General features: G+C 40.2%; 18 protein-coding genes across 28 annotated transcripts in view; 7 read left to right on the forward strand and 11 right to left on the reverse strand.

The window, feature by feature from the left end:
* The window catches only part of alpk3b (alpha-kinase 3b), a 12,354-nt gene extending 6,342 nt beyond the window's left edge, over nucleotides 1-6,012 (forward strand). Inside the window, exons 6-14 of the mRNA XM_083919880.1 lie at nucleotides 1-1,792; nucleotides 2,587-2,734; nucleotides 3,023-3,150; nucleotides 3,237-3,272; nucleotides 3,360-3,634; nucleotides 3,832-3,920; nucleotides 4,041-4,258; nucleotides 4,766-4,814; nucleotides 4,930-6,012. Coding sequence (XP_083776006.1) covers nucleotides 1-1,792; nucleotides 2,587-2,734; nucleotides 3,023-3,150; nucleotides 3,237-3,272; nucleotides 3,360-3,634; nucleotides 3,832-3,920; nucleotides 4,041-4,258; nucleotides 4,766-4,814; nucleotides 4,930-5,245 — 3,051 coding nt within the window. The 3' untranslated portion in view covers nucleotides 5,246-6,012. The remainder of the gene's footprint in view (nucleotides 1,793-2,586; nucleotides 2,735-3,022; nucleotides 3,151-3,236; nucleotides 3,273-3,359; nucleotides 3,635-3,831; nucleotides 3,921-4,040; nucleotides 4,259-4,765; nucleotides 4,815-4,929) is intronic.
* An 8,022-nt stretch (nucleotides 6,013-14,034) lies between these two features.
* On the forward strand, nucleotides 14,035-21,790 carry sec11a (SEC11 homolog A, signal peptidase complex subunit). Its single transcript, XM_083915851.1, has 6 exons — nucleotides 14,035-14,200; nucleotides 14,650-14,759; nucleotides 17,676-17,825; nucleotides 18,090-18,209; nucleotides 21,214-21,271; nucleotides 21,365-21,790. The coding sequence occupies exons 1-6, from the start codon at nucleotides 14,150-14,152 to the stop codon at nucleotides 21,413-21,415; spliced, it is 540 nt and encodes a 179-aa protein (XP_083771977.1). The 5' UTR covers nucleotides 14,035-14,149; the 3' UTR covers nucleotides 21,416-21,790.
* A 2,032-nt stretch (nucleotides 21,791-23,822) lies between these two features.
* Nucleotides 23,823-24,576, forward strand: nmbb (neuromedin Bb; the record flags this gene model as incomplete). Its single annotated transcript, XM_083915991.1, has 3 exons — nucleotides 23,823-23,988; nucleotides 24,175-24,362; nucleotides 24,472-24,576. The coding sequence occupies 3 exons, from the start codon at nucleotides 23,823-23,825 to the stop codon at nucleotides 24,523-24,525; spliced, it is 408 nt and encodes a 135-aa protein (XP_083772117.1). The 3' UTR covers nucleotides 24,526-24,576.
* A 5,839-nt stretch (nucleotides 24,577-30,415) lies between these two features.
* LOC310961372 (tetraspanin-3-like) lies at nucleotides 30,416-35,224 on the forward strand. The gene is made up of 7 exons (XM_083933405.1): nucleotides 30,416-30,488; nucleotides 31,956-32,147; nucleotides 32,361-32,435; nucleotides 32,836-32,937; nucleotides 33,116-33,268; nucleotides 33,449-33,532; nucleotides 34,386-35,224. The coding sequence occupies exons 1-7, from the start codon at nucleotides 30,426-30,428 to the stop codon at nucleotides 34,476-34,478; spliced, it is 762 nt and encodes a 253-aa protein (XP_083789531.1). The 5' UTR covers nucleotides 30,416-30,425; the 3' UTR covers nucleotides 34,479-35,224.
* A 1,109-nt stretch (nucleotides 35,225-36,333) lies between these two features.
* Nucleotides 36,334-44,518, reverse strand: LOC310962075 (proline-serine-threonine phosphatase-interacting protein 1-like; the record flags this gene model as incomplete). The annotated part of the gene is made up of 15 exons (XM_083934427.1): nucleotides 36,334-37,775; nucleotides 37,973-38,088; nucleotides 38,617-38,705; nucleotides 39,005-39,101; nucleotides 39,256-39,352; nucleotides 39,613-39,711; nucleotides 40,191-40,270; nucleotides 40,379-40,424; nucleotides 41,429-41,521; nucleotides 41,688-41,750; nucleotides 42,149-42,255; nucleotides 42,363-42,397; nucleotides 43,062-43,136; nucleotides 43,745-43,845; nucleotides 44,486-44,518. 15 exons carry the CDS (start codon nucleotides 44,516-44,518, stop codon nucleotides 37,644-37,646), a joined length of 1,263 nt encoding a protein of 420 aa, XP_083790553.1. The 3' UTR covers nucleotides 36,334-37,643.
* Nucleotides 44,519-147,698: 103,180 nt separating this feature from the next.
* Nucleotides 147,699-152,017, reverse strand: LOC310945308 (insulin gene enhancer protein ISL-3; the record flags this gene model as incomplete). Of its 3 annotated transcripts, none has more annotated exons than XM_083911364.1 (6): nucleotides 147,699-147,815; nucleotides 148,298-148,465; nucleotides 149,156-149,439; nucleotides 150,735-150,997; nucleotides 151,353-151,542; nucleotides 151,960-152,017. In XM_083911364.1, the coding sequence occupies 6 exons, from the start codon at nucleotides 152,015-152,017 to the stop codon at nucleotides 147,699-147,701; spliced, it is 1,080 nt and encodes a 359-aa protein (XP_083767490.1). The 3 variants fall into 3 exon arrangements, with proteins under 3 accessions (XP_083767490.1, XP_083767489.1, XP_083767488.1); XM_083911363.1 differs by having other exon boundaries at nucleotides 149,156-149,442; XM_083911362.1 differs by having other exon boundaries at nucleotides 149,144-149,442.
* Nucleotides 152,018-166,597: 14,580 nt separating this feature from the next.
* LOC310951590 (transmembrane protein 266-like) lies at nucleotides 166,598-201,863 on the reverse strand (the record flags this gene model as incomplete). The annotated part of the gene is made up of 10 exons (XM_083919892.1): nucleotides 166,598-167,238; nucleotides 167,597-167,659; nucleotides 170,816-171,011; nucleotides 172,960-173,075; nucleotides 177,030-177,168; nucleotides 177,340-177,396; nucleotides 178,951-179,024; nucleotides 180,858-181,012; nucleotides 199,852-200,043; nucleotides 201,859-201,863. The coding sequence occupies 10 exons, from the start codon at nucleotides 201,861-201,863 to the stop codon at nucleotides 166,598-166,600; spliced, it is 1,638 nt and encodes a 545-aa protein (XP_083776018.1).
* A 14,335-nt stretch (nucleotides 201,864-216,198) lies between these two features.
* On the reverse strand, nucleotides 216,199-224,349 carry fbxo22 (F-box protein 22). Its single transcript, XM_083911350.1, has 7 exons — nucleotides 224,179-224,349; nucleotides 223,779-223,911; nucleotides 222,880-222,967; nucleotides 221,282-221,380; nucleotides 218,859-219,011; nucleotides 218,596-218,761; nucleotides 216,199-218,042 (listed from the first exon to the last, which is right to left on the reverse strand). Exons 1-7 carry the CDS (start codon nucleotides 224,307-224,309, stop codon nucleotides 217,649-217,651), a joined length of 1,164 nt encoding a protein of 387 aa, XP_083767476.1. The 5' UTR covers nucleotides 224,310-224,349; the 3' UTR covers nucleotides 216,199-217,648.
* Nucleotides 224,350-226,921: 2,572 nt separating this feature from the next.
* Nucleotides 226,922-235,949, reverse strand: LOC310945331 (tropomyosin alpha-1 chain; the record flags this gene model as incomplete). Of its 4 annotated transcripts, XM_083911390.1 has the most annotated exons (10): nucleotides 228,323-228,650; nucleotides 229,017-229,095; nucleotides 229,893-229,962; nucleotides 230,157-230,219; nucleotides 230,328-230,403; nucleotides 230,713-230,783; nucleotides 231,254-231,371; nucleotides 232,260-232,393; nucleotides 235,089-235,214; nucleotides 235,700-235,949. In XM_083911390.1, the coding sequence occupies 10 exons, from the start codon at nucleotides 235,811-235,813 to the stop codon at nucleotides 228,647-228,649; spliced, it is 855 nt and encodes a 284-aa protein (XP_083767516.1). In that variant the 3' UTR covers nucleotides 228,323-228,646. The 4 variants fall into 4 exon arrangements, with proteins under 4 accessions (XP_083767519.1, XP_083767517.1, XP_083767516.1 ...); XM_083911391.1 differs by lacking the exons at nucleotides 228,323-228,650; nucleotides 229,017-229,095 and adding an exon at nucleotides 226,923-227,165; XM_083911392.1 differs by lacking the exons at nucleotides 235,089-235,214; nucleotides 235,700-235,949 and adding an exon at nucleotides 233,129-233,260.
* A 6,736-nt stretch (nucleotides 235,950-242,685) lies between these two features.
* Nucleotides 242,686-340,450, reverse strand: LOC310945286 (talin-2). 2 transcript variants are annotated; one of them, XM_083911330.1, is made up of 58 exons: nucleotides 340,360-340,450; nucleotides 313,512-313,559; nucleotides 294,208-294,379; nucleotides 293,235-293,332; nucleotides 291,984-292,113; nucleotides 291,465-291,617; nucleotides 289,725-289,867; nucleotides 289,463-289,590; nucleotides 289,096-289,159; nucleotides 288,900-289,004; nucleotides 285,703-285,858; nucleotides 284,733-284,834; nucleotides 284,161-284,237; nucleotides 280,285-280,465; nucleotides 279,889-280,002; nucleotides 277,931-278,039; nucleotides 277,159-277,367; nucleotides 276,029-276,127; nucleotides 275,073-275,240; nucleotides 274,066-274,200; nucleotides 273,547-273,706; nucleotides 271,275-271,441; nucleotides 270,198-270,326; nucleotides 269,219-269,332; nucleotides 268,866-268,979; nucleotides 267,684-267,818; nucleotides 267,192-267,320; nucleotides 266,899-267,001; nucleotides 265,543-265,751; nucleotides 264,609-264,728; nucleotides 263,303-263,500; nucleotides 262,983-263,122; nucleotides 262,691-262,784; nucleotides 262,419-262,508; nucleotides 262,202-262,324; nucleotides 261,939-262,082; nucleotides 260,954-261,115; nucleotides 260,681-260,821; nucleotides 260,344-260,525; nucleotides 258,991-259,123; nucleotides 258,453-258,554; nucleotides 257,915-258,085; nucleotides 257,630-257,776; nucleotides 255,989-256,090; nucleotides 255,433-255,552; nucleotides 255,027-255,173; nucleotides 253,684-253,850; nucleotides 252,622-252,805; nucleotides 252,315-252,440; nucleotides 251,086-251,202; nucleotides 250,677-250,862; nucleotides 250,083-250,190; nucleotides 249,319-249,424; nucleotides 248,556-248,680; nucleotides 246,605-246,793; nucleotides 246,332-246,514; nucleotides 246,090-246,215; nucleotides 242,686-245,335 (listed from the first exon to the last, which is right to left on the reverse strand). In XM_083911330.1, the coding sequence occupies exons 3-58, from the start codon at nucleotides 294,341-294,343 to the stop codon at nucleotides 245,207-245,209; spliced, it is 7,629 nt and encodes a 2,542-aa protein (XP_083767456.1). In that variant the 5' UTR covers nucleotides 294,344-294,379; nucleotides 313,512-313,559; nucleotides 340,360-340,450; the 3' UTR covers nucleotides 242,686-245,206. The 2 variants fall into 2 exon arrangements, with proteins under 2 accessions (XP_083767456.1, XP_083767457.1); XM_083911331.1 differs by lacking the exons at nucleotides 242,686-245,335; nucleotides 246,090-246,215; nucleotides 246,332-246,514; ... (4 more) ...; nucleotides 250,677-250,862; nucleotides 251,086-251,202 and adding an exon at nucleotides 251,676-251,774.
* A 3,132-nt stretch (nucleotides 340,451-343,582) lies between these two features.
* Nucleotides 343,583-345,742, reverse strand: ddx28 (DEAD (Asp-Glu-Ala-Asp) box polypeptide 28). Its single transcript, XM_083916504.1, has one exon. It carries the CDS (start codon nucleotides 345,595-345,597, stop codon nucleotides 343,897-343,899), a length of 1,701 nt encoding a protein of 566 aa, XP_083772630.1. The 5' UTR covers nucleotides 345,598-345,742; the 3' UTR covers nucleotides 343,583-343,896.
* Nucleotides 345,743-351,256: 5,514 nt separating this feature from the next.
* nfatc3a (nuclear factor of activated T cells 3a) lies at nucleotides 351,257-413,805 on the forward strand. Of its 2 annotated transcripts, none has more exons than XM_083913410.1 (10): nucleotides 351,257-351,730; nucleotides 369,552-370,731; nucleotides 375,832-375,994; nucleotides 390,013-390,212; nucleotides 390,749-390,921; nucleotides 391,280-391,420; nucleotides 395,187-395,242; nucleotides 395,409-395,535; nucleotides 397,528-398,622; nucleotides 410,433-413,805. In XM_083913410.1, the coding sequence occupies exons 1-10, from the start codon at nucleotides 351,640-351,642 to the stop codon at nucleotides 410,507-410,509; spliced, it is 3,303 nt and encodes a 1,100-aa protein (XP_083769536.1). In that variant the 5' UTR covers nucleotides 351,257-351,639; the 3' UTR covers nucleotides 410,510-413,805. The 2 variants fall into 2 exon arrangements, with proteins under 2 accessions (XP_083769536.1, XP_083769537.1); XM_083913411.1 differs by lacking the exon at nucleotides 351,257-351,730 and adding an exon at nucleotides 358,605-358,730.
* Nucleotides 413,806-415,415: 1,610 nt separating this feature from the next.
* esrp2 (epithelial splicing regulatory protein 2) lies at nucleotides 415,416-434,343 on the reverse strand. Its single transcript, XM_083912521.1, has 16 exons — nucleotides 434,022-434,343; nucleotides 433,428-433,556; nucleotides 427,282-427,395; nucleotides 426,789-426,903; nucleotides 426,431-426,526; nucleotides 425,203-425,257; nucleotides 424,608-424,718; nucleotides 423,923-424,055; nucleotides 423,694-423,736; nucleotides 421,124-421,425; nucleotides 420,040-420,273; nucleotides 419,614-419,812; nucleotides 418,336-418,540; nucleotides 417,947-418,145; nucleotides 416,831-416,931; nucleotides 415,416-415,555 (listed from the first exon to the last, which is right to left on the reverse strand). Exons 1-15 carry the CDS (start codon nucleotides 434,151-434,153, stop codon nucleotides 416,845-416,847), a joined length of 2,154 nt encoding a protein of 717 aa, XP_083768647.1. The 5' UTR covers nucleotides 434,154-434,343; the 3' UTR covers nucleotides 415,416-415,555; nucleotides 416,831-416,844.
* Nucleotides 434,344-438,278: 3,935 nt separating this feature from the next.
* Nucleotides 438,279-439,708, reverse strand: LOC310946227 (leukotriene B4 receptor 1; the record flags this gene model as incomplete). Its single annotated transcript, XM_083912639.1, has 1 exon — nucleotides 438,279-439,708. The coding sequence occupies one exon, from the start codon at nucleotides 439,706-439,708 to the stop codon at nucleotides 438,623-438,625; it is 1,086 nt and encodes a 361-aa protein (XP_083768765.1). The 3' UTR covers nucleotides 438,279-438,622.
* A 2,867-nt stretch (nucleotides 439,709-442,575) lies between these two features.
* On the reverse strand, nucleotides 442,576-443,601 carry LOC310951598 (leukotriene B4 receptor 1-like; the record flags this gene model as incomplete). The annotated part of the gene is made up of 1 exon (XM_083919904.1): nucleotides 442,576-443,601. The coding sequence occupies one exon, from the start codon at nucleotides 443,599-443,601 to the stop codon at nucleotides 442,576-442,578; it is 1,026 nt and encodes a 341-aa protein (XP_083776030.1).
* A 2,304-nt stretch (nucleotides 443,602-445,905) lies between these two features.
* On the forward strand, nucleotides 445,906-455,529 carry LOC310945838 (E3 ubiquitin-protein ligase AMFR-like). The gene is made up of 14 exons (XM_083912067.1): nucleotides 445,906-446,061; nucleotides 446,812-447,113; nucleotides 447,210-447,302; nucleotides 447,435-447,599; nucleotides 449,461-449,613; nucleotides 450,138-450,178; nucleotides 450,764-450,896; nucleotides 451,006-451,139; nucleotides 451,252-451,362; nucleotides 451,712-451,908; nucleotides 452,007-452,110; nucleotides 452,672-452,806; nucleotides 452,946-453,136; nucleotides 453,546-455,529. The coding sequence occupies exons 2-14, from the start codon at nucleotides 446,865-446,867 to the stop codon at nucleotides 453,700-453,702; spliced, it is 1,863 nt and encodes a 620-aa protein (XP_083768193.1). The 5' UTR covers nucleotides 445,906-446,061; nucleotides 446,812-446,864; the 3' UTR covers nucleotides 453,703-455,529.
* Nucleotides 455,530-456,379: 850 nt separating this feature from the next.
* On the forward strand, nucleotides 456,380-460,147 carry gnpnat1 (glucosamine-phosphate N-acetyltransferase 1). 3 transcript variants are annotated; one of them, XM_083935022.1, is made up of 6 exons: nucleotides 456,380-456,496; nucleotides 457,397-457,563; nucleotides 457,744-457,806; nucleotides 458,108-458,235; nucleotides 458,498-458,559; nucleotides 458,726-460,147. In XM_083935022.1, the coding sequence occupies exons 2-6, from the start codon at nucleotides 457,410-457,412 to the stop codon at nucleotides 458,871-458,873; spliced, it is 555 nt and encodes a 184-aa protein (XP_083791148.1). In that variant the 5' UTR covers nucleotides 456,380-456,496; nucleotides 457,397-457,409; the 3' UTR covers nucleotides 458,874-460,147. The 3 variants fall into 3 exon arrangements, with proteins under 3 accessions (XP_083791148.1, XP_083791149.1, XP_083791150.1); XM_083935023.1 differs by having other exon boundaries at nucleotides 456,381-456,496; nucleotides 457,400-457,563; XM_083935024.1 differs by lacking the exon at nucleotides 456,380-456,496 and having other exon boundaries at nucleotides 457,376-457,563.
* Nucleotides 460,148-460,705: 558 nt separating this feature from the next.
* On the reverse strand, nucleotides 460,706-468,295 carry styx (serine/threonine/tyrosine interacting protein). Of its 2 annotated transcripts, XM_083913013.1 has the most exons (11): nucleotides 468,114-468,295; nucleotides 467,705-467,737; nucleotides 465,563-465,616; nucleotides 465,360-465,457; nucleotides 465,204-465,264; nucleotides 465,058-465,094; nucleotides 464,927-464,966; nucleotides 464,669-464,719; nucleotides 464,252-464,324; nucleotides 463,672-463,762; nucleotides 460,706-461,243 (listed from the first exon to the last, which is right to left on the reverse strand). In XM_083913013.1, exons 1-11 carry the CDS (start codon nucleotides 468,171-468,173, stop codon nucleotides 461,170-461,172), a joined length of 672 nt encoding a protein of 223 aa, XP_083769139.1. In that variant the 5' UTR covers nucleotides 468,174-468,295; the 3' UTR covers nucleotides 460,706-461,169. The 2 variants fall into 2 exon arrangements, with proteins under 2 accessions (XP_083769139.1, XP_083769140.1); XM_083913014.1 differs by lacking the exon at nucleotides 467,705-467,737.
* Between the last annotated feature and the right edge of the window lie 26,705 nt (nucleotides 468,296-495,000).

Raw genomic sequence — 495,000 nt, forward strand, 5'->3', positions numbered from 1 at the left:
TCACCCCTCGAAAGCCCCGGTGGTGGTGAAAACTCTACAAGGTGTAATGTTTCCAGCACCCAGCAGAGCCAAGTTGATACAGCTATAAAATCCTGTGAAGGAACAGAAATACAAGTCGATGAGAAGGTAGAGACTGACAAGGTAGGGAAGTTATTAGTGCAGTCTGACAACGTGGTTCCAAAAGAGAAGATAGTTGAGATGGAAACGGAAAGTCCGGCTCTGTATATGATTGAGCACACTGAAAAAACCAAAGGTGCAGCAGATAAAGACACGGATGTCATCATTGTGGATGTTTCGAATAAAGAAGCTGAGAAGAAGGAGCATGTGGTAAAAATGACAGAGGATAATAGATCAGCATTACAGAATCTGAAGTCATCTACGTTTGAGCCTGCTATCCCACTGCTAACAAAAACTCCAGAAAACATAAGAAAATCTGATCTACAGATTAAAGACCTCCAGGAAATCCCAAAACCTGTAACAAAAGTCATATCTGTAGCTGAAATGTTGAGATCACAAATAAGGTCTCTTGACTCCACACTAGCAAATTGCGTGACCACCATACCAGTCCACGCTGGCTTTATACAAGGTCAAACTACAACTGTGACAGAAACGTGTGGGGAGTTAAAAGAGGATGAAAGCAAACCGGAAGTGAAGAAGCCAATGGCTGACATGAAAACTAAAAAAATCGAGGATACTCCTCCCAGAAACATAAAGGAAACCCTCATGGAGGTTTATCATCTACTAAATAAAACTGATCAAGAACAAATTCAGTCTCAAGATGTAACTTCACCGCCTGTTCAGGTTTTACAAAAACCTCTTGTGATCCCACCAATCTCTGTCATAGGCACTGGCACCACTAGAGAGACTGCAGGTCTTCATGGCAGTGACAAAGAAAATACTGAAGGTGTCATGGACATTGTCCAGGAAACTGGAGCATCAACTCTGGTTCCTCCTCCGACTTCTAAGGGCAAACTAACCAAAGGACTTTCATCCGGAATTGTGAGTCCAGAACCTGGTACTCCACTTGCAGTGACAGCTATAATGGCCAGCAGTCAAGAGTCGAATGGGCCTATTACAGTTTTGGAGCATGCCAAAGATAAACCTGTTCAAAGCAAAGAGATGTTAACCCCAGAAATTAAACTCAACAGCAAAACCGAAAGGGGGATTACTGAAATGAATTTGACAACGCTACATCAAAACGCAATAGAAGAACGCGACACAACAAACTGTTCTTTGCAGAGTGTAAAAGAGTTTCCTGATAAAATTGTGCTTATAACAGATACACAAGAGAAAAATCTTCACATTATTCAACAGGATAGCTCTATGGGTGAGGAATTTCCAAGGACTGACTACTTAGGCAATCAAACTCCTGAGGCCAGTCCATTGTTAAAGAAAAGAGAATGTGTTTCTCCCATTCCTTCTGCTACTCCACAAGAGCTGGCGTCTGGGGCCAGACGCAAAATACTAGCACCCAAAGCCAAACCTGAGGAGACCACAGAGACCACACCGCCAGTTGATAACCAAACTCACAAAAAGGAAGTTACTACAGAGAGTAACAAACTTTCTGCAAATCCGGCGACCCTCTCTACGTCTCCCAGCCTGTCACGACGGTCACCTCTACTTCAGCCCCCTGGTGAGCAAACGCCTCCAGCAGAAAGGCGTTCTCCGCTCCTAAGCAGGAAGAAGACAGCCTCTGAGACTCAAGCACCAAGTCAATCGCCCACTGAGGAGATCCACACCCCAAAAACTGAGGGGAAACCTGCAGAACAAAACAAGCTGGATCCATTTAAAGGTAAAATAGTGTTAGTTGTAATAGTGTTTTTAAATGTTGCTTGAAGACTCACAGTTTTCATAGAAATTCTACTGGAAACTGTTACTGTGTCGCATGTGAGCATGTGAACCTTTTTTTCTACTTTGGTCGTAGTAGTATCAACTAAAGAACCCACTGCGGCGCCAAATTGGGATGTAAAGTGGGGGGGACTGGCCCCTTCCCTAGTCCCCCTCTTCCACCGCTCTTGCTCAAACCACACGCATCTTTGAACTCGGCCTTCATTTTAAGACCAACTAGACACTTTCATGACTGTGTCTTGCAAGGTTGTGATGCTATTGCGGTGACTATTTCTGGCCGCCGACAGAAATATTACCAAGCAAAATACTAGTGGGTAGTACCCACTACAGTAGGTGTCTCCAGGATTTCTCAACATTTTGGCATGATCACACACACACACACACACACACACACACACACACACACACACACACACACACACACACACACACACACACACACACACACACACACACACACACACACACAGAGACTCACAAAAAGAAATCTTTACAGGTCTAGCTGTCACAGCAGGTAACTGGTGGGTTAGTTAGTTAGTGTATGTGTATATTTTATTTATTATTTAAAGGGCTTATGGCACCATATTATGTATTTGCTATATATATATATACATACAGCAAAGGAACTTATGTAGAGTATACTGTATATATCACTTAAAGTATCAGGCTGCTCGACAGTTGGAACAGGAAAGTGTACATCTTCACCATGATGTCTGTGTTGGTTCTCTTTTCCTCCAGCTCCCCAAGTTATCCGTAAGATCAGGGGGGAAACCTTTGCAGATGCCTCAGGCCACCTGAAACTGTGGTGCCAGTTCTTTAACGTTCTTAGTGACTCTACAGTGAAATGGTACAAAAATGAAGAGAGGATCGCTCAGATTAAAAGAAAGTAAGTTTCCAGAGTGACTCTTAAGTAAATCTGCAGTTTCGCAAGATATTGGATAGACTTTTAGAAATGTATAACTTCCCATAAATGATTGCTGTTTTTTTTAATGGTCTTAGCAAGAAAAGGAGCTTTCAAATGACTCCATGTGACATAATAGTGATTACGTATAATAATATGTTTTACTCGTATTCCTGCGAGGCTTGAATTAACACTTGTTTTTGATTGACACACATACACGTGGCGCACACACACAGTTGTTGTAGCATTCTGGGTTCTTTGTTTGTTTCTCAGTGCAGGGGATGAAACTCAGGTCAACCTTGCCATTGTTCAGGCATCATGCAAAGACTCTGGTGTTTACGGATGCACGATCACAAATGAATATGGGACCGACTCAACAGACTGTCTTCTAAGTGCAGATAGTATGTATTCTTTTCCCTTACATTTGGCATTAACTTTACCGGGCCTCAACACGTCTAATTCTGTATTCTCTGTCACTGTGTTGCAGTCTTGGCTGGGATGTCCCTACGGGAGGACCTTGGTGGTAAGATGAGATTTGACATGTTTAGCTCATGTTTTTTCCAGTGTCAAAGCCCAAATGCTTTTCTGACTTATGTTCTTCTTCATGCAGTTGGAGAAGAAATCGAAATGACACCCATGATATTCACCAAGGGTGTGGCTGATTCTGGCATCTTGGGTAATAAATTCTTTGGCCGTATAGTGATGCAGGAATCTCATATTGGTGAAGGCTGTTCTCATAAAGTCTGGAGGGCAAAAGTCATATATGGCCTGGAGCCCGTGTTCGAGTCTGGAAACACGTGTATTATTAAAGTGCGCAACCCCATCGCCTATGGAGGCAAAGCAGAAAGCTGCCTTATTGACAGGAACCTGGACATCGTCAAGCAGGTATGTAAGAAAGGGCTAAATGATTTATTATCATTTATTTGTGTCTTCTTAAAGATCAAATCAAGTGAATACATGTGGTGTCATTCTTGCCACCCACGTAGGATTACTGAGACAGTAATCAAATGAGGATTAAATAAATATAACTGATGTAGATTGAGTTTTTCTTTACTGGCTTTTCTCCAATGTTCTGCATACAGGAGTGTAAAATCCAGAACTTGGCTCGTGAATACTGCAAAATCTTCTCCACAGAAACGAGAGGGATTGAAAATTTTGGCCCCTCTCTTGAGTGAGTACGATCAGTTAACTCCTCCTCAAATGTTAACATCCTCTTGAGTATTATTTACAGTACACAGACCATTAAGCCTTACTTAAAGTCCATCACATCATGTCATTCTTTGTCACACAGGGTGCTTCCAGTCTACATGATGTACCGACCAGCAAACACTGTCCCTTATGCCACCGTGGAGGCTGATCTGCCTGGAGTTTTTCAGAAATACTCTGTCCTGGATGATACAGGCAGAATAGACATGAGGTCTGGCTCTGAGGTGGAGCAGAAGTGCTGTGCCCTGCAGCACTGGATCTTTCAGTGGACCAATGGCAATCTGCTACTTACTCGACTAGAAGGTAGGCCGACACTTAAATTCAACAGGGCAAAGTGAAATTAAAGCTTTCCCCAAATTTATGGCTGAAATATTTAAGATGATGATATTTTGGAACAATGCTGTGAAAGCCAGGCTATCTTCATTAAGTGAGATTTTGAGCACAGAAAAATACATTTTGCGAGTGAATACAGGTTTATTTAGACAGACAGTATGAGAAAAAGATTGTGTTTTTGAACATTAAAGAATGTGAACATGTTCTAGTAGAAACCCAAAACACAAGTATGAACCTGAAAATTAACATAATATGTGTCCTTTAAACAGCTTCAGGTCCAGTATACGTGATATGTTATGCAGCATTATACTTACAATAAGATGAGAACTCCACTTATATATATTTTTTTAAATTCCACCTCTTATATTTTCACTGCTGGAGTAAATGTGGTGACAATTCTCATTGCATGTCTGTTGAATCTGAATATGTTACCTGAACAACAGAAAAATAAAGTAATTGCATGCTGTTGTTTTGCAGGTGTTGACACCAAGATCACCAATGTTGGGATTTCAATCAAATCGACGGGGTTAGTGTATTTGTGTTGTTTTTGTAAATGATTCTGTGAAAACCTAATTTTGCAGGTAATTTGCATTCATAATGATCACGACTGTGGCATTTGGTTCTGTTGTGTGTTGCTGCAGGCATCAAGGTCTGTCTGTAGAAGGGAATCCAAAAGTTTTTGAGCAGTTTGTCTCCCAGCACCAGTGTAACTACTTCTGTGGTCTGCTCAGCCTGAGGTCACTAAAGGTCATGGACTCTTTATTGACGCCGACAAAGCCCAAGGGCTCCAGGAGCCCTTTACTTCAACGCAAACTGGCCACTGGCTCCTCCAGCCCTCAGACTGGCCGGAAAGCTGCCGGCAGCCCCAGACTGCCCAGGAAGACCGAACAAGAGGGCAGACAGACCCCCACTAAACAAAAAGCTGCTGATGCTCCCAGAGCTGTTAAAATGGAATAACTACCACTCATTGGGTCATGAAAGATCACATATTATCCCAATGGAACAGTATTGTAGTCCATGATTAAGTCGTAAACCAGAAATGGTTTACTGTTGCGTATGTATCAGCAAAACAGCCCAAGAGAAACTGGAAGAAAGAAGGTAGGCTGAAAACACCTCAGTTTTCAGGAGAGGTATAAAACCCCTTAGAGATCAGAAAGAGATTCATACTTAATGATGACGTATCTATTTAACTTTAACAGCCACCATTCCTTGCCGTTATTGCTTATTGTGGATTGATGCCCTCACGTTTTGTGGTGTTTATCTAATGTATCCTACAGCACATTTAACCTATCTTATTGTTGTAGCAACTAGTAGCTTTCCTGAGTTTGTATTCTGTCAATTCATGTACCATTATAGGTCACAGATTATGAATCCCAATCTCAGGTCAGTGCATTTGTATTAAATGAATGTGCAAGATAAAATAAATTTGAACTGAAGTGCTATTATATGTAGTCTAAAAGCACAGGCATATCTTTTGTAGTCGACCTTGTGAGAATGTAGGACAGTCATTATGTCAATTGAAGTAAAATCATAACAGATACACAGTACAGCGCATTTTTAAGGCTGGGGGAGCAAAGTTTTTCAGGAATGTCTCAAGCCAAATGTAGCTTCACAGGACACTGTTGTACAGTGTCAAATGGTGCTTTGCTTTTATATTGTAACCTGTCATGTTTACTTTGCACTGCATTTTAAGATACTGCACCTTTGAAGGCAACTGGCTGTAAAATAAAATAAATGATTACGCTTTGTACGTTTGGAGACACCGTGAAAGTGCGTGACATGTGCTTTTGACATTTTAAGTGTCATTCTTGATAAAAATGTCTATCTGACATCAGAAGTCACTCAGTATGATGTACCAAGAAAGATAAGTAACCCAGAGTTATCTCAGTGACTTCTATTGTCGGAGAGAACTCATTTCTCTCATCATACCAACATGCTATGTTATTTATAGCATTTCTATGAAAAGGATTGCCATATTTGGGCTTATTCCTTTGGACAACTTTAGTAAACCAACACTTTATCAATATTTTCTTCCAGCTATATTTTTATATTTATATGTCAAGCTGAAAGTAATATTCCTTAATATCATTTAGGACTAGCTGAAAATTACAGGCCTTGTTGACAAGAAAAAAGCAATGCACTCATGTCAAAGGTGATCAGTAAAGATTGAAACAAGACTAAGGGCGCACTCACACTTGGCCCGGTTGATCCGTGCCGTGTTTGAGCAAAACTGTCCCCACTCCCCCCTCCCCTGCTTCAAAAGATCCGGGCCAAGGCATGATACCGTGCCAAAGTCCACCTCTCTCAATATTGAAGCTAAGTGTTTAAGCATTCTAACATTTGCTAATCAGCACTTGATAAAAAGTATAGCTAGCTGAGTGGAATGTTTTTAGTTATGCAGGTATTTGGTATTGGACCCAGTCTGGTCTGATTGGACAAAGTATTGGACAGATTTAAATTGCACCTAATGATGCCACTAGGTTAGAAAACATTAGGGGATCACCAAAGTTATAACGATTCATCCTCAGGAGAACACAAATGTGTGTACAATCCATCCAATACTTCTTGAGATATTTCACTAAAATCCACAATATAAGCCTTGTGGTGGTGCTACAGTTACAGTCAGGGTCTCGCCAAAGTCAGGAGGCGTCACTCTCTTGGAAAATGAATGTCTGAACAAAATGTGATGCCAATCCATTTTATAGTTGTTCCGATATTTGAGTTTGGACCAAAGTGGTGGACCACCAGGTTTTCATATGACTTGGAATCAGGACGACATAAATACATTTCATAATAAAGACACACTCTTGTGAATATCTGACAAGACATTGTGGCTAGTGTAAAAAAAAAAGAAGCCATTGCATGCTTAACAGCACCACTAAATCAGATTCTTCCAGTCAGAGAATGAGGTGTTGCTCGCAACCAGTGTGTGTTTACGGAGTGAAAGGCTAACTTCATCATGATAATCATTTGTGATTCCCAGTCATTAGTGAGTCATCGTTTATGTAAGCAGTGGCCTCACGCACAAGTGTGAGCAGTGCTAAATGTATGCTTAATAAAAATGTTCACAGTGTAATTTCTGATGTTGGCCAGTAGTATGAGAGGGTCAGATGCTGCCAACAGAAGGAACACATGATAGACTTTAGTGTGAGATGTAGTTTTATAGTGCATATTTCTTACACGCTACTACATTGTTATAATACACATAAAGTATACATTAAAAGGACTGTCAATAGTAGGTACTCTTTTCATTAAGGTTTTGGTCTTATAGCTTCCCTTTAAGTGCACCTTTTAAAGTGAACTAAAAGCACCAGTGAAAAATACTGATTACCTTATAGCCTGTAAGCTTACATTGACAATTTGTAACAGAATGCATGCACAATAGGCCTGTGGATGATATTCACTTGAAAATCAGGTCGTAACACCTGCAACACGAAAGGACCATCAGGAATTATAGATAATAGAATCCACAGACTTTCCGATGCATTTAACATTAAGGACAAAGGAAACAATCTTCTGTAACAATGAGAACAAACCTTTATTTAAATGTAAGTAGAACAAAACTGCGTGACATCTGGCCCACGGGCCTCATTAATTCATTGATTTCCCATCACATGTCCACATGGTGCTGAACATGCACTCCCTGCACGACTCTATTCAGAAGACATGGGTATAGTTTATGTTTGGACCAGCCACACAGGAGATATCATATATATGAACAGACTGGATTTAGTAACTGAGATGTGAAAACAACATGGAGAAGATTGGACCTATCGTGAAATAAGACACTCCTGCCACCTACTGTTAGTTCAACGCACCATTTATGAAAAGAAGACAACTTTCAAGTTATGTCTGTTTATCGTGGAAAGTGATTAAATATATTTATCTCTGTCTATGTCATATCTGTCAATAGTAAATACTAATGCTTTTACAGTTGTTTGTGCTACATTGGTTCCATGAGCCATATATTTAGTCACTGATAAGCAGTTTTAAAAAGTGTGGGGGTATAGTCGTTTTATTTTTTTTCTCCAAAAAGTATCACAAAATTTGCACAAAAGTAAAACCATGCTATTCTCATTTTCAGGTTCATATTTTTATTTTCTACTGGAACATGTTAACATTCTTAATGTCAAAAAAACCCCATTATTTTTCTCGTAGAGTCTGTCTGAATAGGTATTCACCCTCAGTGTGAAACAGTTTAAGTGCCTGTCTCTTTAAGCCCCCGGAAAAAGTCTAATTTAATCATATACGTAAAGGGTTACAATCACTGAGTGGCAGAAATATTTAAAATCATTATTATTTTGGAAATTAACACAAATCATCTCATACCTCACCATTTTCACTTTGTACAATTAGATCTCTCCACACTGTCATTATCTTTGTCTATTAGAAAAATCACATTTTTCTGAGGGGAATAATGTCAGACAATGAGACATACCTTAATCTGAATCAGTTTCCTGCAAGATGTTAGAGGAAAAAATTATGCTTTGGCACACCCCTTCCTGCTGTACTGAGTAGCTATAAGGAGCACCAGTTCGCTCACAGTAATCTCAAAATTAACACCCATGATAAGACGCAGCAAATGAGACAATTTTTTATCCCCAACTGTAGAAAATTTGTGTGTATATTTAGGCCTAAGTAGTTTCGTTCAGTCATATCATTTAATAGGGCATGATGTTGAATTAATGTGAAGACTTCACAGTCAGAGTTCGGGTCTTTAGCACATTAAACACATTTGCAGCATTCAGTCTCCCATTTGGATCATTGTGTGGCAACATGTAAAAACATGCTGCACACAGCGATTTCATTTTTATTGTTTCGATGGATTTTATAGAATAATATCTTTACACTCAGAAAGACGTGTACAACACCAGAGGCTCAAGGAGGAAGCAAAAATCAGTAAGATCTCATTAAATCAAATTTAAAATATAGGGAAAAAAAGATACAGAGACAAGTGTGGCATCTAAGAACCACTCTCTCACAAGGCTGCCTGTGTTTCTGACCTCCCATTGTTGTGCCTGACTGACCTCAATTACCATGGGAAGGCCACGATACTTGTGACCATTTAGGCAGATTATATTGAAATGATCACACGTCCCTAAATGCCACAGACTAGCTGGCATTTGAATAAAGTTTTATCTCCAGTCCGCCAAAAGTCCCAGACTGCCACTGGCCTCGGTGCCATCGCTAAGTTGACTGTCAGTGCTGAGTTAATCTACCATATCACAGCGAGCTATTGCTGACTACGAAATAATGACATTCTGATGCATATCTCATGTTATTTCCTCTCATGGGGGAACATAAAGGCTAAATCTGAATAAAATCAGTGTTGTCTAAATGCTGTATATGCATGGATTTGCACATTGAATTGAATTGTCTTTATTGTCATTGTACCAGTACAATGAAATGTACAGTACAACCCCTTAAAGTGCAGAAATAATTTAACATTAAAAGCATAAAAAAGAATATAATAGACCTTTAAAAGACATGATGTAGCTGTCCAATAGGGCTGAGAAATCTTTCTTTCAAATACTGCAGAGGAAGAGGAGGTGTGAATTCTAAATAAACCTGTAATATTAATATGCTAATAAATCTGCTCAATTATTTTTTGGATAAAGCTCACCACAGCCACATCATGTAACACCTTGATGTCAAGAGGTATCTGTAATATCTACAACAAAATACCTGGGCGATCGCCTGGTATCAATCTAGACTTAGTGAGGGTATTCATGTTCATGGCAATGTGGACAGCCTCTAAACAGATTTAATGGTTTTCAATTATGGTCAGTGCTGGATATAGTTGAACACACACATACACACACACACACAAACACACAAACACACACACGTGCACACACACGCACACGCACACGCACACGCACACACACACACACACACACACACACACACACACACACACACACACACACACACACACACACACACACACACACACACACACACACACAAACACACACACACACACACATATTCAAATCATTAGGAGACCAGTAATAGACCTCACAACTACGGCCCTTCTATGCTCATGGTTGTAGTAAAACCACAAGCATGTTCTGTATGAAGCATGGCAATTGTATCGCCAAGACATTAACAGTTCCAAACAATCTGATGGCGTAAAGCCATCAAACTAACTGTGGAATTCAGTTCTGCATATTACTAAAGCCTGTGTGTGTGTGTGTGTGTGTGTGTGTGTGTGTGTGTGTGTGTGTGTGTGTGTGTGTGTGTGTGTGTGTGTGTGTGTGTGTGTGTGTGTGTGTGTGTGTATGTGTGTGTATGTGTGTGAGTGTGTGTGTGTGTTTATATAGACAGCACTAAATTTTGTTTTTGCACCAAGCTCCAAAACACCTAAATAAAGTTTTCACATTGAAAAAATACGCTGACTATGGTTGACTATGAAGAAATTCAACAAAACATGCATTTTTTCACTTAATGTTAAAATATGGCGTGTAAATATAAAACTATGGCCAGGCGTTTCTTTGTCTATGTAGGCTTTAGAGAGTAGGACAGATTATACAAGAAAGAAAAAGTTGAATCAAAAGTGTAGTTTTACGTTTAAAAAATTGCCTAAGAGATGCATAGACATTAATGAATAACTGAACTCTGCAGTGTGTGCGAACTTGACAGCTGTCGGGGTTCCATAAGTGCACTTGGATATCCAGGCAGCACAGATGGCACAGAAGACAGTTTTCATATACAATGTGATGTATGTGTTACTTTTGTTACAATTATTATAAGATACATTTTTCAAAACACCATATTAGTACGACAGGTTCTGTCATTATTGACTTACCTGTGTGTGAGACACACAGTCAACACAGTCTCAGAACATGTTGTGACATTAAATTGACTTGACTTTTAAACACTGTTGAAAAAAAAAACAATTAAGTATGGGTCATATAAATGCCAACATAAAACCTTGTTTTTTAATGATGGTCAAACAATACATACATGTTACTAATAATCCCTACAGACTGAGTCAACAAACAGAAATGGTTGGTGGGTTTCAGGTGTATGGTCACTAATGATGTTAGGCCTATCACTTACTCAGTCAAACGCACTTCCTCCAGGAAATTAGATGTGGTCTATGATAAAAGAAAGCCGTTAATAATTAGTGGTGGGGAAAGCTTCTCACCTGTTCCTTTCTGAGAGATATATTATTACAATTTTGACAGTCCAGTTGTGGGTTATTAAGGTTGTGGTGGAAAGTAAACTCACCTACATTCACTTAATACACTGTTTTATTTGCAGAACAGAATTAACCCACCTTTAAAAGCGACTATTAATATGTCATAAATTATTCATTCACAGTGATTGTTTTATTGGTAGTTGTTTGGTTTATGATACCCACTGAGCCATCATAATGCTATCACTGACTGTAATCCTTACTTCATTTGACTCACAACGAGAAAGAAAGGCTTCTCTATTTGTACCATGAATGTTTTAACCAAAGCCTTTTTAAAAGCAGCACACAATATTTTATCAATGGCTATGCGTGATCTGAGAGGGGACGTTACAGTGCAATCATTGACATAATCATGAACATTCGGTATTAACCATGCACTCCTACTAATGGCGGAAGAAGTATTCAGATCATTTAAAAATACCCTTAATGTGAAAAGTAAGTAAAAGTCCTGCAATCAAAACGCTACTTGAGTAAAAGTATGCAAGTATCAGCAGAATAAATTTAAAGTATCAAAAGTAAAAGTGCTCTTTCTCATTAAAATGCTCACTGTCAGTGTTTTACTATTATATATGATGTTCCTGGATTATCAGGATCAGAAATACTTTAATAATCCCAGGGGGAACGTATTTAAATGTATTATTACTGCTGCATTAATATCTTTGTTGAATTTTACTGCTGTACGTTTAAGGTTGTGCTCATTTTAACTCATATGCTGTTTGGTATATAATCTACAGCAATGCATCATATCTAATAAGATCATCGTATGTTTGTAGCATCACTTCACGTTTTCACGGTGTCAGAAAAACCACCCTGTTTTCAGATTTGTGACGATATGTTCCAGCTGATCCAAGATAGTTTTTAAAATAGATGATTTTTTTCAACACATTAAGGAATATAGGGTTTTGACTGGGCAGGGAAATTACAAAAACTTATGTTCTAAAGTAACTAAAGCTTTCAGACAAATGAAGTGGAGTAAAAGGTACAACATTTGTCTCTGAGTTGGAGCGAAGTACAAGTAAAAAGTTGCAAAAAGTGGAATTACTCAAGTAGGCCCACCTCAAATGTATACTTAAGTCCAGTACTTGAGTAGACTAAATGTAATTCCACCGCGGCTTACTGGAATATGGTCTGGCAATGCGAGACAGGCCTACTTCAGATCTGATAGCCTACATTTCTATATGCAATCACCCTAGACTGATCACTACCCTTTTAAATGTCCATATGTTATTGATCCATACTGTTTACCTGTCATTTAGCCGGCAAGGCAAGTTTAGCACCTTTCAACAACAAGGTCAGGTCAAGGCCTTACATGAAACATCAAAAGCATTGTAAAGAAACACAAATACATTACATTTATATTTAATAAATACACAAAACAAAAACAAGCAGATAAAATAATTAAAAAATAAAATAAATTAAAACCAAGAATATCAAAGGGAAAGAAGTTAAAGTGCAGTAAAAGAATTTATTTTTTGTTTGTTTTCATTTTGCCTATATAGGCTATTGTTTCTATTTTTGCGCCTTATTAGTGTTGTTATTATTATTAAAATGTTATATTTGCACTCTTCCCACTTTGTATTGCAACTGCTACACAACTATTTCCCTCTTCTCATATTTATAAATCCACGGAGAGATAGCCTATTACCTTCTCTATGAAATTAAAGGTTGAATATGGAGGATGAGCAGAACACCGCCATCTAGTGTCTCAAGATTGTAGTCGCAACAACAAAACTTAATTCCACGACTCAGGTTGCCATGTTTGTCACACCTGGCCCAGTAGCCTACAGAAGACCGGAGTCTGTTTGAACTCATCCTCTTCGGCAAATCACACCATAAAAACAAGTATTGCAGAGGACTTTGACTGACAGTAACTTTTAGCCGTTAAAGCTAAGTAAACATGAAAGTTAGCTTATCGATCAAGGAGAAACGTAGCCATTTCGGTGTGTATTTTAATGCAGCTGAATTCCTTTATCTCAGTGCATCGAGTGAATGTTTGGCCTATATTGACTCTTTTTTTTGCCCTTCTCCGGTCACTCAGCTGGGAGAAATAAGCAGCTGCAGACTTGGTAAACTCCATTTCACCCAGTGCGAGCCAACAGTAGCTGCACCAAACAACAGACAACCCTGGCAACCTCCAATGCCGGCTACAATGTAAACAGAACGTGACAGAAAGTCATTGTCAAACCCGTAAAGAAAAATGTTTGAATTTTAATTCAGACTCAATATACATTTGAATGGAAACGCAATAATTCTGTAACCCTCAAAACGCCCCATCTGTGTATTTTTTTTTTTTTTTTTAATATAGTTTAAAAAGAAGACTCTACATATTCAACCTTCAAAATCCTATTTTATATTTTAATGTAACACCGCCTCGTGGCTGCCATTAAACTACGTTAAAAACATTACTGAACAAACACAGAGCCAGCGACACATTTCATTTCAGTGTTGCAGTTTTGAACCCTCTTCTGCTTTCTCTCGTATCATGAACTGACACCTCAACACAGCGCCCACGTGTGGGCGGGACTTCCGGTTGCGCGCACCCGGAAGATTCGGATGCAAGTTTGAGTGCTCGAGCCGTGCATCCATATGCTCGTGAATTAAAAACGTTTTAATGTGATTTAGGTGGTTTTTTTTTCTACCCAGTGGTATTCGCAACAATGTTATCTTTAGACTTTCTCGACGATGTTCGTCGCATGAATAAGCGGCAGGTATGTACCGGAACTCTGACGTTACCGTCGCCTCTTTGTATGGTGAGACCTCTGAGCTAACCACAACTAGCCGTCCACCGCTTTTCAACGCTCAAACCTCTGTGGCACTTGTTAGCAACATAGAAAGTGAACTGTTTTATGCACACGTGTCTCTCATAATGTGTCCCTTTGTATGCTATCATAAAAATACATGTGGTATACTTGTATTAACCAAAATCCTGACTTCAGTGGAGTTAGCCATTTTCCTCATTTTACCACACTATTGTCATGGCACCGTTAGCTCAAGACTCACCAGTGTATCACCACTGACGTGAACGTTATCCCAAACATATGTTGGAAGAGTTAAGTACTTATTTGATCTTGGGTTAGTTTATAACTAAAATATTGTTTATATATTCTGAGGTGTTGTTATTTTAAATGGTATTTTAACTCATTTTTTTTGTTTGCAGCTGTATTACCAGGTGCTGAACTTTGGTATGATTGTTTCCTCTGCGCTGATGATCTGGAAGGGACTGATGGTTGTCACTGGCAGCGAGAGTCCAATTGTTGTTGTTCTCAGGTAAATTGGTCGCATGTGTTGGGATATAGATCTGTCTGTCTGTTCTTCCCTAACTCGGCCTTTCTATCCTCTGCTGATGAGGCAAGGCGAGTGTATTTGTATGGCAACTTTCAATTCAATTTTATTTATAGTGCCAAATCATAACAAAAGATATCCCAGGACACTTTACAAACTAGGTAAACAACAAGATAGTTCAAAACACATTGGAAAGAAACGCATATAAACAGACATTTAGATATAAAATTACATTCAGATAAAAATAATTACAAAAATACAAGCAAGCAAATACAATCTTTTTTTAAAGTAAAACCTAGGTGCTTTAAAATCTTTGAAAATGCTTGAATTTTATGTTATGTTGTGTTTTCAAGGTTTGAAAAGAGCTTGAATTCTGGAAAAATGCTTGAAGTTGTATCTGCATTTCTTTCACAACAAATAGCTATAGAGTAGAAATAAAATCAGAGCCTGAAATGAAAACGTGAAATAATGATTTTAGTATGTATACGTAGAACTATATTATTTTTCCCCAGCTGTAAGATGCTGGAAAAGCTTGAAAATTGACCTTGAAAGTGCTTGAAAAGGGCTTGAATTTTACCTTTGGAAAGGTGTACGAACACTGACGAATAACATCAAAATAGAAGTTACAGTGTAGTATAAGCAGTTAATAAATAGTTTTGTTTACTGAAAGGCAGCGGAAAACAGGGAGTTTGTTCCAGATATGTGGAGCATAAAAACTAAACGCTGCCCCTCCATGTTGGGTTTTAACTCTGGGGACACAGAGCACACCTGTCCCAGACGAGCTGGATAGTTCATGGCAAAGCAGAAGATCAGAATTAGTGTTGTGAGAATTTATCTAACTTTTCCCTGAGTTGTAACGAAGAAAACTTCCCAAGATGGTGGGTTCTGCATAGAAATAAACATAACATGGCATTATGTCCACAAAGTAATTAACAAGTAAGTCATCCAAAGAGCTGGGTTATTTATAATAGGCAAGCCACATTCATACCGCAACAGTATGTGATTTTGTTGTTTTGAAGGCTTCACGTTATTATTGAGAGACACTTAAGTCGCACTCACATTGTTCTTCCGTACCGTGCCCCAGGATGTTTCACGGCTAAAGTCTAGTGCAACCGTATCTTGCCGTCCACTGCCCGTTTGGGAGAGGTGGGCTTTTGTAAAGCACGTTTGCACATGTACGAGCACGAACATGAGCGTGCGCATGTCTACAAGCACGAGGCCTACGGCTGTTCTGACGTCATCTTATGTGGGCCTGTTCGGATATAGAAAAAAAGAAGGATGGACCATGCGCGGACATTTAAATCAGTGGCGGCGAAAGGTTCACGTTGGTGTGATGAGGAGGTGGAGTGTTTACTGCAGATTTGGTCAGATGAAAATATATAAAAAAAACAGTCGACAAGACGCACAAAAACTCTTAGGTCTATCGAAAGATTTGTAAACAAAGCGACGCATCGCGATGATGTCAATCAATGCATGTGACGTGTTACGGCGTGATGACGTATAGGCAGCAGGAAGCATTCGCGCGAGGCCCAGGCAGTGTGAGTACAAACGGGCCTGGCCCGAGGGGGGCAAAGGAAGGGGGCACGGAGCATGGTACGGATGGACAGTGTTGAGGGTTTCACTTTATACTTCTATAGCATCTCTGTCTATGTACTGCACATTTGTGATTTTAAGCAGTCATGGGGCTTGCATCTCCCACACGCTGAATTAAAGTTGCAAAAATCTTGTTGGCTTTCTTTTTAAAAAATAGCTGCAAAGATTAATGGATTAGTTCTCGCCTATTAAATAAATCTCAAGCTATTTTGATGGGCTGTTAACCAGTTTGAGTTTTATATTTTAAGGGAAAAAGTCCAAATTTCTTAGTCCACTATGGCAGTAAACTGAATATCTTTGAGTAGTGGGGGAAAAAATGAGGACATCATCTAATGCTTTGGGAAACTTTCACCAACATTTTCACTGTTTTCTGACATTTTACATGAAAAGTAAATCGCTTAATCAAGAAAGTAATTGTCTGATTAAGCGTAATTGTAAGTTGAAGCCCTATTGAAATATCACCGTTTGTTGAGTTCCTGTTTTATGTATTTTAGTCCATACGCTTTGAGCAAACTTTTACAGAGAACACCACGATAGCCACCTTATAAACTTAAAATCCATTTAATTCAAACCTTTGACAGAAATTATATTCGATAAAAGTTGACAGGAGTACCGCAAAAGAAAGCGTTCTCATGCTTACACCACAGCTCAGCCATCAATGTTTACATCTCGCACGAGCCTCTCGTCCCTGAGTACCTTTCCTTTTGCATCGTGATACGGTTGGCAGGTGTAGTTTGGTAGAAAAAAACAGTTTCATTATATTTGAGAGAAGATAGACATCTCTTTGGCCGATATCCCCAACACTGGGTAACTAACACTAAAAAAAATCTAGATTGATAAAAAACACTGAAGGTAAGAAGAAAATAAATGTATTTTAGATTTTGGGATGTACTGATCCTTTAAAGTAAGTCAAGCAATACTATCCCCAGTTGAACCACTGATAAGTAACGATGTCCATGACTGTCCTGATGCAGTTGTTTTTTGTTTTTTTGTTCTAAACCGAGTCGTATAATGCAGTTATATTGAAAGTCATTGTTAAGACCTCATTGTGGCTTTGCAAACATTACAATTTGCTTTTGAGCTTGGTTTGTTTCTTGTTCTCCAATTCAAAAAAAATGCCACAATGTAAACATTTTGTTATTTTTCAACGCTTAAAAGACATAACTCACACAAGTTGTGGATAATGTCTGTTCAAACAAAATTTGACATCTGTGTGGCATATTAGTAATTGATATTGGAAATGCTCTACTTAAATCATCTATATGTTACTAACTTGTTTTGAAAATGTGTATCTACCGTTCATTTCAGTGGGAGTATGGAGCCAGCTTTCCACAGAGGTGACCTACTGTTCCTGACCAACCGAGTAGAGGATCCCATCAGAGTCGGAGAGATTGTTGTCTTCAGGATAGAAGGCAGAGAGATCCCAATAGTACACAGAGTACTAAAAATCCATGAAAAGTATGCATGCACATTTTATTAGTCCTGCTGTCCATGATTATGTTGTGCTTTCAGTATCGCTGAGTCCCATGCCTGTGTATCAAAGCTGAGAAAACCATTCATAGTATTGGACTGTATTGAAAAGCTGTTTGAAAATGCTCAGCGAGGCCTCTGTGACATTTCACACTCATCATGCATCCTCACCCAGACACAATCGTATTGAAAAAGAAGACTTGGTGTACGTTGTGGTCAAAAATCACACCAAAACTTTTTTTTTTTCCACAGGGACAATGGAGACATTAAGTTCTTGACCAAAGGGGACAACAATGCAGTGGATGACAGAGGACTCTACAAGCAGGGCCAACATTGGCTGGAGAAAAAGGATGTGGTGGGACGAGCAAGGGGGTCAGTACATTGTTTCCAATCCAAAAAAATATAGATGACTCAATAACAAAACATATATTCCGACTCAAAACTGCAGGAGAATTGCAACCAATGAAAAGTCTAGCAGAGGATATGTAATAAATATAATAATTTTTAATGGTAACATAAAACGTAATGTCTTGCCAAAGCTTTTCTTTAGGGGTCAGACTAAAAAAAATACCACACCTGTACGATCTAATGGAATCGAGTGTGATAGGCATGTACTGTATGTCTGTGGTTGGTGAAGAAGGTCATATGCAAATACAGCAATTTCACATCTTTGCTGGGATTAGGGTTTTTCTATTTTCTTTGCCCGTTAATTTATATTGAACAAGGAGGACTTAGGCAATTCATTCTCTTGATCAGTACTTGTCCAGTTGTATGAGAGGGTTAGTGTTGTCGACTATCGAATAGAGATGTCAGGATACCAAAAATCAGTGCCAATACCAGTGAAATGCCAATTCAATACCACAGTAAACAATTAAAAGAAGGATTTTCTTAGATCCCATTTACTTAAACATGAACTTCTGTAGTAGCAAATTTGCAAAAAATAAAATGCCATTTGGATAACAGACATACAGAATATAACAGAATTAAGATTCATACACAGAGAATACATCCACACACACACACACACACACACACACACACCTAATTACTAACACTAGATGCAGTCATTTTAACAGACATGGTGGTGGCAGGTAGTTAATGTTAAAACATTAACATAAAAATGTTTGCAAAAGTATTTAGTTGATGAGACCGACTGAACTGTAAAAAGGCATGCCAACTGATTAGCCGAGGCTGCGTTACTACGAGGTACAGGCTAACGTTAAACCTACAGTGCTTATGCTCCATAACATAAGGCATTATTGTAACAGATGTAATGTGAATTTCAGTTTGACAGATAAAATAAGAAAACATTAACTCGTTAAAACTTTGGATGTTGTTCATATATATATATATATGAATTAAAACTCACCATGAATTAGCAGCTGTACTGTAGCTGTCCTTGTGAATGTTTCCTTGTTTAGTTTTTCATGAAATAAACACATTTATTTCCTATACTTCTTCGCAATAAAAGACCCCCCCGTTGGTTTGTTATTCAAATGCTTTTTTTGTGAAGCGACAAAATCAGGAAATTGGGCTTCATCTGCAGTCACTAAACATGACGGTAAAACTAAAGCAGCTGGTGAGCTGAACACAGAGACTTTTAAAAGTAGATTTCTTTCTGCTTTCCTGCACAAATCACAGCAGGTTAACATCCTTGTTTATATGTTTATTAAATACAACTGAAATTCTGAACATATTACACACAAACACCGTCAATCGTGAAAGAGAAAAGCCTGAAGTAGGAAATTGCTCTTTCGCGGGTCATCTCACATTTCTGTAATAATGATTTATGTGAGAAAAGAGTAACTACTGAAATTCACACACAACACAACGTTGACAAAAATGATTTTTCCTTTAAATATGTAGGTTATCTATCAACTGAACGGAAATGACGTATGTGGTGATTTACATACAGAGCGGGGAAGCGGAATCAGATTACAAGTGGTCACTGAAGATGCATGTGGAGAGAGTGTGAATGAATCTCCAAACAGTGTGCTGAAACAATGCGTCAGCTCTCGCTATGCTGCACATAGATTTATTTTAAACGGGCTGTTCTAAAACTGTTGTGTTGGCCGATCTGTTGTAACGAAAATGTGGTTCAAGACAGTTCATGAATGTAGAGGGAGGTTCGATTTTACTTTCAGAAGTTAATATGCAACAGGGATTAACCGTTCCTGCTTCAGCTTCCAGACCGTGGACAAGAGGCACAGGAGACTGCCTCCAGGGCCGAAGTTGACTTACCCCCCCTTCACTTTACCCAGCAGTTGGAAAGCAAGACAATCTTTAGAAGCTGCAGCATTTATTCAGAGACAAACTGAAACCTTAGACCGCACTTGCTACCCTTGAGCTACACTCTGAGCTGTTCCTTAAATGACCTATGCTACTCTTGTAACATCATGTTTCCACATTTTTATGTGAATTATCTAATTGGGAAGGACATATGGAAGTGACAACTCCAGCAAAACTTTCCCCAAAGCTGTCAACCACTGCTGCACCTGTAGGAAGGAATCTTCAATAAACCAAGACTCTCTGACATCATCTTGCTTCAGTAGAAGAACATATTCCTTCTCATATGAGCTGAAACAGAAGAACCTGCCCAACAGCATTAGCATCTAGACGGCCAAGCTCTTGTATTTCCATGTGTTCGTCCTGACATTGGACCCTGTGTTTGGGTAGACACTTTATTTACCTAGCGGATGGAAACACACCTGATTTACTTTCTATTTGTTGCCACATTTGTAACACCGGCTTTAAATGCACTTGATTGTGGAATTCAACGATTAAGGAAAATGATCGGTGTGCAACCACTTTTAGCTTGCCATTATATTACAGGAAAGCGCTGTCAGCTGTAAGTTTAAAAAAGTGTAACCACACTGTGACTTGATCAAGCTGCAGGGGTGATGTAGTCTAGCTGTGTGTGTGTGTGTGTGTGTCGGAGCTGAGCCGTGCTTTTTGTCAAACACAAAGAGGACAGGGAAGCTTGCTCTTCTGCGCTCCCAAAATGTAGCACCAAACTATTTAACATCAGTCAGTATTCAGTTGTACTAATATAATTCCATCAGAACAGTTACAAGTATCCAACCCTATGAATTTTGTCAAATCAGTTAATTGCTATCAAGTGTCTTCTGATTATTGAAGTTATTTTGACATGTTCTGCCTTTAATTTCTAGCAGGGATTTCTTATTTGACTGCTTAGGCCCCATTTTTTTCTCCTGTCTGTCTGATTTACATCTCTTTATGCAAAAGTCCTGACTGGTTTTATTTCAATGACTTAAGTTGTAGACCTTATGTGAACATGTTACATGTTATAAGTCACAAACTGACATATTATGCATCGGTGAAATGTGTTGATCGTAAGTGTTTTCATTTTCTCCAGGTTTGTGCCATACATTGGAATCGTCACCATTCTCATGAATGATTACCCCAAGTTTAAGGTAAGTTGGTCAACCCCGTCGCACCAGTCCCAGTTAAAACACGCTCAGCATGACCATCTAATGTGTTAAATATCTCATGTTTTCGTTCTGCAGTACGCTGTTCTCTTCATGCTGGGTCTCTTTGTGTTGGTCCATCGGGAGTGAAATACCCAAACGTCAGGACTCAAGATGGATGAACTATGTCCAGGAAACCACCTCAGTCATGCCTTTCAAAACAGAATTAAGTTAGATTTTGTCAAACCCAAACTGGCTTTTTTGTACCATTTGTTTGAACATTTTGTAGAAATGTGGATAGGGTGTTTACATTTGAAAAATCTAAGCTTTAAAAATATTTTTGTGAGGGAGCTAGGCTAGATTTAGATTGAAAGCAATCTTTATTTGTAATTCTCTGAATGTGAAACAGCATTCATCAAGATAAATTAAGACTTGTTTCTTTTCTGTTGAATCATTGTCTCTGAAAAAGATGTGTGAAGTATTTTATGACAACTGAATATGAATGACATTAAATATGAAATCTGGTTACCATCCACTATGGATTATTTTAACTCTGTCTCATTTTCTTTTGGCCCCTGCGCTACGTTAACAGCCGAATCAGAAAACATCTACCCTGTGGCGGCGGTATTAAAACCATTCTTCCTGGGTGATCGAGCAATAGCTATCTGGAAATGTCAAAGACATGTCACAAGTGGACCATTTATTGTGCCTACGTCTGTTTTTATTGGCATACACAGATTAATTCACATAAGAGTAGATGTATTCTGTCCAGTATTTGTTTTAGGGAGTAATCAGCAATATATCTTCTAGAAATCTTTTTGAAAGAAGCAGTAAAAATAGTTTCTATTCCAATATAACTTTGAACAATGATTTATTGATTTTGTAAAAAAAAAAGATAAAAGGCTTTGCAGAGCTGTCCTGACATAATTTGTTACTCGCACATTGTCTTGTAAATGAAATGTTGCAACGGCTTGTTCAATAACTTTCTTTATTAAAGGTCACTTGACTGGGATACACACACTGCCTCTCTTTAAGGGGGTGGAGCTTTTCATTAGTGTAAACATGCCTTCAGTGTTAACCTTGTTGCTGTTCTTAATGTTTCTACAAGGTGAGCTCTCTTGAAGTGTACTTGCAATGAATGGGAACATTGGGGTACTTGAACTGAAATTGCATTTGGCTGCCGTCTTCAGACCTTAATGAAGGTGCAGCTTTTTCATCACTGCTATGTTCAGGTCACAGAAAAACATGCTTCCGACACCAGAAATCAAACATGAATTAGGAAATTAAACTGAGTTGTTGCAGTTTTTTTTTTTTTTTAAAAACAACCTTGTATTGTTCTGTTTTTGGTACGGTGTCAGTTGGTGAGCATGAGCTTCTACACTGTCAACTTTCCATTTTGGTGTGGCCCTGAGTGGACAAATTCACACTTAGTAACCATAAATTAATAGTGCCCCTTGGTCTATGATTCAGTTGTTTTAAGCCTGAGACGTAAATGCCCATTACATCTTTTCAAGAAAATGAGTGTTACATAAAACCATGGCTGTTCCAGTTCATCTAACCCCTGGAACTCGTGAGAATGCCGTGATGGTCATACAGTCTTCTAATTAGACTGACATTCAGCTATGCAGAATGTCTGAAATCACAAGTATGTGTGTGTGAATGCCAAAGGTTATGGGAAGAGCAAGATGCAAACTAGCCCTTCCACTAAACTTGCAACTTTAGCACCCTGAAGTGACAAAGTCTGTCTTGTCAGCTCCAAATTAGCAGTGAGAAGCAGCAGGTTCTCCTGTCCTCAGAGGACTGATGGTGATCACAGCAGCATGCTGCAACTGGCCAAATGTCATGTTGCTCATTGTTCAGGGTCCAGGCCTGGCCCTGAGAGCTGGAGGGGGTTTGATGGACCTGGGGAGGAAATTACTATGTGTTATAGTGTAAAAGGAAGGATCAGCTGTCACCTCTCCTATTTTGTGGATCTGGCTACACGATTTCCACCAACAGTGCACAACCTCCAATAAATGTAGGTGTATAAGCTTTTATTAATGGTTGAAATACACTGCATGTTGTGACATACAGCATATTTGATTTGGTTTAATATGAATTAGGTTGCATTTATGTGTGGAGAATTTAAAGAAATAAAAAGGTACTTTCGTTTGTGCAGCCATCCTCATCCACAGAAGCGTCTGAAAATCATTCCAACCGTTAACAGAAAAGTAAAAACAAATCAAACCTTAATTAATCAATCACATTAATCACTAAACATACTGCGTCTCTTATAACCGAGTGGCTGAGAAGACATTCACATCATGCCCTGTGTTAAAGATGAATCGTGTGGTGCGTAAAATACGCACAGCCGGAGGGGCAGTCCAACGAAACCTTGACAATGAATCTGCTGAGTTCAGTTTGATTTATGCAGCTGGCTGATTCAAAAGTACACGCAACAAAACAGAGCCCACCCCGAAAAAGGATAGCCTATAAAAGCAGGATGCGTCTGAGCAACCCACGACCAGGAGACACTTGGGAAATTTGCGCCCCGGAGGACAGTTCACCACTCCACAAGATGAGAGGGTTTACGCTGAATAATTTCTGCCAGTGTGGCTTACTTGCTTGTCTTGTTTTCTTTTCTTTCATGTCTTTTACCGCCGCGGTCAGTTTCGACCTGACTGAGCTTAGGAATAAAGTTGCAAAAATTAAAGTGAATCCAAGAGGCAATCTTTGGGCTACAGGTAAGAAGAAGAATGTCTAATCTAACAGATACAGACCGTTGTTCATGTTTGGCATCGGATGGAATCGCTTTAATCAAGTGTAATATATTTTCCACACGCGAAATGTATGTTTTACATGTTCATGTGTTGTGTTTCTAACGATATTGATTTGTCAATCATCTATATGATGTGTCTTTGATTTGACAGGACATTTCATGGGCAAGAAGAGCGTGATGGATCCCCCCCTGCTGCCTTCGGCTGAGGGGCAGGGCGTTGATGCGCTGAAAGTCAACCTGTCCGCGGAGCAGAGCGCTCTCGTGGAGCTTTTCCAAGAGTTCCTACGGGTGGCGTTGCAAGCGCAGGTGGAAACACAAGAGAGCCGCTCAAAAAATGTGGTGAGCACCATTAATATCCAAACGTGTTTTTATTTATTTATTTATTTTTGTGCGCAAAAGTGACTGAAATTCTGTGATTTAATGAAATGTTATGGCCTCTCTGTTTCAGGAGGCGGACATGTTGATGAAGATTTTAGAAAGCTACATCCAAAGCAGAAAGTGATACAGAGGATGTCTGGCACGCATGAACACGGCTCCGGGTTTATCTGGCCTCATGGGCTCAAATAAACACATTAGACACAGTGTACAGTCATGATTGTAATTTACTGTAACTGTCATACTGATCATTTGCAATAGGCCTGCACTTCAAGTTTTTTCTTTCAATTTATTTTGCTGATGATATATCACACTGTCTTGTCATTTGAAGTTATTTATATTAAATAAAATAATTATTTGCAATGCTGTGACTTTGATCTGCTGCGGATCAATAATGACATATTAATGGATCACGTTTTTGACTCCCTGAAGTCAGCACACAGAATTACTTCATTGCTACACCACTGGGATTCTTCTATTAGTTTATGAACTATCCATGCACGACAATGGAGAATATAGAAAAGATGTCAATGTCTATATTCTTTAGTAAGAAAAGTATGACTCATTGATCATTAGAGGACCTGGCACTCAAGGGTCTAAAATGCACAGAGAACAATTTCTGTAACTTATATGTTGGTATTGGCCTTTTGACAACTTTACCATAGAGTTTGTCCGCTTCTGTTTTCCTCTGATGCTTACCTGTGACCTTCACAACCCTTCGTTATAGCCCCACTAACAACTGATTGTTCAGCATGAGTACGATTTTCCCCCCCCACTTTTGTGCTAAAGGCATTTCCAAAATAACCCTTATATAAATACTGATGTAGGCAGCTTATATAAATCACACTCTCTAGTTTCCTGAATATTTCAACATGAAATCAATAATATCTTTTGTACTTTTTCTGTCCTTTGCATAAAGGGGAGATCTGTTCTCTCGATCAATACTGGTGAGGTGAGGTGGCCCATTCTTGCCTTGGGCTAATCCATTGTAGATAACATGCTATTTCAATATCTCTCCCACAATGCCTTGTGGTGCTGCTTTACGTCAGTAAAGTGAGGAATATGCTCTGTATTCAAAGTAGTGAGTGGTGGGAGGAAACCTAGACTTAATCTATTATTCAAATGAGAGAGATGAGAGTTGTGTAGTCTAGATTTCTGGTTAACTCCACTCCTGTTTATTAGGTCCACGTAAAAAGTAATGCAGTCTGATACAACCGTCCTGCAATAAGTGTTACATTCATGAAGGTTCAAATTTGGAAACTGTTGCGTTATGGTCAGTTTGGAGGCTGCAGCTGTGCTGCTGTTGAGTTGTGTTATACCAAGAATAATTTCACATAAGAATTGTTCATTCTTGTTCTCCATAAAAACACATTTCAGGCTACTGTTATTTTGCCAAACAACAGCACTGAAGTTCTGCGACAGGTGCAGAACATTGTACACAAGTGGGTTAATAGACTAGAAAATTGGCTACAATTTTGATAAAGAAAAGCATTCATTCTCGCATTCAAAGCTTTAAGGGGCAGTGAGGAACTCAAAAAAGATATTCTTGAGTGTTCCTTTGGGTTAAAGTGCAAACAGTTCCTCGGTCTTTGCAGTGAAAAAACGCTTAAGATCTAATATTCAGAACATCTTGTCAAATTATGAGTCAGTCATAGTTTATAACATTTACTGATAACATACACACAATATGTGCCAGCCCGTATTGGAATACTGAGAATTTCATCTTTGAATGCCAATATTGTATATTTTATTAATTAACTGGAAATGTCAGGCAACTGCGTATTAATCTGGTGCACAGTGCAGTTAATGTGTGATACAATAATGATTAATTTGTGTGTGTGTGTGTGTGTGTGTGTGTGTGTGTGTGTGTGTGTGTGTGTGTGTGTGTGTGTGTGTGTGTGTGTGTGTGTGTGTGTGTGTGTGTGTGTGTGTGTGTATGTGTGTGTGTGTGTGTGTGTGTGTGTGTGTGTGTGTGTGTGCGGTGTGTGAATGAGAATTGCTGTGCTCTCACGACTTCAAATTGCAGATCCAAACATGTTGCAGAGTGTTATCTATAGAAAAAGGTGATGTCTCCACACAATTTGAGTGTGTCATTTTGACGTGTCCACACTCCTCGGGGAATGCGAGATTCAATTTAGCATCTCTGTGCTCTCTGTTTACTTTGAATTTGCTCCATTGCTCAGATAAATGCTTCCTTCTTTCATACACTCGGATTTACCCAGTAATCCCCCTTTCTGTCGATCGACACAAATGAACAGCTACGCGTCTCTAAATTCACAGGGGAGTTGATGCTTGCCAAAGATAAAAGACCATTTTGAATTTGAATTCCAGGAAAAATTAAATGCTATTCCTGTACAGATATGTTTTTATTTATTTAATTATTTTTTCATTTTGTTGGTTGGGAGTGACTCATAATGTATTCCCTATAAATAGATCTGTATCAATTAAAAAGGGAAAATGCTAGTTTAATGTTTGAGGCAACTATGGTGTCGATTGTACCAAATTTCACATCAGTTTTCTTTCAATTTGCCATGGTCACCCAAGAGGACACTAAACACTATGCTGTAATGTGATTTAAAATAAAAATTGGGCTTAAAGACTCAAGAAAATACTTCTGGAAAATAAGGGCGGCTGTTAGAGAATTCCATTTAGCATACCAACACAACAGAAGACACTTAATACTAGGCTATATTCAGCATGGGGATTCAGTTACATCAAATGAAACCAATTCGCAGCCAACACAGCTTCCATAAATAGGATAAATAAATACTGATATTTTCATTTTCTTACAGCAGAGAGACAAAATATTGTCCATCTGGCATTTTTTTAGTAGCTGCATTGTCGTCCAATCATGGCCTGCAATCCTAAACTGCTGCCATGTGACAGTTTTAGGGATCAGTAATTTGCATGTGTTTTGAAAAAGAAAAAGAAAAAAAACAACAACATGACTTACAGTGACGTGTTTCTTGGACAGTTTTGTCTTTCACTAATCAAAGCTTTGCACGTTAATGTGTTTCGTGTGTCCTGTGAGGGTATTTAATTGGAACTGTTTGACAAATCAAATAGGGAAATCCTGTCTAAGCAATGCAATTTTCATTTGTGCAGTAATTCTTTATGATCATTTATCATTTATGTCACTGGAAATTTTAAATCACTTGTATGTAAATAAATATCATGTTTTCATATTGCATGTAAAAGTGAAGCGACATGTGTAGCCCTTTTGTTCTTTGGGTAAGTGAAGCCTCACTATAAACTTAAGTATTACCATCATACAGTGGCATGAACAGTTGTATGTTCGGTGTATGGTTCAAATTGATGTACACGGTGTCACTGACATAGTCAAGGTAATGAAAGAATATGAGCCAAAGTCATACATGTATATGCATTTGGAACTTTTAATATCTATTTTTGTCTCCCTTCATATCTGCTTGTTTCTTTGTTTGATATTGTGCTGTTAGCTGTTACTTAGACTTAGACTGAGACTAGAGTCTAATGACTCAATATATATCCAACAGGAAAACATGATGCATAATTCACACTGCAGATGTATGTTGTGTCAACAACAGTAGCCTTGGCTTCTACTTGAATTTGTAAGTGCTCAGTTTGAACACCAAAAGCTGACAGTGACAAACGTTGCAAGCTCTAACTCAATAAAAGCAAGGCTTTAGGCACCACTACAAGTTGTTATTGATTGAGTGCCCCAAAGGTAGTAATTGAGTAATCTATCTTGCCCTCATAGGGGATACACAGGTCTAAGATTAAGGAAAGATATCAGTCAGTGGGCATATCACACGTGTTACATTCATTGATTTTTGCCATTGAAATGTGTGGGTGCAGTTTATTATGATTTAATTTAGACCTGATACTGAACATCTGAAAAATATATGTAGTCCATATAAGGATTATCATATGGTTAAAGTCTTTTATTTAGTTTTTTAACAACTGCTTACACTTACACAGCTTCCTCTCACAAGTTTTATACCAGTGTAAAACAATAGCAATGCTACACTGCCACCCTCTGGCAGAAAAACCCATGGTCATGGACACTCATACTGTGTTTGGTTATTTTCTGGTAGTTTGCTTCTGTTTGTATATGTTCTACTTTAATTTTACTCTTGATGTGGTAAAAGAAAAGAAGATAAGGGGCATGCCCTCAAGGATTCCTCAAGATTGAATATAGATTAGATATGATTAAGAAAGCAGCATCAACTGCCTTGATCAAATAATATTTTTTTCCAAAAAACACTCTGCTGCCAGACTTGGACAGGTGACACTGAATGATGGTGACTTAACTGGATGTAGTTAAGCACAGTTCTCTTCATTGCTTTCGATCAGTAACAGTATTCTTCTTCTCATATAACATGTTGAATCCCACGAAATTAAATCATAATTTAAGTTAAATAATGTCCCCCTGGGATTATTAAAATATTTCTGATTTTGATTCTGAAATGTAAAACTAAACTCTAGATTCAAGAGATATTACAGGTATTTGCACAGGTACAGGACAATACACATCTGATTTTATTTGTGTGTATTTCTGAATCAAGTGTTGTAAACAAAAGGGCTGTGATACTGTAAATATAAAACCTTTTTTTTAATTAATTATTCTGCACAATAAAAAAACAAAAACAAAGGCAACATAAGTAAAAAAAAAAAAAAAAAAAAGAAACAAATTGTGCTAATGAGATTAAGAAAGCCCTTAGGGGCTTGTTAAAGAAATCTCACATCAAGTGTCATTAAATGCAAGAAATTAAATGAAAAGTCACTAATCCACAAATGTATACACGCAATAAAAGAGCAAGCAAAGTGGCATCATTGAATATACATACATGTATACGCAAATAATATACAGATACAGTATGCAGGAGCCATATTCAGTCCTTAAGGTTCCCACTGCCTGGTTAGTCAGACAGGTCCTGAGCCTGTATTTAAAGTTCTTCAGAGAAGTGGACTCATCTGCATTTTCAACAAAGATTTTCCATATCTAAATATGTACACAATATTCAAGTTTCAAGATTCAAGATTCAAGAAGCTTTATTTATCCCGAGGGAAATTATTTTGCAACAGTTTCAATACAAAGGTGGGAAAGGATCAGAGTAACAATAAGCATAAACATAAATCAAATCAAAACAAAGCTAACATCAGATAAATCAGGCAATGAACCAAGTGTGACAGAGTGCAACAGACATCGTGGTTAAGCGTAGGTATATACAATATACAACAATACGCACTGTGCAGTTTAGCAGCAGATTGAAATGAAATAAGTACAAACTAGATAAGTGAGAAGGAGCGATAAGTTATAAGTGTTAAAAATGTTAAAAATGTCGCAGCATTTCCTACAGAACTAAGTGACAGTATGGCACAGTGGAGTGTAGCAGCATTTCGTACAGAAGTAAGTTACAGTAAACCCCAGTGAAATGTAGCAGCATGTCCTAAAGCACAGTAAGTGTATCAGCAGATAGTTACAGTACCATTAATAAATAAATAAAGTGATGTAGTGGTGATATAAAGAGACAGTGTAGTATAGCATAACATATATGCCTTAACTACACACTGTGGTAAGCCTATATAAATATTAATATACACACTGAATTCTGATACATACATGAACATACATGAACATAAGGCGTCATAATACATTTTTTTGTACAGGATACTTTTATGATGGCTGTCACTGTAATGAAGCGTGCAGCGAGTTGCAGTGATTCACTGTTAGTTAACAAAGACACATACATCAAACACGTTTCAGACAAATGAATAATGACTACACAAGATGCACATAGAATGAGGATTGTTGCAATGTTCATCCTCCATCAGAGGTTGTTTTGAATGGTGATGTCATCTGAGCACGTGATCTTCAGTCCCCCCCCCCCCCCCCCTTTAAGGCGATTTCATTGGTCGAGCCCAGAAGACTCTGCACAGTGGGGCAGGATTTACGAAGCCATTTTATTATTATTACAGCGAAGGAGCAGGTGCATCAATCTCTATTTTTTATAGTTACATTTTCATTTCAGAGCTCAAGTTACCATGGGGCAGTGTGGAATTACGTCATCCAAAACCGTCTTGGTTTTTCTCAATCTCATATTTTGGGTAAGAAAACGATGAATGTCTAAACAGTGTGCAGCAGCAGCATCCCAGTGAGGCCAGGGATGGAGAGCTTTAGCGGGCTAGCGAACTGCGCCAGAGATGCTCCGCGGGCTGCAGTTTGGCTCCAGGCGAGCTGCTTTTTGAGCCAGGACACCCACAGACACAGTGTCACTTTAGCGTCCACTGTGAGGGACACTCATTACAGAAACACTAAGGCGACGGTATCAGGCGAAAGTGTGTCTTTAGCTTCCGCCCACAAGTTGTAGGTATGACGTTATGCAGCAGCGGCAGGTCCTGTAGCGGCTGCAGAGCTTCTGCAGTGCTCTCTGAGCTACTGTGAATTGACGGAGGGGAATTCAAACAGGCCTATGAGTAAATACATATTGAAAGGTTTAAGGGAAAACAGAGCTATTTACAAATGTTAAATAATAATCTGTTGTGTTGCCCACTTCACATTGCACCACTTTCTCACATTTGTTGCATCTGCTATTCTTCAATGTACAGTATGAAAGTTTGCATATTTTATATATTTAACAACATTTATTATCATATTAAAAATTCTTCTTCAATGTACAGTATGAAAGTATGGACATTTTATATATTTTTTTAAAACATTTATTATTATATTAAAAATTCTTCCCCAATGTACAGTATGAAAGTATGCATATTTTATATATTTAAAAACATGTAATATTATATAAAAAATTATTCCTCAATATACAGTATGAAAGTATGCATATTTTATATATTTAAAAACATTTATTATCATATTAAAAATTCTTCCTCAATGTACAGTATGAAAGTATGGACATTTTATATATTTAAAAACATTTATGATCATATTAAAAATTCTTCCTCAATGTACAGTATGAAAGTATGCATATTTTATATATTTAAAAACATTTATTATCATATTAAAATTTCTTCTTCAATGTACAGTATGAAAGTATGGACATTTTATATATTTAAAAACATTTATTATTATATTACAAATTCTTAAAAAGTACAACAACTTTAGCAAACATGCTCAGCTGCTTTGTGTTACATTTAGAAACAATAAGAGATAGAGAAATAGTTATTTTAAAATATTATTTTATGGGCTCAGGTGCGGTCTGAACAGATGGGTTTTTAATCTGTGACAGAAGATTTGTAGAGTCCTGGTGTCAGTTGGGAGACAGGACAAACTCCCCCCTCGTAAGTGTATAGTTAGTATAGTTTGACCATGTCCTGGATGTAGGATGAGTCATTCACAGCATAAAAGGAAAGTACCTGAAATCAGATTAGAGCAGCCAACACTAAACTAAACTATCCTGGACTGAATTGCTGTACTGCATACACAAACCTGTCTTAACATATAGAAAAAAGAAAATGCATTATAAGACATAGTTGAAGGTTTGAATGTAAGTGTCATGTGAGACCCACAGAAGAAAACATTTCCCTGTCTCTCTGACCCCTGTTTGCTTTTTCCAGGCTGCAGCTGGAATTTTATGCTACATCGGAGCCTATGTGTTCATCACATATGACGACTACGACCACTTCTTTGAAGATGTGTACACTTTGATTCCTGCTATCATAATAATAGCTGTCGGGACTCTTCTGTTCATCATTGGCCTGATTGGCTGCTGTGCAACTATACGTGAAAGCTCCTGTGGTCTGGCGACTGTGAGTGCGGACTACTTTAACTTGTACCCTTAAAATCAACTGATTGTAGAGGAAAAACACACATGCATCATTTCCGTTACATCCATATAGGGAGCACAAGGAAGACACAAAACAACACATTTAGAAGAAAAAAATGTATTTAATGTCAGTGAAAGCAATGTCAAGTAATCGTTTCTTTTCAACGTTTGAACAATGTCTTTGTTGTTATTTCAGTTTGCTGCCATCCTACTGCTGGTGTTTGTAACAGAGTGTGTGGTGGTGGTGCTCGGCTACATATACAGGGCAAAGGTAAACACCGTCTCATTAGACTACATAAGTATCTCACAAGTAAAGTGAAACGAAAGTTGGTCTAAGTTTGCAGCATTTAGTCAGAAGTTCTTAAATCACAAATTTGGAACTACTTATGTGATATTGTGTCTTGTGTGTCTGTCTGCTTTTACAGATTATCTTCAGCAGGAAGATGGATATAGTTCATAGCATGTAGAGTTGACATTTAAAAAAAACATTTATTTGCTAGGATGAATTAATGTTGATTTGTTTAGCTGCTGTCACGTATTGCAAGTCCTGTTACCTAAGGGCCTTCATTGTAGATGAGTTTTATAATAATATGAAAAACTGTCCCTCAGAGATCTCGTGACAATTGTCGTCACTAAGCAGGGACAGTAACAGCTGCTATCCTTTTTTTCAGGTTGAAGATGAGGTGAATCACTCCATCCAGAAGGTTTACAACAAATACAACGGCACCAACACTGATGCTCCTAGCCGTGCTATTGACTATGTGCAGAGGCAGGTGAGAAGAAAGCTCTGTTGTTTTTCTTTTGACAGCTAAAATGAAAACGTGAACAGCCATTTCCATACCTTTTCATGTGCAAATTGTTATAATGTATGTATATTTCAGATCTTGAAACAAAATTCTTACTGTATTCTTAACTCCAGGCTATTTTTTCTTCTTCTTTATTTTCTGGTAGCTTCACTGCTGTGGCATTCACAACTACTCTGACTGGAGGAACACACGCTGGTTTAAAGAATCTAAGAACAACAGCGTCCCAGTCAGCTGCTGTCAACCCAGCATCAGCAACTGTACTGGCACTCTCACTCGACCAGCAGATCTCTACCAAGAGGTACACATAAAATGCTCAAGTGCAGGGCTTTACTGTAACCAGAAGTTATGGATGAAAGTGTTTTTTTCCCCCTTTGGCTCAAAAAGATGTAAAACAGTTGCCTGGCATTATTGCCTGTACATTTGTTTTGTGAGAAAATGCCTGGGAAACTCTTTTAATGTCATTCATTTTCTGTCACAGGGTTGTGAAGCTCTTGTTGTGAAGAAGTTGAAGGAGATCATGATGTATGTCATATGGGCGGCACTCACTTTTGCATCTATACAGGTGAGTCTGTGTCTATTGAATTCCATGTTGTATGGTGATAAAGTAACGTGCACTATGTGTCGGAGACAAAATTCCCTGCGGGAACAGCATTTATCTTATCTCATCTTAAGGAGGACAAGAGTCACCTGAAATCAGCAGGGAAAATAAAACATTTGAACCTTTAGTGGAGTCAATCAGTGCACAGGGCTAGACAGGTTTTGAACAAATCCCTAGCTTATACAAATACTGACATTGTTATAGCAAGTAAGAAGTTTAAATAATAAGTGTATGTTATGTGTAGAAACCTGTCCAGCTGTCTGCCCGCTGGTGTCACTCAAATTGATTCTTTTGTAATGGAAAAAACTGTGATTCGGATCAGAAATCAAGGATTGTATCTTGCAGGGGAAAAGTGAGAGTAATCCTAAATCTAAGAAAGGACTGCAGTCTGCAGGAGTAGTTCACACAAACAGATGCCTCACTGCAAAAAACAAACAAACAAACATCTAATCCCATAACTGTATTTAATAAAAGTCAAAATCATGTTTATAGGGAGCAAAAATAATGCAGCAATCATCAATCATCGTCTGAACTAATTTTGTTGAAGGTTTCTTACTGTGTTTAAAAGCTGGTTACTGCTGACCAGGAAATCCCCCTCACCAGTTAAAGACAGCATGACCAATCACTTAATATAACACTGAGCATACTCCTAATAACACAGCATGCATCTGGTATGTGTAAAAAGAGGATGCCTTTTGGTTAAACATTATTCGCTCACACCGCATGATTTCCCCATAGTAAAAGAAACAAATCCATAAGATCAGAATGCTCAGAATGATCAGCTGATGTGATTTCTTCCCTTGCTGTGTTCCTGCAGATGCTGGGCATGCTGTGCGCCTGTTTGGTGCTGTGCAGGAGGAGTCATGACCCAGCGTACGAGCTGCTGGTCACAACCAACAGCTATGCATGAGGGACACCATCAACTACCAAAGCACTTAGTAAATCAAAAGGAGCGTCACCGGACAGGTCCACAGTAGATTTCAGCTGTAGTTATATAAACTCAAGCACACCTTGCACAATTCATGATAAAGTAGCGAACACTGACAATGCGGTTTGGATTGGTGGGGGCTTCAAGGGGAAACCAGTTATTTATTTACATGCTTTGTACTTTACTTTTGCTTTAAATGGTCTTTTTTTCTCTTTACAAATAGTGAAATATTTACAAAAGCCAAAGTTGTATATGGCTGTTATTATTGATGTTGATGCAGATTTCTTTTTTCTTTTAGTTGTGGCTTGATAAAATTTGGGCTCATCCCTAGTGAGGGTGTTGAGAAGTTATTTGGAGCATATAATTGTACACAGCGTGGGAGTGTTGTATGGAATGTATTTCCTTGTGTGCTAGTTTGCACCACGGCTGGAACTCTGGAGATATTTCATGTTTGTAAAATGGAAAATCTATGCTAAAAAGAACGTGTACTATTCTTAAGAACTTTGTTTACCCAGACTTTGTGAAAATGGAAAAACGTTTTACCACAGACATAACAGAGTTTGGTTTTTATGTCAGTTAAATTTCGGTTTTGTAGAGCAGTTCTGCATTTTGTCTCTCAAAGCCATGTTTGGTAGAAAGAGTTCTCCATATTCACAAATAATCAGGTTGTGAATAATGTACATTATGTCTCCGAATCAGGCTTCAATAATGAGGCAATGCCAATATATACAATGTGAATGAACCTTTTAGTCTCCAGTGCGATTAGTAGGAAATAACAGTGTTATCTGAAGACCTGTGTATGTGTTTACTCAGTTTGTGACAGTCAGATAATTCCTTGTGTAGTTTATTAGTTATAAACCTACTATAAAGAATTACGACACCTTCTTTTATACAGTTTTTGTGAACTTGTGCATTGTTTTAATATTTTTGAGCTGTTAAGTTTTCTCTTCGATATTTAGCTAGTGCCACAGAAAACAACATGATGAACAAAGTTGTGTACAGACAGGAAGACAGGCAGGAGACAAATAAACTCATACATTTCAACTTGACTTTGTAATTGCTTTTTCATCCACAATCTGTTGCAAGTTAAACTATATGCACAATGATTTGATCATTCATCAGTCACATGAAAAATATAAATATGTTTAAACAGAAACGCAATCATTTGACGTTAAAATAGTTTCCTCAGTTTTACAAACTCCATGTGTGCAATTTTACTGTCTACACAGCAGTCACATTAAATTCACACTGTAATAGGCGTAAAGCATAGTAACCCTCTATCTGCCCCAGCTTAAACAAAAAAATATTGAAGACGTGCCACATATAGAAACCATGAGACTAGGTGTAAAGCCCTGCTGGCAGCAGGAGAAAGTGTGGTTTTAGTGGTACTGTAATTTAGAAATTCTGGATAGAAGAATACCCTAAAACACCAGCTGCTGGTAGGTATTAGTGATATATATACAATTGAAAGTTAGTGGCTGTGTAGAATAGTTTTTTTTAATTGTAAATGTATTACTATTTGTATTTTTTTATTTATTTATTTTTATTTTTTAATAGCTTTTAAAATGCAAAATGCGTCCTCGTGGTACAGAATGTCTGTTATCCAGCTGCGATTTGATGTGTCGTCATTGGCTTGTGGTTAGCAGAAGTGATTTAAAGAAGTTAGGAGGCTAACTGCTCACCGTGAACGACGTGTAATACTTTTTACAGCACATATTAAATAGCAAATTAGCATTTTCACAAAGAACTTGAGATTAAACACCTCGGTGGACACCAGCCGCAGGATTTTGTTGTAAACCAAAGCGATTTGGTTTTACCGAGAGGTTCTGAAGGTGGAAACGGCTAAAGTGAACTGCTAGCTTGTCAGAGAAGAGCATTTGCCTCCCGTGTTTCTTCGGAGGGGATGCCGCCTGGTCAAGAACAGGTTTTCAAGATGTCAAGCATCTTTCTGAGAGGATTACCAAACATGAAAGCAGAAAGAGCTAATTAACCAAAATGTACAGGTAAACTGAATTCAGGAGAACACCTGTGTGTCCACTCAGACTATCACCTGTGTATAGATGTGTGGGAAATGTCAAATAGCACTTTATGTCAAATTGTGTCACTTTCAGGTTTGTCTATCCAAAGTAGGCTAACGTTATTTTTTTTTCCACCTAAAAACACCACTGCATGCACTTGACTTAGCTTCTTTTAATCCCGATTTCTCACATGGTGCTGAAGTCACCCAATAGTCCAAAACAGATTAATTTCCCTCTAAGTTGGAGTAGCATTATTTTATCATTTATCTCTTTGTCTGGGGTCTGATGATTACAGCTCTAGTTGAAAAACAAACAAAAAAAGAAACGTAGCAATGATGTGCTTGCACTAGCACAATAGTTGTTCTATTAGCAATTACAACTTGTTTTAATTCACCTTAATCACAGAACTGTATGATATAAGGAAAATATCTAATTGTGTTTTGTAATGTGATTATATTAAAAGGAGTATGGTGTGGTTTTTGCGAGGATGTGCACCAAACAAAGATTTTTTTTCTCTATCTCTGCAGCAGCACAAATTTATTCAGAATGGTATTTTGAGACATAATTTGACTTTAACAAATATTGCGCCCTCCTGTGATTTGGATACACTAGTCCAATTTGGTGATTTCGATAAAATTGTGATTAATTGTGCAGCCCTAGTTAATAATGTGACAAAAAAGGTCCATTCAAATTTTCCAATACCAGATGGTTTATCATTCTTCAGTTGCATGGGACTGTACTGTACTGTACAGTATAAGGAATATCCCAGTTGTACAGTACATGAGGTAGCAGGGTTACAATATAATATATTATTATGACCGATTGATACCTATTATAAAATATAACCCAGGGGGGTCTGGGGCTTTTCATCTTTTTAGTATATCGCTCAAATAACCTAGAAGAATACAAGTCTGGACATCAGCTGGAGCCAAACACTCATAGCACACCTTGTGTGTGTGTGTGTGTGTGTGTGTGTGTGTGTGTGTGTGTGTGTGTGTGTGTGTGTGTGTGTGTGTGTGTGTGTGTGTGTGTGTGTGTGTGTGTGTGTGTGTGTGTGTGTGTGTTTGGAGGAAGTGGCAAATGTCCATGTTCATGTGTCTATCCAAGTTTGACACACAAACATTTGTGTTCAGATTTTGCCCAGATAGTTTCCTGGCACCAGTCCAGGTAGCCCGTTCCTCTCCACTACCCACCAGCCATCTTCTCCTCGTTCCAACACTCGGACCGTGTCCCCTCTACTGACAGACAATTCATCCTCTTCCTGACCAATAAATAAAACCAAAAAAAGATGAACACGTGTTAGTGAAAAATAGGTGACACGAACAAGCCTTTATCACAGAATCTCTTAGCCACATTATCTTGTTAACATACTGTACGATCAGAGTAATGGCGCTATGTCCAGCTACGTCTTAGTAGGTGATTGTAAATAATACTAAATAATGTGTTCATATTAATCACCTGTGCAGCGTATTCATAAAGTACAAGGTAGCTGTCTTCATCAGCTGTAACTGTGGCCAGTGATGCCGCACGCTGGAGGCCTGGTAGGGGCGCGTATCCATCATCTGAAATCTCAGCTGAAGTGAGCCAGAGTGAGAGCAGGCGATTGCAAATGCAAAATGTTAACTTCTTTGAGAAATAACTTTGTGTACAGTACCATGCATTCATATTTAGTTCAATTAAAATGTGTTGTTTCTTCATTTACATATTGATTGATGTTACAAAACGTAGAGGCTATGTTGTTTTGCAAGCATATACAATAGGTTGAATGCTACCAAGGATTGAAAAATGTTTCACCATCATTTTGTGTACTTTCTTTAGTTTCTTTAGTTCATATATATAACAGATTTACAGTATATAGTCTATATGAATTGTATAAAAAGGATTCACTATTGCATTGTGATTTTTTTAAAACACATCTAGACTTTCTTTTTAAATTTTATTGTGGTTGTTAAAATATCAACTTTGACATAATGAAAGCACAATTATGTCAATCCATGTTCCCATAGTTAAAGATCCACTACAGGAGCAGAAATAGGCTGAAATGTTTATTCTCTCCACAGTATTATGGCAAGAGAGATCTAACTAGGGAGTGCAATACTTACCTTCACCAAAAGGTGTCAGTGCTGATTGTGAGCTTTGAAGACTGTTGACACTGATGTTCAGAGGACTTGTGAGAAGAGCATCAGAGCACCTGAGTGATGCAGGTCAGGGAACATAGTTAGAATATAAATGTAACATGTTGTGATCAGACGGACAAATAGGTCTAGATAACAGCTGCATGTGATTCGTTCACATTGGTTGAAATATCAGTGTTTTGTATTGTTGAAAATGGACAAAGGAACTGAAGAAAGATGAACCAGGAGGAGAGAGCCTTCTCTTACTGCCACGGCAACCAACAGTTTTCATGCATTATGCTCTTAACCCTGGCAGGTTGTACAGTGATAATGCTGTTTCCTCATGACTCCTCTTCCACTGTGGATTATGTCAGACCTCATCATCATGTCCTCTCCTCCTCCTGTGAAGTGAGCTTGGCCATTGCAGTCCCCAGACTTCTCTGTCTGGTAGTAGTTCTCAAAAAATATGGGCTCTGTGCGAGGAAAAAGGAAGCTGCTTATTTGACAAGCAAGACTTTTTGCCAGTTTCTACTGAAAGAGAAAGGTTAAAAGTAATAATGTAACCTTTTCTCACTTCTCTCCCCAAGTATCCCCTGAAGAGGAAGGGACAATCTAAATGTTTCTTACCCGGAGGCCTCGATCCTGTTCTCTTCATCTCTATGAAACAGTTGTTGTCTGTGGTGACGTCACACTGTTCCAGTAGCTTCCGCACCTCCTCGTTAAACTGATTTAAAACAAGAGGCAGGTGTGTTTGCTCTTGCTTTCAAGAAAGAGACTACAGACAAGTTACATGCTAAGGTCATGGTGAGCGTGCTAACATGCTCACCATGACAAACATAACATGCTGACACTTAACAGGTATAGTGTTTAAAATGTTCACCATCTTGGACCCCATCTAAGAGCCATGTCAGTACATTGTTAAGCAGAGGGTTATTTTGGGTTTGTATCCATTTAAAACAATTGAAACAAAGAAAGTGAGCTCACCTCATCATCTTTGACACACTGCATCGAGAAATGATTGCAGTGGTCCCAGATAGCACACCTGAGCATGCTGATGCGGTCTCCCTCCAGCTGCTGGAACACCTGAGAAACACGTACACACCCCTGATTTCTACTGTATCTTAGATCTCTCTTGTATCTCTTGATTATTACTAGCTTTGACAGCAACGATGGTATTGTTTTCACCATGGGAGTCTGTCTGTGTGCATGTGCGTGATGCCAGATGCAGTCATGAAACCTTACAGGTGTAGTTGACATGAAAAAAAATGGGTCTGATCCTAGCACAAGCACCAGAAATAGGGGATACGTGTGTGGTGTTGCAGCTGGTGTGATCCAAGATGGTCTCTATATTTCTTTCTCTTTGTTTCCCTCACCTTATATCTTGTTATGCTGTCTATGCTGTCATCTGAATGAATTTGGTGTGGTTGACTTGTAAAAATAATGTTCTTAAAAATGCTTATAACAGAACTGGACTTGCATGGTGGTCTGCTCTGTGTGGTTAGAAGCCCTTATTCTTGGTTATGGCGATAGTATGTTATTGTGTATGTGATAGTCCACAGTACCTCACAGGTGCTTTTGTGTGTTTCCTCCCAGTCCTGGCGAACACTTTCTAGCTGAACAATGTTGGTAAAGTAAAGCTTCTCTGTGAGAGATTAGAGTGTCATTACAAATGGTTAGAAATGTCAAAAATACAAATGTATACAGGTTAAAAATAGAAATTATAGAAATGACACAGGATTCTGAATCAGACCTGCTTCATTGGCTGCCTGTCTGCAATGCTTGGCCCTGTGACGTACCTGTGAAACATTTATTACACAGGAAGCAACACGCATTACCATTGTGAAAGGCTCTCATCACAAATTGGAGAGGCGTCATTATCATAACAGCATGAGGCCAAAACGTGTTTCAATGTAGGGTCATTAAGGAATTTGTTTAAATTGAAATTCTAGCGTAAAATCATCCCACAGTCTTTTTCGGCAAATACACGCATCAAATAAGCCATCCAGACAATTTTTTTCGTGTAACAACTATTAGCGCGGAATATCCTGGAAACACTGATTAGCCCGGAGTAGCACAGTGAATGCATTAAAACAGCTTTTTTAACCACTAATACTGCTCATGACAACACCAAACCTCTGCAGTGGCATGATAAGAGACACAATAACCGAAGAATCAGTGGGCTCCTTCCTTCTGAATTGCATTTGGTAATTGACTTGAAAGGACTTTACTATGAGAGGAGCTGCTACCGGGGCAAGTTGGTAAGTCTTTGAAATCACTCTTTTGATAAACTTCGGGTTAACTAACTACGTTGTTGGTGCGATTAAGGTGTAAAAACTCTTGTCATGCTACTGCGGAGGTTTGTTGCTATCATGTTCTATCATCAGTATTAGTGGTTAAAAAAGCTGTTTTAATGTGTTCACCGTGCTGCCACGAGCTAATCAGTGTTAGCCGCATTGGGCTGTTAGTGACTGTAAGCAGCTCTCCAGGATATCTCCGTTAATAGTTGTTCCATGAAAAAAATTGTCTCGATGGCTTATTTGATGAGTGAATTTGCTGAAAAAGACCCTGGGATGACTTTACGCTGGAATTTCACTTTAAGATTTAATGTACACGTCACAGTAGCACATGGACATACTTCAGTTCCTTTCATGATGATGCATAACTGCATCCCTGTGCACAACTGCAGAGAGGTCCCACCTCCCAATGTTAACCTGCCATTAACTAGAAAATTTCAGTTTGAGCTGAAAAAACTGATCTGACATTGCTTGCATTAGTGAGGTAGATCAATTAGTTTTGGCACCTTTTCTGAGTTTTTGGATGTAACATTTGTCTTCTCAGCTCCCTGCTCTGCCTCGTCCGCCTCCCTGCATCTCATCTCGTAGGTCTTTCTGGACTGTGAGCGACAGAAACCACAAACCACTTAAGTTCCCTAAGAACAGGAACATCTGTGTAATGTTTGCTGTTTATGCCAGTGATGCAGTATAGTTTCAGTTTCTTCACAATGGTAATTAGGCGTAATGCACGCATTGAAATGATATCAGCTGTGGCTGTTTTCCTACCTCCATGGTCCTCTTGTACAAGGACACCTTTTTCTTCTGAACCTTCTCCATGATGCTTTGAAACTATAAGGGGAGAGGGTCAAATGAAAAAGATTTCAAGCTTGCCTGTAATGTTTTTTTCCTGCTATACTTTGATCCTGTTGATACCCACAGTTCCCAACATGCTGTAGGAACTTAAAACAAGAAGAACCAGACTTTTCTAACAACTGGAATGTTTGTTATCATTGAAGGAACTTTAGTGGTCCGTACATCACACAAGCTTTGTAAATGCTTATTACCTGCAAAGGGAATACAATGACCATAAGATTATGTACAATCTGCAAACAGGTAAAGAAGAATAATTTCTAGTATATGTCTGAAGCAAGTGTAAGCCAAACTTCACTTTGTGTTCATCAGTGCAATGAAACATTTATATCTGTGTACATTAAGTCAGTTGTTAAGCAACAGAAATTGCCCAGTACCTTCTTCCTCTGCTCTTTCTGTCGTTCTCTGAATGTCTCAATCTTTTTCACCTCCTCTTTCAATATATCAGACAGTTGGATGTGAAAGTTACCGATGTTCTCGATTTCTGCAGCCCAAAACAGCAAAATGAATCAATGCCTAACAAATAACGACAATGGCATCAGTGTTTACTGTAGTACTCTGGTTGGATTTGTCCATGACTGGGTGACTTACGTGTTTTTAATAGTTCGAAGGATGCTCTTAAAGTGCTGGAGAGAAAACAACGCACATGGTCAGAGACAATGCATCTTTGTTTTTGTTATAATCTCGCACAAGGATCTAAAATAGCCTTTGAGTTTGATTGTCCCAAATGTTGTTGTTTTTTTATGGTGCAGCCATTTATTTCCAGTCAGCTATGTAGCAGGCAACTGACATGATAGAGAATAGGAACCTGACAACTTATGACCTACTGTTGCTGCAGTAGGTGTCTCACACACACACGCACACACACACACACACACACACACACACACACACACACACACACACACACACACACACACACACACACACACACACACACACACACACACACACACACACACACACACACACACACACTCACTCCTCACTTTCTGTCTTAGACATAGACATGTGTTTCCTCTAAAAAGAAGCGACGACTCATAGACGCCTGACTGATGTTATATATAAAACATCAGTCAGGATTCTGATAATAATGTTGTACGGTCAGTTTCAAACTGTATTCAAAGCCTTACATTGTCCTTCAACAAAATAAATAAGTGACAGTTTTCCAATATGTCATGCTTATATACCGAGTGTACAGTATGTTTGTACAGTACAGAATATTAACCTCATAGCCATCACACTCTGAATGCCAGTCCATGTATTCTGAATGCCAGTCCATGTATTAACCTGATCTCTGTTTGTCCTCCGGCCTTGCGAGCAATAGTCACCAGTTCCTTCCCGTACTTCTCCTCTGCTAGTGCCCTGTGCAGTATGAACAGACAGATGCATCACACTGCAGCCCAGAACTCAACTGTTATGTTACCAACAAAAGGAGCACATCACGCATCACCGTATTTTGTCCTGATGGGCATATACAGTCATTTGCACCTTATATCCCTTTACCACTGAGGCTTTGGAGCCAGAACATCATTATCTAACATTAAGAACTCATTATAGTTGTGTGTTTAATATTATTACAGATTAATCAGATATAGTAATAGCAGCAAAAAATATATCTTTGTTTGTTGTTGACTTCATTGACGATGGCTTATCTTCTGTTGGATTTGGTTACATCTTGAGGTTTTCCTTATATAAATCATCTACTATTATCATTTAATATATTTAGTGTTAGTGGTGGTGCTTAATATTGTGTGTGTTGTCATTCTTCTCCTCAATTCTTTGCTGAGTCATCAATGATAACATCGTTTGGTCATTCTGTGGTGACCTGGCCATTGCTTGGAAAATGTTATATTTACTTTTCAATTCGTATTCAGCTCATGGCGCCATGGTGGTAATTGCAGAACTATCACAGAAATTAGGAACTTTCCAAATCCCAGAGTGTTCTTTCAGCTAAAACAGCCAGACACTACCTCATTTTGAAAAGCTCTTCCACATCTTTGCACATATGCCTTCCGTCTCGCAGCCTTTGGATCACAGCGTCATACCCGGCATGGCAAGTGAAATCAGACCCCTGTATTGAGAAGACATACAGGAAAGAGTTCAGAGGAATACTGCAAAGAACAGCATTGCTCAACAGCCGTTGCAACATGTCCTTGGGTCAATCCTGGACTAACTATGTGGTAGAAAATGCAGAACTAGCACTTAGTAGATATAAGTCTGTGGCATGGCAACATACTCAGTACTTCATCAAACTGCTATTTATGAGTCGATCGAATTGATTGGAAATTGTTAGACCAATTGCACTAACTTAGCGAAGACTTGTAGCACAGGATAGAGACCATTTGAGGGATTCATGAGCTGTACTACTCACCAGTCTTGGTTGCGTATTAAAACATTGCTAGAACTTAAGAACACAGACATTTCTTTTTTATTATGTCAAATTTTACCTCTACACTAGGCAAATTTGGGTCTGCAGGTCACTGGTACAAGTTAAAATATAGTCCATATTTATCTCTGTCACAGGCCATGATGATCCAAGAGTTGTGTTGTTTTGCATGTACTTTTGATTATCTGCATAATGAATCAATTAAGGTGCATTCGTGAATTCCACATGATAACTTATTGTCTGATTGTGAAGATACCACTCATCTTTTAAATGTTTGACAAGGAAAGCTTCAGCAAAGTCTTAGAGCACAAAAAAATGGACTTACCCAGAAAGCATCTTTAAACATCAAAGGTGCCATCCCAGTTGTTACGTCCTTGAACAGAACACAGTTGCTTTCCCCAGTGTTTACTTCTTTTGCAGGACTTCTTTTTTTAAGTTAAACGCTCGCCAACAATTTAAATAAAGTTGCTGAAGCTCGTGGGCTGCTTGGCAAAGGAAACTGTGTTTAAAACTGCGAGTGGCCTGAATGTTGAAGTCATTTTGAAAGAGGAAGAGCTTTTGTCCCATGATGTCACTGACCACAGTCAGTTCAGCCCACCATCTCTTTCACTATCATTTGGTTGTTCACATTGAATGTCTAGCTTCAAGGATGTTCAAGGGTTTGTCAAACTGTCTGTGTCTGCTTGGATAATGAATGTGTGTTTGATATTTCTGTTAGCTGCAGGTAAACCTAGTATTTGTGGTTTGGTCATTTACAGTGACACACACAGTCAAATGGTAGTTTCAGTCACAGCTGCTGTGAGTAATACTGGGACTGGTGGCTGAAGGTTTATCAGTGTCAGCAAGCACATAGACTGGCAGTGTTGTATAATGAATATGACGCAATTATTATCTTATATTATTCATATTAGAATACTTAGCCAATATGTTAAAACGTGAATTTATTATAAAACTTTTAAAATAAAATTAGTAAAGCATGAGCTAATGTAAATATGCTATTTGTTAGATTGTCTCTCGTATTTATTCATCGTTATATTCTATCTGCATCTCTGAGGTGGTTACATGATGTGTTCCAAATATGTCTGATCATAAATCAGAATTCTTAATTTTTTTTTCTTTTCACAGTATTTCCAAAAGCAACGCTGTGACATTTTCATCCCACTCTTGTCTTGTACATCCCATGATGACCACAAGGGGGAGACACAGACCTTTCTAAAAACATATCAAACAAACCAAGTATTACATGGGGCCAAACCCTCTAATCAGACAGTCAGTAGTTCTTAAATCTCCACGGGGGGTCGGACATATAATCCAAAATCTCTCAATCCAGTTGAGATGAATACAAATCTTTGCCTCAGGCATTTCTCCGGGAAGACATGGAGACACATGAATGAGCACATAGAAGCTTATTATTGATTTTCAAAGTGAGAAGAAGCACAGACTGTGGTGTCTCTCACCAGTCGCTCAATGAGATGTGTGAAAATCTTTGGCTCTCTCACCAAAGCTGGGGGATCATTCTGTCACACACCTAACGACACGTTAAAGGGACAGTACAAATCAATACAGCCAACTGAGAAAACTGGAGCATAGTCTTTTACTGTTAGGATTTATACTATATTTATGTGCTTTCTAAGTTGTGGAAGCTCTTTCAGCTGCAATTCTAGACAGATCTGATTTTGGATGATAGCTGTATTCAAGAGCTACATCGCTGCCCTGTGAACCATTTATCTCCAAATATAAACTTTATGAACAAATACAAAAAGGAAGTATTTTTCATCTTTGTGACAAAACATTTTGCAGATAATTCAATTCGTTTTTTAAAATGGTTTATTCAGCTTAATACGCTTAATCATTTTCTCAACACATAAAGGAAAACCTTATCAGCGTTTGGTTTATCTGGAAAATTTTAAATCACCACATTTGGAGATACATGGTTTTCATTGGACAGCAATGTGCTGTATGAAGAGTATCCTATATGTCATCTTTTGTGCAGTAGACACCTTTTTTTAACATGTTCAAAGATAAATATTACTTCAATAATTGTATGAACTTATAGATGTAACTGAGTTCATATGCAACTCACTATTTGCAGAAAAATACATTTGACTGTAGAGCCTGTTCTTTGAAGCTGTGGGTTGTCTGCTCCCTACCATTTCACCAGGTAAAAATGTAATTCAGGCTATATAGTATATTTCTCCTTCTGCTGCTGGATTAAAAGTCATGGATTACAGCATTTTTAGGTTCAATAGGGTGTAACAATTGAGTTTTCCCACATGGAAAACCAAACATCTACCAGTTAGAGCGGAGATAATCCTCTCAGGCCAAGGCTTGCAAGTTTTCAAGTCGAGATGACTGAGTCCGTGGTGCTTGGCCTTCACTGTGACCCCGTTTGAGGCCTCTAATGGAGGGACAAGCTCTGGGAATCAGCTGTGCTGCCAGTGTCAGAGCACACTATCACACCAGGGTTTCAACACACACACACACACACACACACTTACACTTAAGTTTCCCCCTCTCTCACTCGTTTTCTCTCTCTCCCTCACACTCCCGGGAGTGGCAGTTATTGAACTGTGACAAACGAGCCGTGTCAGACCAGCCCCCCTACCTGGGGGATTGGCTAAATGACCTTTCCATTACCCAACCACTGCTGTATTCCCCCTCCACAGATAGAGTTACACATACAGCCACAAAGCCCATTTGCCAGGACCAGTGTCACCGTCGCTGCCATTAGCCACTACATCTATCTATGTTTTTTATTTTATTTAATTTTTCATTTAAGCCTACAGATTCCTTTAGCTACAAGACATACAGTATTTCATTTTATTTTGAGTGCCTATACTGTATTCCTCCCACTAGTGGACAATATCTGTGTGATAAGTGATAAATATGATACCAGAAGCAGCTTGTGATCGGTTGTGTGTGTGTGTGTGTGTGTGTAAGCCTCTGGTTTGCAGAGTGTGCGGGTTTTCACACATTCTCCAAACTTCATACTTGCTAATCCCCTGTTGACCACTGGTGCTAGCCCCGAATCTCGCCAGATACTTTAAGGTACAAGTCTGAGAAGAGAACGAAGAGGGGGGAGAGAGTGTAAGTGGAAAGGTTAGACGTGGATGAGGAGTGGGAGCAAGTGGGCTGAGAGGATGCAAGAGAGGAGGGACGAAGTAATGAAAATAATGCAGGATCAGGGAGAGTGGAGTAAAAGAAACGAAAAGAGAGGCTCTGAAGTGATCAGGACAGAACGTGCAGACCTTAGCTGACTGGTGCTGCCTGTTGGATAGGAATGCAGTGAAGTGAGTCCTTGGCCACATTAGTGGGAACCTGTTAAGAAGCTGACAGATGGAGCGCTAATGATGTGTAGGCACAAGGGCAGGGCCTGTAGTTGCTAGTGAGACGATCTGTAGTGGCTGTCATAATACAACTGAAAACCAACAGCTGAAGGAGGTGGAGGAGAAGCAGAAGAAGAAGGAGGAGGAGGAGGAGAGAAAAGAGCAGAATCACCCTCTAACCCCAGCGAGCAAGCCGGGGGCCTTTCTCACGTTTGATCTACGTCTGGCTTTGAATGAAACATTTATTAGCTGTCTTAATCCTCAGCATTACTGCTAAGGAGTCTGATGTTAATCACTTTGATCCTCATGTGTCCATTATTCCCTGATGTAATTCTCTGGACACTGGGAGGAAGGCAGTATGGGAACACACACACACACACACACACACAGACACACACACAGACACACACACACAAACACATCTAGTATGCATGTTTGTGTGGATTGTCCTTTTGTATAAATATTTAATCAGCACTGATGTCACATACTACGATCATGGCCATGTCTCTGTTTATCTGATGATCATGAAATGGCCATAGATGCCTGCATGTAGGTGCACTTATAATAGTTTGTATGGTTAAAAAAAACAAAGATGGTGTGTGTGTGTGTGATGGCTTGCATGCATGTAAGCGCATCTGTAGATTTGAGTTGATGTGTACTGGTAGTGACCCCTGTAAAAGGGATGCGTGCCACATGCAATTCCCCCTTCGTCCAGCTCCTCTCTTCTTTCTCCGCATGGTCCCTTCAACAGACTGGCTATTGGTGTTACAATAATTTGCCTAGCGGCTATTCCCTCCACAGAGATACACTCACACTGTCCTCCTCACCTGCCCCTGTGTCCGCTCCTTTTTTTTTTCTTGCTCTCTTTCCTTACACCTCCTGATCATCTCCCTCTCCTCTCAGGTTTTTCACCTCCAAACTCCTCTTCTCCCCGTGTCATCATCCTCCTCTCTCATACTCTCCTCTTCTTTCTCACCTCCCCCTTTTCCTCTCACTCTTTCTTTCTCCAGCCTCTACATGTTTCCAGTTCTGCTATTCTCTCATGACCTGGCCTTTTACCACCCTATGCCGCATGTTTTTGTGTGCAGATGTGTGTACTTGCGCACATACCTGTATGCACTTGCATTGTGTGTGTGTGTGTGTGTGTGTGTGTGTGTGTGTGTGTGTGTTGTGAAGCCAGAATGGGAAGACTGCTAATTTGCTAAGTGGTTTCATCCATCTGACAGAGGACAGAGATTCTGCTTGGCTTCACTCCTCTGATCCATGCCACAAGGGGAGTCAAAGTCTGCCCAGATGCAGGCCAACACACACGGCCACTCTGTCTGGACCAGCGCCCTTCTTTGCTTTGTAGTTTCTCTTCAAAGGGTACAAATGATTTTTTTAGTGTCTATGTGTGTGGGCATGCATGAAGGTGTGTGCAGGTTTAGTTTGTTTGCTCGGTGGAAGATAATGGATTGTGTGTGCTTGTTTGTTAGGTTCAAAGGGCTTTAAAGTGGAAAGTGGCCTGTGATTTGATATACTGATAGCAGGTATAAGGTTTGTTTTCTTTGATTCGGATCGTGTATACATCTCACCATATGGTGTCAACCGCTATCTCATTCATACGTGTACACATCCTGCAAGATCATTTAGGATTTTAAAAAAAACAACCTCTATTGTGACTCAGGTTTGACATTAATGTTGACTCAGTTTTCTGAATGAAACGACACCAGAGCTAATAATCTGTGACCAATTCAAGTTTAATATTTTTTTTTAAAACTGACAGAAGTTTAAAGAAGAAATTAGTAATTCTTTATTTAAGTGGAAAAAAATATCGATAATAAAATTATTGACAATTTTACCACAAAAACTGGATTGGTGTGCCACCTGTTTCTTATGTTTTAACCCATTTTTCCTGTGATTGTTAGGTATATTGCTACTTGTTAGTCCAACATGCAGCAAAAGGTTCCTGGACTTTAAATAATGTGCCTGAGGACATTGGGATGCATAAATCTGTGCCAAGTCATAATTTTCACGACTTGATTGAGTTTTAATGGGGTTCACTGGCAGTAATAACAAGGGTTTAACAGGAGACAGAATGGTCAAATGGATAGTCTCTTTCATTTGACCCTCCCTGTCTCCAAAATGTCCACTTCAAATCCTACTCCTGCAGTTTGTAATAAAGACTTTCAGTTAAAGTAGACTCAAGCCCAAGCCAAGGTAGCCCTCATGACGTCATCGGGACTGTGTATTCAAACTTTGGAAAGCTCCCCCCAGAGCCACAAAAACAGAAGAATTATACATCTGCTTTCATAGGTTGAACAGCAGTCCCATGTGATGATTAAGCTGAACTTCATGTGTTAGATCGGTGGAATGGCCTATAGACTTGAATGAACCTGTTGTGTCCTGCTTTCAACACTTTGCATAATCCCCTGTCAGTTTGTATTATTACTTTCCAAAGCCACCCTCTGCCTTATTCTTACATACTGTGAAAGGGGCATGGATAAACTTGAACCCTGAGCACAATGCACATATGAAACAGCAGGTGGGGCTCTCGAGTTTCAAAATATTTTCTAGCCGAGCTTTGTGCCTCAGAGTCTCTCCATCCACATTCCTTTTGTTTTCTGTTATGTCTCACAGTGAATGGTGAGGCATTCTGAGGAAATGATCACTGGCTGCTCCTCTGCTCATCCACCACATACGGGGTAGCCTGATAACCCTGAGTCCAAACTTCCTACAGACAGAGTTGTCAGAAAGCTTTGAAAACCCCCATGAAGGGTATAGTCCTTTTTCTAACCTTTATCTGACTGATCATATGAGGCAGATCTCAGCAGCTTTGCATCACTGTTTCATTCACACGTGGAAGCTTCCCTTTAAAAGGATTGGCTATCCAGCGTTTTCAACGATATCTTGCAAAAGTAATGGAAAAACCTTGAAGTTGTCCGGGAACTGTATTAGGAAATCACACTACATGGTTAACAGTAACTATTCTTTTACACGTTTTTCATACCTGCTTTCAAACTTTCAAACATTTTTCTAATCCACCTTCACATGAAATACTCTTTACAATACATGAAACCTGGATACCTCCTACTGTCTCGCTTTGTGTGACATGTACATTTCAGTTAGTTTTCTATATACAATGGTGAGAGAATGTCCCCTTCAGCAGAGATACTTGGCTTTTTTCTTTCAGCAGTTGAAGAAGAAGAAGAAAGAGAACTAAATCAAAGTTTATTTTGCAAACTTCCTGCTGGGAATGGGCTGATCGTGGTGCAACAGTAATTTATTGGTGCATACAGATGTAGGACTGCTATAAGGACTGCATCAGCAGCTTTACATGACAGTTTTGTCTTTGAAGTTGTGTTGCTGTGTGCAGTGCAAGGTTGGTTGCTGGTGATCCATCAGCCATTTTATTGCCATGGTAAAACCGAGGACAGCACAGGCTGTTTGACAGTATTAGAGTTGCCTCAGAGTTATTTAGATGTTCTTTTCTTTACCTCTGTCACAGCCTATTGCCTCCCTTTACCCAGCTTGTTAAATAAGCAAAATATATGACTGAACAGCTAATGAATGATGAATGCTGTGATAGTATTCTTACTAATGTAGGTTTTGTGGTGACATAGTGAATGAGAGTAAGAGTCACAATCAACTAAGGGAGGTTGATTATGACTACTGTATATCTTAACTTAATACACACTTATTTAACATTACATTTCAAAAGAATCAATTGTTTTGATGAGTGAGTATGAATCCCAGTTTGTCTTTAATGGTCACAGTGTGACTAACCAGGAGCCACAGGGGTTATTTCCATCCAGAAAAACCACTGTAAATGTTTGCAGTGCCTCCACCAAAGGACTATCAGCTGTGTATTTTTTGGTTGTTCACAACCAAAACTATTATCTTTACCTCCACTAGTAGTATTATATTGTATTCATGTTATATAAATGTCTATACTGTTAATTTTGTGTTGTACGTACGAATAAATCACAACGCACACATGTGGCTGAGGCGCCCTTTTTCACCATAAAGTCATACAGTGTATGGGAGATTTTGATACTAGCTCTTGTGCTGCCTTTCTTTTGTTTCCACACAAACTAAGCATGACGTAAAACCTGCTCTAATGTACTGCATCTCACATACTTGTGGAACGGTAAGAAGAAATCAGATATTTAATACTACTAAAAAAAGAAAAAAGATTCCACATGATGCATTACTGTTAGAGTGAATATGGCTCAATCAAGTTTGATTAAGCAGGCAGGCCCAGGTATTGCAGTTACAGTGGTGTTGTGCTATGCGGTGGTGTGCATGATTATCGACCAGCGTGTCATGCAGGATAAGGCCCAGTATGCCTCTGTTGACTGCTTTGCGGTCAGCACTGCAGGGAGCAGGATTGTGGTTAGCCTACAGACAGCCAAGGCTGTGTAAGAAGATCAGCTGTGTGTGTGTGTGTGTGTGTGTGTGCGTAGGTTTGTCTTCTGCTACCGCTGTGCCCTTTGTCTTTTCTTCATGCTTTGTATCTCTGTCTGCACATTATATTAATGTAATTTCTCTACTTTCTGCTATCATTGTCTTCCCTGCTATTTACACTTAAACACACACACACACACACACACACACACATACACACACACACGAACACACACACACACACACACACACACACACACACACACACACACACACACACAAATTCTCAAAACATACACATGCACTTTTATTGTTGAGTATATGGGAGTTGCCTTAGGCTTTAAAGATGGCCCTACTGCGTGAGAGTGTATATTTGCCACCAAGCATACTTTAATATGCAGCAAAATGTTTTCAACCAATCACTTTACTGCTTGAATGTGAGGCCTGGAACATAATGATACTTCATCTTATTCTCCCTATCATCTCCTCCTGCTTCTCTTCTTCTTGTTTGTCTAACTTATTTTCTTTTTTCCGCAATTTCTCTTGCTCCCCTCCTGTCATGCACACCCACTCACCCTCTCACTGCAGTGACCGTGGAAGCGTGCAGGAGTTGGGCCCTGTGGCTGGAGCTAATGGATGGCTCTTTATAAATGGTGGGAGCTTTGCACAGGGGAGGCAGAAATGCAGTTTTTTGCCATGCTCTGATTCTTCCCTGTCTTGATGATAGCACCATTCCAGAGAGCTTCATCAATTCTTTATGGGGCCAAGCGCTAAACACAAACAATATCTGACGGAGGTTTGCCACAGGCATGCTCCGAGCACCCCTCCTCTTTCTCTGTCCCCTCTCAGTATGTTTTGCAAGCTTGAGCAGTTTCGATACAGTCGAGGACATCTGATTCAACATCTAGTCGATTGTTTGATGTGTTGTATTTAACCTTGACTGTGCTCGATTCTTGTCATGGCACACTGGGACTATTGATTGTGGTTTTGTTAGTGTTATTACACTTTTGCAGGAATGTTTTTAACATGCATAACAGTAGAAGCTCAGTCAATCTGTGTCAACAAGATGAATGTAGGCTACAGCACTCATCTCTGGAATACAATGGTGAACCAAAAGGCAGTATCCACTTAGTCTTAACTTAATTTACATAAACATTAACATTTGGATTGGACAAGCACCTTGAATACTAATCTTACCATACAAATCTTACAATTTCACAAACATTCCCATTCATTTGGACCTTTTAGTTCATCAGTATACGAAAACAGCCACTAGTAGGCTTCCCGTTGCCTGCTAACTATTGATAAGTCGGGGCTACTGAAGTATGGGTTTACTAAGCCTACTCAAACTGCCAATGCGATTGTTACAGAAGAAAACACAAAAGGCTTACCTCAGGTGGCTGTAATATATATATAGTGGGAGGGGTTACTCCGTTTACGCACTATGTCACCTCCTTGTTTCCATGTGCGTGCTACGTAGCTCCTGATATCCCAAAATTAAATAAACACGAAACTAAAGGATAGAATCGATTATTTAAAAAAAAGTGATTAGAGTGCTTCTTCAAGCACCTCCATGCTCAAAGATATGTGGAAACTACAAATTGACGGGATATGACGGTATATCAACATATGTTTTCCATATGGTTGTATTCGGACAGGATTAGTTTTCCCTTAGTGACATGGCACATTTGGACAGGAATAAAACCTCTGGTAAAAATGCCCTTACCTCTCTTTCCCAAATTAAACTAATCCTGTCTGAATAGGGCTTAAGAGGGGTTAAATTGCCTTTTCTGTATTGTTTTAACTGCACATAAGTCTACATTTGAAGCACCAAAAATGTACTCTGGCCACCAAATATAGGGAGCTTGGTGGCTAGTGCTTAAAAATAATTGCATCTATCACTGATTAAAGTCAACAGGGAATCCATGAGTGATGCCAACTCTAGATGAAAAACTATAGCAATACAAGCTACAAAAAAATGATCTACGATTGTGACATTCGTTTTTTTTCTTTTCCTGTCGACACACATTGACACACATCATTAATATGCAGCTAGAACATAACAGATTATGAGCCGTTTTAAGTGTCCTCTTTGTTTTAGTAACATCAGGAAAAAATGTCAGCGTAAGCTCAGTCATGCTTCTGTCTGTATATCTTCTTCTTGACATTCACATCATGATTAATAGGTTTGTTTGAATAACCCCAAAACCCCTTGAACCCAGAGCATGAATACCAAATTAGTTTCATCAAACAACGGTCTTGTATCACCTTGTCTTAATTTATCTCACTGTATACATGATAGGATACAATGTCTTGCAAATGCATTCTTATTGCGGCATTTGTTGGCAAACATGGCCTCAATGGAACAAAACTCATCCATATTTCTACAGATTGAGAGAATTTTTGTCTCCTATGCTCTGGTGGCTTTTAATATTTTAATGAAGGTCATAGTTCTTACTTATAACAAACAGCATCATGCCAACAGTTGTCTCATGGTGAAAAACAGCCTCAGAACTGATCTTATTTCTCCTGTGAGGATTTCACTCATCTGTTTCTGTTGTTGATGGCTGATGATGAGGAGTGCGGTGAGATCAGTTGTGTTGCTCATTCATTTTCTTAGCCACTCAGGAAGTGTTGTTTTTTAGTAGCATTCTATGGGACATTATTATTGAAATTTCAATATTTAAATACATTTTTGGAGTGTACACAGAGCTGTGTTTAACAGAACAGCAGTAGAGAGCAGAACTATTGTTGCGTTTTTTTTAAATCTTCGGGGCATAATCACATTCACCAGCAAACATTATCAAATCATTTTTGGCAGCTTCCTTTAATATTCTGTCCAGATGAGCATGAAGGAATGTCGCCTAAGTAGGAAATCGCATACCATGTTGTCTTCCGCACTGAAGCCGCCGCGGCCCCCATCCTTTCTCAGCATGGCTCTTCATTCATTACCTGATGAGTGCTCACCGGCTCGGCCCTCTTCCCACTGTTAACCAGCATCCATAATGAGGAGCGGTGGTGGTGCAGACATCTTTCACTAGTCGACTTGTCATTAACTAAAAGCATTGTAGAGCTTTACTCCCAATTACCACTCCTCTCACTGCTCACATAAATCACACATTGTCGTCTTTCATGAGCTGCACTCTTGTCTGATTTTCTCTCCAGCCCACCGTTGCCCACTCACCCACTACACTTTCTTCATTTGCCCCACTGGGGATTTCTTTGAGCAGCATGCTCTGTGGATGTCGATGTAGTGCCATTATGAGAAGAAGTAACTTTACCTTCTAACCTGTCTTGCTTTATATTGAGTGCAAATTGTGGTTTGATTGCAGGAGGTTTCAGCCAGAGCAACAATAGCAACCTCATCGTTTAAGCTGTTATGATCTTTTAATGGTCTTCCATTACTGTATCATCCTAAAAGCCAGCAGTCACTGCAGCAGGCTCTCACTTTGATATCACTTTCATTAAAAGGAGGCCAGGATAATTTGTAGTGGCATTTATTGTAAGTCATTTGTTGAGGGAGTGTGAATATGTTTGTGAATGTGTGTGACTGTGTGTTTATAAAGGAGACTAGCTGAAGTGCAGTGTATTTTTATCTGGATCATCGATCTGTTTCAACCCACCCTCCTCTGCTCCTGGGTGTGGAAGCCTTGACCTTCAGTGTGGGAGGTATCAATGAGCCATGTGACCTCCGCACTGGGCCACTGCTGCTACTCCATTCTCTCACACTTACTCCTACACACACAGTGTCACACGCACACACACACACACAAACACACACACCTGCTTGCACATGCAAAAATGTGCTTACACAGTAAATTATGAACGACAATAATAGAGAAAAACATACAGGAAAGTCTAACTTAAAGGTGTAAAGTTCTCTGTACTACAACTGTCAGACAACACCGGATTCCAGTTGTTGCGCAGAAGAGTCTCTCTCTCTCTCTCTCTCTCTCTCTCTCTCTCTCTCTCTCTCTCTTCACAAAGGAACACACACACCCTCCTACAAGCACGCACACACACACACATGCATGAAGGGGGTCAGGGTCTCAAAACACAAGATTTCTGTTGTCTTTGTTTGTCGTCAGCACCTTCTCAGGCGGTTGAGGTTTCTCCGGAATCAGCCGGGCACTGCAAGGGGGTCCGTCTGTGTGTGTTTGTGTATCAGAATGGGTAAGGTATTGTGTGTCTAAGTGTGTGTGTGAGCGTGAGCAGGCTGTCTCTGTGTTTTCTGTGTGTGTGTGTGTTGAGGAGGAGGTGGAGGACTCAGTAGCTGCAGGGCCCTGTATTGATGTCCGCTGCCTTCCCCCCGAGGCACAGCTCTGTGGGATAGTGTGTCAGTAGGACAAAGGCATGGCGCCATCCGTCCTGCTCTACGGGCCAGTAACTAGAATTAATTACAAACCAATCGAATCCGCTGCAGCCAATTGGTAAACTAATTGGTAATTTCAGCTGCCCATCTAGTCATGAATGGGCATCTAGCTGAAGCCACTGGTGCTGGTGTTCTAGGTGAGAGCCCCTCAGACTGACTTTTGTTCACTTTAGCTGTGCCGAAACAAAGTCGATCTTTTTACTTTAGGTTAGCAAAGCCCAGAGTGGTGTTGTTACAGGGCTCCTGAAATCACTGTGGACCCCAGTGGTTCACAGTGTTTCATGAGTTCAGTTTGCTTATATTAACGAAAAACCAAAACACTAATGGCATTGGGCTTTACCCAAAACCTTATTTAAGAAGTCTGGCTATATTTATTGCCACTGAGTATAAAGATTAATCTGGGGTGTGCCTGAAAGTGTGTTGTCGAAACAGGGGCAAACATGTTAATAGCTGTTCCGAAGGGCTACCCTCGAGGGTGGGAAACAAACGATGCCATCAGAGAGGGACGAGATGCAGTAGTAGTTAAAATGGTGATAATGGAACGCACTTTCAGACAGTCTTTCATAGAAAGCATTCATGGTGTTTCACTTGTTGGTACCCAAAAAACATGACAAAAGTGGTTGTGTAAAGAATGAAAGACAGGGATTGAGAGAGAAGTCATGGTTGTGTCAAGATGATCACCATAAATATGCGAAAACTATCAAAAACTCTTGTAAGATTCACATCCCGGCCATCTATACAGACCATTTGAGTCCAATGTTTTACCTGAACCATCTTATGAGACTTTTGCAAATCTCGGGTTACCATATAGACGCTGCTATTAATTTCCTTCTTATAGTACCTTATCACCTCTGCACACCTGGCTAATACTTGCAATAAAAGCAATGTACTCGAAATATGGGGGAAAAAAGGAGGTTGGGATGTCTCCAAATGCCAAAATTGCCAGACATAATTGTGACATCAAAAAGGTGTGTGTGTGTGTGTGTGTGTGTGTGTGTGTGTGTGTGTGTGTGTGTGTGTGTGTGTGTGTGTGTGTACTTCTGTCGTAACATGCTCACCCTTTAAGTGAGAAAATATGTTTTTTGTAAATTGGGTGAACAAACCCTTTAAGAGTGCTCCAGACCCTTTCGGAGTCACATCGTATTTGAACAGAGAACACTGGTCAGGACATGCTCCACTGGCCCTTGCCTGCCCCCGCTTCTTGTTGCTTGCGTGGTAGAAGTGGTGGATGTAAGGGTCAGGTTACGTCCCGCTCTGACGTGGCCTAGTGATAGGGCTCAGGATAGAGCTATTGCCCCCGCTATTCCCTTCCACACATTCCCCACAAATAGCCCCATTAGCTGTGACTGATGCCCCTATTCTCCAAGCCCATTCAAGGATACTCTCTTCCTTGCAGCCTTTCTATAGCCTCAGTAATAGGTAAATCCAGTACTGTGGAATTGTAGGAGATAAAGGTGGTCAGCACAAGAAGTCATTCCTTGAGAGACCTTCTGCCCGCTTGTGGTTTCCTCTGATAATGCTGTGTATCACTGCAGTGTCATCCCATGCATGGCTAAGAAAAGTCCTCAAAAAGGACAGTTGTCTGTGTTTCAGTGAGCCGTCAACATGTCTGGCTCTTGCCGTTTGGGAGGAAGTGCATGAGGGAGGATGAAAGGCATGTCAAGGTGCCAGGTTTCTGGAGGAACATCAATCTCCCAATTAGGCCTGAAATAACCTGGCCTGACCTGACACTTCCTGTCATGAGTGTGAGAGAGAGAAAGAGAGAGGGGTGGGGAGACAGGAGGGCATAGGGAAAGTGTGAGGGACTAAAAATCAAACCAAGGAGGACCGGTGAATGAAATAGCGTTTGTTATGAGGAAGTGTATTTGCCTACAAATGTAGAATGTCTCAGTTTAGGTGGCTGTTGCTAAGGAAGGTAGAGCGGGCCGTCCACTAATTGGAAGATCGACAGATTGATGCCCTGCATCTCCAATCTGCTTGTCAGAGTGTCCTGGGGAAGATACTGAATACCAGTTGCTGCCAAAGGCTATGCCATAGGTGAATGAATGGTTGGATTAGATCCTGATGAGCATTTTGGCACCTAGCATGTGTTGTAAAATGCTTTGAGTGGTTGGAAGACTAGAAAGGCACCATATCAATGCAAACCCATTTACCATTGGACTTGCTTTAATATGGCAGCCACCGGCAGCTGTTGTTTTCTTTCATGGTACTCAAAGCATGAATTGACAACACCTTAAATGTTAATATGATAACTTTGATCATTTCATTTGTTTTGATTGACTCTTGCATTACATTTTACATGAGTGAGGATTTGATCTTCAAAGCATTTATAAGATATATGTGAATTTTAAATATGCAAATTGCAAATATTCTATCACTTGGAGAAAGAAAGGGCTGCAGTGTCGTTCCCGTGCTCTCCGGCATCACTACCCTTATGATGGGCAGCTCCTCTCCTCTTGTTGCAGGAGGAACTCCTCCTCCTGGCAGAGGACCTCGTTCTTAGCAGCTCAATTCTCTTTTGAAAAGCCTCCACAATCTCAGTGGCTTCCAGTTCGTAGTTGTCTGCCTCGTCCCTCAAAACCCTTTCTTGATGAAGCATCTGAGTGAGCTCCACAGAGTCTTGAACAAGAGCTTCCAGCTTCTTTTCCTCCATCTTAAGCTTGTCAGCGAGCATCTGGCTTTCAGCTGAAAGCTTATCTGTGATCGTTCGGGCCTCCTCCAGTCTTTGGAAAAGTGCCTCCCCGATTTTAACTGCCTCCAGTTTGTTCCTGCCCGCCTCTGCCCTCAGTTTTTTCTCTTCCTGGAACCGTCGGTCAAACACTTCCCAAGGGCCCTTCTTGATCTCTAAGTCCTTGAGGTTTCCAGTCTTTGCCTGGTTCCTCAAGGTCTGTTCTTTGTGGCACATTTCCTGCAGCTCTAGGACCTCATGATGCAGTTTGTTTTTTTCCAATTTAAGCTCAGTTGAAACCAACCTGCCCTCAACTGAACACTCCTCTGTGACCCTCTGCATGTCTTCCAGTTTCTGAAAAAGAGTCTCTGCAATGTCTAAAGCCTCCAGTTTTTCAAACTCCACCTGGATCCTCAAGTCTTTTTCTGTCTTCAGCTGCTGGTTGAGATCTTCCAGCTCAGAGACAAGCATCTGCTTTTCAGCTGTGTGCTCTCTTTTTGCCTCCTCGAGTTGTTGAAGAAATTCCTCCAGTGTTGAGGGGCAGTCCGTCTTCTCTCTGCTCATCTTATGGATGTAGGCTTCAGCTTTCTGAAGCTCATTCTTCAGCTTCTCTAATTCCATGTGCATGGCCTCTTGGTCCTTCCTCTCAACTGAGATCAGAGCTTTGTAGCTTTGCTTAAGCTCCTGTTTCTCCAGCTGAAGGACTTCAATGTCTCTGGACAGGGCCCTGATCTCACCCTGATAGATGTCACAGAGATCCTTGTTCAGATGTTGGGCCCTCAGTTTCTCCATTCTCTGATGTTGTGAATTCACTAACTAAAACACTGAACGCAGCTGGATCTCCCCCTGTATAATTCTAGAACACAACATACACATAGAACCTAAGAATATATTATGACCTTGCAGAATTCTGTAATTTTATGATGGCAGCACTAGTGACTGCTGTATGGGGGCGCACTCACACTGTCCTTCCGTACCGTGCCCAAACGGGTAAAGCCTATTTCATTTGACCAGTGTGAGTGCAACCGCTCCATGCCACAGCCTGTTTGAGAGAGGTGGGCTTTTGTAGAGTGTTTTTGCACATGTACGAGCAAGAGTGTGCGCACGTGTACGAACACGAGGCCTACGGCAGCTCTGACATCATTTTATGTGCGCCTGTTTGGACATATAAAAAAAAAAAAAGACGAACCATGCGCGGACATTTAAAACAATGGCGCCGAAAGGTTCACGTTGGTGTGATGCGGAGGTGGAGTGTTTACTGCAGATTTGGTTGGATGAAAATAATTAAAAACAGTCGGACAAAAACTCTGAGGTCTGTGGAAAGATTTGTAAACAATGCGACGCATCACAATGATGTCAATCAATGCGTGTGACGTGCTACGGCGTGATGACGTATGGACAGGCAAGAAGCATTCGTTGAGGCCCAGGCAGTGTGAGTACAAACGGGCCTGGCCAGCGGGGGGACAGGGAGGGGGGGACAAGTACCCTAAAGCCCGGGGCACGGTACGGACGGCCAGTGTGAGTGTGCCCTGAGAAAGGGAGTCAAATCGCTCTTAAAGTTAATAGTACTATTTTACACAAAAAGAACAATAGAATTGAACCTCCTCTTTCTTCCCCCACCCACCAACCCAATTGTTCCCTAACTGTTTTTTTGTTGTATTCTACGATTTTATATGGTTGTGTGAATCTAATTGGGTATAATTGGTTTTTATTATGAAACAATATTGTGCTGTTCTCTTTATTCTTCTCTCTCAAACACATTTGGCTTTTTTCGCAACAAATCAGAATTATTCTTTAATGTATCATTAAATCTCAAGTATTTCTCTACAACTAACTGACTAATTGTGATTTAAATATGATTTATAAAGCGTTAAAACCACTCAAAACTTATCTCGTAGTCTTAAGTATTTCTCTATTAGGCCTCCACTCAATGTCTGAGGATACAGAAGCAACAATCAAAGGTAACATTTTAGGTATCAAAAAACTGCCCCCCCCCCCCCCCCACACACACACACACACACACACACAAACACACACACACACACCTCTGTAACTTGCATCATAAACATCACTGGTCAATGGGCTGAGCAGTATTTCAAGGTAATCCACCAGTTTATTGGCTTAACAGAATGACCAGTACACCCATAAATTGATTAAGGCATAAAAGTGCAGGCTTTTAAGTAGTTACCCCCTTTCCCGATTTGTGCTTTTAGCACAGACTTTACATTGATTGGCTAACTAGCGCTCTGCATGATTTCTGGCCTTTTTGTTTCCCATAAGGGTAATGACTCAGTTTACTGATGTAGAAATGTATTTTACATGAGCTGGTTTTTAGTATTACAAAGATTGCCAGCAGGGAGAGGTAGTAGCAGGGAGGTTCACTCACCATCACAGTAACTAATGCTGCCTCTCAGGAAAGCTTTCTATTGATGAAATATCATTCTTAACTGTCCTTCAAAGGGAAAATCCACCTTTGAACAAAATCTGTTTTTTGTTTCTTTGATCTTGGGGTGTCAATCTTGAGTTGTGAACTCAGCTCTTTCCCACAGTTGGAAACAAGATAGCCAAAATCAACCAGATCATGAACCCTTCTTGATTTACAGTGCTCAGCAATGCAAAACGGTGACCTGACCTACTGTAAATTTTAGTAAATTAGTGTCCACAGAAATGTCAAGGAGGTAAGCTGGTTTGACTAAGATCACATGTTACAAGTTCTGGGTTTAGAGTTGCGTTCACAAATCAAAATCTTGCACTTCCGGCATCATGCATGAATTTCATTTTAGGGTGGATTTCTCAGGCTCAAAGTAGCAGTGAGATCAAGAGTTCCCACCTATTAAGTTAACACTGCTGATCTATGCAGGATAAACAGGAATTGAAAACCAGATTAGAGGCACATTCCCTTCTCCGCTGTCCAGTCTGTGCTGTTAGGATCTCCCAGTTAGGCCAGTGGAGCAAGATGGATGATCAATGGCTTGCCTGAAAATCATTTGTTTAATCTGATTTGTAGGGATTTTCTCTCCTTCAGCAGCGGAAACGGTGGACGGCTGGGAGAGAAAAACTGTGGTGGTAGTCTGCTGAAACATTGGTTCAATATGGACATTATTCTGAAACCTGACACCACAGGAAATATATATTGATCATGATGACCATTTACTCACTCTGTGGCTGTGTGTCGGGCAAAGCAAGACCGCTCAAGAGGATTCTTTGCTGAATAGAGATGACACCACTGCATTTTACAACTGTTTGTTTGTTCTTTAAAAGATAGTGTAAGTCAGATGATATTTCTAATTATAATAACACTCATTAATAGACCCTGTTATTTTGCTGTTGTTGAGCTCCATTGTTGTCCAAACACAGGTAAAAACACATATATGAGCCACTCCAGTCGTGTTTCCTTTCAATGGTTAAGAAATTCCTCAGAAGTTGTTGGTATACTCTACCACTCGCATGTCCTCCATGTAAACAGAGTTAAAAAGGTAGACTTGAACCAGAAATAAAGCAAGACACCTTGGCCATCTGACCCCTCTATGAGAGAAAAATTGAGAGAGGTCTTCAGGAATTTGGGCAGGTTTTCATTGTTGTCATGTCAGCTGTAGTATTGGCCACATTGCATGCAGTCTTGAGACAAAGACAAAGGCAATGATTCTGTTGCATGCAGACAGCAACAGTGGAAACAGCTGATCAGTCATGTGAGTTCAATTTTTGCAACGTCAGACCTTATTCTGCAAAGACGTTTCCATATTCCATTTAACATGTAAACTTCGAAACTTAAAACTGCAAAACTAAATGTCATAATGCAGAGATGAGACAATTTGCGCCATGGCCCATCTACCAAGACAACACATATTTTTGTACTACTTGCCATCCGCTGGAGATCCAGCCATATCCTCTTCTTCTGTGAGCTACTAATGTATCTCCTCTATTCTGGTTTTTACATTATTCATATCCCAGAAATCTGTTTGCCCAGACACTAAAGCCTGGGCTTTCAACTTCTGTTAGTGTCTGCATTTTTTTATCAGGCTCCTGAAGCTACCTGTGATGTTGAAACATTCATTAGAGGGGCCAAATGCACCAACTAGTCATGCATGTAAAAAGGACAGGCTAATGCCCTCTCAGAATAGTCAAGTTAGCCATGATAACAGTCAAACTGGTTTCTTGGGTAATATTTCATGTGGGCTCTGCTCTCAGCTGCCTTTATACATCTACCTCCCTGAATCTATCACATTCACACTCTGTATCCCTGTATTGTAGCTTCTTCACTCTCTGTATGGGTAACCTCCAATATCTTGATTGAGCATTTATGCAGATTTTAGTCTGACAAGACAGAGACTATTGGTTAGAGATAGGTATGCACTGATCTATTGGCCGGGCATTAGTATTGGCTAATATTCTCCTTGTTGACTGTAGCACACAAACACACACAGTCATTCACGCTGATGTCATTCTGCAGTGCACTTAGTGAAGGTATTATTCACAGTAAAATGTACAGTATATATATTATTTTCTTCCACTGGTCTCATCCAGGGAATTCAATCAGCAACGAGACAGCAGATAAACAGGATGTACAAGATATGGATATGAAGTTGAAGGCAGGGAATTCAAGAGGATTTGTCTCAGTTAATGTTGTTAAATCTTTTGATATATAGACTTGATGGGGGTGATGTGTGAGTAGGGACAATACAAAAGAGTGTAGGGTGTGTGTGTGTGCGTGTGTGTGTGTGTGTGTGTGTGTGTGTGTGTGTGTGTAAGAGAGAGAGAGAAAGAGAGAGGGTATGATATCAACAGAATAAATCAATACAGTATGAGAAAGGAGAAAAAATGTGTTTGTCCTTTTTGGGTTGTAAATTAGGCTCATGTCTCCTGGTGAAAGCTTAGAGTTTCACACAGTGAGTGCTGTACAGAATGTGTGGTCTGAAAGATGGTATTGGACTTGAGAACAATTTTGGGTTGGGGTTCCCCAGCCCATTTAAATGTAGAAATGATCTTTAGCTCAACTGTAGACCAATGCAACGCATTTATATCAGTGTTAGGATTGATATTTTAAGTAAAGGGAATCATCAAAGTTGGCAGAATGCAAATGTAGGTTAAAGTTATATATGCACTATCAGTATCTGTAACTAATGTTGTAACAAATGCCAAACCATCTAGCAGATGTTGTCAGAGGTCAGAGGATCACCAAAGTCCCTAGAATGCATCCTCTGGGAAACTTGTCACTAATAGTCGTGTTTCCACTAGCCCTATAGAGTGGTCGCTCAGAAAGTCTCAGGCCACGCCCTCTCAAATGGCCGTTCATTCGCCGTTTTTCCGTTACAAAAAAAGCCCCAGAGGGATCTACGAGACTCCGGAGGTGACGCACCACTGTGAATGGGTTTTGATAACCGGTGATCAGCTGATCAGTGATACAGCTGTGTGTTCTTTCTCAAGTGAAATACGCCATTCTACTACACCACTGGATAAAAGTGTCTGCTCTACTTCGCCGTGTACTACCACACATCACGTCAAGAGCTACATCCAATCAGCAGTCGGTATATCTCAGGGGACAAAAGAAGCCCTGCTCTCCGACAGGGCCCTTTTCCACCTGGATGGCCTCCTGAGCAATTCACATGCAAATTTGGGGCGTTTTTGGCAAGATAGACCTGTCTCATTCCGGGTAGTCGACCATAGTAGAATCGCACCTAGTGTCAACCTGAGGATGAGGGACACCTCAGGGACAAATTTATGGCTGATTGGTTCATATCATTGAACTAATGAAGTTCAACCCTGCTGTCATGGGGGATGACGGAGAATACACGGAGGAGGGGACCCAAATGCAGACACGGAACTCAGGAGAGGGTATTAACAAATTTAATAAAACTTATTTACAAAAGGTGGACTAAACACAAAGGAAAAACATGAAGAGAACTGATACAAACTGATACAATGAATGGACACAAGAGGATAGGTACACAGGGAGACATCAGGGTATGTTGAGGGTATGATCCGGCACCGAGTGAGGCTCAGTACAGGGTTAATATACAGAGTGGCAGGTGATCAATGTTAACAAGGATCACCTGCCAGGAAAACAAACTCAAAACCATAGAAACGAAAGAGAGCACATACAGAAAAACACCAACAGAGGGAGACAAAAACAACGACTACAAAGGAGAGAGAGAGACTGTCCAGAACGAATCACGACCCCTGCCGCCTTAAAATTATGTTTATATAATCATTTGTTTTTGTGTTTCGTATAAAGTAGTGTCGTAATGGTACACAGAAGTCAGTTTGGTTAATTCCATGGTTTGGGTGTCACGGTTCGGTACAGTGGGGGAAAAAAATTCATAAGGATAAAGACAGACAAAGTCTTCTTGTTGGGTAATGAAATAACATTTTGGCCACTGGCAACTTTGATTTACTATTTTCATTCTATAAATGAGGAACATTTCAAACATTTCTCTATTGCACTGTACAAATGCGTTACAAACGCTTTCTCAAAAGACAACAGGTCACAATAGGCTATAAAACTGAAAATCATCTTTTATGCTATGAAACTGGACATTTTGCATTAGGAGGAGTATTTTTGAGAGTGCTCACCTCAGCAAATGTTGCAAACGGCGTACGGCTAAAAATTTAAGGGCAGAACTTGCGCTTGTAAACTTTGGTTCCGCATTTAGGCATCAACCCACGTAACGTGCAATCTGTGTGCAGCTCCATGCACCAGACTGTCTCGATTTGGCCCGCATACACAATCCATTACATTCCTAGTTGACAGGCTATATTTGTTTTTTTTAATAAACAAGGCACCGCTTATTGGGGTAGATGGGGAGTTTGCAAATCGCAAGATTTTCTCTTACCTTGCCTAAACATAATCATAGAAAGTTGAATAAAGCTAGTAAGTGGCGAAGAGAAAATTCCTCATTATCTTCATAAATTGATAATCTGAGCAGCATTACGTTTCCTTCCTAAATTTTCCTTTTGTAACAGCAAATCATTTTTGCTAAATATTTCTAGTTTTAAAGTTGTACTGTAAGAACTGAGATATGTTGTTTATTGCGGCCTCTTTGGCGGCAAGATGTAACTGCAGATGAGCCTTTTTTGCTCTTTTGTAAGCTTTATTGAAACACATTCGCCTCTCTACTTCCAGTCAGTCCCCTATATGTTTTCCTCTTAAATCCACAAACACACACACATGTTCCCGTTAAGGTGCATTAACACCAGGGGGCCAAAAAACGCAACAAATTGCTTGAAACACGAGTATGTATCTATGTATGTATGTATGTGTGTATGCATGTATGTATGTGTGAATGAATGGAACCTGGATTCTGTAAAGCGCCTTGAGTACTGAGAAAGGCGCTATGTAAATCCAATCCATCATTATTATTATTATTATTAATGTGTCGCATGATCAAATTTGGATCATATGTGGAACATTGCTCTAAATGCGCGAATGACGATGATGACGCGAACCCGCTTATACCCGGCAGCCAGCATACAGCAGCTCGGAGTGCCAAGCGAGACGAGCTGCTCATAGAGGCTGCAGCTAGAAGCGGTGCTAGTGAGGCTTTAGTCTCTCACCATTGTTTTAAATCACTCTTTGATAGATAGTACCTTGAAAGACAATTAAATAGATGAAAACCTTACAAAGTACAGCTTGAGAACAAATTTTCTCTTTAAAAGAGAAGACATTTTCAACAGACTCAATAAACTGATCAGAAAGGCCAGTGACATTGTGGGGGTGGAGCTGGACACCTTGGCTGCAGTGTCAGACAGGAGGATGCTGTCGAAGGTACGGGCGATACTGCAGCATGGCTCTCACCCTCTCCACAACACTCTGGCTGAACAGAGGAGCACCTTCAGCCAGAGACTGATTGCTCCTAAATGCACCACTGAGCGCCACAGGAGGTCATTCTTACCTGTGGCCATTAAACTGTACAACTCATCTCTTTAATTATCGGACTCTTGACGACTTAAAAACAAAACAAAACAAAATATAAATATCTGTTCTCATTTCATTTAATTTGCCATAACAACCTAATTGTACAGTGTATATATCTCAGATTGTATTTTCACACCCACTTCAGATTGTTTACTTGATTGTTTATTATTTATTTGTACTGTATTATATTGGCTATTTATTAGCTACTTAGATTTATTTTAATTGTATTTTATTTGAGTCTTTACTTTATTTTATTTCTACTTTATTCATCTTTATGGCTTGTTTCTACTGTGCACGGAGCATTGGAACGAAAGAATTTCCCCCCGGGGATCAATAAAGTATTCTGATTCTGATTCTGATTGATTCTGATTTTGGAATGAATAACTACTGCTACTGGAAAACAGGAAGAACAACTTTGCCAGGCACTTTAATGGTGTCATGCTTGGATTATGTTTTCTAAACCTATTGTTTGATTGCTTTCAAAACAATCACTACTGCCAGACTCTGAAACTTAAGGCACTCTGTAATGGCACTGCTTTAGTCCATAGCCGTTCACCGTGGCTAATTACAGCGCATCATATATAACATCTCTTAAATGTATTGTAAATGGAGTCTTATAGTGTCATGAAACATATACGGTATATGCAAACACCCAAGCTGCTACACAACAGACCCCTTAACACTGGCCTGCTGAGATATTTTAGACTGAGCGGGTGAGAAATGAGAGTTGTGGTAGTGGTGTGTGGGGGTTGAGCTGACTCCCCCAGGAGACTGTGACGCCTAAACAAATTCGATAACCTAACCTTGTTACCTCCAAGTCGCATGGCACTGGCCTCCAGAATACCCCCCTCCCTTTCAAAACAATAGCTTAAGCAGACAGGCAAGACAAGTTGTGCTTAATATACACACTGATGTGAACACGCATGTTCACACACTGAAAGCCACAAGTGTGCGCGTACAAACACATACACACAAACACACACACACACACACACACACACACACACACACACACACACACACACACACACACACACACACACACACACACACACACACACACACACACACACACACACACACATACACACACATATGCACAGAGAGTATAATGAATGAGTGGTTGTGAATGGTAGGCTGTGTGCACTTAGCACCGGGTGCTGCCAGCCTCGGTCATAGAATGATGAATTGACAGCAGCTTGTAGTAGAGGCTGACAGGCCCTGGATCAGAGGAGAGGAGAGTAAAACTGTGTGGCGCAGGAGAGCTGAGGAAAGAAGATGGTAGTGGGGAACGATTTAGAAGAGAGGAGAGAGGGAGGACTCCGTGGGGAAGGTGATGAAGCATGCAGCTCAGGTTTCTTGTCTCTGATGTAAGGCCAGCCTGGATCGATGGCTCCGCTGGGGCCTGGCCAGCACACTCCAACCTGCCCGCTCTCTACAACTCTCACTATCAGCCTCCCTTTGTCTCTATCCTTATCTCTTTTTCTCTTGCTGTTGTCATCTGTCATTCTCTCCACTACTCTCTCCATCTCTGTCTCACTCTCTGTGGTCTCAGTCACAACAAAGGCCACGTGTTAGTGATAAACCACGTTTTCTTTATGGCTTTACTCAAGCATTGCCATATCACCTTCACTGCAACACATCTCTGTCTCTATACTATATGTAATACTTGAAATATAGGCTCTTCACTAGCATCCACAGGAAATGTAGGTTTATGTGGTTAAATTAGAGGAAGAAGGAGGGAAAAGACATGTAAATTAAATGCCAAAGATTGATAAAAGATATGTGGCTGTTAAGTGAAATGAAAATGTCTGGTCTGTAAAGGCAGTGCAAAGATACAGTGTTGCATTAGCAAACTGTAAAAAAGTAAACATGACCATACTGTACGCATAGGTAGGCTGACTTACTGACTTAATCCTAGTAGGGGAAAAAAACATTGGGGTGATTGACGCCGCCCACTCCGTCATTGCTACATGCGCGGTAGCTGATGGTGGGATATAAACAATATCAAAGATGGCAGACTGTCGGCAGATAATATTGACATTATCCAGATTATAGATGCCTTCTTTAATGGTAATGTGGTTGGTGTTACACCACCTGTTCAAAAGCTCCGCTCTGTCTTTGGGGCATTAATTGTTGTTTAGTTGAAAAGCTGTACAGTTTACGATACAATTTGATAATTATTTGTTAGTAATCCAACTGGGTGGGTTAAAATACAAACTTCATAATATCAGTTCAACATTGAAATAGCTTTTTTTGTGTTTTCCTGTAGCTTTTTTATAAAATCTACACAGTGGAAACGAACAACTGAACAATCAGAAGAAATGGTTGGTAGCATCTCTGAGGGGATTGAGTTGAGAACACCCACCCTGCTTGGTCTAACACTAGTCTGACTCACCAGGGGTCCGTTTCACAAAGCAGGTTAAACGAATTTTGAGCCAAACCCTGAACTCTGAGTTGATTTACTCTGAGTTTTCAGTTCCAGAACAGCTGATTAGAGTTAGGTTGATCAACTCGGAGTAGTTTGACCTGGAGTTAAGCGCATGCACCACAAGTATAAAAAGACATCATCAATGGAGCCCTGATTTGACTAGTCACCATGGCAACGGGGAAGAGGAGGGCTACACTACCAATGGAATTGGAAATATTAATGCGCTCATACAGTGAGTTTTTCGCCGAAAGTGTAACACCGCTGCTGCAGCAAAAGAGAGGAAGACGGCGTGGGAGAACATTGCTGCTCGGGTCCGTGCGTAAGTTTAAATGTAGTCCTTTGCAATCACAATTATATCACAGGGAAAACTGCTTGAGTGGTAGTCTATTAGTTTATTTCATTTAGGTGCAGTCCCACGGGGGAGAAGCCGCTTGGCAGCAGCTTAAGATGAAACATAAAAACATTGTTCAAACAGGTAAAACATCGGCACAATCTCATGGTGACGCCTCATTTTGAGCAGGTTTTACATTGTAAAGTAAATATTACCGTAAGTGGCTGTTTTATATGTTGTATAAAAAACTCCCATTTGCAAAAAACGCAGCGCAACACACAATATCTGCTGGGATGTGAGAGCATTATCAAAAGGACATGCCATAGTAGTGGAAATAGTCGCCACCTAATTTAACTTATAATGACTGATTTTTGCAATGAATTTCTGAAAAAACAGACGACAGAGCTATACTACGCCAAAACTCGCCTGCTGACTGAATGAATGAGGAAATCAAACACTGTGTGTGGCTGAAAGAGGACGGAGACAGAGAGAAACTTGAGGTTTTCTGAGAAAAACCTGGTCCCGACCAGGTTAGGTTCAGAGAGCATGTTACCATGGTAACTGACCGAGAGGTTAAGTTACCTCTCTTTGTGAAACAGGCTAGAGTGACCCCTCTTTCTCTGGTTTGAGTTACCTTCCTTTGTGAAACGGAAAACTCAGAGTTTCCCTCATTTCAGGGTTAACAGACTCAGAGTTTTCACTAAACCTGCTTTGTGAAACGGACCCAAGATGTAAACTGTTGGGATAAAGCCTGCCATGATTAGTTTCAGCCAGCATTCTCCTCCGCTTTCGCTATCACTGCTATCCATTTTGAAAGAGCACCGTTGCTGCATCCAGGGCTTACGGAACAAAATACATAGGGTGTGCACACTGTGCAGCAGCATGCCCACAGCAGAGAGCGTCCATTACATTTCGGCCGGTAGTAGTAGTAGTAGTAGTAGTAGTAGTAGTAGTAGTAGTAGTAGTAATAGTCTGGTACATTTATCTTAAAGTACAAGTCCAGTTGCTTTTGACTGAAATTGCTTTGGGGATTTGAGGATCTTGTTGTTTACTCGAGTATTTTCTATTCATGCTACTTTATATTCTACTTTTTACTCCACTACATTTATCTGATAACTTAAGTTACTAATTACTTTACCAATTAAGATTTTTCCTTCCCACCGATATATATTTGTTGCAGAGTAAACGCACAGGCTTCACAGTGACATTTAGACACAACTACTTCTCTGTCCATTTGCTTTTGAATTGCTGTTTTTCTGTGTCAACCGTTCATTTATTTGTGCAAGAACAACAACAGGTGCGGTGAGGAGCGTTGCAGAAGCACACAAAGTCCATAGAGCGGGGGCGCATGGAATGTGACCGCTCTTCTACAGGAAGAACGTGGAGAAAGTCTCCCGGTATTTGACGCGCTGAGACAGTTGCACTGAGACGGGAAAGAGGACAGCAGTCAACATCGGCCACTATGGCCATGAATCATTTTTTCACATAGGCTTCTACTCAAAGGGCCAGTAGTTCCCTCACGGGTCGGATCCGCACGCATTGTGTGGTTACGTCAGAACTGCTCTGCTGGTAACACGGTCCTACCAGAGTACTCTTTATACTGTTAATACCTTACACCCTTAGCATCCATTATATCCAATTAAAGCTGCTACATGGACCACGAAGGCCGAGTAGACCTGAGCAGGCACTGTGCGCCTCATCTACTTTTTTTCTCTCTACGCCGGGTGCGTGGCCCTCCATAGGTAGAACTCGAGTACAATATGTTTAAAAATTATTAAAATACGTTGTTAATAGAATAAAATAGAATAGAAATACTTCATTGATTCCAAGCTGGGAAATTGCAGCCTCATTGTACCAGGGGCAATGTGAGGCAACAGAGCAACCTTCTGGTTATTTTTACATTTCACATTAAAATAAATAAGTCAAATCGATGTGTATCCATAATCCTGTAGCTGTAATGATCCAGGTTATCAATCCAGTACCAGTTACTATAGCCTCTACTTCCAAACTGTGTATAGCCAACTGTATTAATTCTCGTCAAAAACCCTGCTGCGCCTCGCTTGCGTAAGCTGCGCCTCCGTTCCCCACGTATTTGACTGTTAACAGTGCCTATGATTGTGATTGGTTGAAATGAATGAAAACAAGCCAGACACTTTTTTTCCCAGAATAACTTCTGCAGACAGACTTTTGCGCAGTGCTGACAGTGTTGTAGAGATATGTCTGGCAATGTGAGACTAGAATAACACAAGCAACATTATGGCAGACGGAGGAGAATCTACGAGTTAAAATAAAACAAGCAACACTTGGGCTGCGTATGACTGACTGCCATTTGTATTGAGACAAATGGCCTTTTAATAGCCTTCAGGGATTGATACTAATCTAAGAAGGCCGGCCTGGCTTTTTCTTTCAGTGTGGGCTGATTGGGTAGCAACTGGGGCACGCAGCCCACCAAAGTAGGTCTTAAAAATGCCACCCAAACAGAATCCACTTATAACAATTAGCACAAAATAAGTAGAACAATGTATGTTTTCTCTAATTGATATTCATAGTGTTGTAAAATCATACAGTGAGTTTCAACAGTGGTCACACAGTTTACCACACATTTTTCCTGCTGTAAAGACATCCGCTATTTAAATGAGCGCAGCAGCAGCCCTATTTAAATGTTGCAAATATAGAACATATAATTAGTACAGATGGCTGTTTTTGACAGGCCTGTGCATGTACACAACTGGAGGTTCAACTACTGAAAATCATAACAAAAGATTCAATTTCAGTGTAGATTTTCTCTGCATAGTGACAACCGTCACACTGCTCTGTCTTTCCTTGTCCTCATTAAATCCTGTTGTAGCCCGTTAGCAGACAAGAGACTGCGGGAGCTATTGTTAGGTGGCCTGAGTCTGGGGTTGTCATGGAAAAACTCTAGTCTCATCTGTCAACAGGAGGATAAGTGTTTCAAAACTAAACACACGCTGCTCAGACAGCTTGCCTCCATAACACCTTTAATACATGCTTGTCTCAAATAATGTTTAAAGGTTACAAGATGAAAATGCACAAACCCTTAGTTTGTTGTAAATGGGTATGCACAGCAAGCTTCACCTTATCTGAGAGTCAGTATTATCTCACTGTTTCTTGACAGGTAAACAAATGGGCTATTACAAGAATTGAGTTATTTGCTGTAAAGTGTCTCCTCACTTATCTTTATTTATTGCTCTTTACTGTGTCTTTAATTTGAGGTTTTGCATTTCAGGCTAATGAGAAGTAATAATGGTAAATTAGTGGCCTGTAAATTGATACGATACCAGAAAATGCGTTGCCTGAGTGAAGGGCTGTAGCCAGAAACAGAAGTATCTGAGTAGAGGAGGGATGAGGTCTAAAAACATGCAATATACTTATATTCATATACACATATTAAGGTACACATGGGTATGATAGGGATGCAGAGTTTCTAGTGTGTCAGTTTCAGAATTTAAAGGAATACATCAACCTCAAAATGACAATTTGTATATCAAGTACTCACATACTGAATTCATGAAGAAAACATTTGCATGCCTCCACGGTAAACAAAGAATCCAAAAAATGTAGAAAAAATTTGATGCCTTGACGAAATATGCAGTCCACATTTAACAACAAAACTATATCAAAACATCTGTTTACCAACATCTGTTTTCCAAGTCTCCTTTACCCATTGTGTGTGCTCAGTACCTCCCAAACACATGCATTTTTGCTATAACCTTACTATTTACAATATTTCTACAGTGCAGGTGTACTACTCGTCTGGGCAAGTCCAGCCATGTAACTGTCTTTGTGTAAGTGTTGTAAATATTAAGGTTTTAGCAACAACACATGTGTTTGGGAAGTAGCCTACTGAAAATACAACTAGATAAATAAGACTTGGATTAATAAAATAATAAAGATTGAAGTCTAATGCAATTCAAATACATACAATTCGTAAAACATCGACCATTTATTTATTTTTAATTGAAATCCTTAGTAATTGCTCTATATATAGGATATCTAGGCAGAAATCACGTGAAGTTGTATCTCAAAACATTAGACGATTATGATATTTTTCCCCTATATATACAGTATATTAACAACTGGGGCAAACAACTGATGATGTGGCGTGCTGGTGGCACCACGTGATCATTGCCAAATCCCAACCCACCCAAGAGTAGAGGACCTCTCCAATGACGTTCATTTGATGTGCTGAATATTAGGGATATTTAACTACTCCTAGTAGGGATACTACTAACTAGTCCTATTAAGAAGTCTGATGTCTGGTGTCAAAACCAGTGACCGCTGCGAAAGAGCAGCTGACAACCTGGGAAAGACCTGGTGACAGCCTGAAGAGACTGCTGGCAGGAGGGAATAGACCCCAACGGGGCTGGCATGGGTTAGCTACCCTTGGTGGGTAGCTAACCCATGCCAGTTATGGACGACATGACGACAATAACAACAACAAGCGCATGCACATGCACCAAACGCCTGCTGGATGAACTCCAGGGAAACATCGAATGGGCACGAATGGAGATAAAACCCAGCAAATCCCGCAGTATCTCCATTGTCAAAGGCCAGCTCAGCAATGAGAGGTTCCATGTAAACAACGAGCCAATACCAACCGTTCTGGAGAAGCCTGTCAAAAGCCTTGGGCGCTGGTACAGCGCTGAGCTCAAAGACTCGCAGCAGTTAGAGCAACTCAAGCAAGATACCATCAATGGCCTAAAACAGATCAACAGCACAGCTCTGCCTGGAAAGCTTAAACTGTGGTGCTTTCAGTTTGGGCTGCTGCCCCGTCTCATGTGGCCAATTTCCATCTATGAGGTCACGATATCCCATGCCAATCGGCTGGAGAGACTGGTAAATACACAAGTGAGGAAGTGGCTTGGACTGCCGAGATGCCTTAGCAGCATAGGCTTGTATGGCAACGGAGCACTCTCCCTACCAATCTCAAGTCTGGTGGAGGAGTATAAATGTGCCAAATCTAGACTGGAGATGACTCCCACCGAATCCCGGGATCCATTCATCAGAGGAGCTGCTCCAACCCTAGCAACGGGGAGGAAATGGAAGCCATCTGCAGCAGTCGCGGTGGCAAAGACTGCCCTCAGACACCAGGATATAGTGGGACATGTCCAACACGGCAGAGGCGGCCTTGGGTTGGAAGCAACAACACCGACATGGCAAAAGGCTACTCCAGCCAAACGGCAGCACATGGTGGTAGAGGAAGTGTGCCACCAGGAGGAAGCAGCCAGGTGTGCCACAGCGGTCTCCCAAGCTCAGCAAGGCCGCTGGATGAAGTGGGAAGGCGTCGAGAGGAGGAAAATCACATGGAGGGATATGTGGAGCATGGAATCCAACAGGCTAAGCTTCATCATTAGAGCCACCTATGATGTCCTGTCCTCTCCAACCAACCTGAAGTCTGGTATGGAGAGGACCCAGCCTGTGTCCAGTGTGCAGCCTCGGCAACCCTCAAACACGTCTTGGTGGGCTGCAAGGCGAGCCTAACGCAGGGAAGATACACCTGGCGCCACAACCAGGTGTTGAAGTGCTTGGCTGCCGAAATTGAGAACAGGAGGGTAACCACCAATGCCATGCCTCTAAACGCCCAGACCACAGGCCCATGGAAAGCAACATTTTTTCGGGAAGGGGAGTAAAAGAGGAACCAAGTCATCTCCTCCGGATCCAGGTCCACTGAACGCAGCCCGGGATTGGGAAATGCGGGGGGAACTTAACCAGAGGCTCACCTTCCCACCCGAAATTGCAGTGACCAACCTGTGCCCAGACCTGATCCTCTGGTCAAAAGCCTGCCGGCTTGTCTTCATCGTTGAGCTGACCGTCCCTTGGGAAGATGCCATCGAAGTATTGAAGCATTCGAGCGGAAGAGACTGCGATATGCCAACTTAGCAGCTGAAGCAGAGGGGCGGGGCTGGAATGTGAAGGTGTGGCCAGTGGAGGACGGTTGCAGAGGCTTTGTAGCCAGGTCCACCACAAGGCTCCTCAAGGAAGTAGGAATCACACACACACACCCAGAGGGCAGGCCCAACGGAAGGCAATTAAAGAGCTTGCCACAACAGCAGAAAGGAGCAGTCACTGGCTATGGCTGAAACGTAAAGATGCAGTTTGGGCTGCCAAATGACCGCATGGTGCCACCCTGCGCCACACACCCAGGGCTGATCATCCTGTGGTGGGCCAACCTCGAGAGAGGGTGTCTTGAAATAAGTGGCCGAAACACCCAATGATGTTTGGGGCAAACAACTGATGTTTGGGGCAAAGAACTGATGATGTGGCGTGCTGGTGGCACCACGTGATCATTGCAAAATCCCACCCCACCCAAGAATAGAGGACCTCTCCAATGACGTTCATTTGATGTGCTGAATATTAGGGATATTTAACAACTAGTCCTATTAAGAAGTCTAGATGAGCTACTGAAACTTTGTGTTCTTTTACGGTTTGAAATTTCAAATTTGTACGACAAATCCCAAATGAAACCCCTTTTGCTTTTTCCCTGCTGTAAGAAAATACAATCTGTGCAGTACTGTGTTTCCCTAACAGCATCATATGTTAGCCGCTCTCTACCTGCCTTTCACTTGTCATTGCTATTCACGTCTGGATTTACTTCTCTAGTTGCAGCTGTGTTTCTCAATCTAACTGTTTTTTTTTTTTTTTTGTCCATCCAACACGCAAGTGTCGTCCGTCACGAGTGCTCATGGGAATTGTAGTGTCATTGTATCACTTTGCCAACAGCTTTTTTTTTTAATTCATATGACCTTTGAGAAGACTATAATTAAATTCAACCAGGCAAAGTGGCAAGTAGGAGCAACTGTGTTATCCGCCATGGCTTAAATTCACCTGCATTTGGCAGGTGTGCGGGTGTTAATGTCAAGCCCTGGTTGTAACATATTGACAGTTAATTAAAAGGATTAATTAATACCATTTGGAATTAGATTACATTAAATTGAGGCTTCAACTTACAATGTGTTCCATAAGTCAAGCCTTGTCCACCCTCATAGAGCATTAACGTCCAATGTTTGAATCAGTCTAACAAGAAAATGCCCCAGACACAACTGAAATGGGGTAATTCAACATGACATGAAATAATGTGTAATCCAATAATACTAATAAATGTAATTTTAGAAAGTATTTTTTGACAGCTATATACAGTATATACTGTATCAAATATAGTGTTCAGCAGAGCAGAGTAATGATTCAAAACACTTTCTATTGTAACTCAAATTTAAAGAAAGTCAGAATTCTGTAATCTATTTGAAACCACACTTTTGGATATACAAGTCAGATAGACATTCTGTAGATATGAGGTTTCCTCCAGCAGCAGAGATGGCATGAGCCTTGGCAGACTGCAGCACAATGAGACAGCCTATCGCTTACCATTTGTGTGCGTGGAGGACTTTTCGTCATGGCCTGATCTAAGCCAATCTGACACCTAACATAACCATAGCCGACGTGTCAGTGCTGATAGCACATGAGAGAGCAGTCAGAACTCATCTAGCAGAGAGATCCCCTCCCTTGTGTTTGTGGTCTGCCTTCATTTCCACACAAATACACAACAGCAGCACAGTGTTGTGCCTGTCTGTGCTGGTTTGCATTGGCCCCATAAATATTTCACCCAAAAAAAAAAAAGATGTCAAGAAGCCTTGGATGAAACTCCAGCAAATAATTTATACCATCTGCTGTCAAACACGTCCTGGATCCTGGAGTACAGGGTGGTTTGGGTATCTGCAAGTAGAGGTAATGGAAGGTCAGGAATAGAGGGATATATTGTGTGGTGTGTCTTGGTCTGTGTATGCTCTTACAGGCGGTTATACTGTGGATACAAACCAAAGGCCGGAGGCGATTTACCAAAGCTGTGTGAAGGAATTTAAATAGACAAAAAGACGAGTGATGACGTTTCACCTTAGGCAACGGGTTTCTGTCTGTTGACAGACCTGTAGCAGTGCAAGGCCTCAGAGACAGACCATGCCAAACATTTAACAGTGTAGGGGTCTATAGAGTGGAAGCAAGTGGGTTGACAACTATGTTGGCATCAGCTGAGCAACGGCCGTGGTACTGTAGAGACGTGAATATGCTGAAAACTGAAGGCCAACCAGAACCCATTGAGTGGCGTAAAATTGGCTGCAGAAGCTAACACAGCGCTCATTCACCCCAGGGTTGGCTAACGTGGCTGCTGGACTCGGATATGCTGTGGCTCACTGGTTGTAGACTGTTGTTATTGTGACTGTTGGCCTATTTCAGCCGACATTCTCCTCCCCTTCTGCTATCTGCGCTATCTAATTTGCAAGGTCACTGTCGCTGCACCTAAGACAACTGTGATTGGTTTGAAGAAACACAAACAAGGCGCAAAGTTTTTTCCCCTATCCCAGTTTTGTGTTTATCCATCCAGCCAGACTTTTTCTCCGGTGCTGACAGTGCAGTGGAGTTAGGTTTGGCAATGTCTTTCCATCTCACATTCAATCTCTTTCTTGCTATGGCAGTGAAAATTGAATTTCCCCATTCGCGGGACTAATAAAGGAATTCTTCTTCTTCTTCTTCTTCTCCCAAGCCCCTTCCCCACATCAATCAATTTTTGAGAATGAGTAGAGCAGCAACACTTCCTGGTGAAGCACACACTTTGTGTTTCACTATTTAAATTCTATTTTCAAAGATATATTGCCTGGTATTTCGCTTACATAGTATCTCAAAGAAAAAGTATTCAGCTTAAGTTACAATTTTGTGAGGGTATTTGAGTGCAACATAGATCTTAAATACATCTGAAAACAATGAGTGCTTGATTTATGATGTCTGGTACTGCAAGTACTAAGACAAATCCATGAAAAATTGAATGCAACACTGCAGAAACATAAGATACTTTATTGCAGGAGTTTATTTTCTCAGTAAAACTGGGCAATTGGCATGAGATACATAACAACTGACTTTTATTTACAGTTTTGAATGAAATGCACAATATAATGTTGATATTCCTATTACCTCCACAACATTTACAATACAACTCCTTACATTAACTGTTTAAATCATCCGACTTATAAAACATTTGTCAAATATATTTAAAAAGTTCAAGACTTCAAATTTAGCACAAAGATTTCCCGGTGGTTGCATCATGAACCACTAATCACTCTCAGAGCCATGCAGCCTTCATCATATTTTCAGTAGGTTATTCATGTGTAGTGAGCTTTGGCAGAGATATTCACACTAGTGGTGGCTTCAGTGAAGCACACAGGTGTGTTAAAGGCTGTTTGTACAGTGCAGCTGCATCTGGGAGTGAGCCTCTGGTGGGCCAGCAGGGAGCACCACTGGGTCTCAGCCCATTACATCTGACTGACCTCTGTATCATCTCACTGCCTCGCTGACTAAAAGGGTATCAGTGCAGTTTCTGCGTCCGCAGGGGGCCTTATCACAGGCATTACACACGCATCCGCAAGTTGTTTGTAGTACTGATAGAGCTGATGTGTGAGGACCTTGATTTCTTTCTGTCATTACACCATAACACAGCATGGGCGGCACAGTGGTGTAGTGGATAGCACTGTCGCCATACAGCAAGCGAGGCCTGGGTTTTCGAACCTGCGTGGAGTTTGCATGTTCTCTCCGTGTCTGCGTGGGTTTTCTCCACATTCTCCAGCTTCCTCCCAGAGTCCAAAGACATGCAGGCGTTAAGATAATTAGTGACTCTAAATTTTAAGGTGTGAATGTGAGTGTGAATGGTTGGTGGTCACTGGGATAGTCTGGTATCCTGTCCAGGGTGTACCACGCCTCTCGCCCAATGTCAGCTGGGATAGGCTCAAGCCCCCGTGGCCCTGACTGAGATAAGTGGTTACTGGATGGATGGATAACTCATCATGACATGCTCAGATGTAAAAGTGACTTAAGGCTATCTCCTTACCCAGGGATGAAATAACCATACTTACTGCACATGGTCTGCATACAAGGATATAAAAATGCACACTAATAGACAGACACCCAACTTACAAGACTCTACTCTGCCATGTAACATATTCTCCCTCCACATAGCAGAAATAAAGCGCTGTGGAGCACTGGCCATGCTAGGCAGAAATATCCAGGTTGTGCAACCACTTATAGACACACACACACACACACACACACACACACACACAGGCCTCAGTGTGGCTTGGGGTGGTGGCTCTGCCAGGCAGAAACATCCTGGTTGCTAATGTGTTCCAGCCAGCCAACCAGCCAGGAGACAGTGGCCAGTGGAGCAGATAATCACATCATCTGAGTGAGACCTGCTCAGCCTGGCGATGCCTCTAATGCTGCTGCTACTGATGACCATGAAGATAATTCTGATGCTGCTTTCCCACAGACCAGCAAAATATGACATATGTGTGTGTTTGATGTTCCTGTGTGTGTGCATTATAAGGGTTATAAGTTTCGGTATATTTGCGAGGCAAAGAGCCTTTATAATACCGTGTCTATGTATTTGTGTGTGTGTGTGTCACTCAACTTTAAGGGTGTGTAGACATCATATGTGTCCATTTGTCTAACTGCCTCTCTGTTTACTGGTTTGTGTATTTAATGCAAAGAATTTTTGTGTGTGTGAGCATGTGCTGCATATAGTATCCTATGTGAAAGTGCCACAGCAATGAATCTGTGTGTTTGTATTGAAAATGTACGTTGTATGCCTGCCTGTTTGTCAGACCACTGGTTTATTGGGAACTGTGTTTGTTTTTTCTTCTAATAAAAATGTCTACATTGAGCTGAGTAATCGTTTTTATTGAGCCTGTGTGATGATCTAAGCATCACTTACCAGAGATGGATGTATGGCTGTTTGTATGAAAATCAATAGATTTCCTGATGGTGGATCAGTGATTGCAGGTACTGTCTATGCACTGAAACACTGACAGCCTAACTAATAAAGCCTTGCTAAGGTTCAACACACTTATTTCTGTGCTAAAATAAGCCATTACTGAGCCTGAAGCATTAGAAGAAAGGATACAATATTTTAAAGGAAGCTTCTTCTAAAATATAGGCTGATCCGTTATAATTGCCTAAAATTGGCAGGGCCCTGAGACTACTCAGCTCATTTGAGTGAGACCCTCATTCATATTATTAATTAAACATTTTGTTTTCTTTCTATGCTATGGATGTTATTATAAAGTAACTAAGTCCATGCATACTCATATATGTGTATATTTATGTATTGTACATGTGTGTTTCACTTTTCTGAATTTTTAACTTATCAGGGTGGATGGCTGGGTCAACTTAACATTAGACTCAAAGGAGACTGCTGTCTGTTTCCCATTTACAACGGACACAAGAAGCATGACCACAGTTGTTCCATAATCTAGAAAAAATTGTTTTTCAACAGTGATTTGTAGTGGTTTTAGAAGGAACAGACAAATGATGCCGTCCTGCTGCACGGTGTCGGAGCAGATAATGCCCTTCTGTATTGTTCTACAACGCGTGGGCAAACAACGTATTTTGTCATTTAATTTGATATGACGTGGTATTTATCATACATAACACAGGAGGCACAGTGCCCCAACAGTTGCTCCATAGGGACATTATCTACGTTTGTTATGTGTGATAAATGCCTCTGCAAAAGGCCCTTTTTCCCAGACGACATTTTGACATGTCACAGCAGGGAAAGCACAGGTGTTAATAATAAAATTAATGATGGTTAAAAAACCTGCTTCGGTTTCAGGGTCCTGGATTTTCCTATGTAGGTATTAACATAACATAAATTCACACGTAAGTAAATATAATTAAACAGCGGTGCATTAAATCATGCTGTTATTTTGAATCTCAACAGAAGCATTTAGCCACATTTCTTTGGTGCTTGAAGATTTTGTACTCTGTGATCAAACCGCAAGTGTGGGATGTTACATTTAAAAAACAAAAAATTGGCGCACACACTGACATAGGGGTTGGTCCCTGTACTCTTGTTATGGCGGAGAACATATTTAAATGAGTATTTAACTACATTCATTGAACGTGAAGTAGCCACAGTTATAAATTTAGTTTTATGTTTATGCTTATATAGGAGAGACAGCAAGCCACAAATCAAAACATAACATCTATCTGCCACGGAACAAAATGGAACAGGTGAGACAATGAATGTCACCCGGCATCTTGTTGATTAAAACCATCCTGTAGACGGCAAAGGGAGAGGGGGACACAATGGGGGACGTAAAGGGCAAGGAGGAGAGGAAGAGTGTATAGTAAAAACCAAGAGCAACAAAAGCCTGACAGTGAAATATTGTTACGAGAGACGGGACACATAGAGAGGATAAACAGGGAGACGCGAAGAAAATGCAGGAGAGAGCTCAGAGGATCAAATCTTGTTAACACTGTGGCATGACCTTGGCCAGCAGCTGACACCAGCGATCATCTTTAGGTCACAGTCACTAAGCCACTCTGTTTAATTGACATTAGACGTGGCTGCACAGCCGGGCTTCGGAGAGAAGTTACACCATTCAAGCTTCTCTCGTGACGACGCAGGCCACAATTTAGGCCACTTTTTTCCCAAAAAGAGGGTTGATCTTAAAATAAATCATTAGGAATGTCCAGCATTTTGTTATTTATACAAGCAAGAAATACAATTAACCGTGCTAGATCTGCTGATCACTGGCTGTGTTCGTATTGTTTCATTATTTGTATTTTGGTCACAACGCCACGCTTGGCTCAGACACATATTCCATTAGCATTATAATCGGATTGGTCAATGATACATGGTGTTTTCTGCCTTTCTTTCTCTGTTTTGACAACCTTCATTTTTGTTTTGTTTGTCACAAGGTATTTGTCATGAAGACTGAATTTTAAATGCAAAGAAGAGCAAGCAGCCGGCTCACTTGCTTTTCTTAGACCTCAGACAATTCTTTAAAAAATAATAATGACGAAATATGACACTGCTGTACAGTTCTTCAAATGCCATCAAGGAAACGTGTAGCTTCTCCAAACTTGTTTAGTGCATTTATATAGTGAAATACTGTATTTAAAAAACTGTTTCCATTCCTTTTTAAATGTTTGTTGTGGGTTGAGGGGAAAAGCCAAGAGGAGCTCAAGTGTTCCTTCCACAATAGGACAGACATGCAGGTATATCATACAGTGTGTGATCTCACAGTCACAGGACTTGTTTTTTTTTTATATAAAAAAAAATCACGAAACAACTGCCAGGAAATATATCTAGTGATTAACAGTAAACACATGTCATCAGTTATCGTCATTGCAGCAGGAAATGACATCACAACAAGCCCGGCCGACCTCTAAAGATTACTCAGATTCTCTTGTCTGGGGCCGTTTGTTCATTTACGACTTTGTCAGATGGCTTTACTCTGTGTAATGTTTCACTGTAAGAATAACAAGATGATGTGTCAGAAGAGCCCGGTGCAAGAAGCCGGACGGTCGGGGAAGGAGTTTGTTATTGACAGCCTCTGCGTGAGTCAGTACGGCCCTGCACTTCTGACCTCTCCGTCTCTCGGATCAGAGTCTGTGGTTTACGGAAGCAGAACTTCTTTGATGACCGCAGATTTACGGGGGATGCTTTACTTATCGCACCTATGGGGGCAGGCAGAATGGGAGAATGAGGTCTTTCTCACGGACAATTTATATCTCGTCAGGATCCTGAGAGTGCTTCTTTACATTCAAAAGGGGAAGGATCAGATCCACAAAGCAATGAATCTTGCATTTATTTAGTTTTAAAGGGGGAGTTACAGTTGGATGTAAACATGAGGGGGAAAAATGCCTGTCACTAGAGAGGTTGCACTACAAAGTCACTTCATGAGCTGGTTAATCCTAGTGAAAATTTTCAATTTATATTGAATTTGTAACTCAACAAAATAAAATCTCTACTAGGCAGGAGCCATAAAATAAACAAAGGCAGACTTTTGCTATTATCTATTGGTCACATATTTTTTTGTTACAGTAATTTCTTCCCTCATATAAAGACATAAATGACCAAAGCTCTATTCCTGTGTTGTTGTACTGGAATTAAACAAGCTATTTTTTTTCAAAATTCACATCAGTTAGCTTGAACTCTCTTTTGAGAAAAAGATGAGTTACCCGATCATGATCTTCTTTTGTGTGTCCAGCAACACACCCAGAAGTTCTCCCACAATTGGTAACAAAGTGTACATGCCATCCTGTAACAAACTGCTTACGTCTTTTGAGGAAAAACTAAATTTACACCCGGACAACCATTTTGGCTTTGCAGTAGAACACGGCCTATTCATTCCATTTTCCATTCCACTATAAGCAGATCTCTGCTTAATGAACATGTTGAGGTTGTCTGACAACTGTTGGTATATGCCTAACCCTTGACCTTGCAGTCGTTCCTCAGTGGAGCCCTCTCTTCTGCCTAATCTCTAATGCCTCCCAAGCTCCACTCTAATTCATTACTTCCCCTTCCACTGCCCTGCCAGGGTCAAAGAAATGACACCGACACACTGGACCCTATTAGGGACGAGGCCTGCGTTTGATCTTTTGTGCATCCCTCGGATGTCTGGTTGTTTGTGTGAAGAAAGTAATGAGATGGTGTGTTAGTGTCAGAAACCTGAGCTGAGACAGAGTCAAAGTGAAGGCAAATTAAGACTCATAATTAAAAACTTGCATGATAGATTGTCTGATGCTGCAGCAGAAGGCAGAGAGTCTTGGTGCGATGATAAAGGGAGGAGAACAATAGCCTCAGCAGAGAGGTGTGAGTGAGTTATGGTGTCACCGAGAGGACCTCAGTCTATTAAGGAGCAGCAGGGAGTGTGATGGAGGTCTTGGGAGACTGAACTTGAATAAAGATGACAGACTGCAATAGTTCGGTGGAGGATCATTTTTGTTTTGCATAATAAAAACCTGGTAATAACCAACTATAAAAAAAATCACTTCTGCTGTATACATCAATGCAGAAAAGGCATATTCTGAGATAAGTGATGTTATCTGAGGTAAGATAAGGTGTAATTGTTAGCAGACTTACAGCAAGGTCAGTCAGTTATATCTCATTCATTGGTATTTAAAATGATTTGCAAATATGGCCCTCGCATACATAGTCATTAAACACAGGTGCCTCGAATTACCGCCACAGCCCGTATATTGTAGATATAGCATATTGTCTTTTTTATATTCATTGGCGCTCACAGACATGACATAATAAGCAATGAGATCAGAACTAATTTGACAATTAATTTTGTGATGAATAGCCTCATGTGTCTGACGCTTGCTGTGCCCACTGTTAATGTTATTCATATGATTACGCTTATAACCAGAAATCGTTTGTCTTGTTCTGGTGACTTCATTAAAAAAAAAAAAATAATACACATAAATGAGCACTCACGAAATGAAGAATTATATTTTTTTAACTTTAAAAATGTTTTTGGGGACAAAATCGAAGATTTGCTAAATCATTTTTTGTTTAAACAGAAATCCTTAAACTACAAATATTTTACATTGCGAGTAATGTTTGGAAGTCAACGGCTAAATAACATTTATTTTGTTAATTTACAGTTGTACAGCAAATGTTTGGATGAAGACCTTTATATCCTCATTACACAGTGTCAGCTCACACAGCATTACAGCAAAGGGATTTCCACATTGATTTCGACCAAGAGAAAGTCTTTAAGGATCAAACTTAATCACATAAATTGCATGTATACTGACCCCTAAGGTTACAGGTATATGAGGGAAAATAAATATATATATATAAAAAATAAACATTAAATGTTTGATGTAATATTTCTAAGAGATGTCTGACTTCTTGTTTCAGGTTGATTAAAAGTCAAGATATGAAACACACATCTATAATAGTCCTTCCAAAGTCAAACAGCTCTGCAATAAAGTTATTGGTAAGGCGGTGAGCTCAGGTTAATTACAGCAAGCCCCATAATATCATATAAAGTTTCATAGTTTCAATAAAGTTCTGCTGCATTAGTGTGTATTGGCTGCCTTGGTATGCCCCCTTTTTGGGAAATCGCATCCTCCGTCACATCCGATTGATGTAGCTGTTGCTTACTCTGTTCAAACACACAATTTGTTATGTGGTATTTCATTCAGGCTGCTGCCAGAAGCCCTCGCTGTACCTTCCATAACTCTTACACCCGTGAAAGATTTTTAATTAAAATGAAGACAGCTGGCTGAACTGTGGAGATGTCACAAATAGTTTTCGCCTCCAAAGAAGCCCATCAAGGTCTCCAGGCGTCAGATTGCAGGCAATTCCGGCTTTTTTGAAGAACTTGTTAATCACGTCTCCTTCTTAATTCAATTATCAACAGCTGCAGATTGATGCATCCAGAGATAGCGAGATAGGGAGAAACAGAGAATTCAATTGCTTTCCATTGGCTTATGGCTTGTCATCTGTCCCCTTTCTGTATTATATATTGATATGCTGGTGACCCCGTGCATTTACAGTATTGGATTTTTTTATTACTCACCTTTGAGCCTGTGCTGAAGAATAACCACTGACCCCTCAATGTGAACACAGGGGACCCGATCTTGTGTGTGAGTGTGTGTGCAATCACACTCGTATGAGTACATACATAATACAAGTATGCTTTTGCATGTGCGACATTACGTTTGTCTTGTCAAGATGGGGTATGCGTTGTGGGTCAGAGGGTCAGAGGGGTACTGGGGGCTGGTTTGATGTAGTTGGGGGGTGGGAGAGGTTGGCTCCCGGGGCTGAGTGCGAGAGCTGGAGAGTTGGAAGGTCATGTTCATAAATTGTTACCAGTATGCTGGGGCTTAATTGAAAAGGCTGGAGAAGGAACGGGACCCCTGATCTGTGGCCCTACGCCCCTCCTTTGTGACCCTTAGGTCTTTACTCATTCAACCGTGCATCGGTCTCTCTGTCTGTCACAGTGAAGGCAAAGTTTAAATACAATTTCAAATATATGAATTATTCAAGTAACAGGAGTGTTCAGCTAAAGCGTGTTCTGCCACTTTATTCAGATGTGCTATTTTTCTTGTCATTTTTTGGCATAAAGATGTCATGAAGCGGCCTCAGTGACTCATACTGTATATTAGGTCTGTGGCCAATTTTGAATAGACAGGTAAATACACCAAGAAAAGAGATGATTTATTTTCTCAAACTAATTAGAGTCATGATTAAGAATGATAAGAGCTGTCAACTTTTATGCATAATTGAAACTGCTGTTTCTACTGTGAGGGAAGAAACTGGAACAAGCTAATGTTTGGCCTTTTTGGTGGAAAAAACCCCTGAAACAATAATTAGATTATCAAAATAGTTGCAGATTAATTTTCTGTTGATCAGTTAACTCACCAATCACTGCAGCTTTAGTTTGAATTAATTCAAGCTAATCACAAGCTGGTTTTCATTCTGTATAACTTGATTTCTTGAAAAAGTGACAATCTTTATCTGTGGCATTCTTCCGTAGGTACAGTATCTCAGTGGCCCGATCACCAAACTGTGGTGTCATTGATAATCATCTCACTCCATCAATCTTTCAACTGCAGCTTGAGATAACCCCACTCCTGTGTTGACAAAGCAATGGCTCATTTATAAAGCAGAGGTCCCACCTTTCCATCCCCTATGGACACTGAAATCTGTCCACCAAACAAAGCAATCATAAGCATGAATAGAGGTCTGCTGTGAAACATTATCTAACGTGTCTTTACATTCTACACAGGTGACACATAGTCGCAGCCTTTTGAAGTGGAGCGGTGAGCCGAGTGGGCACTCTGCAAAAAGAAGGAGAATCTGTCATTTCACACTGGGAGGAAATCCATCCAGGGGGGCTATTGTCCTGGATAATAGGCAGGAGATGGTTAAACATATCATTTTGACACGCTGGGCGTTATGACACGGACAGTTTTACTGCTACCATAGGTGAAAAGGAAACTCCTTCTCATGTTACTCTGAACAGGGAGGGATAAAGATTCTGTCATCCTTTCCCTTCTGTATATTTGCCTCTCCCTCAGGGCCAGATCTTGGACTTGTGAGGCCCCTGGGCACATGTCTTTTTCCTATTCTCGGTGATATCAGGAGACTCTCAATGCTGATAGGTTTTTGCAACATTCATTTCAACTTGTGTAGATGTCTATTACGTCTACATTATTGCTGTGTTTGGCCTCATTTCTCTAAACGTCACGTTGTAGCAGAATCTGTTTAATCCTGTGTTAAGTTGTGTAGTATGCCAGTTTCGTTCAGTGACAACATTCTAGCATCTACCGGAGAAAATTGGCAGCTAGCTAAAATAAAATGATTTCTAACTAACTAACTTTGTTGGTGAATATATTGTATCCTGCCACAGCATATTGTAGTGTGTCAACCAGGGGTTTAGTTGTACATATCTGTACTCTCCGAGAAGCTCTCATTTTAACATGTTCTGTATGTAGCAAAGGGCCCAGGTGTTACACCTTGTCTTGAGCTCATGCTTTAAATGCCAAGGGGCCTGGGTGCCCTTACACTGTAAGCGCTGCGGTACCCATGGGCCGAGAGGTCAGCTCACGTTTTAAACACAAGAAGTAGAAGAAGAAGAAGAAGATATACTTTATTAATCCCGGAGTGGAAATGTAATTTTTTCACTCTGTTATTTTACATATTACACACACACAGGCCTGAAATACACAAAGATGCAAACAGAACCTACACATGTGTGAAATGGAGAGATTCAGTTCGGTGCATTGCTCAAGAGCAGCCCAGAGGTGAATTGACACCTCTCCAGCTACTGGTCCACTACCAAACTTGGTCTGTATGTTTCCTGAGCCTTTGAGCTCCCGACGGCAGTCCGAGGCACTGGCCTGGTCCATAATCCAGACATGCACTCCCTGTCTTTTTTTTTGTTGGTTTGTCTCTCTAATGTCCCCCTCTCTGTCCCAGGCTGGGTATCTTGGTGATGAGAGGACAACTTTTGAAGGATTAGCCCAAACATTTTGGGGAATAAGCTTATTTGCTTTCTTGCCCGGAGTTAGATCAGAAGACCGATACCACCCTCATATCTGTACGGTAAATATGAAGCGTCAGCGCATGAGTAGTATGAATCCTCTCATTTTACTCTTGGCAAGAAAGGGAGTAGCATATTTCTCAAATGTTGACAAATCCTTTATCGAGGTCATGCATATGTCTACAACCGAAACACTGGAATTTGACAAGTGACAGATTCTATCTATCTATCTGTCTATCTATCTATCTGTCTGTCTGTCTGTCTGTCTGTCTGTCCGTCTGTCTGTCTGTCTGTCTGTCTGTCTGTCTGTCTGTCTGTCTGTCTGTCTGTCTGCCTGCCTGCCTGCCTGCCTGCCTGCCTGCCTGCCTGACCTAAAATTGTTCAGTTGGCAATAGCATCAACAGAAAATAGTAACTTACCATCTGATGACTCTAGGTAGACTAACTTTTTTCCATTGTGGGTCAAGCCTTAACTGACACCTGTTTGACAGCACCTCAAAAACAAATCCATTAACTGTGGCAATCAGGCTTCCATATGTTCAAGGGTTTTCACACTTTTCAAGCATATCATTTCTCTGCTCCTTGTCAATATGTCAGCCATCTGTTTTAAGACAATGCACTCTGCAGGGAGGGGAGCTCTGCACTGTTTTATGATTCAGAGGTGTGAAGCCCTGCGACGCTCATGTGGCGTTTCTTCACCCGCTGTGCTATGTCCACCTGAGGTCCCAGGACAGCAGTTATGGAGGATGACTGCTCAACTCTGGTCTGCTGGCTGCCTCTTCTTTAAGGTGTAACAGAAACAATCCCATTAAGTGGTGGATCGCCTTTCACACAGATTACTGAGCATCTGTCACTCCTGCTGGAGGGGGCAGGGACAAGGTTGCTACCACTGGCGCACACACCAGTATACAGGCCAGCAAACACACACACACACACACGTTTTACAAATGTATCATGCCAATCTAATACTGTTATAATGAAGTCTAATAAGTTATTATAGTGAGCTAAAAATCTCAGGTGATGACTAGATGACTAGACAGCAATCAGCCCTTATAACATATTCAGGAGTCTAATTAATATGAAAAAAATGTGGGAAGAAGTGAACATCATAAGACACAATTAAAAAAAAAGAACATTATAAAAAATATTATAAATAGAGTTGGCTTGTGATGTAATGTGTATTTTGAGTCAGGATTCTTGGATTCACCTTCTTTCTCTGTCAATGCAGATTTCCTTTGATATATAAATCAAAGGATATGATTGATTTTGAAAATCTTCAATGGTTGTATAGCTGGAAGGTATTGCAAGTGTGCTACAAATTATTAGGGCTGCCCCCTACCAAGGATTTACTTGGTCGACCAGTGGTCGTCATTCAGAGCGATTAGTCGACTAATCACCCGCTCCCCCCGCCCGCCCCCCAGTATAGCCTCAGCGACTGAATAACATAATTAAACATAATTAATAAACATTATTTTACCATAAGTCTGCCGCATGTTAATGACACAGGCAAATTATTTTAGATTCTAATTCTGACTATGTCAGAAAAAATCAGCAAGGAGTCTGTTGGAACGGGCTGCCATGGGCAGGTAGCTAGGAGTTACTTACATGTTTAAGGTGGGAGGTCATGTTCGTTGTGGACGAGTGATAGACAAAGTTTTTATGCAAAGTTTGCATGTGACCTTCTTGGGGTCATCCTTGTTCTTTTTAAAGTGATCCTATATTTTAGACGTCTTTCCCGACATGATTAGCTATTAATTATCAACTGTCTAACCGCAATGTACAGCCAAGAGAACTGGCATGTTAAAAAAAAAACACTGAGACTGAGTGTCACGACTTCCTGTATCTGGCCCTTCAAATCAAAAGCCCTCCAGCCTTTTAGGCCATTCACAGATTTTCACTTAATTTTGACAAGACACAGCTCCACATGTTTGTTTTTTTTTCTTCCTGCAAACGATCGATAATCAAAATTTTGGTCTGCTAATGATTTTTTGGTCGACCAGTGCTTGGTTGACTATTTGCGGCCAGCCCTACAAATTATCAACACTGTCCTCACCAAAAAAAGCGTCCGTAAAGGGAAACAAGTAAGTAAAGTTATATTAGTTTGGAAACAAGACGAATCTGCCAAGCTCATGTTTCATTTGCTCTGGTAGGTATGTCTAGCCCCTCTCCCATTCAGACAGATTTCTATCTGGCCAGATCCTGGGGAAGCCAATAACAACCGTTTATCTCATGTGGGGTGGGTTTAAGACAATGACTGAAAGAGGTGCGCCATAGCGTCAATTACGGGTAAATACATACAGTCTTTGACTAATTTTAAACCAATAAATGACCCTTTCCTAAGTTGTTGCCTAAACTGAAGTACTATTTCATACAAAGTTAACCATGTGTTTAAAATTTTGACCATTTTACAGCAATAAATAGAACAGTCTTTGTGTTTTGCTCACGTAATATAAATTGCCACAGTGCGGCAACTTCAACATTAAATAAAACAGTCATATATGTAACATATATTTGTGAATTTGCCAGTGCAAATTATATAGTATGTCGTATGAGGACATGTTGAGTTATCGCGTATCAAAACAGCTTTATTATGAATTACAATTCTTAAGACACACACATTTACATAGCTCCTTAATGACAGATTGTCCCCACACCTAAAGAGATCTGTATGACACACAATGACACCGACACCTGCCGCCTGAATAAGAGGCCTAAACTCGCCAACCTTACACTGAAACCAGCTTTTGATGTCTCCCTGTCATCTCTGTGCTCTTGATGTCAGTCACTTGTTTGTTCTACCTGGTTTCTTTCTACAAGCTTGTGTCTTTCAGCGTGCGACTGATTCTCCATACAGCTCGACTCGTCAGGTTGGTGTTGTGTTCTGGTCTCCGCGGGGCTCGGGGGGGCCCGAGTGATGCCGCCTCACGTTCACCCCGGGTGAAAGGTGAGAACTCTGAGAACAGAGCGTTCTGGTCTGCTGGAGAAGAGCGGCCTGCTCTGTTCTGCATGCTTGAGTTTGGGAAAGGGGTGACACGGGGTGTGGGGGGGTGTGAGAATAGGTGAGAAAGAGAGAGGAATGAGAGAAAAAAGATTTGTGCAGCTGAGAACAAATGGCAGATATTCACTGCTATAGACAGGGAGGAAAACAGAGGTATAGAGAGTACCTCCAGCACCTCCAAAGTTACATGTTGTGCGTTCTTAGCAAACTGGCTTTCTAACTTTAGCTGCTGGTAAGCCTACATTCAGATATAGCCTGGATTTTGTTCAGAGTTGGAGGGAGTGCGAACACTGCATTCACTGTGAGGACAAGACTGCTGCAGTGCTGTTGAGTGTGTGCTGCCACTAGAGACGATGCAGCTAGTTGTTGATGGTCAGTTGGCTGCTTGTTAAATCATAATGTTAAATGTTTGTATTTCTACATATTAAATACTTTGCTTTTATAGTATGGCAATATTAAAGTGAGAGCAAATTCATATTTAAATAGATTGTATTAATGAATAATACTGTTCATCTTAAATATAAAAGTCTCTCTTGTGCTAGCTGCCTGCACATGCTGCTATGGAACGTCACTGTTAGCCTACACTAGCAGCTAGCATTCACCAATTCTAAAGGCAGCGGTAGGCCAGTAACTCCTGTGTTCTGTGAGGTCAAATAAATCTCTGGTTTGGAAGAGAGCGAAGATAACAGCTTTAGTTCCCGGTCGGAAAGGGTTCTTGCCAGCGTTTTGTGTGAGACATGGAGTGATTCAATTGTGCAGTCTTTGGAGTTATATGAAGCTGAGTAAAGAAAGTAAAGTAACAAGAAATTTAACTACTTTCTTTTGCTGTTGAGTAAATTGTAAATTAATGCAATTATTTTAACCAAGTAACATCTAATGAGAAATTGATTAAACACTTTTTTTTACTCAACTTGACTGATTATAATTTTGATGACCAATTAATTGTTTCATACAGTTACCAAGTAAAGTTACAGACAAAAGATTAAAAGTTGTGAAAGGCGTTAATTTATAAGATTGCATGCTATAATTCATATTATTATTATAATTTTTGATACTAAATACATTTATTATCTATAAAAAAAAATAAAAAACAGCCCCGCGTTTAATTGCTGTAGGTTTAACAGACTCAGTTGCTAATTTGGGCAGCAAAACTGAGACAACTGTTCTGATTGTTCTTCTGGTGTTCTGTTTTTTAATAGAAAATATTTGCATGTAAATTACCTTTTGGCCTAGTTTTTCTCTTCACCTGTATTGTCTATGGAAGAAAATATACTTTTAAATCAATTTGTTTGTATTTTCTTCAGTGTTTTTTGTTTTGGATCCAGTCTGATATGAAGAAGCTGTGATATTTTATCAATAGTTAATAATATTTGGCATCCACCTCTCAGCATAGGTCGAGTTCATGTGTCACAGCAGAAGTCAAGTGAACCTTAACTGATCCGACAATCAAATGCAGTTCAGCTTTGTTGCTTGCAATCCGTCACTTCCTTTCATCTTTATTGGCCCTCTATGTTGTTCAGTAACATTGAAATGGCACACAGTGCTACAAGTTTTACTGTTACTACTAATAAAAATGAAAATCCTAAAATATCACAGGGAACTTCAGTGAAGATGTGAAAAAAACACAGAAGCCTCATACATAATGACTCTGGAGCAATACAGCTAGAGTGGCTGATCTTAGGAGTAGAATAACATAACTTACTGTAAATTACTTCACACTTCCATTGTAAATTCAAATGTAGTGAGACAGGTCAAATTTCACAGATATATCATGCTGTAGGCCCGCTGTTTGTCTGTTATTTGACACTTGTCCTTTCTGTCTGTCATGTAATGATGGAGAATGGAGCAGTTATTTCAAAAGTGGGGGTTGTGTAAAGAGTAAAGGATACCAAGAAATAAAAAAAATAAAAAAGTTGCAGCCATGCTTCATGGCTGTCTTCAAAACAAAACAGATGCGCTTTAATTTATGGCCACTTTCTGTGATTGGAGAAGAAAGCTTAGAATCGATCTGGGGCCTCTCTCTTTCACCTGTTAAGAGCTTTCCTGGTAATTGGCTGCCGTCACAGCTACTGCCAAAACTGCGGCCTTCTTTGTTGCACAATAGTATGTTAAAGTATGTGTAAACTGTGCCTATTTTTCTTCTGCTCTGGCCATTGATTTTTAAATGAAGTATCAAAGAAAATCAATAGTAATCAACAAATAGAAGGCAACACGCTGTAGTGTCAGATACTGGAGCACAGCTTAATCAATTTAGACGCCTGTCACAACATGGGGATGAAGGGGAGACGTTAAAAAGTTTAGAACCTGGTTTGAATGGAAAGTGAGTTATTTGTCATTAGAGAGGAAGAGAGATAAGGAGAGAAGGATGTCGAGCTTGTCCTATCCAGCCCCCTGTCCTTTTCCTCTCTCCCCTGGCCTGTGACGGAGCGCTCACCGGTAGTTTGGGGCGATTCATGTTAAAACATTACAGTATCCCTCAGGCCGGGATCAGGTTACACCACAGCGAGGTCTTTCCAAAGGAGCCTGTCTAAAATGCTTAATGAATCTCCAAGTGAACTGTGGAGCAGGTAGTCTACCTGCCACTCAGTGTCAACACCTAGCCATCTGTCAATGTCACATGTCTTCTTTCTCGCTGCATACCTGAATGTTTAGCCAATGTTGGGCCCATGTTGGCTGACTGCACATACAGTACCCACAGTGAAAAAAGTCAGTCACCAAAAACTGAATGAGTGATTCATATTTTTTGAATAGGTGAAGTCATCGATGGGGGCCGAACAATGGGCCAGTATCTACACTGGAGATCAAAATTAGAGAACCAAGTATTATTAATTGATTTATTCTGAAATACTTTTATTTTTTTCAGATCAGAATTTGATAGAATAACTGCTGTGGCTAAACCTCTGCTGTACTTGCATGTTTTTGTTTATTTTAAATGACCAAGGCACTTCAACAAACACCTTTATTTTGTGAAAAAAATAGAGAACAGTATTGTGTCGGAAGAGAAGATTTCAACAATGTTTTCTTCCATAGGATTCAAAAATGAATAGGAAGTGTAGAGGCCCTTGCTTTAAATGACTTCAGCACATCTGCGCCCACAGGACATCACTAGTTTCTCACACTGCTCTGGTTTGATCTTGGTCCATTCTTCTTGCAGTCTCTTCCACAGTTCAGGACCTGTAGTGGGTTTCTTAGCCATTAGAGATTCTCTATGGGCCACAGTGGATATTCTATCAAATTCTGAACAATAAAACATAACAGTATTTTCATAATAAATCAAGTATTAATACTTTGATCTCCAGTGTATTTGAAACTAGTTTTCATTGAGCCCGATATCTGTCTTTGCCAGAATATTTTTTCAAGAGTGTAAATGTGGTTGACTTTACACATTTTATTGGACAGTAACTGTATTTTGTACAGTCACCTCAATGTCAAATGAAATGACTATAGTACATCTCTGACAAATCTGGTTGGAGGTGCCTTATTGGTTACAAAGCATGCTGTATAATGGCAATACCCCCCCCTTTTGGGGACCTTTTAATGAGTGCAATCTCTCTTTCCCCATTTCCTATGTGGTTGCAATTTGGCAATGTTTAGAGTAATAGTGGAGATTACACTACTGCGGGCCGTGGACGGTCCGCTGGCCGCAGTTGAGCGCGTAGCGGGTTTACTCACATGGCTTAAAGGTACTAGGCTTTAGCTGAAAAAACGGTTTTGGCCGCGGCCAAAAGGACAGTGTGAGCACGCTATCAGTCTCACCAACGGTAAAAGTCTGTCTTAAATGTTCTGACTGAGGTTGCACTGAACCTAAGAATCAATCAAACAATCTCTGGATAATATTCTACTGATGGTGGTACCATTTCTTTCCCATTAACCTCTCCTGATTTCTGGTCAAATGTCAATCAGCTCAGGCAAATCTCTGTTCACTTCCATTCATTCTGGATACAAAAGGACAGGAAGCTGTGCCAGGCCTCCCTTCAGGCTACACTTTCTAAGTAAATTTGAAACTGTAGCCAAGTTTATGTTTGTGCCCATGCTGGTCTGTGGTGGACTGACCCCCCTCCTCTCTCGAACACCACCCACTCCACCACCAGGAGCAGACTGCTGTGCCAGGCCTCCCTCCAGGCCACAGTACTGAGAAAGTGACAACATAAGGTCCATTCTGTTCCCTGTCACTCACAGCCCCAGGCCCACTGTTAAATGGAAAAGGCTTTTAGAAGCTGTAAATGGGAAATGGAAAGAGAGAGAGAGGTGGGTCACACAGGACATTTCTGTGTGTTTGTGTGTCAGTGTTTTTCTGTGTGCATATAGTGTGTGATCATGTTTGTGCACTGTGCCTTAAGTTTAGTTTGTGCATGTGAAAATAATGTGCATTATTGTGTGTGTGTGTGTGTGTGTGTGTGTGTGTGTGTGTGTGTGTGCGTGCGTGCGTGCGTGTATATGTGTATGTGTATGTGTGTGTGTGTGTGTGTGTGTGTGTGTGTGTGTGTGCGCGTGTGTGTGTGGTTGCTGCATACTGTAGGTGAGGCTGGATGAGCCTTTTAAATGGAGCATGCCATATAACCTGGTAAACACTGACTGTGTCCACCGCCTATTGTTACCACTCACTGTTCCTCAGTGGGAACTTTTGTCTCATGCTTTATTTTTTATCACTAACTCCAGGACCGGCTTTGTTTGCAGCCAGTAAGAGTCTCCACTCTGCACTCTCAGTTTGTGTCTAAAATACATCTGTGTTGTTAAAACAAATGACGTTACATGGGCCATGGTGTTTTATCATCATCCATGGTAATAAATGGCCTGTTTTGTCATCATGATTCACTATAGTATTTTGTTACATTCTACACGCAGGCTCATTCAATATCCCTGTACATATTAATTTCCACATGATAACAAACCATGCAACTGAAACATTCCTCATAGCATGACTGGTTCACTACACATGATGCAGTGAATGCATTTACTTACAATGCCTTTTAAACAGATATATGTCCTCTGTCTGTTCCTGGTAAGCAGCACTAAAAACCAAATTCCTCAGTGATCTCTTTTTATGACGAGAGCTGTCTGCATCAATCCCACGAAGGGGTGAATGTAGGGACAGTTTTGATTAATTGATTATTAGTTCAGCTTTGAAGCTTTGTGTTTTCCCCCTCTTTACCTCGGCTGATTACTAATATTTATAACCGCCAGTCCATTTAACTGGGACCGGTCTACATTTAATATATTGCTTCGCAATTGGTCCTCATTTAACCTTGAGGATTGTAAAGCTGTCACGGAGAAACAGCCTAATATTCACTTTCATGCTGGGCAAGCCTAAAACTTTGGTTCACAAATTCAAGCAAGTTTGAGAAGCTGGAATAGAAAATAGAAGACCCTACTTACTGAATGCAAAAGAGGGTTTTGCATCAAGCTTAAAAAATTCCATGTATGCTGACATGTGAATAAAACACAGCACAGACCGATAAGTTTTAACTAAAACCACTGGTCAACATTAAGCAGTGCACAACCAACTGGAATCCAACCATTTTTTTGTCTGATTTTCCAGTTCCACATCAACATTTATATGAATTTATGACATTTACACTATTGATATTATATGGTGCCTAAATTAAACACCTGCATTTCTGTGAATCCTGACAACCCTGTCTCCTCTAAAATAAATAAAAAGAACAGAGTGGATACATTGTCAGGATTGTGTATTTAAATGCTTGTGTTTGTTCAGATGCAGTTAGTGTGAGAGAGACATGAATAACTCTAAATTAATATTTTTCTTGCTGTGTGACAGGGATCATACTTAAACATAGAGTAATTACTACTAAGAAAAGAGAAAGCTAGAAAAAAAAACTCAGTGGCCAGCTTATTTGATCTAGATTATTTGCAGAATATAGAATGCAGTAATACTGTGTACACCAAAAAAAGTAATGTTTGCAACACAGATTTGGAATACCTGGAATTTGCGAAACTATTTCAGTGCTGTAACTTTGAGGTCTGCCTTGTTTGAACCTTTGGGATCTGACTCAAAAGCACCTACATTTACTCACACAAAAATCATACCTCTCAATCATCACTTATAAGGTTGGCATTGTCTGTATCTGAAGAAACTTTGCCCGCTGCCTGTATTTTCTCTTTTCTTTTCATTTTGCGCTTTGCCTCCAGCTGTCACTCCCTGGCCTCTTCTTACTCTGGGCTCTGTTCTGCCCTGGCTGACACTGTAATCTGTGTCCGTCTAAACAGATTTCCACTAATTATTCTGCCTTTAATGTCTTTCTGGCTTTTTTGTCCAAAAGTTGTGTGGCACTGGTTTCATAACCCTTGACCCTTATGGATTCATTTGTAATTCACCCAAAAAAAAAGTTGAGAGAAACAATTCCTCCTTAATTCCTTAACATTACTTTGGAAATACAAGTTTTCTGTGTGACAGGGGTGATGGATTGACTGTGGTGTGTCGCTGGGTTGTCAGTGGTGAGTGTGATGATAGTCAGCTGAAGGCTCTCACCTGTCGCTGCTGAGGCGAAGTGAGGGGACGACTGGCGCCGGCCCAGTCTAAACAGGAGTCGGCCCTTGCTGTCTGAACAGGTCTGCTTGACACTTAAGCATGTCCCAGGGAGGGAGGGAGGGGCAAAGAGAGAGACAGTGAAGAAGAAATTCATGAAACACCCCCTCTAACCCGTTCTCACTCACAAATCGTCAAATGTGGCAGTTTGGTCTTTGGTCTTTCAGCATCTGAAGCCAACGCACAAGATACCCTTTAGCATCTGTATGAGGGAAATTAAGTAGTGTAAACAAAATCAACGTAGGAAGGAGGTCAGGGCGGATGGATGGTCAAACAAACACAGGACTTTCATACAGGAGGCCGCTGTCCGTGTCCCATGTGAAACCAAAAGTCAATGTTGTCTTCTTTTAACTTAGGTTTGTTGGTACTTACCCTGCATAAATTAAAGGGATAACTTGGCTATTCTGTGTGTGGGGTTGTATGAGGTTTGGTACTTATCCATAGTCAGTGTATTACCAACGTATTCTCATCATTCTCATCAATATCTTCCTAGACAAATAACCAAGTCCAGATGCTTTTGACTGAAATTGCTTTGGGGATAACGATGACCTAGAAAAATGAGAATATTCACAGGCCTACCTACAGTAGACAAATGTTAGCACGCCGCCAGTTTGGAGAAGCAGACAGAAGTCCCGACACAGAAGCTAAGCAATGTACTGCTGAACGAGGGCAGCAGCTGTAGCAACACATGCTTTATTCGTATTAAAATAAGGCCCACCTAAAAAAATACACTTCAGTTAAAGTGTACAGTATATTTAGATTGTTTTTATCGCTTTACATTGCTGTCAGACAGCCCTTTCCTTTGGCACTACATTTTCTCAACGTGTTCCTACGCATAAGTGCATCTGTGCTGAGCACTGTATCACTCCCGAGACCTAACATCAAGTACAGAAGTTACATAACAAACATACTATTTTATTTGAAACCAAACCGCTGTCTTTACCTTAACCGAACGATACCCTGCATGTTAAAAAAAAATTATGCCACGGGGACCTGGAGGTCAGGGAGCCGTAGTTGGGAGTAAAATGTGTTGCCCCCTGTCCATGCATATCTGTCTCATGCATGTGGGCACATATTGAACCGTCATCTTGAACACACACTCTAAGACACACCCTGCCTGGTCTGCAGTATGACACTCCCAGGCAAGACGTCTCATGTGTGGGTGCAAGTGTGTGTCGGAGCAAGATATGTGTGTGAGAGTGATGGTGGAGACAAACCATCTGTTTGGCTGAATCTGGGTGTGCTTGATATCCCCCCTGCCTTGGCGTGGCTGCCCTGCAGATGTTTTGGTTGTTTTTAGCGCTGCTTTGTTTTTGATTCCCCCACGTCTGTTTAGAAATTAAGGGATTACATCCCATCCACTAAGGGACATCTGAAGATGTGTTAAGTCTGTTGTGCCCCCTCTACAAGACTGTTTAGTCATTTCTCTTATCTTTGAACCATTCAAACGCTGATTTAAAATATGAAGAGTCCTGGGTGGTTAATTCTTTAAACACATGCTGAAATTAAGAACAAAGCACAATGTACTGTACTTTGCTAAAATTGTTTAACTTTCGGTACATTGTGCAGGTCAGAACTTCACTACACTCTGCTCACTCCGCTTTTCTATGGTAAAGGTTACATTGTTTTTGCAGCTGCTGCCTACAGTTTACTTTCCTGGCTTAGTTTGACTTATATCAGCTGTTTTCATGTAAAAGTATGCAATTAACAAAATATTTGTCTATGTGTTTATAAAGCGGTTGTAGAATGCACATATGATATTGATGCCTTTGGGAAATATTTCTGTTTGCTTGCTGTTTGAGGTCAAGATCCACAGTCAGTTACAGAACAATAATGCGGAAGTTCCCATAATGCCTTGCAGAAGGACACTTAAGTAGGGTGGAGATTGACTTTTACTCTATGTAAATCCCCGCCTTGGAAAGGCGTCTCTTCTTACCCTTTAACTATGTTACCATCTGAAATATAGATTTCTGCTATGCACAATGTGTGAAGCACATGGTGTCTACAAAGTAATGTATCATGTGTAAAGAATATATACATTTCAAAAGTCTAATTCCTTGTACTTTTACTTTATACAGTATATTCTGTCACGTTAATGCTGACTCTTATTTAAGAGCTCCGATTGCACAATTTAGGGATTTTCAGCTTGCATCATAGTGGAATTCTAACCACGGACCATGATTCAAGTATACCCATAAATGCAAGGAAATAATCCTCTGCATGGGCCTGGCATGAATGATACTTTTTTATGTGGAAAACTTGTTGTGTTGTGATTAGTTGGATACTTTTTTTTTATTTTTTTATTTCCCAAATGTCAACCATCTGTTTTTTTGGCATCTGTCGTTAAAGGAAATGAGTCATGCAGACTGAGGAAATCTCCTGGAATCTGTTGGATCCATTGTATCTTCCTTTTGCCTACAGAGCCTCTTTAGCTCTGTGTTAGAGGGATCTCACTGAACGCTCTTATCTATCGGTGCCCAGGCGGGGTTATCTGCTCTGGCCTACCTCAGGCATAAGGACCAGACCTCACACAGACTGGAGGAAAGAGGGAAAGCTGGAATTTAGCCTGTTATTAATGTTTATTCCTTGGAGAAGGCTCTTTGTTTCCTGCACCATATCTTCAATAATATAAATACATGTAATACTTCCATTGTAACCTGTCAGCAGTGTTTTAATCAGCTCCCATCACTTTTGTCTGATATATATTTGCTGTTGGTGTCAGCCACGTTTGTTTTGGTTGAAATTTCCCCTACAGTATCTAAACTCAGTTCAGCTATGCAAGTACAAATTAGTCAATTGTTATTCTTGTCAAAGAGGGGCAATAAGCCCACACTTGCCCCATGTGTTTTGAGTTGGCCTGAGTGGTGAGTGGGGTGGGTAGTGTTGACTCTCTGGTGAAAAGTGGCCTTGATCCATCTCTCCATGGTCACTTCCAGGTCAGGCTGAAGGCAGAGTCGGCGAGGGGCGTGGAGGGGAAAAGCAGGATATCAGAGACAGTCCAAATAAACAAACCTGTCAGCCGTAGCATGGCCCTCTGACCTCCCCTGTCCCATCTGTTTTCTTATCTACTCCACTGCTAATACTGAGAACAAGTGACACCTCTCTCTAGCAAGCACTCACTGTTTTCCTTCCACTTAGCCACAGCATAGCTGCACAAGATATGCACATGGAGAGGAAGACGGTATCTTATGGCTTGTAGAGGCAGAGCTCTGCTGGCAGGAGAAAAGCTTCAAATTATCTGAGATGGTGTACATATTATTTTACACTTAGAATTATAAAAATACAAATGTACTACATGGATAAAATGTGTTTTCCTTCATTTTAAGGGCTTGAAGTCCAGTGAAACAGAACACCTTGTTTTTTTTTGACGACCACACAAAGAGAGGACGCCCATTCTTGATACAAAGCTGAATATTTCTTCTAATATTCATGTTGCCAGAGAGTCATCCTACCAGCAGGATAGGAAACTTATTATTGGAGCGGTCAATGTTGGTGAACGGCAAGTGGCACCTAAACCTTGTCACTTCTTTCAATGTGTTACTCCAGATCCTTCCCTTTGTATTGAATCATTAAGGTCGGACAAGATGGATTACACAAGTTGCTATTGTGCCTATAACCAGACGTACACTGTCCTTCCTTCTCCGCCCTCTCTCCAGCTGTTACTCACCATTCTACAAGCAAGCAGTTGACCCATCATCCATGCAAAGGGGTGGACTGAATAGGTGGTTGATGGTGCCAATCATTTGCGAGGGAGGAGGAGCTGGGGCTCGTTAATGAATCCCCCCAGGGGATGAGAGATCGTGTGGGTGGAGTGAAGAGGCGGAGCTGCAACAGGAGAGGAGGCACCAGAGGCGGAGTTTAGATGTCCGTGTGTACAGGGGGGTGGGGGTAGGGGGCAATGGGTAACAAGCTGTCACACTGCAGGAAAGTCTGCTCCAGTAAGTCACATCTGCCAGCGTGCACAAGGGCCATGCCTGAGGGCTGCAAGGTCAAAGGGCAAGACGTCTCTCTGCAGAGCGCTCAGATCACATATCCACTCCAGTCAATAAACTGGCTGCTGTCACTGTTACAGACACTAGCAGTACTGTTCCTTTTTCTATAGACTCAACCGTGGAACTTCATCACATTGATTTACAGTATATTTGCCTCTCCTTTATCGGTTTTATTGTGATTGAAAGATCCAATTGATGCACGCTGCCATGTGCTCTTTAAACTAAAGCTGTTTTCGCACGTGAACCCCAGACTATGTAAGGAGAATCAGGTCCAGAGATACTCGCAAGTTGCCTTGTCTTTCCTTGAATTTGTCAATTGATTTCGGCGTCGGGCCTCAATGACAGAAGTTACCGATTCTCTTCGTCTCTCCAGTTAGACGTTTCAGTTGCCTTCTTTGTGTAAATCACCCTTTTTTTCATTGTCAGAGGTTTGTTTTCTTCTAGTGTCGACAGCATTTTGATAGAAACGTCATCAACACACCTGCTCACACAGTGAATACACCAGGCAATGACCTACTATGTTCACACATGGGCTCACTTGCAGATTTAAAGGACTTGTCTTTTTGCCTGCTTGTTTTGTTATAATTGGACTTACTTTAACGAATCTTTCAAATTTAGGATGGAATAAAATCGTAATACATACTACCTAGATCCAGAAGAAAGGACAGACATAGCAGGCTGACACTTCTTCCTCATGTTAGGAGATGCAAGCTTCAGATGCTTGTGTTCATCTTGGCTGACCGAAGCCTCATCTGTTTACCTCTGAGCTACCATAGGCTCATAGCTCCCGAGAAGTAAGTGTGTATAAGCTGAGCGAGCTGATTCCTTGTCAAAGCTGGCTCAGGAGCTCCTCAACATCATGTAAATAAACACAACCTCCTGCTGTGCTAGCCTACCTTCTGACAAATCAGCAAAAAGGCATCCCTTTTTTTCTCTTTGACCTAATCCCCATCTCTCGTGTCCTGGAGCCACCCTAACTTAAAGTTTATTTTCATTGGATTATCTGATCTTGCGCCCTATTTCTACTCAAGAGCAATGGCAGAAGAGAATGCAGCCAGCACCCCTCCTTTTCCAACCCCACCCCACTGTTGCCCCTTCACTGTCTGACCCTCCTTTGCTTCTACCGTTTACTCGTTTGGCAAAGTCCATGACCTCCCAGTGCAGCTCCCTCAGTGACCGGTAATGGTTTATTTTGTGTCAAAGTGCATTTAGGTTCCACTCTGCTCAAATTTTCAGGACAAATTCAGCAGTTGTGCAACCTGAACCAGTCATGAGCTCACATGTTTACAATGCAGGGCTGCCGTTGTTTGTCACACCTTTCAAATAAAAGGTAGCCAAGATGGACAGTGTTTACAGGATGCTGGGAGTTGTCGGGGGCTGCGGCTGGCAGCTCTGTCCACCGGGATGGTGTTTGGAGGCTAATTTGATGGTTGCTGAGCCCTCCCCTGCCTCACCACTGCTGCCGAAATAGTGCCTGTCTGAATGCTTCATGGTCACCTTGTGGCTTGTACATCATTGCGTTTTAAACAGTGGTTTTCCACCAACAATGAATAATGTTCTCTGTCCCCCACAGGGCTGCTGCTCCTTTGAGCAAGGAAGGTGTGAATAAACCAAACTTGCAATACGTTGTTCAGTCATTTCTGTCATTTTTGTGTACATAACTTGTGTACATAACTATTTTGTTTTCCAATGGTGGCTGGTGAATTACATAAAAAGAACTGGATATTGTGAGGGTGCAGGCAATCAAATCTACCCAGGGCCCTAATAAGGCAAGGAGCAGCTCTCTGTCCCCACATGTAGGTTAATGCGTACCATTAGAGTCAGAACTGCTGTTTTTGTTCTCAAAATTGATCAAGGACACATTTCAACAGGGAATCAACCACCCCAGTACACCACCCCAATGTGTTTGTGCATTTTACAATGAGCGTATTGTTGCCAGAACATAATCATTAGAGCAGGGAAAGAAAGAATACTAATCTTTTTGGGTGTTGAATGTCAGCCAGGTCTCATGAGACAAGATTGTTGTATCTCCACACATTGACCAGGATATGCTGGTTGTTCAGCTCCTCATAAACAGAAAATCCCATATCAGAGGAAAAATACCTGCACAATGATACAAAACGTATACAAAAAAGGTTTTCAGGTGCAAAGGAATAAATTGATTACATGAAAAAAAAAATACATTTTTACACCAAAAATAAAGAGCAGAGGCCAGAGTTCACTAAGCTCTTCACAGTTTTATATGTTTAATGTTAGCATCAATACAATTATACTGAATAATATAATATATATACACTGTATATACATTGTTTATACATATATATTATATATATAACAATAATAATAATATATTGTAAATAATGAATGTGCCATCCACAAACACATGATTATATGCAGTAGTATTTTACAGACAAATAGACAATGAGTAAAGGAGCAAAAACAGACTAAATTCCACTGCACTTAACTGTTTGTAGGAACAATTTGATGTAGTCATGATGGTAGCTAGTACATTTATAATTCAACTTATTGTGAATTAAACAGCGGGACTCTGGTGCAGCTGATTGGAACACCTAAGGGCATTTGCCGCAGCTCGACTAAGCATTTGTTTAGTTGTGTTGAAATGCGTGTGACAGTGTGTCAGTTTTCATCACGCTGTGTGTTTCTGTGTCAAATGTGCTGTAACAGTAGCAGACCTGACCGCGCTGCACCACTCCCACTGCTCTCTGATCGACTCCCTCCCCGGTTGTTCTCCATCTGTTGCCTGAGATCTCACAGGATGGTCATCTTCTTCACCTCCTCCATCCTCTCTTCACAGTTCTCCCATTTCTCCTGTTGTTGTCCTCCTCTTGTTCCCTTCCTCCCCTGCACTTCTCTATCCTCACCCTCCTCTCCTTGTCAACTATTGGGGGGGGGGGGGCTGTACAATGACCTCGTCTGGCCCACCCACTGACCCCGTTCCACCCTTTTCTGAGCCATCATTTCTACCCATTAGCCCTTTCTTAGTCTTTTGATTAGGGCCAAGAATGACTAGACACAAAGGGCTAATCATGGGATACAACTAGCAGGACTGTGTCACTCATCTTTGGATAGTCCCCTTCCCGTCCCACCCTGCCCACCTCTCTTGTTTGTCTTTGGTCTGCTGCTCAAGAACTGAGCCTCTAATCTAGCCGCTGGTCAGCGAGGCAAACAGTCTGTCTCTGTCTCTCTCCTTAGTCTGTCATTAAAAGAGAAATTGTCTTTCTGACCAGCTATGTTATGTACAAATTGGCTTTACCTATGTGGGTTGTGTTCTAAAACACAAAAAAACACAAACTGCGTCTTTCTTGACTTACAACTTGATCTTTTAAATTAACAAACATCGTATGTGTATTTCAGGATACAATTCAAACAGGATTAAAAAAAAAAAGGTTATCACTTGCCATAGCGTACAATTTTTTCCCCAAAATTAGGTTCCATGGCGACACCGAAGTGGAGGGACTTTGACTATTCTTTGATTGGTCATTTGGACAGACTGCATTTTGATACTGGAGGGACTTCCATGTCTTGTGCTGGTATGATTCTTTTATTGGGTTAAATTATCCACACGCACACACACGCTTTAGTTAAGTAAACACTTCCACAATTGTTCTCCCACACAGAGAAACATGTCTCATCATGAAATCACCGGATCACAGTTCAATCAGTAGTGTATTGCATAGGTGGACTCCAGCCGATTGAAATCCAAGTATTTGCTTCATGGCAACATGCCATTCTTCTGGCTACAGCTGCATGATGAAACCTCTGAGCGGTTGAGGTTATGGACAGAAAGCTGCTTAGATGCAATTGAGGGGAAAGCTTCCCATGTTTCCATCTGAAATATGTTCAGACTCGCAGGAGGGTGGAACAAAGGACCCACACTGCTGGACTGTCATACCGTCTGCTTGAAGTTGTCAGGGCAGGATAGAATTATAATGTACATCCTTGAACTTTCAGATTGGTTTAAGACAGAGCTTATTCATCATTGCCAACTTTGCAAAATCCAGGTGTTGTGAAGCATCACTGGAACAGAATCTCAAGGAAAAAAAGAGACTTTTGGACTTTGATAAGGTGTGTGTGTGTGTGTGTGTATGTGTGTGTGTGTGTGTGTGTGTGTGTTTGTGTGTCATAATGGCAAAACGTCATCCTATAGACACCGACTGTAGTAGCTATTGCATTGCCACTGTGACTCAAATAATCCTTGCCGTGCTTAAGGGTTCCCCCCCCCCCCTCAATCTTCCCCTGCGGCCCAGGCCTGCTTGCACTCCGATTGCTTGAAATGATCTGAGCCTCGGCTCGATTGCCTCTTGCTTATAGACGTCATCACCCCTCTGAGTTTTTTTGTTGTCCAACTGTTTTGGAATATTTTTATCTGACCAAATCTGCAGTAAACACTCCACCTCTGCATCAGACCTACGCGGCCCCTTCGTCGGCATCTTTTTAGATGTCCGCTGTGGGAAACAGTAATATATAAATAGTGTTAGGACAGCAGTTAATGCTCGTGCTTGTGCTTGTGCTCGTACATGTGCATCTTTGCTTTACAAAAACCAACCTCTCTCAGCCGGGCATGTGTGCCTAGGTGCGGAACAGTTGTACTGTACTGTACTCACACTGATCAGTCAAACCAGACTTTAGCTGTTATTCATGCTCGGGCACGGTACGAATGGCAAGTGAAATTGCATTTACTCAAGTACTGAACCTTAAGTAGCCTCAGTTTTAAGGTAGTTGTACTTTACTTCAGTATTTCCATTTTATGTAATCTTCAACTTCTACTCCACTATAGTTTGAAGAAAAATATTTGACAGCTTTAGTTATTCTGCAGATTTAGATTGTACAAAATATAAATTAACTTATAAGCTATGATACATTTTTATGCATTAAGCTACTCAGCAGTATTTAAAGTGATTAAAAGAAGTTGCACCTTTACCAGCTGCAACATTAAAATGATGAACCCACTAACAGATCAACAACTATGACCCACTGATATATTATATATTGTTCTGAAATGGACCATTCTGCTGGAAGAGTACTTTTACTTTTGGTACTTATATGGTATATTCTGCTTCTTTGCTCTCTGACTAAAATTACTTTTACTTGTAACAGAGTATTTTCATTTTATGATATTTCTACTACTTGAGTGAAAGATTTGAGTACTTCTTCTGCCACTGATGATATGTTGTTTAATGTTGAATAAACGCTGACATTTAAGATCACTTTTCACAAGAAAATGACAGATTGCTGTACAAAAAGGCAAGACTTGGAGAGAGCAATGAAGGTGGATGCTGTAGACTTGCTGAGAATGTTTTCTTCATCTGCTATTTCCTTCGTCCAAAGAGCAAGTGTTAATTAGGATCATTGTTCACAACAATTAGGTTTATAATTCCTGCCAGGTAAAACTGTGCTGCACACTTGATTCAATCAGGAGAAGGTTTCGACTAACTGTGTTTATACACTTTATCCAACATGTTAGCTTAATAGTTATTATTCATTATGATTGCAGGCCCACACAGATACCTGATAATCAAAGCTCAATGCATCATGATGGGTATTATCTGAACTCAAACAATCACTAAATATCACAATCTGGTTTCTGACATCAAAAGAAGGCAAATGTAACACAATTGCAAAGAATAATAGCAGCTGCAGGAGCAGCAGGGAAGTAAAAGTCAGCCTTTTGTGAAGGAAATGTTTATCTGTGTGTCTGTGTGTGTCTGTATTTGCATCCGTGTCTGTATTTTCCTTATCTCACTGTGTTTTTGCTTCACTTTTTCACCTCTCTCTATTTAACTCTACAAAAAATGATGTGCATTCCTATCACGTGTCTGACTGATGTCCTTCTGATGGTCTCGTCCTCCTACTTTTCCTCCTGGATGCACTGGATTAGAGCAGACCTCCCTGCTGCCACTCACACACAGACCCGCTTGTTCTCAACTTCTCAATCCCACTTCTCACCCCTGTGTGTGTGTGTGTGTGTGTGTGTGTGTGTGTGTGTGTGTGTGTGTGTGTGTGTGTGTGTGTGTGTGTGTGTGTGTGTGTGTGTGTGGATGAGGCGCATGCATTGGCTTTTGAGATTTAGCAGGAATGTTTTGGGGATAACTCTGTTTCAGATTTCACCTCAGTTTTTTGAGGTAGCAAATGAGGGGGGGGGGGTGAGAGAGAGAAAGGGAGGAGACTGTGGGTGGGAGATGAGGACAGGGGGGCTGTTCGGGGTAAAGCTTTCCTCTCTGAGAATAATTTGATCCCCTGGCTTGGCTGGCTGTTCTTGACTGTGTCTTGTTCTGTCCGTCACTGAACAATGCAGATGGAGTAACGTTTCAGGTCGGAGGGGAACACTGATTCTCCAGACAGGTAGTCACTGCCCCCTCCTCCCAACATCCCCAGTTTGTTTCTCTCTCTCTCTCTCTCTCTCTCTCTCTCTCTCTCTCTCTCTCTCTCTCTCTCTCTCTCTCTCACACACACACACACACACACACACACACACACACACCAGCTTCATCTCTTTTTCTCTCTCCCCCCGGTTCTTATGTTCTCATTGTATTATTCTTTCTCTCTCACCCTCTCTGTCTCCTGTTGATTCAGTAGACAGGTAGTTCACTCTGACCCCACCACCTCCACCTCCTCCTGCACCACCCGTCCCCTCTTTTTACACAGCCCCATGTGCATTCCTTTGACTCAGTTTTAAGAACAAGGAGCCAGCCCCCCCTGCCCCCGCCCCCCCTTAACACACCATTCATTACACACTGTTCGCTCTGTCCCTTTGTTTAATGCTCTGACCTTTGTCAGACCTTTTAACAAAAAGGATCTTCATTAAACAAAACACGGTTGTTTTAATTGATTCCCCTAAAGGCCACGAAGCACGTTTTCACAATAATGTTTTCACTACAATCCTTTTGACCTAAAATGTCAAATGTCCCACATTGTGCTCATTTTCAGGTTCATACTTGTATTTTGGGTTTCCACTAGAATCTGTTTACATGCTTTAATGTTTATAAAACACCTTATTTTTCTGTCTGAATATACCTGTATTCACCCTCTGTCTGAAATGTTCCAGATTAGCGTCTGTCTCTTTAAGCCCCCTTCTGAAAAAGCCCAGTCTGCTCTGATTGGTCAATGATTCTGGGTCTTCCACATCTGCACCCTCTGCGCCCCGCACGGTCATTGCAGACAGGAATGACTGTAACAGCGCGGTAGCAGCACTTTCTACATATATATTGTATAGTTGTGACATCACAACTACGGAAGTTCTGAGGGCTCGTTTAAAGGCACAGTTTCTGAATACAGACTGTGTGCATTTCTTTGTGGATTGAGCGTTTTAATACTTTCACGGTATTTATATAGCACCTTGATCTGCTTTATATTTAACATACATTCTACATTTTACTATATGGGACATTTAATATAAAACAATGGCAATACTTAATATATGAACAATAAAGCTGAGGTGCTTTTACTATTTCTCATGCATGGATAAAAAAGCATTGGAAATTCAAGTTTTTAAGCAGGCTCGGGTCCAAATTGGCTGCAGAGGTTTGGGCTCAGAAATGATTCAAGCTTCATATAACTCTTGGTTTGGTTGACTTGAATAGTCAATGCTCTTCATACAAGGTCCTCTTGCCCTTGTATCCTCATATGTCAGTGCATATCACTAGAACTACCCAATATGACAACTTACATGACACAGTACATATCAGATCAAGTGAATCGCATCACAACTTTCTAAAATGCATGACATGACATCAGCATGGCTTCATTAAACTCCCTCCTTTTTGTGTCATGCATAAGAAATCAAATACGATCCTCAAATGAATTGTCTCCCTTTAAGTTTACAGCAACAAATACATTTTCTCATTTTCCAATCTCCTATTTTTTCTCCCCTCATATGTACAGAAAATCCATTAGTACCATTTATCATTAACCCTGTGTAGAAGTTGTGGGTCCGCGTGGCCGTGTTAGTTTTTCTCCCTGCGAAAACACAATCATTTCCCAGCGCTAAGAGCCCTTAATGGACTGGAATGGGCACTCTGAGGCTCATTAGCATTAGCCAGTTTCCTACTTTCCGTTAATGGAGAAATGCTCTTTATATTTATAATGCTTTTACAGAGCAGGACGATCAATATCATAATCTACATGATTGTGGAATATGAAGTAAGGTTTTTTTGTGCGCATTAGGGAGAAAGTATTGGTTTGAGTTGCAAAACAAGAAAACACTTTGATATGGGTGCGGTTGCTGCCCAAAGTGTTTATATTAATCCTGGTGCAATAGGTAGAGTAGTTAAGAGACTGTTTATAAATCTGAAAAACGTTAATGACCCAGAAAGTTTGCTCTATTGAATCTCAAAACTTTTGAGTCCTCCTTACTTTTTCTAACTATTATTTTCAAGAGCAGAAACGGCAAACCACTTAAACCAAGATTGAATAAATATGTACAGGTAGGTTGACAAGCAATACACATGCTAAAAATACTATATTGTCCAGTATCACAAGAGTCTTAGTTGTATCATGTTTATTGGGGTTTTTGTTTGACTCTGGAGAGCTCCTGCAAGTCGTCTTCACAGTTCTATGAACAATGTTAAGAGAGAGAGTGTGTGCAAGATAACCAAGTGTTCCTTGTCTAAAGGGGGCTTCCCCAGCACCTCTGCTTCCTGTGTGTGTGTGTGTGTGTGTGTGTGTGTATTATGTGTGTGAGTGTGAGAGATTTCTCCTCTAGTGTTATCACTGGTGTTGAGAAGTGTGAGCCAGGGAGAATTGTGACACCAGTGAGGAATCCCATCACTAGTACATATGCAGCCAGCCTGGTCAACAGAAAAAAAATATTGGCATTATACGTCTCTGCAAACCCCAGAAGCATTGATATTTAACATTTTTAGCACCCATTTACATCTGTGTGCAACGTACCAGGCTTTTAGCAGGCATCTCTAATCCTGCTCCTGTAGGTCCACTGCCCTGCATGTTTTAGGTTTCTCCCTGCACCAACATACCTTAGTCTAATGGTCTGCTCTTTATCAAGCTTCAGGTGTTCTTATCAAGCAGCTGAAGCTTGTCACAGGTTTGATAATCATTAGACCCAGGTGTGTTTCAGCAGGGAGAAACCTTAAACATGCAGGCACGGCCCTCCAGAAACAGGATTGGAGATGCCTGTATTAGAGCAAGTGCTCTGAAGTCAGGTGACTTAGTATAACAAGCCTCAAACTCCGCTTAGGGAGGAGGTCAGGGTGGATTGTTAGGTTACACACATCGAACTCTCCCCCTGGGAGATGGCAATTCATGTCCAGTTCGTATGCTGTCCCATGTCAAAGTGAAATTACATACCACATGTACTTATTTTAACCCAAACTATAATGTTTTCCTAAACACAACCATGTAGTTTTGATGCCTAAACCTCATCTCATCTCATCTCATCTTCAACCGCTTATCCGGGGTCGGGTCATGGGGGCAGCAGCTTTAGCAGGGGACCCCAAACGTCCCTTTCCCGGGCCACATTCACCAGCTCTAACTGGGGGATCCTTAGGCGTTCCCAGGCCAGTGTGGAGATATAATCTCTCCACCTAGTCCTGGTTTTTCCCCGAGGCCTCCTCCCAGCTGGACGTGCCTGGAACACCTCCCTAGGGTGCGCCCAGGGGGCATCCTTACTAGATGCCCGAACCACCTCAACTGGCTCCTCTCAACGCAAAGGAGCAGCGGCTCTACTCCGAGTTCCTCACGGATGGCTGAACTTCTCACCCTATCTCTAAGGGAGACTCCAGCCACCCTCCTGAGAAAAAACCCATGTCGGCCGCTTGTACCCACGACCTTGTTCTTTCGGTCATGACCAAGCTTTCATGACCATAGGTGAGGGTAGGAACAAAGATTGACCGGTAGATCGAGAGCTTTGCCTTCCGGCTCAGCTCTCTTTTCGTCACAACAGTGCGGTAGAGCGGCTGCAACACCACCCCCGCTGCTGCGATTCTCCGGCCAAACTCACGCTCCATCGTCCCCTCACTTGTGAACATGATCCTGAGGTACTTGAACTCCTTCACTTGGGGTAAGGACTCATTCCCTACCTGGAGTAAGCAATCCACCGGTTTCCTGCTAAGAGCCATGGCCTCAGATTTAGAGGTGCTGATCCTCGTCCCAGCCGTTTCACACTCGGCTGCGAACCGATCCAGTGAGTGCTGAAGGTCACTGACCGACGATGCCATCAGGACCACATCATCTGCAAAAAGCAGAGACAAGATCCTCAGCCCACCGTACTGCAATCCCTCCCCACCACGACTACGCCTCGATATCCTGTCCATGAAAATCACGAACAGGATTGGTGACAAAGCGCACCCCTGGCAGAGGCCAACCCCCACCGGGAACGAATCCGACTTACTGCCGAGGATCTGGACACAGCTCTCGCTTGGGGTGTACAGAGATTGGATGGCCCACAGAAGTGACCCCCTCACACCAAAGTAACATTAATAATTTTTGTTTGAATTCACAACGTTAATCATGTGTTTAAAACTTTGACTGGGGAGCATCAAAAGGGAAACTGTGATATTCAACATATCTGTGATTTGCAGAGATGTATAACGGCAACAGTTTAAATGTACGATACCAATGTTTTTCTTGTACAGACTTAGAGCTGAAGCTGTAATAGTCCAACCAGAAAACATGCACACACACACACACACACACACACACACACACACACACACACACACACACACACACACACACACACACACACATACTCAGAAACACCAGGAAGCTGTAAAAGCCCACAACCGCCATGGTGGTCCACTGGGATCTGTCTCCTTCAGGGCCTGGCTTTGCAGTAATGGACCACAGGAAGGACACAAAAGGCACATCGTTCTCACACACATCATTTTTTAAAATCTTGATCTGTGCATGCACATTACATGTAACCTCACTACATACTTATTCTGATCTCTCTGTTTTATTTGAGTTACTTGCACTGAACCTTTTTGCAAAGTTTTTTTTTTTTTTTTTTCCTATTAGTTGTTTTTTCTGTCTCCAATTTTCTGTATGTTTCTTTCCATATCTCCCTCTATATTTCAACCCCTCCCCTCTCTATCAAAACATCCCTTTCCTACAAAATGTACCACTCGAGACTGATTTCTAGATAACTTGTTCTCCATCACCAAGGTCAGACTCATATGTACCATGCACGGTAAATATGGATCAATCCATTCTGTCCTGTCAGTCTTGTGTCTTTACTTCATGCTGGTGTGCGATGTGCAGATAGTTACTTCAGCAAGTTTACCTCCGGAGCATATTGATCAGCATCCCTTAAGTAAGTCAAGTCATTAACTAAAATGACAACGGTGGCAAAAAGAGATACCTGAAAGAAAACAATTGCCTGTCAAAAGATATCTCTGGGGCTTGGTAATCTGGTTATTCACTGAAAAGATGCAACGTGGAGGATTTTTCATTCATGTAAGACTGATATTTGGAGGGATGACACATAATTAACTAAGCCCCAATATGTATGACAATGCAACATGTTACATATAACATGTATTTTATGCAATTTTGTGCAGTATTTTTAATACGAAGTAACATTGTTTTAATGAACAACCCTGCAAACCCAACACACCTCTTTCTCTCTGAACCAAGAGAGTGATGACTATGGTCCTCAGAGGGAAAGGGAGCCGCTTTCATTCACATAAATAACCAATCTCTTGAGCATGCAGCAGGTATGTGCATGTAATGTGCATGGGCAGTCTCCAAGACTTTGACCCTAAACGTCCCTAATATTTAAAGCCTACACAACAGATTAGCAGCATTCACCATGTCTCTGGATGCCACCCATTCATTTGCACCCACACAAACACATAATATTGTCTCTTCCTCACTGTCCATAACCCTCAAATGGATAATGATTGATTTTTGTTTTGGTAATGTTGCTTCACCGCAGGTTTCCTAGAGCTGAACCAGCAGACTGGATATCTAAGTGTGGCTGTAATTCCTGTAGGGAGGGAGGGAGATTAGACTAAGTAGTTGCCATATTTTAACACATATATTGGACTTAAAGTTACTGTACTTGATACGAAGAACATTTAATATAACAGCAAACCAATATGTTCTATTTAAAGACACAGTAATAATAAAGACAGTGGAATAATGGTGTCCTGAGCAAAGGATGAAGTCACTCTCTGCGTGCATAATCTGAGTTTAACTGTTGTATGTTTTGATAGCAAGTCCGACTGCGTGTGCATGTTGGTGCATTTGGTGGTGAGGAAATAATAATTTCATGTAATAGGATGAGATCTGTACGGTGGCAATCCAAGCCCAATTTTTTCAGTATTTCGAGTAGAGCATTTTTAAATAATGTATGAAAAAGTGTCATTACTATGGATGGGCCCTCACACTAAGGATGTAAAATCAATTTTATTGTCTTTAAGAATTTTTTTTTTTTTAATTAAATAATTTGGGTTAATACTCATGCTCTTTCATGTGACTGTTGAAGAAAAAATGACACGGCTAAAGTATCCACACTTTACAGTAATCCTCATCCCTCCAGTCTCTCTCTCTCTCTCTCTCTCTCTCTCTCTCTCTCTCTCTCTGTTGCTCTCTTGTTCAGGGTCTTTCACATGTGAAATACACCAGCTCTTTCCTTACAATCATTTTCACACACCTAATCGAATAACAAATTACAAAGGATGTGTATGTACACAGTCTGTCAATATCCAGTGTACATTATGTGTATATCAGTAAATCAACTGCTAGGATTACTCATATTTGAATTAGCAGGAGTGAGTGAACATTTCTTTATAATACAATATGTGACTCCTATACTGTAGGTGTATGTTTTCTGTAGGTTCATGCAGACTCCAGTAGGTGCTGCTGGAGAGCAGCAGAGTTGGCGCTGGTGCATGTGTGTGTGTGAGTCTGTCCCCACAATCTGGGCTCACCACCAACCTCCTGTCAGCGTACAAGACCACGACTCACCACATCTCCAGGGAGACGCTGATAGAAAAAGCCACAGCAACACTAAGTGCCAATTCACACCTGAGACACAGTATTTGCAAAATACAGTTTGGCGCTTTTATTACTTGATACATGTGGGGTTTTTTGTTGCATCAGAACAATTTGCCGAGAACATAATTACTTCTGTGTGTTTGTCCGAAAATGTCCAAATGTGCAAATACTTCTACAGACTCTGTTTTAAATAGTCCAAAAAGGTTCAGAATGTAGCGACGAAGCATGTGAAACGACAGTCAAACCAGTCCAACTAACTAGTTAGACTGGTCTCCTACTCAGGTTGAGATAGCAATGCAAATGACCTTTCAAAATTTGATTTGTAACTGCACAACGCTGCAATCTGCTGCTCTCTGTGCTACTTTAGATGTGGCATAAGTCTGTGTCAACTCAGAGGAAAATAAAAATCAAATTACATACAGTCAGAAATGGTTGTAAGATTCATTTCCAATAGGTATGACATGTGACTGCACTGTCCTTGACTTGAATGTTCTTTATGTTATGAATTTAAATTTCATTTGACATTACATCTGTAATATGAAGGACTGCAGATAGCATCTCCTATGACCTAAGTTCTCCTGCTCCACCTTTTTTCCCCCCTTGTTGTCGCAGGGGGGTCCAGTTTGAACTCTGGGATCCGAACTCCTGAATTAACTAATCCCTAATGATCCCTCACCACATTATACTTTAACACAAATGTTATGGCTTGAATTGACTGCAACCATTTTAAGTTTGATGTCAGTTTTCACTGGACCCATTTCAAGTGTCTGAGGATGCTTCAAGACATCCTGCTACTGAACAAAGGCCAAATGAGCATCCTTGAGGAAGTAAAGGCATTGTCTAAAGTAAAAATTGTTATTTGAAGCTTCCTTAATCCTCTTTTCTCTCACCCAGATAAACCATCTGTTCTGGAATTCAGATCGGACTTCATACAGAGTTAAGAAAGCTCAAGTAAGTAGACAAATTCCCAGCATCTTACCTCTAAAACCTTTAGAGCATGATGTACAAAAAAAAGATATGTGTTGGTTTGTGTGTTCATAAATTAGCATGTTTGAGATCTTCCGATGCTGAAATGCATGGTTTGTGTTATTGAAATTAAATTACGATTTTACATATTGCATTATGATAATAAGCTCATATTTTAACATATGAGCAACTATATTAGATTATATTACCATATTAGAGATGTTTTTTATATGCCAGAGACTAACAAAAAAATCCCATCAGTTCTGAATATATGCACCGAGTTAAGTGTCACCAGCTTTGTCTAACACAAGACCCTGCTTCTACAGCACGATCCATACCTTGCATACAGTAGATATTGACCCCTTGCTAGGGTGCCACCGGACCAGCAGCCACTGACAAGGTTAAGCTGTTTAGAGTAGGTGAGGAGATTACACAGCTTATTATCCACATCTCTCTCTCTCTCTCTCTCTCTCTCTCTCTCTCTCTCTCTCTCTCTCTCTCTCTCTCTCTCTCTCTCTCCTCCCCTCCCACAATCCCCCTCCCTCAAGGCTGGCCGCATGGGGCCGCTCCGAAATTTAATACCATGTCTACAACAAGATAAGGCTTTCTTATGGACAGATTAACAATATGCCCATTGTTTGTTGCCCCCGTGCAGTCTTGCAAGCAGGCAGACACAGGCAGCCCAGGCACTGAAGCCTGGGAGTCTAGTTGTCCAATGAACTCTAGAGAAAGAGAAAGAAATGTTGAGAAGGAGAGAAAGAGATGGAAGATGGAGTGCAGAAGCAAAAGAGCCAGAAAATGAAGAAGGTTTGGGAGGGGAATGAGAGGCAATGAGTGAAAAGAGACAGACGAAAGGATAAGGGGGGAACAGAGAGAGAGAGGAAGAGAAAGGAATTCCGAAACCTCAGATAGTCTGGCACTTCTGGGTCAAGCACAGCATACTTCCCCAGTAACAAGAGACTGGGGAAGGCATGTCAGCAGCCAAATTGCCCCTCAAGCCCACTGACAAGGATTGTCAGCAGAGAGGGGAGAGAGGCTCTTTCTGGCCTACTCTCATGCCAGGGTTAATCACTGGCAATTACAGAAAGGGGGAGCAATCAAAAGGCCGTGATGGTGTGGCACTGGAGTGTGTGGGCTGCGGTACTCGGGTGTCATAAGCCACTGCGACTCAAACCAACCATTTCTCAAATGTTGGAGAAGTGTACGTTTTAATTCTGGAGGCTTCGTTCTTAATGTATCTGTTTGAATTAAATGTTGAAGGAACGCTCAAGACTGCAGCTCCATTAGTGTGTGTGTGTGTGTGTGTGTATGTGTTTATATAAGGGGGTGGTAGGATTACGTGGGTGGGGATTCAGAGGTGATGAGGCTTTAAACTGGAGGGGTCCGCAACAGACCCTGGGGTCCTGAGCACCTGGTGTCAGTTCATGTCAGAGGACAGGGGGCCCAAAGCTGGGCTGTGAACATGAGCGAGTGATGATGGCGAAAACGTACAGATGGATCCTTAAAAAAAAAAAAAAAAAAAGTATAACCTTAAATACGTTTCAAATACTTTTGCAGAACTGGGATGAATTAGATCTTGAGTTTATACGCTGGAAGTTTACAGCTATTCTTTGACATCATTATATGCTATACATTTTTTTTTTTCAAAGGCCAACATATGCAATTCGGCTCCTGCTATAAATACATGTATTCCTTTATTTCGTTGATTGTGTCACAGTTATGGAACAAATAGACAAAGACATTTCCATTTCCCTCTGTTTGATGACGTATAATAAACAAAATTTGCAGATGATGGATAGGCATGAAGTAGTGTGTGTGTGTGCCTGCATGTACGCGCGTGCGTGCCTGTGTGTGTGTGTGTGTGTGTGTGTGTGTGTGTGTGTAACGTCACTGAGCGTCCCAGCAACACGGCAGTAGCAGACCATTTGTATTCACATGGTGACAGTTGACAGCTGTTTTTTTCCTTTAATAAGATTAGGCTGAAGAAATTAGTTGTGCACTCTTTAATCTGCCATTTAACGGAGGGGGCCACCTGGGGCCTGCTTTATCCCATCCACTCTGAATGGCTAATCGGAGAGGGTTTGATTCACACAGGGATGAGCACAGCACTTCTTTGCACTCAGAACCTGCATCACTACAAGCCAATAAATGGACCATTCCCCAATCAGAAGAAAACATGCTGTTTATTTTATCAGAGCCTCAATGGTCATTATTGGTTATTGTTCTCACCTTTTGAGTCTGTGTGGGTCATTATGGCAAAATGTGGTCCTCGAGAAACCTATTTTGTAAGGTGTTCATATGTCTGTCTGTCTGCAGCCAGATTTAGTCGTGATAGCATCGCAACTGTGCAAGATATAGTCATGAAACAGTACGGGTGTGTTGTTGAGATCAAAATGAAGGTTGAATTTGGTGAGATCTGAGCAAGGGGGCTGGAAGCAAGGGAAGGAAGATGCAATCACAGAGCTTTACAGGTTTGTAGTTAAGAAAATAAAGGCTGTGTTTAAAGATGGGTTTAGTTTGAACAAGGGATCTAGGGGGTTAGGAATAAAGGATTGGGCGGGGTAGGAAGTATCTCCCCCAAGATTTGGTGCATGATCCCATCACAAGATGATCTCTAGTTTATTTTTCATTTTATTGTCTTCAGTGGTAATTGAACGAGTTAGTCCCTCATTAAGTGAGCAGATCTTGCACCATTGCACCGTAGTTACAAGTGCAACTCCAACAATGTCCTAAAAAAACACAATGAAATATGGAGGTAGTTGTCCATGAAAATGTCATATCTTGGATAGAAAATTCCGGGTGTTTTCATCATTAGAAACTATTTATGATGGCTAGATACTGAATGTGTTGCTGTGGCATTAATTGTGCTTCTCAATTCTGTACATATGTACACCATATCCACAGGCTCAGATTTGCTTAGGGTTAACAAAACATTAAGAAAAATATAGATATTTTTGAGAAAGATTTTTTCTGTGATAAAGACAACCTGTTATTAGTTGAATAATAGAAAACAACTCAGCTAATAATAATCAGCTTTATTTTTTTATTCATGGCCGTACACAGCAGTCATTCCCTACATGTAAAAAAACCCCCAGTAAATTAATCTCACTGCCCTGACCTGGATATTTCACTCATATTGTCATTTTGTCACATTTGTATACTCTATATATTTATTTATTCTTAAAGATTATTTTTTTGGCAGTTTTTCCTGCCTTTATTAGCTAGGACACACAGGAAATGGGGTGAGAGAGAGGGGGGGAGACATGCAACAAAGGGCCGCTGGTCGGAGGTGAACCTGCGGCCGCTGCCTCAAGGGCCTTCAGTCTCTTTACATGGGGTGACTGCTATAACCACTGTGCCACCGGTTGCCCCATACTCTATATTTTTATACAGTTAAAACTGTTCTTTAACAGTGTAGGAAAGTGCTGTCACCCTCACCCTCTCAGAAGGAGTCTCTGTGTGTTGGTTAATGTGGTTTCTCGGCAGTGGGAGCTGTACCGGGCCGGTTGGGAGAAATCAGCTTTGGCACAGCTGCACAAACGGGTCTTTTACTGGGCAAATCAATCAGGCAGCCCCGGGCTTGGGCCACTGCCCAGAAATCACAGTTTGGAGGGAGTCTCACCTTACCCTTGTGCATTGGCTGAAAGGAGCCAGTATTATCACTGTACAGCACTCACCCTGTCACCTCCGCTTTCTTTTCCTCCTCCCGCTTCTCTTTCTCCTCCTGTCACGTCTGTCCTGTTCTCCACCTCTACCATCATCGTTCCTCTTTTCTCCTCCTTCTTCTCCAGTCCCCCTCCTCCTCTCATGCTCTGCTACTCCTTACACACTCTCCAACTTAACAGATTGGCATCAGGGGGCTGTGATCTGAGAAGAAATGTCATATCGTCTTCTGTTATTGGCTGTGTGCCCCTCAAATCACTTGTGACAGTTTCCTATTACATTGTTTACCTGCCTGAAGGCGTAGGCAGCCGTACTTTTACTATATTCAAATCTACTCAATCTGGAGCGACCACAAGTCCTTGCACAGCTTCTTTAGGCGGATACGTTATGCGGTTTATAATGTCTACTGTTATTCCAGTGAGGATTGGTTTGAGAATGAGGAACAGATGGAGACAGTTATCATAGATGTTGAGATGTTTATGACAAGGAATAAACAGGGGCTTGCTTTAAAATATCACAAATCTAAGTCACTCTGGTTTCTGGTTGAAATTATGTACATTTTTTGTTGCACACGTTTTGTTTTGAGTGAGGCTGGAGCCATGAGTAGTTATAGGAAAACAGAAAGAAGAGAGTTAGTATCATGACTAAACAACCTGTTCCCTCTTCAAAACTACCAGCATTGTACATGTCAGGATGGCTGCTTTTGAGTGATGTTGAGGAAAATACACTAATCATTATGTGAAAATTCATCCTGAATCATTTTATAGCAGCTTAAACTTTTGAGTGTATTAAGTTTACTGTATATGTGGCTTACTTTAGCATTTGTAATGTTTAAATAAGATAATTTAATTTGTAAAAAGTGAAATTCCCACATCTTTTTTTATTATAAAGCAGGTCGAGGTGCTTTAAAAATACTGTGAATGAGTCAAAACACTCAGTCCACAGAGAAATGCACACAGACTGCATTTAGAAACAGTGTCTTTAAACAAGCTGTCAGGACTTGTGATGTCAAAACTATACTATATCTAGGTAGAAGGTGCTGCTACAGTGCCTTTACAGTCAATCCCCAGGCTGCAATGATGGTGCAAAGATGCCAACAACACATCGAAGGAAGACCCAGAAGCGTTGACCGATCAGAGCAGAATGGGCTTTATCGGGAGGGACCTAAAGAAAAAGGCACTAATTATGGTGAATACAGATATATTCGGTATGAGAAAAAAAATAATGTTTTTTGAGCATTAAAGCATGTAAACATTTTTAAATAGAAACCAAAAATAGAAGTATGAACCTGATATAATGGGACCTTTATTTATGAATGCTGGTGTTGCAGATGATCGCATATAATGATAAATCGCTGTATCGTGGTGAATTCAGCAAAAACAATTTAAAACAACAGAGGTAGCTACTGGTGAGTATACATCAGCTGTCAGTGTAACACCACTGCTTCAATGGCCATGGAAACTCCCTATTGTCACTACTTCTTATCTGTGGAGAGGTTATCTGGTCAGAGAGATTAGATTGTCAGAATTTGGCAAGTGAGTGAAACAAGTTTCTTAAAGCTTTCTGCTGTACACTTCCTCACCAATCACAGTTTCCTCTGGCTCTGCAGATTAACATTTAAAGTCCCCCTCCACGCAAAATTATAACTTAGTTGCAGATTGCTAACCACTCGCAACTCGTTAAACCTCTGGCCTTTTCGTCAGCCTCAGTTAGAAAAGCTAGAACCTAGTTAGCTAGTAGTTACCAAAGAGTCTTAACCTACTGAGAGTAGGTGGGCGGGCTGGGGGCCAGATGCAAAATTCCTCAATGAGGGAGAAAGACTATATCTCTGAGGTCTTTTTTCACTGTCTATATGGGAAATCCATGTTAAACAAAATGTGAATCATAGCAGCCAGTCGTGTTCAGCTAGAGGTGTGCCTGTGTCTTTTTTTTTATATACCATTGTTTTAGCTTTTTTTTTGTCTTGTGTATTTCAGAAAACAAAGTATATGGACTAATTCTTCTTTAACACAACAACATTAAAGGATAGGTTTACATGTTCTCATGTCTATCATAAGACAACACTGATTTGTCCATTGATACATTGAAAAGGTTGTTGGTCATTGTAATTATTCCTCTAGTCAATACTGTCTGTAAAGAAATGAAGATGGTAGATGTCCCTTATCTCTTACACTGGCATGGTTTTAGAAGTGTTTTCTTTGCAGCCAGTACAGGCAGCAGGATTAATGTGAGTATTGTATAAGGATACTAGAACAAAACTGTGAGCCTGTTCTTTAACAGGAACATATCAGCTAATTTTATGTTCATACATGTATTTTGGGTTTCTATTAGAACATGATTAGGTGCTTTTATGCTCAAAGAACACATTATTCTTCTCATACTGTCTGTCTGAATATACCTGTATTCACCCTGCATTTTAGCGCCTGCCTCTATAAGTCCCCCTCCCGATAAGCCCAGTCTGCTCTGACTAGTCATCATTTCCAGGTCTTCTGCAACTGCGTTCTGTAGCGGCACTTTCTGCTATATGTATAGTTGTGACATCACAACCATATGGAAGTCTGACAAAGACACAGTTTCTGAATACGGCTGTGTGCATTTCTCTGTAGATTGAGAATTTTGATACTCACAGTATTTCTATAGCACCTCAACCTGCTCTATAATCAAAATCATCTCACTATTAACAATAGGTGACCTGTAATGCCTCTCAATAGCTGAAAGTCCATGGCAGATAACATTTCTGTGGTACTTTAGCCTGCAGATGTATGATTATAAAGGCTCATTTTGTTCCCTTAAATATTTACTAAATTCTTTTCCCTTTAAGTCACTGTGTATTAAGACTACAGGTGAAGAAATCCCTTCCATGGCTGCTGGTGACCTGGGGGCACAGTGTTTGCAGAAATCTCCAGAGCCTGGCAATTAGTTAATTGAAAAGTTATGTTCTTGGCTTGAATAATTGAAAACAGTGTCTGTGGAATTAGCACAGCATTCAGAGGCACAAATGAATCCTCTATAGCAGTATGGGTAGAATATAGAGGCTCTAATGTTAGGCCCAAGACATATTTAGATCAGTAAGGATAATTTATCGATACCATGGATTGCTTTGTGAGCTTCAGGAAAAGATCTATCAGTTTGTGGTAACAAAATAGAAGTTGATAAAAGTTATAAGAATAATTGACTGCAAAAACAATGGCACACATTAATACCTGAGAAGGGCAGGGAGCTTTCACCTCTTTACAGATGTTAATTATGACTGCAGGAGTCTTCTGTTTTCTATGATAACTTAATTTGTTACTCATTGCAGTAATGTGTTATTTTTAAAGGCAATCTCTTGATCGAAAGACAGCATTGATGTTGAATTTGTCACATTTTCATGTAAATGGACCCATGCAGACTAAACAATGTAGACTTGTCAGAATCATTCACAAGCATACAACACATATGGTTCCTATTAGGAAAACCTAAATCAGACGGCTATGACCATTTCACGTCTAGTCTGTGCCGTCACTGACTCTATAAGAACCTCACAGCAAGTCAAATGGAACAAGTGTATCCAAATTCCATACTACTATCAAATAACTAACAGGACTAATATGAAAGCATGATCCTGGTCATGATCAACCTTCAATTATAACCATATAGCAAGCTTTAACATGTTTAATTTGAAAAGAACAAGTGCAGAACCGATTTCTACCAAAGTTGCCACTAATCCAATTTTTTTTTTAACCATTATTTTTACTTTTCTTTCCTGTAGCTGTTCCACAACTATGCAAGACAATAGCATTCATCAAAATCAAAATTACGGTTGCCACTTTTGCAGTGCACAACACACCGAAAAACCAACCAAACAACTAAGAGCCCTTCAAAATTATTACTATATTTGCAAAATAAATTGTATCTACTTTTGGTCTATATTTTCAATTTTCCTCTTCCTTAGTCCCGCTCATATAGCCTCATTGCTGTTTATCCATGTGTCTGTCTTTCCCTCATACTCTTTGACACATGCTTCAACCAGACACTATAATGTTGAGACACTCAAGGGTTAATGCTGGGACCTGGTGGTTTCTCATTGTAAAACCTTAGCCCTGGTGTTTAGCCGTGGTTATCTGAACAGGACTAACATGACCTGCAGGGCTCCTTTACACCCCGCTGCAAACACTTCCGAGACTTCTCACTTGCCTGCATTTGGCAGCCAACCAGAAAGCATCTGTCACCATGACTTCTAGTGACCAACTTTAGCCCAGAGCTGATGAATAATATAGAGACATGTGCTATTATTCATGGTACAATACTGCGGGATTCTCTCTGAGACTAATAATCCATGAGAAGGTACAAAACGCTTTTCAAATTTTATTTCATTTCGAATTCAAACAATCTAAAGCCTGGTTTAAAAATAGATTCTTGGATTTTATAATTAAACATCCAAAAGTGTAATTTTGACACATGATGTGTTGCATGTTAACATTCACACAGTATTTATAACCATTGTTGGTTATGTTATTACTAAATGGTTGGTAATGTATCTGCATCATTACAGAAGTGGGATATGAACCTTTACCAAATTCTTCTGTGAAATATCAAACACCTCAGTGTCTTATTTTTCCTTCCAAGCGTTCTGTGTCTTTCAACGGGCCTCCCTCAGTCTGGTGACAGATGAATCAGCCATGTTCAGGGGTCTCCCTGCTCTGACGAAACTGATCACTTACCATACAAGCAAGAGCCAAACATTAGTACTGCCGCCTCTCTGTTAGCTATATGGCGAAGTGCTGAGCTGGCCCCGTGCCCGTATGAAACTGGACGGCTCTGGAGTTACAGCAGAGCATGATTCCATGACTGAGCTGTATTTACAGAGGACATTTAGATGTTGATAGTCTGTACTTACAAGCAGATACATAATTTATATGAATAACATGCTGATAGATAGTGGTTAATATGTATGAAGCTTTTAATTGAGCCCACTTTTCACTGGATGCTTGCATTGGCAGAGACCTCTGATGGTGCCCTTTGGTGGAAATGACCATGGCCAGTCACTACGATGCTACACAATGATATTGTCCCTGTTAAAATGCTACAATTAAGTAATTGTCTACTCAGGGGGGAAATCTTTGTTCATTAAAATGTATTATGAGATCAAGTTATCCTTGATTTAATAGACTGAGCAAAGGTCAAGCATCCATTATTTGAAATCTAAAAGGAGACAATTTTTAGTCCTGCTCTAATGTACAATCAACAAAATGCAGCAGCTGAGAGGCTGCATTCAGAGCAGAAGCTCTCAGTCACTAAAGTCATGAGAGACGGTGTTTTCATTCAAATAATATCACTAAATCTGACAGTTTGGTATTCATTCATTCATTCATCTTAAACAACTTGTCCCTGTCGGGGTCATGGGGCGCTGGAGCTGATCCCAGCTGACATCAGGCGTGAAGCGGGGTACACCCCGGACAGGACGCCAGTCTATCGCAGGGCACATAGAGACGAACAGAGACAGACAACCATTCACACCTACGGCTAATTTTAGAGTCATCAATTAACCTGACACAGACATGTTTTTGGACTGTGGGAGGAAACCGGAGAACCCGGAGAAAAACCCACGCAGACACGGGGAGAACATGCAAACTCCACGCAGAAGGGCCCCAGCCGGGATTCGAACCAGGAACCCTCTTGTTATGAAAAGAATACTTTTTAAAGTAAATTGCAGGAAGCAAAGCTGCACTTGTCCATGTTTACGATGTTAGAGAAATACATACTAACACGATATACACAGATAAAACAAGCATTAAAAATATTATAAAAACTACAAAATCCTTGTAAAAAAATAAAGTAAACCTCAAGACGCAATGAAACATGTTATTTGAATAAATTAAAAATGGGCTGAAAAATGACTGTGGATCAGCGATCTTCAGTTTGAATTTTACAATTATAAAAAAGCATCGCAGCGCAGTGATCATTTCTGCATATTTCTATATAAAAGATACCAGGAAAGTGACAGTTATGCAAATGTCAACCAAACCGTGACAAAAAAACAAAAAATGAGTGATATGTAGCACCATAACCAATATCTTAGACTTGCAAAATTGCCTAAAAATGTGTGCACATGCGTATCTTCAAATAAGTTCTTTAACAGTCATATGGAAGTCTGTGTAGCAAAGTACTTTGGACCTGTAGTCCTGTGGAGGTCGAGTATACCTGCAGGTAAAGTCGCCCTGTTCTGTTGAGTCAAAGACTGAAGAATTGACAATAGATGCCTTAGTGGAGCCGTTTAGGGGGAGAATGTCATAACAACAAGCTTAAGTCTAAGTGACATGTGACACACTGAGTAAGGAGGTTTTGAGCCGTTTAAAAAAAATTTAATTACTGGTATATCTAAAGTCTGCACTGGCTGACAGCTTCAACAAAGACATGGAAAAGGAGTGTGCTTGTCTTTTTGAAAACTCAAAAAAGAGTTTAAAATGTGCCGATGTTTGAATGCTTCTTGGCTTCTTAGAGTTGACTGGCAGAATTCTGACACGCTGGGAGGTCTGGTGATTGACAGCTCTCTCTGCAGGACATCCTTTTAAGAGAAGTGGGCTACGGTCCCCCTGGGGTAGACATACCTGAGCCACTCAGACAAGGTGAGACGGATCCCTGTAGCGGCTCCTCCCTGGGCTCAGCGAACTCTACAGAAGCAGACCTGGCGACAGAGTAATAGGCCAATTACCAGTGATTTGTACTGCGGTGGGCGTAGAGGGAATGCTCTCTGGACCTGTCACTGCCAGACAAATTTGTGATATCACAATAATGCATTGTCATGGTGGGCTCTCCCTTGAAGTTCCGTGTATTGAATTTCAGCGCAGCTATTGTGAGGGGATTTGTCTTTTTTTTTTTTAGAGAAGTTGTGATACTCTATATGTTCTCCTTTTTTCTTTGCTGTTTTGTTTAGCAATGGCACCATTGAATTACATTAAAAACTAAATTAACATATGCATAGGAAAGATGATCCAAGTTTAACCATAAGAAATATTTCCCAAGGCTATTCTCGCTTCCTTACTGTGACTTTCCAGTACAGCTTTCTGGCATCACTTCAAACCCCATCAGAACTGGCTCTCGTACTATCAAGTTCTCTTTTTTGTCACTCTCCTCACCTTCAGTCAAACGTTTTTTACTGGCGCAATGACGTGTGGTGACGCTGGTCAGGGAGCTTTTATCAGCTTTATGTATGTGAGTATACTGCTGTGGTGGGGAGGTGATGACAATAGTCTAGGAGGAAAACAGACAAATGGCAGAAAACCTGCTCTCTCAATCGCTCAACTCGAAACAGATATGAGTGCTTCTGTGATGAACACTGACGGAAAGCATATGGATTTACAGGTTATGGTTTCTTTACGTGTTTAAAAAGTATTATTAAGTATTTTGGCAAAAAGCTAAACACATTCTGCCCTGTGATGCACTTGTATTGCAAAATGATAAAGTCAGGCGGCTGAAGCCGAACACAACTACCACACAACTGTCATGGTTTAAACACAACGACTCAAAGTGGTTCGCTCTTTTTTTTAAAAATGAATCTGAGAGGCAGAGGAGGAATTACTGTACATGTAAGAAGTGATGGTCGAGGAGGAAGACATGGAGGATGGAGACGAGCAAGAGCAAGGAGAGTATTTTCGGATAAAATTCGACAGTTCAACTGTGATAGATCATGTTCTTGTTCATGGAACGACAGTGAGGGAAGCAGGACAAAGAGTGGCAAAACCTTTGTATCAGGGGAAATCCCAACAGGCAATTCACTTTGCCTGCTGTGATATAGGTGTGGAGTCTGGTCAAGGCTGGATCCTCCACACCAGAGGGTTTTTCCCCCGCAGCCTGGCAAAGCACAGAATTGAAATTTCGATGCAAAGTCATCTGGCCTGTACAAAGACATGATGCTGAGGCAGAATGAATCCCACATCTGTACGCTATTTCTGTTTTACTTGCAGTCCAGCAGCTTACAGTATGTAGTGTGTAATGACTGCTCAGTGTGTGTGTGTGTGTGTGTGTGTGTGTGTGTGTGTGTGTGTGTGTGTGTGTGTGTGTGTGTGTGTGTGTGTGTGTGTGTGTGTGTGTGTGTGTGTGTGTGTGTGTGTGTGTGTGTGTGTGTGTGTGTAAAACGCATCTCAGATCTCATTTGAAAAAGAGGACCATGGTGTCTAGACTGGCTGACTTGCAATGTTTGATTTTGAGCATGGAAAAAATAGTTTTGAGGTGATTTTGCCAGAAGAGCCAGTTGTTTTGTAAAGATGTTTGAAGTTTGAAGACTTTGTTTTGTGTTTATATTTTGGAAAAAAAGGATGGAAGGTTTCAAGAAATGTTACTTAGCAATTATAAAAAATATATATATAATAGCTATAATAAATTGCTATGTTGGCTGGCAGGCTGCCAGTTACACACTTCAAAATCCCTTAATGTAAAAATTTAAGTGGTATTAAGAATTAAATTCTGTTACGGAGAAATACAAGGCAAAGACATGACGTATTGCCAAATAATACAGATATTGAGACAATGAAATGCTGATTTAATACTCATTCTGAGAGTAAAAATTTAGCACTTACAGAAGAACATAAGAGAAACTGTACCAGTAGCTTGATATATCTCCCACCTACGTGACTGATTCCTGTCTGTCAGCTCTCAGTGTGTGGTGCGGCCAGTGCCCATGTCAACCCCAGCTGCTGTGCTCTAATGACAGCCAGCTGTTTGATCGGCTTCATGCCTGTCACTGAATATGTGTGAGAAACCTGCTGTCCCGCCATAACCGCAGTTTGCGCAGTGCAGTAGCCAGTAGCCAGTAGCCAGTAAATGTAACCTATAGTAATGGATAATATGAGAGTTTAATGTCTGGGAAAGGAGAGTAAAGGAGAGGCTGCACTTTGTACATTTACGCAAGATTTAGTCATCTTGCCCCAGTTTGTATCTATCCTTTTGCACAGTGGCACACTTGTCTTTAGTGCTGTCTCAGACGAGTACATCAAGAAGTAACCCATGGCCTCCAGAAGACCTAATGGTGTCTCTCTAGTGCCATTTGACAGCCCTGACCCTCCGGTGTCCAAGAGATGCATTGATTTTAGAGGAAGGAGGTAGAAATTAGCCTTCCTTCTTCCTTCCTCCCTTGGTTTTCAGAGGACAGGAGAGCCATGGAGCAGCATTGGCTGATGCATGCTCACCATGCTCAGGTGTCTCAGTGTAGCATTAAGTGTGACCAGGCAACCCCACACACAATCAGTCCCTTACACTGCAGAGGTATTGGCATACAGGTCTCCATCCTGTGCTAAGCATGCCACTGAGTAAGAGATACCTGCTCATGGTATTTATAAGAGGAAGTGCGGCTCTCTCATTTAGGGCAGAAAGTGGTGCAAATGTGTAATGAAAATGTTTGCTGACTCATTATGAATCCTGAAAGGGCTTTAAGTTGCAGCACTCTGAGGGATCAGACAGATTTGTGTTTGTTTGTGTACCTGATGTGAACAACTTTGACATTTATTGGGTTAAACTGGGGATTGGAAGCTGATTATATAATTACTTTATTAGAGATAATTGTGTTAAAACCAATCACCACTTTTCCAGCCTGCTCCATTCACTTTCATCTGGGAACAAGGATTTCTTGTCAGTATGCAGACTCTGACAACTAGACCAACGTTGTTTTTTTTTGCTTGGCTGACAGGCTGCCAGTCATTTTGGCACTTACACACTGATGATTTGCAGAAGTAGAAGTAACATTCTCACAAAGGGAGTAACTTGATGTATAATGTCATGGATTGGATTTTTACAGATGTCGGTGACTCTATAGGTATTATAGTAATGCATATCTCAGAGAAGAGTTTTCTTGGGCTGTCCCTTTCATACGCAGATGCTAAGGTTAGGTGATGAGGTAATCAAAAACTACAAGCCCCGAAGGTCCCTTTGGTTCATTGGTTTTCTGTTTTTTGTACAACCCATCTCACAGTGATACCTGCATGTCATTCCACAGTCACAATATAGGAGAAAGGGTAAGGAGGATGGTTTGTCAGAGGTTGAAAATGCCTCAGTCAACACATTCTCACTCAGGGACACCTTGGCGTCATGTTATTTAATGCTCCCTTTAGTGTCTCAACGTAGGGGGTATGGTTCGGTTTAGGCAACAAAACCACTTGGTTAGATTCAGAAAAACATCATGGTTTGTTACGTAACTTACGTAAGTGATGTTCAGTACATTACACACACAAGTTAATGTAATGTGAAGTCAAAATTGACTATTGGTTTCACACGAGACATGAACATCTGTCTCCTGGGTAAAAGTCCTGTGTTTGTTCGATCCATCCTTCCACCCAAACCACCGTCCTATGTGGACTTTGTTGCTCTTTATATCTCCATCATCTCACTCTCTCATATAGACACATATTTGACGAGCTGGGAGTGAGCACTGGTTGACCAAGTGCCACAAGCAGACACATTTTAAATGCTAGGTTGGATCAATACACAATCTGTTTGTATTGACAGTTAATAGCGGTAGTTAATAGTGTAATGTGATCGAAAGTAAAACAACACTATGATTGCACAAATTACATTTCAAAATGCATTTTAAACTTTTGAAAACAAAGAAGACAGAAATTAATGAATCAAAGTTTAATACTTTAATAAGTATAGTACATATAGTTTAATCACTTTTTAAAAATCCCCATACAACACTGGTGTTGACTATGTCCTAACATCAATGTTAATCCAGTCACAATGTCATTTAACACACACACAGCACACATAAGAGAGTACAGCATCTAATTCATCAAATCATGTCATATTCTCAACAGCATGCATTTCAGTGATTCAGGAAGCTTACAAACTACAGTAGCCCCTTCACCTTGTAGTCTAACCCGATGTGCTAGTAATTGAGAAAAGCATTCTTATTGTAGGAAAGGACGTTTCCTCTGCGAGAATAAACGTGTGGGACCTGTGACCCCTGCTAATCCATCATGGGGACAGACAAGGCAGGGCTGAGAGATAGCGTTGTTATTAGTACACCAGTCAACCTGTTCGATTTCATGGGTTGACTCAGGTTTTGTTGGAAAAAAGTATTGAAGCCTTTTGAAAACAGCCAAACAAGCTTTGTCATGAACAGTTGTCTTTTTGAAAATAATGGTAGAAATCCACAATATCAATATTACACCAGAGACAAACATACGAGAGAAACAAGAGCTGGGAAGTAGCTCATGTGACAGTGTTTTAGTGAGAAATCTACTGTGATTTCCTCCCTGCTGTAACTCACATTAAACTAACTTTTGTACAATAACAGACTTGTACAAAGCCCAAACACTAAGGTAGACAGTGCAGTCAGTGATTCAGGGAGCCTCTAAAGTCTAGTCAATATATACTGTACAACTCTTCTGACTCATGTTAAATACTTAAATCATCATAATGACAAAGGTAAACACTGTACAGTTTGCTAAACACTAAATCAAGAGACAGATAAGAATGGGCTGACTCATGAAGCATTACTAAATAGTATGTTTTCTGGTTAAGAACATTTGTGACGTATCACAGCACACAGCACAGTGGGTGTTTACAGAGATGCAACAAAGTAAAATAGCTTTATCTGATTTGCCAGTATCATTTTGTGAGATAACTGTCATAAAGCACTACATATCTGCAAGAATAAAAAGCAAAATTAACTCTTGTAAAAGTTATTTAGCATCATAACTGTATTTCAAAGTGTATTGATGAATCACTCAAACTTCTCCACAATGCTAAAAAACGTCCTATTGATACATTTAAGTGCAGTAAAACAAAACAAAGAAATGCGCCAAATTAATATACTATACCAGCCCATGTTTTCCAATGTCACGTTCAGACCGGGTGTGATAGACAGGATGAAATCGCAAGAAAAACAAGTAACACGCTGCTTGATCACATTTGGATCATATTTAGGCCACCGCCATTCGGCTGAAAAGCTCACTATTTTCAACTTGCACGTTGGAGGCATTGGAGGCGTTGGAGGCATTGGAAGTGATTGACAAGATGGACGCGAATATGGATAGATTTGGCGTCCATCTCATCGTGAGTAAAGCGCTGCCCCTCTTAAAGTTACGTATGTCGATTGACTCTATATGTAATTGTGCTGCTTCTATCGCTTCCAGTTTGAAAGCGGGATTAGCCATTCCCAAACTTTCCTCTCATAAACCCACAGGCATAAATTCCAAAGCCAAATGGTAGCCTGTTTTCCTCCAACAGCCTGATGAAATCTACCAAACATATAAAAGAGCAGGTTGGATTTTAACCAAAGAACTTAAAGTCCCTTCCACTCAGAATGTGTTTTGCTTTGTATTACCTCACTTGAATGTTTGACCTTCATAGCGCTGAATGATGTATGTGCAGTTTGATACTATCGGCTGTGTTAGGAGCTATTTACACACGACAACACTTACTAGTTACACTGTATCTGTTCATCAAGAAAGAAATCTAGGTTTGATGTGTTTAAGCCAAACACTTAATGATAATATGCAAAATGGGAATCATTTCAGAACGTTGAAGAAATTGAACTGAAGTGATTAAATATGTTTATATTGGGCTGAAGTTTTACACAGGCTATATAGTACATGCATGCACTGCAAAGAGGATGTTCAACGTAAACAATGGCCTTGCTCCTCTATGCACATCCACAGTAGATATATTAGAAAAGGAAGAGATAGTAGACAGGCTATTACTGCTGTGTACTGTGTCATGTGTCAGTTTACATGTCTCTACATCTTCTCTCAAACTTACTCCCACTTTAATCTACAGTGCTCCCGACCTACTGCTGTTCTGTCACCCTGACATGTTTAACAAATACTGTCTGGCCCGGGACAGGATACAACAGAGGTGTTGTTGTATGTATGCACAGGAGGTGATGGATTATGTGATGGATCATGGGATTCAAGCGTTCTTATCAATATCGTCACTTCAAACACCCCCACATTTCTGTCAGTCTAAGAAAACCCATTTATACACGGATAGCCATTCAGGGGAAAATATTATTATTTCTAAAGAAACATATAATCTTTAATTGGGCTTTTTTTTTTAAACGGCTTCTTCCTTTATTCTTTCCAGTGACTTCCTTTTTTAACCAAGAGGCCAGATAGACTGTCCGCGGGGAGGGTGCGCGCCTCAGAGGTCTCCCCCTTCAATCACTCGGCACAAAAGCAACAAAACACGCCTCTGTAAATATTTCAGTGGCTTCAGCACCTCGTCCAGGGTCCTGCTGCTCGCTGTCTGCTGAGTCCTCTGAGTGAGCCATTGTGTGTCCCACAGCAGACCGTTTTGTGTTGTGCTGCTGGACATGGCTGGTCTGTTGTGGGGAGGCAGCGGTGCCTGCATGCATGCAGCAGCAGAGCGGAGGATTAGGGTTGATGTTTCTCTGTGTCTAACTGGCTGCCAGGCATGCTCTGCTGCCTTGGCAGAGCACACACAATTTACATCATTTAGTTCTGCTTTCTGAGTGAAAATCAAGTTTAAATAGAGTCCAGATTATTCATTAGGTTTGGGAAAGCGCTGCATTTCTGACCACCATCGAAATAAGAGCTGAGATTTGAGTGTTTGTTTGAGATGTTACATTTAATTTTTGTCATACTACTGCAGTTATACAAAACAAAATCGTAACCACTGGCTTCTCTTAGACTGTTTCTTTAGTATATTAATGACTTTATGGTTTGCAGTCTTTTGAGGAAAGTAATTCACAGCCCAAGATGATTGCCATAATAAATGGGAATTCAGATTTGCCCTTGATATGAGCCATGTCCCTTGGTGCTTCCCTGAGCGGGTCTTCAGGGAACGCTTTCCCATAAGAGTAATGTCCCCCCTGTGCACGGCCACCATTCAACAATTTACGGGCAGATTACAGATTCTAATAAAATTTTTGCGGCCTTAATTAAAGAATCTGGTCCCCATTTTATGATAGTTCAGTCCCCCTCCACCACTTCTATCCAATTTAATTATTCTGATGTACATCATTAGCATGAGCCGGCCATTGTTCGCCTCATTTACATATTATATTGGATAATTGAATGAGAGTGGCTGATGATTAAATTAGGTTGAATGACAGATGATTCAGCTCGCAGTGTGGAAAAGTTAACAGAATGAGCAGACTGGGAATACGACATGTGCCTTTTGAATATTTATATGCTCCACTGTGGTCACCCCCAGCAGACGCACTCTGCTAATTTAAAAAATGTGCAGCGGCTAAACTTGGGCGCTTGCATGTCACAGGATGCTGTTTCTTCGCCTCTGGCTGCTCCTGGCAGTTACTCCTGGCTCTGGCTGTTACTACTGTTCATGAAGTGGAATGGGAGCAATGTTGAGCATATGAGAAACACTTTTTTAAATGTGTTCCTCCATCATCGGGGGAACACATTTACAGATTGATAAGACAAATGAGACTAGTGTGGGGAAATTCATTTCCAGGCACTTCCAATGTAAACACAGACTGCTGGTGCCTGCCTGCCTGCCACATTATGGACAGGCTCAACTTGGCTGATGACGGCTGTCATGGTAAAAGATCTGTGGAGCATAATCCATTTGAGAATGACTAATCTGAATATAAGATGCAAACATATAAACTACTGTGTAATGCTTAAAATGTTATATTAAGAACAATGTTTTTTTTCCCTGAATCCACTCAAAGGTCACCTATTAGGACATTTCTTTTAAAGTTCTTAGGGCAAATTTGGGGGAAATTCCCTATTTCTGCACATTCATTAAACATTTATTTCATCACCTTGTAATTGGTGGATCAAGACAAAATGTTATTAACAGTTCAAATCCTCTTGTGTCGCCCTAGATTCCTCCCACTCCTTGGAACTTTTCCCTGCGAGGTTTGGTCAGGATAAATGTTTAGAGGGAATATTTGGAACAGCTTTAGCCTTTCACATGCTAATGTAAGCACTGGCGGCACAAGAAAGCTGGGCTGACCCAGGGGCCACACGGTGACACTGTCTGCTGATTCAGTGCCGGCAGCCCTGGCTTTGTTTATGTGTGCACGAGAAATAATGCACGTCATAAAAAGGAGAACTTTGAAGAGGAACCACTACCCCATATGATAAATGCCCCCTGCTCTTCGGATATAAATAACTCAATAACTCCCAATAGTACAAAAGCCATCTCAGGAGGGACTTATACCGTCATTTCTACAATAACACTGGGCCGTGTTTCCACCCCTGGTGTTCCTCACGTATTGGATCATCCTGTGGGAATCTTGTTTGAATTGGACACAAACTACATTTCTTTTTAATTGGGATGCTTTAAAGTAAAATATGTGTCTGAGCACATAAAATTAAATCAAAGCAAAGTCGTTGGCCTGTGCATCAAATAAATGACATATTGATGCCTACTGTAGGAATATGTGCTGAATCTTATAGAGAGGGCATGCTTCATTGGTTTACCTCAAGGGTTGTCTCTTTTCAAACACAGTCTGAAGCTTGTGTTTGTCTTTGTCTCCCTCATACCTTGTAAAATCTCCTCTGTTCTCTGTGTTATAGTACACATCGGTACACAAAATGTCGTCACATTGTCTGCCCAGAGTCATTTCAGGGGCAGAGGAATTTACACAGTCTCTGGATCTGTCAGTAGGTGGTAGAGGAAACTGTAAAGATAAGTCCCTACAGCAGCTTAAGTCTAGCTTCCTTTTCACAAGAGCCTTCGGCATCTCTCAGATCTCTCAGATACAGCCTTGCCCTATCTCTTATCAGAAACCTGACCATGCCCACGTGTGTGTGTGTGTGTGTGTGTGAGTGAGTGTGTGTGTGTGTGTGTGTGTGTGTGTGTGTGTGTGTGTGTGTGTGTGTGTGTGTGTGTGTGTGTGTGTGTGTGTGTGTGTGTGTGTGTGTGTGTGTGTGTGTGTGTGTGTGTGTGTGTGTGTGTGTGTGTGTGTGTGTGTGTGTGTAAAACGCATCTCAGATCTCAGTGGAAAAAGATGTCCATGGTGTCTAGAAGAGGACCTGAAGCCATTCGATGATGTGTCTTCCTTCCTCATCGCTGTCCAGTGAAATTTGGTGAGAGATTAACCCTTTCTTTACGGGTTGATGAAATTGTCCTTCTTCTTAAGATGAGTAAACAATTTAAAAAAAACCTGTATACCTGAAAACATACATTGTCTTAGCCTCTTAACAGTTTTGAATCCTTAACAGAATTATCACATTTTAAATAGTGTCTTGTTTTCAATTTTCTCACATATGTGTGAATTCCACACATTCCCGTTTTGTGTCATCATCATTGTACACATACAATCCACTCAACTGAAAGACACCACTGACTGTCTTGATTGTGTATCTTTCTGTTTGTGGTCTTTTGAGTTGAGATACCACTTGTTTCCTCGGAAAAAAAAATATTTAAATGTCATGTAATGGAAGGTAAACAAAATGCTTTAAAGGAGATGATTATATCTTCACTATGGAAATAATCACCTGTTGAAAAAGGACGTTTCTAGTTGAGAGTCGATAAATGATACTGCAATTTGTGAAATATTTTTATTTTATGTAACATCCCAACATATTCTCATCAACAGGTTCGTATGATATCAAATGAAAACTTTTGCACAATAATTTGTATGACATCTTACGAAATATAGAAGTGGACCGCGACAGTTACGTTTAGGAAACAAAAGCGATTATTCATTTTTATTGGGAGCACATGAATGTGAGACATTTCACTCAAAACTACAAATGTCAGCCTCATGGTGGTGCTAGATGAAAGGTCCGGAGAACACCAACGTCAGTAGCGTTTTTCTTCTGGGCACCATGGATATCTCTGCCAAATTTCACAGCAATCCATCCAATAATTCAGTTAAGATGTTTCAGGTGCAAAGTAATGAATTGACTAACAGACCTACATTGCTGTGGCTACAGCCACACTTCCAGCATGGCTAAAAAAACTACCTAAAGTCTACCTAAAAGTAACCATCCTAGAAGCTTCACGTGCTATCTACTTCAAGGGGAAGCTGTTTGTAAAACCCTCTCTTTACAACTGCATTACAACTGCATGAGTTTACTTTATCCAACTCCAATAAACCAACACAAAGAGAGGAAAACATACAGGAGAAACTAAAGATGGCCATTCGTCTTATCGAGTGGCTCTTCAGTGCCTCGACTATCCCTGAAATCTCTTTTGCAAAAAGTTACAAGGAGCTGTTTAATGCGGGCTGACAGACTGAGAGAAGCCAAGACATTATCGTCCTGTTTCTAGGAGCAACACAGAGGCTGCCGCCGCTCCAGATCCAACCCCGTGGCCCTGCCCAGCTATCTGCGTTTGCTTTATGTCTTTTCCTGCAGCGAGCACTTGACGGATGACAATTTGTTTGGATGTTTAATGCTGCGGCATTGGCTGGTGGAGGATCATATGAGATGATCCAGTGATTTGTGTTGGCTGGTAGAGGGTTTGAGTAAGTTGGTGTGTTAGCAAGTGTGAGGTAGACTGTGTGTGAATACGTTCAGTGAGTGAATGTGTTTGTGTGTGTGTTCTGTTCCAGGTCGGTATTCTTCCTCAGAACTGTTACATTTATGACAGTACAACTGCAGCCGCTATAGAAAGACATTTGTGACACGTTTGATCCTTTTCCTTCACACTATAACATTCATTGCCTGCTGAAAGATTAATAATCTCTGAATTTCATTGTTTCCAGATTTATGAAACCCGCCTCTTGGCGAGTCTTCTTTATATGTTTTGGCATCCAGGAGAATCATTGACTTATCCTGTGAAGCTTCACACCCTGAAAACTCAGCCAAATGCTACTGTGAGCTTTCCCAGATCCCACACTGACGGACTTTACTGACACAGAAGCAAATGGCTGCACAAACAGCAATGGAGGTGTGTTGACTTCAATATCGTAAGCCAAGGAAACTATTTCATCTTTCACTGTAAGCAGTGTGTTAATGTAGCTCTTCTGTTTCTTTTCTGTCATTATATGTCTCACATTTAAACAGAGGCATACCTTTTTGTTCTTCTGCAAAAATTGCCACAACGTTTCATGTTGGATAACCAGTGTGTCATCCACATGACCCAAGGCTCTTTCTGCTTTATCCCTTAACATGGGCCAATAACTTCTGTTACAAAATCTTGTGTTTATTCTTTTTCAGTATCAGTGTCCCTTTTAAATGTTGCCCAGTGGTTTGGAAGATGAACCTCTGTACTTTTATCCTCAAGAGAGCAAAGAGATCACCAGTAAGATCTCAAATGTTGTCCAAAACATCTTGCGACAGCCCTTCATGTAATCCACCCGAGGCCCCTTTGAACGCTGCTGTAGAACGCAGTCCTGAAGGGCTTCACCCTCAGATGATAAAAAAAGTGAATTATTGGTTTGTTTATCATGCTCTTAAAACCTAAAGTGCATTATTAAACAGAGAGCACATTAAAAGGGGAGTATTGTTAAAAGTGTTTTAAAAATCTTGTAAATCGGGGTAATTTATGTCACTGTGGTCGAGGAGGTTCACCCTGGTCTTCTGGTTTTAATTTGGTTTAGGCCCTGCTCTCTGGGGTCTGTACCTGTGATTCTGCCTTTTTCTCAGACACAATCTGACCGATGTGACCTCCTGGGTGGGGCAGTAGTAGCCTCAAATTTTGAGAATTAATTTGAAAAAAACAAAATCAAAATATCTGGATGAAGGGAATAGAAAAATGTTGGTAGATCTTCCTGAAATAGCTGAGGTTGATGTGCCTTAGACAGAGCTAAGCACTAAAATGCTAAAATATATCATTTTCTAAGTCCTAACTTTGTCTTTTAATGTATGTCAAAGGAGAGGTTGGACCACTGAAATTTGCAAACTCTCATATTAGTTTAATAAGCTCAAAGTTTCAAGCTATAAGGTCATGGTCAAGCAAACATCCATGTGAACAAGACGGCTTTATACAGACCCAGAGTGACAGCTCCATCCACAATTAGGAGATGACATGACCCACTAGAGACCATCTTACGATGATCACATCAGCCACGATGACTACTTTCTAGCCCTGTACTTCCGACGCCCTTGCACGAACTGCACCCATCTTCGAACTCAGCTTTAATTTTGATCGCAACTAGACACCTGAACGTTTTTGTGACTGCATCCTGTACGGTAGTGATGCCATCACTGTGACAAAACCTGTTTGCAGAAAGAAACACAAACATCTAGCAAAATACTCCCCTGGTAATTATTTCCACAAGTCTAGAGTCACAACGGCAGCTCTGTGGGGCCGTCTTCAGTGCTTCGAGCTAAATGCTAATATCATGCTAAGTTGTTAAACTGTTGAAATGTACCATGTTCACCATCTTAGTTTAGCATGCTAGCATTATTTTGCTGAGTAGCGCTGAACACAAAGTACTGCTGGTCATAAACCAAAGTTTTGGATACATTTTGAGCTGATTATAGTAACAAAGAAAAGCCAGGGAATCACTAAAGTCAGTAGGATTTCATCCTATTGGCACTTTGAGCATCTGCTTAAAATTTTATGGCAATTCATCAAAATAGTTGTTGAGATATTTCAGTATTGACCAACCGACATCGCCATCCCAAGAGGCAACATGGCTAAAAACAAACATAGAAAACAAATAGTAAACCTCTTGTCCTAAAAAAATGGACTGCAGGCCATACAGGATGTTTTTGTGTCTATAACCTTCTTTTAGTTCACATGGAATTTGGTTTTGCTTGATGCAGGATGACTTTCTAGGTATAAAAGTTGCATTAATGAAAAATATTCTGGACACTTTATTTATTAACGTGTATCACTGAGTCATATTCCACAACTAGCTGTATATAAACCCGAGGCTTGCTGACAAACACAGAAAGCCATAAAAAAATAACTTCAAAACATTCAACACTGAGGCGTCACACTTGATTATGGTGAAGCTTGAACAGCGACCAAGGCTTGTCTGGATGCTGCCTGGGACCAGAAACCTGCTGCAGCCTCTGGGGACTCCCTGGCAGAGGCAACAATGGGTCAGAGCCTCTTCTTTGTGCAGTTGCCCTCCTTAATCAAACTAGCCAGAGGAGTGATTGGATTTTAATTCTGCTGGGCCCACCGTAATGGTGTGATGGACGGGGACTGGTGAATTGGAGCAAGATGTCAGCCCTCGGAGGCCTCCATTAATGATATTGCTTCATTTCTTAAAGTGGCAGGACCGCCTCAGGACGAGGGGATCGCTGCAGTTGGCAGGCAGAGCCCTCCCTTCGCTTTTTTTATTTGACTCTCTTTATCTCTCACTGACTCTGGACCATTTGTGTCACTCTTTGTGTGTCCTTAGTGTTGTGGATCATTTCTTGAACTGGTCACAGCATGTGTGTGGATCCAGTGTGGTTTGTTTGATTTTCAACCTAAATTGAACATTAACCTGGACATTAAACTTAACAGACAATAAACACATTGATATTAAGATATACCTGTCCTTTTAAGCAATGAATACAGTATAAAACAATGTATGGTGCTGCATGTTTTTAAGAATGATAAAACATGAAAGCTTATCAATATATACTGGAGGTCATTTTCCCTGATTGTGTAAAAAATTTGACTATTTTGACTCACAGTGCTGTCATCTGACAGGATCAGTATATCCGTGGCATTGACATTTCAGTTTCTGCTCTGTATACTTTAATTAAAGTTAGTCTCTGTTCCATCCCAGCTCATGAGTCAGGAGGTTAATTGAACTTTCGCACTAAATCTAAAGCACAAAGACTTCCTGAAAACATTCTTGAACTCCTGAACTGACACTGATATGAACCTGATGAACGCCAGAGCGTCTCCCTGAAACCTTTTGATGCCGTTACTCATCTAAAGTGACTCACACTCGCTGCCTCATTGTTTGCTTCCAGTGACATGTGTTTGTCTTCTGTGTTCGGCTAATGACGGTTTGGTCTTGTCAAAGTACAGGTGAACCCTCATTGTGTTTTATAGCGAGTCATTGTCAAGTGGGACGGCACCAACCTTCCACTCTCCTCCTAATGGCCGTTGGTGTGTTGTTTTTGCAGTAGATTTATGTGTGGGTGGGGCGCCGTGATTTACGGAGCTCTGACACTGTCTCAGCAGTGGGACCAGGGAGGCTGATTGTAGCTCTCTGTGTGTGTTCCAGGTGAGCCTGAGGTCTGCTCACCATCCCTGCACACACACACACACACACACACAGACAGACAGAAAAACGGTGCGCCCAGAAACTCTTGTGTGCACGAATAAGAACACAGATACTTTGATGAACACAACTTTTGTGGCGTAATGCAGCAGGCATGCTACTGTTGCAACTTCCTCTCTGCAGGTTCACCTAGAGTACAGTAGGCTAAGCACATATAATACAGAAGACTATGCACCTTTAAAATACACACTGAAGTTTAAAGTTTAAAATGTCATACTATGCTGCTCGTCTAAATGACTTGTGCTGTGACTGTCTGTATATATACAGGTACACATTTAATTCATTTTGACATTCTATATTTATCTTTATTTTATTGTTTTTTATGTATTCAAATACACAAAGAAATAACAAATCTTGAAGGCCTCGTCCACACATACACGTGTATTCTTTAAAATATCCAAACACAAACAGCCTTTTAGGTCACTGAAAACTGACCTTTTGTAAAACTACTTCCAGGTGAAGATGTGCAGAAATGTTTTCAGTGTTATTGTGTAGACAGGGATTACTGAGTTTTTGGCGTGTGTGTGTGTGTCATTATCTCCCTTGTGAGGTGTCACAAATAAGGTGATATTTCATGCAATGGCTGACATAGCCAAAACAGTGCTGGTTCTAACCTTGCTAACAGGGCTTTTTACATGTTTTCCTGAGTTTTGCCAACCTTATATTTGAGTTTGATATTGAAGAATAGCTCCTCTTCGCTAGCAGTCACGCATGATTTCCCTCTTCCTCAGTGTGCCATTGCAGCCAGGTAGCCTTCTGGTAATAGCCTTTTTTCAGGCTTTTAATGAGCCAATATCTTCTTCTTTGCATGATTGTGCATTGTATGTTTTTTCTTAGTTTAAAGGCGGAAAACCTTTGTTTTCAAAAATACCCCTGTTTGTATTAACTAAGCCTAATGGTGTGTTCCCACCGCTCACATTTGCGCCAATTGTGTGCCGCCATTACATACAGATTCAATGCAAAGATGCAAATAATAATGTGTATCCACGCAAGTTAAAATACATTTCAATTCAAACTTGTGCAAGTAATGCCACGTGAAGTAAATTTACACAGACTGTGTGAACACAGCAAAAGAAGGCATGTTTTGCTGCCATTATGTTTAAAAAACACTTCACCTGCACAAGTATACATTTCTTCTTTTTATTCACTTCTGGGGAAAAACGGTGACTTTAAAAATATAGAGATTTTTTTTAATCAGTATTTGTTTTTTAGTGCAGCCTTCTAAAATACCTCCTCCCCTGTTGGCCCCAGTGCTTTTAAAAGTTTAAAGGATAATATGTGGATATTTACTCATTGTGTCAGATTCCCATAAAAGCAGCATACATTCCCCAGGATCGATAGTACACAAGTAGCCCAGTAGTGTACATAGATGTTGACGCTGCCCTTTCATTATCAGTGTAACCTAAGAGTAGAGGAGATTAAATTCTTGTCACCAGATGTTAAATTGGCCATTACACATCTGAGATAAATTGGTCCTTAAATTTCCCATTAAAACACCTGACAAGCGGTGGAGAAAACACAGTGCAAACACAATTTAATGATGTTGACATGGGAGTTACAGCTTTGTTTGGCTGTATTCTGTCGATTTTGAGATGAAGAAGAATAAAGATGTCTTGGTGGTCTTATTTTGGAATATTCTGTTTTGTAGTAAGGGACAAAGTACTACTTCCTTTCATCGAGGGAGAACCAGCTTCATCCCACAGACAGCTATATTTCATATCCATGTCATATCGTGTGATTCAATGTTACAATAGCTATTGAGACCCTAAGTCATTGTTGTGTCTCCACTCAAGTGCAACACTTTCTCTCACCCCCCTCCTTTTTTGTCTTGCAGAAAAAAAAGGCTCCCAGTTCAGTGTCTGCATTAAGTCAGCCTGTCAGAATGCTTCCCTTGAGAGTTTTGGACTTGAAGTTCGTCCCGGCAGTTCCTCTGTTGGTGGCCCTCACTGGAGGAGCAAGGTCACAGTAGTCCCGAGTGTCGAAACTTTTAAAGAACCTCCAAAGAAATCACACACAATTATTTTTGCACAGTCTTTGTCAGTCATATTAATTCAATAGTCTAAGGACCTTTATTTGAATGCAACAAGAGGTTTTCGAAGGTGTTGGAGACAAATTGTGCCGAGACATTAAACCTATTGAAAACATATTGCTTCTGTTTATTCGTATATTTCCAAATTTCTTAGTGAATCAAAATTTTCAAAACATTTGTTTATGCAACCAACACTCTGGGCCTGACCTTCCTTTTAAATTTTAAATTTCTAAAGATTAATTGTATCAGGTGTATTGAAATGTTAATTTGCAATCTGTCATATAGGCTTACGGACGGTCCATGAGTTGTGGTGCTGCTACATTGGAAATGGAAAAATGAATCGATGGCAAGGATGAGCAACAGCAACAATAATAATAAACTTTTTCAAATGAAATTAAAAAAAAAAAACAGGTCATTGTATGTAAAACAAAAATATCAAACCTATGCTCCTGACAGCCTATCTCATCACTGACATTTACTGAACTTAAAGATACAAATGCATGCATGGTATTGGATTGTGTCATTTTGGCATAACACGTTTTTTCCCCTCTTTTTCTTAGATTAGCATGACTCCTATACCGACTTACTTATATCTGGGAAAAATGTTGTCAATAAATGTCAGTAACAGGCTGGCTCACATTTGTGACCTGTCCAGTGAGAACAAATATTGTGAGATACAATGAGATTCTGGCTCAAGCGTCTGTGTATGTTGGCTTATTTATGTACAGTTCCTATCAAGATCAAAACCCCTTGTTACAGACAAAAATCTTTCATTTTCCCCCATTTTGTCCCCTTTTCTCCTGGTGACTGAACTACTAGATGCTAAAATTTCACCATTGTCTCCTCACGATCTTCGAGATTGAGATTCACACACATTCTCACAAAACCTACAATCGACACAAAGACCTCAATATAGTAGCTTATACTGTCTATACTATAGTATATGTTTTGTTATATGTCATATGTTTGAAGGTAATAGGATTAATAGACAGCAGACCTTGCAGCTCAGTTGCTAAATTAAATTGTGGTAATTGACTTTGCAATTAACAATCTGTCAATTAATTATTGTTGCATTTTACAACGGTGAACATGTTCAACTGTCAGTTTAGTGTCAAACCTCTGACTGGAGACTGCCTTTAAAGCAAATCTGTCTACTGAGTTACACTGAGAAGTGTTTCTAATATTCAGTCTACCCTATTGATAAATTTGGAAATACACAAAATATTGGAATCACTCAGTATTCTTCAGTATAATACAGTGGGAAAAAGTTGAATTTACATCTCCACAGTTTCTAATCTTTATTACAGTATGATTTATAGCAGGACTGCTGTATTACACTTCATTACTTTTAGCTAGGTGTACCTAATAAACTGGCAACTGAGAGTCTATGCCTACAGCTTTAATGCTGCTCAAGTGCACTGGCATCATCACTTAACCTTAATCTTAACCTTTCTAATATATTTCCTCTTTCCCAAAAGGTATCAGAGTTAGGTTCAGGGATGAGGGCTTGAGGAATGCCTAAAATTGCCCAAATTGACCCTTTAGATAAAATAAAATAAAACTATAATATGACATTGTTGTACTTTTAAATTAAAGCTATGAATACATTCAAGGTGGTTGGTTAAAAGCCTCTGTATAATCCAGCATTAATTTGCCTTTAAATTTAGGAAGCATTAGATTTTTGAGAAAAGAAACTGTGAAAATCAGCGTGTGCCAATGTCTAATCTTTTGCATTTTATTTGTCATTATAGATTTTTTTCAAAACATATGAATGACCCATGTGTCAGTCAGTGACCGTTTAGTGGCTCGTGGTGGTGGGCGGTGTTGCAGTCCTCCCGAGCATGCAGGATGATCTAATTACGTCCACCCCTCCACCAATTAGAGAATTACATCACACCTTTAAATGGACTCGTCCTCTTAATCATTAATGATACGGTGTCATTCCCTCTGACAGCGTCTAGTTGCTTTGAGGCAACTTGACACATGCAGACACAGTTAATCCTAAATAATGTGTGCGTGTGCGTGTGTGTGTGTGTGTGTGTGTTTAGGGGGGGGGGGGGGTACAGTGTTTCAAAAAAATGTAAGAAATAAATAAGAAATAAAGGTAGGGTATCTGTGTGCATGACAGTAAGGCCCAAAATGGATCCGATGAAATCCGCTCAGTTATTATTGTATTAGTGTTATTGATGGCGATAGTGGTGTAGCTGTTGTGTACGTGTGTGTTCAGAGATCCCCCGTTGTTATTTTGGTTCTTGTTTGACTCACTGAGGGGAAACGCCTGTTGATAGACTCGATAGAAGAGGCGGCCTACTCGTTTTATGGGTGTCAGAGGACGTGTTCCCTGGTCTGTGCGAGCAGCACGAACAAACCCGAGCGGCTGAGGTGGAAACATAAAATGGAGAATAAACTTCAGCTACATTTGTAGTTAATGGCGCGTGCCGTTTTGGTGAATGCGATTGTGCCTTTAAACGCCATTAAATGTTGCCTGCGTTTTTATTTTCTCCCTTTTTTTTACATTTTAATCGGGTTTCCAGACTCATTTTATTAATGCATTTATTTTTGTATTGCTTTATGTTATTTCGCTGCAAGATTTGATCTTTTAAAAAATTAATAATAAAATAAATTATTTAAAATGTCCTTTGTCTTATTTTAAACTCTCACAAGACAAAACCCTTTGCAATTTTGGCTTTACTTTTCTTTAGGGTTAAAAGCTGATAATATATTTTACATAAAACTAAGTGACATTTTTTAGTTAATTCTAATGTGATATTTTAATTTTAATTTTAATGTGGTCCGTCTCGCGGGGGACGGGTTGTATATACAGTATCAATGCTGTAAATGAACACAGAAACATATATATATATATATATATATATGGCCCCACACGGATTTTCTGCTCGAGGACAGTTAATAGGCCTGCATTCTTGTGTCTAAACGCCATTGTTATTCTTCACTTATCTCTGTTATCTTAATCTGCTCGCATTGTTCAGTTATCTTATTTGAAATAGCTCAATTACAAATCTATTATCTGCCTTTTGTCATTCAAACTTCCGATTACACACTCCCAGTGTACGAAAATCAAAACGTTCATCATTTGGTGTAGGCAGCCTAAAATCAGTGCACCAGAAGCAAGCCATGTGTTTTAAGAATTGTTGTAAGAATCAAATATAAAGACTTATTTCCTTTCCGTTAAAGACATGTTTTTCCCCCCTTTTCGACTTTTGTGTCTAAACCATTCAGTCGAAGATGAATGTCACTCCTGGCATGATGCATAATATTTCAGAGCAAACTAAACAAAACGAAAATATAGAAACTCTTGTCCTGTGCTCTTTTAAAACAAAATACGCCTGGGAAAAATGTTTTATCGGCCGATTTTCAGTGCGTGTTTTGTCCTGCACGCGGTGGAAAAAAGGGTCAGTTCATTTAGCCCGAGCTGTCATCTCGGCTGACCCGTGCGCAATAACGCAATTCACTGAAGGAAAATAAACCAAGGAGGAGAAGTGACCCTTTACGAGCTGATCTCTGCTCCTTTCACATACGTGGGGCTTCGGTGTGTGTGTGTGTGTGTGTGTGTGTGTGTGTGTGTGTGTGTGTGTGTGTGTGTGTGTGTGTGTGTGTGTGTGTGTGTGTGTGTGTGTGTGTGTGTGTGTGTGTGTGTGTGTGTGTGGAGGGGGGTGTTTAGTTAGTTTGTTGTGGGTTCAGTTAGTGTATCGCTTGCAGGTGATGCCAGGACTAGATAAGAGGTCGCCGATCCCTCCGCGCTGTCTAGACCAGCTTGTGACTCAACCAGAGCAACTGGACTGAGCACAATTTACAGCAGGTTTTTGCCCCCGAGATAGTAAATGACCACTGGCCGATTCCTGCTACATAACCGAAGGGGGAAACAGCGCAGATGGAGGGGCTGATAAGCCAACAGAGCCACCGGGCTCCGATCCAGGCAGACCAACTTGATATAGGTTGAACAGGACAAACAACATATTCAGTGCAACTGGAATGAATATTTGTTTTACTTTTTTAACGCTTTGAATATATTCCTCAGACCGGCCCATGCACGGCCGGAGAAGCTTTATTTGGTGCACGTTTCCCAAATCCGAAATGCTGGCTGTCGTGAGTAATGATCTTCTGCAGCTTTCGAGAGTGAATTTGACTTTACCGCCTAAAAAAAGCCCTGGAAAACCAAATTAATATTCAATTATTTTCTCGTCTTAATTTAGCAAATTAAATGTGGATTAATTTCAGAGCTGCATTTTCAAATAAATTACATTATTATAGCGTAAGTATTGGCTTGCAAATGCAATAAAAGCGACAGTAAAAAAAAAGCATGTCTGTCCAAAGATTGGTCATCAATACACGTTATGTATTCAGCTTGACTTTTTTTTATTTTATTAGTTAATAATCCCTTTACGAATCGCTTTCCTAATAATAAATAATATAACAATAATTTACTTTTTTTTGTTCGAGAAGCTCAAACAACCTGCCCTCAAGATAAAGTATTTTACAACACGAATGCAGATTATCATGCTCTGACCTTAAGACAAAGAGTCAACTCGACTCGACAACGCAATAAAAAAAAAAAAATCTCATGTTGAAGAAACAAGACACAATATGATCACAATGAAATCGCAGAATGTTCATCTGTTTCGACATGGAAATGTTTTTTTTTCCCAATTTGTTTTTGGGGGGAGGTTTGTTGTAGTATATCCATCAGGAGGTCTTCTGTACACCTTTCTCCGTGTCAAGTCATGCAACAATTGTTCTGCTTATAGTTTTTGTCAAAGAAAGCTCCAAAAAAAACTCGGAGTCAATCGGTGCTTTCTCGGTTCCATCTCCTCCATGGCATGAGATTTAAAAAATAACAAAAAAAAGAAAAGAAGAAGAAGAAGCACTCTCCTCTGTTTGGGTGATGTGATGAGCTGGTCACATGCAGGGGGGGGGGGCGGGATCATGCTGCAATTGTTCTTGCAGGAGGAGGGAGGGGAACCGACAAGGGTCCCCGTTTCACGTCTCCACCGGGCTGGGTACCATACTGTTGGGGGTGTCCGGTAACTGAGAGGACAAAGAAGTCACGTCGCTGCCGGAGGAGTTTCCAAGAGAGCCCGATTCAGAGAAAGACACCTGAACAGAGAGAAGCAAAATGTCAGAATATGGTCAATATTCAGGCTTTTATTTTGAAAACGTAGTTGTAAAAACATAATAGTTCAGCTTCCTTCTCTTTGCTGACATGGAGACACTAAACGTTGACATTGCATGTTGCCTCTCAGTGTGTGTGTGTGTGTGTGTGTGTGTGTGTGTGTGTGTGTGTGTGTGTGTGTGTGTGTGTGTGTGTGTGTGTGTGTGTGTGTGTGTGTGTGTAAAATATATAGTAATATATTTATTTGCATTTATCTCTGTGTATGTAAAATGCATAGATAGATAGATAGAAAGATAGATAGATAGATAGATAGATAGATAGATAGATAGATAGATAGATAGATAGATAGATAGATAGATAGATAGATAGATAGATAGATAGATAGATAGATAGATAGATAGCTGTGTCTGTGTCTGTGTGTATCTAACTCAGTTTGTCCTGAACACACACACACACACACACACACCAGTTGTTGGAAGGCTGGTTGGTCCAGGTCGCTCTGCAGGGCGAACTCACTCAGGGCTTTCCATGGAGGCTGGTATGTCTGAACCTCCACTGGGTTTCCCTGCACGGAGCTCTCATGTCTGATGGGACTCCCAGCAACAAGAGGCGTCCCTGTTAGGCCCTGCAGGTTCTGACAAAGTCACAAGAAAGCAAACTTTTGAAAGAACTGAAGAAAAATCTTTACAGACATATATGTTTTCAAAACCCTCAGTGGAAAGTGTATGTTTTCATGTGCCATTCATGATAGATGCTAAATTTGGAATAATTGAGAGACCGCCACCCCCCAGAGTTTCCTCTTGGGGTGGAGCAAAGGTTGAACTATCTCAGAGCAAGAGATGTTTCGGAGACTTAATCGTATACTCGCAGAGGATGTTATTATCTTTCAGGTCAAGCAACTGAAGCCAAAGCAGTTGATTCATTATTCATTGACCTAAAGTTTGAATACAGGATAGCACTGGAGCCAACTGGGGCAGTTGTACTGTGTCTTGTGTAAGTAAAGTATAAAAACTAAACTCTAGAAAGGAGTAGAATTACAGGCTGGTCGTGATTAACAAAGGAGTACCTGCTAATCACAAGGCAAACAGGCAAACTATTAAAAAAAAAACGTGCTATTTTCATAGGAAACATAGCCATATTGTCATATGTTGCATCTGTTTCCCCTATTTAATAAAGATGTATGCCAGCCTCAAATAGAAATCCAAAGGTGCATTGAGTTCAGTGTCATGGTTTGAAATAATAAACAAACACGCAAATATACAGGAATACACGAATGAATGAATTATTGTAGTAATAAAGGGGTCAAACTTACGAAGATGCTTACAGTCTTATCACTGTGATGCTGCTGCTGGAGCTGCTTCATCAAGATGGACTTCTTCTTGTCTTTGCACCGCTTGTTCTGGAACCAGACCCGGATCACCCTGGGGCTCAGGCCGGTCATCTCCACCAGCTGCTCCTTCATCAGCGCGTCCGGCCTCGGATTGGCGTTATAGCAGGTTCGCAACGTGTGGAGCTGCTTCTCGTTCAGCACCGTCCTGACCCGCGTCGTCTTCTCCGACTGTTTGTGGACGTGGTTCCGATGCGGAGCCTGCCGCACCGTAACCGGGTCTGCTGAGGACGGACGGACGGAGAGAGGGAGGGAGGGAGGGAGGGAGGGGAAAACGTATGTTAGAAACTGCACGAGGCCTCAGAAAGCCTTTCAAATGTTGATACAGCTACTTAGCAGCCCATTAATCTCCATCTGCACTGTTTTTCCTTTTACATATCGTTGTGTTTTATACAATAATGGCTAAAGGCTACGTATCAGTCTGACATTATTGTTTTATAATCACGCAAATCAGGACGTTTAAAGAGTTTAAAGACTATTTAGATTGACATCTCGCGTGAAATTAAGAAATAAATGATGGTTCATAAATTCTACATGTATGAAGCTCTTTAAGGTTGCTTTTTGCAATTGAACCACTCACTTCTTGCATTGGTGTCTATAATAAGCCTATTATAATCCCGGGCCGTGTCGCCGTAAAACAGGAGGCTATTTTTAAACAAATCTGCAGGCCCACTCTAAACTCAATTAGATCTGAAAAACGCAGTTGAAATATGAAAGGCTGCTGGTGTCCCCGCTGGAGGCCTGTGTCAGGCACTGAGCTGTGGAGGTTTTTTTTAAACTGAGCGCTTTAAAGCAGGAAGTTGGTGAACATTATTCACACATTTGCTTTGTTCCCTTTCTGTTTGCAGGCGCCCTCAGGATGACAGCTCTGAACACACACACTTTTACGCACACATACTTAAACACACATACACACACACACACACACACACGCACACACACACACACACACTCACACACGTACACACACACACACGCATGCAGCCACAGTCGGGACTCAAAAAGGCTACCAGATTATTCAGATAATGGCAACAGAGCAGGTTAGCGCTAATGAGATCAATTATGAAATTAGCCTAAATAAAGGTCGCAACAAACACACACACACACACACACACACACGCACTTTCCACACACCCAGCCCGACCACCACAAAATAAATGAGCAAGATGTTAAAGAAGAACAAAAAGAAAGACTATACTAAGCCTTGAATATTTTTTCTTTTTCATTTCGTTTTTATAAAATCAAGACGTTACGCATTTCCAACAAACGTTTACTTTGTTTGTGCCTAATAAGTTAAATATTAGTGAAATTTAAAAAATGTATTTCATACATTTTTTAAATTTTATTCAGGAATGAACCGCCGATTGTGTGATGTTCAGTTATTCTAAACAATTCCACTGGTTTCAGTAAAATAAATAAATACAGATGATAATAATAATAATAATAATAATAATAATAATAATAATAATAATAATAATAATAATAATAATAATAATAATAACAATAATAATCCAACCTGTCAGGTGCAACGGTCTGTTGGAGTGGATGTGTCCGGGGCTGATGGGGCTTCCTGTGGAGCTCCTCTCGAGCAGCAGGCTGTGGTCTGCCCGGCACAGCAGCTCGTCTTCCCGCAGGGAGAACTCGTCTCCCGGCAGCAGCTGCCTGCTGCACACCGAGCACCGAAAACACTCGATGTGGTACACGTTATCCCGGGCTCTCATCACCAAATCGCTGCTGCTGAATCCCAGGTTGCATTTTGCGCATTTTATTCCAAACAGCCTGGGAAATTGGGGAAAGTTTAAAAAAAAAGAAAAAAAGAGAGAATTACAAATAAGAAGAAATGTAAAAAATAAAGAAATAAGTAACGAAGCAAACTTTCGGATGAGCTATAAATGCCCTTATAGTTTATTTTAAATTGGAAAAGATAACAACATAGTGTGGAGTGTTATTTGTTTGTAGTTAATATTGTTATAGCAGTTAACATGTTAACTTGCATTTTTCTTTGTATGTCCAAATTAGTATTTTTAATAAGGCCTGGTCGCTATACACTTTTATTGTTTTTCAATAAACGTAACTTTTATATTCAATGTGATTAAACAAAATTCAGCCTAAACGGAGACTTCCCAACTCCTACCTTACATAATCTCTTTTGCAATAGGTTTTGCCGTCCCGGACGAAACAAGTGCAGGTCTCATCCAGGTACTGGCTGCACTCTGCACACTTCAGGCAGGCTGCGTGCCACTCCAGGTCGGGAGAGACTCTCAGAATGTACTGGTCATGGATCTGACTTCCACATCCTACACACATCGCGAATCCTGACTTCTCTGCAAAGAGCCCACAACATTGTAACCACATACAGAAAATGCAGCAAGAGAAACACACTATCACAAACAATTGCAGCATTTATTATTCTCTCTCTCTCTCTTTTTTTTCAATTTGAAAGTCCAGCCCGTGTACGTCTCAGTTTTGCAGTGAATTCCTCTATTTTTGCAGACTGGACAAGTCGTGATTATGTAACAAATGAAGACTTTTGCTATTATTATTATTATGCATTGTCTAATTTCTAAAAGCGCCTGCAAAAATGCACAACCTAACGATTGATACTACACAATATTGCATCATTAAGAAAATAACTTTAGTAATCGGTGCACTGCTGAAGATATCATGCAACCCACAATGCCACCGCGTCGAAAACAAAAATCTGCCACCTAAAACTCCAGCGAGCAGTTTAGCTTACTTACTTTTGGAATGATCCCCCATATCACCCAAGAAAGAAGAGCTGAAAATAATATCCACCATACAGGACGGATAAAGGGGATTGTGGTAGATGCAGAAAAGATGTGAGGAGATGACTGGCCCTTCGGCTGCCTCCCTGATAACGTGTGTCTCTCCGGACTGGGAGGGTGCGGGAGGGGGGAGGGGGCGTGAGGGGGGGCAAGGAGTCTGCAGGGTCCCACACGCTGCTGCTCTGACGTCATGACGTCAACACCGGACTCTCCATCGACCTATACTGCATATCTCTCAACCTGTAAATTAAAAAAAAAATCCAGTGGATATTCGTAACCAAAGCTTAAGAAATGCAGATGTTCATATTGTGTTTCTTCACACAAAAATAAAGACTAACGGCAACACGATGGCACGGAACCACCTGGATCCAGATGCATGTCAATTTCAGGATGGGTTAGTGGTCATCATCGGGATCATCATCAAAGGTATACGAAAAAAAATATGACAAAGCTTATGGATTACAAATATTTACCACCCAAACAAACAAACAAACAAACAAACAAACAGAATGTGTTTAGTTAAAGTAGCCTAAAGGTTGTTTCCTGGTCACACAATGAAGCAACTTATTTACAAGAAATATATTATCAGCGTATTATTGATCCATAGTACAAATGAGTACATGGTCAAACAGGTACTCAGGTAAGAGAGGAGTTGTTGTCTTGTTGGAATTGTGCTTCCAATAAAGTTTTATTTTTTTATTTTAGCTCTTGATCACACAGGAAAATATTTTCTCGAGACAGAGAATCGCATTGTTGGTCTTGGTCTCTGGTATTATTCCTTGTAGTTTTGTTTTGTTGTATGTTTATTTTGTTTGAACATAAATTCAGCAGCATCTGTGGACAGTCATCATGTCTCCCGTGCTCCGTCCAGGTTGCTCATCTACTCGAGAACAAGGCCATCTATTGGAGGGAAAGAAGAACTACACTTATCAGAGAAGGGAGGGGGTTGCTGCTGAGCGCACAGTAGATTGGATTTTAATTCAATCTATGGATCTATCTGTCTATCTATAGCCTATATGTGCATGAAATCTGAAGCTCTTAACTAAACTTCCGTCTTGCATATCTTGTTTAATTGTATCTTAATGTCTTAATGGAAATACTGCTGAGCTGAGCATCACTCAGCATTAGTGTGATGTTTTGGACTTGCATGCCAGTGAAAGAACAATCAGCGCATCACTTTTATTTGTGCCACTTGGCAATTTTAAGAAGGTTTTATAATGCATAATCGTTGTGTATGTAGTGAGTGTTGTCTTATGAGCCAGTACTAAAGATACATTTCTATGGATGCTAATCTAATGGGCATTAATATGAAAATGCATGTTTTAAAACCCATTGTCCTGAAAAATAAATGTATCACTAAGATACAATTAATTAGATTCACAAACATGGTATTGGCAGCTGTGGTTTGAAAGCATGAACAAACAATACAGACAGTTGCACAATGCCATTGTTTGCTGTGGTCTGCTCAAACATCTCTTTCTTCCTGTTCCTTCTTCATCCTGTAGAGCTTAGTTAAAACAAACAAACACAGCTTCTTCTTCTCTGTTGTAGGAGCATTTTCTAGGTTATCCTGCAGTGGTCAGTCTTAATGTTAGCTCTAGAGCAGGTGTGTCCAATCCTGCTCCTGAAAAGCTACTGTCCTGCATGTTTTAGGTTTCTCTCTGCTCTAACACACCTGATCATTATCAAGCAGCTGAAGCTTGTCACAGGTGAGTTAGAGGAGGGAGAAACCTAAAACACGTAGGGCAGTAGCTCTCCAGGAGCAGGGTTGGACACCTCTGCTCTAGCGTCTCAAACAAGGACAGAATGGGCCATTTTCTTGTCTATATGTGGAATAAAAATGTGGGCAAAAATCTCTCTCTCCTCTCTCATCCCCTCTCTTGCCACCACAAGTTAAATATATCCTTTTCTAACTAGTCAGGGTAGGGGGATGGAACAACTACTGCCTGCCTTAAATAATGACTCTAAAACCAAACAGTAGACTTATTGGACTTCCCCATGACTACAACTATGCTCACAAGCGGACATGACAAATCATGCATACATGATCTGTATGTACAGTGAGAGGAGGAGTTTGGGTAAATGATAGTAGAAAGAAATCTGTCATTTGTGTCTGTTAATGAGGTAATTTAGCTGTAAGAATATGGTGGTGGTGATGACCACCGGGGCTGTGTTATTAGAGGGTCAAATCATAGTCAAGTCATGATAAACCGTGGGGTATTTATCCCCCCACGCTGTCTTACAGTTGAGATGAGGCGCAAACTATGGATAATGTATTGTAAAAATCCAATCATGGTTTTGAGTATTTTCTCAACTTCCTTTGTTTGATATTGTTCTTTTTCTTGTTGTTTTATTTTTACTCTGCGTATTACTGTATGTTGCCTTTGCTGTACATGAGAAGTGCTATAAAAATAAAGTTTTGATTGATTGATTGATTGATTGATCAGATCTGCTGTAGAAAATGCCTTTGACCTTGACACAGCTGGGTTTACTGACACTTGACTGTTGATTAAAGCCTTTTTAATTGCCATGAAAGAAACACGGCCGATGACAGTGAGGTCACTGCCCAAGGAAAGTTGATGAAAGTCACAGTTGTAGGTATTACTATTCATGCTTTATCTTATTGTCTATATGTATAAATGTAAAACTGCTTTTAGTTGAACTAAAACCTGTTTAACTTCACACATATGCGCAGGAGCCGCTGCAATTGGGAAATTGATGTTTTGAAATTTCATGACATCACAGTTTTTTGGGGGGCATGAAAAACTGAATATTGCAATTAATATTACAGTGATAATGGACTTACATTTTTGGAAGTGTGAATGCTGTCACCATTGGCTCTTTACAGCTGTTCAACCTCAGGCATGGCTCAAAAATATGAGACATATAAATCAGTTTGAGTCTGTCTTCTTTTTATTAGCATACAATCAAATTTAACATTTAAAAAAATAAAATACTGTTCCAAATATTGACACGTTTGTTATATATCATGTTTTAAAGAAAGCTGTGAACGTTTTTTGGCTACTGAAATTCATCTGCTCAAAATCAACTGCAGTAAATCCAGACTCACTTTCATTAGAATAATTCTCTGTGCTTCATAGAGTGAAGTGTTTGGGCGGCATGCATTTAAAAAAAAAAAAAAAACACAGAAATTTTATTATGCATATTGGATTTTGCAACTTTAACTATTATGTCTCAATGTTCTAATGCATTTAAACGTTTTTTTTTCCCTTTTTAATGAGTGACTTCATCCTGTGTTCTGGGATTGTTCAATACAACTGTCAGCTTGTACATCTAATGGTATTTCAATTGAATTAGGATGCATTAAATTAAATCTTAGGTATTTTGATACAGCTCATATCGATCTTTATTTCTAAGCTTTACTCTTTGGTATTTGAACAAGGTGCAGTGTGTGGTTAATTCAATGTGACTTGTCTCACTTGAAGCAGTCTGTGTCGGTATGGTGTTTCTCAGAGAGAGTAGTATCATATTCAAGCCGCTTTTATTTCTGATTGTAAAAGTGGTTTCAGTATAAAATAAATTTGTTGCAGATAGTTTTAAAACCAGGTTGAGCATTACCTCTTTTATACTTTAAAATAACCTTTTCACCCTGCCCTTAGAGAGCTCATTATAACCACTGCTTTACCTTTTATAGTCTCAGTCACTGTCACTAAAGATCTGAGAGCTTTGTACTGTGGGCCTGAACATGTTGTCTTACCTTTACAAAATCTCCTCCCCGGAGAGTCTGCTAAGCTAGATGTGGTTACTATTTCATTCATCACTGAGGTCAAATCCCAAGACACTCTTGTTGTGATAAATGCGGTAAGTGGTGTAAACAATGAAAATATAAAGAGAACTATAAGCAAAGGCACACCAACCAAAGTGATACCATTTGAAATCCATCCAACTATTTGCTCAATGTCCTTTGTAGCAAATTTTCTGGCTTTGCTTCTTTTCCCTCAAGGATACATTACAAACCAATAAGATAACTCATCATAATGGTATATCTTAGACACAGCCTGATTAATTCTGTAGAAGCATGCATTAAACGCGATGCATTTAATCATTCAAACCTTTTGGCGAAGTTTGGATCGTGATGCTTGTGGCTTATTTATGTGTGCTGTATTTTCCACAAACCTGCGCAAAAGAATAAAAATATTGAATGCTGCAGGTCAAGGGTTACATTTACGGGTGTTTCGCATGTATTCAAATACAGTGACAGGAAATGTCACATGCGTGACATTGTTTGTGACCTGTTTATGACTGCTAGATCAAGCACCAGCCATCCTAGCTGTCACTCTGGCGCAGAAGCCTCCCAGAAGAATCTCTAATCACTAGTTGATGGAGCCCATTAACTTCATGAAATATATATGTGTGACCAAAATCATCCACTTAAACTTTGGCAAGAGCAAAATGTTCTTGTTTGGAATTCAGGGGGGGTCTGCCTTCCTGAACTTTCCACAGTGACTCATTGTCTCTTCAATGTTTTAGGGTTCTATGGCACTTTGCCGTTATTGTCAGACCTATAAGTAATTCTCCCCAGGCTTGATTCAGCTGACGTTGTGCCAATTCCTTTATGTCCGTTGGAGCGTCCTTATTTTTTTCTAAGCAGTTACCAGAACAGATGTGCTCGCTATCCAAACGCATTTAAAATGTAATTTTGGCAGAAATCTCCAAATGTCAAACGTTTTTGATCAAATCACATCATGGATCTAGTATTCCTCAAGGTCTGGGTGTCTTAAGGTGGTATTTTGGAGGTATTTTTGACCATTTAAAATCTTAATGTATTAAGCCCTTTTACACATTTACAATTTATTTGTTTAACCAATTAATTATTTATTATTTATTTCATGATTTATGCTAGAAAAACTTGAGACACAGTGCTAAACTGCATCTCAAATGACTGCAGACTTCATCTGAATCAAAATATAGAACAATCCATCAATATTGTTACTGATACTAGCAGAACATGGGGACAAACCATTGATAAATATTACTAGTATTCTTTAAGCAGTCCTTTTCTGGCACACTTTGGTACATTTAACCTAGAAACCCCTTAAAATGTAGTTAATGGCTGATTTGAAGCTCTAAATGATTTACCAGAACCAATAGCAAGTTAGCTTTAAGTGCTTTGGGATCACTCTTATGTCCAGAGTCAGCCAAAAGTGAAATGAATATAAGCACTCAGGTTATAAGATATTAAAATGTGTAAACAGATATCTCCTCAAATCATTTTGTAACGACAAAAGGTCAAGTATTATTTTTACTACATGATTACAATATGTTTCACAATAAATACTATTTATATATTGCAACAGTGATGGTATGTCTGGATGCACAGTTATTTCTTTTTTGACGAAGTCCTCTGCTTCAGCCCGGAAAAGAAAATCACATCCTCATGCAAGCAAGGCCGTTCTGAGAGGGGAACCATGTTGCAGATTTATAATTCATAATTCTTCAAAGTTAATGCAGTATTCACGTGATAATTAGTATTAATTTTTGATTGGTGCCTCAGGGCAGTTCTGCATTGTTTGGCTGGAGAATCTGTGCCATTATTACCTTATCAGTGTAACTGTCAGCCGCCTGTTTTATTTTACAAATGTGCATCTTGTATTATTATTATCAGCTGCTCTCATCAGCACAGAGCGCCCGTCCTGTTGCTTATCAGCATCTTTACCAAAGAGACCGTGTCACTTAAATGAGGAAGAAGCATCTCTGTTTGGGCCAGTCAAAACAACGTTCACCTAATGTATGATGCCTTTGAACACACTGAAACTGTTGGTCTCTAAAGAATTGTGTCCATTAAAATCAAACAGAGAAGAAAGGGAATTGATAATCCAGTTGAATCAATGTTTTGCTATTAAAAGATTCATTTACCAGTACTCTTTCAAATGTAACAGAAGGGAAGCAAAAAAAAAAAGGTCAAAAACTTTGTTTCAGGAGGCGGACAAAACAACTTTATTCTTATGGTTTCCTTGAAGTAGAGCTGAAATGATAATTCGATTAGATTAGATGACTAAAAAATCCATCTGCAACTGTTTTAATGAAATGATTTATCGTTTAATAGCCATTTTCTTGTTCCAGCTTCTCAAATGTTAGGATTTGCTGCTTCTCTTTGTCATATACAATTTTTTACTATTCTGACCTTTTTATAGACCAAAAAATGTATTGATTCATTGATAATTTTAGTAATCATTGCAGCTTTACCCCGAAGACAAAGCACTGGTTGTATCCTTGGCTGTACAGCATAACCGTAAGAGCTGCTCGGTAATTTCATGTGAAGTGCACAACAGTATGGGCTTTTTTCGTGTGCCATGTGCTCCATAGTGTTCTGCTTACTGACCAGCTGATTAATTCAGTTGTGTCACAATCTGCCTGTTTTGTAAAGCACTCATGTTCTCACACCTGAGGGAAGCTTTGCTGTGTGAAGGAAGGGGTTTCAGCATCACTTTGGGGTATTTTATTAACAGGACAGCAGGTGTACGACTCCCTGACCTGCTCCCTCCACCAGCTGTGTGTGTGAGTGAGTGTGTGTGAGCATGTGGAGACCAAATGGCAGACAACCAGAGCTCTGGGAAAACTGACCGAGCTTGGCAAATCGACCAGTGGCTCTGGTGAACCAGAAGCTGCCTGCTGCTCAGTCGGCTACTTTCCAGAGCAAACTTTGAAAAGCTGCTTGTATGCAGCTTGATACTGAAGGCAAAGGGGTGAGCTTTTTTTCTGTCTCTCCAGTGAAAAAAAAGAGGCCTTCTAGATTGACAGCGCCTTTCATACTGTATTATCCGGCCTGGCTTTTAACTCTAGCAGAACCGTGTTCACAAATTGATGCTCTGCTCCTTTGGGGCTGTAGCTGAAACATTAAATCGTACTGAAATATTCATATGTGAGTGCATTTAGCTGAGAGCAATTGATGTGCGACTCCCAAGAGGCCAGATGGAAATGCTGCAGGGCCCCAGCACGCGCTGGCAGACACCCTGAGCTCTGGCCGGGACAGTGATTGTGATTTAGCCGGGGCTACCGAGTCAGACTAAGTTGAAGGCCACTGGATTTAGGACAGCTGATGTAGGTGTCTGCCCTGGTGGCCAGAGACACTGCAAACATGTCTAGTGTGTTGTGGTGCAAACCAGCTGGCAACTTGAAAGCTAACAAGGATTTTTTAGACGAATAAAAAAAGGTGGAAATATAATAGAGAACTTTATCAGGTTATCACCCTCAACTCAGTTTGAAAAAAACACTCACTGGTACAACAAGTGATTGAAGTTGTCAAACAGTGCCTTTTGTTGTGAAACATTTCAGGGGATGGTCAGTTAGTTTTAGATGGATACATTCCTCATTGTATGATTATCAATGACTAAATTGAAATGTTAATGCTATGAGTATTGCTATTGAAGTCATTCATTTCTATTAATATTTCTACATGACTGTTACTGTAAACAGTTTTTACGTTAGGGCTGGGCAATATTTTGATATTATATTGTGATATGAGACCAGATATCATTTTAGATTTTGAATATTCTATTGTTATTCCAGGTGTTACAGGTTACATTACAGTAAAGTGATGTAATATGAGTGGTAATATGTGGTAATATGAACTGATGTTCTATTATTTGCCTTTACCCACTTAGTCATTATAACCACATAACTGATGAGTATTAATCAAAGCAGTCAACCCTACAATATCGTCCCAATATCGATATCGAGGTATTTGGTAAAAAGTATTGTGATGTTTCATTTTCTCCGTATGATCCGGCCCTATTTATAGTCTACAAACACTGTATTTTATTTACTCCTTCATTAAGATTCATGCTGTGTATTCTACTATGAATGTAGCATAAGCAAAACTCAAAATATTCTTATTTATTTCAAAAAGTTCATTTTTGGAACAGTTAACAAATCCTGTCAGGTGGAGAAAACCAGAAATGATTTTCTCTCATTTGGAAAAGAGATTAGTTTGTGGTTCTTTAAATCGTTCATTTTCAGCGACTCACTGAAATGTTTGGTCGCAATGCTGTTGCATTTGTTGCAGAATATGAAAATCCATGTGTCTTTAATACGATTAAGAACAATGTTGAATCTGTGGCAGCCATTTCCCTGAAGGGTTGGGCTTTTACTCCAAAAATGTGCTGCTAATTTACCCTTCATGTAGCAAGCCATGCATAACATACTTACACGTCGTTGGATTGCTGAATTAATTCAGATGTTCTGTAGATTATTTTATTCAGTTCTTTGGAGCAGTGTGATGTATTGTCCCATCTCCCAGAGGACTATCTCAGAGTGTGTCCTCATGTTTATCACATGACCAGCTTAGCGTATACGTCTTATTATGACTGCTTATAACATATGCAGCAGCAACAAGAGCAATTATCAGTAGTCCTTTTTTTTTCTTTTGGAAAAACTTGGAAAAAGCCAAAGAACTTAACAAGAGGTAAATTATACAGAATTTGTTTCTGTCTTTATTTCCATTTATGGATTGCTAGTTCCTTTTATTAGAAAATTAAAAATGTGATTTACTTTCAGTAAAAACTGATTAAATAATTAATATTATTTCTCGAGAGGACTGAAGTGATTGAGCTCGATCACTCAGTGGATCTTGTTTCCCATTCCCAGTTTGACCCATTTTTATCCCAGGTAGCATAACAAGCATCGGAGGGGTTTTTATGTAAATGCAAAAAAAAAAGACAAAAAAAAAACCAACTTCTGTAGCCATGACAACAGTCTCCTGAGTAGATTTCTTCCACCAAGCGAACCTCTGGATCCAGTGCACTTAAGAAATATGTTTCAAAAAGAGAACCTGAGAAGCTTTTTAAAGAATGATGTATAATTTATTTGTATTTTTCTCCTGCTTCAGAGCCTCTTGAAAGAGTGTCCTGTGTGAGACGTGTTCTGAATCTGTCACACCGCAGCAGTAATGCAGTCGTACTGCCTGCATCTGTTTGTTCTCAATGAGATTGACCCTTTTTCAGCATAAACCCAGCTGTTTAGTGCAATAAAGCAGCATTCAAAATCTCTTCCACGCACTTAAAAAGAAATCACATTCATAAACAAAACCACAGAAAATTCTGTAGGCCTATGTTAAAGGAACACAATTATCTTAAATCTTCTTACATGTCTCCACAGAAAACAAAAAAAATCCCCAAACTCTTCATTCTTTGTTCACCGTTGAGGCAAGCAAGAAAAATATATTTTGATGGTAGATTTTCACGGTGAGGATGTGTAATACGTTTCTATGTTGACAAGGAGTCAGGTGTATAAATTGATAATTTAAGTTGGCAGCAGTATTGCCAGTTTTCAGTAGGTTTCAGTATGGCAATCAGCTAACATGGTTGGTGCTGTTGAGGGACTCATACTTAGAACAAATACAGACTAAATAAAATGCACTGCTGGAGCTTGACAGCCAACAATGTTTCGACAGAAAGGTAGTGTGATAAAAACATTTAACCTGCAATAACTATATTAACTACTCCATCTTTGGCCACCTGGGAGCAGTAAAACAACTGACATTGATCACCTTTTATATTAATATGGCAAAATTGTTACTTGTTTACAAATTCCAGAAAAAACGGAGTTGTGTTTATGGCCGCCTGATGACCTCTACCAACAATGTGTTCTCATGAACATGTTCGTAGCAAATCCTACGTAAAGAAGGAGCCGATCGCAGCTGACAACGGGTGTGAGGCGGGGTACACCCTGGACAGGACGCCAGTCTATCACAGGGCACATAGAGACAAACAGAGACAGACAACCATTCACACTCACATTCACACGTAGCTTTTCACACCTACCGTGATTCTGTGATTAGAGTTATTTTATGATGAATTCCCATATTTCTGTATTGGAAGGAAGGATGGAGGTCATTATCTTATTGTACTAAGAGTTGGTAGATGTTAATCAACAATGATCATGTAATGTTAATGCAGTTAAAGTGACTCCCTCTGTGCCATTATTAAAACATTTTTAATTATTGAGTGTCTAATGGTCACTGTTAATTCACTTAGCTTCCTGTGAGTGTGACAGGGACTGTACCTCTTGATTCGTCAGAGAGGTCCCAAAAGCAATTTACTTCTCAAGATGTCTCCTACAGGTCTGCTCAGTGTCCCTGCCTGTCAAAGTTGAACACTTAACTCAGACTGACCTAGTATGATACATATTGACAAATTGGGTTCATATGAATCATTTAGGCATACTATTCATTTGGCCTTGAGCATCAAATTTGATTATAAGCAGTTATTAGTGTACAAATAATTTAATTTCATCACTGGGCGGTGTTGCTCAGGGTGGAGCTGGAAGATGAACCTTGAGAGTTATCTCTTTTACATGGATGATTGAGCTGGAAGGAGTTCAGATTAGACGCACAGCACCTCCACTTTAGACATTAATACCAAGGCAGCCGTGACAGATAGTGGCTGAGCCGGGGTTTGGCACCCATATTCAACAGGATTCCTTTGTTTGTGTCGAGAGCCAAGCAGATCATTATTTATTTACATGTTCCATGGCATGTGATAGGCATTGTTGTTTTTGTAAACTAGATTGATGTGATGGGTGTTGTAATAGGTAGACGGTTGCAGATCTAGCTTATCAACTTACATATTACCTCTTTAAAATAAAAGACACGCAAAACTCAGTTGGCTGCTGAGGACAATAGCAAGCAGGTTTGTTTGGAGGGACTTTAAAAAAAAAAAAAAATTGTATTTTAAAGAAGCTTTATTCAGTATTCAGAGTATGAATATAGCAGTAAACAAATATTTGCTATGTAGTGGAGTCATGGCATCCTGAGAACAGAATGAAGTCCTTATATGCCTTGTAATCTGAGTTTCGTCCGGCTGCGCATGCATCTTAGCACATGTGGCCTTGACAAAATGTTGTCATTTCACGTATTGGTGAATGGACTGAGAGCCCTGTGGAGGCAATCCCAGCTCATCTTTTTTTTTTCACGTCGAGTACAGCTCCTCTAACACCAGTGTTACATCATCAACCTGGTATTGATTTGTTGTGTGTGCCATCTACAATTTTCCTGAAGATGATTTTAAAGTAAAATTAATGTTTGAAACAGCAAATATGTTTCTTTATTGTCTGAACTAACTTTACTCAGTGACACAGAAATTTAGTTTTATTTTAATGTATTTCATTTTCAAGCTGTTCCAGAGATGAATCAAGCTTTGAAAAGGGATCAATAGTTAAACCTAAATGTAATCTATAAAAAGGTTTTCCATGCAGGTTATTCCTTAAAGAAAAAAAATGTATGGACTCAATATTCCCTCCTAATCATAATTTATAAAATCACTAAAAGGTTGTGGCATTGTCTGTATCTACAGAGACCCTGCCCTATGTCTGTTTTTTTTTTTCATTTGAGTGTTCATGACGTTTCTGGGTATCAACCTTTGGTACTGGGTGTGTATTCCTCAGCCACAGCACACAGGGTGTGAGGGCTGGACTCCATAAAAATGGAGCAACCAGGTGCCAGATCTTAAGCAAGCATCCAAGAAGAAGCTGCAAAAATGGCGGAAACAAATATAGTCAGCAGAAATACCAACTGGTTCCAAAACGTTCCAGCTTTCACACACTGGCGAGCTCTTCTGGTGTCGTTGAGCCATGGCCAACTTTGAATGTTGTGTTTACAAACCACAACGGACAAATCATACTCATTCTGCCTTTAAACAATAATGTCCTATTAGTGACAAAGACCTCTCAAACAACAGTGAAAATGCCTTATTGTTTAGAAATAATGCATCCACTATCATACATCTTTAATCTGTAATGCAACATATTTAATAAAGCTTTAGTTTGAAACAAAATGTATGCATTTGCTTTAACATTTTCTCATGAATTATGATAGTACAGTAGGAACTGAAACGATGGAGCATACTGTTATCAGACTGGTTCCCCAAAAAAGTCGCCAATGCCATGGTCATCTCATTGCTTGGGGATGACACTTAATCCCACATGCTACATCAAACAGTGTCTCACTGTTCTATGTTCAAATAGAGTTTAAAAGAACATTCTAGATGAGTTATCCTTGTTTCTCAGCTGTTTTTGCAACTGCTATGTCATAATGGTACACAATAAACTGTAGATTATCTTTACAACACTGATGTTGCTCCCCCGGGGTAGGAGATTAAAAAAACGCTCCATCTTCAAGAGCCAACAAAATCCAGCCACAGTAGCTACAAAATACTGCTGCACACACCATCAAACAGCCATTCTCTGACACACAAATTACAGCAAGAAGAAATACCACTGAAACAAATCCCAAACTGTCCACAAAGGTTCCAAAATCCCCAAAAGGCCACCAAAATCTCACCTGGAGAAAAGCAATCAACCGGACAGCATGAGTGACTTTTAAATACACATAATAGTCAGTAGGGAGGCATGTAATGTATGCTATACTTTCATTTAGTGTTCATATGTGGCATGTTGTAGTTTACACAAACGCATCCAGTATTGCCTTTTGGCTTGTGATAAGGGATAATGTCACATTTTAGCTTTTTTTAGAAGACGTTATCCTATGCCCTGTCAATGTACTGTATATACACCAGCTACACTCCCTAGAAAATGACATAGAAACGTCACTGCCAGAAAAGAGGACACTGGCAGTCGGCACAGTAATGATCTTGCAATTAAGATGCAGTTTCTGCTGCACTGACCATTTTTTAACTGTGTAGTTTGATGTATTGTTTCCAATCAAAAGTCCAAAGTCTACAGAGTACAACTCATGGACAGTGTCATTTGAACTCAGTATCAAGGCTTCAAATCAGTTACTCAGGGGGTGAGTCTTCAGTTTTGTGATTTCTAAAAGAGCTGTAGGCAGAATCCTTGTACATGAATAGTGATAATATTTTTCTGTGCACCACAGTGCTTGTAATAGTACATTTTGTAGTATGTATTGTCAATTACAAATGAATGAAATAAGACCGTAACAAACAATCTTCGTACATACCCAGATCTGCAAATTAACTACTTAGTTCTCAAAACTTTAAAGACTTGCGTTGACAGCTTAATTGCAGCCTTAATAGTTATTAACAATTAAAACATTATCCGGATACTTGTAAACATTTGACAAGCAACAAAATGGTACAGCAGTTTATCTTCTGAATTAATGATATGAGAGGGTAATTAAGGGGATTGATACTTCTCACGACACACTTACAATGACTTGACCAATTAGCAGTTGTTGTGACAGATCTTCTAATGTTAATCACCTTAAATAATTTAGATTTTTCAAAAGCATATGCACATAAGCAGATGATGCTAATGAAAAAACGCTGTACAGTGCAGCGAGTAACAAGGAGCCTGTGAGAGGAGGCCTTCGCCTGCAAGATGCCACTCGAAGAGACACACAGCGACCATGAAGAGATGCAAAATGACAACAAAGTAACATAAAATGGCTAAAAAGAGACGCAAAAAAGAGGCACTAAGTCTGCGTTTAGTTTCTCCAGACGATGGGGCCTTCTGCATTGTCTAATAATCCGTCCAGTGTGAGAGCCCACTCTGGTTTTTTTATCGTGATGTAGTATATTTGGTACAGCTTTAAACCACTTGACATGATGTATTAAGAGTCAGTAAATGGAGAGCACTTAAGGAAATACTAACTTTTATTTTTGCTATTTTCATTCAAATGACAACACCTGCATGTGGCAATAACTTCCTCCATATCAAGTTTACAAAAGTGTCTGTAAACATTTAAGTGCAAAGAATTTGCTTGCCATTTAGGGCACATATCTTTTAAAGGTTCATGCTACAAGCACTCCAATCTAGTTCCATGTGAAGAATCCAGTCACTTACCTTTTCATTTCATCCACACAAATATACCCTACTAATATTTTTCTCAACAAGTAAAATAAAAATGCTATTCAATAAAATCTGTTGATGGTTCATTGTTTCAAATCAAACAAATGGTGACAGAAAGGGAAAGGTAAAATAAAAAATTTGGCTGTTTGTGTAGTTAAGCCAGTTTTATGTACCCTGTGGCTGTTTGAACAAACAACAGCATGATTGATGTTTAAAGTTGATCATAGAGGGAAAAAAAGGAACTAAACAACAAGAAAATGCAATATAAAACACTCCTTTTAACTGCTTGAAATTCCAAGAACAGAGAACAGTGTCTTGGTTTGCAACACGGTTCAGAATTAAAGTAGTGTTGAGTATAGGCTTGAATGGCCCCTTGCTGGTTTTAATTCATGTACAGTTCAATGCATTTAGGTCCTATTCAAAGTGAGAATTCCTGATGAAGAATGTGTCCAAGAACACATTAGACTCCCCCTAACCGAGATGTTATATAGTATTTGTTGTGCTATATCAGGGAATTTCTGATTTCAAAAATACATAAAGGAGGAACAGGGAGGGTGGACAGTATGGCAAAGGGCCTCATTTCTACTATTGACTTCTGAACACCTCAAGTTAGTGAGCATCCATGTTAGCTGAAAGCTAAGACTCAAGATAACTCCTGATTTGCTGAAATTGGATTTACACAGAAAATCCCATTTTTAAATCTTAAATGCCTCTCATGAGGTTTGACCTGCAACAAGAGTTCTGATATATGCCAAACATGGTGGCAGTAAAAGACGATAAAACACTTCTGTATCTGTGTAAATGTAGCTTATGTATCAGGCATGTGCCCCAGAGGTGTGTCAGCTGGTCCCAGGAGCCGATACTTCTCCTCCAGGGACGGCTCGGTGGTGTTGCCCTGCAGGTGGATCAGTGGCCTGGTCTGCAACAGCACACAGCCCCTTCCCCGGCCTCGTCTCTCCTCTTGGTTCCTGCGGTTGAAGATGTTTATTCTAATGTCCAGCTCAGGGCTGGCCTTTTCTGAGCCAGTAGGGCTAGGAAGCTTAAGGTTGACAGGGTCCACTACCAGGCCCTTTTGAGCAAGGCAGGAGTCCTCAGAGAGGGAGGAGAGTAGCTCCTGCACCACCATGCTGGGGTCCCTGCAGGGGTCCTGGCCTGAGAAGGAAGGAGGACAGCAGCGTTGGGTGCTGTAACTTAGACTGAGGTCCTGAGCAGTGCTGCAGCTGCAGTCTGTCATAGATGAACCCGGGGTGTGGCTATTCAGGCTGTGAGGGCGGGCCGTCAGGCTGCCACTGGACCTTGATATGCTGGTTGAGGTGTCACTTACAGCGCTGCCCACCCGCTCCATAGCAAGCATGGGGTTCAACTGGATAGGATTTGGATTGGTGGGAAGGTGAATGTCGATGGATGCCGTGGTGATGAGCTGGGTACCTATGCCAGAAGCTTCAGCATCTTGAAAGACATTTTACACATTTAGAGAAAGTCGGACAACACAGATAAAAACAATTTTCCGCTTTACTTTAACGCAACAAGTTCATGACGGTGCACTTTCTGTCACATCAACAAGACTGAATCTGAATGAATTCGGTTTTTGTCTGTAATATTTACTCAACAGACTGCCTCATTTCTGCTAAATGTGAATGTATGTGAATTTGTAGTGTTAAATAACATCATACAAATGTATAAATTAAAATTCTGCAACTCGACCAAACCTATGAAGTTTTTCCCAGCCGTGTAACCACTCAAAAAGATGTTTGACTCTTTAATTTACATCGAGTGGTAGAAATTAAAGTCAGTGTTAGTCACTTACCACTGTTTGCTTCACTGTAGTATTGGCTGATGTAGTTGTTCATGTCATCACGCACAACTGGATCTAAGTTTAAAATGAAAAATTAAAAAGAATAAGAATAGACATCATTTGTGAATACTAACACCCAAATGTGTTGCTATAGTGGTTAATTTTGTTCAATGTAATTTAATCTTTTCTTTTCCTTTCTTTTCTTTTTTTTTACACTTGCATGTTTGTGTAGCATTACTCTGCTACGTGTTTTAATATTTAAATAACTGTATTCATATAATTCCTATACCATATGTAAACAAGGAAGCCCATTATCCCTATTGCTGTTTTAAGAAGAAGAAGAAGAATTACTTTATTTATCCCGCACGGGGAAATTGAATTTTTTTTTTTTATACTCTTTAATAAACCTCTGCATGTTCAGTCAAAACCCCATACAAGTGATTTTATGGTTATGGTTTATTTATATCACAAACATCTAAATTCTGATTACAAACTACAACTAAACACTTTGTGAACAAATCATTGGATAAACCTGCTAACAGATTTACTCATATTTGACAACTCTTGCTGCATCTGCAATTGGAAAGCATTAACTCCTTGTAAACATGTAAGCCTTCCTACTACAATACCTCCATACATGCATATAATTACTTCTTGATTGATTTAGTTTATTTGTGGGTTTTATTCAGAAGACAAAAATCCAAAGACAAATAGCATGTAAAAGTGAAAACACTCATGTCTGTCTTTCCTGTTTTTTTAATGCACTGATCGAAATGTTGTATAAAAATATGACTACTACTACATAAATTGCAAGTATATAACAGAAAAGTACTCGTCAAATTTGGGCATAATATAGTGTGACTGACTCATACTGCTAATACTCACTGTGTGGCAGTGACTGTAATTTGATTTAATACATTTTTGTCTGTAGGTCCATTTCGGTGTCAGCCACAAAAACTAGCGCAAATGGAGAATATCTCTTATGTTTACAACATAATATTGACAGAAATGACTTTTGCCCCAGGCCACGGGTACTTTATTGTCAAGTGGTCAGAATCACGCACTGCTACGCTGTGCATCAGCTGCACCCTATTGCACCAGAAATAAACCGTGACAGGGACAGGGTGGGGTTGGTTTCATGGATGGGAGGAATGGGGGGAAATGAGAGAGAGAGAGTGGGAGCTCTTTGTTCAGGAACCGATCCCTTCAGTCTAGCAGGCCTCAGCATGTGTGGTGAATGGCTGTGATCTGCTATGCCCCTCTGTTCGCTTGATTGGTCTTGAGCTCACTGTCCGCTGGCTGAGTGCGAACCCAGAGTACCCTGAGTGCTAGCCTCTGTCCCCTGGGACATGCTGCAGACTCTGATGGGTAATTTCATTTATTTTTCAGTCTAAAATATTAATCCCTGAGCCACCCCTGGAGAGGAAGCATTGCACTCACTAAAACAAGACTGAGACAATCACTCCACAATTAATAACACATGAGTCTTAAGAAAAAAGAATGGGCTGCCCCGCATACATAAAAGGCTGCCCTTCTTTTTGTGACAGTCAAGTTATCAGGCTGTCATCTGTCTGTGGAAAAAGAGAGGTGACATACTAAGGTCCTTTTAGTTCAAATCTGAAGTCTAATTTTGGTGGGTGTCAATTCTACACCACAGGCACTGCAGCTGATGTTAATACAGACTAAGTGAACAGGTAATTACTATTTTAGACTCAAAAGAAATATACTTTGATTTGCTAACATAATAGTTTCACAGTTTGGGAGACTTATATATGTGCCATGTTAGCAACATGGCTCTTGACATAAATCATCCCATGAATGTTCCTCTTGGTCCATCGCAGGCTGACATTTGTGGTTTTGAGTGGAATGTCTTTTGATGAATTGACGTCAAAGGTGGACTTTCATGTTCCTCAGGATGAATTGCAAAAACTTTGGCTTTTCATCTAGCGCCATCATCATCTATCTCAGCTGAACTTTGTGTTGCTGCAAAAGCATGCAACACACTACATTACAATACTTTAACATCATCATAACATGCAGCTCAAAGTACTGCAGTAGTAAAGCCTTGCAGAGCTAATAGCTTCGCCACAATCCTCTCATCAGATAGAAAACTCCACTGGCTAGGTGATTAAGGCTGATTGTCACTGGGTGTTCTTAAATTCTACATGGCTTGGTACTTTAAGGCAAAACCATCAATCTCCTGGGACATTCATTCCCTTGAAGGCTGCTGCCTTGAAAAGACTTCTTGGTAGCTTGATGGCACCCTGCAGTTGAATGTGAGAGCCCATTGAGACAGCGTGTGCCATATTAAGCAATACAAATAAGCTTGGCTTGGTTTGAAATTACCTAAGTGCTCATCCCAGTGACCATGTTTCTGTAAAAAGCCCCACTTGTTTCTGTGAGCCAGATTTCCCACTATGCCCTTGGGGTAATATTGTGGCCACTGTGGAGTATCGTGGTGCCCTATTGTGGTTTGCAGGTGAAGGCGAACAGATGTTGACAGGAGCCCACTCTCCCCGAACAAGGCCCAATGCACAGAGCACTCTGTACCTGAAATAGCCCAAGTGGTCTGGGCTGGCTAGGTTGGCCTCGCCATGAGGGGGGCCGTAAAAGAGATAGTTGGGGCATGACAGAAGCAGTTGGGGCATGCAAGCTGACGTAGTGTCAGAGAACATGCTTGTTTTCTCCAGGATTCACCAGATCTTAAAAGCTTTTTTTGCCCTCATATTGATCCCAGAGCGCCTGCGGTCAGATGGGTGTTGTGCGCGAGCACAGAGGGACTAAGAGCCTGGCCTCGAAGATGCTCCAGGGCTACTGCTCCAGATTAACTGTACACTGCTCTGGCATCCAGTTCACCTGATCTTACACCGTTAGAGACTTTTTGTTCCACATAATTATGTACATACTTTATGGTGCACCTCTCTCCTGGTTTGTCATGCTGCTTTCTCAAGCAAACACTGCACCTGGCATGGTGTGTATTCAAATTAGCTATATTTTTAATGCCAAAGTTTTATTTGTTGTATTTATTTTTAGTTTGTGAAATAGTGTCTTTAATTCTAAGCTACCCTCACTGTAAAACAACACAATTGTAGTCTTCTCTCTTACATTCTTTACAGTTTATCTGTATAGTATGTATGCCTGATCTCACAAAACCTAATCACTTTACATGTAGTGTTTTAAGTATCCTGCAACCCAGTCCCTAGAAACTCTGATTTAGAGACCATAGTGTACCTGCAGTAGCATGAGGCTCCATGGGGTTTCTCTGGCCGCCCTCATCGTCGGACTCTCCAGGAGTCAAGCCTTCTACAACCTGAAAACTCCTGCCCTGTTTGCCCCATACGTGGTGAATCTGCATGGCTGCTTCACGTTCTGCTGCAAGGTCCAGATCCTGCTGGGCCAGATGGGCCCTCAGCTGCCTGATCTCAAACTGGAGATGGTTGTATGCATAGAAAAAGAGAGGGAAAGCAGTTGGAAGGAACAGCAAAAGTAGAAATGAATTTTTTTTAAAAAGGATGAGTGAAGAGGACAGGGATGGAAAAAGGATAGAAAAGGCAGGAAAGAAAAGACAAGAGGGAGGAAAGAGGAGAAGGTAACAGAACCAAGAAGAAAGAAAGAGAGAGAACAAGGAAAGACGGGAGTGGCAAAGATACAGGATCAGGTGAAAAGGTGAGAGAACGAGGGAGGGAGACAAAATGTAAGCTGAGTCTGCACACATTTCAATACAAGAACGTTACGTTGATAGCATAACACAGGGAAAACACAATTTTCAGCGTAAAATAAATGTCAGACATACAGTATAAGCATATGCAAACAAAGCTCATAGAAAATAGTTATAGTTATATAGTAGAGTTGGAATCAGTGTTCAGATTTTCAGCAGTCACCAGTTGAGTGAATGATCTAATTACATCTTAGGTAAACTGTATGCCTCCCTGATACACAGCTCTCATGTCTCTCTGTATTGATGTCAGGTGTTTTGGTCTGGAGAATGCAAATAACCCATTTACACTAAAACATTGCATCAGTGAATTTTGTAAAAGATGTGAACACAAAATAAGCGACCTTTTACAAATTATACATTAATTACTTTTGTTCCAAGTGAAACATGTATTCCTAATATGCCTTCAATTAAAAATAATTTTTACTGCCTATATCTATGAAGAGCAATTTGACTGACAAGAATTTTTTGAAAGGATCTGATCATTCCCATTATGAGTAGTTAGCGATGTATGGTCTCAGAAATGGTAATGGTAAATTAAACTCTTTATCAATATTTATTGATAATGGTGTGCATTTTTCCATGTTATGAGGAATCATAATGAATGTGTGGAAAGACATGACCTGTTTGTAGGGTGCTGCTGCCCTCCTCTGGTGGAAGATGAAATGACAGTGTAACATGGACTTGTGTGGCCTCAATCCGACCAGACCAGTCCTCAGAAACATCACACATTGCGACGTGAGAAAAGGAACGTCTGTAGTAATATCCTATAGGTTTGTGAATTCAGGTACATTTTATGAAATTAAAAAAAGGAAAACTACTAAAAGACGGAAACGACCAAAATATACAGAGAGCTACTAAAGAGCCAAAGCCACACCACTGAAGACACACGTGCAAGTTAGTTGCCCTATTGTAATGGAAATGCAAATCCCTGCTGTGCTGGGCTGTCAGGGAAAAGTCAAACCGAGCCGAGCCGAGGCAGCCCATGTGTATGGAAAAACAGCATTAGTGTAGTAAGCCATTTACCATGACATGTTTTTCTTTTTTTCTTTCTTCAAAAACAGGATGCCTATATGACTAAAAATTAACAATTTACTGTTAACTTTGAAGTGACTCTATGGTTTATGAGAAGTGAGAAACTTCTACAACTACACTGGAACACTTTCACTATTGGCATACAATATAAGCCTACAGTAATCATGTGTGACTATGTCCAAGCTGTGCCCAAAAGTGTTATTCTCCTTAGTTTCTGCCTTTTGAGTATAACACCCATTCCTTTGGTTAAAATGAGTCTGTAAAAGTTTGGACCCTCATGCAGAACCGAGGCTGTTGACAGATCCAATAGTGTCCAGTGTAAAAAGTGTAAAAAAGCCAATAGAAACATTTCAGCAGCATGATCCAACCATTTCTCCAACCATATATAATTCATTATATGTCGCAAATACTCAGCTCAATACTCAAAATATTGCTGAATGCACAACTTCTGTCTCAGTCCTCACTTCAAGGTTGTTGGTAGGTATCTGTGTTTGGTTGCGCATGGGGACCCATATGCTGTTTTGAGTGGATGTGCTGAATATTTTTTTTCTATTGTAATTTTGTGGACGTATATTGGGAAGTGTAAGCCTGGGTGTGAGGTTAAAGAAGTAGTTTTAGTACTCACAGCCTGTTCCTGGCAGATCTGAGTGAGACGCTCCAGCTGCTCCTCTCTTACAGCCTTGGTCTTCTCACACTGCTGGATCTCCAATTCCATCTCAACTTTGACTTGTAGCACATACGCTAACATGGAAGAGGTTGGGGGGTTGGGGTTTAGAACATTTTAAAACAAAGACAATAATCATTTTTCAGATCACAAAAATCAGAAAATGATTGCCAGGCGTGTTAGGAGGCATCAAAACTTAGTAAGAGAGAAGAGCTTCTCAGATAAGACAGCTGCTCAAGGTATTTATGGTAAAATACCTTGAGACATCAAGGTCAAAGGTCAGTGTTGGTGGACCATTATCCTTTGCTCCATATATGTCTGTCATCACATATGCAAACCTCATTAATTACTGGTTACCAGTAACTCTATACCTGTACTGAGTGAATTTTGCAAAGTGCTGTAAATGTTCAACAGGGATCTTGATTCATACTAATTTGAGGTTTTTGCAAAGATTTTGTATATTTTCTGCCCAGATTGACAGTAAACCTCTCATTCTACTTGCTGTAAAAAGTATTTACTGGGTTGACATGTGCTGCATGTGCTGTATACAACATCTGGAAAAACCAAAGTCACAATGGTGGATTTGTCTTTAGATAATGGAGTAGTTATGGTGTCATTGGAACACAACATCTTGTTGTCAGGGCAAGAGTTTGACTTTAAGTGAGAATTTATCTGGATGTTGGCTGGATGAGTTTCTTCAGATTCTTTCATTGTGTTTTCTGAGCTGTACTTGTCACTTCTTCACACTACATTGTTGCGCAGTACTTTGGCTAGCCTTGAATCCATCCCCCTTTTTTCATATAACCTCTCCCATCACTCACTTTTTTTTCTCCACACAAAACTGCAACTGATACTTTTTAATATTATGATTAAATGATTCCTGGCAAAGTATAGAAAATATAATGTGTAGCAATGCAGGAACTGATGCATCAAACACTTAAATGTAGTTGTCATCAATCAGTGACTCCACCTCTTACAATCTGACTGCACACACTTTATTTTTACATGACACACTTTCTGGAGCAGGATGGGAAGGGGTACCTAAAAAAAGGAAAGTGAGAGTAAATTTGGATACCTGTTGTCATCACAGGTGGCAGACAGTCAGTCCCTCACACCTCTGTGTGATCACATTTGTAAGCCAGCCACATGATATCACACATGGAAATCATGTGTATCCTGATGGGGGACTGTTGTTATGGGCAATATATAGAGATGAAACATAATCACTATAATTATACTCGTCCTATTCCAATATCTCTGCTGCTGTGATTGTGGCTCTGAACTATAACAAGACTAAACTGTCTGCTTTGTCAAAACACAAGGAGAAGAATGACACAGCCATTTTGATACTGGGGGACACACATCCTAAAAGTTGGGACATCAGATGGGGCAGCCCAGTCAGAATCCAAACAGGCATGAAAAACTCAATCACAGGTTCATTATTAAGCTGCACAATGTGCAGAAATAATACATTTGTTATCCTGCATATTGCATCTGTATCAATATGCCGCATTACTGACAACTGCTGGTTGAACATGCATAACCATGTAGTTGAGTCCATGACTTAGGAACTAACACAAGGCCCCGATCCGTTCCCTCCTCTCACCTGGGGTCAAGTGTTTTACTGCTGTGTGACATTATGCACCAACCCACAAAACCCATTTCCTTGCATTTACAGTGAGAGTGATGCAGGACTTTGCATGTATCTGTTTCTGTCAGTATTTTGTATATTGCCTCATCGCCATTCACTATTTATTATTATGGAATTTGGTGACTTTGTTGAAATGGATCTATTTAAAGCCATTATAACAACTATCACAATAATTAGTTTCATTGTCTTCATATGAATTTGAAGATGGAAAGGACGACATTTAACACTTTAGTATTTTTTAACATCTATTATCTATCTACATCTATTTTCTACATGTTTGGGAGTTTGCTATGTCCCACCTGACATATCACTCTTCAAATAAGTTCAGCTTTCTAGTCCTTACACATTCTGCTGCAGTTCCCTCCTCTGTTATTTCCACTCTCATCGGACTGGCGCAAACGTCGCCACTTCATACGTCAAGCTAATTCTGCGAGAGACTCAATCCCTCTCCTACGATAACCAAGCCGGTACCTCAGCTGTTCATTTATTGGTTTGAGTGTGATTTTTTTCCTCAGAGGTATGTTGCTGACTGCCTAACAAGGAAACCCAATCACTCACAAATATCAAATCCAACAGGTCGAGGTGCACGGCGGGAAAATCACAAGTTCATTCCCTGGAAACCAACACCGCAGCTGCATTTTAAGAAGCAGGAAACATGCTCCTGCTGAAAATGCTTTACCAGAGTAAATCAATGATGTTGAAAGCTGTATTGTATTGATTTCTGAATGATTAAGCATGTCCCTTTTTTTCAATATATATGATTCATTACAATAATATACTAATATATGATTCAGATCCTGAAATCACCCAAGACAGAAATGTCTATTTAGGGGCTTATGATGTATAAAAATAATTCTAAATTAATAAAAAACACAGTTTTTTTTTCTATTAAGACAGTAAAAGAACCATCTGTTTGTAATGTGGCTATACCTCATTGAGGCTGAATAATTACAACGAGTAGGTGATTAAAGGGGGGGATGAGGAGAAGGGAAAATGCCATCCACCTTGTTAGCAAAATTACCAAAATGCATTCCCTTTGTCAATCTGCCATCCCCTCCCCTAGCAGAGAGAGTGCAAGGTCAGTGGGGTTGTTTAGTTGAATATGTTAGTCTAGTCTGCCTGAATCTGATCCTTTATCTGACTGAGGTTTGTGCAACTTAGAATGTATGGCCCCGGCCATGGCTCTGAAATATCAGTAGCCTAACCTTACTGTGTATTGGTGAATCTATGGTGTTGTCCGTTGTGCTGAAGTAGCATACAGCTATTAAAAGGGCAACTTTTCCCCTGCCCTTCTGTCAGTCTTGTCTTGGCTCTATCGAATTCCATCTCCTCTGTTAAAAATGAATAAAATCACCTACTGAGCACCACAGAATGACAGGTAACTATTAAGTACAGATTCAAAGAAATTGTTTTATTTTTCAGGAAGCACACTTATTCCCTTTCTGGCAGAGTTAGATGAGAAGATCAATATATACATTAGGCTACAGCAAACCACCAGTTAGCTAAGGTTAGCACAATGAGCGTAGCACAACCTCCCTTGTTTTTATACTTTGTTCTGATGGATTAAACACGCAAGATAATAAGCAATATCACACGACAGGGAGGGATGTTGTTCTGAATATCAGATCACAGAGTGCCGACAATAATCACAGTAGTGATTAATAATTGAAAGAAGCTGTCAATCATAATGATTGATAATTGAAAAGAACAATTATCTGTATATTTAATCAATTCTTTGCAATCAATGTGTTAATTTGTGAGCTTTACACAGAGCTAGGCTAGTTGTTTCACACTGTTTCCAGTGTTTGTACCTACATAGCTAAGCTAACTGCCTCATTTAACTTCTTCAGAAAGCAAATCAGGGTATTTCCTAAAACTGCAAACTATTGCTTTGAGTGGAATTATCAGGGGGAAACAGCCCTTTACTCATCCACTGTCTCACTGGACATGAACAAATGGCATACAGAGTTGTGTGGTTTGTGTGCAGCTGATCCTGTATGCAGTGAGAGGCCCGTGGTGAGGGTGACCTCTGAACAGATATCGAACCGGCTTGCATTAGCGTAGGGGAGAACAACTACTATATTCATTATGGCCTCTCTGAATCTACTTAACCATCCCCTTACAATCAATACAAGTTAGAGAAGCAGAGTGGCAGCAATTTACTTTGAGGGATGATCAATAGCTACATTGCTCTGAATAGTAAATTATTTGTATAATCATGGAGAGAATGGGCTCTTTCAAGGCTGATTTTTATGCATCTGTGTTATCCTTTAGAGTTAAGAAAGATTGGGTATTTCCTGGAGTTGCTCCATGAAATTAATCGGTCTCACATTCAGGCCTCTTGATAAGACAGCTTTGATGGACACAAGTTCTGCCTCACCATCAATGATCCTCTTGACCCTCCAGATGCGTAGAGTGATGATGAGGCTGATGGCATCCCAGGGGCTGCTGGGCCCGTTGGCCACCGTGGAGGCCACCATGGGGGCCAGAGACAGTACGATGACAGCACCATCAAACACCTGAGAGGTCGTACACATGTGTTATGTTGAACTATTTTTACTGCTATTAAGTGTAGACTCTTGGGGGGGAAATAAGATAAATAAATATATAAAGTATTGTAACAGGTGGCCAAATCAAAAATACACTGACAGAAATGAAAAACTGATCATCAAGACAACACTAGCACTAACCTCAACTTTGTTCTCTATGTAGTCCCAGATCCCGAGCACTACAATTCTGAAGACAGTCTAAGACAGACAGAGAGAGAGATAAAAGAAAGCATTAAAATAGATAGCTGAGGGAGTATGCAGATACATCTAAAAGGCTCTTGTGATATTCTTAGTCTTTTGAGTTTTCATCACATCCAGCACCCATTGTCAAGATGTGTGAACAGACTAGAAACTGAGAAGAGACCTGTGCAGTACAGTTTTCTTTTTCGAATAGAAGAAGAAGAACTACACTAGAATAATATTTGTAAATGGTAAGTGGACTGGGTTTATATAGCACTTTTATCCAAAGTGCCTTACAATTTAGCCTCTAATTGACCCATTCACAAACACACTCACACATGGAAATCGCAAGCTACTATGCAAGTTGTTGGCCAACCCTCCGGTGCAATTTTGGGGTTCAGAGTCTTGCCTAAGGACACTTCGACATGTGGACAGGAAGACTGAACTGCCGACTCTGCAATAGGTGGACAACCAGCTACTGAGCCACAGTTGCCCCATATATATCACCCTAAGTCCAAAATATGACTATTTGATTAGTGTAAAATATGTACACACATACAGAAGATCATTGATTTACCTTTTCCTACAAACCTGATCCTTGATCTAGACCTATTACACACAAAAGAATAACACAGCACTTGTAATCCAATCACCTATCAACTTCTACACTATGCTCTGCAATGCTGTAGGTAGTTGAGCTGGGCCATTGATTTACACTCCAATTAGCACAGGGTGTCATGTACGACTGGTGTTGCTAATCCATCATCCGGAGCGCATGTTGGACAACAGCGCTGGTGTCAAATGAGAAATGTAGTGACTCCGCCCACACGTTTGAATCCTGTTGTCTGATTGGTGCAGACGGTCTGGCTGGTGATATGCTACATCTATCTTACACCATTCCCAGATGACTCTTCTTCTCTGATATCAGTGAGCGAGGTGTTTGGATGGATTGTATCACTGTAACCCCATCCCCACTGCTCATTAAGCTCAGCTTTAATTATTGCTCCTGCTGGCTCACTGGTAATTAATGTTTGGTCCAGGGCATTGGGGCTGAGGCTGTCAGGGTAATTGGTTTGCACTGGAGTGGAGGCCTGTGGGCCAAATTCTCCCCTTTCCATTTTGTTTTTCACAATTCTCAAGTGATGATAAGACATTATTATAGCGAACAATGGCTCAAATTTTATTAAGACTAATTACAATTATGGTTTACACAAAAGACATTTCACTGGCCATCCAGCCTCAAGATAGCATTTCTGAAGCCGAAGCTGAATCCTGACAAGAGGATAAAGGAAATTAATTGGCAAACACGTACTCTAGTTCCTAGTTCCCTCAGGCCTGTACCTGGTTTGTATTGCTATAGACAGGATACAATCTACAGTTAAAGAAAGTTTAGTTTTGTTCAATTTAGTTATGAATTAAAAAGAAATGTGATTTCTTAGTTCAAATATCAGGGGTTTCGTGCTCATGAAGAACTCCTGCAACCATTTAAGATCATGCAGGAGATCAAAAGCAGAAAGGTAGGAAAATAACAGAATGAGAACTGTATGAGAATAATATACGTCTATGTCTTACCTCTGAAAAGAAGAGTGACAGGATGATAAGGCTGATCCAGTGGATAATGCTTGCAAATTGAAAAGCATTGGAAACTGTTGAGAGAAGAAACATGGACAAATATGGACAAACGTTAACTTGCAAACTTCTAAAGAGGACCATGCAAGAGACAATACAAGAAAACAACGTGTTCTTATATCTATGAGGTGAGCAAATTCATTTAAGTTTATAAATGAATGAAAAAGAAAAATTCCTTTGGGTACCTTAGCTTGTATCTTTCAAAAAAACAGTTTCCTGACATTCAGACCAAATATAATTCTTTATATTCTGATTTGAAAAGAAAACGCTTCCTGCCTGTATTCATTTTTAACTTTAACCCACACCCCACCTACCACTGCTCCTGTCCAGCAGAATTTCTATTTTTTCCCATATCTCAGGGTCCATCCATGAATCCACAGTACCAACTCTTATAGATCTACCCATGTCCTACGCCACTAAGCACTCACTCCTGCCTTATTGCCCACTACACTGTTTGTCTCTCAGGAGTGTCAGCAGACAATGCACTGGATTGCAATAGATCTGAAGTGACTAAAGTCCTGCAGTCAACGCAGCGAGACTCAGGTATCATCAGAGCTGGATGCTGGCCAGTAATCGATGGGGACGTGTGCCTGCTGCCATTGACAAGAGTCTTGGTTCATTATCACTTTCCTCCATCACTCTCCATCACAACCACTTACCATCCAGCACCACCAGCTCCCCTGTGACTGGCAAGAATACACACAGCAGTGATGGAAAGAATGGACACTAAAGGCATATACTGTATATGGATGTTTAATGAATATATCACTTGATTCTTATGATGATTTCTACAACACTTACAACTTCAGACATGAATCTTTGTAAATGACCCTACGGTATGTACTGTAATGAAATATGATGAGGGACTTAATTCAAAGTCACACTCACATAGAATAATAGAGTTTCTCATTGTTAAAGTATACAGTGTGTTACTGTTTATTTAACCTTTATTTAACCAGGAAAAAGATTTAAAATCTTTTTTTCAAGAATGTCCTGGTCATGTCAGGCAGCAGCACAAGTTACACAGTCTCAGACATAACACAAACACATAACAATTAAAACAAGTAACAAGAAAGAAACAACAGTCAGATTTGAGATATTATAACATAATACAAGATTCAAAACGTCTGGAGCCAGATGTGATGGCTTCCAAGTATTTTAGCATCATTTTAAATGTATCCAATGAGACCAGCTCCAAAGATTTAAATTTTTTAAACTGGTTCCAATCAGAGGGAGCAAAAAAGTTAAATGCCCTTTCCCCAGTTCAGTATAGACTTTAGGGACAGATAGAAGGAATATGTCCTGGGAGTGAAGACAATAACCGCCAATATTGTAGACCTACATCCTTCAAAAAATCTGACTCTGGAAAGTAACCAGTAAGTATAGTATGAATGTAAAAAACACAATATTATATAAAAGCCAGGACCTTTTTACTGTGATGTGCCCTTCCTTACAGTACATCTCCTTATGTAGACCATAATAAGGTATAACCTCTAAACCAAGGGTCAACAGAATTTATAGAATTCTAGGACTATTAAGAATAAGAATGAGAATACACATTTTAAATTAAAAAAAACAAACACTCTTAACTTAATCTGACCCTGTCGACAGGTAGGTAACAGTGCAGGAACCGCACCAGTGGAGTTAAATGCTCAAGGACACTAAACTGTCCACTGCTCCAGTGGAGCTGCTCCTGTGTGTTGCACTGGATGTTTTCCCAGGTGCTTCATGAACGTCACATAGCGTATTACTGGAGAAAAATAGCCTATGCATGCTCAGCAAACCTCCCCCTTGATAGAAATAAAGGTTCAAATAGGAGAAATGAATAAGCCTCCATGCACACTATTTACATTGTAGGAGTTTGGTGTCTATGAGCAGCTCCAAAGAGAGGAAAAGCACCACCAGGATGACGCAGGCCACCAGGATACAGTTGAACCCAGCGCTGAGCAAACAGACCTGCCACAGGGCCACTCGACGACCGCAGCAGGGCTTCAGCCAGTTGGACCTTAAAAGAGTAAACACAAAGAATGAAGTAGGATTTTTAATACTAAGTAGATTTGTATCAATATGGCTTATTCCATTGCATTTCTAGACTACATAATAAACACAATAAAAATGTACTATATTTCATAAAAGTAGGGCTAATAGCCCTGATTAAAATAATAATTTAACTTTCATAGCCACACATTGAATCATTTGAAGGCAACGTATTGCCTATAAACAAACTATAAACAGGGTGAATAATAAATAATATTCCAGAATAGCATGTTTAATCTGACATGAGTGGATGCATATATGCTTGCATTGATTCCCACTTTGAGTACAATGCTTAACCATATCTCAGTGGCTTAATCTTGATATCTGGACTCCCTGACATGGCCAACAGAGGGTGGTAGTTTACACTTATGAAAGGTGATGCCTGTTTAATCCAAGCAAAGTTTGGTCCTGATGGCCGGAGCAAAAGGGTAAGGAAGTGTGGTCAGAGACAGCATTGACAGAGAAAGGGACAGTGAAGCTCTGTGAACTAGTGACTGGACCAGCAGCCGTAGGTGTGACTGGAATATTGATGGACTCCTTTTTACAAGGCAATGAAGGGAGTCACTGTAGAGGATGCTGCTTCGAGGGAAGGATTTCACATTCAGAGAAATCACTGGCCTGAGACACAAGTGAAAGTGTGACACATAAAAAAGATATTTAAATCAAATTAACATGAACCCGATGGTAGAAAAAACACAGTTGCTAGCAATCTCATGTCTGTCTTTAACATGCTCCAGAGAAAATAAATGGTTGTTGAACATTTTTAACCTCTATTTTGCCATGTACAGTAAGAATCCAGAATTTAGGCCAATAAAGTGTCTGGCAAGATGACTGAATACTATTTTGAAATAGTGGCTAGTCATGCAGCTACTACAAGGGCTGACAGTAGGAGATGAGAGAAACAATGCCTCTCACCAGCTGTCCAGCTGGAGTGGAAAGTTGGCTCTGCCCACTACCTTTCCTTTCTCCCCATGCACTGGCATGGAGGAGACAGACGTTGGCAGAGGAGTTCTCTCCTCTGATCATGTCTTCATTCCTTGGCGTGGTACTAATATGTGCTGCAACGGTGGCAAAATGGCTCCATTTTCACTGTGGCTTTGAAACTGATTGTGCTGCACTCATTACAGAGGATTCTGGATATTGTATCTGTTCTAATACCAGTTATAGCCTATTAAACCACATCATATTCTCACTTTATACTGTGGGATGAAGGTGCATTGTATCTTTGAGGGGAGTTTTTATGTACAAATCAATCAATAACTCAAATAATACTGGAATCAAAGAAATGGATCCATAAATACTTCATGTATTACTTCATGTTTACTGTGTAACTACTGTAGTACAAACCAAAACCAATTCATTTAGAGCAGGACTGTGATTAAATATATGAACTTCCTTCTACATCAGATCATGTCATGTCTGTACTCAGGATGAAATGTGGAGGAGAATTTCTCAGCTGGCTCTCAGTATAAGCTCATGAATACAGGCCAAGTCGCTGAACAAAACTATTCCCTGGGGGGTTTCACCTTCCCATTTCTGACACAACTTCTGTTCAATCAGTGGAAGAGGTGTGTCACGTGGCTCTCAATTTGATCAATGAGAGTTGAATTTTCAGACAACTTAAACAACATGTCAACAGTCAAATTTGAATTTCTTTCCTGTTTTTGACCCTAGAAACAAACATTTCTGAGGAAAGGATATCACTTAGAAATAAACTGCGGTAGATCACCTAGAGTAACATAATTAGCAGCAATGAGGGAAATGTGTTCAGCTGCTGTTGAGTTGATCACTCCACCCTCCCATTTGTTTTTCAGAGGAAAGTATTCGTTTAAGGCTGGCATGAGCAGAGCCACAAGCCTGTAAACAATGCACAGCTAATCTAATAAAGGCATAATCATGCTGATAGCAATCATCTTCTTGGCTTTGGGTGGAGTGGCACAAATGTGCGGGCTCCAGATGGTGCAGAATCTGCTCCACCAGAGTCTTGGCGAGACTCTGTGGATGCCAGGTATCATGCCATCTTGAGAGCCAGCTTACATTCCATTCTATGTATACATATGTTTTAAAACTGTATATGTTAATACAGTGTATTATTATCCAAGAAAAGAAGAAAAAGCAACGTGTAAACTAGTGCATGTAGGCTCAGAAGGTCTTTGTGTCTGTAGCCTGCCATGACCAACTGAGCACACAACTACAATCCTTTTACTAAAATGAACTATTAAGTGTCCAGTCACATATATTCTCAATATTAATTTCATCAATTCATCTGCAGCTGTTAATTTCTCATGCATGCCAGCCACACCCTACAGCATATGTTCCTGAATATATAGGAACTACAAATCAAGCAAACGCAAGCTGCTAAATCACATCCCTGATTCCTCCTGAGGCATTTGTACGCCACCTAAAACAAATGAATTGGTGAGATGCAGTTGTGAAAATTAAGGCGATTCTATTATTAAACCAAATAAAATCTGGCAATGAGAAATGGATAAAAATAACCATTGTAGGCAACAATGTCAGAGCACTTCATATTTGAGTATGTAATAAACTGAAGACATGATTTCTTCACTGGGAGACTTAAAGCATTTAAGTTTTTGTTCATGGAACCATTAAACAAGAAATATAAAGTATTGTTTCTTCATTTAAACTGTGAATGATCCCTTTCCATTCAAATATTCACTGACTTGTCCACCAGAGCAGTTGGAATTTGGTGCCTTGCTGAAAGCCACCTTTACAGTATTGAAGGTGAGGAGAGTTACTCATTCATCCTCTCCACCCACGTCCTCCATGAGACTGTGGACGCTTGGGATTTGCACCAGTCAACCTCAAGTAATAACCTTCTCTCACCTTTATGGATTTGTGGCTCCTCCTAACAGCACACAGCAAAGTCTCATTTAATATCATCAGATGTGATTATATGATTATATGTAATAAATGGAATATTCAACACTGTGAGAATAGTAGGTCGTTTGGAGAGAGAAAAAAAGCTGAAGAAGAAAATCTGTGCATTTCAGTCATCCTAACATTTCACTGGTTCAAACAACTGCCATTTCCAGAGGTTATGGTTAAGCAAACGTCCACCATATGATTAGATAGACCATCAAAGTGCATCTTGTCAGAAGATTTCATGCTTCAGTCAACTGCTGCAGGGAAGCAAAAAATAAGAAAAAAATACCAGAACAATAAACTAAAATGAAGCGTTAAATGTGTAATGCTCTTTTCACAAACTTTGTAAGGGTACGGTCTCCTCAGGCTTTAATGGCTCTAGGATTCATGTCATAGTGCAGCCAATCACAATAAACACCATTCAGGAAAAAAAATCAACTTTTGGAATCAGTTTACTATTTCCCTCTATATACCCCCAAAGCAAAAACCTGATGTTCAGGTACATTGGGGTCTTGAGTCAAAGTCCTCTTGAAGCACCCTTTATTTTTTGTCTGGAACCAGTGACTTCTTGAACTGCGATCCATTCCACAGTGTACATAAGTAGTAGTACCTACTCCCTGTTCAAGGTAACCTCCCTCGACAACATTTCTCCATTCGGAACAGCCTGCAATGTAACTAACACAAACTAACACTTCTTCTGTGTGTTTACAACACATGAACAATTTTGAATCTTATTAACATAGCCGAATACCTTGTGCAATCCACTTCACAGGGAAGTACTAGGCGATCAGATCGCACCCCAGCTGGTTGCCTGGTTACCTCATGGAAAAGACAAGATGGCAGGCCATTATTGCTCCCAGCCAATATATACTGTATAGTCCAGTGCATATGTGTGCATATATGATTACCAGCTGCGACAGCCATGCTGGTATTGTTTTCATCTTGTGAGTCTGTGTGTGTGTTTGCTCGAGTGTGTCGTCATTGCAAAATGTGGTCCTGGAAAAAGCTACTGCAGCGGGAACTACCACAGAGGCAACTTTCAGTATTTTACCAGGTCTTAATAATATGTTTGTCTGTAGATTTGTCTGTGGACAGATTTTATCACTGCAATAAAGTCACAACCGTGCAAGAAGCATCACAAGACTTTACAGGTGTGTTGTTAAGATCAAAATGAAAGTTAAGTTTAAAGATGGGTGTGGTCCGAACAAGGAGGCAGGACGTACACTGGTAGGAAGAAGGGAAGGGGCCATTAGCCCCCCTACTTTATGTCCCTTGCCCCGATTTGGTATCGCTGCCGGTGTTATCCCATCGAAAGATAGTCTCTAGTCTTTTGCTTTTTTTTTTCACCTCCTGGCGAAGATCAAATTCATCACCTGAGGATATTTTAATGAGTCAACAAGGCAATAAACCTATGTGTTACACTCTGCCCTGCCTTGATAACTTTCCTCTTCACAGGGTAACTGCACTTCACAAGCAAAAGCATCGCACATGCTTGAACGCACAGATGAATAAGGGATGTGAGTTCACAGGCAGTGTGAAGACTCAGTTTGATGCGTTAGACAAATAGGCTAAACTCAGTGAATGTGTGTGTCCTTACTTCATGTCTTTCCAAATCTAGCCCAGCCCAGAGGGGACGCAGTCAGACACTGCTGGTGACACATGCAGTATATTAATGAGTCTTATTAAAGCAACAGAACAGAAGCAAATGTTGTTTCTCTGACCCGCTCAGCCCTGACGGCCTGACAGAACCACCTGGCCCAAGTCACTAGTAGACACGCATGCACAGTGGACAAGGTCACCTCTCAAACTTCTACCTTTCAAACTCACTTTGGTTTCATTTTTCACAATCTAATTTTAAGTTTTGTTTTATTTTTTAAACAGTAATTTTGCTATTGTCATTTTGGTCAAAATGAACACGAACACAGAGCCCAACTGTTTTTTTCTCCATTCTCTCTCTTTCCATATCTTTATCGCTGCTCCATTCTCTTTTTTTCTGTCCACTCTTTCTTTCTTTACAACAGTTTGTGTTGAGCAGGTTGATATAGCTGTCACTGTTTCCCACTGCTGGTGAGATTGAGTGGAGCTGGACAGGGAAACAGAGGGCGGGAGATTAAATCAGGGAAAGTAATCGATACCAGCATGTTGAGTGAGTCACCAAACACTAGGACTGTCAGACTCACAGCACCTGATGGTCTCATCAGATAAAGTACTCCACCACAGTGGAGGTGGTTATATTGCTTCAACATTCATTCATCCTTAGTCCAATAGACAGCAATACCGAATAAGTCAGTTCACTCAAACAGTGTGCATAGTCCAATTCTAAGTTTTTATATTTTTTATTTAACTATTTCTACATCTCATCACAGTTTTTCTACATTCTACAAGCAACTTCAAGAAAATTGGAGCACTGTGCAGTTTCTTGATATAACATTAGGATGAGTAGTTTTGTTTGGTATGTTGGTGAATTTATGCCTGTTTAAGATGAAATCTCCATACTAGATTTGTCAAATTTTAAAACTCATTTTAAAAGGTTTTAATAATTGAAGTTCCTATCTCTTATGAATTACTTGTTTGCCCTCTTCAAGACTGATAGGGTCCACTAAAGCACCCAGAGGGCACCCACACAGCCACTGAAAACATGTAAGCTTCGCACAGACAAACCCCAGCCGACCATTGGATTTAAACGCAGATCCTTTATTCCTAATTCATTCTTCAAGTTAAAATATTTATGGGTTAACTGTAACAGCCAAATGTATATATATTGTATAATATTTTAAATCCAAACAATGGGAGAAAGCACCCTGTACAGGAAACATATATAATTCCTTAAAATATTTTTCACTCACAACTCGTGAGTTTTTTTTTTCTTTGACTCTATTTTTGGCTAATCACCTGGGTTGCTTTGAAACTGGCGATGACAACTATTCCCGGGATGAGAGGTGCAGATGTGAACGTGGAATCGTCTCAACACTTTTTATGTTGTGTTGCTGTGCAAAAAGTGTGACCCCAGTGGATGGAACTCATTTACACCCATACTCAGAGAGAAAGTGAGAGAGATAAAACAAGATACTGCATTGTATTTAAGTTATCTAAATTCAGCGCTTATTGGAGTGCTGCAGGGATGATGTATAGAAATTAAGATCTGTGACTAACAACAGTTTTTGATACCTATATGTTTTGTTCAGCAAGATAATATTCGCAAATGATCACCGCTTTGATTTTTTAAGGGTAAATATAATCAGCAAATAGCTTACTTTATATGCAAACAAACTACACCAACCACTAGCTTCCAACTGATTTTGCTTGTAGGGTATGATGACGTTTGTCTCACTTAGCTACTTGTTAGCAACCACTTTTTTTAAATTCACAATTGCGGTATTTACTGACGTATTTTATGTCATAAGACCAAAAATCTGTTCTTGTGTTAACCGCAGACCTTATTTCAGGCATCTAACCAATAAACCCAATCCGAACTAGGAGGGGACCAGAAGTGCAAAACATTCCTGCAGCACTCCATTGTTTAGTTTAGTTTAGTTAAACAAGAGTCTACAGCCACATTAGCAGCTCTGTGAGCATGATCATTAGCACTAAAGACAAAGCTGATGAGAATGTTGTCAGTTTTGCGGGTTCTCTAAAGTCAGTATTCTTTATCCTCTGGGAACCATGAATGTGTATACAAGATTCTATGGCATTCCAGTTGATCAACCAACACAATCCTAAAGTAAACAGTTAGCATTAACACGTTTAAAGCTGCATTGGGTGATTTTTGACCACTAGAGTTCAGGAAATGACTCAAAAGGAAGTGCTAAAGGAAAGAGAAGAGAAGGTGCCGCTGCAAAAAGACCCTTTTCTTTCTGAAGGGAAGATTATGAGTGTCCTTTCAGGCAAAACCACAGAGTGCTGATGGTAAATTCAGTCTCACCTGACAAAGCATACACCAGGCAGACAGCATTCTGTCCTCCCCTAGAAACAAATGTGTCTCCAGCAGGCTCCACGTTTCAGCAACTGATGCACATACACTCACAAGCACATACATACACAATGCATTATGCTAAAGCAAGCGTGGAAAAGGGGGAGTACCAACTAAGCGTAAAATTAATTCTGAGTTTCCCTGATGCTGTCTGACTGCAGGTAATTAATTTTACATTTGAAAGGTTCCCCATCACCAACGCCTGTGCACCACTGATCGTAAGACATCAGCAGTGAAGAGGCAAGTCCCAAAATTCCTGCAGCACTTTCAGTGGAAAAAAAAAACAAAAAACAAAGGAACAAATGACTGACCCCGGAGTGAAGATTTAAATCTCTGAGGTACTGACTTCTGCTCAGATAGAGGAGCTTTTTTTTTTTAACTTTCACTCTGGCAAAAGCTAAAAAGAAATGTGACAAGTGAATTATTACTATGTAGTATTTACCTTATGCATCAACCGTTATCAAGCATGTCGTTCATTTATGTGTGGCAGTTACAAAACAGCTTCTTAGTTTCACTCAGTAACAACCAAGCCCCCACCACAGCGACTTCCTCGTTGATCCAATAAGGACGTGCCAAAAATTGCAGTTTGCCAAGTGGCAACTAGTGGCAGGTTTCATAATAAAGCAATTTCTCATTGACCCCCATGTTAAACAGGCTGTTTTCACAACATAATCAAACTTATTTAAGGCCTGATACAGAATCATTCTAGTCTGTATGTTTAGGTCATATCTCCATGACAACACTGAGGGGGGTGAATTTTTTGTACCAGGCTAGTTTTTATTAGTGGCCCTCACTTTGCCTCGGAGGTATACGTCAGCCAGATGGATGTATCTCCCTCCCCCCACCGTCACATCAATGGCCTTTTTTGGTCAGAGGAAATGAGGCGGAGTAAAAGTCTGACAAGATGGTGACTACCATGGGCAAGTACGATTGGATCAAGTTGAGAGAACGCACCTTGGCGGAGAGGCTACGTCAATTTTTTTTATATAGTCTATGGTAACAGCCCGATACTGCAGTATTGGTAAAATACAAAAAATGTTAGCATATGGTAAGTAATTTAAAGTTTGATTGCAGCTTCTTTTTATAATCTGATCAAAATCCTGGTAAGAATGTATGTGTAAAGTATAATTTACATATAGGCACTCCAAACATTAAACTGGAAATGTACTGGAAATGTAATGGAAAGCACATTTCTATATCAATTCAATCCCGCTGGAACCTGATCAGCCATCTTGGTAGAAAGCCAATCAAACTACCTCTTGCTATAATAGCTTAAATAGGATACTGAAAGAAATGATGTTGCATACAACAAAAAAAGACATGATTTAGATTATATTGAACCTGCAGCTGGAGGTTTAAGTTTACCGTGAGCGTGCACAACACAATAAACAAGGGCAACTGGTGTTGAGCTTTTCATTCCCAGTCCTGTGGGAACGCTAGGGAAAGACTCATTTGTGTGTTACAAGGGGACAGGAAGGGCAGTGTGTGTGTGTGTGTGTGTGTGTGTGTGTGTGTGTGTGTGTGTGTGTGTGTGTGTGTGTGTGTGTGTGTGTGTGTGTGTGTGTGCCTGCATGTGCCATGCGTATTCTGAGCATGTAAACCCATATGTGTGCAGCCAATCAGAGGCAGCCTAGACCAGCAGAATGCAGTTAGTTGACAGATTTTAGTTGAAGTGACTTTTGAAAGAAAAACCATCGTTGAGATAATTTAAGATGCAGAAAACAAAACAAATCAGTATTTTTTGGACTTAACTGACGAGAAAGATTAATGAGACTATGCTTGGTGCTTTCATAACAACACATTCAAATGTGAACGTAGATAAATTAGCTTGGGCTGTATAACAACTAGGTGTCAACAGTGTCTTTGGTTTATTATTATTTTTGTTATTTGTTTAAACCCCATCTTTAAGTCAAACTAGATCACACCAAAAAGTTTGTTACTGTAGAATAAGAAGTTAGAATTAATGTTCTTGATCAGAATAATTATCTTTTAACACAGAGGTACAGAAAAACAGATCTTCTTGCAGCTCTATCAGAATATTGTAAATATCAACCACTCTGCCACCAGTCTATTCCTCCTGTCCGAAAGTGATTTAGGTGTGTGAGGACAGGGGTTAACTGGGCTTCACATGGGCTGTGTATTTCTTTGTGACCATTATTATATAACCATCACTTCAGTTGTGCAGCCTGTGGACAGCAAAGACAGAAAAATGTGTACAGCTAATGGCATGATGGACAAATGTAAACATAGATATATGTGCTACTAGTGTATTAAACTGCATAATTGCTTGTGGATTTGGGCATTCAAATACCAGATATTTGTCTAAATATTGTACATAATGGCTAATAGCTTATGTACATAGCAGTTAATGATGGCGGAACTTAACTCAATTAAACAATCATAATGTAGTGTTTTAATTTTAGGTCTAATGGGCTGCTAAACTATTGGTGTACTTATAGTAAGAAGAGTTGTGGGCTGGAAGCATAAATTACATCATTAAAACACATAATTTCAAAATCCGGAGATAAAAGCGCTATTTCAGCCTTTATCAACATTTGGAGAATCTCTAACTAAAAAAAAAGTTTATCCATGTCCATTTGTCCTCAAGACAGACAGAAAACATTGACAAATGATGAACATTTAGCTTCCACTATAAGGGTCAGCAGCCATCCCTGTGGCAGAGGAATTAGGAAGCCTGGGAGATAACAGGGGGGGCGGTGACTCCCTGGTCGCTGTCTCAGACAACTTCCTGTGCTCTCTAATTAAATCAGGCCAAATTGGCTGGACCAGGTGAGAGCCTTCAGAGAATGCATTATTTCAAAAAGCAAGACTTCAACATTTAACTTTTATTCCCCTCATCTAACAAAGTATGTGTTTGCACTGATCGGATACCTGTGATTTTGCCCCGGAAAAAACAATTATTTTAAAGTTCAACCCCATTTCCAAGACAGTTGGGATGCCATGTAAAATGTTAACAGAAACAAAATGTGATGATTTGCAAAATATGTATGTATTCTTAAAGGACTGCTATTGAATCGATAAGCTACTCTGAAGGCAAGTTCAGGAATCGTAATCGGTATAGGAAAGAGTAAAATGGTATTTATTGAAACATCTCAAATAAAAATGAAGTAATAGCCTGACATTAATGGTTTCACAAATATCTTTTGGTTTTGTTTATTGAGAGAGTGTTAAAAGTAAATGTCCCTTTAATAATGTGGCAAAACGCAGAGCCATGTCCGTCACAAAATGGTTGCGATTATATGCAAAGGGCCATGTTTATTTTGCATCTTTTACCACTTTCGGAAACTTGCAAATGGTCCAGTAGTTATTTCCAAAATGGAACATTTGGACCCTTGGCCTAAAGCTGGTGGGTGGCATAGTGTTTGTTTTTTCCTCCCCCTTGTTCACTACAGATTTAGATGAACCATCTGGTGTTGGTACCCAACCCTGGACTCCTTGCACATTTGGAACAGCCGTATCAGCAACATATGCTTCTGCCTTTGCGTCTGGCAGCCACACACCCATCACTGGGATGGGAGGTGACATCATTCCACTGCTCAGGTGTGCACTTACACCAGTGGGGGAGGGTTGGGGGTGGTCTGCTCAGCCAGTATGGAAACTTGAATCTTAAGATATTTCTACACTGCAGGCATTAATCCAGGTGTTATCGCTTCTCCTCAGACATTAAAAAAATCCAGGTAGTTCCCCTTTACCCTTATCACATTGTCAGCATAATACTCTACACCCTGACCTTTTCTATACCTTTTTAGGTGTGTATCATACCGGGTTGGCAGAAAGATATTTTTAGCCACTGAGCAGGCATTGTGGCAGCTTGTGGAGTGTTGGTGCCTTACTGAAAATTGGTATTTTATATGATATTGTCTCTAGCTTAGAGTTTAGTTCATGGGCTACATTTTATTATGTGTTGTTTGTGCTGTAAGCAGAGTTAAGGTTAAGCAGAGTTTTGCAAAGTGTCCTGTCATTGTCACATTATTCGGTGACAGTTTATGCCCAGGTAAAAAAGTAGTTTATTTTAGTGTATTAGAAATTCTATTTAAGTTCACAAAAGTTATTACAAGTATGCTCATTCTGCTTAATCGAAAGAATATTTAACATGTACTTTTTAAAAGTGTACTTCAAAATAGATGTCATGAAGTTCAACTTCAAAATTACATATACAAATTGTGCAATACTTAAAGTACTGGTGCCCAAACCTGCTCCTCGAGGGCCACTGCGCTGCATGTTTTAGGTTACTCTCTGTTCTTACACACCTGAGTTTAATGATGTGCTCGTTATCAAGCAGCTGAAGCTTGTCAGAGGTTTGAAAATCGTTAGAATCAGGTTTGTTAGAGCAGGGAGAAACCTAAAACATGCAGGGCAGTGGCCCTCCAGGAGCAGGCTTGGGCACCCCTGACTTAAAGTGATATTTCAGTGTAGTTATAAAAAGTGTACTTTATTGTAGTACAGTGTCTTGTAATGTGTATGTAACTGTGTACTTAATAGTTTAGTATACAAAATTGCAAGTAAACTTATTGTGGAAATATAGACATTAGAAGTGTATTTAAGTCTACTTACAATATGTGCACTTTAATATCCATTCATTTTAAGATGTATTTCAGTTTAATGGCAGATGAGGCCCATTCCCTTCAAATCTCTATCGCTGACATTTTTTTGTTAGACCCAGAGTTTTTTTCCTGACAAAGTCACACACCAGCAGCAACCTACTCAGATACAAGCTGAAATGCACCCAAAGAACCCTTCAACCTTAAAAAAAAAAAAAGTGAGCAAGCAAACAAACAAAAGCAGCTTGATGACTAGGAGGAGAGTGGGCGGTCATGAAAGTGCTGAACACAAGCCCACGCCACCTTGGTCCTCCCAGCATTTTTCCTAGACAGGAAGATGGATGGGCCCAACTCTATTAATAACTACACTCCACTTACCATGACGCCAAAACTGCTAACACTGCAACTGCCCCCTGATGCTAGCTAGAAAAACCACCTCCCACAATGTCGCCCACGTCTCTCCTCATAGGAGCACTGTGTTAGGCAACAATACAGTAAATGGTTGCTGGAAATCTTCAACCTGTCCGCCTTCCTTCCCCCTCACCACAGGTCTGTGAACCAAGAGGCTCATGAAGGCCCATGAAGGTACCTCTGGTAGTTTTTGGTCAGTGTGATGTGCTGACAAGAGTACAGAAAACAGCTTGTCATTTAGTTTAGTTACAGTGCAGATTGGTATTCAGCATGGGAAGGCATACTTGTGTGAAATCGAGGGCCGGAAAAAGATGGGAAAAGATGAGACAGTGAGTATGAAAAAGAAAAGAGTAAGAAACTAAGAAGTGAGATGCAGGAGAAAAATCCAGAGGAATACAGAAATATGTAGAAAGGTGGTGAAAGAGAGAGAAGGAAGTCTTTCTTAAATGTGCAGAAGCATCAATGTATGAATGCTATTGTTCCTAATGAGACGTGACAGCGCAGTATAAACTGGAATAGGAAGTGAACCATGATTACAGAGGATTAGATTAACAACCACTATGTAGTGCAGTGAGAAAGCTTTGCAGGCCTGGCATTCCCCTCTCTCTCCTCTCTCTCTCTCTCTCTCTCTATCTCGTTTCTGTTCATGCATGCACAAATATGCGTGTGAGAGAGAGAGAGAGAGAGAGAGAGAGAGAGAGAGAGAGAGAGAGAGAGGAGGGGTTGTGCATAAGTGACCGCTTTGCCATCATGTGAAGTGAGGGCAGCGGACTATAGCAGAGATAGTAGTAAGGTCAGCTCCACCTTCACAATGCTACAGGCTATGATATGCAAACATGGCTGACAGTAGGTGCTTCATCACACGGTGGCAGTTTGACACAGGAGCCTTTTCTCTTGATTAATCCCCTCTGCTTGCTTCCTGCTATGAAACACGCCACAACCATACAGTATAGGCAAACCATAATGACACAAAGCTGTGTTCGTTCAGCATCTAATCTGTAAACCTATGAGGGAAAATACAGCCCTGCCAATCGTCTCTTGCTCCCAACATGTAAATGCAGGTATTATTTATTTCCACCCTGCATTTTCAATTTCAGGGACTCGTCAACGAAACTGATTGGTCCAATAACTTTGAAATATACCATAAGCTGGTACATTACGTTTGATGTAAAACTTTTAACACACAACAACAGAAGATATATCAGTTTAGTTTGCATATTATCGATTTACTCCCACGTTTCTTCTGGAATGAGTAGATGAGAAAAGTTTTGCTGACAGCAAGGTATTACCGAACTGCTCTTCCACCCCTCACCCAATGAGGCGTCACCATGTTGATGAAACCCCTCCGCCTGTGGTTGTGACAAACATCACCACAGAGCATGCCTAAACATTTCCCATGCACAGCTTTCTTTATGACGCTCCTTCACTATCTCGAGAAGCCAATGAGCCAGTTAATGGGGGGTCGGGTGGGGGGATGTTGGGCGATCCACTTTCCCAGGTAGAGTCAGTCGAGCAGCTAACAGACTCCTCTCCCACACACATTTTCATTTAGATTTTTTGTGGATTGCTGTCCCACTGCTGCTGTCTTACCTTCTCTCAATTTCACTTTATCATTCCACGCGCCAATAAAAAAAGGTTCATTTCCTCCGCCCCATTTCCCTAAAGGTGAGCTTAGCAATCGGTCTCTCTGCTAGATGCACTCACAGCTTTTTCTATCTGCATTCTAAAAGCAAACATACATAATGTTATGACCCAACTAAGTCAACTCATAGGTACCTGATGTCAAAGCGCTGACTTAAGAAACCCGCCCACTGCCACAGTAGACTGTCGTAGAAACATGATGATGGTGCACGGCGCGGCGTTCATGAATGTCATTTAAGGAGACTAAGGGCCGCTGTCTGTTTGAGAGGTAGATCGATACGGTTAATGAGGAGACGGGAGGCACAGGCGTAATCACCGAAAGCCCAGCAGTGCTGAAATCCACAGAATAAAATAGAATTAGGTCCTGGGGGGCGGAAAGGCTGACTGACACATTCAGTGGGACGCTCTCTCGCTACATCTCACCGATTCTAATGACGTGGCCTTAATGTCAGAGGAGGCCTCTTTTCTTCACACGTGTTCCTCTTTCAGTGCTGATTCTCACTACTTCACTGTATTCTGCCTAAAAATCTCACAGGTTAGCAAAAACACCTGATGTGATGCGAGACTGATAAAGAGCCGGGGTTCCTGATATTTCATCTCTATTATCACAAAGTAAGAGGCATGGTGATTAATGTGAGGGATTAGTATAGCGTTTAAGGTATAGTGGTGATGTAACGCACACATTACTGGAGCTCATGCCTGATGGATTTAAATGGAATTTCATTAAAGCTAAATGAAAGAATGATGACTTTTACAACTCCCACTGGCAGCATTTTTACAGGCAGACATTTTGCACTAATGACTTGAATATGAAATAGTGACCCCATCGCACTAAGCACAGTTTGAGTAAATTGGGCTCACTGGTAAAATAACCTTCACCGCAGTGACTGGTAAATGTGTTGTTGGAGCTTCTTACAGCAGGGGTTCTTAATGTTTTTTTCAACCTCAGGACCAGAAGGAAGAACTTTAGTCTCTTGCCCCTGGACCCAAGCTCATTTGAACATATTGGTAGTCTCGTTTTGTGATTGCTCATCAACAGCAGGCCCGTGACCCAGTTATTGGCCAACTAAATTTGTATTACAGTTTGATCAAATGGGGCAAGTGCGCACCATCAATGTAAGTCCAGTAAAAGTGCTTGTTTTTACCACTGACAGGCTCTGACTGTTATTATAAGTGTCTAACTGTATTCTGGAAAGATGGTGAGTCTCATTCTGAAATCTTGCAAGGTGACTTGTTGCCAGAAGACAGCGGTGTGGAACTTGAGTGTGAGAAAGAGGGCATAGCTTTGTGTTATCTAAAATATTTTTAATAAAAACAATGGGTCGTGTTCATGAACATCGAATTTTGCCAACAAAATGTGAAGCTACACTTTGCGCAGATTTCATTTCACTAACATTTCCTTTGGATACAGACAGGCTGAAGTTGTGGCTATTTGTGCTACAAACAAATAATAACACTCCGGATACCTGCACCTTGCAGACCATCAGGTCTAACAAAAGCAAATTTTCCTGAAGAAAAATGCTGTTTCAAGAGAGGAGAGCTGTAGACAGAGCGGAGGTAGGTTAATAACTAAAGTTTCTGTGTTGACCTGCATCAGTAGACACAAAAGCCTGGCAAGAGAACATCAACTACTCCATCTTTCCATAATCCAGTAATCATTACAATCTGAGTCTGTCAGTAACAAAAACAAGCACTTTCAGTGGATGTTCATTTAAAGTTGTTGCCATGTTCAACTGCAGACCGGTCTACAGCTTCAGGGCTCTCACTCAATACTGGATCAAATTTAAAAAAGTGTTGATCCCTTTTGAGCAGCCTTACAGGTATTTCACAAGTTAAGGTACAATAGGAAATGCATAATTCATCACTGTATGTTTCCTAACAACACCAGCCCAAGCGAGCGAGGACAGTCACAGTAAACACAGGTCTATCCATTATGCATTATGGAAATACATGCTATCACTGACCCTGATATGAAATAGGACACATGAGGGTTGTACTGGCGGTGATACAAGCACAGTGTGAGTGTCGGCACCGCCTACTGTTGACGATGCGTCTGTGAAATCCATCTGTTTCTGCCATGATTGGCTAACTGAAGGGAAGCAATGGAGTGAGACCTGATTTGGTGTCAAACGGAGTACTTGGATGAGGTTGTGTATGGGTTTGGCGTGTGCAGGTTGGAACCTGTACTACAGCTTATGGTGTTTATGTGAATCCTATTGAGAGCGTGTGCTAAGAGCCAGGTTTGAGTCAGAGTTGCTGGACAGAATGGAAAGACTGGACAATGAGTATGGTTTTTCACAGGGGGGAAATAGTCTGTTAATGTTGTGACTAATCAAAAGGACAGCTGTGATGTGACCTCATATCCATATGCCATACCATCATTTCCTACAGTCGCATTAAAGCGAAAAAAACAAGGACTACGTCCACGATCAGCAGGTCAGAAGTTTAACAAGCCTTTGACTAAAAAGTCATTAGAGTATTTTCTTTTTTCTATCTGTATAATTCATCCAAAATTTTCCAAACAGAATTCCCAGCAAGAGGAAAAATAAAAGTATAAATCGTAAAAACAATGGTTACACACAAATCATAAAAAACACTTACAAATCAATCAGGAACAGTCTGTTGCAATTTGTAAGTTATGGATGACTTCATAAACAGTACTAAATCAAAATAATGTTAAAGTACAACCTTTAACAGCCTGCTTTAGATTACCCATGTGAGACCCAATACAATAATTGAATGTGACAGCACTTACAGTTAGATAGTACAAACTACTTACATGAAATTAAGAGTGTGATGTTATCTCCTCCTGCCACTTACAATAAAGGCCCCTGTTGTGAGCAGGCTGGGGGGAGGAGGGGGGACATTTAGTCTGAAATGATGAATTGATCTTGGTTAACTTATGGACGCTGGACAACCAAGAGGTTGTCACTTAATGATAAACGGACGCAACACTGAGCGACTGGGATATCAAGTCAAGGACTCAGGGAGGGAGACTTAATAAATGATGGATGATAATCATGCATACGATGGCATTTAAGCATGTGTGATGAGGGACGAGTGTGTGAGAAAGAGAAAAGAGAGAGAGAGAGAGAGAGAGAGAGAGAGAGAGAGAGAGAGAGAGAGACAGAGAGAGAGAGAGAGAGAGAGAGAGAGAGAGAGAGAGAGAGAGAGAGAGAGAGAGAGAGAGAGAGAGAGAGAGAGAGAGAGAGCTTTTTGGTTTGAAACCCATTAGCTATCTGTCTGACAACAATTTCTCCTCTGGGGGAATGGCTAATATTTCAGTATAGAAAGCGGGCCAAGACTTCTACCAAAGGGCAGTCATTGTTTACATCCCGATTAGCAACTTGAGACACAAGAATTGAGTTGGAGTTGAGAGACGGCGTCTCTATAAACAGATATCTGCACACATATGCAGATAAATGAAACAAAACGCTAAATTGTCATCAGACAATAGCCGTTGGGATCCATGATTGCATTTAGGCCTATGCATTAAGCCTCATTTGCTCTCCACACGGACTGTTTACTTGCATGGAACTAAAGCCTGCTGAAATGTGATTGGTCAATATTATTTGGACTACAAACAGACTGCTTCTGCTTCCCGAATAGTTGCCTACAGATTCCACACCCCTATGCTGTTTACAGAAATAACAAAAACAGCAACTACGATGATATGTTAAGCAAAAGGTTGACTAAGAAGTTGTAAGTTACTTAACATTTGCAACAAGGAGCATTTGTAAAATGTTTTAGTTTTCTTAGAGTGCAGTCATAGAGCTAAATGGAAATAGAGCAGTACTGCAAACAATTGCATTTACAGTGAAATGAGGGCACTGATTTTAAAAAGGAATAATCTAAATCAAAGCACCAGAGACTGATATGTGCTAACTTTTAGACCCTAGTATGGGTAAAGCTCAGGAAATGTCTTATATTATTGTAATTGAATTCAGGCTTATTACAGCTGAGGTCACAAAATGTACATGGCAAGATGAAGGGAAGTCTCTCCTGGAAATCACAGCTCTCCCACGCTTGCTATTTGCTCATGAATCCACAGTGGTGAATCCATACAGAATACTGGTAGTGGTGTAAACGTCATATAAATAATCTCAATCTGATGTGCTTTTCAGTATGTTTTCAGCACAGACGTTTGCTTTACATTATATAATATCATACTGCTGACAGCGGGAAGGTCAGTAAAGTTTGCTTTACACCAATCAGGTCTCCAGGACACTTCATAGTAGAGCTGTATGTTTAGATAGGACCAATAAGAATGAGTGGCGTACCACTGCTGTCACTGGCTCTTGAGTCTGATGTTTTGGCGAATGTATTCACCTCAGGGCGGAGGTGAACAGCTCTGAATACTAATTTGTTTTGGCGAGATTTTCTTACTTTGAATTCTTCTTTCACTTCATGCAGTACTTTTTCTTTACGAACAATCCTTGACAAATGTACTCCAGTTTCACGCAAAATCCACACACGAAAAGATATGTATCTAATAAGTTATTTTGGATCAAATGACGCTGCATGAATTATGCATTTTAAAATCATTTCCATTTCGCCTTTTCTAAGGTTTTTGAAGATTCATGCCAGAACGCAGACCTAAGAGTAATACCACATCACTCGTTACACTTGCGATTCTGAGTTTGTGACTACAATGTCTCTACAGTGTGTCAAAAAATACCTACACAGCAGTATTTGACGCCCTGGGAGTGAAACTTGGATGTGGGTTGTTAAACCGTAGAAGAGTTTTATTTTAAAGCATACAAACAAAGGCAAGTTATTCCAACGTCCTCGCTCGGACAGGACCCAACTTTGAATTCAGCCTTTCTTTTTCATCTCAACTACTTTACAAACCTGTAACATTTTGTAAGTGTATCTTGCACAAGTATCGGGCCAGGGGTTCAAATTTGGGAGTCCAAGATCTTTTGCCTCGCCCTCTTGATCATCTTAATCATTTTTAGAGAAGGCGTGCTATAAGCCAAGGTTTAAAAATCTAATCTGGTCAGTTTGGCATATAGGCTACATGATAACCTCAGGGCATAGGGATGATAAATGCAGAAAGTAATGTGCAATCGGGCATGTCAAAAGAGTGATATGTTTAGTTTTGTTTGGAAAAAAAATACAACTAGTTAATCACTTACACCTTTCTGTTGCCAAACTCTTCACGGAAGCAAATCATTGTCAAGATATGATTTCACCCAAAAAGCAGTTTGAAACCAATAAACAATCACGTCTGTCACTCACACTTGCCACATAGGCTAAAAATATGTATTAAAAACAAACAAACAAAATGTATCTATCACAGAACAATACTCACTATACAACAGTAGCCTCACTCACCCTTCCCTGTTTTCATCTTCGTCTGCATTGGAGAGGAGCTGCGAGCCAGCCAGCGAGAGGTCCAGAGCTGCGAGGGGCAGATCTCTGTAGCCAAAACTCACCAGCTGCACTGGAGGAGCCAAGTACTGGTTCTCATCCTCCACTGGCTGGGAGATGATCTCCAAGTCCGACAGACCGCCCTGCTCCACTTCCCTAGTTACATGCCAACACCAGAAACAATCAAGCACAAAGAGGACACAGAAAAGAAAGAGAAATACATTGCTTTAATAGGACATTTCTCAGATGTGTGCAGAAATATTACATCACACCAGGAAAAAACATTTCATGTAAATATTTAAAATGCTTTAAATATCAAAACCACAGTGTAATGATATTCACTGATTATCATAAAAGTAGCAGATAGAGCCTAGATTACAGAGCAGAAGAAAAGGACAGAAAGGGTATTGTTGAAGAAGCTTATGCATATGAGCATAAAAGCAGTGCGGATTAAAAAAAAAAAGATTAATTATTCAGCCAAGCAAGTTCACAAAGAACACATTCTTATTTTCAGTGGTGGCCTCAGGGAGTAAATGCAGGGTCAGCGAGGGTTACACACAAACACCCACTCAGCACCAGGGAGCTATTGAGCACTCACACAACCCTCCACTTTGGGGGACCAGAGGAGTTGCAGGTACAGTACCTTGCACAAAAACTGTGATAGCTGGGGGCAGAGCATGTGTTGCTGCAACTTGACATTGAAGACAATGTTGTAATTCTAAAAGAGTATGGAAGTAAACAGCTCTAAAGGTTCCGGTTTTACACTGTAGATTATTTGTACTCTAGTTCTAATTTTGCTCAAAATAATTAGATAAATGTGACCTGTGGTTATTTAAAGTTTTTAATGTTAATTTGTCCTTTTTATCATCAAATTATCAACTTTGCAAACATGAGAGTACCAATGGAGTACCAGCCTGTTCTAATTCCCAGGGTCTCAAATACGTTTGTTTTAAATTATGTATGAATAAAATGATGTACGTATAAATTATGTACAGTACGTAGTAGTTTACCTTGAACAGTTTATCTTAATGTCAAGGCATCAATATATCCCACGTATTAGTTATTATTTTAATTAATGGCAGTTAAAATGAGGACATTGAACAATTTGACAGGAGAATTTCCAAAAAAGTTTAAATTAATTCATACAGTAAATGACTGATGAAGAATCTAATAACTATGCAAACCTTCCTTTGTGTTCATATACAAGCAAACATCCCTACACCCTTATCCACCTAGAGTCTTTAAACCTTAATATCTAAACACATCAGGGGTGCTCAGTTGTGGGCCAGCAGCATGTAACCCAGCATGCCCACAAGCCCCAGTTGTGTAAAAGCTGGGCCATCTCAGTAGAGCGTGGAGGTGGAAACAAATGCTGAGTGCAGCTGCAGACTGACTATGTGTGCCCTGTGGTGCGTATTTTTAGACTAGAGCAGATGCTGGTGTATCATGTCTGCTGTGACGTCATCGCCTCTCCCTTTGTCAGCTGAGTGGATCCCCACTCTCCTTCAAACGTCAAAGGAAGTCAGGAAAAGGATGAATGGGGAGGGGAAACTAGAGAAGTGGGAGAAAAGGGGGATGACATCAGGGGTTATAGAAGAACGAGAATGGAGGGTGATAATGAAAAAAAGGAGTTATAATAGACTGGGCTGGAACTAGAGAAAGGCAAAGGGGAAAGCGACAAAGGGGGAAAGAGGAGCAGAAAGATTCAGGAGCAGGACTGGTAGTGAGGAGAGGAGGTCAAAAACAAAAAGGTAGATAAAGAGATAAAGGTAAAGGTGAAAGTGAAAAAGAAAGTGGAAATGTGGAGGTAATAAGGAGATAATAAAGGAAACAATATGGTAAATAAGAGTGGAGAGGGTGCCTCGGTTTACTCAGATGCAAATACAAATTGCTAAGTTAAAGGCAAAACCATATGACACTGTTAAACAGGCAGTGAAAATCATATATTCTTGCAGCCTATTCTCTGTTTACCTCATGGCTTATAGGCACTCTAAAACACAAAGGAAAACTGTAGTGATTGTAGTAATGGTTGTGTGCCGAGAGAATGCCCAGGGTTTTCCCAACAGCCACTTGCCATACACAGATACACTTTGTCCACTTTGAGTTTCTGAATTTTTCACTTCCTCTCCTTCCTCCTCCTACAGTCATCTTCAAACTGTCGTGACAGACAACACTGAGAGCCCTAAAACATTCACAGGAGAGACACGCAATCTGACAGACAGGCATACCTTTGGGAAAGGACAGACAGGTAAACAGACAGGACCGGACAGATAGATATTCAGGCAGATAACAAATAACCAACAACTCTCACACACACACAGACACAAACACACTATGACCCTTTCAAACCACACAACCAGGGCTTATTAAAATATACAGTGATAATGTTAATGCTAAAGGACCTTTGATGCAATCTGGAGTGACCTGAGCTGTTGGAGGGCATCCTAATATCTGTGAATAAATGTGTGTGTGTGTGTGTGTGTGTGTGTGTGTGTGTGTGTGTGTGTGTGTGTGTGTGTGTGTGTGTGTGTGTGTGTGTGTGTGTGTGTGTGTGTGTGTGTGTGTGTGCGTACACCAAGCAGCTTGTACAATAGTGACCACACTAGGAACCAAAAGACCATGTTAAGTTTGTGAGTGCAGTGTTACGGTGCAGGTCAAAGTTCAATAAGATTAAACTACACTGGAGATCAAAATCAGAGAACAAAGTATTCATTCTTGCTTCATTCTGAAATACTGTTATTTTGTCAAGTTCAGAATTTGATAGAATATCCGCTGTGGCCATACCACTGCTGTACTAGCATGTTTTTTTAAATAACCAAGGTACTTCAACAAAAATCTTTATTTTGTGAAAAGCAGTGAGCAAAATTAGAGAACAGTAACCATTGTGTCAGAAGAGAAGATTTTAAGAGTTTTCTTAGGGTTATAGGATTCATAAATGAATAGGAAGTGTAGAGGCCCTTGCTTTGAATGACTTCAGCACATCTGCCCCCACAGGACATCACTAGTTTCTCACACCACTCTGGTTTGATCTTGGTCCATTCTTCTTCAGTCTCTTCCACAGTTCAGTAACTGTAGTGGGTTTCTTAGCCTTTACTTTGTTGCCAAAGATTTTTCAGAGATTCTCTATGGGGTTTAGATCTGGACGCCATACTTTTGCTCACCATTTTTTTCACAAATTTAAGTTTTTTGTTGAAGTGCTTTGGTTATTTAAAAACAACTGCTAGTACAGCAGCGGTATAGCCACAGCGGATGTTCTTTTGAATTCTGAACAATAAAAAACAATATTTCAGAATAAATCAGGTATTAATACTTTTTTCTCTACTGTTGATCTCCAATGTATGTACGGAGTTAACAAGGCAACCAGAAGCAAATATATCCTTCCCTCTTTTTTATTAATATAAACGGGGGAATGGCGTTTGGTCTTAGCACATCTTCAGTTAGCTTATGCATTATAGTTGCTACCATGACATTTTGAAACAACTCCACAGATTTCACAATCTAAGTCTTTTCACGGGTCTTGGGGAGTCCTACTGAAAATAACACAACCATTTATCTCATGCAAGGTGGGTTTAAGACAATGACTGACACAGCAGCACCATACGTGAACATTAGTTACTAATGTTGTCAGAAACACATTCTAGTGTACTGTTTAGCTGTAATTCAAGAAAGTGTGTGAGCCATCTACCATTGGTTTCCTGCTTTAAAACCGACTCATGTTGCAATAGAGAAACATTAAGCAGCAGTAAAGTTACTTAAAAACTATAACTGCTACCTGGAACCAACTTTAAAGCAACAGGTGAACAAATGGACAGTTGATGAACACCAACAGTGCATGAATACAAGAAAAAAGGAACCAGATGTAGGTACGTTACCACACCAGATCCAGTCACAGCCGTTGTAAGCAGGCGGATTCACAAATACTGTGTCAGGTGAATAAGCATGTGCCCATTGGCTGTAAAGATCTCTAGTTGTACACACTTTGTCTCCCATGGAAATCCTACAAAACCCCTGTAAAATGGAAGAGACTATTTATCTCTGTATTGTTTAAGATAAACAAAAAGACTTATTTTCTCACTTCTGAGAAAGTAGTGGTCACCTTTCTTTAATGCTGGCTGTCAACTCTACGAGCTGATTAAGAGAGCTGACTTGTTCTCCCAGGCCGTCTTAAAACTAGGTAGGCATAGTTGAAGCAGGTTGAAACAAAGTTATACAACACAAAGATAAATTAGGACACATGATAACATACATACATATAATATAACTAGAGGAGGCTTACATGATTATTCATACTAATACAGTGATGGTAGTTAAAGGGATAGTAAGGATATTTTGAAGTGGGTTTGTATGAGGTACTCATCCATAGCCAGTGTATTACCTACAGTAGTCGGCACACCCCCAGTTTGGAGAAGCGGACAAAGGTCCAACACAAAAACTAAGCTATGTACTGCTGTTTTAAGCAGTCTGGTGGCTTTGAAATTTTGCACACACTTATATTATATTGATTATTTTGGTGGCCCCATCCATAGCAGTACATTGCTTAGCTTCTGTGTTGGGACTTCTCCAAATTGGGGACGTTGCAACCATCATCTACTGTAGGTAACACACTGACTATGGATAAGTGTTCATACAACCCCACTTCAAAAGATCCGAACTATATTTTCTTCAAAAAGCAGAGGTGGTAGCAGTTCCCAGTCTATCATCTCTGCATACATAGCATACAACAGCAGCTTTATTCATTTTTCATTAATAAAAACCCTTTGTTTTCAGGAAGAAGTGTTATTGCAGTCTAGTTTCAAGAGTTTCTGCCTTCATCCCAATTTGATGGGATTATTTCCCTTGGCTTACATATCTTTGAAGAGACATACTCTATATAGTCAAAAAGATTCACCAGAGTCACCAGAGGCTGTAATGCTGTTGACTTATGTACAATGCAATATGTATTATATGAGGGAAGAAAATAGATATTAAAGTTAAAAAAAAAGACTATCACTTTTTTGTCTTTAGGCAGCAGCCTTTCTTGTCTGTTCGTCTGTTCAGAAAATGCAATGATTTCAGTTATGTACAGGTACAATACATACATGAATACAAACAAAATGAAATAATGAATAGAATGAGATGATAACACAGCAGGGCAAAGGATGTTAAAAAAAACGTGTAAATGCAGTCTAAGTTTTAAGAAAACCTATCTAAAAATAAAGTTTAAAGAAACGGACATAAAAGAGGAATTCAGAGTCAGTTATCCTCAGACGAGTTGTTAGGGGGTAAGAACATCTGTGATGTAGGAAGAGGTTATTCTGAGTTACCCACCCTTCAGTCAGGAGGATGTACAGCAGTAGCTGGCCAGGTGCAAAATTGGCAAGGCATCGGGGCCGGATGGCATCCCTGCTAGGGTGCTAAAGCTTTGTGCCATGGAGCACTCCCCAGTCCTCTATTCCATCTTCTGGGAATCCTACAGAACAGCTAAAGTTCTGAACCCTCTGGAAAACCTCAACCATTACACCAATACCCAAAAAACTCTGCCCGTCAGAGCCCAACCACTTCTGTCCCCTGGCACTCACACCAATAATCATGAAGTGCATAGAAAAGATCATGTTTCACCTCATTCTGCTAACTGTCAGACCACAACTGGACCCTCATCAATTTGCATGCAGGTCGAAACGGGGGACAGAGGGTGCAGCGACCAAACAACTTTGCATCAGTCCTGTTTGTTGACGTCAGCTCAGCATTCGACACTATCCAGCGGCACCAGCTCATCAAGAAGCTCCAACACCTAGACATTATTCCACTCCACATTCACTGGATATACAAATTCCTCAGCAAAAGATCACGGACCGTGAGAGTAGGCACAGCAACATCATCACCGCTCATCGCCAACACCGGAGCCCTCCAAGGCTGCGTTCTCAGTCTGTTTCTGTACACTCTCTACACAAATGATCTCCCATCACTACATACTAAAAATATGAAGATGACACAGCCATAGTAGACCTTCTTAGTGATAACAATTCCATAACAGCATACCAGCAGTCATTAACACAGTTTTCACATTGGTGCACAGACAACTACCTCAAGTTAAACATCCACAAAACAAAGGAAATGGTTATACACATATCCAAGACACCCCCTACACTCTGTCACACATCCATCAAAGGACAACCAGCTGAACAGGTCAGTAATTTCAAATACCTAGGACTCACCATAGACAACAAACTCAACTTTAACGAACATGTCATCACCACACAAAAACGTGCACAGCAAAGACTCTTCATCATACGCAAACTGAGATCACTGTCTGTGGGCCCCCCGTCTACTCTTACTCCTCTACAAAAGCATAATCCAACCCATCCTAAAGCACTGTTCCGCCGGCTTCTTCACCTATTTACTCAATGCCCCCCCCTATTAGTGATGTGGTCCTACATAAACACAATTTTATGACAAAATGTGAAACTGCAATTGGCAATTGAGAGATTTTCTTGCTTGTTTGAGGCGGGCTGGGCTCAGTGGTGATGCATTTCTGAGCACCAATCAGGATTTCGAAACGTTTATATCACAATATGATGGCAGTTGTGGGGTTGCCTGCTTATGTTGTCAGGTTACTGTCACGTTTTTACTGTTACAATTTTAATAAGGTTTAAACCACCACATATGTTTGTTTTTTTTAAATCTGTGATTAATGCATATTTATTCAAGAATAATAAAGGTTATGGGTAAGTTTTCAGGGGCTTTAAATTATAATATAATATTATTAAGTATGTTTTCTTTAGTGTATAATCGTGTGAAAATAAGAATCATGTTTTTGTTACCTTAGTATGAGCTGTTTATATCCACATACAGGTCCTCTTCCACAGAATCTGCCATGTTGCATCACCATGTTTCTACAGTAGCCCAGAAAGGACAAACCAAACACAGGCTTTAGAGAGGGCTGTTCACGTCTCCAACCGTAGTTTTCCAACTAGCTTAGCAAACAGGAAAAGTTTCAGTTGGTTGCAATATGTAACCTCACCATGATACGTCACTAAATCCTACAGACTGGACCTTTAACTGGAATTTGAAAAATAAAACCAAAATAATTTGCACATACAGTAGAGGCAATATCCCTATACTGTAGTTATTCAGTCTTTGAAGCTTACCAGTTAACTTAAATGAAAACCTACATTCAGTGTCATCTAGTTCAACATCACTATCACTGACTTAGTTCTGAATCCTGTGTTGCACTAACAAATTACCAAGCAACCAAGGAGATGCAATGTGTCATGTGTCCTACTACAGGATGTACCAATACAATGTTGTACTGTGAAAGTGGTCAATGTGCCTCTATGACAAATACCTCTACACTTACTTTACTTGGAAAAGACTTTCTGCTCTGAGACTGTGGAAACACAGTATTACGCCAGAGTGAGTTTGTCTGATATATATTGCCCTCTCAATGCTTTTCCTACATACAACATCTCATCCATACCACCTCTCATCTAGCACAGCAGCAGGTTTGGCTCTCTTCCCAAACAATCAGGACTGTACACATAACCACGCATGACAGACACAAGCTGTCCAGAGCCCGCCAGCTCACAGTACACTGCCTGGCTGCCAGTTGAGATATCAGGAAAAGCCGCTGACCAGGCCCATAAATTTGTACAATGTTCAGCAAAGTTGTGAACCAATAGGGTTAGGCATGCATTTTAAGATATTTGTGATATTTCCACGAATGTCTGTTTTTCTACTCTGTACCGATCGCAAGTTATATTAATGTTGCATGGAAACGTGAAAATGCAGACCGAAAGAGACAAAATAAACAAACATGAATATAACGAACGTATGATGCTCCTTGCATTAAAAGGGTGCTGTTCAGTATAATGATTATTATTATTATTATAATTCATTCATATATGAGAAGGTCTTTAATGCACTGAGATCTGAACAATGTCAATGAAAAAACCCAAAAGACAGAACTGCCTCTGCTTCTACGTACAAACATAAAAACAACATCTTTTGCTGTCTTAAATACAAATAATGACCTTTCTGAATACCCCAGATGGTCTTATCTAACAGAAAATGGCAATTGCAAAATTCTGAAAAACATGGTTTTATGGAGAGGTTAGAAAAGACTGCAGAAGAGCATCTACAGGAAATAAATGATATTCAGGGGAGCAGGATTCCCTGGGGGTGGCAGACAAAATTACATTGTGGACTGTAGAGTTGTGGACCAGGTAGGAAAGGTCATTATGTGACAAAAGTTGCTCAAGGGACTTCACTGACCAAAACAGAAGGTCATGTAAGTTACTGGGAGCTAGGGGTGCTGAAGATGTTTTTCCTTCTTCGACAAATGTAGGTGTCTCATTCACCCCTATGCTATAAGACAGAATTAGAAGCAGCCTTCAAGAAAAGAAAAGGAAATCTTTGGCTTGCTGGGCGTATTAGCAAATGTAAGCATAAGCACCTAATAAACATTTGCATTGTCACTGTGAGAATGTTAGCATGCTGGTGTTAGCGGTATGCCCCAAAGCACTGCTGTATTATAGCTTAACAGAGCTGCTAGCTGGGCTGTAGACTCTTGTTAAAAAGGGCCATGTCTCTACTGTTGGCTAACAAAAAAATACATACAGTATATGACCATAAAAATCTTTGGAAGACTACAGAGAAAGAAAATCATGATAAAAACTGTATGGACATACTGATTTCTTTTGAATCAATTCGGCTTCAAATTGCTTTGAAGGTCCCAAATTCTAAAAAGTGAGATTTCCATGTCTTTTTTTAATCATAAAGCAGGTACTATATAAATAGTGTGAAAGTGTCAAAACGCTCAGTCCACAGACAAATGAACAAATATTCAGAAACTGTGTTTTTAAATGAGCCAGGTGATTTTACGGTTGAAATTCCACTATATTATGTATAGGTAGAAAGTGCTTTTACAGTCCCTCCCCGGTTGTACTGACAATGCAGACACGCCAAGAGAGCAAATGCAGAAGACCCAGAAACACTGAGCAATCAGAGCTGACTGGGCTTTTTCTGGAGGGGGACTTAAAGAGACAAACGCTAAAATGGAGTGTTTCAGACAGAGGTGAATACGGGTATATTTAGACAGACAGTATGAGAATAATATTGTGTTTTTGTATGAACCTGAAAATTAGAATAAAATGGGGCCTTTTATGTGAACTCATATTAATAGTACATTAATATCCTATTCCTATTTAAACTTTTATTGGAAACGGTTCATAAATCTTAAATTCTAGATGTACCAAATTATATACACTACCTAGTAGTCCTATTAGCATTGATACGGTGTTTACATACATTAGGCACTGGATATGAGTATGTCAGGTAATATTGTAGTATAGTACAGTTGAAAATGGTGCCATGCAATGGAAACGTGGAAATATGGAATAAAAATCATGTTCATGTTTTGAAATATAGTATATGTAATTAGCATCAATAATGAAAATGAAACCTATAAACTATGAGCCACTGTTTCCACACATTACATCAAACATAGGCGTTATGGTGCTCACTACCTTTCCTTAAAAAAAGCCCAATGGCAGCTTCAAAAATACACTTTCTGTGGGAGTAAAGAAAATGTATTTCCATCCAGGCACAATTTATCTTGAACCGCACTCGACTCTGTCCAAGTCCTCAGTGAACTAAAAGATCAACACACACAAGTTAGATTAGGCTGTCTGACCACAACACCTGAGGATCTAAAACACACCCAGAACTTGGCCAGAACATGGAGGCACAAAACAGATGTTCTCTGCTCCCACCAGCTGCTGTGGAAAACTGTGGAGAAGCTGGGCATCATTGTGTATTAGTGTTACAGACTCATTGCATATGAGTATGTGCACTGGTGGTGGAAAAGTAAACACTGCAAACTATTCCCTCTAACTTCTAATTTACAGTCAGACTCCATGCCTGAATGTAATAACAGCAGTTTAGACATTTCACACACTTGCGTGTTTGTTGTAGCACCATGAACTAAAAAAAAGTATTTTTCTTGCTGCTAAGAAAGCAAAGACAGTGGGTAATGTTTCTCTTTTGCTGCTGACTCACATACAGCGTAATATGGATTTCACATCAAAAGATGAAGAAGAAGAAAGACTGTCAGCTTTTACTTTACTGGCATCCAGATTAAACCTTGCTAAAAGAGTAATACCAGCAGAAAGGATAATTTACCTCACTTTTATTACCATTAGCTTTTGGGGCAATATACATCCCAGTCAATTCACTCACCAGTCTTTTCAAGGTAATAGCTTGTAAATACATTACTTGGTGTTAAGCATGGCGTTCATGTTGTAGGACAAAACACCTTATACAGAATTTACCGATTGCTTCAGGTTATTTCTTAGAACACCCAATTCAACTGCTAGCGGATATTTGAAGTCTGCCAGGCACATTAGCTCATTAATAATATTACAGATTAAAATATGATGAATTGGTAGACTGCACAATGGACTGTTCTGGCCCTGGTGTGACCAGTCTCTTATCTGACCTTTACAGATACTCACTGTATAAGACACAGGAGACACTGAAACCCTTGTGGGGCAAGACTAAGACAGCACATGTGCATAAGCCTTCTTCATATTAAAGAGGTCTGTGGACCTTTTTACACTATAGTTTCAAACAATAGAGTATTTCTTCAGACACTTTAGGGGATGCAGGTCTTGACAGACTTAATGAGTGAAAAGACAGATTTCAGTGGACTTGTGAAACTGACTTAACTGACTGAATAACGGACAACCATAGGAGACAAAGTATTTCTAGTTCTAACTGTGTTTGAGAAGATGCCTGTTGCATCTTGAGCATTATGCAGAATTCGTAGCAACAACTGTTATGAAATTGTGAATGTTTAATTCAGTAAAGAGTGAGTGAGTAATTATAATTATAATGGCATCTCCGGGAACAATTTACTGGAAGGAGACTTTTCCCGAAGATAAGACTGATTAGTTTGAAAATGACAATGTTTTGATGATGATATATGGAGAAAGCTGTAATGCTATAGAAGCTCACTTGTCAAAAAGAAAAAGATAAAATTCAAGCAAGGATGGCTCTAAAAGTCCTCAAAAATGAAGGTAGACACTTGCCCAGGCTAAATGCTTTAAAATTCATTGTTCCCTTTTTAAAAGCAGATCAGCCCTAATACAGGTTGTAGTTTTCTCCTAACCAACAATTGTTATTATTCATGGCTAATAAATGGCTTACATTATGCCAGTGTACTGTATGAACAGAGCCAACATGTTGTAGGCAACATTTCTCTCAACAGGGAGAAAGACAACTCCCACCCTCTGAAGAAACCATCCAACCTCTCCACCCTCCCACTGGCACTGAATAAACAACAGGGTAAACAGCGACGTGGGGAGGGAGACGAATAGCCCAGAATCTTAAAGGGAAATACAACTCACCGTATACAACAATCCCATCAAATTAGAGTCTTCAGATTAGATTTGCATACATGAACGCATTTTTCTCTAAAGCCTGAGTCCAGTCGCAACTCTCGGACATCGTTGGAGGCAAAATATCAGTCAGCTAAAAGCAAGCAGTGGCAGAAAGTGATTGTGTATATTTACTCAAGCACTGCACTCAACTACTTTACGTGAGTATTTCTATTTTCTGCTACTGTTTACTTCTACTTTACTACATCTCAGTGGGAAATATTGGGCTTTTTTTCTAAATACAATTTATCTGGCATCTATAGTTAATGGTTACTTTTAAGATTTAGATTTTAGATGATAACACATAAGATAATCGTATAAAATACAAAGATTGTCTCCCAGCCCAAAGAGGTAAAATTGTCCAATGTTTCACAAAAAAGGCAATAAGACAAATTTGTTTAGCAAATCTTTTTTTCTTCTTTTCAACTAAATTGAATCATCTCACAAACTCTCAGATTAATTCTGGGACCCTTTGGAGTGGTCCCTGTCCATGAGGTTGGAAACAACTGGACTAAAGAACATGATATTTTTTAAAGTGGTCAAAACAAAAGCAGCTCCCCCTCAAACTGCTCCAACAGAAAGAGGCTTCTTACACATGGATGAATCACTATTAATAATCTAATAATATCATATAAAAAAAAAATAGTCACTGGGACCTTTTTTCTGCAGACCCAGTAATATTCTAAGCACATTTTGTCGATAATTCTTCTGTACTATTACGCAAATAATTTGGAATTAATTCCATTTACTAATAATTGAGTATTTTACACTGTAATACTAGTACTTTTACTTTAAGGGTATTTTCGGTATTTTCAACCCTATTACTCTTGTGCAGTTCTGTGTAAGTGACAAATAGTAACACTTTTTTTTAAATTGGTCCAGTATTGACCGGACTGCAATGTATTTGAACGGAGCAATAACGACTGTCAATGTGAGTTCACTGAAAGTGCTTGTTTTGGCCACTGATAGACTCAGATTACTATTACTACTATATGTGATTTTTTTTTCATATTGCATGTATTATTATGCATGACTTGAATATCACTCTTCAGAAGTAAGAGATATTTCTAGTGGAACGCAACCGTGAGGTATAGTCTCCTGTTTTAGGATGCATTTCACCTCAAACATAGCATGATATGACATTGCAACTGAGGCCTGCTGAGCAGAGCTCTGTACGGGGCCAAGAGCAGAACTGGTGCTCTTATAAAAGCACAAATGCAGCAGTGATTTAGGGCTATTCATTTAGGTCAAGAAAATAAATGCAGCTAGTTAAGAGGAAACAAATTAGAGAGTCATGCTACGCCAGCAGAATCATGAGTTAACAGAAGAATGATTTTTCACTGCTCTCCCTTACCTCGTACGTCGTCTTCACACACACACACACACACACACACACACACACACACACACACACACACACACACACACACACACACACACACACACACACACACACACACACACACACACACACACACACACACACACACACACACACACACACACACACACACACACACACACACACGCGCACACACGCACACACACACACACACACACACACACACACACACACAGGCTACAGCGTGTCCCCTCGGTAATGCATCAGCTGTTCTCACTACACAGTCGGAGAGCACAGTTTAAAAATGGAAAGCTGGGACAAAACTGGAGGTGGTGAGGATTCGTTGGACAAATCTGTTAATTTGTAATAATCAGGGATAATAAAAATAGTCCATATACTGTATGTTTTTCCACATTGAGGATGGACATAGTGACCTGTGTTTTTTACGGCTGCAGAATGGACGCTCTGTAATCAGCATTGTGCAGGTGTGTTTCTGCATCTTAGCGTGTGTCTGTGTTTAGCATTCAGAGTGACGAGGGTCAGAGACACCTCAACGGTAGCAGTGTCTGAGTGAATAAAGGTCATTATTGTAGAAAAGGGAGGCACAGAAACCTTGGAAACAGTGAAAGAGAGGAGACAGGATGAAGAGGAGAAGCTGAGATCAGAAAAAAAGAGGCATGCTGGGAAAATGAGGTGTCGTGAAAGGAAGGAATCCATAGGAATGTGGTCTATGTCCTACAGACACTCCTCATTTACTACTTCAATTACAATGCATCTCTGACATTCGACCATACATTCTTTTAGCTTACACTTTGACCCATTTTCTTCGCCATATGTCAGAAAATAAAATAAATACTGCTTTGGAATATGAGGAGAGAGTGAGAAGGCATTAGAAAAAACAGACTTTACTCACTCAGCATTTGCCATGATGCCGGCTGATGGAGAGAGGAGAGATGTGGAGAGGGTTGTCACAAGGTTTCCACTGAGTTCTGGCGTTGTTAGTGCTGCAGTTCACCTTTTCGCCTGATAGACACTGCTTTCATGTTGAACCTGAGAAGAACATAGTCATTATTGCATTGAAGTTTTTTCAAAAGGGTTTTGGGTACCGCTTTCTATTAAGGTTCTTGTTAGCGTTAGTTAATAGGTAATAAGGGCCTTATAAGTCTTTATAAGATGCGTATGTGTAAATAACACCATGAACATGTTTATTGTTAGTTTCCAAGACATTATAAGAACATAAAAGTAACACATTAATATGCATTTATTAGCGTTAACTATGCACTTATTAACAGTTAGCTATGCTTTTTGGTACTACCTGATCTAAAGAACAATCCCTTGTTAGGGTTGTTGGACCAGTCCCAGCCTGGTCAGATGCGTACATGAACTGATGAAGCCTCTTGGATGAGAGGTGAAACGTCTTCCTAGACAAATAACCAAGTCCAGTTGCTTTTGACTGAAATTGCTTTGGAAATAATGATGACCTGGACAAATGAGAATATTCACAGGCTTGTTAGGGTTAATATAGCCTTTATTATGTGCTTTTAAGGACTTAAGGCCCTTATTACCTGTCAAGTAATGCCTATTACAAGTACCTTAATATAAAGTGTTCCCAGTTATTGCATAAATTCACTAATGTTAAATGGAGGACTATTAATAATCTGGGTGGCTAAAAACTTTAAATTCAGGTGCAGCAGTAGTCAGATATTCATAAAGTTAGTTTAAGATCTGTTATCCGCAGCATTTCAATATAAATCCGAACTGGATTTCTAAATACCATGATGGACATTAGGGACATTCCATAAAATTAATTTAAGAATAGTATTCAGCCTAATAAAGCACCTTCTTCTCAATGATTTGTTTCCTTTAACTGCAGATGAAAAATGTTAAATGAGTAAAGCATGGCTTTCGACACATGCTTGCCAAGCCACAGTGACAACTGTATGTGTCTGACTAACACAAACACTAACTTTTGGAGCTGTATAAGCCACAAATGTTTTTTGAAAAGTTGCATTCAATGAAAATGTCTGACTGGTAACCCTAAACATATGGGGAACTTTAGCAAATGTAAACTTCTAATCACACTTAGCCTACAGCTCAAACAATCGACACTCACCATCAACAGTAATAACCCCATGCATCTGTGATAAACAGCTGATTGCTGTATCATTTTCCTACTAAATGAGATCTACACGCAACTAATGAGAGCTTCTGCCTGTACATAAATGGATTATTTATTTGCAGCAAAGGACCTACCTGTGTGAGATTTACATTGTTGACGGGTAAGCGTGTCTCTTGCTGCCCCCTTGCTGATAGTAATGTCTCCCTCGGTGGTGATCAGAGTAAGCGAAGCAGCAGAAGGCTCGCAGTGTGTGTAGGCTGCAGCTATCCTTAGCACTTTTGCATTGAAGGAGCACCACCACCACCACCAACACCACCGCTGCTGCTGCTGCTCCCACTTGTGCTGCTTGGATTTCAGTGCAAAAACCAAAGAGGAACTGAAGCTCATACGCAAGAAGCATCGTCACTCGGCGAGATCATATTAGCATCTATAGTGTTATTCATATTAGCATCTTAAGTGCAGTCTCCTCTTGGGGATGGGAGCGTTGAGGGGCTGCGTGTGCTGCTCCAGATCCAGATCCCGCTCCTCAGCCGAGGGTTTCCCCGGCGAGCGCAGTGGGGAACCCTGCTAAAGAAGCTGTCCAGGTGCTGAAAGCGAGCCCGACGATGCCTCGGCTCTCTACCGACCCACTTCCACACAGCAGCGGCCGGGGCAACACAAAGGGAGCATTTCATCCAAACGCCATCAAAACATTGACGTTTTCGTGCCGGAGACTGACAGTAGCCAATGAATCGTGTGACATTTACATCGCTCCGGTCACGACATAGCAGTCTAAAAATGTTGGCTGTGGGGTTGACGTGTGTGTGTGTGTGTGTGTGTGTGTGTGTGTGTGTGTGTGTGTGTGTGTGTGTGTGTGTGTGTGTGTGTGTGTGTGTGTGTGTGTGTGAGAGAGAGAGAGAGAGAGAGTAAGAGAGAGAGAGAGAGAGAGAGAGAGAGAGAGAGAGAGCCTGTGAGTAGATTTTCTCAGTTTCCGATTGAGGCCAATTTGAGAGCGGATTATCGCCAGAGATGGTTTTATTAGCTTTACGCCTGGTCGGTCGTCTCTCTCCGTGTCATGATCGGGGTTTTTTTATTTTTATGCTTTCCCAAAATAAAAGATACTATGGGAATATAAATTGCCTTAACAGCAATTGGCTTAACCGTTTGTCATTCGCCGGTATTAGCCAGTCGATGGTTAAAGCGCACATCAATCTCTCTCAAACGTCTCTTCCCGAAGATGTTATAGGCTGAGGCTCACTTTTCATGACGTGCGCAAATAAGGAAAAGTGGTGATGTGAATTAATAGTAGTAGGCCTGTAGTTAGAACCGAGGTAGGATGCGTGGCGTCCAGTGTGCTCAGTGACTGGGTCTAAAGATGCTGCTGTGACGGTTTTAACAGTGGAGTTATAAAGAAATGAATAGAAAACAAGGCCAATCATACGCACTGAATGTAATTTATTGAGGAAATGAGCAGAACAGATATGATTTGGCACATGTAGAAAAGTGCATCAACACCAAAACAACTTTGTTCAATGGGCCTTAAACACTAACAAAAAATACACTTTTTAATTTCCTCTTCAAAATCTAAATGGGAAAATGTGCATACAAAGGAGATCTTCTAAGGATTTCTATAAAAAGGAAAAGATTGGAATTTTCTGTTGGAACTACCTGACCGACAAACACATTGGGAAATTGCACCTTTGTGGCATCAGAATATTCTTCTGAGTGAGGAAAAATCATGATATCAATCAATGACAAGGGCCATCTAGAAAATAATACATCAATAAAGCATTAATAGATCTTGACAGAGACCAATATTCTATTGTATAAAGGCATCTGTAATATTTGGACCTTCTTTTTCAAATGTGCAGTTAGGTAGTTAGTCAAAAATACCCTTTACCAATTTATTACTTTAGCAAAGGATACCAAATACATCATCATCATCTACACCAGTTACATCACTTTCTTTCTTTTGTTTTTCTATCTTGGACATTATATCTTCAATTTCCAATAACTGTTTAAGTTGTAAATTGTAGAAGCCTAAAATAAGGTGAAATTGAGAGTTTCTGCTGGTCAGTGTCACTTACAGAGCCATTAGGGCAGCTGTTCTGTCCTGCTCTCTTCTGTTTTAAGCTGCAAAAGCCAGGTAGTTTAAGTAACCATTAACAGTTGGAAGTAGGTAGTAGGAGATATGACCTGACATGTGGCCAACAAAAGAGGCACTGTAAGTTTCTGACTAAGTTCCTTGTGCCCAATCGAACCATAGTAGATAGATATCTTGCAAAAGACTATTAATTGGTAGGAAAATGTTTTTTTTTTCTTCAATTTTGGTGAGAAAGTGTAAAAACCTATGCAACAAGGAAGAGCATACAAATCAAGATCACCTTGATTTTGTGGAAGAAGGACCACACTCCTCTTACTCACATGAATAAAAAGTGCCTGCGCTGAACCAACAACTTCAACAAACGCTTGTGGGAAACACAAGTGTATATTTCTACTCACCTGCAAAGCAAACAGATGATGAGATCGATGTTGTAGGGTAAGATATGCCTTGAACGTGTGCGAAACTTGGGAAAAAATATATACACATATATTTTACAGGAGTCTTTTTCACATATGAAAGCTAAAAGAGATAATCACTTTGTCATTTTATATCTGAACTTTGAGAAACTCACTAGTTTTAATATGAAGCTGTGTTTACACACAGTCTCACAGGGACACACTTTCCACAAATGATGCCATTACACCGATGGCTAAAGGGATAATTTTGCCGTGTTATGAGCAGAAATGGTGACCGCAATAATCTGAGTCCTAATGTGAGTAGTAACACTCTTGTTCTCGACTGTTGGTGGCAACAGGAGCATGATGGGTCATCGTTTTCTCTTGTTCATCCATTGTCATTGTGGGTCAGCCTAGATGGACCAGGGTCATGACTGTAGTGTACTCATGCTGCAGACTGTCCGTGTCAGTGTCGCACAGCGTGTAGTCGTCTTTAACGATTCGGTCGCAGCCAATCTCGCCGTTGCCGAACAGGCCGAAGAGCGGGGTGTTGGGAAAAACCTTGTGAAAGGCATCAGCCTCCACGTTCGCCTGGTTATGGTAGTAGTTCTGGCCTCTCCCCACGCAGGCGAACATGAACCCTAGGGTGTTCCTCTCTGGAATTTTGGCTGCCTTTAGCCGCCGGATTGTGGCTTCAGCCGCCTTTGGGTTGCTGACGTGTTGGTCCAAGAGCACAGATGCACCCTGCACCTTAGGGCCACTCAGTGCCAGGCCCACCACACCGTATGCACCCTGGCTACAGCTATAGAGTGAGAAATGATGGGAGAGGAGGTGTGTGAATATTGCAAAGAGAATGCACTAAAGAAATGCTACCGCAAGTGTTAGAATATGGTAAAATACGTTTTGTGTAGCACACAGTTAATTAAACCATCTTGACAGCAGAAACACACACACACACCACATAGTTTGACCCACAAAAACACCTCTAACCACTGGTATTGACTTTCAGAGTGATGTGCAATGGCACCCCATGGTCGGATACTGCTTTTTTTTTTTTTTTTTTAATATTTCATCAAGAAAGCAAATACCAGGAAAAACAGCAGGGCAAGACCCTGAACCACCAGCCTCTAACCTCACGACAGCTGGAACCCCAAGTCGGTATGTTAAATTTGCCAGTTAATGTTATCAGTAGGTTATGGTTAGACTGTTTAATGAAGAGATTTTTTTCCAGTATCTATGCAAAGACCGTCAAACTATGCTTGAGGAAGCCTCAAAGTATGTATTGTATTAAAAGCAATATTTTTCCCAAAATAGCGAAGAAATAAGCATGATTTAAGTAAAGGACATTAACTCACCAGTGTCTGGGAGGAGAGAAGACACTTTCTACCAGCCCTCCAGCAATGAGAGCTTTGCTCTTGGCCAGCGGCTCCAGTATCTGGCTGAGGAAGTGTGCCCCTCCAGTTTTATATGCCTCATAGACAAACATCAGTACCACACGCAGATCTGGGTTGTCGACTAGTCCTGGAAATAACAGTACAACAAACAAAAGAGTAAAGCAAAAACAAGTTCTGGAAGATTTTACAAGGTTACTAAATAAGTGTTGTAAGCCTACACTCACCTGCTTCTTTCAGGGCTGTTGGAGAGATGGAATCCTTACAGAAATGAAAGGGCTTGATGTGGACCCCTTCTATGCTGGGGAACATGACTGCAAAGCCAGCTTCTCCCTCCTGGTACTCCTGAGGAAGGCTGGAGCAAGAGCCAGTGGGAGTCACTGCACAGAGGAGCAGGCGTGAGGCAGAATATTAAGTTATATGCAGTAACTTGCATGCATCGTGTGTGATGAAGACTTAATTCAAGCCAAAAACTTCATAAAGTTTATTTCACCAGTGAGTTCCTCTTCTAAAACGGTTCACTTAAAGTGTGTTGTAAAAGTGTTAACTTGGAGAGAAGATCTGCGGGATCTTGGCACAAGACTAGGAACCACTAAGTAAATGTGCTGTAGATGCACATTAATAACTTTAAGGTGCTGTACTTAAAATACTGAGCAAAATTCACTCTGGACTAGGTAAATACAGCACACAGTAGATTCATTTAATACCATCCTCCACTGTGTTAAAGTTAATAATACTATGAAATAATACTATGTCCAAGTGCATCACAAGTAATCTTTTGAATACTGCACAGACATACTACCAACATGCATACATAATTAGAGGAACTTGAGGCTATATGGCAGACTTATTGCAAGTAATCTGTAGATTCAACCTCATCCAATCAAAGATTCCATTCAATGAAATTAGATGTGCGCGGTGACCTTGTAATGACCCTCAGCCGCAGTATCACAAAATGAATGTTATCACAAACAGCTGAGGCCGCCATTAAACCTGATAGACGACAGAAACCAGATAGGCCATCATCTTGAGGAAAGAGAACATGGCTGATGGAGAGTCACTTCTCCGCAGGGTTGTGATTATATGGAGGAATGGGGAGCACAGCACCGGGCAGACTAGGCAATCTATCAGAGGGAGAGGCAGGGAAGTGCCAGCCACCAGTGGTGCTTTCTAACTAGGCAGCAGCAGTGGGGATTTATGCGTTGTCCTCTATGCTGAAAGGTGAACTTCTTTGATATACCCAAGACACTTGGTTACCTTTCATATATTTCTCAGCCATCCTAGTAGATGAACATGCATGCTTTTTTTCAATTATTATCATTATCTAGGGATGCAAATTATCGAGTAATTCATTAATTGATAGTTGTTTCATCTTATCGATCGATTAATTGATAAGCGGCAATTCTTCTGAGGAGCTGAATTTCCCTCTGAATAGGTTAATTGTTCCTTTTTAATGGAATTCCATTACTAGGCAACATCTTTGGTCCCTGTTAACTTCTGTCAGCTGATGTCGTTCACATTCACTGTAACAGGAATCAAACTAGGACACATTTAGAATGTTTATGTTAACAACTTTGAAATGGTCTATATGTAACATAAAATGCTATCTTCCTTATAAAGAAAAAATGCACACCATATTCCTTAATCACTCACTTGAGGGCAGGAAATAAGATTTTGGTAGCATATCAAACATATTCTGAATAGATAATATCCAAATGTTACACAGACTTGAATAGAAGAATACAATTCTATGCCAGTGAGGCATGCCCTCTCTCTGTGAGTAGGACTGCTGACATTACCTGCCAGTCCGGTTCAATGTAGTGACATGTAACTGTGATGTAGCTTTCTGTAGTCAAGGAAGTCCAACAGTCTGTTGTGAGGGCCACATTCGCGGTTGCAAGTTGTGTTTTCAACTCGGCCTTCTTCCTCGCGTAGCTTGCTTTTACGTGGGTGGTTATGGTTGTTCTAGAGGGGATATTGTACCCTGGCTCGATGTACTTTATTACCTCTCGATATCCCTGTCCGTCAACGACATTTATCTGCAGCATGTCTGTGGTAACCGTGTTACATATCCGCTCGGTAATGCCCTCTGCTTTCGTGGAGTCACGCCCTTCGTCCCAACGCTGTGGTGATTGTAGGCTGAGAACCACTTGCTGCCTGTAACACGGCTGAATGTGACATATTTAGGTAGTAATTCAACAAAGTTGTGGTGTTGTTGTACTTTAAAATACTTCCACATATCGTGCATTTGCCATCTTTGTCGTCATCGACCAACTTAAAGTGGTTCTATACTGCGCACCGTTTTGCCCTCCTCATCCTGTCAGTGTACCGCTTCTCCTTTGTTTTGTTGTTGTCTTCAGGGCCCTGCTATGCTTTTGTTCCCGCGTGTGAGTCAAGTTTGTCTTGCGCCTTCATGTGGACTGGCAGGGAATTACGGGTTCAAAACGCAATTCATTTTTTTCAATTGAGTAATTTCTTATAGACCATTAATCGATTCAATATCGATTCGACAATCGATAAATTGTTTGCATCCCTATTATCAACATTAAATTATGCTAATTATGCTATTTTTAGAGGGAAGAGTTGGGTATTTTATTGTCTTTTATGTGAACGAGGAAATTTGAGAGGGAGAGAAAAGAGGAACACTTACAGACTATGCCTAGTGTGGTGACGCCCATGATGTCACAGCCTTCGGGGAAGAGCAGGTTCAGTTCTTGGACTGCGTTTGGACTGCGGCGACTCTTTTTTGCTTCAGAGTAGTTAAGAAAAAAAAACATGTTAATGAGAAAGAATAGAATAGAATTACTTTAATGATCCCAGATTGGGAAATTATTTTGTAGGACACTGTTTTATATGCTAATAATCTAATCTAACGATAAGCACATAGTATATTGCTGGAAAGTAAAAAGTCCTTTATGCAACTATTTTAGATTCAGAGAAATGTTCACCAGAAAATCACCTCTTTCTTACCAAAGAGACCGTAAGACTGTTTCTATAATGTAACAAAACACTGCTCAACACCTATTTAATAGATTTTAAAATTCAGTCAGCAAGTCAGTTAAAACAAGGTATATTAAACTGCAGGTAACCTTAGCAAGTATGAAATAAACTTCCCCATAACAAAACTGATAATAAACACACTCCAAATGACACCTTCAACTAGAGCTGCAAATAATAAATCGATTTAACTGTTTTCTGACATTTTATAGACCGATTAATTGAGAAAATAATCAAAGTGTTAGTTTCAGCCCTACCATCAACACGTCTTCTCTGATTTTTAAATGAGTGAACTGCTGTGATATGTAATTGCAATAATACTCTCTAATGGGGTGTTTGTGCCAAGAGTGCAGGTGATCATTCATAAAAAATGTCCCAGAAACTGCAGTGAGAAAGAGGAACGAGGGTCACAAGTTGAAACTAACAAATATAACATGACCAAACTCTCATACAGGACATGTCTTTCTGCCAGTGGTGGAATCTAACTAAATACATTAATTCAAGTACTGTAGTCACTTAAGTACAAATTTGAGGAGCTTAGAATGTCCATTTTATGCAACTTTATACTTCTATTGCACTACTTATCTGACACTTACGTTACTTCCAGTGAAAACCAGGTATCTCCAGATGTGTTTATTTTGGATGTTTGTGCAGAGCTGAAGGATGAAGTGTTCCTTAATGGCCTAATCTCTTAAGCTAAATAAAGTCTTTAAAAAGCCTCTTGGATCAGCTGAAATACATCACCACGAAGCAGAAAACAGGGCAGTTTTTCTGACACCATGAAAATTCACTTTTAAGAGATGTGTTGTTCTCACAGTCACTTATGCTACAACCCTACGATGATCTTAGAGAATGTGATGCATTGCTGTAGATTAAACTACCCAGCAGTATATAAAGGGCTTAAAATGAAAACACATATATATGATGTTTTTGAATTAATATTACTGCTGCATTAATGTGTATAACAGTAAAATACTGCCTGGGAACATTTTAATACACAATCAATACTTTGAGCAAATGTTGCTGATAATATTTACATCATTTTACTTCAGTAAGTTTTTGAATGCAGAACTTTTATTTGTTCTTTTACTTGTGTACAGGTTATGAAAGTTTCTTCCATCGCAGCTTTCCACTAACCAAACCGGAACAATTATGCATGGGACAGATGTGAAAATATCTGACATATATTCGGTCTAATGAACACAATATAATTAAGTCCAAAAGCACAGAGTACCCATATCTAATACCAACCTTTATTCTGTCTGTAGCAATAAGCCTGTCCATGGAAGGCCTCGTAGTCTACCAAAGCCAGAACTGTTTTGGGCAGGAGAAACACTTTCTGTAAACAATCAGGCACAATCAAGCAAAGAGCATGTGTTAAAACAATGTTAAAAACCTTTGTTTAATGCAAGCTGGACACAATACATGACCCAACAATTTACCGCACATTATTAGTAAATTTTCACTTAAAAATACTTTGAGATCCTTATCCTCTCTTTGAACATTTTCAGATTTTTAGGGAGATTATTTCTGGCTGATAAGATAAGAAAATCTTCAAAACAATAACTACCAACAGGATGTTTACCGCACTTTGGCAACTTCAAGTGGTCGAAAGTAACTAAGTACATTTACTCAAGTACTGTACTTAAGTACAATTTTGAGGTACTTGTAGCTGTACTAGTTACTAGTTACTTTACAAATTCAGATTATTAATACACACCATCTTAAACAAATGAAATAGCATATTAAATTATAGATTAAGCTACACAGCAGTATAAGGCAAAAACAATTAGCTCCACCATTATCAGCTGCAACATTAATGTAATATTTACATTAATCCACCAATACTTATTGTCTAATAATATAATATTCTGAAATGGGCCATTTTAAACAATTAATACTTGTTGTACTTTAAGTACATTTTGATGCTAATACTTAAGTGTTTTTACTTAAGTAACATTTTGAATGAAGGACTTTCACTTGTAACTATTTCTACAGTGTGATATTACTACTTTTACTTAAGTGAAAGCTCCGAGTACTTATTCTACCACACCACTGGCAAATTTTATACTTCACAACAACATTGAATTACACATTGGCCAAGTAACGAAGGTCTTTCAACGCCCCCTAAACATCTTCCCGTGACTTACCTCCACCTCCTCAGCCAGGATGCTGGAGAGGACATGGGCCTCTGTAGAGGACGGTCCACAGGCTGACACCCAGGTCAGCTGCTGCTGAGTCCTCAGCACTCTCCGGGCACAGTTCCTCCATAGTCTGCACACACTGAGGACAACCACAAACACACCCAGCTTTACCTGCTGCTAACAGAGTTGGCCATAAAGTTCCTGCTTCTGTCAGAAAATCACGACTGTGCAGCTGCAAGCAATTACACATTAAACGTAAGGTTGAATAAAACGACTCCTGAACCCTCTGGCTGCCACTTTAGCTCTCTAACTCAAATGTGTGTCTGTGGAAAGTGTTTTGACTTCCACTCGACAGCCATTAACGTGAGCGAAGTTAACTGTTTAGCACACAAACACGCTCCGCTACCTTGCGATCCGGAGGAGCGATTTGGTTGGTACGAAGGTCAGAATTCGCTCAACCACTTCGGCAACATTGCTTAATATGTATGCGGCCTTGCTGTCTTGTAAAGAAAAGGAAAAATCCTCATTTTCATCCATATTTCGCTCTCTAGTCGTGGGGTTTTCCAGCACGGCTGCCCAGCTACGAACTTTCACCTCCGCTGTCTGCTTCTCCTCCACCGCTGCCGAGCTGACACACCGCCCCCCTGCGGCGAGGAGGAGCAGTGACACTTTCCCCTACATCTACTGTTAAGCTTTAAAGTAAAGTAGGTACATATGTTACTGGGTGAATTGATAAAAGATTAAATTACATTTGTTTCTCATATAAATCATTACATAAATAGGACAGTGTGAAGATCACTTAATTAAATAATCCTATGGAGAAACTAGGTGAATCTTGCAGGCAGGACTGATATCTAGAAGGCTACATCTCATCTCTGAATCACTGATTTGAATGGAAAACTATTTATTTAAAGTATTATATGCAAATAAGGAGGACCCCAGTGTATATTTACACTGTACACAATGTATTAATTTATTTTAAATATTTTTTCAAATTAATTCACCGTTTTAAATTATATTATGTCAAGTCATTGGCTCATAGTATCATTTACTCAAAGATAACAATTAAAGAGTGATACACGTTTATTATACATTATTGAATGTAGTTCTATCTAGTTTGTTGATTTGGGTCCTTCTCATCACACATTTACAACAAGAGGGCCCCATTGTGTGTGTTTGTAATCCACCAGAGGGTGAATAGTCAACCTACTTTTATAATAGTCTGTGGTATATAAAATATATTTTGGGTGATAGGTTCCCCCTCTCTCCAGTTCTTCACTGTATCAAACATACCAAAGAAACATAAAGCCAGACTTACAATAAAGTTATACTTGATCCAACAATTTATTCATGATCTTTACACTTCCAAGATAAAATGGGAGACAAAATTCCAACATATGTTTCTCTAATTAAACAGAAAAATTAGTACAGTGTGCAAACATTTCTTATTACTTAGCCGATCAAAACAGTATTCAAGCCAATGCTGAGAACTACTTCCTTGCTAAACTGGAAGTGAACATCGCTGACACTGAATAAATGTTATACAATACAGAAGAAACAAAGACACACAAGCAACTTTACAAAAGTACACATAATAAAAGTCAATTTTATATAACCGTGGCTTAATTTATGGCTTTGTTGACAATGATTATGTGCAGTATATTTCCCCCCAAAAAGTGCAAATTTGTAAATGTAAACTTATTAAAGATGTGCATTTAATGTAAACTGACCTTAGATTACAGTGTGTAACAGTAGTAGCTTAACTGTAGCTCACTGAAGCTGTGTGCTGCCGTGTGTAAAACTTGTTACTTCATGGTGATACGGTCAGAGGCCACATATAAACAAGGCCAAACGTTGTCTGTAGCAGCCGTATATGGGAGCCAGCCATATTCAGAGCAGATGAGGCAATGCGGGGAGAGGAACAGAGCTGGGTCAAATGTTAACCATCTCCATTAGAGTTTCATCCAGCATCTGCTTTAAGTTCAGGCCCTCTTGTTGAGCACATACGAGTCGATCTGTTAATATAGCATTGCATCAGTTAAAAAAACAAACAAACAGCCCAAAGACGCACAGAATATAAACAGACAAAGCTATAGCCCAGGATAAACAGTGTTAAGACATGTGTTGGATATTGTAACAAACCTCATGAGTGGGAGATATTTCACCACTCATATCCTTTTCCCCCCTCAATAACAGTAGTTAGCATCATTAAGTAAGAACATATCCACAACTCCCACTAACCAATATACTCCAGCTAGAGACAGGGCTGTAGTCAAGACAGCATGAACTAGTTCTAGGACAACGCAATGGGTCTTGGAGAATGGCAATGTATTTAAATGAGGCACATGACCTACAGCATCAAGTCTGAGTGCCGTCTCCCACCAGTATCAGGCAATCAAAAAACAAGCAAATGTGAGCATCCATTTAACCGTAAATTAGAGACCTAGTTGGAAAACCGTCACCCTTTATAGGTTATAAATTATCTTCCTCCACAACTACCACTGGAATTTCTTTCACCTCCTGTTAAAAGCTGTGGTAATGAATGATTAGTGCATCACCTTGCACGTTCGAGTGACAGATTACCTTCCAACTGCACACACCTCTCTTAACTATTGTGCTCATATAAACATATGGTGCACATTCTCTCCACAAGTAGCACTGCACCATTCCTGCTTCACAACAAAGTAAAACTCCCTCCTCTTCTGCTAGTACTTAGACTTGACTGAATTCATAAGGTTTGTTTGCTCAGAGTAATCACTCATTAAATTGTGAGACAGCCTGTCAAGCAAATCAAATGTATTGTCAATGCAAACGAATGATCCAGTTAAATCTGTACTGAAAGCAGAACAATGGGCAGTTTACTGTAGTTCTCAGTCCAGCTGAACACACCCCCCTTGTCATTTTTAGTTCATATTTGATTATGTTGTTAAAACTTAGCCATTATAGCATTGAGAGGGGGATTCTGAATGTGAAGGAAATCTAGACCCCTGGCAGCATTTTTGTAAGTCTTCCTCAGATGTCGGTCACTAGCATCCTCACCACTCTTCACCCCGTGAGGAGCAGCACCGTGCAGATTTATACTGGACTAAAGTGCTACAGCCCTATCGATAACTGAGTTTATATTCATCAAATCCATCGTGAAACTTGAGGTTGTCTGACCTCCCATCTGAAGCTGCAGTTTGAGCATGCATAATTTGAAATCCCTATATTGTATTCCATTTGTTTAAATCATTACTTGGTTTAAGCTTTGTGTCATAGACACGACAATATGTCTGGACGTGAGATTCAGAAGAATGAAAGCATGAGAGCCCATTCCAGTTTAAGCCTCGTTTAAGGCTACTCTCAGTTCATTGGTCAGAAGGCGGTTTTTCTCTAGCTGCTTGTATAGATGGTCTTGGCAGTCAGAGAGCAGGTAAGAGGAAAAGGAAAGAGACAGAAGGTGGGTTAGTACATAAGACAGAGTTTGTGCTTTGAAGATAACCACAAAACAGGTGTCAGTTTGAATTCATGTCAAGAACATAGAGAAAAGGCTCCATACCACTGTACTACAGCTGTATCAAGCAGCTATATCAAGCTACAGCAATAACTTAGTCATTTACATTTCAAAAAATACAAGCTGCCGTTAACTTACTGTCCTGGTTACCTATGGCAATATCAAAGACTCATTCCTTTTGTGCTTGCTCTAGCTTTTACTGAGATATTTTCCCCCAGAAGTATCGAAGATAGCCTAGAAGAAGCCTACACGTAGATGACCAACGTTTAAATCCACATTCACAGTCAATGACCAAGTTTACATGCACTAATAGGCCAAATATGACAATATTCTGAATTTGATACGGTTCAGGTAAAAGAGCACATTCCAAATAAGGACTATCCCGAATGTAACATTTATTTAGTAAGACATGGGATATGCCGATATTTGGGTTTTGGGAGCATTCTTTAGACTAGTATTCAGAGCATTAGCAAAATGTGTCTCTCTCGGGTTTTTACCGCGGTTTGGGACATAATGTCTCTTGCCTGTTTATGGTCAGCTCTGTGTTCTTTATGAAACATCTTGCCAACAGTTTTCAAACCTGGAATATAGATGCATGCCCCAAAGAAAAGCCCACATTTCTGGTGAGAAGGGAGATATACACCTATTTTTAAACATTAATAAATGCTTGAATCAGAAAGGTTTTTGGATTTGCGCGAACATCGCCGCAACATCAACTTTTTCAAAAAGATTGTCAAAGGAAAGAGAGGGAGACTGTTCACACGGTCCACTGGTGGAAATATTAGTGGAATATAAATTTTCATTAGCCATGTAAACAGTTTAGTAAGACTGTGCAAGATACGGTCACAAAACTTTACAGGTGTGTAGTCGAGATCATAATGAAGGCTGATTTTAAGGAAGGGTGTAGGCCAACCCCTGTCAAATTAGGTAACCCGTCATGATTTCAGGATACTTTACCATATTCTAATTCATAGGGTTAAATGTAATTAACAACTGACTTCTGCCATTATAACAAATAACTGTCCTTTTGAACAGAAGAAGGAAAAGTGAATGGGAGGGGAGCTTCAGAGTTTATTGAAAAGCTACAACAAAAAAATTAAGACACAAGACAAAATAAAAATAAAAAGATGGGACAGATGAAAATAAAGAAACATTGCAAGAGAAACAGGGAAGGGCTGGCATAGATGGAATAATGTTTATCTTACAGAAAACAAAACGGCTCAAAGGTCTGTATGAGAGAACAAATGGATGGTGGCAGCGAAAGCCCAGTGTGCAGTAGTAGTGGGGCAGTAAGGAAATACCGAGACAAAAAGTTGGGCTGTGCTGCACAGAAGAGAGAAGATGATGTTCAACCAGCTTGTGGGGTGAGGGGTGTAAAAAGTTAGCTGTGAAAAAAGGAGAAGAACAAAATTGTTGGAGATATAAAAGGAGAAATGGAAGATAAATGACATGCAGAACAAAAGAGGACAAAATGGATGCATAACTGAGCCAGAAAAGCAGGAAATGAAGATTATGAAGAAATGTGGCTATGTTGAAAGAAGCTATAAAGAAATAAAAATAAATCTAAAGCTTAAGAACCTTATTAAAAATACAACACACACAAACACAGGTTAGACAAGCAGTAAATGATGTATAATTTAGCTAAATAAAGATCAATGCACTCAAACATGCCACAGGAGGGAGCTATTGTAACTTGTTAGGGGGTGTTGAGATTGATGGCACAGAACAGAAACGAGCATGAGGTGAATTACATGGAAGTCATGTCGTTGAGGGCGTGGTCCAGCTCCTCGCTGATGGCCTTGTACTTCAGTTTCTGGGCATACAGCTCATCTATTGCGTGGTAATTATTTTTGAAGTGGAAGTGAAGGATTTTTGATAAAATAAGAAGAACAGAACAGAAAAAGGTCAGAGAACAAAAGTCAAAAGCAAATAGAGGAAATGGGGGGAAAAGAGGGGAAAGCACTACAGAAATAGGAAGTGCACATGGAACAGCTGATGATGTTGAGTGAGATTCCTGAGGAGTCACTGACAAACTGCATTACATGTGTGACCCTGTGAAGACTGCTTGGACTAGCTGGCCTTGAAGAGTCACTACACCAGAATGACAAACAGCACGGTGGAGAGAAATGTTGTTGCCAACACGAATAATATCACGCCCTCCTCTGTGGATTACCGCTTTGTTTTTCCTCCCACCGATAGACAACTGACAGTGCAGAAATTTGTCCTGAGGCCTATTTAACACCTTGCTGTCCAGATAAGCAACCTCACGTTGCACCAATGTTTACCAAAGAGGCACCTTTCATACTACCTGTTGTTCCAGAAAAAGAAAATGTCATGAATTTCAAAAGCTCATTCAGCCCTATTTTTATTATTCCATTTATTTTTCTTATCCTGTCTGTTTATTTTTTAAACATGTTGTATTTTTTTATCATCACTGTGCTTTTGTAGCACTTCTTAGAGAAAAAACAGGGAGGACTCTATGAAGAAACCTAAATAAGGCCTGATACGGTTACTTTTTGAGTAGTCACTGCTTTGCATCTCACAACTGCACTGTAACTAAACCGGCCTAGATTGTATGAAAACGATTTTTTTAAATGTCTAAAAAATCAAGTGGAAAAGATTCATACCTTCTAGATCATCAATTGTTTTTTCAAGCTTAGCGACCGATCTCTCAGCAAACTCAGCACGAGTCTCAGCCTGAGTGGAGGAATACAGTCAAACCTTAGCAATTCACATCAAGAGGTTTACATTACAAGCCATACAGGCTTATAAAGCTTGGAAGTGCAAAATAAATATTCAAATCAGCAGTTTCAAAGAAGCTACACAAAATGCCAATGGAAAGCAGGATGGATGATTTTTAAATGTCTCAATCATGAATCATGCTAACTCACCTCCTTCAACTTGTCTGTAAGAACCTTGATCTCCTCCTCGTATTTGTCCTCTTTCTGCGAGTACTGTAATTGCACACAAAGACCAGAGTTAGGCAAATACAGTTTTAAACACATTTCAAGGGTTTATACTCTGGATAATTTGCAATGCATCGTCTCAGTCGGCCATCCTACCTTCTCTGCCTGGGCCTCCAGAGACTTCAGGTTGTTCTGCACAGTTTTCAGCTCCTCGTCAAGCTCAGAGCATTTGCTATTGATTTATAGTTTGGTTAAACAACAGGAAAATGTTATTTAAAAAAAACAAGGGTTAATATGTGGTTTTATTCTAAAACAAAACACGTATAAACTAATACAAAAAGTAATCCCTCTCAATCATCATGCGCGGTGTCTGTATCTGTAGAGACCCAGCCCTTTGCTTAGATTTTCTGTTTTCTTCTTATTTTGGTCCGCTCCCGAGAGGAGGGGCAAACTCTGAAGGCTGTGTGACATCATATTATACCTCTACAGTTGAAACACCTTTTCCCTCACACATCGAGGGAAAAGGGAAGGAAGTTGATACCTCTCAGACAGCTCAGCACGCTCCTCTGTACGTTCCAAGTCACTCTCAATGATCACCAGCTTACGGGCCACCTGAAGTCACAACATACAGAGTTGAGTCCCACAGTAGTTTAATACAGCAATAGATGGAATAAAAACAATCCACTACTGTAACTAACAATCACTAATGACTTAAGCCTAGTAAACATGTACACAGGTAGTCGACAACAGGTTTTTTTCCCCCCTTTGTTCTCAAAGTAAATTAATAATAAAAAAATCCCATCCACACAAGAATTGTTTTTCAAATGAAAACACAATAGAAGCACTGCCAAGAGCATACCAAAACAACAGACCGTGATATAAACCTAAAGCCATGTTCATAAAAACATACGTTTAAAAACTACCCGTGTACATGCGGACTAGGCCTTAGTGGCAGTTATATACATCTGACAGGAAGTGTCCCTTGATGTCAGCTATAGTTAAAGTTAGTTAAATTAAAGAAAAATAACGTAGAGAATGCTAAGCTCAAAGTTTAGAGTACAGTTAACATCTGAGAAACATGCCTCCTCATATTTTCGGTCAGCCTCCTCTGCAATGTGTTTGGCCTCCTTCAGCTGGATCTCCTGCAGCTCCATCTTCTCCTCATCCTTCATTGCCCTGTTCTCAATGACCTTCATGCCTCTGAGGGGGGAAAAGTAGTATGGCAGGTAAGTCATGAGCACTATAGGCCCTACACCAGGCCAATATGGTTTGATAATTCCCTCTTGTACAACTGACAAAGAGATCCGTAGTTTGTCTTATACTGGCCCAGAATAAAATCCATTCTTTTGTGCATCGAAATAAAAGTTAACCACAAAGTATATGGCTCCTACGGGTGTCATACTGTCAGAAAGACAGACTACAAAGACTTTCACATGCATTAGATTACTATCTGGAGAAAATGTCTGAATACTTTACAGACACACTGATGTCTCACATAATGGTGGTGGCAGTGTGTGAGCCGGTGTCCATCATAATTAAACACCAAGTACTGCGTGACATACACATTAGGAGGACTAAGAGTATGACTTATCCCTGCTGTCAATACATGCACTTGTTGCATTAAAAAAAAAACATAATGCAAGTTTTCATCGAACATTTGGTATACACTTCTGTTCTGAACATTAGTGCAATATGGCCTCCAGCCATCAGTGGCAGCACCGAGCAAAATATTAGGAGTGGTACTCCAACAGCATGAAGCAGGTGCAATCAATTTTTTTTATTATTTATATATATATATATATATATATATATATATATATATATATATATACACACACTGTAGTTTAAACCCTCAAACTTGCATTTCAGTGTTAGATTAATAAAAATAGTTTTCCCAATTGTCTTCAAAGACAGTCAGCACCAACATGACCACCGTGCTCAAAAGTTTGCAACAGCATGGGACCTAATCCTCAAGTAAAGAGTATAACTGAATTTTCCACGTATTACCAATGACCAACAGAGTGTCTTATGAGTGGATTGTGTTGCCCAAGTGTAGTCTTTTTCTTTCCCCAGGTGCGAGGTACCCACCTTTCGCTCTCATCAGCAGCCTTCTCTGCCTCCTCCAGCTTTGTCAGCGCTGTGGCCAGACGCTCCTGAGCACGGTCCAACTCCTCCTCAACCAGCTGGATACGCCTGTTCAGGGAAGCTACATCACCCTCAGCCTAGGAGAGCACAACACCACAACCACAGAGTCAAATCAATAGTATTTGTACAAAAAAAACCAAAAAAAAACCCAGGTAGTTTCAACTGGCTTTGCAGGCATAACATCAAGCCCATCCCTTACCCTCCGAGGAGAGCTTGGGCTGGGTCAGGAACAAACCCGAGGGAGGGATGCAGGCTCTAATGTGCACATTTTATTCACAGGCTGAAGGGTGGATGACATTTAATACATTTATTTATTTTATCAACACACAACATGTTAGCAGCTCTTTTACAGGCAATTCTAGAGTCATTTATCCACATTGCCTTCCCTCTTTACAGTCAAGCCGGTAATTTCCTGTGTCAGTGATTTGGTCATCTTGTCCCATAAATAAAATCAGCTACAAAACATGGTTACAATTTAGTTGGCTTTGTTTTTAGAGGGGGGTGTTCCAACTAGCTATTGGTCTGCGGGAGTTTAACACAGAAGGATGTTATCTCAGAGGAACTGTGGTGCTGCTGCAACATTAGCCCAAACATTACTTGTTACAGGGATGTTTGTTTATTCGGGACGAGCCAGGGTGGTGTCCATTCATCCACCCGTCGTTTACTCACAACCTACCTGATACCTGGCTCTACATTTGAGCATGAACCGTCGCTGTCTGGGCCTAGCAGCCACGCTTTTTGACCAGATTTAACGGGCTAATGCCGTCGACAGCCCGGGCACTAATTGCCTTAAGTAATTAGCGGCGGCTTACTGATTCCCTCGCACTCCTCTCCTGGTTCAGGTCTCGCTGAAGTAACGCCGCCCGGTCCTCCGCCACATCGGCCTGGTCCTGCAACGACTTAATTTTCTTCTTCACAGCTTCCAGAGAGCTCCCACTAGCCATGTTGCTCTTTTTTTTTGTTTCAGCTAAGCTAGTTTTCCCTTCAGCTCTGTGCGGCCCGTCTCAACGCACACACTCTCTCACACACACTTGGAGATGCGGCGCGTTTGATCCCTGCCCCCACCGCCTTTAATCAACCGCTGATGAGGATTGGGAGGTGCCGCCAACCCCGGAAGTACCCGGTTTTCCACGACAGGAAAACAATCAATCAATCAAAATAGTAATGATTAAAAAAAAAACTAATTCTTCTGCTTGCCTGTGTTTCCCCCCAATGTAAGATAATGTCATTTTCCTACTTTTTGTGAGTAAGGCTATACAACTATTTAATAAATTAGGTGTCTTTTTAGTGGTTCCCCTGTCGGTAAATTGAGCCAACCTTATCAAAATCACAGCTCCCGACAGTAGACCCTGTTTTATGAGCTATTTCACAATTGTGTAGGCATGCTTACTCTAATTAACGAACATATCTTTATTATATATGTGAATATCAATAATAATATGTCACCTACAGTACTGGTAATATGTTTGCAAATGTCTGATCTGTTGTCATGTTGTGTGTTACCTGTGGGCCGCAGGAAGAGTAGCTGATGTTTTGCATCAGCTTAAGGTCCTAAAATCCTAAATATAAACTATATTATTGTTGTTGTTGTTGTTCTACTATGTGTTTATTAATTCATTCAATATTTGTCATTTCGTGTGATTAAACAAGGCACTTGTGTAGGCAACTTATTATTTGTGTATGGCCTATCGAGTAACTCTATTTTAACTGAGCGTCCTTCATATTTTGTAGATATACTACTCAAAATGTATGATATTGTTTGGGTCAAAAAAATAGACTATGAAATGCTCTGCTGTCGAAGGCAGTTAGTTAAAACTAGTGTTATTTTCTATATGTTCAGGGTGAGTCTTTGCTATTTAACTTTAACTCCAAATACTCGCCCTCAACTTAGATTGTTTTTTAATATATTTAAACATCTGTATTTTTGTTTTTGGAATTTTGATTATTTTTGTATTCCTTTGACATTTTGTGAATTCTCTTATCCAAATCCTATTTTTGGGTGTGGTTTTCATATAAGCCTGTACAGGTTTCTGCTGCACCCACACATGTACTTGTACGTGTTATCATTATGTGTTTTATATTGTTTATATGTGACAAAAAACTAAACTAAAAAAACACTAGTAAGTTAAGTTTTTAGGCAACTTTCATCTGTGGTATACATCAGTTTTTGATCTTTTTTTATTTCCGTGTCAGTCGATCAATCAGTAAAGTACATTTTGGAGATATCTTCTCTATGGCATAAATGTTATGTTAATAACATTGTTGTTGTTGTTCTTGCTGCTGTTGTTGTTGTGGCAGATTGTGATGTAATCAATTATGTGTCATTGGTGTAACATTAAGCACAGTCTATAAGCAGGTAATTTCATCACAGTTGGACACATGTGCCAACTGAAACCAGAACAACCGCAAATCTGTCAAGGGATTTTACACACCGAAATATGCTTGTAAAGGCCGCCCAGAAACTCTACACTGGTCCTCAGATTCACCCAAATGGCTGTGGAATGCACTGGTAAGCCAGTGAGCTGTGACTTTACCATACACAGCACAAGAGCTAAATTTAACCATCCATATTCTCACCCTATACAACCCACAGGCCTCTTACAGTATAATTAATTATTGCATATCACAATCATTAGGGTAAACCTTTATGGGGGCTGGGGACCTTAGTTTCCTAAAGGGACCAAAGGGGTGGTTAAAGGTCAAACCAGTGTGCAATGGGTGACCCGCACTTGGCTTCACCACTAGTCAGTGGGACTGTCAACCCAAACTCACATCTGTGGCTTTCTTCTCAGCGAGCTCCAGTTTCTCCTGGGCATCCTTCAGGGCTTCAGAGTACTTGTCCAACTCATCCTCAGTTGACTTCAGTTTCTTCTGCAGTGCTACCAGGTCATCCTCAAGCTTGAATAAAGAGAAACCAGAGGAGCCTTACTAACATGGACGTGCATTATTACTCGGACTCAATCACACCAAGTATGTGGCACCTCATAGTGTCTGTGAATTATCTCTAAGGTGTGACAATAATAAATCTTTACTCAACATAATAAACTCTATCAACCATTTAGAAATCCAACCATTCTAGGCTGATAAAACATTTTATTGTACCTTGTTTATTAAACTTAAATCCAATAGTAAAGGTAGGCAATATGTAATGCAACATATTGCCATTTCGTTGGCAACTTCATTGAGCCCAAATACGAAACTGACATCAACAAAAAAGCAAAGGTAACATGATTTTTAAGACAATATATTTAACCCTGTGGAGACAAACAGATTCATCCTAAATCCCAGGACACTGTATGCAGAAACCATGCAGCGCCAGCGGCACCGTGCCATTGACACCGGTGCGTAAAAGCACCAGAGCGGGTTTCACAATGGGTGCCGACCTGTTTGCTCCTGTCCTCGGAGGCTTTCTTGTCTGACTCGGCCTGCTCGGCTCTGTCCAAGGCGTTCTCCTTGTCGAGCTTGAGCATCTGCATCTTCTTCTTGATGGCATCCATGGCTGCTTATTGACGGGGATGTCAAAAAAAAAAGAGAAGAAATACAATGAAAGGATCGGAGCGTCTGGCCCACACTGAACGCCAAGCTGGAGTGCGAGCTCGCCTGGGTTGTAGTGAGTCAAATATGTGGTTTGACTAGGCAGTTACTGGATACCCAATACTTTTTTGGGGAAACAACTGCAGCTGTTTGTCATCGCGGGAACTGTCTTTTTTGCAGGATCTCTTCTGTGATTCGCTCCTCCAAGACATTTGACAATTTCTATGACTGTACATGGGGTACACACGTCAGCAAGACACTCCCCCCCTCACACCCAGACTTCTCAGCCCACTCCTATTTCTAACACCCACCCAAGTGACAGACACAAAGTAGAGCGCCGAGACTCCAAGAGGTAGTAGCTCCTCTGAGGGGGGTTATTTGGGGAAAACACACTGATATTAGTGACCTTTGTATCAACCAGGAAAATAACACAGAAACTACTTATGAGAAAGGGCAAATTAGGAATAATTTGACCATTATTTTACAATTATTTGGTCAGACACTGATTAATGAATCATGTACTTATAACAAATTTCAACAGAGGTGAATGAATCCAGAATGGATTGTAATAGCATCCCATGCATTAGAGCTATGCACACAAAACAAATACATCTGATTGGATAAGCCTTTGTGAAAGTTCTTCTCCCCCTTGTGTCTTGTCATATTAGCCAGTACGGCTTGTTTGTTTTCCAGCATTTCAGCAGCGGCACCCTCAGAGCATAGCAGCAGTCAGATTGGCTTGCTCTCCGTGGAGGTACTGTATATCATCAAGCTTGTTCAACTCTGGAGTGGATGTGGATATAACCCTAACCCAGTGGAAGATACAGTATCTTTGGCATTTCAACAGCTCCCCTCACTGCGCCTCTGTGATACAGTGATACCGCAACTGTCACACACAACCATGGTTGAGTTATAATAGTAATAATAGTTTACAGTTGACTACAGTCATTTTTCTCCATCATACATGATGGAGAAATCAGACCTTGAGAAGAAGAACCGGGCTCCAAATATGAGAATATAAAAGTTAAAAGGGGAAATAAAGGTGTGTAGGTTAAATATGTTGCACACACATGAAGTGAAGTAGGTTTATATAAAACTTAATGGACAGCACTGTCTTCTTGTCACTGAGGCCCAACAACCCAAGCTGACTATTCATTCATTCTCCACAGAGCCTTTAGACCTTAGCATCCTTCCTCTCTACCCTGTCTCCACTATTCTGCTGTATTGCGTTGACTGCATATTTTTGGGATCTTGGGAACAGGAAAGCACCTGTTTGACTCTGTCTATGGCCCTCAGTTACTGAGCCTGACTTTTACAAAAGGGAATTTCACTTTCTTTCAAAATAGATCATTCATTCAATCATGGTCCCTTTGTGAAAGGAACTGAAGGAAAAAAAGGAAAAAAACAAGCAGCCTAAATGATGAATCATACCAAAAACACATCACTATTTCTTCATTTCCTAAGTATTGATCAATCATACATACTGGATCAATTTTGACCCAATAATAAATACTTATTTGTTTGAACATTTGATGAGGAAACCCTTATGGGGATCCAACAAATTGCTCTCAAAGGTTTTGATGAAAACTTTCAATTGTTGAGATTATTTTCTACAAAGTGTACTTTTATTGTTTGTCCCTTATATTCTGTGTTTTATACTCCTATATTTTATATCTTTGGTCGTCCGATCTGATGTCCTTCTTATGGAGCTTTTTAAAGGCAGTCAGCTGTCATTGTGTTGTTCTCCTGCCATGTGTTTTGTGGACTGCTAAGCAGCCAGTCAGGCATGCCAGTCATATACAGAGATCAGAGAGGCTCATGGGGCAATCCATGTCACCCTAACACCCTGGATAGATAGAGCGACGAATGTCGACACATTGTACCTGTCCAACAATTAATGGTTTACTCAGGTCAAGACTCAGGGGTTTGATTCAGGGGTCAGTAAAAAATTCTAAAAGCTAAAAGTGAGCCTAGAGTTCTCTATAGTGCAGTCAGAGGCCTTTAACATTTAACATGAACTGTGTTACTTGCTTAGGATTTTTATATTATCTTCAGGGCCATCAAACTGGGACAACATGTTTTCAGTATTTTTGCTTGCAGCAAAGACCAAGTGATTATCTTTACAATTCTTTGGTGCCTTTTATCACAGTTTTAGTCACACTAATGCTAGGAAACACAATACACAATCTAAAGTCTATTTAGAATATACCCCCTTTTTAACTGACCATTTAAATGTACTAAAACAGGTCTAATCTCTTATATTATAGATGCTAAAACTGGTCTTAAATCACATTTCTTTTCTGTATTGTACACCTTAGCCATGATTTCATGAGTATTGCTCACTGGAAATCAAAATATCTCACACATTTTAATTGATCTGTTGTTAAAAAAAAGTTATACTATGTACAGCATCATGCTGACGGGTGCCACAATGGAAACAACCCTCAGTATTCCCAGAATTCCTATTATGCCGTAAAGAAGGCTATGTGGCCCCGTAACAGTTAAAGTTAAAAGACCTTTGAAATTTTATTTCATGAGGTGACATTGTCTGTTGATGGCTGTGTTTTCATTACTGATTTTTTGTTGTGAAGAACTCATAAACGCAGTCATTTTTCTGTGGTGATCTCATCTTTTATCTTTTTTGTTTTTGTTTAAATAGGTAAGACTTGTTAATAATAAACATTAAAAGACCTACATATTGACATGTACCAATTGATTGATTCATTATTGTACTTATAATAGCCATAAAGTCAGGCAGAGGGACCAGCTCTCTTAGTTAGGGAGTAGAGTAGAGAATCATGATCTCAGACTGTAACTACAGTCAGATTTATATGCCATCAAAGTACAAATGTACGATAGGAGTTTACCCAGAAGGGCTTTATAGATGAACACATACAAATGACTGAGGCTTTGAAAGGTCAAAGACAGCCAGCCAGTCCCGGTAAAGTTTACAATGATGAGTCAGGGATTTTTCAATTTGTAACACCGAGATATATGCAGCACCTAACATGCAAACAATCAGCCAATGCATGCATAATCAAGAACCAATACCAGCAGTGGTGGAATAAGTACTCAGAGCTTTTACTTAAGTAAAAGTAGTAATACCACAATGTAGAAATACTGTTTTACAAGTAAAAATCCTGCATTAAAAATGTAACTTAAATAAAAGTACAAAGGTATTAGCATCAAAAATGTACTTAAAGTACAACAAGTATGATTAGGCAGCATTGCCTGTTTCAGAATATCATTGGATTATATGAGATTAATGTAAATATCTATGTGTTGCAGCTGATAAAGGTGATTTTAATGACTTTATACTGCTGTCCCAATATATATCATATTGTATTTGTTTAATATATTTTGTATTAATAATCTGAATTTGTAAAGTAACTAGTAACTAAAGTTACCAGATAAAAAAGTACAATATTTCTCCGGAAATGTAGTAGAATAGAAGTATAAAGTAGTATAAAATGGAAGTACCTAAAGTAGAGCACAGTATTGAGTAAATGTACTTAGTTTCACCACTGTTAACCACTAGTTCAAAAGAAAGTAATTGAGTGACTTCTGTAATTCATGTTGTAATTTGAGGGAATTTAACAATTTTCAGACCAAATAGTGAAAGCACAGATGAGTCAAACATTGAATCTGCAGTGTCAGACCAGAAAAGGTTAGCGCAGTTCATCATAGATGTGTTGAGACAGCTGGGTGAGCAGCTCCCAGACAGAAAGTTCTGTGATGATATCATTGTTAATGTCCAGACTGGAATTTCTCACTTCCTCCTCAATAATTAAAAGGTCCGAGGAGGAACATTGTTGGTGTTCCACTCGATCCTTTCTGAGTCAAACCTCATCTCTCTTTTTTTTTTAAACTTAATCAAGAACACTAGAACAATGTGCAGGGCTCATATGTGAGGTGAAGTAAAAATATCAGTGGGGTGAGTGTGTTTAGCCACTTTTCAAAGCGCTTGTTACAGCGTGTTATTGGTGTCACTTTCCATCAGTGAAGTAACACAGCCAACAACCTGTTGTGATTGTGAGGAAAATAAAGCAGAGAGAGATCAAAGGGAGGGAGATCAAAATGCAAAGAACAAATTATAAATACTTGATTTATTCTGAACATACCGTTATTTTCACCTTTTTTTTAAATAACCAAGGCACTTCAACAAGACAGACAGTGAGCAAAATTAGAGAACAGTAACCACTGTGTCAGAATCTATTTAAACTATGTTTTCTTAGAGCTATAGGATTAAAAAATTAGTAGGAAGTGTGGAGGCCACAGTTTTGAATGACTTCAGCACATCTGCGCCCACAGTACATCACTAGTTTCTCACAATGCTCTGGTTTGTTCTTGGTCCGTTCTTCTTCAGTCTCTTCCACAGTTCAGTAACTGTAGTGGGTTTCTTAGCCATTACCTTGTCGCTGACGATTTTCCAGAGATTCTCTATGGGGTTTAGATCAAATTCTAAACAGTAAAAAATAACAGTATTTTAGAATAAATCAAGTATTTATAATTTGTTCTCAAATTTTGATCTCCAGTGTATGAGCTAGGACAGTTACCCGAATATTGAATACTGTCTTTAGTAGATGAAGCCCATAGCCCTGCTGTAGCATGCAGCAGTCATCAGTAACTGTACCCGCTTTCTGACTTTTATTATAATTAGATTTAGGGCATAAAAATAATGTATGAGCTGTCTTCTATCAGCTGCTTGTCCACATTCAATTCAATGTCCTCGTCCTTCTGTTCCGGGTTTTTGCTGTCTCCTCTTCAGCCTTTTGATCCAATAAGAACTGGAAAATGTTAAAGAGCTACTGAAAGTTAAGTTTCTGTCATTTGGAAAAGCCTGCGTGATTAGTAGCCTTGAGAACTAACTTTAAGAGAAAATGGCAGAGAAAGTATCTCAGGTTTGTAAGCAGTGTTTGGAGCAGCTGTGCCGCAGTAATTGGCATTACCACCTCAAATTTTAGTGCCCGACAAATTTAGCACAGCTCTCACTTCATAGCATGGGCTCAATATAGCTTCAGGTCTAGTGCTGACTCAGAAATGTCTTGTCTTGACACTAAACTGTCACTTAAAGAGGCCTTGTTTGCGTGCCAGAAATCACCTCTGTGTTGTCCACTGGCATGGAGAACTTGTAGGGGTTCTGCTTCCTGTATGTACTGCTGCTGAGACATTGTGAGAGGATGTAAGAGAGAGACACACGTCAGATGTTTCATATTTTATCCATTCATAACATTTTATTTCCAGACATAAATGACTAAAATGCTGTTTCGAAGCCATCTCCAAATTGATAGGAATACAGTTCTGCTGGAGAACCTTCTTGGAGTCCTTTCTTGGTCTGGGTATTGAACCTCAGTACATTTCGAGTATGTTTGGTCCGATTCAAAGTCTTGTTGACAAATTCTTCATCAGATATCTTCTGATTAAAATTTTCTTAAAGTCCTTCCTATTTTGGGGGGCTGGGATTGTAGACAGAGAAACTCGGATTACAACACACAGAGGAAGAGTGACCTTATTCTTTGTTTAGGACGCCATTGCTTTATTATCTTTAGCAGATATTTGTGTGCTGCTATAGAGTGGCGAAGTCCCACCATTGTATCTCCGGTACATGGGACCTCAATGTGAATTTCTGATGCATGTGTTCCTATGGGTAATAGAAAAAGATTCTGGTCCCCTTTGAATTGTGCCATATTTTTCACGTTTGTGGTTTTTAAAGATAATTTTTCATACAAAAAAACTACAATTTATCGCAAAGAAGTTTGATAATGGTAGTTTTTTATGGGAGGGCGCTTTGTGAACTACAAGTCTTTGCTGTTCTCGACGCGAATTATATACACACCACCCGCAGATCGTACTCTGGTACAGACATGGCGATATCTCTGCTCCACTTCACCAACTTTGGACATTTTTGGACACACGTTCAGGAATAAAACACACCAGCATCTTGGATTGATCAGCACTGTGAATTGCTGTGAATTACGTTACGTCACATACACGACATGTAGTCTTTCTTATTGTGTTTTCTCTACAGCCGAACAATTGCACAATAAAAAAATTATTTAAATCCACAAACAACATATTTTTAATACGGGGCAAATAATGACTGGGACCAGCAAATAATTAAATTATCTGCACTGATACCCATTCATTTTTTACAATTTCAGAGGTCACATTGAGGTCTAACGGAAGTGGCGGGGCTTTGCCACTATATATTAACGTTCTGAACATAGAGTACAGAACCTTTAAATAGTCGAGTCGGAACACACTGGAATCACCCTGAAAAATGACAAAATGAGTACATTTGGATCTTACCCACCCACCCCAGTCTGACATGACCCCAGTGTCCTCAATGGTAGCTACGGCCCTGAATGTGGTTACAAATATTTGAACTCGTGAGGAATGTGTCTCAGGTTCTATCAATCAGAGTCCAATCAAGTGTGCAATTTAGGGTTCTTTTGTTTAGTTATAAGTATATAGTACAGTATAGTATAAACATGTATTCTTTATTTCATCAAAAAACAAAAAGGGCTGGATGCAGTATTGGTTTATTTGTTATAATTGATGGGATTAAAGGCATTTCCAAGTTCAAATTTACATTCAGGAGATCGAGCACAGAAGTGGACCTCAAAGACAAAGAAGAAGGTATCTGAAGGCAACCGGCAAAATGTGGGAACACCAAATACACATGGTAAGACAAGCTCAGGTCAGGTTTAACATGAAATGCACCCACATTTCTGTCTTTGCTCCTTAGGAGAAATAACAAAAAAAGGAAACCTGACACAAGGTTACATTGAAATGCTTTATTTTCAGTGAATACAAAAAATAGTTTTGAGGCCAGATAAATATCTTTTTATATTGTGTGTTAGCACTTATCTTTAGCGTAGCAACTTCATAATTTTACTTCTGTTAAGGGAGGAAAAAACATACCGAACACTTCAATTACTCCACATCATTGAAATGTGTCACAACATCTTAATGGTGACAGATATATCGAAATGTTCTTAGCACATTTATCTTTTATAAATGCTTAAAAAGCACAAGAAAAAAAAAGCCAATCCATAAAATTTCAGTGATTTCACAACATAATAAAGCAGTTGACAGACCAAAATCTCCAGTCTGTCTTAGTTTTAGAAGCACTGTGGTACATGCCTATGGAATGCAGTACAAAAATGTGTCCATATGTATAAATACATAATTATATATATATATACCACGGACATGAACCTACATTCCCAAACAATTGCTCGTCCGGTACCTTCTACTGACCGATGAGGTGAAGCTGTCACTCAAACAGACCAGACACTGTATGGGCTACGGACTAAGGCACTAATAATAACACTACAGACTTGACTGATGAGTAGTGGACCCCCCCCTCACACACTCACACACAAAATACAATGCCAGGAAAACACCTCTGAATCCAGACTCACACACACACAAAAACAAAAACGAGCCATTTGCTGTGGTATACTGTCTTGTACGTGGAGGTCAGAATCACAAAGCGCATCCTTCGTGTTAAACTCTGTCGATGTATAAACAAAGAGATGCATCCGAAGCACAAAGCCATGCATTTTCACAGCAGGACCTAATCTTACGATATACTGTAGTTTCATAATAAAAAAAGGCCCATAAAGTAAGACAAAGGAACTGAACACACTACAATCAAACTTGGTAAACAAAAAGGTTCTTCTGTCGCAGCAAGTAGTATATACTGCAAAGTCGCACAGAGTACCCTTAAATTCAGAAACTGACGGGGTGGGGGGTGGACTGCAGTGATTAGTGGCGCAGTCACTTCACTTTCAACCCACTTATTTTAAAATCAATTCTGACAAAGTTTTATTTGTTATTTTTTTTAGATTTAGCTGCTTATTGAATTTACAGAATTAGAGGTGAACGGACTCATCAATCTCTGGCAGTGATTGCGTAATGCTGGAAAAAGGGAGTTCAATGGCAATAATAGGGGGATAGAAAATCATGAAGAGAAGGGCCAAAGTTAATCTGCAGGGTTTAGTAACCATCAGACAAAGCACAAAAGCGGCACAGCGCGGCTTTCAATTGATTCAAGACGTCTGAGGTATTTACATGTGTTCTCAATTTGCATGCTGCTGTAGCCAATCAACCTGCTTGATTACTCTACCCACGTATTCTATAGTAACAGTAAAATATAATACTCAATTACACAATATCTTCTATATTATTACTTTAAGTTTGCATGGTTTAAGGGACACCAATACTGCCCCCTAAAGCACCATCCATGTTATTGCATCATCAAATGCTGTTTATACTGTATGCAGCTCCCCTGAAATGATAAGGAATTAAAAAAGAAAAAAAAAGGATTGGCTCAGATATCCGGCCACAGGCTCTGCTAGTGGTGGTAAATATGAGACCATTTCTGACGTCTCTCTGTTAAAAATATGCAGGACGGATACATATTCCCTTTCCGGTAATATATCCTCCTGTGTAGAAAAGCATCGACATGGTAACGAAATGTAAAACATTTGACTTGAGTCTGAGCGGCTGCATATGTTGACACCAATGTTCAAGAGCTTGGACAAAGCTCTTGAACATTGGTGCATCTTAAAAAGACATTTTTCATGTAGAGCCCATCAAGATAAAAACAAAATGACAAGACAGAAAGCAAAGACGCTTATATCAGTGTCTGCGTTCAAAGAAGATTCCCAAAAAGCAACTGTGAAACACCAATACGCATCCTACCTTCCTTACTGTAGGGCTAATGACCATTGATTTTAAGTCAAGACACGCCACGATTTAAACAGATACTAAGGTGACAAATTGGCGCATAAAGGCCAACATTCATACAAAATCAGAGCTGAAATATTTTTGCTCTCAGTGTGACGATGCACTTAAACGGCATTAAAATCAACTCTTCATCTTAGAAGTTTCTTAACTAGAGCTGCAATTTATATGAAAAAAAAGAAACCAAGAAAAAAAAATAGAAACCGTAGCTTATGGGGAAACATGACAGCGTGGGAGCTGAGTCATTTGTTCCAAAAATGTCACATTCTGGTTCAGACTGGATCAGTCAAAGTAGTTATGCTATACATGAGGACAAAAAGCAGTTCTTCAGTCGAATCGCCACAACCTTTATGTTTTCTCCAGAAAGTAGTCAGTTCCATACAGTAGTGTTTCAAACTTGCGACTTTGAGATCTTTCCGTGTGATGTGGACTCAACTGCAGACTTTACAGGTTTGTTCAATCAGTTGCAACATATCTGAAGTCGCTGTAGGCAACGTACCTGTTCAAATGTGCCATTACAAAAGAAAACAAGCACACAACACAAACAGAGATGTGCTCTTCACACTGCTTGAAGCGTATATGTCTGCAGTGAGTGTGAATATTTAGTTGTTGTCCTCTCGTAGTTCACTGGGCAGGAACTTGTACTGCTGCTGTCTAATCTGGGCCAGTTTTTTCCTGGCTTCTTCCAGCTCTCTCTCCTTTCTCAGCATTTCCTCCTGGGCTGCAATAATCTAGAAAGACAAAAAATGTTTTTAATTTAGAGCAAACATTTGAACTACTATACACATTAAAAAAACTGTTTGAGTAGGCAGCTTAAAACCCATTCAGTCCACCATTTGGTTCAAAAGCCAAATATGCTTATAGTAAATACAAATTAACATCCTGCCATCTGTCAATGAGTGCGCTTGTGTGCAGTGGTAAACAATGCTTCAGTTCCCACATTTCTTGAGTTACAAATACAGTATTAGCCTGTGTATTGAAGAAGAGAAATAATCATTTTCTGTCAGGAGGAGGTATGACTTAATCTAGAAGCTGAGGGTGTTTGCGCTTCTTTTTAGAGGCATCTAATCAATGCTGCCACATGTCAGTGCACAGCGAAGTGTGACAGCGTGGCAAAGACAATTCAAGAATGTGATAATGAGAAGTTATTTGAGCATATCTGTACGTGAGAACAGACAGAATTCCATGGTGTTAAAAGTTTTGCATGTTTAATCTCATCTAAATGAACAGAAAACACGTTTTCAAAGTCAGTTTCTCAGTCAGGTACGCCAAGCAACGCTCCCTCATTCCTCACTCCTGCTCTTACAAAGAATGGTCAACAGTGGCTCAAGTTAGTAAATGGTAAAGATGGTGGTTGAACAGGATTGGGCCTCCCAGACATTACGCCTGTAAAAACACCTGCACCAACTGAAAAAATTTGGAAAGATTTTTCCGTTTAAGAGACAAGAACCTCTTATATTGTGTGATGTTGTTCAGCGTCCTTACCTGTGCTATTCCACCCACAAACTTGGTCTTGACCACCACATTGTCTTCATCTGCTTTGTCAAACGCTGCCTTCTGAGCGGCCCGCACCAGATTGTCTGACGCCCTCTTTACTGCATTCCCAGCAACCTATCATAGTAAGAGATGAGTTGAGAACAGCTAATGACATAAAACAAGAACACTGAATCTGCTCTGTGTTATGAGAACTAACGGTATCTCGTTTGGAGTGTGTGTGTGAACTGTACCTGTAGTCTCCTCATGGCCTCAGAGTCCTGGTCCGCCTTCACCTTACAGGCAACCAGCAGCTGGGCGGTGGAGGCCGCAACCTGTTTGGCTGAAGAGATGAGCTTCTCCTCACTTGCGTGGCCTTGCACAGAGGCATTGGCTGCCTCGCACAGGTTGCTGGTTGCTGCTGCTACCATACGCGCCTGGAAGAGACAAAGCGATGGCAACATTTTGTTTGGTAAATTGTGCCTCAGATTGTATTTCATAAAAATGCTTCTCTGCCTCACACTTACAGCAGAGATGAGCCCTTGGGACCACTGTCCGTCGTCCACAGCGTTGGCGGGGATGAGGCCCACTTTGCCCTGAGCCACCAGCTCTCTCTGGGCAGCTGAGGCTGATTTGACCAAAGCGCTGGTGGCTGCGGCAATGGACTTGGCTGCCTCAAGTATCTGCTCCTCGAAGTTCAGCGTCTCATCTGCTTGCTGGGGGGTGGGGGGTGGCGGAGAAATCAATCAGTCAGAGAGGATCCTTCATAAGGCTAGGGTTTGTTACCTTCAGCACCGCTAGGATTTAAAGTGACATGTCACGTTAAATCATCGCCCATCGCTCCTAGATTTGACTCTGGTCAACTCAATCTAGCGCCACTCAGAGCATCTTTCTGGTATGCACATTTATTTATTTTTTTTACTTTGGGATGACAAAAGTTACATCTGATTATTGATTTTCCCATCAATACTGACACACTTGGAGAAACAAAAGCTTCACACAGCCAGATACAAAGCATATTATAAAACAGCGGATAAAGACCTAGATGCAACAGAAGAAACCCTGCATGAAGATTAACACACACACACACACACACACACACACACACACACACACACACACACACACACACACACACACACACACACACACACACACACACACACACACACACACACACACACACACACACACACACACACACACACACACACACACACACACACACACACACACACACACACACACACACACACACACACACACACACACACACACACACACACACACACACACACACACACACACACTGTAGACAGAGCGGGACACTGTAGGAATATGTTTGATATATAGTTGGGACTGAATAACAACCTAATATATCAAACATATCAGACAGAGCCCTGCAGAGAAGGCCTCCATTGGTGGGGGCAGGCAGGGAAGGAGGAGGGGGTTAACTGGGGGCCAGTGGACATATACTGGGATGGGCTTTAGCTACAATTACCAACAGATGGACAGGGGATTAGAGGATGAGGGTAAAAATGGAAGAAGATAATAGAATGCGTTTTTGGTGAGTTTTCAGTATCATCTACAAAGATTTTACTTGAGAAGTAAAACTTTAACGGGCATGGATATCCAATAATGGAATAATGGGTACAAGGGGAGTCTTTGGTTATTATGGGAAGTTTATATTAAGAGATTCTGGTGAAGTCGTGATCTTAAATCAAGGTCAAAGAAAATTGGATGGGAACACGTAACAGGGAGGAGACAGGACAGAACACCATGTGAAAATTCCCCACATTAACACTGAAACTTAAATATAAACCACAAAAAAAAGAACAAAGACGTGTTTACATACAGGCAGAGAACATTGGTAAAAGTGAAAATACTTCAAAGCATTGCTACAAATTACATTTGTCTCATATACACTATATGCTTACTTATTAAAACAAACGGAAAATTTCACACCATGATTACAGGGACCAAACTTATCATTTGGTAATAATAATAATTAAAAGTCAGTCATTTTACCATGTTTTAACATTACACTGGTAACCGCTTCATTCCCATCACTTGGGTATTTGTCCTTGAATAAACCTTTGAACGACTTTTATTTGTAATGGAGAATTGTTACATTGTTGTATTGGTACTTTTACTTAAGTAAAGGATCTGAGTACTTCTTATGCCATTGGAAACATCTGTAAACATCTGAATGCAGGAATTTTAGTTGTAAGTATTTCTACTGTATATTACTACATCCACTAAAGGGTCTGATTACTTCCCCTGCCTTCTGGCTATACATTTATATGAACCCATTGAAATTAAATCTTAACCAGCTGTGATATAGTGCTTCATAATGAACATTTTCTACTTTAGTAAGAAAAGCCTCTAACACGGAGTTCTAGTATTCTCTCAATCACCTCCCTATACAAGACAAGACAAAGTCCCAGTGAGTTATCATATTGTCATATTGTCATTCACCTTGGGCTTAGCTCGGGGTTTGAGCTGCTCCAGCTTCTTGGCTGCCGCTTCGATGGACGCCGCTGCTCCGAGTAGCTCCGTCTCTGCAATCACTGTTGGATCCTCGGGGTCCACCCACTCTGAACCTGAGGTGCAGCATGCACACATGCAATTCAGATTTAAATTTGAACATAGGATTTTAAAACATTCTTCACAAAAGCGGTGTGTCATGCCATACGACAACGCTGTGATCACACACACAAAAAAGTGCCACACGTCACTGCATCCCATGCATAGCTGATGGAGGCCACAAACTGCTATTCACTGCAATGAAAATGGATTTATTTCAAAATGAGATGGCACATGAAATGAAGCACGACGGCTGGAGCTGACTCAATGTACATGAGAAGCCTAAGAGAAGCTGGATTTCCAAATGAGATTAATTGAATCAATGTTAGGGCCGAGAAGAGAAGGTGTCGGACAGCTCACAACTGGTGAAATAAGTCATAGTACAGAAAAACAGTGCAAACTTACCTCCATCTGTAGCGAGAGAAAGGGGACATGGATATTACCAAATGTTTGTTTTAAAGAATGTTTCGCTGTTATTTAGGAAATTAAAAGCATGTTCTCTTATTGGTGTAGTAGCCTCCTACTGGGAATTACAAACATGACAGATTTTGTTGGAAGCTTCATTAGTGAATCAATAAAAGTTACTGAAGTAGATTTGGCTTCAGTATAACAATATAAAAGGAGTCAGTGTGTGAAGTGTGTGATGAGCTCTTACCTTTCATGGCCTCAGCGGTCTGAATGAGCTCTGTGACAGCTCCTGCCACTCGTTTGGAGCAAGCTGCCAGCTGCTGCTTCTGATCTGCAGAGGGCTTCTGCAGGAGCTATGCACAGACACACACAGACACATTTAACAAACAATATTCAGCTTGAAAATACTGTACAACTGAGACAACATTTCTCTGGTTGTGCACTAAAAATGAAGAAGCGGTTTCCACTGAATAATGAAATCACTATTTGTATTGCTATTTTTACCAAATATGGCATAAAAATGTATAGTTATATCTAGGTAAACACCTTGGCTAATTAACCCCTTAAACTCTATTAGACCAACAGCTGGCTCCGACCTTACAAACTATGTGTAGCCAAACTCAAAACCATTAAAACTTACTAACTAAGTAAAAAACGAATTGTTTCCAGTTAATGTCACTTGGCCTCTTGGGTTTAAATATTTCACTGAGACCATCATATAGTTTCAACGACATGAAGGAACAATCAGATACAAAAATATAACTTTTCTGATAACTTTCATGGACAATGTGCCGTCAGTTTCTTTTTTCTATATTTGGAAAAATTAAGGGGAGAGTAGGAAGTAAATGTTCAGAATCAGTCTGATGCATTTCTGTATGAGCCATTATGAGAGCATACTTTATACATCTAAAAATGTAAGATACCATCAATATTCATCGTCTGACTTGTGAATGCTGATTAAGACTCCCTGTCTCTCTCTGAAGATACTTACTGACAAACCGTTGAACCTACCAATAGAACTTGCTCCAGTAGATCGATGTATCCAGTTGTACACTCTGATCCAAACATCAGCGCTCTGTTCATCACCTCCTCACTGACCTCTGGATGGTAGGCTGCTTGCTGAAAGAAACATATGCTGATTGTAAATACACTGGAAAACAAAATTAGAGAACAAAGAATTAATACTGGATTTTTTCTGAAAGTTATTTTTTATCGTCCAGAATTTGATAGAATATCCGCTGTGGCTATACCTCTGCTTTTTTTAAAATAAACAAGGCACTTCAACTAAAACCTTTATTTTGTGAATATAAAAAGTATTCATAATTCTCTCTCTCTCTCTCTCTCTCTCTCTCTCTCTCTCTCTCTCTCTCTCTCTCTCTCTCTCTCTCTCTCTCTCTCTCTCTCTCTCTCTCTCTCTCTCTCTCTCTCTCTCTCTCTCTCTCTCTCTCTCTCTCTCTCTCTCTCTCTCTCTCTCTCTCTCTCTCTCTCTCTCTCTCTCTCTCTCTCTCTCTCTCTCTCTCTCTCTCTCTCTCTCTCTCTCTCTCTCTCTCATCATGTAGCAACATTAAGACATGTATGCATTTTTCTATTGGGTTAAAAATGAACCTTGCAGGTGGTGAGCATGTCTGAAATAGCCTTGCGACTCAGGTTGGCAGTGTGGATGATGTCTTCCTGCCGGGCAGAGTTCCCTGCAGCCACTGCTTTAGCGGTCGCCATGGTGATGCCCTTTGTCATGCGAATGAACTCCTCAGGTGTGGTCGTCTTGTTGGGAGCATCCCTGGATTGAAACACCTGGGGATGAAAAAGTACTTGGCCGTCATTTGACAGGTCGTATACAAATTTGATCAGGAGATGTAAAAAACGTATCTCCAGTATAACAAAACGAATCATGATCGGATTAGTTTAAGGCGTAAAGCCTAAATAGTATTCTTGAATCATTAAAGCATCATTCAGTATCAGTGAGTCATAAGCGATAATGCATTACTGTTGTCCAACATCCTCCACACATCCTCACCGCCAGTTCTTGTTTGATACACTCAATTGTGGCCTCAAGTGCCCTGGTGCCCCGAGTGGCCTCGTCCTCTACAGCTTTGACCGTCTTCAGCAGGGACGTCACGTTGGTCACCATTACCTGACAGACGAACAAAAGAACACCAAAAGTGAAAACTGATAAAATCATGCAATTCAATGCAACTAAATGACGTGCATCAGAGTAAGTGACCTGGGCAATATCGTTTAATCCACTTTGATCCAATGGAAAGAAAATGATTATTTAATATCTGTTATATTGAGGCTATAAAAAATAAGAGAATATAAGAAAACAAAAACAAAGACAGACAAATACAACCGATAGCTACATATACAGTCATGGTTCACACTGCAACACAATAGGACAGCTTACACTACACATGTCTCACCCTGGCTCCCCATAACATGTCACTCTAAGCATTTTAAGCTGATTTTGACTGTTTTCTACGATCATGGATGTAAGCCCCTCATGTTTTTTTCAGTGGTTCGAGCATTGCACAGGGCTATGAGGGTGTACTACTCAAACTCAAAGATAGGGGGTGCACAGCACCCATGCAATAAAACTCAGTCCTCAACACTTGAAGATTTTTTTTTTTTCACTTCAGGTCCTAAAATTGGATGTGAGGCAGATTATCATTTGAAAGACTCCATGACACACAGCTGTGAAAACCGACCCTTTAAAAAACAAACAAAAAAAACCACTTCACAGCTCGAGTTGATAATGAGTAGTCAGCAATGTCATCGGTGGACTATGTGTCTTTGAAAATTTACACTACATTTGTGTTGAAGCCAAGGATTCAGGTGATTTATCTTGGATACAAATATACCGGTTTCCTGTGATCCAGAGCATCAATTTCTCGGCTATTTATATTACTGAGACACAGTCATCGTTTTAACTCGTGTGAACAGGTTTCATTATGACAGGAGTGGTGCTGTAGCTGATTAATGGCCCTGCCTGAGGAAGAGGAGGATGGTTGCCTTGCATACATACAGAATGTGAGATTTTTTTATTAGACCTTTTTCATATCAGGTGCAAGGGAATATAAAACTATCACCATCACTGGAAAAAAAATCTGCATAACTGATTAGATTATGCTAATTTCAGATATCTAAATCTAAAGAAGACATATACGCCCTTTGACTGTGTTGAAGACCACTGAATGCCTTTAAATTAGATGACAGTTTCAGGACCTGCAGACTCCCTGATCCCCTCACCTTGGCAGCGCTCTTCAGCTGGTACATGGATGGATCGTCTGCTGCCTTTCCTGAGGCACACTTGGTGGCACTGATGAGCTCAGCCAGCGCCTTGGCCACATCTTTGACAGCATTTATCAGAACTACCTGGAGAAAGGACACACAGATAGACACCGGTTTATTACACATCGATCAGAGAAAGAAGAGACAAAACTCTGAAAGGTCAGTGCCATTCATTGCTCGTTTTTCCGTATCTCTAATAACACAGTTGCACAGTGAATAAAGGACAAACCGAAAATTGAGGGAAGAAAAACAAGGCTTTTCTAACCTGTGTCTCAGGGTCGTCTGAGCCGATACTGGCAGCTCCCAGTTTGACCACATCCGTGAGCTGGGTAATGGTTTTGGCAGAAGACTGGGCGGCCTGGGCCAACCGGTCCTGACTGGAAGCTGCACCGGACACCAGCATCTTTGTGTCCTCCACCAGAGCTTTGGCCGTCTTCAAAATATTTTCCCTGAGAAAGAAGATGAGGAGGCAGAAAAAGATGGAAGAGAAGAAGACAAAAGTGTTGCATAGTCTTTTAGTGACTGAAGCCCCGATCTAGGCGTCTCACTCCAGCAGAAATAAAAAATGGTAAGACGTGTGAATCGCAGTCATTACAAAAAATGCACACTGGCAGACATTTCTTTTCATATCACAGATCATCAAAGCTGGCACGAACAGAAGGAGGAAAGAGAAGATCATGCCACGAGTCAAGTCTGTTATTTCTCTTAAAGTATATTGACAAGAGTTCCTGTGCTGCAGAGTTCCTTCTTAATTTTTAAGCGAGCTGTGTGACGTAATTTGAGATAAAAAGCGATTCCATTCCCTTTCATGTTTCCCCGGCAGGGCTTCTTTACATTTTTGCTTTCATGATTCTTCAGTGAGGTACAGTACAATTTTACTGACAATTATCTGTCATGATATAGGTTAATGATTTTTGGTCAGAGCAGCATGTAAAGTGCCAAGTCTTGTCTTGGATCATTAGATATGTATTTCTTTGAATTGATCATTCAAAAACAACTAGGCTGACACTCGACCATGCTCACTTTTACTTAAACATTTTTTAGCACCATGGGAATCCTTCCCTTCAAGTGGAGTCTTTAGTGTAAGAGCAAGAAAATGTGACACTTCCTCTATCTTTCAAACCCTGAGGGTAATTTGTAGTTTCTAACTCCTGAGACTTCCTGCCCCCTGTTCACCAGCTAATACGTCATTCTGTCTGTTTCAAATAAAAAGATAACCTGAGGGCAAATTTTAGACTCCAGTCACGTCCGGTACTTGTAGAATTAGTGGTGTCTCAAACAATTGTATTTGCATACAGACACAATCTGGCATTTTTACTGCTCCAACCTGTGGTCAGCGAAGGACTCGTCATTCTCTGCATTGAGTGTGCCGGCGGAGGCGAACATGATGGTGGTGTCCAGATCCGCGATGATGCCGGACACTGCGCTGGCGGCTGTGATGCAAGCCTGAGTGCCCTTGTTGCCAGCCTGGAGGGCAGAGAGCACCAAGGACACCTGAGGACACACACAGACATCACACCCTGTAATCACACAGGTGAGGATGGCCAAATATGTTCACCTAAGGCAGAAAGTACATTCTACATACCGTAAATATTTGAAAAACGACTGGATTAGTGTATTTTACCTATTTTGTTACCTATTTTGTTTAAACCCATTTATTGTTTTTTAATTAGTTTCCTACTGTAAATAAGTATTACTACATTTTAGTCACATTAACTGGTCAAAACAGAACACACTGCTATAAATTCTGACAAACACTTCCATTTTGCATTGTTTGTGATATGCATCCCCTTGGAACGTGATAAATAATGCATTCAACTAAGCAGTCCCAAAACACTAGTCGCAAGAGGATTTAAAAATCTGCTGCGACAACAAAATGCCATGTTGGCGCAGAGCAATGCACAACATCACTCACTCAGTGAAATGAGTACGTGTCAAACATTTGTTTTCCTCACAGATGCCTGAGCGGCAGTAGAAAATGATTAACTGACTTGACACTTGAACTGTTAAATAAAAGAAATGTTGGAGATCCAAACAGAGCAAGCATGACAAATTACAGAGACAGCCCTGTTCTTTTCTTGTCATGAAGATGTTAAGCAAAAGAATAACCCCTACTGTAGCTTAAGTTCAAACTAAAATGGTCACAATGAGAGAGTAGTATCTATACAGCTAAATGCTGCAGATTATCCACTATTAATTCCTATAGAGGATATTTGTTGACTGCTTGGATATGATCGGTGCAAAACTTAAGCATGAATTATTCAAATTAAGAAAGTAATCAATTTTGCAAAGTGATGAATTAAACAGTCAGAATACTGTTAGCGATTTTTCCTAAGTGCATTAAATCAGGAGCAATGTGATAAGATTAATTATAGCGCTAACACTAATTTTATATTGCTAATACCATGGTGGCAGAATCACTTGGTGTAAACTACACAGCTAGAAAATAACAATACGGGACCTTTAACATCATCATGCTAAGATAGAAGATGAAAAAAGTGATATATTGGGTAGATTTAAGGTGCAACTTAGATAATCAATAAAAATAAATTCATAAATAAAAAATAAATAAATTAGTTAATTAACATTTACCAACACAACTATGTACATTTCTAAAAAATAAGAAAAAATACATTAAAATCTAACCCAGATCCTTGAATGATAGGATACCTTCTCTGTGACTGCGCGAGCACATTCAATGAGCTCTCGTTTGGTGAAGCCATCGGAGGGAGTGATCTGCAGAGCTCCAGCTTTCTGCACAAGGAAGATACAGCCATGTCCGAGCTCCTGCACTCGAGACTTGATTTGGAAACCGATCTGGATAACAGACAACACAGTACAAACTTACTGAGCTATTATCCCTATGCAAATATAAGAAGTCCAATTTTTTGAGACTAATCAAATCTGTACAGTTAATGTTTACATGGCATATTTCCTGTGTGATAATTGTTCACATGTAATTTTTTATACACATGCAGCTATTAGTGTTGAAAAGATAAATCTGTCACACTGATGTAGCAGAGTTGTATAATGTTCAAGACAATCTATCTCTGAGTGACACCCAGGCCATCCTCACCTCCTCTGGCTCAGCTGTGTGAGCAGCCAGTCGTCCCTGAACGGCCAGCTGGCTGTAGTCAACGGTGACCTGAGAGGCCAGGCCACCCAGCTCGTCTGGACATGTCACTGATTTGGTCATCTGAGGGATAAACACACACTGACTGTCAGTCCAAACTTAAACCCATGTTTACTCTTCTTTCCCTCTGGGCTCCTTAAACTGTACACAAACGGACTGCCTGTACATTAATAATAATGCTATATATGGTGCTAAATGTGTTCCATAGAAAGAAAATATAAATGAAACAAAGCATGTGCTAATGAACAACATTTGCACTCAATCTAACCCACTAGATATTTTGCCCCTGGCTGTGAGTATATCAGGTATTTAAAATTCTACCAACTGCTGTTGTAGATAAAGCACATTTTGATGATTATTTTAACATACACAGGATGTTTTTTTCTAATTTCTAAAAACATTTCATATCAAAAGTTTTCCCATCTAATCGGCTATAATTTATTCCCAAGTCATAGTCACACTTCCAAAACAATGTAAAACAAGTATTCCGAAGGCTTACCATTTCCTGAGCAGTGACAGCAATAGCCTTCGAGTGTTTCACCATACTGGTCTGGTAATCTACAAATGAGCCCTCCGGTTCAGGCGGCGTACCTTCATCCAGCTAAGGACAGACACACAGACACACATTTTAGGCAGGATTGATCTGTCCTTACAAACATTTTCAAATGTGAAGCAAATCAATCATTCAGCTCTCAAGTTGCAGTGACAAATAATTAATCTACCCTTCAATTATAATAATTCTGTCAGGTGGGTAGGCATCAGTTAATCTGCAAAACCAACATTAACGCAATTTTACATTTGAATAAACACTCGGAATGAATGATAAACATTCATTATAAATTATCCACTGAATCCACTCTGTAATTGCAGCTTTAAAATAGCATCAATTACAAAAACATTTCATCACCAGCTTGCAGTGCATCCATTATGTTTCTAGCATTTCTGCTAAATTAGTCAGCACTTGGCATCACAGCAAAGCCAAGGAGACGAAGGAGATATCGCCGCGCGGAGAAAGCATGCTGGTGCCAGAATTAATCTACAAAATCGCAAGTACAGGACACCCGCTGAGTGAGATAACACCTTAGAATCTCCGGTCTTGACTAAGTGACTAAAAGTTTAGCAGACAAACATTTAAAATCTCCTCTGCAAAGGGTGATCAATATGTCAAATGATTATCTAAGAGGATTACCTCATTTTAATCAACTTCTGACACACACGTTGAGTGACACACGGACAAAACACACACACACACTCTCATCATGCAGATGCGAAATGAACCACTTTAATTATCCATGTCGTCCCACAGGTGATGTTCTGTCTGGTGACCCACGCCTAAGGCACTTTTTTCACCTCTGCCACAGGTCGCACATACAGAGGCGAGGACGGATATAATGAGCTGATGCTATTCTGTCTGTACTTGAGATAAAAAGGCTTTTTTTCTTGCTTCAAACCGTATGTGTTTGCCAATAGCTGGACTGTTAATTGGAAAGATGGTCTCAAGGCCTAACAATAGCTGAATTTCTCCCTGCTTTGGTGGCTCGTGATTTGTATTAATATGCTAATCAGTGACTTTTATATGGAGGCACTGAAGGCTGTTATCAAGACGTTACACAGGAACAGGAAATCAGGTTTTGAAAAAAGAAGAAGAAAGGAAATCTAAATTAGAAAATGATGGTTGTTTGTACAAATCCTAGAACAACCTAAAATGTTTAAGAGCATTTTCTTTCCTGCCAGTCCCCCTGTACGCTCACCAACCTAATGCCTATTGCTAACCAATTTATTCCACTCTCCACAGTATTTTGGCTCTTTTGAATGTGGACCCTTGTCAAAACAAGACATTTTTCCACCATAAATGTTGCCAACTCATTCAGATTAAGCCACAATGCTAATGTAATGTGTGGTCACAGGCAACCACAACTTTGTGTTTGCTCAATTTCAGTAATCGGTATAAAAGGAAAACCAGAAAAGGATGTTGTATGTAGCTGCTCTGAAGTTTTGTTAAACAACCAGACAGAGTAAATTTATTTGACTGACCACAATCTTGATATCCAGGCACAAAAACTAATGGCCATGCTCTGGTGTTTCCCCCCTGAACCCGAGCATCAAACCTGTGAGATGCCCCATGCCCAGCAGCACTCACCTTGGCCATGGCCTCTGCGATGGACTCTACCATCCCTCCCACCATTCCCACTTCACTGGCGGCCTCATTCAGTGTCACCATGATATCATCGACCGCCTCCTTCATAAGCTGGGCTGCCTCTGCTATGGCGTCATGGGTATGGGATGCCTGTAAAGCGTGACACCAAGACACAACGACACTTGTATGTTACTTATTAGCAGGATTATAAAAATGAAATGAGACTGCCCAGGTTATCCTTCCAGCGTTGGAGCCGCAACATACAAGAAAGAGCAAAAATAGTTATACCTTTGGGTTGCCTCCACCCTCTTTGGCAGCGTAGAGCATCTGCAGGGCCGACTCAGCCAAGGTCTTAGTTTGGTCCAGGAAAGTCATCTGTTGCTGATGATCCCTCAGCTTGGATGTCACACCCACAGAGGCCTTGATCAGCGGTTCAAAGTAACCGGCCAGCTGGGTCACCTGCGGCGATGGGGAAATGTTCTGTGACTATTTCTCAACTACAGCAAATGCTACGTACAACAGCGAGTGGTGACTGAACACAAATCAATGATCATTTTAGAAACATGAGCATTTTTCTCTACTTGTTTAAGAAAGTGCACTGCCTATGAAACAGAAAACTAGAACATGTATCAAATTAAATATATCATAGTATGGTAAGCTATTGATAGAGATACTGCACGATACTGTCATCACAAAACAATTTTTGTCTATGTATAATAAACATTACTGCAAACATGAAATGTGTAATACCCATTAAAAAAATATTAATGTGTCCCTCCACAGAATCAGTATTTAAGTAAAGTAATTAACTCCCTTCCCCATATACCTTGTGTCCTAGTTGGGAAGCTTCGCCTCTGGCAGCGGTGGAAACGGGGTCAATTAAGTGGCCAATTTCTTGCACAGTGGACGTCAGCTGTTCTTGTAGCGCCTGAAGAGAGGAAATTAGTTTTTGTCTTGTTTGAGACAGAGGTGCATTCAAATCAGACATCTGCTAAAAAGCACTAGGCAGTAACTAAACAGGGAAATGTTTGCCCCAAGCCACTAGTGTTTTTTATTTTTTATTTTTTTTAAATCATTTTAAATCCCTGATTTCTGTCTGATGAGTTGTTTGTGACCTAGAACTGACAGAAACCTAATTAAAACCACCAATAATAGATCCATAATTGAACACAATTATTGAGAGACACAAAAAGCAGGACTAGAAATAAGAAGAAAAAGCAATCTGCTTGGAAAACTGGCAGAGGAAAGGAAAAGCAAAATAAGTGAGTTATAGTGAGTAAACTAGCAGACACAGACAAACGAATAGAGAAAGATACTGGTGGTTATCGGTTGAAAATGTCATTATTTTTCTGATGGTTGCTTACCTCCAGTGAGATGTCATCCCTGCTAGCTAAGTTCTGGCTGACTGCTGCCAGAGAGGCCTGCTCAATGTCCCGGATACATTTGTTGATGTTATCAATTGACGAGTCGCACTCCCGCTGGCCTGGGGCCTTGTCCCTGAGAATAAAAATGGGAACAGGAACAGAAGAAAAACAGAAAGCAATAAAATGGTTGGAAACAGGAATAAGAGAGAAGTTAAAGGATGATGTATAGGGGGAAGAATAGGACAAAGAGGGTGACAAAGCAAGGAAAAAAGAGACACATTGGAAGGCAGGAAGAGAGAAAAGAAGTGTTAACATAGCCAACACTTATGAATATACAGACAGGATGTCTCTTTAACAACTTTTCTATTGGCTCCCTTATCTCCTTGCTGCTCAGGTCACACAGCTAAAATGTGGCCTGTGGGGTCTCGTCACTACACAGGGAGATCAAGCCGGGCAGCCCAATTAGCTTGAAGCCTCTGAGTGGTCAGGGCAAGCGGCCACAGGGGCAGAATACGTTTAAACATCCATTTCCATGCATGGCAGCACACCGAAAGTAAAACTGAAATAAAACATCATCTACGTGTGTAATGAGATTAATAAAGTTGTGAGGTTGGCTTTTGCAGGATGAAGTCTATTGCGATTTGTGTTGTGTGACACCACAGTGTATCACCAAATGCTATAAGAAAACTCCCAGTACTTAATTTGCAGTCTCAAAAAAGGAAGCCTGTGATAAGGGCACCAGGATTCTATGACGGCTGTGTGTGAATACTAACGTGCAGATGTTCTGAGCCGAGCAGGAACTTTAAAATTCAGCGCGTTAGACACTGGGAATTACTTCCTCATGGGCATCAGTTTTCTGCTGATTAAAGTCAGGTACAAAAGGTGTGAAATAGGAGATTAAAAATTTAAGCTGTAGAGGTATAAGAACAGCCATTTGTCCCGCCACGATACAGCATTTGGGCAACCTTTGTCAAGGACACTTTATTAGTCTCACAGGTATTTTATAGAGCACTGTATGAAAACTTGAATGAATCAAAATTAATTACGAAGTTCACCTCCCATAATCTACTTTGTGTTATGCATCCAGAACAACTACATCACTACAGTGGTGTAAGGAAGAGGTAAAGGACCAAAATGGTGAATGTTGCTTGGCAACGTTGCAGCAACAACTAGACTCAACCGGTCAGGAAATAGTCGGTCACATAACTGAAGATATATTGTGTGTCAGAGGTGCTGATTTTTGACAGTAACTTCGTGTTTACGGTACTTACTTAAAAAATTCCCAAAATGTTGAACTAAACCTATAAAGTTTGCACTTTCTTTAGCATTCAGAATAACTCATCGCTCACTAACCGGATCGCTGTGATGAGACTCTTGATGGAGTCGGACACGGTGCGAGAGTGACCAGCCAGAACAGACCAGGTAGGCGGGTCTTTGGGGTTGATAACCAATGAGCGTGCAGTCTTGAGCAGGTAGGTGGAGCTGTCGAGCATGGAGCGTGCCGATTGGAGGATGGGCTCCTGTGCAGCAAAGCCCTAAACAAAAACAAAGTGAACTTCAGTGAGAATGCAGAAATCTATGCAAATTAATTTCTTTCTTATTACAATTTTTCAGCATTATTTGACATAAAACTTCTATTAATGTAATAGCGTGTGTAATAGCTGTGCATGAATACTATAAACATTCATACCTCGTTGCTGATTTGAGCTGGGATGCTGGCAAACTCTGGGTTGGAAGCAAATATTGTCAGGTTTTCAACAGCCTCGATAAGTGGAGCCGTGGCGACTCGACACTTGCTCCTGTTGTCGTCCGAGAAATCCCCATCTAACGCCTAGACAGTGAGAGAGATGAAATATGACGTTATCCTCCCACATGAATCACAAAGGACATTACTGTCAAAGCTAAATCCACATCTATACTGTTGCGAACCAATCAGGGGACAAGACTGGCAAAGACATCCTACCTTGATGGTTTTGACCAAGTTGGCAGTGCTGTTGGCCACTTCCTTGGCAGACTGGACAAAGTGCCTCTTGGCGACTGGGTTGGTTGTCCTGGAGGAAGCCAGACGGCAGGCGTTGCATAGTGCTGAAGTGTGCTTAGCAACAATGGTGGCTGCAGAGAGCACCTGTCAAAAAAGTAACTGAGATTTTATATAAATCATAGCCATGTGAGGGCGGCCGGTGGCTGGGTGGTTAGAGCAGTGGCCCATGTAAAGAAGCTGAAGGGCCTCAAGGCAGCGGCTGCAGGTTCGACTCCGACCTGCGGCCTTTTGCTGCATGTCTGCCCTCTCTCTCTCACCCCATTTCCTTACTGTCCTATCTAATAAAAGGCTTGGAAAAGTGCCAAAAAAATCATAGCCGTGTGAAGTCCAAGCGACTGTTGACATGGCATGTTATCACAAGTTACAGTTTCCACCAACGTACTTCGAGCATCTTCTGCACTGATGTGTACTTGTATGATGGATCGACAGTATTTAAATACAGTATGTATGTATTACCCTGTTTATTGTATCTATGAGAATCCAATATTGTATCTAAGATTGAGACCAGGTGTATTAGATATATAGAGCAGGACGTATCATGGGAGCATATAATTAGGCTGTGGGTCTTCAACAAAGAAAATAATGTACATAACTAAATTATCTTTTTTAACTATTCCATTAAGCACAAGAAGTGGGCCTCATTTAAACGTGCAAACTGTAAAATAATGTGTCTATAATGTAAGCAGGAGGAAAGCATGAGAAGAAATCTGCATGTACAATAATCTCAGCCATTTCAAAATTCGTAAGGTTTGATACACAGCCACACAACACTCTGGCCTAATAATAAATCATACTGCAGAAAAGCTAAGATACCCATGTGGTCATAATGCCAGCATCTAATCCTGCTGTAATGAAGATCAGACTGACAGGTTTTTTAGAAAGATTGCTGCACAGAGAGTGCATGTACCTGAGAGGGACTGCTGTCGGGGTCTACAAGATTCTGACAGGCCATCTGGATTGCCTGGTTGGCTTTGGCAAATTGGATGGGATCAACCAACCCCTGTTGCCCCGCCTGACTGTTGGGATCAGACACACCCACCAGGTAGGAGGCCTGTGGAGAAAAAAAAAATCAAACTCCCTGCATCAGCATGCACCAGGATTGCTACAACCAATAAAAAGGCAATTGAATGGCCCCTGTACTGTGAGAGTTGTTACTTCACAATTCTGTACCTGTCCCGCAGCTTCAGTGAGGCCACAGAGGGCTTTTGAGGCTGATCCTACACAGTCCCCGAAGGAGGGCACATCTCCAGTCTTGCAGTTCTGAGAAATACCTGCCATAGACTCTCCCAGAACCTGGAACAAAGAGAGGAATGCTTAGGACGCCAAGCTATGTATGTGAAGAGGGCATGGGTGTTTGATCACTGGGCCGTTTGATTCACATGCCTACCTTGGAGTTCTCCATCACACTCTCAATGCAGTCGAAGTAGGAGAGGTCACTGACCGGCTCGCTTGGATTATCCAGCAGTCCTCTAACAGCCTGGGAGATGAATGAGCAGTATGGTTAGGTAAAGATTATTGATTTTGCTGAGAGAACTATTAGAAATATCCTTGGGTACTACTCAGATAGACCATGGTAAATAAACCTAGATTAAAACTCCCTCTGTTGAAACGACTGCTGATTGTCCCTGTTTGATCACAAGGTCGTAAAGTTCTGTTTACCTCCAACTCTCTCAGGGCGTTGTCACACTCATTCTGGCCAGGAGCCTGTTGTGTACACAGCGTGATCAGCTGGTTAATGCTGTCAGTCACTGCTCTGAAAAAAACCACACAACAAACAAACAGAAAATAAATAAATCAAAATAAATAATGTGTGAGCACCTTAACTGGAGCTTTTTGTGTGTTAATAACGAAGCCTATTTATAACAGGGACTACAATACTGTATATACTGTTCACTATAAATAAAAGATTAAAAGCATAAGAAAACGATGTGCATGTGGCTAGTTGTGGTACCTTGCAGCAGCAGCTAACAGGTTCTTGGCATTTGCTGCTGCAGGGTCTACAGAGAGACTCTTAGCTGCCAGAAGCAGCTTGCTGGAAGCCATGGAGATGTTTTTCAGGTTACCAATCACCTGCACCTGGTCGTCTTTTTTCTAATAGGATACACAACATCAAACTCACACACATCAGTATGCAAATATTTTCCAAAAAATCTAAAATCCTATTTTGTCCACATGCAGGTCCGAGTGGTTATCATTGACGGTATATGCATAATTGAAAAGTTCCACTGCTGTCTTAATTGAATGAAAAAAAAGAAAGGAAACAAGGCCAACCTGGGTGTGGCCGGCCATCTCTATGCCAGCATCCAGGAACTCATCAAAGTCTTCGCTGAACTTTCCAGAGGCCACAGCCAGCTGTCTGCTGGAGCCTCTGGAGGCATGGACCACCTCCCCTGCTGACTGGTTCAGTTCTGCTGCCGTTTGGTTCAGCCCGCTCTGGGCCTCCTGAAAGGACTTGGAGGCTGGAGGGATCTGAATGGAGGAAACAGAGTTCACGATAAACAACAACAACATTTAGCTGTATTTTTTTTTAAATCAGTCACTTAACAGTTACATATATCACTTAGTAATTTCTTCATTTTTTTTAAAAAGCAAAACATAAAAATAAGTCAGGACACTGACTGTGTGTACTTGATGATAAAACATTGTCCTGTCTAGCAGTGACATAATTACACAGTATCCTTGAAAACAGCTACAAAAAACAAACAGATTTTGCTTTTAACTTGTATGTTGCTTGATAAGCTTGATATATTTCTCAAGGATCTTTCTGATAGGCAGCATTAAAAGCCAGAAGAGAGATCAAATGTGCGCACTTCCAGCCAAAATAATCAGGTGCGAGATAAAAAGTATTCAGCTGCAGGAAACAAAAGAATGTCTGCACACCGTCAGGCTACAGTAAAGACATTTTATTAATTTACTTCTTCCTCGGGCAAATGTGAAAAGCCATGACTGAAATTTGTTGTAGAGACAGAATGAAACCAGCTCAAACCATTACAAATCATTGCTACTTGCTGATCAGTAGACATCAATATTCAACACTATTGAATAACTATAGGAATATGATACAATCTTAAATAACATGGTGGTCATTCAGTATCATAAGACAAGGTTCTATATGGGATAGAAAACAAAGATGTAATATATGGACCACACATAATGTCAGTTATAGACATATCTGAACAAATGTAATCAAATTAAGTTTGATCAAAATGAATTGTGAGGGGGAGGGCATCTTTATAACACCCCACTAAAAGGTTAGAACAATGTAAGTGAGAGGAAAAAATATGCATAAATATATGTAGAAAATAAAGAAAAGGTTACTATATATAGCGAAAAATAGAAGCATGCAACAAGCTTATAAGAATGGTCTTAAAAATCTCTGATAAAGAGTAAAGGGCCAAAAGGCAATACAGGCCTAATGAAATGCCAGTCATGACTTTTCACATTAGCCTAAATAAATAAATAAACACAAATTAACAAATGATTTGTATTGGAGCCTGACAGTGTGCAGTTCCCGGCATTTAAAGACACACATGCTAATTTTGCTGGCAAAGGTCTTTTGAGCCAAGACCAAACTCACAGTTTCAATCAGCAGCTTCTTGCTGGCCTCCCCGATGCTTTTGAGAGCCATGTCCACATCCTTCTGGCCCGGCAGACAGTTGACACAGTTATTCAGTGAATGAGACACAGCCTTGGCCACCTGGAACACACAGCATGTTCACAGGACACTGGGTTAGAGGCTGCTATCTGTACACAGCAGCCAGGCTGAGCTAGAAAATTGAAATTTAAAATGCTCGATGAGCAAGGCTGTCTCGCAAGAACAATCAATATCCAAATTTAGCAATGTTTTTGTTTTGTGAATATCAGCTAGTCTGGGTTGTCACATAACAGAGGACAAAACTAAACCACAAACATAAGAACATGAAAGGGACTTTAGTGAGACAGGAACAGCAGCACAGGCTTTTTCAAAAATATAATTTTGTGGTGAAAATAATGGGAGGGCAAAACATAAATAATGAAGGTACTTGCCTATTAATGTGCCACCAGGTTTATTATGAGAGAGTCCCTTGCTATGTTTGACAGGTGTTCACTTTCATGTACCCCTAAGCAGATGTAGACATTCATCTGGCTTACATTCTGTCCATAAGAAAATATTTAACAAAATACATTGAGCGCTGTTGGCCAAAAGAACTGACTTTCCTTTTAAGCTGACGTGGCTGCATGTTTAAGCTCTTACAAATAAACTGATTCTCTTTAGCCACCTAAAAAAAAGTTGCATTATTTCCATGTTAAACAGACAATTCAGTAAGTTCTATGGAATGTTTAGCATTAATAAACTTTGAGTGTTAGTCCAAATTCAGACTCATCCGAGAGTTTCCGGTTAAAATAAAAGAATAGTAATGAATTAAAAATTTTACTAAATAATAAACATCGGTGAAACGCTGCATGTGGTGAGAAAAATATTACTACATGCAGAATACCCCATACCCCTGAGCGATCCTAAACCATCTCACCTGTGCCAGCCTCTGTTGACTTTCAGCATCTCCTGGGGAAATCAGAGCCTGCTTGGCCTCGTGAATGAGAAGCGCAGAGCCCTCCATAACGTCCCGGGCTGAGTCCAGCATGGCAGCAGCGGCCTTGGGGTCTGTGGTGGAGGAAGCCACGCCGCGGGCCGCCTGGGCCAGTGTTCTCAGGGCCTGAGCTGTCTCCCTGGCTGCTATTCCTACGCACACACACACACAAATACAAAGCATATTATTAAAACAGCTGATAAAGACCTAGATGCTACGGAAGAAGATACCCTGCATGAAGATTATCTATCAGTATTACACACACACACACACACACACACACACACACACACACACACACACACACACACACACACACACACACACACACACACACACACACACACACACACACACACACACACACACACACACACACACACACACACACACACACACACACACACACACACACACACACACACACACACACACACACACGCACACACACACACACACACACACGCACACGCACACACGCACACACAGAGCGGTAACAGAAGGTACAGATGAAGCAGACAACAACTAAAATAAGGAAAATATCTCGATCATGACGAGATAATGTCAGTATAATGTTCTAATATTAAAATCCTAAAGAAGGACATCCTTTTTGCATAGACAGTGTTTCCTTCGACCTGACAAATGTGTTGCAACAGAAACAGCCTTGCAGTCAAGAACCTTGACATCTCATTTTCATCAGTTATACGGGGTAAAACTAATAGAATGGAGCCGTATTATATGTAGCAGTTAACAAGATTACTGAAGGAAAGTAAGATAAGAGCATTTCTCTTAAGGTTCTGGAAAACCATGAGCTGTATTTCAACAAAGGCCACTATAAAAGGTAATGAAAAGTCTTTGGAAAACCCATTTTTACAACAGTAGAGAACAATAATACCTAAAGCCAGTATCTTAAAAAAGTGCCTTAACCTGCTGCATCATACAAAGCTGCCTATGTGAGATCAGGGCTTAAATATGAACTGACTGTGTAACTGGTTTGGATTATTCAATCACATCTCGAGTAGCTCAAATATAACGAAGACCCTAACTACAGCTACGATGAATATACATTTAGAAAATAAAGTTTGTGGCAGTGACTGAACATTTAGTCCATATAAGTATAAGATCCAGGACCTTCTATTAATCAAGGATCATAATGGCATTGTGCATGTTTATGAGTAAAGCCTAGTTCCCACCAAGCAGTTTGGTTCAGTTCAGTTTGATCAGGCGATTACATGACTGCAACTCCCTGGTAGAAATTAAGGCATTTTTGAAGAAAGTCTGTGTGTAAGCAGTACCAACCTGTGTAGTGTTCATTTCCTTGTGCAGCACAGGTGAGAAGCTGAGCCATAGAGGATCCCACTGACTTTGAGGTGCTGCCCAGATCCTGAGCACACTTTTCCAACTAAAACAGAAGGAAAGGGGGGAAAATAACACAGCAGCTTGATAACTCGGCCGTAAACCCATTAGTCCCTGCTTCAGGCATGAGTTGCTGGTGGTCAATATCCTTTGTACAACTTGATTAGACATTTTTCATGTTGGGTCTGGAATCAGACGTCAATCATAAGAGTCTAAAAAAAAAACAAAGGTCTTACTGATTCTCCTGGTAGTGGTTTTAGTTGGGCGTTAACAGCAGCCAGCATGGCATCCTGCAGCTCACTTCTCAGGGTCTGGATGGTAGTCAGTGCAGAGTCGATCTCCATGGGGCCACATGCTTCATGAGCCTAGAAAATTAAAGGAAGTATGCTGTCACTCACAGCTCTCAGAGTTATAAGGGTTATTACTTGTGTTTTGAACTTACAAGTAGTGATCTGTCAGTTTGAGTGCATCAAACTGTTGTCACAGGTCAACTGATATGACTTGATGAGACTTGCTGATGTTCAATTTAAAAGCCTCTACTACAGCAGTTTACACTTCAGTGCATTGGATGTGGACTATATAGTTAAGAAAATTACATTCTGACTGGCATTTTTTATTTTGCCACCGCCATGGTTTTTAACCATGCAGACCTTTGTGGAATTATGTGAGTGTTTTTGCATGTATCTGCATGTAAAATGTGCGACTGCCTCGGTGTGTCTGCGCTCTACCTTCTGTGCAGACGTCCTCAGCTCAGCCAGGCAGGTGGCCAGGTTCTTGGCACACTGACCCAGTTGCATAGCTGCAGCCTGATCCGTCACCGTGGGAACAGAAGACTTCGCCGAGGTCACCATCTTACTACCAGGCTACAGAGTGAAAAAGAAAAAAATAGAATTAGCGCCTTGCGGTTGTGTGTATCCGCCAACCACTCAAGTTGCAGTTTACATCCCAACTGTCCAGATTTCAGTGTATTTTTTTGGCAACACATTGATGATGCTTGGCCCACACCTTCAACCCAGCAGCTCAGGTGATCTATACAATCACTGCAGTTTTTAAGATTAGTGTCACCAATTCAGTATCCGACCAAACGTTCCTGAGTTATGATGTTGAATAATGGCCAGAAACATTATGATGTCACCGTGAAGTTGACCTTTTGGATATAAAATGTAATCACCTTCTTATTTTTTATCCTATTACACATCTGTGTGAAATTTTGTTATAATGTGCGCAGGAATTGGTGTTTTATGAGAATTACAGTTACCTTGACCTTTGACCTCCAATTAGTTCCTCCTTGATTTGTGCCAAAGGTGTTGCTGATACAACACATTCAGGAGAATGGGACCGGCCAGAGGTCACAGTGGCCTTGACCTTTGACCTCCAAAATCTAATCAGTTTATCCTTGAGTCCAAGTGGACATTTGTGCCAAATATAAAGAAAATCCCTTCAGAGGTGCCATGACCACGGCTGGAATAAAAATACTTTGAATGTAAAATATTGTTCCATAAAAATTATATTTACCTTCAGAGCATTAAAAAAACTTAATAGAAAACGAAATGTTGCTCCCGGAAACAAGGAACAAATGCTAAACTATGTTTGTTCTCTTTGTGGAGAACCCACACCTCTCTATCAGCTCTAAAAGTGGAACTGAGGCATTAAACACAGAATCCCACCACAGCACTGCTTCTTTAACTACATGCTAACACCAAAAAGAGGTTACAGGCCTATTTTTCAATGGATCCCCACATGGCATAAACACTATTTATACTTTGTTCAGCCTGGTTCCTAATGTAGGACTGAAGTTACTCAATTTGAGTATGTGGACATAAAGTCTGAACAATCTCTCCTCCAGCAAAGGAGTGTGTGTGTGTGTGTGTGTGTGTGAGAGAGAGAGAGAGAGAGAGAGAGATCTGCACCTGTAAGAAGTTCTGGCTGGCAATGATGAGTGCTAGTTGTGCACTGAGGTCCTCTGGTTTGGCCTGACTGCCACGCACCCCCTGGACGAGTTGTGGGATGTGGTCTGCCACTGCCTACACACACATACACACACACACACACGTGCACACGCACACGCTTAAATACAGTCAAAACTGAGGCATCACAGTCTCACAATAAAATATCTTATACTATTCTATAAATCACCAAGAAAGCAATTTGTATGAACACAATTCAATGACTTTAAACAACCAGGTCAATAGGAATATGAAATAAAAATACTTTACAAAAGAAGTAAATTGCACCCTGCTGTCAGGACTGCCAGAATCCTCACCTTACAGCTCTGCACTAGCTGCTGGTGAGCAGCAGTGTTCTTGTTGGAGGCGGCAGCATTTTGAGCAGCAGCGATGGTCTGTGTGGCTGCAGCAGCAGCTTGCTTGGCTGCATTCTGAGGAATATAAAGACCCATAAAAACATCCACATGTAAAATATGTCTGTCCATCTCTGTATTAAGTTAAGTCCTAGAGTGTCCATTTTAAAGACATCTAAAGGTCATATCTGTGGTTTTCAATCTAGTTCTGTTGAGTCTGGAGTAAAAAAAGGACTCACAATTACTGTCCTGATGTTTTTCTACATGGATTTGTGTTTCCCCAAATTTCTCTCTACAAAACGATAAGCTGAAAGCATCTCCGTCAATGTAGGCTGCATGAATAAGCAAATTGTGTTGCATTTGAGTGTAAACACAGCATATATTAAACTTTGGCCTGTACATTTTAAAGTTCAATTTAGGGTCTTACACCATGTTTATACATAACTAATATTATTTTGGGTTATATAATTATTGTAGGTACCAAATATCCTAATATTGCTGCAACCAACAATCATGAAGTAACATGTAAAGCGTGCAACAGATACTGTGAAATTCATAAATCCTGAGTCAATTAACCCTAAGGCAAATGTGCCACTTTTGGTCATCTATCATTTTGATAATAAATTACTCTTTTTCCCAATTTAGGACCATTTCAAAAGATCAACAACAAACCTAAATCGGTCTAAAAACCTGCACATTTGATGGTGAAACACATGCTGCTGAAATCCACAGCTACTGTAATACTGGTGCCAATTGATGCCTCCAGTTGTACTAACAGATGGTGATAGGGTATCCTGATATCTGGCGCTTTAGAGATGTTGACGTTTAGGAGTGGCTTTGGTGTTAAATTCATGTTTTATCTGAATATTTTCAGATTCCTCCTCCAGGAGTAGCCATTTCCCTCAGGACAAAGTGTGGTCACGGTTAAGCCGGCATCACTGACCTCCAGTCTGTTTATCAGTTTCTTCTTAATGGCATTCTGAGCAGCAGCGTTGGTGGCCACACGCAGCCCTTCTGCCGCCTCCCTCAGTCTTTGCTGCTGGTCCTCATTCTCTGGGTATGCCGCAGCACCCTGAGAACACACACACAAACAAGCACACACACAGACAGACATGCATCAGCAAATACAAGACCGTTGAGCAGGATGGGAAAACAGCTGTGATACAGGCAGGAAAGACAAAATAAAGGCTGAATCATTTGTTCATAATAACCCCTGGCTTTCTACAATCTTACCACTAATTGGCACTAATCACATCACACGCGGCAGACACACCCACACCGTTTGCCATGAGCGCATACAAGTTAAGTTAAGTCATCTTCCAATCAGTGTAGACAGATCTTTGAAAATGAAGCAGATTTAAAATCACTGCACTCAAACTCGGCTGCAGCTCATCTTCATCACTTCTTTGTCGAGGGCTAAATGTCAAGAGATGGTGTTTAGTCATATTAGCAAGCAGCTCTTTTTATTTTTCCTGTTTATGTATCCAGCAGTGCAAGTTAACGGGGTTCAGTGGAAACCAATACCAATCGGCACCTCCATGTCCCTGCTGTCGGAGAGAAAGCTAAGCCTGCTGCTATTAGGTTAATGAAATGGGAACTCTGTAGCTTCACACGCAGCTACACAGAGATTTGATTGTGCTTGCTACTGAAGACCTGTGCCACGAAAGGGATAGTTTGGATTTTCTGAAGTGGGTCTTGTCTACATTACATTACATTACCTGACATGGCCTTTAAAAAAAACAAAAAACGAGCATAATCTCTGTTAGCTGAAAAATATACAGTCCAAAAACTAAACTGCACAAGCTAAATCAATCAGTTACCAAGGCCTTTCCAAATGTCCGCATTTTTATATGATAGAATAACCATCAAGACTAAGCAGAATCACTTCCCAAACTGTCATCACACACACACACAGTTCAGTAAACTTTGTTGACAAAAGGTGAGTATTACTGTAAATGCAAAATAACAAGAAAATAAGCACAGCTAATATGATATGCTTTCTGTCTCACACACTGCTTACCTTTGCTGCCTCCACCATCCTTGCGGTGGCATCAGCCAGCAATTTAGCCGCCGCCAGCAACTTCTTAGAATTGTCAACGTCCACCTCTGCCTCAGCATCAGACCTCATGGCATTCACCAGGTCTGAGGTGGCCTGAGCTAACACCCGAGCCTGACGAACCATCTCTCCTGAAAACAGAGGTGATGGAGAAACAGGGGAAGAGGAGAGAGAGAGAGAGAGAGACAGAGAGAGAGAGAGAGAGAGAGATATGAGAAAAATTTGATTAATGGATGAGTCATACTTTTAAGAGAGTGAGCGTGTTAACACAGTAATATTTTCATTTAACTGCTCTATCCTTTTGCTGAAAATGCTCCCGAGTTTATTGCCATGAACAATTTGCACAAAAAAAGAAAACATATTTGGGATAAGGATGCAATGTTGGCAAATCAAAGTGGAGAAGATACATATGTCAACAAATTGATAGTAATTTATTATACGATGTATATTGTGACTTTTGCAAACGATAGATTTTAAACAGAAAAGTTCAACATCAGTATCATAAAAAAAAGCACCTGATGGGAGAAAACAAGATACGAAAGAAACAAACCAGCTCAGTGTGGTTGAATCTCTTGCACAGTTGTAATGCTCTCCCTGATCAGATGTGCATAATGTTTTAGCATCTGTGGGTGACTTGTGAAGACACAGTTAGATGCAACTGTTCCACCAGCTCTGGTTTCTTGGATTCACCCGAGAATATTCTTAGAATCAGACTAATGAGAAAAGACAAAGTGTCAAAGCAGACCTGACACACCACACAAGCTGTTTGGCAATAATTCATATCAAAGCATAAGCTGATCTGCCAACACTCCACTTCGAAAAGGATTCACTCTGCTTTTTCTCTAGGTGTGACATAACCTGACATATCTGACACCGGTTCAAAGGTGATATTCTCCAACCAGCCATGTGTATTTAGGCCTTTTCAGAGCAAACAGCAATTCTACTTGTCTGTCGATCAATTCAGCTAAGCTGAGCACTGGCCCAGGACATTCTCTGTGAATCTCTTTCTATCCATCTGTCTTTCTCTGATGTCAGACTTGCAAATCACTGTCAGCTTTTCTCTGTGGCTTCACCAGGGTTGACAGCCGACCATTCAAACCCATCATCATGCCAGTCTCGCTGAGGAAAAGATGGGATGAAGCACCAACCAGAAAACAGAAAGGTCAAATTAAGGTCGAAGGTCAAAGTCAAGAGCATTGTTTTCTTTCTCTCTCCCCGGCTCAACGGCGTGCAAGAGAGAGTGGTGGTTGAGTGAGCAGCGATGGTTGAGTGAGCTAGAGAGTGAGAGATGAGCGGGCGCCGCTAAGTGAGAAAAATAGTAGTAAGTCCCAGCAAAAAGCTGCATTTTGTGATTGTTTCATTGAGCTTATGATTAAAGCACAAATAAACACACACAACTCCGCACAACCTTGCTGGAAGGTGCTGCATTATAAATAAATGCAAATGATTTCTTTTTGTGTGTTTGTGTGTTAGTTAAAATAGACATACTGCCTTGTTCCCTTTGTGTCAGTATGAAATGCTGAGTGGGAGGGGCGTGACCAAGCGGTGGTTTGGCATCAAAGAGCTTTTCACCCGGTGTGCTGTTATTAGCTGGGGTTTAAACCCCAACGTAGGTAGGGTGCCTCATTGCCAAAAACCAGAAACGTCCTTAACGCAATAATTCATCCCAAGGGGGAGATGATTATCTGTACCAAATTTCATGGCACTTCAACCAAATAATTTTTTGAGACATTTTACTCTTAACTGAAGATGTCAGCCTTGTGGTAGTGAGAAAAAGTCAGAGGCTCAAAGGCATTAGGTCACAGCAATCCATAAAATGGATTGGACTAAAGTGATAGACTGACAGACATTGCCTTCCTGGAGCTGTGCTGCTAGCATGGCTAATAAAAACTAAAACCTCGTTGAAAGTAACGGTCTGTAGGCTGTACTTCCCTGCTAATGACAGCTTAAACCGTGATTACTTTTTAAATGATTTAAAAAAAGTCAATTTAAGGGGAATGAATGAACATTGTCCTTAACTTAAGTGTCATTCATAATTACCTCATCATAATCAAAACTGCATTAATGTCAGCATGTTAGCTTTTTCTGTATTTTTTTAACATTTACAATATTGGAAAAAAGTCTCCAACATAGCTGGGTGTGGATGCACACACATAGCTGGGTGTGGATGCACACATCATAATTACTAAGTTTTCTAAGCTTTTCATCTCTGAGTAAGATCGTTTTTTGGACTCACCGGCGTCTCCCATCGAGCTGAAGATACTCTCAGTGACGGTCATGATGGTGTCTGTGGCCTGGTCATAGCGCCCAATAGGCTCTCCCCTCGAGGTGTACTGACGGACGTGCTGCAGTAGATCTCCCAGAGCCTGACTCACCACACTGGCTGCTGCGCTCACCTTCAAAAAAGGAGATGCACATCATTAACATTAGTGCTGTGTGTCTTAAGCTGCATTATTCCCTGTTTCTTATTCCATCAGGCTGAGGAGAAGCACACTGACTCGTTACCTTAATTGCTTCTTAAGCCAGGTGTGAGAACACAAACTGAATACCCTAAATAGAAAATGTCTAGTGTGGTTTAAATGAAAAGAAAAAAAAATAGCTTGAGATTCAGAATTCTAGGAAAACCGTCAACTCATTTGGTGCTCATTAGTAGTCTAATGAGCAAACTTGTGATATGTCTTGTTATCTATCAAAAATTAGATATGGAATGGTAAGAGTTCAGTACACAGCTGGTCTATACATTAATCAAGCAAACCTGTTTGAGGAGCTCGCCATCTTCTGTGGCTGAGAGGCAGGCCTGGACACAGCTCTCCACTGAGCGATCCACCAGCTTTCCAGCTTCGATTAACTGCTCCTGGCAGACGGGTGAACTGATGGTGGGACTCACCACCTACAGCAACAAGATTAAAGTGTAAGAAAAAAATAATAATGGTTAAGCAGGAAATGCCATAAAGGATATATCTACCATCTGCAGTGTGAAAACAAGGATATATTGGCATCCTATCATGCAAAAGTTATCAATATGTGAACAATCTAAAAGGTAAAAAAGAAAAGTAAAAGAATGATAAATAATGCCCAAATTATCTCCAAACAAGAACTGGAGTAAACCCACTGCTCTCACAGTATTTACATCATTAAATCAAATTTCACAGAGAACAGAGGAAACATTAAAAAAAGGGCAGGGAAAAAAATGTATTTGAATTTATAGGGATTCAGCAGATGGTTGTCATCACATTGCCATTAAGGGAGGTGAGGATTTGTTTAGTAAATGCAACTATTTTGATTGGGAGCCAGGAGGGCATTTAAACTAATTAGAAGCATGTGGGTTATACAATTAACTATGTGCACAAAGATGCAGGCACAGGGTATTTAGCAGTGCCTTGGTGCATCCTGATAATATTCACTTTCCATTTTTTCTTTTGTTTAGCTGCAGATAAATTGGTGGTTATTTTACTTTTTGATGAAGCTCTATTTACCAAACCTCACTGCATGGTCTACTTATGAGAGAAGATGAAGCGGCGAATGGGGATTGGATGTCATGTACTCAACCAAATAGATTTAGCAAAAGCGTTCCAAAGTGACATTTTTAGACCGTTGTGCAAGTGTGATATTGTGATCCGAAACAGATCTGACACAATAGATGAGAAAATATTACACCAAGCATTTGCATAATATCCACTGAATTTACTTTTGGGAAATTGAGCCCATATTATACAAATACTGATATGATGCCAGTTATTCAGAGCAACAATATTCTCGTACCTTGGCACATGCCACAAGCTGAGAGGTGGACAAGGCGCACTGGGTGGCAGCAGCGATGACCCGGTTCTGAAGCACGGTGTCCTCTGCAACCTGGGCCACGTTCTTGGCCTTCAGCACCAACATGGCCGCAGCGTTGGCCACTGCTTTGGCAAGATTCATCAAGATGTCCTATGACAATGGGAGACAAAGATAAAAAAAAAAAAAAGAATAAATAAACAGAACACAAACTATCTCATCAGTAACATCATGTACCTGCACAGCCTCACAGTATCGGGGCGCTGGCATTTGGATAGTGCAGGCAAAGGTTAGAGAAATAATTATTATAGCTCTGTGTCTTAGAAACAACAGTTATGTGTGATTGCACTTAAAATGAGAATGTTGGAAAACCTGACTCCACCAGATGGATTATAATTCACATTTGCTCTGATCTCAGAGTAAAATACAATTGAGCTTGCAAGATCAGGATGGTCTCGCGAGGCTAAAGATGGGGGGACTAAGAAACATTTCACCGGAATAAGAAATCTAACTGCCATCTCATTTAATGTTTAACAAAAAAAACAATAGTGTTTGCTTATTGTACATTATATACTTTACTATATAAATCTCATTAAAAGGGCAACATAAACAATCTAATACAATAAAAAAAAACGCTGCACAACTCATCGTTACTGACATTCCAGTACATGGCGACAGGCTGGCTGTAAGAAAAGTTCTGCTGATTTGATCTATGTATAGCCTCGGCAAACATTTGAGCCAAGTATGAGCTACATGAAAGGAAAACACAAGCTTGACAGCTAGAAAAGCATTCAGTTCAAACAATAACACTTATATGAAAATATTTCCTCCATATTCCCCTGGTTACAATGTGGTTTTGATTAACTGAGTTCCTGAGGACTGACTGAATGTTAAACACAGTTTGGTGATGATGATGATAAATGGACAGGGAGCAGCTTTACCTGGAACCTTTCGTCTGTCTCGCTCTCTCCAATCTGGCGCAGAAGGTCTCCACTGGCCTGGCCGATGCTGCCTGCTGCTGTCAGCACAGTCTGTCTAGGCTGCGCACACATACACGTACACACACATACACACACACAGAACGTCATCAGGATGTGAAACTTCCTTTGGATGCTGTATGCTGCATCTAAAACAACACCAGTGCCATTTAAGTATTGCATGCTGCACATTGACACATTGTTAGTTATTCAAACACAGAGTGATAGATCATATTGCAACACTAAGACAAAGTTAACTAGCCTACGGGCTTCAAGTTATCTTTCCAAAGTGTATGTGGCTTGTGCATTATGCAGATTACCAGCCAACAACTGTACAGTACATTAACTTCTGAATGATACTTCCACAACAACAAACTCTAAATAGACCTCAGTGAGAACATTACAGTCCTGCAAACCCAGGAGAGAGAGACTACATTAGAACAAAGTGTCCTTTACAGGGTCTTTAAAGGAAGTTCTGTTCCTGTAAAAGCACAAACTTCTTGCCATCAAGCCTGTAGCCTCAGTCTGAGGTCTTCATTAAGGCCGACCTGGACAGTTTAGTTAGCTGAAGCAGACCAGCCGCAGAGTATGTTAATATAGTTAGCTGTGGTTTGGAGAAACACTGCATTATTTAGAGATGAGACATTGTCTCAGAGTAGAGCTGCTCTGTGATTCACGCCGATTACTTTTTAGGCAGTCATGTCAACTAACACAATGGTGAAAAGTGTGTTTGTGTTGTATGGGCTCAAATCCTGAGTCAAGCTTCACTTTCACACATTATTCTCCATTTTCTGTCTCTTTATGTCTCTATGTGCCCTCCCCTACTTCCCCATTTGGTTTTGGCTCAATGGTGTGCATTTTTTTCTTTCTTTCACATCTACACTAATATCTCTCATTATATCCTTCAGATTTTATTTGCCATGTTGGACTTCAACATGAAAATGTATCACATTTATCAACAGAGGGAGGGAGGGGAAGAAATTTGTAAACAGCTGGTATGGAATAAAGAGAAGGAATAGTATAGAACATATAGATAACAAACTAAATTTCACTAAACGGTGTTTTGACAAGACATGGTAACAATCTTTACTCACCTCTCCAGAAGCCGGCTCCACAGCCTTCAGCAGGTCAGACACGGCACCTGCTAGTGTCCTGGCAGCCCTCATCAGGTCAGTACCTCCACCCACATCGTCCTCCATCAGAGCAGCCAGCAGCTTCACACCCTTTGACATTTCAGTCAGGTTGGAGGAGATGGTTGTGATGGCGCAGCCCACGGCAGTGTAGTCTGTGTCAGTTGGGTCGCCTGAGTACGGGGAGAGGGGACAGAATAATAAGTGCCATCAGATGAATCGAGTCCTCGAGAAGTGAATTAAACAAAAATGATCCAATTCCAAGAAAAATGCATCTGCTCTCTTGTAAATGGCAGGAAAAAGGACAGAAATTGTTATCGCTTTAACTTGGAATGGTTAAGAATGGCACAGAGCCAATAGACACCTTCAGCAGCACATATTCACCTAACCACAGCAGGATATGGGGGAACTATTACACTTTATAACTTTATACAAGATCTACAATGATGTTAACAAATACCAGACGGATGGAGAGGTTTTGTCTTAAAGTCACAAACTGGCAAGATAATTTAAACAGCACCCCAAAAATGGACATGTAAAACACTTTTGCTGGTTTCATTAAGTTTTTCTATAAGGCATATAATAAATCAGACACAGGCTATGCAACAATACATGATGTAGCCTTGCTCTACTGTCCAGACATTGATTATTTAATTTCCAGTGGATTGCAGTAACTCTGAGCCTTGGTAGCAGACAAACAGAACATAATGTGCTGAGTCATGCCAGTGCCACTGACCAGCTGTGAGGTTGACAACAGAGGCTGTTCCTGCAGTGATGGCGTCGACCTGGGAGTGGATCTCGTGTTTTGACTCGTCCATCTTGTTCTGGATCCACACCTTGGATGCCTAGGTACACAGAGGGAGATCCCGCCAAGAGGCATTACTTTGCATGTACTGAATGCACTTAAACATGGCTGTCATGGCCGAAATCACAGTTGAGTTGTACACAGCTTGTCTATTTTTTTTTCTCTCTATGTGCAGCTACAATATGGGGCCCTCCAACAAGTAAAAACTAGAGCTAGACCAATATATCTGGTTAAGATTAGGGTTAGAGTTATAGGACAATATCACAGACATCTGTATCGGCGTATACAGTATGTGATACATTTTAACAGAACATATAATGGAGAAAATGATGCTTGGGGTGATTTAGGAATGATGTCACTACGTAGGTTGTCCAGCAGAACGTGGTCAGCAATTGAATGATAGTGAACATACAGTTCTGATCTTTATTAAGTTATTTATTTTATTTGTCTTTCTTTCTCTCTTTCCAAAATTGGTTGACAATGTAGTTGATTGTATAAACAATATACTGTACAACATAGTCTGAGTCATATTTGCATATTTGCATACAAATAGACAAGATGTATTTTGATTTCAACTCAAATATTCACTATATCGGCCGCCATATCGGTAAACTAAATAGAACCGTAATAAATACCTCATTGTACCAGAGGCAATGTGAGGAAGCAGAGCAACCTTGTGGCTGTTTACATTTCTCATTAAATTGACCAAATCAATGTGTATCCATGATCCAGTAGTTAAAACAAATCAGTTAATTATTTCAGCCTCTGCTTTTAAACTGTGTACAACCAACTGTATTAACACTTAGCAAAACTCAATATGCACACAATGAAGCTGGCAGCAACCACTTGAAAAAAACAAACCTGCTGTGCCCCGCTTACATACGCTGCATGTCCATGTACGTACCCCATGTGTCTGTAGACCCTATTATTCATCACTTAATGCTACTAGGATTTTTTTGAGCATGAATTGAAAGTGGTGTATTCATATTATGTGCAGGCATGTGTATGTGCACTGTTGCACTACGCCACTTATTTATTCTGTTTATAATGTTAGTCCGGTCTGTTGCACTACGCCACTCATTTTATTCTGTTTATAATGTTACTCCGGTCTGTTGCACTACTCCGCTTGCTTATTAATTCTGTTATTATGTTCACACCGGACTTATTCTGTTACTATGTTCTTACTGGTCTACTTGATTCTGTTAGTTATTTTAAATTATGGTATTAATGCACTACTCCACTTTATTCTGTCTATCAGGCCTTATATTGTATCCATCACAGCACTATGGTCACTTTATTTTCAATATTCATCTGTTACACAGAGCCAGCATATACTTGGACTGCTGCCATGCACCACTATCACTTTATTATTCAGCTTATAGTTATATATTATATTTATACTCTATTACTGCACTATAGTTCTGTTTACGTCTGCTCATTACACACATGTATCATGTCTGACCTCATCTGAATCCGATCACTGTCCACTTATATCTTTTCTGCACTACAGTTCTGTTTATACCTGTTTCAACAGTCTACTGCATGTTTACATTGTTTACATCATATACACCCGTTCACATGTCTGCTTACATCTGATACACGCATGTCTTTCTACATCTCACGCCGACGATGTTCTCCGTATCTAACCTGTACTAACACACTAACATCCTGACACTTATTCTACCTGTACTAACACACTAACATCCTGACACTTACTCTTCTCTTACACTTTATTCTTGTGTTAGGTTAAAATGTTTTTGTATAGTTGCACTGTCGTTACTTGCTGCTCTGTGTGCCCTGAATTGCCCTCCGGGGACAAATAAAGTTTTTTGAATTTGAATTGAATTTGAATATTATGTGCAGGCATGTGTATGTGCACTGTATAGTACCATGTCCTGTCCCAGTGGTGGCAGGTTGTCAACCTCCCCTAGGTCGATCTGGGCCTTCTGCACAGCTTGCATACTGGTGTTGATGGTTCCCATCAGAGCCTGCTGTGCTGAACTCTATGCATACAGATAAACAAACAGGTTAATTTTTCACAGAATGCAGCATAAAGGGATTTTTCACAAAACAATGCTGAGAGAAGATGCTTGTCCCATTGTGAATCTAAATGTTAGCATGTGTAGGAACTAGCCACAAGGAACGGGGAAAAAATGATGATGGTACACCTAAAGGTACCACCTAAAACAAACTCTTTTTTTGGGTACCATAGGCCTTTAACAGGATTCAACCAGTGAATTAAACTACACAAACATCATACTGAGAGCCATTTTTGCTGTTCTTACAAGCGGCGGCATGTGTCCACGGTGCATCTGACCCATTGTGATCTGCTGTTGAGCAGATGGCATGGTGCCCATGCTGAGTGACTCTGTGCCAATGGAGCCAGAGCGGATCACCCCTGGCAGAGCCACTGAGCCATGCTCCACCCGGCCAACACGATTAAACTGCTGCTGAAGGATGGTCGACCTGCAGGTACACAAACAGGCATTTAATCCAGCATTTACACATGTTACGGGATAACACACGTCTTTAAAACACCATGTTTTGTTTTTTTCAAATGAAGTCTTGTCTTAAGTTAAAGTAGAATGTTAGAGTAAGAGAGGCAAGTCACATTTATTTACAATATTTTAGATTCAAATCAAAACATCACTAAAGTTTACAAGTCAAGCTGAGAAAAGGTCACTTGATGACATCTGGTTGATAAAACCTGAGAATCACAGGGATTCATTAAAAAAGGGCCATTACAGTGACCGGAGCAGAGAATAAGGGCTTTCCAAGAACACTTGCTAATTTTTATTTCATACATGTATGCACATTGGCATTTATCACCAAAGGGAGGTGAAAAATAAATCAGGGGGAGTGGTGATCATTATCCTCTCAGCCACTCAAATTACTGGTCTCCCAACTTTGAAAAGAGCAGCGCCAATCAGGGTGGAGCATGGTGATGAAAATGCCTCACCAAATATAGAAGAGGTATGAAAATAAAATGGTTGTCTGGATACAGAGTGGATGAACACATGTATATAAACCACCCTACAAATTTGCAGCCAAAGAAATATGGTGAGGATTGAAACTGAAACAAAATTCAAATTAGAAACATACTAAGCTATTCTAACCTACAAAGCCAAAATGCAGTAACTACACTTTTGAGCCAAATTGAGTTACATCAAATATCTGACTTTGTTGTACAATATAAAATATCAATATGCCTCAGAATTGTATATTTTCTAAGCAAATAGCACTAAGTAAGTAAGTAAGTAAAGCTAGCTGGTAGCATAGCTTCAGCTCAATGTAACTATTCTTCCTGACCTGTTTCTTGTACCTGAAACATCTATTTTAATAACATGATTATTCAGTTGTGTTATCCCATATAAATGAGGAATTAGCCAAATGATAAACAGCAGTTAAAATAAACTAAAAATAAATAAAATATAAATATAATAATAGCTTAGCAGAGTAGGTCCTATGTTCCCCACATTTTCACTGCATGTTTCCAGGTCAGTATGTTGAAATCACCCACCTACAGTTTACAGCCTACTGATTGGCTACTCCTTAAAACCTACACCCTCAAATTCACAGATACAGTACTAGTCAAAAGTTTGGGGCACACTTTCTCATTCACTTGACCAAACGTTTGACTGGTACTGTATCTACAGTGGCTGAACAGATTCTTACTATTCAAACTGCATATGAAACATCCATTTTCATTCTTTTGCAATCTTGTTAGTTTACATCAAGAGACGCAGTTACCCGGGAACATAGGGATGACCCTGTAACCATCATGTCAGTCACCCTAAAGGTTTGGCGTTTTTTTTCCTACATCCTTAAACTTTTCCAAATCAAAATGTAAAATAATCTGCTTAAAAAAACATTGTGTTTACTGTTCATCAGTTTCTATTTGGCTAACCTGCTTTTAGTCACAGCTCTCTGTCTTTGTAGGACAGTACTGGCAGAATCAAGCGTAGAGTATTTTTTCTCTAAAAAAGCTCAAGCTTAACATCACAAACCTCATTTTGACAGATAATAAATAGAAAACAATAATTCCCTTTGCACTGGCTCATTTGAATGACACTCCCATCCATTTTCTCCCTGACAGAGGGCAACGCACATTTCAAGGTAGGGAAAGTACCATGTTGTTGTATTCCCCTAGTCTTTATACTAAAAACTGAACATATACATACTCCAACATGCTTACACAAATATGATGTACAGATGCACAAAGACACCATCAGCCAATCAGCTTGCTTGGAGCAGAAGACAAAAATCATCCCTAAAACAGCTGCATTGTAAATATGTATTCAAGACAATACCATACACAAAGACAAGAACATAAAAAGGGAAAAAAATCATTTTAAAGAAGACAAAAGCAGAGCATTTTTGTAGCTCATGACTATGTGTGCGAGCATTCTCATGGGAGAGAATTAACAGCGAGCAATGTGGTGGTGTTTGTTTGTGACAGTGGGAGCTAAACTCAAAGCAGAGTCTTCCCACTGTGTACTTCTGGAAGACAAAGATTTGCTTTGTTTTTCCTCAGATAAGGCCTTCCAGAGTTCAGCCTGCTATGTGTTTGCAGTATCAAAGACTTTTGCCTCCGGCCCTGTGCACAAGTCCAGATAAAAGAAAGAGAAGAAAAAAAATACAATAACAATTGCGGCAAATACCCTCCCAGTTTAAATCAGGAAAGCAATATCAATTGAGGCTAGATAGGAAAATGGGCTACAGTTACACATTGAGAGTCCATGCTGGATGAATGAGGTAATACACATCTGATCAGGAAATGTTCAGATAGGGCCTTCACTTTACTGGTACAGCAACATTTCCTCACATAATGATTATCTCCTGGGATAAGATCCAGCTGAGGAGGTGCTCATGTGATGAAATGAGGTATTGGAAGATGGATGTGTGAGCTGGTCGAGGGCCGGAGTCAGAAGGAAATTGAAAAAGGACCCGGTCTGATATTGTGTTTTGATAGAATAGGATGCAATAACTTTGTGTTTTGCTGTTGAGCTTGTGGACAAACCATCTTCATACCTCAGTTCATACTGGATACACAAACGTAGTGCAGGGCTCATATGGGAACTACTGTATGGATTAAACTATACAACTACAACCCTGAACCCTCATGGACTACGGTTCTACTCACACTTACCATTGGTACTGTGCCCAACCATGATTCACAGCTAAGGTCTAGTTTGTTTGACCAGTGTGAGTACAAGTGTGCCGTGCTTAAGCGGTTGAGAGAGGCAGGCTTTAGTAAAGCATGATTGCACAGGTACGAGCACGAGCATTGACAGCGGTCTTGAGATTATTTACATACGACTGTCGCCCATTACGGACATTTAAAAAGATGGGTCTGCGGTGGTCAAATACGGAGGTGGAGTGTTTACTGCAGTGTTTACTTTGTCAGATGAAAACATTCAACAACAGTAGGACAAAACAAACACCCGAGGGGTGATGACATATAAGCAATAAGCAATCATGCTGCGGCCCAGATCTTTTGAATACTGTGAGTTCAGGCCAGGCCTGCGGGGGAGGAGGGAGGGGGGACAATCATGCTAAAGCACTGCTCAGATCATCTTGGCCAAGTGTGAGTGCACCCTTAATTGACATCACTTTGTAAGTGCTACAGGGGTTTGAAATAGCATACAAAGGAATAAGAAAGCACTTTGCGACATATCACGTTACCTTTGCGATGGCAAAACATGTACAATTGTGGGTTTGGGACTTTTTATTTTACCTTTTTGACTTTCTTAACTATTGCACTTAAGGGACCGACTACCAGTGATCCAGTGTTTTAATGTCATAAGACTATGAACAGTGGGTGATTCCCTTTCACCAAAGTTGGCAGAAATGCAGACTTACGTGTGTGGGAAGACTGGGATTTTAAAAATTAGCGTGTTAATATGATAACGTTTGCTAGTTGGCACTAAAAGAGTACAGTTCATGGTCGATAGGAATGTGAAGTTTTGCAGGTCATGAACCAAAACATTGGACAAATTGAGTTTTTACAGCTCATTCCTTGGAGAACACAAATGTTTGTACCATATTTCATGGCAATCCATCAAAGTAATGTTGAGTCCACTGAGTCGTTGAGCCATGCTGCCTGCATGGTTGAAAAAGTAAAAACACTTTTACTAGTTATAAATTATTAATTTACATACTTTTTTGGGGAAACGGATTCCTCAAGCATGGTTGACTCCTCATCGCCTTCTAATCCAAATCGGTCCTTGCTTTGCTTCTGCAGCAGAGAGAGAAAACAATTGCCAAATATTAGTTTAAAAAAGGAGCCCACGTTGATTTTAAAAGCTCAACCTTGAGGCCATCTAAAATTCCTTTATTGTCATTTAAATAAAACCTGGGGCCCAAATTCATCGAGCGATTCAGAGTCGGAAACCGGTCTCAGATTGACACTTATTTAATTCTATACTTACGTTTTGGAGACATCACATAAAGGTCATTTACACTAAAATGTCATATCAAAAAGACCAGGAGAAGGCAAGTTGTGCTTTTTAAGGCATTAGGCAAAGAAATGACATATTAGCGTCAACCTTCTAAAATGAGGAAAGAAAAAAAAATGGAGACCTGAATATGCATCCAGGGATTAAATATACACGTTCTTACAGTGGACCTGCAGCCGTACGGCACAGTAGCCTGAACATATCATGCATCAACAGATCTGAGACTTTATTGATTCACTATGATTCATCTGTGTCTCCAGAGATAAATGCCTCACCTTTTTGAGAATGATGTCGATGTAACCGGCAATGAGCTGAGAGATCTGTTCCCCTTCAGTGGTCTGCACCGAGTAATAGCTCTCCTGGTACTCCCCAAAGTCCTGCACGCACGCACGCACGCACACACACACACACACACACACACACACACACACACACACACACACACACACACACACACACACACACACACACACACACACACACACACACACACACACACACACACACACACACACACACACACACACACACACACACACACACACACACACACACACACACACACACACACACACACACACACACACACACACACACACACACACACACACACACACACACACACACACACACACACACACACACACACACACACACACACACACACACACACACACACACTAATCTTAAACATGTATTTACTCTGGACTGTAAGGAAAGTAATAACTGCAGTGGTGTCATTGAACACAGGCTGAAGATGCATTGTGAGGATTAATGTGAATCTATGTAGCCAGCTAGTGTCGGATTAATAACATGTGGAGGACAAATCAAATCCCAGTGTCACAAAAACACACAAGAGTTTGTTTCCGTTTAATTGACAGTACATCTGCCAGATCTACAAGATTAAATCCGAGTTGCTCATTGATTCTGGGTGCTGACACAAAGGAGGAATGTTGACAGGGAAGACAAAAGAGTCTGTTCAATAACTGGATTGAGGGAATAAAATGACAGACAGACTGAGCACCGATGTGATTGTTTTATGGCCAAGGCAGGGAACAGGTGGGTTTACTGCGAGCTTGTCCGTATTATTTACGGATGTCAGATGGGACAGGCTGAGTACGAGATCAAACAAAGACACCTTGTGAAATCTTGTGAAAAAAATAATCCGAACAAGCTGGTAATGAAAGGCTTGTCCCTGGTTTGGGACCTGAACAGTGTCGAGTCAGATGTTAAAGGTTTTCTTACCAGGGTGAAGCTCTTGGGCGACGCTGCCCACCTCTTCACGGTGGTAAGTGGCCACTCCTGAACCACGTCTTTGGTCTTCTCCTCCACTCTCATTACAGACTCTTTGGTGATGCCCAGGAGCCGCGGCACCAGCTTGTTCTTACTCTTCATCTTTTCCTGCAAAAGCATCAACTTTATTTAATGCTTTTAAACCTTTTTTTTGGGGGGGGGGGGGGGGGGATCTCTTTACTGTTACATCATAACAACACATCATCTAGCGATGGCTGACAACTGAGAGAAAAAGAGAGGTGTTAAGTGCCAACACATAACAGGCGTCAACCAACTATCTCAAGCTTTGATTAGAAATGTGATTTCTCTCGTGCAGTCAGGCAGCAGCTAGTTCATTTGACTGTCTTTTCAGTTTATTTTTAGTCAGTTTTAAATTGGAGCGGTCTCAGATTAGCAATGCGTGAGTTTAACAAAGCTCTGTACTAGAACACAAGTGTGCTGCCTTTTCCCATCAGTCGGAAGAGATCTGCACTCTTTGCTGCATGTTAATGAAGCCCGTTCTCTTTTTACGTAAATAAGTTTAAAAAATGTGTCTGCAGGGGGACTCGAACTGCTTCACAAGATCTCACAGGATTTTACATCAACTGGGTTTACAAAAGCATTTAATCCATACTTTGTATTTAATTATTTATTACTGTTTTGAAGTCTTTTTTTAATCATTTTAAGCATCAGTATTACTTATCAAACTCACAGCATTGCCAGTACACACACACACACAGGTGTTACTAATAGCAATAACAATGCCGCTCACAATGGCCTCTGTAAGTACTGCTACTGATATTAATACTATTTTTTTCAATTAGCCCTCAAATAACTATCTGCAGTAGTAGTAGGACCATCATTACCCACCAATATGGTACAAGTACTCTCAGTTTGACTGTTGCCGACCATGCAGAGCTCCCTTACATCCACTAGTTTTAATGGAAGCTGTGAGTGCTGTCACTTTGTCTTATCTTGTCTGTATTTATAACTGCGATGCATACAGTATTATCTCTAGAATTTATCCGTCTTATGTATGCAGAACACAGGTTCCTCGTCATTGGACCACGTTGTATAAATAAAAGTAGAATGAATAAACCAACAAGACAGCAACCCCTCTGATGCACACAAACTATTTCAAAAATGCCAATTTTATTCCCTCGAGCAAATGATTAATTTTCATATGCCCCCGGCCTGCTGAGGGTATTACTTGAATAAAAGGCATTTAAAGAAAAGCACAGATTAACAGTCCAAGCAACAGAATTTAAATACACAGGCCTAGCAGCTTGAAACTCTAATTTTTGCCATCACATCGATCTGCCAAAAGGGGTAATCATGTGTCTAACCAGGCCAAAAAACAAAACCTTTCCCAGTTAGTAATTAAAGTGTTATGTCTTAATCATGTCTTTATCTGTCTGCCAACAACTCTCAACCTCCCTCTGTATTCACAAAACACCTCATGTCATACTCCAGTCACTCTGAGAACAGCTCCCTGAGAGTTTTTTTTTTCAGGAACTGTCGGTGAGCAGATGGACAGATCGTGATGGGCTGTGACATGAGGGCAAAGAGGTGAGTTGTGTAAAAGTTCTGGAGGGACTGTAAACCCTCTGGGGCCTCCAGGGGGTTACGGGTTAGGGACTATAGGGCTGCATTTTTCCAGGGTTATTTTTAAGATGTTTCTGCTCCACTGGATTACACTTGAGCATAACGGAAACGACAAAGGTGAGCAGATAAGATGTCAAACTGACCCAGGGGAACTCAGATACAAGGCCGAGTCCATGGTGTGGACTCCCAGGTCTGTGGAATGTGTGAGCTTCGACAAATGACGATTTGATGGGGGGAGCTCCTACCTAATAGAGAGTTGTATTTTTTAATGCTTCATCTCCCTTATCCTCTGGTGCTGAAAGCTACTGATGGAAAGCCAGGAACTGTCTGGCAGAGAGTCAGTAACAGCACCATAAGTTAACCCCCCCCAAAAAAGCAACTGAAATGATCTCATCTTCTACGAGAGCTTATTGCTGATGTCAGAACAGGCGACAACTGGAAAGCAATTTATCAATGCAGACAGGGAGGTTTCCAACGGATTCATGCAGAACAAACTCTTGGTGACAAATTAAGTGAGGGGAAAAAAGAAATCTGCAAATTGCTTGTTTCAGCAGGCACTTCGCTGGCAGGTGGTCATGTGTTCCAGTCTCCCTTATTCACTCAACTTAGTGGCACACTCGGCTGCACAGGCAACATTTGGTTACCTTCCTGGCACACCTTGAACTCCCTGCAGACGGGGTACTGCCAATGTGTAAACTTTTGTCTGATGTGTGTTTCTGTTTGCCTTTAATGAAAATAATTGCAATACATTTAAGGTCCTACATTGTAAAAAGTTAGATTTGTATGTCTTTTTATAATGAAGCAGGTTGAGGTGTTATATAAATACTGTCAAGTATCAAAAAGTCCTGCTAAAGTGCCGTTACAGTCGTTTCTCGGCTGCAATGACAGCGCAGATGCACAAGACCCGGAAACACTGACCAATCAAAACAGACTAGGCTTTTTCTGGAGGGGGTCTTAAGATCTCATCCAATTTCTTCGCGGGAGTCATCCCAAAGGGATCAATAAAGAGAAGCCTAAGTCTGAGAAGTCTAAGAGACAGGCACTAAAATGGAGCGTTTTCAGACAGAGGGTGAATACACATATATATAGACACAGTATGAGAAAAAATATTGTGATTTTGGAAAAAATATAAGTATGAACCTGAAAATGAAGGTGAAAAAAACCCTTATCAAACAACATAATGTTAAAAGGAAAAAATATATCTATTTTGTAATGACCTAAAAATGCCCTGTTCGTGGGTGTTGAGTCACGCATTTTCCCTCTTGGTTTGGGTGACATGAGAAGCTTTGAAAGTTCATGTGGACAATTTCCCTACCTGCTGGGTACTGCCCGAGACCTCTTTATCCAGTTAACACCAAGCCCAAAGAACATATTTCACACTCAGGAGATAAAAGGCTCTGACTACATTTCTTCCAAATCTGCTTATAATTCAATTTTTAAAAACGGGAGGAAAGAACTTCAGGCTAGATTTTTCACTTTTTTGGAGGATAGATAATCTTTCCAGTGAATAGAATGGCACACACTTTTTTTAAGTCACAAAAACAAATTGATGCATTACGACTTACTTTAACCAGGAAGAAGGAGACGCCATATGTCCGCAGAGACCGGGCCAATTTGACATATTTCACTTTTGCTTCGATCTCTGTCATTTCCCCACAGTTTTTGTGTTCCTGCAGGTTGAATTATACATGTATTCAGCATCTGAACAATTGGCGCTCAATTGTGAAATGAGTTTTCCACAAAAGGACAATGTGACCACACCTGGAATACTTTCTTCTCAGCTCCTCTCTGCTTGATGTATTCTTTGGGTAAAAACTCCTTCAGGCTAGAAAAGAAATGAACCACAGACAAAGCTGAAATTCATACAAAAAGGGAAAAGCTTTTCAGCTTAAGCCTTAAAACTCTAAACAAAGATACATTTCAAACACTACCAAAAACTGGATTTATGACATGAATACAAAAGTGTCCAATGGTACTTTCATGAAAGGTTGAACTCTTTTACTTTTAGACAGCATTGTTGACAGCCAATGAGTCCTTAAACCTAATATCTGGAAAACAATCTGGTGTAAAAAAAAAAAAAATTCTTTATTATTCAATGTTTATATATTTCTTTGGGATAAACACTTACTCTAAGAATCCAGGTTTGTGTTTATGCTCTATGTGAGGTCCAAACTGGATCTGGGCCTGAATGCCTCCGAACTCGCAGGCCTTGTCGAATGATACGGGGTGAGAACCATTTAGGATGTCATCTCGAGCCTGACAGACAAATAAAAGCTTCATTAGTTGGATAAAGGTAAAAAACTGAAGTTGTCCTAATCAAGATAATTAAAAAAGGTTTGATTTGTAGTTCTATTCTCCTCTGGTTGTAAATGTTTGAGTGACTGTCAGACCTGCACATAAAGCAGATTGAGCTGGACAGGGTCTCGGGAGTCCACGTTCTGGTCGGAGTAGAAGAACTTGCGTCTCAGCAGAAGGGTCTCATTCTCGTCCACCCCCTGCTCTCTAAACGTTCTGCTGTGGTCCAGCCAGTTCACTGACAACGCAAAGCACAGCACAGGGATCAGGTTTTTTTTTTTTTTTTTTATAAACAATAATCAAATCTGTATGTTACAGTGAAAGGAAAGGAAATTAAAGCCAATGAGTGATAACAGAAAACCTTGAGGGTTTGAGTGTAAGTAATACACGGGGTGTAAGATCTGTTGGTTTTAAAAGGTATGGTTCAGATCTTTTGAAGTGAGGTTGTGTACTTAACCGCAGTCATTGTATTACCTACAGTATCCCACAAAGAAGCGAAGCAATGTACTGTTGTAGACAGGGACAGCAGCTAAGCATATTTTAGCCACATAAAAAAAAGCACCACTGTAAAATCTGTTGAAGTCTACACTACAATTAGAATATTTTGACTGCTTTACCTTGCCAGACAGCTCAGATCAGATCAGACAGCATCTCATCGAAGCCACCAGACAGGTTGGTTTGTGTTATTGTGTGGCTTTGGTCTTTTAAGCTGGTAAGGAACTAACAAAACTTACAAAGTAACTAACCAATCGAAGCAACAGAAGACCAGCAACTCCCATGTTCTATGAGGTAAAATGATTGTTTTTGTCAAAGGAGTCTGGGGGCTTTGAAGAGATCAACACAACGACTTCAGATCCCTACCTTAAGGCACCATTTGACTGAAAGATAAAGCGGTGAAAAGTAAGCTCATACTTAAACTGATGATGATATTTTTACAGTGGCTAGAATACATTTTGCTGCTGCCCATATGTCCCTGTCTACAGCATTGCTTTGGGTCCATGTCGGGATTCCTTTCTGCTTCTCCAAACTGGGGTCATGCCGACTGCCATCTACTGTAGGTAACACAATGACTATGATAAGAACCTCATACAACCTCACTTCAAAAATCTAAAATATCACTTTAGGGATCATCTTAGCCAGATTACATGACTATCAAGCCCTTATTTTTTACTAAAGGGTTGACCTCCATCTCTCCCTGCTTGCCTTTGCCTTTGACGGCCAGCTCCATGAAGAGTCAAAGGGGTTCCAAAACTTTACAATGAATTATGTAATGTTATGTGAGAAAGTGTAGGCTTTTCTAAGCTGTATCTTATGAGTCATACTACGCTCCAGTGGCTCCAGTCAGGATCTACTGGTATCTGTAGGTTGACCAAAGGAAACATTTTATCTCAACCTTTGATGTCAAAAAACGGCAAGTTAAAGTGCAACTTGCAGGTCAATTTTTTGGACTAAATTTAAATTTAACCTTTTTCTAAAATGCCCATTTGAAAAGTTAATGCAGGATTATATTTGGTTTACAAAAAATATGGGCAGAAAACGGAGGTGAAAGTGGCCGTTTTGAGCAGCGCTTCTAAAATCCTCTTTTTTTCAACATCACACGTCAAATGCGTCATATTACAGAGGAGAAGGGAGTCGTCCTCCAGTGGGAGATATCACAAGAAGCTGTTAAAATGAGCTATTAAATGGCCACAGTATGATAAATTAATTAATTAATTAAAGCACCAATACACTTTTAAGAGGGAAAAATCAATGACCCATTATCACAAATATTTTAGCAGAAATAATGGCCGCCATCGACAACACTGGCGGGTCAAGTGTAATTCTGCTGAACTCACAGTCGTCGTCTGTGTGTAGTTTGGCTTTCAGCTTCTCCATTTTTCTCTCGTCTCGCAGCAGCGTCCTGTCTTTCTTCAGCGTACCCATCCCATCCTCCTTCTTCTCCTCCACCGTCTCCTGGATCAGAGAGTATTCCTCGTAGTTGGTGATGCCTGGAATCAAATAGATAAAAAAAAAAAAAAAAGATCCATGAAATCCCCCAGAGTCAGGTTGGACACATGTTTAATTTAACAGGGTTATTTCCTGAATACATGTTAAGTATCTCTGTGGTTTATAGTCACATTTGTACGCATTTAAAAAAAAACTATTGTACAGCAACAAAAACAATTAAAAATGTCAATTTAGTGCACTCACATTCTGTTTAATTCCTGATGATAGAATGATTGGTGTGCACTTTGCAACACTGAATTAAATGCCTTTAAATACCTAATAGAGAGCAAGTAACAGTTTCAAAAATGTGAAACCTATTCTTCAAAAGCATGGAGAAAAGGACTAGTAAACGAAAAAAAAAAATGTACCTATTCTACTGCAAATAGTCACAAGCAGCTCTCCCACTGTCTTGGAGTCGTCCACCATGATGGTTTTAACGGCCCCATCCAACATTTTGATTTTCTGGGGCTTCTGCTTCTTCTTGTATTCAAGGATGTCCTGCTCACAGACAAAGATTTATAGAGAAGAGAGCAGAGGACAAAGAGTCAAAAAGAGGAGACAGGAATGCAGGAATGAGAGAGAGAGAGAGAGAGAGAGAGAGAGAGAGAGAGAGAGAGAGAGAGAGAGAGAGAGAGAGAGAGAGACTGAGAGAGCACCTGCTGAGAAACTGATCAAATACATCCAGGTTGCATGGAGAGAGGGAAGAATATAGGCCAGAAAACCTTATTTAATGGCTGCCTATCACAGTCCGCTGCTCCCTACCAATCACAACAATGAAGAGAGATTTGGTTCAGAATAATTGGTCACAGTCATGCCTTCTACCTGGGTTGCCTTTGGTGGATTTAAATGGGAGAAACCATTTAAAGCAGCAAAACCAAACCCACAGCTGTACCGAGAAGCAGCACTACACGACCAACGAGAGTTGCTCGGGCATTTGGCAGCAGAGATCAGAGACTGGCAAAGGATCTACATCGCAGTTCTTTAAAGTCACTTTTAAAAAGCTTCCTTTCATGTGCTCATTTTTTTTTCTTGATACTCAATTTGATCCTGTGCTTTTATTCTCTCATTCTTTCTTCTTTTTTTACGGCTGTGTCATAACACTGTCTTTGTTCCCAGTTGTTGCTGAAGGATTCATGAAGACTTTTTAAATGAATTAAATTGTTTATATTTCTCCATCATAAAGAACCTTTTCAATTATTTATTTATTAAAGATCACCACATTAGGGTTGAACATCTTGCGAGGAGTTTGGAGGTTACTAAAGAATCAGAATCAACACACTAAATAACACTACATTTATAAAAATGTACACAAAGAATGTAGCAATTACAACTATATATGAGGAAGAGATTAAAAGTTATAAATATAAAATAAAACATGCATATGTTTAGGTGATTGTGTTAATGTGACACCAAACAAAACAACTGCTGTAATAAATGAGCTGCATTAAACGCAAATTTGTTTAGGATATAAAGAGCGTATGTGTGTGTGTGTGTGTGTGTGTGTGTGTGTGTGTGTGTGTGTGTGTGTGTGTGTGTGTGTGTGTGTGTGTGTGTGTGTGTGTGTGTGTGTGTGTGTGTGTGTGTGTGTTGGGTTGAACAGATTGATATACAGTATTTACCCCATTGCGGAGCATGTAGTAGTCCAGTGTCCTTCCAGACTCCAGCCAGATGCCTTTTCTGGGGTCCTCATCAGACAAAAACAGGCCGTAGTCTGACGCTGGAGCAGTGAGAAGACACATCAGGATTTTAGAGACCTTTCCTTACGATGGGATCAGCACATTACTTCCATAATGATTGCAAGCTGACATGCGTGTGGTTTCTCAGCTAAGTCATATCAACAAGTGTACCACTAATGATCATGTAGTCTAGGGATGCACAGATTTATCGGTCGGACATGAGTATCAGCTGATGTTCACCGGCCTATCGATAAATAAGATGACATTCACTAATGGCAGTGGCCAAGTTTTACTGCTGCGTTGCAGTGGCTAAATGTTGTATTAAAAGGGAAGCAGTTTTTTTTAAGAATCACATGATTGGATTTGTGCTCATTCAAAGATAGCGTAATGAGGAGCTGAATGACTTTAAAATAGTTCAGTTATTAATTTCTGGAAAGAAGATTTCTTTGTTTGTGGAATAAATAAGCAAAAAAACAAAAAACTAAATAGCAATATCGGCCCAGATTTTCCCAATAGGTGCATCCCTTACGTAGTCTGACCCCAGCATTAGTTTATTAGACAATATCGCATAGCTGAGCAAATGAAAGATGTTATTATGCTTACTGTTTTACTGTTCTTAAATCCTTAGTATAATGTTTTGTTTATTGAATCCTATGTTAAGTAAATGTACACTAGTTTGTGAGCCTCCGAACATCAATCACTGATCGGAGAAATATTAATCTGCAAAATCAGATTCAACTACAGTTGGATACAGCCATTAAGTGTTACTGGTTAAGTACACAGTTATGTGAATGATACCACCAAACAGTTTGATTGTTAGCTGTGAAAACTTTGAAAACCTCCTCTTGCATTATTTATTTGCATATCCATTTCTTTTACAATTTACAGCCTATCCAGGTCTTCTCATCATTCTCACCTTGTCCTGTCTGGGCCTCAGGGACCCTCTCTCTGATTATCCTACAGGCATCATAGACAGCTGTGGAGGGCTCAAACTGCATGGTCTTCACAACATTGCACTGGCGAACGCAGATTTTCAGCGACAGCACCACCATCTTGGCAGGCGGTGTGGGCGGGGGCTGCAGCTGCACCTGCACAAAACGAGGACAACAGAGAGGGGAAAGGAAAAAGCAGCGGTTGAGGTTGAGTTTATTGTGTGGCACAAGTCCAGGAGGTTCCAAAACTTGAGCACAGTGATGAAACTCAATTGCAGTGAGGTCAGATGTTGGAGAAGAAGAATTAATTTTCTGTTGTTATAGACAGGACACATACATATTACACTCTGGCTGATAGAAATTTCTTTTGCAAATGGGATAATTGAGATTTTTCGGATTTGAATATACTAAAAACCACATTAATCCACTGCGGCATCACTGCTATGCTTGATTAAAGATCTTTTATTTTCCCCATTAGAAAAGGGACAAACTAAAGCTGTTTTTTGTCTACCACATCTTCTTGAAGTCGGGCATGCTTTACAACAGACACACACAGACACACACACACACACACTTGAGAAAAAAAATTCTTTCCACGGCACTGTCATAAAAAATGAAATTTTATGAATGTGAAAAAAAATGCTGATTTGTGCACAGTGAGGCCATTGTTATGCTCCATAAAACAAAAAGAGCCGACAACAAATGTATCACTTTTTGAGCACGGCCCATCTGGTCCCTTCTGGGGCCAAAGAAAAGACTCTTTCTGAGACTTTGAAAAGGTCAAATAAAGCAACAAAGCTTCCCACAAAAACTGGAACTGGAGAGATAACTCTTCACAATCTTTTTCATATGAGACAGGTGAAACAAACCACCACCAATTGCACTGCAAAATGTGACACAAAATTGACAAAAACATCAACAAGAGTCTGTGTATGTGAAAAGGATGATGTGTGCTCAGAGGCCGCAAAGCAATTTCCAGTTATCTTCCAAAGTTAAATTCACTGGCCCTACGCTGTTATCCTGCTTCGTATTCTCTGACCACATATAAAGTCACCCGAAAAGATATCCTGAAAACACTGTGATGAAAAGAAATACACTAAATGTTGATCCGTCAGCCAGCACCCTCATCTGCTTATGCAATGTCTACTGTACATCTCACTACATTAAATACTATATTTTCATTTGACAATGTATGAAACAACAATGTTAAAACAATGAGACGATGTGAAAGGGGTCGCTTGTAGTGATGAACCGGAAATTATCACCTGATCCGCATCGTGACGGCAGGGCAAACACAGTTAGCGATTAGCTTGTGAACACAGTATTAGCATTTAGCGGCAGAGATCAAAAACAGATCTAAAAGAGAGTTAATATTGGACGTACATTCACCAGAGGGCCAGAAAGTAGCACACCTCACACTTCATAATAATGATACTCTGATGTGTAAATACTGTACGCAACTTTATTTACCACTCCCTTAATTGTGCAGCATTTACGCCTTAATACAATTTATATGGTTGAGTTATATAAAAAAATATCCCCTGTACAGTTGTCACGAACAGGGTAATTAGCTATAGGGACCAAAACTGTCTTTTGTACCAAGCTGTAAACATGTTTATTTTACGCTGTACAGTTGGGCGTTTTAACATGGGGCTCTATGGGGATTGACTCTCTTTTGAAGCCGGCCACTCAAGGAACTGCAGTTTTGTGGCACTTCAGCCCAAAAGGTTGCCGCTTGTTGCAAACAAGTTTACCACATCAACTTTAAAAAGTGATGATATGTCACTGTTATTTTCACACAACTTGTTTCCGCTGCCTCCAAATCAGTTATTGCACGTTTTAATAAGGATAAAAAAATATGAATAGACGTGCCTGTGGTTCAGGAAGAAGAAAGCTGTGACCTCCCTAACAGAGCACCTCCTGTCTGGGATTAATAGGAACACAAGGCCCCTGTGTGCCAGGAGGTCAAAGGTGAGGGGTCGGTCCGGGCAACGGCTGAAGTACACAAACAGCCCCTCAACTGCTCCGCTTGCTTCTGACCCTGACTCAGACGTTTAGAATCTGCTTCCTATGTGAGATGTGTTCGCATACAGGAGTGAAGGTGTTTATCCGGCACAACGCTGACATCCTCTATTGTTCATATCCTGAAGCTAACTGTGCTAATAGTACAACTAGATATTATCTAAAGGATGTACAATAACTTGAGAGTAAGGCATTCATCTCTGCAATTAAAAATTATTATGTATTATAATATTAAGAAATAATCATAATAAAAAACATTTAAGGCAGCCTTCCAAAGATGTCGATGTAGCAGATCATTAAAGCAAATTCTCAGAATGAAATATTTCGGAAGGGGCTTAATAACTTCCTTCATTGGTGCACTTAAGTAGTAGTAGCCTTGTCTCAGTTATTGCTTTGGGCTCGGTTTCAAATCAGTCAAGCACTTCAACAAACCTCTTGTTGACAGCAGTTTGATCAAAGCAAAATACTTTCTTACAATCACTCACACTGCCAGAGCCTGAGTTTTTGAAGTGCGGTTGTATGAGTTATTTATCCATTGTCAGTGCACAACCTGTAGTAGATGACGGTCGGCATGCCTCCAGTTTGGAGGAGCAGACAGGAGTCACGGCATGAAAGCTAAGCTATGTACGGTGTCATTGTGCAGGGATAGACCAGCAAATCCTGTGTACTGCCAGGTAAAATTACTTTTTTTTTTGTTAATGGGAGTCTGGCTTTGACAAGACCATAGATAATGACTTACGTTACCCCCTGTGCAAACGTACACAGGGCTGTCTGATAGGTAAATCAGTGAAAATATTCTAATTACAGCATACACTTCAATTAATATTGATTTTTTTTTTTTTTTTTTTTTTTTTAGGTGGCTGAAATGTGTTGCTGCTACCCCCTATCTACAGGGGATGAGCTTCTGTGCTTGTTCTCCTCCCTGTTTCTCCAAACTAGGGGTGTGCCAAGCGCTATCTATTATACGAAGACTATGGATAAGTACCTAATACAACCTCACTTCAATGAATGAAGGCAACAACAGTGACTTTGTGGAAATCGCTGACTTGGCTGAGAGTGATTTAAAAGTATATATACGAATTTTTGAAATACTACAAATAAGAGTCACAGTTTGTTTGTTTATGTTTTTCCCTTTTTCTGTTTTTTTTTTCCCTTTGGTGGTGTTATTTGTTCACCTCCGAAAAACAGAAATAATGTGATATTCCACTTTTATACTGTAATCGCTGCAGCATCAGCCTCTACAAGTCTGAAGAATGAGCAGACAAGTGGCAGGAAACAGTAAAGAGATAAGAGGAAGAAATGAGGAAAGAACACGATAAACTAATAATATGATGGAACCACCACCCAGCTGTATAAACTATAGAGAAAGCTTATTCATGGCTGTGTAGCTAAACACAGAAAGCACTTTCGTACTTTGTCATTATACCACATCATGGTTCGATATCTTTTACTTTACTGTAATCCACCGCACCCTGGGGTGCCTTTTCATTTCCCTGTAATTGTATTTGTAATGAGAAACCAGCAGATCTACAAATGCAGCCTATTCAATCAATATCAATTGATGTGACTCCAGCATCTGCATGTACACATCAGTTTCTTTCAAGCACATTTTGTCACCCATTCAGAAACTTTTGTATTAGATAATATAGAGTACAATGTATGGCATACAGAGGAGTAAAAATGCCAACGTGTCCTGGTCGTTAGTCGTGTCCTATATAGACATTAGCTTATTTTTCATGCTTTGGATTTGGTAGTTTGATGACTTGTACTTCAAAATCAACCATGATATCGAAATGTCATTTTTTTTGCATTTTTACCATCATGTTTGGGGCAGCAGTAACTCAGCCCATAGTGGACTTAGCTGGGAACCGTAGGTTTGAGTCCCTGTATGGACCAAGTAAGGAGTGTGGACTGGTGGCTGGAGAGGTGCCAGTTCATCTCCTTGGCACTGTTGAGCTGACGTTGAGTACCAAACCCCCATGCATGTGTGTGTACTTCAGGTCTGTGTGTGTAAGATGAATAATAACAATAAAAATAACAGAGTGAATTATTATTATTATTATATTTTACCTCATTTTTGTATACTCCTGTGTGGATTAAATATTTGACAAATAAAAGTACTGAGTATTTTCTCATTTTAGTGCATAAGTTTCCCGTGAAAATATATAGACTAAAAAAATAAATGTTTCCAGCACTGTACACTGACTATGTTTACATGGATGCACAAAAATGATCAGATTAAGACAATAGTTTGATCTATCTACACTGTGGAATGTGAAACTCGCAGAATTCTTGAGTTGAACAGTAAAGCTGAATGAATGAAGAATCTCCGGCTGTTAGAAAACGCTTAAACCAACGTTCCAAATAGACCTTTATACATTATTCTCATTACTTTATTCCGCCACTTTTGCACAGAGAGCCCTGTCCTGAGCTGTATCCACTATTGTATTCTGACGTAAGGTCAAAAACAAAATCTTGATATTCCCTCAAAATGCTTATCAGATTTTTGGGGAGACATTTGAGTATGCGCTTGGTTTTTTTCAATTTAGACGATAAGACGTAACTGTGCATCAGAATATCTTAATACATGATTCCATCACAATATGATTCCATTAAAAGAAGATCATTCATCAAACAGAATTATTGCCCGGCCCTAACTGAGGTAGGCCTGAACAAATTGGCCATGAGCCCCAGCTGAGGAACCCACAGGCCTCTTTCAAACCAACCACATTAGTTTAAAACATCCAGCTAAATAAATATTTGTCCTGTGTTGCTACACAGAAGTAATTGGCAAAAACTGGCAAAGCAAAGCCTAAAATTCATAATTTCGTAAGTATACAAACATTACTTAATCAGCGCACACAAAACTATTTTCAGTCTTGGCATGCAAATGAGTAGTATCACACACCATGGTTTATTTATCCTTCCTTAAACCATGTGGAGCCCTGATTTGAATCCTCTTTGAGTGATTTCTTTTACGGCACACAAACAACACATTTACAATAAGGACTGATTTGTTTCATCAACACACGACCGTAAACATCATTCAACATGTTTAACATCAAACTTTTAAATACAAGTCATGCCTCACAAAACAAATTATGTGCAGTGTTGGGAGCATCACCTCAATAAAGCCAATAATAATAGATCTCAAGGGCATATCTTATCATGGGGGGAATGTTGAATGGAAAAATATTTTAATCAAATAACTCAATATATTATAAAAAAAAATGGCTCCATTATCCAATCCTGGAATTTTATATGGGCTAAACAGCCGACTGTATTCAGGTCAATAATAAGTTAGAGGGTCAATAATAAGTTAGACGGTCTAAGATAAATACCAAAGATATGCATATACTGTATTTATTTATTTGTGAAGGATTCTTTATAGTCAATGAAGAAAAACATGAATGTCTGTTGAATGTCATGGCAATTCATCCAATGGTTGCTGAGTCTGGACCGAAGTGGTGCCATTTTAGCCATTCCACTTGCCAAAAACATGTCTGAAGGGCTCTCTCAAACTCAAATCTTAGCATGGAGAAAATACTGAATGAAAAGCCGGTCTTAAATCCAGTAATGCAGTATATAATAATGGCTCCATTAACCTATCCTGGATTTGACATTTTCTGTGCTCAAACAGCCTATTCAGGTCATTTAAGAGTAGTATGTTGATAAAATTACAGATGCAGAAGCACAAGAAGTTTTAGCAGTAGACTTCACGATTGCACGCTGTGAGGAACAGATAAACCAAGCAGAAATACATGAGAGGTATTTCTACATGAGATGAAGAAGAGCTGTGTTTTCAGAGATGACTACAGCATTGTTTATCTACAGCAACCTGCTCCAACACTCTTGTCTCCATCTCTCTCCATGTTGGTAAATCCATCTGAATGCGAGCCCATCTGTTTGCCTTCATGCTTTATTTACCCGCCTGCTGTATCTGACTGAACAGCCCATACACCTGCTGCACCGCGGTGCCATCGGCCTTCATCTTTTATAGGTCAATTTTACTCGCCTACCTTTTCAGCTTGCTCCTCAATGCAAAAGAGAGGAGTTGCCATACCCTCATAATGTAAGTGCCTTTTGCAGTCATAAGAAATCATGCAATTTTACATCCAACATTTTTTAAAAGTAAACCCTGTGAGCCTCAAACACTGAACCACCACTGCATGGAAAAATAACAGACACAGACAATGAACACAAAAATCCATAATTACTAACACGCTGTACCATCCCACACTGTAATGCATAAGCACAAAGCGCCTCTACCCCTCCTGACTTTAAACCCAACCGCACTAGTTACACCTACACGTCTTTGATCTACTGCAGGCTCACATAACAAAAAAATATTCAACAGTACCACTCTGTTGTAAGCTACATTTTTTCATGGGGTTGACACCGACAGCAGAAGCTCATTCAGGGCTAATTAAATCACAGTGGATCGACCTTTTGTTGGATAATTCAAAGGGATTTACAAGAATATATGATTGTGCATGGTGACCAGCCCTAATACAGCATGTACAGTATATAAATCCATGATGTTCAACATTTAGATTACATGAAAGCTTAGCCATATCCAATATAGAAAAATATCTCAATGGCTATTGGGTGAGGGTTTCAGAGGATAAATCCCACTGACTTTGGAGATCCCAAAACCTTCCCTTTAGCACCACCATGAGGTTGACGCTTTCGTTTTTTTAACGGAATATCTCAGAAACTATGGGGTGGGTTATGATGAATATTGTGAACACATTCACAGTTACCAGAGGATCAATTGTAATAACTTTGATCCCAAAATAGCTATAGCGACAAAAACTGATGTTTTTTTGGTGACTATCATTTAGCTCAAAGCACCACTTTGTCTGAGTACAGAGCCACTAGCATAGCTGGAGACTCTTAGTCATGTGTTTGTCAATCTACTATTTTCATATCAAAATTTACCTTCACGTGTTTCTGAAAAGGCAAAAAACCTTGATGAAGAGCCCAAAACCGGTTGCAGTTCAGCCAGGTAAAGTCAGCACCTAGTTTCCTCTACAGTAAAGAGAAAGGATAGCGATCAAAGAGTCTGCTGCCTTCAAGCAGAGCCCCGGAGGTGCTTTTTAGCCTTGTATCGTATTGATCCAAGAACAAAGGCACACACTGAAGAAATGCATCTACCTGCTACCAAATACTTTGTGGCTGTGAGGTCACTAGGAAAGTTGATACTGTTCTTGTACTTCTCAACAACAGAGTGGCTTGGAGCAGAAGTGAAGGCGCCCTGCATGTGTCATTTTGGAGGAGGGCAGACAAACAGGATGAGGCTGAGGCTGCAGACCCATTCTACTGGAACTGGGAAACGCACTTTTCTAGAGAGGAAGTGTTAACAAATTTCAAACTATGTGAGCTGCTGGTATAGTTTGTGTTAAGCATTGTAGTATTCGACTTTAACTAACTAAGAGACTGGGGCTTTGACATAGATGCCACGAATACAGTCATCACACCAGAAGGACGACACAGGCATGAAGAACACTAAATATTGAGAGGAATGTAGGCAACATTTTGCCACCGCCAATTCAATTATTTCATTCAATCATTGGGTGAAAACAGCCAGCCCAAGAGTGATATAGGCTTATGAGATAAAAAAAAAAAAAGAAAGAAAATGAGACCTAGCACTGGAACCTGTAGCTATTGTTTAATAGATCAATGAGGTAGAGCAGTGCCTGCTGGGAATGTCAAGGCCCTATTACAGTAACATGGCCTCTAATCCAATAATAGAACAGCCCACAAGTGAAACAGGCCAATCCTAGAAGAGTTCTGGATCAGGGAACGTATTCAATATTTGGCCAGAGCATGTTGTTAACCTAGTTTCTACCCCGGGGCCAAACTGGGCGAACACATGCGTGTTAATTAGTCCATCTCCGGTTTACCACTGATTAGAATTACTGTGTTAAAAGTGCATTTTATTTGTCTGCTACAACACAGATCTGATCTGTAAATTAGTTCCTCTGTGTTATCCTTTGGGAAAAAAAATATGACACCGAAAAGAGAGAGATTTATAGTTTATCTTCTTTGTGATAGAAGTAGTACTTTTATACTAAATATACATTAAACACATTAACATTATTTGACTATAAAAAGGATGACCATTTGAATGCAGCTGGATTTTCATTTAGCAGCTTGTTGCCTCCAGAGAGGCATTTTGTAATATACAGTTAGAAGCATATTGTTCCCGAATCCCTACATAAAGCAATGTCACTGGGCGCTGCAATGGAAAACAGCATAGCACAATACAAACTTATCATATGACAGTGGCTTTCACACTCCACATGGCCTCAGGAGATGCGGCTGCTGGAAAGTCAATCGTGTTGTTTTCAAGATAAATCTGATGTAGAAATCTAAAATATATGATGAAGCAGACGCCAAGATGGAACGTTTAAATTAGACATGTCTGCTGCTGAAACTATAACAAGCTTAACAAGAAATGATTCCTGGCTAACAAGTGCACGGGGGGCTAATTTCCCCCTGGACAATGTTACATATTATGAACCATCTTTATATATGCACCGTCTGCAAGAGGAAAATAATCAGGCTGTGTAATGCACCACTTTCTCAGGCTTCAACATTGCAATATTGATTGGGTCAAGTTGAGTTATTCTGAAGGGACTCTGGTGTGACCGGGTCCTATTACACAAAGTGAACTAATGTATACAGAGCTAACGACATCTGTTAGATACTTGAGACACGTTGAGTTAACTGTACTGTTTTGACCACTTTCTGTACAAACCAGGGTTGTTTATCTATAGTGGAGATCAAAATTAGAAAGCCAAGTATTAATACTTGCTTTATTCTGATTCTTGTTTTGGGTTTTTTTTTGTTCAGAATTTGATTGAATATCTGCTGTGGCTATACCACTGCTGTACTAGCATGCTTTTTAAATAAACAAGGCACTTGAACAGTGAGCAAAATAATTATTACATTTAAATATATATATATATATTATCCAACCTTTATTTGTATCTTAAGTTGTCATAATGGACGATGTACACATTGATCATTTATACTCTACAGGAATAATTCAAGATTCAAGATTCAAGAAGCTTTATTTATCCCGAGGGAAATTATTTTGCAACAGTTTCAATACAAAGGTGGGAAAGGATCAGAGTGACAATAAGCTAACATAAATCAAATCAAAATAAAGCCAACATAAAATAAATCAAACAATAACTTAATGTGACAGAGTGCAACAGACATTGTGGTTAAACGTAGGTATATACAATATACAACAATTCGCACCGTGCAGTTTAGCAGCAAATTGAAATAAGATAAGTACAAACTAAATAAGTGAGTGATAATGAGCGATAAGTGATAACAGTGTTAAAAATGTAGCAGCATTTCTTACAGAACTAAGTTACAGTAAAGTACAGTAAAGTGTAGCAGTATTTCTTACTAAAGTAAGTGACAGTACAACTAAATAAAGTGATGTAGTGATGATATAAAGTGACAAAGGTGACATATAAACAGGGCATTCTAACATTTACAGCTCACATTTAGACGGTTAAATCTATTCCTCATATTTTAGTTTTTCTGTTGATATTTATGTAAAAGCCTCCACAGTCCAAACACTTCAAATACTAAGTATTACTCTTATTAGAGCCTCATGCAAAGAGATGCAGCTTGCTGACCTCTTCTATTGGTACTCATCTCTACTGACCATTTAAGTTTAACTTGTATAAGTGTCTTCACAGCTGTACAGACACCCCCCAAGACACACAGAATCAGCTATAAAACTGTTTTTCTGGAGCAAGCCAATCTTTTCTTTTAAATTATGTCAGCAGCAAATAAACCAGAATATTTTTTATTACCACTGTCGTCATTTCCATGCAAACACAATGTAAACAACACATTAGAGTCTCTCTCTCTCTCTGACTAACAGGCAGATATGGAACTGATCTAAAGCATACAGTCTTAGTCACACACGAGTGAGCCGGCACAGTTCAGTATGAGGTCATCATCATCCAGCAGGCTGAATGGGGCGGCGGTTGCCAGGAGGTTAATAGGGTACACTGGGTAAATATCACTCTGCCTGATATTTAGGCTGATTAAATGTTGCAAGTATTTTAGATCTACCAATTCAATTACATCAATTACGAAGAAGGTCCACAGGAATGAATGTGGAAGTACATGCATGCAATGATGAGGTTTTAAGTAAACTTGTGAAGTAATATTTATGATTGATGTTGATTTCCTCTGTTAGTATCAAAGCATGCCAATCATTAGAGAGTAATCCACGTGTTTCAGCCTTTTTCATCCAGCAAGAAAAGTTTTAATAAATGCTTGTGTGTGAGTGAGGGAGGGGCAGGGTCAAGAATTTTTTTTTTTAGACAGAGTGGGGGAGTATAAATTAAAAAATGAGAAAAAGAAATTAAAGTTCCTGATGAATACAAACAACATTCTTTTACTTCTTTTTTTTCCGGCTGCTTCAGAAATGTTGAGACAAATTGAACTAATAGGTTCACCTTCATGCCAAAAGGAGGGTTACAACTATTTAGAGCTAAAAACTCCAGTTTAATGGCTCTTCACCATGGGACAAGTCAATTCTGACAAACATATACGCAAATGCACGGGTAAACACACCTCTTCACACCCCTCACTTTAAAAAGGAAGCTACATGTGGGAAATAAAGACTGTTGTAGTGTAATTATCCACCTGGTTGGTGGTGGAGTCAGGTGACAGACTTAATACAGAAAATACTGCCTGTGTGTTTTTGCATGTGCACATTTGCATGCATGTGAGAGAGAGAGAGAGAGAGAGAGAGAGAGAGAGAGAGAGAGAGAGAGAGAGAGAGAGAGAGAGAGAGAGAGAGAGAGAGAGAGAGAGAGAGAGAGAGAGAGAGAGAGAGAGAGAGAGAGAGAGAGAGAGAGAGAGAGAGAGAGAGAGAGAGAGAGAGAGAGAGAGAGAGAGAGAGAGTGAGCTTGGCAAACATCTCAGGGAGGCAGGTGATACCTCTCTGTCGGCAGCAGCACCGACGAAGGTGTCGAGTTTCATGCAGAGGAGAGACAAACAGTTGGCCAACGCTCCCACAAATCTTACATAGAGCTTGTCGGCAATGCCTCACTCAGCAAATGCAGTATACGGTCGCATGTAACGTTGTAATTTATTGTTATTACCTTGTTGTTGTTTTTTATGAGGCCATAACAAATGAGGGTTATTTTCTTTCCCCTTTCCTGTCTCCTTGTTTTCTAAAGTGTCTCCAAGCTGAAAGTAAACCATGAGAGGGATGGACCTGGGAGCAATTCCGCCTCTTCACCAGAACTAGAGGAGGGAATCGATTTGAAATCTGAAGCCATGAAGACAAGGGTGGCTGTATGAGACTAGAAGGCTGTGATTAATCCTGAATTAAAACCCAAACTCACTTGAGTTAAAACCCTCATTCACTCCCAAATTTTAGTTTAACCTTTAAAAAATTAGCTTTTGCTTTCCAGTTAGAGTATAGTTCCAGCCTTTAACATTACTCTGACTACTCTTTTGCCACTTGAGGATGTGTTCAAATACAGGTTGCCATGGTTACAGATACTGGTAGTGGCCTGACTAATATCTACTGTTTTATAAGGCATGGACATATTTGTTGCTTGATATATTTGTAGGTTAAAGCTATAGCTGTATTATGTATTTTTTATAGCCAAAGATTTAAAAAAGGTCAAATTATTGAGTGTTAGCCGGGGAAATGTGTTCTAAGCTGTATCAAGGACATTTATGTTTGGATTTGTAGCTCCAGAAAGCAGAGTGATTCCAGCGTAATTGGACCTTTTTGGCATGAATACACATCAAAAAAGCCATCGAGACAAGTTTTTTGGGTGATAAACTATTAACAGAGAAATCTGTTACTAGTTAAAGCCAGACATGGTTAACAATGCATCCAAAACGGCTTTTGTAACCACTATTATTGCTTAAATTGCACCAAACCTCTGCAGCAGCATGACAAGAGTCCTTACACATAAATTAAGCAGCTGGCTCTGTTCATATTGACAGGCAGACCAAAATCGATTGCACTGGAGTTCAGTTCTATTGAAGTTCAATAGACCTTTTCAAAGATAAACATAAACGTTCTAAATGTGTCCTAGTTTATTTACTGTTGCAGTGTATGTGAATGACATCAGCTGACAGGAAGTTAGTCCATTAAAAAGGTCCACAGAACTGAACTCAGTAATTTACTTGTTTGGGCTAAACAGAGCCTTCTGCTAAGGCTTGTAGCCTTGTAAAACAGTCCTTTGTAATAAGCTACAGCTTCGCTAAATACATTATTGGTGCTTCATTTATATGTAGGGACTGTTATCATGCTAGGTTTGGTGCCATTTTAGGCAATATTAGTGGTTAAAAAAGCTGTTTTAGATGCGTTTGGCGCTCTGTCCTGAGCTAATCAGTGTCAGTCAGTGTTAGGGTCTCTCCGGGATTTCTCTGTTAATAGATGATCACCCAAAAAACTTGTCTCGATGGGTAATCTGATGTATATTCATGCCGAAAACGAACATGGGGTCCAATTACGCCGGACATACACTTCGGGATCAGAAGTACACACTACAAGAGACCAACACGTGTGAGGTGGCTCTGAAGTACAGTATCAGTTACTTTTTGTCCCGCCAACTGTGATCAACAATATCACCATGATCCATTTCCCTTGTTTTAGACTTGTAGTCCCATGATGAAGGAAACATAATACCCCCACTATAAAGACACCACAACCGCATCACAATAAGAAGGAGCTCTTCATGAAGCGTCACCAATATACACCGGTATCTAACAGAGTGACACAGACTCTCCAAGTGCAAACCTGAAATCAGCTCCAAGAGGTTAATCAACACACAACCCGCTCCTGTCACAACAGGACACAAAGCCAGTGAGCATGAAGACCACCATGACAAAGACTGTTTTTAAAGATGACTGGTAAACTCACAGGCCAGCACCCACTCATCTCCTTGCACTCACTGCTTTTTGAACTCTTCTTAGGAAAGCTGAGTTGCATTTCTGTGTCACTGATTGATGTTAGAGTCGCAAAATTTGACACAGACCACCCTGGTGGTTTTATTTTGCATACAAATATGACTCGCTGCACGTTTGTGTCAGCACTTCCCAGCATCAGGATCTATAGAGACAGGGAGAGATGAGGCATGTTTATGTGTGCATTTCCATTTTATCTTCTTTTTTTTAAAAAAGAAGTTATAAATCATTTGGCTCTAAACAGAAAAACATGAAACATGGAAGTATCTATAATATGGAATGATAAAACAACTTTGGTAACAAAATATTTAATCCTAGCCTATATCCTATAAAGCAGTCTCAATAACTGAAAGTGTGTCTATGGAAAGTACATTTACTCATGCAGCGTATTTAAACATAACTTTGAGGTACTTGTACTTTACTTTGACACTTAGTATTTACATTTTACTTTATATGGGAACAGCACTATATGTCAGAGGGAGATATTGCATTTTGTACTCCACTTAATTTATTTGACAGCATGAGTTACTTTGCAACAAGAAACAACATTTTACATGCAAAGCATGTGTTAGCTTAAATACAATATGACACACTGCTATATAACAATACCTGGTGACATTATGCATAAAGAGTACATTTACAGTTGATACCTTAAAGCGGGACTATGGACCTTTTTTAGAGAAGAAATAACACAATATTCCTCTTCCTTTTTGGGCATTTGTACCCAGGTCACATAAACACCCCTAAACCCTGGGCAAAACACAAATCACACAGATGGGGAATCAATAAAATCTGCCATTTAGTAAAGCCCCATGTAGTCTCCGTGCTTTGGTGGGCATTTAACAATTATTCAGGGAATTGTCGTACTTGTGGGACTTTCTGGTGTAGTTAAAGGCTATCGCCACATTGCGTAAACCACCTTAAGTTTGTCCCTTATGCAAAATATTTCCCTAAGGTTCATTTAGGAGTGTTGCAGGAAGCCTCAAAGTTATCTCCATGCCAATTGCCGAAGGCTTTCATGGAAGTTAATGTTAAAATACAGCACATGCGCTTCAGTGAACATTGTTACACATCCGTCACAGCTTTGCTTAAATGTATTATTGTCAGTCTTAGCTAGGGTTGGGCAATAGGATGAATATTTCGCCAATTGGCTGGGTACTGTACATTGCAAATTGTTGTTTTGGAGCAATTTGTCAATTTATTTTGCTAATTTAATTGTCTGCCTCCAAAAAACAAGTGAGAGCCGCTTCTTAGCGAGAAGAGGAGATAGCTGAGGAAAACGGCGCAAATTAAAGATTTATTTGGACCAAACCTAGGGTTGGTGAGTTTTATCCTGTTTCTGTCAAGTTTGAATTAAGTGTGTTTTACAGATCAGTAAAAGAGACATCTCCCACAACTGACTGTAAAAGCCTCAAAGCAATCAAACACTTACATGACCACTGGCGTGGCATTGCTGCTCCTCTAGTTTAGAGTTCAAGGTCCGTTGAAAGTTTTGTGGAGATTTTGAAAATGGACTGATGGTCAAATCTACACTCTATAACAAGTTGCACATAGTTGCTCATGGTGTCCAGTGGGTTTTTCCTGTCCCGGAAAATGCATCTTGGTATCTCTCCTCCTTATCAATCCCCATAAATTCAGCCAATTTCTTATGTTGTACAAATCATTTGAGTGTTAAGAGATTGGTATGGTAAAAGTGATTGTTGAAGACCTTCAAGCATAGCATAGGGGAATACTTAGGCAGCTAAGGGCAACACTGAGAGAGATTTTTCCCTTACAACATACTGAGGAGCTCTTTATGGTGATTTTATGCAACTCATTTTTAAGCCATCCTTTTAGATGAACCAGGGACAATTCTGGCTGTCAGACCAAGATTTAGTCTGAGTCGTTTCCTCAATAACAATTCCACTGCCTCCTACAGTATAAAGAGATATTTGAATACTGTATGGATAAATCATATTTGCCATAAAAATCTATTAGAAGCAGAGAGATAGGCTAGATGGTGAGGACCGTAGCCATTAGTGGGAATCGGTGCGTGCTGTTACATTGAAATATTGGCATTGTTGCAGGTATAATGAGTATGAAACATGATCATATGACTGCAGGACAAAAGGAAAAAGGTAATTGACTGTGGGTCGATCAATATCAGGCCAATATTGATTTTGTTTTTGTTGGAGAGTATCACAAAAAAAATCAGCCCCCTTATTGCAAAAACTGTCAGGGCTTTTTTATTGAAAACACACACATAAACATAGGCATCTCTTAAGTGCAGGGGGAAAAAATTCAAAGGGAAGACCAATGAAAGCTGCCTAGATTTGAATGCCAGGGAGGCCAATGGGTTTCTGGACACTGAGGTCTGTTCTGTTTGGCAGGGATGCAACTAAGATTACACAACCATTTCAATGAGACGGCCACCCTGCCTGGAAAAACAGGTGAATCACCGCAACGGTGCCAGCCAGCTGCTGTGGTGATTGCCTCCGTTGATGGCCTCGGCCATCCCCCATCCCCAAGGCATGAGCAACGTTTACTAGTAAGATGACTGTCTGTCGGTAGAAGGAAAGAATGCGTGGAAGAGTCAGAGAGTAAGATGTGGTCAAGAGGCAGTCATGCTCCAGACTTGTAAAAGGCACCGAGACGATGGAATGAATAAATGGTAAGTTGACGACGAATGATTCGTCACATGGCAGTTACTCATTTTCTAATGATTAATTGGGATAGCTCTGTATAATAATAAACTGATACTTGAACCAAAATCTTGAAAATCACATACTTTCTATAAGCTTGAAAGAAAATAAATAATTCAAGGTTCTGCACCTTTTCCAAGGTCAAATTTAAGCACTTTCGAGTTCCATTTTCATGGTTTTAGAGCACCTCACTGCTGAAGTAAATGACATATCGAATTCTATTATTTCACTTTATCAGAGATAAATTTAGATTTTAGAGATGGTATTATACATCTACATTATACACTATCAACAACTCAATGTGTGTCTCGTAACACCAGAAGGATAAGAAATTAAATTTCTACTCTTTAGTTATTTGTTGTGAAAGAAATGCAGATACACTTTCAAGCATTTTCAAGAACTTTATCCAAAATCTAAGCACTTTTCAAAGCTTGAAAACACAACATTAAGATTCAAGTATTTTCAAGGATTTTAAGCACCCGTACGAACCCTGATAAATGGTGCCAAGCAAGCCAGAAGGGTTTGCGACAAACCTGTAAATTGTGAGTGTGACATCATGTCCGTGTTTACCAAGTACAGTACATGATGCTGCTGTGTTCTCAATAATTCAACACCTGGTCATAGTAAGATGTGACCTCTGCCTTTCCAGTCACAAGAGTGAATAAAGTCTGTGTCAACCACAACTACACGTTTAAAAATCTATACACATGATTCCTCATGAATCAAGCCACAGTCCATCACACTGCAGCCAAGGATATTTAACGTCTGCTTTTACCAATAACAGCTAAGACTACATACGAAATATTCAAAATGTAGATGTGTAATTATCTGTTACACTGATCGTTATCCTCTTGCAGCCCTCTGAGTTTGGTTGCAGTCCCAGTCCTCGAAGAATTACTGCAGAGTTGATCCTGGCTGGGGCCCACTGGCCCAGCTCCAGAGGAATACACTCTGTCTAAACTCTGTCTAACGTCTAAACATGAGATCGGTCAGGCTGTGTATGGACCTCTTTAGCAATCTTCAGCACAGACATTTCTCTCTTTGGAGAAAACATGGCAGAGCGGCTGCACTTAGGAGGTCTATACAATTAATTGATCAAGTTGGCAAGAAAGTGGCTGACAGTACACCACCCAGAAAAAAAACATCCATTAGAACAACCACTCAAGGCTATGCCATGTGGAAAAGTTGGGTTGTTTAAAATGTAATAAACCTTCTTACATAGTAATTATACTAACTAGAGACACAAACATATGCCAGTTCTAATTAAATGTTTTATTCCTCCTGGCTGAGGGAATAAACCTTAAATTATGTCTGCAACAGTAAAAAAAAAAAAAAAAAAAAAGATCTATTAGTGTTAATAAATAAGAAAATTAGGTCTGCAGCTTCCCAATCAATAGCAGAGCTCTTAGTCATTTATAAATGTCGAAAAACAAAATGAGGCGCTACAGCATGTGGAACTGTAATTTACTTCCTTCCAAAATGGGTAAATCATAGAAAGCTGATTTATTTCCCAGACAGACTGCTTCCTTGCCCATCTACTGCAGCAAATGTCCTAAATAATAAAACGTAAAGCAGACATTAAAAAAAAATCCCAAAGCATACTATAAAGAGCATTTATTGATGGACAAGAGCAAAACAGTTATCCAGGATAGTCAAAGTATGAACTATTGAAAAGTGTACAGAAGACATATATTTCAACAAATAGGCTTTGCCTAAGAATGCTTTTAAAGCCAAGAAGGACAGTTATGTAGCACATCCAGACAACAGAAACTATACTGTGAATAGTTTATGGTTGACCAATCAACTGTGAGCAAACAGAGTGGACAGGAGATGAAGTAGTGAAATAGTTGAATACAGCCATGACAGATACAGGGACAGTATGTACAAGACAGACCTCCACTGTGCTTTAATGGAAAGGTTAACATTAAGATAACAAACACTGAAGTACTCAGAAACTTAAACTGTATTCTACCACATTAAACTGAGAGCACAACACACTTATAATATGTATTTTTTTTTAAATACAAATGGTATAAATAGGAAAAGCTTAGAGCAGTAGAGGTTGTTCTTAGAGATGCACAATGCTAAACACTGACTAACAGAAACATATCTTCAAAATTATAATATTTTACCTATAGTCTTATATATCAACATAAGAGCTAATTAGTCTCTTGGAAAAAAGAAAATGCACAGCAACTGTAAACCTAATTTGTGAGGTGGAGCATTGTTACACCAAGAGGCCGGGCACCAGATGCTGCCAGTTACTTTAACTGCCCACAGCTTATTGAGTCAGCTTGAAAATTTGCATTATTGTATACGGTCATGGAGCGATGCAGATGTGCAGGCAAACACATTTCGTTTTTTTGTTTTAAGTTCTCGTCTTCCATTAATGATCTAAAAGCAATTAGCAACGTCTTTTGTGTCCAAAGAAGAGATCACATGATTATCAATACAGTGTACCTGACAAAGCGACTTTATACCAAGTCTGTCTGGCTTATATACCCTCAGCCTTTCACTAAACACAAACAGCTCCTAGGACTGACAGGATACCTTATACTTAGAGGTGAAGTACAAGCTGTATGTCGCAGGTCCAACACTGCTTTCACGTGTGCGATTGTGTAAGTGAAGACAGTGAATCATAAAAGACTAAAAAAGGAAACAAACATCAAACTATACGTGGGAGAAAATACAGAGAAGTTGTAGCTGCTGCTGCAATTACAGTAAGAGCAGCAAAAAAAGATTCCAGGCTTCGAGTCTTTTACAGTATGCTTCCATATGGTCCTTATCCTGATAAGTCTTGCAGAGACAAAAATGCAGCAGAGGACAATCACATGGAAATGGAAGTCACCAAAAGCCTTCAGTATAGCAGGTTACCAGCCTAACTTAATTTTTTTGGTTAAATGCCTGATCTAAAGGTCAAACCTATAAGGTGTGTGTTTAACACAGACCTTATATTTTAAGAGAATTTCCTGTAACCAGGGTGATGCACACTTTTGGGTTGGTCTACTAAAATGCGTCACCACTGCAGCACTATATACGGCTGTTAAGTTGTGACGTTACGCCGTTTTAAAAATATGATTTCCAGGCCCAAGCCGGTCCAAGCCTCATATTTTTACAATGCCGCATTGTTGTGTTTCAGCACGTCGTTTGAACAAATCTAAATAAAACACAACTATGTAATTGTCATTTTGCTATTTTCCTATCAATGAGAAGGCATCTCACTAAAGATAGAAGTGATCAGAATTGTTCACAGGTTCATCCGTTGTTGTCGGTTTCGTTCGACGTAGCATTTGGACCAGAAAATCGTATTTTGAAAGGGTGTTGCGTCAAACTTAACAGCGCCATAGCGTCACTAAATTAGCAGTTGTTGATAAACGGTAGGATTTAATTTGCCCCAAGTGTGCGTCTGGTACATCATAACATTCAAAGTGCAATGTCGCTATTACAATTATTGAAATATGTCATTTCACAGTTAATGCAATCTCATGAAAAGCCAATCAGCTGTTTCATATTTCTCTTTCAGGCATAAATGGTGCTGCACACCATGTGTAGTGCTGAGAACACACATACATACTGTATATGTCACAGCTTCCCCCATTTGAGCTTCTTACCTTATTGCTTAGGAAAAATCCGCCTTGGATGTCTGCTGATCTTCACAGCTGAAATGACAAATGGTGGACATGTGTAAGACAAATGTACAGAACATATATATTTAGGTTTACATATAAAACTAATTTTAATCTTTCCTTGAAATGGATCCCACATAGTGCTCCTGTGCTGTAGCACAAAATGCTTGGCGCTATATTTTTAGATATTTGTTTGGTCTAAGTAGACTAAAATATAGGATGATTACATTGTTAGATAAATAATTTACCATAGAAAATGAAACATTTCTAACTTATTTCTAATCTAATAATCATTGTCGTTGAACTTAAATCAGGTGTCCTTCTTGGCGTAGAGCAAGGCAAATATCTACACAGAGATTTACTAGAAAGACATTTGCACAGCACTGTCACCAAGGTCGCTCAGAGCATTTCTTTTTTAGTTGATCCTATCGGCCACATTCAGCTCGCTCATTCTCAAATCTTTTGCTTATTGTGACCCATTGCACTCCAGGTATGGCAGCTTTCAAAAAGACCCTGCTGTGCTGTAAAAAGACTTGAACTGGCCCCAGCCACACAATGATGTAACAACCACAGAGCAGCATGAACAAATAAACAGCTGTCAGCACTTTAAATGATATCCAACTGGTATTGTTCATCAGGGAGCGATAAGATTAGAGTGTTTTGGTTTAAGATTTTTCACTTTACAGCAATTCTGGATACTTGGCACCAGGCATTAAATGTGGTGCTGCTGCTGGTTGATTCGCATTATCAGACAAAATGGAAACAACTGTTTGTTGTAATAATCAGTCCTCCCTGACCACAACACTGAGGACAATGCACTTGCAAACCTGGATCAGCCAAGTAGGCTGCATGATAGCAGCTGCAGCAAAATTAACTGTTTTCCTAGATGAGCCTCTTTGAAGCTTACAGATAAATCAGTTCAGCATTACGGGGCATTTGCCTTGAAAGTGTAAGTAATTCTGGAAAAGTTTTGTAAACTGTCAAAGTCAAGAATAAATACATCGTAAAGTGACAAATCATAATTTTTATGGAAATATTTAATGTTTTACTCTTAAAAACTAACTTGCTATATCAAATTATTTAACGCACCAATTATGACAGCATTTAACAATTATAGCAGTGAGGTGAAGCACTTCAAACTTTAACTGCAAGATCCTGACTCCCTTCCACTAACTGCCAGCTGTGGCTCCTTTTGCTAACAAGCTGCTGGCTAGCTACATGTCTGTAATCAGCTAGCTTGTTTATGTAGAGAAAGACCCACCACTCTGTCAGTCTTTTGTTGAGCATAAAGACACAGTTAACTCTCTTATCTATTTAGAACATGAAAATAATACCCAGCAGCATTTTCTTTCTTCTATCATCTTTGGCTTACTGTTAGGAAAACATTAACCAACCATAGCCAAGAGTTTTATTTTGTAGTTAGGTCTACTCCAACAATCGACACTAATTAGGTACAGCTGGCTAAGTTAGCACGGGCAGTATAGTCATTATAGCCAGCAAATGGTCACCAAATAATCCTTTCACCTTTTCACAGTAAAGACATTATTAATATGTATTATAGTTATTCAAACCCACAGCTCTGGCACACTTTCAAAAATAGTGATTTTGATTTTAAGTCTATAACACTGACACATGCAGTCAAGTACATCATGGTCTGCAGTCAGTTCAGTACAGTATGTGGTATTTTGCTGCCGTTTAGGTTTTCAAATGTTCTGGACTAGAATAATTCATAGAAGGACAACTAAACTATTTCACAATATGTGTGGGTTATTATACCTGTCCATGCTCTACAGTATAAATGCCCGTAGTCAAGTTATAATGACATGGGCTGTAGCCACTCCACTGACAGGCTGGAGACTGATGATGCGGGACAAGTGAGAGACACTCAAGAGGGGAAAAAGCAACACACTGCAGGTTCTCACTGTTGTGCAGGTTCTCTCTCCCTCGGGAGGTTTTGCACGCACTGCAGTTCCACCAACACTCCCAAACACACTCAACACTGTGCTGCAAACAACGATGCATGAGCCATGCCAACCTGGTGTGGCAGGATAAGTATTTTTCACAGGAAAAGAGGACTGCAGCATTTTAATCCAACAAGTATTTCCATACAATGTAAAGATAGAGGATCAACTCCAAACATTTGCGTTGTAATGAAAGCAAATATTGCAGATTTTATTTTACATATTGTAACATGATTATTAAACTCCTTTAAGGAATAACTCAGTGTGTATTTAACGTCAGAGAGGGAAATCAAGCTTGTGCTGCTGAACTGTCTTCTCTCTGTCTGTGTCAGAGTTTCTCACAGACACACAGTCAGCGACAGTAAGTGTGTTATTTGTTGGAGAGAAAAAATAGCTAGCAATAGCTGGCTTTTTTTTTTCAAACACACACCTTCAAGTCCCTTTAGTGGTACGACTTTTGGCTGCCGGGCCTAACAACTTTTTTGGGGAAAACCACTTCGCTTACCGCGGTAACCCATCTCTCTCTCAGGCTTCTGATCACCCGTTTACACATCAGACTTCAGCTGGTGGCATATTGGAGGCAGCTGGCAGCAACAGCCCGTCTCGTGAGCGTAATTGACTCTCTGACATTGTCAGAAAGAAAGAAAAGGTTTTGAGTTTCTTACTTGGTGGTAACAGATTCACAGTGACTCACTTTTCAAATTCCACTGAGGTCAAAAAAATTATCCAGTTGTGTATATCCACTAAAAAACAACCATTCAAGGAAAAAAGGTTGAAGAAGTGTCCTATGATGTTTCAGATAACAAGGACAATTACAAAAACGCTGAAAATTGATGCAGTGAAATGGTCTTTATTCTATAAATTCCTCTTTCTTGTCAAAACCCGCAGCCTACATTGCCTGCAATGCATCCTGACCAGCGACAGATTGACTGGTGATTCAGGTGTGTGATGCTAGCAGCAGCTAATGTAGCCTGGAGCTGCTAGCCTAAAACAGAGATGAGAAGCAGTTAGCTCAATTTTTCTTCGATTCTTTTAGACTCTACACCCGATTTTTTTAAATTTTCACAGTCGTAGTCTTCAGCCCAAATTGGCCTTGCCTCAAGTGACATCACTTTAGGCAGAACATAATGCAATACAAGATCTGTAAACAGATTTTGATGTTTAATGATGTGTTGGTGGAGTACCCTTTAATTTATAAGACAACAGGAGCTGACATTTCATGGAATCCGTTTGCTCAAAATGGCAAAAAATATCAGAGCTGTGATCCAGTGTTACCTTAACATTTAAATGATACTGTTAAATGTCAAATGTTACTTGAACTGTGTGTTTATACTTCATAATAATAAGTGGTTATGAAATGTGCCAAGTCATATTATATTTAACTCACATCAAAACATTGGAGGGAAACTTTCTCACAGATGAAACAGCAATACAGTAGGAAAGGAATCTCTGCAAAGGGCTGAAAATAATGTGACAAAAGGAGAGATGCTAAGCTTTTTGCCTCAAGGAAAATACGTGAGGACCCAAATTTAACAAAACCTGCTTAAGGAAAGAGAAACCTTATCTCGTGCAACTTTCAGAGACATTTGCATTCCTGTAATTGTCTTCTCTGAGCCTGAGGGGGATTGCATTGAGCATCATTCAACATGCTTAGTTTAGGAAACACCACCTAGGGATGTGAGACAGTGCAGACACCAGCAGTTACAGTGTGCTTAAAAATAGAAATTAACTCTCAGTATATCTTGTTAGATTATCTTTTGTCAAATCTGTCAAGATCCAAAAAAATGACAGGAAATAAGCCCGGTGAAAAATTGAACAAGAGGGAAAAGTCCACTGGTTCCCTGGGGTTTCCAGAGGTGGGGCGCAGGGGCACATCGCCACTGGCAATCTTAAGAAGCACAATATGACTCTGGAGACTTCATTGTTCCGTCCGTCCTGCAGTTTCATTAATCACACACTGCAGAGGAGGACAGAGTGGGAACAGGTCAGACAATATGGTGCCTGCCTGAGAAACACCTCGCTCCAGCCCCAAATAGGAGGCTTTAATACAAGCTGCCAACTTTGACTTCTCAACATCTTTCACCATCAACACAAATGGATTACAAAAAACAAATTATAGCCCACCAAGCAAACCCATTAACTTACCGTATTAACCTAATTAATCCTGGCCGTAGCTTTATACATAATGCAGAGTGGTAACCATTCTCACATCGAATTTTTGGCAAGACAGCAAATCATTTTCCAAAATGTCAAACTATTCCTTTAACTTTTTGACTTGATTGACCCTAATTACGACAACATCGACACCACCATCACCCTATACAGTCCATAAGAAAAATGTATTCTATGTATTTTATGCCTATTATGTATTGTATGTCTTCTAGCTGCTTTACAATGTTGCCAAAATGCCAAAGGCATTACATTGTATGTAACAGACAATAAAGTTTTATATTGCTTTCAAAGCCAGTTGCAAACCGATGCTCTACATCTACCTGGCTGAACAACTGTAAACTACACTCCTTCTCAAATACATTGGAAGCTATAATGGTGTAACGTCCATCCAAAATGTGAAAATAGTCGAAATATGTCTTAATTTAGTACACATTAGTATGACGACTGGCTCAGTGCAGTCATTCTGCGGGGACATTACCATCTCTGTGACCATGTCCTTGGCCATTAAACATTAGCATCAAGGACGATACAATCATTTCCCCTCCATCAGCTTCACAACACTGCATCAATGAACTCCATTTCTGAAGCCTAAAAAAAACCTAAAACGCTAAGACAGAGTGACCCTTTCTGTGGCATAAAGAGCTCATCTAAGACTGATAAATTACGATCTTGCAGAAATTTGAGGAGCAACACCAAGTGGAAAACAAACTGGGGGTTCTGCTGCTGCTTTCCAATTCTCTTTAGCAATGGATTAAAAGTTTGCAATCATGGCAAACATCACAGCTCAGCCTTGCAACGCCGACTGACCAAACTACCCTAACTAATTGTCTAGTGTCTTCTGCTGATCTCATGGATAAGTAGCAGACCCACCAAGATATGTAATTAGCTAAATGGGTTCATGGGATCTGGGCTTTAAAAAATGCAGGTGGGGGGACTTCCTTGTGTGGGAGAGGACTCATTACCCACCACCCTCTCCCTGTAGGCCACCTGTCCAGAACAGCATTCATCATATAGAGCTTATTTGCCTAGAAACATGAGACAGGAGATAGAAAATGCACCCATGCAACCCTGCTAATAAATGTGCATAACACCTGCAAAGTATTCATTGTTCTTGAAGCAAACGTTCATATTGCCTACCACCTGTGTGAAGCAGATAACCTTTCAGTGCAAATATCAGCTGCAATTTCAGTAATGTTACAGACAGGGGAAGCTAATGACACCAGTTTTCAGCAGAACCCAGCAGTGCAATAACAATCTTTATGAACTCCATCTTTATAAACACAAACCATCTGCTCTTGCTGTGTTTGTGTGCATATATTGTGTTGCAATATATTTTCAACAGAAATGCAGCAATAATACCATCCTGGGTCGAGGACGAGGGGGGTTCTACACAAAAAGAAATCAAAGACCAGGCTGGTCATTCACTGACCTGAAAAAACAAACAAACAAGGAATATTGATGATGTTTTTCCTGTTGCCTGTTGCAGTTGTTCAATACCTAGTGGTTCCTGGGAAAAAAAGGAATGGCATTGATCTTTCTAGGCATCCAAGCATGCAGTAAATTTAGTTGTTATCATTGTAGCTTAGAGATACCCAGCAGCTCTAAGATTTCTGTTACTAACCAGCTGCTATGAAGTTGTGCTTGAGTTGCTCAAAAGCTTAATGTGCAAAGCTCAACAGCAACTGGTCTTTCCTTGAACACACTTTAACTGGAACCATTTTCTACAGAATAAATACTTCATAATATGTATGCATTTGTCTATAGACATTAAATAGCCACATTGTGTTTATCTGCTTAATTTTGTCCCAAATAAAACATCAGAAATATATATTGTTGTGTAACTTAGATGGTATCACACATAGTGATGTAATGAAACTGTGAGTAATGACAAAATTTCAGGAAACCGTCAGATGATGGGAAAGTTCAAGTACAGTAAGTGACACGGTGTAATAAAATGTGGGGAGCAAAATGTTGACTGTTTTGTGTTGATTAATCTATTAATCATTTGGTTTATAACATTTTGAAAATGCCCATTATAACTTACCACACACAGTGCAACAGTGCATTGGTCCTATATGAATAAAGCCCTAAAGTGATTCACAAATAACTACAGTAAATATTCCCTGAATCTCATCTATACCTCTTTGGGGTTTGGATTCTCCTCCATGAGTTATTTTTTCCCCTTTGGGGGGTGGGGACATCTGGAGAACAGCTGTTGCTTTGCATCACATGCAAACACACACACAAAGAGAGAGAGAGAGAGAGAGAGAGAGAGAGAGAGAAGGGCCTTGTGTGCACCATTTAATCTTTTCTAGGTATAGACAATCTCTGGAAATCAAACACCACACAGCCACAAAAGTACGCGCACACACACACACACACACACACACACACACACACACACACACACACACACACACACACACACACACACACACACACACACACACACACACACACACACACACACACACACACACACACACACACACACACACACACACACACACACACACACACACACACACACACACACACACACACACACACACACACACACACACACACACACACACACGAGAGCCCCTCTGGTCTCTCTTCTATACAAGGCAACTATTCGACCCCCTCTGGGGAGGGCAAAGATTCTCAATGATTAGTCCTGCTCTTCCAGAGATGAAGGGGAGGGGTTTTTTTTTTTTTTTGGGGGGGGGGGCAAAGCTACTAATTCAATTACACAGACCCTTTTCCCTCTTCAGGTCGACTCCCAAGTCCATGAATGGAATCAAACCCATCCAGACAAGTTGGGGGGTGGGAGTAGAGAGGCAACAATGTGTTTACATTTGGTTTTACACACAGCTTGTGAGAGGGCCCCTGTGTGAGTGTGCATGCGACTGTGTGTGTGTGTCCTGCAGCCCTTTGGCTCAACACTGTAAACTAATGTGGGACAAATTTAAGTGAGAGAGTTCCATAAGCTCTCTGAAAAGCATATATACAAAAAGAAGGTGAAAATCACACATTTTTAAGGTTTACTGGAAGAGTCTGCAGTCAAGTGCCATTAGCACAACATCAGCGCTGGAATTCAGTATGAAAGACGTTTTTTTCCCGGACAACTGATATTCATGCCACAAGGTTAGGAAAGACTGGCATAGGCATAAACCCTGAGTGCTAAAATTCAGGGTTATATGAGGCAATGGAGACTGGGGCTGCAATACAGTGCAAAAGGCGACAAGATTATAAATGAGGGGATTAGCTGCGCTGCTCCCTATAGCCTTTAAACAAATTCCCATTCCATTTCAAGTGATAGCTTTTCCGAAGCCTACATTCTGCTCTAAACTAATCAGTCCAGGGACATTGCATTTACAGTATCCTCTGCAGCAGTAAATAAAATGATGGCAAGTCTGCCTCACAAGCATATCCCAGCTGTAGGACTGGGTGATATGAACAACATCACAACATTTTTGACAAAATTCTTTGATAGAGATTTGATTGACTATTGGTTCTTTCACAAAATATTTACACAATGAGATTTTTCATAAATAGTCATCAGTAATGTGAATATTATGACTAAGCAAGTGAAGGCAACATAACAGCTCGAACAGCCTGGTAAGTTCAGAAAATGCACTTGTGTCATATTACTATATGCAAAATCTACAATAACTAGCCAAGCCCCACTTAGCTGATATTTGAATTGTAACAAAAGTCTCACCATTGAAGATATACCTTATTTTGCCATTTTTAAACCAGCTCTGTGTCATGGTAGTATGTGCAGATGAACAGTGTTTGGCTCCCTATGTGTGGCTGCAGCCCAAGGAATTTGGAGCATCTGAGGTCCACCGATATCTGATGAATGACGGGTTTTGCATCATGCAACAGATTTCAACGCTCCGGGATTTCCACCACAGAGGAAAGCCATTCATCTTTACACACTGCCCATGTTGCCATGATACAGAGTGGGTTTAAAATAGGTAAATTATCCCTTAAGGCCAGCCTTTCAAACTGAAATATTTTACTTGTTGTCTATTATCACTAGTCTCCTTTTTGGTTATTCATTAACTAGCACTCAGACCCAGAGGAAAGGCTTCCCTTAAAAATGCTTTACTCCGAAATGCAGGTCATGTCACAAAGTTGCTCCTTCCATGTTCCACCAAAGAGCTGAACAGAGCAGCCTTCACAGAAAACAGAGGGATAAGAGGCTAAACTGTAACATGGGTGGGGATGTCACGAAGCACGACCAGGTTTAAATTACACTGAACACCACCACATGCTTTTGCACACTAAAAACAGGTTTGAGCCAAACAAAAAAATAATACAAATATCAATTGAATTGAGACAATAAGTTAAATTTTAAAAAACAGCAGCCCCTACTATCCTTATTATTGTTTTATTGTAATACTGTGTCTGTCATAACTCAATCCGATTTCATGTTTGAAATGCCAAGTCTCGTGTACCAAGGAGGTAAAGAGGTATGTGGGGTGGGGTTGGTGGGTTAAAGGAATATCGGTCTGCGATAACGAAAAAAAAAATGTAAATGACAATGACTTGATAATTTTACACCTGTACTGTTATGCTATATATGTGCCAATAAATGTTTTGAACAGAAAAGTAACCATCAGTAACTGACTATTTACTATTCTCTACATTCTTGGCCACATTTTCCAACATACTCGGTTGCCTCTTATTACTCATCCCAATAGAGCTCAACAGTGACCGCCCACTTTTCAAATGGCTTCGATTCTGGAAGTGATTTTCTCTTTTCACTTACTGAATAAACATTTCAGAAAATCCTTATATAAAAGAGTTTTAAGCCTGGAACCAAGCCAATGAGATACAAAAGAACTGTGACCATAGAACATTTGATTCGGCCAAAAAAATAATTTGAAAACAGAAGAAAAGGCACAAGACATAACGGCTGTAAAGTTCAGTGGTAGCAGCTCATTAGCAGTTTGGTCAACATTTCCATGGTAACAGGAAGCTCCACCAATCTGAGACCTCGTTGTTGCGCTTAGGGTTGCGGTTAGTGTAGTACTTCTCCATGAGATTGCAAATGAAAAATATTTTCCCTTTCAACAAGGTTGATATTCGGAATTGAGGCTTCTACAGGAGCATAAAGCGTTGTTTCACAATCTCGTAGCTGGTGGTAAGTCTGCATTTGGTTGTAAAGACGTTATGGCTAATAATAATCCTGATGCAGAAAATAAATAGGATTTTCACTTCGGGAACCACAGTGATGAGCTCTATAAACAAACCATTAAAAAAAACTCAGTGAGTACATCATTTACACGATACAGTAAATCATCATAGTCCACTTTAAAAGGCAGAGTCTCTCTCTGCAGTCCTGCACATTAGAACGGGCCGTCCCTCTTCATGAGCTACTGACCTAATCTTCTTTTGCATCTCTGCTGCAGAGATATGGGAGTCTTGTAATCCGCTCATTGGGCAGACAGCTGTGAAGCTACTGTAGCTCCAGCCATTTTGGCCTCCAAAACCTGATTTAGTCAACAGCTATATGGATTGACGTACTTTTTAATTAGGATAAGCACTGCTCTGCCATTCCTTATCTTTTCCATCAGCAGATTTTGCAGTCAAGGTTTTTTTTAATGGATGAGTGCCTTTCTAAGTGTGACACTTTCCTAGCCTTTCTGTAACGTCAAATGCAATTCCAAGACAAGTTAATGTGATAACAGTTCTGGGCAGGTAAGCCAAACCGGCGGGCAGGAGAACCAATTAAAAAGCAGGTGGCTAGAAGAGAAACATGACACAGGAGGTAAACTGCCTTACAGGGCTGCGGCTGCCTATTGTGGGTGAACAATCCAGCGACTCCAAGCTCATTTTTTCAATGCTGCCTGCAAAGTGAAAGCCTGGCCCCTTGCTTGTCAGTTCTATTGTTAGGAGCAGGCAGGAGCCGCTCCCCATTCACTTCATACACATTAAATACTCAGCATTGTTTGGGGAGTCAGATGGCAAAGGCAAGCACACATGCTCGAGAATGTGCACACACACCTTCTTTTTAGATCCCATTTTATGAAGACGGAGAGCATGGAGAAACTTTAAATATGCCTTTGTCGCAGCTCATTTAAAAATGGCAAAATTACTGTAACTGTGTAAAATAGGACCAAATCCTCAGACAGATAGTGTGCTAAATTATAGCTTGCAATCAAAATTTGGATGCAACCAATGTTTTTGCATTTATGTTCTACAGGTGCTTGTAAAGTTGTCTGTCAAACCATTATATTTCTGCAGAAGACTATATATTTCCCATTGTCAAACTGCTTGACCCGCCTTTTCAGCTTTTAGCGTAAAACAGGGAAGCAATCTCTATGGTTCAGATCCGACTAGTCCTCTCACAGTTTTCATCCTTGTATCACGTAACCAAATTCCCTGGTCTTTGTCAGGTCTTTATATGACATTTGTAATAACTTAAAACTGGTTTATAGGCTTAATTAGTGTTAACCGTCTCAAAACAACTTTTCTAAGGGCGGTCAGTGGCTGAGTGGTTAGAGCAGTCGCCCAATGTGAAAAGGCTGAAGGTCCCCAAGGCAGCGGCCATAGGTTTGACTCAAACACATGGCAAAAAACGTAGGTTGCAGCATTCCCAGCCTTTACAGTGAGAGAGAATTATTATTATATCATAAACAATCTCACAGGCCACTTATTTCTCACGATGTGTCCTTGCAGGCACGTGACGATGATACTAAACTAAGGTCGAAGGTTAGGTGATCTGTTTCAGATCATCGCAAATCATGCATGAGGGATTCATTTTTAGATACCCGATGAACGCAATGAAAAATATTCAAAAAGTCAAGCAGGTAGTGTGAATCTTCTGTCCATCAATATGCCATCCTTCATCCATTTACCAGATGTGTGTGTGTGTGTGTGTGTGTGTGTGTGTGTGTGTGTGTGTGTGTGTTTGTGTGTGTGTGTGTGTGTGTGTGTGTGTGTGTGCTGATTTACAGCCCACAACGAGGCAACCTGTGTCATTTCATCCCTGTGACTGGGTTTGCAGCCGAGGTGTTGACATGCTCGCTAGCCGCTACGTTGAGGATAGAACTTGCAGGGTGGTGAAAGAGAGATAGGGGTGAGAGAAACTAAGAGCATGGTAGTAGAATCGGGTGGCAGAAAAAGAAAAGTGAGTGAGATGAAAAGGGAAAGTGGGCGGTGGGGGAGTCGGGGGGCAGCTGCTACTGTTTCCTGCTAGGTCAGCAGACTGGGGCTGATTCCAGGACGGCTTATCTTTCAGCAGGAAGACCACAACCTCACCAAAAGCAGGGACAGGAGGGAAGGAGGAGACCAGCATTATGAATTCAATGCATGAAGCAGAATGCTGGGATTATTACAGTGAAGATAACAACATCAATGCTAAAGAATTATATTTCTTAGGGGTGAACTTTAACACTATCAAATTCCAAACTGCGACCCAAAAACTGACAATAAACAGCAAACAGCAAGAGTGCTATGCTCTATGTTTAAGCTTTGTATACACTACCATCATGGATATATTTGATTATAGCCGCTTTTTATATATATATATATATATATATATATATATATATATATATATATATATATACATACATACATACACACAGTATATCTTCATCTGACTCTTAGAAGAAAGCAAATGAACATGGGCAACATGGCCGAAATCTTTGATATCAGAATATAACACATTTTCTTGTAATTCAATGAATAAATAGTCTATATGAAATAACCAAATGTAATGCCTATTTTCTGAACACATACATACGTGCCTGTCTGTCTGTCTGTCTGTCTGTCTGTCGGCTTTGCAACAGCCCTGTGGGGTCAAGGAAAGTTGTGGAATGTGCGGCAGTCCATAGCACACAGGGATGCCAGGTTGCTCAGAAGGAGCGTCCACCTGCTCTCACAGCTGCATGAAAGTAGAAGTTTGGCAGCACAGTTAACAGCTACAATCAGAGAACATGTTGCACTTGACAACAGCAAAAAGCAATCAAAAACAAAAGAATCCCATTTCCCATCTGCCACTTGTAAAATGGCATTTAAATCCACCATCCTATCAATGCATGTTGCCAATTCAAAAATCAGCATCGAGTCCCTGCATGATCATTCCCTGAGGAGCAGCCAGCTATATTTCCCACCTGGTGTTTGCCTACCAGCCTTACAAACACAGATAATCTTGCAGCAAATTGAAAGAATTCCTGACTTTAACAGTATATGTCACAAACATGGAAGTCAGTCAGGAGATGTTATTCACTCGTGTTGTTGAGGAGATGAAGGTGTGGGTGTGGGTGTGGGTGCCCCCCCCCCCCCCAAGTAATTTCCCTGAGGGTGTGAACTGCATCTTGGCGATAAGTAACCCAGCTGAGGACAAGGCTGGCATTCTACCCCGAGTCCGAAAGACAAAAATGCTTCTAGTCCTTCTAAAGGGAGGAATCTGACAATGCAGCATTTGTCTCATTGCTAGTTGGAGAACAAGCTCCCCACAGACACGTCAATATGAAGTATGTGCACACCAAACGTTAAGCTCAGAAGACTCTGTTACTCTAAACAATCTTATTTTGAATTGGTAGAGCAGAACAGGCTGATAGTGGATTATCTCAATTAAATTCAAACTGGGATAGAAGTGATTATGCAACTGTTTGCCTCAGAAAATAAGCATATAGGCCTAGAGTTTATGGAGCATCAAATCCAATGTATTTCATTACGCCTACACAAAAGAAAAACACGTTGAAGGTAAGGCCTTGTTCAACAGCAGGCAGTTCATGTACTGTAAAGTGCATTCAATGAGCAATCTAGTTCAGTAGCAAATTGTGCTGATTATACAAACCTGGCAACTGAACCTGAGCTTTGCGATTTATGATTTAGTTCACCTACACTAGTGGCGTCCACTACCCAAATGACAACTATACTCCCAATAAATCAAAGCCTTGTTAATTAGTTAATATAATGTTTTCCATAGACAGATGGTCTCATTTAACCTTTTTAAAGTTGGAGACTTCAAGCAGATTTAGCCCAATGGTTAAAAAAAAGGCTAATAAAAAAATAAAATTTCACCACCACATTCACATCAAACCCACTAGAGGCATGTCTCTAGAGACACTGGAGCACTTAACATGTAATACTGTTTACAAAGCCAGGTTATAAAAATCCAACACACACGTAGCCCCTTAAACAACTTTACAGCCATCTGACAGCTGGCATCTGCAAGAACAAACCCTCAATGGTACACTTTGGCAACCATCATAACGGAGTGGTTCTAGTGTCGTATTAGTGCACTTTCTTAATTATGTGAGGTAACCGGGTAAAAGAAAAACCTTAAATTAAATCTAAAATCGTAAAATGTTTTATTAGCAGGCGTTGTTTGTAGGATTCATTACCTAGCATGCATTGAAGCTACAACCAAGACACACCTTCTACAAAACTACTATTGCTTTACTACAGGTCAAGCTAGCAGCAGGTGGATGGCGTATCTTCAACAATCTCCACAACTAATAACTATAGACAACATCCACCAGGCAAACTCACTGGGAGGCAGCTTATGTCCACTGTATCCTTGTCGGTAGCTGCATTAGCACACTCTGCACCAGAGCACGGCACACAGATTAAGGGCTATTTTCAGCCACTTGATTAAAAGTGTAATGTAAGCCAGCTACCGCACTCATAACGCTGCCTTTAAGAATAAATAAATAAAATAAAGGAGTAGGACAGCTCTACATAGCAGAGTTCACTATGAGGGGTGTTTGGTCTTCTTCTTTATGTCCCCATTTTCTACTCTGAGAGGCCTGGCAGCAATCCCATGTACTCTCCCTTAACTAATAAACAAAGAATGGTTTCCCTTATATAGCTCTATTCAAACTCTACAACCACCACAAGCAACATCAGAGGCTTGCAGGGAACTGGGGAGTGCAAGCAAGTATGTTCCAGACGGAGAGACTTCGGCCAAGGGCAAGAAGCACCGGCGGTAGGATTGCGTAACTGTCATACATTAAGAGCCACTCTAAGTGCTATTTCTTGTGGCATCCAGGTTTGATATGTCGAGAGTGCTGCAAAGTGAGAAACATCCAGCACAAAACTATCTGGAAAAAAGCAAACTGACTATTTTCTTGTAGTGCGACGAAAAAAAGAAAAAAATTAGTTCACAGACTATGACCACTTCCAAATAGTATCACTTGAGAGATGATAGGCAAGACTCATCCTGCCAGTTCATGGTGTGCTTTAAAACCTTTTTCACCCGCTTATGGTCGAGTCTCACTATGAGTAATGGTGCCATATTTGGCAACATGCCCTTTGCACCCTGTTACATTGTATGACAAAAGAGAACTCAATATTAATCACTTGGGGAAAAAAGCATGAGGCATTTTAAAAAGAAAAGAGAACCAGCAAGCATCTGTCAGATCTGTTATGTTGGCTCTGTATGGGTTTAAAGCAAACACTGACACCCAGCTGAACGGGCTTGTCAGAGAACAATGTACTTTGTACTTGAATTTTTCAGCTAAATCATGTTCAATTATCAGGCAAAATAATGACCTGTCAGACAAATTTAGTTACAGGGAATCATTAAATCTTTTTCAGGGTATTGCAACTGTAGGTGATACCTTACTGACGGATGTGAAGAACTCATTTTAAAACATGAAAACATGCCCGAGTGGAAACCCAAACTAGAAGAACTAGAACCCTAATACTAAAGTATTAGGCTGAAATTTAGCATAATGGTTCCTCTTTAAGCATGGTGGCATAATAGTGTATAAAATTTTGCATATGAGGATCACATCACTAGCCTCGTGAGACCATCCTGATCTTGCAAGTTCCATTGTATTTTACCCGCAGACCAGTTTGGCAACGTGCGGTAGGGAAAATTTGGAGCTGTTTGCCAAGCGAATGTCCAATCAGTGTTGGTTTTGAGGCTGGTTTGAGTGTCATGCAATGCATTCAAATCTGACCTGATCTAGACACATTTTCAGACAGCAGTAGCTCTAATTCTGTTAGCCACTCGCTAACGCTTTTTTCTTTTGGATCTTTCTGATGGAATATGGATTGGGCACCTGATATTGTGCCTTCTATCCATACATTTGCGTTCCACAAACATCAAATATTCTTTTCCAAAATGTTTTCTTTCTGAGCTTTGCCTCTATGCACTGTTCATACGTCATATGCTTCGTTGATCTGATTGGTTGATTTGGCCCAATAGACAGATGGTTTATCGAATTAGCAACCAGTATTTTCGCCCCTTCCCAAAAGGTCTCCTAACTAGAGTTCCCAGATGGATATGCTGAGCAAATGTGAATTTGGATTTAGCGACTTCTCACAGGGCTAGTTGGAGAACTGCTGTAGCTGGTGATGCTATTCATTAACTTGCTACCAAGGTCGGGCCATGCTAGACCAATAGTCAGTCACAATAACTCCAAGAGCTTGTCTCCATTTTCTCTCTGCTGTTCTGTTAACTTCCTTTCGAAAATTTGTTCACCATTACACACTATTTTGTTCAATAAAAAGTTACTGAAGCGGGAACATAAAGCTCTTTCGTTAGCTTAGCTCAGTAGCTAACGAGACAATGAGTTTATTCAAAAGAAGTACTTGTACCATCAACTCCTGTCTCATTAATGTCTGCTAACCATAGCTCTTTTGTCACACAGTTTTTACTGCGACAGAGGAGGTTAAATAAAAGTGAAGGGCGCAACCCAGCTAATAAGCTATGAAACAGTCATCCATTTTAGCTCTCCGTTACCTCCAAAGCTAGGACTGTCACGATGATGACTCGTTATTTAGCAAATTCTTTGGCTGAGCAACGTAATATTTACAAAAATCACACATGATAACAACTAATACTCATGGTAAAAATACATATCTAGGGCCATTTCATGGGATAAATAAATAATTAGCCAAAATCACTACATAATCGACTGAAGGCCAATTTCATTCAACATACATTGTGCCAAATAGCCTGAATTACAACAATCTGTCCATCTCACTCACACATCCAGAATATTTTGTCCTTTCTGTTCTGCAACACTGGGACCAATTCAGCCCCTCTGCCAGCTGGGTGGCCTTATACAGCAGGGTCACTCCCCATGCAAGTTAGCTACTCAACATTTGTAGCAAGAATTTATCCTGAGAAAACCAAGAATAGATGCCCCAGGCTGCAGGAGGGCTGAGGAGGAGCGAAGGGGTGGGATACATTTCCAGCACTCCCAGAATGTTCACTCACTCCTACTCAACAAAGCTTTGAGCTGCTCCACAGTCACTTCCGGGGAAATTCCAACACAGGATTATTTTCACAAACCACAGCATCACAGGGACAAAAATAATTTGATGAGTGATAAAAATGTGGAAATTTGTCAACAAAAAACAAACGTGTGAGTAATGAGAGTGAACACCATTTGTTCATGACTTTGCGAATGGGTACAGTTACAGCCAACTACTGAGGGATCTTCAAAGTAGTCACAGAAACTTAGATGCAGTCACGACTGCTCTAATCTTTAAGAATACAAGGATCGGACTAAATAATCGGCAGATTCATGAATGCAATGCGCTCATCACCTTCTTTTAATTATTTAATATGATTGTTAAAATGTCTTATGTTTCTCCTCTTACAATATCTACTGTATAGATATACTGTAGGTTTAGACTGCACACTTGAAAAAAAAAGTCAACTTGCATTGATGTGTTTAAAATATATATATATGTATATATTTATATACATATAAAGTTTTCTGATTAATCTGCAGTACTTGAGTGATGCATGCAAACACACTTCAGATAAGATACCAAAAATAACCACAACAAGTATCACTTGGCATCAAGTATCCCACTGAGTGAATCTAAAAGAAAGCACTTTGCTCAGGAGCACTTGTTGTGGTCGAGAGAGTCTTTCCTGGTTACTTTAGCAAGATCCAAGCAGCCCCCAAGCAGAAAGAAAATGAATTTTACTGCTCAAAGCACAATTGGAATACAAGTCAAATGTGAAAATGACAGGGTGTCTTACTTTAACATGTGTAAGGGTACTTGGCCACACATGGTTTCGTACAGAACAGCCAATCTAACCCCCGCAGTGTTCGCAGTGTGGTGTGCTTATGTACTGGGACACATGATTAGGTTACATTTCTGCCCTGGTGACTAAGAGGCATGAGCCCCAAGGTGCCAACCATGGCTGCATGGATTCCTGCCAGAGATGCACGCCAGTAATAGCTAAAGATCTCAGCTGCAACCTGAAACACATTTCAAAGCAGACCCACTTTCAGCCATGGGTCGTGAATAACGGTTCACTTTGGCCCAAACTGAAAGAAATTACAAACTGAGGTTTTAAAGTGAACCTGGATTTGGCCTTACGAGTAGTTCATGTTTGAATAACTTCATGTCCTGGCTGATTTCTCTGCCAAAACATGTAAACAATAAGCTCAGATCACAACTAACCAAACCTACAATTTACAGTGGTCCCACTGAAAATCATTTACAAATTTAACATGTATCAAAAGGTAAACAAAATCTACACCAAAAAGTGTAGTTTAGTGCAATATAGTAATGAAAGGGATAATGATAGAGTCAAGACAGTGCCAGTGATACCATGGCATGTAGGGGTGGGGGAAAAAATAGTTTCTTAGATTAATCGCGATGCAGAGGTGGAAGATTCTAAATCAGTTCACAAATATCAAAAATCAATTCCCTAAATGTTAATTGATAAAGTACTGTTTATTTATTATGATTATTTACTGTTGCTGCGGAACTTGAAAATGCAGAAGTGGAGCGCCTAGAGCGTACAGTCTTTGGCGTTGCACAGCTTTTTTGTATACATTATATGAACCCGGCACAGAAATCTGACCGGTGTGTCGGATTAACTTTTTTTCAATTAACTGGGGACAGAGAGACTAGCAGTGCAACGTTGTCTCGTGGCCTGGCATGGCCTACCTTGACTTTGGAAGGCATCGGTATAGGCCGTGGTAGGGACACACACTCGCCAAACAATGAATGATATTTTTTGTAATGAAGACGGCTAATATTTCCATGTGATTCTGAGAGAGGACAGGGAATCGCCATTTTTATCTCAAAGTTACAGAAGACCAGCAAAGTGTTTATTTCCTGGCTTGTTGACACATCTGTCTCACTGTCACCAGTTAATTCAAAAACAAGTTAATCTGACACACCGGCACCCTCTGCATTAAAAGCTTGTTTATGGAAGGACTTCCACCCAACTCGGAAAAGGCGAAGCAAATTATTAACTCTATCACAACTTTTATTGCCAAGTTTTTTCGTCCGTGCTACAACGTCCCGTCTCGAAGATATTTTACTGACACAGGGATGGAATCACTATAAAAGCTGTTAGGATAGCTTTAACATGTGATGCGTGGACATCCTTTGTCACAGAACCGTATGTCACCGTAACGGCGAATTTGATCACAGATGAATGGCAGCTATCAATCTTGCGTGAAAACGGGCACAGATCTGAGCGCAGAATTGGTCGTATGAAAGGACACACGTGTGATTTATGAAACATTCGTATCTGACCGATCTCAGTGTACAAATGAGCGGGCCTTGATAAATCCGGCGGCTGAATTTGATCGTCATAAACATGTAACGCCCTTAAATATTCCTGGTTCGGAGTCCTCGCCCACTGAGGTCAAACATGTAGAGGAGGAACGCTGGTTAGAAAAGAAACCATCCGAGATGGGGCAAAATAAAGATGTGCTTTTTGTCTGTCTTAAGAGTGGAATAAAAGGGGCCCATAAAAACGCTGTATGGAAAAGAATAACGGAGGCAGTCAACCCAAAGCAGCGCTCCACTGTGACCCGTGTGCATGTGTGCGCAATGTTGAACCTGCGCTCCTGCTCTGTAGTGGGGTTTGCCAGCGGGGTTATAAGGTATTCCGTTAGAGGATAACCACCTAGAAGAACCATACCAAAATGTTAATCATCTGATACCTTGTTTGATTAAATGCAATTTATCGAGGGTAGCCACCAACCAAGGAGATGACTTTGGCTCTGCAGTGCGCCTTCCTGCAGCCACCGCCAACACATTCATGCATTCATCTTCAACCGCTTGTCCCTGTCGGGGTCGCGGGGGGCTGGAGCCGAGCTGTTTTGAAATATAAAAGAATCGTGTGTGTCCCCTGGCCACCATGTTTAAAAGGGAAAGCTTGGCATCACAAATCACCTGTACATTTATCAAGTGGTAGTTTTGGCGATTGATGAATGCGTAATCATTCATGGATGGTGCCTTCAGACGCACATGAGTACAATCAATTGCTCTAACCACATTTTTTATTTGTTTTAATTCGTTTTAAGAATCCGTTTTGATTTGTTCTTAATATGTGACTGCTTATGCTTAATGACAGCTGAGGTTTGTTAATTATTTTCAGCCAGATTTTGCTGTGCTGCACGGCAAATACACAGGCTCAAGTTTGCGTACACGATCTCAGACCTGACATGAGATTTGATTGTAGCTCCAGCTCACGTCCAAATTGATAAATGCCGAAGTTTGCTTGGAAATGGTCGTACGCACGTTTTTCTGCCGTACGTTCGTTTGATAAATGAGGGCCAATGAGAGCAGTGAATCAGAGCCCCATGGGTGAAAATATGGCTGAACTGTTTGGGATTCTCTATTATTTATTTGTCAATAAGGGCCACTTTTTATGTTGTTCAAATTGTGCTGAAGTCTGCATTAATTTACTACATGTATGCTACTACAGGCAGACTTTACTTTTTCTGTAAGTTCTTTGCAGTGCAGGGATATATGCTGGCAAATGTACTCCTCCAGTTGAATTGTCACATCACTACTATTTGTTTTTATTAATAAAATATATTGGAAGTAAATTCTTTTTTTTCTGACTAAGTATCACGTACATTTTTTTCTGTATAGAAAGAAAAAATGAAAATGATGCATCAAGATGCATCGATAATTGTTTCATAATCACATTGCAGCCCTCTGAATCATAATCTAATCATGAGGTGCCTAGAGATTCCCACCCCTAGTGGCATGGTAGCCTATTCATTTCAAAGTTCCAAACTTAATCTGGAGGTCTTCACATCATCTCACCACAGGGATCTTTCAAGTTTCATATCATATTTAACCTGGTGTTATCTTCTGGAGCTCGAGATCTACTAGATACATAACATGGTACATAAAGTCCTCTTGACACATAGAAGCAGGTGTGTTCTCTGCCTAGAGAACATCATGGAGACATTTTCACCACATTGAAGATGGAAGTTCTGATCATTCAGGTGAGGAGCAGTCGCCAAGTCAGTGTGGCTAAACGGTGAATTCTCAGCTCCACTAATCCCCAAATGCCAAATGACAGTAAGGTTATCGAAAGTATCGATAGGGCAATACTTTTCATTACCACATGTTTCAGAACAATACGATATCCACAGTCAATGGTATCAAAAGTGACGGAGCTAAAAAAAGTTAAAAAAAAGCAGATCTACAATAAGATTTTCAACCCAAGCACTTTTTTGTACTAGTATTTTATCAGAGTTTAAAATACGGTATTGTGACAACCTTAATGACAGTTTACTTAGCTTTTTTTCCAGTGGTTTATACTACCAAAGCCCTAATAATAAAAAGGCCATTTGTCCAACAGCCCAAAATTATTATAGTTCTCCCCAAAACAAACGTACATTGCTTCAAAAGGCTGTCACTCCAGCACTCTCCCAAACAGAAGCAGACGGCTAATTATTATGAAGAATGATGTCACTGTTACACTGGTATTTTTACCCTAATTTTCACCAGTCTCAATCCTCATGCCTTAACCTTACAAACCCCAGCAACAAAGCTAGCCAATCAGAGGCAGAGTAGGGCAGGTCATGCCTTTGCAATCATAGGAAGGACGGATTACGTTATTCTGCGTAATAATTAGTCACGTGGCACTGTTTGGGACAGTGTAGTTTATTAGAAACGGCCTGTCAGAGCGATGTATGTTTGTTTTGGAATAACTGTCTGTTGAACAAATTGGATTTCATTTTCAGACTATTGGGACTTCGGAATTATGAACTGTTGTAACAATGGGTGTTCCCCTGTTTTCATAGCCCATGTTACATAATACTATGAAACTACGTACAATTGTTCACATCTCAATCCATGTCAATACGTGAACATACTGTGGTCATAAAAATTGTCACGCTCTTCTACTGAGGTAACGGTTCAAATGAACAATTCAAACTGCCTACTAATAAGTAGTAGGCAGCATGAGGTTACATCCCCCATCACTATGACAACCACACTGGCTCCTGCTGCTCCAGACTGCCAAGCATGACCAAAATGTAGTATTTTTAAACCAGACTGGGGATCCGCTGACTTACATCACAGCAAATACAGGACCACATATGCAGACTGCAGCAGGGCACTGGCTGCTCAGACGGACAGCTCCTCCTGAAACATACACCATGTTTAACTATAGACCAGAAAACACAACCAACATTTCCTATCCTTGAGTCATACAGAGTATTTAAAACCATTAATTAGCAAAGGCCACTTGTGCAGAAATAGTTCTTTGTGTTACTGGCAAGCAACCACAGTACTGGCTTATATGTGTGATGCAATTTAACATTGGGGATGGTGGACTGAGTGGGAGGTAGGCATACCAGAATTTAGTGGGAGGTGGGAAAAAACAGAAAGTAGATTGGACGTACAAAAAAGACAGCTTCTGCTGAAACCAAAAAACAATAACCAGCAGTCAGAAAATACACATAACAACATTAACACTAAATAACCTTTGGTTGCTTCACTGCTGATTGGACTGAATTTCATCGTAAATGGCTGAAATCTTTTCAAACCTATGCAATTGATATTCATTTCACTTTTTATAATGCTGCTGTATTTGTTATACATGATCAACACAATCAAGTTTTTCAATGTTAATCAATTTCTTGATTAATTTATTTAAATTTCATTGCAGGATTAATAAAGTAATTGGTCCCTGGAAAAGACGCCTAGTTGATACGACAAGGCCACATATAATTTTCTTGAAAAGGAACAAAGGGTAGAATTTACATATAAATAAACAAACACATTTATGATGTAGGCCCGAAAGATGAGCTTCCCCTCCTTGAAAGACCAGCAGCCGCCACTGGTGGGAAGTGGGATTTCGATGTCAGACACTAAACAAGTAGGCCTACTTTTCATTTGAAAGGGTCAGGAACAGTGGCCCTCTTTCTCACAGGAGGTTCTGCTTGGAAGCTTGTGATTTGACTCTTATGTTTAAGGTTATGCATGCCTTGGCCTGGTCACAACGAAGTGTGAAATTCTGTGATATAGTTAACTTGAACTAGGCATTCCTCTGTCTTCATTCAGACCTTTTTCCCCCTCACACTGCAGAACTCCATGCATTTAGCACATCACCTCAACACAGCATTCCCAAAATGTCTGTTAGCTATGATTTGTAAGGCATTAAACTATGAAGTTACGCTGAGAACACACCAAACAGCGGCAAAGTGGGGCTCACCACAGTAATGAAAATTGTCTGGAACTTGGAGGTGTGTTCTGTCATTTCTGTCATTATGAAAGTCTTTGTAACATAGGTCAACATGTGTGTAATTATATTATTCAATGTAGAGCATGCACCCCATGTACAAAGACTAGAGATTCCTTGCTGCAGCGGTCTGGGTTCAACTGACCCAGGAACCAAAGCGTAAAGTTTAGTATGAAATTTTGAAGTTGTACTAATGGACGTATTAAGAGAACGACATACAGCCTCAGTTCATTTCTATGAAAGTCGTTGTGGTGCCCAAAGGTATAACGACTGACATGGAAATTGTGGCCACTATGTCAAATTGGCTTCCCTTGGGGCTTGGTTATACTCCTTAAGATCCCTGGTTACGGTAGTCACAGCAAGTGCAGCTTAATACTACGGCAAACACTTGTTGAGCAGCTACTTGGTCACAAAAACAACAGAAGAGCAACTGCTTTATCAGTTTATAGTGCAACCAAACAGACTTCCATTGAAAGTATAGGCAGATTTAATCAGAGCAGGCATGGCGTACTCCGCCGCCAACAATGAAAACTGCTGTATAGAGCACAATGTAAATACATTGACTGGCTATTAAAAAATGCTGACATACATAAATAGAATATAACAAAAATTGGGTTAGGATAATAAGTGCATTTGTCTTCATCCATGGAATGCCAACAATGATTTCATGACTCAAAATAATCATAATATATATAACACATCCCACATATTGGGAATATAATTCAGCTCTGCATAGATGCACATTTGCTTATTCAAAAGTTGGAGTCACAAAAGAGGGTAGCTAAAGAAGAGAACAGAGGCACAGCTACATCATGCTTCTAAATACCAGTGCTGTAAAGCAGGCTATCCTGGTTGAACCTGTTTCACGATTAAACGCTTTAAATTCATATTCAACTCCATATCAAGAACAGCTCAAATCTGACACACTACAGATGTGTTCACACTGTCATGAGGTAAACATTCAGCCTTTTAAACTGTACCCTGCTAATTAATGTACAACACCTAGAATCGAAAAAAAAAATGTTCTGATGATTGTCTTCATAAACAGTATTAGCCTGGCACGTGGCAATTACATTTGCCCACACCTTTAGGTTGCCAATTTGGCAGCAGATGTCTAGATATCACCATGGCAACCATTTCCAAATGTTTGTTTCAGGCTCTGAGATCCATTAAAGAAAAAACAAGGAATGACTTTCAGGTGAGCAACAGCAGGTTATGTTTATTTCAGAACAACTGTGGAACAAGTGTCAAGAGCTAGTCAAAAGAATTTCCTGTCAAAGTTTTTAGCAAATATTTAATCAGTGCAGCTCAAATAATGTCCCCTCCGCTCCAAACCCACTTGTCATCACAGCTTTTGCATAAAAAGACATGCAGATCACAATCCTTGTTTCCTTTCTCCTGTCACCAGCCCTATAGTCTCTTGCAGAAAACAGGTTATTAATATGAACTGCACTTGCTGACTGCATGACGAAACTCTGATTGACACTTCCTGTACGCTCAGCAGAGCTACCTGGCTAAGCATGAGCAGCACATTGTCGGCTCCCTTCCTGTGGCCCAATACATTAAAATTTGTGCCTCTTGAGATTCAAGTGTTATTATGGGTTGCTTATTACTTCCTCTCTGTGGTCACCGGTGACAGCAAAGGTCTGTTTCCAAGTAGAACAAAAGGGACAGATCAATACATTAGCCATGTGCTGCTGACGAGTAACCCCTCCACTCCCGGATGAGATTGGCCTTGGAGGTCTACAAGCCTCCATCGGCCATTGAAAGTTAGTCACCCAAGGTTATAGACCAAGCTGTAGGACTTTGGAAATCAGTCATTTGTTTGCTTTAGATATTTAAACGGCAACAGATCTATGGGCTGTAGGTTATGCTGGAACAATCATTTACAGATAGATTTTAAGTTCTTCCAGCAATGCAAAGCATAGTTGCTTTTCGATTTCATTGTGTGCCGACTCGGTTTTTCCGAAGATTCACACTGCCTCTCCTTTCCTGCCACTGATCTAAGCACTAAATAACTGAACAGGTACACAGTGAAAGAGTGTAATTGTTGATCACTCTGCTTTGAGAAGATTGGTTTCAAACCAACATTAGCATAATGGACGCATAAACACATCCTCCAAAAAGGTCAACGCACTTGTAAATATAATGAAAAAGCTTTTGATTGCTGCATTTATGTCAGGAAAGCCAGACAGAGTTTTGGTCAGTTTAATAAATGGTCGGGGCTGTCGCTGGTGGCAGAGCTGCATACTAAGCAGCAGCTGATAGTAGCCTGACAGTTACCTATGAGGCTTGAGAAAATTACATTTTCACAGAGATGAAACAGAAGCATAGATGATCAGCACAGAAGAAAAAAAGGGACCTGGCTCATTAGACGAGAGCTGCCATTTTGAAAAGGACAAATTTTAACACAGGGCATCTTGAGGGGACGGGATGACATTCTTGCGCTTCTGCAAATTTCTTCACACCTTTATGAACTATTGATTTTTGGAGAAAATCTTTCTAATAATTGCCAACCACTCCGACAGTAAATGCTGTCCTAACACCCAAACAGATATCCATGCGCGGATTGGTGTAAGACATACCTAGAGGATGTGTAACAAACCAGTCAAAGGGGTGCACACACTGAAGCCGCCTGCAGCCTATAAGGTCATGTGTCTTTTTTGACAAGCCAAGGTCTATGCAGCCAGAGAGGGGAGTGTGGAATTGAGTGTGTGTGTGCAGACTTCAGGGGACGATTTACTTTTGCCCATTAAACTGCCAGAGAAACTCACTTGCACATCAAACATTACAGGCATCTCTTGCTTCACCGGTGCCCCCATCTCATATGACCTGTCACATCTCCCTCCTTACCGGCTCAGTTACGCTCAGTTACACACACACACACACACACACACACACACACACACACACACACACACACACACACACACACACACACACACACACACACACACACACACACACACACACACACACACACACACACACACACACACACACACACACACACACACACACACACACACACACACACACACACACACACACACACACACACACACACACACACAATTAAGAATTACTATGAAGTATATTGATCCGTGAGCACAATCTTGACAAATAAACAAGTGATCATTCAACTCTATTCATGCCAAATAGGAGGACACGTTTGAAAATATCATGAGATTTCCTGCAGTGCATAATAATACAAAATAATAGCTATAGGATGGGGTTGGCATTACTTGTGCAGAAAGGTAGACTATCAGAGCCTTGTCTTTCTAGGAAGGGGTGTGGCAGTGGAGCCAACACAGGCAGCCATCCCTACAATTCATACAATATACCTGGATGGATAGCTGCTGCTGCTGCTGCTGCTGCAGAGAAGTCATGCATTATTCTACATGTCGCACTCTCCCATGCTGCCCTTATTGTCACCTTAATCGTGGCAACCACATGCACCTAGCGGTGGAGGAAAAAAAACCGCCCACGGCTGATAACATAGGTTCCCCCTGCAAGCTATATGATGTTTAACAGTGTAGTGAAGCCATAATGTGTGGATGCTCCTCTCGCGAGCTGGTTCTATAAAACACAGCAGCCACGCGCGTTTACGCAGGTGGCCGCCCTTTAATGTGCGCGTTTCAGAAATGGCATTTTTTTTTTGACGACATGAATTATTTAAACAAAAGTTGAAACCAATTGCCTGTGGTATTAGTGGCAGCTTGAATGAGATGTTAAGTTAACATGGCGGAGGCTGTTTTTTCTCATGGTCAGTGCAATGTTGCCAGCCCCTCCGTGAACTCTCCATGCCTGTTTGACTCCGCACACCCACCACATAACCACCATCCCTCCGTTGTCCACACGCTGAAGAAGCCCGTGGCTTGAATAAAGCAACAGCTTCGCCAAAATAAAATCCTCACCGGTTGACCCCCTGCAGCAGCCTTGCGGTCTGTGAAGTCGCCAAAAAGCAAACCGATGCCACTGGAGGAGTCGACCATTTAAATGTTCCACAAGTTTCGTTGATTCCAATGAGCACAGCGCCTCTTAAACTCAGACTCTAGCAGCGATTCATTCAAACCCGTAATGTAAAGCAGTCACGGAGGCTCCCGTCCAGCGGGCTGAGGGCTGAGACTCACGCTGGGCTCGCACACACAGCGTGTGGGTTTGATTATAAAGCTTTTGGTCGGAGAGAAGGTCAGACAGATCTGTATGTCTTCTGCGAGGGGAGATGGGTCAGCAGAATAAGCCGATTACAGGGTTGTAAACCTACCTTCAGATCCTCTACTGGGGCATTGCAACCAAGCCAGCCCTGAGAAGATGCACATTAGCCGACAGTCCCGCTCCTCGGCAGTAAAATCTCCTCCGCGTTGAGGGAAATTTCCAAGTGGCTGGACAGTGAGTGTGAGCAGCGGCACTGTGTGTGTGTGTGTGTGTGTGTGTGTGTGTGTGTATGTGTGTGTGTAAATGAGGAGGGGGGAGATAATCCTACGGTGGGGCAAAGAGGAAATGCGTCATTATTAATGGACCAAACGCTTTGTAGTCCATCAATACGCCTCCATTGTCCACGGAGACTACAAATAGAAGTGACTTAAATTATATTTGTTGTAAAATAACTATGGTATTGGGGTAATAATCTCACTTGTACATTTTATTATGATTATTATTAGGCTATTGGTTGGCACCAGATTAGCTAATCATAAGTAGACTAAATGCAAGTAGACTAAGTATTGGTTTCACGCCAAAGATATAGGCTAAGAAAGACAGAAAGACAGAAGTCCCTGTGAAAGGCATACAAACATCCCCCTGACTTCACCACCTACTCAAATAGGCTAGTGCCTATACTCATTGTTTGTTTTGCTGTAGGCTGGCTGATCCAGTGACCTCAAACAGACTTTATGTCCTCTCCCTCGCTTTGTCCAACTAACCAGGATCTTATTTTATTCCAGTAGTTTAGTATTCAGTTTCCATTATAGTGGGGAACTCGTGAGACAGAGATATTTTATATACTGGAATATATAGTGCCCAATATTTTTTCCACAAAAAAAGTCCAATTAACTAAATAAACAATCACCATAATAACCATCATAAATTCATAGTTCTCAGTTACATATTGGACCACAATTGGCTATTTAACTAGCTGTGCTGTAACAAAATCATGTCCGTATTCACCTGTTAAATTGAGATAGACGGAAAGAAATTTGTCATTTATTTCCATTCGATTTACTTCAACGGTTAATGTGTTAAACTCTACACATACGTCATCATGCACAGTGAAAGTCAAAAACCCAAGTCAACAAACAATAAGAAAAACACATTTGAGGTGTTGGGGGATTTAAAAAAAAGAGATATTTGAAGCAGCAGAGGCTGAAATTTTGTAGTTCCTAGTAAAGCTTGATCTCCAAAAACTCCTACATTTCCCATGATTCTCTAGCATCTTGAATATGTGCCTGAAAAATGCCCACATCTTTCAAACGCCACGCCCTGTTTGTAATGTATGCAGGCTTTTTTATTATAAATGTGTGACATCCCTATGACCTCATCAGGGTTCTTTTCTCTAAACTTGATAATCCTCCAGCCACATAAGACATTAACCAACTGTTTTCAGAGGCTGCATAGCATTCCTTGTATTGAGTTAATTGTTCCATGTGTGAAATCTGTGGGGTGGCCCTTTAAATCTAAAAGCCATGGTCTAAAATTATTTTAGCCATCAAACACTTAATGCAAGGCCCAGCTACTACCTGGAAATGGGACATTTGATAGAGTTTACCAGTATTCTTTTTGCAGGGGTCCGTTGAGGTGAACCAGGACAAAAATATAAATTGAGGGATTGGAGGCATTTGCTCCACATGCTATTAGTGGACACTTGGTCCTTGTTGTCAGGGTACAGTTGGGTGAAATGTGAACCTAAGAGGGGGTGAAGCTTAAAGATGTTGACCCGAGTCGGAGCAGGACAATCTCAGCTAGATTCCAGACATTCTGATGGGAGCCCCTTGTTACTGTCAGAGCCATTAACATGCCTGTCTGTCTGCTTCTATAATCTCCATACTTTCATAAACACTCCAGCATAAATCCTCAGGTAACATGACAAAATGACAAACAGCCCTTTTCAAAATAAGAGCACACACACATTGCTGGGCAGAAATGTCTACTTGCATGTTGTCATCTGTCCATAATTCATGTAAAAACTTAAAAAGTTGTTTAAAACATGTACTGACTCATTAAATTAGAATCTCAAGAAACGTTATGGAAATAAGGTCCCAAAAGGTTTTCTTCAGTAGCAGATTTTCACATTGACACTTTTGTGGTTTCCTCTCAACCAGCACCCACAGGCGTGGAGGGGCGGGGGGGGGGGGGGGGGGGGGAACCCTTTCAAGTAGAGCGGACCAACCACATCAACAGTAGGAGTTAGTTTTGGCCTGGGTTCGACATGAGATTAATTTTTAGTGCTGTTGTAGCTTGATGAAGTTTTTCTGCACTGCAGACATGAAAAGGTATAATCCACTAAACCTTTCAGAAACTAGGTGGCTTACGATCGTTTCATCTGTGTTAGTGACCATGTTTAAAGCAAATTATAGAGAACAGAGCACCAAAATCGGTACACACACCTATAAACTGTGCAGCTAATGTGGAGTAGCTGAAAACAGAAAAATGCCCCCACCTAGTGGCGAGATACATGCAGTACATGTAACAGAAAAAAAAAAATACAACTACTTGAAATTGTGGTAAGAATGGATCTCAAGAGAATTCAGGATTTGTTATCATTAGACAATACATAGGACTTGTTTTTAAAAGTCTTAAGCAGTTTAGAGCCAGATCAGACAAAGTCAAAAGTATTTTACTTCTTATTTAGAGTACTTTGTTGCAATGTTGGAGGCATCAACTGTAGCTTATGTTAATACCATACCCTGGATGGGAATTTGTTATAGTAGGTGTGGTGAAAAAGCCAACAGCTTGCATTTGAAAAAAGTCACCAGCAAAAAAAGTCTTCTTCAATGACAGGTTTGCCAATTATATTACCTAAATGTACAATTTCACTGAAAATGAGTTCTCACCCAACAAGTCGCTTTTCAGTCTTGGGTTGAAGAAGCTGATGTTGTGTTTTTAGGATGTAATTTTTGCACAAAAAGATTTTTGAAATTAGAGTTAGGCTGAAGAAAAACATGTTTTTGCTGCAAAGGAAATGGCTTTTTCTAAACTGCTCAATAAAACAGTTAAGGTAGGAAATAAAAATTCAACGCAATTAGATCTTACTTTGAAGTTCAAGCATCTTTAACAAAAATATGCAAGCAGTTACAAAATGTTGTAATAAGAATGTTGAGCGTAAATAAGCAATTGCAGCAAATAAACATGTATTTAAGGAAATGTAGAAAATAACTCAAGAACAAATTGACATGATTACATTTAGACTTTTAAGCACACACTGGGCATATTCCATATTCCCATTAATACAATGCTTACAACAGAACTTAGCAATTACAGCAATTACAAGATTTGTCACTTCCATTAATCACCCTTTCAAAGCCTCCCAGTTGGGAATGTTTGAAATGAAAGCACATATTTTAGTAGAGTTGAATCCCCTGTAATATCAACCATAGCTGGGCAATTTAATTCTCAATTATTTCTTTTAAAAGTACTAATTTCAAGTCGAAGTAGCCAAGAGAAAGGCCTAATAATACATTTTTTAATAAGTCTAATGTACTGTTTCTACTGATAGTACTTTGAACATTTAGAGTTTGCCATCCCAATACAACACAAACAGTATCATGTCCTGCTAGAGGCTTTTCTACATATAATATATATATATATTCTACTCCTCTGCCTCTTCTTCTTTGGGTTTTGGCTTACTTATTTCAGATTCCATTCCTGGCAAACTAGTTCTCCTACGTGCAGCAGTCTCAATCTTCTGCACCAGCTCCACATCCCACATATGAGTGACAAAGGTGAGCACCTCCACGTCATCCACCCCTCCTGCTCTCCCCACTCTTCCTGCCCTGTGGATGTAGTCTGTGTGGGATTCTGGGGAATCGTAGTTTATAACTAGGCGTACTCGGCCTGTGTCCAGGCCACGTGAGGCTATGTCTGTGCATATCAGCACATCCACCAGACCCTTCTGGAAGGACCGGAAGATTCCTGCACGCACAGCAGCGGGCATCTCCCCCTGTAGACGTGCATTCTGCACCCCCATCTCTTCCAGGGAGTACCCCAGCCAGTTGACGGTAGCAGACTTGTTGCAGAACACCAGAGCAGCACCCCCTCCTTTTTCCTGCTGTAGTATCTTCAGGGCTTGGTGAAGCTCCAGGATCTTGTCGGCACCCTTTACCCTCAGAAAAGTCTGCTTGACGTGTGGCATGAGAAAGTGCAGCATCTTGCTCTTGATAACCTCCATGCTGCCAAGGTCTGTCACCTGGCTGAGCACTTCCCCGACACCCCCAGGGAAGGTGGCCCCCACCACCAGAAGCTGGGCTTTATGACCTGGGCCTTGTGTCTCCTTGGGATTGCTAGCAATGTTTGCGTGAAGCAGGATGTTCTCCAGCATGTCAGAAAAGCTGGGGTCGAACATGGTGTCAGCCTCGTCTACCACAAAGTAGCTCAGCTCACTGAAGTCCATGCAGTGTCTCCGCAGGGCCTTGACCAGAGCACCTGGTGTGGCCACTAAAATATCTGGATGATCCCTCTTGAAGACCACCTTAATGTGTCCTATACCCCGCCCACCACCAACGCTTCTTGTCAGCAACCCTAATGGCGCACACAGAGTCCTGGACACAGCCGCCACTTGCTCAGCTAGCTCTCTGGAAGGCACGAGAACCACCGCGCGAATCTTTTGTGCGCTTCCAACGTACTCCTTTAGTTCCTTATCAGCCCGCAGTCTGTGAAGAATAGGCAGGAGGTAACTCAGTGTTTTCCCACTACCTGTCTCCGCAGCACAGAGGATGTTGTTACCTTTCATGACCGTTGGGATGGTCTGCAGCTGCACAGTGGTGGGGTGGTTAATGTTGATATTGTCCAAAGCTTCCACCAGCTCCTTGCAGATGCCTAGTTTACAAAACGTAACTGGTGCTTTTTGTTTGGCATCTTCATTGTGATCTTCAGGAACAAAAGGTGCAACGGTCTTGGTGTTGTTGATGGTGAAAAAGTCACCGAATGATTTGTTATGTTTCCATCCTTTCGAGGATAGAACGGGCTGCTCGAACTTTCCAAGAGTGTATGCCGCAGACTGGTTCAGGTCAGGGTTCTTGCTCTGGATCAGGAGCTTGCCGGCTTTGATGGTGTTGATCTTGTTTTTGCCTCGGGTCTGCTTCACATTTTCCACGCGCTTCTGTAAGTAGCGAGGAATACGAATAATTGTCTCTTCTGTTGTGGGTGTTGTTCGACAAAAGCGAGTCTGACTAACAGAACAAAGAACACGACAGCAAGCCGACACTTTAATAAACTCACGACAGTAGACTCCACTTAAGAAGAGAGCTCGCGATGCAGCCAAAGTCGAGTAACCGACCTTCACAGAGTGCATGCTGATGTTTAACGGTCTGTGGAGCCGCCAAGACTCATCTGACAGGAAGAAATCCACAAGTAAGAGACTCCACCATGAAGACGAGAGCAGGTTACTGCACCGGGGAGCTTTAAAAGTCACTCTAAATATGAAAAGAAACAAAAACAAAACACTAGCATCCTGCTTCTCGTGACAGCGGTGTCGCCATGCTTTACTGGCGAACGTTGATGATGTCAAGTAGGCGTGGAGTGATGACGTTTATAGAATTAGCCAAAGAGTAAGGTTTTATACATAAATACATTGAGGTGAAAATATAGTTCGGTTGCCAACTGGCGGGGGGAAAAAAGGTAGAATTTCGTAACAATAACCTCATTATTTTCACCAAAAGCTTCATAAACAAATTTCGTTTCTTAAAAACGATTCCTATTTTTGATGTATTTATAAATGAGATGAAACTATACAAAAATAAGTAAAATGTTGTAAAATTTTAGAAAAGAACTACGTCTGTATTTCCTGACTGACCATTTTTATTTTTTGACTGATTTTTATTAACTTGTATTTGAGTTTTTTTTGTATTTTAATTTAATTGATTTATTATAATTTAACTGTGTCTAGTATTTTTTTACTTTTTATTCTATGTATCTGTTGTGTCACTATATATGTTGTATTATATTGCATAGGATGTATACATTTTTGATTGTACAACAAAAATAATAATAATAATCATAATAATAAAAACATTCATACAAAATTGAAGTCATGCTTGCAAGGGATTCATACAGAAATGTCTTTATTTGCCATTTTAAACAATGATTTAGTGCAAGACCCACTGTATCCAATCCATGATGGGAAAGAGAAAGGCTTACTTGCTGCATATCATTTTATTGGTGTTGAAAAAAGTGTAACTCCATGTAAAGATGTAAAGACAGACAGGTTTCAAATCGGTTGACTCATACTCACTTATTTTAGATTGCATGAGGCTCTAATGATCTAATTTCTTTCAAGATTTCAAGGTTTTTATTTTTATACTTACTTTTTTTTGGAGACTCCTCTCTATGTGGATGCACATGATGCCATGATTTATAAATAATGAAACTGTGAATAGTACTTTTTTGCCTTTATACTCTTCTGACAAAGAAGCTGCTGTGTTCAAATGTGCGTAAGTATGACTAAACATGTTTCTCAAAAATGAATGATAATGTACGTAGGAGATACTATGTTGTACGTAGCAGATAGTATCTCCTACATAGGAGAGAGACTTTCAGGGCTTCTGAACAATGTGTCCTTTGTAAAAAAAAAAAAAAAAAGGAAGAAGAATAGTAATAAAACAAAAGACCATTTGTGTCCTGATGGGATTCAATCAACTGATCACTGCCCTGTAGTGAATCAGCAATGCCTGCAGTAATGCCAGAGAATGTAATAGATTAGAGAAGGGTGAGAAAGAGCACTGTCATTGACACAGCAGAGACTGTCAATAACTGTCCACATGACTTTGAGTTCTGGTCAATCGTCTCCGGAAATACTAAGCCAGGGGCATTTTAAATAGGCTTGAATGCATCTGAGAATTGCCAACAAAAAAGCAGATCAACATTTTATTTGATTGTTGTTATACGATTTATTCATGTTTCAATCATATCAACACAGTATACTGCCTACACAAAATTAGCCTACCACTTAAAGGCACAACTTGCCTGCCCTGGGTTTCTTAGGGGGATACTCGTGCTGATTTGCCACTTGGAGTGTAAGCTAATAAAAAGGAGACTAATCTAAGCAGGCATGCGCCCAGAGAGGGTCCAAAGGGGGGCACAAGCCTCTGCTGTTTGGCCTTGTCTCTCTCCAGTTGCCTGCTAGGAATGTTTTCATTCATTTGTTTTGGTTCACACATTTTATCTTCCCATCATGTTCTTTTCTGCAAAGGACAATTGCATTTATACCCAGGCAGCCAGCATAACAAAAAAAAACAGCTGTCTGCATCAGTGCTGCTGTCACATGTAGCATTGATCGAACATCAACTACCCTTGTACTGAATGTGCTGAATGAATCGGCTTGTTGATTGATTGATTTACTGTAGTTCAGAACATCACATACACGTTCAGTAATAGAATCTCTGTCATGTGTTGGACAAACTAGTGCTGTGGATTCCCTATGAACTGGGGTCTTCGTCGTTGTTGCCATCCCCTAACACAATAAGAAAGAAATGAGCTGGGGAAATATTGGTTACTTCAGTATATGTTACTGGGTTTATTTGCTGAACTGTATCACTGCTAAGTAAACATTAATAGGAGTTCTTACATCGTACAGTTTTTTTAATGGTTACAGCTTGTGACTGTCAAGTCAATATTCAGTTTCACAGACTGAACAGAAGAGGGCAGCATGAGTCAACAAGGACGATTTCAAGTCACCTTAAATCCTGGTCAGAGCTGTGATGGCAAGTTTTTGCTCTCTCTCCAAGTCCTCAGTATATCATATGCATGGTTTTAAAACAACAAAACATATTGTTTGTCTACTATTTGCAAACTACAGTATATTCAGCATATTCACAAACAGAGTGTAATCTCTAAACCAGACACAGATAAATTGTGACATAAGAAATGACTTACGGAATTACAGATTTCTTTTAGATTTTCAAAGGTTGGACAATGTACATAAATAAGAAAAACAACATATACAAAACAGTGTAATTGCCTAAGTGATCCATTAATTCCTTATCAGCTTACATTCGCAGCAATTTGACATTTATTGGCATTTAGTGAACATCACACGCTTTGCTGTGTTGTATTTCTGCAGTGTGCAAACCCCAATCCTTGAAAGAGTGACACCTCTCAAACAGGACCAGTGTGGGGGCAGATGCTGTTTTTTTCAATTCACAACTTGCTTTACAGAGACATTATGTCACAAACCACATATACAGCCTCCCACACAATTTGTTTTCTTTATCTTCTCTCTTCAAAGGTCATCTGCGGAGATAAGAGACACCGGTAACCTGAAAGACTCATTCGGGTGGGGCCGCTGCACAGGAGAAAGTTCAGTCAAGTCATGTGACTGCTGCATAATAATATGATGATCACTTTATAATTCCATTTAATAAGAATATTTGATGACAAAGATGAATGCAGTCAGTTTATTGAGAATTGTTTAGATTCATTACAACTAAAACCTTAAACTTGCCACCTTGCTTTTGTGAGGATGTACTATAATAAAAAAAAATGCAATTCTAAAGGAACATTCTTGAATCAGTAATTTTTTTTATTCTTTATTTAAGTTTTTTGAGGAAGCATTGACTCAAATATGTTGCAACAGGACAAGAATCACAGCTCAGGAGGATATTCCAGTTTTGCTGGCTTTGTTCCACTGGAAGTCGATGTCATACAAGATTGGGTTATCATGATTAATATAGTATAGGCTACTAGTATAACTAATATATATAATTATTTTCTTGAGCATAACTAAATACTGACTTGAATTGGTTGGTCTTATGTGTGAAATTACTGCTTTAGGCAATAAGTGACTAACTGACAGTCGCTCAAAGTAGTCCTAAAAATGAGCTACTTTTCTTCTTTTTTTGACACAAGCAATATTAATTGTATACTGCATATATATAATTTAGGTAAAGTAAGTATGAATATGTTTGAGCTGAACATTTTTGTACTTGTTAATCAAACCACTATGTGTCTGGGTAGCAGTCTACAATGGCACGGTAGTGTTAAAGTATATAAAGTTTAGCCTTGATGTAGATTTTGATTTTGAATGTAATAACACCAACCTTTGACTGTCAGGAAAGAATTGCTTCTGGAGGCGACAAAGAGGTAAAAAAGGGTTAAACCTTATGCTTTTGCTTGGAAATAAAGACCACAGGAAATGTGATATTGATGCTTTGAGATGCGTTTGAGAGTCGAGCGCCTGTCTGTACGCCCACATGCCTCTAGCATATGTAGTGCGGCTGTGTCAGAAAAATAAGAAGCCGTTGTCTGCTGTGCATCATAGACTGTATGCTCTGCATTCAATTTGTTTTGAGGATGGACTGATTTACATCAAAATGTTATTTTCAACAATAGCTATAATAATTGATCTTTCGATCTCTTTTCACTTGCATATTTAGCTGATATATCTAGCTTTATAGTAAGTCATACAAAGTTAATTTGATTTACACATAGAATATATATATATATATACAGTATGTAATCATATGTTTCTTCAATTGCAATTTGACCTTAAAAGCCCTCAAATAATATGATAGTGTTATTCATTTATGATGAAGTTAGTTGCAGCAGTAATGCACATAATAAAAATGTACGTGTTTTGTGATTCTGCTTATCAGTGTTGTGTGTGTGTGTGTGTGTGTGCATAGTACAGGGAAGGGGAATCACAATAATAATATGATAACCCCCTATATGCTAATAATGCAATTTGTTTAAGTATGTAGGCTAGGACTGTTACTATTTGTGACAAAGATCTCCAACATGGCGAAAGCAGGAAATAATTGAATACTAATACAAATGTTACCAGGAAATAAGATCAAAGCAGAAACACATTAAAGCTTTACAGTGCATCAACCTCTGTGTTGCTTACCCAATAAAGATTAACTTGAGGAGATTGATGGACAGAGACACAGAGGTTACAGGGAGTGGAAGAGCCTGTAGACAGATTTACTAGTGCTTTATTCTAACCACAGATTTACTCTTGCCACCCTATCTCTGGTAACAATAGAATTGCATTGTGATATTAATAAACCAATGAGAACTGACTATGCACATTATCATCTCAGCTTACTGCACCTTTGGCCGACATTTCAGTGTCGGGTCCCAGTAAAATCCCACTCAGTCCCAACAAGTGCAAAACACTGTGCAAAATCACAAATATATGTCGAGAACAACATAACAAGAAGTGGGAAACACCACTCTCAAGTCTGTAAAAGTGGCAAATACTAGATCTACATCTTTTTCTTCAATGGCACCTAGCTTGATATGCACCATCTATACCCAAAATAATCCAAAAAGCAAAAATCAAGATGTCTATTCTTCCCTAACTACAGTACAAGCAAAGTCTAAACTGGCTGATTAGAAATCTGTGAGCTCCCATGCTGCCAGGCTCGAGGGATCTAAAGGTAGAAAGTGCATCATGTCATTATACTAACCAATCATCGTTTGGATTGGAACCACACAAAGAGGTAGAGCTGAGCGCCAGGCACAATCGGATGTAATCTAATGGTGGGTGGTTAGAGACTGGAGGGCCAATTAAATAGAGCAAAGTGGCTGGAAGACCTCGCTGTTGCAAGGTCAAAATAATGGCTACATGCAATTTCCAATGTTTGTAGAATACGAAAGACATAATGCAAGATATTAAATATTTAGGAAATTTAGGTAAAATGTTTACTATGTATTATGTGTGTATTATTTTGCCTTCCCATGAACCAAAATGTCACAAAACATCTTTAAAACAACAACAACACAGGCCCTTGGAGAACTTGGTATGCCGAGGAGCTGTGTGTAAGTGTGTGTGTGTGTGTGTGTGTCTGTGTGCGCGTGTGTGTCTGTCTGTGTTGTGTTGTGTCTGCTGACGTCACCACTGGAACAGCCCTGTCACGCGGGGTTAGTAAAAGTTGGGATAGGAGCTCCAGATAGAGAGAGAGAGAAAGAGAGAGAGAGAGAGAGAGAGAGAGAGAGAGGGAGAGAGAGAGAGACGGAACAATTAAAAGGACAATGCATCGTCTTTATAGCGAACATTAAACACCGGCAGAGAAAGCGCGTCTTTGTTTACTGGCGTTAGGTCAACAGACAGATAGCGACAGAGGGGGGCAGGCGACTTTCTCTGAAGTTGAAGCCAGTTAACTGCCAGAGCAAGAGGAGCCCAACGACCTGTGTTTTGGATTTGTCAAACGAGGGGGGAAATACTGGCTCTTGCATGGTTTAAACGCGCCCGAGCTAAAACAAAAAAGAACGAAAAAGTTGAAGTTCGGCGTCGTAGCGGTCGGTAAATGTTGTGATATTTTTAGGAGAGCAGACATTGCTCCAGCGGTCGACGTACGGTCTAGTGGCGGGGTAAAAACCCGAGCTGTCAAACCCGATGACGACTGCAAACTGCCCCGGTAATGAGGAGCTGGACTTCAGACTGATATTCGGAGAGGACGGGCAGCAGCAGCCGTTAGGCCCCGCAGGTTAGTGTTTCCCCCCTTTGGGTTCATACAGCAAAAACTTACGGCACATTACATGTTACTATAACGTATTTACCTAACCTAGCTACTGCTGAATTCATTAAACCCGGCAACTTTCTGCAATTTCAACACCGTGTGCTCTGAAAAAAAGAGGAACCGACCCCAATAATAGGAGTGTTTCGTTTATTTTTGTAGAAACGGAGATATTAAAATACCCCACGTCCTTTCTGTCGTGGTCGCCCAGCAACACCACCTGCGTGTGCGTGTGTGTGTGTGTGTGTGTGTGTGTGTGTGCGCTTGGCAGTTTAGCACAAGTGCAGTTATTATGTGCCATATTATGCTCATTTAACTGGGCTAACACTTGTAAAAGCCTCCTTCAAATGTTTGCAACAGACACCTCGTCGACTGCAACAGTTCCAGTTAGGTTCATGTGGTGTGAGTGAAGTATGGCTGAAGGAGGGACCAGTTTGAATGTCACATTTCTGCAAAGTAGCACATGCTGATGTTGTCAAAACTTCTATTCACGTATTGTTCACAGACGCAGTTAAAATTAGGACAGATGCTGTTGTAATACTTTAATAACCATGTCAACAGTGTAGTATTTGCTGTAGATATGTTTTAATTATTGTCAAGTGTACTTAGTGATTCGTCATTGTTGATGCTTGTAAATGTAAAGACACAAGACACACATTGATTCCACAATTGGCCTTATATCAGGGAGGACAATATTTAGAAATAGGCTCTAGCTACTTAAAGCAAACTTAAGACCTGTTGTCAAGTATTGTATCTCTAAAAACGACATTGGCCTTTGACGTTGAGAAATCACTTTGCCGTTGAAATGATGGGGTATCCACTATGACTGCTTAATGAAACTTTTGTTTCATGTGCAGGATCTCACAAATGTTAGGGACATACAAAATATCGATATGTAAAATCGTCAGGTAATTGTTTTGATGCTCTACACCTTCAGAAGTGAGGAACCTTTACTTAAAACTCTCCAGTGAAAATGAGTGATATCCTGAACCTGTTATAAGCCGTCTACTCTCACCCTCAGGATGTGTCTTCAATAATGTGCTTTTCAAGTTTAAATGATAGATTAAAATTCTTATATTGCAAAGATTCAAAGTGTGTCCAACAATATGTCAATACCTAGAAATAATCTTTGCCCTGGTGGATCAGGGATCTCAGGTGTATACAATGCTAAAAATGAGATGCCTTGGGTTTGAATCTAGACAAGGATAGTTTCGCTACCCTCTCGCTCCCCATGCTAAACTATCCTTCTAAGAAAAGGACAAAACTCAAAGGATAGTATTTTTCTTTTATAAGGCTATCTTGGAAACCAATATCACAGTAGAGAAGAAGAAAATGATAATGATTAAGTAATACCTGGGTTTAATAAGTATTTATGACAGCTGATCATTATTGTATTAGTATACTCATAGACATGCACTATAAGCGTGAATGTGATGATTGTGAGAACTGAATATGAAGTTAATTGAGGTTTTTATTTGCTATGACTAAAATTCTGTATTAAGTTTTGGAAAATATGTAAAAACTAAACTAAAACTCTGCGTGTCAATCATCACAGAATTTGCGGCAGATTCTGTCATCGCAAACAGTTTAAGATTGCAATCAAGGCTCCCAAAGATACCAGATATTTCAGGCTGAATTACATTAAATATGTCTAAAATGATACGCAAGATCAGGAGACACACATTTTTTATGTCGATGTAATGCATTAAATTGGTTGGGATGGGTGTGGATAATTAACTTATTTATAGTGTATTATAGATGCAGTGAAGTGATGGAACAAGGAGGTATGCAATAAATATGGCATGTTGTCAATCAGGTCCAGGAATATTAGTTTACACTAGCTGTATTGTTCATTACCAGTATTGTTTTAAATGGTCACATTCCATTAAAATAGCTTGTTGCTTGTAGGGATGCATTTTATATCGGTGAGTTAACTGGTGACTCCAGATATATTGATCACATTTGATATGTGGATAAATTAATTTGTTTTCTACAGATGCACAAGTGTTTCACTTGGCCCGCACTAGGCAGTTCCTGCGTAAAGTCTAGCAGAATGTGAATGCGTAAAGTTGGATTTCACTTTTTTTAAATTCAGGCTACTTGTCCCTTGAGGCAACAGAAGGACTACATGACTGTTAAATTGTGCTTGTTTCTTTAATGATTGCAGAGTCAGACACTTGAAGAAGGTGAAATGTTAACTAATAAATCGGGATAGGAACTCAAGCAGCATGGATGTACAGATGTCTACTCTGCACCAAGCATCACAGACAAAACTTTCCTTGGAGGAAACTGAAGTGTCTGAGGCCTTGGATAGGTTATCTTTTTTCTTAAAAGATACTCTTGTGAATAAGCTGCTGCCTTTTCATATTTGTGTTGTTTATTCAGTTATTTGATAATACAGGTGTGAAAGACTTTCAAATGGTAAACATTGTACCCATTCTGAGTGATAGACCCTCAAATTAATTGATTTATGGCGTTTGTGTTGGTCTTTGCATCTATTCTAAATTCAGCTTTTTCATTGGTTTCCGTCTTTGGGCCGAAACCATCGGAACATGTGAAGTACTCGGCTGTGTCCTTTTCCTGAAACTCTGGGAAAGTAATGTCTCCATGAAAGTTTGGCTCATGCAATCTTAAATCAATTTTTCCTTCGATTAAAAAAGAAGTTTGATTTGGAGATGGAACGAGAGGAAAAAACTGCAGTTGGAATGAGCCTAGGAATAAAAGCACCACTGTGCAAGCGGTTTTAATCTGCTCCGGACTGTATGAGTTGGCCCAAAAGGGGGGCACCTGTCCAAATTAATAACTGGAGTGTAATACAGGATCACATAGCCAGAGAAACAGGGAGTTGCACACTCCTGAGTTGGTCTCCTTCTCTGAAGGCAAGGATCATGTCAGGGCTTGTTTCTGTAACAACCTGGAGAACTTTGACTGTGAATATCTGACAGCTTTTTATCCCACTGAGATTCTTATTGTTGAATGCTGCTCGAGTTGGGCTGTGATGTTGTGAAAAGGAGAGGGGACGTCTCTAAAAATATAAATGAGCTTCAGTGCCACACTCTACTTCCTTATAGCAGAAAGTTACAATAACTATCTAAAAGGGTGCTGTCATGGAGCTGGTTGCTCATGTTTATGATAAATCTCTACCCGTTTCTTTTAGACATTTTCTTCATCTTGTTCTTTAATGAAGCTGACTAGTGAATGTTGGCTTCCTGCGCACTTTTACTCTCAGCCCAGCTGGCGGAAATCTCGCTGTCTTTCATCGTTTCTACCTGCATATGTGAATGTGATTTTAAATCTGTGTAGTTGTGTGGCAAAGTATAACGCCCTTCCCCTCCGTCTGTCTTTTTTGTTCTGCTTTGTCTATTCATATGAGTGTCTGACTGTTCATTTTCTTGCTCTCTCTGAGTGTTTTCTTGTTGCTCAGGAAACAGTCACATCTTTGAGGTGAAATATTCCACTGTTCTATTCAGAGTCATTGGGCAAGCTCACTGTAAGGGTGTTTTCCCTTACAGAAGAACAAGTCCTGTGAATCAGCATAACTAGAAAGTGTGATAAAAGACGCATCTTTAAACTGAGTGAAAATGATTAATAAAAGCCTCTTCTTGAAATACTTTTTTCTCAGTAAGGGAAATAACCTTGTTAAGTATTTTCTTAGATTTACCCTTAAAACATGTTGTTAATGTTTTTTCTAGATCAGTTCACTAGGCAAAGGGTCAAAAGGGTCAATATTATTTGAAAGTCACTAATACTGAATATTATTTCCACATCTTGCCTGGTGTATGGTCCAGATAACACGAATACCTTTATTGTCAAGTGAAAAGGGTCACAGTCTTATGTGTCTCTGGATATGAGGGACTTTAAAGTGGCTGTGCAGTCTGTAAATACAGGTAGTTCACATGTTTTACCTGGATTTAAAAGAGGAAATTGCAGCAGGCTACCTACCCTTGTCTTTTTTTAAACTTTGAGAATAGGAGGTGCTGCCTTAGCTTCTTAGCTTCTGCCTTAGCAAATTGTCAACTCTTTGACTCATCTCTCATTTTCTAATCCTAGTAACGACACAGGGAAATGCATTAATTGTTTGTTTGTTGCTTGAAGTGTGAGATTTGCCCAAAACGGCTACAAGACTTCAGCTTTTATGCTAGCTTTAGAATAAAATCCAGCTCTAGTCAAAGCGTAAATAACCCATGCTAGGCTCTAGCCAGTAACTAGGACTCAGCATGAGGGGAATAGCAAAATATCGCGGAGTGATTCAGTATTTTTTGACCCAAAAAAAGGGAGAAGAAAAAATATCAAGTAGGTAGGTCATCTTATCAGTTGCCTGTCTATGTGAGCTGTGCATATTAGAAACAACTCACTGTACACTGCTTTTTCAGACCTTGTCTTTTGGCCCAGACAGTCAATGGACACGTTTCAGACATATCTGTACTGTCACAATAAGTAGCAACACTGTGACAGCTGAGACAAACTGAGACTTACAAGGAACTCCAGTTTCTCACATTTTCCTGCAGACCTTTTCATGAAGTTTCACTTATGTTTTAACATTTATGACTTGAGTGGGTGTGTGGTCTCTGTTGGAGGTCCTGTTGGAGCAAATGCTTCTGCCCATCTCAAGGAATGTGTTTCCATTGACTTTGTATTCACCACCTCTAGATATTGCATTGTGTTGTTGCTACTTTTGTGGTTGCGTGCATCTCTGGAAGTGTTTCTGTCTGTCTGTCCGTCTTTATGTTTGTCTTTGTCTCTCTCTGTCCATCTGTCCGTCTTTTCTCTCTTTCTCTCTTCCTCCCCAACCGGTCAAGACAGATGTCCGTCCTCCATAGAGCTGGGTCGTTCCTGCCTGTTATAGGGAAGGTTTTTGTTGCCACCGTACTCAATGGGGGAATTGTTGGGTCTATGTAAATCATAAATAAGTCATAGAGTGTGGTCTATACCTACTCTGCACTTCGTGTTGAGCAACTTGGACAATGTTTCTTGTTAATGGTAACTTTAAATGTAATTTGTCATTGCATTTAAATTTGGGCACTAACCCAAATTTAGTGCTGCACTGATACAGTGAAAATTAACTGACTACAGTTGTGATTATCACTTCTGATAATTGATAATTATTTAAGTCCTTTATAAAGATTGCGTAGAAAATGTGGAGTATCATTGGCGTTTGGTCTGTTATTACGAAAAAACAAGCGATTTGAAGATGTCAGCTTGGGTCCTGGGATATTGCTACAGCCACTTTTCACTATTTTCTGACATTTTGTTGATGATTTTTTCGTGTGAACCAACCCTTTTAAGAAACTATTAGACATTCATCATGACTAACTGATTAATAAACTCACTATAATGTTACCCCTTTATGCAGACTTCCTTAGGCTGCTTCACACAAAATAAAATCCATACAAAATTCCCAGTGCTAAAAAATATCACCCTGAAAAGCGGCGACACATAGTGTTGTGTTTCCATATATAGCATGTCACCATTGATGGTTCTTGCTTTTTTCCATCTGATGGTTGAGCTCAGGCCTTTTTTCTTTTTTTAATTTATCGTATTAAGCTTTTGAAAAAAAACAAAAACATTAGGCCGTCTCCCGTAGATTTATCATAGGCAAGGGAAACCACGTGTTAAGAGGTATGTAAGTCATGTTTTGAGTAACTTAATGCAAACTGGCCGATAGTCCCAGACCTTTTTCACTTTGTAGCCTACAGCTAACTATCGCTGTGAAACAAACGGCACTGAAAGTGTGACGCTTGTGTGTGATTGTTTGCTTGCTACAGAGAGAGGCCTGAAACTTATTTTGACACTGATTATAGAACATTTTTGCCCTTAACTGTTTTTGATTCTAGTTTCATTAATGAAAACAAAAGAATACATTTTACAAAATGTTACATTATGTATTTGTGTTTAGCCCTCAAAGTACCACTTACTCCATTTGTGATAGAGTGTCTATGGTGAAGTGGTTTTGTGAGTGAGGGGTAGAAATAAGCTACTGGTGGGTTAGGGTTATGCAGCAGCTCATTGGGCGTTTGAGGTGGTATGAGGCAGGGGGGCAGAAGTGCCCTTTATGGGTGGCAGAGTAGTAGATCCATAGCAAAGGAGTCTGGCTTTCTGCCCAGACATACCATGTGGGGTTCAGATGGCAGGGTGGAATGAAAGGAGAGGGGGTCACACTGCTCTCTAGCTGCTCGTGAGCGGAAGATGAACATCATTTTTGTTCACCCACTCCCATCTAGACCTTTCTTTTTGTATACTGTATATTCTGTATACATTGACTTGTTCTTTGTCTCTGCATTATCTAATCTCAAAAACTGAAAGAAGTTTTTTTTGTGGTTTTGTCGGTTGCCACCTTACTAGCAAAGAGCATTGTGCCGCCAGGATGACTGAGGCTTCTTTCCTTTCTCACTGCTTTCTCAGGATGTGAAAGAGACCACCAGTGACATCAGAGAGAATGATCTAGGCTAATGAAATCTCCAGATGCCAGCAATCGCCACAACCACTTAGTTACTAGTCAGGTTAAAGTTTGTTCTGTTAACATGCTAAGACATTTCTTGGACTTGTATCGTTGTCTTTGTCATGTGTAGAAAGGAAGATATGTCAAGGCACATCTTTAGCATAATGAAATTATCAAACTGAGAGCAGCTAGTGGAGAAAGCAATCTTGCTCTTGTCTATGTTGTTGTCAGTTTTCTGCTTCTCTGAACCAGGAGCACGATCTGCTCAGCACTTGTCATGGGAAAGACTGAAATTACATCGCTCTCATGGTGGACTATTTTGAGCTCCCAAAGAGAGTGGCAGAGGGCAGGCGGCAGGTTCTAGTGACTCGTTTGTACTTAGTGCAGGAGAACCCCTCTCGTCCCAGCACGTCTGCAGCCTTCAACTTTTTACTGCTCAAGCACTTTGCGATCTTAACGAGGAGAGGAGTGGAAGAATGCTGTGCGCTACATCGCCAGGTGAGTGTGTCGGCACTCCCAGACTCTAGCCAGGTGTGTTTTTTGTGTATGTGTGTCTGTGTGTTTGTTTAGACTTTTACATTGAGGGGTGGGAGCCACCACTCAGGCAAGCAGCTGTGATTATAGTACAGGCTGTCCTGAGGTCTGTTAGACATTATATTACACCTTCCCTAAAATAACAACAGACTACATTTTTTTTTCATTGACACATATGGCAAATTTGATGAGAGTTGTCCAGTCTAAATTTTAAATATGTTAATTTTTTGCTGATATTGTTACACGTTTTATGGAATGCACTTGATTCCCACTAGCTTGGTCCTTTTTTTAATTTTAATTGTGACGCTTCTTAGGACATTGATATGTATTGGTATGCATAGGTATGGTTACTATACCAAACCTCACAAATTATATTCCGAAAAAGTCAAAAATAAAAATAAAGGAGAGAGGAAAACATACAAACAGAGCTAGGATAGTGGAGTTAAGCTACTTATTGACTTTGTAAATGTTATAGTTTCAGATTTAAGGCTTTTTGTGTCAGAAACAGAGTGTATGGACCTACAGTTTCCAATACTTCTATGAAATGTAAATGACACAGAGGTTAAAGGTCAGACAGTCATGCATGAGGTCCACATGTGGGGCTGAATCACCATGTGGGTGCCCCCTAACCCTACTGAACTAAAGGGGTCCCAGCACCCAGTGTGATGAATGAGACGTTTGTTTCCCGGGGCGAGGCATGAGTAACTATGTGTGGCATCTGTCTAGTTTAAATTTAGTGTAACTGAAGCTACCGCTGGCTGCGCTGTATCAACATGTCAGAGGCTGCATTACACCAGAGAGAAAGCTGTTGAACTCCTGCATCTGGTTTTATTTTTTTCTTTCTCTCTCTGGCCTTATTTTACTATGAGGTGCGGCTTGCTACACGAGGATTAGGGTGGTTTGAAACCCATTTTATTTTAGGCTATCCCCCAGTGCCTTATTTTTAGTCAGGCTAATGCTTGGTATTGGCACCTCTACCCCATGCAGTTTTTCTTGTCCCACTCCCGTTATCTGATCTAAAATGAGTCATCAAGAAACTTTGATTATTAGGTTGGCCTTTATTGACAATGATCAATGTTATGATGTTTTAGATACATGAGAAAATATTTAAGTAACTTCAGTCATCACTTTTAAACTTATGATGCACCAGTCAGATTTTCAAGGGGGTAATGGTACACATTTCAGTTGGGGCTCATGTGTTTGAGTGGACCCTACTACATGGGTCACAATTGGAATGTGGATCATGTGGACTTTGACAGCTGGGCAAAAAGGGCACAACAATTGTAGATGAACTGTTGATCACTTAATGCACATTATGCCCAAGAGAGTAAAATATGAATTCGGCCTCTCTGCCAAAGATATTTTAGTCATCTTGTTCAACATGTATGAACTTGTGGAGGTGTGAAAAAAACAGAAAGGAAGAGTTTCCTACTTAAGGCGTAGTTTTTGTCTGGACATATTCCACCTTCATTGACGTTTCTGTAGGGGAAATTGTTGTGTTCCTGTTTTTTCCTTGATTATTTCCTGTTTTTGTTGTTGTTTTGTGTTAGCCTGATCACAAGCATGACAAATAGAGGACTGTTATGAGGCTCTCCCCCAAAGAGCAGAGCGGATGGACCCTTTACTTGAGGACACTGCATTTCTTTTTACCACCTCGCCAAATCCTCATCATCCATTCCACTCCTGCACAAGCAACACAGATGATGGGAAATGGTTTTGCTGGTACAGTTGTTTAATTAATCTGTGTGAAGGTGGGTCAAGGCCAGGAGACTGGGGTAGCCATTGTTGACATGTGGAGATAAGGAAGGTGTACATGGATATATATATATATATATATATACTTCTATAACAAGCATTACTTTGTTGATGCTTGGATATTCCAGGACCATAGTATATACAGTATATAGTATAATAATCTGTATGATTTTGTATGAACTTGGTTGGAGGATATTGGTTGACGCACTTGCACACACTTATCAGTTGTGTGTTTATACTGTAGTGTCACTACTAAGACCCGCAGTGTGTAAATGTCAACTATCTTGTCCCTCAGCGCTCTGTATTTCTCTCTCACACACGTTGTCTCTCTCACTTTCCCTCTTTCTCTCTCACACATAAAGGAACACAAAAGCTGTTTCCCTGTCTGTCCCTCTCCCTTGCTCTCTCCGTTTCTTTCTCTCTGTCTCTCTCTTTCCCCGGGCTGACCTTTTCAGGCACATGCATAGTCAACCCTGACAGATTGTTTAAATTTCACCCCTGCTAGCAGTAGCCTCTGATGTTATCTGCTCTGGGTTATTACAGGCCATCAAGTGGCTTATGTTTGCCTTGGAGGGCAATCTTCTAATGCACTTTCCTGCTCCACTGAAAGCCAATGCATATGAACCGTCTGACATATTGTTTGTTGACACATGAACACAAGAAACCAAGTTATAGACCCCCCCCCCCCCAGATCTAGAACCAAATGTCTACTCTATCTCCCACCCACCATATTTTTGAACTAGTGATAGAACGATTGATCGGTCAGCTGATTGATTGGTTGTCCGATTAATCAGTCTGATTAATGTCATTTTGAGATAATTGGCTGATGCCTGCGCTCCCAAAGCTGAAAAATAAAGACACGTCAGACAGCCTTGTAAGTAGGGCTGCCCCCGACCAAGGTTTTTCTTGGTCGACCAGTGGTCATCATTTTGAGCGATTAGTCAACTACTAGTTCAACATAGTATTAGTATTAGTTCAACATAATTCATAACCATTATTTTTTCCCCTAAAGGGCACACAGCTGCGCTATAAGTCTGCCTGTTAATGACTGCAGCAAATTATTTTAGATTCTAACTCTGAATGTGTCAGAAAAAGTCAGCAAGGACTGTCAGAACATGGGCAGGTAGCTAGGCTAGGCTAACGTTACTTACATAGGTTATGTTCGTCGTGGACGAGTGATAGTTTTACTTGCAAAGTTTGCATGTGACCTTCTTGGGGTCATCCTTGTTCTTTTCAAAGTGATCTCATATTTAAGACAACAGCAATGTACAGCCAAGAGAACTGGCATGTTAAAAAAACCCACTGACATTGAGTGAGTGTCACAACTTCCTGTATCTGGCCCTTCAAATTAAAAGCCCTCCAGCCTTTTAGGCCCGATACTAGCCGCCAGTCACATCGATTTTCACTTACTTCTGACAAAACACAGCTCCAAATGTTTTTTGTTTTTCAATTGACCAATGAAATTTTGGTCTGCTAATGATTTTTTGGTCGACCAGTGCTTAGTCCACTATTTGGGGGCAGCCCTACGTGTAAGTGTGGCTACTGTGGAACGAAGTTAGTTAAAAAACTAGCCCCCACGAGCCAGTTAATATATTGCTAAAAAATCCTTATTTTATTTAAACAACAACAGCATTCATTTTCCAGAACAGGTTATTTTATCATATTCAGGAGATAAGAAGAAATATGTTTTTCAGGTCTAAAGAAAAATGGTCTGTTGATATATTGTGTAAACCAAACTGACATATTTCCTCATAAAAATACAGTAGCTACAATGTGATACTTCAAGTGAAGTATAATTTAAACAAAAGACAAATGCACAGATGTACTCATGAACATTACCATTAGCCCTAGGACTAGCAGATCTTTTAAACCAATGAGGGTTAGGCACTTTGTCTGAATGACACTCAATCAGTCAATCAATCAATCAGTCAATCAGAAAATATAGTTTGTAATGCACTTTTATAAATGCAATTTAAATAAAGGTTATTATTATGATTAAAATATAAGTACACTTAAAATATAAGTATCACACTTTCTTTTTGGAATACCAAATGAATGTACTCCAAAGGCAATTAGTGATGTGTTTGAAAGGGATCTTTGTTTGTCGGTGGGTATTTAGTTAAGGTGGTTACTTGGCATTCTATGTTTATCCCATAATGTTATCTCTGCATGAGATCGTTAATTAGGAGCTTAATTTAGCTGCCGGCATATGTTAACATTGGCTTAGGCTGCCATTGTTAAGCCTCTGCTGGCTGGTGAGTTCACTGTGACGGCACAGGAAGGCTTTTTGATGTAACCCTAACATAAAATTACTGGATAAGACAGTAACAAGGCTATACGGATGTCAGATTAAACTGACACGCGTAACCCAGGGTTCTACTATATATGTACCACATAACTCTGGATAAATGGAACCCAACTCTATCCTCCTACGTTTGGATTTCTTTCTTGCTCACTCTTACTGAATTGTATGTACACAGACCCAACCATCTACACATACAGGGATCACCAGAAGGTTTGGCACAAACCCAGTCAGCAAAGTTTAGAGCCACAGGTGTAGGCCAACCCTAACAATACGCGTGTGCATGTGCGTCACAGACTCTGTGTTTAGAAGTGTAGGCAATGAGCCAGCTGCAGATTTCTTAGAAAACCTGAGGGAAAGGAATTCAATTTGCTTTTGTGGGCTATGCTGGGAATCACTGCAAATATCTAACTCAACCAAAATATTAAAATGTTCAATAAAATGTGACTTCTAAAAAGGTTTTAAGACCTCTTGTGCTTGAAAAGGGGTTATTGCTGAATGAAATGGTAATTATTATTTACTGTATTAATCAAGGTATAGACTACACTTCATCAATGTCATGATTCATTCATTCATCTTCAACCGCTTGTCCCTGTCGGGGTCGCGGGGAGGCTGGAGCCGATCTCAGCTGACATCGGGCGTGAGGCGGGGTACACCCCTGGACAGGACGCCAGTCTATCGCTGGGTACATAGAGACGAACAGAGACACACAACCATTCACACCTACGGGGAATTTAGAGTCATCAATGAACCTAACACAGGCATGGTTTTGGATTGTGGGAGGAAACCGGAGAACCCAGAGAAAACCCACGCAGACACAGGGAGAACATTCAACTCCACACAGAAGGGCCCCAGCCGGGATTCGAACCGGGAACCCTCTTGTTGTGAGGCGAAAGTGCTGACCACCAATAATATATATAATATATTATATATATTATTATATTCACAGTGGGCCACTGACTCTTTTAGTGACATAGTAATCCTTGCCCTGTTGTTTACTTACATAAAAATTAACCCCAAAAGAATTTCACACAGTGAGGTATACATAATTTAAAATTTGAAGAAAAAGTTGGATTGGGGCACCTAAACATAAAAAATATTGTGTACTCACATACAAAATGTGTTTCTCTGGGAATCGAAGCAGACTGATTTTTTTTTAATCAGTGGCGACAGTTCTAAGACTGCAAGGGAAGCTCAGCTTCCCCTAAAATGTCACCAAAAAAAAGTGGTGAAATATGTACTGCTGTGTGTACATTTCATTGACTAAATACGCTCTAGAAAGCCTTCATCTTTTGGTCAGAATCAGCTACTTATCACAGGTAACCGGCACAACTTCCTTCTCATTCATCCACAACACTTTACAGAGTCGGTCACTCAGCTTCTACTGACTTCAGGGGGGAAGCGTAGAGCGGATTGTTCCACTGCAGCCAAACTAGACGGTCATTGGATAAATGCTGAGCTTTTTCCCGACCATCGGACGTTCAGCGTCTCTGGGGGTCTATGGCACAGTGGGCTGGCCCGGACGCTCGGCTTCTGCATGATGATTGGATGTGCTGTCTGAGGTGGAATCGTTTTTTGATTGATAGCTAAATGAGCAAATCAGCGATCTTGAAGAATAAACGTCCAACGGAGCATTTTCCAAGTTTTTCATTCCGTTGTTCTGAACTGAGCCAGAGACTTTACCGATCCCCAGCGACTTTGTCTTTGTTAGAAACGACTAATGTTGTGTTTGGCGACTCTGTTCTGTCACTCTGCGGTTTCTTTCTCCAACAAACAGCGCCAGCTGCGGAGCTTCTCCCCCGTCACGATCACTTAGACTCACAGGTGGTCACACTTCACAGTAGCCTGGCGCAGCAGCTCCAGCTGAGCCAAGGCCGTTAAAGCAGCCTAGCTCTGCTGGCCAGTCACTGGAAAAGAGGCCTAGTTGATACGACAAGGTCACAGATCATTTTCTTCAAAAGGAACAAAGGGTAGAATTTACATATAAATAAACAAACACATTTATGATGTAGGCTGGAAAAATGAGCTTCCCCTCCTTGAAAGACCAGCAATTGCCACTGTATCTGAGATATATGCCATTGAACCCACGAGGTGTAGCTCATGGCATGTTGCCACACTTTTCTCTGGTCTGTTGGTTAGCAGCTCTTGAGGGTTGAAAGAGGAGACTGGGCCGAATACAAAGCCTTCTGTACAGGGGATGTAAGCAGAGCCTGCTCTAATCAACCTGCTTGCCCACTACAAAGGGAACCCTGGCTAAGGTTACCCTTTAGCTCCAGCACCACATGGTGTTGGGGCTAGTTGGTAACCTAAGACAGTAATATTGCTAATATGTGTCTACGCACATTTATATACAAAATAGACACACAAGGGTACACTCATACCCATACATTAAGTGCAAAAATACACAGGAAGGCACAGAAGCACAACCGCAGGCACATAGGAACATACACACAGACGCCACCCACACTTGTATGCCAATGCACATGCACATACACACATAAAGACAGGCAGACAGAAAGCTTGTGGGCACATCACCAAGAACCTTCTGCAGCAATTAGCATGCCATCTTCTCTGGGAGAGACAAATCCTTTCCTCCCTCAGTAGTACACTGGGCCTTTTCAGAATGTGGGCCTGTGTGTCACTGCTGGTCACAGGACCCTGACACACTTTGTGTGCAGTGAGAGTAGGAGGAGGGAAGAATAAGGTCTCTAAGGATTATTCCTTAAGCCAGAATCCCTAGGCAGTGTGACGGTCAGCCAGAGGCCTGTTGAGCTTTGTATCAAGGAGCCAGAGTGTATCCCACCATCACCAGTGGGTCAGGCCATTTCCTGTGGTTACTGTGAGAACACAATGGTCTTAGCAGTCTGCCACAAAAGCCCACAAAGATGAGCTTTACTGAAACATCAACCAGTGATGCAGAGCTATTATTATCTAAGGTACAGCAAAGCCTCTTACATATCTTTATTTAACTGGCAGGGCTTTCTGATGCATGGACACTTGAGGAGTATGTGACGCACCAGGCTTTTTAGCAACAGTACAGGTGCTTCGCAACCAAGGCCATTGATAAAACAGTACCAACCGTTTCCTTTCCTCTCTTCTCTTCTCCTCTCCTCTCCCCTCCACCCCGACCTCTTGTCCTAAGATGACTGGTGTTTGGCTTTGACTTGGGGGTTCCCCACCGCCCACCCCTTTCCTCACACTGGAGGGTTTTAGGTAGCAGGCTAATCTTATCTCAGGGCAAGCAGAGGGCTGTGGGCCAGGTAACATGGTTGCCCCCTTTCTGACCCGCATCTGGGAAACACTATTACTTACCTCCCTACACCATTTGAAAAAAAAGAAATGCAAAAATGGATGGATTTTTGTGGCATCTCACCTTTACTTTTACTTTTCCACTCTCACCAATAAGCATTTGGTTATTGTGGAACAAAGAAAGAGGGACAGAATATGATGAATAAAAGGGCAAATACAATTTTTCATTTGAACTTAGTATGTTAAATGAATGTTATACCCATGACACTAAACGACAACAGCAGAGGGATTCCTAATCTGTTATCTGAGGAGGCTGAGGAACAGACAGAGACAGTTATTGCTCTCATTTGATTCCACATCACTGAGCCAATACAGATATATTATACAAAGTGTCTCCCACACCTTATTGTGTTTTAAGATGTATGTTTTGATGTACCATACATTTTATCCAAACATACTGTAGTTATTACATGATAATAATACTATATAATTAATAACCTAGCTGGTCACCCATTGCCATTGGTAGCTCATACCAGACGTGGCAGGAAAAGTAAACAGTTTAGATTTTTGTCCATGCAGTAAAACGTTTTAAATAGACCATTGGCTGGTTGGTAGCCAGTTGATTAGTACATCACTAATGAAACTTGGATCCGTTCAGAGTTTACATTTATGCCAAAGAATATTAATTTGGTTTGATATTATATTGCAGAGGAAATTATACAAGGCACAAACTATGACGGTTTCGTCTTATCTTTTAAATAATGAAAATGGCACAAATCAAGCCACAGAAAAAGGAAAATATAGTACCAAAACAGAGTTCCAGATTTACCAACATAAAAACCCTTCTGAAAATGACTCTGCAACTTTCATTCTATTGGCACTTGCAATTTGTGTGTAGTAAGCACCTAATTTACAAAGGAAGCAGCATATTACTTAGTCAGCACCCAGAACCGGATTAACTGAATTAAATGTTTTTTGGTGCGATTTAACAGAGCTAAAACAACCTCAAAACTTTAAGGTGAGGTTTTCTGTGAGCATGGTGTGGTGTAAAGGGCAGTGCAGTGTAGTTGATAGGAAAAGGGCACCTGCTGTGATATGCCTCCGTCTTAAGGTGTGTGTTTCTGTCTTTACTGGTGCCCTCTGTTTCTTTTCCGTTTCCTTCTGTCTTCCTCTGTTTTCTTCACGTTATTTCCCAATTCAGGCCATCACATGTTTTTTTTCTTTTTCTCACAGCCTCTTTCTCTTCCTATCAAGTCGGTTGTCCTTCTCTTGCTCCCTGTCAGTCAGTCAGATGCTATCGTCAGAGGATCCACTGCTGGGTCTTGTGACAGGCAGGCAGGGCCAATGAGAAGCTGAGCAGCTATAAATAAAGAGCTTGCTGCTACTGCCTCTGTTGCTGCTGTTAGATAGAGAGGGTAGGAGGGCAGAAACCAAAAAAAGGTTTTCCTTTTTACAAACTTCTTTCTGTGAGGCCAACTGTAATATTTAGTTCTAATGTAAAACCATAGGGAACACATATGGGAACTTAATTTGACTAAATACCAAATTATCTGTTTATCTGTGCTTGACCCTTTAGAAAAGATTTTAGATTTTGAATATAAAAAATGCCTCTTATTTTTATGCAGGTAGACAATTAAGGAATATGGGCAAGTGTAATAAATTTCCAACCTTGTCCTGTACATGCTACACTGTGTTTTTAGCTAAACTAGATATTTAATAGATGCTTATTGACCTATATTTTGCCCTGGTAATTTTGCAATTTTCAAAACAATATTAATCATTATTTTGTAAAAGAGAAGATGTATTCATCATAGCTTAAGAAAGGATAGGACAGGAAGGCTGATGTTACATTATGAGTGTGTGTTTTTAGGCGGGTGGTAAGGTTGTGTCACGATACCATCGTTTTAAACTTAAATACAATGATAGTATAGTACACAAAATAGGACATATATATACATATTTTTTTTTTTAATTTTTATTAACAATCTCCAGAGTGCTGGTACAGAAGAAGTCAATGAACACATACCAACACACAGTTCAATTGTATTTTCTGTTGCTTCATTTGTGCAGCTTACGGTTGAAAGTCTGATTGTAGATCTGCTTTTTCTGTAGCTTCACTACTTTCGATTCTATTGAATGTGGATATCCTATAGTTTTGAAACATGTGGAATTAAAAGTTATTAATACTTCAATACTTTTGACAACCTTAGTAAGTGGTGCTTTACAGAAACTAAACGTGAGTTTAAAAATTCTGCCCTCTGCTCTCGTTAATGCATGACACATACAATTTAATTGTCACAAGTGAAAATAATCTGCATGTGAAGTTGTCTTTTAAAGTTTTCATATGGGAATATAACACATTTGAGAAAATGTCTCTGCATGTGAAATAAAGTTTTCACATGTGAAACACTGGGAGGGGGTTTACTCAGTGGTAGCATCAAAGCATTTCCAGTGGAAGTTTATCAATAACCTCTCACAGTGTAGTGCCAGTGTGGACAGTAGGCTCTTGTCTATTTGTTTGTGTATGTGTGTTTGTGTGTGTGCTCACTGCCTGTGCCAAATGACCTTTGGTATAAATAGCCTGCCGGTGCTAGCTGTGATGACAGCCGACAGCGTGCACCGTTGTGTGAATTTGTTTCCTGAGTAGTGCTGTTCATCGGTCATCCCTCTTGGAACAATGCCTGTATCACTGCCTGCTACCCAGCAACACTCTGGTCTGTAATTTCCTGGAATCGGGCTCAATCGCAAGTGCAAACTTAGGGCGCAACTGCATATAGCCCAAAGTACCAAACCTAGTCCTGGTCAGGATGAACACATTACTAGTAGGAACAGTGCAGTATCAGCAGGTTGACCGATATTAATGACCAATTAGACTTCCCCATACCCTTTTAAAAGCAAGTTTAATGGTATGAGGCTGGACTGCTTCTCTGTTCTGCTTCAGTAGTACCAAGGCACAAATATACAGAAACCCAAACAGTAATATAAAACACCTTAAATATGCTTTCAATATCTTGGCTGTCTTTGAGTTGGCCTCATAATCATGTTTCATTTCGGACTTGGCATGCTGGACTGAAGAGCCAACCAAAGCTCTAATCTTGGATGAAAATTATTTTGTTGCTATTGTGACTGATTTTGACTCTGATGAGGATGATTAAAGGGTGGGTCAGATGAAAATGACTGATGTTTCAGCTATATGCCTACTAGTGCTTTTGTCCTATCTGCATAAACAGAACCTTAGCTGTGTCATTACACTCGTAGGTATCATAAATGACACAACTAAGGTGTATCTACATTAGGTCAATCTATGTCTATGTCTATGTGTCACCAATACAAGCTTTTAAATGTCTTGGTAAGAGTTGATCTGGACATTCCTACCAATAACAATTTGTATTGTACTTCTTCATTACCCAATGAAGTCAAATGAAAAAACATTAAGGAAAAAGCGACAGTAATAGCTGAAAATATTCTCCCAATTTCTGCATCTTAATCTTTCTTTTCTTTTATTCTCCTAGACCTGGAGCCTGATGACAACACATCATTCTACATCCTAAATGTGGGCCAGCCCCAGTCTATGGTCACCAGCCACCAGTCTATTGGCCTGCCTCGTCATGGCATGCAGTCCCACTCCCAGATCATCAGCACTTCTCCACGCCTTCACTCACACAAACCAGGATCTGAGCTTCCAAGCTATGAAGCACAAAACTCCAAGTATGGCACCTCTCCCCTGCTGCCCTCTGCTCCTGTGGAGGCACCAAAGGCCTTTGAGTGCCCCAGTATACAGATCACCTCCATCTCCCCCAGCTGCCAGCAGGAGATGGATGCCAATGAGGATCTGAGGGTCAATGGCCTTGATGGGGACTACCATGGTGAAAGGCCCCTGTCCAGAGACCACCTTTATTTACCTCTGGACCACTCATACCGGGACTCTTCGCTCAGCCCTAGTCCATGCAGCAGCCTCTCCTCGAGGAGCTGGTTCTCTGATGCCTCCTCCTGTGAATCATTCTCACACGTCTATGACGATGTTGACTCAGAGCTAAATGAAGCGGCTGCCCGTTTCACCTTGGGCTCACCGCTTACTTCCCCAGGCTGTGTCTCCCCTCAAACCAGTGTTGGAGTTTTGGAGGACCAGCCCCACTGGCAGCACCACCACCCGGCCTTTGTGCACCACTCCCACTCCATCAGCCTGTCCCCTCGACAGTCCCCCTGCCACTCACCACGCACCAGTGTCACAGATGAAAATTGGCTTAGCCCGCGACCACCTTCCAGGCCTTCCTCACGTCCCACCTCACCCTGTGGGAAGAGGCGCCACTCTAGCGCTGACATCTGCTACCCGGGCTCAGTGTCTCCTCATCACTCACCCACACCCACGCCAGGACCTTCACCAAGGGGCAGCGTGACAGAGGACACCTGGGTTGGCAGCCCTTCTCTAGGCATGTCACCCTTCCAGTGCTGCCCATCTGAGGCAGACATCCCATCCAAGACAAGGAAGACCTCACAGGACAGAACAACTATGCAGACCGGCAAAGGAGAGCTGGGGCTAGATGATCAAGGAAATATGTCTCCTAATCTAGACTCTCCTTCAGACGAGGGCCTGCACAGTCTGAAGAAAGATGGGCCTGGGGAACAGTTCCTTTCAGTGCCCTCTCACTTTTCATGGAGTAAACCCAAACCTGGTCATACACCTATATTCAGGTAAATTTCCCGATGTTTAAGAGAATGAGAAGCAGAAAAAAATAACGGTCTTTTCTAAATGCAGCTCACAGATGCAGTCATCAAATGTAGGATGATTATTTATGCAGATGTAGATGACTCAATGGGAGAGGAAGTGACTGGAAAAAATCTAACGTTATTATCTTTTAAAATGTCGGTGAGGACTTTCTCAACAAGTTGAAAAAACTTTCTGTTGAAATCTATTTGTTCTTTTCTACTTCCTGTTTGTATTTGAGAAAGACTTGGCAACAGTTGGGATGGCAGTATTAGCTTGTGGATTTGATTCTTAATATTTTACATTCTTAAACTAAAAGGGTTTTTAACTTATAGTCAAAAACAAAAGGTGGTGTGGTGATAGCTGCAGCTTTGTCAGTATTTTTGTGAATTATTAATTCAATCGATGCTTGACAAGACAGCACATGTCGATCTTAAAAGCAATTATTAGGTCAAGGCTAAACAATAGACTTCAGTGGTGAGTGTTTTTATAGTGCTGTGAGGTGTCATAAAGATTGGAAACCTTTTTTGATCAAGTGTTTACATTGCAACGCAGTAAATTACTTAGTGTCAAATAACACGTTAGATGAATAATAGGCCTGTTGATGGAACAATGCAGATCAATGTTCAGTTACAGGGGAACTTTGAGCTTTGTATCAGCAGTATAAATCTGACTTAGTAACATTGTTGAGTAATACAAGTTTATTAGAACGTGGAGAGGAACAGGGGGACACACACAGACCCAACTTATCCAAACACACGCACAAGTCACAATCTCCACATTAAGGAGTGACGGCTGCAATCAGAAACTCTTAATAGTTTTTTAGGAGAGGGGTCTGCTGTCTGTTCTCCAATGTGTGCAGCAGATGAAGACATGGCCATGTTTGTGTCTGCACTGGCCCCTAGCACTGTAAATCAGCACAGGGCACATATGGCAAGGGGGCCACCACACACACATACACAAACACGTGCATAGACATAACACAAATGCTTGCTCACATAGACCTAAAACTCTCCAGACAATAACAGGGTAACAGGGTCAGCTCCATGTCACGTCACCATTTGATATTTACACCCTTGCCTTCAATAGTTGTTCATGTTGGCATCAAATACAGGTTAGACTTCAGATGTGACTGACTCATGCATAGTCAGGTGGTGTAAGCTCATGTCTGCCATGAGGTAGAAGCTGGTTGAGTTGCCTGTGTGCATGCATATGTGTGTTGGTGGTGTTTTGAACAGATGGCCCATGTTGAATGGTTGGGCTTGGGTTAGAGTGTGTGGGATTGAAACTTGGTGGTGTTCAGACACTTTCTCCACAGAGTCTTCTAACACCTCACTTCCTAAACTGTCTACAATGAGATATTAATGGCACTGTTATGAGTTGGTCCAGTAGAGTTTGTAGCAAATACATATATCTAGCTCAGTCACTAAGCAGGGCCTAGGCTAGAATTTGAATTTTTTAGCAAAAAATAATTGTCTTGGAAGTAACTACTACATCACTGGAATAAGTGATTTCCTTAATTTGCTGTATTTTCTTGAGTTTGGACCTTAAGAAATGAAGTGGCAGAAAGAAAACTATGTGCATGGTATATCCTTTAGGACAAAAAAATGCAGTTTTATTTGTTGGCTGAAGCAAGAGGTACTGATGATTGATTGGAGGTTGTATGTATGCTTACATGTATACCATAAGGCAGGGGTTTTTAGTCTGAGACCATGGGCCTCTACTCAGACAAAGCTATAAAAAAAAGGTGCCTCCTTGATGTACTTGCTTAGTTGCACTCAATTCCTGGATGCCTATGGGGTCGTGATTATGTTTTTTGATCCCATAGGCACTCCTAAAAAACTAAAACTCCAGAAAAACCGAAAAAATCACACACATTTATGCCATTCTGTGTGATCTTCTTTTGATTACTAATGTGATAAGTAACGTAATAACTTATGTGATATTTTGTTTACTTCCATTCACGGAGCCCCTGAAACAGTTTGGAGCCCCCCTCGGGAGGCCCACATTTTGAAAAGCTCTGCCATTAGACAGATATCAACCTGCAATGTCTGATATATATTTATGTGTTAGTCTAAATTGCAAGAAAATCTGTTTACAAGGTATTATTTCATATGTGACTGGGCCTCACATTTATACACCATGTGTAGATACGTAATTCATTGGATGGAAAGGATGCTAGTGGGATGATGGAGATAACAGAGAAGAAGGTGGGTTGGGGGAGTGGAATTGGACTGCAGCCCCTACAACATGACTCAGACATTTGAGAAATGTTATGCTTTGTCAGGACATAGGCCACCGCTTCTGCGCTGCTCTGTCACAAAGCTCATGTTTCCTCTGTCCTCCTCTACTCCTGTTACCGTAGAAGCCAAGTAAACCCACACTTCCTGGGTGGTTATGTCATGGCTGTCGGCAGGAAAACATAAGAGTTAGAATGCCTCTGTTACACTGTGTTAGATCTTTGATAGAGCTGCTGTCAGGTGAACACCTTAAGAATCAAACAACAGACTAAACATCACAGATAACCATACAGTACAAACTTTGTTTTGGAGCGGAATATGATGTCAACTATCATGACAGTCATTTGTGGTATATGTGCCTGTAATCTCATGTGAATTGACAAGTTACAACCTAAAGTGGCTTTAGGTGACATTTCTGTGTCACATGTGGTAGGAGAATATGTAGAATAGATTTGTAACCGTAAAGCTGCATTTACCTCTTCAGAAAATATCACACACATGCCTTTTCATTCCAAAATGAAGTTTTTCCTTCAGATTTGGTGCCAGTCTTTGAGGCAGTTCATGAAGTGAAATGGCTCCACTAAAAGCCTGACTCACATGTCTTTAATTCAGTCTGATCAGATTGGTCTGCACGTAGCCAGCACTTGACAGGCGTTTGGAAAGGGAAGAATTAAGGGAGTCAGCCATGCTGGCTAAAACTTTACAAACTTTCCCTTAAGAATTATTTGTACTGTCAAAGATCTATCGTGCAGTTTAAACATTTGGATGCTAGGAGCCTGTATCGTCTTGGTGGGAGCCAAATAAAAGCTTCTGCCACCGTGTGACACACATGGTGCACAGTGAGCCTATAGTGGCCAAAACTGTGGTAGAGATCAGTGTGTGGCATAGGGTGTCTGCCTCTTGGCCCATGAGACAGCATGGACTTGCAGCTGCAGTCGATTCACTGACTCAGGCCACATGCATGGACACAGTGGGAGTGTGCATACATACAGACACGGTTTCATCTATGATTGTGTATACTGTATACTGTGGGGCTAAAAAGGCACTTTGTAACTGCTGTCACATAAAACACCTGGATGATATACACAGAGTATAGTTTGTGCTGACTACAGCAGGCCTCTTGTATGATGCATAGTTAATTGTGTACACTGCCAAAATGTGACACTGTGACTTTTAATACAATGTTTGAGTTAAACATATGCACTGCAGTAGATCAGTACAGATATTACAGAGTAGAATAAAAAGGCAGACTTTAACAAGCAAAAGTATGTAAAAAAAAACAATAACATGAGCCGGGTAAACCATTAATCTAAAGGAAATGTAACAAACCAAACCAAAATAAGCCAAACTGTGGATAAAACATCTCCTGGAAATTTGTTTGGTAACATTTAAAGATCTGAAGATCAATCTGAATGGACCAGATTACCTCACATTTTGGGTGTTTGAAGACGTGGCACTATACTCCAAAATTGTTATTTTAAACTTGAAGAAAATTAAAGAAATTATAATCAACAAGATTAGATACAAAAACATTAGGAAAAGTTTACAGACTGATTGACGCTAATGTGTGATGCCAGTGTTTACAAAATGTATTTGGGATAAACTGATCTAATGCACTCAGATGGAGAGACTCAGTTTCTCTGTGGAGAAGGCCATTGAGTGTTTTATTTTTGAGTGCAGCTGTTCAAATATGATTGTGGCCTACACAGATAAAAAAAAAAAAGGCAGAGAGGAAAAACACACAATGCCAGCCTGTGTGGTGCACTACACGTAACATATACACTTGTACAGTACACACACACACACACACACACACACACACACACACACACACACACACACACACACACACACACACACACACACACACACACAGTAATTTACTCACTGTCTGACACTCATCCTACCACCCCTTCCCTGACCCATACAGCAGACTCACAAAGAAAACCCCCCTTAGAGAATGATTCAACCTTAAAGTCTTAACCTGACCTGACATAACAAGTGTTATGTTTAAGAACAAGATTAATGCATGTGGACATTCCAGTGATTCACTCTCTGGTAGGCTTAAGTGCACTGCATGATATACCCCAATTTTACACCCCCATTTAGGGGAATACCACATTTGCAGCTTTTGGATATGTTCAGACAGCCTGCAGCTTGTCATCAGCGATAAAGTAGAAAGAGAGATTGACTTGCTTGACCCTAATCTCTGATGTCACACAGATTAACATATATGCAGAGAACATTTGTAAATACGGAAAATCTGAAGGTGTAAGTACCCAAGCAGATGTTCTGAGGGAAATTTTTACTGTCCAGGCTGTTAAAATGTTCTTTCTTTGTCAATGATAAGATTTTGTGCTCTTAGTCTTAGAGGGAACTATACGCCCATTTTCAAAACTCATGCATATGATATCCATGGCCTAGGAAAGTTCTATCAGTATTTGTGAACAAGTGCTTCGCTCTCTCAACGCCTTAAATCAGAGAAGTAAGTCTCAAACTTGTGATGCTATCAAGTATAAAGTCTGGAGCTGCTTGTTTTCTTTTTTTTATACCCAAATGAGCTTTATTCAATTGAAGTGTTATCATGGATTTTAAAAATGTTGCGTAGTTTCCCTTTAAGCTTCAGTGCAGTTTGTACCAATTTCTACAACCACTAACCTTTCTACTTGAACGTGTATATGTTATAATGGTTTCATAACAAAGCTCTAATCTGTTCTGCCTCTTCGTGTGTGTGTGTGTGTGTGTGTGTGTGTGTGTGTGTGTGTGTGTGTGTGTGTGTGTGTGTGTGTGTGTGTGTGTTTGTGTGTGTGTGTGTTTGTGCGCGCGCTTGTGCTATTCTCTCCTCAGGACCTCCTCACTGCCTCCTCTAGATTGGCCGCTACCAAGCCAGTTTGGCCAGTATGACCTGAAGATAGAGGTGCAACCCAAAGCTCACCACCGAGCGCACTATGAGACTGAGGGCAGCCGAGGAGCTGTCAAAGCAGCATCCGGTGGCCACCCAATCGTCAAGGTAACATATTTAGTCATTTTCCTACGCGTCTATGGTCACTTACTGCTGCTCAGCCAAATACCTTGAGCATTTTGTAGTTTAACCCTGAAACTATAAAGACCATTAAACAAATGCTAAAAAGCTCAGCAGTGAAAGACATTCATCCTGACATCTTATGTTTAAAAAAACTGAACCAAAATCTATTTTACAGGACATAAACTTTGGTATTATGCTCCATTTACAAAATACGAGTAGTGCTGTCTCTACCATACTGAGGATTACATTTCCTTCTCTGAGGTCAGGACTGATTTACTGTCTGTGTTAACACGATGCCGGCCATGCATTAGTTAAGTAAGACCCTGTGCACTGAGCCCTTATCATCAAGCTCCCACAACGTTAACCACATAGCCAAGACATGAACTCTTGCAGCCTTCACAAACATTAAGGGAAGAATTAACTAAACGTATTTGCTGAATTTAGCAATGGCTTCCTGAGGATTCCCTTCTGCATTCTTACAGTTTACATGAGAGACATTGGATGAACATCTTTTGCCTCCTCAGAAGATGTAGGACTTCAGCACTCACCTGTAATCTACCGATAGCCGTTACTAAGACTAATGGAACATCATTGGACTATACTGTTCACACATAATTTCTCAGCCTTATAGATCAGACATCAGCTGGCTGTTGTGAATAAGCATCACATTATATTAGGTCACATGGCTCGTATCCCACAGCAAGACTGTCAGACAGCCTGTTGAGGCAGGAAGACAAGCAGGCTGCCAAGAGAGCTGCCACTAAAGCCCAGTCAGCTAGTCTGTCATTTGATAGCACCTGCAAGAGACTTGGTGAGTAGAACTACGGCTGCTTTCTCTCTGATCGAGTGAGAGAGAGAGAGAGAGAGAGAGAGAGAGAGAGAGAGAGAGAGAGAGAGAGAGAGAGAGAGAGAGAGAGAGAGCAATAGCGAAAGATTTCAGTCCCATTAATATTTTAAGAACACAGTGACTAGCTTGCTTTGTGCGTATGATTAGTATAGGGCCTTAGAACTAGACCATGACCATTATTGTGGAACCCAACAATGACTGACTTCAGACTGACATTTTCGGGTCAGCTGTCCAATCAGCCCAATCGTATTGCCACTTACAGCCCAGTATCGGCCATATACCTTGCACACTTGCATCTACACTTCTAGCGTTGCATTGGCACCTACATTATATCCTGAACTGAATGAGCATTTTGTCTGAATGTGACCTTCATTTTGTTTACACTGCCACAAATTTATGCATCAATGTTATTGTTAATTATTGTTTAGTTGTTATTGGTTGTGGGCAACATATGTTGTCATTGCTTGGGACTACAGATGGAAAGTAGGGTTGTCCTTAAGCTAACTCAGGCACCAATCATTATGCACAATTTACACAAGATATAACAATAAAAAAAAACTACAAACTATCTAACAGCTGTGGACATAGAATTTCCTGAAACAACAAGGAAGCCCAAATTACTGCCATTTGTTGCTTTAGAAACAGCCTATGTCCTCATGCATTCAGTCATGCAGGCTCCCTCCAGGCCAATCATTAACCATTTCAACCTCAGTTAGACCGAGATTCTATCCTGCCATATGTGACGATGCATAATTTAGCCGTCAAATGTTTTCAACCAAGCGTTTGCCACACTTGCCCTCATTCCTCATCCCCAGTGGGAATTGTTTTGTTAAAGCAGTGCAGTCAATTTTACTGTAGTGTGCAGACAGAAGACTGCATACAATTCATTTTTTTAATGTTATTTATTTCATGTTATTATGTTTTATTATAGTTTTTGATGGGCTAAATCTAGATCAAGATTAGAATACAAAGCAAATCCAATAACAGCTAATCACAGGTTAGGTCAAGGATGAAAACAGATGATAAGCCACAAGAGGAGTTAAGTTTACTACCACTCAGGTACTTGTTATAGGTAAGCAAGGGTTTATAAATCACTGTGTTCTGTTCTTGACAAATTGCCATACAATAAATCTCCTACAAAGTGATTTGGCAAGGTGCCTAGACCCTTACAGATAGTTGTACAGTTACAAAAAGTGAAAGAAGTCAGTGTTTCTTCTGGAGACATTCCTTAGCAGTATGCTGCCACTACCAGTGCTGAAAATGAAATGTATATCTGCTGGAACACGCTTTCATGATTATTTAGACAAACAGCAATGTGTTGTCACGGATAGAGGGAGCAGACAGAGCGAAAGAAGCACAGAGACAACATTTGCTTCTCATGAGAGAAAATGTGTGGGTGAATGAGTTTTACAAGGGATGGAGAACTGAGCAAGTTAGTTTGATAAGAAAGTCTGTAATAGTATAAAGTATGCAATATTACACTAAAGAAATCTTTACATCAATTTGAGTTCAGCTATTATACATACCACTTCACTCTTTTCAGTGCAGTGGCGGTTAATCAAACCTTAATAGTGATGTCGTAATGTCCAGCTGGAAATTTCTAATCTGGAAATTACCACAGATTTCCTCTCTATTGGACTCACAGTAGTTCACCTCTCTTACCTTTAACAGTAAACCTTATGCTCCAGAAAGGTTTTAGGAAACACTTACAAAACCCTCCTTTGTGTCCTTTTATAGTGTAGACACTAAAAAAGACAGTCCAGATTAAATGAGCAGCTGGCTTTTGCTATGCGATAGTATCAGCAGTTGTCCAACAGGTCTAACAGTCTTTGTTTACTAAACACACAGCCCTCTATTGTCAGTCTTTTCTTAGCCTTTTTTGATGCACTGTGCAAAAAAAGTACCATAGTGAAAAGACCATTTCTTCACCCTATGATGTTTTTACAGAAGCATGAAAACCAACAACACACATTGTGCTTTTTGCTGTTGTTTGAGTTTATCAGAAGAACACAATTTGAGATACTGGATACAAGGTCAGACCTATGATAAATAAAATAAATACTGAAAAGACTTACACAGCAACAACATGGGACATTGTTGAAGGGAATCTCAAAGTCGTTCAGCCACTGTTGTGACCCAGTATATGTTGGACGTAAGAAGGTCAGACCACTTGAAACCATTAACAAGCTGGCACATATCATGTTTCCTAGGTGCACTGTAGGTGTGAAGCAAGCTATTCCCTGGAGGCTGAATGGCAATGGTGCAAACCTGTGATTGCAGTTTCTCTGCACAAAATTTGAATAAGTAGGTTTTCGACTATTTTTCCGATGTGACAGGCAAAAATAATTGTGTCTGCAACGTTAAGAAGGAACTTTTCTACAAACTGTACTTTTACAATCTCTCCTTCTACGTGGGTCTGGACTCTGGTGTTGTGATGTCACCATACGACGGCATACCTGCCATCTGGACATGATAATGACTTCCTTTTGTTACCACGCTGCACCACTGAGCTGCTGTGTCGACAAAAAAAAAAAAAAAAGACAATGTCTGAAGAAGGAGCTGTGGAACTAGTTTAGTTTACATATGTTAAAGATGTAAACATGTTTGTGTTGTTCAGTTAGTGTCTATGAGAAAGAAGAGTGAGTTATTATGATGTCCTCTTCACGGTGGGTTAATCCAAAATTCTTCTGGTATCTTTTTAAAAAAATATTATTTGTATCAGGCAGAATCACGGCTGTGTATGTTGTTTGTCTCTGGATACATTTTATTTCTTCATTTGGCCTGTTTCAAGTCTGCAAACAGTGACTTCTTTAACCAGACTTGTCTTTTTGGGACAGACCAATACACATTTCCAATAGAAAAATTCTGCAGCTAAATATCTAGTCTTGACTTTTGCCTGTGCATCTTTACAGTTCTGTTGCATGTGACCAGGTCTCCCCCTTTGCTGTATGCCAGGGGTGTTAGAAAATATCCATACACTTGAGTATCACGGTTATGTTGTGTGAAGCTGCATTGATTCTCAAAGACACTGTATTTATTTTGAATTAGTAGCTTACATGCAGTGTATGGTAATTCCTTATACTATGACACTTTTCCTAAGATTAGTTAAAAAAATCAAAATGTATTGCCTTGCTTACAGTATAGCGATATACTGAATCATAAACCCTGTAACATGATATCTATTATATTGCCAGATTCTTGCCAGTACACAGCCCAGGTGATTGTCCTCTCTGAAAGTGCTCTGCTAGCTGCAATTCTCAAAGTCTTTCACACCGTTTTTTTTGGTTATGGAAAGTTCACTTTATGGGTAGTCGCGAGGTGGTCGACTCTGCTTTGGCTTGTGGATACTTCTTGGACCCACACACTGCGGAGTGTTCCTTGTCTTGAGGAGTCAAGGTCATGTTTTTTGTGAATTGTGTATACTATACTGTCCTGAGTACAGGCTTCAAATACTGGCTCACAGTAACATAATCTTTACCCAACAAGGCAAAATCTCACAGACAAGCCCAGGCTCTGTTTACAAACTCAATGTCTTCATCCTGTGGTATAGGGACCAAAAACTGATTTTCCTGTGTTCAGCCAACTGTTGACTTTTATCTCTCAATCACCTTTAGATGGGAGTCCCAACAGGTTTTTCACTGATCAGATTGTGGCCAAGTGAACTGTGAGGCGTATTGTCTTTGTGCTCTGTTTGTGGCCAAGTTGTGAAAAAGTCTTCAGCAGTGACAATTAGATAGACGCAATGTTTTTTCACTTGCCAAATTATGTCTCCCATACTTACACTTAACACACAGTAAAGAGTTCCCTTATATGAAAACAAACCTATAAGACATACAACAGTGCATTATAAAAATTGTTCAACTGATATGTTGTTTTAAAGAGACAAGGGATTTACTAAACTACTGCATCCTACTCAAGTGCTTTTCACATGGACTGTAGATTGGAATACAAAGATCAGTTTCAAAATATATCCTTTCTGGGAGAAGGAAATATTTCAGATTATTTTAGTTTAAAGTCGGGTAGCTAATAGCTTGATTAGCTAGGCAGTAAGTTCTTCATATCACTCACACAGTGGCTGTCATCCAGATTTCTCAGAGATAATGGTCCTGTGATTTTCAGCATATCTGTGTTGAATTTAATGCTTCAGTTGAGGAGAAGTTCTAGGTCACTGATTTCTAACCTGCGGTTTTGGGCCCCAGACGCAGGATGTAGGAACTGTTAAGAAGTGTAGCCATAGAAAATAAGTGGTAAATGAGCCACTGAGGAAATCCTATTAGAGCTCAAGTAAGAATTATATAGATTTAGTGTAACATGTTTATTATAATACTCCAGCAAGCTGATGACTCAACTTTGAAAGCAATAGTGTATATTGTGTGGTACATTATATTAAGCAGTACACTTGCCTTTGAATTCTATGTCACAATAACTTGTGCTCTGAGTTTGACTGCTAATACTAATAAAAAAGATGTGAGGGTGTTGGTCAGCTTTTGCTCAGTGATCTAAAGAGAGAGTGAGAGAGAAAAAGAGAGTCTTAAAGCCTTGGCTGGCAGTGGTCATAGCGGTAAGCTCCTTTTCTGTCTGTATGTACGGTAGCCAGACAAACAAAGGCCACTAAGCATGACAGTGTTTACATTGAATTGTTTTGACAGACATGATTCATAGCTTGGAGTTCTGTGAGGAATGATGTGTATTCCTGCGCAAAGACTGACACTCAGGGCTAATGATATTGTTGTTAGCCACAGTGTAGCTTTGTTAAAGCCCACCTGTCAACAATGTATGTGGAATTTGATACATTAGAACAATTACCACTTCATGTTTAAAGCATAACAAAAAAGGAAACCTATAACAAAAATATTCTCCCTCCTAATCCAATGGTTGCAAGAGGAAGTTGTGAACTGAAAGTTGTGAACTGAAAGAACTGGTTGAAAGACTTTTACAAAAAAAAGATACATTTAAATAATGAAATGTTCTGCTATACAATATAGAAGTATATGGTTTATACAGTATACATTCTACAGATTTGGAAACAAGTATTGTGCTTGATAATAATGTGCAAATGTTAAAGGTCCCATATTGTCATAAGTGAGATTTCTGATTATAAAGAAGGTCAAGATTTTAAAGAAATACTGTGAAAGTATCACAACACTAAATCTACAGAAAAATGCATACAGCCTGTATTCAGAAACTGCCTTTAAACGAGCCATCAGGACTTCTGCACAGTTATGATGTCACAACTATACTATGTATAGATAGAAAGTACTGCTATAGTATGAGACAGTATAGTATTTTTTTTTTTTACATTAAGGCACGTAAACATGTTCAAAGGAGAAACACAAAGTATGAAATTGAAAAAATTGAGCATAATATGTCCCCTTTAAGAACATTTTGGGCTTTTTTTTTTTTTTTTTTTGGAAAATATTCTTATGATTCCCATTTCTTTTGCAATATGACTGACCACCTGACCTTTTTGAATTAACTTTGCATTGCAATCTGTGCATGGCTGACTAGCTGCTTTAGCCATTCCTCTAGGGCTAGCTGCAGACCATAATCAGTACACCTGTTGCTAGGAGACATATAAGTCCAAAGCCTCTCTGGCTTGCTGAGGTATCCTTGTGCGTATTTAAACAGCTTAATTGAGTGCAGCTGCACCCACACAAATATAAGGAGCCCCTCTGGTATTACCTGCAGCTACGCATTGAAGCAGACAGACACAATAGAAAAAGGCTGTCACATACAATGAAGAAACATTTACACTCACACATACAGTATACCGCACACAAAAAAATGAGTGCACACCAACACTGAATAAGACTGTACTTTATTACAACGCTAATCTTAAAGAAAAGTCAGTTGGAAAAAATATTATGTCCATTTTTAAAGCTGTTGCGACAGTTAAATCTAATTGAAGTTGTGGGGTCTGGTAACAAGGCTTTAAAAAGATAGTCTTGTATTTCCACTGGCTTGGATGCATTAAATGATTTTGATCCCAGCAGTTGAATGTATGACCGCGACCCCATAGCTGTCTATCTCTGTCTCTGTCGTTCACTCTTACATTTTCAATGCCTATAACCCCTGCTCTTATTCTGACCATCTCTCTATACCTGTCTTACCTGCTTTCTTTCTTATTCTCACTCACCCCCTTGCCTTGTGCCACAGTGACGTTTTTGCCTTGACAGGTCTTGCACTCTGTTGACTCTCAGTAGACTGGCTACCATAATGGGGAGACAGGCAGACAACAACACAGAGCCATGCGGTGTGTACTATGTGAACTGACTGGAGCTAGTGCTGCTTTACCCCAGGGCTGTATTTGATGTAAACATGTTGGAAGCTTGGCTCATTTGTTGTAATCAGGCTTAGCGCACAGCGAGAAAACAGTCTCTGAGAGGGGGAGAGAGAGACAGAGAGGTGTGTGTGAGAGAGAGAGAGTGAGGGAGAGTGGGGGAGGATGGAATTGGGAATAAGAGGAATTGAGCTTGGACCAGTCTAGCAAGGCCATATACAGCCCTCATGCAGTATACAGTAAACGCTCCTGTGTGTGTGTTTGTGTCTGTGTGTGTGCGCATGTGTGTGCGCGTGTATTGACCTTGTTTAAACAAACAGTCAACCGGCCCCCTGGCTCTCTCTGCCCTCCCTAGTGTGCTGGGCAAACAGCAAGCCTGTGTGAGCTGCACTGTGTGTGTGTGTGTGTGTGTGTGTGTGTGTGTGTGTGTGTGTGTGTGTGTGTGTGTGTGTGTGTGTGTGTGTGTGTATGTGTGTGTGTGTGTGTGTGTGTGTGTGCGTGTGTGTGTGTTGCTCCATAGATCCCTGGTTGTGGTGCCACAGTGCCACGGTAGGGAAACCACTGCCAGATAAAATGGGCCCAGTCATGACCTTGACCACCATTGCTCCTGTTTTTACATCTGTGGCACAAACGGGTGCACGCACACTCACACACAGACAAACGCATGCAAGCACGCACACACACACACACACGCACGCACGCACACACACGCACGCACGCACGCACGCACGCACGCACGCACGCACGCATGCACGCACACACACACACACACACACACACACACACACACACACACACACACATCACAGACCTTTCAAAGGACTACAGTTTTCACCAAAGTTAGTGTGCTCACACACACCATCTCCGACAGAAGCTTCAGGGCTGTAGTTTACATCAGCGTGAATGTACGTAGCTGCTTAGTCACGCACGGGCTTACACACACACACACACACACACACACACACACACACACACACACACACACACACACACACACACACACACACACACACACAGAGTCTCACCATGGCAACAGTGGAGCAACACAGGGAAACAACTTGGCAGAGTCAGGCGCTCACTGTGAGAAAGTGTCGAGTTACGGCAGAGGGCTGAAGCTGAGGTAGGTGAGAGGCAAGGACAGAAGAGATGGAAGAAGGAAGGGAAGTCAGGATAGGACAGGGGTGGAGAAGAAGTGAAGAGGAAAGATGAAGAAAGGAAAAAAAACGGACAGGATAAAATGAGGAAAAAAATGAACAAAAAATGAATGAGGGGAGTGATGCTTGAAGGTAGTTGTTGCAGTGTGAAGAGAGGCAGTGTTTTGCTGCAGGGCGCAGGTGATGGACTCCCTCTTAGCTTTGCCAATGCAAATATCCTATTATCAAAAGTCTTAGAGCCCATATCAGATCTCAATACCGATGTCATTTTAAAGTTAAAATTTAAAACACTTTTGTGTGTGTGTATGCCTGGGCTCCTGCTTATGTGTGTATACAGTGATGGGAGATGTTTTTCCCCTCAGCTTGCTAGCCTTATTACTGGATCAGTGGAACAGATGAAGGCCAAAAATAAGTGGGGACTTTATTTAGTGGGAGCTGAGTATGTAACTGTATCCAGTGGTTTTATTTTAGGGGAGGGAGTTCATCCTAAATTCAATCTACAGTCATCAGAAGCCGTAAGTTAGTTACAGGCTTCAACGAGCCTCGCCCCGGGTACATGTGACCGGCTTTAATGTCAGTGTGGTTTAATATAAGAACTGATCTCTATCAGGCCTCAGTTACTTGCTGGCTGACCAGCTGGGCTGCACTCTGGACAGGCAGAAAGGTGAGGAGTTAAAAGTGCAGAGACCACCCTCCTGTGGTATTTCACACTCAATCATAGATTTGGGAGGTGGTGGAGGAGGTGACTCAGGAATGTGAAACAAGTCAAGGGTGTGTGTTGTGTGCATTTCACTGTGGAGAAGCCTCCTCCGCCAGGACCATGGTACTATCCATGTGTGCTTGTTTACATGTCCCGCTGTTTGCAGGTGGTGCTTTACCCATTTTCTGAACTGAAGGTGCAAATAGGCCCCTGAAGTGTACTTGGACTGCTTTTTCAGGAGCTTATGGCATCATTGTACTCAGCCTTTGTTACAGAGCTTTAATGTCAGTCTTGGGGATGGAAAACTACAGAGCTACAGAGCTCATTACATTTATTTGAAAATTTGGGATCAGTGAAAATCTATGATTATCATACTGTGGTATTGAAAAAACTCGTACTACAGCTTCCCACCTGCTCTGACATGTTTCTTTTCCTGTTCAGCTTCCACCCCCGTTGTACCAGCACTATGTGTCTTGTTGGTAAAGTAAATGTTATTCTTTGAACCAGCCCCATGTTGTAAAGCCTAAATGTGCTTAGTTATTGTTGACTGAATCAGTTTTGTTACTTTTTACAGTTTCCGTCCAGCTGCTCTATTTTTTCTAATTACCAAATAATCAAATTAAACAGAGTGAAGGGAACGCCAAACAGGAAACAATTGTGTTTTTAGTAACAGTTGTGACTGTAGCAGAGTGACTGAATTAGCCCCACTGTGTGCTATGTTTCTGTTTGGAGTGTTAATTCACTAGGATTGCTGAAGTGAGTCCTTTCTTTCTGGCCCTCTAATCAGGTTTTCCTGGTTGATTATTTTATTTGGAAGGAACTCCTGGTCTGCTAAGTGTATGTTTGTCAACGCTCTGGCTCAAAACCAAATCCCTCATGTGCAGAGACGGAGAAATAGAGATAATACAAGAAGACACTGAAAGGCAGAAAGAAAAAAAATCAAGGACCTTTTCTTTTCATGGTAGAACTGACAAACTGGAAACTAAAATCTTAGACTACTTCTTCTTTATTTAACACAATGTTAAGCCTGTTTCACTGTAACAATTTCAGGTGCGCAAATAGCAAAGTCAGGTCAAAAAACAACACTCAACTTTTAACTTTCGTAGCTGATTTTTTTTCACTAATGTTTATTTCCCATTTTCTGGTGCTTTTTCACATCCGTCTTTCCTCTCTCAAAGATACATTCCTCCAGACACTGTTAACTCATTTCATGCTGTCTGGAACACACATGGTGCTGCGAATAAACATGCCTTGATTTATTGACACACACACACACACATACACACACACACACACGTGCAAGCACTGTCTGTCTGTGCTCACTTCCACAGTGTGCAGACATGACCATAAAACAAGCAACTAAACCCCACAAGCCTGTTGATTCGTGTGACTCCATGTTTCTTTGAATCCAGAATAATGGTGTCATTTATAGCCATGAATGCATTAAGACCGGGGTGCATAATTACCTGTTAGCTTGTGACTAGCAGGATTTGTACTTTCATGTGGCTCTTAAGATCTAATGTGGTTTTCAAAGATGAGCCCATTACTGGTTATTATAGGGGCCTCATGTTCCTTGGTGCAACTTCCTTCCGAATACATTTGATGTGCTACATACAGCAGTTGTGATTCCCCTTTGACAAGTATGGAATTATCTCACTTTGTGCTGTAGCTGTCAGTTCAATTTCAGAAGTTTAATTTCAGAATTATATGCCTTGTATTTGTGAGTTTGCATGAAATTTTGTGTGAGGACGAACCTGCCTACTCTGGTCATCCTCCCTGTGGTTAGTTTTCACAGAGATTTCATTTTACCTCCTGCAGCACTCTGCACTAAAAGAATAGACAGCAAGCTCAAGTTTATGTACAAAGCACAGAGACACAGGCACACACCCAAAAAAAAAAACCAACATGAATTATGGATCTGTTTAGTCATTCGTTCTTATTCAGACATGCCTCCATCACTGAGCATTTAAAACAGGGAGGTTGTGGTTGAAAAGTATCAACATACCTTGGGGCGGGAGTTTTTGCTTTAGAACAAAGCATGGGGGTTGGAAATAAACTTTAAAAGCCTAAAAAACTCAACAGTTTAGGCAAAGAAATCACTGATTTATTGGTACAGAAAACACACCTTTCCCTATGTAATTATACATGACAATAACTGCCACTTGTGAAAATACAATAAAAAAACAATGCTTTCCACAGATTGTGAAGTAGAAATTGGAAAGGTATTTTAAAGGTCAAGATAATTCAATCCTGAAAATCAAATATCAGTTTACAGTCTTACCCTGTCTAGTGTAAAATAAATTTCTTGTTTCAATCTGTTGCAGGGCTATTATTGTAAAGATCTGCTCCTTTTGGATTGTGCTAATGTCCCCCCCCCCTTTTTTTTTTTTGTCAAAGTTATACTTATTTCTCAACTGAACTGTTGGCAAACACTGCTCATCTGCACTCTGTAGGCAGATGACATCTTATGCAAATGGTACTAATGCACAGAGAGGTGACTTATTGAGCAAAGTTAGTAGTCTGGCTCTACAGAATAGGCCTGAAGTTATAAATAAATGTGTTATCCTTGATTCTTTTAAATCGCATATCAACAATGTAACAAAGATTGCCTTTTAACATTTAAGAAACATTGCAAGTGTTAGATCCTACCTCTTTTTGTAAGATGTCAAAAAGTTGACTCATGGCATTATATTTTCTTGCCTAGATTACTGTGATGGACTGCCTGAAAAATAACATTGATCGGCTGCAGCTTGTCTAAAATGCAGCAGCAAGGATTTTAACAACAAAAAAAAAAACAGGAAAAAGGAAACACATGACACCAGTACTAGTGTCATTACACTGGCTGTTTTGTTTCTAGTATTATCATATCTTTTTAAGACTTTTATATTGTTTTTCGCTCTGTGTGCTTTTCTATTTTAATATCTATGTTGTTGATTTTTTTTTTGTAAAGCACATTGAGCTGCATTTTATGTTATAATAGTGCAATATAAATAAAGTTTATTATTGAGCTGACAGGTCCACACGCTGTATGGTTTCTGTCTGAGCTCACTGCATTTGTTGAGCCAGCCTGGTCCTGCACTTCTCAGCCCAGACTTGTGTATAGCCTTCGGTCTCTCCACTCCTACTGTTGTCGACTGGAGCCCCTCTGATAGCCAAACTGGAGAGGAATTTGTCCTTGCTACTTGGTTATGGATGCCAATCATTCTTTTTCAATCTGCAAAAGTTATACATATTGAGTTAGGTTAAAGTATCGTAACCATTGTGCTCTCAACTAACTTGGTGATAAGCAGTAACACATTTCTTTATTTGCCAGAAATAGATTTCCCCTTTTATTATTTTAATTTTAGCCCTCTCTTGGGAACAAATGGGTCTTTATTGAGCCCTCTTAAGATATAAGGTTTTTATTCAGCCAAGAACAGTGAAGCATTATTCAGATGTAAGCTGTGCCGCCTGGCCTGCCTAATATCTGCCTCTGGAGGCTTGTCCTCTCACATAACCCGCTGTAAACACAGCATATTTCAGTTTTTCCACAGTTCAATTCAACGTAGGTGCCCCCATACTTTAACCTCTTTCACCACAGGGGATGCTCTCCGAAGTAGCAAGAGAGAGAAAAAGAGAGACATGCAAAAATGAGCACAGGCTACTAGTATATCCATCCACAACAGTTCCCATGATCACAAATTCCACCATTGATTTCAAGTACACCTTTTTTACCAATGCTGGAAACAAGTTGCATTTAATAATCCTGCTGCAAACCAGCATATTTTAGTAATTGCTTTCAGAGAAAGTCAATATTTTGATACCAAGCAAGCATTTATTTGGTAGTGCTTGCATTTGTTTTTTCTCAGGTACATACTGTATGTTTCCAGGGCCTGATTGTGACCACTTAAATCCTCTTTATTTTAGCTGGTTTTGGAACAGCAAATGGCAAATCCCAAGCTACGCCCACTTTTTCTCCTTCCACCCACCACTCTTTTGCTCCAAACATTGACACAGCGGTGTGTGACGCAAACCTGCAGGGAGGAAAGGGTCAGTAGCCAGCTGTGGTGGGGTTGAGGCTTGGCAGTTCCTGGGGTGAAACAGCAATGAATGGCCTTGTTCTTTTCTGTAAACTCAATGGGCTACCCTCCATCTGAGCTGGAGGTGTGGGCTGCAAGGACTGTACGGAGGCAATGTGTATGTGCCGGAGGGAAGGGGGTGCCATTTTGCCGATCCACAGTCTGCCAATAACAACATAACAACAGTGGAGGGGTTGTGTGAGTGTTTTTTCTGTCCCCCTGAGAAGGAAATGTCCTGCTCTTCTTCCCATCTTCCCCTTGTCTCTACCTGACACGCAACATTTTTCCTTAATCCATGTCTCACCTGTCTTTGAGGGCAACTGCTTGTCCAGGTGCCCCATGCCATTCAGATTGGCACGCATGAAACCACTAGGTATTTGAAAAAGTCTGCTGACATTTTTACTGGCATTTGATTTTCTTTTAGCCACAGTGTAACCGTTAAAAGGCTCTTTATATGCATGCGACCTCACAGAATGCACTGAAGATCGTATGAATGATGCTTTTGTATATTTCAACATCCATTTTTTGTTAATTGATGTAATAAATAAGTACATAAGCTGTCTCTTTCTTTGGTAGTCACTGTAGATGCAATACAACTTTTATTTGGTCTTGAAACGATTGACCAGACCAACTTTCAAGGCTCTGGTGAGGTTTTTGGATGTAAATGTGTCCTGCACAGAATCCTGTTAAAGGGCAGGCAGGCAAGGGGAAAAAATTATAAGTCTATTAGTTGAAAACGTCAGTGTCAAACTGGTTGGTGGCCAAAGCGCCAGATGAATCTCCAGTGGCCCTGCCAGAAATATCGCAACACCCTCGACCTGACATTTAGATTCTCTCCAAAAAAGCTGGCCTCTGAAGGCAGTGGAAATGAAGAGAGTATTCCTTTGTTCACACCTCTCATCTGGAACCAAAGAACTCACATCTGTTTTATTCTATTTTTCTATCTCTCTCTGTCGTGTCTCAGCTCATTGGATACAGTGAGAAGCCCATCAACCTGCAGATGTTCATCGGAACAGCAGACGACCGTTACTTGAGGCCACATGCCTTCTACCAGGTGCACCGGATCACCGGGAAAACCGTAGCCACAGCCAGCCAAGAAATTATATTCTCCAGCAGCAAAGTTCTCGAAATTCCTCTCCTGCCTGAAAACAACATGTCAGCCAGGTAGGTGTCTAAATCCCTTCTGGGTTTTGGTACTCAATTATGAGCATACCACCATGAAGGGAGCCCTGTCCAATAACCCCCCACCTCCACCACCACCACCCCAAAAAAACATCTTTATGATCATACAGGGTTAACATCTTTCAAAGGAGATTTAATAGATTTTCTTAATTTAAACCAACAGTAGAGTCAGGGGCATAGGGAAAATCTGTCTCATGGAGTAGGGAAGCAAACTTTATTCAAATATTTATGATTCTGCATCACCCAAATGATTATATTTATATTAGGTCTGGTTTCATTTACATTGGAATTCATAGGAAGAGATTTGGTAGGGATTTTCTCATTTACAGCTGTAATAAATCATATTCACAGGCATTTTTATTTTGTGATTAAACACTTAATTTGCCCCTTATTTGCAATCCTCTGCTGGGCTTGTGGTCGGTTTTATCACTCCCAAGCCTTCACTACTTAAGCATGTCTTAATGATTGCCATCCCAGTGGTGCACTATGGGGCCAACTATTTTCCCTCTACCTTGCAGTATCGACTGCGCTGGCATCCTTAAGCTGCGGAACTCAGACATTGAGCTGCGGAAGGGGGAGACGGATATAGGAAGAAAGAACACACGGGTCCGCGTGGTGTTCCGAGTGCACATCCCTCAACCCAACGGGAAGGTGCTGTCGCTGCAGGCTGCCTCTATTCCTGTGGAGTGCTGTGAGTGTCAACCTCCCAGCCAGACTCACACACACCCAAACATATTAATTCAGAAAAAAACACACACACAAACCTTACACACATTTCTTTATTTGCAAGCTTGCTGGTTATTTGAGCTGTTGACCCAATCTACTGTTTGCTCTCATTGAAAGTCACTTTAGATAAGATTGTCTGATAAAAATGTAAATGCATCCAGTTCTGTCTGTGCAATTACCATACTCTCTGCAACAAATACAAGTAGTAGTACATCGGTATTCACCACTAATAAATTAACTATAGTGTGAATGAACACTGCTCAGCAATTCTCAGCAAATGATCATCCTCCTTTTCTCCTGAACCTCCATCGCGTCTCCCCCAGCCCAGCGTTCGGCTCAAGAGCTGCCCCAGGTTGAGAAATCCAGCCTGACCAGCTGTCTGGTCAGTGGGGGTGAAGAGATGGTCATCACCGGCTCCAACTTCTTCCCAGAGTCCAAGGTTATTTTCCTGGAGAAAGGCCCTGGTAAGTGTTATGTCTGCACAGCAGCTTACCCTTGAACCACCTCTGTAGAAACTGCTTGTGCCAGTTAAGTGTGTGAAAAATCATGTTTCACAGATTTGAGCAGAGAGAGCACCATGAGTAAAACATGACCATGTCGTTTATGTGGTCTGGTGGTCAATTATATTCTTCAGTTCACTGGCAATAAAACTCAATTTGAGTTGTTGTGAATTTAATTTGCATTTATTCACACTTATAAATAAAGAATGCAAATCTTGTAAATGTTGCAGAAGTCAGCAGAAGGTTATGAAGATTTTATAGTCATAGTAGTTGTGGCTGATACCTGTCTGCAGGGACGTGAAAAAGACATGTATCATTATCTCAGCCTGAACAAGTCCTCTATTCCCACAGGGCATTTTGTAAAATACAGAACAGGTTTAGGTCTGCTAGTAATGCTGTCTATCAAGTAGGCATGTGGCAATACAACATATATATCCTGATACAGACTTTACACTGCAGTATTTTCACAATATTTTCATTACATATTAACATTAAATTTCAGATTATTCTGTCTTGCAGCAAACACTAAAGTCAACATTTAGATAAATTTATTTTTATATCAAGATTAAATGAATGCAGTATCATTATATTAAATGTTTTCAATAATTTATGGTATAAAGAAAGTAATATGTCAATCTGGTCAATAAATATGCAAATTTAAGAAATGCACAAAACATATGCATGTGTTACACTAAATGAGTATGTGGTTCTTTAAAAGATGTTTATATCGGTTAAACAAATGTGCAGGCTAAGGAGATAACTAAGTTAAAGTCCCTTGCTATTCATCCTGTTTCTTTTAAGGCACCCGTCTTTCTCTGCCGTATCTTTTTTTTCTCTTTTGTACATCACTCCGTAATGACAACACACACTGTTCCCTGGGATGGAAATTTTAAATGGATAACATTTGTTGAGCCAGTCTCTGCCTGTCTGAGGTACCTTTGTGATGTAGAGCAACATAATCAAGTTTACACATGGCAGAAAGTTGAGTGGTGTTGTTTTTGTGAGAGAGAACCATTCTCTAAGGTGTTCTGGGGTGGAGGGGGGGAGCAGCACAAAGGAATGTCTTTAGCTCTTTCAGGTTAAGCATGGCAAAGAAAAGTAGCACGCTTGAAACAACTTACTGATGGTCAAGTCTTTATGGCATAGCAACAAGTGGAAAGAGCTTAGAGAGATGCATCTTGGGTAGGGAGGGAAGCTGGGCCCCATGGTACACGAAGGCAGCGGACTGTGGAAGGAGACAGAATGAATATGAAAGGGGAGGGGAAGATGATGCTGATTAGGTTTGCGTAAATGATCCCCCTCATCATGACTAATCCGCCCGCTTTAGTGCAGAAAGTCACTGATTGGAGTAAGTATAGGAATGGAAGGAAAGAAAGAAAGAAAGAAAGGCAGTGAAAGATATTTTTCCACCATCTCTTAGAATGGAAAGACAATATTAGATTCATGAGGAACTGGGGAGACTGGCCTACTGTCGCTAGAATACAGAGATTATGGGAGGGCACTAGAAATGACTTACTATATACAGAAATCCTAATATAAAGCAGATAAATGTCACATTGTAATAAAACAGTTTAGGTGTGCTATCTCAGGATATGCATAGCTTTGGTGTGATTCCTGTTTTTTGCTATCTTAATGTAATGTTTATTACTTACGTCTTCAGGGTTTTTCTCATGGCAAATGGATACGATGCTAAAAGCCTACTAACTGAAAGGCCTCAGTGTTTGACACCGACACACACAGCACTAACATGCACTAACATGCGCATTCACTATATCTTTATGTAGCAGATACATGTTTGCTGCTATGTTACTGTTCTAAATGCCTAGGTTGCCCCTTTGGGAAAAAAGTTTAAAAATCTGTGATAGTCTGTTCTTCTCACTTTCTGTTGTGTGTATATTATTTACTTAAAAGCAAGATTAGTATTTCAAATTTAAAGTTAAACATAATCCATAATTGGTATAAGTATTTCAACTTTACAAGGGTGAATGTATATATAAAAAGAGTGAACTTTGAAGGCTATAACACCAACTGCCCTGAATAGTGACTAATACAGCATGTGTATTCTAGTCACCACGTTGTTTCTGTTGTAAAAGCCAAAGAACCGTGGGCTTTTACAACATAAACAGCAATCACCTTTTTTCATTTTTGTTCAGTCTTCCGGCACAATGGGTGCACGTTCTTTTCCCCTCTCTGGCTGGGGTTATGCAGGGTGTCTGGATGATCCGACTCATAGTCCTAGCGTGGTATGAGGTTCCTGTCAGTGCTTGTTGTCTGACAGAGCATGTGGGGCCCTTGCTCCTGCCTGTTGAATGTCAACAAGCTGCACTGCAATAATGCACCTCTGACATTCAAGGTAATTTGCTTAGTGGAAAAAAAAAAGAAGTAATCTACAAGTTAAGCTCATCCTTCACAATAGAGAGAGTCTCTTTAGGGGTTATGACTGGCTAATGTGCCTGTGGATTACTACGAATAAGGATAATGTAAGGGTGAGATCAGAACAGGTAAATCACCTACTTATAGCGACAGTAGAGTGTGGATTTTGGTAGAAAACTGAATAGCCTAAATGTTACAAGGCTTACAATTGAGTATGTCTCCTCTCTGCAGACATGTTGCAGATGTCTTACAGTGGTATTTGGGGGAATCCTTTGGGTTTTGAGGAAGAGGCCAGGCAGGTGCAGAGTAAACTTGCACCATGTGAGCACCATGAAACGGGCAACTGCAAATGAATTTGACTCCTATACAACACTTACCTAGTTATCAAAGTTATTTTTCTTTTCTATGCTGAGATGGCTGTGATTTCTTCCAACCACGCAGCGATCCTGTCAGTGTTTTCACCCCAACTGCCTCCCTTCAAGCATCTGCCCCTAAGATGTCTGGCCAAATAATTAGATCCCTCGTAGGAAAACTGGAAAGGATGTTTTCTAGCCAGAAACCTGGCAGTGTGTAAAGGCATTTTAAAATAAATACAATTATTCCACTGCTCTCTCCATAATTTTAACCAGACAAGACAAACAGCAGGATATTTGGACATTTGATTACTATTTAATAGCTGTTGGGATTTTCTCCATGGTGCTCCTGGGCCTTTAAAAATGACATCATTTTGATGTCTCTTGGTTCTCCAGAACAAATTGAAATCGTGTGCTTTTGTGAAGCCTCATGATGTGGGTCTTAAGCCCTGTCTGTTTGAGAAAGCACTGCACACTGACATCATCTTTAGGGGAAAATAAAATCGAGAAAGAGCTACTCCAGATGAGGAAAAGTTACTTTGAAAAATTGCATACTACATTTCAAAAATGGGTCTAAATTATCATCATGCGTGACATGGGTTTATTACTGCTTGTGTGTGTGTGTGTGTGTGTGTGTGTGTGTGTGTGTGTGTGTGTGTGTGTGTGTGTGTGTGTGTGTGTGTGTGTGTGTGTGTGTGTGTGTGTGTGTGTGTATTATATTAGTTTCACTCCATTTGCTGTTTTATGCCTAGTTTAACTGTGTATTTTTATTATAATAATAGTGATTGTTATGTGTGTCCAAAAACAGGCTAGTTTGTGAGGATTTAATACAATGATAATGTGTCCTGCTTCATCACCTGTGGAGCTCTCGTTAAAGTTTCAACAATATTATACATGTAATATACAATATTTTGTATAATATGCGTCTCTGTCTGTTCATGGCACTAGGATTGTCACTGGCTTATGCATTTAGCTTTTCTTTTGTGGTTAACTGTTTCTCCTAGATGGACGACCACAATGGGAAGTTGAGGCCAAAATAATCCGTGAGAAAACGCAAGGAGTAAGTAGTCATTTATTTACCCATACAGTTATTCATGACATTTGCTCTTTAATAAACATGTTTGTTGTACTTTTGTTTGTACTAGTTTTTTTTTTTTTGTATGCAAATGGTATTATGTTTTGTTGGCACTAAATGTATGTAAATATTGTAAAATGTCTTTTTGTAGTCGTGCATTGTGGTGGAGGTCCCTCCCTACCACAGTAAGTCTGTGGCCTCAGCTGTGCAGGTGCAGTTTTATGTCTGCAATGGCAAGCGGAAAAGGAGCCAATCACAACGCTTCACTTACCTTTCAGGTGAGATGAGAGGTTCTCATGACTTTTAGACAAAATCTTAGACCATCAGTAAACACCAGTTTCTTGCTACATTTAAAAGAAAATCATTGGGGAACAGAGCAGGTTAGCAAAGGGAGCACAATTTTGCTAATCTGTTGCTGTTTTTCGGTGCTACAATATTTACTTGTAAGTCCTTTTCCTGCTACTCATTTTACAGACATTTACACAATGATATTCTCTCAAGCTTTACTTTGCATTCCTTCTGGCTTATGGCTTCCTGCTGTTGTTAATCTCCCAAGGTAATGACAAGAAGTTTGACTGACAGCAGAGACCATTGTAATGTGCTCTTCGTGTTGCACACTTCTCCACAGGGGTTTCACTAACCCTCTTTCTCTCTTTCTCTCTACGAAGAAAGCATTGCTGTGGTTTAGAGGGGGCTCTTCCACTAACAATAACATTAACACAACTGTTCATTTTGTAAAACCTACTCAAACTCCCAAGCCAACCAAGAGTTCTTATGATGCAAATATTTTGCTATCCAGGAAACTTTTACCGTACATAGTTCTTTAAGTTTGACATGATTATTCTAGCAGCAAGGAAACTCTGTGGTCATGATATTATGATCTACAAGTTTCCTTCATGTTTTTCATTAAAGTTAAATTTCTTCCTTGCTATTTGATATTGTTGTTATTTTCCTCTTGAAGCCAGTCATACTGAAAACACAGTGGGCGGAATATAATGACATGTGAGCATTTTGTGCAACATATCCAAACCCCTGAGTTTTACCACAGCAGCGGCCTTGCCCTTCCACCCACCCAGACTTACTGTTTGCAAGCACGCCCACTCGGCACTTACAGTTCCTGTTTTCCCCATTGACACACTAGTGCAGCCAATCAGAGCAGAGTAGAGTAACCGTGCTCTGTCAGTCAAGCTGGGCTTCTGACACCACTAGTGTCACCACGGACACCGCCTGTTTTATTGTGGCAAAATTTTTAAAAAGTGTCATTGTGGGCTGAGATGCAGAGGCCCTGGCCCAATTTAAGGATTTTGAGAACTTTGAGGAAAAAACAACATGTTTATACTGAAAATTGGGGGACAAAATGTCTTTTGCTTTTTTTTTTCAAACATAAGGACCATTTATCCAACCTTGCACAGGTATGCTAATTTTTTAGGCTGTATTAATGTTGGGTTAAAAACATTAAAACACCCAGACCTCAGTTATGTTCCATGTTTAAATATACAGTACCTTCCCTTACCCTTAATATCTCTGTTTGGCCTTTTAATGCCCCCTTGTCTGCCTCTCAATCCCAGAGGCATGATGAGGTGTTAGAGAGCACGAGAAGTGAACTTGTTTGCTGTTTGTCTGATCTGGGCTGCGGGGCATTGAGCTCCTTTTCCCACACAGAACATTTCACATGATAGCACCCAGACTGACAACATATGCTCTCCCTCTATTTCAGAGCTGGATAAAAATAAAACTCACTGTCACAAGGCACCAGCTTGGGAAATAGGTTACCGAATGGCATAGCAGTTCTGTGAGCTGTCACAAAAGAGAATGGCCCAATTTTCCATCGCTATGTCACTCATTTTTGGGAGGCTTTTTCAGCTTGCATGAGACCCATTTCGCAATCCATACATTTCAGAAACCATGTTCACTGCTTTGAAATTCCTATGACCTAGTTTTTCAGGTTTATAATTCAACTTCAAAGCTTCAGATTGAGGAAATAGTGGGGGTTGAGAATGAGGAAAAACTTGAAGCAACCAGCTTTTTCTCAGCTTGTTGAAGTTACTGGACTTCTGTACCTGATGCAAAGATACCAGTGACACTGTCAATGTTGCAATGCAGTGTCTTGACACATCATATATTATATTATGTTTCTTTTCTTTCTCTCCATGCGGTATTTGAGTGATAGACCTAACTGACAATGTGATTTTTCTCTTTCATCATATCTATCTTTCCTCTTTCATCACATCTCTCTTCCTCTCTCTGTGTGTACACCTCTCCCCCTTTAGTCATGGTGAAACAGGAACACAGAGAAGAACTGGACCTTTCTGCAGTACCCCCTATGTCCATGCCCCTGGCACATGCTGCCAGTCTGGTGCGCACCCAGCTGCCCTCTCCTGAGCAGTGCCACCCATCGGACAACCTTCTGTCCAGCTCCCCTCACGGCCTGGCCACCGGCTCCGGACCTGGCCTGCTACCCCTACAGGCCCCCTGCCCCTCCCTGGGTTCCCCGTCCTTCCAGCACCTGCCTCATCTTCAGGGTCGCAGCTTGCACCACCCCCCTGCAGACTGCCACATGACGTTCCACCCGAGCTCTGCCCCTGCTCCTCTTCCTGCTCCTCCCAGGCCCTCTTACCAGCCTATGCAGCACAGCCACAGTCATAGTCATAGCCTGCCATACAACGGCCAGTCCAGCCTTCCTCATCAGGGCTACGAGAGGACGCCCTTTCAGCACAGCCCCACTGCAGCGTCACACCCGATGAGTATGGGAATGGTGTACTCTTCCTCCCCTCGCTCCTCACCATCAGCTCCCTCCTCTTCAACCACCAACCCCATTGCTGGGTCTCCCCAGAGTCAGCAACCCCTGCTCACCCCCTCATCCCCACACATGCACACACTCGGGGGCTATCACTGTTCCCCAAATCCCACCCAGGTGCCCTCTCCTGCTGGCCACCCCCTCGTGGGGCAGCACTCATCCCAACTGCAGAGGGCTATGGGCTACCACCCGGTAAGTCAAAGGTCGGCCTCCTGTCCCACATCGTCCAGTGCCCCTGCTTCAACGATGATCCCCTCTCCCCACTCTGGGCCTTCCTCTCCTCAGCTCCATTCGCTGCCCTACCAGTCCCCCACCTCATCTTCCCCGTCCTCTGGTGGCAGTCCTCTGGGGCCTATGCAACAGCAACATTCAGGACAGCCCTCTCCCCAGGCTACAAGTCCAGTCATGGCCAGCCTATCCCCTGTGGCAGCAGGGCCTCTGGTTCACCCGCAAAGCCCGCAGAGGTCGTTTTCCTCAGATGGAGAGAGGCCGAACATCAAACAGGAACCAGAGGAGAGGGAACCGACCTTCCGCTCCATTGGCCTACAGGACATCACGCTCGACGATGGTAAGATATTTATTTATTATAGCTATCTTTGTGACAACAAAATCAACTTATGTTTTCTTATACGGGCCAGTGTCTACTTGATGTACTGTATTTACATCAAGTAAAGCATCGAGAGTCACTGAGAGCAATGACATCAATCTACGTCATCTGCTGTGATTGGTCAGTTAATAAAAAGTGACAAAGAAGAGCACAGGACATCAGTGAAAAGTAATTGGAACTTGAGGCTCATGGAGGCAGTCACACAGAAGAGACAAGGCCATCAGAAATAGACACTTGATCACATTTGGTTGCAAGCACTCTAAAAAAATTTTTTTAAAAGAAGCTGGGGCTCAGACAAATACACTCAGTGGATACGCATCTTCACTCCTTCTACCTTTCAATTTGTCTTTCACTGTGTCTCTTTTGTTTCTGCTCCGACTGTCATTCTCCAGTTTTCTGTCATTCGCCAGATGGATTGCTTCGCATAATTCACATTTGCTCTGCATATCCATCTGTGAACTATCCATTGGAGATCTTTTGGGAAGAGGCAAAAATACTGGTTGCTGATTGGATAAATCATCTGTCTGTCCCCACCTATGTTGGGGATAGACAGGCCAAATCAACCAATCAGATCAACTAGGATATTTCCCGTTTGTGTCACATGAATTTACGGACAAAAGGCACAATTTCAGTTGCCCGGTCCATATTCCAACAGAAGGATCCAAGAAAAAAAAAGTGTTAGGAAGCGGCTTCCTCCATAGCTGCACTCAACCCATCCACGGAAGCCACCGTTGTTTACACTGAACAGTCGCTGCGTTGCGTCGAGCAGCCTCAAAACCAATGCTGATTGGTTCGGCAGCTTGGGAAACCTCCAAATTTTCTCTGCCGCAGGTTACCAGACTGATCTGCGAGTAAAATACGATAGAGCTTGCAAATCAGGATGGTCTCGCGAGGCTAGCCTTTCTGCTCTCATTATCACATTTTCCTTCCTCGCCCTGTCTTTTTACACCAGGTATTTACACAGCACGCCCATCTGAGCTGTGAGCAATTTCATTTTCAGTCTAAAACAAGGGACCTCTGAGGGATTTAATTTACCCCACAATATGTCACGTGCAAGATCAATTTGTATCTGATAATGTAAAACAATACAGAGCACCAGTTGTATTTTCAAGTGGCTGAAACCTTGATGCCTGATTACAACATGATGATAACGTTTCATCTTTTGTTGCAGCGCACAGTTGTGTGCACAGGTTCATTACTGAGGGGTCCTGTGACTTAGTATTGGGTAACATAGACAGAATAGGACTGATAACTATGGTATCATATTAAAGGGCCTAATTGTAAAACATTAAGCTTCTGTATCTCTCACAACAGTTTGGAGATTATTTACACTTTGTATTTGGCTTCTTGGAAATGGGGATGGGGAGAGGATTGCATCATTTTGACTGTAGCTGGAACACAGAGTGTGCAGCTGCAGTAATTACATTCTGTGTGTATCTGAGTCTATGTGACTGTAGGTGTAAGTGCATGAACAACTCTAACTAGCATGCTCAGGAGAACCTGTTGACCGTGAAGTCAGCACATGCATTTATTAGCTCTTTTTCTCGCATCCATGAACTCTACTTCTTTTCTTAAAATATGTGTCGAAATTATTCAAAATCCTCTACCTCCTTATCTGCTGTTCAGTGCCTTGCTGGGTTTTGTTAACTTCACTGCCCTATTTTAAATGAGGGTCCTACAGGTTTAGGGTTAATAAATAGCCTGGCGAGGCTGTGTGAGGGAGGTGTGATATTGTGTGCTAGCAAGGGTCAGCCTAATTAACACAGGACCAGTGTCAATAAGTCATGTGTGAAAGACCGACAACCACTGAGGTTCATCAGTGCATAATACTTATGTGTACACACACGCTAACACACATTTAAACATGTAACCAGTGTGAGAAAAGGCCTGTTTCACTTTCTCTTCTCTGTCTTTTATTATTAATGTCTCACTAGTGCACTAATAAAATCTGTTAACTCGGAAATTTATCAGACATAACTGTAACTCAGATTTAGTCCGCCACTCTCCATCAAACATGCAGAGACAGAGTAGTACATGTAGTTGGCTGCACTCACACTCTCACAAAAAAGAAGTATGAGAAAAGTTTGTGAGTGACACGGTTCAGCCGGGAATGTAAGCGCTCCCTCTGAGCCTATGGCTAAAAATAGCTTTCTGTGCCAGCCCAGCTCTGTAGGCCATGTTTTGAAGCAGCAACGTGGAGCGTATACCCAGCTCCGAGTTTTTAGGAGGTCAACCTCTCTTAAGTAGACCATATTCACCCCAGTTTGACAGACAGGCAGATCAGCATAGACACAAATGCACACATATGTAGATATAGAGTAGTGAAAAGTGTACATAGAATAAAAAAATGCACATAATAAATACACATGTATGGCAGTTTAAAGTAGATCTGTTCAGAAATTTAGAAATAATCCAGAGCGATTATGCATAATTAACATTTTAAGGCAGTGTACAATATATAATCACTGTGACTGGCGTTATGACTAATGTGGTTAGAACAGGGGAAACCAGTCTTCTGATGTACAGTTAAGTGTAACTGCCATTAACACGTCACTCTTTTAACACAGACATTTGAGAATAAGGTTGCATCACCTTTGCTCCTTTCAGCTTATGATTTTCACTCTATTTCTCATTCTCATTTTTTCTGCTGTCCTCCACGTACTGATACAATATAATTTAGTAAAACATTCAATATGGTTTGGAAAATGTGGCTTTAAAGGCACTTGACTCGATATTCAGGACAATAATGTAGCAACAAACAACTATTTTCTATGTAAACATACAGTGGAGTAATGGCGTCCTGAGCAGAGAATGAAGTCACTCGGTTTGAGTTCCTCTGTTGTTTGTTGTGCGAGATAGTCTGTCCGTGCGTGCACGTTGGTGCATGTGGCCGTTAAAGAACGTTGTTATTTCATGTATTGGGGTGAGAGCCCACTTTTTTTTCCTCAATATTTCGAGTAAAGCACAGCTTCCTAAAATTAAATCAGTTTTTTGCTCATCATACAATCATAAATGAAACTACTGCAGTATAATCACAGACTTGTGTCAGTGCCATGAGCGCGAATACAAATGTGAATGTGTAAAAAACTGCTCTGGTTAGCAAGCAGATGGCCCTTATGACGCACACCAGAGCATGCTTAAGATGTGTGTGTGTGTGTGTGTGTGTGTGTGTGTGTGTGTGTGTGTGTGTGGTGTGTGTGTGTGTGTGTGTGTGTGTGTGTGTGTGTGTGTGTGTGTGTGTGTGTGTGTGTGTGTGTGTGTGTGTGTGCGTGTGTGTGTGGTTGTGTGTGTGCGTGTGTGTGTGTGTGTGTGTGTGTGTGTTAGATGGGGTATTGTGTTTGTGTGTATCTGTTTGATTTTGTGGAGGTGTGAGTATACTGTATGTGTGTGTGCAAAGCAGGAGACACAGGAGGTGAGAAGACAGACTGACAGACAGATGGACAGACAAGGTCAGGGTCCAACCCCACTGCAGGGTCACTCAGCCGAGACATTCAATCCGAAATGTACTTGACATTAAAGATTAATGTGTATAGATGAGATGAGTGTATAGATATAAGAAGTAAAGTGTATACTGGATAATTTAAAGCCAATCCAAATATATTTAATCCAAAGATAAAAATGCTAAAACATATGTATTAATATAAAAAAGCCTCTTTGGAATCACAGCAGACAGACAGCAAGGTTGTTGTTTGATTGATTTTGCAAAGAGACCATGGTGTTTTATCAAAAAACTAAATGCCGGTTCTATTCACTTTATTATTTATTACAGGACTTTAGTATGAACATATGTGGGGCTAATAAAGGATTATCTTATCTTATGTGACATATTTAAAATGTTATTACTGTTGTTATATTAATGAATGTCTAGGGTCCATCCCAGCAAGACTATCAGCTAGGTTTGCAAAACATGTGTGATAGGCCACTTCATAAACAAAGTAGTAGCTTGAACATAAACATTAAAAACACCACCGTCGTGGTGACAGAATCTGAAGCCCCATTATAGCAATTAATCAGCACGTGACGAAGGGATAGAAAATTAGTGTGTGTGTGTGTGTGTGTGTGTGTGTGTGTGTGTGTGTGTGTGTGTGTGTGTGTGTGTGTGTGTGTGTGTGTGTGTGTGTGTGTGTGTGTGTGTGTGTGTGTGTGTGTGTGTGTGTGTGTGTGTGTGTTTGCATAAGCAGTTACTGGGGTGTCAGTGTGTGCTTACAACAAAAGCTGGTCTTTTGTTGGCCCTGCCCAAATCCACAGCTGCCTCAAACTGCATTGAGGGTTAATAATAGGCCGAGCCCTGCCACCTAAGACACAGTCACAGTAATGACACAAATACACACACACACACACACACACACCTGGACACAAATACACAAAGGGAATGACACTCGTTATCCTGTAGATGTAGTCAAATTTACGATGCACGTTGCACTACGGTGCAGTGAACGCATCTCTTAAATATATGATTTTGACCATTCTGTTTTTCTATCTGTACAAGAGCACAGACAATGTAGAAATAAAGAAAGCACCACACAATTTGCGGTACAACAGTTGCTCGCATGTTGTTGCTAGTCAAACATTTAACAGGCTACATCATTGTTACTCAAAGGTTTGCACACATACGCTCAATTTTTCTACATTTAAAGATCCATTAAGCAACATTTTTATATTAAAATAATAATTTGACATTCTGGCACAAAAGCCTGGAAACAGGAGACTCGAATATGGTATTTAAGTGAGCTTTAGAGGTGCTGAAGGGGGATTTTGTTACTTTCTGAGATACCCCGCTAGCTGTTGGACAGTCTTTATGCTAAGATAACCGGCTTCTGACTGCAGCATTATATTTAGATAGATATAAAAATGGTAATGCTCGACTCAAATGACTGTCGGCAAGTGAATATGTTTGACTATTGCTACTCAGCACCAATCCTGCTGTGAATCAACCCCAATATCTTCTCCTTCAGCTCATGGGCATCCGCTCTGCCCACAATCTGACTGTAGGCTCCCTGAATGTTGCGAAATGACTAAAACAGGTGGAAAGGGCCAACATCTAGCAATCCAAAAAAGACTTGGATATTTTTCTCAGGAGTTGGCTGACCAGGCTAGGGAGAAAATGCAGCGACTATTGGATTTACCTTTGACAGGTGGCGAGAAATCCGACTCCAGTTGTGTCCCAAATGAAATTAAATATGAATTTAAACTTGGAAATGACCTTTGGTTTTTGGCTGCCTTTGTAAATGATCATGAGTCTTATTTTTTCTTTCGGAAAAACCTGAAAAGTTTATTTGAACTTACTCACGGCATTTATTGTCATTTATAGACGCCATGACAAAGATCAACAACCATCATTCAACAACGTTCTAAAGCTAAGTCATTTACAGTAAAAGCATTGAATGGTTTGCAACCCTGAATTCATCACATCACAACATCGTTCAAAGTGTTTTTATTCCATCATCATTAACTTCTGATTTTTTTATTCACTGTGTGTGTGTACACAACCAAGAAGAAATGTAAACATATCTGTAGTTCATTTAACTGTGATTATTTGTATGAAACAACCAGAAATAAATCATATTTTTTGTGTTTGTGTGCACAGACGTGTGTGTTTTGGACCAACTTAGTCAGAGGCTTCATGCTACCATAACTGAGTAATAACACAGAGCTCTTGATTCGATGGCATGAAAAAACAGCAGTGGAAGGAAAATACATTTCCATTAAACGCTGCTGCTGCTCATTAAAAACAAAGGCAAACATTTGCTGGTCCTTTCCCCTGAAACAAGTGGAAACTGACTTTCTGTGTCATCTTTCCATACAATTAAGGTCTTAGAGAGTGTAGTGCAGAGGTCTTGGCAGAGGCTGGAGCCTGGTGCGGAGAGGGGCCAATGACTGGAGAAGGGGAAGTCTGGAAATCCCTCAGTGGGGACAAGAGCAACATATTAACTCTTTCACTTGTAATTATTATTATTATTGTTATAAAAATGAACAGTGCTGCCTTCAATGGGGATTTAGCCAAGATTTAGTTTGTTCCCTTGTTGGCTGTTCTTCCTTAGTGTCACTGTTGAGTTGTGCTCATCAGCCTACCATTGAGTGCCTGTGTTTGACTGGAAAATGAATACTAGTCACCACATTTCTCATGGCGCATAAGTGAGGACTTGACAGTGTTGTCAAGTAGATATTAATCCCCCAATAAATGTGCAGGTGCTGAAGTGTGTGTATACAAGTGTGCGTGTGTGTCTGTGTAAACAATAAGTTTACATTGTTGAGTCACTTCAGCTGCAGTGTGGAATAGCCGTCTATTTTTAAAACTCTACTCTTATTGTTTATATACTTTTTTAAAGCAAATCATTAGTAAATTGACAGATAATAATTTTTTTCAAAGAAAAAATACAAAATTTCCGCTTCTCAAATGTGAGGATTTGTTGCTTTTCTTTGTCTCATGTGATAGTGAAATTTTTGGAGTTTGGACTGACAAAACAAGCTATTTGAAGACATCACCTCGGTTATAACGACACTTTAACAGGCAGTTTTCACTATTTTCTGACATATATACACACACACATTATTTTCAGTGCTTTATCTTGTCATTAGACAGCCCTGTCTGACAGGAAACTGAAGCCATTATAGCCATCTGTGCTCTTTACAAAGCCACCAGACTCCTCTGACAAAAACAGTATTATACCTTTCAGAACACAGGAGTTTCTGGTCTACAGCTGCCCTGATTGGTTAGGAGGTTTGTGTGACTTTGGTCTTTTAAAAGTGGATAAGACTAGATAAATACCTCATACAACCCCACTTCAATAAAATCTGAGCTATGCCTTTAATCCAAACTCTTTGCTTCTATTATCTCCGGTGGGTGATCAGCTCCTGACCACCACCCATGAAATGGCAGCAAAAGGTTCAGGGTTATAGTTTTGACACCAGAGATTCATCAGCTCCATGCTCTCTGCTGATAAGACCTACAGTACAGTAAATACTGTGAACCATTGTAATGAGCTTTACCGATCTCCCCAGACGGCCATTTGGGCTCCAGTGGTTTCCCTCCTAAAACCCAGTCCTGTGGTCATCTGCTGAGTGGAGCCACTATTGTGTGCCCCGAATCAAAGGCGGGAGCCTTGTGAATCACTTACCGTCAGATCGAATGAGAAATCTAGCGATGATTCACAGAGATGAGTGACTTTGAGAACCTGACTGTTTAAAGCGCTTCTCCGTACTCACCCACCCACTTATTTTCTCCAAAATTGAAATAAAACAGATCACAGAGCAGCAGCAGAGTTAAATGAATAAACCAGGGAAAGCTTTACTAAGCCAACCTGGAAGATTCCAATCAGTTCCTTCAACTGACCATCTATTTCCAATGTGTGTGATCGCTCATTTTACGTATTCTCTCATACCTGAGGCTCTCTGAAGACGTGTGCATGTCATTAGAGGGCCCTTCGAGTGGAAACTGTGTGCTTTGATATTCCCTCTTGCAGCCATAACCAAGACTTGCCTCTTTCTGTTCCCTTTGCACAAATGTTTTCCATTGTGGCATGTTGTCTTCATTTGCTGGACTCGAGAAACAGTCACTCTTCCAGTTATTTGCTTTAGCTGCTCTGCCAGACTAATGTTTTTTAAGCCTGGGTCGGGGAACTTTTTTCAATGTGTCATAGAGGGTTATGATAATTACCCATTTTCCATTTCGACAGTAGACATGTTTATCGTACTCAATGTCCATCTGCTTTTTTCACTTTTGCTTTGCATTATGGAAATCTCTTTAATATACGTCTTTTGACTTTCGCTTGAGAAACAAAGACGTGAGATGGTCCAATCTCAGCAGTCTCAAGCTAGATGTTAAACGTTTTCAGCAGCAATTTTTTCAGCATATATAGATAGAATTTTATTAAAAAATCTGTATTTCGATAGCAACAATTTCTTTTTTTAAAACTTTGATCGTAGAGGAACCTTTTAAGGAGCTAAGTGTGTTTCGGCCACAGGAATCAAGATCTAAATTAAGTCAAAAATGTTCGTACTTCATCTGACTTATTTGCCTAATCTTCATGGTTTTAAGACTGCGGTAGAAACGCAAACAACCATGAGTTGAAGGAACTTTAGAGTTCCTGGAAAAGTTATCCTTAGACAAAAATGACCAGGAACTGATGAATAAGCGGCTCATGTGACATACTGTATTTTGGCCTTTTTTTTTGAGTTTTTTTTTTCTTTTTTAATTCTATCTTTCTCAGGCACATTTTGTGTGACATTAATCTAAACCCTCCTGACTCTTACTTATGCCAGTGAACAGTGATGCTTATTTCAACAAATTAGCCTACTTTACAGATATTTAAGCCTGCCTTTGTTTCCCTTGCATTTCCTCCGAAACATGAAGCACTGAAAAGCATCAGCATACAGGGAGAGGATCCTTCTGATATCAGCCCACCTGAGAGCAGCAGCAGTAGTAGTAGTGATATTAGTCAGCTGACTGCATATGTATATTTTGACTAGGGAGCCCCCCCTTCCAGTCATCTGCAGAGGATCTCCCTGCCGCGGAGCCATTCAGAGCCACACTTACTATGGCGGGCAGCGCTGAATCACCGGCTTTCTGTTGCACTGTCACGAACAATACCAGTAAATCTGAGAAAACACTATCAGCATATGATACTCTTCATAGGCCAGGCTCGACTCAAACCTCTCTTTCACTTCTGGATTATTGATGTGTGGCGCTCCAGCTTCAGTTAGATGATTGTATTTGAAGCATAGATTTTTTATTTCTCACTGATGGTAAAAAGTAAAATACTATTAGGAAAAATTTTGCTTTTTTTTGTCAAGTGAACTTTTGTAGATTACTGAAGTTGATTTTGTGCTTTATTTTTTTTTTGTCTTTTGGCTTAATTTTCTCATAAGGAAAACAAGAGAGAAGAAGTTCTTCTTCTTTCCATTGTCTGTCTGAGACGGAAATTCACTTCCAAAATGAGTTAAATCTTTTTTAAATGTCCTAAAATCCATCAAGTCATCCAAATTTAAGTTGAACGCAGCTGTAATATCAAGAATGAAGCCTAATGAAAATGTTTCTGACAGATTGTGTGGAGAAACCTCATCTGGTGCCTATTTTTTTTCTTAAAATGCCTGCGGTGTCTCTGTTGAGTTATTTATCTGTCGATAGGTTAATGTTTGCCCCTTCAACAATCTAAACAGTACAGCGGAAAGTGATATGTTTTCTGCAGACGCCCACTTGATGTTGGTCTGTTGCACTTCTCACTGTGTTGCTCATATTCCTGTGGTTGCAGATTCAGTCCCATGAATCAACAGAGTTTACCCCATAACATTTCATCTGTACAAATCAGTCCCGTAAGCATCCCTCCCCTTTGATATTTAAGTGTAAACACATTTAAAGATGTAAGCATCCCTCCCCTTTGATATTTAAGTGTAAACACATTTAAAGATTTTAGGCAGGTATTTGTTCTGTCTAAAAAAAAAAAAAGTTGAATATAGGAGTAAAAGTTAAACCATTTCTTATACAGAATTAACTAAATCGTTGTGGAGTTTGGACAAAAGAACCCCTGTTCTGTAACAGCATTAAGAGTCAGTTTATTTCCAGCACCGTTGCACCACTTGTCTTTTGAAAGGTCATGGTCTTTGAAAGAGATCTGCAGTCCTCCATCACAGTTTTATTTCACCGATTGAATCGTGTGAAAAAATCGATAAACTGGCGAAACTTGTTGTATATTGTGCCTCGATGTAATATATACAAAGGTAAATGTTTACTTTGATATTCAGAGTGTAATCTCATAAGTGTGTGTGTGTGTGTGTGTGTGTGTGTGTGTGTGTGTGTGTGTGTGTGTGTGTGTGTGTGTGTGTGTGTGTGTGTGTGTGTGTGTGTGTGTGTGTGTGTGTGTGTGCGAGAACATGGTTGACATGGGAAAGGAAGAGCCTCCCACGCTAACAGGATGATGTGAGTGATGGTGGCCAGACGCAAACGCAAGCAGCAGAAAACACAAATAAAACAACAGAATGTGCCCAGAGGCACTCATACCGTTGATCCTTTGACAAAAATGTGTTATATGGAAATGCAGGTAACACACAAGAAAGACTGACCTGAAGCGCAATCTAGTCTAAGGAGATGATCATGAAACTGTGAAACAGATAGGAAGGTAACACCACAAATATGAGGATTATTATATTTTACTGAACTGATGAACGCTGTGTTGCTCAACGAACACATTCGTATTATTTTACAGTGCTCATGTCCCTCAATGTCATCAAATTTAAATACGTTTTCTTTTTGTCATGAAAACACACGAGCTGGGATCATTTTCTCATGACTGAGTCATCCCCTGCCCCCTTGTTTTACTGAAATTCAGTCACAGTAATACGTGTGATAATTATGACCTGGTGAATATGTGATTTTACAATATAGTGGACCGAGGCAGCTAGGTGGAGAGGACAAGCTGTCGAGTACAGACAGATCTACGCCTAACTCTCCCAGTGTCAGACTGGGCCAGAGGTCTCTGCTGCACCCCACCAAACCAGTTTGTCAAGCCTGTTTCTGACCTGTCAATGTCAACTTTAAAACACTAAGAGAGATCTCGTGAGTAAATCTCAGGACAATAAGTGAACAAACATATTGTTACAGTGGAAATAAACATCACATTTTCCACATTTTTACCAAATGGTCTTCTGTCCTCATGTCTTCTTCACCACGTCAGTGTGTTTGTAGTTGATTGACTTCACGGCTGCACTTTTTTACCAGCTCCCCGCTGTGTCTCTTGTGGTCCCTGTGTAAATACTGAATGGAGGCGGCAGATGTAAAAAAAAAAAATCCACACGCTGGCTGAAAAAAAGGAGCAGTGCAAAGAAAGAGTTATTAGTTATTTATTTAAAATCAGGCTTTAAGTGAGTGAGTGGAGTGATTAACCTTGCTGTTCACAAGTGCCTCCCCAGGCACCACAGCGTGTTTTTAACAATGAATTGGTTTGAACTTGGCCCTTTTACTTACAGATCCCATGAACATGCCTGAGGCAATGTACTGCCCCACCATTAAAGAAAGCTCTAATGACTTAGCGGACAGCTATTCAGGATTGTGTTTATGTCCTTTGGTAACTGGACTTAAACAAAGGTCAGAACTGGTACATCTAGTGAATGGAATAGTTTCTCTCATTCTTCATGTTAGGAGTGATTATAATCTCAGAGCTCTGACTTTGTGACCTATGGGTCTGCCAGTTTGTTTGAGTTTTTCCACCTCGAGCTCTCGGCCGGTTGTCTTTGAGCTTTGAGCTTTTCGGTCATTCAGAGGAGCTCAGCCTGACACAACACTGCCCTCTGCTGGAGAGATCTATGTACTTCTACTGAACTGCATTTCCAGTAGTGATGAGCGGATGAAGCCTTATGAAGCTTTGCCTTTCAATCAACAGATCAGTTTTGTATTTGACCAATGTAATAGTTTTGGAGGTTGGTTTTGGTTAAAATATTACTTTTCTTACCTTATTATTTAGTGTGAAGTAGAAATGTGATTATGTTTTTCTATTACTCTTTAATTACGTTATTTTGACACCAATTTGTGAATGACTTGAATGTATCTTTGAGCTTAATTTGGTCCGACAGTTAGTCAGACCAAATAAAGCATTTTCTGAAGCACCAGTGATGTCACCAGTCACATGGTATTCTTCATTTGACTCAAGCTTCAGACCGTCGGCATCGTACAGTCTGATTTCCAATCAAAATGATATATAATGCGTGGCCACAAGGCAAATTGAAGTGACTGATACAGTGAATAGGTAATAATACACGCTTTGTTTTTCTCTTCACAGTGAATGAAATCATTGGCAGAGACATGTCCCAGTCCCCCAGCACTCATGGCCCTCCATCAGCACACAACCAGTCATAGCCCAGCCCACGCTCAGGCTCCGATGCAGACTTTTGGGTCATTAAACCACCCCCTCCAGCTCGTCCCTGCAACCCCACAGCTCTGACACTGTCCCAGGACCCCAGGACCTCGGCCCAGCTGCTGGACCTGTGTACGACGGGTCAAGATGGTGGGAGATGATAAGATCGTGGTCAAACACAGAATACGGTTGGGGGCTAAGCCTGCAAGAGGCCCAACCTGACAAGAAGACACTTTCATTTGTCTCCTCTGATTTCATTTAAAACTATTTCTCTTATTTAGAATTAAAGCTAGAACTTGAAAGGTGAGCAGGAGAACATGACCATGTCCAGTTACAGCAACGTTGAAATGGTTGGAGACTAAGATGTGGACCGTCCCTCTTCATTAGGTGTGTGCCTGCCCTCTCAAAGCCTCTGCGTCTTCCTGACCAATCAGCTCTCCGTGACCATGGAGCACTCGCTTTTTGAATAACTCTCTGTAGCGGAGGCAATACAGCGTTGTGGTCGTTGTGTTGTTGTCGCCCCCCTCTCACCAGCATCGTCGACCTTCGCCAACCAAGATGTCTTGAGACATAGAAGAGCAAGATAAACTCAGGAGTGCACAGTGCTCTCAAAAGGAAGCCAGAACTGTGATTCAACAACAAGATATTAAAACTCTACATTCATTCTACATTCTGGGCTTCTCTGTGCGAACATCAGCAAAAAAAAAAAGAATTTTTCGCTGTAAAATTGAATAACCAAAGTCAAATCAAAACACCCAGAAGGATCAGACTTTCATCAGTAAAATATATATATATTTATTTCCCCCTCAGTGATGACGACACTGTCCACTGCTTGTTTTTCTCCCTTTTAGATGATAAATCCATTCAGATCTGGAGTGCAGGGGCTCGGCAGGAAGTACGAGCCGCTCGGGTGCTGATCTGGGATCTGCAACCTGCAACATTCCACAATTTTCAGTAGCCTTGCAGTCGTGTAGATATCTGTACATGAATCCCCTCGTGTCTCTCTCTCTCTCTCTCTCCCTCCTTCTGTCTTTTCTGTTTCATCATTTACACCCTCCCTCTACTGTGTCTCTTTCATCTTCTTCAAGTTGAACAAATGCCTTATTAACACTTAGCAGCTTTGAATGGTAGCTAGAGCTTTTTTGGTTGTTGTTTTGCACAGCTGGCTTTGAGTGCGACACTAATATTGTTTCAGAAACATGATTTCATGAATCCTGATGAGGGATGAGCGAGTTCCAGGTCCGAGTTAGCCCTCTAATTTGCATTCAACGATATTTGAAAATGGCTGTCATTTCCATGTTACAGAGAAGTGTTTTTATGAATCCACAGAGACAAACGTCTCTGCCTCTATATTTTCTTTTCATGCAATAACTCCCCAAATTTCCCAGGGGCCTTTGTGTGCCTTTGAATTCCTAATAGCCAACATACCTGTGATGGTGTGACATTTAATGGGAGATGATCTGACAATGTTTTTAAAGTATTTTATACATGAAGTTGTTTATATATTGCATTTATTTTGCCCCAAAGTACATAAATATCCCAAAGTCTGGAGAACAACATCTGGATTGTTTGCAACAATCAGTGCTTGCTGTTCACAATCAAACACTTCTCATTGCCTACAGAATGGTGTCTATTCACGATGATGTATTCATATATCTTAATCTGACAGATATGCAATAACACATTCTCAAGGAAAGAGTATCTTCAGGCAAGGATGTAAGTAGACAATTTTCCATTGGCTTTTTTATTTTTTTTTGCCTTAAGCTTGACAATGATGCTTCTGCATGCAAGAGCTGAGGAGTGTTGCTTACGACAGTTTGAAGTCAGTTTCCTGGTGAAAGTGATTCTGCTATGCATTATAATTCTGCCTAATGCCTTTAAAAATGAGGAGAAAAAAGACAAAAAAGACCTTGATGCCTATAGAAGTAGACTGTAGACTTGTTGTAGACAAGACTAGTAGAAAAAGGCTGAGTCACTAAACAAAAATGGTGGCGTTTTAGGGGTATGACACATGCACAGTAAAATCGGGTCTGCAATTGCCATGAGGCTCAATAGGTGGCACACTATCATAGAAAGAGAGAAAGAAACGGCCCAAACTGCACCTGAGCGGAAACCATCACTTTAATTCTAGTGCCATCTGCTGGAACCTCCAACAGAGCAGCTCCAGTTCCACTGTGCATGTGTCATACCCATAGGTCATACCCCCAAAGCGCCGCCATTTTTGTTTGGTGTCCTGGCCTCGTTCGGTAGCCTGGGTTATAGATGTTTGACTTTTGTTAGCAGCCATCCAGTTGTCCAGCAGCCAATCTGCCTTGTCAGGGATGCAGTGTGAGCATCTTAATAGGTTCAGTTGTGTGTGTGTGTGTGTGTGTGTGTGTGCGTGCGTGCGTGCGTGCGTGCATGCGTGCGTGCATGCGTGCGTGCGTGTGTTTGGTGTTTGTACAGAAGACAGGAATCCTAGTTCTATTTTCAACAACAGAAGCACACATGTATTTAGGCTATGCAAACTATTAACAGCAGCAAATGTGAGTTATGATATTAAAAAATTAAAAACAAGATTTATTTGTAATGTTGCTTATGAACTTCAGCGAGCGGAAAGAAAGAAAAAACATTCAGATAGTGAGAGTATCATGTCACTATGTAAACTATTAGGATGCCTTAACTCTTGTTTGAAAACCAGTGTGTCAGTGTGTCTGTATGCTTTTCTGGGTTGATTTTTTTTTTTCCCCATGACTAAGACATAAGTCGGTAACCATTATTATAATAATCTTTTTGTAGTTATTTCGGGGGTGGGGGGGATTTTTTCATATAAAGCTGTATCTGCAGCTTGAAAAACTTGAGTCAACAGAAAAACTAAACAAAACCAGCATTGACAGTAAACTCTGGCTGCCGTCCTCGTCTGTCACAACCAAAGACCGAACAATATGTTCCCATTTTACATTGTGGTAAAGCAACAGAGACTGTACAACTCTATTTTTGATACTTTGAAATGGATGTCATTCCTAAAAGGTTGGGGACATGTATGAGTGTTGTGTATATATATGATATATATTATATACATACACATTATATATATACACACACCTATATATATACATATATATATACACACACACAAATATGTATGTATATATGTGTGTTTTGTAAAATAAAAGGGAAATACAGGTTTAGCTGATGTTTACCGAGCCTTGTATTGTCATTTCTTGTATATTTTGTATGTTAAATTTTTTGTAATTTTTAAGACTGCAGTGCTTTTGGAAATTATTCAAAGGAAATACCTTGCATCATACAGTAGGCTCTAAAGTAGTGTTTATCAATAAAACAGAAAACTCACCATGGCTCCGTGTCACTTTCTCTCCCGCCCCCAGCTGCAGACATTTGTTCATATTGCTACAGTATGTATAGAGGATAGTTGCTTTTTGTTTTTAGCTTGGTGCTAAGTTCCGCTTTGAATAATCTTTAGCCAAGTTGGATTTCATGAAGAAGATATACTGAGAAAAGACCTGGCAGAAGAGCCTCCACATCACATATTTAATAAGAGTAACTCTGGCACCTCTCCAGCTACCGTACTTTGTGCTTGGACTTGAACCGGTGACCTTCCGAGTCCCTACAGATTACTACTGCCCCCCCTTAAGTGCATTTATTTCCAAAAGAAAATATGTCTGGGCAACATTTATTATTGATTGTATGCCTTATTAATCTCTTTAAATAAGACAAAATGAACCATGAATCATTGTCAACATTTATTGTGTACAGTCTTACACAGATCTAAACTCATACAAGTGTCAAACTTGCAACAAAAGAAACAAATATCTCCACTAAGACAGCGGTCAGCTGGCGTGTCACAGAAAAAAAATCATGCATCTTTTTACACAGTACTCCGGTCAGAAGCAGGAATTAAAGCAGCTACAGACTGATCATTAAATAGTCTGGAAATCAAAGCGGGAGAGATCTAGTAGCTGAGGTCGATCATTATAAAAGGCTTCAAGAGATACCTCAGTCCTTTTCTATTTTATAACAAATTCTCAATACAGAGTGCAGGGAAATGGGATTAATAAAAATAGAATCAACTTGCCATTCTACTCTGTCACTTAGCTTTTAGATAGGAGCAAATTAATCTGTAGTGCTTGGAAATAGAATGACACACAAAAATAATAAAGTTACAAATGAATTGGTACACTGGCACGCCGGTGCCGTTGCTGTAGTTCTAAACAACAGTCGCTGCAGCTCAAGGTTAGTTCAAATTAATCGATGTCAGTTGATAAGTACAGTAGGATATTCCCAGTGTTGTTTCAGTAGTCTTTATGGCTTCTTTCTCTCTCTTTTAATGGCACCGCTACAGTGCTATCAACTCAATAAACAATGTGCATGCACATAAACGCATCCGTGTTTGCATAGAGCGAACACAAAGAATCACAAACTCTGAAAAGTCAAAGAGTGAAATTTTAGAAATATACAGACAAGATTCTGTGCAGAAGTGGTTTGTACAGCCTCAAGCATTTCAGGATGAACATCTGTACAGTCAATGGGGACACACATATAGACCATTTAAATATATATGCAGATTTGTCCAGGCTCCACACCATCTAGTTATTACAGTAGGCACAGATTCCACAGAGTCATTAGCCCAGCATGAAGCTTTACCAACTTCAGCTGCTTCAAAAGTGGATGTCCAAACTCCCAACAGCAGCTTCAGAAGAGTCACGGCCAGCAGTGTCAGTTGTGTATTAATGGCAGATCATGGGAAAGGGAGAGGTTCTTGTTTTAATTGGCACTGGGATCGACTGGCGAAGCTGTTGCTGAATGACAAGTATTTGGGACGCTAGTGCTCTTCAATGGGATGTTAAATTACGGGGAGGAGGAAGAGAGGGATGAATGGCTAGTGGTCAGTCACATAAGACCAAGTGGACCCGCTGGCCGTAGAAGGGGTGGTTGGATCGCTCGGCTACGGCACGCCTGGCAATCTCCTCGCAGTGAAAGGTGATCAAGGCCTCGCCGCTGCACTGCCCGCTGAAGTTGTACAAGATGATAACGGCGTCTGGCTGGAGCTGCAGAAAAAGAAAAAGAGACAAAACAGCATGTTAGACAAACACGATATAATATCGGCTGCGCTTCTTTTGACGCAGCTGCAGTTTGAAAACACCAGAGGGAGCCCCACAAAGCCGAGGATGGAACAATGCCCTGGGTAAAAAGAGTGTCTCATCAAACCGGTCCAGTTAGGTAGGAAAAAAAACCTGATTCATGGGCAGAGCTTAAAGAGCAAAAGGCAGAGTACATGCTGTTCCCAGAGGACCTAAAACCCACACGGAAGGTTGTGACGCCACACACACACACACAGTAATGATCCGTTTGCATGCATCCACGTCGTTGCATCAAAATCAAGTTTGATGCAAAAAAACAAAAAATTAGTTTCATTTAGACATGCGGATTTGAAACAACTCACTGATCACATTAGCAGTAAAAATCCATTAAGTCTACATGTTAGAGAATTACATGGGAGAGCAGGAGAGAGGGAGACGGAGTCAGAGGGACAATGCGGTCAGGACGTTCATTGGAAACAGGCGAAGTAGTGAGGTGAGGTTCAGTGTAGGAGAAGTGCTGAATCAACTGATGCTGCAGTTTGCATGTTATAAGTGATCCTAAAACAATACTTCTGTTAGCAGAGGCAGAACGTCAAAGTACTCCATGCCTTTCTCTTCAGGTCAGTGAGTGGTGATCTGCATTTTTAACTGTATAGTAAACTTTGTATATAGATACATTTAGAAACAAAAAACAAAACATGTAATCCCTATTGAAAAGCTCAATAAAGATCTCAATTGTCACTGAGGAAGGAGCACACAAAGTTTTTACTGTCACTGCAGAACTGGATGTGCCCACACGGGAAACATGAGTTAGTTAATGGCTTTAAAACTCCTCTCAGGTTCAGCTTGTTAGTAAGAAATCACAGTCGTGTTCACTTTGAATGAGACCCTTATCTGCCTGTGCTGCTGAACGATGTCCCCTGCACACATGTTTTTGGATATTGCCTCTTAAACCTTTAAACATTTATTTGATCATTAGATTGATATTTTCTATGATCTTTTATTATCACACACTCATTTAATCTATTTAATAAGTACTTAGAGCAACCCTTTTAGTACCAAACTTCATGCATAGAGCAGATGTTCTACAAATCATGCAACATGCAAATTATGTGCAGGAGGCAGCCATAAGTTTTGAAACTGAACTCATGGTGCCTGATCCTAAAGATATAGATGTTATTCAAGTGTAGGAAATACCCTCTCTGTCCATCTCTGGTTCTCTGGCCTGGAGGCTCCTCTTACCTTGGGATGAGAGCCTAAAGACAGAGCCATTCTTTGGGCTGAATCAGACTCCGGGCCTGTTCGCTCATCTGAACCATGCCGCTGTACTCGTCAGGGGCGTACTACAGATAGCATAGTAATGAACGGACAGTCAGGGTGGGAGGCCAGTAAACAGTTTTTAAATACTCACAAGATGCAGAGGTATACATTCAAAAATACTAAAATGGTTTTTGAGGAAGACAAAAACACCAAAACAGAAACACACATGAACACAAACATAAGTGGCTGAACCAGCTTCATGTGAGCCACACATTGTGTGGTAGGGGACAACAGTACTGGTGTGGGAACTGTTTTCTCACCTGGGGCCAGTGTGACAGACGCTACTGCAGCCAGAAAAACACACACTCACTCCTTTAAAGGGTACAATTACGGTAGTTCAGCCAACAGTCAGGTGTCGGCTTTACACTCTCTCTCAAGAGGCACAGACAAACGCAATAATCCATCAGCATGTAAAGTTCTCCGACTTGAAACACACACACACACACACATGCGCGCACACACACACACACACACATGCGCGCACACACACACACACACACATGCGCGCACACACACACACACACAGCTGTCTGAAGCCACACCTGTCAGGGTTCATACCTGCTTCAGAGGACTCCACCTAATTTGGACTGGCAGTGGATTAAAAATGGGCAGCAGAGAGAAGGGAGGAGAGCACAAGTGCACACATGTCTCTTAATTGAATCCTACTGCGGAGTGATTTAGAAATAAAAGGCACCAATGGTAATGGGTAAATCTGTCTGGCTGCAGGGTGGATAGCTCAGTGGTTTAACAGCTTTAGACTATAATGTGGTGTTGCAAGCTGCAGGAAGAGTTCACATTCAACTAAATTAACCTACATGTAGAAGTGTGTGAGCATTTTACAAATAGAGCCAAAATAATTCATACAGCTCAATAAAAATACCACAATCTCTTTTTTCTGTGCCAATAAACTTGAGTGCACATTTGCAGCCATATTCTGCAAAAGATTGCCACACTGGGCATCATTGGGTGGCCCATGAAGCCCTACGAACACCAATACACATTTAGATCTGCCTTCATTTCAGTGAAACATGTGCTGACCTGGTATCCCTGGAAGAAGCTGAGGATGTCCTTGACTCCAGTGTTGTAGGGCAGGCCCTGCATCCTGACCAGGGCGCCGGGTTGAGGCAGCACGGAAGAGGCGGCGGCTGCAGCGTGGTGGGGTTGAGCTGCGACTGCTGCTGCTACAGCTCCTGGTGGAGCTGCAAAGTAGCCAACTGTGGAAGGAGAAACTGGGGGGCTGGAGAGAGAGAGAGAGAGAGAGAGAGAGAGAGAGAGAGAGAGAGAGAGAGAGAGAATAAGTCAGGTGAAGAAAGCGAGAAGTAAGACAGAACAAAAAGAGGAAAGAGGTTAACACAGAAGCTATGTATGAACAGGTGTGATATTTTTTCACTGACCGTGTAATTAGCTATAGCTGATGACGTACTAACCTGGGGTAGTAAGCTGTGTAGTTCATGTTCATATTCATGTACAGGTGTGGCTGAGGGGGGTAGTAGGCCAGAGTGTGAGCAGGGCTGTGTGTGATGGTCTGAGGTGGTCTTGGAGCAGCCAGCAGGGGGGGCTGGTAGAGGGCAGCCTCAGACAGCATGGCAGGTGGGGTTGGGAAGGCAGCAAAGGCAGTGGGGGGAGACAGACCTACAGAAACAGACAAAGATAGTTATGTTCAATGCATGCACAGTCCTGTCCAGTAGTAAAATGTAGTATGAAGAAGTAAATGAATAGTTGCAACATGCTGCATGGGGATTTCAGCAGGCTACAAAACCATGGGCATTTTGTGACAATATTCTCACAGTCTTGACGGTATCATGAGTCATTGTGAGCCTTAAAGACACATCAGATCTCACACTTTATGTATGTTATGAGTATTTTTGATTTTCTTTAAAAAGTTAGTCAGTTATCAAGCTCGAGGAAGATAATTCTGAACGTACTGAAATACTACATAAGGATGGTGAGAATTTGCTGTTTTTCTCATTATTGTGAACTGAACATATTTGGGTTTTAGAATGACGACCGGACAAAACTAGACATTTGAAGGAGTCAACTGAGACATTTTCTGATTGTTTACAGATGAAAAAAGGTGTATCGATTAACCAAGAAAAAAAAAAAAAAGCACCAGCAAATGAAAATAATCCTTTACTGCAGCTGTAGCTTTAATTAATAAAAAGATAAACGGTTTCTTGTCATAGCTTTGTCGTGATTCCCATCATTGTCCCAACAAATCAGACCGGAGAGCCTGCCAATATGCTGCCGTGTATTTTATTTACAAAGCTCACTGTGTCCTTCAGGCTGTCATACCTAGAATGTAAACACACAAATGCCTGTATGGATGTATTTACATACAAACAGCCACAATGTGTGGGGCTGTGGGCAGCTACGGTCTCCCTCGGAGACACAGTAACACAGCACTACTGAACTTGGAGGCTGAAGTGTTTCCAGGTTAGTCAGGTTGAAACTATGTGCAAAGAGAAATCCCCATAACTAATTCTGGTGGTTGAAAGTCAAAATCCACCTATCTTGCGAAACATTTTAATACGTTTAAAACAAAAATGCTGAAGATCTGTCAATCAATGACTGTTAAAATGAAATGCAAAAAAAAAGGTCAAAATTGAAGGGCCTCTCTCATGGCTGCCAATCCCAATCTAGTTTCCAGCAACAAAGACAGATATAACAGCCATAAGGATTGGTGGCATTTGGTGGAGTTCACTTACAAGGAAGCTTGCAGGGTGGAGGGGAGAGGCCGCTGCGGTTCAGGGTGCCTCCCATTAGCACGATGCTCATCTCCTCTGTGGAGCACTGGAACACCTCAACATAACGATCCTTCATGGTCTTTTTATGGCACTTCTGGGCCACCACAAACGACTTGTCAGGAGATTTCATTTGGATGAAAGCGTCACCAGACGGCCGACCCTGCAGAGAGGACAGAGGAGAGGACAGTTCAAATTCTCAAACTCAAATAACTTTAGGATTAAATTACTTAGACTCATTCTTTCTTGTCTATAGAGATTTTGGCTAAAGAGTCTTGACGGTGAAGGGGGGTGACATTTAATACGGTTTTTAAGATGGTGATGATTTTAAGATATGGAGCGTTACGATGACATTATGTGCCTGAGCCCACGAGTCCCCACCAGCCTGACCTGTTGGTTGAGAACCATGTGGACACCATGGGGTTTAATATCAACGGTGTGCTCTCCCATGAACTCCAGGATATCTTCAATGCCAGCAGTGTAGGGCAGGCCACGCAGGCGGACACAGTCGCGAGTGCTGCTGGCCGCTGGAAGGTAGGACTGTGTGGCGAGGACCGGGACAGGCATGATGGGTGAAGGGGGCAGAGTGGAGATCAGCGGTGCGGACATATAGCGGTTAAGGACCTGGCAAACAAAGAATAGAATGATGATGAAGAATTGAAATACATGCAAATGGTTAAAGTTCAGATCATTCTTCACTGAGGAACTACAGCAGCGTCAATATGTGGTTTGACTGTGATCACCGAAATTTGTAATCACTGACTGTGCAAATTGGACACAATTAAAAAAATATATAACTAAAAAACAATGTACGCAGGACAACATAAAACTGTTGAATCAGATACGATCCATTATCAACATTAACATTTTACAGCCAAAAGTAACAAGCTGAAGGTCAAAAAAGGACTGTTGCATCACATACTTTCGGTACCATGTTTGCTCACACTTCTACATTGTCATAGAAACATTTCTATTATGGTCAGCCAATGTTGACTGGTATCCCACATAGAAAGGTACTTTTTTTGATGATTCATTGACCACATAAAGGCTTTCTCGAGAACGCTCTTTAATGCGAAAAAATAAAATGCATGGTCTTGACATATTCATCCTGATTAGTTTGTTATGTTTCAAAAAGTATTCCAATTACTTCCAAAACATGTTTGTTTGAAATAGAAACCAAAGCCACAAGTTCCTTCCTTCGTAGTGGTATTTTGAAACAGACATTTCTGGTATTACACAACATAAACTTGAATGTATAAAGCATCTTGCACAGGGAAGCTTAAAACTAATCCTTTAGTTTAAAGGACCATCTCCTGTTTCATACACATCACCAATGGCCTATGTATTTCTTACATTACAAATCCTTTGGTTCAGTAATGTATGTGTGCACATTTTCGGCAGAATACCACCCCCCCATCATGACTAAAGTTGCAGCTCAAATATTTCACCAGATCATAACACTGAAAGAATTTACTTGTTGCACTTCAGCCGCAGAACTCCGAAACAACTCGATATACCGCTTCCCCAGGATCTGCTTGTGTTTCTTCAGGGCATTCTGGGCGTACTCTTCGCAAGAGAAGAGCACGAAGGCGTCGCCGGTGGGCCGTCCGTCAGGATACTTGACAAAGAGCAGACCCTCGGCACCATCTGTCACTGGGCTCTCTGTACCAAGGAAGGACAACACTTCCTGGGGTGTGGCGGTGAATGGCAGCCCCCGCATACGGATAATCACCTGGTTCTCTTTGGACAGGAACTGGGCAACCTCATTAGATGTACCTATTGTCAGAGGATGGAAATGATTAAAACACCATACGACCATCCCAGGGACACTTATCACAAGGTTCACAAACAAGGTTTTCATTTATTATGCGTTGTTTTGACCAACTTGTTTTTGTCAGCTCAGCTAAGCTTTTAAGATGACACAGCACTCACAAGGCGTGGGCGATATGGCTAATATAATTTATCAGGATGTATCTAATATTATACATCATGATTTATTTATTTATTTTTATTAACCTTTATTTATACAGGTAAAATCTCATTGAGACCCAGGGTCTCATTTGCAAGAGAGACCTGTTCAGACCTGTAAATTTTCTGAAAAAAAACAGTTGAGAAACTTTTATCAAAACCAGACAGAATCTACAGCCATGCTAGCAGCTCTCTGGGGCTGTACTGAGAGTACAGAGGTGCTTTTAGTAAAATGCTGATGTCAGCATGTTAAACATGTTCAAAATAGTTTGCATATTAACATACTAACGTTTGTTGATCAACTTTAAACAAGAAAGTAAAACTGACGCTGACGGGGGTGTCATACATTTGCAGGTATTTGGTCATAAACCAAAGCAAAGGACAAATCTAAATTTTGACCTGATGATGGCGCTGGATGGAAAGTCAGATCATGAACATTATTGCAATGCGTTCTGTGGGAAACACGATCCATGAACATCAATCCATCCAAAAGTTGTTGTGATAATTTCTGTCTGAACCAAAGTTGTAATCAAAAACCATAATAAACACCAAAGTCTGCCATAGAGGAATCATGCTAATGCAACATTGTCCACAGTGGCCTCACACACACCTTGAGATATTAAAAGGAAGAAAAGAAAATAGTATAAAAAATGTGTGCAGAAATTTCAGTTGACTTGGATCAACCCATGGTGTACAACCCAATGCCACCAACAGTTAGGCAGCGTGATGGCAGAAACAACATCAAAAGTGTTCTTAGAGACCTGCTTACAGGCAAAATGGCTCGTTTGAAACTAAAAAGTATGACACTGGCTTTACGCAGTCAGCTGAACCATGTCAGATTTTTCACACAGCTTTATTCACAAACCCCCATTACACAATCAGCTGCATTGGTTTCCTGTTTATTTCCTTTGTTTAAATCATGTTCCTCTTTCCTCTGCCATAGTTCAAGAAGAATCGGTTTGGGATGAGACTTGCAAAAACTAAGAGGATATGTTAACGTATATGATCAAGCAAAGAGGAGCTATAAAAACTAATTGTATCATTCTTCCTCACAGTCAACCCCATCTGGTGTAGTGCTGTCAAACCAACTGATCTCAGGTTACAGAAATGTGTACATTGTACAGTACACTGACTAACAGTGCTTTCTCTGATGGCTTTGTAACTATCTAGAAAGTACAACTTAATCTACATGTCCAGACAGATAAAGGCCATTTTGAGGAACCTATCATCAAGGTAATAAACATATACATTTAAGAATACTAAATATTATTGTCCCTATTTCTTCTATTACTAGGCATGAGACTCATGATCCATATTGATTATTTATTATTTGTATTTTATGGTAAAAAAGTCGAACAAATCAGCAATGACGGTGCCTGTACTTGACACACTAAATGTTTTGGATTCTTTGATTTATTACTCATCCCTTACAAGTTTACTGTGAACTTTCATTTCTATTGATACATGTAGCTGTGTCTTGTCTGCTTGAACTATTTGCTTAAAGTCCAAAGTGTTGTCAATTTCTACTGATCTACACATCTGAGTAAAGTCCAGTCAGACTGGCAGCCACTGTAAGTTATCTGCTCTGTGTGACTGTTTCTTTGTCCGCTATCTCTGTCCTGTGTTACTGCTGGCTGCTGCTCTATGGTCCAGAGGCCCTGGGCCCTGCCTTTGTCTCTTCACACCCCCTTTGTATCAGCACTGAGCCTGTCCTTTCACAGACCGTCAGCCGTCTCTCCCTTGAGGGAGTGCAGCTCGAGGCTGAACTGAACAGGTGAGCTGCTGTTAGAGAGTGAAATTTCTCTCCAACTGGCCTCTGAAGGGTTGGGCTGGGGATGAGGAGGTGAGGAAGGGATTGGGGGGGGGGGCTCCTCACAAAGCGTCTTTCATTAGTCCAAGATAAGCTGCTGGAGAGTCACTGGGATGAGGCAAAGACACAGGTAATAGGAGAGAGAGCTGGAGTTCAAATGAGATCCCCTATTTTACGGTCACTGAAGAGGTGCTCTTTTACAGATGTGGTCTTGTTTTAAACATGGTGAGACAGAGAGGAGAAAAAAATAAGCTCTGAAATCTGACCTCCAGCAATCTTGAGGAATTCCTCTCCTGTAGCCTTGTAGACCTGAGAAGAGGAGGAAACTGTGATTAAGCTATAACTAACAACATTTAATCATCATTTAGTTTTATTTTACATACATCAACTACCTTAGGACTTAAATAGGGGTCTAGTGTTTAGCTAAGCATATTTTAAAAGCACACAAAACAAAATTACAGTATGACTGAACAAGAAGTACATGCTGACTCTAACCTCGATGTAGCGGCTGCCCATGTGGTGCTTGTGGCGTTCCAAGGCCAGGTCCCTGTGTTCGGAGTTGATGAAACGAACTAAGGCCTCGCCGTTCCTCCTGCCTTGAGCGTTAAGACACAGGGCTACGCCACCCCTGGAACACAGGTGCACAGACACATGCGTAAGTAAAAACGCAATTAATGATGTGGAGCCACAGTCAGGAATAAAACTTCAACAACAGGTTATTGACAACAGGGATACCCATAGCTTTGTCTTGTCAGTTAAAGGAATAGTGTGACATTCTGGGATTTCTTTGAGCCAGGCTAGCTGTATCCCTGTTTCCAGTTTTTATGCTAAGACAACCAGCTAATAGTTCAAATCCCCTTGCTACTTTTCTATTATATTAAAGTTACTTTTTTGATATCCGGCACCTGTCCCATTGAGATTGTGTGGACGGTTCTAGGGCCTATATAACGCATTACATTAGCATTAACACTAATCGTGGAAGGTTCTATTAGGCATTTAAAAGAGCATCTTATGTGATACAAACACTGACAATTAAAAAAAAGACAAAAGTGAGAGCACCAGGTGAGACAAATCTGCACCCTGGCTAACAGAAAAAAATGTACTTTGCAATAAATAAATATAAAATAGAGTTAATGGACATATTCCAACAGCCCATTTACTCCAATTAAGTCCAACATACTTGGCAATACTGAGGCCTTTAAAGAAGCGAGCAATGTCTTGGTCTGAAGACTGCCATGGAAGCCCCCGTGCTCTGATCACCGTCTCACTGTCCACCGGCTCTGTCTTACTGCTGAAGAGGGAGGAAAAAGCATTAATGACTTTCTGACCATATTAAGAAAGGAAGTATAATTAGAAAACCTTATTAAAAGCATCCCCAGCTGCAGTTGACTATGGGTTTTTTTTATAGAAAAAAAACAGCATTGCTTTTGTTAAATTTGAACAGATTGTTCAGAGATTGCAGACACAGAGGCCACTCACGGTAAGTGCTTAACACGGTAACACACTCCCGTGATTAAATATCAGGGGGTTGTCAAGGTGATTTTGACTGTCTGGGAGCAGCAGGATTTGGTGTTCTGCCACTAGATAGCCAGGTAAGCACTTGATGGCAAAGTTGGACAGCTCTAATGACACACTTGTGGCTTCCTTGCTGCTGTAATCAATGCAAAGGGCTGGAGCTGAATATGGCTGGAAGGGGGTTGTCAGTCTCTAAACAACAGACTTACAGCTGTGGTTCTGGTAGGAAAGTGTACATCTACTGAGAAGTTCATACATACCATGTGCCGGAATCAAACTTGTACTTGACTGTTTCAACACTGGAGAACCGGTGGTCTAAAAAGTAAAAATAGAAAATTGTATGAGTGTGCATGTTGTTGCATCTTAAAAGTCCAAAACAACATCTTTTCTGTTGTGAACAGGTTCACCCTGCCAAGCAGTGTGTGTTTTAAGCCGTCTGCATTCCTGTTACTTGTCACACCCAAAGACATAGCTGGCTGTTATTAAGAGGGTAAAGCCAGAGGCGACTGTCAAGATAGAAGATGTCTGATTAAAGTTGGATTTATTTGCACTGCAACATATCTGGAGTCGTCTTACATCCATTCATACTGCGGTAAACGGTCTAATATAGTATAGAATAGTCAAGACAAGTGGCCATCCAACAAAGAGCCGAAGTTCCTGCCTCTTAAAACGAAGGTTTTTGTTGCCACTGTGTGCAAGTTTAAATATATAGATATTGCAACTAGCAGCTGCTCGTAGAGGAATTGTTCAGTCTCTGTAAATCATAAATAAGTCAGAGTGTGGTCTAGAACCACTCTATATGTAAAGTGTCTTTAGAAAACTTTTGTTATGATTTGGCATTATAAATATTCATTTATGGCACCAAATCAATAGCCATTAGTAATATAATCAAGACATTCTTAAATGATCAACAACCCCACCTTCTAATTAAGAGTGTTCTCTCTGAACATTTGGGTTTGTTCCAGTTTATAACAATTAAAAAAAGAGGCAAGATTGGTTGTGGGTACAATGCAAGGACTTCTCTTTTGCAGTCACATTGTTGATTTTATAAGCACTATTCAACGGGGTTTGTTAAACTAAAAATATGACCAATTCACAGCCTTGAGAATTGAGTGAGTGAGCGAGTGAGTGGGCATGCTGATGACGTTTCATACGGCTGATGGAAACCGTGAAAAATTTAAAAAAAAACACATCAGAGGGTGAAGAAGAAGGGTGATTTACAGGAAGACAGCAACAAAAATTAATGGCAACAACAAAATCAAGGAACGGCAAGTGACAGTGTTTATGATCAATTAAGGAAGCGGGTACGTGACCGTGGTGCCCTCGTCCTGCTTAAAGCAAACAACTCAAGTGAGAATGAGACTGACAGGGATCTCTTGTTATGTGCTTCATGCATGAAAGGGAAACTTCGGACAATGTTCGCACCTGATTCATCAGACACTGTATGGAGTTCATATGTGAAAATGACGTGGTGTGGCAGTTACTTACTGTAGGGCTCAGCCAGGACGTGGAGTGTCAGCTGCACCATGCTGCTCACTTCCCTCACCCCCATCGACTGCTCTGACACAGCAGGAAGACCAACATCTACACACACAGTCAAGGACACTGACCAGTTTAACTGCCTGTTGTTTTGACTTTGTGCTACTTGTTGGTGTGTCGCAATTATCTTTGCCTACTTCATTTTACATCAGTAAAATGAAGCTGCATTTGCAAAGAAAAGCCTGCATACTCTGTAAACGCAGTTCTGCTTAACACTTACATTTTTTAATGCATCTTCCCTGAAACATATAGTTAAAAAGGAGTACCTATGACATAGAGCATCAATGATAAGTGACTACTAGGATACATTCCAATATGGAAGAGAGTGTGAGCCTCTGCGCAGGGCTGGCATTGGGGCAGCATTTGTGCAACTCTTTCTTGATGTCCACAAATGAAAAGAAACATTCAGGAAGGACAAGATTCTGAAAAGGAAGAGACGAAAAAACAAAGGATTCAGTATGCAGTTTTGGTCACACCAGGAAGCTAGCTAACCAAGAGATGAAAAAGTCAAAATTCAGAAGAAAAAAAGGACACATGCCGACATTGTCTTGTGTCATAACTTAAACCAGGAACATACAGTAATTAAAAAGAATTTCATGACTTCTAAATACAGGTCAATGCCCACATTTAACTGGAGAAATGAAATATTTAGTGGAAACATACGTATTTAAGACACTTTGATTTTAACAAGGCAACTAAAATTAAATGATACTGAAAACATATTTTCATTTTGAGCTCAAATCCTTCAATCCTGCTTTAAGGACAGACCATGTATCTGCAACAACAGTAGGAACCATTACCTTTTTGGAAGCTTCGGGGTGGAGGGCCTGTCGGATGACGAGGGGACTGTCGACACAGAGTGTGAAAGAGCTTCTGCCAAGGCATTTCACTTCTGATGACACCGTCTGCTGGAACTGCATAATGGAACAGAGAGGAAAGAAAAGAGAAAATGAATCAACTTAAGAATAGAGAACAAGAATATCTCAGAAATTGTGCCTATCAGAGAAAAGAAGGACTGTCAATATCAAATCTGAACATACTGTACCTAAAATATCAAAAATTATATTTATTTTTCCTGTGAATATTCTCATTTGTCCAGGTCATCGTATATTTATTTTGCATTATTTTACTCCCAGTCATTTACAAACTTCATAGTAAACAGGTCAAATGAAGTTCAAGTATCTGCTGTACAAACACCACCCATTATGTGAAAGTGACAATTACAGAGTGTACCTTATTCTAACGGCAGAAAAGTGAAGGTGGTGTTATGTTTGTTTGACATTTGATTGTGTTTGCTTCATTAGGAACGCAGCTTGTCTAACAGGTTTCAGTGTTTGCCTAGCGAGGGAGGGAGCAGACAAAGGAGAGGAATGATCACACCACTAATCACCAGGATCACAGTTTTTTCTTACCCCGAACAACATTTACAGCCAGACAAGAGGAAAAACAACCCACACAAGCCTGACCTACCTGCCTCCACTTTACACAAACGCTGATCGTAACAACCCACAATCCTAAATACCAGCAACTCCCACATGTGTACATGTTTATTTAAAACTATCACATTCAATGAGCCCTATTCCTTGTGTTTAGGGTCATCACTTCAACATGGACATGCACCAGTGAGGTCAGAGGGCTGCATTTCCGAGAATATGTTGTTTGTTTTTCAGCAGGATTATTTTTTGGAGCTTTTAAACTGTGCAAATCAACTATATGGCATTTTTATTTTGGAGAGAATGCAGGGAGCATAAAGAGGGTGGGTTGCACCCAGATTACGTTGCATAATGTCTTAAGTCATATGGACTTAATGTTGCCTATATTCATTTGCTACTCAATGTTCCAATGCAAGATGGAGACTTTTGTCTCTTCAGAAAGATATGTTAGCTTTCCCTTCATTGAATCCTCAGAATAAGATTGTCTGCGTGTGAGACCACCTAAAACCCAATGACTGACTGGTTTGACATGGCCACTGGCTATGTATGACTGATCTTCAGACAGTGAGAGAGTATTAGAGGTGCGTGTTGAAGCATGCTCCTTGACAGTCAGATAGAAATGCAGGGCTATTGGGCAACGCTAACCAGCTGCTGACAAGGGAACAAATGCTTAAGGATGGATTAAGGGGGTTTTGGGATAGCTGGACAGAAACCTGAAAGAATCATCAATCTGAGAATAAACAGATCGGTATTTTGCACAGGCCACCAAGAACACCGGTAGACATATAGTTATTCATTGGACACTGAACTAAATATATATATATATATATATATATATATATATATATAAATATATATATATATATATATATATATATATATATATATATATATATATATATATTATACAATGTTTTTTTTAACTGATCTTTGCTGTTGTGCAATAATGAGTTGATGGACAGTCATTGCAATTCTTTCAACTAAGCCTCTCAGCCTTTATCACCTTACAATGTAAATGGTTCTGCAATTTTCTGGGTCAAGATCATGTGAAAATAGGAGCTAAACATTTCAAAAATACTCAAGCAACAAGTTAGCTCAAGCCTATGTACAATTTTCAAAAATGCTGCCATGACTCTTGAGAAGGAACGCAGCAACATATCGAAACAGTACATTGAGCAATTGAGTGTATCACATGAGATGCAGAAGGTCCATGTGTTAGAGGTGGGGCGCTCTAACATTTTAGCTGCCAAACAGCATTATATGAATATATTATGGTCTCTGAACATTAATGTCCTTTCTTTGCAGCATGAATTACACCTACATTAACACAAATTCAAGATTGGGGAAAACAAATTAAGACAGTATGAATGCTTTTTACATTGTCTACTTAAGAGCTTTTAAATAAGTCAATGTTGAAATGTGGTGTTATTTAATGACATGGCCAGGATAATTGGATGGCAGATGATTTGTCATACCAACTAATATCATATCATATAATAGTTATGTTTGCAAGAACAATACATCAACCGGTGCGTTTTTTTTGGGATATGTCGCATGCGCCAACAACCACAGTATTGTGCTTAACTAAAAAGGGGGAACTAGTGGCCTAGTTCAAATAGCATATTACACTGTAAAAGTAAATAAACTATCTTAACCACAGTATCAACATACCACCTCAGCAGCACATATTTACAGCAACAGCCACTGATGGAGTTGTAATTTTGAAAGTAAGCAACAAACAAGAAGTTAAAAAATAAAAAAACAATTCCCTCATTCACTGAATGTGAATATTCTCAAGAAGTCACCACTACAGTTTTTGTGCAGCGCATTTTGAGCATAGACATACTTCAAAATTTCATGTTTACAGTGATAACAGAACTAATGTTTGCTCATAGCTGTGCATGCAACTCCACCTTGTCCAATTACTAAAGCCGGATTACAGAGAGAAAAGTAAATGTTTTAGATGACGTAGCGGCACACCCACCCCTTTCAACACCATTTAAAAAAAACACCGTTTTAATTGAGCAAACAAGCCGAACAGAAGGCAAATCTCACACTGACAACATATGTAGAGACAATAGGCCATGGATGTTACACTCATGAACATATCAGAGAAAAAGGTCAGAGTGCTTCCACCTTAAATGAGCTACAATTCATTTTCAATGAGCATTATCTATATAGTAGTAAATATAGTCTTACAGTACAGTATGAAAGGACTGTTAATGTGCAATGTCTATACAACATAATCCCCCATTATTCATGCTCCACTTTGTAATTTCAGCATTCCTTGCAACTTGCTGCCAAAAAATATCCAGCTGTACTACTTGAACAAATAATGAATGCACATATGTTTTTATTCCAATTATACAATCCTTGTTATCGTGTGTCGTATTGAATCGTCTTGCTTTATAGGCTCTGCTGTCAAAAATTGGTAGATTTTATGGCGCACTTTCTGTTTGATGAGGGCATCTTACAATGAAAAGAAGAAAGTTGTTATATATTTTAATTAAATTCCAAATCAACATCTGTTGCTCCAAAAGTATTTCAGGATCAACACATACGTATGGACCCATTTCTCTCTTAAACCAACTTTCAGTCTCTAAAAAGCATTTCCACAGATGAGGGGGAGGAAGTGGCCTTTGAACATGGTCCTATCAGAGTTTGCTCTCCAGTGCAGTCTGACTGTTTGTATGCAGAGGTGAGGTGGGGTGGTGGTGGTGGCTGAAACAGATTCCGATAAGAGCAGCAGGGAGTGTCAAGGCAGTCCCTGTGGTAACTGTTTAAAAAAGGCACCTAAAGTCAAACTCACACTAAGCACATCGCAACGTCTCATGATACATGAGTTGCAAGCTGCTTTTATTCAGAATGATCATTTCTCAACACAGATCACAGATAATTAAGTAATATATAAATCAACATTTTTTAACTGGCCATGTGTATTCGCAACTGAGTTTCTAACAAGGTTTTTACATTGTGAACATACACTAGCAGACACAACATCAACCTTCTTTTAAGATCTCCTTTGTAGATGAGCAACTTCTTGACATTTTGGTTTTAGGGATCTTAAAACACGCCCAGTAATAACTTCATCCTCGTAGGTTTGTGTCCAGCTTGTGTGAATCACTCTTAAATGTGCTTCATCATGTTTTCCATGTACCAATATGGTTTTCTTTGCATAAAGCACCAAATCAGTACCTTAACTCAAAGCCAGTAGTCAGTATTTCTGTCTGTGGTCTAAAACGCTTGAAAAATGGTGTCAAAACAACAACAACGTAGAGGTGTGTGAGGTCTCACATCACTTCCTACAGGCTGTGACATGCTGTCAGAGTCCCAGACTAAAGCCAAGCCTGTACAGTCAGCAGCAGCCTGACAACAGCTAAACCATCCATCAACCTGTTCCTAGGAACTGAAATACAACACACACAAACAATACTCTGGCAGAGCCCTCATACACGTTACATGGTATTGACACTTGGGTTGTCTAATAATCCTACCTATCCTGTCTATCTTTTTTTTTTTTTTTTTACAAATAAATCCATTATAGTTTCAGACAGATTACATATTTCTGCCACGTAGTGGTAGATCTATTGAGAGCTGAGCTCGCTAAAATGGCCAATTTTAAAAAAACTGAATATTAATGCTGTTCTTGATTTTGGTTGGCTGCTGACAGGCAGTGACTTTCATGCACTGGAACTAAGGAACGGAAATTTAATTTAAAAGTTTTGGAGCTTCTGGTATCTTTCACTGTACAGTATAAAATGTATGACCTTCGCAGTATGTGTGCACACACACACACACAGTGCAGGTGTAACAGAAGCTCATGAAATTGAATATTATATCCACAATCACAATGTTATGGAGTTTAGCAAATGTGCACGACAGCCAAGTGTTAAACAGCCCTGCTCTCACTCCAGCCTTCGCTCTCCCGGCAGATGTCCTTGGGGACTGACTACACGGGTCAATACAACAAGCCCACTAAGAGGGAAACTGCTGTTTTGTAATATCATTGAATAAGTTTGAAAGGGCTACCCCATCTAAAGAAAAAAATGCTTCTGTTTTGCACTGCTATGCAACGCTTTAAACTTTCTGGAAAAATAAAAATTTCCTCTACTTCACTGTAGCAACAAGGATAAAACTAATCTTAGAATGACTAATAGTAGGTGAAAGTAACTGGTGAGACAAAGGTATGAAAAGAGCATACTGATTGCTGGGTTAATATTTGAAGGTTCAGCACACAAACTAACCTGTAGTGGAGCTGAAGTCTTAACAGGTCTGTATGAGACACAAATTAAATTTAAACTGTTTTTAGGCTAGGCACTGAGTAGCAGAACTCTAGCAGCGTCATTGCTATAGAGCCCTAGAAAGAATTTAAAGAAAATAACACCATTTTCATCTGATTACCCAAACCAACCTGCTTGTGCATGGACCACAGCAGCACTAATACCAACCCTAACACACTGGTTTAGCATGATAATGAGAGGTTTTTAAAACTACGACACACTGGAGGGGTGGGAAAATGTGTCGCCAGTGCAAACAAACACTCTTGTGAAAGTGGTTGAAGAACAAGTTCGGCAACATAAGCACTTTTGTCAAAACACACCTCCTGACAGCGAGGAACCAGAAAGTAAATTTGTGTCTTGGTCATAAAAGAAGTTCCGTGCTAAGGATGAAGACTAAGATCTGAAGCCTCCCCTCCTGTCTGTCCTGCAGCCTAAAAGAGAGGTGCGGTCCCAGGTAAAAAAAAAAAATCCGCCTTCCAGATGTCTGCAGCACGCATCAGGCCGAGACAAGACTAGACCTGCTACTCCTCCTTATCTCCAGATGCCTCAGGCTCTGCCCATCCCAGCCCCTTAACTTCTACACACTGTCAGCAGAGTTTAACTGTCAGGACCAATCCTATGACATATCTCAACCAGGTGGGTCATCAGGGAAACGTGACACTCCTCACATTAACTTAGCTCAAAACAGAGTTAGACTTGCCATGTCTCATCTCGCTCTGGGCATAAACTGGCAGAGAAAATTTGGCTCGGTTGAATTAGCTTCTGAAATTCTCATGGTACTGACAGCAAAGAGATTTAATGGGCTGCTGCTGTGGTTTTCATACTGCATAAATTCACTACACTGGTAGATTATAAATACAGTAGTATTAGGAATTTTGAGGCCTTAGATTTTTTTGGGCCGACCCTCCATAGGCACTTGGCTTGGGGACCAGAGAGTGACCTGTTCAAGTCTAGGAATGGAGTGTGTGGAGTGGTAGTTGAAGAGTTCACCTCCTGCCGAGGTGCCCTTAAGCATGGCATTGAACCCCCAACTGCTTGGAGGGCAGCCCCATAATGCTGACCTCTCTCCACAACAATAATGCATGTCTGTGTTTCGGACCTATGATTGTGTATAACAACAAAGTGAAAACGCTGAATTTCCCCAGTAGAGAGATTAATAAAATTAACCTTGTTGTTAAATAGTCCTTGTGTGAGAAAATGCACCTCACATTTGAAGTGAGCAGTGGGACTCACCTGTTGCAGAACTTTGTCCAGGGGCTCAGCTTTGACGATGTCGTCCACAGTCAGCCCTGTCTCCTCTTTACACTGGTCTGTCAGCTCCAAAGTGTCCGGCTTGACAAGACATCTATGAAGCTTCCCGACCTGCGGAGGGATTTAAGCGGTTCATGGAGCAGAATACAGCGTGAAGAAAAAATAAAAATGCCAATTTAAGGCAAATTATAGACTTATTACCCCCACATTGTGGAAATGAACTCTAAAAAGTCAAACAAACAATTGACAATGTAGTTGCAAAAAAAGCAGTTAATTGTCAATAAAGCGTTATTTTATATCACGAAGCTGACATGCCAAACCAAAACGGTGTGTTTCACCTGCTTGTTAAATGTTGGTCGCACACCTGTAGAAGGTGAGCTAACGAGACCGCAGCACGAAGAACTGATGTAGCGTTAGCATTAGAGAGAGAAAAACAAGCTCCGGACGGTTTAAGAAAGCACACCATGTTGATTTAAATGTCAAACTATCGTTGCTACAGGTAGCCTAGACACTATGCCACACACACTCAAACATAAGAAACCGTACAACGAACGAAGGGGTCAGAAAGGTCCGTACCTTTTTCTCATGTAGATCCACAATTTGCCACACCAAGAGAATTATTTCCCTCTCATCCGAACCCAGTTTACCCCCATTTGCACCAGCTGTTGCCCCAAAGAACACCACCAGAGTATCACTGTGCGAAGCCATCAGGGACCACAAGGGTAAAAACTACAATTAAAGCAAAGATTAAAATAAAAATAACACGAGGGTTCACCTTTTTTCCAAGTGATAAGAAGAGCGAACAAAAGGGCTGGAAAACTCAATTGAGGTAAACGGAGAGAGAGAAAAAGGGGGAGATTATTTTCAGAGGAGCCACGGAAGAGTTTGCGGTCAGAGACTCTACCTGTTGAAGTACTTGAGTGCGTTCTATCCAGAGATACTGGTTTAACTGGTAGAGAAGGGTGGAAATCCGTGTTTCTCTCACACGAACTCCATAACAAGCCCTTGAATTTTTTTTCCTCCACTCCTTTCTATTTTTTTTGCCGTGTTACCTGTGTGGCCCGGCCTCTGCGCGAGGAGAGCTCCACAGGCCTCGTCTAATTGGCTGGTTTGGAAAGGTGAGGGCGGGATCCTGGGGTGAGTTCTGTAATCTCATTGGTTAGCTCTGTTGAATCAGGAAGTAGTCTAGTAAAACAGGATACCTCCATGAGGCATGTATCCTACTTCACATATGAACAGATCTCCTACAAGCAGAGCACCTACAAAGATGCACCTACAAACATCAGAGCAATATTGAATGTGTTTACTTTTGTACTGACAATGTTTGCATCAAACAATTAGCTCATAATGTAGTGTACTGAGTTAGAGATTTGTGAAGCCTGTTCATATTTCTTGTCTGTCCTATAGCCTACCATTTGTTCCAGTTATTTTGTTGGTTTAACAATTTGTAAGATGAAAGTATTAACTTTTGGATATAATAATATAATAGTCAGGGCACAAGAATTCACATTGTCGGAGTCAGTCTCCATGTTTTACTGCACTTAAGCTGATTTTACTTTAACATAACACTTTACACATTGATTTTATAAAGCCTATGACTTGTTCAATGTTTGCGAGAGGGAAAAATGCACTTTCTTACAAAGTCTGAAGTACTCTAATTACTGAGGTAATGTAGACACAAAACTGTACACCTTCCCCGTTTAAAGTTGCCATTGATATAGTACCATCATTTGGACAATTTGCCCTAATTTATATTTACTTGTTAAGTTTCTATAGGTATGTTTTCACAGTAAGTAAGTTTTAGGTAAAGGTAGAAGGGAATGCAGGAAGGGCAGAAGGAAAGGAAGAAGGGAGAACACAAAGAGAAAAAGAGGAAACAAAGTAAAATTGAATCATATGTAGGCTGCATTATTGAAAATAGCAGCTAATTTATTGTTTCTTAAATATTTTCAACTTGTGATCCCTATTCATCAGCAACTGAAAAGCCATGCTGCTACATTCTCACACTGTGATATAAAACATACATTATATTTTATTTTTCTAGTCACGTACAGTATATAAAGTCTCTCACACTTTGCGTGATAATATTTCCATATTAGCCAAGGTGCATGGAGAGGTGAAAGAAGTCAACTTTACTGTGCCTCCGTCTTTTGGCTTGTGGACCCTGATTAAGACCACAGCCGAAACGTGTTTGTTTTACAAAAAAAGTTGTTCTATACACTACAAGTGTTGCTTAAGTTTTTACCTTTTTCGACTTTGAAAGAGCAATAATATACAATCTAGAGTTTTCGCTAACTTGACGGGTCCTGACTGGCATGCTGGAGTTTTCACCAGTCTTTGGCCTGGTTCCCAGAATGCCAGGTTTTGTTGCTCAACACACCCATCTCTGCTCGCTATGGACCAGCAGACTATAGTGAATGCAAGGCTTTTTGTCTCTTCACCTTTCACTCATTTTAATCCCCCAATCTCAAGAGTCATTCTCACTATCTCCTTCCTTGTATTAAATCATTCTTACCAGCTGAACCAGTCTGTTTAGTTGAGGGAGACACTGGGAGTCCCTGTAGCTGAAATCTTAGATGGATAATGATATTCCCCTACAACTACAGCAAAGAACTCAATGAACATTTATTTTCACAATGGCACATAAACACATGCTTATACATGTCATCTGTCTGTTGCACCAAAATGACATGTTAAGTCTTTGTTTCAGCAGGTGTAAAAAGGTTGTACAACTGAGAAGGCAACCTGTAGGAGCCAACACTGTACGCAAAAAAAAACAACTTCAGTGTCAGCTGTGGTATCATGTGGTATAGGGTGATTGCAGGTCTCCTAACAAGCAGCTGGTATGCCAACCAATACTTCTCAGTGAACTTTAGGCATAGCCAAGATTCATGGCTCAGTTATCCCTTTGGCAAGTCTCATCCTGCAGTTTACTTTTAGCTGTTGGAAATAGGGGTTACATTACTGCAAAGTTCTGCAGAAAAGAATTACGAGATTGCTCATACAAGACAGGTTATGAAGTGATCAGTTTACAGTATGTTAAATACCAATGGTAGATATTTGCCTACATACTTTTTCATATATGTAGCTAATTATGCATACATGTTTTATTATTTAACAAAGCCTTAAAGGTTTCATATTGTAAAAAGTGAGATTTCCATTTTATTGATTTAAAAGCAGATCAAGGTGCTCTCTCTCTCTCTCTCTCTCTCTCTCTCTCTCTCTCTCTCTTTCTGTATATATATATATATATATATATATATATATATATATATATATATATATATATATATATATATATATATATATAAATGAGTCATCAGAACACCTGTACAGTTGTTTAACAACTATTTATATGTAGGTAGAAAGTGCCGCTACAGTGGCCTTACAGTCATTCTCCAGCGGACACGATGATGCGTAGTTAAAAGATAAAAGCGCAGATGCAGAACACACGGAAATGCGGCTTAAAGGTATATTCACATGGACAGTATGAGAAAAATGTATTGAAGCATATGAACAGGTTCTAGTAGAAACCCACAATAGTATGAACCTGAAAATGAGCATATAAATCAATTTAAAACCATTCAGTTGATAAAAGCAAGGCAAGGCAACTTTATTTGTATAGCACTTTTCATACACAGGGCAGACTCAAAGTGCTATAAATAAAAAAGTGTTTAATTATAATGTATTGTACAGACATATTGTGGCGATAAACTCTTAATGAAAGGCGATGGGTACTCAAGGCACATGCTGATGTTGTCTCATATTCATGCTGCTTCCTCATTCTGTGAGAAAAGGTCTATCTTGTCTCAGAGTCAGCTATGTTTTCTTGTGTGATCTCATCTGACATAAACATTTTGTCACACCCTTTGCCCTGTGTAATTTTCCACTGTCACAGTTAAAATAATCCTGACTCACTAATATACAGAGGCTCCAAATAGGTGACGAGCAGTGTCACAGTGGGTTTATTCAATTTTCTGATTAAATCATTCTTACAGTGAGTCACCCCATTGGAAAATCGTCAGTATGGAATGTCAAATAGTTTTGAGTCCTGTCAAAGTTAAATCAGTGTTACTGAGTCAGACACAAACATTTCTACTAATTTTTCTGTCGTAACTTTTAAAAAGTTATGGCTTCTTCAACTTTTCACTTTCTCAGCACACATAACAGGCTATAAATGTTTGTAAAGTTGTTTGAAGCAAGGTAGCACTGAAAAAGAGAATCCAATCTGAAATGATGCACACACTGACTGTCACTGCCATCTACTGGTTGTAAGAGTATAATTGTAATTATCTAACTGCAAACTGACATATGTATTAAAAAATATTGGGGAATAAACTGACACTGAACTCTCTCACTTAATAGTTTGAGTTTTATAAGACTGTGACAAACATTAAGACTTGATTCCGCTTTTTACTGCTCAACGAAGGGAACATTTATTTTGCAATCTTGTCATCGAGAGGAAGTTGAAGGACTGTTGTCTGTAGTGGGAAACCAGGACCATTGTTAGCTAATTTGTCACGAGTGAAAATCATTTTTACATTATGGATTCTATAAGAATTAAAGATTTAAAACACTATATTAGGTGAACTGAACAGTTTTGTTGCATAAGTTTAATCAGACCATATCAAGGATGTTACACTTTCCCAATACAGAACGACATAGCCAGATGGAAAAGTTCTTAAAGTCTTATCTCCAGTTAAGAATGAAATACTTTTCTATGGAAAAAATAAGAAATTACTGACGCAATCACATGAATACCCAATAAAAAACCTACAGGCATTTTGTTTTTTAAAGTACACAGAATATATAACATGATACAATGTCCTTTTGTTGGCATTAGCACAATTATAACATAAAATAAAAACTTTTAGACATGTCTTATGCAGATATACTTATTTATTGTAGTATTTATAAATAGTGTATGATATAGTATAAGTACATAATATATGACATATTTATAAATATATGTTCCCTCTTTAAAAAAAAGTCAATGTCAAAAAAAAAGTAATTTACAGAGTTGGACAAGTATTGCACAGACAAATTCTGACTTCCTGTTTTTCTGTGTTGTAATTGTATACAAAATAACCTTCAATTCAGGCAAAAGATCCTTACAAAATACATACAATATACACATGAATATCTACAGACATCACACACTACACAAATTTTCAATATCATGATGGATTATTTTCACACATTTTTATTAATATGTCCATTTGGTCTTTTGACTCAGACACACACTGAGAACTGTTGGTCTGATTGCTCTGCCTCTTGGACACAAAGGACAACTCTTTATTGCCCTCACCTGGAGAGGTGCTGGAGATATGGCGGAAGAGCTGCTGGATGCCGGTGTCCCGCAGGGAGCTTCGGAAGGATCGAGCTGCGAACATGTAGAGGATGGGGTTAACAGTGCTGCTGATGAAGACCATGGCTCCAGCGATGAAGGTCATGGTGCTCCTGACACTCTCCAGATTCTCTGCTGCACCAGGGAATGAGTCTTCGGTGGCCAGGATGATGAGTGAGAGGACATTTCCTATGTGATGAGGCGTCCAACAAATGGCAAACACGACCACTACACTGGCAATCAGGACTGTGGACTTGCGTTTGGACTTAAAGGTCATCTGAGTTATCCGACTGCACAGACAGCCATAGCAGACAACTAGAATGGAGAAGGGTAATATGTAGCCCACCAGTGTCTCTAGCAGCACACACACCAGCTCTTGGGTCACAGAAGAGTACAACCGGTACAGACAGTGCTCCTCACCAGAATCTGCCCCTACAACCTGAGTTGGTATGACTGGTATGCTGAACAAGAATGCTGCAGTCCACAGAGCCAGCAGAACTTTATTCAGAGCTTTTTTCCTCTTCCAGCCAGCTGAAGCAAAGGGATAGCGCACGGCCACAAAGCGTTCCACACTCATGAGGGTAATAAGGAAAACGCTGCTATACATACAGGCGTTGATCATGAACACCATAGCTTTGCAGGAGGCTTCTCCAAACACCCAGTAGTGTGCCAGGGAGTAGATCCACAGAGGCAGGGTGATGAGGACCAGCAGGTCTGCAACAGCCAGGTGCAGGATGAGCACCACAGTGTGGGAACGCTGCTCCACATGTCTTAGGATAGTCCAGATCACCAGCAGGTTCCCCGGAGCTCCTACAAGGAAGGACAAGCCCAGGATCACACAAGCCACTGCAGTCCCACCGTCAAACTCCTCAGGGGCCATTTCCTCTGAAGGAGATAGCTCGCTTGAGTAGTTCATGCTGCAAGTGTATGTGCTGACAGCGATGTCTGCATGACAAGAAAAATAAAGTGCTGTACAAGCAAGTCTTCACTTCCCTTTAAGAACAGACAGCACAGGAAAGGGGTGTCCTCACAGGGCTATTTGAGACACAGTGAGGTGATTCATGTATTCGTCAGAAGTTAATTTTTCACCTCAGGTCATTGATTAAAAGCAGACAAGAGTTTCAAATAAGTAAAAGAAAAATCTGGAAACAGAAACTGAAATAATCTCAGTAATAAAATGATCTCAGATGGTCCACCAGAGAGTCAAATGTGGGAGCAATCCATGGATACAATGACATTAACCACGAGAAAAGAGACTTGAGACTCTGTGACTTGGACTAGAGTCGACTAATAGTCACTGTTTTGATGAATTTCAACTTGACAGAAAATAATGACTTGACACTCGACTCGGACTTGGAAGTTAAAGACTTGTGACTTGACTTGGGGTATAATAACTGGAATGACTTGTTTGTGTTTAAATATTAATATACATTTTTTTAAATGTTCAATGTAATGTTACCCGATGTCTGGGGCTGATGTTAGCTAACGTTAGTGTGATACAATCTGTTCTCTTACAACTCTGTAGCTAGCTAATGTTAGCCTGATAATTATTGATCATTGATCGACTCAGTCGCCAAAATAAAACGCTAGTATTTTGAATGAAATGAGATGAACACATTGGTTGTCTTAGGTTGTAGTCTGTCTTAGTAAAAGGGATGAGATTTTGTAAATTAAGATTATGAAATAAATAAACTTTCATGAAGTTATTTGTGTTTTTTTTTATTACATTTATTTCACTGAATATGAATAATTATAGTACAAATTCAATTCATTGTCATACTGTCACATACACATTTCCAATAATATCAGTGATATCATTATTAGACTAATACCTTATCTTTCAAGCTCTAAAGAAAGATTCTGCAGGTAAGACTGCAGTATAGGGGGACAAAGTGACTTGATTTGATTTGGCACTTGACCTGACTCGACATAACCTGTGACTTCACTTGTCCAAGACAAAAATGACACAGGACCTGTTTGAGACTTGGACCAAATGATCTACAAGACAATTTGATGAGAATCTGCATGATGACACAGTTGATGACATGATGACACGTCCATGATATACAGAAAATACAGAAAAAACAAGAAAATCTGATTTTTTTTTCTTGTCATACAGGTACTGCAACATTTTTAAAATGGTGAATAATGAGAAGTTCCTCTGTTGCACATGTTTGGTTTTACTGAAATTATGTGACTCATGTGTTTGACTTAAAACAGAAACAAAATTGGTTTGCAACCCTTTGCCCACTTACACTTGGCAAAATAATGACTTCTGTGAATATGAGTTTCGGGGGATTAGTGGCTCCACATGCCCTATACAAGATTACAGTATTACAGTATTAGTCCTGGAGATTTTTGGGGGCTTTAAAAAAACAAAACAAAAATCTTCTAGTCAAGTTGTTCTGCCTTAAATCAAAATGAGAGTGAATGATACACTAATCAATTTTCAATAATCAACTAAAATTAAATAATAGTAGCTGTTTCCAAGAACATTGATGTGGAGGGATTTCATTACATTCTTCAAGTCATTCAAACAGACAACTCATTTTTTGTAATACATAAAACAGAATTATCAAAATTTGAGAAACACAAAAACATTAAGATTATGTGTTTGCTTGCATTGACATCTGAGAGTAAACATAAAACAAAAATAGGAAGGTGCGGCATGTGTTAAATGGGAACTTTGGCCATTCTCAAAATTCATTTTAAGACATTCCAAAACTATAAGTAAAAATTAACAACTCTCTCCCAAATCCAAGAACTGGAGTGCTAAAACTCAAATTTGTGATGTCCTAAAATATGATGTCTGGAACGGCTTCATAGACAAAGAATTGGAAAAGATGTCATTGATGACACAGAGAGCAGCCAGAGAAAATGTATGGGGACATTGTCTGTTTCAGAAGTGACAATGCTCCACTAGAATGAAAGCTCATTTGGGTATCAAAAAGAAAACAAACAGTCTGTGGGTCCATAAATCTGTTTCCCACTCATTGGTTGTATCTGAAACGGCATACCAACATGCTGTTCTAAAATAGTATGTGAGATGTTTTAGTATGTTTGAAACCAGACCCTACTTCGGCATAAATATCCCACAATGCAATGGGTTAGTGACGACAGCATTCATAGCAGACCAAACAAACAGCGAACAAGGCAGCTCTGTGGCAATAATACAACATTAAATTTACTTTTCTACATCATCGCTCTCAGACTAGTCACTTCCCTTTTCCAGTAATTTCAGCATTATCTGGTGATGCTGCTAGAGCTGATGTTGCCACAGGTTACCATGGTTACATGTCTCCAACTGACAAGGAGGCGCTCAGGAATTAACATGGTAATTACAGCTCAGTGCACCAGAAGAGATACATACTACTTTTTATTAACACAAAAGAATGTTCAACAATAATATAGATACTGAGTGCATAGTTTGCGATTTTGGGCGCAGCCAAAGTCTATAGAGCAGCTCGACACTTTATACTTGATGACATCACAAGTTTGAGACTTACCTTCTGACTTTGAGAGTAAGGAGCTCTTGTTCAAAAATATTGATGGAACTTTCCTAGGCCATGGAAATAACATATTGGAAATCTTGATTTAGGTGGGTTTTCCCTTTAATGATATGAATCGCAACATGCTACCATTGTTAGCACAATTTTACATGTGACATACAGGCTTTCAGAGGCTTGATCATATATAGGCCTTCAAAATAAAGTATAGTCCCTAGATTTACTGCAGAAGACAAACGTCACATTTCACCCTTCATCTCATCACAGTTTCAGGGATTCAGTTTATTTCAGAGTCACACATCAGCTCTACGTTTGTATTTGCTGCCCTCTGGCCAGTCTGCTGTTGTACTACCAGCTCCTTGAGTTTGTTGGTGTGAGTGGCCATTTCCTTGAACAGCCTGACCAGTCGGGACTCCTCCAGACTCCCTTGTAAGTGCCTCGCAAAGAGGGCGTATAACACAGGATTCACCGAACTGCTAATAAAAACAAGGGCACCGGAGCTAAAGACAATACTCTTTGGCACACATTCATCTCCTGTGCCTGATCCTAGGACACAAACAAGGTCAATAATGTTGATGATATGGTAAGGCAACCAGCAAAGTGTGAAGGCTATCACCACAGCGTGCACTAGAACCATGGATTTCTGTTTGGAGTTGAAACTCATTTTCCTGAGCTGGGCAGCTACTAGACAGTAACAGATACTGAGAATGATCAAAGGAACTACAAAGCCCCCAAAGGTCTCTAAACATAGCAAAACGATTGCTTGAGTCACAGAGCTGAATTCCTTGATAAAACACTGATCAGATCCATTGCTTTCCCCCAAAGACTGGATCAGTATAGCAGGCAATCCTAAAAGCAAAGCAAGGAGCCACAAAAGTACAAGACATCTATTCATAACGCTCTCTGCCTTCCAGCGCATCATTACGAATGGATGACAGATGGCTAAATAGCGTTCCACACTCATAAGGGTGATGAAGAAGATGCTGCTGAACATGCACACTCTGATAATGACCACCAAAGCCTGGCAGAAAGCTTCTCCAAACACCCAGGTGTGTACTAAGGAGTAGATCCACAGAGGCAGGGTGATGAGGACCAGCAGGTCTGCAACAGCCAGGTGCAGGATAAGCACCACAGTGTGGGAACGCTGCTCCACATGTCTCAGGATAGTCCAGATCACCAGCAGGTTCCCCGGAGCTCCTACAAGGAAGGACAAGCCCAGGATCACACAAGCCACTGCTGTCCCACCATCAAGCTCCTCAGGGGCCATTTCATCTGAAGGAGACAGCTCGCTTGTGTAGTTCATGCTATGCTGCAAGTGTATGTGCTGACAGTGGCGTCTGTATGACAAGAAAAATAAAGTGCTGTACAAGCAAGTCTTCACTTCCCTTAAATGGATAAATTGAACATAGACCAGGTTTCTCAAGGGACCATTTGAGAGGCACAGATGTAATTGTATGAATCATAGGTCAAAAAGTGATCCATTTGCTGTAGACGGCTGATGAATGTTATTCCAAAGAACTTTCTGTTTCTGTTTTGTGACCATAGTTTGATAAGCAACTTATCTTATCAACTTGAAACAGTCAGGAAGACATTGGTTGATCTTATTGCCATGGAATGATTTACTATATTTACTGCATGGCAGACGTAAAAGTCAAAGGTCATTTATAGTTCCTTTCTCGAAATCACTGACTACACGTCAACTTTAATTTCTTCTGAAGGAATCTTCCCCTACTCTTTGTTGTTTTGTCAAGGTTGAGACTCCAGAATCCTGTGCATTACTGCCCCCTCCTGCTCCAGAGTGTGCATCAGAAACAACATTTTGTTAATCATAGTTGTGTTTTGTTTGTTCCCACATTTACTACATAAAAATGTATCCTGCATCCCAGGAACTCTCCAAGAACCAATAATAAAATAAAAAATGAAACCACTTCTGGTTCTAGCCTGTGTGCTATTTCTTTCTCATCACTATCAGCAGACACTGACCATCATATAACCACCTGCGCTTGAGACATACACATTATGAAGCAACATTAAATATGTTATATGGCCTGACTACACTACCTGCAATCGTCAAGCTGAACTGAAAGGAAGTCAGGAGTAATTTTCTCTCTGTCCCAAACCTTGTTGAGTAATCTAGTATACATGATATTTGCAGATGAAAGAACTACACTATTGTCCTTTACTGTCCTTATTCTCCCCCAACAACCTGAGCAATTGTGTTGTATGTAACAACACGTCCACACACCTTAACTTTGGACTTTGAAGTTCTGAGCAAAGAACGCTATAAAGATTATTTGATCTAATATTCAACCCTTCTGCCCTTCATTGACTTAAACATTGATTTATTGTTATTATTAGTGTCCCATCTAGTTAATCATGTGCTCTTCTTGCACCTAGTATATTGTACAGTATAATAAATTGAGGTGGAGCTAGTTTTAATGTAAAGTTCAGTGGTTTAAGGTGTTTTTCTCTGGCAGTGGCAGGTGCAAAAAGTCAAGCTGCATCATGAACAGCCAGGGAACGGACACTGACAGGGTGAAATCGTACAAGTAACCTACCTGGGTTTTCACCTCAACAATGAACTGAACTGGACAGATAACACAAACATATTTTTTATTCATGATTGGCAACCACTGAATCACCCGTCCTTGCTGTCTTACCGTTATCTGCTATAAAGTAAACTGACAATGATGGCCACACTATCATCCCTGAGGATCAACATGTCCCACCCAATGCAAGACACTCTGACAGCACTCAGCAGCTCCTTCAGTGACCAGCTGCTTCACCCGTGGTGTGAGTGTGAAGGAGAGATACCGCAGGTCCTTCTTGCTGCAGTCACACTTTATAATTAACACTGCTCAAAGTAGCTAGAGTGTTCAGTTCACTCATGTAATATAGATTTACACCTAACTGTGCAATACTGTGAATACTATGCCTTCCAGTCTATTTATTTATCATATTAGGCGGATTATTGTTTACTTAGGTTTTTTAACTGTTCACTTGACTTTTTTCTGTTGATGTTTTTACTGTTCATTTTTGCTTTTTTCTGTGAAATATCGGACAATTTGACATCTTTGTATCCTATGACTAATTTAATTAAACAATAAAACAGAAAAGAACCAATACTTTTTGTAATATATGAAAGTGTAAATTTATGAGGGAGACAAACTGGACTCTTAAGTTAACTTTCATGTTAACATTCGTTTGATATTTTTAAAGATTCAGATTTTAATTCATATTTGAACACAATGGAAACTTAAAACTAAAAAAATAATAAATTGGCAAAACTATTAGATTATTTATGCATTTCAGATTTACTCCCTTAGTTTAGCAGACCTCATATATGTTTTTGTTTTTGTTATTCTTCATTACTTTTTCTTTTTTTAAAAATCACTGTCTATACATATATTTACGGTATTGTTTCTACATTAAGAAACACATGTTTTGGTATCGTGTATAACTCTGGAACATGTAAGAAAAGAAACGTTTTGAATCTTTCCAATTAAAAAAAATACTCCAAGTGACCTATCTCCAGAAGGTGGCGCTACTGTAGCACTAATGACGCCGGCTGCTATTACACCATGAAAAAAGAAGCAGAAGAAGAAGACGCAGAAGAAGCAGCAGAAGAAGAAGAAGCCAGCTGCATTCTCGATTAAATATGACGATGTTGACAACTACGCTGTTCTCATTGCTGCTGCGCTAAAACATCATTGAATACAACGGGGGACGTTGGATATTGTGTTTAACTGCATCGTCATAAACTGTAAGTGACAATATAATACGAGCTGGCTGTGTGGTCCTTAACAGTGGCTAGCTGCGTTGCTAATGTCAGCTAGCATGTAATAAGCCGATGTTAGGGGCGTGAATGTAGCGATACAGTTAGCGACCAGGGTATTTATGTTAGCCAGTCCGAGCTCTGACCTACGGGTTTCATGTTGTTTGGTTGATTTAACCTTTAACATTTCACCAAGGACGGCCTAGTCCTTTTTTAACTGTGACCTGTTGTATTAGGCTGACGTGAAGTTAGCCTTGCTTGACAACTGATCAGTCGACGTCAGTTTTCTTCCTTCTTAGAACAACCGAGCGAGGACCGCGCGTTCAGTCTATTTAGAAATAATAATTACAATATTATGTGCAACACATTAGCCACGATCCCATGGTTACACTTGTGTATGTATGTAACAAAGCTAATGTTTACGCAACTTTGACAAATGACGTTACTCACTTATGCCCATTTTAACAGGCAAATCAGACTGAGAATAATAACATCAATATAATGTTCAGTATTACATTGTCATGTGCAATATATCTCTATTACATCATGATTTGCGATTTGCACTTTAATCCTTAGACATATTTATTTTTATATTTCAGCCTTTTGATGCTCTTCTGTTATCGTATCTTGTTATTGTTTTTCTAAATGTCACTGCAATTTTGGAGCAATCTGGAAGGAGAAATTCCTTCAGGATAAATAAAGTTCTATCTTCTCTTCTCTTCTCTTCTGCCCTAACAGGTTGTTTGAGTTCTTGAGTTTCACAAGTTGAGAGGGGGACCGTAAACACTGCAATGCCTCTGCTGTTTCTGGAGAGGTTTCCTTGGCCCAGCCTGCAGACCTACACAGCGCTGAGTGTGGTTTTGCTTGCTGGAAGCATCTTTAGTGCCTACAACACTGTAACTGATGCAGGGTTTGGGGGCTTGGATACGGATGAAACAGCAGCTCCCCCTGAAGAGGATCTTGAACATCTAAACAATGATATTAGTGACACAGAATTGGCAATCCTGTGGTATATGGCCACTGACAGTCTTTTTGTATGGGTAAGTGTGACCCAGTTTAGGACTTTGCATCGCTTGATGAGATGATGCTGTTCTTTACAAAAACTAACGGTTGCTTTATTCTCTTTACTCCCCTAGGTGTTGGTCAACACATTCTGTTGCTCTTTGATGTTAGGTGCTAAAATGATTCAATATGTGGTGTTTGGCCCACTCAGGGTCAGTGAGAAGCAGGTGAGTCTGTCTAGAACAGTGTTAAATAATGAATGCACCTACTTCCATGCCTGGGGTATTAAGCAGCTTTACTTTAGTGTAGAACCATCAAGAAATAAAATGCATCTAATTTGCTTTGTGTTTATTCCTCAGCACCTGAAAGATAAGTTCTGGAACTTTATCTTCTACAAGTTCATTTTCATCTTTGGCGTATTGAATGTGCAGACAGTGGAGGAGGTGGTCATGTGGTGTTTGTGGTTCTCAGCCCTGGTCTTTCTCCACCTCATGGTGCAGCTCTGCAAAGACCGTTTTGAATATGTAAGTAATATAAAAAACATTTTACATTGTTTGTTTTTTAACTCATTCTTGTGCCCCTAACCATGGTTTATGACTAACATGTATGGCAAACTATGATAGGACAAATATACCAAATATCATCATTTTCCAATCCAATTTAACTGAGAATAGCTAAAACAACTGATGGTATTGTAGCAGTTGTTCAACCAGTCAATCAGTCTACAATATCAACATAAGAGAAGTCTTATCAGTGCAAACATATCAGAAGTATGAGAAAAGAATATGACATTTTTGGAAGGGCAACTAAATATAAAATAGTTGGAAAGATTTTTCCCTACTTGCGGGTAATTTTAAGGAGCATAAGGCTCTTTTAAATGCGTTTCCTTTCTGCCTTGAAAGCAAACTCCTCTGAAGTACATTTGTCGTGTTAGGGGCACTGGTGTCATTCGTACCTGGAGTTTGTTTTTTATTTGCCTCAGAGCTTTTTTTTCAGACAGAACACACAACAAACATTCCTTCACAAATGTTAAGCAGTTTACAAAAAGCATTTTAAAACAAATTTTACATTGCCACAGATGCAGCATTGTAAATGGATAGTATTGCGTTAAGAAGGTATAAGGATCTATGCAAGTAACACAGACAGCTCTAGAGCTTATTCAAAGCAGTATTATTTTCAGCAAGTTAAGTCTGTTCCTTTTCCTAGAAAATGTTATAATAGATAGGCCGACATGTTCCTGTATGAAACCTGTTCCTATTTAGGCTACTGAGTGAACCCAATAGGACATTTTCCCCTATGTTCTTTGTGGCTGCCTTATTACTCATAAGGACTCAGAGGTAGCCAGAAGCCTGTCATTTCACAACAGGCACTTTCAAACTTTATTTAGGGGTCTTTGTAAAAGTTGAGGTGAGTGTCCCCCCAAAGTCTGAGAGTAACTTTACTCTTCTCAGCTCCGGATCTATTAATAGTTCCTTGTACTGGTATGTTAGGCTGCTGATTGACACGTCCCTGGATCAGATTTTGCTCTACATGTTTGGGAAAACAAAATATCAGATTTAATAGACCTCCTTGCAATGATGTTTAAAACAGGCATTAAGCTGGTATGTTGCTTGTGGGTAATGTAATATTGACTGTGATTGTGAATGTCCTGTGCTACACATGGTTTTGTGTTACCACTCTTCATTTCTATCTCTTATATTTGACTATATTGCATTTATGCATGTTCTTTTAAGGTTAAAGTTTGTCAGTTGTTTATCTCAGCTGTCTTCCTTCTTGTTTCAACGTATCTGTAAGTTGTAGCTTTTGGGTGACGATGACGCATGTAGGTTAAACTGTTACATATGATAGGTATATTGTGTTGTCCATGCACCAGGGAAACCTTGTTGTATGTAAGCTTTACATAATTGATGGAACCTATTTTAATTTTTTTCAGCTTAGGTGTGTTAGTTTTTGTACCAATGTACTAAACGTATTCTATTTACTGTAGGCAATGTTACTTGTCAGTTTACAGTCTTAAGCAATGTTTGCAAACTACATAGATGTTTTGGAGTTTGTGTATGAGGAGGAGTCTATTGATTTCACTGCTGTGCAAAAATATGGAAGGGAAAAGTTCATGTTTCATCTTGGCTAATGTAGTAGAAATGCCCTTTGAATAGGGATATGGGGCATGTTTCATGAACACATGCAGCTGTTGTATTGCTTGATTAGTCATAGTTTTTAAATGCCAGAATAATCTGTACTATGTGATCGTGGGCATTAAAACTAAATACTTGGTCTGTATCCTTTTCCTACTGAAATCTAAGATGAATTCCCAAATAGTTAAAACTTAACAAAAGGGAAAAACTTTAAGAGAGGCACTTATATTTCACATTTTTATTCCTACAGCTGTCTTTCTCGCCATCCACGCCTATGAACAGCCATGTACGAGTGCTTTGTCTGCTGGTCTCCCTGCTGCTGGACTGCTGTGGTCTGGCTGTTGGCTGTGGGCTGCTGGGAGCTTCCCATGGCGCACACACCCTCTCCTTCATGGCAGCGGAGGTGAGAACCTAGAGCCGCAATGATGTGAAAATGGGGACCCAATATGTGAACAAAGGCATAATGATTGTGAACGTTTTGTATCATTTGCACTTTTGGTTAGGCCACTATGTTTCTTTAATATGTATCTGTGTACTTATTATTCATAACATGAATAGTGGTTCCATTTCATTTAGGTGAGCCAGTTCCAGGTCCCTAATGTCGTGCATGCTGCATCACGAGCATGGCTTACTGGGGCACTGGAACCATCCTTTATGTTTTCACTTACAAGTGTGCTATGACAAGGCAAAATGTCTACTGTGGAAAAGGGGTTATTTATTTGATACCGAAGTTTTTATATAGGGTTACATTTTCGGAGGTTTAGTCTAATAAACAAACTAATTATCATTTTAGCATAAAACATTCCTCTCTCTCCTTTTTAAAGCCACAAGTGAAATGTCCTCTTTTGAGTTGTTATTCATGTCTATATGGAAAGTAGATGACAAAAATTGCATCACATTCACCTGCGTGCATCTTTTTTCCTTCAGTGTCTGCTGGTGACTGTACGTACTGGGCATGTCATCATGCGGTAAGTCTCTTCAAAGCCTCCTTACACATGCACGCACATGCACACACTGCAGTGGTACGGATGACATAGCCTGTACAGATTTAGAATCGGGCTAATGTTAGCAAGGCTATTTGTTTTTCTCTGGTTACACCAGTGTGAAATGCTTCTTTGTCCCAAAGAGAGTTTTTAGGGGTATACAATCAGCAGAAACACTCATAGATAGTCATAGATATTTGTCCAACTGTTGTCAGGTTCAGTGCTGTGGCTTTGTACATAGCAAAATAATGTTTGTAGTGACTAACTGCGCATTACTTTAAAATAAAATGGATTGGATCAGTGTTAGACTATTTCCACACCTTTGCGCTATTATACATCGGAAAAAGAGGACATTGTGAACTTGTTCTTGTTTGCTATCCTAATTTGTCAATATGTTGCTTCTGATGGCAACATTACCTGTTGTGATGTACAATAATACTTTTACACCATTTTTCTCTTATGTATCATGAATTTCCAATTCCCATCCAAGATAAGGGCTGCATCATCTGCCATACTGTCTATATATCACCTGTGCTTCATGGCCTGATGGAGTTGTGCATCTCCCCTCAGATATTCCATTCATCTGTGGGATTTGAACCATCCAGGGACCTGGGAGAGTAAGGGAACATATGTTTACTACACAGATTTCATCATGGAGCTGGCTATGCTCTTCCTGGACCTCATGCACCATATCCATATGCTGGTAAGACACAGAGGGCATAGGTGTTGGCATGTTTGTGATGTGAAATTTTAGTCTGTTCCGGTCTCTTTTTCCCACTCTCTGTAATGTTTCTGTCTATGTTTCTTGTTAGCTCTTTGGAAACATCTGGCTGTCCATGGCAAGCTTAGTTATCTTCATGCAGCTGCGGTATCTCTTCCACGAGGTCCAGCGCCGTGTCCGCAGACACAAGAACTACCTTCGTGTAATCAACAACATGGAGGCCAGGTAATAATATATTTTGATTTAATTGTTTATACCTTTTTATCTCACAGTTTGGTTTGTTTAATCCAATGATTGTCCAATTATTTTTTGTATACTTTAAACTTTATTTGTGCAGATTTGCAGTTGCTACTGCAGAGGAGCTGGCAGCCAATGATGATGATTGTGCCATCTGCTGGGATACCATGTTGACGGCACGTAAACTACCCTGTGGCCATCTCTTCCACAAGTAAAGTGTTTGTTTATTAGCCATCCCTGCATGGACTATAAACAGTATGTATGTATATTGTCCAGTATTTTACTAGTGTCACTGGCCTTACAGAAAGTTAATTACAGAATAAAGAAACCAGATATACCAGCCTTGAATGCAGTAACCTTAGTATTTGCAAGTGCCCAAAGTTTTGCATAAGTTGCAATTAGTTGGATAGTTATCTGCTGACGTTGAGTTATAGTAGTTGCACAGACAACTAACGTTTAGCTCCAGAAGACTTGTTCTGAGACCTCAACTTGAATGTTAAGTTTTAATATAGAGTAATGCCATAATAACAATTGTGAGTTTTGTGTGTATATGCTTCCAGCTCTTGTTTGCGCTCATGGCTTGAACAGGACACCTCTTGTCCAACATGTCGGACATCCCTAAACATTAATGGGGATGGTGGCCAGCCGAGAGGCCAGCAACAAGGCGGTGTCTTGGAAGACAACATCGGCCCAGTTGGAGCTGCTCCAGATGCCAGACCACATATAAACCAGCACAATCACTTTTTCCACTTTGATGGTAAGTCTGTCAAGGGGGGTATAGATGAATCTGGTTGTGGAGTGTCCTTACATCAGATGTGTGACAATGAATCGTAAAAGCCATACATTCTCTTACAGGATCTCGCATTGCCAGCTGGCTGCCCAGTTTCTCAGTGGAAGTAATGCACACTACCAATATCCTGGGCATTGCTCAGGCCAATAACTCCCAGCTCATGGCCATGGTGAGTCCATGTTTACAGTCTGATGAAATTCTTGTTGGTTTTATGAAAGACGATAAACAGGTAGCAATCTGAGGTCAGGTATTGTATTTTTTTTCCCTAGACAATTGCTGACAGTTTTTAAAACTTTATTAGCTTAGATTCAATTTTGCTATCAATTTGTCCCACTCGTCACTCCCCGTCTTGCTGTACATGAGCAGCCAGAGTTTCCAGGGTTGTGTACCATGGCCTGGCATTGTTACTTTGCTCATGTGGTATTTGACTTCTGGTAAATGCGTGTTGACATAACCTCTTTATTTAACCAATAGATTAAACTGAAACCGATGGTTACAAAAAATATCAAATATATTTTAACAAAAAAATATCCATATATTTTTCATACTTGTAAATCAATAACACTGTATGTTTAATAACCGTTTGTGTTAACCTTTTTAACAAAAATCCAGTTCACTTCAAAATCTAGTTCACTTCCACTTATGTTATGCTCTTCCATCTCCAACAATCTTTTTTCGAAATAATTTCTCTATTGCTCTCATTGCTTTTGATGTATCTTTCGGTCATCAGGCACATCAGATCCAGGAGATGTTCCCTCAGGTGCCCTCCTACCTGGTGATGCAGGATCTGCAGTTGACCCGCTCTGTGGAGGTCACCACTGACAACATCCTGGAGGGACGCATCCAGGTGCCTTTCCCGACACAGGTCAGTCAACTAGGGGTTAAATATTAATAGCGGTATACATTTTCATTATTACCTTGGTGCCTCTAAAAAGACTAACCTTGCTTTGATAACACATTGCTCTCCTGATTTATAACATGTTTTCTCTGTGTTCCTTCGTTAGGCCATAGAGCATGGCTCTGCACAGGTGAGCACTGCGTCGGATGAGCAGGAAGGCTCCAGTGGAGCAGCTGAACAGGGCCTCAGTGAGCCAGACAACATGGAGATCAGAGGAGGTCGCTTCTCTAAGTCAGCTGAGGAGAGGCAGAAGATGTTAAAACAGAGGAAAGATGAGATTCTCCAGCAGGCACGCAGGTTGGTATACTTCTGGTTTTCTACCTCATAGGAAGTGGTGCCTAGCAATGTTTTATATTCAAAAGAAGTTCAATCAAAAAAAAAATTGTTTTTGAAGGCAATTTTTGTCAGGAGTGTTGCCTCACTAGTTTTTGTATAATAGCTCAGCTGTATAAATTCTATCATATGAAAATAGACCCTTCCTTTTCAGATAAGTTTGTCTCTGTCTGTGAATCAAGGCCTGAAAAATAAAATAGTTAAGGCCTTATTAATAGCCTTCTTTACTCGCCCACCAAAATAGCTGAAAGGCACAGTTTTACAGCACTATCAAATACAGCATTTGTTTACTAATGGTAGGCATCCCTGGTTGCCTTTACCACATTATCTTGCATTTTCCCATGATGATATGTTATTCATTACTTCCCTGTAGGAGATATCTGAACAAGAGTCCAGAGGACCCAGATGAGGATTTGCCTGGACTGGAGGAGGACATTGTTCCAGAATTAAACTTGACTTTGCTGAGACGTAGAACCATGGCGGCAGCTGCAGAGAGACGCATGCAAACTCAACAAGACCCTGCACCCTGATATACAGACTTAAGCGGAAGAGTGCACCGCATCATCATCCCAAGAGGCACAGACAAAGCTATTTCAACCCTCCTCCAACTGGTGTACAGTCAGTGGTCATCACTTATTCAAAACAATAATTAAAAAGCATCGCAATCAAGGCCTTTGGACTGTTTTGGGCTGCCCCAATAAGGTGGGGCTATGGCCTTGGCATCACCGATTTCAGAGTATTTGGAGCATTATATAAATTGAAGGGAGCAAGTCAAGAAATGCAAGGTTGCATTGCTCTTTATTTACGTGCCACACATTGCAACCACCAGCTTCAGTAGGGAGACAGTTTCTGCCATTATTGGGACAGGCTCAAAAATGAACATGCTTTGCATTCAGAAGTCTTTAATGAGAGGCGTTTGATGGTGTCAATACTAGATTAAATCTATTTGGGTCTTTGTTTGTTTTCCTTTTATCTGACTTTATTTTCACTTGTTTTGCTAATGGCGGAAAGCAACATATTCTGAATGGAGAAACTCATCGGATGTATTTGTGTTATATTTTTTCGAGTTTCAACTGTGAATTAAGTTTAGGCAAAATAACATGTTTTTATTTCTTACCTAGGTCTAAGAGAATGTCACTTTAGTATTGTACCGCCTTTCTGTCAAATATGAATGTTCCTGCTGCAAACAAAGTGTTTTTGACCCACACGGGTTCTGTATTTTGTGTGTTATATCCCCCATTGAAAACAGTTTTGTTATTTAACACGAGGTGAGTGGGTATGTCAATCTTAGTTTTTCTAATACTGTTCCCTTGAGAAGCATAGGCAACAAATGGGATGTATTACATTTAGTACAATGGGTGTAATCACCCCAGTCTTTCTTAAATTACCAACTGATGATAAGCAGTTCTCTCTGAATAAGAAAACATTATTTTCTACTGCATATGTTCATGGGGTCCTTGGTCATCTGTGTCCATAATTTTGGGTTATATAGAACGTGTTAAGTCTGACAGCTGGATATTTTGCCACTCATTCATGAGGCATTTTCAAGACTTAACAAATCTACTTGCCTTTGAATGAATACTTCTACATATTCTATAACTTGAATGAGTGAGAATCGTTATGTGTAAGTGTTTAGGGTGTTTCATTTTTTGCGGCCTTTGTCTACTCTCATTGAGGAGTGCTAATTTGAAAACTATAGCAGCGGGGGAACATGATCATCCACTGCTCAAAGATCTTATTTCAGTCATTTACAGTAATGAACAACATGGACTGGGCCCTGGAAGCATTTTTGGTATTATCAGTCTATAGCTGGTTGAGAAACATCAACATACTGAAAGATGGAGACTGTGTGTATTATAAGTGTTTTATTTCTTGTTATTACAATGCAAGGGCAGTTTGGGTGTGAGATCTGCATGAATTTAGACAAGTGCTTTTGTTTCCTTCCACTTTATCCCAAAGAGCAGTCCGCAAACTTAAACAAAAAGAAGTGTTGTGATCTTTATTTGTGTTTATTTTATTGCTCAAACTCTGTTTTGGAGGTGTTGTAAGAAAATACCATAACGAATTTAGATTTCAGATTTCAGTCAGTCAAAATGTAAAAAAAGAAATTGGACAGTTTTGTTTTAATTTTCATTTTTTTTAATTCAGTTGTTTAACAACTCTTAATATCCATGATATATTTTCCTATTCAGGGGTTATCTTTCATAACCATTACTTATTTAAGCAAAACAGAATACTTTTTTGCACTGAGCTTTCCTGTATTTGTGTGCCTAAATCAAGAATGGTTCAGTTATGGATAATATAAATCTAGTTTTTGTAAAATATGTTAATACAAACGAATCAATAAACAGAGCTTCTACAGCTTTTTAACAAAATATAGTAGTTTAGTCTTTCTTCTTGCGCCACATCCACTTATGCTGATGATTGGTCGATGCAAACCACCGTTTCCTCTATTATATACTGTATATGTCAAACAGTCAGTCAGCTGTATTTGAACAGGGGCGGCCGGTGGCTGAGTGGTTGGAGCGGTCGTCCCATGTTGGGAGGCAGGGGGTCCTCGGGGCCGCAGGTTCAGCTCCTGCCTGCAGCCCTGTGTTGCGTATCCCCTCTCTCTGTCTCTCGCCCCGTTTCCTGTCCGTCTTATATAGTAGAGGCTTGAAAAGCTGCTAAAAAAAAGTAATCTTTAAATAGTATAAACAATTGAAAATTGAACAAAATAACAAAGCGACAGACATTCCAAGACATGACAAAAGGACAAACATTAGGACAGGTTATAATGGCAGACAAGTTCACTGAATGTAATTCGAATCACATTCAAAAGCTATTAAACATTTTTGTTGTATTCAACAAATGACAGACTCAAAATATATTTTCAAGTCAATTAAAAATAATGGGAATGAAGGGGTTGCCTTGGACATTTTGACATTATGTATATGTAATTTACCTAGTAATATGAAGATTAATTATGTTAAATTGATTATTGTGAGAGGCAAAATAATATTTTTCTCATCAAAGTGATACCTAATTGTAGTTTTAGCAAAAAGAAAAATTTCCAAAGCTTTCAAAATGGACACTTAAATAAGTGTTTGATACTTAGATCAATTGACGTCATCGGGCTGCGCCCCTTACCTCCAGCGTCTCTGCCACGTCATACAGAGGACTCATGTTAGGCGGAAACAGCAGCCGAAAAAACACCCACACTGTTCAGCTGAATGATGTAGTCCAACCTCACACTACCAACTAGTACAACTGTGCGGTTGTTAGGCACGTTACATCAGTCTGGGAATTCAACTGGACCATCTCCTCTGGTGTGCGTTTTTACTGGTAAGTAGTTCAGCGACCCAGCTAGTTCCTTAGCATGGAGTCTATGTGTGAAGTTAGTAGCTGGGCTGGGTAGTTTGACTGTGAGTTTGGCCTCATTGAGCTGTCTGACAGGACACACGAGGAAAGTAAGATGCTTACTTTGTAGACACTGACAGTAAATAATTAGCGTCAGACTAATGGTAAGCAAAACTGACGGAATAACGTTATTTAACTAACTTTAACTATAACAGTTTGGTGAAAGGTAACAGCGGTTTAGTTACTACAGGGAAACACCGTCTTCTTGGCAGTTAACAAGCCCATTAACAGCCATATTCTGTGTCTGTTTCTATTTAATGTGGCTTTGTGGTCAGGGAATGATCACGCCGCTAAGAGTGGTTGTGTTTTGCTGCCATGGAAATAAGGATTATGACGCGTGTAGCTCCACCTTACCTTAATTTGGTTAAAAGTATCGCCGAAACGAGAATCAACCCCCAGTGTTAAATGCTACCACTAACAGCAATGGTCATGTTACCTGTTGTCCTTAATGTGAGTTGGCTTTTTTATGATGCCCCCCCCCCCCCCCCCCCCCCCCTTCTCATATTACATATCCTGGATCAGATCCTGGAAATCAAATCATGAATGAATGATATCGCCTCATAGTGTACTGTAAAAGAATATGCCAACTGGCTTATCAGAAGTATGGCAGTAAAGTTATGATGACTTTTTTACCAACTGAAACTTTATTTGTCAGGTCAAAGTTCTCTGAGACTTAGAACAAACATATTTCCAATTCAGACTCACAGAGTGACCATGTTGACTCATTGTGCTGATGTAGTAAGTAAGACTGACTGGGAAAAGCCTATCTATTTAGACAGAGTCTAACAATTTAGGTATTGTGTGTGTGTGTGTGTGTGTTCTAAGCAGAGATTGTGGAATGCTGCTTGACGAGACTCCACTTTTTGAGCCTTCCCTGCTTCAGGAGCTCGACTGGAGTAGCAACACTGTCTCCTTCTCTCCTCCAATTTCACCGTCCAGCCCAGGGGAAGGCCTGGTGCTCAGGCCGCTCTGTACGGCAGACTTCAACAGGGGTGAGTCAGTGACTGGATAAACAACATATTCCAATATGTGACTACTTTGTGATAGATAATGTTGTTCCTTGGAAGATTTTGGGTAATTGATAAAGATATAGAACACAGCAGCAACAGAAGTGAAGAATTCTCAAAAGATGGCCCAGTCATTTTCACCAAATTTTTGTTTTTGTGTTCCAGGATTCATCAAGGTTTTATCTCAACTCACTCAGACAGGCAATGTCCCACCAGAGCAGTTTACAAGTAAGTCATTCTTAGCATTATGCTTAATTTACCATTAACAGTTTTATTTTAAACCTAAAGTGTAAGGTTGTCTCAATAGCAGAATTATAAACTTAGATATAATATTAGTATGAAAAAGGCGATACTTCTTTTGATACCGTTGCAAAAAAGAAAACATGGTCCCCTCTTTCAATGGGATCGCACCAGCCGTGACCCCAAATCGGGCCTCATCCTATAAACTTAAATTACAAACCAATGTAAAACAATATCAATGAAGATTTGAAAAAAGAACAAAACAAGATCGTCTTCTGTTAACTTCCAGAAAAGTTCGAGCATATGAAGAAAACGGGAAACTACTACGTTGTTGTGGTGGAGGACACAAATCTGGGACAGATTGTTGCCACGGCTACACTGATCATAGAACACAAATTCATCCACTCCTGTGCTAAGGTAAATTAAACTCAGCGGACACAATTTAATTCTCTCTTCACTTTTCCTAAAGACCAATCTCCTCAAGAAGTGACTTTATGGTGTAGTGGTAATTATTAACGGTGTTCACCACCATAAACCAGAACAATATTCCATTTAGATTTTTATTTCCTAAATAACTGTGCTAATACACTTGCATAATAAAAAAATATTTTATTGATTTGAAAATGATTGAAATGATATGACTGGAATAATGACCCTCTTTTTTCTGTTTTATTTGTAGAGAGGCCGGGTGGAGGAGGTGGTAGTCAGTGATGTGTGCAGAGGGAAGCAGCTGGGCAAACTGTGAGTAGACTTGCGTGAGCCTGACATTTTGTTTTTACCTTTTTTTTTTTTTTTTTTTATTTGTTCGACAAATCAAACAATACAAACTATTCATATGAGGGACTTATTTAGGAATGATCATATTTTGTCCTGATTAATTTTCCTCTTCCTCTTCTCTGTCCTATAGGTTAGTTTCAACTCTTACTCTTCTCAGCAAAAAACTGAATTGCTATAAAATCACACTAGAATGCGCACCCAACAATGTGGCTTTCTACCAAAAGTTTGGATACACGGCCTCACATGAGACTTACATGCAGTGTCGATTTTCTAACTGACAGCAGCAGCTTTAATCCTCCACTTTGGGGAGCATGGACCACACACTTATACACCCACTGGCATCCAAACTGTCATTGACAAATTGTTTTAAGACATTCTCAGTCCAAAATCATCCTCCGCCCCTTTGGTAACCACAGCTACCTCACAGGGGAGGAGCGCTGTCACCATCTTCTCCCATCCTCCGAAGAAAGACATGTCAGTTACTGTAAATGCAATGTCTTAGTGTGTTACGTTATTAATAAGTTATTTGCTATGTATTAACAGAGAAAATAGAAATTATATCTGTGACTACCATACAACTGTCAGTAAATACGTAACTATTTACTACAGATTGTCAAGTTTACTACAAAACCAATTATAATCAAAGGAATTACTTTAGATCATGATTCAAACTGGGGTTGCAGCAATATACTGTTTTCATGGTATACTGCATGAAAATGGATGTGTATATATATAATTTATTTTCAAAAGGGAGACTTTTTACACATGCTGTCATTAAAAAATGGTTTTGGTTTTAATAAAGCATTTGTTCAACACAAAAAAACCCAACCTTGTTTTCATTCCTTTAAACCTGGGGTAGGCAGTTTATTTTTGGCGTTGTAAGGTCAAAAAAATCCTTTGGCTCAGGACAGAGAGGCAGAGTTGCAAGAAGATGTCTCACTGTGCTTCAAATTCTGTTGTGTTTTCCTTCTGCAGCCCTAAGGGTCATTGTAATTGATAATAATAATTGTATTATTATGCATGGAAAATACTGTACATCATGATACTTTTTGAGGCAGTTATTGTACCGTGAAAATCTCATACTGTTGCAACCATAATTCAAAAGTCATTCAGATCTATTGAATTACCAAAGAAGTTACTAAAGAAAATCAGTTTTGTTTTTCTTTAAATGTGAGTAGTTATCACTCTGGGTTTTACTAGGGTTTAGTTTGTCCTCTTCGGTACAAAGTGCTGTATATCTCGTCAGGCTTTTCTTTCTTGGACAGTTGTGTTGCTGGGTAACTATAATGAATGTTTGAATACCACAAGACATGAAGCACAAAGCTAAGCTATTAGCATTACAGTATCAAGTCAAGACTGTTATGTATTTGTAGTGAACACAAAGATCTATATCTTGTGAGAAACAACTTGGTCTCAAAATTTTGCATTGAGTCGATATTTGAAATATGATCAGTTGTGTCATTGATTGAAACATTTTGTGATGGGAGATGGATACATGCTGATTTTTGTAAATGAACTCTTAGGTTTTATAATGATGATGTTATGCTGGAGACCGGGAATATATTTAATGTAATTTATACCAAAATATGTAATAGTCAAATGAAATATTCTATGGTCTACCATGCTTATGTTGCTATAATTAATTGTAATTGTAAAATAAATCACTGAAATGTGTATTGCAATGCTGAATTCTTTAACTAAAAAGTCTGTTGAAGCTTTGTTGTGTGTGCATGTCTACTGATCATAGTCGTGGAAAAACCTTTTAAATCCATAGTTCACATATATCGTTTAGCATGTAGATGCATCACAAGAACTTGAGCCAAATCTACCATTTTTTTACAGCTGTCATTACAAAATTAATTCTTAAAGATTTTAGCCTTGTAGGTAAATGCCTTCCACCCCCAGAGCTCATCGCACTATATGTAAGACTATAATAATGACTGCAGTGTTGGTTATGGAAAGGTCTCAAGTAAGTTTAAATAATAAAAAAAAAAACTTGTGACTTGTCTTTAAATAATACTATTTATAAGCTAAATACTGGGCAGGAGAATATACAGTTGTGAAGCACAGCCTTACTTTGTGATATAAAAAACGCAAGTCTCAGTCAGACTCAGTCAGACTTGTTTTTATTAAGCAGTGAGTTGTTATTTTTCCATTCCTTACTATCCCATATTAAGCCTGATATTAGTCCATAATCCTATTACTCCCAAAATAAAGGCGTTAGCTATTCCTCTTATGTCCTCCACTGGGCAACGTCTTGGCTACTTTCCCTTTTGCCGACTGCCCCATTCTGGTCATCTACACAAATTCAAGTATCGAAAGTGCATTATTGCAATACTGTCCCGCTGCAAATGCAAAATGCTTTAAATACTATAAAACTGCAAAAAATCTCCCATCAGTGCATACAGCTCGAGAAAAAAAAGGAGTTATCAAATCAGCCCGATCCCCGTCAGTACTCCATGTCTCAGACACGAGTGGTCCCCCTCCCACCCTAGTCCCTTCCCCTTAGAAAAAGTTCAAATATTTACATTTTTAATCCCATTAAAAAAATGTGAGTGCACTGCGCCACAACGCTCATCCGTTCTGCGCTGCTGTGACCTGCATTGCTCCAAAGTCCTCATCTTCCTCCAGGCTGCGTTTACGACTTCCTGTATGAAAAGTGGAAAAGCAAAAAATTATAAATTAACATACTGCATGGGTCATCAGACCCACTTTAATAACTGATGGGTTAAAGAACCTCTCAAGTCCTGAACACACACAGTCTGTGCTGGGTAAAGTCACCCCCATTCAGGGTGAATACAAATAGCTTAAATGGAAATTATGAGCTAGTTCCTGAGGGCACCAAGTGTTTGAATGTTAGCGTCGGTTTATGTTTTGTAAATAGAACTTGCTGTTGAATGCCTCAGCGAACCATTCAAGTTGCAGTGTACATCCATGTCTCTCGAGACTTACATAATATATGTCATGGATTCCAGTAAATAATTTCCAGTGAGAAATATGTCATCTTTACTTTTATTTTTACAGAGAATTAGAGGACCGATACAGAGCTTTGTCACATGGTGTAACGACAATCACCTGAAGCATAAATAAATAAAGGGATAAACCACATGTTCTTCCCGAAGTCAATTACCAGTTTCAAGTGGAACACCCCATATTAGTGTCACCAATTTAGTATCCATCCAAATGTGACATGTGGTCACAATCTCTCTTTCTATTACTGAGTTATGGCGTTGAATAATGGACGGAGTGGTTTTGCAGAACACAATGATATTGCAATAAGGTAGACCTTTGAGGTACGAAATGTCATCACTTAATTTTATCCTATTAGACATTTGTGAGAAATGTTGTCATATAAAGCTTATGAACTCTTGAGCATTTTGTGAGGCCACCTTGAAAACCCATTTCTAATCTGTTCATCCTTAAGTCCAAGTGTACGTTTGTGCCAAATGTGAAGTAGTCTTGCACCAATTTATCATTCTGGGATATGGGAAAAACACTTGTTTGTATTTCTTAATCAGTCGTCTTGGGCAGTGCGAAGCCTGATTGTAAAGACTGCGAAAGGGGAGGACACCCAGCACAGCATTTCAGGATTTATCCCAGCACTGTACATTCAGTAAGCAAGACAAAAATGTGAAGAAGTTCCCTCCATGCGTTCATAAGATATCGTGTTAACAAGAATGGGACCGACATAGGGATGGCCAACGTGAAAACATAATGCCTCTGGAGTGACACCAAGGAGAGATGTACACAGTAAGTTATGAAATCACCCACAAGGGATCTGTCTCGGTCCATTTCAGACCTCTGGATGAACTCAGAGAGTTTTTTCAGCATTTTGGCACATATGTGAACAGTCCAAAAGAACTCAAACCCCCTCTAGCAAGTCTAGTGGAAGAGGAGTAGTTTGGTCCGAGAAAGAAACTATACGCTTTGGGTTTTTATAATGTTCACGTCCTGCAGAAGCAGAACATAATATTCCTAATGACAAGGAATCGTATAGCTTTTCCGTTTACTAATGCACGATGATAGGCACTGATGAAACAATATTTATCGCATTAATAGAGTGCCTAATAGCTACACAGTTACCAAGTAGTCTTTGTGTACACTGTGAATTTGTAACATACAAGTGTATTCATGACAGTCCATCTACTGTTGCACAGCTATCGCCACCATCAGGTAATTGGCCCGGAGCAGTGGAAAATAAATCAATAACGTTGACTTTTTTTATTTTTTGCATATCCCCGTATTGTTCCAATTGAAAACTACACATAATCCAAAAGAGGATGGAGGCCTAATCCGAGCTGTAGTGGGCATGAGAACTGAGTCCTCTTTGATATGAATGTGAACACCAAAAGAACAGAGTCCCGTTTCTGTTGGTCAGCTTTGTGGTCCACTCAAATAAAGCTTCCACACCTGATGTCAATTTCTAGTCCACCTCCCCTGTGTGCACCAGATGCGAAAATGAATAGTGTTTTTTTTCCACCTGCTGGTCTGGTTCTCATTCACAGCTATTAATTTGATCAGGTCTGAATCAGTTGAGGACGTGCTGAGGTAAAACAAAATGTAGCTACACTTCGGCTCAATAAAGGTTTGGGACAAAAACGGAAAAAACGCACTTGATGTGTCTGGGGTAGACAATAATGTAGATCCTGAACTGCTCTCTGATTGGTCAAAATTGCCATGCTGGCTAACGCTGAGAATGTAAACAGAGTGACAGCAGACAACGCACCCACCACGAGTAAAGTCTCAATGGTGAGACAAATGTGGGGGTTGATTTGGCGTTGGTCCTCGGTTATTACATTACTCCAGGTTTGTCTGTGTTCCATTGTCAAGAGTCGCTGTGTAGAAATGTGCAACCCACCCCAAGAACAACATCACTAAACACTGGCGATAAATTATGTCAGCCATCCTACGAGTCAGATTCAGCGATGTGCCAAACAAACAACAAATGCTACTCCATGCCCAAAATACATGATGCTAGTCAACACTATTTTCAATGCTTTCCTGAATAAGTCTGGTTGAGAAACAAAAGAGAAATTGTGGAGACGGGTGCAGCTAAGTAATACAGTATGTACAAACCTGGCATCCCAGCTTGTAAGAAGGACCTGCCCAACTGCATAGGTGACATCATTTTAATGGTCAATTTGGCTAGGTAGATCGCTTCATATTCCTAGGAAACACAGATTCTCTCATTATTACAACAATAAGAGTTAAGTAATATCATCATGATAATGACTACAGTCAAAAACTTACAGTATGATCAGTGAACATGCTTCAAAGGCTGGATACAAGATACAGCATATACACTTTAAAATGAAATGTTTTGATAAACAATGTGCCTTCAAATGTTGACAACATTTACACGACTCATCCTAATCTTGCTTGCGAGCAAACGCTAACCAATAGAAGACTGCGGAGATGGTATAAGCACACTTAAAGATGGGAAAATCATTTCTACATTATCACACCAGAAGCAGATAACTCATAATAACAACATATACTAATAACAGTCTGACACGTCCTAGCTTTTCAAAGTCAAGGAGCTCAATTGTGTTGCCAAGTTAGTAGTGAATGTATTTATAGTAATTAGAAATGAGTTGTAAATGCCATGCCAATTAATCAGAATTTGAACCCCTCTTGCCTTTTAGTAAAAACTTACCTGTAGTTGATGCACAAAGCCCACATTGGGGTTGATGCAAAACCTCCTCTCCTGGACGTGGCTGAATGCATCCCTATAAAGGGAAGATAGCAAGAAGGTCCATCCAGTTGTATGTTAGCAATTCAGCTGTAGCAAATGTGAATACAGTTGTGCTTCTACTTGTAACTTTTTATATACAGTTTCTTCATTATACCTGCACACTATCACACGGTTTACAACTCTTAATAGATGTACTTAAAGTAGACAAATACAACTTGAGATGTATGTGAGGCGTGGCAGAAATAGTTGTTGAAAATACAACGGAATGCGAATCTAAATCCTTTTAAAATCATATATTAAAAGTTAGACTAAAAGTCTAAAAGGGTCAAACAGAAAGCTGTGATGTAAGAATAAAAAGAAAGAACATAAATCACTCACCTGTACTTCATCCCAAATGTTTCCATAAGGTATGCAATCACTAAGGCAGCACTGAAAGAAGAGGTACTGATTTATATTTGCAACTGTAATTTGGCTCTGCTGCCCAAAATTTAGTCAAGAACATTATGAATACAATATGCAAGGATATATAGAAAACGTTAGCAGTTATTAGGAGGACATTTATTGCACAATGAGATGCAATGCATGGGAAATTATAATATGAAGTGATGCATTATCAAAAAACAAGACAAATCTCACCTTCTTGATATCCCTGCATTACCATGAACCAGTACCTTTCCTAAAAAAAGAACAAGACAAAAGATTGTTGATAAAACACTCTTCTCTACTTGACAATGAGTATGCAAAATGCAAACAGCATGCGTCCTTACCTCCTGTTGCTAAGCAGCCATCAATAAATTCTTTAGTCTGTTAAGAGGAAAATAATGACAGTATTTAGGCATAAGGCAAATGTCATATCTTTCAGTCAATAAACCGCATGCTGAGAAGGAAGTAAAAAGCCCACTTTGTAACTCACTGAAGGGAAAAAACGTATTATATTTTCCACTGGATTGTCAGCAATATCTAACACAAGGTATCTAAAAAGAGACAACAACATTGAGTTAGTTGGTTAGCAAGGAAGTACTTTACAAAAATGCAGTTTGTAGAGCACACAGATCATGCGAGTACTTACCTAAATGTATGAGGGAAATTAGGTTTGATAAAATTGGCTTCAATGTCTTGGCGGACACACACAATATGTGTTACGCCCTGTCTCTCAAGGATTGGCAACTAGACAAAGAGAAAGAAGAGGAGCAATATGAGCCATAACCATATAGGCAAATAATGTATTAGTTTCTATTTCCACGTACAGTCGTTCAAATCTGTCAAAGATACCTTGCTTTTCATTGCAGCAGAGTAGGGACCTAAAAACAGACCCGGTAAGATCTCCTGAAAATAAAGATAGAGCAAGACATCATTACCTACACAGGCAGTAAGAATCACCCTATGATACTTTTATTACTCGGTTAAGACTAAACCTCTTTACGAAAATGATGTCTTTACTATGTGAATGCCTTATTAGAAGACACACAAGAAATCTGCAACAGCAGAATTGGGATGACATCTCTTTAACAAAAAAATAAACCCAGAATGTTAACATCTCCATCCAGCCCAAGCAAAAAAACAGCAGATTTTTATTCTGGATCACAGCTGAAAACTGTAAACTAAAAAGTCAGCTGATTATTTTTGGGTCTGCTTGTAATATTGCATTAGGCAGCCACTGTCAACAAACAAGAGTGCCTTTGATCAAAGATCTCACAGCCAGTATACATGTTTATATACACCGGAGGACAAATTATAAATACTTGATTTATGCTGAAATATTGTTATTTTCTATTATGAATAGGAAATGTAGAGGCCCTTGTTTTGAAGGACTTTAGCACATCTGCGCCCACAGGACATCACTAGTTTCTCACACTGCTCTGGTTTGATCTTGGTCCATTCTTCTTCACTCTCTTCCACAGTTCAGTAACTGTAGTGGGTTCCTTAGCCATTACTTTGTTACCAAGGGTTTTCCAGAGATTCTCTATGAGGTATAGATCTGGACTCTGGGCTGGACATTTCATTGTTTCAATATTCTCAGCCTCAAGGAACTGCTTAACCCATTTTGCAGTGTGATGGGGGCATTGTCTTGCATGGAAATTGCAGCTGTTTGGGAGACAGTTGCAGTGAAGGTGTTGCATGTTGCCGAAGGAGGTTCACATTTGCATTCACCCTGCCATGTAGCTGTACAAGAGGCCCAACTCTGCTGCAGAAAACATCCCCAAAACCATGACATGACATTGCTTAAGTTCAATATATTTGGGTCTGATGGGAAACATTATAGGGGCGGCACGGCAGTGTGGTCGTTAGCGCTGTCCGCGCACAGCAAGAGGGTTGCTGGTTTGAATCCTTCCAAAGACGTGCACGTGTTAGGTTAATGGTTGTTTGTCTCTGTTTGTCTCCATGTGCCCTGCGATAGACTGGCATCCTGTCAGGGGTGTACCCCACCTCACGTCAGCTGGGATCGGCTCGACCCTGTGACCCCGATAGGGACAAGATGGATGAATGGGAAACATTATGTTTGGCGTCGGACTGGGGAAACACTGAACCTGTGTGAGAAACTGGTGATGTCCTGTGGGTGCAGATGTGCTGAAGTCATTCAAAGGCCTCTACACTTCCTACTCATTTTTGAATCCTAAAAAAAAACATGCCAGTACAGCAGTGGTATAGCCAGGGCAGATATTCTATCAAATTAAAGTAAACAGAGTAAATCAAGTCTTCATACTTTGTTCTGTAATTTAGATATCTAGCGTATATTAAAACAATAGTGTATGTGTAATTATGTGTATGTAAGTATGTGTAATTTGAGTCCCTAAATATCAGGTTCTTTAACCTGTAAACAACCTTCCTCCCTAATTAACTCTGTGTTATGGTCAACAATAACTAAATACATCTGTAGGAATATTTTTAAGATATAGATAAATTCATTAAACACATTTGTACTAGAACATGTTTACATTCTTTAATGCATACACACTATTTTCCCATTTTAGCGCCTGTCCCTTTAAGCCCCCCTCTAGAATAAGCCCAGTGTCTCAGTGTTTCTGCAACATCATATCTATATATAGTAGTGAATATGGCCTGTGAGCTGCAAATCTATTTAGCATTTTGATGCTTTATAATAATAATCTTAAATAAGATATGGAAATCTAACTCACAAAATGTGACCTTTAATGCAACTAACTGTGCTACAATGTAATGCTTCATATCTAACAAAACAATTTAACATGTCAAACTTAAAAAGGACCACACCCTGCTACGACTGCCAACTCATATTTTTATACAAACATGTTGGTAGAGATGTGACATTCAAGATGATTTCACCAGTGTTTCACTCAGAAACGACTATCAAATGTGGGGGGAACCCTGAGAAGCCACAGATCTGTCTGGTGAGTATTAGGATATTCCTCAAAGACTACAGACTAATTTACATACCTGCATTTCTCGCCTCATTGGATAAGCCCAGTCCTGAAAAAGGAGGATTTAATAGCAAAGTAAGAAGCTGAGGGAAGATGCTTTGATGATGTGACAGTTGTTGGAGGCATTTCAGCCAACAGACACGGTGAAAAATGAGTACCAGTTTACTCTGTGCACATACGTGGCTCATGTCTGGAGACTGTGCTGCTCAGTGTTGGCACAAAAACAGTGACGTTAATCAGCCAAGAAGAGATATCGACACAAACATATTCTAAAACAGATCCACATGGATGCGTTTTATCCAGAATCCATCATGTCCTGTGTATATTTCAGGTTTAAGACAATAATGCAGGAGTGTGGGGGGTTAGCTCGGATTAGCCACACAGACACACAGTGCACACAGGCTAACGCAGGCTGTGCTGCTCACCAGAAGGTCCGCCTTGGTCGCGGGCAGAGACGGGAACTGAAGTTTGTTGTCCTCGTCCATTTCTGCTGTCTGTTCGGGCACCGGCGGCCCGGCTTCACGCGCGGTATCGATGTTTCTCGCGGAGGTTAGCTGGACAATCGGTGCAATTTGTTTTGAGGCTCCACATGCATGTCCGCCATGCTGTCCCCTGACAGATGTGTCACGTGACCCGCTCGGCAGAAAGCAAACAGACTCGTAGGGAGAAGGGGAGGAGAGCAATGGCGACGCCTCGCGGTAGATTTACGAAGCGCACACTTGTTTGTGTATGGAAGGTTTGTCTTGCCCAGTTAAAGTCCCAATGCAATGAAATGTACATTTTTTACTGTTTTAATGCGATGTCCATGTGTTGAATATCTCTTAATATACTCCAAATAGGCGTAAATAAAAAAACATCATTAGTATTTTACATAAATCCTGTCTGTTCTCTTCCAGTAGGTCTACAGACAATGGGAATGTGTCATCATCAACAGCCATCTTTGAAGGATAAGATTAGAGAGATAGATGACTAGACCGATTATATCTAATGACAGCTAATGTAACTGATTCAATTGTACTGTATGCTATTCTTCAAAGATGGCTGCACTGTCCCAGAATGCCCCATTATTCCCATTTCTGATACTGATTCTGATTTCCAAGCCCCCACCACAGCAACTTCCTGGTTGATCCATTACAGAAGTGCCAAAAACTGCTGTTCTCAGAGTGTCCACTAGGAGTAGTTTGCACAATAGAGCAGTTTCCCATTGACCCTTAGGTTAAACAGGCCGTTTTCATAGCATAATTAAACCTATTTAAGGCCTGGTGCAAAACAACATTCTAGTCTGTATGTTTAGGTCTTATCTTCAGTGACTTGAGTGACAGCTAGCCCCTGGCCCTCACCTCTCCTTGGAGGTATACGTCAGCCAGATGGACGAATCTCCCTCCAGCCTATGTCACATACATGCCCTTTTTTGGTAAGAGGAAATGAGGTGGAGTCAAAATCTGACAGGAATGCGACTTCCGTAGGCAAGTACAATTGGATCGAGTTGAGAGAACGGACCCCGGCGTGAATGCTACGTCCAATTCTTATACAGTCTATGTGTAGCGCTCATCAGTGTGTTTTCGGAAGTGAAAAATCACATTAATTTTCTGCATCAGGATTTTGATTAGATACATGATGTCTTAATAATCAAACGTAGACTTACAACCAGCGAGGATATTGTGAAGCAATGGTTCATGCACCTGTAGAATCCAAAAGTCTGTATGATATCAACCTTATTTAAAATCATGTTTTATTAGTGATCTCATGGAGGAGTAGGCTACTACACTGCCAACAGTCCTAAGCGTAACAGCGACATCTCTGATTGGTGTAGCCCGCTGTTTCCACGGAAGAGTTTAACTCCCCCAAGATCTTGTGACTGGCTAGTGAAATTCTACCACTGAACTCTATAGTTGTTTATGTACACAGCCTTGTACTTTGGCCTTTTCTTCTTCTTTCCAAATTCATTTTTTGCACTAAAGCCAGGGTTTTATGGTTGCGGTTCATCTTACAGCTGGTTGGCTGGGTTCCAGGCTTAAAATTATTGATGAGGATTTTCTGAAACAACAGTGTAGTAAATGAATGGGGAAAATCACTTCCAGAACCAGAGGTGCTCGAAAAGTGGACAGTCACTGTTGAGCTCTATATAACAGTTTCAAAGGTTTGACGACTCATCCTGAACTCAGGGGTGTTTACTAAAATGAATCCAATCAAATGAGACTTCGGGCGACTAGCTAGCTGAAAGTAAAATTCAATTCACAGGAAGAACACCACAATCCACTGTTAGAAAAGTTATCATTGAGATAAATCCCCATTTCTCTCCTCATTTACAGATTGTGTCCACTTGTAATAATTTCCCGTAGAAATTGAATTGTTGGGGGAGGGGGCTACTCGTTATGTTCGAAGTTGAAATTGTATTTCTACTCTATATCGCTTCTTGATGTGATATACATTTGTCAATTCAATTCAGTAGCCTATCATTACGTGCACAAAGTATGCAGCATTTCAAGACAGAATGTCATGGTCCTGGTGATATAGTCCTGATGTTCAGGTGCTTGAAATCCTTGAAAATGCTCAAATTGAAATGTGTTTTCAAGGTTTGCCCACTCCACCGAGTTGACTGATGCGTCTGGCACCATGACACGAAAAAGAGCGGTTTCTCGGTTGAAAAAGTCTAACAAGTGTCATAGGGTGACTAAAGGCATTTCAAGCTGTTGTCAAGCTGTCTTAATTTGTTTTTGCATCGGCAAAACCAGTATGATGGTATGGCTCCTTATAAGTATCCACATAAAACAACATTCAGTGTTGAAATTGCCCTACCCCAAACCGGTTAGAGTGGTGGCAATGTCAGACTGAAGATGGAGAGTGGATGTAACGAGTTGACAATTCTGTCTGATATAATCAGGCAAATCCTGATCTGCAGATATTCATATCAGTGCTCAACTTTGCTATAAGAACCACCGCTTTGAAGTATCTCTCCAAAAAACACTGTAAAGGCCTAATCAGAGCTAGTAAATACATTTCCTAGATCACCACATAGTCTGATATAATGCAGATTACATTCATTATTAGCCTGCAAACACTGAACTCGAATCTTACCCCAGTCATTTATTTATCCTGCCCTCACGCCTCTCTGGCATTCATCCCTGTTTAATAATCACTTAAGCAAAGACTGATTACAAGACCAGACACATCCCTGGTTTAAAACAGAATGTATGAATAATTTCCAGATGCCTGTTTGGTCTCTCAGACATGTTGTCTGTTTGTTGTTTTGTGACAGTGTAGCATTTTGTGATTCTTGTTTACCGTCTGGCCTGTGGGAGGGGACAGCACTTTTTTCACAGATCAGAGGGAGCTGTAAACACACAGAAAAAAAACACACAAACAAATCTGCACCGACTGGAGCAGTTTTGCTATGAGTGCATATGTTTGTGTGTCTGAGTAACATATCATAGCTTTGCAGCACTACTGGTCAGCATGCAAGGTGTCACTGTCATTTCTTATCAGTCACAGGGGTCGGTACATTACCATAATCACACACATCCTTAAATGGTTTTTGTGTGCTGACATCCTGGTGACAACAGCTCTTTGATACTCTGTTGTCTAAGGCTGAATCAGATATTAGCATCCATGCCAGATTCCCTTGGCAGAAATGTTGTGTCAAGAGAAAACCAAGCAGAGGGAGTAAACAAAAATGATGGAGGAAGCTAAGCAACAAAAATGGACAATCATGATATTGTGTGTGGCTGTGTGTGTCTACTGTACTAAATGTTTAAATGTCTCATGATATTCGCGGCCACTCAACACAATAACCTGGGCAAATTATTTTTGGTAAATTTCTGTTATAATATATTACAGGAACAGTTTTCATAACAATATTTCTAGTTCATTTGCTTGAACCTATTGGTCCAGTCAAAAGTGACTTGTTTAGTCTAGGTGCTTACTGTAGATGCACAGCAGTTCCTAGAAACACCTGCACACAGGAATAAAATGAATGACGAAAACGTTTTTAGAAAATCTATCTCTTTTTTCAGTATTTCAACAGGGCATTGTAAAAAGGAGTATGTGTGCCAATGTTGTGTTATCCCTAGTAGGATATATATATATATATATATATATATATATATATATATATATGTAAGAATACTTAATTCATGCTGTTGTTGTTTTTTAGCAAATGTTCAAATAGTTGACAGTAGTGTATTTGTCTAGGACTATTTTCAGTTGCAGACTAATTTAAGTATTCTAAGGTACCAGGAGGGGGAATGTGAAACTGACTCAAAATACAGTGCAAATATTGATTGTTATTAAAAACATGGCACACAGTGCCTGTGGGACAGAGGAAATCAGGCTTTGGCCACACAGAGAACACTTGTTTGTAGGTGAAGACATTGTTGGGGATCTGTTCGTGGGATTTGTTGACAATAAAAAATAAGGGCTATCTACAACCTTATCCTTTAAAGCTGCTGTACTAGAAAAATACTGAAGAAAAAGTTTCTTCACGTGGTTCTCGACGACAGAAACTCGGATTATAACACACACAGACTCTCTCTACTCAGGATGCAATTACTCCACTATATCGTTAAAAAACACAGATTTGTTTGCTGATATATTAATGTTCTGAATATCAAGTACAGCCCATTTAAAGCCTTGTGGTCTTTTGATATACAAAAATAGATAAAATGCCTTTGGTTTTTAGAGCAAGTAATTTAAGGTAATCGGTGACGGGGCATTTAATAGACTTTGGATGGAATTAAATAGGTATTTTTACATTTATATTCCATTAACAACTATATATAAACCATGCACGTCAGGCATTAAAAATCACTTACTGCCACAATACATAAACCCACATAAAAAAGTAAAACTCCATGATACTAACCCTTAGTTCTTGATGGTAAAGAGTTTACAAGTCAGTTTTACAAGTAAAACCTTCAGTGGTGACGTTACTCCCACTCATACTTTTAGAAAGGGAAATAAACTAAACTTAAGTTACTTCACATACAAAAATTGAGTCCTGTCCAAGTCATGTGTTTCTTTTACAATGTCACTAAAAGTAAACTTACTAATACTAATTACTAATTTATTGTGTCATGTCTAAAGGTGCTAAATGTTTAAGTTCATATTAACAAGCTTGGTTCGCTCTTGAACTAAATCGGCTGACGTGACTGTGTTAAAATATTAGAAAAAAATTTGATTACATCATTAAAAGAGTAATTACAATTTTACAGGCAAATTAGTACAATGAACAGAAAGCAAAACACTACAAAATATACTTATTAGGGATCAATTTACAAACACATTAAGCACAGAACAGTATTAAGTAAGCATTTAATAGAGCATGGGATGATAATAATATATCTGCAGCGAGGTTGATGGGGTTGAATTTTTAAAGCTCACTTTCTATGGAATGAAACCTCCCTATTTGTTACACATTTTAGAGGGAATCATCAACAAACATCTGGCCATGTTGTTGCAATTTCTTTATTGTTTGAGTATGCCTCTTTTGAGCTTGTTAAAGTGTCATCTTATTTCACAGATTAAAACCAAAGGATACACTCAACCCTGGGTCATCTGAGAATCCATATGGATCATAAAACCTGCATGCAAGAAGTTGTTCAATGTGAAATGAAACGCAGTGTCCCTTTTAACGGCATAGACTGTATTTTCAACAATGCTTTTTATGGGATGGATGTCTAAAAGAAAATTCTGACCTCTGCCAGTTCTTTTTTAATTGGAGGATCAGTTGACATTAGACAGCATATGGGTTGCTGAGTCACCCTCAGACGTGGTTAGTGAGTCTGTGTATCGTCATGGCAAAATCTGGTCCTACAGACACCTATATATGCTGTTTTGAGTATGTTACCAGTTGTTTTTGTCTGTCTGTGTTAGGACATATTGTGTCACCGGATAACATCCCAACCATGCAAGATACAGTCATAAATGCTGTGAAGTTGAGATCAAAATGAAGGCAGAGTTTGGGTGTGGTCTGAGCAAGTAGAGGGGTAGGAGGTAAGGAACACACACACACACACACACACACACACACACACACACACACACACACGCACACACACACACACACACACACACACACACACACACACACACTCACACACACGCACGCACTTAATGCCCGAGTTGACATTGTGGGTTGTGCAATATCCTGTGTCTACTGTCTCTCTACTTGGCAAGTCTACACATAAACCTTTTAATCAGGTCAAGCCAAGCAAGAACGGTTGCTTGCTTTTGACTGAAGTCATACAGTATATGAACTCTTAATCAGGGTAGAAACTGACAGGGTTTCCGGATAAATTAAAAGGGAGATCACTTAAACTGTTAAATCTTAAGTAATGTCAAATACAGTAAATTACAGCTATAACACCTGAGCCAAGCTGTTTGCGTAAAGTTTCAATCCCAAACAAAGCCGACGTAAAAAAGTTGCATGGGAGGGCATCTTGTGTGCATGGCAGAATCAGAATCCGATATACTTTAATAATCCCAGGGGGAAATTATTGTGACATGTTGTTTTGTCAGGTCAATAGCACAGTAATATTGCTTAGGTGAGGTTTCCCTTTATTTTTTCCTATATGGGATAATGCAGTATATTGATGTTAGATTCCTTATACCCAACAATATCTTCATCTATTTAGTCTGGATTTATTAATGTGGGAAGTATTTCTTTTAGGTTGCATTATGGTTATTTATTGACTTATTATTGTAGTAGTCAGATTACAGAGCAGACAATTTGATACATTTTGATGGTTATGATTCAAAGCCATTTTGTTACTTCTATATAATTTATGTGTGTTTGCAACGGTTTTATAATACATTTTTAAAATGATGAATTACTTTTTATAATTAGCACCATATAAGATGATGATGATTAGATGATTCCATTTGTGAAATAACTCAGAGAAGCTATAGCTTTGCAAAGACATCACAAACAGAAAAACATCTACTTCTAATACAGATGACCAGCGTTTTCTCCTGTAAGAGATTGACACTCTTGGCAACACAACACCCCCCTCCTCCACTTCAAAGAGCTAAATCACACATCACTTTTTTAAAAACTTACCTGGGATGAAGGCTGTAAAATGACTTGCAACAGAATACTCAGCCCTATTAGACTCAATTGTCTGTACGTCTACCAGCATGTTGTGTCTCTGAAAGCCTGCACCTGTGTCAAGCGGCACCTGTGTCAAGCGGCACCTGAGGCGTCACTTCCATGCCATTGAGGTTTCCCATAATGCTGCTCTGCTGGGTGCAACCACTCTGGGCAGCTCCTCTGCCCTCTGGAGGGACCAGACTTGAGGGACAGATGACACAGCCATCACATATAGAAATGTGTTTTTTAACTGAATATGTTTTAAGATAAAATCTTAAATCAGCCTAATTACACTCACCAAAAATACCTATATGATTTTAGTGTATCACAAGGTAACTCTAGCATTTCTTGTTATAACTCGTAATTAGCGAGATTCAAGACATGCTATTTGATGGGGATGGCCCTGATGTATTATTCATGAATTCATATACTTCTCTGGGTTGTATCTGTTTAGTTAATTGTTAACTTGGGCTCTCATTCTGGTACTTTTCAGACGTACACATTTTCTCATTCTTGTCAAATTATTCATCCATGTATCTGATGCCAGCCATGTTTGGTTGTATTCCCGTGAGCCCTGTCTGCTGCTAAGTGGACGTATGATACCAAGATTAGCCTATTAAATGATGTTTTATTGTGGTAAAACACTTGCATTTATTCATCAGGCATACAGAAAATGCCCCCAGGGTCTTCAAAAAAGGGAGATCCTAACTCATATACTCCAGCTAAGAGAAACAGATGGTCATTAATGTAAAGTAGGTGCCACTTGTTTGAAAATATATAATTCTGATTTAAAAAATGTATGTTTTTATGTTGTGAAATGAAGGCATCCTCTTTGCCTAAATTTTATCAGTGTTTATGAAGAAACTTGATGAAAGAATGATGAAGACAACTACATAATACAATAATACAAATGGAGGTTAGCAGGTGCAAGTGAAACATGGGAAATAATACAGAGTATATTTGAGGAACTTTTTTAGTTGACTTTGGTTGAATAATATAGCGAAACAAATGTGAACCTAGTTGTGTTCACTTACAGCTTCTAAGACAGCCTGGTGGTGAGGCGGACCATTAGTTAAACATTGAACCTTGAACTGTTTCCATAGAACATAATACTTTCAATTATTTCAGTAATAACAGTGGTTTCATCAAGGATCATGACGAATAGTGAACACAACTAAAACAGAGCTATGATACATAAGAAGTTAATCAGAAATGCAATAATGTAATACAAACAGGGATATAATAGTACCTTTCCTATTTCACTATGGTAGATCTACTGAATTATACTTTTTCAGTCAATCAAACTGACAGAGATACAGCAGCTACTGTACATGATGAATGGAGCAAACACAGGCACTGGAAGCATTACAGCAATTTGGTGAGAGTTAGGTAGATGATATCTTTGCAAACTGTGCCTCAAGGGGACTGTAGAGAGTTGCATTATTTTCCAAGTTATATTCATGACCCGTGATATCACTCTGGGAGAAAAAATTTCAATCCCTAGAGAATAGTAAAAGCCTCCTGCTTTCTCACAAAAACTTCTACATCTCTACACTATTAAATGCCATCAGCGTTACTTTACTTATGAAATTGTAGTATACCAGTGTTAAAGCTGATTAAAGCCATTTTTTAGGCTTAAGGTATGGGGTGCTGCAATGGAGTTCAAATGTACTCAAAAGGATTGGGATCAGGAGATTGCAGTGACCATATCATTGACACCTGAATTTTCTCTAAGTCCTTGCTGGATCTGAAATTACAGTCCGAAATGACAAATGTGCTCACACAACCCATTTTTTGCCAAAAAAGCCCTCAAAGTCTTTTCGAAACTAATCCTTGCATGTTTGCTTACAAGAGCATCAGCCAGCCACCTGCAAATCTTTCACACTAGATGGCAGTCAAACATAAACATTCAGAAACCATACATACAAGCCAACACTGACAGGAGCTGGAGCTGGAGCTGGAGCTGGAGCTGGACATGTCCATGGCCGATGATGGGAACATCAGGTGGCTGTGGAGGCTTTGTTTTAAGTGAATATGCACATCTCTTTGTTTGAGACATGGTGCTAAAAACAGATCATAGCTGCATGCTAACTCGCTCCAGCACACCTTTCAGCCCAAGGGCTTGTGAGTTTGGCTTGATGGAAAAAAAAGCCTGGAGCTCGAAACATTATCAATATTAAAGCAGAGTAGCACGCTGGCTCTGTTTGCTTTTGTTGGCCCATATAGCAGAGCATCAGTTAAATATGTTGTTAGCTCATGGCTGTTTCAACTTAATAGAGAAGCTTTAGATAATGAGAACAAAAACTACATCTCATACATTTTTTTCTACATACTTCAAACTTTGAAAAGGCCAGAATACTGGCTCATCAGCAATGGCCTAAACTCTTCACTTAACAATTTTACTGCACATGAAATTGACAGACACTCCACCATCACCACCACCTCTCTCACTGGTTATTGAGTCTGCATCTGAGACTCAGCACATCAACACTAAATTACTGATTACAGACGTAAAGAGATACAAATGAGGAGGTTGCCCCTGATGCTTAATTGGTAGGATGTAATAAAAGGAGCGGGGATATGTGGGCCCTTAATTGTGTGTTTACTGCACAATTTATTGAAGAGCCTCTCTCCCCTGGCTGGTTGCTGATGAGGTGAGCTGGGTTTCCGCTGGCGTGCTATCAATCCTGCTTCATTAAGGACACACAGGATAGGGAGTGAGAAGAACACACAGTTTGCCTTCCAGCTCGCCGTGGGCAGAGGAGTCGGCTGTGTTAATGGATATCTAATTCCCCGACTGGAGGTGCACGGGAGGAATCAGGAGATCATATTGAAACTTCTTGGCTGACTCATAGCTTTTTTTAATTTATAGTGCAAATTCTGGTCTTAATATATAAAAATGACTAAATTTCCAAATCATCTTTTGGTATCTATCCTCATACTACTATTCTTGTTGAGCTTGGTGGAGATCTGTGACATCTAAAACTTTCCAAGTGTCAAAATAACACATTTATTATTATTATTTTTTTTTTCAGAGTAGCTACTTCAGCATTGATGATTGTCCCATCACAATGTTCAGTTTTACAGGACCTCCTCAGGTGAAACACAGATGTGTTTATCTCGCAGGTTTGTTGGAAAACATTGCTACAATAGAAGTCCTCGAATATGAGTATATGCTTTTCATGAGTCTGGCCATTGTGTGACATATATGGGAATGAAGGATTATTCTTTACCCTCAAGTTTGCAAGTTTGTTTCAGGGGCAACATGCAGTAAGTAGAGGACTGCTTTATCTCACTGGGTTATTTCTGTTCAAGTGTATCTAACCCTCAATGCCAATGAAAGGGTCAAGGCATTAGCATAAATGGATCATGTCCTCTGCTGGCAACATGATGTTTTTTTTAAAAAAATCATATGGCCATCCATTATTTTCATTTTTCCCCCATTCTGTAAGCTCCCTGACAGGGACTGTGCAGGACTATACATACAGTATTCACATCTAGTGTCTAACCTATATCTAAGTCTGATATTTGTCATAAATCATAAACCATGGAAATGCATTCAAATTACAGGTGATGATGAATGCTATGGAAAACACATTTATTACTGTAAATTAATGATACATCTACATCTCTGTATGATTCATACTGATGAGACGGTTTGTGCCTTTTTATGTGGATGCCATTCAACAGGAGCAGCTGTGATGCCTGGCACTTACAGCTGGGTGGCGGTGAGGCTGCAGACCAGGATCATACTGAGGTCCACACATTTGCACGATGTATACCACAAGGGTTTAAGTCAATTATAAATCCAGTCTGATTCATTACCCCATGTTAAAGTCTGAATTAGCCTCTGCTGAGGAATTTTGTAAGATCTTCAATTAAGTTTTTGCCAGGCTAATTGCCCTTCATTTTAAAATGAGCGATACAAATCTATCAACTGTTGAGAAAAGCATTAATGACTCTCTGGTTAGACTCAACTAGATGTATCTGGTTGCAGTTGAGAGTATGCACAGTATACAGTATGTATTCATGGAGTAGTATTTATTATTTACACACAAGAGTTTTGCACGACCTCTCAATATATTAGTGAAATTATTTATTTCATATTGTACACAGAAGCCTTATTATTATAAAACCCCCTCAAAACCACACATAGTGGCTAATAACTAATAGACATGTCCGCCCTGTTGATAATTTTGCATTCATTTGTGGATTCTGCTTGTAGGCATCGCAAATTTTGAATTTCTCATTCTTAGCAAGAATGCATAGATACCCATGGGAAATCTACCCACAGCTTGCATAAAGCAAGGCCAATCAAAATAAATTGGAAAGGCTCCTGTCACATCAAGTACAGCTGCTCCACAGTTCATTTCTGACCCCCATGTCCAGAGATGAAAAAAGGGCTTTATGCAGGCTTCCACTTACTTAAGTGGCACTGCATCTATTTTGGAAGCCTATGTGCCCCTGACATATTTGATATTGGAAAATATAGCCACACATATATTCGAAATGCAGGATATATCACAGTCTAAATTTTGAAATGAAACAAAATATCCAGCATGACACCATTGAATCTAAAATATTTTATTATTCATTTATATTCGTTCAGTAAGAAACTTAATTTGCGCAAGTACTGTACAATTCTGAGTTGTATTTCATTTGAGTGTCTCCATTTGATGCTATGCTCTGCACTACTCAATTTCCTTGTTACTTCAAGATCAAGTTACTATATACAAAATCTAATAATGGCTTTATAAAATACTGTGCAGTGATATTAATCTAATCCGATGGGGAATCTACCCAGTAGTACATCAAATATCCCTAAACCAACTGCAATATAATGTGCTGAAGTCATTCAAAGCAAAAGCCTCTCCACTTTCTATTCATTTTTGAATCCTTTAGCCCTTAGATAACATTGTTTAAATCTCATCTTATGACACAATGGTTACTGTTCTCTAATTGTGCTCACTGTATTTTTCACAAAATAAAGGTTTCTGCCTTGGTTATTTAAAAAAATGTTTCAAGTATTCATAATTTTGGCCCTCATTTATCAAACGAACGTACGGCAGAAAAACGTGCGTGCGACCATTTCCTGGCCAATGTCGGCATTTATCAATTTGGACGTGAGTGGGAGCTACGATCAAATCTCATGTCTGGTCTGAGATCGTGTACGCACATTTGAGCCTGTGTATTTGCGGTGCAGCACAGCAAAATCTGTCTGAAAATAATTAACAAACCTTAGCTGTCATTAAGCATAAGCAGTCACATATTAAGAACAGATAAAAACGGATTCTTAAAACGAATAAAAAAAATTTAAATTGTGGTTGGAGCAATTGATTGTACTCATGTGCGTCTGAAGGCACCATCCATGAATGATTACGAATTCATCAATCGCTTAAACTACAACTCGATAAATGTACAGGTGATTTGTGATGCCAAGCTGTCGCTTTTAAACGTGGTGGCCAGGGGGAACACCCGATTCTTTTATATTTCAAAACAGCTCGGCTCCAGCCCCCCGCGACCCCGACATTGAATGAATGAATGCATGTGTTGGCGCGCGGCTGCAGCAAGACGCACTGCAGAGCCAGAGTCATCTCCTCGGTTAGTGGCTACCCTCGATAAATTGTATTAAATCAAACAAGCTATCAGATGATTAACATCTTGGTATGGTTCTAGGTGACAAATGTATTCTCTTACGGAATACCTAATGACCCCGCTGGCAAACCCTGCTACAGAGCAAGAGCGCCGTATTCAGCACCCCTGCTGTAAAATGCACCCCCTCGCATTATAGGTGATATTCTGGATCAGAGGGCTGTTGTTTCCACCTAATGGAGTAATTTATATACAGCTAACCCACAACGGTCAGAACATTGGTTACTTACAGTCTTTAAACTATTTTAGTTATAAAATCACAAACTTGGATAATAGCGAACACAAAACAACACCTTTTTGTATGTTCTGTGGAAATATACTGCAGCCATAATAACAAAATGAGTGAAATGGATCTTTTGAGCAAGTTGAATGTATTTGACTCAGCGTTTCCTAAATATAATCTTAATATAATATAAGTATATAATATAATTTTAATTGGGTTACACCTGTCCAACAGTGGGCACAGGCGCACTCGGGTCTCACTGGAGCGCTGCTTCGGGTTGAATGCCTCCGTTATTCTTTGCACACAGCATTTTTATGGGCCCCTTTTATTCCACTCTTAAGACAAAAAGCACATCTTTATTTTGCTCTATCTCGGATGTCAGGATGCCGATCTGTGTGTCTCTCCATGTTTGACCTCAGTGGGCGAGGCCTACAAAACAGGAATATTTAAGGGCGTAACATCTTAATGACGATCGAATTAAGCCGCTGCATTTATCAAGCCCCGCTCATTCATACGCTGAGATTGGTCCGATACGAATGTTTCATAAATCACACGTGAGTCCTTTCCTACGACCAATTCTGCGCTCAGATCTGCACCCGTTTTCAAGCAAGATTGATAAATGAGGCCCATTCTCTAATTTTTTATCTCCAGTGTATATCAAATGTATTAGTAGATCTGAAGGAGGTGTGGTTGTAATTTATGTGGCTGTAGTGGTCACCATAACATTCTGATGTATTTTCACAATAGTGAAACAAGAGTTGATGGTGAGTTTGAAAAACATATGCAACATTTTGCTTTGTGACAGTGGAATTTCATCTCATCTATAATACAGATAAATATATTTTAATGTCAGATGTAAATGTGATCTAATTTGCCACATTAGGTCACAGTACAGATACAAGCCACACTCTAATGCAAGGTGTGCACAGCATGCAAAATCATAATTTCAGCTGAGGTCAAATTCTTGTCTTCTGTGTATGAAAAAGAAACATTACATAAAATAATGGAAACAGAGTCACCTCACTTATTAAGCTGAACAACGACCACTATGCTGCTATAACAGAAAAAAGAAGCTGATGGAAAGAATAAAGTACATTAATGAAGAAATGTGTAAAAAAAGACAGATTTTTTTGGGGGTGATTTTTCTCTTTGTATCATGCTTCAATTCCTCCTGCTGCCTCTTGTCTATTATTTCTGCCTCATCTCCTCTCCTCTCCTCTCCTCTCCTCTCCTCTCCTCTACTCTTCAGGCAGACATGTCTTTGATCCTAGGATCCCACGCCTTCTCTCCGTTCTCCAATCCTCTCGGGGTCTTATTAACAGACACACAGTTCTCATGTTTTATTGCCTATGATAAAACCTCGCCTCTGATCTCTCATTACAGGCTGGCTCTTTGGAAATGGGTCCTGCACCCTTCGGCTTAATATCGCCCGTAATGGGGCAAAAAGCTAAATGCACAATCTGAATGTGTCGGGTACATACCAGGTCCCTATGCATTAATAAGCCATCAGCTCATCCTGGGTTTGGCCTGATTCTGGTCTCTCTGCAGTTTTGACATGGGAATACAGTGGTTTCTGCCTGTAAAGTGTTCTGTGGTTTCAAGTAATTATCATATTCACACATGGAATTAAATACAAACACACTGAAACACATGTACAAGCATGCATTTACAGATGTGCAAATCCACAAAACAATGTACTGGATGCGTGCATAGTATCAGAAATAAAAAAACACACAGGCTAGTGTCTCTTACATCTTGGACAAATGTCTTACATGATGCATTTCATGCTGAGTTTGTCATACACCTCTTCGGGGGAAACTGCTATACTCTTTTAGTCTCTGTCACACGTCCTTGCAGTCCCTCTGGGCAAGATATAATGACAAGAGACCACTGGCTTAAGAAACTACAGTTGCCTGTCTTCTTCCTCTTCTCCCTTTGAGCTCTTTTTTTTGCCCCCATAGGTTTTAATTTTATACATTTGAAGTTAAATTACTGTTCGCTTTCCATCAACCATCAGGTGGGCTGATCCCATTATTTTATTATTGAATGCAGAACTCTGTTCTGATACTGTAACACAAATGGTGATTGTATTTTACATTAGCTGATACCAAAAAGACAACACTTTTCTTATCCTGTACTCTGTTGCACACTACACAATTCTGTTGTATTATATTTATTTAGCTAGATCAAAAAGCCTAAAAGTATCTACCTGTCACTACTAAAACGTTCTTTATTAAATTATAACTACAATACTCAGTTTAATAACACAATTATATTTAGGATTATTGTATCCTCCTTTGTCCTTGGTTAGAGGGTACAGCTTCTTTTTCCTGTTCATCAATACGGGCATCTATGAAATACAGTCTGAGACAGTCTATAAAAAGGGTCAGCAATGTTTGTATTTCCTAAGGAAATTAAACACTTTTAATGTAGAAAGGAAAATGTCTTTTATTTATATGTCGTTACATTTGTAATGATTGCTTGGTATGGTAACCTGAATATCAGGGACAAAAACCACCTTAACAATATTGTGAAGGTGGCTGGAAAGGTGATAGGTATCCCATAGACCTCCTTGATGGCTATCTTGGACTAGCTAGTACTCCGCAAGTCCGAGTCTATATAAAAGGGTGCTCACACCAAACTTAATAGACGCAAATTGAGTGACAACTCTACTTTGAAAATCAATGTGAATGGCGCGATGACACACGATTCAGGCTGCGGGGGTGAGAATTAAGCATCTAGCTTGGTAAGAATTACCATAAAATGCAGAGGGACAGGGGGACGTCCCACATCTCATTTAAAGGTTACAATGGTCCATGGTGGGACCAAGAGACAGCTGGATAGTGCATCTGAGTGTTTTCAGTTCCATCACCCGTGTTGATTCTCTGTTGATGCCCTTGTTATCAGACACTTGCTTGCACAGCTGTCCCTCAGTTACTAGCCTCTCAGTGTATCGAGAGCAGATTTACATATGCTTTTGCCAGATTTGTTATGTTGCTTAGTTGTTGTTTCACAAGAACCATTAAGGTCTACCTGTTTTGTGTGGCCGCAAATGCTAATAGATCATTAGTACTAGTTGCTGATTGATAATTTCGTGCTCATTAGCCAAAAGTATTTTGTAAATAAAGAATAGGAAAATTACAACATTAACGATGGATCCATTCCATTTCGGTGGTGCCACAGAGCCCTGGCACATCTCAAATGGAACACAGCCATTATATTCAATCATTTGTGCTCAGATTTAACAAACAATAAAGAACATGTTAACTAGCAAGATCTAGAGGTGCTGATAGATTAATTTTTGTTACCTTCTGACAGCGCCAGGCTAGCTGATTTCAGTGACATGCAATGAGGTCAGTAACAGGACAAGACACTGCGTTTTGCCTAAATGCCAGATTAAACCTAACAGAGACTTCTTTCAGAAAGAGTCCTAAATACGAGTCTTTAATAACACATTACTGCCAACTGTTGGGATCTAGGTAGTAGGCTAGTACTGCATTAGCTGTGTAATAAAGCAATAAGCCCCAAGAGGTCATGTTTAATAGTGATTTTACGAGCGCAACATGGAGCATCAACACCCATCGGTCGCATCAGCATGCAACCATCTTTATCCTTAATTAAGGCACAAAGACCAATTATGTTTCTGTCTTGTTTTCACTCAGCAAAAATAAAAACACACAAGTCAACTGAATATGAAGCTAAACATAAAATGTAAACTGACTCAAGTCTGTCTAGATCTAACGTTAGACTACTTTCCCAGTGAACACGTCAATTATGGGGTCGTAAAACATTCTTACTGGCCTTCTGTTTACTCTCTGGCTCTCGACTGACAGAATAATAAGACCAGAAAGACTGCTTGCCAATTTTGATTTCTGGCAGTAAGTCTTTATCTGTTTCAAGGTAGAAAGGTTCGCTCGAGTGTGGCTCGTTGAAAAAAGCAGGCAGGGATAGCAGTTCAGTCACTAACTGCTGGCACAGAGCCCCACAGCCAATCTTTTCTTTTGTATAAGTCTGTTAGAAAAGATTGCTACATTACACTTTTCTGTCCCTTTTGTTGATAAAGGTTGGTTTAGGGTGGAGTAGGGCTCCTTCTCACTATAACTTATTTTTTGCTTTGAGAATCCACTTTTGCGAAATTGCTCAGCTCTGAGATCTCTGTGACCGCTGTGATGACATTGATGTTGACTGACATCAGCTCTGCCTTTGGACGTTAATGTTGTAGAATAAAGAACTGAAGTGCAAAGTGCAACATGTCTTTGTTTTTTTAGCTCTTATTCACAGTGAATTGGCATTGGCAAGTAATACACAAATTGAATATAGAAACCACAAGAATAAACAATAATTATACAAATACAAGCTTATTATAAGAAACATTATTGGGTAATTGGAATAAAACATTTTTTGATTTACAAGGCACTTCCTACCTAGACTGCATGCCAAGCGTGTGCTTCTTAAGCAGCTTCATATTTGATGAAGAGCCAGTGAGAGTGGTATCAATCTTCTCATCTAACTCTGCAAGAACTAAAATAAGCCCATTTACCAAAATTCTGAACTATTCCTTTAATGTTCCTTTTTTATTATTATTATTATTATTATAAATAACATATTTTTTTATAAATATTGTTAGTTCCACCTATATTTCACAAATGTCCATGGTCTCAGCACAACTCTACAGTTCTCAAACTCCACAGAAAACAGTTTCTTTGTAGCCTTCCTAAAGTTTTTTTTTCTTTCAATCCATCACTTGGCACCACTGTACTTAACTTTTACATTGTCACACTCCAGCCAGAGCGCTGAGATTGGCAGATCAAATGATGCTGGAAGTCCCCAGGACCAGACTAAAAACCAGAGGGAACTGAGCCTTTCCGGCGGCTGCCCCGAGGCTCTGGAATCTCTCACCCTGGCATATTAGATCAGCCCAGACCCCAGAGGTTTTAAAGTCCTTATTGAAGACCCACCTGTTCTCCATGTGCTTTTAATTCAGGCTGAGCATGACACCTGTCTGCTGTGTTTTATGTGTATTTTTTATTCTAGTTGTGTTGTATTGTCTTGCTGAAGTGTACAGCACTTTGGTTGACCATTTAAAATGTGCTCTATAAATAAAGTTTGATATAATTTGATTCGACTTGTTTACTTTAGCTCTCATCAGTTTGGAAGGAAGTATACAATCACAGTCCACGATTTTATTCAGTGACAGCTGTTAGGTCATGACCACATAGAGCAGCGAACCGAAACAATGAACTGAGAAAATATGCAAGTGCTATTGTTGATTCTTGGTGTCGTAAATCCCATTAAAATTACAGAGGATCCTTCAATTCAGTGTCAACACAGATATACAATGGATTAATAGCTTTAGATATATTACGTGTTTATTGTGGTGTGGAAAATTGGCTAAGATGCTTTTCAATTTTAGTGGGAGTTCAACATGGATAGACGGAGAAGAGAAGAAGAGATGTGGGGAATAATTAACAGGATTTGACAGGCTTCTCCCTCCAAGCATTTGCTCTTCATGTTTGACTAACAAGCAGAGTGTGATGGTCACACTTTGGGTTGCCTCTGTCTTTTCTCTCTTGTTCTTATTCCTTGAAATTGCTGGGAGTTGGAGCGGCATCAAAAAAGTGAGCCACAAAGGTCTAAACCCTAAAATAGTTTGATACTTGCTTGGATGTGAGCTGTGTGGTCCTGTTTGCTTTGTGAGGAGAGAGGCAAAGAAGAAATTCAAAGCTGCAAGGCTCCTTCAAACAGAAACCCACACTCCCTGTGTCCCAGCAAGCCTCTCGGCTTCTTTTATGCACCCTGTTCAAACATAGTCCACTGTTATAGCTTATCTGTTCTTTTGCAGGTAATATTGACTTGTTTTCGTCAGTATTGTGCTTTTTTCTCAAAGGGAATGAAATTTTTTGATGGTGAAAGGCCACTTAGAAGTCATCATTATCACATCCACTCATATGCTACCAAAAGCAGGCAATATCACTGGAGCTGTGAGCTTAAAACAAATCAGTGAACAACACAACGCAGATCCAGTCTCGAAGATTTTTTTTTCTGCATCTTCTCTGATTAATAAAGGTAATTAAATCAGGGAATAAAACACATCCAAAGAAGAGGGTTTGGCTTTATTACTGCTGGCACTGCACAGTCCAGCAGCACAATAAAGTCGGGGAACCTGAAGACCTAATTAGAAGTGGTGCCATATTTACAGGCGCCCACCCGTCAACTGCCACGTGAGATTTGTTTGATTGCAGTTTGATTGGAAAAGAAAATGAGAAATGGAGGGCTGGGGGAGTTTTAGTTTACTACAATTGCTTCCTGGCTTTCATTAGGCAAGTGTTGTGAGGGCATGTTATGAGGGCATATCTTAGCAGCGATGCTGGAAGTCTGTCAGAGTTGGGGGTGCTGAGAATGAGGTGTATGTTTTTTGCATTGATTTGATTGGCCAGGATCATTTATATTCAATAGTTATTAACACTTTACACTCATTTTAAAAACATTTTACACTAGAACAGACTGGGCACCATCATACTGTATGCCACAAAAACTACACAGTCAACAACTAATGCATGAGAACTTCAAGACGCGGCGAGACAGGTGTGGGTGAAAGACAGTGAGGCTACAGCCAATTCATACAGGATCAGGAATACATTATCGATGCACATTCAGGTTCATGTTGCTGGTGTTATCAGAGACAAAAGTACTCAGTCTGAATCATTTACATTTTTCCACATTTAAATTCCATTGCAGTTAAACAATAGGCCTACAGAAAAAGCAGGGGGTGCTGCAGCAAATTTTAACTGGAACCTAAATTGTATGTCTCCGAGCTTATCAATTAGTTTAACGCCGGCATTTTTTTCTGACATCTGGAGATCTTAGCAGATTCTTTCTTTGAAGAACAAGCAAACCTAAATAAAAAGAAAGCTGTACATATTCTCTCATTTAATCTACACTGCATTCAGACTTCCAGATAATAAAACTGTTTCATTGACGCTAGATACCTGTGTAGGCCTACCTTTTTACCATATAGAAAACTGGGGAATTGATAAGCAGAATCAATGCAGAAAACTGGTATCAATAAACTCCCATGAATTCCCATCCCTACCTCTGCCCTTGGAATTTACACACAACAAAGAAGATGACTGTAATTCCCAACCAGTTACTTACACACTCATTTTGAGTTTGTAAAGTGGTGAGGAGTTTATGGACTCTCTCTCTCACACACACACACACACACACACACACACACACACACACACACACACACACACACACACACACACACACACACACACACACACACACACACACACACACACACACACACACACACACATCAATCAAAATGCACAAATGAACACACTCCTATTTGTCTCAAGTTATTATGTGTGCGTGTGTGTGCTAATTACTGGAACCTCAGCCGCTGGCCACCACTAGATGTAGATAATTCCACCCTCCCTTCCAGACCTGCAATCTGTGTGTGTGTGTGTGTGTGTGTGTGTGTGTGTGTGTGTGTGTGTGTGTGTGTGTGTGTGTGTGTGTGTGTGTGTGTGTGTGTGTGTGTGTGTGTGTGTGTGTGTGTGTGTGTGTTTGTGTGTGTGTGTGTGTGTTCATTTAAGCATAAATGCATTCCTCGGTACACATTCAGAGCACAGTATGTATCTGTGCATGTGTATCATTGTGTCTTGCCTACAGGTGTGCGTCTGTGTGAATTTCTAAATGTGCCACAGGTTGTTGGAGATTACAGAGATGGTTGCTTTGCATTTCTCTCATCAGCATGACCTTGGTGGTTGTAATCAGAGGTATAATTGCACTACAAGACTCTTGTCTAACGTGGGGCGAGGTTGTTGCTTGAGTTTCTGTTCGTTATTCTTTTTACTCTCTTAAGGAGGGAGACATGCCAACCGCCCACTGACACACTAATCATACATTTAAATGTAACCAGTGTGCAAACAGTGCAAACACACACACACACACACACACACACACACACACACACACACACACACACACACACACACACACACACACACACACACACACACACACACACACACACACACACACACACCTATCTTTATAATGTAGCACCTGCCCACATTTCTGTGCATTTCTAACACTTAGTCATACCAACTTCTCTCACCTACTGTTATCATCTGAACCCTCGCTGTGAAGTGTTGTTCAGTAGAATAATTTAAACAGGTGGTACACAGTAAAAGTCTTTGACTAAGACAGTTTTCTGGGATTTGTTTTTCTTCTTGATTGCGTAAAAATGCTCCAGAAACAAAACAACAGAGAGCCTAGACATTCAGGGTCAATCTGTCAAGAGTGTGAAGATTTAAATCATTGACAAATCTAATTTCGATATAATATTTTCTTCGCTCTGCTTGAAACTGCTTATCAGTAAAATCAACTTGTTAATGTCTGGCTAAAAACCTTCAAGAGCGTTATCAGTGGTTGGACAACACAGGGTGGGAAATCCCTCATGGAATCACAAGAACATAATATGAAAGATTGTCATTGATAGGATAGAAAATAATAAAACACTTGGTTCTGCAGCACAGAATTAATTAATTGAATTAATCAGTATTAGCATCAATACTACCGTAGTCTTAAAAAAAATCAGCTTGGATGAACTCAGTGATCATAGCTCGAGAGTAGAGTGAGAGTTTGTCTTATCAGTGGGAGTTAACAAGCCAAAAAGGTTGGGAACCACCAACACACAGTACATTATAATAAAGAACAAGTGGCATTTAGTTTACTTGTCCTGTGATCTTTGCTAACACAGTCATTTGAAATTACTAGACTGAATTTTTTGTGGTCTTGGTCTTGTCAAGGCCTCGGGTTTCTCGGTCTCGCAATGGCTCGGACTGGCTGAGCGGTCTCGAAGAGATTTGTAACCTTTAATATTCAGGCAGGCACATTTTTTTGGCCCCTCTCACCCCCACTGCAGGTCTCCTGAAACTTAAAAAAATAGAGTAGAAGTCTATACTGTACCTGTTAAGACTGGTTTAACTTCTTATCAACAATACACACAAGTTAGGTGGCTCATATAGCGGTCATGCAATTCACACACAAGACGGTGCCTGTCTCTGTATTATGGTGCCTGTAGTTGAAATGATACAATCTCATATGTATACTAGGCAGCTGAACCCACTATGATTCTTATGTTCTACAACTAATGCAAAATGATAAATAATAGAGTTTTCATTACAAATGTAATTTATATTTGTTTAAGACAGAGAAGGTTGCTAAACAGAAAGTGATGAGTTAAATACTAATATCTATGTTTTGTTCATGATGTCTATATGACTTTCAAAAGACCATCCACTGTCTGTTTTTGCTACAAATTGCATGCAAGCCGCACTGTCGGGCAGTGTGCAGTGCAGGCAATAAGCGCCAAAATAAAAAGCCACAGAATCGAAGACGCACACACAGCCATTAGTGTGCTTCTAGTATATTTGTACATCTGCCATATCATTTTTTGACTTATCTCAAGAATTATTTTTATTCATAAAGACTCTTTGTGATTCTGACTGGACAACAACATTGATGTCAGTTGTTTTTAGCATGGCACGAGATGCAGATTTCACAATAGTACTGTGTAATATCTCAACTCTTCCTGTGTGGTTTTTGGACTTTGTCATTTCTTCTTGAACTACAATCCAAGGCCTCATTAGCTTGATTGATTGCTCACATAAGACAGGCTGTGAGTCAAAACTAGGCAGAGAAGATTGATCGGCCTAGTGAAGGAAGGAAAAAAATTCTACAGAGACAAAGAGGCTCTGCAGCTCTGTTGCTGTCCCCCATACTGACAGTCTTGTCTTTCTATGAAGTGCTCTCCACAATGTTCAGGAAGTCATTTCTAGAAGTTTGAGGCCATTGCAGTGAGTGAGATTTGAAGTTTTAATGGAAACTTGCTACACTGAATATGTTCAGCTGTGCAACCACAATGTGTCGTTTTTACAGTTAATTTATTTAAAGATCCTATATTGTAAAAAAAGAGAAGTCCATGTATTTCTTTTTATTATAAAGCAGGTCAATGTGTTTTATAAATACTGTGAAAGTATCAAAATGCTCAATCCACAGAGAAATGCACACAGCCTGTATTCAGAATCTGCCTTTTAAACCATCCGTCAGAACTTCTGTACAGTCGCCAAAAGCACAGATGAGGAAGACCCTGAAACACTGATCAATCAGAGTAGAATGGGCTTTTTCAGGAGGCGGTCTGAAAGAGACAAGTGTTAAAATGGAGCATTTCCGACAGAGGTATATTCAGAGAGTATATGTGAGAAAAATAATGTGCTTTTTGAAAATTAAAGCATGTAAACATGTTCTGGTAGAAGCCAAAATACAAGTATGGAGCATATTATGTCCCCTTTAAACCTAATGCAACATGTCAGGTAAAAATACATTCTGTCGTCCAGTGACGGCCAGTGAAAAGATAAGTCTGTGTTGAATGAGCCTCTCACGCACATCAGGTAGTCCGTTCAGACGAGCTTCTCCTCCTATAGCAAGATGTTCCAGCTTTGAACTTACTGCAGTTTTTCTTGTTTTGGAAAAGATACAAAGAAGTACAGTATAAAGATTCTACTACGAAGCTGCAGTATCACATTTCAGAAATTGTATGTGTTATGCCTATGGTTTACATTTGTCTAATTAATATTAATGAACATGAACAACTTTCAGCCAAAGGCAGAGGCTAAAGAGCCAAGACTCATCAAGATGTAAAATCCATAGTTCCCTTGGTGAGAATTGCTTCGGCATTTACTGTATCTTCAACTGGAAAATTCAGCACTGAAGGTACACTTTGTTACTCCCTTGGGGAGATTGCACAGGGCAAATTACTTTCTGAACTTTTAGGCGTCAAACAAGAATGCTGAAATTAGTAAGTTTCCAAGTGGCTTTTACATACTGCCTTAAGGCCAGTAAGTAAACCATGCACCCTGGAAATGTGCCTAAATGTGGATGTGTGTATGAGATGTCAGTTTAAGGCCAGGTAGCTTAATTTCACTGAATCCTACTGCCATTCATGTGTGAAAAGTAGACGGACATTTAAGCAGATTTAAGAATTTATTTGAAAAATACCACGCTTAGCAAAAACTTTTAAAATACTTTACAGGTAGAGAGTGTAAATCTATAATTCCTTTAAAACAGGAAAATGTACTGTAGCTTTTTACTTATAGATAAAGCATGTGTGGATTTAGGATGATTGAAAACAGTTAGGGTTAAGCTTGCTCAACTAAGGGAGCTGACCCTTACAAGGGGATGAATCAAGGAAATGTACTGTACAACTAACATTTTGTCAGCAGCATATCTGTGTCAACCACTAAGCTATACAGTATTATTTATGTCGCTTTAAAAGGAAAACAAGTAATCAATAATTCACACATGCTATAGGAAACAACTGCAAAACTGCAACATAAAGGACAGACTAACGAGAAAAGATCTACAATGTTTTGCATCTGGATGCTGGGAGCAGTCCGTGTTGAAGGTACGACTTTCCTAAATCTGTATTTTGAGCTAACTCTTCACTCTATCACAGACAGGTACAGCTGTGCAATATTGCCGGCCATTGAGCCACACCACCAGCATGCCTATAGCTGTCACGAACGGCCACAACCTAAGGCTGTGTTCAAACCAAATCTGACATTGTGGCAATTAGCGCAGGGTTGTGATGCAGTGTGGGAGTGTCACTAAAATGGCTCTTTTGTGTAACCACCTGTTGTGAACTCTCCGAAAGCTATTTTACCGTCTGACAAGCAGTTCTGATGGAGAATACTGGCAGCTTTACAGCTAATTTGCAGGAGAACTACAGATGATGCTTGGAAATACATGATTTGTAACAGAAGAGTGTGTAACCTCTTTTATTCCTGCAAGCCATTTAGTCAAGCTCACCATGAGTGCTCTTGTAGTGAACAGTCCCCCTCGTAAAAAGAGAGCTCCCTGCATGCTAAACACGCCATCCTCCACAATTAACACAATGATAGGATCCACCATAATGAGACGACTTATTGCCAACAACACATGCTAATGATAATTGTAATTGCAGCAATCATTTCCGTGATACTCTCCTCTCTCATTTGCATTCACTGCTTGTCTCTTCCCTTCTCTGCCGTCTTTTTGCTCTTTTACTTTTTTATTATTATTTTGTCTTTGTTCTACACTGTACTTTTGAAAACGTTATTAATTCCTTGTCTATCTCTGTACTTTTGAAAAAATAATTTATTCCTTGTCATGCTCTGCACTTTAAAAAAAACCCAAACCTATTTATTCCCAGTCTCTCTCAGTTTCTCTTCCTATCTCTCCCCTGAACTTCTTATTCCTATTGTTTTTTATTCATTATTACTTCCCTCGACACAAACTGCCAGGCAGGCAACAAATCAACATCTCTTTAAGTTTAGCACCACTTAACTCGTATTGTGCTTATTCTGCAGCTTGTTTTGTTGTGGGAGATGGATACAGGGTGTGATAAAGTGATCCAGCGCTGCAGTGTGTGCGTTGGCTGGGTTAGACAGGGACTTAAATCAGTGTTATTGTGCCTTGCGTGGCCGTGTCGTTATGAAATACAGCTGTCAAGTTGCAGTAACTCAGCCGAATTTCCACTGAGACCCGACATTACACTCAGTCATGGAGGAAATCATGATTTGTTAACTGCTCGTTAGTCATAAATAAAACCCTAACACATGTAATGCATTGTTAATTGCCCAACTTATGAGAGACTGAGGGGAGCTGAGTGTTCATCATTCTGTATTACAGCGAAGTTTTGACATCTAAGGAGGCGGTACTTTTTGGGCTAATAACAAAGCGCTTACATGGACTGTCAGGGACAGGAGTTGATTCTGTAATACAATGTTAACTGAGTTAGCAGTCTATCAGATACACTTGCACAGTCTATTGCAAATCCAACCCAATAGACCCTGTTATAAGGTGTCAGTGATGTGTTTATTCATATTACTTTTGAGGCCGCCACTGGGGATGTTGACCTGCCGCTATTGAATATAAATATAATTTTTTCTTTGTTTACACCTATTACACATGTCCTTGTGTAATGTCAAAGGTGCAATTCTGGCTTCAGTTGAGATCTGATCTCCAAAATGTGTGAAACTAAAAATGGCCACAACCTGGTTATTCAAATTCAAATTCAAATTCAAATTCAAAAAACTTTATATGTCCCCGGGGGGCAATTCAGGGCACACAGAGCAGCAAATAACGACAGTGCAACTATACAAAAACATTTTAACCTATCAACAAGAATAAAGTGTAAAAGAAGAATAAGTGTCAGGATGTTAGTGTGTTAGTACAGGTTAGAATCCAGTCACAGAGTTATTGTTAGACTACAATCGTTCCTGTAAACATTCAAATGTTATTGCTTAAATCATCCCGGTCAAAAAACTGCCATATAGATCTATTATGCAATCAGCTTTACAGTATATTACCCTTTTGTATCTCCTCCTTGTTTACATTTCTTGTAGTGGCCATATTAAACTTGACGGGAGCAAATGAGGAAGTGAGGCGACAAAGTATAAGTCTGCATATGGTGGAAGGGGGGAGGGATAAAACAAACACAAGACTTTCCAGGAGGCCGCTTTTCATGTCCCTTGTGAAACCAATAGTCAGTGTATACTACTGCTTCTTTAACCAGCTTTCTTATGGACACAACTTCATGACGTAGTTACATTTGTGACGAGTTACTTCCGTCTGTCATTTTAAGCCAGCCCATTATCTTTTCCTAACCCTAACAAATTTGTTGCCTAAACTTAACCATGATTGTTTCACAACATTAAATTACATGTCATTCAGATATGAGTTGTCCTGCCAGCTCTGAACTTCACTGAGACACTGAATGTCTCCTGTGTCTCTGGGCTTCTGCAAAACTTGGACTCACTGTAGAGAAAGAAGATTCATAGGATGCACTGATACAGATAAAGAAACAAAAAACAAAAGCAACATGCAGTAAAGCTCTTGTTTATGCCCTCTTGTAAGCCTGCTGCTGGCAACCTGAAAATAATGAGGCTTACCATGGCAGCTCCTCAGCCCCCTTTGTACCCAAGGACTAATTGGTATAGTGGGTAGTAAAAGTAGATCTGATCACAGATGCCAATAGAGTTAAGCATGGTGTCAGTCATTTGTTTAGATCTGGCACATATCAAGTAACAAAACAACACTATCACTACTCAGGTCACTAAAACAACAAAGTGGTCAAAATTCTCAAAAGTAAGGCGAGTCGTTTGAAAATTGGCTTCCTGTAAGTTACCAGCAAACACTAGTGCTAGCTTGATAGAGAAATTTCTAGGCAACCAAAAAGTTGTAATCAACTCTGATGAAGTAAAAACACTCTCACAATGTTAACACTGAAACC

This window comes from Echiichthys vipera (genome assembly GCF_963691815.1).
Source record: "Echiichthys vipera genome assembly, chromosome: 1".
Taxonomy (NCBI): Eukaryota; Metazoa; Chordata; class Actinopteri; order Perciformes; family Trachinidae; genus Echiichthys; species Echiichthys vipera.

Coding starts and splice junctions, on each gene's coding strand:
- sec11a (XM_083915851.1), top strand. CDS start 14,150: ATGTTATCTTTAGACTTTCTCGACGATGTTCGTCGCATGAATAAGCGG. Junction 14,760..17,675: donor CCAATTGTTGTTGTTCTCAG/GTAAATTGGTCG, acceptor CGTTCATTTCAG/TGGGAGTATGGAGCCAGCTT. Junction 17,826..18,089: donor GTACTAAAAATCCATGAAAA/GTATGCATGCAC, acceptor TTTTTTCCACAG/GGACAATGGAGACATTAAGT.
- LOC310961372 (XM_083933405.1), top strand. CDS start 30,426: ATGGGGCAGTGTGGAATTACGTCATCCAAAACCGTCTTGGTTTTTCTC. Junction 32,436..32,835: donor GCTACATATACAGGGCAAAG/GTAAACACCGTC, acceptor CCTTTTTTTCAG/GTTGAAGATGAGGTGAATCA. Junction 32,938..33,115: donor TTGACTATGTGCAGAGGCAG/GTGAGAAGAAAG, acceptor ATTTTCTGGTAG/CTTCACTGCTGTGGCATTCA.
- fbxo22 (XM_083911350.1), bottom strand. CDS start 224,309: ATGGATGAAAATGAGGATTTTTCCTTTTCTTTACAAGACAGCAAGGCC. Junction 221,381..222,879: donor TTGCTACAGACAGAATAAAG/GTTGGTATTAGA, acceptor ACTACTCTGAAG/CAAAAAAGAGTCGCCGCAGT. Junction 218,043..218,595: donor TTCTCTCCTCCCAGACACTG/GTGAGTTAATGT, acceptor CTCACTCTATAG/CTGTAGCCAGGGTGCATACG.
- LOC310945286 (XM_083911330.1), bottom strand. CDS start 294,343: ATGGTGGTGCTGTCGCTGAAAATCTGCGTTCGCCAGTGCAATGTTGTG. Junction 262,083..262,201: donor TCACTGAAGCTGCGGGACAG/GTACAGAATTGT, acceptor TTTTCTCCACAG/GCCTCCTACCTGGTGGGTGT. Junction 246,794..248,555: donor AACCCCGAGCTAAGCCCAAG/GTGAATGACAAT, acceptor CCCACCCCCCAG/CAAGCAGATGAGACGCTGAA.
- ddx28 (XM_083916504.1), bottom strand. CDS start 345,597: ATGCACTCTGTGAAGGTCGGTTACTCGACTTTGGCTGCATCGCGAGCT.
- nfatc3a (XM_083913410.1), top strand. CDS start 351,640: ATGACGACTGCAAACTGCCCCGGTAATGAGGAGCTGGACTTCAGACTG. Junction 351,731..369,551: donor GCAGCCGTTAGGCCCCGCAG/GTTAGTGTTTCC, acceptor TTATTCTCCTAG/ACCTGGAGCCTGATGACAAC. Junction 390,922..391,279: donor CTCTATTCCTGTGGAGTGCT/GTGAGTGTCAAC, acceptor CGTCTCCCCCAG/CCCAGCGTTCGGCTCAAGAG.
- esrp2 (XM_083912521.1), bottom strand. CDS start 434,153: ATGGCTTCGCACAGTGATACTCTGGTGGTGTTCTTTGGGGCAACAGCT. Junction 426,904..427,281: donor ACCCCGAAGCTTCCAAAAAG/GTAATGGTTCCT, acceptor CTTCCTTTTCAG/AATCTTGTCCTTCCTGAATG. Junction 420,274..421,123: donor CTGCGGCTGAAGTGCAACAA/GTAAATTCTTTC, acceptor TTTGTTTGCCAG/GTCCTTAACCGCTATATGTC.
- LOC310945838 (XM_083912067.1), top strand. CDS start 446,865: ATGCCTCTGCTGTTTCTGGAGAGGTTTCCTTGGCCCAGCCTGCAGACC. Junction 449,614..450,137: donor TCTCCTTCATGGCAGCGGAG/GTGAGAACCTAG, acceptor TTTTTCCTTCAG/TGTCTGCTGGTGACTGTACG. Junction 450,897..451,005: donor TGCACCATATCCATATGCTG/GTAAGACACAGA, acceptor GTTTCTTGTTAG/CTCTTTGGAAACATCTGGCT.
- gnpnat1 (XM_083935022.1), top strand. CDS start 457,410: ATGCTGCTTGACGAGACTCCACTTTTTGAGCCTTCCCTGCTTCAGGAG. Junction 457,564..457,743: donor TACGGCAGACTTCAACAGGG/GTGAGTCAGTGA, acceptor TTTGTGTTCCAG/GATTCATCAAGGTTTTATCT. Junction 457,807..458,107: donor CCCACCAGAGCAGTTTACAA/GTAAGTCATTCT, acceptor GTTAACTTCCAG/AAAAGTTCGAGCATATGAAG.
- styx (XM_083913013.1), bottom strand. CDS start 468,173: ATGGACGAGGACAACAAACTTCAGTTCCCGTCTCTGCCCGCGACCAAG. Junction 467,738..468,113: donor CGACCAAGGCGGACCTTCTG/GTGAGCAGCACA, acceptor CTCCTTTTTCAG/GACTGGGCTTATCCAATGAG. Junction 465,458..465,562: donor CTGCTGCAATGAAAAGCAAG/GTATCTTTGACA, acceptor CTCTTTGTCTAG/TTGCCAATCCTTGAGAGACA.